The sequence below is a fragment of the Nyctibius grandis genome, chromosome 6 (assembly GCF_013368605.1).
Source record: "Nyctibius grandis isolate bNycGra1 chromosome 6, bNycGra1.pri, whole genome shotgun sequence".
NCBI lineage: Eukaryota > Metazoa > Chordata > Aves > Nyctibiiformes > Nyctibiidae > Nyctibius > Nyctibius grandis.
This window is the reverse complement of record NC_090663.1, coordinates 57137229-57713944: the sequence shown is the minus strand read 5'-3', so window position 1 is coordinate 57713944 and position 576716 is coordinate 57137229. Positions and strand designations below refer to the sequence as shown.

Below are 576716 nucleotides of genomic sequence, written 5' to 3'. Positions count from 1 at the left end.
CCTTAAATAAAGGCAGTGGAAAATTCCTGCCACGTCCCGGAGATTCGCAAGCTCTACTTGGAGCCAGGCAACTGGGCGCCTGCTCAAGGACAGCACTAGTGTTAGTCAGGCAAGTATCCCAGCAACAGGAAAGCAGTAAGATGAGTATCTGAACCTTCAGAGAATTTGTGACCACTTTTTATATTTTGAAACACTTCAGAAAGCTAATTTGCCCTTCTGCTGGAGATCATAAAGGAGATTGTTAGTAATTCCAACTGAATGAATGGGGAGGCTTTGGTTCATTTCTAGTACCAAGAAGTATTTGCCTAAGCTCAGAGAGAAAGCAAGAATTTTCAAATGATATCTTAGTGGACAAGAAAAGTTGAGACTTCATTCTGAAAAAACAAAATGTCCCAATCTTTAAACTCTCCAGCATCAAAAGTGAAATATTAAAGCAAAGCACAGATGGTATGTACTTTTCACTCAAATTCTTCCAACTCTCCATGTCATAAAGAGAATTTAGTGAATGAAAATCCCTTCAGCTTTCACCCACATCCTTGGCCTCTTCCTGACAGAAGTGATGTCACACTATATGCATTTCTTAAGAAGTCAAGAACTACTCACTGAGATAAGTGAAAGCTTCTTCTCAGTCTCTGATGAGCAGTATGTGCACCTGTTGGAGATGATGACCCCAGCTTCACCAAAGAGACCCTCCAAATATATACAGAGCCGTAAGAAAGCGAGATGGATGAGCGCCAGCCAATGCAGGGCTGGCTAAACACCCTCTTTTAATTGCAGGAGGGTGGGAATCAGTAAAAACTAGTGTCCTGTTCTAGAAAATGCTATTATCTGTTGCACTTAGCAGCAGCAATGGCAGCAGGCTGCTGCTTCTCAAGAGATCACAGCCCAGGCTGACAGCCCTCCCTCCAGTCCGAAAGGGAAGATGACTTACTGCTGTCTGTCTTGACCCATGGTATTTTTACCTGGTGCTGCCTTTAAGTACAGATGCTGTCTTGAACCAGCACAGATAATGGGTTCAGCTTCCAGTCAACAGAATTGTTTCTGTTCTGATAAAATTCTGGTACTCCTACATCTGAGGTTTACGCATGCCAGCGTGTCTGCTGCTAGATGTTTCAGGGATTGTGTAGATAGCAGATAGCATGATATTGAGGCATCCCTGATGCCTCAGTAACTCTGTTCCTAGCTGAGGTCGGTGCACATCTTGGTTCCTTGTTTAGCAAAGAGATTGTTCTATGATTTCATCAAAATGCAGGAGGATAAAATTAAGTTTGCTGAGGATTTACTGAAGCTGTGCTGTTTCTCAAACAAGCAATATGTAAAAAGCCATGTAGTGTTGCCACCACCAGTGCTGCATTTAAGTCTTCTGCTATTGATTCAGCTCTCATATCCTGAACATCATCAGTTGTTTGGGCCCTGGTCCTCACACACCAGCACTTGCATGCAACCTCAGTGTGCTTGCAGCTCCTCCCACAGCAGAAGACTGACTATTGCATTTTAGCGAAAGACATACAGCTATGGATCTGTTGGCTGGGAGTAGATATGCCATGCGAAGTTGAGTAGAGAAATGAGAAATGGCTCGTGTCAATGTGCACCTCTTCATACATCCAATAAACACATGTGTAACTGTGGGCTTTTATGACTCCTGCTTTTGCCTGATCTGAAAAAGACTGAAAAATTCTGAAAAGCAAAGTTTTTGAACTAAGCTAATGAAATCATGGAAAGCAGCAGTAATGGGAAGATTAACTCTCTACTGGACTTCCTGCCTGCTTGCTTCTCTCATGAGCTAACTTTTTTACAGCGTGTTTTCGCCATGATTGTTTTCTGTATGTTTTATAGGACCCAATGTCGTCACCACTCTGGTATGGTTTTCTGTACCTACCCAGATGACAAAATAGTTGCAACACTTCTAGGTCTGCAGTGGAAAGGGTCCAAACTCCAGGAGGCTGCCTACCTGTCCTTATCAGGGTGTGGCCTGGCATGATGAGAGTTGCTGCTGAACTGCCTACAGGGTTGGGGCACTGCCTAATCTCTCCTCAGTTTATGCAGCCAAATAAGGTCCAGTAGAGGTGAAGGGACTGAGTTTTTTTCTCCACTTGTGAATAGAGATGAATAATTACATCCTCTCCAGAACCAAAAATAATCAAGGACAGTCCCTGAGTAACTTGTGTCTCTGGGCAGTAGCCTGCAGATATAGGGACTCAAGAAAAGCAATTGCATCTACTGTTGCAATACTTCCTGAACCTGGAACAGTCAACTGAGTTTTGTGATCCTTTTCAGAGCAATTATTTGCTTGCAGCCACATTTGTCTATTACTAGGGTTCATTTTGCAGAATTTCCACAATAGTTTCTTGATTTAATAAGCTTCCAGAAGAAGGAAACCTGGTTCTTTTTCTAAAATGGCCCATACAAAGAACACTCTTGTGAGCAACCATCTGCTGAAATTTCCTAGTACAACTAATTCAACTCTCAGAGATGTTTTCCAGTACATTTGGATGTTGGGGAACAAACCAAGGCCTTATGATGCTGAGTTAAATTCAAGGTCTGATGGCTCTCTCTTAAAACAACAACGGCACAGGCCAGCCAGCACAGGAAGACTCCTGTGCTGGGAGATGGAGACAGAAGCTCAAGAGCTATTATTTTCTGTTTCATCCATGAAAGATGCAATATACTCTCCTCCAGGGTCATACACAGGCACTATATGAATAGGCATTGTATCAACAATCAAACCCTGAGAAGCTAAAATATGGCTCCAACTGACTGAGCTAAGCCAAGTGGAAAACAACATGGCTATACCAAGGAATAAACATAACTGATAACAAAATTTTCCAGCATCAAATCAAACCAAACAGACAAAGCCAAAATTAAACTGGACATTTGAAACAAGATTAATTTGTAAAAATGAGGTAAAGCAAAACGATCCATTCTGTTCTTGTTCTAGCTAGACAAAATGTTCGCCAAATATGATGCTATTTAATCACAATACTGAACATGAACGCATCAGTACTTTTTAACTAGAAATGGAGTTTATCAATCAGCCTTGTCCTCTCACAAATTCTGTTCATTAAAAACTGCAGTACTTGAATACTACTCCTTCTGATTATTTCAGGTAGTCAATCTGAGCTATACAGCTTGATCTGTGGCCACTGAATTTCACAAGACAACTTTTCTGGATGTGGAATGAGAATCTGTATGTAGCCTTGGGGGAGGCTCATAAACTAGCGCTTCTCAATAACTTTATGTTAGGTTTTTAAAATAATTCTCCTGGTTCACCCTTGTCTGAACTAACTACTGTTATCGATTAGCAAACTTGTTTAATATTCTTTTGAAATTAAATGAGGCAGTACAATAAATGAAGCAATTTCATGCCATGATAACATTGCAAATAAAAAAAAAATATCTAGTTATGTGTGTGTCTGTGAGAGAAGGTATGTTAACAGCCTTGACATACTGAAATATATCAAACAGCAAACCCCTCTATTCTTAGCTCATCAGACCTGAAGTATGAGACTGTAAATTACTGACTGAAGGAGAACTGCATGACTTACACCAGGTCTGATTGGAGTTACTAATTCACGTGTTTTGCAGGTTATACTCTTTTATATTCATCACTGTATGTTTCTCATATTTATAACACTGTCAATTCATATTTAATCTATCGTCAAGTATAGCTATAAGAACTAATGTTCAACTAAGAACTAAGTTCTAATAAGAACTAATGTACAACATTTGTATCATCTTTTCCATCCCATTCTCATTTATCTGGTTATTTCTACCTAAATATAATATTATGCACTTACTGAAATAGCCTAACTGTGTTTTTAGATCATGTCTCCAATTTCTAAAGATAATTTTGGAAGTAAACCGCTTAGAACATTTTGACAGATTTCCTAGGATGGTGTCAGCTGCACCTGTGACAAGCATACTTTATTTCATCAGTCATGCCAATAAGAAAAATATTGAACAGCACTGTAATCTGAAGAGATCCCACTGAGCTTCCACCCATTTTGATGGTGCAAGGTTGATAGCTGCTATCTGGGAACAGTTTTCCAGACAGTTCTACACAGAACTTTATAGCAGATTAAAACAGGTTAGGATTCACAAATTGCTTATAGTGATGTTATGAGAGACAAAATCCCTAGCGAATTTTATATTTTTTATCTGTTGCTTTTCCTTGCACACAAGGCCTGTCAGCATCCCATAGCATAAATGGAATTATTATGGTCCTACTCCTTCTTGCAAAAAACATGCTGGGTGTTAATCTTCTCCCTCTTATATTCTAGGCAACTACAGATACTTGCTTTTTTGCCTTTTTTTTTTCTTTTTTCTTAATAGTATAACTGCTCTATTCTAGTTGTCCTTCATCTCTTCCACCCCACTAACTTCAAATATAGTTATCATCTTTGGGATTTCTGACATTTCATCATCCAGTTTATCAAGCTCAGTGGATTTAAAAACATCTAAGATGTTCCTAATCTATCCTTTCCTAACTGAAGATCTTGGTGTTGAAATACTAAATCAAAAATGGATAGGAAGACACTGTTTTATCTCCAGCACTCGGTGGATATATTTCTTACTGAGGGAGCTTTTCTTGATATTTATCTATCTGTAAGCCTATTCCTAAGCACTGGATACACGCATGCATGTACACATGAACAAAAATGCAGACCATGCCACAGGATGGAGAATATTGTTCCTTTTGATGCTGCAGTTATCTCCCATGCTCATCTGACACAGATAAGCGCACAAACGTACATGTTGATATTTCACATTAGTTGTGTCATTTGCATACACTTTTAATAATCAAGAAAATGTGGCTTGCCTAATTAATGTAGAGGAGGTAACTCATTCATGATTCCAAAACATTATCCTCTCCATGATGCACTTAAGTAATTTTTATGGTCTTGAGTAATTTCTTGAATTTGCAGTTTGGTAATAAACCTGTCACACACTTCAGACATGAAATGCTAATCTGGCATTGGACTTCAGTTTAGTTATTGTGCTCTCATTTAATGTTGGATATGCAGTAGGGTTCGAATTTATAAATCTTGTCAGTGTGGGAAATTCTTCTTTCTTTTCATATGGAGATCTGAAACTTTGTTTTAAATTAACATATGTTAAAATTTTACCATAAAAATAAAAATGCAAAGCATACATGCTTACTAAGATGCAAGGATTTCTTAAAGATGTTCCTTCATGCAGTTTATAAGGAAATAATGGTGCAGTAGATTAGTGAAGAAAAGTACATTGAGGAATTGCATAAATATTTGGTCTTAAGCATTCTGATCACTTGATATCATCCTGATAATCCATGCCTGATCACCTGAAGGCAACAAGACTACTAATCAATGCAGTCCTCTTCTAAGCTTCTGCACGAAGTTCCTAGTCCCTGAATATCTGAGTAGGAACCATACGAGCAGGTCTTCACTCAGGTTGTATTCAATGTTTTTATTCATAATGTCATACACATTTGGCATGGAAGAAGATGTATAGATAACAGGAAGCGTAGAAACCTGCTGTGGATTTCTTTCTTTTACGGTGCCAGATGGGTTTCTCCAACACAAAGATCCTTCCAGAAGCAGGTGAATTTCTTCTTCTTAAAGCTGTGTCATTTCCATTCATTTGTAAAAAAAACCAGAGGATCCTAAACCAGTTCTTGACTATATATGCAACATTAGCTTTCCAGGTTTTCTTGGAAATGGAAAGGTTAACAAAATACTTCAGCACAAGAGAACAAGTTTCATAAAACATTCACAGGTTATTAAAGTGAGGTTTTGAGGGGGAAAAAAAGAGAGACTTTAGAAAGACTTCCTTTTTATTATAACTTCAGGTAGCCATATTTCTGAGGAAATAAAATGCAATAAAAGAAAAGAATCAATAATGGAACACATACTGCCTTTCCTTCCCTATATGGATTCACACCCACATTTTTCTTTATGCATCTCTACAACTTTATTTGCATGAAATTTTACTTAACCATGAGAGTTACATAGTGGTGGAAATTCTTCAGAAGGGTCAAACAAGTACAGAAAATGGCGATGCAGAGAACCACTCAGATATTTAATGAAAGCCATTGACAACCTCTAAGGCTGTAAATGTGAACTGATAAAGTTCATGAAAGTACAAGTTTTGATTTCTTTTTTTTTTTAAGAACAGAATTACTTTTGTTTCCTTGTCATAGGCAGACATTTAATACAGCCAGGTCACGCCCTCTCAAAATATTTAGCAAAGCTGTCTGGTTATATTTTCCTTCTCAGGGAATATGTGCAGCCATTGAAATTGCTTCTTTTATCCTCTCAGCAGCCTCCTTGCCAGTGGCACCACTCCACACTGCCCCTTCACAGCATGTAGGCTTCTTGCTAGGGACTTGTGTCTGAAGAAGTGGGATCAGCACTGCTCTCTTGCAATTTTATTCCTATCTTCATGGCAAATGTTCTACACCACTTCAGAAAATTGACTATCTTCCTCTACTTCTGCTTTCTCCATATGTGAAAAAGGGTGGGTGGGAAGGGAAAATAATAGCCACTTTCGCTGATAAAACACTTAGAATGTTACACATGAGAAGTATCATATGCACAGTAAGTAACTGCAATAAAGAAAGAATTACTATGAAGTTTTAAGCACTCGAAGTGCTGTGGGAAAATTTTGCCCCTGATTTTTTGATGCTATTCATACTTGGATGGTTACTCTTAGGTTCATCATAAAGAGTTTCCTCATGTGTACAAATTTAAAGGACTGTTTTATAGATCATAAAAATATGTACTCAATTACTTCAAATAACACTTGGGGAACTGCATGTAAATAGTGCATAAATTGCTCAATGAATCAAGCCAAAGTCATTTCAAAATCAGGAACCTGGGGGTAGCCAACATCAACAAACACATACACACTGTTAAAAAAAGAAAGCTTATTACTGCAGAGTAGTTGTCATCTGTGTTGTAAATAAAACAAGGGCTTTAAACAAAGCCACTTCAAACATGCATTTGCAGCAATTCTATTATTAAAACTGGTAGTGGCTCAGAGACAATCAATGAACTTTGCATCAATATTGTTTTGATTTGCATTACAGTATACTTGTACAGTGTATAGATTTACAAAACAGCTTATTCTTCACTACAGATGTTCCCAACAAGCTTACTTAAGCCCTATATGTCATAAACTGTAAATCAAAGGTTTGACACCACAGAGCTCTAGTAAACTGACTTCATGAAGTTGTAATTCTCCTCTTGCCCTCTGCCAAGATGTGTATTATCATCATCAAGGCCTCTAAAATGCATTTGTACAACGTGTTATATTTATTATGATGTTTTAAAAAAACTATCAGTTGATTGGGGGCTTATTGGGTTTTGTCTTTTTGGTTTTACCTTTTGACCCATCAAATATTATATTCAAATATTACTGAAACTCAGTGCCGATTTTTTTTCAGTTGTTTTCAGTCATAAGTTCACAGTTGCAGGCTCAATAATAACAGAATCACAGAATCAACCATGTTGGAAGAGACCTCAGGGATCATCGAGTCCAACCGTTGCCCTGACACCACCCTGTCAACTAGACCATGGCACTAAGTGCCACATCCAGTCTTTTCTTAAACACATACAGAGATGGCAACTCCACCACCTCCCTGGACAGCCCATTCCAATGTCTAATAACCCTTTCTGAGAAGAAATTCTTCCTAATGTCCAACCTGAACCTCCCCTGGCGAAGCTTGAGGCTATGTCCTCTTGTCCTATCGCTAGTTGCCCAGGAGAAGAGGCCAACTCCCGCTTCACTACAACCTCCCTTCAGGTAGTTGTAGACTGCAATAAGGTCACCTCTGAGCCTCCTCTTCTCCAGACTAAACAACCCCAGCTCCCTCAGCCGTTCCTCATAAGTCAGACCCTCCAGACCCTTCACCAGCTTGGTCGCCCTCCTCTGGACTCGCTCCAACACCTCAATATCTTTCTTTAAGTGCGGGACCCAGAACTGGACACAGCAGTCAAGGTGCAGCCTCACCAGTGTCCTGATCCAGATCCTCCATAGGGCCTTCCTACCCTCCAGTAGATCGACAATCCCACCCAGCTTGGTGTCATCTGCAAATTTACTGAGGGTGCACTCAATCCCTATGTCTAGATCATCTGTAAAGATATTAAACAGCACCGGCCCCAGAACTGAGCCCTGGGGAACACCGCTAGTGACCGGCCGCCAGTTGGACTTTGCCCCATTCACCACCACTCTTTGAGCTCGGCCAGTTTTTAACCCATCAAAGAGTCCACACATCCAAGCCCTGGGCAGCCAGTTTGTCTAGGAGGATGCTGTGGGAGACAGTGTCGAATGCCTTACTGAAGTCTAGATAGACTACATCCACAGCCCTGCCCTCATCTACTAAGCGGGTCACTTGGTCATAGAAGGAGATCAGGTTGGTCAAGCAGGACCTGCCTTTCATGAATCCATGTTGGCTGGCCCCGATGCCCCGATTGTTCTGCATGTGCTGTGTAATGGCACTCAGGATGATCTGTTCCATCACCTTGCCTGGTACCAAGGTCAGGCTGACAGGCCTATAGTTCCCTGGATCATCCTTCCGACCCTTCTTGTAGATGGGCGTTACATTTGCTAATTTCCAGTCAGCTGGAACTTCTCCAGTTAACCAGGACTGCCAGTAGATAATAGAGAGTGGTTTGGCAAGTTCATTTGCCAGTTCCTTCATTACTCTGGGGTGAATCCCATCCAGGCCCATAGCCTTGTGGGTGTCCAATTGGCACAGCAGGTCACTAACCGTCTCCTCCTGGATTACGGGGGCTTCACACAGCCCTCCGTCCCTAACTTCAGGCTCTGGGGGCTGAGTCTCCTGAGGACAACTGGTCCTGACATTAAAGACCGAGGCAAAGAAGGCATTGAGCACCTCTGCCTTTTCCTCATCCCCTGACACTACACTACCCTCCTCATTCAGCAAGTGGTGGAGGCTCTCCTTGACCCTCCTTTTGCTGTTAATGTATTTGTAGAAGCTTTTTTTGTTATCTTTGACCATAGCAGCCAAATCAAGCTCTAATTGAGCTTTGGCCCTTCTAATCTTCTCCCTACACGACCTGGCAACACCCCTATAGACCTCCCAAGTTACCCGACCCTTCTTCCAGAGCAAATAGGCTCTCTTTAAGTTCTAGCCTAAGTTCTCCGTTTAACCAGGCCGGTCTTTTTCCCCGACGGCTTGTCTTCCTACAGACTGGGACAGCCTGCTCCTGAATATTTAACAATTCCTTTTTAAAGAACGTCCAGCCTTCCTGGACTCCTTTGTCCTCCACCAACCTCTTAAACAGGCTAAAGTCTGCCCGACGGAAATCTAAGGCAGAAGTTCTGCTCTTGCCCCTCCTTACTTCCTCCACTATTGAAAACTCTAACATTTCGTGGTTGCTATTCCCAAGATGGCCACCGACCCTCACATCTCCCACTAGTCCTTCTCTGTTCACGAAAATGTACAAGCAGAGCCTGATTGTTTGGGTTTTTTTTACACCAAAGCCAATTTTAAACCTTTTGCTAATTTACGTGGAAGATACTGAGATCTTAAATCCCAAACCTGGTTCCCACAACCTGAGCAGTACAGAAGAAAGAGAAATATAAGTAAGTCCCTGTTGGTTCTTACTCCTGAGTAATTACACTAATCCTCAGTGCATATGGGAAATGCCTCTTGGGGCAGAGAGCTAGCTGCTGGTGGAGGGGCTGGTGAGAATCCATGTGGCTTGGCCCTCACTTCCTCCACCCGCTCTTGTGCTGGGCAGGATCACCTAGAAGTTCCTGGGAGCAGTACATGCTGTGGCAAAGGGAGAGCTTGCCCCCACCTCAGGCATCATGTTGCTTCTCTGCAGCTGTGAAGCACTGCTGTAACAAGGCCTTAATAGTGCCTTAGCAAATGAGATTATTGCTACTTTACCTTTATCAAGCACCCTATACCTGTGGAAAACAAAACATTTCTCAAATACTCAGTAGTCTTCAAGGCTCCCCTGAGCAAGATCAGCAAAAGAGGCACACGAGATTGGTTAGCTTTCAAGGACTGCTTCTTCCGAGCTCAAGATCAGAGCATCCCAACAGGTAGGAAGTCAAGGAAAGGTACCAGGAGACCTGCATGGTTGAACAGGGAACTGCTGGGCAAACTCAAGTGGAAGAAGAAGGTGTAAAGATCGTGGAAGGAGGGGTTGGCCACTTGGGAGGAATATAAGTCTGTTGTCAGAGGATGTAGGGAGGCAACTAGGAAAGCTAAGGCCTCCTTGGAATTAAACCTTGCAAGAGAGGTCAAGGACAACAGAAAGGGCTTCTTCAAATACATTGCAGGTAAAGCCAACACTAGAGGCAATGTAGGCCCACTGATGAATGAGGTGGGGGTCCTGGAGACAGAGGATAAAAAGAAGGCGGAGTTACTGAATGCCTTCTTTGCCTCTGTCTATACTGTTGGAGGCTGTCCTGAGGAGCCCTGGACCCCTGCGGCCTCAGAAGAAGTCAGGATAGAGGAGGAATCTGTCTTGGTTGATGAGGGCTGGGTCAGGGACCAATTAAGCAATCTGGACGTCCATAAATCCATGGGCCCTGATGGGATGCACCCGCGGGTGCTGAGGGAGCTGGCGGAAGTCATTGCTAGGCCACTCTCCATCATCTTTGCTAAGTCGTGGGCAACAGGAGAGGTGCCTGAGGACTGGAGGAAAGCGAATGTCACTCCAGTCTTCAAAAACGGCAGGAAGGAGGACCCGGGGAACTATAGACCGGTCAGCCTCACCTCCATCCCTGGAAAGGTGATGGAGCAACTTGTTCTTGGTGCTGTCTCTAGGCACATCAAGGATAGGGGGATCATTAGGGGCACTCAGCATGGCTTCACCAAGGGGAAGTCTTGCTCAACCAACTTGATAGCCTTTTATGAGGACATAACCCGGTGGATAGATGATGGTAAAGCTGTGGATGTGGTCTATCTCGATTTCAGTAAAGCGTTTGACACGGTCTCCCACAGCATCGTCGCAGCTAAACTGAGGAAGTGTGGTCTGGATGATGGGGTAGTGAGGTGGATTGTGAACTGGCTGAAGGAAAGAAGCCAGAGAGTAGTGGTCAGCGGGACAGAGTCCAGTTGGAGGTCTGTGTCTAGCGGAGTTCCGCAAGGGTCGGTTCTGGGACCAGTTCTATTCAATATATTCATTAATGACTTGGATGAGGGATTAGAGTGCGCTGTCAGCAAGTTCGCTGATGACACAAAACTGGGAGGAGTGGCTGACACACCGGAAGGCTGCGCAGCCATTCAGAGAGACCTGGACAGGCTGGAGAGTTGGGCGGGGAGAAATTTAATGAAATATAACAAGGGCAAGTGTAGAGTCCTGCATCTGGGCAAGAACAACCCCATGTACCAGTACAAGTTGGGGACAGAGCTGTTGGAGAGCAGCGTAGGGGAAAGGGACCTGGGGGTCCTAGTGGACAACAGGATGACCATGAGCCAGCAGTGTGCCCTTGTGGCCAAGAAGGCCAATGGCATCCTGGGCTGTATTAGAAGGAGTGTGGTCAGCAGGTCGAGAGAGGTTCTCCTCCCCCTCTACTCTGCCCTGGTGAGGCCGCATCTGGAGTATTGTGTCCAGTTCTGGGCCCCTCAGTTCAAGAAGGACAGGGAACTGCTAGAGAGAGTCCAGCGCAGAGCCACGAAGATGATTAAGGGAGTGGAACATCTCCCTTATGAGGAGAGGCTGAGGGAGCTGGGTCTCTTTAGCTTAGAGAAGAGGAGACTGAGGGGTGACCTCATTAATGTTTATAAATATGTAAAGGGCAAGTGTCAAGAGGATGGAGCCAGGCTCTTCTCAGTGACATCCCTTGACAGGACAAGGGGCAATGGGTGCAAGCTGGAGCACAGGAGGTTCCACTTAAATTTGAGGAAAAACTTCTTTACTGTAAGGGTGACTGAACACTGGAACAGGCTGCCCAGAGAGGTTGTGGAGTCTCCTTCTCTGGAGACATTCAAAACCCGCCTGGACGCGTTCCTGTGTGATATGGTCTAGGCAATCCTGCCCCGGCAGGGGGATTGGACTAGATGATCTTTCGAGGTCCCTTCCAATCCCTAACATTCTGTGATTCTGTGATTCTGTGATTCTGTGAGATTTAAATGGTTGTCCTTAGTCACCAAGTTATTTGATGGCTGTGCAAGGGGCACAGATTTTATGACATGCTTATAGGATAATTTGTTGATACTTCAATCTGGAGAACAGAGTAAAGGAGAGAAGATCTACATTGCTTTGAGATAGGGGCTATTGATTTTATGTTCACTACTGCATTATGAGACTGCATTAGGAGCAAAGAACACAGCATCTGAATATAAAAAGGAAATACAATTCAGTCAGTAAGGAATAAAATAAATATTAGTTCTGTCATCCAACATCATTATAAACCATGCCAATCACTCCACACAGAGCAGAGGTCCCTAAATAACAGTTTTGACTTCTTGACTGTTCAAGATTGATAATTGCTTCTGAAGGTAAATGAATCCAAAAATGTGCTTTCCACTGTGTACTTTAAATCATCAGTGTCCAGTTTACAAAGAGTATCTGACTGGACCTGCTGCTTCTAATAATGCATTTCAAAATAATTCACATTGTGTTTGGGAAAGAAAAGCACTTTTTTCCCGAAGTATTCTCTCAGCCTTTACTTCAAGAATATCTCAGTACCCTGCACTTGAAAATAAATGGATATACGCTATGCCAATTATGCCAGCAAATAGTGCTTTATATCACATTTTCCAGCCTGCCTTTTAATGCTGCTGTTTATATATGGAACACATTCCTCATAAACATAAGCAAAGACAATATATTGTCCTCCTTTAAATTTCTCCTTGTGATTAGCACCTTTCATGAGCCTATTTAAACCAAGAGTGAGTAAGCAGCTTGGATACTGTTCCTATTACGCTGCTCAGGACCTCCTGAATATAACTTATACTATCTCTCTCTCAACAATGAAAACCTCGTCTGTATATTCAGCTGCTGTCCACCTGTTACTTAGTTCATTGTTTAGGCCAAACACTAGTATCAGTTGTGACGCAAAAAGTTTTGACTCTGTATTATCATAAACACTGATAGTAGCAGGAGTTGTAGTAGAAGTAGCAGAAATAAGAATCATATCAGTTCTATCTGATGCAAACATATTATAATCCCCCCTTTTACAGATGGGCTACTGAAGCAGAAAGATGGAATAACTTTCAGAGTTGTCTAACGGCAGAGACATAGCTAAAAATCCAAGCATTCTCTTACAGATGTTTCTCAGTTTTGAAGATTTGGTGGATGTTTTAACTCTTAACCTAAATATACCAGACCACTGGATTCCTTGGGAGAGAAAGTGAATTGTATTTTTGTCATCAAGCAAAAGCCAGCTTTGTCACAATAGGGTGAAGGACCTAACTCTTTAGAGACTAATGTGCCTTTGGAAAATAGCATGCAGACGGAGACCAGAGAACTATATGGTACACAGTGGGCAACAGAGAGCATACACCACTGTGGATGCTGTGGAATGCATTTTTGTGGATGTGTGCTGTGGAGTTATGATGCGTCCAATGTCCAGAGGACTGTGCATGTAGCATCTCAGCTTGGAATAAAAGATAGAGAAATACCTCAGAGAAGGGATAACACTGAAGTACATTTCCATCTGAACTGCAAATATTTCAAATAACTATGCAAATCAGATCACAAATGTTTGTGGAAAACATCTTAGATCTCTGCTTCTTTGAGCATGTACACCAGAGAAGCATTTTTTCCATAAATTATTTGCTCATAGATTCACCAATACTTCCTGACAGAAGTAAGAATTGAATGCAGACCTCTAGACTTCCAAGTCTGCACATTAACAAGCAAAGAATGTGTTTTCTTGGCTACCTCACATGTAATACAGTACAGAGAATTCAAACAGGCCAGTGACTATATCATCAGTTACACAAAGCCAAATTCTGTTCTTTCATTTAGTCTGGAATACTACAATAAATTCAGTGACATTTCCATGGATTTAAATGTCCCACATACGAAATCCTCCTAATGCAAAGCTCAGCCACAAAACTTTAGACCTCATAAGGTCTAAGATGTGGCTTCCAGGGTCAGGGCTTAAGTAGGTAACCTTTTTAAACCCTGTGCTGGGGTAAATTTTACCTTCAAACTAATCTTTTGTAACAGCCTCATAGAAGATATAGCATATCACATTTTTTGTATCCATTGGTCCCCTATTCAGGACAGATTAGTTTAACCAGTAATCTTCATATAAAACAAAGATTTTTGACCTTCAAGACAAATATTTTCTGCCGTATCTAATGACAATGACAGACCACGGACCAGTGACTTCACAGTCCAGAAGCTGTTCTCATTTTCAAGCCTCATATGTCCCAACCCAACAAAAGACTGTGGTGTTACTGTATGGCTTCCATGCAGAAATTCATGCTTTCTTGTGACTTGGAAGCTTAAATTGCTCCTCTGGTTAAAGTAGACAGCAGTGCTATCTTTATCAAGCTGTTGGATGCTTCATCCGATTGTCTGAGTCATTGGCAAAACAGCTTGAGGCTAGACAGGTATATTACTCTTTAGAAACAGATGGTGATGCACACAGGAGATTTCAGAAACACACATTCTCAACACAGCAACAGATCTCTCTAAAACGAGCTGTCTAATTTATTATGGTTTATACAAAATTTCTGCTATTACTCTCTATTACCCCACCATTAAAAGTACAGTATTTGGAAACAGGCATCACCACAAAGGAGTTTTATTTTCAGGGAAGCAACATCAACAGAAAAGAATAATAAATTCTTTTTTGTGCAGCAGGTATTTTGGCAGAGACAAATTCAGAAAATTAATGCTGATGATTAGCATTAGATAAGGAATTTTTTGTCACCAGTGCCTGAAATGCATAGTTTTCTGAAGAAGATGCAGTAGCTTGATATTATTTTTTGTATTAACAGCTTGGGGGTGGGGGCCAGAGGAGGAGAGAAAAGAAATGCATTATTGTTGCAACCATTTCCTGATTATTATCTTACTATTTCATCATCCAGCTATCTATCTACACGTTTCTCATGGTAATAGCTGCACAGATAGCCTATTAAAGATATATCAATATTTCTTTCCAACCCAACTTATTTAAAAATAAATAAATGAGCATGATATGTCAATGTACCCTAGCACAACATTTGGTATCGTAATCACATTTCTTATGTCAGCTCTGAAGTTTGAAATACATCATGTGGCTAAAACCGCTCTTTAATTTTCGTAAGAGTAACTAAACTTCATCTTCAAAATTTTTTTTGAAAAGAGAGAGCAAAGAAAACTACTACTCCTGTACTTTTGCATTTCAGTTTTCACTTCGGATTTTGGACTTTTACATTTGGACTTTTATATTTGGTGTGAACTTTGGAGAGAAAGGAAAGTAAATGAGTACCAATTCCCTTCTTAAAAGTGCCAAGATAAAGAAGTGTAAAGGCACACAAAGATCTTATTCATTATATTACTTAAAAAAATAATCATTTAGATTCTAAAACTAGCAAACAAATAAGCTGGTAACTACCTCTCAAACTCAGCAATGTTCCCAGCATAATCTCCTGTCTCAACTAAAAATCAGGAGTGCTCTACAACTTTGTTGTTACTTCAGGTTAATACTTAAGCTTAGCACTGTAGGTTGCGGGGGGAGAGGGCTATAGCAAACTTTGTAGTATGTTCAGCACCATTTTATAGTAACAATTAATTTAGAATTTAGATAGTAACAATTTAGTTGAATCTGCAACACTTCTGTCTCTCAGCAATTCCTCTTGCTGAGGAGATGGAATTCAGATTGGGCACTGGTTTTTGCTAAGGAAAATACACTGCAGAATTCTCCTGCTTAAAGCAGTTTATGTTATTGCCAGCACTAATCCCCGTTAGGAACTAAATATTTGACAGCATTTTTCTTTTTGTGTCTATATTTTTCAAGAACTTGCAGTTCACAGCATTGGCCATCTTTACAAAAGATGAAAGAAAGAGTAAGAGACTAAATACGTAATAGCATACAACAAATAATTCCTCACTGTTAGTCAAACACAGAATTAAAACAAGTAAAGAGAATGTATACAATTGCTATGAAAACTGAAGTGATGACAGCATTTAATTACCTAGATAGCCACAGAAGGTGACATACCCCAGTAATTTTTCAAGATGTGGAGATCTAAGGGGAAGAAAAACACCAATGCTGTAAGAGTTTCTATTTTCCAACTAAGTAAGGATGTACTTGCTTATGGCTTTTCTAGAACCTACAGGGTATTTATTATCTGTTCTTCAGGACAGAAAAGATAAACAACACTAAGTATTACAGCTAAGACCAGACTGACTCATCTTTCCCTTTACAAAATAAAAGTGACATCATTCCTCCACCTGCTCAGAATGAGGGAGGTCAGTTGGTGATAATCCTTGCCAAATGTGTCCAACAAGCACAGATGAAGAGTGGAGCCTTCACATCGTCATAATCTTCTTCCCTCTGAGCTTGTGGATTCTCTTTTGGATGAACACAGCATGGTCCAGGGCTTCAGGGGATATGTCTAGCCAGGAGGAAATGGAGCCAGGCAGCAGCCACTCTTGATGGCATTGTTCCATGGCAAACTGGTTGATAATCCACCAGAAAATCCACTGAAGTAAATGCTGATTGGAGATGCATTACCTCTAGCTTCTTGGCTTTGTTCACATTAATGTGTGTTCATTGTGGGCATGCACAGTGAGGGAGTAAACAATTTAAGCTAGGCCACTAATGCTACCATGGCTCACGACTGAATTTTTTTGCCAGGGAAAGAAGTCAGACCACATCATGAATGGTCCAGAACTCTCTGATTTTGTCCTGAAATTTGCAAGGTGGTGATGAAGATTCCTTGCAGATCCTTATGTCAGAAATGCATATGGACATGCTTTGTGGCTCCTGGCCACATTCAAGGATTTGCAGCAAGTCTCTTTCTCCCATCCTGTTAACATGAAAGTGGTTAGATGTACTTTGATGCACAAAATGGAGTGGGCATCAATCATAGTACCATTAGATAATACATTACTTGTGGTACATGCATTTAGAAAACTGGGGAGTAATTTTATCAAGAAGTTGCAAGAAGGAATACCCTAACTACATGGTCATCAAAAATTTTTTTAAAAAGTGCTTGACTAAGTTTCTGGAATGGAAGCACCCTAGATAGGAAAATCATTACAGATACTTCTGCAAACCCCTTTCAATTTCAGGGAAGTACTTTCCGTTGATTCTAATGGTCTTCAGATCAAAGTCTTAAAACAGATTGATTTTTTTAAAATGCAGTTGCACTCCTGATTCACAGGCCACTCATGTCTTCTCAACAGCCAGCTACAACTTAGCTAATTTCTTGGGAAGTTTCCATGTTCAAGCTAAGCACAGAGTAAAGGGTGGGGCAACAGGGAGAAGCAGTCAGTAACAAAGGAGAAATAACATGTTAAGTACACTTTATTTAAAACGTACAGTGGCTAAGGGCCATTCGATTGCATTGTTCCCATTCAGCTAGAGGATAATCAGATAGGTACCATCTTGTCAATACAGGAAAAATGCTTTCTAATCAACTAATAATATTCTGATTAATTTTAGTCTACCTTCGTTGTTCAATAATAATCTGAACAAATAAGTAGACAATAAAATCCTCTGTGGAAGGCACTAGTCAACTAAGACAGTCCTAGAGAGTCGTAAAATTTATAGGAATCTTCCGCAAGGACTTTTGATTAGTCAAGTGGTATTTCATGCCTTACAAAAGATTTTAAAACATTCCAGTATAGAAGTGAATAGAAAACACCTACCTATAATTATGTGGTGGGGTTTTTTTTCTTTTTTTTTTTCTTTAGAATAGCAAAAAAAGCTTCCTAGTGTGGGAAGCTGGCATTTCAACAGAGCATGAGAAATATACATCACATCCATAAAAAACAGTGGCACATTTATATCCAGGTATCCATTTACCCATTGCATCTGAAAATACTATGGCATGATAATGCCACTTCTGTTTACAGTGAGTAGTACCTTGCTCCACAAAGTTTCCTATCAAAATTAATCTAGTGTCTTGCATCTAAGAAACAGCTGGAAGTGAATGCCTCAGTCATCAAATCTAGTACTCCACAATGACAAAGGACTAGGCAATAAGTGTTTTCTTCACACAGCCAGGTGTGAAGAACAGCTGCTTTTTATCCTGCTCTGTAGAAATTAGTTCTCGACACTCCATAGGAAACTTACAAAACAATACATAACAAGATCATAGGCCTCACGAACAATGTCTGAGGTTCCTGAAATAGCAGGGAACTTGTTATATAAAACTCCAAAATGATCCTAGGAGAAGACTGGTCCTCATATTTCAGTCAAAAAATAACAATGACACTAGCAGAAATCCCTGCCAACTTCACTTGAGGGGGGAAAATTCAGCTTGACATCAAATCTGAAGATAAACTTAATCCCAAACAAGTGAGCAAGACTAAAATATTTTTCAATGTGATAAGCATGGAAAAGAATCTAGTTCCATGTAATGAAAAAAATTTTAATCGATACAAGTCAGAATTAAAAGTGCAGTATCATTCTTCAAAGACTGATAAAAAAGCCTATTCTTTTGTGTAATCACGATTTAATACACTTCAGTATACTCATTGCTCAATAAGGTAAGAGGGAGCTGAGGTCCATTCAGTTGCTGTGACCCTTCCTGTAGGTCAAGTTTTCCTTGTGTACTGTGACAATCAAATACACAGTTTCATAAAAAGGAATTTTCTTTGTTTTAAGTTGCACTATCTGCAATCTTGGAAATACCTTTTCCAGAGTGGACAGATGTTCAACATTACCTCTACCTCTTCTGGGACCATTGTCATTTCTCTCTACCACAGTGTTGAAAGATAACCTTCAACAGATTTTCCGTTGCTCTCTAGGAACTTCCTGGTGGTGACAACATTTCATATGGCAAGCCATTCGTTACATTTCAAGTAGACCTTTCAGAGTTTTAGAGAAGTAAATGTCTTCCTGTCTTCCTCCAGTCTCACGTGCTGACAGGGTTTACAACTTGCTGCACTTAATTTTGACCCTACACTGGTGTCCTGGTTTGGCCCAAACCAGGACAATTTTCCTTTCAGTGATTTTTACGTTCAGCTAAGTCTCTTCTAAGTAACTGCACTTTCTGAAACTAACTGCATGTTTTGCAGACAGTGTCTGCTTCTAGGACTGATGATAATGCTCAAAGTTTGTAGTTATCACTGAGGCATCGGTAGGGATGTTATGCAGAAAGGCTCTTGCTGTACTTATTCTTAGAGAAGCCAAGGTCACTGCTAAATTCCTCACTGCTTACAAGTGAGGAGACGCAGAAGGGTCGCACCTCCAGGGAGGAGCAGACAGGGCAGGTGACCCAAAATTGACCAACGAAGGTATTCCATCCCATACACGTCCTTCTCGGTATAAAGCGGGGGGATCATGAGGGTCTCACACCTTTTCTGCTACGGCCAGTGTCCCAAGAGGACTCTGTCCATTTTCCTGCTGCCCATGATCCCGATCCGTGCATCCCTGAATCCAGCTCTCGACCATCACTGGGTCCAGCCTGGGCCTTCCCGGAGCCTGCCCTGCAGTGCCAGTGGGGACGTGGCTGACATCAGGGGAGCTCGATCTTGGTTTTGTATATATTTGTATATATTTAATTATTTCTATTATTATACTTTCTTTCATTATTATAGTTCATTAAAACTGTTTTAACTTTCCAACCCATAAGTCTCTCTCCCTTTTCCCTTTCCCTTCCCCTTCTGGGCAGAGGGGAGGGTTAACAGAGAGCATCTGCCACCAGTTTAATAGCCGGTCCAGCCTTAAACCGTGACAACTGGAGGGTGATATTAATCAGAGGTGCCATAGATATTTTTGCCTGATTTAACTAAAGGCAGTAAAAGCACAGCTTATTCAGGAAATTGCATAGGTGATACAACACCTTCAACTCTTGATCTTTATTCAGGGAGCATAGAGAACTGCTCCTGCTCTCAGGAATTTGGCCAGACCTCAACCTGGACACAAACTGTAAGCCTCATCCCTCCCAAGTCACTTCTTTTTAAAGACAGTGGGTATGTCCAAGGTTGTTCCAGAAGGTTGGCCTTTCACTAGGGTATAATCTGAGAAGTTAACTTCTAATTCCGGTTTGTTTATGCACACAGATCAGAGGCATGTTTTGTTTCATTTTGTGAGAACACAGAGAACATGAGAGTGCAGCAAACAGAAGCAGCCAACAGGCACAGCAGTTTGCACAGCAGCCTCTGGGTTCTGCTTTGGGAGTTTCTGGATCTTCTGGGCACAGGGTCCAGGATCATCACAGAACTCCTGGGAACTCTCTGAGAAACTTGAGTGCCTCCCACTGCCAGGTAAGGGGAGCCACATGGTGTACACAAGAGGAAGCTCTAGCAGCTTCTAACAAGCTTGGTCAGCTGCCCTGAACTCAAAGTACCTGCATCCTTTCTTGCAGCTACCCCATGATTAGGGAGCATCAAGGACCCTTTTTACAGGTGCTAGGGAGAGGCCTATATAGGAGCCAGGCCTAGGGCACAGCAGTTTGTGCAGAATAATAGGAAATACATTACATATATATTATATATTATCTATCAAAGAGCTGATTTATTTTCCCTTTTTTTTTGGTGTTTTGGGGACTCACCTCCTGGATTTGGGACGGAATCGGATAACTACCCTTGCTTTTTCAGGCTACGGCAGTTATAATGCTGGACCACTTTAAGTCTACAAACAAACACAAAATAAATTCCTTTACTTCAAAAGTACTTTTCCTGAGCTTGATTGCTTTCAGCTGGCTTTTCATTCTCTGGGTTGGTTCTACATGCAAATCTTGTAAGTTATTCACTGCTGCTTCCACTACAGTTGCTAATTCTGTTGCTTTGGGGCAGGTTAAGTTTCTTTCTGTCAGCAATAAACTCCAAATGGCCCTATCACAACATCACAAGCCAATCTATCCTCCACTTTCAAACATCCAAGCAAGCAAGTTATGCCATTAGTCTTAGTGGTCACCTCATCTGCAGCAAAAGAATCCTCATCTAATCCTGCACTATATTGCACCAAACCTCATGATCTGCATCAGATGTTCCTATGTTACAATCTTCTCAGCCTTTTTTGTACTTATAGTTTTCCAGTCGTTAACATTTTATAAAAAATAATATGAAGGAATGGTTCATTTAGTGTTTTCCTTCCCTTTGACAGCTTTATAAAGGAATGCTAAACATTCCTTCATATTATTTGACCAGTTTTAGCTGATATACAGTGAACAAATGTACTATATGGTTGTCTGTGTAATGTTTTGCACCTCACCTTCTACAAAATAATATCTTTAAAAAATAGCTGCATTTGGAACAGTAGGGGTGGCATGCTGTACAGACACACACAGTGCTGCTTTTCCAAGGCTGGACCTTCTCCCCCCCAGCCTCCTCTTTTTCTGCTTTAGATTAAAATAAAACCCACTAAAGTTGAAAGCACGTGGCTTTTTGTGCTCAGCCATTCGATTACAGTAATTGCATTCTACTTCCCCAAATTCCCCTTTCAGATGCAAAAGAAAATTCTACCTTTTCTTTTGTTTGTTGTTCTAAACTTCAGCTCTTTGCAAACCTTATCCCACAACCAGCTGTGTTTCATTTCTACAGTAACTCACAAACTTACAAAGCTAGCTAGTAAGGTAGTTGAGTCCTCTGGGAAAAACAGTGATAATGCTGCATAAACAATTATCAGATTAGCATTTCTCAGCGACATGACTGTTTTTCCTCCATTCTCTTTAGATGTGCAATTTATGCAGCAGATGACATAATGATCTTTGGCATATTGTATAGTGTATGCCATACACTATTACAATGTGATAGCATTGGATAGAAAGCTAAGACTACTTACTTCCTTAGCACTGCATCTCCTGTCTCTAATCATTACGGACATTTGTGTGTTATTTTCATTTTCTTTTAATAAGGGATACAAAGAAAAGGAAATAAGTCATAACTTACTCTATGTAGTTTACTTTTGAGCTACGTGAAACCTGTCCCTGAATGAGACTCTATTCAGCTGAGATATTTATAGAATCAAATTTTTCCATCCCTTTTTATCTTCACAAGTCTTTCATTGTCTGTTGACACTTAGCCATCAATGGATTTTCAACACTGCAAAAAATAGTATTAAACTATGCATGCCTCAAAAATACCTCTCTGCTCTCTCATAAAGGCGTACTTTCAATTTACAAGCAGTGCACAGAAGCAGGAGCTGCGCTTCTGATCTGCACAGACTATACCTGATTTCAGAACCCCAGCCTCGGAAAGGCCATGCAGGAAAGCATGAGGCTATTCTAAAACCCCACCAGAAGAAGGAAGCTGCCTGGAGCAGTTTTTTTCCTTACAGTTCAAGGGATCTGAAAATATTTGCTAAAGACCTGCACGTACACCAGCGCTTCAGGGAATGTTGTTCTTCATAATGAAGTGCCTATACATTGAAGGATACTGTTAAATGCCTTCCAAGCCAGTTGTCATTAGTGTACTATTCAGAACACATGCACGCAGAGATTTGTTCAATAAACTGCAGTTACCACACAGCTTCAACTATCTCACTTTCATGCTGCTCAGTAATCCATCAATCCTGGGATTACTCATAATACCCATAATATTCCAAACTTTAGAGTGCTGACAATGACTACAGTTTTAAAAAAAAAAAATTGCCAAAATGTTTCCTCTCTTCATCATAAATGAGGACTTTCCCAATAAAATCACACTGGCCTGTGACCAAAGATGGGCAATAATCAGCACTGGAGCAGTCACAGGTTTGAATGCCATTATTTCACAAGACAGCCAGACTAGAAATGAACAGTATCTGCCAAGAGATAACAGTGATTCTCATCTTCCAATGACACACAGAACCTGCTTCTAGATCTGAAACATAAACTGAAAAATCACAAGCTAGTTGCTCTCTCACTTGTGTATTTCATGTACATATAATAATACATTTTTACATCCTGTCTTCTGTATCTTTCTCTCTCTCCCTGCTGCCTCAAAAGCTAGACTTACTGTAATAAGGGAAACACATTTTAAAAAAAGGTAATGAAAAGGAGCCTTACTAAGACTTCGTAATGCTCGCTAAAGATCTATCAAGATTTAATCTGCAAACTCTCTTCTATACATAAAGCAGAATGCATGAGTGGGTATGAGGAATTACATGCTACTTTTGGCATATAACACCCAAAACTTAATACTGATAACCCAACTCATACCCATAGATCTTTGACATTACACCAAATGTCTGTAAGAGCTTGTGGGGGCAGAATTACAACTATATGAATGGCAATCTTCTAGAGAAAATACTGGTTTGGTCCTCAGTTCTTCAAGCTGGCATTTGATGGAGAAACAAACAATTCTTTTGACTCTCAAAGGTATTACTTAAAACAGGGATATATAGTTCGTTCTATGAAGATGGATGAGATTAAGTATCCTTCAAATACAGAATAAATCAGAGACTAAATGAGTCAATGGAGTTATTGTTATCAATTTTTAAAGGACATAGGTTTTAGTGTAGAAGAATAAACATACATTGCTATGAAAAACTCTTTAACACTTCTATGGAGATCCACAAAGAAAGCAATCATCTGAGCAAACAAATAAATACGGCTAAGTAGTAGGAGATGCAAACAGGACATTTTGGTTTTTAGGCATTTGGTTTCCCCGCAAAAAATTTTGACATTTACAGCAGAAATCCATAAAAGTAGGAAGCTGCATTTGCTCTAGTTATCAGGCTGTGGCAAGTCCTGCTATTTCTGCAAAAGATGCTATTTTAAAGGACTGTAGGTCATTGTTGCTACAACAGTACCAGAGAAAATAGAATAAGAACCTTTACACTGCAGTGACTGATGAGCAAGAGGACGGTGCATGTTGTGTCTATGAGTGGAATGAACAGGAACAACTTTCTCCTATGTATTTCTCTTATTTTTCATTATGCTTGGCATTTATGAGACTTACTGTAACTTCTGAACTGCCTACTGCAGTGAGAGGTAGGAGATTAGACTTCACTGTGTTGTATTACGGAGACACAGGAAAAAAATAAAATGCATGAGAAAATGGAATGGCCTGGCAGTGGTTTGAAGGTTGAGACGGTGTCCTAGATGATGCTGTCAAACAAAACACATGCTGTGTGTATGCTATATCTTCCTTGTTCTTTTGCTGTGCTGCAATGTCTAATGTTGGAGTGGAAACAGGACACGACCTGTGCTTGATGTTCCCAGCATGTTTAATAGTACAGCTATTTCCGAGAGTCCACACTTGCCTGGGACTCCAAAACAGGATACTGCCAGACACAGACAGTTTAGGGTCAGTCCCATTACTATTACAGCTTGTTCAGAATGAAAGTAGAAGAAAAAGTTGCCTTCTGGTTGGTGAATCACATGTTAAAAACTGCCATAGATGCTACAGGTAAACTAGGCACTTTTGAATCCTCTCCTCATTTTTAAAGAGAGCCCTAGCTATTATAGGTTCCTTAATGTCAATACAACAGGTGTAGATATGCTGGATTACTTTTTTCACCTGTTAACAGAATTGTGGTAATTATAATGCTTAATTCTTATATCCTTCCTGAATATACCTGAAATTTAGTCTGGACCTAATTCACCTTAATGTAACTACTCAATGTTGCAACACTTGGTCAGAACACAGGAAGGTAGGGCTTGTTTTCGAATAGCCAGTGTTTAAGGATTCGTTTGTCAGAGACAAATAAACAGTATTACTACTGTAAGCATGAGCTAACAATCACAGCTCTCGTCCAGTCTGTTAAACCTTATTTAGTGATGCATGGAACTTGCATTTCATTTCAGGCATGCAGGACTGCATTGCTAGGAACCTCTGACTTGAGCACAGCTTTTCTAAAGAAAGCAAAGTAAAAAGCTTTGCCACCAGTCTACCCTTTGTGCTTGGAAGAAGACAGCATTGAGGCAGCTGTGTTTCCAGGGATTGTTCTAAACTGGCCATTTGGGCCAGTTTTCTACTTGCCTGGTGTCACTGCAGCAACTCAAAGCAGTCAGATACATGACTGGGATCTGAGCCTCCGAATAATGAATCCTCCTTCGTCTGTGAGAGCCAATTTTCTTGGACAATTTCCTCTGTTATTATTCCTTTCCTCCTTTTCAGTTTGTTTTAAGAGTGCCAAGCAATGATCTCAATATATTATAAGCCCTTCAGATAACAGTTTCAGGATTATGAAGAATAGTTGAATGACTAGCAGTGGAGCCAAGTATGTCTTGTCTGGTGCTAAATCAACATTTCAGGAATATTTGTTTTCCCCCTGGTGCTAAACGTTGAAACGATTCAAGCATTTCTCATATGGCAGTATTGCCTTAAATCCTCCCTTCTGTTTAGTCAGCTTCCACGTGTTCCACTAGACTGCTGCTCGTACCCTATCAGCCATTCAGGGAAGAATCCCTTAAAATCTACTGGTTCTTGGTTCCCTTCATGCTGATTCTACAGCTTCTTTCCAGTTTTGTAGATGTCATTCTGATAAAAGAGAATCTGTTCTTCTTTATAGCAACATAAATCAGGAATAGGTTCATTGGCCTGAGTGAAGTGATTCCTCACACCTATGTGTGTGTGAGGAAAAAAAAAATACTCTCATGTTACAGCACTCCATTAAACCATACTTCAGTGTCTCTGCAGAGATCAGGACACCCTGGCATTCAGTAAAAGGATAAACAGGAGAAAAAAATATCTGAGTGCTGCACCTCTGCTGTGGAGGAGTTGGCCCTGCACTAACTCATCAAGAAAAAGGATGCTGGAAGGACAATGCTTAGAAACTCTAGACAAATGACAAACTCTTTCAAGAGTCTATTGTCTACCACAGTAGCAAGTAAATTCAATAGAAGAACAATATATGATAGAAAAAAAGTAGTGTTAGCCAAGTATTAATGGAATAGAAAGAGAAGATGGAACCACCATACAAAGGTGAAAATATTTACATCAATACACATTTGCTCTACACAGATATAAATGACAAAATAATGTTCTTGTCACTGAACAAGCAGATATACTTATATGAGAAGCTGAATGGCTGCATGTTGTGATGTAGCATTGAAAAAAAAAGGCTTTCAGCTGGGTTTAAGCTAAAGAAACGAGTAGGAATTATTATGAACTTGACATGTGCTGAAGAAGCAATTTACCATTTTAAGAATCCTTCTCCCTTCTCCTCATCCCCAGTACCTTTCTTCACACATTCAACATTTCTTACTAGGGTGATATTATTCTTCGGTAAGAGGCATGTTCATTCTTGGTCCAGACATTTGATGTAACTACTACATGTAACTCTTATTATAGCAAGACTGCCAGGTTCTTCACTTGAGCACCCTTGTCACTGCCAGGTGAGGAGGAAATAAACAGGATGGGAGAGGACATCCCATGCACCCTGCAATTTCTGCAGTTGCTAACACAAAACCCTGAGTGCCCCACCTCAAAGGAGACTGTAGCTCCAGCTTTGTGTCAGAAGGGTGGATGCACTGAAATAAAATTCAAAAAGATTTCCTGTCTCCCTGATGTGGTGACAGGTTTTAAAAGTGATGTGCATCTGACTGGATTCGCAGATCTTCCAGGTTCTTGCCAAAAAAGTCTGGAAGTCCTAGCCTGTGCATTCACGTCAGAATCTGCAAGGCAACTTCATCGTACAGACTCATAAAAACAAGGCTTTCAGGCATGTGGGACAGCTGTCTACTGGACTGCCTGCACATTGCAGTCTGGTGAAACCAGCTACCAAATCAGGGAGCTCATGGGTCAGCTGATCCTGGAAGCCAGACACAAGGAAAGGTCTCTGCTCTGGATTAAGACATATAGTGGTCATAATCTTTGCACCGCTCTCCCCTCTATTCAGTGGTGAACAGCCATGAACCTAACAAAAGTCAGACTGATCTCGCTTGATAGCTGCTGGAGTCCCAGGCAGTACATGCTGTCCATCTGCTCTTCTTTATATCAATCATCTTTCCCCGCCCCCCACAGTAGGTCTACCCTGAATATTTTTCAAAAAAAATACTTTGTCTTTAGAATCTGCTACCTATTATATCGTGCCACTTGTGTGTTGGTGGTTTTTTTTATTTTTGTTTTCTTAACACTTCAGCAAAAGCAAAATACGGGATCGTCTTACTAGATACTTTTCCATCCTACAGCAGTGTTGTGGTAATTTATAGAACAGCGAAAAAGCAACTCCCAAGACATTTTATGGAGCAGAGCTTCAGCTGACACAACATGGCTTAGCCCTGCGGGCTTCAGTGAAGCAATACCAATTTACAGCCATAGACGGTCTGGCCCTGCTGTAGCTATTTCATCTTTGAAATAATGCAGCAAGAATCTGAATGCTCACAGCAGAATCAGCAGCATCGAGAGGTGGGGAAGGAAAAACCACATAATCAGTCTATGGGAGGCCACAACTATGCTGAAGAAAGTCTGAAAGGATCCCCTTATTTTGGGCTTTCCATGCGATATTCGGCAAGCTGGGCTGCAAAACTGCAGAAAATATTCAGTAGTGGCTTTCTTAGTTTTAGCACAAGCCCAGCATGGCTGACATCAACAACTGACTCTAAAGGCTTTGTTAGCTCATGATAGAGGTGTTGGGTGATGATGATGTGCCTTTCACACTGCAAAAGGGAACGGATCTTATTCCAAGAATTAATATATGCATTTCCCTTACCAAACCCAGCACTCAGTGCTCACAAGCTTTGCTGACTAGGGCAATGGGGGAGTTGTGCACTTTCCATGTCAGCTGAAATAACAAAGACTTTATGACTTCTTTCATCCTCCTTTACTTCTTTGACTTTTCAAATTACTTTGCAATCTCATGAGGCTCGACATGCTGCACTGGTGAGCTACTCAGTGAGTGCAGAAGTGGTGATTTTCCACTGAGTATTACAATTAACAGGCCATTGATTCATTAATTCAAAATGAACACATTCTTTCATTCTTCTTTTTTCTTTTTGGTTGCACATGGTTCATTTCAGATATATTCCCCTCTGCTTTCAGCAACGTAAGCAAATTAACACCAGAGAGATTCAGAATCTATGAAAATGCATCCTCTGAGCATCTGGTAAGTAGATTTTTGTTATGCCATATAAATGAGGATCAGACCTAGGTCAGGTCAAGCGCTGTGAAGGACACGATAAACATATCAATTTGCAGCAATCACTAATCTCTGTTGTCTGCATTTTTAAGACACAAAGTAATAGCTTACTCGTCGACACAACATGCAGAATTATTGATAGAATTAACTTCCATAATGGCAAAAGGAGGAAGTCTCCAGGCTTTTTTAATGTTTGAATTTCTTTCTCTGATCTGAAAATCTATAGAGATTTTGCCATTTGCAATTTTTGATGGAAGAGAACAGTGTTAGTAGCATTTGGAAAATACAGCAGGAGTATTCTAAACAGATCCATAAAGAGACACAAGCCTGGAAACCTTTCAAAAAAACAGAAGTTCCTGCTTATCTACATCAGCCTTTGCTTTCTTGCCTCAGCAGGGATGAAGGGGATCAGAATAGATTAGGATGGCTAGATAGACAGACAGACTGACCAACCAACCAATGTCTGGTCCCCTTCTGTTGAACAGTTGGCAGTCTGCTGCTGTCAGTATTCTACCTAATGCAGAGCAGTGAAACGACACATACCATGCATTACAGAGACAATGTGCGTAACATCAGTAGAGAAGGCAAAAATCTTGGCTTTACTGGCATTGCCACTCTCACAGCTTACCCAGACAATGGCTTTTGTTAACCGTTACTCATACTGGAGAGGGAAAGGACACAGAATAGCTATGCAGAGTAATTTTAAAAAGAAAGAAGCTTTCCTATAGGACTTTGTAAAATGGTGAGCCATTTCTAAAGTCCTTACACATCGGTCTCATATCTAAACTGTGAGCACCGGCACTGCTACACATTAACAAATTAAATTTGTTTCATTATATTAGGACTAACCATACGATTGTTTTATGGCACAAACAGCTTTCCCCTAGGATTCTGTGATTCTGGCCAAGATAGAGAAATTCCTTTTTTTCCTTCAAATGCTCAGTGAATTTCCAGCAAGGGGCAAAAGTGAGAGGCTGCAACAACATGTGGTGCCAGGAAAATAAAAGGGTGACAAGAGTTGAGTCTCTCAAGGACTGGTCTTCAACCTGATTTCATTTAGTGCTTCAATAATGGTCTCAGTCTAAGAAAAATGACCGTGGTAATTAAATGTCTTGATGACAAAGCAGGGGGGGGGACCGGACCAAAAAAAACCCCATGTTGAAAAAGCATCCTAAGTGTAAGGAATAGGAATAACAGGCAGGAAGAGTTGCATGATCTTAAGAAATGGATTAATGGAAGCAGAAGTAGTACATTAAGGAAAAAAAATCTTCTGTAACTTTGGATCTCATTATTGGAAAGCACCTGTGGAAGAAAGAGAATTACAGCTGCTGTAGGCAGTCATGACCTACCCAAGTGAGAAACGAAAAGAAAGTGATCCTCCTGTATCAAGCAAGATCCTCTGTAGAGAGCACTGTAGAGAGCACCTGAAGCTTCACCCTGCGTACAATTTGGACATCTAGCATGGTGCAAGACCACTTCAGTGAACAAATGGAAGAGAAAATATGAACTGAATTGAGTTTGTTATTTTAAGTTTACGCTGGAGAAGGTATAGATCTATTATGTACAAACACATCAGGGAGATTAAAAAATTACTACTTGTTAAATGCAAATACTGGAAGAAGGATTTATACATTATCAAAACTTAATAAAGCAGTAAGAACATTAAGACATAGGAATGTAATTCAGTATGTCAGCCTCTTAAGTTTTCATGAAACGTTTAGGAGCACGGCCAGTAGCTACTGTTGTTTGCATGAAAAATTAGGACACTCAAACTTCACTGTTATGATATTAGGACTGAAAATTGAAAAAAAAATAAGAAGAAATGTATTCTATCTGCAAGTAGAAGTTTGGAAACAATACACAAACGTGTTTGCATTTAAAACCGAAAGTCCCTTATTCCCCTCCCCTCAATACAAGAAATAATTGTATTTTAATCAGTACACCAAATTTCCCCATTTTAAAGCATATTTTCAGTGTTTTCTAAAATCAAGTCTAGAGACCAGTACACAGCCCCGATTGCATAAGATTCTGTGGTAAACAGTAAGAAACTGTATGGTGAAACAGGAAAAAGAAGTGTGCTTCATTTAACTGAAATCAAAGAAAGCATCTGAGGAAAAATATTTTCATTGACACCTTTATTCAGGCATCCTTAGTGACTCAAACTTTGGGTCAGGCCCTAAGAATCCAACTGGAATCAATATTAAAACACTGAATAAATGCAACTGTTTGTTAAGAAGGGCCTCATTACTGAGAGGATGTTTGTTGTAATTAATGATTTTGGTTTACTTTTGAAAAGAAATCTTATAAATGTGTTCAGGCAATAATACTTAATGATACATTTCAATCCCACTTTACTTAAATCATAAAACCACAAGGGTCAGTTTTTCATTGCAGAGCTGAAGTAAGTTCCTTCTGAACCACTTAAAATGAATATTTTGCAAGGCATTATCCTCAATTACCTAAATTGTTGTTTGACAGGATATTTTTCTACGGAAACATACATTCTGTTGAAGACTTCACCAGAAAATGAAGCGTCCAGCCAAATGAACAGCATCTTTACAAAAAATATTAAACTATGGTATTGAAAAGAACATATAGATCTGCTAGCAATTCCCACAACTAGAAAAAGAAGCTGCCTGAAGGTGCTGTGACTAAGTCACCACATCAACACTTCTTTTATTGCAGCTTTGGAGAGGGGCCCAGTGTGCTGGTTTTGGATGAGATAGAGTTAGTTTTTTTCATAGTAGCTAGTATGGGGCTGTGTTTTGGACTTGGGCTGAAAACAGTGTTCATAATGCAGAGATGTTTTCGTTGTGGCTGAGCAGTGCTTACACAGACCCAAGGCCTTTTCTGCTCCTCACACCACCCCACCAGCGAGTAGGCTGGGGGTGCACAAGAAGCTGGGAGGGGACACAGCTGGGACAGCTGACCCCAACTGACCAAAGGGATATCCCATACCATATGGCGTCATGCTCAGCATATAGAGCTGGGGGAAGAAGAAGGAAGGGGGGCACGTTCGGAGGGATGGCGCTTGTCTTCCCAAGTAACCATTACGCGTGATGGAGCCCTGCTGTCCTGGAGATGGCTGAACACCTGCCTGCCCATGGGAAGCAGTGAGTGAATTCCTTGTGTTCTTTTGCTTGCACACGTGGCTCTTGCTTTGCCTGTTAAACTGTCTTTATCTCAGCCCACGAGTTTTCTCACTTTTACTCTCTCTATTCTCTTCCCCATCCCACTGGAGGGGGAGTGAGCGAGTGGCTGTGTGGTGCTTAGTTGACAGCTGGGGTTAAACCACAACACCCAAATAAATCAGATTTGTCATAACTCTAAATACCATTTGAAATGTCATTTGGGATTCCAAACTCAGTGCACCATGGCAATGTGTTTGTAAGCCTTGATTGCACTTCACAAGAAGCCTGTTGTTTTCAGAGATCAAGAAGCCATTTTCTGTGGGAGAAATTCTTCAAGTTTTTCCAGTCATCTTTCTTCTATCTGTTCACATCAGCTAAAGATGGTAATTCAGTTCAATCTGCATGTATGTTCTTCTTAAAAAACACACTGCTGAGTATATAAAAGTTGTTCTGTCAGAAGCTGTTTCAAACAATGCTGGCTTTTTACCCATTCAGTTTTCAAAAAACTTGGGTGACAGCACAGAGCAGTCATATTGCCTGTACTAGCAGGCAGCTCATTTACTTTCCATGTTTTAAAAATGTCCCTTTACCTTAGAAAAAGTCTCTATTCTTCAAAAGCCCTTTGCTGAAATGTAAGTGGTCATTCATTTAAAAGAAAGCAATAAGGGATGGGATGGAATCTCACAGCAGCCTCTTTATGGCATTTTGGTTTTTGGTCATGAAAAACTGAATGCTTAAGCTGAAATAGATTAAAGTCTAATAGAAGAGCCATCAGCAGAAAGCAAGAGTATAAAACACATTGGACTGGATTGGTTCAGAGCACGGTAGCTGCATGTTACCTGACTTACCTGTACCATTACTCTTCTGAAATCATTCATTCACAGGAAAACCTGTCCACATCATTTGTGACCACCAATCCTCAGATATATACCACAGAAGTCAGGGACTACTCTAAATTAATAAGTCACTAGTAACCAACAGGGTGACGGCAGCATTGGTTGTACATCATTTTCCATCTACTATATGAAGATAGCATAGCAAGGGTGAAGAAAGACCTGATTTAGTTTTGTGCCATGAAGATCCTCCTCCGAGTTAGTCTTCCTTTACGCAGCTATGCCAGATGTATATTTTTATCACTTTGTCATCACGAAGTAACTGCAGTTCAATGGAGAATCTAAAGGTGAAGTAATATCCGAGGTGGCACTTTATCTCTTCTCTGGTGGTTGGGACAGTATAGGACATTACATTGTCCTAAACTAAATTCTTGCTAGTGTAGAGACATCCCAAACTCATATTCAGGTAGCAAAGCCATGTTTCAGTTAGAATCACTGCAGAACTGGTTTTTTTTGCTCTGTTTTCAATTCTATGTATATGTATCTTGTCAGTACACTTTTCTTCAAGCCATCGATATATTTGTATTGTCTTTGGAAAACTGTATGTTTACAAAGCCTCAGGAACAATCTAGTTTATACAAGAGATAAGCCTATTACGTAAAGTAATAAACTCCACCTTCACAAAACTCCCAAATGACTCCCAAAGAAAAAGGGCCGCCATCACTGAAATTAAAAGTTGTCAGTGTCCTCCTCGCCCTCAGAGACCAGAAATATTATTCCCCTGAAAAATCTCACCACAGCACAGGAATAAATGGTGTAGCCAAATAACTACCCACTCATGCAGTCATTTTAAGATAACATTTTCAGATATATTTTCATAATGATGTAAGCCTATGAACTCATTTTTAAAATAAGGCTTTATCCTTTATACTGAAATAAAGTGAGGAAAGAATTCTTACCTTTTTTTTCAGTCTTGTAACTCTTATAACAAAGGCAATATTAAAAGGGTTTGTTCTCTGATATTCTTTGTAGAAAGGGATTCTTCATTAACCGTGTGATATATACTGTGACAGCGGAAGTGATTCCCTGTTCTGGATTAAACTCCGTTGTGCATGGTGCAAACATTGAGCAAAGAGGATGTGCAGTCTATGTAGTGGCAGATACAGAGAAGGAAGGCAGCTGGGCAGAAATGTACTGTCAAAACGCTCTGCACTGATGAACCAGACCCCACATAATTACAGGAAGCATCCTGGGTAATTCAGGAACATTTAAACCTCTCTGCTTCTGCAGGCATTTAACTGAAAGGGATAAGAATTTCTGCAGAAAGTGAGCATTGTACAACAGCAGGAATGGAAAAGAATCATTTACATAGCATAGTCCTTCTCATAGTATCCTGTTCCACAATCCTCTTGTAAATGAATAATTATTATATTTTTTATTTTTTTTATTAATTCTGACAATTAGAGAAATGTATCCATTGCTTTTGAAAGTTGTATAATGATTCTATCTATATGCGTGCACCAAAAAGCATCGTATGTATGTAAAGGAGTACAACAGATTGCCCATATACGGGTATACACCAAGTATAAGATACACACATGTCCTAGCTATGACCACTGCATCCAACCATGAAAGAGAGGCCAGAAAAACTGTTAACATGGAGAAGCCAGCTTGGAAAATGAAGAACTTCTTTGGAAGCTCTGTCTCAGTTTTAGAAGGAGAGCTCGCAGGCCCGTGATAACTGCAGGCATCACATTCAGGGGCAGCTGGTCTTGCAACTTCCATACTCATATGGCTCTGAAATGGTTTTTTTAAAGCCACTAGGAGTCCAGGTGTGATTTTCAAAAGGTAAAATATGCTATTATGGTGTAATTTCACAGACTCACAGACTCACAGACTCACAGACTCACAGACTCACAGACTCACAGACTCACAGACTCACAGACTCACAGACTCACAGACTCACAGACTCACAGACTCACAGACTCACAGACTCACAGACTCACAGACTCACAGACTCACAGACTCACAGACTCACAGACTCACAGACTCACAGACTCACAGACTCACAGACTCACAGACTCACAGAATGTTAGGGATTGGAAGGGACCTCGAAAGATCATCTAGTCCAATCCCCCTGACGGAGCAGGATTACCTAGACCATATCACACAGGAACGCGTCCAGGTGGGTTTTGAATGTCTCCAGAGAAGGAGACTCCACAACCTCTCTGGGCAGCCTGTTCCAGTGTTCGGTCACCCTCACCGTAAAGAAGTTTTTCCTCATATTTATGTGGAACCTCCTGTGTTCCAGCTTGCACCCACTGCCCCTTGTCCTGTCAAGGGATGTCATTGAGAAGAGCCTGGCTCCATCCTCTTGACACTTGCCCTTTACATATTTATAAACATTAATGAGGTCACCCCTCAGTCTCCTCTTCTCTAAGCTAAAGAGACCCAGCTCCCTCAGCCTCTCCTCATAAGGGAGATGTTCCACTCCCGTAATCATCTTCGTGGCTCTGCGCTGGACTCTCTCTAGCAGTTCCCTGTCCTTCTTGAACTGAGGGGCCCAGAACTGGATACAATATTCCAGATGTGGCCTCACCAGGGCAGAGTAGAGGGGGAGGAGAACCTCTCTCGACCTGCTGACCACACCCCTTCTAATACACCCCAGGATGCCATTGGCCTTCTTGGCCACAAGGGCACACTGCTGGCTCATGGTCATCCTGTTGTCCACTAGGACCCCCAGGTCCCTTTCCCCTACGCTGCTCTCCAACAGCTCTGCCCCCAACTTGTACTGGTACATGGGGCTGTTCTTGCCCAGATGCAGGACTCTACACTTGCCCTTGTTATATTTCATTAAATTTCTCCCCGCCCAACTCTCCAGCCTGTCCAGGTCTCTCTAAATGGCTGCGCAGCCTTCCGGTGTGTCAGCCACTCCTCCGAGTTTGGTGTCATCAGCGAACTTGCTGACAGTGCACTCTATTCCCTCATCCAAGTCATTAATGAATATATTGAATAGTACTGGTCCCAGTACCGACCCTTGAGGGACTCCGCTAGACACAGGCCTCCAACTGGACTCAGTCCCATTGACCACCACTCTCTGGCATCTTTCCTTCAACCTGTTCACAATCCACCTCACTACTCGATCATCCAGACCACACTTCCTCAGTTTAGCTGCGAGGATGCTGTGGGAGACCGTGTCAAACGCTTTACTGAAATCAAGCTAGACCACATCCACAGCTTTACCATCATCTATCCACCTGGTTAAGTCCTCATAAAAGGCTATCAAGTTAGTTAAGCATGACTTCCCCTTGGTGAAGTCATGCTGAGTGCCCCTAATGATCCCCCTATCCTTGATGTGCCTAGAGACAGCACCAAGGACAAGTTGTTCCATCACCTTTCTGGGGATGGAGGTGAGGCTGACCGGTCTATAGTTCCCCGGGTCCTCCTTCTTGCCCTTTTTGAAGACTGGAGTGACATTCGCTTTCCTCCAGTCCTCAGGCACCTCTCCTGTTGCCCACGACTTAGCAAAGATGATGGAGAGTGGCCTAGCAATGACTTCCGCCAGCTCCCTCAGCACCCGCGGGTGCATCCCATCAGGGCCCATGGATTTATGGACGTCCAGATTGCTTAATTGGTCCCTGACCCAGCCCTCATCAACCAAGACAGATTCCTCCTCTATCCTGACTTCTTCTGAGGCCTCAGGGGTCCGGGGCTCCTCAGGACAGCCTCCAACAGTATAGACAGAGGCAAAGAAGGCATTCAGTAACTCCGCCTTCTTTTTATCCTCTGTCTCCAGGACCCCCACCTCATTCATCAGTGGGCCTACATTGCCTCTAGTGTTGGCTTTACCTGCAATGTATTTGAAGAAGCCCTTTCTGTTGTCCTTGACCTCTCTTGCAAGGTTTAATTCCAAGGAGGCCTTAGCTTTCCTAGTTGCCTCCCTACATCCTCTGACAACAGACTTATATTCCTCCCAAGTGGCCAGCCCCTCCTTGCATGATCTGTACACCCTCCTCTTCCACTTGAGTTTGCCCAGCAGTTCCCTGTTTAACCATGCAGGTCTCCTGGTACCCTTCCTTGACTTCCTACCTGTTGGGATGCTCTGATCTTGAGCTCGGAAGAAGCAGTCCTTGAATGCTAACCAACTATCTTGGGCCCCCTTACCTTCTAGTACCCTGTCCCATGGGATTTCCCCTAGCAATTGCTTGAAAAGGCCAAAGTTGGCCCTCCTGAAGTCCAGGGTTGTGATTCTGCTAGCTATCCTGTTCCTGCCACATGAGATCCTGAACTCTACCATCTCATGGTCGCTACAACCAAGGCTGCCCTCAACCTTCACCTCTTCAACCAGACCCTCCTTGTTAGTGAGGATCAGATCCAGCAGCGCTCCTCTCCTAGTTGGCTCATCCACCATTTGCATCAGAAAGTTATCATCAATGCACTGGAGGAACCTCCTGGACTGAGGATGGCTGGCTGAGTAGGCCTCCCAGCAAATATCAGGGTAGTTGAAATCCCCCACGACAACCAGGCCCTGTAATTGCGAGACTGCTCTCAGCTGCCTGTAGAAGGCCTCATCATCCTCCTCATCCTGATCTGGTGGCCTGTAATAGACACCCACAACAGTATCACCCCTGCCAGCCTGCCCCTTAATTCGCACCCACAAACTCTCAACTCGCTCCTGATCCGCCCCTGGACAGAACTCAATACATTCTAGCTGCTCACTCACATAAAGAGCAACTCCACCACCTCTCCTTAGTGGCCTGTCTTTCCTGAACAGGACATAGCCATCCATGACCACATTCCAGTCATGCGAGGCATCCCACAAGTCTCTGTAATTGCCACTAAATCATAGCCCCCCGACCAAACACGGATTTCTAACTCCTCCTGTTTATTCCCCATGCTGCGTGCATTGGTGTACAGGCATTTCAGGAAGCGAGCTGGGCACACCGATTTCACCCCAGGGGGATGGGGGGCCTCCTGGTCTACCTCAACACTAGAGCGTTGCCCCAGTGGTGCAAGCCCAGCTACCACCCCATCCCCCTTCGAATCTAGTTTAAAGCTCTCCGAATGAGCCCTGCTAATTCCTGTCCCAGAACCCTTTTGCCCCTACGACATAAACCTTTCCCATGTATTACCGTCACGCGTGGTGTCTTATAAAACCAGCCATTATCAAAGAACCCAAAGCCCTGCCTGTAGCACCAGTCTCGTAGCCAGGCATTAATAGAGAGAATCCTACTATTCCATCCCACGTCCTCACCTGAAAATGGAAGGAGGGAGGAGAAAACAACTTGTGCCCCAGACTCTTTCACCAACCGTCCTAGGGCCTTGTAGTCCTTCTTCATCCCCCTCAGACTACAGGATGCAGCTTCTTCCCCACCTGTCTGGAAGATCAGCAGGGGGTAGTAGTCTGTGGCCCTCACCAGGTTGGGGAGTTGCCTGGTGATATCCCTGATTCGGGCTCCAGGCAGGCTGCAGACCTCCCTGTGATGGGGGTCAGCTCTGCATATTGGGCCCTCAGATCCCTTTAGGAAGGAGTCTCCAACCACTAAAACTCTTCTCTTCTTCCTTGTGGAGGAGGTAGCTATACGCCTGTCAGGTTTTTCTGACTGTGGTGGGACCTCTGATATAGGTTGCCTCTCCACCACATCCCCATTGGACCGGCTGTATTCCACTAGGGCTTCATATCTATTGCTCAGAGGCACCTGTGGAGGCAAGGTAGGCAAGGAGGGCACTCGCCTTTTGCCATGACCATAGACTTGCCTCCACTCACTCCTCTCCTCTAGGTTACTGTTTTCCCCCTGAGAGGGGCAGAGTACAGGTGTCCCTCGATCCTGGGAGCTCTCTGGCAGGTGCTCCCATTTTTGTTGCAGGGAGGGCAGAGCCTGGCTCCACCAGTCTATCTCCATTTCAGCCTCCCGAATGCTCCTAAGCCTTTCTACTTCGGCTTGAAGCCTTTCAACCTGGTTTTGCAGCTGTGCCGCTCGGCCGAGCAGATCATCTACCTGCTCACAGCGCACACAGCCCCCTGACACCACAGAGACGCTGTAGCATTCCCTGCAGCTGGCAACCTGCACCATTGCCTCCTTCCGTGGGAGCTCTGTCTGGGTTCCCACATCCATTTTGGTCTTCTTCCGCCGGGTAGATACCATTGTTCTTTCACTGAGCTGGGAAATACCTGTTGGTGACACCCCTGGTTCACAGCTCCTTGGCACCTTCCTCGCCTTGTGCACTGGGAGGGAGTCAACGCCCTCCCCAACGAGCTGCAAACAACTGCAGCCTCTCCTGCCCTGGGACACACCCAGTCACTGCGGACACACCCAGTCACTGCTGACTCACACAGTCACTGCTGACTCCCCCTCTCCCCTCTGGCAGGCACTAGTCCCTGTCCTCCAGGAGGCTTTTTATCACCCAATCAATCACCACCCCCAATCAACAGGGGGTGGTGCGTTTAAATCACCCGCAGTGCCTCCGGCTACACCCCTTCCTCTCCTGATTCATTGCCAGGAACCTCCGGGTCTGGGGTGGGGGTGAAGCAGCTCAGGGCTGCTGCTCCACGGGGGTCAAGAGTATGAAAACTGCCCGGTTACAGCCCGATGCCGCCCTCGTCCCCGCACTAACCTCAAGTCGCTGTCGCTGCTGCCGCCGCTGTCAGCTCAATTTCCCCATATAGGGGTTAGTCCACCAGCTGCACTGGCTGAGTGTTTACTGGAAGTAGGTTAGAGAAGTTAGGGCAGCCAGGACTGGCTTCCATCATAAACCAAGTTCATCTTATCATTCGTTTCACACTAGCATAACACCAGTGATTTTCAGGAAGGTACTTCTGACTTATATTTGAGTAAAGACCTGAGATAAAATCCAGTAAAGTCCATGGATTCTTAGGAATGTCTTTAATGCATCTGACAACAGGCTGTAAGTGATAACAGAAGAGCAGCCTTTGTTTATAAATAACATATTGATTCTCTTTTTAACAGTGAGTCAATAGGACAGGAAAAACATATTTTTCAGTAAAATAAATATCTTTGTGTTAACTACTTAATAGTTTGATATTTTCTTAGAGTATTTCTGTTGGGGGTATAAATCATTTGGCTTCATAAGCAGTATGTCAAAGGCTGTTTTTCATCCTGGAATATCAGGTTACTCTTCATTTCCATTAAGATGCATTCTTCTCAATCTATACAGATTATATTTCCTCTTCTCTGTAATGTCAAAAAGGATTTCTCAAAACAGACCAGGACAGAAATATTTTACACCTCAAATCTTATTCATTTCTGAAAATGTTCTAAAAGCCCGAGTAGGAATTCAATTTTGCAAATGTATTGTGTTTCCTAAAAAAAACAAAAATGTTGATGTTTCCTCAGAAACATCATAACCTTTCTTGGATCCACAAAGGCAGTGCTACACAGCAACAGGATAAAATGCTCTCAGTTCCATCTATTCAAACACAGCCAGCTATTTTTTTTTAAGATAGCTAACGCAATTCTATTAAAAGCTTACTCAGTACCCTTTTCCAGTAAGTACATTTTCTTAGAAGTATTGTTAAGGCTCTAGAAGTGAACTTTGGAAACTACATCCAGGAGGGACCTTTTGGATCATCAAGTCCTATTCCGTGCTGCTGCAAGGGCACCATGTCAAGTATTATCACTGAAACAAACTCTTCCAGTGCCGTTCTAATTTCAGTTTTGCCCCCATCTTGTGCTGGAGAGTTGATAGAAGCTCAATGCTCTCACCCTCCTCTAAACGCAGGGAGCAGCTAGTTCACATCTACCAGAACCTGTGTGAACTGATGAACTTACGAAGAGCTGGAATAAGCTTTCAGTACTTTTCAGCCTCTGTTCCAGGTCCTCTAAAAGGTGGTTCAGTTCCTGAATTTCCTTGCCCAGGTGTCAAGTACTCCCATACAATCTTTCCAGTAATTTCTTTCTTAGGAAACAGAGTGCTTTAGCCAGGTTCAGTACATGCAGTTCATGCGAAAGCCTGCCTCTTTATTCTCCTATACAGTATCAAATTTTTATTCCCATCAGTCCATCGTCTCACTGACATAGCATTTTTTGCCATATTCTTATTTTTCCAAGTTTCCTTGTCCTATACATTGAAAATACTTATCTCAACCATCTCTCCCTGCTTATACATTTCTCACAGTAACAGAGCCATACTTCTCTCTCTCTCACTATAATTGGAACAGATATATTTGCTTCTAGTTCCTTAGATGTTTCTCCAAACTTGGCTATTTAAGCTGAAACTGCTACACTTCATGCCTGCCCAAGTGTGCCCCGCTTTTAATTGTGGTTTTTTTTTTTTTAATTCTTGGTATTAAGAAAGGAAATAGCTGGTAAGTATATAACCAAAAGGAGTACAGAGAAGAGGAATGGAGCAATAGGGATGTATAGAAAGGCCTGCGGAGAAAAAGACTGTTGTCTTATCAAAAGAGGAAGGCCAGACTAGTGGAGAGAGATGAGGAGAGTGTGGGAAGAAGGGAGTCAGACCTTTGGCTGGGCTGTGGAAATGAGGATCTGGATGAGTGAGGTAGCAGAAATGCTTAACACTGCTGCAGCATACACCTCAGAGGTTTGAACTGAACCCCAGAGTCCTACTGCTCTAATCTCAGCAAAAGGCTATTAAGTCCCCTAGAAAGTATATGGATCCATGAGTGACTAGATATAGATGGCACCTCAACAGATCTTATCCTGCACCTCACTCCTTGCCTCTTCTGTGTCTGACGGATCTGATCTCTGTACAGCCATGCCAAAACCTGAAAGGGTTACAAGTACAGAACTGATGCAAAGGGAGCAGAACCCGGGTTGCGGCTGGAGCAGCGAAGGAGCTGCAGGCTGTGCTGCACAGGGTGTGGGATTTGGATCTATGTATAACATCAGATTAAAAAAACAAGAAAACTCTGAGTTATGAGCCTATAATTCCACCTCACCAGGGTTCTGGTGGCACATAAAACACTGTGGTAGTTTATGTCACCTGACCCTGCAGTGATATCAGAGAACCATAATTCACAGTTACCTGCTGGTTTCTCACAATCAGAAATTTTGAAATAAGTTAGTAATGTCATTAACCAAAAAACCCAGCTGTTACTGTATCAAAAAGAAAACTGAACTTTTGATTTTAAAACAGAAACAAAAACTAAAGAATATAACATAGGAATACTGTATTTCATTCATATTTCATGTTTTTCCCTCACCTAGGCGAAAGTTGGCTAATATTGATTTTTAGTTAAATTGTATTTAAAAAAAAAAGGGTACATTTCACTCATTAATGCAGGCAGAAACATAACCTTCTATGATATGTCTTATTCAGTATAATAAAAGATATAGTTGACAGTGAAACTATTCATAAAATAGATCTATATATAGATATATAGGCTGAACTATTTCATTTTGGGGTTATAATATTGAACTATAGATTCCCTTGTAGGCAAAGCAAAGTCCTGTTCTAATCATAAAGTAGAAGTACACTGAGCAAGACAAAATTAATCTTTACTTGCTTTGAAACCAGACATTAAGGACTCTAAAACAGCACAAGAAGCTACTACTGTATAAGCATTTTGTAACACTGTAACAGTACTAACAACACAACCAGAGACAATGCATGAGCTTTTTGTACCACAGCTAGGTTTTTTATACATATAGACATGTATATAAATAATACATAATTGCAAAGGATTAAAGGGAAACCTGTAGCATAACTACACAAAAGGGTACGGGTAAACATGTGTAAGCAGTAAAATCTGCAAAGTAAGAATAAGATGTAGTACTGGCAGGAAAGATGTACGGTGGAGCTAGAACAGGAACTGCCTCTTCTTTATTTCGAGGAGGGGGTGAGGAGCATAAAACAACAATGATGAGCATTTAAAAATGGGGAAGGAAGAGGCGGCCCTTTGGCTTCAGCTCCCCTTATCAAAGAGGTCTGGAGCCTGGCCCCTCAATCCCAGCGACTGAGACCAGTGCAGACCACCGCCACCAGCACTAATGACACAGCATCCGCTCCGTCGGGCTGTACATGCACAGCTAATGTGGGATATGATCATTAAGGTCCATCTGTTTGAACACTTAGTGATAATGAGAGATAATGAGTAAGAGCTAACCATTAGCACAAATCACTAATGAATGTCAGTCAAGCAAAGGGTGCTCTGAAGTTTGCAACAGGCCTGATCCATCCATCTTCCAAACATGCCCACCACAACGACCTCTCATTCCCTGACACAGAGATATGCCCCCAGTCAGTCGCAATGCCCTCCTGGCAGTGGTAGATTCATTTTCATGTCCCAACCTGTCACAACAAAAGTTTCCTACCACTCATACTTAGGTTTCCCTTACATCGCTTAAAATTATTTTATACCCAGAGATGGTCAGACACATGCACACATCCACCAGCTATCTTTACTCCACTCTGTTACATTTCTCTCGTGTTATTGGACATCACTCAAAAAAACTCACCAAGTATTTTGATTTGTCTGGTTTGTGCTTTCTTTAGGTGAATGTATAAAAAGACATCTTTTCCATCTTCCAGTAACACAGTAATAGATAAGCATTAGCATCAACTGCTATAGGAAGGGAATGTTTTTTCAGTTAACTGCAATAACCACTGTCACTATGTATCCATAATGACAACAACAATTGTTTCCATTTTTTTCCCAGGCTCATGCTCAATGTTAACATTACAGTGAAAAAGGTCAGAAACAGACTCTCCAATTTATAATCTCGTTCCAGAGATACCTAAATGCATACCCCAAATTCCTAAGGTGTTACCAATGTACTGTTACAAAAAAAAAAAAAATAATTTTAATCTACAATTTAAATACCTCACTTTTACCCATTAGATCATAAGAAAAACATATTACAAATACAGATGATATCTTTTCAGGGTGCTAAATCAACAGTTTCAAGATTTCATAGACAGAGCTCGTGTGTAATTAAAAAACCCAGATATGTAGTGTGTTGAAAGCACATTATCTGAAGTTTTCTGAGCTTTATACTATCTTGCCACTGTATCCTTTATGAAAGTTGTGTAAAAGGACTGATGCAAAATCACCAAGGAGTTCAGAAAGCATTCCAAACTTGCCTGCTTTCCAGCAGAGTCCCACCATGGTTCAAGCAGCATACTTTGCTCATTACCCTAATTACCAATGAAATTTTTGAACCACGAGTTTGTTTATGTGGTTGAAGCAAATAATGGCTTGGGGGTTTTGTTTGCCTGTTTGTGTGTTGTTTTTTTGAAACAAGTTCCCTCACCTACTGATCTTACGATTGAGGTGACAGGGAGCTTGTTTCAAAGACCACCAGTAAATGGGTAATTATGTGTGATCTAAAACAATTGCAAAAACAAACCTCACAAAGTACTTCAGTATTTCTCTACTCAGAAAGACGATAAGAGGATTTTTTGGTCAGTTTTCCACTTGTAATTGCCAGCAGAGAACAACCTTGTGTTGAAGGCCAGTGTTTATTTTCTGTCTATGAGGATTTGCTCTTCAGGGAGAGCCAGGCCTGTGTGCGGTCATGTCTTATCTCTGAAGACAAAATTGTAGCCTTCAACGATGTGCAGTAGGGCAAAACAGTTTACACAACTTTCGGTATCTTTAAGGAAAAGCCTTTCTGATGGGAAGATTTAAGTGACAAGAGCACATTAAAGGCCAGGGCCAGCTCCAACAGTCCCCTTGCCTACTATGGCTCTCATACTATTGCAAGTGTATTTTGTTCTTGTCCAATGCAAGCATTTACATGACTTATGCAAAGCTCAAATTGGTTTACTGTATGTTTTTCCAGTAGTTTTATGTGAAAACATTCTTCTGTAAGAAGAGAGAACCATGAACGTATGGTCCCATTTACTGTCAATTCAGAGAGTTTAATAAATATGCAAAATCACTACCCACTAATGTGATTTTTCTGTCACTTGTAAAATAAGGAATCTGACATTGATTTATTTTATTTATTTATTTTTTATTCTGTGTTTAGATTCTGTGCAAGAGATCTTCTCTAATTGTGATTATTTAAATAATCTCAGATTATTATTTGGGGCAACTCCTAACTTAATCCTGATGCAGGCAACACTCCTACTGATTTCACTGGATTCACTTAAACAAACCCATTACGACACTAAGTTTGGAGTAGGACACATACGACAGTAATCAAAATAATGGCAATATCTGCTGGACCTCAGTGAAAAAAATATGTAAGAATAAACAAGCTTCTACAGTGATGTATGTAATATAGTATACAATAAAATTTTTATGTACCTTGTAGGAGAGTACAATTAATAAAACACGATGTATATTTCACATTGTGTATATGCCATAAAGTTCTTGGTTATTAATTTTTTAAATTCTATATGTGAGTTATTTACCACTACAATGACTTACAATCCCTGTAAATTTCTTCTGTATGTCTATTCCTTCTCTAGGCATAATTAGTTGCTATATAAAATAATTAGCTTTTTACATATCTCTTCCATTATCTAATTCACAAGCTAAAATACCTTTTCTTTGCCCTAATAATTTCTTTGTAGTAATTTATGTTCTACAGGTTGTTCCCTTCTTGGTTTTTGTTCAGGCAAATGGGGTATCTACTAGTACCTTTCCAGGATTTAAACATGCAGCTATTGCTTTGATGATTTTGAGCAAGTTTCTTGACCATATTATCTAATATTTTTACAAGTTCATTCCTCTACCTAGCTTTTTCCAGAAGGATCCTGGTTCATCTAAATACTTAAATATGCATTTAACTTCAAGTGCATAGGAGAATACTCTTGAAATCACCTAGTCTTAAATTAAGCAGGAGCTTAAGAACCTGGTTGAATTAGGGTGTACGTGCCTTAAGAGATGATGAGACGACTACAGTTTCACAAGCAGAAGCTTTGTGGTTTGCTTTTTTCCTTTTCCTTTTACTTTTTTTTTTTAAAGGCTCTTATCTGATTGGGATAAATTTTCTGGAATTAGCAGAAGTTGTGACACCCATGGTATTACTTCTGCACATTTTTCTCATTCATTATGCTAAATTTGAATCAATTGTGCAGTTAATATTGCATTTCCTTTTATTTATGTGACCTGGTTGCTACAGCAGTCAGGCTTCTTTTCACCTCCTATCTGCTATCTGCACATTGAGGACAGAAATGGGGAGTGGAGGCGGGAAAGACTCCAAAGAAAAGATACAGACACTAAACTGTAAACTGCTCTCACTTGAAACCAGGAAGTGGGCAATGAGGAAAGACTGGCATATGCATAAAAGCATATGATTTGGAATGGCACTTTTAAGAAAGAAGATGCAAAAATTCTTCATCCCTAAACTAAGATAGGTCACAAGTTGGAAATAAAGAGTAAGTAAAAAACAAATAGAGTGACACTTAGGAGAACCAGGCAAAGAATCAACCTCGTGGTAAACTTCTACACAAATGCTAGAAGGCTAAAAATAAAATGGGGGAAAAGGAATGCCTATCTCTAAATGAAGACACTGATTTACTAAGCATATCAGAAACCCAGTGACAGGAAAACAATCAATCACTGGAGTACTGCATTGCCGTGACAAAATATTCAGTAAAGAAATAGCAAACCGTGCTACTGTCATAGATCAACATGTTTACGACAGTCTAGAAGTAAGCCTCATCAATAAGCTAACCATCTCAACAAATATCTAGAATCTGCATGGATTTAAATGCCAGGCCTAAATAATAAGAATATAATAATGGGTTTGTGTTACTGACTAATATGGATGATGACCCCAGTGAAAGACCAAACGTGAGGGCAGAAAATACAACTGTTTGAGGTTACTTCAGTGATCTTCATGTACTCAAGGCAAGTATCACATACATACATTGTAGGGGACGCTAAGCAGAGGTAAAATTTTTACAAGTCAGTGACTGTTCTCCAATGAAGCATCCACCCCTTCTTCTAGTACCTGCTGAGCAAACCTCCACTAGAGAACCTCCACCAGAGAATGTATGGGGCCAACTTTTTTGGTACATGAAGACTGGAAGATATCAAATGTGTCTCCAGTCTTAAAACAGGTTTTTGGGGTAGCGTGGAGGAACATGACGAGCTACTGGACTGTAAGTCTGGCAAGTATATAAGGCAAATGGTAGAGGCTATTTATAGTATAGAGATTCAGTTACTATATTGTTTTAATTGAATGGTTAGTTTCTGTTACAGATTTATTGACATTTGGATAAATACAGTGAACTTGGGAAGACTTCACATGGCTACTCTAAATGAAAATCCACCTTACAAACCTCTTGAGAGTTCTTTGAACAGTTTTATGACCATGTGAACAAGACCAATCCAGGTGATATGCTCTACTCAAATTTTAAAGCTACTGTCAAATGTAATGAACAGCTTCCTTACGAGGCATGAATGAGGATTGTCCTATCAGGAAAGAAAATGATCGTACAGGGATATAGAAATCTATAAATTTTTGGACAAAATACAGGCTATCCAATAAGACAGGAGGAACCAGGCTCAAAACAAACAGAAGGAGGTGGTTCCGTGCATCAGGCAGTAGATCTCTATGACAAAGGACAGTGTGGGTGCAATTCATAGAGCTTAAGGGAAGACTGCAGAAGTAATGAGAGGAAAGACGCAGAGCAGACTACTAATCAAGCAACAACAAGGTCATGAAATTTCTGAGCTGAACACAGCTGGAGATTCGGAGAGAATCAGAAAAGTGTACATGATTGCCCTCTTATTACTTTTCCCTCAGTGCCTGCTTATAGGCACTGTTAGAGACCGCTTACTGGGTTGAACAGGCCACCGGTCTGCACCAGTGCGGCCTGTTCTCACATGGGAAAGCATCAGCACAGCCGGGGCTGCATGGATGTGCCAGGATGTCAGGCAGCCAATGCTGCCATGGGGTTCCTCCCCTCCTCCTCTGATGGGAAGGAGTAGGAGTGCTGGTAGAGAGCAGGAGAAAATGGGTCAGTTTGGCCAGAACAACTAAGTGATGCCCCTCCCTGAGGGTATATGGCAAAACCCCGCAGGAAACCTTGCATATGCTTCATGAGACAACCAAAAGATCTTTTTAATTCTAATGGCTAGAAGCAGCTTTTCAAAATTGCTATTTATTCCATAATTCACTGTTAATAATGTTGTTGATTTGTATATTAGCAACCACTTCTTCACTAATAGATGTTTTTGCTATTTGACAAGTAAGTTGCAGTATTTATTGTCCCTCCAGCGAACAAAGAAAATATCAGCAGATAGATTTCCTAATGCAAATACAGAGAAATGCCAAAGAAACTGGAAAATAATAGACATTCTGAATTGTGATAATATAAAGTTTTCTCAAAGGTTTTTTAATTAACAAATGAACTGCAGTTATAACTGAGTCCATTGCATTAAAAATAAGTACCCCAATAACTGCAGTAAGTAAAATTTACTTCAGCTGTAATTTATAATACATCCTTACAGTTCAGCATCTCTCTGCTAACCCTCTTCCATCTTGCACTTTTCAAGGGGTTGATTAATTTAATGTCCAAATGAGTGTAAAATATTATTTATTTTCATTATTATCACCCTAGTAAGATTAAATTGGTAATCACTTTGATTCTAACCAAAAGCCATAAATATCTCCTTGCCTTCTCTTTTACATTTTATTTTCTATACCATCAGACTGAAGTTGCAACAGCAGACTGGGCTTGCACACTTGGCTGCTTCCCTTCTCCCCCAGCTCAGCAGCAGCTGATTTACTCAGTTGTTTAAACAGACTGGCAGGCTGAGCTGCCGCTGGTGTTCAACAGTCAGCCTCACCTGTTCAACCTACTGCTGTCAAATTAAAAGGGTTTTTTTCTCATCTTCTTTTTAAATAACACAATGGTGGAATATTGAGCTTGCATATAGCGCCACATAAAGCAACAACACACATGCTGGAGGACAGGATTTGCATTGCTCAGAAAATAGAAAAACAGGTTGGAAAAAAACAGAATTCAGTTCAGATAACACCATTTAAAGATATCATTGAGTACAAATTATCAGGTGAGTGGGAAAAGCTATGAAGCAGCAGTATAACGGGGTACAAGTTGAACCTGAATCAACAGTCAGGCCATGGCGTGAGACAAACACCATTATTGGTTATGTGACTACAAACAGCTGCAAGAAACTTCAGGTAACTTATTGCACCATCCAGCACCAGCATGGCCTAAATTTAAGCGCTTTGCCTTGCTTTGGGCACACTCTACAAGGAAGGCAGCCTAGAGAAGAGCAAACAAAGTATTCAAAGGCCTGGAGAATGTGAACCCACAAGGAAGGGGTGAAAGAAGTGGCTTTTAGTCCAGAAAAGCAACGCCTGAAAGGAAGAATGGTAATAGACTGTGAAGGAGTAGTGCAAAACACAAAAGGGAATGGATTGTTCTTGATATCTGTGAGGGACAGAACAGGGTGCAAAAATGGACTTAAATCACAGAAAAGAAGATATAAGTGCATTTCCAGGAAAGCTTTCTATAGACAAGGACAGTGAACCAATAGAAGAGCTGATCTGAGAAAGATATAGAGCTTCCATTATAATGTATTTTAAATAAAATGTAGGACAAGCATCTGTCAGCATCTGACAAGCATCTGACCTTATTCTGAGGCAGAGGCAGTAAACTAGATGACTTCTCAAGATTAATTCAGTTCTCTTTTGTGTAAGTAAATTGTTTAATCGGCTAGTATCCACATAACAGTCTTTTCATAGATACAGGTCCTCTGGTTCAAAAAAGGACAGATAATATAGCCTGGTGATCTTGTAATTTCTTGATCTTGTGACCAGGTGGGAGCCTTGAAACAATCTAAAGTAACCCCTAGGCTCTTTCTAGTTGTGCTCACAGCACCCCTCAGAAAGCATTTTGGCCACAAGAAATTGGAAAAGTTCAGCAAATTAAGTTTTAACCTCAGTTATTCTCCTGTATCAGCGATAATCAACTTTAAACTGCATCTTCCACACCACAGGGGTCCCCAGTTTCTTGCCTCAGCTAGAATTAGAGTCCCTCTGCACACCCTAGGTAATGGATCAAGTGCTTAGAAATTCCCCTACTTGTTTATATTTCTACAGCATCTTATCTTCCAAAGTGCTTCACGATGCTGTGCGGACATACCACTGAAACAGAATCAGCTCTGAACAGAGAAGCCAAATGCCAATGAAAACTGAGCGTGCTGCATGCTGTAGGGAAAGAGCAGAACAGTAATTCTGGCAATGATAAGAAGAAAAAGCGAGGCTGGATCTTTGGCATGCACAGTGCAGGCACACCCTCATTTGAAGCATGCCATAGAGAAGAGTTACTTACTTCTAAATGGATTCCCTGAATATATTGCTCCCCAAACCATAATTATGCACAGTGCAAATATATCCAATTTGAGTTCTCCTAAGACTCTAATGCATAACAGTAGGAAAGCAAACGGCATTTTCTAAATGTCAGAAAAGTTTAATAAAGCCTGAAGAAGGATATGAATGTGCCTATCTTTTACTTGGAACTGTAATTCATAGTTATCAATGATGATGCTCCTTACTGAAACACTGTAATGACTGAAGTACCTAATTCAAACTGTGTGCATTAACTAAAAAATAAATGCAATCATCATTCCATAGGCAGACTCCCTATGCCAGACCCTTAATAAATGTAAATTATCAGCTGAGGATCTGGTCCAGCCTTGCTCTATCTTCCTCCCAATTTAAAAGAAAATGCCATTAGTTGTACATAAGAGATACTGATGCTTCTTTTTTAATTAAACACAGCAGGACTTTCACATTTTTACAGCGCTGCCTAAAAGGAGCGCACAGATGAACCTAGTCAAAGATTCCAGACCGCAAATAGAGGACCTAAAGATGGAAAGAGTCATTATGAATCCAAGATTGGTACTAACCACAGTGCCAATAATTGCTGACACAAAAAGAAATGGAACCTATCTGTAGTACACATGAAAAGCAAAACGAGATGCTTGGCAAATATAAATGCTAATGAAAAAACTTACATCTAAATAATGCCTGATGAGTTCATGAATTCAAATTATTCCTCAGAATCTTGTATTAACTATCATTTAATAGCTTGGTTAGTGCAAGCTCATTTCAAAGCCATCAGAAGCTGTTCTCTCTATTCCAGAGCATGCAAGGTTAAGTAATGTCCAGTCCCAACAACTGCCCATCTGATATACTCTAGGTAATTGTGTAGTGAAACAACAGCCTGCTTGCACAAAACATACTATGAAGCCACATACTTCTCACTTCACTGACCTGTTTATTTAACCAGGCTAAGCTCCCGTGAGTGCAGCTTGTCAGAAGAGTAACTGGGCTCACAGGCCCATCAATCAATCAATCCAAATGGACAGTAAAGCTTATTCTGAAGCTCAGCACAGAAGACTTTGTGAAGAAGATGTAGGCCCCTGAAATACTTAGAGATGTAAATAAATTCACTGTGATGTCTCTGCATGTTGCTATTAATAAGTTAAACAGACACTGTCAAGGTTGTTTGGCTAAGAAATTGTCAAGCATGAAATTTAAAATTAAATAAAGCCCACACATGACTTACCATGCAACCGAGTAAAAACAAACCCGAGCCAGCTATTGTTTGGTGCTTGCTGCTTTTGTTGTTTGTTTTTTGGTTTTTTTTTTTAATGTTTTGGTTTTTTTTTTAAATCCATGACCTTAAGAGAAGTTGGTTTTCCAAATGAATACATTACAGGAATCAGGAAGCGAAGATATATGTGAAGCATTTTTTGGTAGGGCATTTTATTTTTGTTTATCAAAGTTAAATAATACATGTTGGAAACCAGATCAAATTTAAGCATGCTACTGAAAAAAAAAATCAGTCAGAAGGTATAAACCAACGTGAGTTGTGAGTTTAAGATTTGCTAAACATTCTCTTAAAGCTGTTTCTTTATTGAGTCAGAGAATTAAAATTAATTATGCTATATTTCAGTGCCCAGAGTCTTAATAAATTAAAGAGGACATCTTCAATCTCTTTCACAGATACCAAAAAGGATACAGAAAACAGTATCTCACCAGGTTTTTATTTTTTTCTTACAAAAGTCAAATACGTGGCCACTGTGTTTCTACTTGCATATCCAGCAATAGAAAATACCTTTTTAAGGGGGCACTAGAGTAACATTAAGTAGCAAAAAATAAAATATCTATATATATGTATTTTGACAAACCTACAACAGGATCATTCTGTTTTCTGTCAGAAAAACATAATCCATGAAATGCAATCAGATCCCTTCTCTTTTTCTCATATCTTTTAAAGATATTTTTTCATCACAAGGAAAACCCAACCTTACGGAAAATTGATTGCCTCCCCTTTAATATATACTTCTTTGGTTTCTGTCTTGGTTTATTTTGTTTTCCTCAGTGGGGCTTTCAATCTCAGCTTAGTCTTCTGTGTTAATCAATTCCAACATCACTATGTGAATTTTTTTTTTCCTTTTTTTTGTCTATCTAAAAATATTGCTGGTTTTACTATCTAAAACCACAAAAAAATATTCCCATCAGCATAGAGTAACTAAAAAATGCATATAGGCTATGCTTAATGCATGCACATATCTTACATTGAGTTTGCTTGCCATTGTCTGGCCTGGTGTTTTTTAAATAGCCAGAACAGTAGTTTAGTGGAAATTCTTCATGGCAGGAGTAGGTTATCTTGTTCATAAACTGAAATAGGCACTGCAGGAATCTTTATCTAGGTTACATATTGATTATTTATAAGTATGTTTTTAAAAAAAAACAAGAGAGCTTTGTCATGATGTTTGACAACAGGAATATCACTGGATTTATACTGCTCTAAAGGTTAAGACTGGGACAATTTTTGTTTTGACCAAAATAAACATCAGTATATACATGGCCTCACAACTAATATTTAAAACCTGATTCTACAAATGTTAATGATATATAAGGCATGCCTTCCTCAGAGACATCTTAGAAAACTACTTCTGTAAACATTAGAGGAGTTTTGGAATGAATGCTAATGCAGAGATATTGTTAAAAAGATTAAAAAGATGAAGGAAAAGGGAGAGGTGTGCTGTTGAAAGATGGTATAAAATCTAATTTCCAAAATTAGTTTTGAAAAATTGCAGGGCAGGCGTAGTATTCTGGGCAAAATAAATGCATCCGAAGACAAAACAGAGAACGCCCAAAGGCTTCTAAAGGGACTGTTAAACTAAAATATATGTAACTATTCATAATCAGGTGATTCAGGTCATGGGAGTCTTGGCTGAAATTTCTGGACGTGGAAAGAAAGCAAGTGATTTTTAAATCCTACTCACTCTACACAGACAAGTTTGTGGAGGCTTCAGTATAATTTTGTCCCTATTACCAGTAGCGGGCAGTATGATGGGGGTGACTGTAGAGCTGTTCTCATGTATCGTCCAGCCCTCTTCACTGAGCCTGTGCCTGAAGTCTCAGAGAAGGAAAGTTTAGACAGAAGCTGCACATGGTTTATGCATTTTCCTCCAGCAGTCTCAGGGTATTGCATGAGAGTATGGGTGGGTGGTATGGCTGGAGCTTGGAAGACAGATGGGTTTCATTCCACCTTCGTAGAAGCACTGCACTGCACCTGTGTAGAGCTCCATCATCTAGCTCTGAGGTGTGGATCCAAGTCAAGATGAAACTTGAGAAACTAGAATTCCCATGGCTTATTCTAAAAATCAATACAGAACAGCAAAGCACAAAGACAGGAAAGCAATACAAGCAAGTGCACAACTGCTTATTTCAGCACCTTGAACTCACAAGGATAGAACCTGTTTTTCCTAGTGGCAGTTGGCAGCTTTCTGGTTGTGGTGGTGGTGTCCTAACTTGGCCAAAACCTTCCTGTTTGGATGATTAATTATTTGCTGCCTTCCAGAACTGCCATTATGGAAGGAATACATTTTACACTGAGGTGAAGTGCACATATTAAACATATTGCAAAAGATGAGCTAGAAGAAGCGCAAAGAGGTTGCTTTAAATTTGTCAGGTCTGACTTAAGCATTGCTTTTTTTTGAATAGAACATGTAACAGACGCAGATGAGGACCTACTTACAGCCTGATTCATTTCAGAGATAAGACTAACCTCTACCTATGTTCCTTGATTATTTCAGTGCACAGCTGCGGTCAAACAATACGTGTAAGTGTGCAAACTAATTCTCCATGCTTATATGAAACATATAGTCTTTATTATCCAGCAAACTTACTGTAATCCCCTCATAGCTAATTGTTTTGACATCTGTAGGAGGACTGACTCATTCTTCCTAAAATACAAGGTTCGGAAGACTATAAACTCCTACTCCCTTATTCTATTTGCGGAGCTGGAGGGGGAGGAGCTGATTTTCATTTACAGAGAACTAATAACTTCTCACAAGCCCTAGACCAGAAATTCAGAATATATGCTCACATCCCCAACATTTCCTATCCCACCCTCCCCTCAAAAAAAGGGAAAAACCTTTGTGAATCTAAAGGATTCTAGCTGAACATTTTCCAAAGGACTGCTTTTTCTGGTTTGTTGGGGTTTTTTTTCAAGATAATAAATGTACATTTCTCTAAACTTTGAAATAAAAACTACTTTGCTTGAAATCAAACTGACACATTTTAAGAGTCAAATCCCTTTCTTTCATCTTTTTTCAGTAAAATAACTTCAGGACAACTTTTACTTCTTTTCCCCTTAATTTTCACTTTCACTACCGAAAAGAAAAAAGAAAAAATACGTACTTATCACAAAGATCTAGCTCTGGCTCTTTACCTGAAAAACCAACAGTTGTATTCTTAGCTAATATGCCCTGATTCCCAGCAAATGATGTGATGCAGTTCAAGTGTTCAAGTTTACATGTCTCTTTGTTCTGTTCTCTATTTATCTCCTCCCCACCAACATCAAACAAATAAAAGAACCTTAGATGTTACCTCAGCATTTTGCCCTCCTCATACTTAGTACCTTCTTTATGGAAGAAAAGGCAAACTAGCCACCTTTTTAAATTAGGTTCAAAAAGGTGACCTAGATCAAGTAGGTGAACAGTTTTACGTCTATATTTATGAACCTCCAGAAACTGATACTTGTTTGATCATATTTGATAGGATTCATCATTGTGTTATAAAATGCTATGCATCTATCAAATCACAGCTAGTTTTCCCTGTTCCCTCCAGAGTCACTCTAGACAGCAACTCATTTCATCCACGATCCACACGCATTCAAGTTTGTGGCAGTTCTCCTTCTGGTGTCTGGAGTTAGAGAGTAAGGTACGATTCATCACTTAGACATTATGCCCAATTTTCAAACTGTTAAGCACCCAGTGTTTATCTAAATAATCAGGCTTAAGGATTTAGAAGGATATGAGCTCTTTGTTATAATTCAGTGACACTGGCTCAGAGACTGAATATTGCAGAGCATGGAGGATGCAACATTAGAGACCATAAAAATTAAGAAAATAAAATGGTGGAAGTTACTAATACAGGGAGACAAAACACAGATTCCAGAAGAAGAGGAAGGATTAAGCCATGGCTTCTTGACACAGTCAAGTCAGTTCTAAAACTGACAGTATCAGGCTTTACTACCTTTACACACTCATGACTGTAGTCTTGAAAAATGGAACAATTATGAATTATATTCCCAAGCCACAAAAGTGACATGGGAACAAAATGAACCACGTTAGTCTGAAAGTTTTTTTTGAAAAATAAACCTAATTTTAAAAAGTTGTTTTCTCCTCTTGTCTAGTGAGATTTTGCTTTTCTGTTTTGTAACTGGGGCCTGAAAGTGTTATAACAACTTATCTTCAAAATACTTTTTATGTGGTGATTTTCACCAACATATATTAGTAACCTTGCAACACACCCCTGTTATGTTTGGGAGGTAGGGGCTGCTTGTCAAGGGAGGTTTGTTTAATTTGCTGTGCTTTTTTTTTGCAGACAGTTCAGACTATTTCAAACGAGCATTCAAAGTTCTTTCTTACTCTGACCGAACCAGATCATTAAACTGTGGCTCCCACTGTGCTCACATTTAAGCATGTATATGACTTCACTCACATGAGTAACCCCCTTGACCTCTCTCTGGGATCAGGCATCAGAACTGTATTAGGGTTTGCCTGTCACCAAAATGGGGAATAAACACAAATAGCCTAGTTACAAGCTAAAAGTATATTGCAAAACTTCTTTTAATAAAGAAATTCCAACTTTTATATTGAAAATTAATAGAATTCAGTTTTGTCAAGATTTTTTCTGGGTTAGCATCAGATCTGAGAGAAGCCTGAAATTCTTCCAAGTGAGAATATTTTTTTGACAGCCCATTAATTTAGCCCTGCTCTCTATGTCATTCTCCTTCCCTTTCTGATCACTTCTGAATCACTGTGAAAACGACATTTCAGAGTTGTGCCGGAAGGTTTTCAGGGGCACCATACTAAAAGAAAGATTATAAAAGGGATAAGAGGAGGAGCTGCCACCTGACGTTGCAGGGTTTACAGTCAAACTAAATTCACTTATCAAGTCCCATCCTATCATCTTTCATTAGTCAGTTCAGTGCACGGTCTGAACACCTCACGGGCTACTTGTCACAGGGACCAAAAGAGAGATACGAAATGATGTAAAACTATTTCCCTTGACAGCACAGACACAGATGGAGACTTCATTCTGACCATATTGTCTGCTTTAGTGCCATCCCTAAAGCCATTAACCATCATAATGATGGGGCTCTAGTTATTTATATCTTCACAATTTCCTGATGTTTTTTGCAGAATTACATCAACGTGCGGAGTCCTATGACAAGCCTTTGTGTTTGTCCTTGAAGGTGCCTGCCACATGCAAAATGCTCGATCTAAGGTACGCACTTATCAGCAGAAGTACAAATGGGAGTTAAAACACCAATTCTGTACAGAAACTGATCTAACACAAAATAGAAACGTTACACTCGTTTGCTGCATATCTGTGATTTCTTGTATCAAGGCTTGAGGATTTTTTTAAACCTTTCTGGCATTATAGTGATGATTAAAACCAGCAGATAACAGTTACTATTACTGATATATTATAATCTCTTTCACTTCAAATGCTCTTGTGAAAATTATCATACTTCTGACTTACAGGAAAAATGAAAAACTACTGTTCTCAAAATTACAATTTAATAAAAAATAAAATAAATATATAGGAATGCGGACTGATGAAATTAAGAAATACCCCTTCCATGTTTTTCCCCTGCATTCCTACTCAGATAATTGTAGAGCTGCAATAAGCAGTTCCCTAATTCAAGATCTGGAAAGGAAATATATTTAAAATTGGAGATTACAGCAAATTAAGCAACAAGGGGGTGAGTGATATAGGGACAGGCCATAACACCAGAAGTTTGGGTGGAGTTGCTGCTCATCTTAGAGAAGATGAAAGGACTGAACAAGGTTTGGCAGAAATGCTGCTTCTGACATCAGATCTTCCTAATTTGCTTGTTCATGTCAACTGGACATTTTGTGCAAAAGGAGCTACAAAAGGCCTGGCACAGATTGCTGACCCTCTGGATGACAGGGAACACTGATAACCCTGGCCATGCCCTCATGCTAGGGTAGCAAAACCACCTTGACTTTTTCTTCAGATTTGACTCCAAAGACATCAACCAGGCTAAGCTAACAACTGCTATATACACATTTAGCAAACTTAGCTGAAAGTCACTGCAATAATGTACAATGCAGCAAGTGGTGTTCAAAATAACCCAAATAAAAAAAAAAAGTAACTTAAAAAGGCACTCTATATAGCTCATTTATGAGAACAACATTATTTATCTGCTCTGTGCCAAGGAATTTCCCACTCCAGCAGGTACCCTGACAGTAGGGAAGCAGAAAAAGCAAGATGAAATTACTGGAGTGATGCATTTTGTATTCCTAATACTTTTATCCCAGGCATAGTTATGTCAGTTTTCACATGTTAGGCCACATTCAGCCCCTGGATGCCACTCTCACAACTGCCGTCATTTCTGATGGGGCTCCACATATATCTGCCTCCGCAGGGGAGAGTTTGCCCCTTAGATCAGTGAAGGCATTTTAAGAGGTGTTTGCATACATGCAGCAAATAATGAAAGAGAAGCACCCTAAAGAGTTGTGAAATCCACCCTACCATTTGTCTGATATCATTTACTTAAGAAACTAGCTGAAATTACCAGTCCCTCCAGTCAGCCTACGTGTGATCCGTGGAGACTCCCTTTCTGCGGTGTTCGACCTCCCCCGTGAGAGCAGGTATTCACACCTGTGCTATTCATAGTGCTGCTTCTCAATACAGTGCAGCAACCCAATTTCGATGTAATTGGAATGGTAGCTTTGATGCTCAGAGGTACTGTTCTGCAGAAATTAATAGGGAGATGTTTGGTCCCTGTAATCATAGTGATGTTTATAATTTGCTGCAAAGTAATTCAGCTAATAGGATCTTAACTAGAACAAGCTCCATGGTGAATGCATAGCACGAATGTGAGCATGTGCTGGACTAACAGTCACTTGCAGGTGATAAAACTGGTTGCCAGCCTGAGTGTCATGTAATTTAGCAGGATAATTTGCCAAAGTTGTTTGAATCCTATTACCAAAAAAAATGGAAACATTTAAATATCAAACATACCTAGTCAAAAGGCCTCATTCAGTCAGGTAATTATTCATTTAAACCTCAAGTTGCAGCGATACTGTGTAATAGCTGGACAAATTTGTGACAGGACAACTAACTGTGTGTGTATGTGCATGTACATTTACAAGTGTCCATACACATATGCATGCACATGTACTCACACAGATCTCCTCTCTCCTCCCTCTGCAAATAAACCCTAGGGTAGGGACAACACAGGAATTTGAAATAACCTCTTAAAATAAGTACGTCCTTCATGCTAAAAAATATTTTGTGTTCCTACATCCTTTAAAAGGAAAAAAATCCTCTTTTGGGAAAACTGAAGGCAAGAGGCTATTGCTGAGGATCCTATTTCCACGTATTTTTCAAAAAGTATTAAAGGTCTGTGAAATTTTATCAATAATCATAGCTCACCTACCTCCCAAATGAAGACCATAACCCTCTCTTTACATTTACCTTTATGCACAATTTTATCAGTTTGAAGTCTGACATACAGCATCCACCAGGAATCTGGGAGCACTTCACTTGCCTTCCAAGGGCCACATATGACAACATTAAACACATGAAAATGAGATGCATGAGGTACTTCAAGTCTGCTTCATGCAAATAATAACACAATAATCACTAAAAAGCACAGCAATTACATTTGCAAATACATATTTCTTTAAGTGGAAAGTTCAGTAGATTAAAACTCTAGTGATTTACAGAAGGAAGGTGCATTTCATATGCCCTGTGGAACATCTGTGTCAATCAGATTCCAGTTCCTCTATGGTGTTTTTCATATGCTTTCATCTAATTCTGGAAGAGTACCAGCCACTCCCTTTGGAAAGCAACAAACTACAAAGACCATACATTTCCAGTGTATATAGCATGCCTAAACAAACATGCTAAGTGTTGGCTAGCCCTAGACTTGGTGCATATGTTGAATCCCAGCCACGAGCCTACTGGCAATGAGATACATCATTTGCACAGTTGCAGAAGTTGCCACTTTTTACATTCTTTTCTCTTCTATTGGAGTAGACTGAATGACAGGCAGATTTTGATTTCATGCCGCACGAAAGTCCTCCAGTGCAGAAGTCTGGCACTGACAGGAACATTGAATGTGTTTAGTGTTTGGACTCTTTTTTCTCCGTTCTTGGAATATAAAACAAAACAGAATTTCTTCCCTGATAAGAGGAAATGTGAGCTTGTAGCGCACAGGCTCTAGAAGGCTCATACATTTTCTGTCACTAGTTTCACACCTCAATAGTGAAGTATGGAATAGGTTTTTATAAAGATCAGAATGTAAGTGGGCGTACACCTGTATGGCCAAGCTTATTATTGACAGCTTTCATTTCTGCTCCACTGGTGCATAAAAGTATGTGGCGTCAAAACACCACTCCAATTTAGTTGACAGGAAACAGCTGTGTGCCTTTTCAAGGCAGAGGTTTAGAAAAGAAACTCACACTAAATGAAAAGATCCTACCTGCTCAACCTCTGTTCAATTAAATGACTGCTTTCACTGCAAATTTTCCTTCAAAATTCCTGTCATTCAGGATTTCTATGCATTTTTACTGCTCTGTATGTGTATATATCCTGGTGCTATATGAAGAATCACATTCCACTTCGCTGCCAGAAAGAAGACCAGATTTCCAAATGCAGACAGTGAACTCTGAGCCACAGCAGTCTCTTCTGGTGTCCAGGCCACCTCTATGTTTGCCTCTACCTTTCCCCTCTGGGATGCTTCTACTGTTGCTGAAGCTGTCCTTTCAGGAGGATGCAGTAGGCATCACTATATCTTCCTCACTTGGATATAATCTTGTACCAACATCATAGGAGTTACAAACAGAAATTTTCCCCTCAGTCTTCTACCACTGCCTTCACCATACTATTTGAACACCTTCTACATAAAAATCAGTATTAAGGTCCCTGGCTGACTTCAGACCATTGCTAGCACTTCTTCTTAACAAGGATCATAATTTAGGGGAGGGTTTAACTACATTACCTGCATATACATGCACCTCTCATTTACATCCTCTACTACCTCATTTGCACATCCTAATCACCAGTCTGTGCAAAAATACGGCAAATGAGCATCTTACTAACCACACACAACTGCTCCATAGGTACTTGTGCACTATATGCTAGTCCATGCATCCACGTGCAGTTGTCAAAATTAGGCAATCTGGCTTCAATAACTGTCCAGAACTGTACAGCTCTAGAATCTGTATGCATATAAGCCAAATTTGATAGAGGAAACTACATAACAAAAAAGGGGTAAATTTCTTTTAAATGATACCTTGACAACAGTGGAAAAAAAAAACCAAACAAACCAAAAACCAACTCTATCAACTTTTAAAGTGTTTCTTGGAAGAAGCCATGTATTGCTTATACCTTCTTCTAGTTATAGCAACACATTTTTCTTTGTTTAAGTAATATGACGAGAAATTGCATTGACAACTGAGAATTTTAAGATGTTTAGGATTTTTTTTTAACCTTAGAACTCTTCTGTTCCTTATTTCTCTGTTTTTTGACAGTTGTAATTAAATTCAGTAACCACTGAACTGACACTGCAAAATTTAGTTCAACAGCAACAACTATTTTTATTACTAGTACTTAGAGACAGAAGTTAACTTGAGGAAAGGAAACCCCCCCCATGTGAGAGAATCTTGATACAGAGCTCATCCTCTCCTCAGCAAAGGCCACTAGTTCAAATCTATTCAGGGATAGGATTTTAGTTAAATCCATTATTTAAAAACCCATTCAGGCCAACAACTACAAAACCATCCCTATCTCCTGCTACAATTTTTTCAACCTACAAGAAAACTGAGCTTGATCATTTTGTTTCCTTGTGTATCAGTGTGCAAATTTTAAGTAGAGGACCTTTCAAGCAGTACCAATAATGTTACTCCAAGCTCAGAAGGAAAGAAAACAGGTAGGAAACGTGCAGTTCTGACACAGAGGTGGTGTCTTTTCCTGGTAAACTCTAAGGGCAGCACAGAGAAGAGGTACCACATACCTGTTTTGGGAATTCATTCAGCAACACTGCTCCCATGGCAGGCCGGCAGATGTCTGTATACAGACACAAAACCATCTGTCTGTCCCGACCCATTCACCTCGTATGAGGTGAAAGGGGACACCATTTTATATTCTTGTCTTATTTCTCAAGTCACAGAGAAAGAATGCTTGTTACTGGCCTCAGCTTTTAGAAAAAAAGATTACATAAGGAGTGATTCTGGATCCAACATAAAAGAAACCTGGTAAAATTTTCCATTTCCACACAGAGCCTTGGGAGATTTGCCCTTCAGTTTCCAAACAGAAGCCTAAATGGTGTTTTTATACTTTCTTTCCATTATTGTCCTTGCCTCACTGATGTGAATAGTGCCACTGAATTAAGTGTCCTCCGTGCGACACAAAGGAATTGAAAAATATAACTGTTGGAATATGTTGCTATTCACTTGTGTTTACATATTTTTTTGAAAGAAAGATTTGTGTCTTTGTGTCTTAAAAAAAAAAAAAAAGGAAAGAGAGAAGGATGATTCCCAACGGAGTTTTGAAGCGTGCCTAATAAGCTGATTTAGTAGCTAACAACTTTGAAAAAAATTGTCATTTAAATACTCTAAAATAGTTCCTGCTCTCAAAGACTACCAGTATCTGGGGACTCTTTATCATGTTTCTGCCTCCAGATGTAGCTCACCCCAGTTGCTGAAAATGAGAATGGCTTGATGTGAATAAATCAGTGTTTCTGCTTATACAAACTTCATGTCTGAAATTACTGGACTCACCCCAATAACACACCACTCCCCTGCCCCGCTTATTTTATTTGTGGTTTTGTGGGTTTTTTTTAAAATGACCTACGGGGCTTTGGATCCTCTGCAAGTAAAAATGGAAAATGCTAAATGCTGCCAGGTTTCACACAGCATATGTGACTAGCAAACTCTCCTTGTTGTTTGACACTTGAATCATTGCATGCTAACTCTGCTTCCCTGTGTACACTCACAGACGCCACCTGCATGGTTGCACGTATGCACCCACACAATCATGGAGTGGTAGAGTGGACAATCACATTTGCTTTGAAGACAGCTTCCCATCAAGTTAGCATATGGTGATAGCATGCTGAGTGACAACTGGATGATTGGTTTCTGGGACAAACTCAAGTTTGCAGCCTTGAGAATAGCAAAGTAAGAGGTTTTCAGGGAGGTGATGCCCCTGTCTTTGGGAAGACAGCTGCCCAATGGAAGAGCATCTCCCAGAAGACTGGGATTGGCAATAGTTGGTATGCTATTCTTGACTGAAGAGAATAGCACACTGCAGAACAGATGACTGAACATGAAATAAGGAGGGAGGAAAATAAAGAGGGGAGGGAAAGAAAATAAAAATCCTTGTTTCTCTTCTTTGCAGGATATGCAAGCAAATCAGATGATTGCTATGGAAGCAAATTACCACCCTTCCCTGCCTCATATCATTGTTGGCTGGAGCACTGCGCTCTGCCATGACTCTCTCTCCTCATATGAAAATGGTCCTCACCTATTTGCTTTTGCTCAGCTTGTTGGAGTGCTGCACAGGTCTGACATTAAATTGCCTTTGGTCTCTGTTTTCCGGTTTGTGACACTAGATGTGGGGAAATGACTGGACAGGATGAAATGATTTAATGTACTAGCATTTGTCTAAGGCTGCTTGTCCCTCATTCTCTGACCCTACCAGATTTTGCATTCAGTTCCACTTACTAACAACATGGTAATCTTCACTTAAAAAACAGAGGTAAAAAAAAGCCCCTTCCCTGTTTCACAGACTTTGCTGCTTGTCTCTTCTCCTCCCATCACTTCTCTTATATCCTCTCTGACACCTTTTCCTTGTTTTCACTGGAATTCCTTCCCTCTTCTTCCACTTTGTGGTTCTCCATCAGCCTTCTCATCCTTTAATCCTTCTAATTAACCTTTATTTTCTTTTCATTTTATCTTTGGAATAAAGATAATAAAAAATAACATTGCTTGGTTGGAGCACAGATGATAATGGGCCATCCTGGATGAAACACAGATGACAGTGTAACAGCAGGCATCTTAACATACTCAGTTCTCATTCTCAGGTCTCTTAATGCTATGTAGCCGAACCAAATACAATAGGCCCATAATAATGTAACTGCCCGCTCCCCTCCTGTAGGTGACATCACAGAGACACACTTGCAAAGTACAATATCTTCTTTCAGAAGTAAAGATATTTTATTTTCATTTTTTTAAGAAAATGCATGATTTCCCTCTTTCATGTAAGAGTTCATCACTTAAACAAAAAAGGTATTAGCATAAATTAAATCTCATTCTGAGAACAAATTCCTTTCTATTAACATAGTATTCCAAAACTCATTTTCCTTTTTTGTAAAAATGCCTTATTTCAATATCTCTCATTTGAAACCAATATGTTAGAGTGGGATAGTGACCTAACACTTTCCAAAAAAAAGGCATCTGTACTGAAAACTAACAACTGCAAACTTTAATGTAGACTGACTCGACCAATCCCATGCCATAATACAAATGCCAGTAAATGCCATTTAAGTGAATTGCATAAATCTCCGAGGGAAATGGGAAATTGCATATAGGCAATTGTATTATATATAATCTTCTATTAATCCTATTTTATATAGCTTAATCTTTAAAAGACTGTTACATATATTATACTAACTAGAAGAAAGAGGAAGGACAAGAAGATGGAAGGACAAGATCTAGATTTGGCCTTCAAATAGATAAAAAGTGTTGTTTTCATTTCAGAGAGTTATAAATGTTCATTCATCTTAATTTTTACAAAGTGTTTCTCTAGTAAGGTAGGGACGATAAAAATCTGATGTCAATTGCTTATTGAAAGCCCTCTTCTCTCTCACTCACATAGAACTCCTCCAGCATCCTACTGACCTTTCTTCTATCTCCACAAATCCCCTGACTATTTGTATTTAAGTCTATTATTTTATAAATGCAAATACCTACATCAGTGGCAAGTATATACATGAGTTCCAGAAAAACTCCAATGCTCAGTATGCACCTTCATAATTTTGGTAGGTGACCTTTGTTTCTGCTGGAGCAAAGGATACAGTTCTAAGTGCTGCAGACCTGGTTTTGCTGCAGCATAGTTCAAAGAGCACAATGCCAAAAATATATACCTATTAAGAGTTTGTCAGTAGAGGATTTTTTCTTAGATGTTTTACTTTCTGCCTGAGGTGAAAGAGCTACAGTTAAGTTATCATTGGTTTAGCTAATGGAGCTGCTATCAGATAGATACCAGACCAAATGGTTTAATCATTAGAACAGATGCTTCTGAGCTTACAGACATGGATTCAAACCCCAACTGGGAATTCACTATTAGCCCTATCATTAGCATAAATTGATTGCTCTGATTGGCTAATCACTTAATTAGGAAAGAGATCCTTAATACGGAACCATTTTGGAATAGTTTCTATAACTACAGGATTTTCTTAGCACATTCTGTTTAGACTTTAGACTCTACTTGTTACTTGTCATCTATGCGGTTTTCAAAAATCTTATATTATCATGAATATACCACCGAGCATATTGACTTTCTTCTAATTTTCGAAACTTGTAAAATGAGAATAGATAAAGGATGAATTTTTGCTCAGCTTTCTACATTGATTTCCTCAAATTCTCCAATGTCCCTCCCGAGCATAATATGTGGAACGTATTACAAACTAAAGTTTCACTGTCAGCTCCTTCACTGGCCTTGAAGTCACAGGCTAACACTGCCCTTGAATCACACAAGCATAGTTCTTGGGTGCAAAGTAAAAGACTCTGTGTTGCCTCATAGAGCAATTAAGCTACCATCTACATCCCTTACAAGGATTGCCCTAACAGTGATATGAAAGGAGGAGCTGAGTATTCTAGTTAAAGATAATAGATGATACAATATGTTACGCTGAAAAGGTACGAATAAGATATAAGGAAATTGTTTCAAAGGCCAGGCGACCAATTCTCTGAAAGAATCCCATGGGGCCTTGCCTCTTTCCCTCTCCGATGAGCCAGATTAACTGCCTCAGTCAGTGGCATCACAAAGTAACTAGTTTAAAACAGCACTTCAAGAGCTTTTTTAAAGCAAGAATTAAGTGAGTCTGTCTCGTTTAATTTCATTTAATGTAAGCAACCCTCTGAACTGCATTCCTTTGCTCTAACACTGAGCTTGAAGACTTGCTGGCTGATTAATGCCGAGCTGTTTGAAGTATACTCTTTTCTTATCTAGCACTGTGCAGGCCTCACTACAGCCTGGGGAGACCCGCTGGTAAGTCACAGCTTGGGGAGATTTTTGTCTGCTATTCACAGAGGGGGATGGAGGCCAGATAAGCCTCATGCTATAAAACAGAAAACAAAATGAAAACCTGTTGCCAATCCTGAAAAACTTGTTTATATGGAAACCAGTGGGAACACACCACACTACAACACTGACTTGCTCTGTCTGCCTACGTGCTTGAGACTTTCACTGCGTTAATGCATTAATGTCTTCTCAATTGAAAATAATCAGGTACCAGTACCAAAAACCTTATATTTCTCTGCAGATGTCCCTTTTAAATCTATTTTATCTTCTGACTTAATGTAAATGTGCATAATAATTATTAAAGGAAGGCCAGGAAAGATTTGGTTAGCCTCTAAAAGGGGAACTATGAAGACCTGTCTTCCCAGACTGTGGGCCAGTTAACTTGACTGTGTTCACAGTGAACTTCACACTGTCTCTCTGATCTTTTGAAAATCTACAGATATTATGGATCCCAAGGAAATAAAATTTAAGGTATGTTCACTAAAACATTGGGAGCAACTTAAATACATACACATTTGTACATTGGTGATTATTTCTATTGCCACACAGTTAAGATGGAGTGAGAAAACTGCTCATTGGAAGCACATCCTGGAGGTATCTTGGATTTTCTTTGCTGCTAGAAAGCTGCATAAATATCTGACTTTGATAGCATTAAATGATACTACATTCTAATAAGATGTTCAAAGCTGATTGGTGTTGGAGCCAAATAAACGAAAACAATACATAAGCAGTTCTTAACTGACTAGGACAGTCTTCTGCAGTCTCCAACTGAGAAGAACAGCTCCCTTATCAACAGCACTCATAGAGATCAAGAGATGAAAAAACTAAAACTGAAGGTGTTTCCTTGTGGCTTTCAGGTGAACTTAAAAGAAGGCTGAGAACAGGTGAAAGAGTTCAGAAGCAACACATTCTAATAAGAGTTTGCTGAAGCATTTGTCTGTCAGTGCCGTTAGGTTATTTGAAAGGATTGTGAAGCATTAATGAGCATAAGAGAAAATAAAACAACAACAAACCCTCTGAGCTAGAAAATGAGGGGGAAAAAAAAGAAAAAAGAGAAGAGTCTTCTTTTGAACTATATACCACCAGGAAAGTTTCCATCTCAAAAATACTTATGACAGGCAAAAGAAAAGAACTTCTGCACTTCCTCGTTGGCAAACCTCTACTGTGCTTCAGGAAAAGGATATATTGTTTTGCTGACCAGATGAACATTAGGTGATCTTAATTGTATTAAGGCCAAGATGATCTAAGAATACAGAAGACAGTTTGTATGAAGCGAGACTGTCTTTTATTAGATGAGCTGGTATGGGTTAGAAAAGAAGATGGGATGGAGAGGGAAGAAGCAGCAGACCCAATGAACAGACCAGCCCCACTACCTAGAGAAACTTTTGGGGACATATTCCCTACATTGGATCCTTTTCCTCCTCTCTTCTCGCTTCCTCTCCCCAAAAATTTTACCTGGGTTTATACAAAATGTTGTCCCTCATTACAATCTGTATGTCTTTAGATAGCCTTTATTGCAGAGCACCATCTGATCACCACAGGTCAGAGAATTACGCACTTCAGAGAAAAAGTCTGATCTAATGCCCATCTATATTGAGAGGGTTGAGTCTCTCACTTTGGAAAACACAAGTTTTTGGACTAGGCTCTAGCTAATTACATCCTGTGAGTATTTATGTATAAAAAAAAATTATCTGACTACAAAAAACACATAAGATTATCAGAAAGCATTTTAAGATGAAAACCATCTTTAGCATCAGTGATATAGTTACTCAGTGTAAATTTGAAAGTATATCTAATGAAGTCTTCTGAAAATTTCTCTTCAAAATCTTTAGATGGTTTACTGTTTGTTTTTCTCTTTTTTCACTGCTTTAGTCCCCATTAAGTAATTTCAAACTTCTGTTATGAGCCTGCTGCTGCTTCTCCTGCTCTCCTGTTCTCCTATTCTCTCTTCATCCCCCCCCGCCCCAAAACAACATATATTGCATTTTCATGTACATCACTGCTTCACTACAGATATACTGAGGATTATTAGGCTATGATTATACTTGAAAAATACTTACTGAGCATGAAGGATATTGACTGAAATGGATTTTCTGTCTTTGCATCATGCAGAGCAATCCCATTCTTTACTGCACTTTTTAAGAGAACATAAAAAAGTGGATTGTCCTCCATCCCTATTCACTGCCAGCCTTCAAAAGTGAAATTTGTCAGCGTAAGCAGGACTATAACTATAAAAAAAATGTATTTGGCAACACAAATCCCACTACAGTATCCTATTATAAAGTAGATTTTAAACAATGCTTAAAAGGCTCAAGAAACATTATCGGCTAACTGTGAGCTCCACCGGTGAGGCCAGTGCAGTCTCACCAGCTCTCTTCCTGCACAGGTAAGTTCTATCAATATGCTACTCTGTGGCTGGAAAGATTTCCTAAATACCTTTGAATCAAACAAATAGATGGGAGACCTTGTTATCTGTCGTACTTTTAAACATAGCTTTAAACCTAGCTCTAAACCTAGCTCTTAGGGCTGTTGAGTGATCTTCCAGATGTAATTTCAACGGTATAAATCACAATGGCAATCTGCACATGAAACCTAATACAAATGCTCATCGCCTTTGACCTTTGTCAAAGACAATTTCCTAAATATCAGTTTTCTTTTGGAGTCTTACAAGAAAATAAATGTCTTTCTATTAGTCTTGAGCTCATTAATATAACTAATTCAGTGTTAATCCACTCTATATTAAAAGCAGTGCCATTAATTTGCGATATTAGTTATGCAATGAACATAGTAAATCACAATGTGTTTGAAGGACTGCATTTCAGCCTTAGATGTAAACTGTTTCTTAAAGCAAGGCAAAGTTTGGACAGAGATCTGTCATTAGACTGATGATAGAACTGGGAAATAACTTTTTCTAAACCTTTAATAGCACTGGAAACCAGCAATTGGATTTGTTTTGTGAAAAGTCTGTAGCAGATGCTTTTAATACAGGCATCTCTTCCTCATATTATAGTTTGGATGCTATATTTATATTCAAAACTGACATGCTTTCATGTTCCTACAGATTGTGCCCTGCTTCCTTTTATAGTGTGGTGATTAAAGCATTAGGTGGTATCTTTCATATCTATTACAGTCCTAGTAAAGGACACATCTCTACTCTGGAACTGGTTTGTTAAAGCAAGAGGAAGAAAGGCTGCATGTTTTGTTTGGCTTTTCAAGTTTGCTACTGCCAACTTCATGGCTTTGTATAAATAACCTCTGCTTTTCCAGAATCCTCATCTGTACAGTACAAAAACTGTCTTTACAAAGGAAATACGGATTCTTACAAAGAGATCTCTTCCCCATTAAAAAAAAAAACAAAAAACAAAAAACAAGGACATTTCTAAATTATATAATTGTTAGTGGAGACAACTATATAAAACAAAACAAATCATACTTCATAAGCAGAGAGGGAAATGAGCACAGAAGCAAAATACAGATCTGAGACTGAGCTAGACCGCACATTGAGATCAAAGTGACAGAAGCAACATTCAAAAACACCGCTTTATCTTCCCGTGACTAAGGAGTTCAATGATACACAATCTCAGAGAAGAATACACTTGGTTACCTATACCATGCATGAAACACTGCTTCTGAAAATTCTCTGGAAATCAAGTGATTTAATTAGGCTGATGTTTTCTTATTCATTGTCCACTGATTTATGGTATCAGAATGCGCAGCACTACTTCAGATACTTGAAACAGGAAAAAAAGAAACCAAACACATTTGGGGGTTTATATAAGTTTGAGGCTGAATTCAAAAGGAGACTTAGATGCTAACTGCTGACTGCCACATCATCTGCTTTCAGGCTAGTCCATGTGGTGGAGCCTACATTCCCTGTGAGACACCTGGATTTCATGTACCTGGCCCATACATGCTGAGTGGGCAATGGCCTGGCCAATGAGAAATGTTGTGGAGTGAGGATCGTGTTATATTTCATCTCCTTGTAATGCTTAAGAATCCTTAAGAATGCTTAAATCCTTCCGGCTGCAAGGAAACATCCTCTCATATTCTCCAGAGCCTTCCAAAATGCTCACACTACCCCATCTCCTTAAACATCAAAGAAAAAAATACTATATTTGGGAACAATCTATTAGCAGCAATGATGATGCTGCTGCTGTATTTTTTTTCCACCCTACTAGTCCACCTTTTTATATTGTTTATACTGAAGCTGCTTCCCTCTACAGAAAAGAATTTAAGATTCACTGTGCCAGAAACAGAATGAAGCTGAGCAGGACTGTGAGGCACTCTGATCAGAGCACTCACCGGGCACCAGGCTGTCACAAAGACCTGTTTCTGTATTTCATCAAATTACCACTTACTGCAACCTTCAAGAGATCAGAGATCTGTTCCAGATGAGAGTCTTCAAGTGATGCAGGTTGCAAAAGCATCCAAGCCTAAGAGCCAGACAGAAGTGGTACAGCTGTGTCCTGGTATACACAGAGATTCCTGAATATCCACACTCAGGATTCTGAAAACAAATCTAACATATTTCGAAACATGTTACAGGTTCCCAGCTAGTATTCTAGGAAGGGTTGTTTCTCAGCTATTTATACTAAACATAGGGCAGTTTCCACTTCAAAACTGGGGCTTTTCTCATTAGTAGCCGGCAGTCCTTTCATGATCCTCTAGGTGGAAGAAACTCCAAGATTCAAAACATTGTTATCCATCTACATTGTGTGGCATGGGTGCTATACAGGGAAAGCTTTTCCTCTTCCCCAACCCCCACACTCAGTTTTTCCTCATAGGACTACAAGACTCTGCTTTAAACTGAGTCAGATTAAGAAAAAAAAAAAAAAAAGAGGTCTTCTGCTGAGACAGCACCACTTTCCACTTGTTTGTTAAGCCTGCCCAAGTAATTTTCCACTCTTTTCTTTTTATTTGACGGATAGCCACTGTGATTGTCTGATCTCCATACATAATCTCTGTTGCCTCTTGCTTTGCATTGGCTTTCGGAAAAAAACTGCAAGTGTTGAGTGTCTTAAAGAAATTTATGATACAACTAACAACTATCAAAATGAAAAAGTTACTGTTCTAGTCTGTAACATATACTGGAACATTCATTTTAAAATCTCAATTACTGCTGATTATTGGCTTGTTGAAAATTTCAAAGGACAGCAAGGTCCGATGCACTTTATCCGCTGCGGTTGTGCATTCTGCTTCCATATGCCAGTCATTAGTTCCATTTCACTTCTAGCGAGGACAGGGCAATGCAAGCTAATCTATGTCATCATATGATGTGCTTCAAAATGACAGCTCTCTTCTATGAGAAGCTGATCAAAATTGCAACCACGAAGAAAGGAGTGAAGGGAGGGACACCTAAAGCCAGTGGATTTCTCAGATTTTTGGCAAGGTGCCCACTGGTAGCAGAACAGGCACCAAGAGGCACAAGAAACAGCTGACAACAATAGTTAAACCAGACTTAGGCTCCACAGGAATCAGTCACTGAAAGCCATGGTGGCTTACAAGAGCCTCTGGTGGGAATTTTTAGACAAAAGACCCAAACAGCTTGCAATGTTCTCATTATCTGCAAAACAAAGTGTGTTAATAAGTATGCCAAAACGCTCTCTGTTTCTGAAGTCTGCATGCTGCAGACCTTTCTTCTTTTCATCACTGAAAGTTGGAAAAATATTATCTTTAACAGGCGAGAAAGCTGGGCTGAGCACTAGGGGCGGCTTAATACATAGAACACATCAGCCAAACTCATTTTCATTCTCTCTTGTCTTCTTCCAAGAAATTTATTCTATAAACCCATATTCGTGTTATCATATATGAAGCATTAAATGAACTGCATATTGCACTAAAATTAAAGATAAATAAGTCTCATGATTTGTCATTATGGACTTATTTTAAATAGAGTCAACAATTTCCTGTAACTCGCGTCTTACTGTAATGTTAAAACAAAAATATTGCATGTGAAAACAAACAGGTATGACCTGTATGCGTATTGCCCAAAAAAACCTTAGAGGGAGACGTGACTCATTGTGAAGAAAATTATGAATAATTAAGACATAAATCTCAATTACTTTTAGGCTTGATCCAAAGACTATTCATATCAATGGTAGATTTTGCTGGTTTTGAGGAGCCTGATGTGAATAGATCACATTCAAAGCTGGCATTTTAACCTCTTTACTTCAATCAAAATAAGTTATCCAAACACAATATATGAAGGTTACTCATATCTATTATCAGTATTGGAAGTATCTTCATTAATAAGAAAGAAATACACTACAGTAAGTCCATAATCTGAGCATGAAATGTGGGTTACAAATCTATTTTAGTAATTACCTGTGTTCTTTAACTAGCTTATATGGTGTGATAGATAAACCAGATAAAAACAATGCACTTTCTCCCTATTCCTGAACATGTAAAAATGACTAGCTGGACGTAAGCTCCCCCCAAAACCAATAAAAGTTTAAGGTTGTGCCATTTGTCAGTGGAAAGGTCATTTCACTAATATTTGGAATCATGTCTCATGATCTGACATATGACTTAACATCAGAATGACTTGAGCATATTAATGTACACAATTTTTTTCCTCCAGACCAGTATAAAGATTAATGATGTGGGTCCAGCTGATGCCACCCTCTTGTACTCATCAGATAAAGTGACTGGAAAAATAAACAGGCACATTATTTTCTAGAAATTCTTCTCTGGATATGAAAATTTCTACCTCTAGAAATGTCTGCCATCCTTCTCTCTCCTTTTGTCTCTCCCTTTAGGGAGACACAAGGCTCAATGGATGCTGTGGAGCTGAGAAGGAAAGGAATAAAAACTGTATAATGCCACACACCTTGCTTTCTGTCCTGGCAGGCATAGAAGATGAATGCCAGCTTCTTGGATTAAAGCAAGAGGTGGATGTTTCAAATGATCTGCAGTGTATCTTACACAGCTCTGAGTATACAGGTTCTCTTATAGAATCATAGAATCATTCAGGTCAGAAAAGACCTTTAAGATCATGAAGTCCAACCATTAACCTAGCACTGCCAAGTCCACCACTAAACCATGTCCCTAAGCACCACATCTACATGTCTTTTAAATATCTCCAGGGATGGTGACTCCACCACTTCCCTGGGCAGCCTGTTCCAATGTTTGACAACCCTTTCTGTGAAGAAATTTTTCCTGATACCCAATCTAAACCTCCCCTGGTGCAACTTGAGGCCATTTCCTCTCATTCTATCACTTGTCACCTGGGAGAAGAGACCAACACCCGCCTCGCTACAGCCTCCTTTCAGGTAGTTGTAGAGAGCGATAAGGTCTCCCCTCAGCCTCCTTTTCTCCAGACTAAACAAACCCAGTTCCCTCAGCCGCTCCTCATAAGACTTGTGCTCTAGACCCTTCACCAGCTTTGTTGCCCTTCTTTGGACTCCCTCCAGCACCTCGATGTCTGTCTTGTAGTGAGGGGCCCAAAACTGAACACAGTATTCGAGGTGCAGCCTCACCAGTGCTGAGTACAGAGGGACGATCACTTTCCTAGTCCTGCTGGCCACACTGGTTCTGACACAAGCCAGGATGCTGTTGGCTGCCTTGGCCACCTGGGCACACTGCTGGCTCATATTTAGCCAGCTATCAATCAACACCCCCAGGTTTTTTTTCTGCCAGGCAGCTTTCCAGCCACTCTTCCCCAAGCCTGTAGCATTGCATGGGGTTGTTGTGCCCCAAGTGCAGGACCGTGCACTTAGCCTTGTTGAACCTCATAGAGCTGGCCTCGGCCCATTGATCCAGCCTGTCCAGATCCCTCTGCAGAGCCTTCCTACCTCAAGTAGATCAACACTCCTGCCCAACTTGGTGTTGTCTGTGAACTTACTGAGGGTGCACTTGATCCCCTCATCCAGACCATTGATAAAGATCTATCCAGATCAAGATACTAAAGAGAACTGGCCCCAGTACTGAGCCCTGGGGAACACCACTTGTGACCAGCCGCCAACTGGATTTAACTCCATTCACCACAACTCTTCAGGCTCGGCCATCCAGCCAGTTTTTTACCCAGTGAAGCGTATGCCCGTCCAAGCCTTGAGCAGCCAGTTTCTCCAGGAGAATGCTGTGGGAAATTCTGTCAAAGGCCTTACTAAAGTCTAGGTAGATAACATGCACAACCCTTCCCTCATCTGCTAAGTGGGTCATCTTGTCATAGAAGGAGATCAGGTTAGTGAGGCAGGACCTGCCTTTCATAAACCCATGCTGATTGGACCTGATCACCTGCTTGTTCTGTACATGTTGCGTGATGATCTGCTCCATAATCTTCCCCGACACCGAGGTCAGACTGACAGGCCTGTAGTTTCCTGGATCCTCCTTCCGGCCCTTCTTGTAGAAGGGTGTCGCGTTTGCTAACTTCCAGTCAACTGGGACCTCCCTGGTTAGCCAGGACTGCTGATAAATGATGGAAAGTGGCTTGGTGAGTGCTTCCACCAGCTCCCTCAGTACCCTTGGGGGGATCCCATCCAGCCCCATAGACTTGTGTGCGCCTAAGTGGCGTAGCAGGTTGTTGACCATTTCCCCTTGGATTATGGGGGCTTCGCTCTGCTCCATGTTCCTGTCTTCCAGTTCAGGGGCCAGGTACCCCGAGAACAACTGGTCTTACTATTAAAGACTGAGGCAAAGAAGGCATTAAGCACCTCAGCCTTTTCTTCAGCCTTTGTCACTGCATTTCCCCCCACATCCAATAAAGGACAGAGATTCTCCTTGGCCCTCCTCTTGTTGCTAATGTATTTATAGAAACATTTTTTTTATTGTCTTTTATGGCAGTGGCCAGATTAAGTTCTAGTTGGGCTGTGGCCCCTTCTAATTTTCTTCCTGCATAAACTCACAACATCTTTGTAGTCCTCCTGAGTTGCCTGCCCCTTCTTCCAAAGATCATAAACTCTCCTTTTTTTCCTGAGTTCGAGCCAAAGCACTCTGTTCAGCCAGGCTGGTTTTCTTCCCCACTGGCTCGTCTTCCAGCACATGGGGACAGCCTGCTCCTGTGCCTTTAAGATTTCTTTCTTGAAGAATGCCCAGCCTTCCTGGACCCCTTTGCCCTTCAGGACCACCTCCCAAGGGATTCTGTCAACCAGGCTCCTAAACAGGCCAAAGTCTGCCCTCTGGAAGTCCAAGGTAGCAGTTCTGCTGACCACCCTCCTTACTGCTCCTAGAATCAAAAACTCTATCATTTCATGATCACTATGCCCAAGACAGCCTCCAACCATCACAGCACCCACAAGTCCTTCTCTGTTTGCGAAGAAGAGCTCCAGCAGGGCACCTTCCCTAGTTGTCTCCCTCACCAACTGTGTCAGGAAGTTATCTTCCACACACTCCGGGAACCTCCTAGACTGTTTCTTCTCTACTGTATTGTATTTCCAGCAGATATCTGGTAAGTTGAAGTCCCCCACGAGAACAAGGGCTACTCATCATGAAACTTCTCACAGCTGCTTATAGAATATTTTGTTTGTCTCTTCATCCTGGTTGGATGGTCTATAACAGACTCCCACCACGATATCTGCCTTGTTGACCTTCCCCCTGGTCCTTACCCATAAACACTCAACCCTATCGTCACCATCCTCAAGCTCTAGACAACGAAAACACTCCCTAACATACAGGGCCACCCCACTGCCTCTCCCTCCTTGCCTATGCCTTCTGAAGAGTTTATAGCCATCCATTGCACCACTCCTGTTGTGCGAGTAATCCCAGTATGTTTCCGTGATGGCAACTATATCATAGTTTTTCTGCTGCACAATGGCTTCCAGTTCCTCCTGTTTCTTGCCCATGCTGTGTGCATTGGTGTAGATGCACTTCAGTTGAGCTATTGATCCCACCACCTTTTTGGGGGGAGAAGCCCTAATTCCTACATGACCATTCTCAGGCACTTCTGTAGTTTCTAACACATCACTAACCCTTGTGTCTTTGCTGCTGCATGGATCTCCATCCCCTGTCTCCACTGAGACAGAAGATTGAAGGCCCTCACTAGCACACCATCCCTCAAACACTGGTGTGCCTACCTCAGGCTTGTCTCTAGCGAGCCTGGTTTTATTTCTTTCCCCCTTCAAATCTAGTTTAAAGCTCTTTCAATGAGCCCTGCTAACTCCTGTGCAAAGATCCTTTTCCCCCTTTGAGACAGCTGTACCCCATCTGTTGCCAGCAGACCTGGTGTTGTGTAAACCAACCCATGATCAAAAACCCCCAAATTCTGCTGGCGACACCAGGCTTGGAGCCAGGTATTGATCTGCTGGCGACTACCATTTGCTTACTACCTTGCCAACTTTTAACATCTATCCCAAAGCATTCTGAACAGGGAGCTTCATGAAAATACCAATGCATACATCCTCAGCAACACGTAGTCTCAAAAGCAGAATAGTAAAAATTAAAACAGAAGCGAGGAAGAGAGTGCTAAGGTGTAGGGGATATTATGGGGGCTGGGTGAAAACAAGGAACCTGCTAGGAAAAACAAATACAGTGAAGGGCCACCAACATAGAATTGGAGCACCCATGCACCAGTCTGACCCCAGGAGTGTGGTCCTTCACACAGTCGTAGCTACATCGGCATACAGATCAGTCAACATAAGCACAGTGGCGGTTCACTCCTTTATACCTACATTGCTGCCGAGAAAATGTAATGGCTTGGCATTTCTGAAGATTTTTAGCTCTAAGTAGCTTCTGTGAGCTCATTTTATCACATGCTGGCCACTCCACCTTTTGTAAAAATTCCTGATAACAGAATACAAAGCCAGTGCTGCTGGACTGCCCTCCCACTCAGGTTAATGACTTCTGGAATTCTCCTTAATGGGATTTAATTGCCGCTGTATTTTGACAGTAGTCTTTCCATATGCATCTACTGATAATTGCCTAAGATCCAAAGACAGTTAATGAGCAATAATAATGCCAGTTGCTTGCTTTAGTTTTCTTCTAAAAACCTGTCTTTCTTTAATGATTAATACTGTTGATTACTTCTGACATCATTTGTTCAAAACCAAAAATAACCTGTATATAAGCTAACAGCTTGTCCTTCAGGTAATGTGGAGGGTTTATTTTATGGGCAATGCTTTCAAGAACATTACTTCATTCACCCACCTACATATCTGTTCTGGGCAAGGCAGGAAAGACACTATCATCTCTATCTGTGAAAATAAACTGTGATTATGCCAGTTTGTAAAGACTACCGGTTTGTGGGTGTTACTTGCATGTAACGCTTCCCCCTCCCTGTTGCTAGAAAGCAGTTTGGCTGACTTTGCTAAGGTTTTGATTCCCTGTAAGAAAGATAGATACATTTTAGTTAACAAGAAGCCCCTATCCACAAACACTTCACCACATGAACACTCAGAACAAACATGAAGTAGTTACACTGCAAAAAAGAAGAGTTTTACCTGACAGACGTGAAGGGAAATTCATTCTTGGTGAGCTGCTGAACTAAGATTCAGTGCGTAAGTCCCATTCCTTACTGCATAATATTAATGAAAACTGCCCCCCGGGACAGTTCAAATGACAGAAGCAGACATAAGATCTCTACAACTTTCAGAGAAGCTCATTCTCTCACATGACATGGGCTGGGACCTGTTATTTAGGCACCCAAATATGCCTGAGAGCTGGTCCCTACATATATAAAGTAATAAAAAATGAATTAAATAAACATGCATGCATGCAACTGGGTCCAGTTCTCAGCTCCCCAGTTCAAGAGAGACATGGACATACTGGAGAGAGTCCAGCAAAGGGCCGTGAAGATGACTAGGAGACTGGAGCATCTTTCTCATCCATGTGTACAAATATCTGAAGGGAGGATACAAAGAGGATGGAGACAGTTGCTTTTCAGTGGTGCCTGGTGATGGGACTAGAGGCAATGGGCACAAACTGAAACACAGGAGGTTCCCTCTGAACATCAGGGAATGCTTTTTCACTGTGAGGGTGACCTAGATTAGCACAGGTTGCCCAGAGAGGTGGAGAGGTCTGCCTCCTTGGAGATATTAAAAAAGCTGTCTGGACATGGTCCTGGGCAGGTGGCTCTAGGTTGCCCTACTTGAGCAGGGGTTTGGACCAGAAGGCCTTCAGAGGTCCCTTCCAATCTGAACTATTCTATGTTTCTGTAGTAGGATAACCACTACTCTCACTTTTTCCCAAGCTGGTGCAAATTAGCCAGCTGTACAAAAGTGCCAGTAAAAGAAGCCAAGGCAATCAGTACTCCTTTCCTAACAAGATGAATCCTCTTAGCAGACCATAATACCCAACAGTTTTTCCTTTTTTTTCTCATTTTCTCTTTCCTGTTATTCTTATTCTCCCATAAAATCATAAGGAAAACATGATTCATGCAAAAACAGATGGTGACAAAAACCCCCTCCCTACACAGGAATGTAGGTGATGTCAGTAGTCATTCATCTCAGCTTAATAGGCTACATTCAGTGCTTCAGTGGAGTAAGGATGACTTTATATAAGTCACAGCTATATACCTAATATATAAACCAAAGATAACTATAACCCAGGGACAAGATTTTCTAAAATTAACAGTGATTTTTTCATGCCCATCCTGATAAAATTTAAATATGACCAGATATTCAAGACATTGGTCGGGGGAGGAGGGGGGATGTTTAAGATGTCTTTAAAATGTTCCACATTGGAGACAAAGAAAATATTAGGCATCAAATTTACAATACGCATTTAAAACACTTGGCCAAATAGGCCATTGTGATGTCATTTTAGAAATGCACAAAATACAATATTTTTTTTAACCAGACACCATTTTATCTTGGATAATTCAATTCCTGCTTCTGGTAGATTTTGCTCCATGGAACATTCTGATTATTTCCACACTTAGTTCTTAATAGTATTTGCATTTGATAGAACCATAGTGGCTTAATCAGAGAATGGCACTTTTCCCAAGAGGGCATTTTGGAAATGCTCATCAAATTCATGCTCCTCACTCAAAACCAAAGAGCCATACTCTTCAGTGCAGCTGTATTATCCCTAATAAACAGGTTTAGCTACAGCAAGGATCTGATTCCTATGCAGCATGTCTACAAACTACTGGAACACAAACAGGCAGGAGTAACCAAAAGTCTTTAGACTTTGTTCTAAAGAGCTAGTATCAACGTTTGAATCACCATTATATAAAGACCCATGTTTGCTTGGGCTTTGCCCTGTTAAGACTATGCAATGTCACCCTAGAAACACTTATAATTAGTGGCAACTGCCTAGCAATCAACTGTGTGACATTTTGTTTCTTACTGAACTTTCTCTTTTGACTTTGAAAGAACCCAGGGAAAGCCAAAAGCATCTTTAATTCTGTACATTCTTATAACAACGTAATCTTACTTTTAACTATGTCCATAAATATCTTGAATTGTATGTAGAGCTGGTGGTAGTAAAGTTGAGAATCTGAGTTATTACCTTAAAGATATCATGGGAGATTGACCATTATGTGTGACCTGATTACCCTTCCACATGTGATTAATTTTACATATATGAGAGTAGTCCTATTGAAGTCAAATGAGCACTTTTTTATATAGATTTAACCACATGCAGAAGCAAATGATTATTTTTCATTTCCTTATAGGTATTGCATTTCATTATTGGTCCCCAGCTTTGGGCAAATACTTAAATGCCCTTGTATGGCGCTATTTGCCTGAAATAATCACACAGTATCTAACAGAATGGTTTCTAAACCTACTACTGTTAATGAAATTACTTGGCTTTCTACCAGCCCATAGTGAATTTCAAAAATATTACCATACTGAAACTTGCTTATCTTTAAAAAAACAAAACAAAACAAAACAAAAATGCTATTTACACAGGATAGAGAGAGAGTACCAACAAGCACTGAAACAAGAGAAGTGAGAAATAGGAACTGCATTGAAAACGTAAAGTGCTGATCAAGAAATAGCATAACTGTCTTTTTCTAGCTATAGATGCCTCATCAGAGATCAGACCTGCATCATACTCGATACTGTATAAAATATGCTTACATATTAAAGACTCTGTCTGTTCTAAGGAGTTTACAGTCTTATCAAGGAAGGTAAAGAATGTGAGTGAAACTGAAAGAGAAGTTAATTTGCCCTCTCTCACACACTTCCCCTCTGCACAGTGCCCCAATTCCCAAACACTGTTCCACAGAGATGGAAAGCACAGCATTAGTTATTGTAAGATATCTTCATAATATATTTGTCATCTATACTACCTTTGCTGATTAGAGTGTGAAAAACAATCCATGAAAGTGGATGGATGAGAAGCCTAGAGCAACTATAATATGAATCACTGCTTTCTGTAATTTCACTAAAATGGTAACTAAGAGTAGATCATTCATTTGACTGCTGGAATAAGAATTGTTTTTCCCCGCAGTGTATATAGAGAGAGCAATATTAATTTCTGTATGTTTCATAAATATGTACTATATACAGTAGCATGAAAATAATGTTTGGGGGTTTCAACAAAAATGATTTGTACAGAGAGATCCCTAAAGCAACATACCTTAAACACCATGGGAAATATTTAACTACTTTGTCTTCACCAAAAAAGCCACAACACATCGTTAGTTAACCAGACTCAGGGAGTTTCAATGGGTATCATTAACTAAGCCAGACACTTTCTGCCCAAACAGTACATCATGTACAGAAATAGCCAGTTCACAGTGAGAAATGTTTGAGAAAAATATTATATTTACTCATCTTTTCTAAGTCTGAACAGAGACTAACACAGATCTCATTGCCCATGCAGCACATCAGAGAAGAGGCTAGTTGCTTTATTCTGCTGTCAGTGGTGGTGTACAGGGACAGGCTTGGGGTAACTTCTAACCCCTGTTGGAAATTACTAGCTACTCTGGAGATTAATCCAGATGATGGCAAGATAAACTTCTGTCTTCACACATCTGCATATCCATCTGCACAGCCTCTCAAGATCAGACATATTACTGACAAATGCCATAATAATTCTTTTTTTGCCTTACTCTTTATCGCACTTCCATGCCTGATGAACTGCCTATGACTAGTAGGAAGATTATTTCTATATAAGCAACTAGACAGAGCTGAGTTATTTCACGGGTATTTATAATTTTTCATCAGAACCACTGGAATGCCCATAAATCTTAGCAGCATGAAAACAGCTATTTTTGTATACTTTGTTGGGGCATACAGATTATCAATGGAATCAACAACCATAAATTATTTTGATCATTAATAAAAGTCAAAATTAATATAAAAGACCAACAGATTTCTAGCATTATTGTTTGTTCAGCCATCCCAGTCAGCCAGAACTGACATTAAACTGGACAGGAAAACAGTTACCAACAAATGCATATTTCTAAAGGTTTCCAAATCCTTTTAGGTCTCTTCCATGAGGAAAAATATAGTCAGCAATTCAAAATCAGTATTATTTAATTTCAGAGACATAGCAAACATTACTAAATGTTGTTTGGCCTCTTAAAACACCTTTATAGATACTAAACCAATTTGACATTAATGAATGATTTCTTGAGGTCCTCAATATTTAGCTGCATATTCCCACCACTTGTAAAAAATTCTTCTCCTGTATATGTGTCCAAATTTAACTGCTGCTGAGACTTTCAGTACAGCTTGGCGTATCTATTGAAATTCAATGGAAGTTAGGCATTTGAGCTCTGAAGGTCGCTTGGTAAACCTCAACCTAGAAACAAATTCAGGAACTAAAGTTTGGGAACTCTCTAAAGAAAAAACATTTCACATCTGTAGACCTGGTGGTTGACCTTTTTTTCCACCACCAAAGAACAGGAGAGGCTTTCCAGCAGACAGTACAATATAGATTTGTAGTAATAATGTAATCCTATGCCACATTGCAACAACTTCTGGTGACACCATGCCTTAAGTAAAGCACAAAGTCCGTTTCCTTTCAGACTAAGTCAAAGCATTAGAGACATTACAGTCTATCGGCCTGGACTAAACAGGTTTGGTGATTCACTGGGAAAAAAAAAGTTCCTAAGCAAAGGAAAACCAAAAATTCTCTTTGATAATACTAAACTACACTAAATATCAGCACTAGATGGCTTTTTCTTCCCTTGATTCTGTGATGAAAAACACGAGACAATACCAGAAGTCATGCAGAGTCAGTAACAAGAGTATCACGAAAGGCAGAATTCTTAATTTTAAGGCAGAATGACCTTTAAGATGTTTAGTGGCAAAGAACATACTTCAAAATTATAAAGGTAGGGCTTACCAAAGATAGCTTTACATTGTCTTCTGAATAAAGCTATGAAACTAGCTAAGATATGCAGACAGATATGCCCACATTCACAGAATCACAGAATCACAGAATGTTAGGGATTGGAAGGGACCTCGAAAGATCATCTAGTCCAATCCCCCTGCCGCGGCAGGATTGCCTAGACCATATCACACAGGAACGCGTCCAGGCGGGTTTTGAATGTCTCCAGAGAAGGAGACTCCACAACCTCTCTGGGCAGCCTGTTCCAGTGTTCGGTCACCCTCACCGTAAAGAAGTTTTTCCTCATATTTAAGTGGAACCTCCTGTGTTCCAGCTTGCACCCATTGCCCCTTGTCCTGTCAAGGCATGTCACTGAGAAGAGCCTGGCTCCATCCTCTTGACACTTGCCCTTTACATATTTATAAACATTAATGAGGTCACCCCTCAGTCTCCTCTTCTCTAAGCTAAAGAGACCCAGCTCCCTCAGCCTCTCCTCATAAGGGAGATGTTCCACTCCCTTAATCATCTTCGTGGCTCTGCGCTGGACTCTCTCTAGCAGTTCCCTGTCCTTCTTGAACTGAGGGGCCCAGAACTGGACACAATACTCCAGATGCGGCCTCACCAGGGCAGAGTAGAGGGGGAGGAGAACCTCTCTCGACCTGCTGACCACACCCCTTCTAATACACCCCAGGATGCCATTGGCCTTCTTGGCCACAAGGGCACACTGCTGGCTCATGGTCATCCTGTTGTCCACTAGGACCCCCAGGTCCCTTTCCCCTACGCTGCTCTCCAACAGCTCTGTCCCCAACTTGTACTGGTACATGGGGTTGTTCTTGCCCAGATGCAGGACTCTACACTTGCCCTTGTTATATTTCATTAAATTTCTCCCCGCCCAACTCTCCAGCCTGTCTAGGTCCCTCTGAATGGCTGCGCAGCCTTCCGGCACATCAGCCACTCCTCCCAGTTTTGTGTCATCAGCGAACTTGCTGACAGCGCACTCTAATCCCTCATCCAAGTCATTAATGAATATATTGAATAGAACTGGTCCCAGAACCGACCCTTGCGGGACTCCGCTAGACACAGGCCTCCAACTGGACTCAGTCCCATTGACCACCACTCTCTGGCTTCTTTCCTTCAGCCAGTTCACAATCCACCTCACTACCCCATCATCCAGACCACACTTCCCCAGTTTAGCTGCGAGGATGCTGTGGGAGACCGTGTCAAATGCTTTACTGAAATCGAGATAGACCACATCCACAGCTTTACCATCATCTATCCACCGGGTTACGTCCTCATAAAAGGCTATCAAGTTGGTTGAGCATGACTTCCCCTTGGTGAAGCCATGCTGAGTGCCCCTAATGATCCCCCTATCCTTGATGTGCCTAGAGACAGCACCAAGAACAAGTTGCTCCATCACCTTTCCGGGGATGGAGGTGAGGCTGACCGGTCTATAGTTCCCCGGGTCCTCCTTCTTGCCCTTTTTGAAGACTGGAGTGACATTCGCTTTCCTCCAGTCCTCAGGCACCTCTCCCGTTGCCCACGACTTAGCAAAGATGATGGAGAGTGGCCTAGCAATGACTTCCGCCAGCTCCCTCAGCACCCGCGGGTGCATCCCATCAGGGCCCATGGATTTATGGACGTCCAGATTGCTTAATTGGTCCCTGACCCAGCCCTCATCAACCAAGACAGATTCCTCCTCTATCCTGACTTCTTCTGAGGCCTCAGGGGTCCGGGGCTCCTCAGGACAGCCTCCAACAGTATAGACAGAGGCAAAGAAGGCATTCAGTAACTCCGCCTTCTTTTTATCCTCTGTCTCCAGGACCCCCACCTCACTCATCAGTGGGCCTACATTGCCTCTAGTGCTGGCTTTACCTGCAATGTATTTGAAGAAGCCCTTTCTGTTGTCCTTGACCTCTCTTGCAAGGTTTAATTCCAAGGAGGCCTTAGCTTTCCTAGTTGCCTCCCTACATCCTCTGACAACAGACTTATATTCCTCCCAAGTGGCCAGCCCCTCCTTCCACGATCTGTACACCCTCTTCTTCCACTTGAGTTTGCCCAGCAGTTCCCTGTTCAACCATGCAGGTCTCCTGCTACCCTTCCTTGACTTCCTACCTGTTGGGATGCTCTGATCTTGAGCTCGGAAGAAGCAGTCCTTGAATGCTAACCAACTATCTTGGGCCCCCTTACCTTCTAGTACCCTGTCCCATGGGATTTCCCCTAGCAATTGCTTGAAAAGGCCAAAGTTGGCCCTCCTGAAGTTCAGGGTTGTGATTCTGCTAGCTATCCTGTTCCTGCCACATGAGATCCTGAACTCTACCATCTCATGGTCGCTACAACCAAGGCTGCCCTCAACCTTCACCTCTTCAACCAGACCCTCCTTGTTAGTGAGGATCAGATCCAGCAGCGCTCCTCTCCTAGTTGGCTCATCCACCATTTGCATCAGAAAGTTATCATCAATGCACTGGAGGAACCTCCTGGACTGAGGATGGCTGGCTGAGTAGGCCTCCCAGCAAATATCAGGGTAGTTGAAATCCCCCACAACCACCAGGCCCTGTAATTGCGAGACTGCTCTCAGCTGCCTGTAGAAGGCCTCATCATCCTCCTCATCCTGATCCGGTGGCCTGTAATAGACACCCACAACAGTATCACCCCTGCCAGCCTGCCCCTTAATTCGCACCCACAAACTCTCAACTCGCTCCTGATCCGCCCCTGGACAGAACTCAATACATTCTAGCTGCTCACTCACATAAAGAGCAACTCCACCACCTCTACTTAGCAGCCTGTCTTTCCTGAACGGGACATAGCCATCCATGACCACATTCCAGTCATGCGAGGCATCCTACCAAGTCTCTGCGATTGCCACTAGATCATAGCCCCCCGACCGAACACGGATTTCCAACTCCTCCTGTTTATTCCCCATGCTGCGTGCATTGGTGTACAGGCATTTCAGGGAGCGAGCTGAGCACACCGATTTCACCCCAGGGGGATGGGGGGCCTCCTGGTCTACCTCAACACTAGAGCGTTGCCCCAGTGGTGCAAGCCCAGCTACTACCCCATCCCCCTTCGAATCTAGTTTAAAGCTCTCCGAACGAGCCCTGCTAATTCCTGTCCCAGAACCCTTTTGCCCCTACGACATAAACATTCTTCCACTGCATGTTTAATTTTCCTAAATAAAAGGTAAGCTTCTAATTCTAATTGTTGTAAACAAACAAACCAACCAAAAATACCCTTTAGGATCAGACTGTCTTATTCAGTGTAGGAATGCAATTGCACAAATTTGCAAAGATCCTTTCAGAAGAGTTCTGAGATCTCAACTGCCCTATTGCAACAGGTGCTAAATCAGATGACAAATCATTATTTTCATCAGAATATAAGAGAGGAGAGCAAATATCCTATTATAAAGTTCAACAGCAGCATTTCTTAAAGTGTAAAGGGCTGAGGAGGAAGTAAAAGGATTAAAGAGAGGCTACAGAAGATACACTTATGGCAGCCTCACACTCTAGCTCCTGAATACCTTATGATCTGTAATGATCTACCCTTAGAATACCCTTTTGAGAAATAAAAATACCGTATTTCTGATTTTATCATGAACTGAATTTAGATCATCTGAAAGTAAACACAGTGCCCTTCACCACCTGCTTATCCTTTACTTGCCAGCTTTAACCTAAGTGGCAGAGGAGCAGTGGGAAGTTGCAAGAGTATCATTCGTGTCAAAGAAAGCTCAGTCTGAAACTACTACTGTAAGTGCTTGTTTCAATCTCTAGCTTTTTTATCCTTTTAAACGTTGATATTTGTTATCCAGTACTCCTGTTTGAAGGAACAGGGTGTGCTGAGGAACAATCACAAAAAAACTCTCAAGAAAATTCCTGCAATGGTGCACAATCTAACTTTGAATCTGCAACTTGCCACTTTTCCTATTAAAAAAAAAAAAAAAAAGCTTTATTTCTTAGGATAAGGTGGAACAGAAACTGAATACTGAGGTATACTAAATGAAGAGGATTCAAAGCATCAACGGCAGAACTTCCCTCAACCTACCATAACACCTCATCACAGAACTGACAGATAGTTCCAAAGCTGCTCTTAATTCAAAAGCTTCCTGAAAAGAAAGGCAAGATGCATTTCTATGGCTGAAATTTTGACGTGGGGAACTCACTGTGCCAACAGCATACCCTAGATTACAATGATCGACTTCACAGGCAGAGCACTACATTCTTACCACCTACTGAAATCAGATGTTAAGGTAAGAATTTAGATAATTCATTTTAAGTTACAAGTTTAAATGAAAAATGATTCTGTAACAGAGAATTTGAACTTTATATCCCTATATTCTGTTTGCTTTGGATGTTTATTCATACAAACGGTATATATACATATACTATGCTCTTTTTCTTCTGTCAACTAATTAATACTTTGCAGAGGAGTACAATGCATGGGTCAGTTTACACAATCAAACCAAAGCCTAAGAAATGGCAAAACAAACTTCCTAAGACTTATAAGCTACACAATAAATACCTTTTTGGAGAGGAACGCTTCCTACAAGGAGATAAATCAGTGCTATACCTCTTCTGCCCTACTGCCCCCCGCTGACCAAGTTGTCCTTCCGTTCCTATCCAAACACCATTTGTATAGCATCAGAAATTATTGCAAACGAGAACGAGCCTTCGCAGAGAGCCTGCAGAAAGAGCCTGGCTTTTACTCAGGCTCGCATGTGTGTCAATTGCAGGACACACGCAAGTTGAGAGAACCTAACTTCAATAACTGACTTCTCATACTGATGCATCTGGTACAAATGACAAGAAAGTTGTGCTCAAAAATACATTTTTAAGTGACAGTGAAGCAAAACAGCTCTTCAGTAACTGTAAAAACCATTTCCACTAGGGCTCTGTTTTAAAGTCCTTCACTTAAACGGTATTCTTCCATACACAAAGACCTTTGAAAGCTGAAATTACACAACCTTTTTTTTTTTTTAACTTAAGACGACAAGCTTCATTCTTGGTTTTTGTGAATGCTGGATGCTCAGAACTAGAAAGTCAACTATAATTCAAATTTCAGTTTTAAATTAATCACAGTATTCTACCATGGTAGTGTTCACTCTTTAAGTGTAAAACATACACATCTTTACATTCATTAGCTGAAAAAAATCTGAGTAATTTAGTGTATGGAACTGTTCTCAAAATATGTCTATTAAGACATACCTTCAGTTGACAATAATGTTATGGCTCAGCTAATACCTAATTAATGTTCATTACTAAAGAAATTTTAAAAGTTCAATATGTACAGTGCAGAAGACTGATATTCTGGACCTTAATACCACCAAAGTTTTAGGGCAAAATATTTTTTTTTCTTGTTAGCATGCAGACTGAAAAACCTCAAGCAAGCATGTTAGTTGGAACCCTAATTAAATACAATACAACATAAACTGAAGCTCTGACATTTAACAAAATTTCATAGCCCTAAGGACCTAGTCTTGAACAGGAGTTTGAAATATGAATGAATTTGCAATTCCAACAATGCTTAAGCTGAGCTCAAAGATAAAAATATGATTTTGAGGGCGGACAACTGAAAAAATACGAGAAGGTTAAACAAAACACTAAGAGGCAGAAGCACAACACAAACCAATTTGAAAAGCTGAGTGATGTTTTCACCTATAGAGGCATTAATTATCATCGTACAAAGAATCTGCTAACAAAAATGAATGATAGAATATCAAATACTAGGATGAAAAATAAGTCCAAAGACACATAATGTGACTGATTAAACATGTGAGGAACAGAAGCAGGAAGAAAACAGCAAAAGTATTTTTTTTCCCCATAAAGGTTTTGAACAACCAAAGTTCCTGGAATAAAGACAGAAGTATTCTGAATAACTTAAGACAGTAAAATGGCACTAAAAATAAAATTCAAAGTAAGGAAACTGGATTTTCAGTACCAAGAAAACTTTTACCATCTCAGAGGGAGAGAAGGATAGGCAAGAATTCCTTACTGCACTCTGAGATGAGCCAAATCAAAATTCAAGAAATTTGGGGTTTGGGGTTTTTTTTTTCCCCCTTCAAATTATGAAACAAAGAATTGTTTCTTGGAAGTATAATTCAGGAATGACTTAAACTCCTCTAAGGGCATACAAGAAGTTTATCACCTTGAAAGCATCTTTAAATAGAGTAGAAGCGTTTAAAGAGCTGCCATGTCTCACAACATTTTGGAAGTATTCAAACACTTTATCCTTCCTCTTTTTTTTTCTTTCTACAAAAATTGAGATATTTATGTGTTGTAATATCTATTTGATTTTATGAGAATCTTTCTTTCTTAAGTGTCTTAAGGAACCATTTTGGAGGCTGAAATAATCACACCTTCTCTTCAGAAGAGTTCAGTTCATGGCTGGTGTATCTGCTATGCTTTTATCTTTCCCATAGTTCTCCCCTGAATTCTTCTGTCTCTTCAGTTTCAGCTGAGCCTTCATTGCCTGCTCTGACACTACTTCGCTGCCTTTAGTTGAGGAAAATCAAGTCCTTCTCAGTACGAAGCAACTTCCCTTATTTTCATGCCTTCCTTTATTTGTTTTCTCTTGTCCATGAAGGAAATATTTAGTTACTTCTGCCATGTCAGAGCATACAGCCAGGAATATCATGATTTATGTGACTGCAAAAAGGGGAAGATTATATTTGTATTTACCTGGATATGACTGTGGAGAATCAGTGTATCTTCTAGATGACAGCATATTTGAGGGGTTAATTTTTAAATGCATCACAGAAAAAAACAGGTGTATGTGCTTAAAGCTGTTGTAGCAGTAAACTACTGTAATTCAAGAAGTTGCAACAGTTGTGATCTGAGAGGCAAGTTTCTGCATTTTGCTCATAAAGGAGGTCAAATACCGTATAGGTCCAAACATGTACAGGCACACATTTGGGTTTTCTTCTGCAAATCACAACTGTGTGCAAGGAATATGTGATTTTAGAATGTAACGTGTTGTGCCAGTTTGCAGAATTGTTCACCGTTAGTGCCCTCTTGAAGAACTTGTAGAAAGGTTAGCTTACGTCCTGGCAGCATCAGTCTCTTCTCCCTCTGCAGTATATAGGTAGCTTCCATCAAATTAAACAAGATTTTCAGAAGGGCCAGTGGTCAAAGCTCATGTGGTAAGGAAAGGTGCTGATGTATTTTTAGACCATTTTAACGCTTCTCTTGGTTCTTTATCATCCTGGAAATCATGTGAAGCTTTGCCATTCAAAAAATGGTATTTCAGAGAGAAGTATGCTTAGGACAGAACAAAACCTGCTCACCACATGGGAAAAGCATCCCATCTAATCATAAAGTGTGGCTGGTAAGTTCACTCCCCCTCATGATGTTTACCAAAATCTTTCAAATCTCATTTCTAAATGTGTGTGAAGAGATCCACTATCCTTAAACAATAGAAAGAAAAGAAGAGCCTAAGGGGAAAAAATAAAATAATGTATGGCTTGTAATAGAGAGAGAGAAGACTCTTTGCGACACAAGCTACCCATCTTTTAATCTTTCCAAAGCTGGTGTAAATAACAATAACTAGAAAACAAAAGGTAAGTCATAGCATACAAAAATTTCCCATCTGATTTGAACTCCTTTTCTGAAAATTGTTAGTATTGAATTTGTAAGAAATCCAGCAGAAAATACCTGTTATGCTTTTGGGATAGAGATCAATACAGGTATCGCAAATCACCTAAATAATCAGAAGTGAGAGATTTTTCTTGGAATATTATTTATCCTCCTTAATGTAACATTTTCACACTATTACGTTCAAACACCAGAGACATGGATAAGTGTGCTTTATTCTAGCAAAACTTTCCTCACTTCATATTCCATCAGCCCACTATGGTTGTATTGTTAGCCTGTTCCAGCTAGGGACAGCTTAAAGAGCAAACACATAAAAAGCAAATTATTTAGTTGCTAATGGAGCTGTTCCAAACAGGATGCAGAAATAAATACTTTCCATCTGCAACACAGTGGGCAAAAATCAAACATATCCGGTGACTATTATTTGTATATTTAGGGTTTTTTTTCTTTCCCCAAAGTAACTGATGTGACTTAAAGTTTTAAAACACACTTATGTCCCTTTGCTTATTGCAACAAGAGAGCTTCTGAATGTCGTGCAAGAAAGCATCGTGTAGAGCTCTGAGCTGGGGAAACCTGCAGAGCTCAACACCACACACATCTGCTTACTCAGGTCTGAAAACACTACAGTTGTATCCCCCACTACTCTCCAGCTAGTCCTCAGGTACTTTGGAACCAGTCCCGGCTTTCTGTGTGGAGCAACCCAGGACTTGTACATCAGCGTACCTAATGTGAAAGCTTCTGCTTAGTCAATGTATTAATGTCTTCATTTAAGAAGGGAGGATTAATGTGCCCATTATTACACATGAGGAATCAGACTTAAGAATGTCTGAATATTCAAGCAACTCTATGTTTCCCTTGTAAATCTGTCCAGAACTGAGCTGCTTAAAACCATGGTGAAAGCCAGATATGCTGTAGCCAGTATCTTAAAAATAAGAACTTAAATCCTTCCTAACAATGAAAAAGTAAAATAATAACAAAAAAAATAATAAAAAAAAAATAATGTCCACTGTTCTGGAACTTTTCTTGGCATAGTTCAGAAAGATGAAGAGCAGTCTGTTCAGTCAACCATTTTTATTTGAAGCAACTATGTAACCTGAGATTGTTCTAGTTATCACCACTATGCAAGCTTCAAAAAGTTAATGTTTCTTTTTCTGTGCCGCAGTCCTTATACCTTACTGAATGCTGGGGATGTCATTTCCTGCAAGATGTCCTTGCAATTCCAGTCCTTGCTCCTACTGCCTACTGGATACCTTAACCTTTTCGGAATGAAAACTTACTAGGACCAATAGTAAAGTCACCACCAATACACATTTAAGTAAAAAATAAAGCCAAATCTCATTTTCATTGAACAGTTTCTTCACCAAGCTGATGAGAATTGTCATCAGCGCAGAAAGATGCAGGAATGAGTCTTTCCATAACTGACTCCCCCAGATCAACTCCGCACCATTGCGCAGAGGATTAGCTCATCAGATTTAGACTTTCAATGGTCACCAGATAAGAGACATAATAAATGACAGACTGCACCTTCAATGTACTGAAAATCTAACACTTATCTTTAAGAAATAAAAAATAGTTTTGAGTTAGGTTTTAGAAAGCTTCCATTTGAATCACTTATAATTTACTTAAAAGATCAATACCATAAACTACTGGGACCTAATAAAACTGAGAGTAGTTCAGACATAAGCCTCTTAAGAAATCAAATTAAATTCTTCAAAATAAGAGGCACAATACCTAAGCTTTCAAGAAGAAATAGAACCACAGCAGCGCATGTATTATGGCTGCTTCTTTCTATCTGGTTATATCCAAAAACCTCTGGTATTGGTAATAAGAATTCTCTGTGTTCTTAACCAGTAAAGACATTATGCAAATGCCTTCAAAGAGCAAAACTTGCATCAGCTAGTCTTACTAGTAATTTTCAGTACTTTAATTCATATATGCCACTTTAAAAATTAAGGTAAAAATTAATTGTGGAGCTTTTAGGCTATCAGAAAATGTTGGTTTGCAAGAGGTGCCATAACTCAGTTTATCTATGGACAGCAAAAATTTATCACCACAGAAAATGGATTCACATTCAGTCAGACTCTTTTATCTGTTTCTGAAATTTGGACTTCTAATTATACTGTTCAGACATTTTTATACATACATATATGCTTTTTTTCAAAAATACATTCACAAACACTTTGCTATTCACTTCTTTAATTCTGAAAAGTCCAGAAAGAGTCATTATTTAACAAAACTCTAAGAGCTTATTTTTCCACTCACACAACTAGTGCAAGTGCTAGTGAAAGAAGTTAAACACAGAACTAGTGCTTGTGCAAACTGAATGAAGAGAAGCATATAGATACTGTGGAGTGTCACACCTTTTGCTGTTCACAATTGAGGGGTCAGAACTTTGACTATAGACCTGGACTGGCAGATGCAAGTCTAATAAATATTGTAGTATACAGTCTCAAAACAGTATCTTGAAGACCCAAGCCTTACATATTAATAAAAAATAAATAAATGAGCAGTAATGAAAAATGTACGATAAAATTTCTGCATTTCCCTGCATAATTTTCAAATTAGCTCGAGAGAAATGTTGTGCGTGGATATTTGGCTTTGTGCTGCACAATGAAAGAATAAATCACAAGTCATTGAAGGTAAAGTGCCACAAGAAGAGTTTTAGGCACTGCAGGCTTTTGGACTGATCAGGCAACACACTGCTTATTTCAAGGACTACTCCCCACTGGTGAGCAGCACCCTTGGAGAAGAATATTAACTGTAACTTTATCACCTGTAAAGAGAAAGGGATTCTAAAAAGACCATTTTATACAAAAGTAATGATATTTCTATTAGCTTGTACAAAAGACACTTATTCTAAAAGCTTTCCTTTACAACAGTAAATGTCCTGTGAAGCCAGGAATGTAGCTGATCAGTCCAGCCATGGTCAAATTTTAAACTGGGTTTCAATTGACCTTTCAAATTTGGGGAATTCCGAAATGTGTACTTAACCCACTAACCCTGAAAGAAACATTTATAATTGCCCAAATTGGGCCCAAATTCCATTTGTAAGCGTCGGTTTCCCTAGCACAGGTATACCAAATTACAGCCTCAGATAAGCAAGTGCAAACTGAAGATTTTTTTTTACCAAAATGTGACCAGATAAAAATTTATTAAGTCAGAGGAACATAGAAATTCAGGCTATTACATTAATCAAATCGAAGTTAAAGAAACAGAAGAAGTTTAAACTCCTCTAATAAAAATAGTTGAACGGTATATACTCCAGGTAGCTGGGTTTATTTTTGTAAAAAAAAAAAAAAACAAAACACCAAAAAAACCCCCCACACCCAACAACCAACTAAAAAAACCTACACCAACTAACCAGAGAAAACCCCACACCAAATACACACAATTGAAGAACATGACCTGGGTGGATTTGAATGGGTATTTATAATTTGGCTAGGGAGAGGGGCAGAGACAGATGATTCAAACAGAATGGGATTAATTCTGGTGTGATCTTTCGTCAAACTAGTGAGACAGACCTATGTCACTTCAGCAAAGCAGAAAGTTCTTCATTTGAATCCTTCTTTTATGTAAGTACTATGATATGGAATAAAGTTGGTTTATTACATATTTCCAACATGACTATCCCTTTGGTATTTGGTATATCATTACTGGTTTTAATTATAAGTTTCTGAATAGAAGTATTTGCCTTGAACTTACAGCTGCCTGAACACACAAGGTAAATCTATCATGAATTAGTTTATTATTATTCTCACTACTTACTAGGAGCTTTATTTAAATCTTACCTACCTGTTCTTAAAAATAAAAACAAAACAAAGCTATTCTTGTCTTCATTTTCCCTTGTAGTTGAAAAGGAATGCTGCTCACTTCGAAGCTTCTAGGTGCCCCATACAGTGTAAGATTGATTCCCTTAACTCTGAACTAATTATGATTTAATTCTCTATTTGAGTCAAGCATCTTGCATGAACCATTGAAACCAAACCATATGAAAAATTACGTGTGATTCAGCTGTTGTTAATTTTGAAGCTCAAAACTCTGAGACAGACCTGAATAATGCTGATATTTCTGAGGAGTGTTTGAGAAACTGTGTTATAGAGTGGCAAAAACAACTTGTTAAGATTTGCCAAGTTAACAGCATAAGTAACTTTCTGTGCAGGGTCTGAGCTCTATGGAAGTTTCCATTCTTGCTGGATAGCAGGGTCTATGGTGCCACAATTGCCCCTGGCACCAACAGGGGTAATGGTGGGTGGGTGGGTAGGTGGATGGATGGATGGATGGATGGATGGATGGATGGATGGATGGGAGGGGGGTGGGCAGGCAGGAAGGAGTAAAGCACAACTTTTCTTTCTGCAGGCAGACACTGGGAACACAGACCAAGTGAAGTGCTTGAGAGCATTGTTTGTCCCTACCACATCAAAGCAAAGAAGGGCTGGTAGCTCTTCTTCACAGAATTCAGAGCACCACTGAACCGTTATTTGAAAGGAAGAAAATAACATGTTCTGACTACCAGATGCACCGCCATGTCTTAGTCCAAAAGGTGCACCATGTTGCTGAGTATATCACTCATCCTTCAAAAAGTAAGACCTCTCCTAGGAAACATTTGGCAGCTGAAAAGAATGGGACAAGACACACTTCTTTTGCTTTTAAAAAAGACGCGAACAATGAAAACGTTTTGCGTTTATGGAATCTCAGATGCTCAAATACTCCTGGGTCCTTCTGCCAGCCTGGTCAGATTTCAGCCCAGTGAACACAAAGGCTAGAAACTTCCTCTTCCCTCAAATGTTCCCTAATTAATTAATTGTGACAATTTCTGAAATCCCTGTAAAACATGTTGGGGAGGAGAGGTGCGTAGGATTGTACTTCTTACCTTTCTTCTCTCCTCAGGCACAAAAGAAACCCACAACCACTCACTGAATTTTGGCAATAGCAGTTCTCATTTTGTTCTGCAACTACAGATGCCTGCTCCAATTTATTAAAAGACTAAAAGACAAATTTTTTTCTAACTAGTCCATTGTGTAGAACAAGTGATGCAGAAACTAATTTCCCTTCTTCTTTTAGAGCCTACCAGGATCTACAGAACCGAGATAACATTCAGATTTTGTGAACACAAAAAATAAATCCCAGACTTTATTGCACTCTCCTAGCTGCCACAGTCCTACAGACAAATAATGTATGAAGAAAATACAAGAAGCTAATTCTAAGCCTCACAGAATTACTGCTCTCATTCTCTCTCACTGTCTCTAGCTCTCACTCTCTAAAGCTTTTTTTGTTTCCCCCTTTATAAACACAGCAGTAGGAAAGAAGACATGCAGGGATAAAAAGGCACCGCTGTTGAAACTATTATTAAAACACCACAAGGAACACTGAGCCCATTGTGGCATCTGAGTGGAATCTGTCTTTGTTTACATACAGGCTAAATTGTTACAAAAAGCATAACAAATCAGCAAAACCAAGACGGAGGTGTCTTAGTTCTTTGTAGGCTGTAAGATTTTTGTCTAAAATGAAAGAAAAAAAAAAACAGCACAAAATACTTTTAATTTAAAAAGCTAGTAACCTTCAGATCTGCACAAATAAAACACAAAATTTATCTATAGTAAGTGAGTTTAGTGGCATCAGTTCACGTTTCATTATACAACACCCTCTGCAAATTCTCAGACTAGAGCTGAAGACAGCATGGAAATACAAAAAACATAAACTTTGGTGACACACAGATTTCATAGTGGGGTAGGGTGCTGCCTCCATGTGAATGCCATTTCTCAATAAATGAATGACAACTCCACAATATTAGAGAAGCACATCTAAATTAGCCAGAGCAAATACAGATCCTCCCTCCATGGGGAAAAACATGATGTCTGCAGGCTCCCTTGCTTCTTCCTACTTTTACTCTGTCACCTTCCTTCTCCACTCTTCCTTTTCCTTCATTCTTCCCACACTGACTAATGTAAGAAAGATGCTGAAAAGAGACTTTAATATCACAGAAGGTGGAAAAACCTAAGCCTTAGAACAGGGGTAATCATAGAAACAAGACCAAGGCATTAATTCTTAAGTGGGGGAAGGGAAGGGGAAAACTTTTTGACATATAAAGAAGCAGAGGAACAAAAAGTATTTCTATATCTTACTGTAGCAAAGAGAAAGTCTCCACTGATCGGTTTAATATTAGTTCTTCTGGAGGTATTTAAAATTGTAAAAAGGTACATTGCATAACACATTCTCCTTTAGCCCCCCCCCCTTGAAAAAACACAGAATTATAATGGTCTATTAAATCAACCTACTATCAGTGCATGCAGATAGTACATGCCTTCAGTGCTAGATATTCAATAGCCAGAGCGAACACAAGAACAAAGCACCCTGGCAAAGTAGATGGATGGTGTGACACAACCATGTGAGATCCAATTCTATGCACATGTGTAGGGAAACCCAATGTACTTGTCTGGCAGCCTGCCCAGGCCAGAGGCTGCCATTCTAGAGGTCCGATGATAGACCTCACTTTGGAAGCAGTATAGCTTTTTGACAGGATGTAAAGAACAAAACTGCATTTTCCTGATGCCATGGTTTGAAACTTGAGAGCCTTTAAAAATAGAACTTTTTTAAATGCCCTAACTTCTAAGAATATTAGAAGCAGAGGCATATTCTTCAAGAAACGATCACCAAACAAGCTTAATGTTCAAGTACAGTCTCAAAAGTCATACTAGGATTAGCTCCCTACTGATTAGTATTTTTCCCTAAAAATCATTTACCTACTCAGTGTAAAACAGCAGAGGTCATAACACAATGCAAATGCAGATTCTGCATTTACTTAGTTACAGTTCTTTCCTGAAAAAGTTGTAATTCAAGATAAGTTTCTCAGACGTGCTAATACTAGGTCCTGTGCCCCAAAAGTCAAGCATAGGCTCACCCATCTCATTTCCTTCACAATAGGCTGTTACATGTCAAATTAGGATGTCAAAAAAAGACAACAGGAATTTTACTCATTTGAATTAATGCTGCCTAAAATTGTCAACAAGGCACGTATTAAAAAAAAAAAAAAAAAAAAAAAAAAATTTTAAGAGAAAAGCACCAGGGCTTTGCACTTAATGACAACATCAAAAACAGAGGGTAGTACTGAAAGAAAAGTATTCTACTCAAAAGGAAGTGATGGCTTAGAATATGATCTCACTGAAGGCTAAATGATAATTTAAGGAAAGAAGCTTGCTAGGCTTAATTTAAACAGATTTTATAAATATTCGTTGGTATCATGAAATTGTTAATAAAAAACATAATGCATCTGTTCTGTCTTTGTGCAGTAACCTAGACTACATTTCTTGTCACCACTGTTCTGTAATAACCTCCATCTGCTCTGCTGTGTCTGTCATTTCTTCTGCTGTAACATATTGTGACAGAGGCTTCATTTACCTAAACTTATCTTGGCAACTTGTGCTTCATTAAAGAGAATCCTGCAAGCATCAGTCAAAGCTTTCTTATCTGGCCATGCATAGCTAAGCTTCATAAATCATTCTTTCACTTTCCATTTTGCAGCTTCTGGAAAGGTAACATTATTGAATTCAGATCACTGGAATAGAGCAGTACTAAAATGTTTATTGACCGGCTTTTAGGCACTGAGCTCTGCTTCGAATGCAGACAGTAATATTAGCTCAAGCTTTTGAATTTAAAAGGGATGTCACTAATATGTTTTATACATTGCTATAAATACTGTTTGATGGCAGGCCACTTTAGCAAGCTGCTACTAATCTAGCAGAAACAAAATATTGTTAGCATATATTCACTCCTTCCTTGTCCTTTTTTTTAATCATAGCATCTGCAAATAAAATATGATATATTCATAGCTCTAAGAGCTCAATCACAGCTCAGTAGTGCAGATTGTATCTGACAAAGGAGAAGGGAATGTGCAAAGGGACCTTAAACCAACCTTTATGTTTCCATCAGTCTGGCATTGCACCAGGACAGTACTTGATGCAAGTCACATCAGCTGGGGAAGTGCCAGTCACTAGTACAGTGGTTCCTGGTTTGCAGCGCAAGAGCATTAGGTGAGGTTTCTGCCTCCCTCCAGACAACCAGCAACATTTATACTGCAGACAGTATTACCTCATGATAAGAATTATTTGTTATTAGAATGAAAATAATTATGAGCCCATTTACTGATGGACAGAGCTATTCTCTTTTGTATTAGATTCAGAAAAGACCCATGCTGTGTCGGCTGATGAGTAAAATCACAAGTGCTGAGATATAATAGCGTAGGAGGAAAGGAAGAGGGAAGACTTTATCTGCCAGACAAACAAAACTTAATCAACACAGAATGACATAAATTCAGATAAAATTCAAATAGTTCTGAATGGATATTTCCTATATGAAAACAACATCCAAACTGTTCATTTTCTCAATATCAAAGTATACTGGTTTAACAGTTAAGACTAAACAGTTGTAATAATTCGTGACAGTCTGGGAACCTCAGAAACGAGTAGGATGCTGGTGGCCTGGATTCAGAACTCTTCTCTGATCCACAACAACAATTTGAACTGACATGTCACACCTTCTGTGCGTGCACCACTGGGCTCCAGGGAATTTTGGGAAATGACTCTCCTGTTTAGCATAGTCTGGTTTATCTAAACTAAGCATTTTGTAGCCCAGAGAGACAAGAAGGGAGATGAAGGTCATTAAAAGCATCCACCTAATCAGTGAGCAACCTAGATTTCATTACCTTTCACAATTTATAAAAATGCAGTATTTTAAGCTGGACAAATTATCAGTTCCTTGGAAGTTAGACAGCCTCCAATGATGAGGAAAGCATTTGTGTGGTCAATTAATTGCACTTCAATGCAATGTGACAATGTCCTAAGCCCTGAGCTATCCAAAAACAGCACTGAGAAGCCCCCTGTAGTAGCTGCCTTTTGCCCTTAAAACGCCCCTAAAATTGAACTAACTTTTGAATGCATTAAGTCTGAAACTAATAGTTTCAGTTCACCAAATTTACAAAATAATTAGTTTTAAATCAGACTGAAGCAAGGTTGCCATAGCTTTCCAATCACAATTCCCACTTCACCTGCTGAGTAAAGTAAGCCTTGATTATTCACACTGGCCCACAAACCACCCGCAAACAAAGAGAAGTGGCCGGACAATTTTGAATAAGGTATAATCAGTCCTCAGGACCCATACTCAGAAAACATGCAGCTGCCTAGGACATCATTTTCTCCTTATTCTGGGCTCTATAAAATAGGCCCAGTATCTAATAAGAACTCTAATGAAATGTTACTAAACTATCAAGCTTGGTCTCCTTTCATTCCCATGCCATCTTAGAGGAGTCTGTAGCCTCTAGAAGAAAGTCTGCCACTTTGATAGTCGCTCTTTTTGGTGGAGTCACAACGAGGGGGAAGAAGGAAGTGCTGCAAGGACAAGGTTGCCAGCTTGAAAAAAACCTGACTTTCATGCAGATGGTCGTGTATTCCCTATGGATCCTGAATACAGTCTAATCTTGGTGGCTGCAATTCTCTCATGGGATTTTGTATTTAAAATACAAATTATTTCTCTAGTCTGAAGACTACTAGCTATATATTGAAGGGGTTTATGCACAAAGATGGTAACAAGTTCTCCTAATCTTAGAATTTGTCTAACAAATAATGTAAACTCACAGCTGAGAAATCTGTTATTACTTCAGATAGCAATTTTGTCATCAAATGATACTTCATTTTAATAACTATAGCACAAATAATTCCATTTTAACTAAGGGTTTGGTTTGGGTTTTTTTGCTTTTAAAAGGTTTACTTTGCATCAACTACAATTAAGTCCAACCTGCAAAGCAGGTAGCATGAAACTATTATTTTGTATGATCTCACAAACCATTTTCTGGTGGGGATTTAAAGTAATTTTTTGTGGCTGCTTAATTATGATCCTCACAGTGGTAAGGGAAAAAAAAAAAGCTAATGGAGATGCCGCCTCACAGAAGGGAGAAATAACAGTGTTAAAACAAAAGTGCAGTCTTAAGGATAATCCAGGGAATAAAGAGGCAATAGACAATTGTATTCAGCCAATAACAATATGCCTCTAATTCAGACCTTGCATGTCATTACAGTAATACTAGCTCTTTATATGACTTTTCATTAGCAGATCCCAAGCTCTTCAGAAATCGCAATACTCATTTGAAGGGGGATGTAATAATTTCCTTTAGACTACAGAGTCAAATCCACAGAAAAATAATTGTGTCCTATCTATATTTGGGGTCAACAGTAGACATATTCATAAAACTTTGCCCATCAATAAAAACATGCTAAGAGTCTCTGAGCAGCTTAAGAACTGCTGAATTCACATGCCTTCTTCATTTTCACAGCCTGAGAGCAATCACCCATCAAAATGTATCTTCTCTCACACCTTATCTGCACCACTTGGGCATAAAACTTTTGAAAATGGAGAAAGAAGTGGGACGTTAGTGAACAGAGATAGACTCACTTTGAAGATTTCCTCTTACAGCTCAATACACAATAAAATCAAATCTCTAGATGAACCTCAAGGGAACTAGTTCATTTGTACCTCCTGCAAATCAAATAGTAGGAGGCAACGTATGAGTCTTTCTGTACAATAACTTGTGAGGCTCATGCAATGTTTGTAAAAGACTTTTTGATCCTCAGGTGAAAGGAGCACGTAAGGTCAAAACATTACCTTTTAATTATAGAAGGGTTCATACTGTATTATTTTTTTAAAAATGTAACCTAGAGCTTGATGGTTTTCTATAATTATCCTAGTCTAAAAATGTCTTGTACAAAAATCTTTCCCTAATAAAAACATATAGATATGCTGAAATTAATGCAGATCCCAGTTGCTAAGCAATTCAGAGAGCCACACAATCATTTTTTGCTGTAAAGTACAGAGCTAAGAGAGTAACTCTAAAGACACGGATAGTTATCTTATAATCTTAAAATGTATATATTATAAGGAAACTGATCGTTTTGCCTGTTATTAAAAGCTGTCTCCTTTTTCATTTTCAACTGCTCATAGCTTTACCAAATTGTGCAAACTAGAATTTTATTACCAAAAACATCTTTTGAAGTGAATTTTTGTTTCATTTATTTTAAAAACTTCAGCCAGAACAAAAATGTTACGGAAGAACAATGATTTTTCCCCCACTCAACATTTCATTGACCCTTTGTTAAAGAAATTTGCATATTTTTCACTTTTTAAAATAGGAACTAGAAAATCGGCAGTGAAATTAATTCTCCTAGGGATGCGCTTCCCTGAGAAATTCTGCTACATACCACGTGGTAACACTTTGGGAGAAAAAACATAGTTTGAACATGCTTAGCATACATTTGGTGGATCTTTACTGCAGAAGTCTCTGAGAAGTCCAGACTGAGCAAGACTTTCCCTACAAGAGAGCTGTGGGAAGCAGTGAATAATTTTTCTCTCCTCTGTTTTCAATGTCCAGTTGGCTGAATTCAGGTAGCACAAAAGTGAGAGAACTTGAGAGAAACCAAAGTGTAGGGAGGAAGAATGAGACCAGCATTCAAGTGTGGAGAGAGGTGCTGAGCGAGGATGCCAGGCCTGGGACCTGGAAGGAAGAGCACCATGACACAAACTAGAGCCAGAAAGAGAAACAAAAAAAGCTCAAAACCCAGGAATGAACAAGAATAATTAAGGAAAGGAGAAGAGTGGAAATAGTGCTAGCTGTATGAGAAGTTGGGATAAAAATGGGGGTGGATGAGCAAGAACAGGACTGGAATAAAAAGCCAGGAATCAGGAAGGGAAAAAAAAAAAAAAAAAAAAAAAAGAGACATGGGAAATGGATTGAAAAGGAAATGTTGACCTTGTGGAGAATCTGAAACATCAGTGGCGGAAGAATGCAGTCCCCAGAAGAGCAGAGAAAAGCCCAACTCTGCTTCCTGTAGTTCTGTGCTACAAGAACAGAATTTCATTCTCTGTTAGTTCTCAACAACCCTCATTAGTTCCTTACCCCTAGTTAGCTATTATCTACAAAACATTACAGACCGCTTATGTCATCTGCACTTCCTTAGCTTAAAAGCAGACACCAGTATCTGAGTTTTTGATAGAGTGACTTTTGTGTGCTGTTCACATGGACTTGAGATTCTGTTGTTCACATGATCACATAAACTACAACTTCCCTGGAGTTTTTAGAATCATTTCATAATCCAAATACTTTAAGCCACAGTACTGCAGGTTTTTGCTGAAAAACTTAAGTTTTACATGGTAATTCCCACAATCATAATCACTTTCTAATCTGTTTTGTACACTATTTTGAATTACATTATCCAGCAAACTTCCTTCTGTGTGAAGCAAAGACAATCTTCTGCTACATTTCTTGTTAAGACTCATGAAAGATGTATCTTCTTGGGGCCGTATGAATGCATCCTAGTAAAACCGCAATAAAATATAAAAGAGTAAAGCTGAAATCCTGAGATCCAAGTCTGTGTATGATTTTCTACCAAATAGGTAAGATTACCAAAGTAGTTAACATGAATTGCAGTAGTTTCTCAATGAGTTTGAACTATCTATCATCAGATTATGTGAAAAATGAACAAAGCTTACTTTTGGATAAAAAGAGTTATTGAGGTATTCTGAACGCTTAGGGTTCAGGATTCTGTCAGCCAGGAATAAGGAGTCTCCAATCAGATTTGTTGGCTCTTATTCCCACAATTTTACAACAGGACTTCTGAATTCAAAGTACGTATCCATGGCCCTCTGCAACGATGAGTTAGTTCTCCTGTCTCAGAAACTATTAATATGAAAATAATCACCAAACAAAAAAGCAACAAAAAAATCCAAAAAAACCACAAACCACAAAACCTGTTGATAATATTTTTCCACTGCATTTGCTTTCTTTGCACCTCCGAATAATAAATAACTTAAACTCCATTTCAGCAACATATGGGCCTGGCAGTCTCACTTAGTGCATGTTGCTCAAGCATACAAGTCATCTTATGTATTCTACCACGAGCAAGCAAAATGGGAAGAGATTCCGCAAAAGCAGTCAAGCACAGAAAGGAGTATCTGATGAAGTCTCTGAGAGCATGGTAACGGTTGTGTTTTAGCAGATATGCCAATAATCCTCTCTGATCACACTGAAGTAAGACTGTGCTTTAAAACTACTGCAAAGCTCTTAGTCAGCCCTCACCTGCAGGGCTTTTGTCTGCATCTTGTTTATAAAGAAAATACACATTTATAAATCAATGGTAGTAGTGCTCTGATTTTGAATGTCAAAAAAAATTTCTTTCAAATACGCCTATAAAGCACCAACTGGTCTTACATAGGGTTTAAAATTTTCACTAGCAAGGTAAAAATTACCATTTTAGTCATGAAACAGACTGTCTTCATATCTCAGTGTGCCAAATCTACAAATTAGTTTGCAATAGGCTAGCAAAATCATTAAAAACTGTATGCGAGCAAAAGACATTAAAAAAATCCATTTTGCTAGCTATATAAGAACTATTAAAAGCATCAAACTTCTTTATGCCAAAAGTACAAAATACAGTGAAAGTTGGAAAGACAGTTTCACACACATAAGTTGTTGTCTTTAACAGGGATTCTTCTAGTGTTATTAAACATCTACATTTCTGACAACATGGATTTCATTTAGCATGAAAAAATCCTGTGTCATTATCTAATCTTTTTTTATGCCACTATTAAGTTTTTATAAAGAAACAGATTGTCCATAATGTGGCTTTTCATTCATTTGCAGGCTACAAGCAGTTAGTGATCATATTGTTCTTACCACAAAGAATTTAATCAAGATCTGTAGTCAGATGACCATGCAGAGTATGATTACTCTGAATGAAAAGAAACAGTAAAAAAAAAAAAAAAAAGAAATCTGCTACTTCCCTGTCCTGTCCCCTCCCTGAAAGCAAGTAGGAGAAGATGCTAGTTGCTAAAATTCTGGTCAAGGAGATCCAAATTCTGAGATACTATTACAGTAAACGGCTAATGGCATGGGAGAGGAAAGGGTTGGGACAGGTCTGGCAAAAAGAGATACAATTGAGTGCTTAGCGATCGGCAGTAATATCTTAGAATCGGAACTGGTTTGGTATCATTTAGCAAGCATCCACTGACTTGAATGGAGTATGACCCACTTCACATCAGATACAGGTCTAGCTGCTTGGTGAAAACACAGCACAGAAAGCTTGTGTTGAATTCTGCTCTCTTTGCTCTTTGGTAACAATGAATGCCAAAACTTGTCCTGCCTTGGAAAAAACTTCCCCCAAAAGCATTCCATAGCAGTAACAAAACCCTAACCAAACAGGATACCTGACTTCCTTCCAAAACCACATAATGCACACACAGTTTGAGGAACAAATGTCTCATAAGTCTTCTTCAAGTCTGGAGAACTCAGTGCCTTTTCTACAACAGCAGCCATTCCCAAGGGGACAGGAAGAAGGCCTCCTGGTTAATCTTGTCTATTGGTACTTAATCACTTCACAGTTCTTACTACACTAGTGCTTTACTCCTTGTATACTTAATTTTAACATGGTTGGAGGAGCAGGAGTTAAATTATTATTTGTACTGACTTCTGAAACAGTCCTCACTTCTGTTCATAGCAAGAATATGTGGATAAATATCAGTGCTATGTACTAAGGCGAACACTATCTGTCTGTAGACAGGATTCCTTGTGTTCCTGTAATTATTCAGCAGAATAAAAGTTTTCTTCACTGCCATTTGGGTTTTTTTTGCGTTATACTAGTTCCCCTCACCCCTTGACGTTTTAGACGTTTTATTACCTGCCTTAAATGCATGCACCTTTCACACCTGTACGGAACACACCAGCTTCTGCTATTACAGTTTTTGCTGACACCTCCCACACATAATGCTTCACGTCTTAACAAAAATCTTCAGTGCAGCAAACAAATTTATTTTAAAAAAAAGCTTCTTTTGCTTTTTGAATTGTCTGTATAAAATGTATCACTAAAGCAACCCAACGCTGTGGGGCAAATGGCAACGGCATGAAATTAATACATTCACTGAAGTTGTTCATACTTGAGAGGTCCTTTCTTTCCACGGAAAGGTGTTAAAAGCATTTAATGGTCTGAGTTAATAATAGTCAAGTTAGCACGTCAATTGAGTGATGAATTGAGAAAAATCATTAATGCTGGATATAGTGCTTGACCTGCTTTTTCAAAGGCAAAAGTTAAAAATGCCTTCCCTTTAAAACACCAAGCAACCTTGACTGATCTATGCTTATGCCAATGATTGACACCTGTCTGGTGAATCAGTATGATGAGTAAAACATCGGCTATTCTCAAACCCGTAAAAAATTATGTAAAACACTCTTTCTCAGTACGCCTCTAATCAGGCCAGAATTTCCAGGAAACATCTTTAATTTACTCTTAGGGGAATTTAATAGCCTGCCTTCCAATAGCTTTTTTGAAAATCCCAGACCTATAAGGGTAACTTTTTATCCCCATTTATGCTTTAACACACCTTTTAGCAGCAACATCCACGTTACCTAAACTGAAATCACAAAAAAAAAAAAAGAATCAAGGGAATTTTTCACTTGCAAACAATTGCAGACAACAATATTTCCTCACTTAAACAGAGGCCCTGCTGTGAGCATGGGGGAAGGGATGAGCAGAGAAGAGAAAAAGTAAGTGTGACCTATGGCATGTCAGGCAGGAGGTGGGCTCCAGTATGCAGAGAGGTTCAGCTGGAAGCCATCTCTGGGAGGAGCAGCAGATGTAGAAAAATGCTATGGCTAGAAACACATCACTGTTTTGCTGGAAATCGAAGCAATGTTATCTCTCAGATTCACTTATAAAGTACATATAGTTTTTTGCCCCTGAGCACTCCCATTAAAAAAACAAGAAGTATAAATGTATCACTCCAAAAGACAATTTCTGCTGCTTATATCTTTATCTAAAAAGTTTCTGCCTATGGAAGGAAAAAAAAGCAGCTCATTTTGGTGCTCAAAGCTTTCTCATACTGTAAAAAGCTGAGATGCTAACTAAAATGCTAGTCTATTAACAAAGACTGTCACTCCATACTGAAATACGAAATGCACTGAATGATGTCTTTCTAACTTTAACCTAGGAAAGCCCTTGAGCATAAGCACAATTTTAAGCCCAACACCAAGAATAGTGCCAAAGTCAAAGAGACTGTTCATGCACTTACACATATTTCAGTGCCTTCGTGAATTCGGACTCTTGAACTATCATTAAGTACAAGTATGTGCAGTTGGATTTTCACGGTTCTTGGCCTGGATCTGAAATTTCCTCACTCTGTGGCTTTGGCCTACTCATTTGTATAGACACCTTCATTTCCAGTTATGGTAAGGAAAAAAATCTTTGGCTGCATCACCAGAAGTGTATTACCTGAAATTGTTTACATGCTTTGAAGATAAAAGAAACATACATTTACTTAACATCATATGTTATTATTAAATCTAATTTGATTCTTATGCCTGAGTCAGAAAGCTTAATATTCTCAATGTATAAACTAAATTATAGTTAGCCATGGCTTGATCTAGACTACCATTTAACTGTCCCTTCTGTCTAGGTCTTATATCTATCTTCATCACTGGAGTACTGCACAGCAATAAATAAAAAAGTGTTGCTGCTTCACTCACAACCACCACTGACGGTATAATCAGAGTTTCAACAAAAATGATAAAAAAGATCCACATGTTTCCAAAAAGCAAATGTTAATACATGAGTTCTGGAACAAGAAAAATATCATGCACCTTCAGGGAACACAAGCGTAACCTATTTCCTTTGGGTCTAGAGAAAACCATTTTTTATATTTATTTTTCTTAAATCACGCTGTTTGTTCCTCTGCAGACAACATGTTTTGGTTCTTACATTTTGCTGTGCATGCTGAACTTTGCCCTATTAAATTCGTGAGAACACCTAGTACAAAGCAGCAGCAAACATCAACGAGACAGTTATTGGCAGACAGTGTTTTGAAATGCAAACAATTATAACAGCCTATCATCTTTCCCTCAATCTGTAATTGCCGGGTAGAACAGAGGACAAGTGGGTATTTTGAGCCCTGTTAAGCACCAAAGTTTTAAAGTGTCTCTCTGGACATGGATTTGGATTGATGTCTGATGTATCATCAGTTACGTAAAACTCTTGAAAAATTTTGTAAACAACACAGTCAATGTCCTACAAACTTTCTCCCTTGTAATTTTTTTTTTCCTATCAGCAGTTGACACAGAGTTCTTCCTAATTAAACTACAGTGCAGAGGGGAAAAAAGAGAATGGATGCAGCAATGAGCTGGACTATTGGATAAACAGAAAGCTTGCAGGAAGAAAGTAAATAGCAGCAAAATGAGGATACAGGACCAAGGCATATACTGTTGCTAAAAGAAATATGACTACCAAACCACTGGCAGTCTTTGTTTTGCCTGAAGTCATCTGTAATTCTAACAGTGGCACAGCATAAAGGACTTCTTTCATTAAAATAACCCAATTTGGCCAAATTATATGAGGTCTTCTTAGCTTGGACTTGACCAATTCTTACGGAGAATTCAGGAAAAGCTTAGAGCAAAATTTTAGTACTTCACAAACCAATCCGTGGGATGGAATAGTAGGATTCTCTCTATTAACGCCTGGCTACGAGACTGGTGCTACAGGCAGGGCTTTGGGTTCTTTGATAATGGCTGGTTTTATAAGACAACAGGCGTGACAGTGATACATGGGAAAGGTTTATGTCGTAGGGGCAAAAGGGTTCTGGGACAGGAATTAGCAGGGCTCATTCGGAGAGCTTTAAACTAGATTCGAAGGCGGATGGGGTAGTAGCTGGGCTTGCACCACTGGGGCAATGCTCTAGTGTTGAGGTAGACCAGGAGGCCCCCCATCCCCCTGGGGTGAAATCAGGGGGTGAATCTGGGATGAAATCGGTGTGCCCAGCTCGCTCCCTGAAATGCCTGTACACCAATGCACGCAGCATGGGGAATAAGCAGGAGGAGTTAGAAATCCGTGTTCGGTCGGGGGGCTATGATCTAGTGGCAATTACAGAGACTTGGTGGGACGCCTCGCATGACTGGAATGTGGTCATGGATGGCTATGTCCTGTTCAGGAAAGACAGGCCACTAAGGAGAGGTGGTGGAGTTGCTCTTTATGTGAGTGAACAGCTAGAATGTATTGAGTTCTGTCCAGAGGCAGATCAGGAGCGAGTTGAGAGTTTGTGGGTGCGAATTAAGGGGCAGGCTGGCAGGGGTGATACTGTTGTGGGTGTCTATTACAGGCCACCGGATCAGGATGAGGACGGTGATGAGGCCTTCTACAGGCAGCTGAGAGCAGTCTCGCAATTACAGGGCCTGGTGGTTGTGGGGGATTTCAACTACCCTGATATTTGCTGGGAGGCCTACTCAGCCAGCCATCCTCAGTCCAGGAGGTTCCTCCAGTGCATTGATGATAACTTTCTGATGCAAATGGTGGATGAGCCAACTAGGAGAGGAGCGCTGCTGGATCTGATCCTCACTAACAAGGAGGGTCTGGTGGAAGAGGTGAAGGTTGAGGGCAGCCTTGGTTGTAGCGACCATGAGATGGTAGAGTTCAGGATCTCATGTGGCAGGAACAGAATAGCTAGCAGAATCGCAACCCTGAACTTCAGGAGGGCCAACTTTGGCCTTTTCAGGCAATTGCTAGGGGAAATCCCATGGGACAGGGTACTAGAAGGTAAGGGGGCCCAAGATAGTTGGTTAGCATTCAAGGACTGCTTCTTCCGAGCTCAAGATCAGAGCATCCCAACAGGTAGGAAGTCAAGGAAGGGTACCAGGAGACCTGCATGGTTGAACAGGGAACTGCTGGGCAAACTCAAGTGGAAGAAGAAGGTGTACAGATCGTGGAAGGAGGGGCTGGCCACTTGGGAGGAATATAAGTCTGTTGTCAGAGGATGTAGGGAGGCAACTAGGAAAGCTAAGGCCTCCTTGGAATTAAACCTTGCAAGAGAGGTCAAGGACAACAGAAAGGGCTTCTTCAAATACATTGCAGGTAAAGCCAACACTAGAGGCAATGTAGGCCCACTGATGAATGAGGTGGGGGTCCTGGAGACAGAGGATAAAAAGAAGGCGGAGTTACTGAATGCCTTCTTTGCCTCTGTCTATACTGTTGGAGGCTGTCCTGAGGAGCCCTGGACCCCTGCGGCCTCAGAAGAAGTCAGGATAGAGGAGGAATCTGTCTTGGTAGATGAGGGCTGGGTCAGGGACCAATTAAGCAACCTGGATGTCCATAAATCCATGGGCCCTGATGGGATGCACCCGCGGGTGCTGAGGGAGCTGGCGGAAGTCATTGCTAGGCCACTCTCCATCATCTTTGCTAAGTCGTGGGCAACGGGAGAGGTGCCTGAGGACTGGAGGAAAGCGAATGTCACTCCAGTCTTCAAAAAGGGCAAGAAGGAGGACCCGGGGAACTATAGACCGGTCAGCCTCACCTCCATCCCCAGAAAGGTGATGGAGCAACTTGTTCTTGGTGCTGTCTCTAGGCACATCAAGGATAGGGGGATCATTAGGGGCAGTCAACATGGCTTCACCAAGGGGAAGTCTTGCTCAACCAACTTGATAGCCTTTTATGAGGATGTTACCCGGTGGATAGATGATGGTAAAGCTGTGGATGTGGTCTATCTCGATTTCAGTAAAGCGTTTGACACGGTCTCCCACAGCATCCTCGCAGCTAAACTGAGGAAGTGTGGTCTGGATGATCGGGTAGTGAGGTGGATTGTGAACTGGCTGAAGGAAAGAAGCCAGAGAGTAGTGGTCAGCGGGACAGAGTCCAGTTGGAGGTCTGTGTGTAGCGGAGTTCCGCAAGGGTCGGTTCTGGGACCAGTTCTATTCAATATATTCATTAATGACTTGGATGAGGGAATAGAGTGCGCTGTCAGCAAGTTCGCTGATGACACAAAACTGGGAGGAGTGGCTGAGATGCCGGAAGGCTGCGCAGCCATTCAGAGAGACCTGGACAGGCTGGAGAGTTGGGCGGGGAGAAATTTAATGAAATATAACAAGGGCAAGTGTAGAGTCCTGCATCTGGGCAAGAACAACCCCATGTACCAGTACAAGTTGGGGACAGACCTGTTGGAGACCAGCGTAGGGGAAAGGGACCTGGGGGTCCTAGTGGACAACAGGATGACCATGAGCCAGCAGTGTGCCCTTGTGGCCAAGAAGGCCAATGGCATCCTGGGGTGTATTAGAAGGGGTGTGGTCAGCAGGTCGAGAGAGGTTCTCCTCCCCCTCTACTCTGCCCTGGTGAGGCCGCATCTGGAGTATTGTGTCCAGTTCTGGGCCCCTCAGTTCAAGAAGGACAGGGAACTGCTAGAGAGAGTCCAGCGCAGAGCCACGAAGATGATTAAGGGAGTGGAACATCTCCCTTATGAGGAGAGGCTGAGGGAGCTGGGTCTCTTTAGCTTAGAGAAGAGGAGACTGAGGGGTGACCTCATTAATGTTTATAAATATGTAAAGGGCAAGTGTCAAGAGGATGGAGCCAGGCTCTTCTCAGTGACATCCCTTGACAGGACAAGGGGCAATGGGTGCAAGCTGGAGCACAGGAGGTTCCACTTAAATTTGAGGAAAAACTTCTTTACTGTAAGGGTGACTGAACACTGGAACAGGCTGCCCAGAGAGGTTGTGGAGTCTCCTTCTCTGGAGACATTCAAAACCCGCCTGGACGCGTTCCTGTGTGATATGGTCTAGGCAATCCTGCCGCGGCAGGGGGATTGGACTAGATGATCTTTCGAGGTCCCTTCCAATCCCTAACATTCTGTGATTCTGTGGTGTCACGGTTTGAAGCTGGGCCGGCTATTAAACCTGTGGCAGATGCTCTCTGTTAACCCTTCCCCCCCCACCCGAAGTGAAAGGGAAAGGGAAAAGGGAGAGACACTTACGGGTTGGAAAGTTAAAACAGTTTTAATAAACTACAATAATGAAAAAGAGTATAATAATAATATTGGAATAATCAAATACATACAAATATATACAAAACCAAGATAAAGCTCCCCCGATGTCGGCCACGTCACCACCGGCACTGCAGGGCAGGCTCCGGGAAGGCCCAGGTTGGGCCCAGCAACAGTCGAGAGCTGGATTCAGGGATGCACAGATCGGGATCAGGGGCAGCAGGAAAACGGACAGAGTCCTCCTTGGACACTGGCCAAAGGCTCAAGCCGCAGAAGCAGCCCGAAGCAGCAGAAGCACCCAAACACAGCAGAAGAAGGAAGGGCCCGAGACCCTCATAATCCCCCCGCTTTATACTGAGAATGACGTGTCTGGGATGGAATACCTCGTTGGTCAATTTTGGGTCACCTGTCCACTCCTCCCTGCAGGTGCGACCCCGCTTCGGCTCTTCACTCGTAAGCGGTGAGGAATTTAGCAGTGACCTTGGTTTCTCTAAGCATAAGTACAGCAAGAGCCTTTCTGCATAACACCCCTACTGGTGCCTCAGTGATAACTACAAACTTCGTGCGTTATCAGTCCTAGAAGCAGACACTGTCTGCAAAACTTGCAGTTAATTTCAGAAAGTGCAGTTACTTAGAAGAGACTTAGCTGAAAGTAAAAATCACTGAAAGGAAAATTGGCCTGGTTTAGGCCAAACCAGGACAATTGGGCATCCTTAACTTCTCCATTCACCATCTGGTGAGTTTTGCCCCTACTGGCAAAAAGGCTCAAGTGATAGCTCCTTATTTATTTCAGGCCATATAAACAAACCCAGCTGGTTCAGCCTGAAGCAGGTTAAGAAAAACTACAAAATCTTCACAGGTAGACTACAGGAATGGCAAACTCTACAGAGAGGGGATAAAATTAGCAAGTGGGGAACATTTTTCAGCCACCATGGTTATTTGGGCCTCAATCAACTAGAGACATTAAACCTGATGATTGCTTGTATCTTGTCCACATAAAGTTCTATCTATATTTGAAACAATTAATTACAAAAATGCCATAAGGCAATCCTCAAAGTCCCACATTCAATTCAGGCAGCTACAGGCTAAAGTGAAGGCACACACACAAAAAGAAAAGAATGCTGACTCTACAGAATGAGCCTCCGCCTCTGGGAACAGCAATAACCTCTCACACTGTATACAGAATCACAGAATCATAGAATGGTTTGGGTTGGAAGGGACCTTAAAGATCATCTAGTTCCAAACCCCCTGCCACAGGCAGGGACACCTTTCCTCTAGACCAGGTTGCTCAAAGCCTCATTCAATCTGGCCTTGAACGCTACCAGGCAGGGGCACCCACAGCTTCTCTGGGCAACCTGTTCCTGTGTCTCACTATCCTCACAGGAAAGAATTTCTTCTTAATATCTAATCTAAATCTACCCTCTTTCAGTTTAGAACCGTTCCCTTCCCTCCCCATCCTATCACTACTTGTCCTTGTAAAAAGCCCCGCTCCCACTTTCCTGTAGGCCCCCTTCAGATACTGGAAGGCTGCTAGAAGGTCTCCCTGGAGCCTTCTCTTCTCCAGGCTGAACAGCCCCAACTGTCTCAGCCTGTCTTCATAGGAGAGGTGCTCCAGTCCTCTGATCATCTTCGTGGCCCTCCTCTGGACTCGTTCCAACAGCTCCATGTCCTTCTTATGTTGGGGGCCCCAGTGCTGGACATAGTACTCCAGGTGGGGTCTCACGAGAGTGCAGTAGAGGGGCAGAATCACCTCCCTCGACCTGCTGGCCATGCTGCTTTTGATGCAGCCCAGTTGGCCTCCTGGGCTGCAAGCACGCACTGCCGGCTCATGTTGAGCTTCTTGTCAACCATCACTCCCAAGTCCTTTTCCTCAGGGCTGCTCTCAATCCATTCTCTGCCCAGCCTGTATTTGTGCTTGGGATTGCCCCAACCCACGTGCAGGACCTTGCACTTGGCCTTGTTGAACTTCATGCGGTTCGCACAGGCCCAGCTCTCAAGCCTGTCAAGGTGCCTCTGGATGGATAGACCGGGAGCTGGCAGTTTCTCAAGTGACATTCAAGTGATCAGCACCACCTCCATACCTTCTTACACCCTCGGCAGGAGTCAACAGCAGCCCAAATTATTTAAAAGGCATAATCACTAGGAAAGGAGGACTGCTGACAAAGAAGATACAAATAAAGTACCACTTCTGCTCTCAGATGCTCCAAGAACTATGGGATTGCAGAGCATGTTCACAGTAGGTCAGTGTAACCATACGGTCTGTCTCTTCTGGTAAATGCTTCATCTCTACTTTAGTCCTCAGAAACATCGGGGTAATTACATGAGGCCTCCAAATGTTAACCATGGTTCAGGGAGTGAGTCTTCTAAAGAAATAAGGAGCAAATTAAGGGTCTGCTTCAATTTAAACCCAAAGCTCAACTATATTAGTTATCCTGTGGTTACAAGGTTCTCTCCACCCTTTTGTTTCAGTTTTCTAGTCAAAGCATTTTACCGATCTTCAGCAAAATGTTACCTGCTGTTGGGACTGGATAGTATTTATAGAGTGCTCAGAGTACTCTGTGATAGCAAGTGCTACTAACACCCATGAAAAGGTAACAAAACTTGCACCTATGAAAACATGTGTTCCCCTCTGGCTTGAAGGGAAAAGACACAACGCTGAAACAGGCATAACAGGATTTAACAATAAGACTAACCAGAGGGAAAGAAGTCAACAAGAAGGAGCAGAAAACTCATGTAAGTCAACCACGTGAAAACTGAAAATGCTAAGGGAAGATATTTGTATTTGGGAATGAAAGACTTAGAATTTGGAGGAAGAGTTTGAAGTTTGGGACAATGTGGCTGAGAAATGAGAGGGATATAAGGAGAACCCACAGAGATATACAAAATAATAAAAAAAAAAGAAAATACAAATTGGATAGTACTATTTACCATGATTTATAATATAAAAACAAATGGATAGACAGTGATGCTGAACAAAAACAATTTGAAAAGAAGGGGGGGAAAATAGTTCTACACAGCACGTAATTAACTGGTAGTGGTTTTCCTGAAGGTATTATTAAGACCAAGAGCTTAGAAAGATTCAAAAAGGATTTAGACATTTATATGCATAATAAGAACATCCACAGCTACATTAGATGAGATTAAAAAAAACACGTGAGATATAAACCGTGATGCTTCAGTGAATAAGTCAACTTCTTGCTGGTGGGCATTAGAAAGAATCTTTCCCAATGGGCAAACTGCTTCGGAATTACCCGTTACGGTGCTTCCTTCACTTACCCTTGAAGCAGCTGCTGCTGAGCACTCAGAGTCAGAACGCCAGAACAGACAGACTGGCTTTGGCCATTTCTACATTTCAAGTTAAAAAAAAAAAGGTACTGTTACACAAGCCAATTAAGTATGTGTGACAGTGAGCTCGCAGAATTTGAAGAGAATAGAGCTTCTTATCTCATAATTTCCTTTAACTGTCATTAACTGTAAGGTTTGAGGAACTGTAAGATGATAGCTTTGTTTTTTACAGAAAATTCTGTTTGTGTACATGTTTCCTTAAAACCATATTTGGCATTTCATACTACCTCTTAGTCTCTGGGCCAAAATCCCTGACAATAGCCAGCCCCACTGTAAAACACACAGACAATCTCCTCATGTGCTGTGGGCATTCCTGTCAAGCAAGTAACAGTACGCACCTAAATTCTGCTTTCCTGCAACTTACCACTCACTAAAATGTCATACCAGTCCTCAGGATGCAAAAGGGGACAGCTTCTTGGTAGCACCACTCAAATGTGCCATACTTATCCGGACGGCCATGCTTTACCAGGTTTCCTAGTAGCCAGCTCTCCTTCCTTCCTTGCAATACACTAACACTCTCCCCCACCACATTATTTTCCAACCCTTCCCAATTCTTAATAAATACAAACTCCTTCAATATGTCACAAAAAGCAAAAATCTCTTTTCAGTAGTTAATCCAGTTTGTGGGAAAAGCTTCAAACACAACCAATGTTCTCAAAGAATAACCTGACAACGGGACACTTTGATACTGTATTCTGTCATCTATGCTTAGCCTGGAAAAATGCTTGGACTCAACCTCAACATACCACACTCACATGAAAAGAGCTATCTGTGGAACAAGACAGTCCACTAAAACATCCTAAAACCTCAAGGCTTATACACATAAAAAAAATCCCAGATCATGAAAAAGGGTTGTAACATGAAGACGGGCTATAGTCCATGTTTGAAGGACCATATCTGAATTCTGGCCTATGACCATTTAGTGTAAGACACAGGCACAGTTCTCAGAGCAAGGACTGAATTCCCCACAGATGGGTACCCTAAATATCAGGCTGACAAAACATACTCTTCCCTCAGCGTGAACTAATGCACTGTTAAATCTGCTCTACTGTTCAGAAAAACACTTCATAGAAAGACAAGACAGTCTCCTAAACTTAACCCTCCCCTCTTACTCCTACCCAGAGATCCAATGATTGGCCCCCTTCCACAAGAAAAAGCATGTTTCAAAACCTTACAGCAACATGAACTGGGTTTCCCCATAGTCAAGGCAAAAGCTTTTAAGGTTGGCTACCTTACATAAAAGCAGGCATACGTATCTGGCTGCTTCTTGCAACAGCCGTTGCCGCTGTGTTTTGTATAGGGCAGAACACTAGATCCTGCAAGCTGCCAGTTCATCTTGCTCACAGCATACCCATGAGATCAGGGTCCTCAGACAATACAGACAGCAGAAGGCTTTGACTGCAGCCATCAACTATTTCACCACAAAATGGGATGGCACTGAGCTGCTCAGTGCTGAAGAGATTAAGTAGATCTAAGAGAATCACAGAGAAAACTTCTGCATGCTCAGAGAACTTTACAAGAACTATTGTGCCTAATGGGCTAGATGAAGGCCTGAGAAACGCATTTTCTGACTTACGTGACTAGCTCCCAATTACAATTTTCCAGATATAAATAAACTGACACTTAGCTATCAATAATAGAGTGGGAATTGCACTTCCAGAGGTCATGCCAGACCCCAAGTGAAAAGAAACCACCCTTTGTCTGCTACCTTTGCAGAAAAGTCAATGTTTAAATGTTGCTGAATTTGAATGCTGATATAAATACACATAATATCCACTTGGATCCTGTCTGAACACATGTATTTATATTTTCATCATATGCCGAAGACACCTAATTTGAAGGAGGAGAGAAAAAAAACCTATTTATTTCTTTTATAAGAACCTGGAATGCATACAAAATTTGAAATGCTTTATTTTTATAGATCACTTTGTAAATTAATGTAAATAATTCAACATGCAAATTATTTGCTGTGCTGAAAATTACTTGCATTTTTCAAGAATATAAAGAGAACTGTTTGACTAAGGACATCAGCAAATGATATAAAGGCAAAAAAAGACTTAGCAACTTCCAGGAAGATATTTCAGACTATACACATTGTTCCACATTTGAAATTGTACAGTATGCCAGAGGTTAATACACAGTGTGCAGCACATATTTTGAAGATCTGTTGTTTGCACTTTAAACAAAAAAGATTGCTTTAATTTTTTTTAAACTTAAATGGTTGAATGTGTACATGACCATATTGCCTGGATTTTACTTGCAAATTGGCTCAAGCTATTGTACCATCAGGCATCAGAGAGGTTTTTTTCCCCTGTAGAAAGTTAACAATATAAGAACAAAGGAAACATCTTCACTGACAGCACAAGGTCATCCCTAGAGACTGCTCTTGCTAAACGAGTCTGTGGACATAGTTAGGTGGAAATGTGGGAATTATAGGTGCCAGCTGGATGCAACCAATCACTGGTGCAGACCACCAACTCAAAGGATGCCACAGGTTTTAAAGTCCAAAATAAGCTCTCATTTTACTTCTATCTTAATTAAAGAATATAAGATTTCTCAGATCCTCCTTTATCTCACACTACAGTGTACTTCAAAAATTCAAATGAAAACCAGAAAATCACAATACCTTTCCATTAGATTAACAGCCGATCAGGCAAGAATTATTTTTCTATTTGGTCAGACTTGGACAACCACACGTGACTTTCAGTAACATGTTATGGATTTGTCTATATTTCACTGTGAGCATAAAAGACATTTCCCTATATCAGCAGTTAGGAGGTTCCATTAACCCGAGGCTGTAAAATATACATAACATACATGGGTACAGTATACAGTCAGATGGGCTACACTGATGGGCTTCTGTAGCAGATGTCTTTTTCATTTCTCTGAAACAACATAGCTGCTGTTATAGCTAAAATTTGTAATAAAAATGTAGCACACCACTCAGAGATCTTATCTACCAACCACTACAGTTAAACAGCCTGGGATGCTGGATGCTCTGAGTCCCTAGCTGAATCCAGATTCAAAGTTTACTGCAAGCTGCTATATTTATAATTGATGACAATACTAATTACAGACATAGAGGCACACACACTATCTTCATCTCCCTTTGAGCTGTTAAATATGAATATATAGCCACAAGTTGTTGCATGAGTGTATCCTTAACATATTCTTTTTAATGCAGAGGGCATAAAATTCTCATTAACAATAATTGGAGTTAGAAGCAGGAATTCCAGGAAGGTTGTGTTGTCTCATTAGATATTAACTAGAAATACTGTAAAATATTCTGTTTATGCATTGTTAGAATTCTCGAGTCTTTTTTTTTTCATCTTTCAAATTAACATCTCTATGAATAAGTCATTTAGAGCTAAATGAAAGCTCCTGCAATTCTAGAAACCATGTGTGCTCCCCCAAAGATACAGCCTTTCCACTAAACTGTAGAGTTATAAGAAGACAGCTCTACAGCACCTGCTTGCCTTACTGCCCAGGTAATTAATCCCCACTACAGTTTATGTATCTAAAATTCCAGTCCTCTCAAAATTTCCACCATGTTTGGGCTCATGAAATGCTGTTGGAGCTCTGCTTCATGATATGCGAGGGCCTGAATGCATCGATACTTCTTGACTACACACAGGACCACACCATTGCCTCTCCACGCAAGGGAACATGGACAAGCAGGTATAGTTTACTTTAGGATTCAAAAAAGAAAAATCAGAAAAACTGCAATTTTCTCTCAGGCAACAATCCCTTCCAGGAATCACCCGTAAGTGGTTTACAGCTCCATCAGAAAACTGCTTCTGCTCACACACTGATCTTTCCAAGTCTCAGAAAACACATTCCATTATACTGAATATGTCAGGATACGATCTTCATTAGCTGCTCATGCCTGTCTCCTAAAGTCAATCAAAGCATTTCCAAGGACTCCAAGTAAATAGGGTTATGCCTATTCCAAACATGTTTACAAACTTCACTCCTCAAGATACCACAAATATCGAAAAAAAAGGGGAGGAAGGGGAACCCACACAGATTTGGCCATTCATAGTAAGATTCACAAAGGGCTTCTTTAACTCTTCCACTTTAATACTTATTGTTTGATGCTCACAATTATGAAAGGTGATCCTTCCAGCTGCCACTCCCAACTAAGAGATGGCACATGGTCATTTGTTTAAAAAAACCAAACAGATCTGCCTTCTTCAATTGATGTTTGTTGTGAATTCGTTGTTTAGCAGTAAATAAAATCCCAAAGGATGCTTCAGTAATTGTTTTCCCAGAGCAAATCTACGTACGGATACAAAGTTTGTTCAAAATAAACAAAGGTGTAGTTAAGAGTCCAGACAAAGCACCTGTATCAATTCTCATTCACTGCTAAACCTATGGTCCTTTCACACAGCAGTTGTTACTTGAGGGAATGTATACCTTGCACAACTTCCAAAGAAATTTTTTTCTATAGGATGGAAAGCATCTTACAGAAAACAAGACAACTGGCAGAGTCTCTTAATGAAAGTAACAGTCGCTTGCAAAGTTTTACCACAAAAAACTTAAAAAAAAACCAAAGCAAAACAAAACAAAAAAAACCCCAACCAAACAAAAAAACTCACGCTAGAAAGCAGTATCCTTTTATTGCCATTTCATCGCTTGATTGGTCAAAACTGACAGTGCGATTTATCATCTTCACTTCATCTGTTAAGGCTAAACCTTTCCAAAATGCTGCAGGACTGCAAAGGACACTACTCCCACCCTCCTCCTCCTTCCACTAACTCACTGATAATTCAGTAAAGCTGGCCAGGATATTTCCAAAGTTGCAACTCCATACCACGGCATTACACCAAATCTTTTTAAAATGTACTTCCTACTTTGTGGCAGAACCAAACCTCTATAAAAACGCTAAGTTCTTGACATTAAAATCCTGAAGAAAATTACATAGAAAGGAACTATATTTATGTTTATGGATAAAAAAAAATGAACAACAAAACAAAAATACAAAAGTCAAGAATAGACACACACATACACACAAAAGAACAATGGGTTCTGGGGGCTTACCGCTCTTCACAGCAATGATAAATCTCCTGCTAGACCTGACATTACATTTTGGTACTTAGATTTTATTGCCACTGAAGGGTCTTGCTCCATTTATCAACAGAAGACATGTTTGCAGAACATAGGTCCATCCACAACTCTCTCACATCTCCAGTAGGTACTCGGTTCAAGCCCACAGCGTGCCAAGTGATTTAGCAACGTTTCTACATTGATTAGCAATACTTCTACATTCTTTCAGCATCTTTTGACTTCAGCAGGCATGGCAAGTTTACAGGGCTTACAGAAGCTGAGTTTGCAAGGCAAATCCTTGAAGAATCAGTACGTTCCGTAAAAGGATGTTTGGATGTTGTATCTCGGCTCTCTTCGCAAGGTCAGCTATTGTGTTTATTTTCACATGTTTCTGTACAGAGAATACCAAGGGCTCACCTACATTGCCATCAATTCACCAAATGAGGAATACAGTTATGTGTCTTTCCAGAGTTTCCTGTACAATGCTATGAAACAGCGTACTGTGCATTTCTCAGCTCATGAGCAACAGTATCTTATATCAGGTGCAACAAAGTGAAGTAGAGCTGGTCAGCACCTATAGTATGCTTGCTTTGCCTACCTTAACGAGACACCCTCCAGTCCAGATCTGACTACTGGCTTCTTCAGACTCATCAGCCCAGCTTTTCTTGTCTCTTATGATCTACATTCAAAATAGCATCTCCTCACATAGCCCAGGGAGTGCTTAGGACAAGATCTGCTTTTTCCACGCAACAGGAAAAGGAAAATGACACATATTATCTCTCATCCACCATGCAACAGGCAAACACAGAAAGGTCTCTCCTATACATCTCCATCATAGTTTTAGTGAAAACATCTTCTCATCCATAAAAGCACTAGAGTGATAACACTTTCTTAATCTCTTCCACGGTTTTATAACTGACTACACTTGCATGAAGACAAAAATCTTTTCTTTTAGGACGTCCTGATACTTATTCCCCACTCAAATTGATAATGCTCTACTCTATCTAATATAAAAGTTATATGGTGTTTTTTGAAAGAACATTCAGATTGTCATCAATAATGTTCATAGATACAAGGATGGAAACAGAACATGCAGAAAATATATGTAGCGTATATAGTATAATGTTGCACACTAACACTTCCCACAGACAACTTGCTTCAGCTTATGAGAGATACAGCTCTTTGTAACGCTTCACAATCCAAATATCTTAACATAACTACACAGTCATTTCTAATAAATTGCAGATTCTGCATAACTGATGTACCTTAGGCTTTTGACTAGCTTTACCATGCTTTGTCCAGTAATTCATTCACACAAGCAAACTATATTCATGAACAGAAACAAACCTGTATACCTATAAATAAATGAATTATATTGCTTGAAATTGCAGGTATTTATGTAAAAGGTCATGTCATTATTCTCTATTATTTACATACTGGAAGTCCAAAGTGTGGCATTTTCTACATTCTCAGTACCCAAATTTGCACTCTATAATGGCATTGTGTTTTCTGTTACAGTACTATGCACCAGCTAAAAAATATTTTAAAACGATACACTGAAAGTCTCCAAGAACTACACTCAACCCTTTATTTTTCCCTGCAAAAAATAGCCACAATAAAATGTGCATTGATGCATACATACGGTGTCACATTGATGTTCTTAGTATCATTAAGCAGTCAAGAAACAAAAGTAGTATAATACCGAATCTCAAATTGTGCTAGAAAAGTCATATTAATTCAGTTTTACATCCATAATTCCTCTGCTCTTCAAGGCTAAGACTTTCGGAAAAAGCAGAGTCTTACGATGCTCTGCACACAGCACCTAATGCAGCAGACCAAGAGTTTGCTTGTAGATTCCAGGAACTAACCTAACCATGGCAGCTCGCAGGTGCAGACCTGCTTACCAAAACTTATACACACACCTACATAAGTAAAAAAATGGTATTTTACTCTTCGTTCTCTACAATAAACAGTAGCTTAACTTAGCCAGTTTTACTCTGTGCTATCAGCCTGAGGAAACTGAGAAAAACATTACATAGTCATTATTTTGTATAAATAAGTTATAATATTCACCTTTTTACCACCTCAAACACTCACTTCTATTTATTCACATTTACCATAACTACTTCTAAATTCTCCTACATCTCTAATGCAGTTATCATCATCATAATTCTCAAGAGCTAGTCCTAAGTGTTCTCTCTATGAAGCAACATCAGAGACACTTGTTAGTTTTTCAGGTCTGTGTATTTTGGTCTCCTGAGGAGACTGCACTTAGTTGTCTGTGGTTCTTAATAATATCCATTTGCTGGTTGGCATTCCTGTATGCTTCTGATTAAAAGCACAGATTTCCACTCCATGACTGCATATGGGTTGTTTTGCACTCACTTTAGTGATTTAATCCTCAGATCCACAATCTCAATTTTATTGGCAATACCTGAAGAACAGCATATTCCAGATCTGAACTAAGTTTATTATTCCCAAGTCTCAGTGGCAGCAGAAAGCCATAGTATTCCAAGTTGCAAGTGAGGTTAACAAGTGTTGGGGGGGATATGACACAGAAACCTGACATTCTGGTTCAAACCTGATTTTCTTTTTTTAAATGCCACCCTCACCCCACCCCCCCCCAAATACTGTAGCAGTCAAAGCTTATTCATTTGAGAGACTGAATCCACCAGTAGTAGAATGCTTTTGCTTTCTTCCCTTCCACCCCCAAAAAGGTCTGGTTCTGATTCAAAACAAATGGGTTCAAATTTGTTTTTTCTTAAAGATGTTTCCTTAATTGTAGAAATGTGTCAATGTTTTTAAACATTAAAAAATGTTCCCTATTAAAAGCTACTTAAAATCCTAAGTTTTTTGCATATTTAGTTCTAAAAGGAGAAAATATCTGAAAATGTAATAAAAAAAGATAAGGGGAATATTTAAAAATTATAAAACTGAGCTGGCATTTCCTAACTGTAATTTTTGGTTTTTAGAATTGTGAAATTTTAATCCCAATTCCAGAAAGGAAAATTTTACAAACCTTACATTTTTTCCAGGATAAAATACTTCCCATCAGGTATGCTGATCCTCTCTTTGGGAAGAAAGGAAAAAACTACGCTTTTCAAAATGTCTGTTGTTGGCCGTCTTTAAAGTGTGTATCATCAAGTCATCTTAAAATCATCTCATTGCATGACTGCTCATCCCAGACTCAAGCTAAGATTACCCATCAGCTCCTGCTAGCCAGTCTGTTCTTCTAGCCTAATAAAAATGTTGAAATACCAGACTCTTGTAAGAAATCTTTTGGTTTCAACTTCATACTTGCACTTAGGAGGAGTTAATTGGTTTACAATGTTATGCAAAGGCACACAGCCCTTGGGTTTGAGTATAACACAGAATCACAGAATGTTAGGGATTGGAAGGGACCTCGAAAGATCATCTAGTCCAATCCCCCTGCCGGGGCAGGATTGCCTAGACCATATCACACAGGAACGCGTCCAGGCGGGTTTTGAATGTCTCCAGAGAAGGAGACTCCACAACCTCTCTGGGCAGCCTGTTCCAGTGTTCGGTCACCCTCACCGTAAAGAAGTTTTTCCTCATATTTATGCGGAACCTCCTATGTTCCAGCTTGCACCCATTGCCCCTTGTCCTGTCAAGGGATGTCACTGAGAAGAGCCTGGCTCCATCCTCATGACACTTGCCCTTTACATATTTATAAACATTAATGAGGTCACCCCTCAGTCTCCTCTTCTCTAAGCTAAAGAGACCCAGCTCCCTCAGCCTCTCCTCATAAGGGAGATGTTCCACTCCCTTAATCATCTTCGTGGCTCTGCGCTGGACTCTCTCTAGCAGTTCCCTGTCCTTCTTGAACTGAGGGGCCCAGAACTGGACACAATACTCCAGATGCGGCCTCACCAGGGCAGAGTAGAGGGGGAAGAGAACCTCTCTCGACCTGCTGACCACACCCCTTCTAATACACCCCAGGATGCCATTGGCCTTCTTGGCCACAAGGGCACACTGCTGCCTCATGGTCATCCTGTTGTCCACTAGGACCCCCAGGTCCCTTTCCCCTACGCTGGTCTCCAACAGCTCTGTCCCCAACTTGTACTGGTACATGGGGTTGTTCTTGCCCAGATGCAGGACTCTGCACTTGCCCTTGTTATATTTCATTAAATTTCTCCTCGCCCAACTCTCCAGCCTGTCTAGGTCTCTCTGAATGGCTGCGCAGCCTTCCGGTGTGTCAGCCACTCCTCCCAGTTTGGTGTCATCAGCGAACTTGCTGACAGCGCACTCTATTCCCTCATCCAAGTCATTAATGAATATATTGAATAGAACTGGTCCCAGAACCTACCCTTGAGGGACTCCGCTACACACAGACCTCCAACTGGACTCTGTCCCATTGATCACCACTCTCTGGCTTCTTTCCTTCAGCCAATTCACAATCCACCTCACTACCCGATCATCCAGACCACACTTCCCCAGTTTAGCTGCGAGGATGCTGTGGGAGACCGTGTCAAACGCTTTACTGAAATCGAGATAGACCACATCCACAGCTTTACCATCATCTATCCACCGGGTAACATCCTCATAAAAGGCTATCAAGTTGGTTGAGCATGACTTCCCCTTGGTGAAGCCATGCTGAGTGCCCCTAATGATCCCCCTATCCTTGATGTGTCTAGAGACAGCACCAAGGACAAGTTGTTCCATCACCTTTCTGGGGACGGAGGTGAGGCTGACCGGTCTATAGTTACCCCGGGTCCTCCTTCTTGCCCTTTTTGAAGACTGGAGTGACATTCGCTTTCCTCCAGTCCTCAGGCACCTCTCCCGTTGCCCACGACTTAGCAAAGATGATGGAGAGTGGCCTAGCAATGACTTCCGCCAGCTCCCTCAGCACCCGCGGGTGCATCCCATCAGGGCCCATGGATTTATGGACGTCCAGGTTGCTTAATTGGTCCCTGACCCAGCCCTCATCTACCAAGACAGATTCCTCCTCTATCCTGACTTCTTCTGAGGCCTCAGGGGTCCGGGGCTCCTCAGGACAGCCTCCAGCAGTATAGACAGAGGCAAAGAAGGCATTCAATAACTCCGCCTTCTTTTTATCCTCTGTCTCCAGGACCCCCACCTCATTCATCAGTGGGCCTACATTGCCTCTAGTGTTGGCTTTACCTGCAATGTATTTGAAGAAGCCCTTTCTGTTGTCCTTGACCTCTCTTGCAAGGTTTAATTCCAAGGAGGCCTTAGCTTTCCTAATTGCCTCCCTACATCCTCTGACAACAGACTTATATTCCTCCCAAGTGGCCAGCCCCTCCTTCCATGATCTGTACACCCTCTTCTTCCACTTGAGTTTGCCCAGCAGTTCCCTGTTTAACCATGCAGGTCTCCTGGAACCCTTCCTTGACTTCCTACTTGTTGGGATGCTCTTATCTTGAGCTCGGAAGAAGCAGTCCTTGAATGCTAACCAAGAAATCTAGAAAACTATATTGAATGTTTGTACAATTTTATGAAAATCTGCTTCCTTGTGTCCCTGACCATTGTCTTTTTCAGATGACAGGATGTATTGAAAAGTTTGTTGTTACCATACACCTCGTACAGAACCTAAGCCTTCATACTCCGCTAAGACATTACTAGTGTTTGCATATTTTACTGAGGGCTAGACAATGTCACTAAGACACAGCCTGGAGCAGCATGTTTCTGCACTGGAGCATTCCACAGCAATGACTGCAAATTAGAAGCAATTCCATCTTGCTTCCCTGTTGTTGGAGACAGAAAGTAATTAGCTGCTGGCCTATACCAGCAGCAAATCATTAACCCCTCCTGCCCCTAAACATTAGCTCAGCTGTGCTGGCCACGGAATTACAAAGAATGGAAATACATCTCCGTCCATCTTCTGCTTCGTCTGCCCCAGAGAAACAGCATACGTGCGCTGTCCTTGGCTCCTGGATATCCAGTCTGGGAAGTCTTCTTGAGAGGGCTGGGCAGCTCAGACCTGATACCCAAATCACAGTCTAGCCCTCAGTGATTGCAAAAGCTTCCCAGAGCTCCAGAAACAAGCTGCCTGCACACACACTGCAGTTCTTATACATCATTATATTGTGACAAGTCAGCAGATACAAAGAAGGGTACAAAGCTGGAGCAGGATCTGGAGCTGGGTTTTGCCACCACTGTCTTGGATTATCTTCGTTATATATCATTCATCTAGACCAGGTTTTGTTAAATACTGCTTTGGACTCTGTCCAATAAAGGCAATACTCACCATTTAACCTAGACTACATGAAGCCATTCCAAAAGCCTAACTTTGAGAAGTATTTCATCAAAGTAAGTATTTCTTTCAATACTCTTATTACATGTACTTGAAGCATACGTTGTAAGAGCAATTTTTCTTCACAGCTATCAGCCTAGCAGCAAAGTAGGCCAAACATATCCATCTAACTCAATGGGCCAAACATAAAAATGTAGGCCTTTTACAAATGCTTGTAAGAAATTATGTCGTATCATTTGAAAGATGGAGTCATTGCATTGGCATTACACAGCCTGTGCATTAGATCAGACAGCAAATGAGATATTGATAGAACTATTTTGAAGAGTCAATAAGCTTTCTAATGATTGATAGCTTTGAGCTAACTCTGGTAATATCAACGTCTGCACTTGGAAACTAGAGATTGAAACTGTAATGCAAAATTCTCTTTGTGGAATTCATAAGCATAACTCAAATGCAGGCAGTGGCTCCAGTTGAGGGATTTGCATGGGACTCTTTCTTCATAGTGGAACGAAAGAATGACAGCAAATTTTACTTGTTTTAATCTTTTTATCTAAATCCAACCAAAGCAGTATCTCAGAAGACATGAAGAGAGATGAGAAAGCCATAGGAGAAGCCAAGTTAAATCACTAAGCAAAAGTAATAAACTGAGGAAACAGAATTTCTCCGTGAACATTGTGCTTAAAACACCCTGCAGGTTAGTCCCACAGATTTCAGCAGAAGTCAGAACACGGAAAGCTGTTGGACACTACAAGAACCAAAATTTCCCCTTAGAATATTTTATGTAGTACAGTCAAAGAGAAAAAGTAGCCACTAAGGAGGGGAAAAGAAGCAGAAGAGAAAACATACAACCAAGACTTTTAAAAGTGATATCAAATAATTATCAATGCAGACCTAAGGTAGCTAGTTTTTCAACGACCACATGCTCTGTACTCTCCCAGCATAAGCTTCTTTCATCTCATGAGGAATCCAATAAAAAGCCACTATTAAAAATATTCCTTACACTTGTAAAAATTTCTTTTTGTAGAAGAATGAAGAAGGAATTTTAATTCCCTAACCTCCACCTAATAATGATTGAAATTAATGACAGCATATTTATCTTAATTTATGTTTCCAAGCTGTCAAGCTGATGGTAATGCTCTGAGAAAGCTATAAATCCTGGTTGAATTACAGTTATTCATCTACAGTAGTTTCTACTTGGTTATCAACCAAGTCTCCCTTCAATTTCATCCCAGTTTGGAGAGGGGAAGAAGGTGAAAGAAGTAGACTGGGAGTCTTTCCTTATAATTTATAAACAATTACTTCCCCTTGCTATCTTATTGAAGTTGATGTTATTATTCACCGGGGTGTTGGCTCACACTTGCAAGAGGTGTGCAATCCAGCTATTAGTAAAGTAAAATGCAAAAGACATTAAGATTCTCTACAGCAGAGAGACGGTCCACAAGGATTACTTGATCAAATTAACTGTTAAGAGTTTAAAACCTGAGCTGTATCAGACTACAAGTACTAACATTACTCCAATTGCCACTAAGATCAGTGATGTTTCAGTACACTCAGGCATATCCCCATTCAGCCCTCTCTGCACCTGACATGGATGCATCCTTGCTCCCACCTACAAAACACAGAGCATAAGGGTGCCTACATAGTTAGGGGTTCTCTTTGGAAAACCAACTTTCAGCTCTTCTTTCACTTACTTGGTACTACGCCAGTGCGAGTCTACAATCATCCATAATGCTGCTCTTGGTTTATGCTGACATGCGAGACCAGGATCCATACCTAAACCAAATACAATTCAGCACTTGTAGATTTATTGCCATAATCTATTTAACCAATCCAAAACATTTCCTTCACCACTAGTATTCTGCCCCAAGGAGGCGATATCCTTCTTCTCTACTGCAGCACTTCAATCAGGTTTTTACATCTCTCTCACTGTTACCTATGTGCCTTCTCTCTTTGCCTTTTTATAAATGCTATGCCTGAACTATGGTGTTTGGGTAATCATCTCTAACGCAAACTTCATGGTGTCCAGATAAAAAGTGCCCATTTTTAATTAAACTCTTTACACACATGCAGAAAGCTGCTTGAAATATTAGTACACTAAAACAGTACAGTTGCAAGGTGTTCCAAATGAAGAGAGGTGAAGTGGCAGAGTACACTACATAGCAGGGATAAGCACATTACATGTAGATAAAGTAATTTAAGAGAAACAATGAGGACAATACAGGTTTTGAAAACTAACGTACACTGTGCTGTTTGTTTATTATCCTGACTCCTTGATCTAATACAAACTTAAATGAACAAGCAGGCATTGCAATTTATTGAGGAATCATGTCCTAAGCAAGGAGATAAAAATAACAGACATTCTTCAAACTTTCTTCTAACACCTGCACACCACAACAGAAACAACTGGGGACTGTAAGGGATTCTGAAATGAAATAAAAACCAAAATTGGCACAGTGAAAAACAGAGAGAAACCTACTCAAATGGGCATGTATCATTTTTCAGATTGAGAGTTGGAAACTATTTTGGCTAAATCTTTGGTTATTACAAATAATTCAAGGTGTTGTGCTGTGTGTTGTGCTGACTAACAGCCTGACTTTTTACATTCATTGAAAAGCAGTCCTTCTGTACCTAGTACCAGTCTTGAATTTTGTTTTTAACTAAAAGAGACAGCATGGAAACGAATGATTTGGAAAGCGCAGGGAAAAAAAGATACAATCTATGATCGCTTAGGCTTATAATGATTTATCATCCCCCAAAGGACACTGGTGTGCATCTAAATCTGCATTTAGAATGTATGCCACCTAGTGGGAGCAAAAATTTTATCAAAATGTTAAAATATAATCCTCCAAAAATTTAGCTGGGCACACTGCAAGCTGGAGGGAAATTAGAACTTGCATTCAGTGTTGAAGCACAGTATTTACAAACCAAGGCTTTCAAAGGAAAGGATTTCCAATTGCCCATTTTCTCCTCCTTATTGCAAAACATGTAAAAGTTAGTTAAGACTTAGGTATGAAAAGCTACTGTTTGATATTGCTGTGCACTATGTCTATGCTGGAAACACAACTGGCTGTAGATAGATTTTACTGTCTCAGGTTAGGTCTAATTCTAGCACTGCAGATTAGTACAAGCTATTTTACTTTTTTCAACTTGAGCTTTGGGAGGAATTAACCAAGTGCAGCAGTTTGGCTAAGCAGCAGCCATTACAAAGGAAAGGTATGTCCATCCATACGAGGCAAGTCTTGCATATATGTGAGCGTGAAAGGAGGTGTACATCTGCCCTGAGACATTGCACAGTCTTCATTTCAGCTTCATTTGGTATGTTAGGTACTGAATGAGAAGAGGGATCGGTCTTCATTTCAGCTTCATTTGGTATGTTAGGTACTGAATGAGAAGAGAGATCTAAAGTTTGTCAGCAGACTGAAGGGAAATAAACAAGTCCACTTAGCTTCACAAGGGACAGGTAAAAGGCAAAACGTTTATATTTCACAATATAAATTTCACAAAACAGATCTATGAAACACACAAACAAAAGATACAAGTATGTCAAAGACCACATGAATTCAAGGAAGACAGACAAGAAACTCAAGACAGTTACTAAATACTTACAGCTACTTCCAGCCTAGCAAGTCTCCTGAACAGAAAATGTCAACAAGGCTAAAACATATGAAGAATCCTTGCCCTAGTCTTACTCTTTACAGCAACTATCAGGAAGGGGACTAGAGGGACCTTTGATGTGACTTAGCTCAGAAATTCTTCTTTTATGTTAGGGCAAAATAACTTGTGTATCTAAGCCCTTGTTATTTGAGAGTAATACAGAAATATGAAACTTTTGCTCAGTAGAGTTCAAAGGCATAGTGATCTAATATATGTAGTAAACATACTAGAATATAATTTAAAATTAATGATACAAGGCAATGCACTGTAATCTAATTACCTGACCTTCAAAAAAATAGAATTCTGGAAATGCAGGAAGTGCCACTACATAATCTTAGCTTCAAATCTAATCAGCCTGTATCATTAGTACAGGCATGGTAAGTAGGGCACATGAGAGGACGAGCACAAGAGCCTGGAGAAGTCTTAGCTCTTACCGCTTCACAGCACGGCCACATCAAGTGCCACCTGCCCGCTCCCAGCTCTCGCCATGAAAGGCCACTGAGCACTACCCTCTGTGAGGAAGCAAGACAAGAGATTTTCAGGCCGATACTATTCCCCCAGGGGTCAGCTCACACACACAGCTAAAGGCAGAAGAACAACTCTGAGCAGAACTCCTCCGGAGGCCTGTCTATGCCTACACCGCAAAAGGATCCACAAACCTCTCAGTAACACGGCCGAGCCTGAGGAAGGGGGAAGAGAGGCTTACACCCCGTGGCACAGCCCCCGTGGGAAAGGCCCCTCAGCACACACGCATGCTCTCCGTGCACACAGCAAAGGGCAAGGCACAGGCACAGCCTCGTTTGATGACCGTCACCCCACGCTGCCAGCCCCCTCTGACCACCCCCCTCAGCCTTTCCTGCCCCTCTGCCTCTAGCCCAGCACAGCTTCAAATGCATCCCGGTTTGGGTTTTGCTTGGAAACAGTTAATCGAATACAGGAGAAAATGCTCAAACACTTGCCTTGAGCACAACTGGCCAGGAGGCAGGTGAAGGTTTTATTTCTTCCCTCTCTCTCTCCTCCCCTCCCAAGCACATAGGGCGCTTGGCCGCCTCGCTGCCAGCTTGCCCTGGAGCAGCGCGGCTTGTACTCAGCCAGGCAGCCCGCACGGGCCTCTCGCGGTCCGGAAGCGGACGAGAAACCCGCCCTTCCCGACGCTGCCCCGCCGCAGCACCGGCGCTTCGCCGCTGTGGGCCCACAGCGGGAGGGGGCTCACAGCGGGAGGGAGGGGCGCAGCCTCAGGGGGGCCACGTGGAGGCCCGTCGCACTGGCAACGCCACGGGCTTGGGCGGGAGGGGCGCGCGCGCCCAGGGCCGAGCGCGCTCTCGAGGCGCCGCCGCCCCACCCGGCCCCGGGGTAGCGCAGCCCCTGGGTGCCTCGCGCCGGTGGCGGGGTTCAGCTTCCTGCCTTGTCGCCTCGCCTCGCCCCGTCGCCTCGCTGAGGCGCTGGCTTCCCGCCTCGGGCGGGCGGGCCTGCAGCGAGGCCGTGGGGGCGGTGGGAGGCACAGGCCTCACCACAAGGATTCGGAGGCGCCGCCACCTTTAGTTCTCCTCCCCGAGACACCAAGCCTGGATTACAGAGGCGGCGGCGGCCCGGGCACACGTATGGTGGCAGGAGCTGGAGAGGAGGAGCCTGTACTGAGTTTAGGCCTCACCAGGAGCTGGATGCTGAATCCATAAGGCACTTACTAGGAGGTAGCGCTGTTTTGTTCCCTTTCGTGCTCTCGGCGGCATTGAGCACTTTATTTTTCACAGTTCCTTGGAAGCATTGCAAGCCCCACAGACGTTAACTCTGCTTTCTGTCTCGTTCGTTCCTCAAGTAGAAGGGTGCTTTAAAATAATATCTGTCTCTTTTAATTAAAGTCAAGGCTATTGGCTGTGATTTGTCTTACCGTTCTTTCAAGAGAAAACTTCAAAGTGACTTCTGCCTGGGCTTTGAGTGCTGGAGAGGATGGCAAAGAGAAGGAAGAAGGCTTTATACTACTCCAGAATAACTCCTGCTTACAACAAAACCTCTTCATGCAATCATACCTGAAATATCTTTGTAGCTGACATCACACATTTCTCTTATGCGTGTTGTTTCAGTTTATTCTTTGTGCAACTTCAAATATTCTTCATGTAAGATTTCAAGTGTTGGAGAGAGTAGATGCATTTTTTGAGTCATTCTGGTGGATTTTTTTCATGAACTATCTGACTAATATGAAAGCAGTTCACAGTGCATTTCAGTCCTATCAGTTCATTACACTCTCCAAAACTTGGTCACAATCTTTTGTTCCACTCTATTCTTGTGCCTCAGGGATAAGAAACAGTAAACCAAAGCAAGAGACTTTTTCCATTATTTTGGGGCAACTGAAGAACAGTGAATTAATATGTTCACTCAGGATCTGTGCAGGGAGTAAAAGATATCCTCACCTCTTACCAGCTCCTCTTCGGAAGAAAACAGACTTTCACAAGCAAAGCTCAAAGGTAGAAAATAACTAGCTCTGTTTAAGTAGTTGCTTTTCAGTAGTGCTGAATGTTCGTTGGATTATGCGTTGATAATCAGGCTGCTGATCCAAGTAGTAAAACATTAATTTTGGCACACATTTTAGATCCTGACATTCTAAAATATGATGTGTAGAACTGGAGAAACAAAGGTGCAGGGGAAATAAGAAAAACACCTGTAACAGTGGAAGGAAGCATCAAGACTGTTTGTATTAATGTGTTGAGCTTACCAGGGTATTTTAGAGAAGGCATTGACATCTTCTGCAAATACTGTTAGAGGACACACTACCCAAATCATTATGTGTTTTACAAAGGAACATTTGTGAAAAGAAAGAATCTTTCTGAGAGTGTACCTTCAGCTAGTAAGCCAGTCTAATGAGAAGTTGGGGCCAAACGGGCACCTCTTCCTGCTTCTCTCACACATGTGGTCCCATCTCGTCCTCTGTGCTGGCTCTAGGACTTGTTTGACCCCATAATGAGCTGGTTTTGGGAACCTAATGAGTAGAAAACTATTCATTTTCTGTGGGTTTCTAGTTTGGTTCCCTGAGCTGGTTACTGCTTAGTTAAACAAGAGCTGAAGGAAAGGAAGATGGAGGGGAGCAGAACTTCCCATTTGTACAACAGGTTGTTTGGCTGGCTTAGTTTTAAAATGAAATGTTCATACCGCAGTAGAAACAATTGTTCCGAGGAGACGAAGAGCCAGAGACTTACCAGGTACAAATTGGTAAAAACCCATGGAAACTAATTTTTTTCCATCTGTGGTTTTGATCCACGTGGTTTGAAACCCACTGCATTTCAATTCTAGTCAATCTTTCCAAGCCAGTTATGTGGAAAAGAAAATGGGGAAAAAGCATCACTAAAAATAATGAACTAAAGAATGTGAAGTCAGTTTAAGTCAGCGTATCTACATAAACAAAATCAATTATGGGTGCGTATGGTCTCCCTGCAGGCTGGGAACTAGCCAAAAATGATGCTGCTGTTTTGCATTTTTTTGCTAAATTAGACTATAAAGCAGGATTAAATTTTGGAAGTAAAACCCTACTACTGTTTGGTAGCTCCTCCCCTTCTTTTCCAGTCTCCACGGTTTTCATGTAACTTCAACTTCAGGCTTAGCTAAATTTTCAGAATTTGATAAGACTGCTTTGCTAAGTCTTTCCTTTAAGTTATTGATGTGTATTTGAAATGTATTTGTTTTATCCAGCCTTCTATGACCTGTTGCTCATCCATCTCCTTCTGCTAAGCCTTATTTTCTGAAGAAAAAAAGTAATACCAGTACACCTGGTCACAGGATACTATCAAGAAAAAATTTCTCCACAGTGGCTACTTTGGATCTGTGGAGTTTTATGATAACAAAGTGTATGAGGGAAGTTTGATCTGAGTCCACTTAAATTGTAAGAAAAATAATGGCCCATAAAGTGTGTAGAAAGGATCAGATCTTTTTTCAGTCCTTCTGATGTCTTAACAGTATATTTTTCTTCTTTTCCCAGATAAGTTGTTTTCAAGTCTAGAGATAAGCTGAAGATGTAAAATTGATACAGAATTTGTTTCTGCATTAAATTCTCAAAATGCTTTTTCAGACACTTAAAACATTACCCTTTTTCTGCTGAAGACTACAATAGTGTCACAAAGAGCACAGTAAGGCCAATATCAAATTTAAGAGTAGAAAGCAAGTGAGTTTAAAATTTATAAAGCACTAGAGATTTGGGGGTTATCTACTTTTGTATATTAAACAGAATAGAGTATTTTATAATTGACAATAAACTGATTTTATGTTACGATTTCTCTTGCTTTATTAGCTTCATCCTTAAGTAAAAGGCTGATTGTCCTCTTATTCTACAGTGGCTACATCAAAAATTAGAGGTGTGGTACCTATTTAGAATATTTAATGTTGTTAAGGAAATTTCATGAGGAAACTTCATTTCTGCTTTACTGTGCCACACATTTTCGAAGCTTCATAGAGGGAAATTTGCATCAATGATGCCAAGAAGGCACTAAGTATCCTCAGCTCCCCGTAAATTCAGTAAAAGCAGTAAGGGCTCCCCAGAGCACCTAGCAGCTTAAAGGCTTGAGGCCTTAGGGACTGCTGTCATTTACACCCAGAGAATAATGGAGACACATACATGCAGGTGTAAAATTTAAGGTCCTTTGTATCTGTTGTTTCAAAGCATGTTCCCGTTCAAATATGCAATTCTTCTCTCATGCAGCACCTTTACCAATAATGGTGAGTGTATAATGACGCCATTCATACAGCCTCGCTAATGGCTAGATCAATGATACTTGTCACGTGTATGGTTTCCTGGGCTGCTGCTTAAAGCTAATTTTGATGGTATTACTTGAAAACAGACATTTAGCTTTTGGGTTCCTCTTATTGATTTTTGTTTTTCTAAATGCAATGCTTGTTTCACCCTAATATATAAGTGTTTCTTTAAAGTGGATCTATAACAAGGGAGTTTGGACTGTGTGTCTTACCTCTCTCTGAACACTATTAGTGTTGGACTCCCAAGGGCAGCTTGTGCAGTGAACTGCGATAATGAGGTTGATGGTTCATGAAAGGGCTGATGTGACAAATTACTGACCTGTTTTGGAGATTAAGCAACCATACCTTTGCCAAGATCCGCATACCAGCTTTTATTCAGCATAATTCTTGTAGTCGTAAGTATGGTAGCTGCCCTGTTGAGTGTTCCATGTGCCAAGCTCATCAAGAAAACAGTTACAAAATATAATTACTGGTGTGATTAGTTGTGCTTCTCCCAAGACAAAACACATTATTCTGTGATTCAGGATCTGCATTGGGTTAAATTTTATGCAGCTTCTTGCAGCACTTGAGGTCTTTAGGAGTTATTCCAGTATCCTACATCTGCAGTTTTAGTTGGGAGAGTATCAGAAGGAGCACATGTTACAAAACTCACTTCCTCATAATACAGATGTTGCCCTTTCACTCCATTAAAATATCTGTGACATTTGGTTAGGCTGCAGCAGTATCAGTTGGTTATCTACTTATAATCAAGTTTTCTCAGAAGCAGTCTCTTTCATGAGACACCATAGTTTCTCTCAGTAAGTGGGACCTATATGATCTTGCTTTTGGTGGTAATACAACATACCTCTTGATTCATTTTAATATCTCAAGTATTCTAGATCTCTAGTAAAAAAGAATTGTCTTTGTCATCTGTAGGACATCTGTATAGATGTTTTTTATTATTGGTCCATCAACTTGTTTGTGAAGGTAGCCAATACAAACAACATCCACTATGTATTTTATTTCATTGCTACTTCTGCTGGTATTTTTTAAAACTTTTAATTTATGCCAGCAGACTTTGGATGGGTGCATTTTTATGGGCGAAAAATGGCTCTGTGATATACAATGTGTTTTTACCTGTGTTTCACAATAATATATGGTTCTCGGCAGGAAACACAAAAGCTGTTGTTGTACACTTAGCAGTGTGATGATGATGCTTAATTTGTCATTTTATTTTTGGAATGTTCAGCAAATTGAGCTTCATTGTCCTAGTGATGTGGCCAACAGAGAGTTCGCATTGATAGTCTTTCCTCATTAGCACTGACACTGTCGGTGGTGCTAGCTTTCATCTTTCCCCATAGCTGTTGCTTTGGGTTTTTTGCTACAAGGACTCTCACGCATTTAAATGAGCACAACTCGCTGTTGTCCCCTTGCTGCAGTGGGATTGTCGTTTCTGTCCCTCATGCTGTCTCACATGCATACATTTCCTGAGGAAAAAAATGAATTCTATGAAGTATCTTGCATAATTGTCTGTGCCTTTGTGATGTATATAATGCTGTGTAACATTATTTTGGAAAGGCTAAAGTAATGATCAAAAGTTGAGTCCTTGCTGCATGTCTGCTTCATGTTTTATCAACACAGTTGGCGGGCGGTGGTCACACTCACTTCTGCAATGATATACATCACTCTCTAAACAAGAGGATGGCTTTTGTAGAGCTTATTTCCTACCAGGTGACAAGAAATAATTGAGGCTTTTTGCACAGATAGCAGTGTTGTGTAGTACAAGAATATCAGCACCATCATGAAAGTATGACTGCAAAGTGCTGGGCAGATGTTGTGTCAATGACAGAATTTATGCTGAAAATGTCATATACAAAGAAGTGCTTTAATTTCCCCAGTACTTTTCTCCTTCTCTGTATGGTTTAAACTTACCTCTACTACTTAAATTAGTTATTAATTTTTTTTTCCCCAAAAAATTGAAATGTAATCTGAACGATTTTGGAAGTACGGGACTCTGCATACCGTACTCAGTAGGCCTTTGGGATGATGAGAGTAGGCTTACTTAAAATGGAAGTCGAGGTCCATTGCCAAAAAGCTGAGCTTCACCATTTCATGCATTTTACATATGAATGAATGATTTGTGTGTGCCCAGAAAAAAAAGTCTTGTGCTATAAAGTGTAGAGGTTTGGTTGAGTGAGAAGGGGCACGATCCTGTGTCAGTCACCGAGCAGTCTGAGCAACCCAGGCTTTGAGCAAGGGTTAAGCCCAGAGCTAGCGACCCTGCACTCCCCTTGCACGGAGCAGAACAAAGAACCTCGTGGTGCCTGCTTCGCAGGAAGCAAAACTACATCCGGGAGGGGAGGGGGCAGTCACGGCTCTGAATATGTAAACCTATGGACCAATCACAAGTGCGATCGGGGCACGCGATTAACATATGCATAGTCTATATAACTACTGCTTTCTTTGTTAATAAATGAGAAGCTTCCATACTCACATTGAGATAACGTAGCTTACTCCGGACCGATCCCCAGCACCTGCGAGCGCGCCTCCCCCGGTTTTCCCCGTACTACAACTGGTAGCAGAGGATGGTTCCCTTCGGCGTGCTCTCTCCGAGACTGCGGTAAGCAGCGAAAAGGAGGTGTTGGGAAAAAGACGGCTGGGAGCGGTGATGTTCGGGTCAAATAGGGCAGAACAGACACTGGAAGGGTTGGCCACCCAGCTCCCAGAGTTCAGGTGCTGTTCAGGTCAAAAGGGCAGAGCAGACACTGGAAAAAGGGCAGCCATGGAAATAGAGGCTGCAGTGGTGCTGATTGCATATATCTTCTCTAAGAGAAGGAGCAAGACAGCAGAGAAACAGCTAATTAAGCTGATAAAGTTGGGCCAGCGCTGGGGACATTTTAAAGACACAGCGCTTGTATTTTCTGTGGAGGAATGGAAAGAAGTGGGAGACATTATGTGGGAAAAGACTGTTGAGAGGGACCCCGAGGAAAAAGAAATTAAGCAGGTGCGTGAACTCTGGCAAAACGTGATAGAGACTTTAAAAACTATGAGGGCAGAAAGAGAGGTCGCCCGCGCGGCTGCTGAGATGCGGCCGGCGCCGCCGGAGCCCAACCCCCCTGATAAAACAGAAAAACCTGGGGTTCTGGCTCGTTTCTTCGGGTTACCGGCGGTTAAGGGCATGTTGGCAAACATAAAGCCATCCGTGGCTGAGATCCGTATGGCGGTAGAAGCGGCGAACTCCCGGGAGAAATGGCGCAGCAAGAATTTAGAGGAGGAGGTTGCGAACAAAGAACCACGTGGCGCTCCTGGGACCGCATGGCAAAGGGAGCGGAAACAGGAGGGGGAGGGGTGGTCAGCCCCTCACCCTGCTCAGCCAGCGTCCGGAGAGGGGGGGCCGGTCCCTCCCCTCCGCGCCGCCGGAGTACCCGCCCCTCCCGCCTTGGCCCTGTCAATCAAGATCGCCGAGCGCCGTTGCGAAAGTGGTCTATCCGCTAGCTTTTTCGGTTTTCACCCCGGCGGCCCGGGTTCGATTCCCGGCATGGGAATCACGTGATTGGAAACTTCTTTAACAAACAAAAGCTGCAGCTACACAGTATGGAGTAAAATCAGACGCTGTAGCAATACCAAATATACAGGTTTAGTACTTTTTTTGCCTGTTAGTGAATGTTTTACATGTGTAAGGTTTTGGTTGAGATGTTAAATGGTGGAGGAGTACTGTGGATGTGAATGTGGGAAGTAATTTTAGTCATGTGTAATTGGTTATAGGGCCTAAGTTGCAGTAATTAACTTGTTGCTGATTTATTCAACAATGCCTTGTTGCTTTGTATGCATTAATGTTTGGGTGTAAAGATTGTGTGTATATCCAACAGGGAGACACAGTATTTAAATTGACCAACCTAATGTTACAACTGCTTTGAGGTGGCCTATGACTGAAGAGCGACTGCAGATTACTAAGGGACTGGTGGAGGAACAGTTAAAAGCAGGACATATCAAACCCTCAGTTAGTCCTTGGAATACACCCATTTTTGTCATCCCTAAGAAAAGTGGAAAGTGGAGATTATTACATGATTTACGGAAAATTAATGAGCAAATGCAAGCAATGGGAGCATTGCAACCAGGTATTCCGTCACCTAACATGTTACCAGCAGGATGGCATATATTGATTGTAGACTTGAAGGACTGTTTTTTCACCATATCTTTACATCCTCAGGACACCATGAGGTTTGCCTTTTCTGTTCCTGTTATCAACAAAGCGGAACCAGCTCAAAGGTATGAATGGGTAGTTCTACCACAGGGCATGAAAAATTCACCTACGTTATGTCAGCTTTATGTGGCATGGGCACTGAAACCATTGCGCCAGCTATGGCCACAGACTATCATCTATCATTATATGGATGATATTTTGTTATGTCAGGCCGATCCTTTTTCAGAAGAAAGTCTCCACAAACTAACAACAACGTTGGCGGAGAAAGGTCTCGTGATTGCACCAGAAAAGATTCAACGAACTGATCCCTGGAAATACTTAGGATGGACAATTTCGGATGCTCAAATCCGGCCTCAAAAGGTGGAGCTACATACAGATTTGAAGAACCTGAAGGATGTACAAACACTTCTTGGAGATATTCAGTGGGTCCGTAACTGTGTCGGTATCTCGAACACCGAGATTGCCCCCCTCACCGAACTGCTGCGACGATCACACCCTGCTGACACCATACAGCTGTCTGAGACTCAACAAAGCGCGTTGCGGTCAATCATCGCCAAATTACAAACTGCATGGTCGTCGCGACGCATTCGTGAACTACCTGTGTCTCTGCTTGTAATTAACAGTGAAAATATGGTTTGTGGTGTCATTTGTCAGTGGCAAAACAAAAAGGGGGAACTCCCCCAGGGCTACAACCAATGCTACTACAAATGCCACGATAAAGATGAAGCTTTTTGGGTGTTGGAATGGGTATTTCTTAGTGTACAACCAAAGACAAGCATACAGACTAGACCAGAAGCCATAGGGGAACTAGTGAGAAAGGGTAGATCTAGGACTGTAGAATTAACAGGACTGGATCCAGCGGACATTAGTATTCCTGTTAATGCTGTAGACCTAGAATGGTGGTTCCGCAATTCTCGACCCATTCAGGAGGCGTTTTTGGGGTACGAAGGAAGAGTCCATTCACAGCAACCGAAAGGTAAATTATGGCAGATATTACAGAAAAATCAATGGATAGAAAAATCTAAAGTACAGAAAACACCAGTAGTAGAAGGGTTAACGGTCTATACAGATGCGGGAAAGAAACAGCACAAAGCGGGGTGTGTGTGGCAGGAAAAAGGGAATTGGGTACACCACATGCTGTATGGTCAGACCGATGATACCTTACAGACTCTGGAACTATCTGCCGTAGGCTGGGCCTTGACAAATTGGCTGAATGGGGCTATAAATATAGTCACAGATTCTATGTACATAGCAGGTGTCATCCCACGATTGGAGGAGGCATTGCTCCGAAACACACAAAATCCCCGCCTTGGGCAGTTATTCTTGCAATTACGGTCTATTATGCGACAACGCAGTGCGCCTTGTTGCATAATACATGTGCGGAGTCATCAATGGGATCTTGGTCTGGGGAAGGGCAATCAGGTGGCAGACTCTCTAGTTAGCCCTGCTTGCCATATTCCTCCTTTAGACAAATTTCAACAAGCTAGACAAAGTCATGAGCATTTCCATCAAAATGCAAAAGGAATACAGAGACAATTTGGAATAACAGAAAATGAAGCAAAATCTATTGTTCAGGCATGTCCGAGGTGTGGGGCTCAGGGACCAGGCATTGGTATTGGTGTAAACCCGAAGGGCTTGGCAGCACTTGAGCTATGGCAGATGGATGTAACACATATTCCAGAGTTTGGGAGACAAAAATATGTACATGTCACAGTAGATACTTTCTCGAGGTTAATCTGGGCATCTGCAATGTCCGGAGAAAAGGCGCAACAGGTTTGTAAACATTTGTTGGCGTGTTTTGCCGTTATGGGGGTGCCAGAACAGATCAAAACAGATAATGGGCCAGCATATACCAGCCAAAAGTTTCGTGTATTTTTAACACGCTGGGGAGTGAAACATGTTACTGGTATACCACACTCCCCGACAGGTCAAGGGATCATCGAACGCACCCATAGAACCATAAAGGAATATTTAAGGAGACAGAAGGAGGTAGATACTGATCCAACATCGCGGTTGCATGAAGTGTTGTTTACTTTGAATTTTCTGTGTTTAACAGGGGACCGAGAAGAACCACCGGTTGTTGTACATCACCAGCAGTTGAAATTTAATAACAACACCATTATACCTCAGTTACAGGTGATTTATCGGGAACCTGCTACAGGGGAGTGGAAAGGACCGGTGCCAGTGATCCTTAGTGGCCGGGGATATATGTGCGTGGCCACTGACCAGGGACCACTTTGGGTGCCGAGCCGATCAGTAAAACCACACCTCCCCGAGAAATCGGATGGGTGATGGAACTGGTAAAAATGGTTCTTACAGGAGTTCTTGGGATTGCAGTTATATTGTTAATGTTACCATGTTTATTTTCTTGTTTGCAGAAAGCGTTAATGAAACTTGTGAATCAGGCCTGGCTTGCTCACAAACAAGAAGGGGGAATTGTAGAGGTTTGGTTGAGTGAGAAGGGGCACGATCCTGTGTCAGTCACCGAGCAGTCTGAGCAACCCAGGCTTTGAGCAAGGGTTAAGCCCAGAGCTAGCGACCTTGCACTCCCCTTGCACGGAGCAGAACAAAGAACCTCGTGGTGCCTGCTTCGCAGGAAGCAAAACTACATCCGGGAGGGGAGGGGGCAGTCACGGCTCTGAATATGTAAACCTATGGACCAATCACAAGTGCGATCGGGGCGCGCGATTAACATATGCATAGTCTATATAACTACTGCTTTCTTTGTTAATAAACAAGAAGCTTCCATACTCACATTGAGATCAAGTAGCTTACTCTGGACCGATCCCCAGCACCTGCGAGCGCGCCTCCCCCGGTTTTCCCCGTACTACAATAAAGAATCACTCTTAAATGTCAGTAGTATGAAGCTGGCTTTTGGTTTACCAGTCGTTTCCAATTTTGATACCCATCCTCAAAGTCACAACACCATTCTTCTTTATTTTTATTTATATCATCTCACAACTCATGCTTAGCACAACAACGCTCTTCAAGGAACATTTTGCCTTCAGGTGAATATGGTCCACTTGTGAGAAATGTTTATGAACATAGATCTATCTGCTTATCATTATTTGATTTTTATTAACAAGTAATCAAGATTGTTTTACTCATTTGCTAGGTCTGAAATGATATTAAAAACTCTTTCTTCCATAATGAGTGTTTTGGAATTCTGCTTCTCATTCAAGATTTGAAGACAGCTGATATCACTGTTTCCAATGGCTTAAGTCTCCAGACCATTCTGTATTCTGTTTCTAAGCACATAGACACAAATCCATATCTGTCAATAGCCCTGCTTCGAGCAGAGCCTTCCTGTTCTGGAACATGTATTAATGAGTAATTGTACATCTGTTGAAGAGATGTAGAGATCATCTTTTCTTTGCAGGGAGTGTCCACATTGCTGGGACACAGCAGCATGATCTGTTATGCGGAGGTTTAACGGACCTGCGTTACAAACAAAATGTTTACGCATTTTTATGGGTAAATCATGATTAGAACAACCCTGGAATTTACTGATATGTTGATCAGAACTGTGTGCGCTGATAATGTCATAGCTGAGTTAAGGCAGCAGCAAAAAAAACTTGTCAATCAAAAATTCAAAAATAGTATTACTTTGATTAAACCTGATATGCCACGTACGTGTTGTGTTAACGTTCATGGCTCCTGTTTCAATAGGAATAATTATGCCAAGACTGATGAATGGCATTTTGTGAAAATCTGTCAGCACCAGAAATACTGGGTATCTGTCATTCAGGGACTCTGATGGTACCACTTAAACTTTTGAACAGGTATGACAGAAGTAATTTTTTTAATGACATAAAATTTCTTTTTATGATACAAGTTCTAGTAAATGAGGGAACTCTTGAATGGCTTAACCTTCCACTGACTTGTCTGGGCTCTAGGCTGGTAATCAGGTTGCTCGCTTACTCGCTTCTTGAAACAAACTTTGTTTTTAGAGAGACTAAAACTTCACTCAGAAACATTACTAAGAGCAGAGCCTTGTTTTGACTTCCTATCCAGATTAATTATGGCAAACTTCAAACACAGTAGAATCATAGAATCATAGAATCATAGAATGGTTTGGGTTGGAAGGGACCTTTAAAGGTCATCTAGTCCAAGCCCCCTGCAGTGAGCAGGGACATCTTCAACTAGATCAAGTTGCTCAGAGCCCGTCCAACCTGACCTTGAATATTTTCAGGGATGGGGCATCTACCGTCTCTCTGGGCAACTTGTTCCAGTGTTTCACCACCCTCATCATAAAAAATTTCTTCCTTATATCTAGTCTAAATCTGCCCTCTTTTAGTTTAAAACCATTACCCCTTGTCCTATCACCCTACTAAAAAGTCTGTGCCCATCTTTCTTAGAAGCCCCTTTTAAGTATTGAAAGGCCACTATAAGGTGTCCTCAGAGCCATCTCTTCTCCAGGCTGAACAACCCCAACTCTCTCAGCCTTTCCTCATAGGAGAGGTGTTCCATCCCTCTGATCATTTTTGTGGCCCTCCTCTGGACCCACTCCAACAGGTCCGTGTCTTTCCTGTGCTGGGGGCTCCAGAGCTGGATGCAGTAATAGGTGGGGTCTCACCAGAGCAGAGTAGAGGGGCAGAATCACCTCCCTCGACCTGCTGGCCACACGTCTTTTGATGCAGACCAGGATATGGTTGGCCTTCTGGGCTGCAAGCGCACATTGCTGTCTCATGTCCAGCTTTTCATCCACCAGTACCCCCAAGTCCTTCTCCTCAGTGTTGCTCTCAATCCCTTAATCCTCCAGCCTGTATTGATACTGGGGGTTGCCCCAACCCAGGTGCAGGACCTTGCATTTGGCCTTGTTGAACCTCATGAGGTTCACATGGGCCCACTTCTTGAGCTTGTCCAAGTCCCTCTGAATGGCATCCCGTCCCTCAGGCATGTCAACTGCACCACTCAGCTTGATGTCATCTGCAAACTCACTGAGGGTGCACTTGATCCTACTATGTCATTGATGAAGATATTAAACAGTACTGGTCCCAGTACAGACCCCTGAGGGACACCACTCATTTCATGGGACTTAATTTCTGAGTATGTATCAGCTTTGAGTAAACCTCTCATATTTTTCCCGAAGAAATTCCTTTACCTAGTCAAATTGATACAGGGCTGCAACTATTAGTAACAGCATTGTCATGTGATTCTCTTGATCATGTCTTAGACTTCAACAGAACGTATTATTGCTGTTGTCATGGAAAGAAGATGGGGTGCCTTTCTAGTCCTTCAAAGCCCTTAATTGTTTCAATTGATGTAATTTCATTTGTATAGCATGTTTTTCCATAATACTAGCCAAAACAATTCCCTCAAAGAAGAAAAATGAAGGAGGCTTAGTATAATGCATGTAGATACATTTTTCTTCTTACAGGATCCAAAAATTCTCAAAAAATTACCAGATTCTCAGGCTCATAGTCTATTGATTACTTGCAAAGATACATACCAGATAAATTAGAGGTCACCAGATAAATTAGAGGTCACTCTGATAAGACTCAGAAAAATGTTTTGAATTAAAATGACAGCAAAAGGCTATAGTATGTGCAGCCTGGTCCGTGGTGAAACCTCTGTGAAAACATTTCTGATCCGTATGCTTGTAAGTCACAGTCCTGCACTGTACAGTAACAAAATTACCCAGAATTACAGAGGAAAACTATTGCAGACAAATTATTGTGCAGGTGGAAAAATAATTCCCTATGGATATCAAGTATGTATCTACATGTTCATAATGGGCTCTTTATCTTACAATCTGAAAACCAAGTCCTAACTAGGCAAAGACATAACAAGAAGGTTTCAGTAATACGAATGATAAATAAAAACAGTTCAAATGGGAAGTTTATAGAACCCAGTACCTTCAGGAATTACCCACATTACTTGTATTACTGTTTCACATTAAGTGCCAGCTAAGAGGTGGCTATTACACAAGATATGAAAAAAATACTGGTTTTAGTCCAGTAAAAAGTTGAAAAAAATCTTGTGATCTTCGTGAGGATTTTGGTGAGATTTCTGACAATATCACAGAAAGGGAGACCTTCATGTGTAGTTAATCCTGCCAGTGTTCTGCGGCTCTTCATAGTACTTCTAAATGAGACCCAAACAGTTCTTGGATCTTAACATAGCAGGGATTCTCACACCAAATGCCTTAAAGCTCCTGCCCATCTTGTCCTACCTTCACCATTACCCTTTCCTAAGAAAAAATATAATGCAATGCCAATTCAATTTGAGACTTTTTCTAAAGCTAAACTGGTGTTTGTGATGTGTGGAGTCAGTATCACCCTACAGGTAGCTTTTCACTGTAGTATTTCAGACTCTAAACCTAATTATTTTAAATACAGCAGATTAACACCAGTACTTTACTCTCACAGATAACACTCAGAAACAGTGTTAAGGCTGTCATGATGATGGTACTCCTGGACTTGAGGCAACTCAGCCAAAGTGGGCGTCAGAGCAGTTGAAAGCCAACTGATGCCTGCTGCACCAAGGTACAGGAGGGCTCAGAGGTGCCAGCAGCACAGAACGTTTTGTGTTTATCTCCTACAGAAAACAGGCTCTTGTGTCCCTTTGATTTTTAAACCAGGCTGCTCCATCCGGCACAGTCTATGCTTCCAAATAAGCTCTCTGTTGCCTGCATGAGGAAGAATGGAAGATGGACCCTTAGAAGAAACTTTAAACTAAGGTTCCTGTGCAAGATGACTAATTTTCACTGTCAGAATTTTGCCTTAAATGTGGTGCCTGCGTATAGGGGAAGACAGAAGTTCTATCATCCAGCTATGTCTAAACATTATTGTTTTCGCAGATTAGTGCAAATATTTGCCAGGGAATACATACTTCAGATTGTTCTAGGAAAAGGGTAATGGTGTCATAGGGAGGAAAAAAAGGATTTTCATTAAGCTAATAACTTATGTGATTTTTAGCGTGATAGAGGTACCGTAACATATCAAAGCCACAGATCTAGGTAAGTTAGCAAATGAAATATTACTGTGGGAAGCACTGAGAATAACCAGCATGCAGCAGAAGATCATATCTGCTAAAAACAAATTTGGGTTTGGATTATACCGAAACCCAAGCAGTTATGCTTTTTGTTTTCCCGCTGTAAAGTGTCTTCGTTGTCCCCAGGGTCTGAACGCTCTTACTTGTCTTGAAGATCATCACATTCATATGAGGTTGTAAAATCATGCTGATGAACTTTTTAAAATCTCTGTTGCGCTCAAGTGGGTATTGTAATTGCAGAATGAGCAAGGACAAGTAGGTGTATCATGATTTTTATTAGCCAGGCTACTTATTGTGGTATACCTCTGTCATGTTGCTTCTTCTTAGTCTGTTGCTTGGACTGATTAGTTCTGTTCTGTACATTTATCTTCACTTGGAAGTTGTCCATTCTCCTACAAACTTCTATTACCTGTATTTGGATTTCTTATATGCCTGTTTTTCCCTTTCTAAATCGATGGGGAGAGAAAATATTGTTGGTGAAAGCATATAATTGATTTAATGACATATTTTCAGTTATTTGCTATCCCAGTCTTTCTTTTTACCTTGTATTTAGCTACTGATGAAAATGGAATAGGTATTATTAGCGGTGTCCCAAATGAATTCAAAGACATTCTTTCCTCACTTACAGGAGATTTACAATCACTAATTATCTATTCAGTATACACAACGTTTTTGCCATAGAATGACAGGAGTCACTGTGTTTTATCTCTCCTTTTGACATTTTCTCAGTCTTTTTTTAGGCTTGAGCAGCCTAAATATTCTGCTGTCTGCAAATGCTGCCACTTGCATTCTGTTATTAAATAGTGAATGTACAGGTTCTGCTGTGACGTCTTCAAATGAGGCATCTAGTTTTCAAAAAAGACATAAATAACACTTTTTTCCAGATTCTTGTGTTACTATACTTCTTTACATGGTCAAGAAATGCCCCCTAACAAATAAAAAATTATCTAATAGTAAGGATCTGTTGTTGGTACTTGAAAAGAGTACATGATTTTTGACAATCAATCAGAGGGAAAATGGATATTTTTGTAAGTTCTAATTTCACAGAGTTCTTGGGGAAAAAAAGCGGGACTGGGGGATACGGTCAGTCTTTAACACTGAGATAATGTGCCAGAAAACAAGAACCTGTTTAGTGAATTTCTGAAACAAGACAATGTAGATCGAATAAATGATTTAATAAATGCATGAAAACTGTGAAACTGACTTTCAAAAATTTTACAGACTCTATCCTAGAGCTGATTAAAATGTATCCTTCCTAATCCTCTCCCCGTTTTGCATCAGACCTAAGAGAATGTGAACATCTGGCCTAGTGCCTCAGAAGAATCATAGCTCGTGTCTTCTCCTCACTAAACCTCACAGGTTAGGTGTCTTGGTTGGATTTCATGTTCCAGATTGGTATTCCTATTTGAAAAGCAGAGGGCGTATATCCTGGGGATCTTGCCCTGAGAAGTGGGAGTCTGTGACAATGAAGGAGGCATTTAGCAAATTAAACATATTTGTTTCTGGATGGTTTTGGATTATGACTTTTGAAGATACTAATATATTTGAATTATATCCATTTTGTATCCACAGTCAGCTCTACATGGAATGTCATGTCTAGGATACATGAGATCCATTGTATATGGTGTGCAGAATTTTCCTGTTCCATGTGTCAGGCTGCCAAATTGCCACGATCAGTTAAATAATGGAAAAAAGCAGTTCAGCTGGCAAGTATCAAAACTGGAATGGCTATCCCCAACCTCAGATACTGTGTGAAATTTAGTTTTGGATTGGAATCTAAATTTGGTATGAAGTCTTGCTTACAATTTTAGTAAATGTAAAATGTGTAACAAACTTACACGTAATAAACAAAATCAGTTAGCCCTATTAGACCTCAGTCAAACTTTCTAAAGTTTGCTCTTTGAACATATGTCAAACAGTTATAGTGGTTTGATAAATATTTCAGCTACACATCACACTAGCCAGTAGCTGACAACCTTTTTCCTACACCAGTACTCTGTCCATTTTCAAAGCAAAGTCATTGACAAGGTACTAATAAACCTCTGATTTAGTCATGCAGCTTGCAGTGAAAGCCTCAAGCTCAAGGCTCTGTGTGTATGTAATTTCTTAACTGCTGCTCTGAGCTACAAGATTTTTCTATCAAGGTAAAATGCATTAAACTAGCTCATAATTCTTCTGTCTGCTTTGTGTTGCTTGAGAGTCTTTAAAGAGCTGTAATCAATTTGCCAAATGAATAAAGAACAGCCATGACTCTGCATCATGCACAGCGAAGAATTCACTAGTAAAAATACTATGCATATATGTAACTCCTCACCTGTTACACAACTGCAGAAGCATCAGGGTCCTTGAAATGATATTGTATGCTGAATAAAGGAGAAAGAGAAAAGATAACAATGGATATTGTACTTTTCTGAAGTGAAATCACGTATCTAATCTTGAATTGGGTATGACAGTAAATGAAACTTGCTGGTAAAAATCCATTCTGATTCACAGGCGCTGTGTCTTTCTCCCTGCTCCTGATTTAAGTTTAAAATTGCAAGGTCATATACTGTGGGATTATCTCACATGAAAAATGCTTTATCCAGCCAGTTTGCAACTGAGGATTAAGGTTGTAAGTGTGTTTGGGTGAGAAGAGAGAACTACCAATCTATGTGTGTGGCCGCAATTTCTAAAAATGCATATGTTGGAAAGTAATTGTTGGTAAAAACAGCTCAATGAAATTAAGGCTAATTTGGGTTTATTTGGTTACTTATTTATGAAATCATGATCAGCCTACCAAAAGTGCTGGCAGAGAAGAGTGAATAACTCCAAGGCTGTGGCTTCCTCCACGTGACACATCATAAAATAAAGAAAAGCTCAAACCAGCTACACCAAAACTGTATTTCTAAAGAAGAGCCCTCCTACGCGTGTACGCTTTTATCCTATCTCAATCACCACCCTTTTTAATGGCCATCAAAGGCTGATTCTACAGCCAGAAGCAGCTCTTTCTCTACACTTATGTAATACAGCCATGATATAATGACCAGGAATTAGGTGGCAAAACCATCTCTGTGTCACAATGAAATTCTCCTATTTTAGGAAAATGCCGTTGCATTGTGCTGCCAGAGAAATAGCTGATAAAGAGGCCAAGGATGTGACAGATTATTAATCACCTTTTCTTAGAGTTCCAAGTGTAATAATATTTTTTTTTATTTATTATTATTTTCTCTCTTTTTTTGTCTGTCATGTAAAACTGATAAAATACAGGGGTTTTTGGGTTTGCCACAAAGTGAAGTTCACTGGACACATAATCACCATAGAATCATAGAATTACAGAATCGTTTAGGTTGGAAAAGACCTTTAAGATCATCAAGTCCAACCGTTAACCGAGCACTGCCAAGTCCACCACTAAACCATGTCCCTAAGCACCACATCTACACGTCTTTTAAATACCTCTAGGGATGGTGACTCCACCACTTCCCTGGGCAGCCTGTTCCAGTGCTTGATAACCCTTTCAGTGAAAAAATTTTTCCTAATATCCAGTCTAAACCTTCCCTGGCACAACTTGAGGCTGTTTCCTTTCATCCTATCGCTTGTTACCTGGGAGAAGAACCCACCTTGCTACAATCTCCTTTCAGGTACTTGTAAGAGGCTCCCCTGAGCCTCCTTTTCTCCAGGCTAAACAAAACCATATAAACCAAACAGGCCTGAATTTTTGCTTATATAAAGACTTCTCAGAAATGTCAGTGCCCGAAAAAAGAAAAAAAACAAATTAAATGATTGAGATGTCCACTGCTCTGAGGCTGACCTCAGGTTCAGTATCACCTTTTCCCGCTCACCTTTTTTTTCACCTTTCAGATTGCTTATAAAACAGCAATCTGTAAACCTCTTTTGTAAATCTCTCTTCTATTTTCTTTCAGATATGCTAGTTTTAAAAAACTATTATTTGAGAACATGGCTAATTAGCGATCAGGTTCATTGGTGGTAGTGCACCCATGAAGATGCACATTTCCCTATTAATAAGTAGTCAGCAATGATTTGCTGATATCACAAATTAAAACAATTGGAGCTGGGATATTGCTGAAGTGAAGCATTTTGTTTGTTTTGCAAAGCCATGGCCTACATGTTAGCTCACAGTGTCATTTTCTCCAGCCAGATACCTAGATGTAAAGCAGTCAGTTCAGCTTTATGCATTCACTATCTAAGTAGCATAGCTGTGATTGACAGTTTAAAAAAAAACATGTTGAGGGAAACAGCAATTTTGTGACCTTGCCTTTTGATGGGTAGTGAAGTTTTAAAATTATAGGCCTAGGACCTATTGGGGCTTTTCCTTGGGTTTATTCTTTCTGGGCAATTACATCAGTGAATAATATACTTGAGAACCTTCACTCGCTAACATCATAATGGCAAGTATGGGTGTTAACCTAGAGACTGAGCAAGTTTTCAGAACATTACTTATTTCAGAATTTTGTCAGTATTTTTGAAAAGCTAGTCATGAAATGGAGATATTTGGAGGAGGGATTATGAAGAGACAAAGGATGGCATTCTTGTGACATGTCATAGACCTTAAATAATCTCTTTTTAATGACTGGTATGATTTGGTCTCAAACTTGAAAACCAATTAACCCTGTGGAACTGTAGCCCCTTCAGTTTGTGAGCTTATTTCTCACGTAAAACCATAGAAAACCTATATGACTGATCCGTTGCGTGCTGCTTGTACCACACAGTCTCATAAATATGGCCAAAAGCACTAAAAACCTTTTCTGGTTTTCAGAGTTCAAGATGAAAACAGTGTAATTCTTTGAAGCTGGAATCAGTTGGCAAACCAGGAGCCAGCTCCTTGAATTGGAGTACACGGGGACGGTGCCACCCATTTGAAAAGGAGCAACACTAGACCCTGAGTAAGCAGAAAAGGAAGCTTGCTCTGTTCTCAACAAAGAGCGTAGTTCAGGTCATGAGAGTGTGGTTTGGAGTTACAAGCTTGCTTCTAACACTGAACAAGACCCTTTTCTGATTTATGGCAGAACTCCTACCTAATAAGCTCCTCTGTAGTCCTAATGGAAGGCTGATTAAAACACACAGTATTCTGATTTTCATAATCTGTTTCAAGTCTGGCCAGACATTGGTGCTATATGATTGCCACATACTCTGGTGTTTTCAATGTCCCAAAGACAGGGTAACAGTATGCAACATTTTCTAAAACTTCCAAGCACTAGTGCAGTCTTTATCTGGGAACAGAGTTAGCTCTGGAACAAGGACACTGCCTTAGCTGCAGGCCATAAAAAACAGAGCTTAGACTAATCAGAAGTGGGTCCATTGCAATCTACAGATTAAAGGGTACACCTGAAATTTAAAAAAAATGTGAGCGCTATGATCGGAAATTTTTCGTTGATGATCAATTAGGTAGGACATCATTTCTTTTTATGTTTGTTCGGGTTGTTTCCTGCCATGAATTTGTCTTTGAACATTCTTCAGATCCACTTTCACGTTTCTGGCATTTTCAATAAGCGTGATAAAATGCCATGAAACAGCCTTCAGCTATCTTTCATTACTTTCAGTACAACTGCAGAAGATCTCAGAGGCATTGGCCCATCTTGTTTGGGTTCTGCCCAACCATGACCTTGCTAGTTGTTACAAGATGCTACCATTCCTGTCTTTCACCACCCCTGGGCAGACACATGCATGTATCCTTTTCTCCCCATCAGCTGGCAAGCCAAGTGCAGCAAAGAAGTGACTCATGGAAGAAACTGGCAAGGAACCATGCTTCGGGTTGCAGAAGCCACGTGGAGAACAGCTGTGACCTGGCCACAGCCGCTGGGGTCAGGCTCACAATGAAGTTGTGGGAAGGAGCGGAGATGGGAGGGACGTGGTGCCAATACAGCAGGTGAGGTCCATTGATTCTGACTGCCAGCTCCTCTCTGTCTAGCGGAGATTAGATGTGAGAAAGGATGTTCACAGCAGTAGTTTTCAGAGTGTGAGCAACCAGCTTTGGAAAAGTATGTTCTGCCTGGACACTGCAGTGCTTGGTCTTGGTTGATAAGTGCCTGAAGGTGTTGAACACAGGAGTAGTAACTTCCTTGTTCCTCACAAATCTGTCTTTTCCCCTGGAACTTGTACTTATACACATGCATATGTGTGTATATATGTGTGTGTGTGTATGTATACTTCCACAACTCTTTCTTCTCCATTGGTAGTAAAGAATGGTACCCTGAAAAGTCCCAAACCTATTCTTCCAAAGAACTGCATAAGAGCAGCATTTTATGTTACAGTTTGTTTTTTTAACACTCTTGATTTTAATCCCTCCCCTTCTGACAGTCCTTTGCTAGCCAAGTAATTGAGTGGCTATGGAAATGAGCTACCAAGGCATGAGCAAAGTATCTTTAGTGCCATCATTTCATGGCTCTGCCAGTGAACTCTGCTCATGCTTTCTGTACCTTGGAAGTGTTTTCTGACACAGCAGTGGTGGCTGCAGTAAATCCAGCACGCAGCATCCCTGCCCTGAGGACCATAAAAATCAGTAAGGAGCAGGATAGATGTAAAGGTACTGTAACTTTTGAGGGCACTCAAAGACTGGTGGTGTGAGTTTGCTGATATTTCATTCTAGGGTCTTAACCATCAAACTCTCTTCCTTGCAGTTTGTTTTGATAAGATGATGTTAATGTTCCTTCTGTATTTGCAGCTATTGAATGTCATCCCCTAGGGAGAGTCCTGATTATCTGTTTTTCACTAGTACACTCAGTACTTCCTGTACAGAAAGCCAAAGAGCTTCTGAAAGAGCCTGGTTGACAAGAGTGAATTGTAACTCTTGTAGCAGATGTAGTTGCCAAGGAGCCTTTTGAGGAGAAGTCTGATTGCTCGTGAAATTAAAGCTTGCCTAACTGTGAAAGGCTGAGAAGTATAATGGGGATGGTAAAGATTAAAACATGAACAATTGTGGAGAGTCAGAAGGGATCTCCAGGAAGATCAGACAGCTCCTATCTGCAGCAAGCTCTCCTCCACTACTTCCAGTCCAGAAGGAGAGATCCTCAGCCTGTAAACACTCTAGGGAAAATTCTACAGGAGGAGAAATTCCAGAAAGGATCTGAGTGTCAAATCCTAACTTAACAAATCCTTTCCTTCCTGTGTGCGAGTTGTGTTTGCCTAATTTGTAAAGATAGTATGAGGGTGGGTCAGTGTGTATCTTAACAGTTTTACAGGGAAAGTTTCAGGAGAATTTCTAGGTGTTCAGCTGCAAAACATCAATACTAGACTTTTTCTTGCTTTCCTTCTCTGTTTCTTTCTTTCTTTGGCAAGGGATATTTTTTTTTCCTTAAGAGTTCATTTACCCATTTACTTAATGCTTTCTCTGACAAGATGGGATGTTTGAAGAAAATGTATACCTTAGGTTTCATAACATTTTTAGTAAGCATCTTTTTGCCCAACCTTTTAACCATATTTTCTACCCTGAGCTGCTACTCACCTTGTTTTGATAAGGCCTCACTGCTCATCTCAGAAGTTCTTACTGCTCTGTGTCTGTTTTCATGACCTTGATAATATGCATGGCTTTCATAAACAGGAAATATTTTGCACTGTAACAAGTTTTTCTAAGTGACCACAGTTTTAATTCGAAATGTAAAGAAAACATCCTCAGGAAAACTACATGGTTTTAAATCTCATGTTAGGTTTATCCTGTTGACAGGTACCCACAAAATCAAAATTCTTTGTTCAAGTACCTATGTTCAGAGTGTGTGGAAGAACAAGACCATTAAAAGCTGTGTTTATTTGCCACTCAGTATTTACAGGTATTTCCTGATTACTATTTTATGCAATAAAACTTTTAACTGTAATTGTCTGGGCAGCAGGAACAATCAATAGCGTGTTTTCAAAATGTATGGTTCTCAAATAAGGAAGACTACAACTGTTTGAATAAATTCTTATAGAAAAATTAGGCTTAGGTCTGTTTTCAACTGACATATTAGTCAGTGACACAGTAATAGAAGACTGCATTTATTCTGAAGTGGTTATTTTTAATCGGTATTGTACTAATTTTGTTCCTTGCAGATTGTCTACCAGTATTACGTCTTTTTAACCATGTTTCATTTTACATTTGGATTTAGCTGTGATACATCCTGAATGGATCAGTATTTTCTATGGAGAATTCGTTTTTGTATACCATATTTTAGCATCCACTTGTTCAAGATGTGGCTGTAGTTCAGGTGGAAGAACATCCCCTAGTAAACAACCTATGCAAAAAATTTCAGTACCAACTTCAATTAGCATTCACCCCAGATGCTTAGTAGAAGTATCCAGCAGAGCTCTCTTCACATATTTACTATAAAAGACCATGTTAATCTCCTATTTTAGGATTTGTTTGCAGCGTTTGTTATCAATGAACATCAGTTTCTGCAGCAGAGATTAACTATCTCTTCTGGATTATCTAGCATAGCATGTATCATATTTCTTTCAAGGGAGCCGGCTTGTTGCAGTTAAGCCTCTTTATCTTTAATGCAACATTCATTAATGCTGGGGTTCTACATGATCCCATTTTGGGAACCATACCGTTTCATAATTATGTTTTTCCCTTAGGCAGAATCAGATTGGTCTCATTGTTTCCAGTCTCTCATGCAGATGATCTTCAGAGTTGCCTTTTTCTGTTCCATCCTAAACTGAATGCTAACAGGACAGAGTAGTTACTAATTGGTCCATCTCTAGGTCTTTGCACTCCTCACTCATTGCTTCTATAAATAGATATTCCGGTTTCCCTGTTGCCAAGGCTTGTAGCCTTGGTGATAAAAGAAGAAAGGGGGAAAAATTGGGTCCCTGAAAAACGGTAAAGACCTCCTCCTCCTAAGCAAGGGCAAGCAGTTCTAAAGGAGCTGAGCTTCTATTTCACTGGAGTCCTTACAGTGGAACAGATAGGAATAATATTAATACAAAGAATAGATAGCGATGACTAAAGGGAGTCAAAGTGCAATGGAAAAGATGGGCTAAATGCAGATACTATATACCATCCTAAGAACCATTATGGGCAATGGGATATTTTTGCAGCTAGACAGAGGATATCAGTTTAAAGAAGCATTGCTTAGGCCATCACGGCAAATCTGCGATCTCAAAGGCCTCTAAGCAGCAAGTGGAAACATGAATGAGACAGGGGAGGTGGCGGTACAGTCCTACATAGTGCAAATGATAGCAGCTTGACTGTGACATGGAGCTTTTGACAGTGTAAGCTAGAGGGCCTTGAAATTGATAGTCACACCTCAGGAAAGATGCAGACCCACTGGAGAGAGGCCAGTGCAGAGCAGCAAGGTCATAAGAACAAAAATATATGACAGTGCGTCGAACAGTCCATCTAGTTCGGTATCTTGTCCCTAACACTAAAGAGCAGTGAATGTTTAGGGAAACAGTGTAAAAACTAGACATAGAGAAAAATGCCTCTTGATGTATCCCCCAGATTTTAGTAAGTTGGAATTTAGTGAATTCCTGAGTTCAAAGGTGTGCCAGCATCATGCTTTTTACTTGCCGTTTTGATTTAGACATTGAATGGAGCTTGTAAGCCATTTACAATATTTTTATCATCTACTACATCTTTCGGCAAAGTGTCCCACAGAAAAGCTTTATATCAGTAAGGAGGCAATGAAGCACTGAAACAGATTGGTGCTTATGCTGATCTGTCAGTGTATGTCTTTAAGAACAGGTTAGACAACTGTCTGTCTGGAATAATACAGGTATAATGTGACTTGGGCCAATGGGTGGACTGTTTTATCTGTTCATGTTGTTTTTAGCCATACTTCTCCACAACTCTGTGAAAGTAATATCATCCCAGGAAAGAAATCCCTGCTCCCTAAATTCTTTCTCACAGCCTTCAAAGTCAGTTTATTTGCTGTCTCTTCACCCAGTACTTCTTGCACTGATGCCACAACAGTTTGGACAACAAGGCACATTCTAAACCTTGTCCTATAGAAGTAACAATAAACAGGTATGATTTGCAAAGAGGACATCTTCACTTGATCAGACACTGTCAGAATTGTATAATTTTAACATTTTGTTCATTGCAAGTTAACTCAGGTTGTGAAGCAGAGAACAACAGGCCTGCAGATTTAACTGCTGTGTTGGGAAAGATTTCTAGAATTATTCATAAAGGATGAACTTGTTAGCTTGTTAGATAAAAGTCTGTTAAGCAGTAGCCAAGAGCCATGGGTTTATAGAAGTAGATCTTGTCAGAAACATGTGATAGAATTAATCAAGGAGCAAGTGGAACAAAGAAATTAGAGACTGGGGATGCTATAGATCTGATTGACTTAGATCTGAGTAAAGCTTTGATAAAGTTTCACAGAATAAGTTGATATGCAAATTCAAGGATATTAGAGTCAATGAGAGGATGATGAAATGGATGAAAAACTGGCTGAAGAGAAGAATACTGAATAAATGGACTCAAACAGACTTAGAGAATAGAAACAAGTAAAGGCCCCTGGAGTCATTCCTTTGCCACTTTAAAAACTCTCCAGGCTTTATTCAGATGCTTACTCGCATGTAGCATATGTCCACTTTGCAGAAAAATAGCTGGGGAGATACAATGATGCAATATACTTCTACATCTGAGGAAATTTACTACTTCCCCCTAAGGAAGAGAGGGAAAAGGAACTTACAGAATGCAGTTTCTCTCATTCCAAGGCACAAATTATTAAACAGACAAATTCATTTTTAGAAGTGTATTTCTTCCCTATGATGAATTATGGGTGACTGGCTCATAGATGCAAACATTGTGGGCATCTAAAGTGCAAGCAAGATGAAATTACTCTGGTGCTTCCTTTTTCCCTCATTTATGCCAGTTGTACATCAGTATAATTGCATTGACTTGCATTACTACCTTAACTCTCCTTTTTTTTAGGATTGCTCCCTTATACCACCTTAAAATGCCCACTTTCTCAGCAATCTCATCTTGCATTCTTCTTTCAGTTTTTAAAGACTACAGTGTAAGGACAGTATATGACCTTACAAAGGTCCATTGCTCTTAAAAAATTCTCTAGTTCTGGAAAATCTCCTCTCTCCCTTTACAGCAAATAGGTCTCAGAGCCGAACTATAGAAGCATCACCTGGTACATAGAGGTTTGGGCTGGGATTCAGTCCTGGGTCAACTATAATTTTCCCTCTGAACAATCAATTTATGCTTTGCCTCAGTGCTCCGTGTGTAAAAATGAAAATGATACAGCATTATATTGTAGACATAATCAGGTAATGAGGCATTTAGCTTTCTGCCATTAGGCAGGAATGCATGTTAATGAACAGCATCTGTATAAACAAATCCAGGTCGTGGAAGAATCATGCTGTACATGCTTTTATTGATAGAGAAAAGGGGGGTGGAGGTGTGTGTGGATGTGTGTTTGTGTATACACATATACATACATATATGCCTAAACCCTTTCTGATTTATATCGGTGAATGAATTCACAATGGGGCACATTGTAACAGAGATAGTATATATAAAGCTAATTTACATTCATCCATAGAAGTAGATACATGATAAGATGTCACAGTTTAAAGCTGGGCCAGCTATTAATCCAGTGACAGACGCTTTCTGTTAACCCTCTCCGCCCCCCACCACCCTAAGGAAAAGGGAAAGGGAAAAGGGAGAGAGACTTATGGGTTGGAAAGTTAAAACAGTTTTAATAAACTATAGTAATGAAAAAGAGTATAAGAAGAATAATGGAAATAATCAAATATATACAAAACCAAGATCAAGAGCTTGGAAATCCTCCTCAGGCAGAGTTGCTCCCCCCAGCACAGGCAGAGGGGAAAATGCAGTAGCTCCCCCTGCCATCACACCTGCAGGCTTTTAACTGGAGAATTGGCAAAGCTGGTACCAATCAGTGGGAGACAGGAGGGCCCCTCCCTCCTGGGCCCCACCTCCAGGAGTCCATGGGTTAGTGATATATAGGAAAGTGAGAATGATGTGTATGGGATGGAATACCTCATTGGTCAATCTTGGGTCACCTGCCCTGTCTGCTCCTCCCTGCAGGTGTGACCCCCCTTCGGCTCTTCACTCATAAGCAGTGAGGAATTTAGCAGTGACCTTGGTTTCTTTAAGACTAATTGGCCTGGTTTGGGCCAAACCAGGACATTCCACCCCTTATTCCATACCATTCACGTCATACTCGGATCACCACTACCTTTTCATTTTCAAATATATATACACATATCACTAGTTTATGATTCATCTTTATGCAAAAAGTTCATCAAGTTCATTTAGTTCAGGATTGTGGGTTTCCATCTGGCTCGCAGTCTCTCAGGGCAGGAAACATGGTATGAATTTTGTCACGGTTCGTGCCCACAGGTTGCAGGTTCAAAATGTCAGTCTCGAGGAGGTTACTGGATGCCACTTGCAGCTAGCTCCAGTCTCATCACCACTGTCTTAACCTGAAAGACACTTATGAACACTGTTAGTATTATGCAGCAACAACATACAGTTCAGAATTAAGTAGTCTCACCCAGAATCAGATCACCTTCAGGGACACATCGGACTTCACCATCTTGCAACATCACCCACCAAGTACATCCAGGTCCCTGAGCAAAAGCAATCCCACGAATGGGTTTACCTTTCCCCGTTGCAGGAAGAACCCAGACAGTTTTTCCCAATAGATTCCTTTCATGCACCACAGGGACTTTATCCCCTTCTACTGTATGTGGAAGGTCTGACTGAGCAGGCCCAGCTCGATTGATAGATCCCCTGGTGTTAACTAACCAGGTAGCTTATGCCAAATACTTATCCCAGTTTTGAAAGGTTCCACCCCTCTTTGTTTTTAGGGTAGTTTTTAACAGCCCATTATACCGTTCAATTTTCCCAGAGGCTGGTGCATGATAGGGGATGTGATATACCCATTCAATGCCATGCTCTTTGGCCCAGTTATCTATGAGACTGTTTTTGAAATGAGTCCCATTGTCCGACTCAATTCTCTCTGGTGTGCCATGTCGCCACAAGATTTGCTTTTTGAGGCCCAGAATAGTGTTCCGGGCAGTGGCATGGGGCACAGAGTATGTTTCCAACCATCCGGTGGTTGCCTCCACCATGGTAAGCACATAGCGTTTACCCTGGCGGGTTTGAGGGAGTGTGATATAGTCAATTTGCCAGGCCTCCCCATATTTATATTTTAACCACTGTCCCCCATACCACAAAGGTTTTAACCGTTTGGCTTGCTTAATTGCGGCGCATGTTTCACAATCATGGATAACCTGTGCAATAGAGTCCGTGGTTAAGTCCACCCCTCAGTCACGAGCCCATCTGTATGTTGCATCTCTCCCTTGATGACCTGAAGTGTCATGAGCCCACCGAGCTAAAAATAGTTCACCTTTATGTTCCCAGTCCAAATCTATTTGGAACACTTTAGCAGCTTGATCCGCTTGTTGGTTGTTTCGATGTTCCTCAGTTGCCCGACTTTTAGGTACGTGAGCATCTACATGACGTACCTTCACGACTAGTTTCTCTAGCCGAGCAGCAATATCTTGCCACAATTCAGCAGCCCAAATAGGTTTACCTTTGCGCTGCCAGTTGCTTCGCTTCCACTGCTTTAACCACCCCCACAAGGCATTTGCCACCATCCATGAGTCAGTATAAAGATACAGCCTTGGCCACTTTTCTCATTCAGCAATGTCTAAAGCCAGCTGGATGGCTTTTACCTCTGCAAATTGACTTGATTCACCTTGTCCTTCTGTGGCTTCTGTGACTCGTCGTATGGGACTCCATACAGCAGCTTTCCACTTCCGATGCTTTCCTACAAGACGGCAGGATCCATCGGTGAACAGGGCATACTGCTTCTCATCCTCTGGTAGTTCATTGTATGGTGGGGCTTCTTCAGCACGTGTCACCTCCTTTTCTGATGGCATTCCGAAGTCTTTGCCTTCTGGCCAGTCCATGATCACTTCTAAGATTCCTGGGCGGTTAGGGTTTCCTATTTGAGCCCTTTGTGTAATTAATGCAATCCATTTACTCCATGTAGCATCAGTTGCATGATGGGTAGTGGGAACCTTACCCTTGAACATCCAGCCTAGTACTGGTAATCGAGGTGCCAGGAGAAGCTGTGCCCCAGTACCAATTACCTCTGAAGCAGCTCTAACTCCTTCATATGCTGCCAGTATCTCTTTTTCAGTTGGGGTGTAATTGGCCTCAGAACCCTTGTATCCTCGACTCCAAAATCCTAGGGGTCGACCTTGAGTCTCCCCTGGTACTTTCTGCCAGAGGCTCCAGGTAGGACCATTGTCCCCAGCTGCGGTGTAGAGCACATTTTTAACATCTTGTCCCGTACGGACCGGTCCAAGGGCTACTGCATGCACAATCTCTTGTTTAATCTGTTCAAAAGCCTGTCGTTGTTCAGGGCCCCACTGAAAATCATTCTTCTTTCTGGTCACTTGATAAAGAGGGCGTACAATCTGGCTGTAATCTGGAATATGCATTCTCCAGAAACCCACAACGCCTAAGAAGGCTTGTGTTTCCTTTTTGTTAGTTGGTGGGGACATAGCTGTTATTTTGTTGATCACCTCTATCGGGATCTGGCGACGCCCATCTTGCCATTTAATCCCTAAAAACTGGATCTCCCGGGCAGGTCCCTTGACCTTGCCTCTTTTTATGGCAAAACCAGCTTTCAGAAGAATTTGGATTATTTTCTCCCCTTTGTCAAAATCTTCTGCTGCTGTATCACCCCACACAATGAGGTCATCAACGTATTGCAAATGTTCTGGAGCTCCACCCTTTTCTAGTGCAGTCTGGATCAGTCCATGGCAAATAGTAGGACTGTGTTTCCACCCCTGGGGCAGTCGATTCCAGGTGTACTGGATACCTCTTCAGGTAAAAGCAAACTGTGGCCTGCACTTTGGTGCCAAAGGAATAGAGAAAAATGCATTAGCAATGTCTATGGTGGCGTACCACTTGGCTGCCTTTGACTCCAGTTCGTATTGAAGTTCTAGCATGTCTGGCACAGCAGCACTCAGCGGTGGCGTAACTTCATTTAGGCCACGATAGTCCACAGTTAATCTCCATTCTCCATCAGACTTTCTCACTGGCCATATAGGACTATTAAAGGGTGAGCGAGTCTTGCCAATCACTCCTTGATTTTCTAATTGTCTAATCAGTTTATGAATGGGGATCAGGGAGTCTCGATTGGTGCGATATTGTCGTCGGTGCACCGTGGCAGTAGCAATTGGCACCTGTTGTTCTTCAACCTTCAGCAACCCCACAACAGAAGGATCTTCTGAGAGGCCAGGCAAGGTAGACAGCTGTTTAATGTCCTCAGTCTCTACAGCTGCTATACCAAAGGCCCATCTATACCCTTTTGGGTCCTTAAAATACCCTCTCTTGAGGTAGTCTATGCCAAGGATGCACGGAGCATCTGGGCCAGTCACAATGGGGTGCTTTTTCCATTCATTTTTAGTTAGGCTCACTTCGGCCTCCAATACAGATAACACTTGAGATCCTCCTGTTACTCCTGAAATACTGATAGATACTGCCCCTTTATGATCCGATGGCATTAGGGTGCACTGTGCACCAGTGTCTACCAGGGCTCGATACCTTTGTGGTTTTGATGTGCCAGGCCATCGAATCCACACAGTGCAATACACTCGGTTGTCCCTCTCCTCCACCTGGCTGGAGGCAGGGCCCCCCTAATTAAGAAATGGATTTGTGCTGCTCACAGGGACTGGACCTTCATTTCTCCTATTCACACTTGGGAAAAAGGGATTTGAGGCCCATCTACCCTGACTGGGGTCCTGCTCACTGGTAACTGGAGCAGCCATCCTTCTAGAAAAATTCTCTCTGGTATTTCTTTTAGCTTGCAACTCACGTACTCGTGCCTGTAGGGCACTGGTAGGTTGTCCATGCCATCTGCTCATGTCCTCCCCATTACCACGCAGGGCAAACCACAGGATACCTCGTGATGTGTTCCGTTTCCTTTGAGCTGGTCCTGTAGGAGAACGTTTTCTCTTAACAGCTGCAACGCGCGCCTGTGTAGGTAGAGAGTCAAGTTTATTCTCAATCATGGACAGTTTGTCTGACAGTTGTTTAAATGAGTCCTTGTCTTCCTTAGTTTTTCCACAGCCGAGATGCGTGCCTGCAGTGGGGAAGAAATACTATCTTCATACTGTCGCATACAGTTAGCCATTTTACCCACAGTAGAACGTGCCATATCATCTTCTCCCCATACTAATATTGACAATGTATGGGTATATGTCGGTGGAGCATTCTTCACAACCTTCCGGAACATGGATCGGTTGCATTCCACTTCATCAGGATCTACAGGATCTACAACTTCCTGTGGGTGTCTATAAATAATGTCTTGCACAGCTAGTTCTCTAAGGTAGTTAATACCTTTTTCTATAGTGGTCCATTTGCTTAGGTGGCTCATAACATCATCTTTATAGGGATACCTGCTCTTTACAGCTGACAAGAGTCGCCTCCAGAGACTGATAGTGTTTGACTTTCTTGCGAGCACCTTATCAATACCACCATCTCTGGACAGGGATCCCAACTGTCTGGCTTCTCTGCCATCTAATTGCATGCTATCTGCCCCATTATCCCAGCATCGGAGCAACCAGGTAATAATAGGTTCACGGTCATAACGGCTGAAGTCTTTCCTTATATTTCTCAGGTCCTTCAGGGATAAGGAGTGGTAGGTTATCTCTACATCCGAGTCCTCCTCTTGTGATAGTTCTGCTTTAGAAGGACCTTTCTTCTGTGATGGGTCTGCTTTAAAAGGACGATCGAGGAAACCCCCATCTGTGTCAGGCCCTAACTCTGCCTGAGAAGGGCCCTCACCTGGGTCATATGATGGCTCTGCCTTAGAAGGCTCTGAGTCATCATCCTTCACTTCACGAACTGATTTTTTTCGGTATTTCTTCCTGGTTACAGGAGCAATTGGTACAGATTCGATAGATGCTGGAGTCTGAGTAGATGCAGTGGCTGTCATGGGAGTGCTGAGACTCGTTAGAGTCTGAGTAGCTGCAGTGGCCATCTTGGGGGGGTGTAGCAGCTGTGGTGCAGGCTGCTAAGGTTTCAGTGGATTTAGTGGCTGTAGCAGCAGCACACGCTGTAGGATCTGAGGTGGCTGCATAACTCCTACAACTGTCCCTGCACCGATATTTAATCTTATCCCACATCAGAAACACATTCAGGACAACCGAAAATAAAAACATGCCACCTAGATAGCACCATCCTAATTTCGCAAAATCTGGTAGAATCAGCTTGGCAGAAAAGGAGAAGGTACTATTTCCCAAAGTAAAACTGGAAGTGTAATCATTAACAGAATCAGCTAAAGGACACCTGGAGTGTGCAGATGAAGTTGCTGCTACTGATTTGCGATTAAAGCTGCCCATCATTGTGTCATAGAGATGAGAGAACGGAATAGGAACTGCCCAGTTTATCACAGCATAAATCAGTATCAAACCCCATACCAAAACAATACATTTCGACCAGCACCCACTGCTAAACTGCATGTAAACATTCATAAGAAGCAAGCAATAACACAGTGCCCATGGCAGGTAAGGCATCATTGCAATACTCAACTGTGAAAGAAACTCCATAAAAAGACAAGATAACACAGCATTCAAAAATGACATCACCATTTTCACTATCTGTTTTAATTTCCAACCCCTCGTAAATCTCAAAGGAAGAAATCTGATACTCTCTCAGCTGAGCTCTCCGGGTCTCCTCCCACCAGAGCCAGGATTCAACTTATCAGAGCAACCTGTTGGAGCTTCTCTCGAGCCCCACACGTTGGGCTCTAATAAATCTGTCACAGTTTAAAGCTAGGCCAGCTATTAAACCTGTGGCAGACGCTCTCTGTTAACCCTCTTCCCCCCCGCCATCCTAAGGAAAAGGGAAAGGGAAAAGAGAGAGAGACTTATGGGTTGGAAAGTTAAAACAGTTTTAATAAACTATAATAATGAAAAAGAGTATAATAAGAATAATAGAAATAATCAAATATATACAAAACCAAGATCAAGAGCTTGGAAATCCTCCTCAGTCAGAGTCGCTCCCCCAGTATGGGCAGAGGGGAAAATGCAGTAGCTCTCCCTACCATCACACCTGCAGGCTTTTAACTGGAGAATTGGCAAAGCTGGTACCAATCAGTGGGAGACAGGAGGGCCCCTCCCTCCTGGGCCCCACCTCCAGGAGTCCATGGGTTAGTGATAAATAGGAAAGTGAGAATGACGTGTGTGGGATGGAATACCTCGTTGGTCAATCTTGGGTCACCTGCCCTGTCTGCTCCTCCCTGCAGGTGCGACCCCCCCTTCGGCTCTTCACTCATAAGCAGTGAGGAAGTTAGCAGTGACCTTGGTTTCTCTAAGACTAATTGGCCTGGTTTGGGCCAAACCAGGACATAAGACATATTCAGAGACTTTTTATTCAGCCTTTTGTTGTTCATTGGATCCTTCTGAATTGGTTCATCAAAAACTTTTGCTTATGGTGAAGAAGCATTGCTCTGCATTCTGGTAGCTGTAAATCATGCTCTTGACTATCAAAACAGCATGCTAGAGAAGCTTCACGAGAAGTACTGTGATACCTAGAGACAAGGGATGTAGTCTGTTCTTAGTCAATGGCAGAGAAATATATGTTAAGGTCTGTTTGGTTTTTATTTGCTAAAAGCTCCAGTCCTTCATTATCTCAGTATAAGTATTATCAACATCACCTGTACAGAACAGTCTCAGACAGAACAGCAGTACTTTAAATCCAGATCTTCCCTGAGGAAGTGTGGATGAATCTGAAATTGGAACTGGGAATGACATTGAAGCAGCTCTCTGGGAAAGCAAACCAAGCACAGGCAGGCTGAAAGGAGGCAGCAAACACTTTTGCATCTTGTACGCCCTTAATTCCAAAAAACCTGCAGTTCCCATCCTCTAAAGTGCCTAAAAATACTCTGTTCCATTACAATACGCCATTGCAATGATCTGTCTCCCAGTACAGTCCCACATAGGTTTTCATTCAGCATGACTTTATTTTCCTTTTTTTTGTTCCCCAAGATCAAGAGGAACATAGTGCCGTTAAACATCTAGGAAGCTTGTAATAATCATTCTGAATTCTGCATTGCAGCTGGGTTAACAGGAGTGTTACACATACAGCAATCCCATGTCGCTTATGTCCTGCTGTCTTGAATTGGTTAGCAGAGTGTCTGCAAATACTTTTTTGATGCTCTGGAGGTGTCCTGGCATGCCTGAACCATCTCATGGTCATTTCCAATTTTAATTAAATAAATAGCTTGAAAAATAGAAAGCAGAAATCTTTAATTTTGAGAAGTTTTTGATTGTGAAATTGAATAATTTCTTCTACTTCTAGATGAGATGATAGTTTGATTTTATTAGATGGTCAACATTTTTTGCTTTTATTCAGTTGCCTGAGTAACATAACAAGTGTAATACAGAACTTCCAAGTTAAGGAAATGGTTAATGTTGACAGAGAAATGATTACTTACTCTGCTAGATACTTCTACTTAGAAGACTTGTTCACACTGAGTCTGTGATTGTTAGGTCAACACTCTGTTCCAACAATATTCTAATCAATGCCTTTCCAAACAACATTCACAGTTACTTTTCTTCCATGGGGAAAGTGGAAAATGCTATAAAGCTTTTATTGACTTTAGGCTCTGCGTTTGGAAGCAACTTGGTGAGTCCTGAGCAATGTATTGGCTTAGTTCAGTAGCAAGGGGCTGGTGAGTGAAGTTTTGTCCTTTCTGGTAGATGTAAATGCAAGTCAATAAGAGCTACCACATGGGATTTTTGAGGGTCATAAAACAGATTTGACCAGCCAAAAAAAGTCATTAGACAGCTAGTCCTGTAAATAGCCTGAGTGATTCTTTGTAAAAAAGATTGCATGGTAGTAGCTCTAGCTATGTGTTTCGTACTTTCTTCCAAATGTGTAATCTGTCAGAAATAAAACAAACATCATCTATTTTGAGAAAAAAGGAGGTGTTCGTGTGAACACTGTCATGAAGCCTTTTCTTTCTTTTTTTTTCTTTATTTTTCTTTTTTTTTTTTTTCCATCTTGTAGTTCAAAAGGGAAAAGACAAGGTGTCCAGCATAGGCCAGGAGCTAGTCACTTATAGAGCTTTGTTCTATGTAGAGCATCCTTTATTCACATTTGCAAAAGTCCAAAACCTTATGGTTTCTACTTCACAGTGCTTAGCATGTGTATGCTCAAAGTACTAAGGAAACAATTCAAGGAAACAATGCTTACAGATAAGCATTTAGTGCCATTTTTATATCAGTTTCTGGCTGCCACTCAAAACAGTTTTGGTCCTTCAGCATACCTACCAGGCGATATAACATTTTAAATGGTTCTAGATGTCTGTGTTTAAACCCCTGCACCCAATCTCCCAAACAGGCTATTGTCCTTAATTTAATCATTAAATTAAATGTGTTTATTTTAATTTTATTCCATTTTGTTCAAGGGGCTATTTTTATTCAAACCCTGTACGTGGGTGTGCAGTTACCTTGTGAATTCTGGTGTTGGTTCAGCAACAGTCTCAAAGACTTTCTCTTCATTGCCTTTTTTTTCCTGATGATTTTCAGTTGTGTTGCTCCTGAGAAGTTCTCTGAGTTTTCTATGAAAATATCTGAGAAGACTGTCATTGCTGTTAAACTGAAATAAAAGAATATTTCAAACATCCATGCAGAATAAAAGATGCCTTGCAAAGAAAGAGGAAAAAAAAAAAAAAGATCAAGAGAAATTTCTGCTCCTGGTGCTTTGTTTCACAAAGTACTATCACAAGCTGTGTCACAGATTGTTTTCCTTGTCCCCTAATCAATGAGTCATATCATATGGAGCTTTTCATATCAAAGCACTAATATAAAGGAATTTCTTAAGCTAAGACTTTAAAGCTGCTGTACTTTGTGACTGAAGGCCCTTGATCAGTGTTTGCCTGTGAATCATTATTATAAAGTTAAATCCTAATCACCTGGCTGTAGGGAAACTGGTATCTTCCTCCCTCTTTGGAAAGGCAGAGGAAGTTGAGGGAGAATGATCAATTTTTCTATAGAAGAGGTGTTTCTACAGGCCAGAAGGCTATGCTGAAATCCCACAATTGAGACACGATCACTTGTTCAATGGATTTGAGTCCAGTTGTTTGGAAATAGCCTGGTGTCTTGAAAAAAAGGCTCTCCAGTTCGCTTCTTGGTCCTGTTAGCATTTCACTGAAACAGTGGTTTGAATGGACGCCCTTTGCTCTCACATTTTTTCCTTGAGTTCCTTTGACCTGTGCCCATACAAGATACTCCATTTCAGTGCTCAGTCCTGTACTCTATTTCTGTGTTACAGGGATCAAAATAATTGCCAGTGTGCTGTGCTACTACCTAAGTCATTAGCGTTCCTAAAGGATACATAAGGGGTGAGGGACATTAATGAATAGGGATTTTCTCCTGACTAAACTACAGAACTAAACAGATCTGGCCAGTGCTGTCTCATGCAGAGATGGACCACATGAGGATTTACATATAACTTGGGCAAGCTGTTAGCAAATCAAAATCTGTCTAAAAAGACCACAGAATTGATGTTATCTTGCTTGTGCTACAACCCATGTTGCTAAGTAATTCAGTTGGACAAGATTTAATTAATAACAATCACAGCTTGATAAAAGCAAAGACATTGAAGAGCTTTAAAAACCACTTGATCTATTCCAAGGCAGAAGTACACCTGTAATTTAATATTAGTCATGTAGTTAATAATAATTAATAATTTCACCTTCATAATGGTGCTGGTATTCTCACTTTGCTTATAAGGAAACAGCAGGAAAAGCAGGGAAAACTTTTCAAAGTCAACTAACTATTTCTGTAGCTATCAAAAACACTGTTGGAGGGTTTTTCTCCCCCAATCTTATCCATTTTGGATAAGTCTGAACTAAGGTAACAACACTAAAGTGTGACTCAGAAGTTGTTAACACTGAAGAGTGTATGGTATAGTATTATATAAAGAGATATGTTTAAAAACTGTTGAAAATCTATACATAAGATGGGGTTTTCCAAGTTTATTGGTGATTGTTTTATGACAGCAGCCTACATGGACTGAAATGACAATGTGGCTTTGCATTTTCTTTGCTCGCTCAAGGACTTCCTTAAAAACGGGATGTATTATCCCAGAATTTCTAATGGCAAGTGAAATGCTAATAAACAAATAAATCTGAATACCTTCTAAGTCATGCTTTTATGTTTAGAAGAATTTGAAGGAGACCTGAAATCTAGTGAGTTGGCAGTAAGTGTCCACAGCTTATAGCTGTAGATCACTTGTACAAAATCTAGCTCAGATCAATAGATACTAGTTATACCTGCCTGATTTGCTCTTTCTGCCTTCTCAAACCCCTAGCAAGCATTCCTGTCAGAGGGGTCTCTCAAGCGTAAAAGTCTGCTTGGCCCTCTACCAAATCCCAGGGGGGGCTGACTGGAGAGAAGGAGACATCAGGACACTGCTTCAGCTTGCTCCCGCTGAGAAGCAGATCCTTGGAGACAACTGGAACCAAACCAAATTTGAACAGCCTCTAAGGACTAGGCCCACATTATTTCCAGTACACAGTGTTTTAAAGCTGCTTTTTCCTCCCACTCTCTGATTCCTGCGACAAGTACAACTCAGCTGAACAAAGGACTTAGTGGGCTGTCTAGAAGGAAGGAAAATAAGAATAAGTGTAAATATACACAGTTTGGGACCCTACGGTGGTAAGGAGCTGGACTTGATGATGTCCCTTAAGAATCAACCAAATTCTTGCATACAGTAATAATAACAATAATAGCAGTTGGATTATTTTACATAGTGAAACTTGGATACTATGTAAACAATTTTGCAGAAAAAAACCCTGCAACTTTTATTGCAAAAATTAAGTAAAATATACTGAATTAAGATGATATTCGCATAAAGAAAAATAGAGTAAACAGGAAACTACACATTCCAGAGAATTAATTCTTAATGGGCCTTAAAACTACTACTGGATATTTTAGAAATAGAGCTAAATCCAAACACAAATTGCCTAGAGTAGAACATAAGTGAAGATTAGGTGCCAAGGTCAAAACTGTAATCATGAAAACTCTAGCTCAAGTACTCCTTACACCCAGAGAAGCTTAAATTCCAGTACCATGGAACTTCTTGGGCAAGGTCCCTACAGCTTTGTCTATATGTTCCTCGAAATGCAAGAAGTTTGACAGGATGCCCAGCTGATATTAACTTTTACCCAGTCCTGAGCAGGAGCCAGAAACAACTTCTTTCCAAACACCCTGAGAGGCTCAATCCAGGAAGCAATCGCAGAACATTTGTAATCTTCACCCAGAACCAGCTTCCCAAATCCAGTGGTGACTGCTAGTACTCTTGGTGTGAACCCTGTTTATTTGATTACCAAATACTTAGAGAATTTATCTATGAAGTGGGAGACTTAATGTTCAGTTCTACTGTGTGTCTGATCATGTACAAAAATACTTTTCTTCTTCCAAGGTGGAAGATGGATCTTTAGTCACCAGCCATAGGTAACACTGAACAAGGACGTACTTCTCTGTTCTTGTTGAAGTTCTGTTGTGGTACAAAAGCATTTATTAGGTCAGGAAGAAAGAGTACACTTGAGGATGAATCCATAGCCTATAACACTTGCCTGGAAAAGGGAAATCCAGTTCTCAGCCAAAAGACTGTTGGCTCAGTTTTGTTTTCTAGGGTCTTCCAAGTAAAATAACCTTGTGGTTAAAACAGTCTTTCTGCAATTAAGTGCTGCTGGTTCGAATCAACTCTAATAGCAAATTTCAAAAGTCTTACATCTGATTGATTTTTTTTAAAAAAAGATGTAGCCCTCTGTCCCCGGAAAACCACACTCAGTGTTGGAGCCACATACTGCCTGAGTGGACCCAGGCACATCTCTGCACCATAAACAAAGGGGCTGCATTTAAAAGACACAGATTGGTCCCTGCAGCATTTCCTATTGCCTGCCCTCATGGTGATGGTGTAGGATGCGTTTGGCCCTGTGCTCAACATACTAGTTGTCTTGGATCCTGTTCTGAAAGGTCCCAGTGTTGCTCCTTGGCACCTAATCTAGTCCTGGATTTCACTAGAAGTTTTCATGTTGTTTTCATTTAAAATGTGTTATTGCTGAAAGCATTTTCAAGACAGCTATTTCCTTAACCTGATAGAGGGAGACACTAAAGTGAACGAGCTTAATGGTAGGTGAGATAAATCATCTACCTATCAATCACGTTATAAGAGATTGCAGCAACTTTCAAAAGGGGAAGAAGAAAAAAATTTCCATTTAGGCATTTACCAAATCTTATTGATATTTCACATGTCAAAATTATTCTCATCACAACCCATAACCTAATCCTTGAATGTACTACTGTTTGGAGAGGAAGGTCTATTTGTCAGACTTGTGTCTTAAGAGTTGAATTCGCGTTTCTCAAGGAAAACCACTCCAACAATCTGCTGTTGCTACAGTGTTTGTAGTTGTTTACACTTTTCTCCCCACTTCAAGCCTCAAATTGCGTGCTTAAATGCAGCTTCCCCACTGTAGTGCTCAAATACTCACTCTCCATGCTACATAATATGATACTGAAGAAAAATGAAGATTTTTCTTGAGCAAAATCTAAAGAAGGCTGGATTGCTCTTAAGATAGGAGGAAGAAGAAAAAATTAGACTGAATTAAGGGAAAGATCGGATGTTAGATGTTAATGACAGAAGACTCTTCTGTTGATGTACATGAACTCTTCTGTTGATGTTAATTGACTTTGGCCACTCTTAATCTGGTAAATGAGAGAAGTGTCTCAGACAGAAAGAACTGCATTAGCAGTAGCTGATAGCAAGATGTTGAGCAGTTTGACAATATCCAGGATGGAGCAATCCAAGACGGATTGGTCTAGAAATTAGAGGAATCTGGACTCTAGAAGTTCTACAATGAAACCAGCAGAAAGAATTTCAGCAAGACTTAACGTGCCTTTATTTTTCATTTTATCAGGAGATAAACCTGAGGAACAGAGGTTTGTACTTTCGTTTCACCAAACTCAATACAAAATTCAATCAGGATATTTTTTTCTTTCTACATTTTGGTATTCCAAATATTCCTGTGTGCTGTCTCACAATGAATATCCTTTTGAAAGACTGCTGCGGCAAGATCTCTTGTCTCCAAGGAGCCAATAACCCTCTGAATCAGTAGGACAAGTACTCTAATTCATTTTGCCTCAACTGATTGCCTTGATCCTCTTGTTTGGTTTTGCCTGGGTTAACTTCTTTTGGTACTTTATGCTGTTCATCACTATGGGATTTTAATTAAATTGATATATTAACAGTTTGGTAATTACAGTTGAAGTATCTGTTATAAATGTCACGCTGCTGTGCTCTCACCCCAGGTCAGCAATGAAAATGAGATGTTGTGCTTCAATATATTTACCCAAGGAAATTAAAACATAAAATAATTTATGATTTAGCATTATCATTAGAGGCATTTATTAAAATTACTTATTACCATGCATCATGCAATGTTTCATAAGTGCATAATGCTTTGTGTCTTAAGTAGAGAATAAAATAAAAATTGAATGGGGAGATTCAACTTTGGTATCAGTGGTAGCCTTTCTGTGTGGCCACCTACTTAATCTTGCCTTGCCTGCTGGAAGTTAGGCCAAGGAAAAGAAGAGGTAACACTAAAAAACAAGTAGGAAGTTTTAACTTTAGGTCATGCCTTAGACTCTCACTATCCTAAAGTGGAATTGTTAACATGTGTTTGCTTCATAGAGCTACTTCAATGAGCAAAGACAAACTTTTGGATAATTTGACAGTAGCATCATAGAAAAGATTGGGAGGATGCTCGTTCTGTATTCAGAGAACAAAAGAGAGACTGCTGTTCAAGGTGTACGTTTACCGGTGAAGAGGAAATCATAGCCAGTTAAGAAAGTAATTTCAGCTAAATGATGGAAGAATTCTCTAGAAAATACATAAGTAAATAAATTATTAAAGAAAATATTCTAGTGCAAAATGTGCAGGCAGTCCTAATCCGGTACTTCCTACCTGTTGAAAGCTTTAGTTCGCAGGATTAACATTTCACTGTATAATATATACATATATTTTGCTACACGTTTCACTTAGGAATTACTTCCAAATAGGAATTCTAGCTCTATTTCAAAGATTAAATAGACATGTCACTAGAGCATGTAATACGGTGGTACAAGATGTGCTAGTTAGCATCATTTCTGAGCAAGATCCCAGATGAGACTGAAACCACATTATGCAAGACACTGCTCATACATATCATTCTGGAGAGTTTCAAATGTAAAAAATCAAAATTATGAAGGGTGAAGAAGCTGAGTACTATTATTGTTCTTTTATAGCTAAGGAATTTAGAGGATCTTAAATACAGAATTAAACTACTTATTCTGGAAGGCATATAGGAAGTTATGAACTAACTGAACTCAGCTTGGGTCAACTACTTGACTGTGTCTGTGTCTGCCCTACGGGACAGGAAAGGTCCTCATTCCTGGTGAACAGCCTGTCTGTGTCCTGATTTCACACCACAATCCGGGCTGTCAGTGCAGCATCGCCCATGTGCCCTTCTTTCCTATAGAAAGCCCTCAGCACACTCCAGGAGATGCCTCTGTCTAGACAATTAAAGGATAAAGGCTGCAAAACACACCTTTTTGTGGCACATCTGCCATAAAATGGATATATAGCTAGTAGGATCCTCCCTCCTATCTTGTTCTTTTAACACTTACTTGGGGTTCAAAGTCTGCAGTTCTAAGATGGTTAGTCACATTGTTTTCTATTGACACAGCTATTTTGATGTTATGTTCACTGAGGTTGTTAATGATCTTGTGCATGTCAAATAATCAATATAAATAAAAGAGGGAAACTCTGAAAGCAATAACCAGCACTACATCAAATTAATTCACTACATAAATTCCTAAATGTAGAAACTTGTTCTACAGATCAGTGTAGTTTCTTGACATTGCTGTACTGCCAGTATAAATATTTCTTATGTTATGGTGTACTATAGATAGATTATTGTGTTCAAGTTACTTAAATTTATGAAGTGGGGCAGCTTTTTCGAAATATCAATTTCTGGGCAAAACACTGACATTTTATGAAAGCTGCTTCACTTTTAATAAATGTGTGTATAATCTGAATGGACTGTTCTGACTGGAGTGCACTATAACTTGAGAGAAGACTCTTCAGGTAGGATTCAAAACAATTGAAGGACATATGTAGATTGTTATGTTTGAAATGAACATTTTAAATTTCCTTTTTATCTAATTTTATGATCTTAGGTATTCAAAAGCTTCAGAAATATTTGAAAAGTGTGAGGAAAATGCAGATTAAAACCTCACGCCAGCAAATGCCAAACAGTTGAAAGTGTTAGTGTGATCCTGGCCTCATTTCCACTATCTACCATGGCACAAGGATTTCTTGCTTTGCCCATGAACTGACCTTTAAATTTGATTCCTTGTGTGCCCTTGGACAAGTCATTTAGTATCCCGGTATCTTGGTTTCTTCTGTAAAATTAAGAGATTCATACTTAGTTAATTTTCATGGGCATAATGATGCTTAATTAATATGTATATAAATTTATGAGAGCCTCAGAAAACAGATTCTTAAGGAAGTTATTAATAATCAAAATAAATTGTTTTATTTATTGATGGAGTGATGCACATGACACAACATTGCTAGGCAAAAGAGAGACACAGCATCCTGGTTAACGGGGTTTTAGACTAATCAAATAATTCTTGTATGGAATGTAACTTGGCTTAGCTATTGTTTCTCCCAGTCAAATTATATCAAACCTGCAAGGAAAACTGATATTCTCTTTCAGCATTGATACATAATGAAAGCCAATGAAAATACTAGATGCCTGGAAAATTCAGACTTAAGTTTACTGGGGAAATACCATCTTGAAAGCCTTGATCAAATAGTAGTCACAACCTGAAAATATGTTTGGCAGAGTTTTGAAATCACAACACTATCAAATTGATTAAAGCTGCACAGTGCTGTTATTTAGATGTTACAGTTTAGGAGAAATGACTTTTTGAATTTTGAAGAATACTTTCATATTATCCCCAAATTTATTGTTACTTTAACATCAGGCTTTTGAGGATATAAAATAGAGTGAAACCATGACTGGTGAAATCTTTGTTCACTATACAGCACCTTTTATGAGTCCAAAACATATAGAACAAAAACAGGTAAGTGTGAAGATCCACCAAATTAATAGCAGTAAGTCACACAAAAAAACATTTTTTCCCAATAATTCTGTATTTTTCTCAACACGTAATTTAGCAAGAGCTAGTCATTAGAGCGCATTGGGCACTCTATATAGACACTGTAGAGGAAAGAGCAGCAAAGTTTTGGAAACAAGCCACCTCATCTAGATTTAACATTAACAGTTATTTGAAACAGTTTAATCGTTTGTGATTTTCTCCTTATAGGTACTTGGATCATAAGTGTGAGACATTCCTTAGAAGCAGGTCCCTGCTCTCTATCCCTCCATCACTCATCTGGAATAAAGAGTCTGGTTTTTTTGGTTTCCTTGCAAGTATCGTCATAGCTTTGCCGCTCAAAAGACAGAAACTAAATACAGTGTAATGCAGCTGTGAAATTGTAAACAGGTTGTATTTTCAGTATAAGAGGGAATGAAGAAGCACTCTTGCCTAATAATTATTGAAGTTGGGAGGGAACTTATTCCCGTGGTGCTTCTCAGAGAGGAATAGTTTGTTTTGGCTTGTCTCTTCAAGTGGAAACATAACTGTGAATTAAAAAATGACATGCTGAGTTTTAGGAGTGGCTTTTTTGCTGCTTGCCAGAGAAAAGCGGTGGGTAGAGGGCAAGTTGTCATTGATTTTTGAAGCCTGAGTGCACCCTACTTTTGGAAGAAGGTGGTAGATGATAAATTCCACCTTATTTAGGAATATGAAAAGCTAATTTATTCACAAAAAGAATGTAATCCCACAAGTGTTAGGCTTCTTTTCTTTGTTCAAGTTTCTTTCTAGTTCTGTTTGATAATGTACAATGAATATATTAAGTTATTTATTAAGTTTAATTATTTCAGTAATATTCTTCTGTATGTTACCTTCTACAGTAGTAATAAAGAAAATGCTATCACTATTACTTTAGCACCAGTGTGACTGTGGATCTGGATGGTGCTATGTGGAGTCAAACAACAGGTCATTATAGTTTTTTTAGTGTTGATTTCTTGAAGAAGAAAAAAAGTATTATTACCATCATAAAACACAAACTGAATTTTTGTAGACCTTAACCACTGAGTCATTTCATAAATTTCCAGAACAGATACAAATGATGATGATTTTATTAACATGTAAAACATTTGAGAAGCTGTAAAGAATGTAAATAGCAATACATATGTAACACTAAACTTTTACAGAATTTGAATAACTTTTATGTGGTGCTGCCCATCAAAAAGCAGGGCTCACTCCATCAAACATGATTTCATAAGGACCACCAAAATTAAATCACATGCACGATATCCACATGCACAAGTAGCGCTTTTGGGCAGAATTGTTGTCATTCTGGAGCCAATATAAACTCATGGTCTAACTGGTCAAACATAATATACATAGCTCATTTCTACTCTTGATTTTTCCTGGTCAATAAGATCTTATTACAAAGAAAGAGAATGAAAAAGCAAAGAAGAACTAGAGCTCATGCATGTTTTCACATCAATGTCTGCTTCCTTATTTCATGGAAAACTTTGCTTACACACTTAGATATTTCAGCCATAGCTGGATGGTAGGTTTCACTGAGAAGAGACATAATTTATTGCCTACGTTACTATAACATAATTTTGCAACAAGCCACGAAGGATCCATTGTCATGTCACAGAAAAAGAGTTTGCTTTGTATTCTTCCTTTTGAAACAAACATGACATTAGGCTTTCTCTGATAACAATTGGGAGTTACTCTATAGCTGAATTACATTTTCTAGAATAATGCCTGAGTCAGCACAATAAATAGAAATTATATATTCCCATTTCTGCATAGAAAAGAGAGTTTAAACAGAGAACTTCTAAGCAGTACAACTCTTCTTACCTTTTTTTCTCTGTGAATGAGATTCAACATTGTGCAGAGCGTATGCAAGCCCTAAATATCATGTATGTTCTATTTTGAGAGCTAATGGGGACTTACATAGTTCATAAGTTTTGTGTGGACATGGAATTTTACCTGTGATGTGCTGCAAGGCACCTTCGGAAGTCCATAACTGGATTCAATAAACGTTGCTCAGATTAGGCTGAGTCTTTGAATGATTTTCTTACTTTCATTATTTTACTCTCCTTTTTGAATGCTGCTTTGTCATGGTTTAACCCCAGCTGGCAACTAAGCACCATGCAGCCACTTGCTCACTCCCCATCCAGTGGGACGGGGGAGAAAATCGGAAGAGTAAAAGTGAGAAAACTCGTGGGTTGAGATAAAGACAGTTTAGTAGGTGAAGCAAAGCAAAGCAAAGCTTGCGTGCGCAAGCAAAGCAAAACAAGGAATTCCTTCACTACTTCCCATGGGCAGGCAGGTGTTCAGCCATCTCCAGGACAGCAGGGCTCCATCACGCGTAATGGTTACTTGGGAAGACAAGCGCCATCCCTCCAAACGTGTCCCCCTTCCTTCTTCTTCCCCCAGCTCTATATGCTGAGCATGACACTATATGGTATGGGATATCCCTTTGGTCAGTTGGGGTCAGCTGTCCCGGCTATGTCCCCTCTCAACTTCTTGCGCACCCCCAGCCTACTCACTGGTGGAGTGGTGTGAGGAGCAGAAAAGGCCTTAGGTCTGTGTAAGCACTGCTCAGCAGTAATGAAAACATCCCTGTATTATCAACACTGTTTTCAGCACAAATCCAAATCATAGCCCCGTACTAGCTACTATGAAGAAAATTAACTCTATTGCAGCCAAAACCAGCACATGCTTGATAGCCTCTGCCAGGTGTGACTTACTGCTCTTGGACTCAAAAACATAATATTGAACAACAAATTCTTTTCTGTAAACAGATTTCATTAAACGGCAGTTTTTGTCAAAGGCAAATGATACTCCCATAGGAACAGATCCTCAGAGTCCCATAAAAGTCTTCATCTCTCTCACATCTTTCATGTCATAAATAACATGCTACTTTTGATACTGTATAAGCTTTGCTTCCCATCTTTGCCTATTTTCAGGAGGCGAAACAGGAATACAACAAGTGTTCTATTAACAGATACAATTGCTTAGTGACATTGCTTAGGAAGGCAATTACCTGTGTGTTGCAAATTGTAGCCCACACAAAAAATATGGACATTAGGACAAGTATCATTCCTTTAGCTACCATTAATCATGTGATGTAGCTGAATTTGTTTCTTTCCATTGCAGACTTACAACTGCCAATACTCACAGAGCCCAGAAAAAAATTTTATAAAAATGATAGCGTCCAGTAAGTGAACTGTCTTTGATATATTTTATGAGGTACAGATGCTCTTGTGAAGATCTGCAGAGAGTCTACTGCCAGGCCTTTTAGATCACCCATGATATTCCCTCTCACTTCTTTTCAAAAGGATACTGTAGATGAGTATGATTTCGTTGGAAATACTGTCACTCATAAGCATAAATATTGCATACAGTTATCAGATATATTGACAAAGACCTCAAAAATGTGTTGTATGTATGCTAAGCATAAACCCCATTCTTCACGTGTGCCCCCAAATGTTACAGTGCTCAAAAAAAGGGGGAGAATGCCATTCAAGGGGGACACTGTTGTTTTGCTACTACTACTGGTATTATAGCTTCAGTGGAAGTTATTCTGGGCTCTGCTGGAACTGGCAGTCTGCAAGTCTCTAATGGAAGCAAATGATAGACTTCCTAAAGCGACAGTATCATTTCACTAATGTGCAACTAAAAGTATTCAATTGAAATCTAATAGCATCTACTTTCCAGAAACATTGTTAAAATAATTGCTCCCTCTTTTTGCAAAGTAATATTTCATGTAGCAGATTGCCTGAAAGAAAGTAACCTAAACTATAACAGGAGAATGTAAATTGCCCAGACAGTACTTTAATAATTCCTGAGTGGTGTAACCAGAAGGTTTCAACATACCAAGACACTGTGAGCTAAACAGAACCTGTCTGGGGATAATTGATCTCTTTCCCATCGTCCAAAAGGTCATTAGACTCAGCCCATCTTGCTTATTTTACTAAAATATTCAGTCTGTGTATTTATATATCTGTCATTAAGGCAGCAGTGTGACAGCTTTGTTCTACTCTGATGTGGTCTAATTTTGTTTCCATTTTTGCACGCTGAAATTTGTGTGTGTGTATTTATAGACATGAATACTTGGGTAGTGTGGATATGAATATATATGTATACATATATGATTAAACGAAGAAAGAGAATACATGAATAAAATATTAGTGATGTACAATTAAAATATGATTAAAAGCTAAAGTAACATTTGGAAAATGCTATGTATCTGAGCACTTTGCCTTTCTTGGCATAAGCTGTAGTTCACAGTATTGTTTACTATATTTTAATTTTTTTTTCCATTTAACAAGCAAAGAGGAATAGGAAATATGTATGAAACAACACCATAATGTGAGTGTTTGGTGTTGTACACTTCTGTGTACACTTCTGATCAAATAGGCAACAAGTGGTTTTGTGTTTTATTTTTCTGAGTTTTCCTGACTTAAACCTGCTTTATTTTTTTATTATTAAAAGAGTAAAACCACATTTCATTACCTCTATGAATTAAGCACAATCTCATGCTGTGTTTTTGGTACCTCATTGCCCTCAAGCATGGTAACTGGCACACTTGGTCTCTGGCACTTCTCTTTGCTGCTGCCTCAGGAAAGTGGTATAATCAGCAACTCTTGAGTTTTCCTGATAGACCTGAGTCTATTCAGTTCCCACTCCCAGCTGAAACAGGCAGCCGGGGAGTTTAGGGAAAAATGAACGAGGTGCGGGATGTGAGCGGGCTGTGCTCTGCTCACCCGTTGTGCCATAGGGCAGCAGTGCTTTCAGAAACTCCCTGCAGCTGCGGTGCACCACGCTCTCGTATGATCCCTCTGCACTGCGCCATGGGCAGCTGCTGCCAGCCTGAATATGTAGCGCAGACTGGTTGTACTTCAAAAGGAGGAGACTGCTGCAGCTGTGCCACTGCCCAGAGGCAACAAGTTTCCTTTGCAGGCTGAACCCTCTGTTGGTTTCCATGTTCTTCAGATTGTCTCCTGCTAGTGACCATTGCATGGAGAAGAGCAATGCGTGAGGGCGTCTTGCCACATCAAAGTGAGGGCCAGGAAGGGAGGAATAACTTTAAACCCCTATAAAGCCAGGGGACCTCCCATTCCTTTCTGATCATATGGATGTGGGCCTTACAATCGCTGTGTGATTACAGCCTTGCATTAAACTAACAGTGCAGCTCACTGCCTGAACCTTGAAATTTAACACTCTGCAAGTATTTAACCTCCCTGAAATGCTGACAGCAACATTTAGTTTTAAGGTATATAAGGCCAAATTCTTCTCTCCCATAATTTCATTGGCTATAGTGAAATTATACCATAGAGAAATTCCACAGAAAATCCTAAAATAGCCAACCTTTATGTCACTAATAACCTCTAGACACATAGCGCTGCATGAAGTAAATAAAACCCCCTTTTCAACCTTCAAAGTGTGTGTCTAATAAGAAAAGTGAGAACCTATAATGTGGCACCATTAAACTCAACTGATCTGCTTCCTTTCAGGAGCAAGAATCACATTAGCTGCCTTCGGTGCCTGCATAGGATCCTTCCTGCTTAGCAATGTTAGTAGCCCTGCAAAGCCAGCCACTTAAGAAAAGAAGACTTGCATTTTATTCTAATTAATTTTGCTCTGAAATGATAGCTTAAATATATATTAATATAATATGTGCATGTATTGTTTTAATTCTGTAATTCATTATTACGACATTTTAAAATTGCATTGCTATGTAATGAAACCTCTATAATCTCTATCGGTATAAACTTCAACTACCCCTATGCAATCTCATTGAGAGCACTAGGACAACCCAGATGATTCTGATCATATAATTAGAAGACAGTGGTGCTCATTGTCTGGTCCGCCCAGCAGAGCAATTGCTGGGGAGTGTGCACCAGAAATAATCCCATTTAAAGCGAGAGTCATTACTCCCCTGTAGCACCATGGTAGAGAAGTCTTAAGCTACTCTGAAGACAGTTTGAGTTTAAAGGTACTGCGATGTAAATATCCAGCCCAATGATACCCATTTCCCTCAGGTCACGTTTCAGAGTAGGAATGTTCTTTAGGACTAATTGATGCCCATATGGACATGTCTATATATTAAAATAGTCTTTCTCTGGACTCAGCAAGGCATAAACATGCACCTTATTGGAGCACATGCCTTAAGTGTCAGCTGGGCTTGGGAAACAGGAGCAGATCCAGCTTTAAATAATAGGCACACCCAGGTACTGAAAAATAAGAACGCTCACGTCTTGTGTCCTGACCACACAGAAAAGAAATTTTTCCAATATTTTTAATTCTACTAGCAAACTGGGCTTTTACTCTCTTTCCTTTTTTGAGATCATATTTCTACTTGTCAATGACAAATAATTTCGTGATAAATCTTAAGCAGCAGAGTTCATCTGTCTTTCAATTCTGTGTGGGCAGAACAAGTGGAGTCAAGTGTCCACCTTTTGTTCTTTTCCTTGGGTTTTTGCTTTTGTCGTTGTTTACAAAAGCTGGGGGGCAAAATTCTTTTATGTTGTTTTATGTCTGTCAGTGAACGTGGCCTCGAGGCTGGAATACGGGGTCTGCAATGTACGGAGTTTGAGTCCCCTGCAGCAATATCAATACTGAATTATTTCTTTCGAAAAATAATTATTTTTCTGTTCACATTTATATAAATTTCTTGTGTTCTTTTCTGTGACTTTTTTTTTGCATTGGGTGTGGCACAGATGTGTGTTTTTGAGAAGAGAGAAAGAGAGAGGCTTGAATCTTTAGGAATAAAACCTTGTTACTGGATCATTCGCTACATAATCAACAGAATTGGGACTTTTGTTTTCGCCTCACAGCTGTAATCATGCCTGAATTTATCTTTTCCATTAAGTTTCAGACTGTTTTTATTTGTCTCTTTGTCTCATTTTTCTGCCTATGTGCATGTGCGCACGCATGCATGCACACACGCGTACTTTTCTTGTCCTCATGTGCATATGTACACACACCCACACACCACTACAGGTAAGGTACAATTTGATTTCCCAGTGCACATAGCGTGGCCTAAATCACGTATATGCAGTGAATCCCCAGTGTGTTAAACTGCTGGGGAGATGTGCCTGAGCTGTACAGGCGGTGACGTTGGCATTATCTTCTCTTGCATTGAATTGGACCTGTGGTTTTGTTCCCCATTGTGTAAACCCCACAGAAGCCTGAAGCAATGTTCTCTTTATGATAAACAGTGCATTGCAGTGTGTTCAAATGCTTTTGTGTACAGGCAGTTAACAGGACTCTGGATAAAGAGAAGAAAAGAGGCAGCATTTTGATGCATGATTTTCCTTATTACTCTCCCAATGGTTCCCCTTTACATTTGAGAAGCAGCAGCAGCAGGTGTTTCTTTTATTGAACACCTCACTGGGTGGGTCCACAGCACGAATTGAGCAAACTGTGTTCCTGCAGTATGCCAAAGGTGCTCGGCAGTGGCCTTTTACATGTGCAGGTGTGTATGATGTTGAAGGGGACAGCTTGTTAGAGATGATAACCTGTTTAAAACTGGCTCACCAGGGCAGCGTAGTGGGTTTCAACTCTCTCACTACGTTGTTTGCTGCCCTGTTTGATAGGGCTGCTGTCACTGCTGTCCTTCCCTCATTCCTGCAGGTATTGGGGATCTCCAGGGAACACTATCTTTGTGCGAATGAGCAATGTGACACTGCAGGATGCAACTAGAGCGTTAAAGGGTCAGTGAGTGACAGCTGAGGCTTCTCTCAGAGGTATTGAGCTGGCTATCACTGCCAGGAGCACAAGGTCTATACACTGAAGTGTGCCAATTTAATTTTGTCACATGTGGCCTGGGTTGTACAGATAGGGCTGTTTCTAGAACTCTTTGACAATGCTAAAACTGATTCAGGCCACAATGCAACATTTAAGGATGCTAATTAGAAAATAATTGTGCTGGGTTGCACAGACTTTACCATCGTAATATATCTTAAAGGCCCCTATAGAATGGGAAAGAAGGTATTTCAATGCACTTTACATGCAAAATGAGGCACTAGATTTTTGTGATTTGTACAAAGCGCAGTACAACTGCCATCACCCAGTAAATCAGAAAGCAAAAATAGTTCTTCAGCAGTTAGTATCCTGCTTTATTTGCTAATTAAAATGTGGTTTGCAACTGCTCTTCAAAAATGATTGCTCTAATTAATTCGTTGTTCTTTTGCAGTTCTACCTTCTGTACCATTTGAATACAAGGCAATCCCTTGTGCTTCTCAAAAGCATGATGGCCAACAGGGCATCCTTCCCTTTCTCTGAACAACAGGCTTTATTGCTTGTCATTGTTTAATAAAATGTCTATTCTACACCAGGGCTAAAATGTCATCCATATACACACTCACAAATCTGTTTGCAATAAAATACAAGTATAAACCCACATTTTTAATTAACATCACATATTGTTTTTCATTTATTCAGAATTAAAAGAAAAACAGATTATCACTTTTATAAGGCCAGTGACAGATTTTAGCTTTAGTTATTTTTTAAGGCTTAATAAAAGATAGTGATTATTGTAATTGCTATTCCTGTCACTGTGATATAATCTTTCATTTTGTGGTTGATGGATGATATTTAAGGTAGTGTCTACAGTTGCCTTTAAAACATTGCCTGCATCACTGGCATGACTATGCAGAGTACAAGACATCACATATGAAAAGGGAATGAAGGGGGTGAAGTATGGAAAAAGATGCATTCATTTTTCATTCCTCAGAGTGCTTGGAAGTTTGAATATGATTCACATCAGTCAAGGCAGATTTAAGGAGATGTAATTGAAATATTGGTTGTGATTGCATTTTCTCAAACTGATCCTGATATCTGTGCATATATGTATATTATTCACAGGTTTCAGAGAAGAATTTAATACCACAAAGGCTGCTTGCAAACTGTTGTTTTTAGTGACTTGTTCAACACAAGAAGATGTGTGTTCTATTGCTTGTTCTACTTATTAGAAATTTTGAATGAAAGGAAAAAAAATAAGAATGGGCCTGGAACTGAAGTTCACTGAAGTCAGTAGAAAAAGAGATTCTAGATGATTTCAAAATCTGTTTGATCAAATCTTTAAGGAGAAGTAACAAAAATGTATGTGTGTGTGTGCATAAAATAACAAATGAACAGCTTCTGCTACTAGAATGAACAAGCCACTTGATGTTAATACTTACAAGCAGTAGCATGATCCCACAAGTATCACTGGAGTCACTCCTCAGCTTTATTCAGAAAAGAAGCATGATTCTATCATGACTTGTGTTATTTGACCAGTTCCACTTAGAGTAGCCGACAAGAAAGTTTTAAATTCTTCAGATTTTCATTTCCAGCACATTTGGAACTAACCTCTGTTTTCTTCAGTAGTGTATAAATGACCATGATTACAGCCTGTCATATCTTAAAGAATTTAGGATATTAAAGATAAATGGTCCTAAATTTAGTTTTGTGGGGCTTTTTATGCCTTCAAGCTAGAGCTAGGTCAGCATAGTGGCTTTTGAATTCTGCTTTGTGCAATATCTGGATACAAGGTGTTATGAGGACTATATTAAATATTGGATAATGGTTACAAAATCCGTTTTTCAGAAAAACATCTCTGTCAACCCAAACCTCCAAGCTATTTGAAGTTGGCCTCTCCCTATCTATTTGATTAGTCATTAAAAAAAAAAAAAAGTAAATATGGAAATGACCTCACAGTATCTAGCTACTCTCTGGTTAAGAATTTCCAGCACAACAGTATTTGTTAGCAAAATATAAATCATGGGAAGGAACTGGCATCTATTTACCTTTCTCTTCTTGCCCATCTGTCTTTTCAACAGCAGTCCAAGATCAAACAGGCACTTTTAAAGTTTTCTTCCTTAAAAATGAGCAAGCAGACTAAGCGGACCCTAAGGGTCCTATAAGACAAAATCTTCTCTGGGAACAGAGGCAAGGCACAGCCTGCCTCCTCTGTGCAGGGTCCCTCTGGCCTCTTTGCAGAGGGTCTCCTCTCTGCTGGGTGCACACTGATTCTTCCTGGGACAAGGTCCTTCCTACCCTTAGGAGCTGTGCTCCATCCACTTCTGCATATCTCCCACCCTCATGTTGCTCACCTCCACGAGATCCTTGTTTCAACCCAGCACTAAACTGTTTATGTTTCCTGTTCCTTTTTTTCCCCAAATGATTAAATTAATGACCCACATTTTCATAGCAACAGACCTTTCTGAGTGTTTGCATTGCTCAAATGGCTGCAAGTACTTAGCCTTCAGCCTTGTTCTTCACAATGATGTCGTGACTTATTGCTGTAATAGTTATTTTCCATGCATCTGGAATATGAGCTTGTATACTCAAGTCTTCATGCTCCTATACATTTACATGTACAATTGCTTTGCATTTCCACTCCTACCACCCAGCAATTTTGTAGCTAGGCATTTGCAAAATACTACAATGACAACAACAAAATCTTTTTCAGTTAAGTCTATGTTTTAAAAAAAGCAAATGAAAGACTTATTGTGGTAGCAGTACGACAAAAAATTCCACGTGATTTGCTTCCTATTTTCACTATATTATTGTCATCCCTAAGTACCTGTCATCTACTCCTGCGTGTCAAAATCTACTGATTTTCTCTGTTGTCCTTCAACACCTTATTTTAATTGAGAAAGGTTTTCAGAGGTGCTTCCTGATACAAAAAGAAGCTAAAACACATTTGTTCTTTTGCCTAAGCAGCGTCTCCTGATGCTTCTACCTGTTAGAACAAATATGTCTGTGGAGAAAGGCAAGAGTGTCTAGAAAGTAAAACACAAAGTCTTACTAGTCTGAGTACTGATGAGATATCTGCTGGAAAATGTGTGAGATGCAGAGGGGTGGAATGGGAGAGGCTGATGGTATGGAGAGGTAGCTGAAACAAGCAGATGGTTTAAAGGAAGCTGAGAAAGGCTGTTAGCACATAAAGCAGCAGACACTTGATGATGAATTGCCATTTTGAGTTGCTAGCTTTTTCTTCCTTATTTAGCTAACTACTGTTCCAATAATGACTTATATTATAGCTTCTCTGTGAAGACTTTAAGCCTCCTTTAGATTGAAGACATCTTCTTTATAGAATGAAAGTGCAGACAAAGAGTCATTAAGGTCTGATGCAAGGAGAGGAACAAGCTGGGATGAAAGGTAACCATGCAATTTGCTTCCTTTTCCCATAATCAAATGAAAGTTATTCATTGACCTATCAATGGGAAATAAGACCTAGGAGTCCACAGAAGGCAGTCCAAAATGGCCAGGCTGCTCAGCTCGTACCGTCTACACCCACGCCTGAGATAGATAGCTCATCCCAGTCCAGCTCTTATGTCCTGGACGCAGGCTCTGTATGAACCCTAAACTCTTCCTGTCTTGCTGCTTAAGATGACTCATTACAGCAGTAGACGTATTCATTACTTCTTGTCTGACTTTAGACAGGTGCCTTACTTTAGTCTTAGCCTTAGTTCCCCTACCTGCAAAATCTGGTTTACAACACTGGCTGATCTAAGGGCAGCATGTCTGGGAGATGGGAGCTCATGAAAATATATCAGGTAATATAGCAATTATCAAGAACACTCAAGGAGGAAACATCTGTTCAAAGCAAGACAAAACATTGCATTTTGGCATGCTGACAGAGTACCAGGCAGACCCCTCCATCAGGATGGTCCTGCACAACCAGCTGGTTGCAGGAGAGAGGCTCTTTTCAGTGTTCATCTTCATCAAACAGTATGGGTACTATATGGCAGGTGTATGTGTGACAGTCACTGCTTATTTGGACGAGGGTGTACTAAGGCATATTTCAGCAAGCTGTGAAACGTGCATTCATGTGACCAGGCCTGTGCTGAGTCTTCAGGCAGAGATTTGTCTCTTGGGTTGTGAAAGACACACTGGATTAGACCTGAAAAGTGTTCTTCATCATTGTTACCTAACAATAGGGTTCTTCTAGTTTTTAAGAGAACAGTAATGTACTGATATGTTTCAAGGCAAAAGTGTATGCAGCCCTTGGGATCCAGACAGTACATGCGTTGGTTTCATTTTGTTAAATACATTGCTTTAATGTTATTCTATAATACCTATTCATTACTGGTTATGAGCATAGAAATGATGATGAAGATATATCTCCAATTTCCTACTGTACCTGTAAAATATTAGTAATTTAAATGAGCCCATGCAAACTATAAAATTACAGCATCACGCACTCTCATTGCAATAAGATTGGATTGCCTTCCTAAATGGTTCATCATCAATTCCAATAAAGGCAAAGCATGGGTCTAACTGTTGTCTTGAATCCAATAGCTTAGTTTTATTGCCTCAGTAGCAGCTGTTTAAGTGTCCTTTCCTCTGCCACTCAGTGATGTGATACGCCTTTTCCATAAAGCAAGACCATCAAACTTGCCAGGATTCTGCTCCAGCCCGCCACAAGTGATCCTCTCAGGTTTAGAACTGCACAAGTGTATCTAGACGGGCGTAAATGAGTAATGAAGGCATGAGTCCCCCTTATTTTCCCTTAACTGGATTAAAATTCAGAAGGGGAAAAAGAAAGAATATTCAACAGTTCTCAAAATCTCTGGCCATCTATAGGCTGTTACTTCCATAAAGGAAAGATATGGCAGGGTAAGAAACATCCTGAAATATAAGAACTCTTTGGAAGTTTCCTAAACATATTTAAGTACTAATGAACTCTGGGTGAAGAATTCACTGCTCTAGCTGGTCATTAACTGCCAGGAAATTCCTGGACTGGATGTCCTTACTGATAAATCATGAAAATATTTAAGAAATAAATCAATTAGGCAATTAACTTACTTACTAAAAGTTTAAACTGAAAGATGAAAATATAAACGTGAATATGTGTTACCAGGGCCTGGAGTTCTATTCAGTTATTAATATTTTCTTAACAGATGAAGTTTAATAGTAGGCAGAAGCAGATTCTCTCTGATACCCTGGGTGTATAAGTGTCATAACTTCTAATGATTGCAATTCTTGTTCCAATTTCAGTACATTACTTGAAGTAAGAAACAGTGATGATGTCTTAAATGGGAAAAAAAAACACCACATATTCAAATTGAAGCTGATTAAAATGAGGGTAAAAAGTGAAAATTATTTTGCAATTTCCTGATCCAGGTTTTGAAATAGTGCTTATATAACCCATATTCAGGCAAAATTGCTTTTTTTCCTCACTTTAAATGTATTTTTTTGATTGGAAAATTCACATTTACTTCGATTTAAAATCCACTTCACTATGGTGGGTGGGGATTTGTAAGCATGCATACTATGGAAACACTTCTTTGTAATTTCTGAGCCTCTCTCATCCTTGAGTTGATGTAGAATGAAAAATTGCTTCCTCTCTCTTTCACATCAGTTGCAATGAAAAAGGTACACGTGGTAGGCACTCTAGAAAGAAGGAAAGGGCAAGGAAGTTACCATGTATTGCACTGGGTGCCTAGGCCTTCTCTGGCCCTCTACCTGGGAATATGGTTCTGTCTGTATAGTTCAGAATTTCAAGTTTTAAATGTCCTGCTGTCCTATTTAAGATAAATTTTAGCTATATCTTAGTGCATGTCAGGAATATTTTAAACAAGGAAAACATCGTTTAAAGGGAAAAGGATAGCATTTATGTATCCTCCTTGACAGGGTAGCTTTAACTGTGCACCTTTTGATTGTGTGCAATAATGAAAGATCTTTGTAGTCTTATTCTTATGTATTATTTCCCAGCTAACCTAGTTTATGAGCAGGTTGATAATTTACTGTTCGAATGCATATGAAATAGAAGTAATAAACTGCCAGGGTGATTCCCACAAAATACATTTCTGCTTCGTTTTCTAAAAATAAGATTATTAATATTCTGTGAGAATAAAATGTAATGTTATTATTTTGTTTTCAGGAGATTTTCACAAACATTTTATGCCACAAGGAGAACAAATACACACTTCTCCACTACAGCTACTGTACATATGTTATTATAATCTTCTATTGGTTTGCATTTTTCAGCCTAGAGTTTTGCAACCTGGATGATAATGGTTATGCTGATGAAGTTGTTAAGCTAATTAATATATAATAAAGTAATAGCTAGGTTTATCTCTGCACTTCCACACTACTGCTCTGTAAAAAGGGCTGTTTATAAATAAGCATTCATGCTGAAAAAAATAATTCTGTGAACACAAGTCATTTCAGGCAGAAAAGAAACTAATGCAGCAAGACTGATGAAAAACAAGCTACCACAGATTTTGGTGTGAATTTAAACTTTTGTCCTGATAGGTTTTATCATTGTTCTTTAGACAAGTGTAAAACAGCACCTGATGAAAATCCACAAAACCAACATTTTATAGAAACTTCTATAAACACTTTTCCTCTTCTTCATAAAATGGCTTCCTTCAGGGATGTCCTGGTTTGGCCCAAACCAGGCCAATTAGTCTTAAAGAAACCAAGGTCACTGCTGAATTCCTCACTGCTTATGAGTGAAGAGCCGAAGGGGGGGTCGCACCTGCAGGGAGGAGCAGACAGGGCAGGTGACCCAAGATTGACCAACGAGGTATTCCATCCCATACATGTTGTTCTCACTTTCCTATTTATCACTAACCCACGGACTCCTGGAGGTGGGGCCCAGGAGGGAGGGGCCCTCCTGTCTTCCACTGATTGGTACCAGCTTTGCCAATTCTCCAGTTAAAAGCCTGCAGGTGTGATGGCAGGGAGAGTTACTGCATTTTCCCCTCTGCCCGTGCTGGGGGGAGCAACTCTGCCTGAGGAGGATTTCCAAGCTCTCGATCTTGGTTTTGTATATATTTGATTATTTCTATTATTCTTAATATACTCTTTTTCATTACTATAGTTTATTAAAACTGTTTTAACTTTCCAACCCATAAGTCTCTCTCCCTTTTCCCTTTCCCTTCGGGTGGGGGAAGGAGGGTTAACAGAGAGCGTCTGCCACAGGTTTAATAGCCGGCCCAGCTTTAAACTGTGACAGATTTATTGGCGCCCAGCGTGGGGCACGAGAGAAGCTCTAACAGGTTGCTCTGATAAGTTGAATCCTGGCTCTGGTGGGAGGAGACCCGGAGAGCTCAGCTGAGAGAGTATCAGATTTCTTCCTTTGAGATTTACGAGGGGTTGGAAATTAAAACAGATAGTGAAAATGGTGATGTCATTTTTGAATGCTGTGTTATCTTGTCTTTTTATAGAGTTTCTTTCACAGTTGAGTATTGCAATGATGCCTTACCTGCCGCAGGCACTGTATTATTGCTTGCTTCTTATGAATGTTTACATGCAGTTTAGCAGTGGGTGCTGGTCGAAATGTATTGTTTAGGTATGGGGTTTGATACTGATTTATGCTGTGATAAACTGGGCAGTTCCTATTCCGTTCTCTCATCTCTATGACACAATGATGGGCAGCTTTAATCGCAAATCAGTAGCAGCAACTTCATCTGCACATTCCAGGTGTCCTTTAGCTGATTCTGTTAATGATTACACTTCCAGTTTTACTTTGGGAAATAGTACCTTCTCCTTTTCTGCCAAGCTGATTCTACCAGATTTTGCGAAATTAGGATGGTGCTGTCTAGGTGGCATGTTTTTATTTTCGGTTGTCCTGAATGTGTTTCTGATGTGGGATAAGATTAAATATCGGTGCAGGGACAGTTGTAGGAGTTATGCAGCCACCTCAGATCCTACAGCGTGTGCTGCTGCTACAGCCACTAAATCCACTGAAACCTTAGCAGCCTGCACCACAGCTGCTACACCCCCCAAGATGGCCACTGCAGCTACTCAGACTCTAACGAGTCTCAGCACTCCCATGACAGCCACTGCATCTACTCATACCCCAGCATCTATAGAATCTGTACCAATTGCTCCTGTAACCAGGAAGAAATACCGAAAAAAATCAGTTCGTGAAGTGAAGGATGATGACTCAGAGCCTTCTAAGGCAGAGCCATCATATGACCCAGGTGAGGGCCCTTCTCAGGCAGAGTTAGGGCCTGACACAGATGGGGGTTTCCTCGATCGTCCTTTTAAAGCAGACCCATCACAGAGGAAAGGTCCTTCTAAAGCAGAACTATCACAAGAGGAGGACTCGGACGTAGAGATAACCTACCACTCCTTATCCCTGAAGGACCTGAGAAATATAAGGAAAGACTTCAGCCGTTATGACCGTGAACCTATTATGACCTGGTTGCTCCGATGCTGGGGGAAGAGTGGTTAGAAAGCGGCCCGGCAGAAAGAGACCTGGGGGTGCTGATCAACAGCCGGCTAAACATGAGCCAGCAGTGTGCCCAGGTGGCCAAGAAGGCCAATGGCATCCTGGCCTCTATTAGGAATAGTGTAGCCAGCCGGTCTAGGGAAGTGATCATCCCTCTGTACTCGGCACTGGTGAGGCCACATCTTGAGTACTGTGTCGAGTTCTGGGCCCCGCACTTCAAGAAAGATGTTGAGGTGTTGGAGCGAGTCCAGAGGAGGGCGACCAAGCTGGTGAAGGGTCTGGAGGGTCTGACCTACGAGGAACGGCTGAGGGAGCTGGGGTTGTTTAGCCTGGAGAAGAGGAGGCTCTGAGGTGACCTTATTGCAGTCTACACCTACCTGAAGGGAGGTTGTAGTGAAGTGGGAGTCGGCCTCTTCTCCCGGGCAACTAGCGATAGGACAAGAGGACACAGCCTCAAGCTTCTCCAGGGGAGGTTCAGGTTGGACATTAGGAAGAATTTCTTCTCAGAAAGGGTTATTAGACATTGGAATGGGCTGCCCAGGGAGGTGGTGGAGTCACCATCTCTGGATGTGTTTAAGAAAAGACTGGACATGGCACTTAGTGCCATGGTCTAGTTGACAGGGTGGTGTCAGGGCAACGGTTGGACTCGATGATCCCTGAGGTCTCTTCCAACCTGGTTGATTCTGTGATTCTGTAACAGAAGAGCTTTCAGTGCAGTGGCACTATTATACAGTGTTAGTATTCCAAGAAATGAAATATTAGAAAAATATACATTTACAGAGTGTATTACAAAAAATCTCTCAACACCCATGCAAATGAGGAAATTCAAAGTTAAGACCAAATATGGGGATTTTTGAAATAAGCATAACTACAGGGAAACCCCTCCATTGTTTTGGTACCTCCACCTGTTCCAAGCCTTTCTTATGATATACTCTATTTCTAATCTTGACTGTTTAACTGTGCCCATTCCCATTTTTCAAAATAACGGTGTATCCAAAATAACTCCTGAAAAAAAATTTTAACTTTGATCAACTAGTATATGAGGCCAAATTCACATTTCCACTCTCCTCGTCTAAAGTTTTCCAGAGAAAGTATTGGAAAAGTATTCCTTTATAATGCAGGCTGCTCTTTCACTTGAGGATCCACATGCACACATTAAAACTAAGCCTTTTAATACAAAGCAGGTGAAAGTAAAACATAAAATAAACAATGCCATGAAAATGATCAACCTACAAAGCCCTCTTAGAGTCTTATCATAAAAATAATCTTAAAATACAGTTATTTATTTCTGTTCAATAACTGGGTGCCTCTATAAGTGTGTATAACACCGGTATTTTCAGTTACGTTGTGGACCTGGCCCTGATTCCATTCTGTATTTGAAGCTCCCTTTGGAGTAAATTGCATATGCAAAACACAGAGCACAAAAAAATTTGAGTCCACAAAAATTTGTGGCATTAAATAATAACAGTCAGAAACATGCTTCACGACATTTGATATTTTACCTTCCATACCTGATTGCCTTGTTAATCACGTCCCTGATACCAATTCTACCTTTTATTTCAGTAGAAATACTTGTTATTTTCTGAAAGATTGTACTAAAGATATCCTTTGCAAAAGTATTGGTCTTAAAGAAATGTTGTATGTCTGTTAACCCACTTTGTGACACTGAGTTTCAAAGAGAACTAACGTGAATGAAAGGAAGTGTTTTCTTATCATGACTGTCACAATTATCCTGTTATGGTACCTCAGCACTATGATTTTAAATCAGTGAGAAAACAACACAACAGTAAAATCTAACTTGTTCTTTCTTCCAACTTTAATTTTGCTTTATGCATTGGCCATGTGCCGGCTAAATCACCTTGCATTTATTTAAATGCCTTACAGGTTTTCTCAGTCCTATTTTTTTTAATACCAGGAGCTACAAGAAGAGTCACATCTCTAATGTTTGACCTCTCTTAGCTGCAATAATATATTGTCCTGGTTTGGCCCAAACCAGGCCAATTAGTCTTAGAGAAACCAAGGTCACTGCTAAATTCCTCACTGCTTATGAGTGAAGAGCCAAAGGGGGGTCGCAGCTGCAGGGAGGAGCAGACAGGGCAGGTGACCCAAGATTGACCAACGAGGTATTCCATCCCACACACGTCATTCTCACTTTCCTATTTATCACTAACCCACTGCCTCCTGGAGGTGGGGCCCAGGAGGGAGGGGCCCTCCTGTCTCCCACTGATTGGTACCAGCTTTGCCAGTTTCCAGTTAAAAGCCTGCAGGTGTGATGGCAGTGGGAGCTATTGCATTTTGCCCTCTGCCTGTGCTGGGTGGAGCTACTGCATTTTCCCTTCTGCCTGTGCTGGGGGGAGGTACTGCATTTTCCCCTCTGCCCGTGCTGGGGGGAGCAACTCTGCCTGAGGAGGATTTCCAAGCTCTTGATCTTGGTTTTGTACATATTTGTATATATTTGGTTATTTCTATTATTATTGTTATTAGATTCTTTTTCATTATTATAGTTTATTAAAACTGTTTTAACTTTCCAACCCATAAGTCTCTCTCCCTTTTCCCTTTCCCTTGGCGGGGGGGAGAGGGTTAACAGAGAGCATCTGCCACCTGGTTAATAGCTGGCCCAGCTTTAAACTGTGACAGATTTATTGGCGCCCCACGTGGGGCTCGAGAGAAGCTCCAACAGGTTGCTCTGATAAGTTGAATCCTGGCTCTGGTGGGAGGAGACCCGGAGAGCTCAGCTGAGAGAATATCAGATTTCTTCCTTTGAGATTTACGAGGGGTTGGAAAGTTAAAACAGATAGTGAAGATGGTGATGTCATTTTTGAATGCTGTGTTATCTTGTCTTTTTATGGAGTTTCTTTCACAATTGAGTATTGCAATGATGCCTTACCTGCCGTGGGCACTGTGTTATTGCTTGCTTCTTATGAATGTTTACATGCAGTTTAGCAGTGGGCGCTGGTCGAAATGTATTGTTTTGGTATGGGGTTTGATACTGATTTATGCTGTGATAAACTGGGCAGTTCCTATTCCATTCTCTCATCTCTATGACACAATGATGGGCAGCTTTAATCGCGAATCAGTAGCAGCAACTTCATCTGCACGCTCCAGGTGTCCTTTAGCTGATTCTGTTAATGATTACACTTCCAGTTTTACTTCGGGAAATAGCACCTTCTCCTTTTCTGCCAAGCTGATTCTACCAGATTTTGCGAAATTAGGATGGTGCTGTCTAGGTGGCATGTTTTTATTTTTGTTTGTCCTGAATGTGTTTCTGATGTGGGATAAGATTAAATATCGGTGCAGGGACAGTTGTAGGAGTTATGCAGCCACCTCAGATCCTACAGTGTGTACTGCCGCTACAGCCACTAAACCCACTGAAGCCTCGGCAGCCTGTACCACAGCTGCTACACCCCCCAAGATGGCCACTGCAGCTACTCAGACTCTCAGCACTCCCACGACAGCCACTGCATCTACTCAGACTCCAGCATCTATCGAATCTGTACCAATTGCTCCTCTAACCAGGAAGAAATACCAAAAGAAATCAGCTCGTGAAGTGAAGGATGATGACTCGAAGCCTTCTAAGGCAGAGCCATCATATGACCCAGGTGAGGGCCCTTCTCAGGCAGAGTTAGGGCCTGACACAGATGGGGGTTTCCTCGATCGTCCTTTTAAAGCAGACCCATCACAGAAGAAAGGTCCTTCTAAAGCAGAACTATCACAAGAGGAGGACTGGGATGCAGAGATAACCTACCACTCCTTATCCCTGAAGGACCTGAGAAATATAAGGAAAGACTTCAGCCGTTATGACCGTGAACCTATTATGACCTGGTTGCTCCGATGCTGGGATAATGGGGCAGACAGCATGCAATTGGATGGCAGAGAAGCCAGACAGTTGGGATCCCTGTCCAGAGATGGCGGTATTGATAAGGCGCTCGCAAGAAAGTCAAACACTATCAGTCTCTGGAGGCGACTCTTGTCAGCTGTAAAGAGCAGGTATCCCTATAAAGATGATGTTATGAGTCACCTGAGCAAATGGACCACTATAGAAAAAGGTATTAACTACCTTAGAGAACTAGCTGTGCAAGAGATTATTTATAGACACCCACAGGAAGCTGTAGATCCTGATGAAGTGGAATGCAACCGATACATGTTCCGGAAGGTTGTGAAGAATGCTCCACCGACATATACCCATACATTGTCAATATTAGTATGGGGAGAAGATGATATGGCACATTCTACTGTGGGAGAAATGGCTAACTGTATGCGACAGTATGAAGATAGTATTTCTTCCCCACTGCAGGCACGCATCTCGGCTGTGGAAAAACTGACTAAGGAGAACAAAGACTCACTTAAACAACTGTCAGACAAACTGTCCATGATCGAGAATAAACTTGACTCTCTACCTACACAGGCACGCGTTGCAGCTGTTAAGAGAAAACGTTCTCCTACAGGACCAGCTCAAAGGAAACGGAACACATCACGAGGTATCCTGTGGTTTGCCCTGCGTGGTTATGGGGAGGACATGAGCAGATGGCATGGACAACCTACCAGTACCCTACAGGCACGAGTACGTGAGTTGCAAGCTAAAAGAAATACCAGAGAGAATTTTTCTAGAAGGATGGCTGCTCCAGTTACCAGTAAGCAGGACCCCAGTCAGTGTAGATGGGCCTCAAATCACTTTTTCCCAAGCGTGAATAGGAGAAATGAAGGTCCAGTCCCTGTGAGCAGCACGAATCCATTTCTTAATTAGGGGGGGCCCTGCCTCCAGCCAGGTGGAGGAGAGGGACAACCGAGTGTATTGCACTGTGTGGATTCGATGGCCTGGCACATTAAAACCACAAAGGTATCGAGCCGTGGTAGACACTGGTGCACAGTGCACCCTAATGCCATCGGATCATAAAGGGGCAGAATCTATCAGCATTTCAGGAGTAACAGGAGGATCTCAAGTGTTATCTGTATTGGAGGCCGAAGTGAGCCTAACTAAAAATGAATGGAAAAAGCACCCCATTGTGACTGGCCCAGAAGCTCCGTGCATCCTTGGCATAGACTACCTCAAGAGAGGGTATTTTAAGGACCCAAAAGGGTACAGATGGGCCTTTGGTATAGCAGCTGTAGAGACTGAGGACATTAAACAGCTGTCTACCTTGCCTGGCCTCTCAGAAGATCCTTCTGTTGTGGGGTTGCTGAAGGTTGAAGAACAACAGGTGCCAATTGCTACTGCCACGGTGCACCGACGACAATATCGCACCAATCGAGACTCCCTGATCCCCATTCATAAACTGATTAGACAATTAGAAAATCAAGGAGTGATTGGCAAGACTCGCTCACCCTTTAATAGTCCTATATGGCCAGTGCAAAAGTCTGATGGAGAATGGAGATTAACTGTGGACTATCGTGGCCTAAATGAAGTTACGCCACCGCTGAGTGCTGCTGTGCCAGACATGCTAGAACTTCAATACGAACTGGAGTCAAAGGCAGCCAAGTGGTACGCCACCATAGACATTGCTAATGCATTTTTCTCTATTCCCTTGGCACCAAAGTGCAGGCCACAGTTTGCTTTTACCTGGAGAGGTATCCAGTATACCTGGAATCGACTGCCCCAGGGGTGGAAACACAGTCCTACTATTTGCCATGGACTGATCCAGACTGCACTAGAAAAGGGTGGAGCTCCAGAACATTTGCAATACATTGATGACATCATTGTGTGGGGTGATACATCAGCAGAAGTTTTTGACAAAGGGGAGAAAATAATCCAAATTCTTCTGAAAGCTGGTTTTGCCATAAAAAGAAGCAAGGTCAAGGGACCTGCCCGGGAGATCCAGTTTTTAGGGATTAAATGGCAAGATGGGCGTCGCCAGATCCCGATAGAGGTGATCAACAAAATAACAGCCATGTCCCCACCAACTAACAAAAAGGAAACACAAGCCTTCTTAGGCATTGTGGGTTTCTGGAGAATGCATATTCCAGATTACAGCCAGATTGTACGCCCTCTTTATCAAGTGACCAGAAAGAAGAATGATTTTCAGTGGGGCCCTGAACAACGACAGGCTTTTGAACAGATTAAACAAGAGATTGTGCATGCAGTAGCCCTTGGACCGGTCCGTACGGGACAAGATGTTAAAAATGTGCTCTACACCTCAGCTGGGGACAATGGTCCTACCTGGAGCCTCTGGCAGAAAGTACTAGGGAAGACTCGAGGTCGACCCCTAGGATTTTGGAGTCGAGGATACAAGGGTTCTGAGGCCAATTACACCCCAACTGAAAAAGAGATACTGGCAGCATATGAAGGAGTTAGAGCTGCTTCAGAGGTAATTGGTACTGAAGCACAACTTCTCCTAGCACCTCGATTACCAGTACTAGGCTGGATGTTCAAGGGTAAGGTTCCCACTACCCATCATGCAACTGATGCTACATGGAGTAAATGGATTGCATTAATTACACAAAGGGCTCAAATAGGAAACCCTAACTGCCCAGGAATCTTAGAAGTGATCATGGACTGGCCAGAAGGCAAAGACTTCGGAATGCCACCAGAAAAGGAGGTGACACGTGCTGAAGAAGCCCCACCATACAATGAACTACCAGAGGATGAGAAGCAGTATGCCCTGTTCACCGATGGATCCTGCCGTCTTGTAGGAAAGCATCGGAAGTGGAAAGCTGCTGTATGGAGTCCCATACGACGAGTCACAGAAGCCACAGAAGGACAAGGTGAATCAAGTCAATTTGCAGAGGTAAAAGCCATCCAGCTGGCTTTAGACATTGCTGAATGAGAAAAGTGGCCAAGGCTGTATCTTTATACTGACTCATGGATGGTAGCAAATGCCTTGTGGGGGTGGTTAAAGCAGTGGAAGCGAAGCAACTGGCAGCGCAAAGGTAAACCTATTTGGGCTGCTGAATTGTGGCAAGATATTGCTGCTCGGCTAGAGAAACTAGTCGTGAAGGTACGTCATGTAGATGCTCACGTACCTAAAAGTCGGGCAACTGAGGAACATCGAAACAACCAACAAGCGGATCAAGCTGCTAAAGTGTTCCAAATAGATTTGGACTGGGAACATAAAGGTGAACTATTTTTAGCTCGGTGGGCTCATGACACTTCAGGTCATCAAGGGAGAGATGCAACATACAGATGGGCTCGTGACTGAGGGGTGGACTTAACCACGGACTCTATTGCACAGGTTATCCATGATTGTGAAACATGCGCTGCAATTAAGCAAGCCAAACGGTTAAAACCTTTGTGGTATGGGGGGTGGTGGTTGAAATATAAATATGGGGAGGCCTGGCAAACTGACTATATCACATTCCCTCAAACCCGCCAGGGTAAACGCTATGTGCTTACCATGGTGGAGGCGACCACCGGATGGTTGGAAACATACTCTGTGCCCCATGCCACTGCCCGGAACACTATTCTGGGCCTCGAAAAGCAAATCTTGTGGCGACACGGCACACCAGAGAATTGAGTCGGACAATGGGACTCATTTCAAAAACAGTCTCATAGACAACTGGGCCAAAGAGCATGGCATCGAAGGGGATGTGATATACCCATATCATGCACCAGCCTCTGGGAAAATTGAACGGTATAATGGGCTGTTAAAAACTACCCTGAAAGCAATGGGGGGTGGAACCTTTAAAAACTGGGATAAACATCTGGCACAGGCTACCTGGTTAGTTAACACCAGGGGATCTATCAATCGGGCTGGGCCTGCTCAGTCAGACCTTCTACATACAGTAGAAGGAGATAAAGTCCCTGTGGTGCATGAAAGGAATCTATTGGGAAAAACTGTCTGGATTCTTCCTGTAACGGGCAAAGGTAAACCCATTCATGGGATTGCTTTTGCTCAGGGACCTGGATGTACTTGGTGGGTGATGTTGCAAGATGGTGAAGTCCGATGTGTCCCTGAAGGTGATCTGATTCTGGGTGAGACTACTTAATTCTGAACTGTATGTTGTTGCTGCATAAGTGTCTTTCAGGTTAAGACAGTGGTGATGAGACCGGAGCTAGCTTCATCAAGTGGCGTCCAGTAACCTCCTCGAGTCTGACATCTTTAACCTGCAACCCGTGGGCACGAACCATGACGAAAGAGAGACTGCTAGCCAGAGAGACTGCTGAGAGACTACTAGCCAGATGGAAACCCGCAATCCTGAACTAAATGAACTTAATGAACTTTTTGCATAAAGATGAATCATAAACTAGTGATATGTGTATATATATTTGAAAATGAAAAGGTAGTGGTGATCCGAGTATGACGTGAATGGTATGGACTAAGGGGTGGAATGTCCTGGTTTGGCCCAAACCAGGCCAATTAGTCTTAAAGAAACCAAGGTCACTGCTAAATTCCTCACTGCTTATGAGTGAAGAGCCGAAGGGGGGGTCGCAGCTGCAGGGAGGAGCAGACAGGGCAGGTGACCCAAGATTGACCAATGAGGTATTCCATCCCATACATGTTGTTCTCACTTTCCTATTTATCACTAACCCACGGACTCCTGGAGGTGGGGCCCAGGAGGGAGGGGCCCTCCTGTCTTCCACTGATTGGTACCAGCTTTGCCAATTCTCCAGTTAAAAGCCTGCAGGTGTGATGGCAGGGAGAGCTACTGTATTTTCCCCTCTGCTGGTGCTGGGGGGAGCAACTTTGCCTGAGGAGGATTTCCAAGCTCTTGATCTTGGTTTTGTATATATTTGTATATATTTGATTATTTCTATTATTCTTATTATACTCTTTTTCATTATTATAGTTTATTAAAACTGTTTTAACTTTCCAACCTCTAAGTCTCTCTCCCTTTTCCCTTTCCCTTTCCCTTCGGGTGGGGGAAAGAGGGTTAACAGAGAGTGTCTGCCACAGGTTTAATAGCTGGCCCAGCTTTAAACTGTGACAAGGGACCAGTGAATTTGTATGTGTAATTGAGACAAATTCTCATAAATTGCATTTTAAGGTCTCTAGTGGTAACCACAGTATTCCACACATCCATCCTATTCAGCAGACTGCTTAAGTGTATTCTTTAAGACAATGCTTAAGAAATATCAACATTGCTGGCATGAAAACAATTGATACTTACAATAATTTGCTAAATAAGTGTACTGCTGAATTGGGACATTTACCATGTGGTAATATAAATATGTTGAGACTTTTCTAGACAAAAGTCTAAGCACAGGACTTTCACCCTGAAATTTAGTGAGTAATTTGAAGAAAATATCTCACTCTATTTATTAGTCATTTTAATGAGGGGGGGGGATGTTAGTTACTTTTTCATAACCATGACATGATTTTGTCAAGTGTGTCTTTTCCAGTACTATTCATCCAAAAAGTTCTCCAAATAATTTCGAAAATTTATTCAGAATAACTCATTGCAAATATCAAAAGATATTTCACTATAAATACCAGTATTACCAAGTTCCCATTTTCTTATTTTCTGGTCTGACTGGAGTCTTTGGTGACATACTACATTTTTTTCTGTTCCCTTGTTAGTTGACTTACAAAAAATGGGTTTTCTGAATCTAAGCACTTGGATTTCAGAATTCCTTTCTTTCAAATATTTTTGGAAATTTTAAAAGAAAATATAGTTTCTGTGAATATCCCTTCCAGGAAGTTAAAAGAGAAAAGCGTCAAAAGTAAGGAGTGAGGTTTGAGTTTGTTTTATCAAATCAATAACATATTAGTTAATTTTTTAAAAACTATTTCCCTAGATTCTAGTGGAATTGAAGCATCCTCACTAAATGGAACTAAAACACTTTCAGGCTTGATCGTAAATGGGGTCTCATTGTGTTCACTTGCATAATGTCTCATTTTTATTGTACAATCCACAAAATCTGTAATCCTGTTTCCGTTATTGTGCAACACAGGGACAACCACATCTTTATTTCTACAAACCACAGAATCACACAGAATCACAGAATCAAACAGGTTGGAAGAGACCTCTGGGATCATCGAGTCCAACCGCTGCCCTGACACCACCCTGTCAACTAGACCATGGCACTAAGTGCCATGTCCAGTCTTTTCTTAAACACATCCAGAGATGGTGACTCCACCACCTCCCTGGGCAGCCCATTCCAATGTCTAATAACCCTTTCTGAGAAGAAATTCTTCCTAATGTCCAACCTGAACCTCCCCTGGAGAAGCTTGAGGCTGTGTCCTCTTGTCCTATCGCTAGTTGCCCGGGAGAAGAGGCCGACTCCCACTTCACTACAGCCTCCCTTCAGGTAGGTGTAGACTGCAATAAGGTCACCTCAGAGCCTCCTCTTCTCCAGGCTAAACAACCCCAGCTCCCTCAGCCGTTCCTCATAGGTCAGACCCTCCAGACCCTTCACCAGCTTGGTCGCCCTCCTCTGGACTCGCTCCAACACCTCAACATCTTTCTTGAAGTGCGGGGCCCAGAACTGGACACAGTATTCAAGGTGCGGCCTCACCATTGCCAAACCTACTAATTATAAGAGCCTCATCTAGTTTCAAAGATAGATTTAAGATTAAACTATTTTATGAAAGGCTACATGAGCAAATCTATATCATAGATATGTGCTTTAAAAAGTGCATTTCAAATGCGCTGTTGCTATGATTCTTTCTTAACATCTACTAAATATGTTATTTTTCCAACAGTTATGCCTTCTGCCCAGGGTTATTTTATTTATGGATTATTTGGGAGTTTTTATTCATAGACGTGTCCTCGATTACAGCAAGAGTAAATCTTGGAGGGACTGTAGGAAAATCATCTCAGTATTGATTTCCCACATTTTTGTCCACTTGATAAAGGAAGTGCACAAAAGCTTTAGGAAGAAAAGAGGTGCCTCCGTGTAGTACAGTGATCAGAACAGTTGAAATCACAGAACTAAAGCAGTTCCCTGAGTCGAGGGAATAGTTTATTAGAATAACAGAATAAATTCTAGCAGTTGTCTTTAATGATTTTCTAAATAAGCTTTAATATCCTCTTTAATACAATATAGATTGATTTGATAGCCAGATTCATGGCATCATTTGGATTAGCAACTACCTATTTCCCCTAAATTAGGAGCAGTTAGGAAATGAGTTATTAATAGACTGTGTGGAGTAGAAAAAGTATTTTGTATAGTTTTTTGCATTTTTATTTATTTCACAACTAATAGTGAATTGTCCCATCAAGCAATTGTGTCCCTCCCATTGTGACTGTCCTTTCTAAACAAAATTTGTAAATGTGCGTGAGCCCCATCCTGGGTTTTGTATGAGGAGCAGATGTAAACTATGTTTGAGATAGATAGTTTAATCTACTTCTATTGTTTCTAAGTGAAAATATTTCATATTTCTAGCAGATTAACCTCTCGTACCATTCCTGTTAGTGGAGTACAATGTCTGTACCAAAAAAACGCAGAGAAACTGCTTACCAGCCACTGAAATACAAATGGGTGAAAGAAAAAGTGGGTTGTAAAACCTTCAAAGCAGCCAAGTGAGTTTGGCCCAGTTTTTAAAGCATATTTACATGACTTTAACCCACAAGTGCCAGTTTTCAGTGTGGAAAATTAAATGTAGGCTCTTCAACAAGTCATTTTTAAAAAAAAATATTCTCCCCATAGCCTTCTACTACTAAAAATATGTTGCATTTTATTGCCTATCAGGTTCCAAGTTTGAGAAGAGCTCAGATTCTGGGAGCCAGGGAGGTGTTCTGTTCAGGATGGACACACTTACCTGGTCTTTGAATATCATTATCCTGGGCATTTTAAATCAGTGTTTTCCTCTGGGATCCTCCCTGGCTGAACTGAGACTGGCTGGTTCTGAGAAGTGTCTTCAGAAAAGGAAATACATTATAAATAACAGTGACCCAACCTTCTCCACCAAAGCATTTTTGTCTTTTTCTGAAGGCAGAATTCAGTGTGTCCATGAAATTTTTCAGTTTTCTTTGACTGGAAGTGCTTATCATAAAGGTTATGCTGAAAGTTTTCACCCCAAATGCCATTTCACTTTTCTTTCACCTCCCTTCAGTATTCTTTTGCACCCATAATTTTGTGCTTTGCAACTGGGCCATGTCTGGTGTCCATTATTTATTCATTTGTTCAGAGCCCTTGAAATCGGGATAGTACAGCCGCTGTCTTCCTTAGGGTTTTTTTAGGTTTGTTCCCATTAACATTTCCTTGTAATACAATGGTATCAGAAGAAAAGCAAGGATGATCTTGTTAATTAAAATGGCATTTTGGATAACCTTAAGGTGATGACAAATGCATAAAAGCCAGGACACGTAATGTAAAGGCTGACATGCTTTAGTAGGCTTGTCATGTTGGGCTCAAGCTGGGGGATAGAATATGCAAGCTAACTATGGTACTGTCTCAGTTTTAAGTTCAGAATGTCTTATCCTTAACAGAAAATGTATTGTGTCCTATAATTAAAAATAAGATTTCGTAGGCACAAGGTTTCCCTGGAAATGCTATACTTTTCTGCACATTGCACCTTCAAATATAAGAGCTCCCTCATCTCTGCTGTTGAGGCAGCAAGTGATCAGTCTCTTAATTCTAGAAAAGAAGAAAGCAGAACGAGCTCCTCTTTCTCATCTGGATTTCCTTTTCGTTCTTCATTTTTCATTGTCTTAATCTTAAAGGTGTCATCCAGGGTAAAACGGAATGCTTAGCCCTTCATTTCACTACGATTATGCCATGCTCTGAGGTTTAAACTAGCTCATGCACCAAGAACAACCTGGCAACCCAGCCCATTTGTAAATTTTGCAACTGATCCTGAATGCCAGGCGGTGATGATGATACCTCAATGGCAGAACTTAAATGGTTTCTTTGTAATAAGTGGGAATCCTTGGATGAACAGCAGTTAGAATCTTATCTGTAGTGTAGTCGTAGGCTACCCTCTTTCACTTTTTGTTTATTTTTACAGATTTTAAAATAATTTTTCAGTACTGTTATAATTACAACCTAGAGAATCATTCTAAACAATAAATTTTCTTTTCATATGTTGTAATAAATCCTTTGAGTAACTGCTCGGTTGAAAGTAATGGCGCTCTTTAAAAAGCGTATTAATATATATCACAGTACCTTTGCTCAGCGCACAAGGGAGCTACAGAAACCTATTCGGTGAGCTACTGCAATGAGTAACAGTTGTAAAGGGTCTGTATACTTATGGGTCTGTATACTTTATCTAAGACAAAATGTCTGGCTCTGAGTGAAGTTCAAAAGCATGAATGGCAAGTTGATTTCTGATAGGAAGCAGCTAGTGCCACCAGGTCATAGTCTTAATTCAGTGCTGCTGGTTGCCTCATGTAGCTTCCCCTCCTGTGGTGGAATTGCTCTCATTTTGGTTAAGGACACCAAAATGACCTTGGGTTTAGGTTTTGGTCAGGAGCTGGTCCACTGATTGCACAGCCACTAATTGGCCAGTGATGCCTTTCTGGTGACAATAGAGCCCTTCATAAACTCTCAGCCTTGCATATCTGTGGTCCATGTGCCAGGGACTGCAATGAGAGGGGGAAAGGTAGAGGATGTAAATATTTCTATTCTTTATCTATGTTTTCATTTGCTTTTGAATTTAAAATCTTAAATCAAAAAAATTAAAATCTTATTTTAAGATAAAACTCTTAGCTTTCTATACAGTCAAATTTAGTCTGTAGAAAGAAGAGCAATGCCAGCCTGTGAAATTGTTGCTTATTGTTTCTGTGCTTCCTCTGTCTTCAGAATTTCCTTCCTTAGGAGGAGTTAGGAACCTTCAGTGCCTGTCAGCTGAGGTCTCTAAACAGTCTCAGTTCGATACAGACAGATAGCCTGATTTTCACCAACCCCTTGGAAATAACCAGGCAGCTGCTTAATGAAGCCAAGAAAGGGATAGTCTGTACTCCCTTGCTGGGCAGCTCTGATGGTGGAGACCACTAGAGGCCTTTCTACAGAGAGTGTGGAAGTTAAAACACCCTGATTGTGATGGCTTTCCAGGGCAATTGTGAGGGTAATGGAAGCCCTTACAAATGAGTTTGGGGAATATGTGTATTCTGTGTGAGGTTTCTAGGGTTTTTCAGCTTTTTATCACCTCTTAAAATGAGAAAAAAAGAAAAGAAGGATTTTTTTCTTTATGTTTTAGAGAGATTGTATTTTACCCTCATTCTCTGAATGGTTATGGATGAATGGGTGTAGCAGTACTTGCAGCTCATTGACTTTATGTTTGGGTGAATACCAGGAAGACCGAGCAGATGAGGCCCTCTATAGACAGATAGATGTAGCCTCACGTTCACAGGCCCTGGTCCTCATGGGGGACTTCAACCACCCTGACATCTGTTGGAAAGACAACACAGCTGTGCACAAGCAATCAGGAGGTTCCTGGAATGCGTGGATGACAACTTCCTTCTCCAAGTGATAGAGGAGCCGACAAGGAGAGGTGCCATGCTGGACCTTGTTCTCACTAACAAGGAGGGGATGGTGGGGGGACGTGAAGCTCAAGGGCAGCCTTGGCTGCAGTGACCATGAAATGGTGGAGTTCAAGATCCATAGGGCAGCAAGGAGAGCGCGCAGCCAGCTCACCACCCTGGACTTCAGGGGAGCAAAGTTTGACCTCTTCAGGGACCTGCTTGGGAAAGTCCCTTGGGATAAAGCCCTGGAGGGAAAAGGGGCCGAAGAAAGCTGGTTAGTATTCAAGGACCACCTCCTCCAGGCTCAGGAGCAATGCATCCCAACAAAGAGGAAGGCAGGCAAAAACGCCAGGAGGCCTGCATGGATGAACAAGGAGCTCCTGGATAAACTCAGGCACAAGAAGGAAGCCTACAGAGGGTGGAAGCAGGGGCAGGTAGCCTGGGAGGAATACAGGGAAATTGTCCGAGCAGCCAGGGACCAGGTTAGGAAAACTAAGGCCCTGATAGAATTAAATCTGGCCAGCGATGTCAAGGACAACAAGAAATGCTTCTATAGGTATGTCAGTGACAAAAGGAAGACTAGGGAAAATGTGGGCCCGCTCCGGAAGGAAACGAGAGACCTGGTTACTGAAGATATGGAGAAAGCTGAGGTACTCAATGACTTCTTTGCCTCAGTCTCAGTTCCAGCTGACTGGAAATTAGCAAATGTAACGCCCATCTACAAGAAGGGTCGGAAGGACGATCCAGGGAGCTATAGGCCTGTCAGCCTGACCTTGGTGCCAGGCAAGGTGATGGAACAGATCATCCTGAGTGCCATTACACGGCACATGCAGGACAATCGGGGCATCGGGGCCAGCCAACATGGATTCATGAAAGGCAGGTCCTGCTCGACCAACCTGGTCTCCTTCTATGACAAAGTGACCCGCTTAGTAGATGAGGGCAGGGCTGTGGATGTAGTCTATCTAGACTTCAGTAAGGCATTCGACACTGTCTCCCACATCATCCTCCTGGACAAACTGGCTGCCCGGGGCTTGGATGTGTGGACTCTTAAATGGGTTAAAAACTGGTTGGATGGCCGAGCCCAGAGAGTGGTGGTGAATGGGGCAAAGTCCAGCTGGCAGCCGGTCACTAGCGGTGTTCCCCAGGGCTCAGTTCTGGGGCCGGTGCTGTTCAATATCTTTATAGATGATCTAGACATAGGGATTGAGTGCACCCTCAGTAAATTTGCAGATGACACCAAGCTGGGTGGGAGTGTCGATCTGCTGGGGGGTAGGAAGGCCCTACAGAGGGATCTGGACAGGTTAGATAGATGGGCCGAGACCAATGGCATGAGGTTCAACAAGAACAAGTGCCGGGTCTTACACTTCGGCCACAACAACCCCATGCAGCTCTACAGGCTGGGGGAAGAGTGGTTAGAAAGCGGCCTGGTGGAAAGAGACCTGGGGGTGCTGATCGACAGCCGGCTAAACATGAGCCAGCAGTGTGCCCAGGTGGCCAAGAAGGCCAATGGCATCCTGGCCTCTATTAGGAATAGTGTAGCCAGCCGGTCTAGGGAAGTGATCGTCCCTCTGTACTCGGCACTGGTGAGGCCACATCTTGAGTACTGTGTCGAGTTCTGGGCCCCGCACTTCAAGAAAGATGTTGAGGTGTTGGAGCGAGTCCAGAGGAGGGCGACCAAGCTGGTGAAGGGTCTGGAGGGTATGACCTATGAGGAACGGCTGAGGGAGCTGGGGTTGTTTAGCCTGGAGAAGAGGAGGCTCTGAGGTGACCTTATTGCAGTCTACACCTACCTGAAGGGAGGCTGTAGTGAAGTGGGAGTCGGCCTCTTCTCCCGGGCAACTAGCGATAGGACAACAGGGCACAGCCTCAAGCTTCGCCAGGGGAGGTTCAGGTTGGATATCAGGAAGAATTTCTTCTCAGAAAGGGTTATTAGACATTGGAATGGGCTGCCCAGGGAGGTGGTGGAGTCACCATCTCTGGATGTGTTTAAGAAAAGACTGGACATGGCACTTAGTGCCATGGTCTAGTTGACAGGGTGGTGTCAGGGCAGCGGTTGGACTCGATGATCCCTGAGGTCTCTTCCAACCTGATTGATTCTGTGATTCTGTCTTCACCGGCAGGTGCTCTAGCCTCACCACCCAAGTCACAGAAGGCGGAGGCAGGGACTGGAAGGATGAAGAACTGCCCACTGTAGGAGAAGATCAGGTTCGAGACCATCTAAGGAACCTGAAGGTGCAGAAGTCCATGGGACCTGATGAGCTGAGGGAACTGGCGGATGAAGTTGCTAAGCCGCTATGCATCATTTTTGAGAAGTCATGGCAGTCTGGTGAAGTTCCCATTGGCTGGAAAAGGGGAAACAACCTCCATCTTCAAGAAGGGGAAAAAGAAAGACCCAGGGAACTACAGACCGGTCAGTCTCACCTGTGTGCCTAGCAAGATCATGAAGCAGATCCTCTTGGAAACTATACTGAGGCACAGGGAAATCAAGGAGGTGATTGGTGACAGCCAACATGGCTTCACCAAGGGCAAATCAAGCCTGACAAATGTGGTGGCCTTCTACAATGGGACTACAGCACTGGTGCATAGGGGAAGAGCAACTGATGTCATCTACCTGGACTTGTGCAAAGCATTTGACACTGTCCCGCATGACATCCTTGTCTCTAAATTGGAGAGTCATGGACTTGACGGATAAACCACTTGGTGGATAAAGAATTGGCTGGATGGTCGCACTCAAAGAGTTATGGTCAACGGCTCAATGTCCAAGTGGACACCAGTGACGAGTGGTGTTCCTCAGGGGTCAGTATTGGGACTGGTCCTGTTTAACACCTTTGTCAGCGACATGGACAGTGGGATTGAGTGCGCCCTCAGCAAGTTTGCCGACGACACCAAGCTGTGCGGTGTGGTCGACATGCTGGAGGGAAGGGATGCCATCCAGAGGGACCTTGACGGGCTTGAGAGCTGGGCCTGTGCAAACTGCATGAAATTCAACAAGGCCAAGTGCAAGGTCCTGCATGTGGGTCGGGGCAATCCCAAGCACAAACACAGTCTGGGCAGAGAATGGATTGAGAGCAGCCCTGAGGAGAAAGACTTGGGGGTGATGGTTGACGAGAAGCTCAATATGAGCTGGCAATGTGCGCTTGCAGCCCAGAAGGCCAACTGGGCTGCATCAAAAGCAGCATGGCCAGCAGGTCGAGGGAGGTGATTCTGCCCCTCTACTCCGCTCTCTTGAGACCCCACCTGGAGTGCTGCGTTCAGCTCTGGGGCCCCTAACATAAGAAGGACATGGAGCTGTTGGAACGAGTACAGAGGAGGGCCACGAAGATGATGAGAGGGCTGGAACACCTCTCCTATGAAGACAGGCTGAGACAGTTGGGCTCTTCAGCCTGGAGAAGAGAAGGCTCCGGGGAGACCTTCTAGCAGCCTTCCAGTACCTGAAGGGGGCCTACGGGAAAGCGGGAGAGGGGCTTTTTACAAGGGCAAGTAGTGACAGGACGAGGGGGAACGGTTCTAAACTGAAAGAGGGTAGATTTAGATTAGATATTAGGAAGAAATTCTTTTATTTTGGGGATGGTGAGACACTGGAACAGGTTGCCCAGAGAAGCTGTGGCTGCCCCCTCCCTGGCAGTGTTTAAGGCCAGATTGGATGGGGCTTTGAGCAACCTGGTCTAGAGGAAAGGTGTCCCTGCCTGTGGCAGGGGGTTGGAAGTAGATGACCTTTAAGGTCCCTTCCAACCCAAACCATTCTATGATTCTGTGATTCTATACCTGAATATATTGTTCCAAGAGGTAAATATTGGTTTATGCCAACAGTAGCAAATAGTACCATCTTGAATGCTCAGTATTTCATTTCAACAAAAAGAAGTGGTAGCAAGGACTGCACAACTGTGTGCATTCCTGACACAGGTCTTCATTCAGCTCCTCATAACTGCCTGGCAACTTAAATCATTCTTGCAAACTTTGAGACATTGACACAGTAAGGGAATATGGTTTATCCTCCTTTTCCACTTTTGATTTGTCTTGAGTGGGTTTGTTTGTTGTTTCCTGATCCTTCCTTGGCATTGAAATCCTGGAAGAATAATACTTCATATTCTCTAGTTACATTTTAAAAGTTAGATAAGAATTGGGGATTTTTATTCATATTCGGAAGTTGAATCCATATGTATAGTTGTTTCGAGCTCTAGACATGCAATATTCAAGAATTCAGCAAGTTTATTGTTTTTAAAAGGAGAGTAGTTTTTTTAAAACCCCATGAATAATTAGTACTTGGACTGATACTTCATATATCCATCACATTTCATTATCATGCAACAACCTTTCATGCCCTAGCAACATGCTAGGTCACTAGCAGTGTTCCCCAGGGCTCAGTTCTGGGGCCGGTGCTGTTCAATGTCTTTATAGATGATCTAGACGTAGGGATTGAGTGCACCCTCAGTAAATTTGCAGATGACACCAAGCTGGGTGGGAGTGTCGATCTGCTGGGGGGTAGGAAGGCCCTACAGAGGGATCTGGACAGGTTAGATAGATGGGCCGAGACCAATGGCATGAGGTTCAACAAGAACAAGTGCCGGGTCTTACACTTCGGCCACAACAACCCCATGCAGCTCTACAGGCTGGGGGAAGAGTGGTTAGAAAGCGGCCCGGCAGAAAGAGACCTGGGGGTGCTGATCAACAGCCGGCTAAACATGAGCCAGCAGTGTGCCCAGGTGGCCAAGAAGGCCAATGGCATCCTGGCCTCTATTAGGAATAGTGTAGCCAGCCGGTCTAGGGAAGTGATCATCCCTCTGTACTCGGCACTGGTGAGGCCACATCTTGAGTACTGTGTCGAGTTCTGGGCCCCGCACTTCAAGAAAGATGTTGAGGTGTTGGAGCGAGTCCAGAGGAGGGCGACCAAGCTGGTGAAGGGTCTGGAGGGTCTGACCTACGAGGAACGGCTGAGGGAGCTGGGGTTGTTTAGCCTGGAGAAGAGGAGGCTCTGAGGTGACCTTATTGCAGTCTACAACTACCTGAAGGGAGGTTGTAGTGAAGTGGGAGTCGGCCTCTTCTCCCGGGCAACTAGCGATAGGACAAGAGGACACAGCCTCAAGCTTCTCCAGGGGAGGTTCAGGTTGGACATTAGGAAGAATTTCTTCTCAGAAAGGGTTATTAGACATTGGAATGGGCTGTCCAGGGAGGTGGTGAAGTCACCATCTCTGGATGTGTTTAAGAAAAGACTGGACATGGCACTTAGTGCCATGGTCTAGTTGACAGGGTGGTGTCAGGGCAACGGTTGGACTCGATGATCCCTGAGGTCTCTTCCAACCTGGTTGATTCTGTGATTCTGTAACAGAAGAGCTTTCAGTGCAGTGGCACTATTATACAGTGTTAGTATTCCAAGAAATGAAATATTAGAAAAATATACATTTACAGAGTGTATTACAAAAAATCTCTCAACACCCATGCAAATGAGGAAATTCAAAGTTAAGACCAAATATGGGGATTTTTGAAATAAGCATAACTACAGGGAAACCCCTCCATTGTTTTGGTACCTCCACCTGTTCCAAGCCTTTCTTATGATATACTCTATTTCTAATCTTGACTGTTTAACTGTGCCCATTCCCATTTTTCAAAATAACGGTGTATCCAAAATAACTCCTGAAAAAAAATTTTAACTTTGATCAACTAGTATATGAGGCCAAATTCACATTTCCACTCTCCTCGTCTAAAGTTTTCCAGAGAAAGTATTGGAAAAGTATTCCTTTATAATGCAGGCTGCTCTTTCACTTGAGGATCCACATGCACACATTAAAACTAAGCCTTTTAATACAAAGCAGGTGAAAGTAAAACATAAAATAAACAATGCCATGAAAATGATCAACCTACAAAGCCCTCTTAGAGTCTTATCATAAAAATAATCTTAAAATACAGTTATTTATTTCTGTTCAATAACTGGGTGCCTCTATAAGTGTGTATAACACCGGTATTTTCAGTTACGTTGTGGACCTGGCCCTGATTCCATTCTGTATTTGAAGCTCCCTTTGGAGTAAATTGCATATGCAAAACACAGAGCACAAAAAAATTTGAGTCCACAAAAATTTGTGGCATTAAATAATAACAGTCAGAAACATGCTTCACGACATTTGATATTTTACCTTCCATACCTGATTGCCTTGTTAATCACGTCCCTGATACCAATTCTACCTTTTATTTCAGTAGAAATACTTGTTATTTTCTGAAAGATTGTACTAAAGATATCCTTTGCAAAAGTATTGGTCTTAAAGAAATGTTGTATGTCTGTTAACCCAATTTGTGACACTGAGTTTCAAAGAGAACTAACGTGAATGAAAGGAAGTGTTTTCTTATCATGACTGTCACAATTATCCTGTTATGGTACCTCAGCACTATGATTTTAAATCAGTGAGAAAACAACACAACAGTAAAATCTAACTTGTTCTTTCTTCCAACTTTAATTTTGCTTTATGCATTGGCCATGTGCCGGCTAAATCACCTTGCATTTATTTAAATGCCTTACAGGTTTTCTCAGTCCTATTTTTTTTAATACTAGGAGCTACAAGAAGAGTCACATCTCTAATGTTTGACCTCTCTTAGCTGCAATAATATATTGTCCTGGTTTGGCCCAAACCAGGCCAATTAGTCTTAGAGAAACCAAGGTCACTGCTAAATTCCTCACTGCTTATGAGTGAAGAGCCAAAGGGGGGTCGCAGCTGCAGGGAGGAGCAGACAGGGCAGGTGACCCAAGATTGACCAACGAGGTATTCCATCCCACACACGTCATTCTCACTTTCCTATTTATCACTAACCCACTGCCTCCTGGAGGTGGGGCCCAGGAGGGAGGGGCCCTCCTGTCTCCCACTGATTGGTACCAGCTTTGCCAGTTTCCAGTTAAAAGCCTGCAGGTGTGATGGCAGTGGGAGCTATTGCATTTTGCCCTCTGCCTGTGCTGGGTGGAGCTACTGCATTTTCCCTTCTGCCTGTGCTGGGGGGAGGTACTGCATTTTCCCCTCTGCCCGTGCTGGGGGGAGCAACTCTGCCTGAGGAGGATTTCCAAGCTCTTGATCTTGGTTTTGTACATATTTGTATATATTTGGTTATTTCTATTATTATTGTTATTAGATTCTTTTTCATTATTATAGTTTATTAAAACTGTTTTAACTTTCCAACCCATAAGTCTCTCTCCCTTTTCCCTTTCCCTTGGCGGGGGGGAGAGGGTTAACAGAGAGCATCTGCCACCTGGTTAATAGCTGGCCCAGCTTTAAACTGTGACAGATTTATTGGCGCCCCACGTGGGGCTCGAGAGAAGCTCCAACAGGTTGCTCTGATAAGTTGAATCCTGGCTCTGGTGGGAGGAGACCCGGAGAGCTCAGCTGAGAGAATATCAGATTTCTTCCTTTGAGATTTACGAGGGGTTGGAAAGTTAAAACAGATAGTGAAGATGGTGATGTCATTTTTGAATGCTGTGTTATCTTGTCTTTTTATGGAGTTTCTTTCACAATTGAGTATTGCAATGATGCCTTACCTGCCGTGGGCACTGTGTTATTGCTTGCTTCTTATGAATGTTTACATGCAGTTTAGCAGTGGGCGCTGGTCGAAATGTATTGTTTTGGTATGGGGTTTGATACTGATTTATGCTGTGATAAACTGGGCAGTTCCTATTCCATTCTCTCATCTCTATGACACAATGATGGGCAGCTTTAATCGCGAATCAGTAGCAGCAACTTCATCTGCACGCTCCAGGTGTCCTTTAGCTGATTCTGTTAATGATTACACTTCCAGTTTTACTTCGGGAAATAGCACCTTCTCCTTTTCTGCCAAGCTGATTCTACCAGATTTTGCGAAATTAGGATGGTGCTGTCTAGGTGGCATGTTTTTATTTTTGTTTGTCCTGAATGTGTTTCTGATGTGGGATAAGATTAAATATCGGTGCAGGGACAGTTGTAGGAGTTATGCAGCCACCTCAGATCCTACAGTGTGTACTGCCGCTACAGCCACTAAACCCACTGAAGCCTCGGCAGCCTGTACCACAGCTGCTACACCCCCCAAGATGGCCACTGCAGCTACTCAGACTCTCAGCACTCCCACGACAGCCACTGCATCTACTCAGACTCCAGCATCTATCGAATCTGTACCAATTGCTCCTCTAACCAGGAAGAAATACCAAAAGAAATCAGCTCGTGAAGTGAAGGATGATGACTCGAAGCCTTCTAAGGCAGAGCCATCATATGACCCAGGTGAGGGCCCTTCTCAGGCAGAGTTAGGGCCCAACACAGATGGGGGTTTCCTCGATCGTCCTTTTAAAGCAGACCCATCACAGAAGAAAGGTCCTTCTAAAGCAGAACTATCACAAGAGGAGGACTGGGATGCAGAGATAACCTACCACTCCTTATCCCTGAAGGACCTGAGAAATATAGACTTCAGCCGTTATGACCGTGAACCTATTATGACCTGGTTGCTCCGATGCTGGGATAATGGGGCAGACAGCATGCAATTGGATGGCAGAGAAGCCAGACAGTTGGGATCCCTGTCCAGAGATGGCGGTATTGATAAGGCGCTCGCAAGAAAGTCAAACACTATCAGTCTCTGGAGGCGACTCTTGTCAGCTGTAAAGAGCAGGTATCCCTATAAAGATGATGTTATGAGTCACCTGAGCAAATGGACCACTATAGAAAAAGGTATTAACTACCTTAGAGAACTAGCTGTGCAAGAGATTATTTATAGACACCCACAGGAAGCTGTAGATCCTGATGAAGTGGAATGCAACCGATACATGTTCCGGAAGGTTGTGAAGAATGCTCCACCGACATATACCCATACATTGTCAATATTAGTATGGGGAGAAGATGATATGGCACATTCTACTGTGGGAGAAATGGCTAACTGTATGCGACAGTATGAAGATAGTATTTCTTCCCCACTGCAGGCACGCATCTCGGCTGTGGAAAAACTGACTAAGGAGAACAAGGACTCATTTAAACAACTGTCAGACAAACTGTCCATGATCGAGAATAAACTTGACTCTCTACCTACACAGGCACGCGTTGCAGCTGTTAAGAGAAAACGTTCTCCTACAGGACCAGCTCAAAGGAAACGGAACACATCACGAGGTATCCTGTGGTTTGCCCTGCGTGGTTATGGGGAGGACATGAGCAGATGGCATGGACAACCTACCAGTACCCTACAGGCACGAGTACGTGAGTTGCAAGCTAAAAGAAATACCAGAGAGAATTTTTCTAGAAGGATGGCTGCTCCAGTTACCAGTAAGCAGGACCCCAGTCAGTGTAGATGGGCCTCAAATCACTTTTTCCCAAGCGTGAATAGGAGAAATGAAGGTCCAGTCCCTGTGAGCAGCACGAATCCATTTCTTAATTAGGGGGGCCCTGCCTCCAGCCAGGTGGAGGAGAGGGACAACCGAGTGTATTGCACTGTGTGGATTCGATGGCCTGGCACATTAAAACCACAAAGGTATCGAGCCGTGGTAGACACTGGTGCACAGTGCACCCTAATGCCATCGGATCATAAAGGGGCAGAATCTATCAGCATTTCAGGAGTAACAGGAGGATCTCAAGTGTTATCTGTATTGGAGGCCGAAGTGAGCCTAACTAAAAATGAATGGAAAAAGCACCCCATTGTGACTGGCCCAGAAGCTCCGTGCATCCTTGGCATAGACTACCTCAAGAGAGGGTATTTTAAGGACCCAAAATGGTACAGATGGGCCTTTGGTATAGCAGCTGTAGAGACTGAGGACATTAAACAGCTGTCTACCTTGCCTGGCCTCTCAGAAGATCCTTCTGTTGTGGGGTTGCTGAAGGTTGAAGAACAACAGGTGCCAATTGCTACTGCCACGGTGCACCGACGACAATATCGCACCAATCGAGACTCCCTGATCCCCATTCATAAACTGATTAGACAATTAGAAAATCAAGGAGTGATTGGCAAGACTCGCTCACCCTTTAATAGTCCTATATGGCCAGTGCAAAAGTCTGATGGAGAATGGAGATTAACTGTGGACTATCGTGGCCTAAATGAAGTTACGCCACCGCTGAGTGCTGCTGTGCCAGACATGCTAGAACTTCAATACGAACTGGAGTCAAAGGCAGCCAAGTGGTACGCCACCATAGACATTGCTAATGCATTTTTCTCTATTCCCTTGGCACCAAAGTGCAGGCCACAGTTTGCTTTTACCTGGAGAGGTATCCAGTATACCTGGAATCGACTGCCCCAGGGGTGGAAACACAGTCCTACTATTTGCCATGGACTGATCCAGACTGCACTAGAAAAGGGTGGAGCTCCAGAACATTTGCAATACATTGATGACATCATTGTGTGGGGTGATACATCAGCAGAAGTTTTTGACAAAGCGGAGAAAATAATCCAAATTCTTCTGAAAGCTGGTTTTGCCATAAAAAGAAGCAAGGTCAAGGGACCTGCCCGGGAGATCCAGTTTTTAGGGATTAAATGGCAAGATGGGCGTCGCCAGATCCCGATAGAGGTGATCACAAAATAACAGCTATGTCCCCACCAACTAACAAAAAGGAAACACAAGCCTTCTTAGGCGTTGTGGGTTTCTGGAGAATGCATATTCCAGATTAGCGCCAGATTGTACACCCTCTTTATCAAGTGACCAGAAAGAAGAATGATTTTCAGTGGGGCCCTGAACAACGACAGGCTTTTGAACAGATTAAACAAGAGATTGTGCATGCAGTAGCCCTTGGACCGGTCCGTACGGGACAAGATGTTAAAAATGTGCTCTACATCTCAGCTGGGGACAATGGTCCTACCTGGAGCCTCTGGCAGAAAGTACTAGGGAAGACTCGAGGTCGACCCCTAGGATTTTGGAGTCGAGGATACAAGGGCTCCGAGGCCAATTACACCCCAACTGAAAAAGAGATACTGGCAGCATATGAAGGAGTTAGAGCTGCTTCAGAGGTAATTGGTACTGAAGCACAACTTCTCCTAGCACCTCGATTACCAGTACTAGGCTGGATGTTCAAGGGTAAGGTTCCCACTACCCATCATGCAACTGATGCGACGTGGAGTAAATGGATTGCATTAATTACACAAAGGGCTCAAATAGGAAACCCTAACTGCCCAGGAATCTTAGAAGTGATCATGGACTGGCCAGAAGGCAAAGACTTCGGAATGCCACCAGAAAAGGAGGTGACACGTGCTGAAGAAGCCCCACCATACAATGAACTACCAGAGGATGAGAAGCAGTATGCCCTGTTCACCGATGGATCCTGCCGTCTTGTAGGAAAGCATCGGAAGTGGAAAGCTGCTGTATGGAGTCCCATACGACGAGTCACAGAAGCCACAGAAGGACAAGGTGAATCAAGTCAATTTGCAGAGGTAAAAGCCATCCAGCTGGCTTTAGACATTGCTGAATGAGAAAAGTGGCCAAGGCTGTATCTTTATACTGACTCATGGATGGTAGCAAATGCCTTGTGGGGGTGGTTAAAGCAGTGGAAGCGAAGCAACTGGCAGCGCAAAGGTAAACCTATTTGGGCTGCTGAATTGTGGCAAGATATTGCTGCTCGGCTAGAGAAACTAGTCGTGAAGGTACGTCATGTAGATGCTCACGTACCTAAAAGTCGGGCAACTGAGGAACATCGAAACAACCAACAAGCGGATCAAGCTGCTAAAGTGTTCCAAATAGATTTGGACTGGGAACATAAAGGTGAACTATTTTTAGCTCGGTGGGCTCATGACACTTCAGGTCATCAAGGGAGAGATGCAACATACAGATGGGCTCGTGACTGAGGGGTGGACTTAACCACGGACTCTATTGCACAGGTTATCCATGATTGTGAAACATGCGCCGCAATTAAGCAAGCCAAACGGTTAAAACCTTTGTGGTATGGGGGGTGGTGGTTGAAATATAAATATGGGGAGGCCTGGCAAACTGACTATATCACATTCCCTCAAACCCGCCAGGGTAAACGCTATGTGCTTACCATGGTGGAGGCGACCACCGGATGGTTGGAAACATACTCTGTGCCCCATGCCACTGCCCGGAACACTATTCTGGGCCTCGAAAAGCAAATCTTGTGGCGACACGGCACACCAGAGAATTGAGTCGGACAATGGGACTCATTTCAAAAACAGTCTCATAGACAACTGGGCCAAAGAGCATGGCATCGAAGGGGATGTGATATACCCATATCATGCACCAGCCTCTGGGAAAATTGAACGGTATAATGGGCTGTTAAAAACTACCCTGAAAGCAATGGGGGGTGGAACCTTTAAAAACTGGGATAAACATCTGGCACAGGCTACCTGGTTAGTTAACACCAGGGGATCTATCAATCGAGCTGGGCCTGCTCAGTCAGACCTTCTACATACAGTAGAAGGAGATAAAGTCCCTGTGGTGCATGAAAGGAATCTATTGGGAAAAACTGTCTGGGTTCTTCCTGCAACGGGCAAAGGTAAACCCATTCATGGGATTGCTTTTGCTCAGGGACCTGGATGTACTTGGTGGGTGATGTTGCAAGATGGTGAAGTCCGATGTGTCCCTGAAGGTGATCTGATTCTGGGTGAGACTACTTAATTCTGAACTGTATGTTGTTGCTGCATAAGTGTCTTTCAGGTTAAGACAGTGGTGATGAGACCGGAGCTAGCTTCATCAAGTGGCGTCCAGTAACCTCCTCGAGTCTGACATCTTTAACCTGCAACCCGTGGGCACGAACCATGACGAAAGAGAGACTGCTAGCCAGAGAGACTGCTGAGAGACTGCTAGCCAGATGGAAACCCGCAATCCTGAACTAAATGAACTTAATGAACTTTTTGCATAAAGATGAATCATAAACTAGTGATATGTGTATATATATTTGAAAATGAAAAGGTAGTGGTGATCTGAGTATGACGTGAATGGTATGGAATAAGGGGTGGAATGTCCTGGTTTGGCCCAAACCAGGCCAATTAGTCTTAGAGAAACCAAGGTCACTGCTAAATTCCTCACTGCTTATGAGTGAAGAGCCAAAGGGGGGTCGCAGCTGCAGGGGGGAGCAGACAGGGCAGGTGACCCAAGATTGACCAACGAGGTATTCCATCCCATACATGTTGTTCTCACTTTCCTATTTATCACTAACCCACTGCCTCCTGGAGGTGGGGCCCAGGAGGGAGGGGCCCTCATGTCTCCCACTGATTGGTACCAGCTTTGCCAGTTTCCAGTTAAAAGCCTGCAGGTGTGATGGCAGTGGGAGCTATTGCATTTTGCCCTCTGCCTGTGCTGGGTGGAGCTACTGCATTTTCCCTTCTGCCTGTGCTGGGGGGAGGTACTGCATTTTCCCCTCTGCCCGTGCTGGGGGGAGCAACTCTGCCTGAGGAGGATTTCCAAGCTCTTGATCTTGGTTTTGTACATATTTGTATATATTTGGTTATTTCTATTATTATTGTTATTAGATTCTTTTTCATTATTATAGTTTATTAAAACTGTTTTAACTTTCCAACCCATAAGTCTCTCTCCCTTTTCCCTTTCCCTTGCGGGGGGGGGAGAGGGTTAACAGAGAGCATCTGCCACCTGGTTAATAGCTGGCCCAGCTTTAAACCGTGACATATATACCACAGGCCAATAAAGTGAGCTCATGAAAACTACCTGTACGACTAAAATTCCCTCATTAGCTTGTACAAGGAAGGTTATTCCTTGTTCTTTAACTTTTTAGCACTAATTTTCTGTTTTCCTGACTATGTCTCAACAACTGAGGAAAGTTTGTGGTTGTAGTAACTGGAGAAAAGGAGAAACCTCCTGCTTCTCTATTGCTATAGTTCATTAACATCTATATCTCACCATGCAAAACTTACATTTATTTTTCATAACATCTGAAAGTAAATACATTTTAAGGGGCAGAAGAACAGCAGAGCCTTAGGCAGTGAGCTAAATAAACATCAGGTGAAAGACGAAAGCCTGGAAGAATTGATTATGCCACTTGGCTGCTCTCCTGAGGAAGACGAAAGAGGCCAGGACATGCTCTGCTACTCACCGCATGTAGAAGTCAGGCTTGGAAACAATACTCTGACATCTCTGCCATGCAGATAACTCCAGCAGGCAAGTATGCTGATTTAACTATTCACATTTTGTATTTTTTGTGCCCACTGATTGACAGCTACAGAATACATTCTACCAGCTTGATCTTTGTGTACTGGCTTTAATGAAAAAGAAAGAATTAGGAGAGGAAAGGGATGAAATTGAAAAGATAAAGTGATTAAATAAAAGATTAGGATTCCTGAAGACTAGGTATTCTGCCAGGATAATGCAAGGAGAACTTGAGCTGAGGTGTTGGGCTGTATGCACACAGCCAAGGACACTGGAGACTGTACGAACTGCTGCTGTTCAAAGCCTGCTGGGAAATGTAACAGCAAAAGAATAGCACTTTACAGATCCTCGGCCTTTGAACGGTTGGGTCACAAACATGGTGTTACCTATTGTAATATCAGTTAAAACTCACAACATTTGGTACTGTGCTGGATCAAACTGAAGGTACCATGTAATATTTTGCTGATACAAAGATTTAAATCATAGTCATTATCTGGGAAAGGAAGAACCTGAATTCTATGAGATATGAAGCCCACCCTCCAATAGGAGCTGCTTTGCGCCAGGAGGTGCTGGTCCATTATGATGCCTGTAAGTTAGCATTTAAAATGCTAGTTATCAGAGTGAACACTATAAGAAGAGAATAGCACAGGTAATCTTATATCCTTTCATATGCTGGGAACCCCAAGTGATGTTGCGTAAAAATGACCTCGGATCCACGTGCCAGGCAGACCCTGTTCATTGAAGAGGTTCTACCATTTTGGTCATTTGAGCTATTATAGGATTTTCTGACAATAAAACAACTCTATTCATCATTTCTGATGTCACACAGAAAGGCTATTCACACGAGAACTTCTTGCTGCAGTTGTAGATAAAGGCAAGGCCACACGTGGTGTAATCAACAGTACCCAGTGGGAGCTGCCTGCAGCCTCCTCTCTTACAATGAGCTGGCTGAGTTTGTCCTGCGACCAAGGGATTTATGCCACCCAAGACAGCCTGAAGGCTACGCTGGGCATGCAGCAAGCACAGCACATACTCAGGCTAACTGCTAGATGTACACTGACTGCTAGTTGGACAGTGGTTGCCTGGTCAGGACCGCTGCAGAAGCTGGTTTGGTTTTCTTTTAATCTGGACTTTGGCACTTCTATAGTTCAGAAAGTAGTGATTCCTGAAATGAATATGAAACATGAAGTTGCACTAAGCAACAAGAAATTGGAACTGCTGTTTATTCTGGAGAGACAAAATCAAATAAAAGGGCAGAGACGTTACAGATAAGAAGTCTGCCCAAAATTATGTCACTGTAGCTTCTCCCTGCCTCTTCTGGGAGCTGGGCTGTCCAATGACAGAATTAGGATCTGTGTATGAAGAATCTGGCTGTGACAGCTTCAAAAATAAAAGCCAGTAACAAAATGCAAGCGTGTTGAGTTAAAGCTCCTGGCCTTGATATCTCATGTTCTCAGGGTATGATGATCTGTCTGTTGCTCTTAGCCTAGCCTTTCCCCTGTCCAAATGCACAAGATACAAGTGTCGAGGCCTTCTACAGATGATAGCATGATCATTTGTAGGCACTGAAAGACAAGTCTGTGGAGTACCCTTTACAGTGATCATTCTGCCTACGTTCCGTGGCAGCACGGCTCCCCATGACTTCTGTCACCATGGTCTTCCTTATTCTATGTGGGGTCTCCAGATCCTCCTGTCTGGAGGAAGTCTCTGCACCACTCAAGTTTTTATATGTTAAGGAACCTCAGTTAGTTCTCAGGGAATGTTTTCAAGATTAAGCTATTCTAGAGTCCTCCAGTTCTCTACTCTGCCACATGAGAAGAGGAAAATAACAATATCATATTATTTCAATATATTTCATGTCACCAGTTTTCGTAAGAAAAGGAGGAATTTTACAGTTCTACCATTCTCTCTTCTGAATACACTTGAGAGGTACACCCTACTTCTGCAAAAATAGCATGTTACATCTGCAAGATATTCAAATACATGCAGCAAAACATAAATGTGCACAAACTCCATTTCTTGCATTCAAAATGGATTTTCAATTATGTTAAGGTAAATCCAGTGCTGTAAGAAGAAACAGAAGGGCTTATAAAATGGAAGTTATGATCTGTGCACAGGTAAGGAAATTACAAAATACAGTGAGTTCTAAACAAACTCTTATGAAAGATTGCACTGAGGGAGAAAGATCAAGCTAAGCTACCAATTAAAAATGTTAGTGGATGTAGAAGTTGAAAACTATGAATTGGCCATTATATATAATAATTGCTGGGTGCCAAACAATAGGAAAGAAATGGAAAATGAAGAAGAGATTCAAAAAGTAATAGAGAAAGGGAAAAAATCTAAGATGACTGCAGTTGTGGGATTGGAAGAGAAGTATATTAGCAATAAAAACAGTGTATTTTAATCCAGAGGTAATTTATAATGAGTGAATTTGAATCCGTGGTTCTGAAGTCAACAGGACATCAACAGAAGTTGCCTCATTGCTGCCTTGTAATGTGAAATCTGACAGCCAAAAGACATAAAAACCAGCACGCTGCCTAGCTAGGAACTGTGTCCATGGGCACTGGAGCATACTCCTCTGCTTAAGACAAGTATCCCTGGTCTTTGATATGTGTTCCTACAGGGAAGGACTTTAACATTAAACTTTTTGTCCATAGTCTCACTCTGTGTTAGGAACATGTTGAAGATAAAGGGTGCTATAGGAAGGTGATTGGTGACCTTGCATTGAATTTGATCTATTAGAGAAGAATTATTTTATCTGGCATTCATCTCACTGAGAGAATTATTTCTTGGCACTCTCTACTGTAGCAACTGAACACATAATGAACGTTAATAGATTGTTTTCATCACCATAAGCCTTATGTGAGCTGAGTAAGAATTAGCCCCATTTTGCAGGTGGTGAACTAAGCCCAATCCTTCAACATGATGAACGTGGCCTACCTAGTGTTTCATGCCCTCAACTCCCGCTGGAATTGCAGAACAGTGAATACCTCAGAGAAAGCTTTCAGACATCCAAGCATTTTGTTTAAGTGATTTGCTGAAAGTTCTACATGTGTGGCATTCCTTATTCTCAATTACACTAAAACCATATTACATTAACAGGGCAGGAAGCCAGAGAACATGATCTAAACCCTACAATACTAACCCAGTGTCGCAACCACATGATCATTCTTTTCCCTTAAAACAGGCACCAAAAAAAAAAATCCAGGATTTTCAGCAAAAATGGATGTTGGGATAATAGAATCAGTGCACTTCCCTGGCACAAATGACAGTCTATCAATGAGAGCAAATGGATAGAAGCAGGAAAGTAGTGCAAGTTGGTGTGTCAGTGAGTGTGTGTGTAAGGAAGCAGTAGAAGAAAAGAGTGGCAAGATTGAGAGGGTGTGGAGAAGGTCAGTAATAGCAGAAAGTGAGGAGAGACAATGTGTTTTTTATTAGTAGTAAAAGTGCATGCAAAGGAGGCCATTATGGGAGTGAGAACAAACACAGCAAATGGTAAGACATGAGTAGATGTATTGCATATGTTTTAAATGAACAAATCTTCAGTATTCGGTATGTTATTTCTATCCAGACGCAGGTAAATCTCTGTAAAAAGAAGCCATATGTACCTTAGGACACCACAATAGCTAGAAATATAATGCAATTTCTACCAAATGGTGGTTTGGATTTTATTTTTGTTGTTAATTGTCCTTTATGACTCATACATTATTTCCTTATTGTGTTACAGTGTTTATATTGATTAAGTAATTATTAAATGTTGAGATATACTTCGTTATATTGATCCACCACTACAGTAACAATTATGCTTTGGGGTTTGCTCTTTATTTTATTTATTGTTAACATTCATGGAATTTCCCTTCAGGTTCTCCTAAGTCCTACACAACAGCTTCTAGCCAACTTCTTGAGAGAATACTTGTTAAAAGGGTTTCAAAGACTTTGGAATTAACACCCTAAAATCAAAAGGAATTAGGCAGAGGCTTTGATCTTGCAGCTTTGTGTTCTACCACCTTCTCCCACTCCTTTTGATCCCCTCCACCTTTGCTGAAGCTAACTACTGCCCAACAAGCAAACCACAAGTTGTCTAAGAGGGAACACATGTTCTCTTCCCTTAAAACAGTTTATTCTGCATGTCACTTATATATTAATTTATATTAGATGCTGTTTTGGAGAATTCCTTCCAGCTGCCAGGTCCCACCCCTTCAATGTATATTCCTCTGTAGGAAGGGAAGATGAACTATATAGACAAAGGCATAGCCACGTGCCTGTTGAAAGAAAGGCAAGTTTTATTGAGAAAGATAATATATTTTACCAGAACAACTCATACGGCTACTCTCAGGCCCGCCATACCTTCGTCAAATGTGTGAAGTTCTTCTAAATATTTTTTGAAAAATGACTATGATATTGCTGAAATTATAAAGCAAAGTAGAAGGCGGCACAGGAATGTGCTGGCCCAATTACTCCTGTATAATTTTCCATGTTAAAATTATCTATTGTATCTCTGGTTGAAGATACCACTGGTGCCTAACGCTTTCACCTGGTAGGTCATACACAGCGATCAGAGACTTTCACGGCACAGCATCCTCTGTTCAAAGACAGAGCTTTTAAAATGATCCTCACAGATTTGCTGTATCAGATTTTCTGGCAAAAGGACCTTCAGCAGGATTTGTGGTCTGTTCAAGCAAATGTCAAGAGCTGTTATTCACCTTGTGCTCACATTCCTCTCTCTAAAGGGAGAACCGACTACCTAAACTTCTCTGGGTCGACCGCAAGAGAAGTGATAAAGAGCCAACAGTCTAACAGTGGGGGAGAAAAAAAAGGTGAGCTGATTGATAGATGTAGATCACACGCTGGGCTCAACAGCAGGCGAGCTATCATCTAGTCTATTAACGCTGCAGTCACTCACCATAACTTTTACCCTACATTGGTCATTGGCTACTTATTTTCAATGAGAGAAATACAGTTTGTCAAAATACCAGCTTTTCCTGTTAAAAATACCTGTCAGATATTTTGCATGTCACCTCTGGAGGGACTGGTCACTTTCTGAGAGCGTGTTGCAAATGCCCCTCCAAAGTGATGTGTCTTGTGTAATAGCCGCAACCTCTTTATTATTTTTGTACAGCAGAAAAATAGTAAAACATCTTTTAAATAATCCCACTTAAGGTTTAAGCTCAGTGCTGCAGAAGGCTGTCATGGTGATTTTGATTTCAGAGGTTGAGAGAAAAGGAACATGATGAAAATTGCTCTGACCTTTATTCCTGGTATAATGAGAGTGGATCATTTCTGTGGTTACCGTGTAGAGAGCTTTGATGTTTTAGGATGAAACCATGGATATTATTCACTGTTCACTTTTAAGAAACCACACACACAGCATAAACGTAACTTGAGTTTAAAGGAAAACATATGCACACACAGAAACACACACACATGCACACAGATCAGCTCGGGTTCTATAGAGAATAGTGATGTGCAGTAAGTAAACTGGAAGAATTTGATCTCTTACCTGTACATCTTCCCCTGCGTGTTCAGTTTTATTCCCCATGTCCTTTGAGTTGTCACTTTAACATAGTGTCAGGTATCAGAATACTATAAAAATATTTCAGTTCCTCACCAGAAGGAGAGCACAAGGGCACACAAGTGATGGATATAAATCTGGACACACTCAAGACTAAGCGTTTTGCAAGAACTGTAAGGTTTCTGGCAAGTTAGTTTGACACTCACAAAATAATTTTTACTGGAAAATATGACTAGGATGATTTTTAGGGACTGTATTAGCCAAGACTGCAATGCAATGGCAAGAAGACAAAGCTGTGAAGGAGGCTGTATGTGACCACCTATAGAAATTAGAAGTAACATTGACACAGCAATCATATCATGCATATGAAAATCTATGAGCACATTACTGAATACCAGAAAGCAAGGAGCAAAAAAAGGCAGAGCAGTGATTCAGTTTCTCTAAGAAATTATATCCATTACTTTTAAAACCTACACAATAGGTCAGGTGCAAAAACAAGGAATGAAAGTATGATTAAGGCCACCCACAGCCTACGGACCTGCTTACCTCCATATGGTAAGTTTTCAGCTATGACATTTATTTGTTATTAAGAGCATGCTGTACTGCTGATGTCATCAGATTATTGAGCACTTCCCAGATAAAATTGGTTGAACATGAAGAAATCCTTAGAAAACTTAATGAAATCCATAGTTCTCCCCCATACAACATTACTGCAATTGGATTTGTTTATTAGCCAGTGATAATTGGCATAAGGTCAAATATTCAACCCACTTCTGTTATCATTTTAATCTTTAAGAGCCTAAGGACAAGTCATTACTTAATTGGAATTTCCCTTCAAGTACGTTTAATGAAATACTAGGTATGAGAAACTAACAACTTGCAAGAAATTTGTGCTATGCCATGCATTCTCTTTGTATGTGGCTATGTATGTTTTGTTAATAACAATTTTTTTTATTGTCACTGTGTCACACTTCAAGGACCAGAATTTTAATGTTAAAACATTCTGTGGTCTTCCTCCACTAATTTGAAGAACATGAGTCATGAGGAAGCACTGAAATTCTTAAAACATAAAACAAGCAGAGGCAAAAATAACTACGTATGTTTCATACATAATATTCCCAGCAGTTTACGTGCTCTTCTCTCATCCCATGCTATCAAGAATGACTAGATTGTCTACTTACCGTATGAAACAAGAAACAGGTAGGATGTTACGAGTCAAAAGGAGATACGCAGACAAAAAAGATAGGAATGAAGATAAAGTGTGTTTCTAATCTTCCCCATGTCACAATCTGTGACATATTTCTTAATGACAGTATGAAGTGATCTTGAAATTTATTATTTCCAATATTATTTTTTACTCAGTGATCAGAGAGAAGTAGCTTTTTCCACTAAAAACAGATGACTCTCTCAGTGGCTGAATTAACATTTCTGAATGCAAAACACTGCATATTAGTTGAGCCAGTGAAGTATATTTGACTTAATATTATTCAACTGACTAATTATGGAGAAGATATCCAACCAAATAAACTAAATTAATGGCAAAGCTTAAAACTAGGGAGAAATGTTTTTCTTGAGTATTTAATCCTGTACTGGATTTCACTTTGGTCCGTAACAGAAGCAAACCCTCTAGCTGAGCAGCTTCACAGGAAAACAACCCAACCTGAGAAGAGGGATCCAAAACCAAAGGATTTGCAAGCTTTGCTATTGTTACTGATAGACTTCATAAATTCAGTTAGTCAAACAGATAAGTGAAGAGAGCCACAGCATCTGCTGGGAAGGTTTGAAGAGTTTAAATAAACACCTTGTGAAAAGTTGCTGTAATTTACACTACTTTTCCTAACCATTGTGTAAGGAAAATGTCTCCAGGCCTAGCTTTATTGTCAAGCCCTTAGATGAAAACAGACCTGGAAAATCAAATGTTTCTTTCTCTAGCAAAGATATCACCTCTACAGCTGCTGATGCCAAGCTCTGTACTTGTACAAACTCACATTCTTTACTTCTTGATAAATGTACTACAGTGTATTTTTAAAATATGGTGGTTCACACAAGAGTAATGTGTGGATCCATCTTTTTGTCTCTCTCCAGTGGTACTCTTTGTACAAATACAAAGGAGGAGTGTGAATCATGTTTAGTCAGGAACCCTGGCTACATCTGTAATTGCTGGAGTCCAGGGCTTCGTGATTCACAACTATTTTTTGCAGAGATTGATCAGTAGAATGTTTGACTTTCTTGTGTACACCAGATTACCCCAGGAAAAGACTTACACTATTGTCTAAGAAGTATCAGGTCTTGAAAAAATATTTTTTAAATAAGAAGAGCCAAATTGTTGCCACCGGAGGCCTATTTGGTAGCACGTCTTGGCTATACTATTAGTGCTCCCAGCCTGGCTTGGCTTCTTGCACTTTTTCTTCCCTTTTCTCTTCCATGAAGGGCTCCAGTACCTTCACTTACACTAGCAGAACAGCTAATCCATCACACCTTTTCCTTTTTTATTATTTTTTAATGGTTTCTTTCATGTATCTGGTTAATGGTGTGGGCTCACAAATGGTCGAGTCAGTAGGACTGGGAGAATGGCAATGTGTGACAGCAAGGGCAAGAATAAGGAGCACAGAGCATAGCAGGGACAGAGATCTCTTAAACTGATTCCCAGCTGGTCTCCTCTGGTTCCCAGTTCTCATTTTCTCTTTGGAGAAGCAAGCGTAATCTATGACAAAATATGACTGTTTCTCACCCAAACTCAGTCATAAGGAGGAATGAACAACAGAATGGTGGCTGGGGGATTCATGGTCCTGTGATTACAGGTCTCTGCACCCCAGCTAAAGACTGGTCTTAAATAATCATCACTCATCCCTTAGACCTGCATCTAAGTTAAAGAATACTCTTATATATTTAGTTATTAGCTCATGCATTTAACACACATCAGAACTGGAGAATTGCTATGGGCATATAGAAGGGAAAGGAGGAGTACAGCTGACCTGCCAATAACTGCACCTCTCCCTACCTGATGGCTGCTACACACTAGGAATTAAGAGATTTTACTGTTCCACTTTGTGCTTGCAAATAATTTTGTCTAATACTGTACCTATGAAATTATTGAGTACAACGTGTCCTGAAAGGCCATGTTGCAGCTTGACTGAAATCTACCTCTGAGTAATGCTGTGAAAAAATTAAAAGAAGATGGGAAAGAAAAGGTCTTTTTTCACCCTCTTTGTTCTGCATTTGTATGAGGATGAAGTAGTCTGCACTGCAGAACAGTAGCTTTGTCACACAAGATATCTTAGCTGATAAAAAGAAATAACCTTGTCACCTTCTGTATCCTTTGCTAAAGTTAACATTATGTCATTATGCTTCTGGTATTTTACAGTGAGACACTGAGTCAAAATAACATTTCTTTTGTCTTTTTATTTTTTGTCTTCATCCTCAGAGCCTTGAACTCTAGGCATAATGTGGGCCTTGAGTTATACATCTGCTCTCTCTGGATTTTAGACATTTGCACCTTTACTAGGGACTTCAGCATGGAAGTGTAATCCTGTTCTTGCAAACACTGGTGTAAAGTAGGAATCATTACAATGCAGTCGGTGGAATTACTCTGGTAGAAAATGGGAGTAAATGGGGCTCTGGATTGTCTACAGACTTTCAGACAATTGGAAAAGATGTTGCAGATGTCCTCCAATTACTATTAACAAAAGTGCTCTTCCCCACGTAGCCATTTTTCTCGAAGTGCCAATTTCTTTTGAGCTCTGCTTCCCATTAAGACTTTTCCTGAATGAGGGCAAATGAGAGTGATGCTCACTTTCATCAGCCGAGCAGTATTGGAGGACTGGCCTTGCTATTACTATGCACTCACAAGCAGCTCAGAAGCAATTGCAACACACTTGGTTGTCTAACTTGAAACTTTGAAAAAAGAAATAAAAGGTTTTTTAAGGCTCAGCTCAGTAAGAGAATAGCCTGTGTAGCAGCATTTAAAACTTTCAAGTGCTTTTTAGAACAAAACTCTTGAGAAGAACTTTTTTCCTCTCTTCTCTTTTCCAGCGTCCAGGATCTGGTGTGTTTCTCCTGCGAGAATTCATGACAGCAACAGATGTCTTAGAGGTAAGGTAAGAATTGTGAGGAAATGGTTTGCCTTGATTGTTATTAACATGCCCAGGTTTTACAGCAAAAAGCAGACCTGGTTGTGGTAGGTGGGTGAAGGAGAATGTTCAAATATATAGAAATTAAACTACACTGTAAAACAAGCTGTGAGCTTTGAACAGCAAAGTTCTGCACTGAGGCCTCTCAGTGAAGTAATGAGTGATATCCATTGACTCCTGTCCTCCCTGAGTCTGGGAGAAGTCTTGTTCATGGCCCGTGAGCCCAGATCTGACCCAGACACTCAGAGCTAACCCAGTGGTCAGGGTCCTGGCAGTCTGTTTAAACTAAAACAATTTTAATCTCTGTGATATCAAATTCATATCCATTTAGACTCCCTTATACATGCTTAGATTAAGAGTGACAGAATCTAATTTAGGCAGCTTTATTAATCACTTCTGAATCAAACTCTGTATCTGTTTTCTAAGGGAAATTAAATAAAGAAGATGTCCTCTTCATATTTATGAGGGATTTTGCTCTGCCTCAGAAACATATCCTCTGGCTTATTGTTCCTAAACATCTTCTCAGAAGAATGCGAGCCAAGAAGCTGTTTACACTGGGATGCACACAGCTCTCTTTCCTTACATTTATTTTTTGTGTCAGCATATAAGTAGCTGCCATCTGAGAAGTACCCAGCACCAGCCCGCTCGGACTAAAGTGTTTGCATGCTCTTTACCTCACCCAGAAAAGCCATGTCCAATGGGGAGAGAATATGCATGTAATGGAAAACCTTATAGTTTATTGCAAAGTCTGTGCTTTATCAAATTTAATGCATTTATTGGTACAGTTATTCCAGTATTTTTTCTGCTTATAGGCCAGTTATTCCCCATCCAGTCTTATCAGAACTCATGAACAGTACCAGTTGTAAAAAATTATGATGGACAAATTCTAATACAGTTTTAGTGCTAATGCGAAGATGTGCTACTAAAACAAAACAGTTACTATAAATTTATAGCAATTTTTCAATAGAGTTGAGTTCAAAAGGACTGAGACTGAAGCAGTCTGATTTCTAAGTGACTTTTGTTTACTTTAGCAATCGTGCTGAACTTACTGTTATGGCTTAGGTAAATAAAAATAGCTTTTGTGAGAAAATATTTACTATTTTGCATCTTTGTGACTTAAATCATCTTTGGTAAAAATCTGATGGAAATCTGGAGTAACTTTCAGTGTCTACAGAGATTAAAGCTTTTTCATGAGGAAATTTCAAAATGCTGCACAAAAACCACAAGTAACAGGTTTGTTTTTGAGGGAAAAACTGGTAGAGAGTTTGCTCAGACTATACAGTTGCAGATGGGTGGAAGTGAGATCTTCATCAGAATCTCTATCCATTTGGTATTTTTTCCTCTTACTCTCTTAAATAAGATCAGTATAGGTATTGTACATACATATGGCATACATTGTATAGGTGCTTTTGGGGTTCCTGTCAAGTTTAATGAGTATGAGTAGAGTATGCCTCTGTATTATTACGAAGATGATGATCTAGCTATCATGCAAAAAAGTCATACCAAAAACCACCAAAAATCCATCCAGGCCTGTTTGGACAAACAATGCCTTCACTGGCACCATTTGAACTTGATTGATTTTTTCCCCTTCTCCTCATTTCTTCTTCTTAACTTAAATTTGAAGGAAATTCCAGTATTTTGATTATAGCTATTGAAGGAATTCGGTTAAAGGAATTCCAATTACAGCGAGCTACAGGAAAATCTTTTACAGAATCTTACCCTAAAGTTGTGTATGTCAGAGCCTCAGCACTTCATCCGAGGTTTTATACATTCTACATTCTCGGTCAATGTTGCAGTTTGCATCAGTGATGGGAGTTAGTGTTGGTAGGGGCAGAAGGGAGGTGTGTGCACTCTCAGGGTGCTGAATGGAGCTCCCTGGCCATTGAGAGGTGGCCCATAGATGTGGGATTATTTTCAAATTAATACTATCCAAATGGCTGGGCAAAAGATGACGAAATCAAAAGTTTCAAAGCTGCTTTCTCATCAATTCTTTTTTAAAATTGAGGTAGTTTGTGGGAGGAAAACATTTCAGGTGTTGAGTTTTTAACTCCAAAGTTAGCATAAATACTCAATTATATTGCTTGGTATTTCTGTCTGATGGGCAGATTGGCATCTATATGCCTACTTGACATCTTCAATTTATCACATTGCTTAGTCATTTTCTTTACAGTATTTCTAAATATTATTTTTGGTTGTAATTGTGTCTAGTGGTTAAGATGCAGTCTTGCAACAGAACTTTCCATAAGGGAAATTAGCGTTTTAGTCTTAAACACTTTTTTTGTTACCGTTTTAAAGAGATGAGTTTATCAAACCTGTTTTAAGAAAGCAGTGATGTTCACTGTCTGCAGGAGTCCAATCTGGTTCTGTTTACTACTGTTCAAAGTGTAGAAATGCAGAGATACCCTGGAATAAGACAGACACAGGCAACATTGCTGGAGTGGTTTTGCAGCATTGTTTAAGTGGATTTGCCTCATCTTGGAGGCCTTCTTAACCTTGCTTGGTGAGTCCGAGACTACTGGTAAAAATTTCAGTGCGAGCCTTTCAAGCATGACAAGACTGACTGCAAACAGCCTCCATAGAGCTGCAGAGCACATCTTTGGTTCTCTAGTTTGTCTACTTGACTCTATTCATTGTGTCTCCTCACAACACCCTGTCTAACTTATCTTGAGAAACGTAATTATGCACTCATTATTGATTAGTAAGGATCCATATTTAATTATGTGTAACATGTTCCACTCTTAAACTTTTAATTCTTTGTTCATCAACACGCCACGTCAGATCACAGTTTACTTTCAGCCATTGCAGTAATGATCTTCATAGGAAAATGAGGTGTCCCCCTTCCTGAAACTGCTTAAGGAAGAGACTTATTTCCTGCTCCTCTAGTTGCATGCAAGCTGTCATCCATCCTTTGGTACAGAAGTGTGGCCAGTCATTCCTCATTGAAGTGTTTTATTTGTATTTTTTTTAAGGAAAACAGTTTTGCTGAGGCAGTGCTTTGAGATCTTTGTATTGAATTTGTACTGCAGTCTCTGGGGATCATGTCAGTTAAATTTGGACCTATTGCCATAGCAGTTTCTTTATTCCTAGTTCACAAAAACTGTTAAACAATAGTGGTATAAGATCACGTACTTGAACAAACCTAAAGTCTTCCGTAACCAGTTCTTATTTACTGCAAAAATAAACTTTTCCAGTAGAACAGGAACATATAATTAAAAACTCCTGAATGCTAGGTTTAGCATACTACAAACTATCTGACTTTGCAGACAGTCTCCTTAGAAGTAATATGTGGTGATTTTCTTCCTGTTGAAAAAGGAATCATGCACAAAATAAACCTTACTTTACAATATTTTTCTCAAACAGGGGCCTAATTGAATCTTCCCCCCAGGGCAAATCTAATCTATGATCCTTAGAGATGCAGATTGAAATTCTTGCTTCTGAATCTGCATCTCCCTGTGTTGGTTGTTTTTTTTTTGTTGGTTGGTTCAGAAGAATTAAAACCAGAAGACCTCAGTCTCTAGGTCTGGTTCACATATGCTCTGAATTGGAAGAAAGGCCACGACAGCAACTCACACCATTGTAGTACTCCCAAAAGCCAGACCTTCCACCAGACTGCACTTCAGCACTGAGTTCTTGCCTAGACCTTCTCCAGTCCCAAATACGGGCTGATTGCTACTGATAATTCAGGGTCAAATTCAGAAGCATCAAACTGGGTGCTAAGGGAATTAACTTGGGATGAAAGAAAATTAAAAAGTCTTTCCTCAGAGATCACGTCTGTCTTCTTGCTGAAATACCTTCCACAGACTTCATATAGCATGATGATAGTTGTGGCCTGTCTTTATATGATAACCTCAGAGGAATCAAGGTTCTGCATTGTGCAGAAGCTGTGCAGCCATCTCATATTCCTCATTTTCTCTTTGGAGTTTTGGTTGCTACCAAGGCAGAGCACGGCAGAGTAAAAGAATTATTGTGTCCTCAGAAGACACCATTACTAAAACACTTCCCTATGCAGAAACTGTGACATGAAAATGTATTGATGAGGTCATTGCTTAGTGGGGCTATTTCTGGGATGTTTACACTCACCTCTTGCTCAGAGCTGTGCCTAGTGTAAGCAAATAGTTTTGAAGGTTTGCTTAAGATAGTAGTGCAGTGTTAAGCAGCAGAAGTAATTTTCTTTTGAATATGGCTATACTCCAAAAGAAAGTAGTTCTGAATAGCTCATTTGTGCAATAAAGTCAGTTAGTAATATGCTTTGGGAGCTGTTTGGATCCAAGATGTTATAAGTGGAGAGACGTTATCACTGGAAATGGTCTGTATGAAGTAACAAAAAGAAAGAGATTGTAAGGGAAGTGTAAAGATCAGATTCAAAAGCATATCAGAGTAACTCATAAGGCTATAGAAAAGATTTACACACTGTAGTGTCATGGGGTTCTCTTTGTGTCATGAGCACCCCCGGTAAGCTACAGGACTACAAAGCATGACGCTGCCATGACTGAACTGAGAATGAGATACTCATCTTGCAGTTGATAAAGAAGGTATGATAATACCTCGTGATAAAAATAATTTATAAAATACAGGATTACTTACATTTTTCCTTCTCACTGAACAAGACTAGAATGAGAAAAACAGTAGTAATCCTAAGGCTGGTTCATTCTCTGAGCAAGAACTAGGTCTCCCAATCTTCCAGGCTGTCTAGCTCGACAGAAAAAAACAGACTGTGAAAATCTGTTTTAAAAATCACTTCTAAATACAGTAAATAACCAGTGGATTTTGAATAGATCTGCAAACAAAAGGCAAAAGAAATGTGTAATATTCATACATCAGAATACGGGTTGCATTAATTAAATGAAATCCTTTGTATGCTAGGAATCAGAGACTAAAAAGACGTTTTATAGTCAGGATATGTGTTGCTGGTACTGTTCTCCTGCTAGTAAAAACTTCTGATTGAAATCCTCCATTTTCCAGTACTATTGTTTAGATCTGGTGCACCCTGCAGACTGTTTCTGCGCTTATTTTACATCTGATAACACTGCCATGATGAATTGTGTTGTGTAGTTCTAGAAATAATAGCAACCCTCAAACAAACATGATCATTTGTGGAACTAGAGAAAGATGTGCAAGATGGTCATGGCAAGACTGACAGGAGAAGAATTTTGTTCTGAGAAGTTCACTGTGAGGATTTACAAAATAGTTTGTGTGAGCTGAGACAGAAAATATGATGAGATGAGATTTTATCTGAAAATTACATCCAAGCTACTTTTTTATAATTATTTTTTAATGAAAGTTTATTGTCATATCCTTTTAATCTTTTTACATTTGGGAAGGAGGAAAAATGGACAGGAAATTACCTAATTAAAATAGTCCTATACAGCTTACATTCCTGCTAAATGATTCACAGGTCACCCAGTAACCAATGTCTACATCAGGTAGAGAACTCTGGTAGTTGATTTAAAAATTGTTTATGGAAAGTACTGTTTCCAATCAATTACTTGGAGCCATGGCAGATTAGAAATTATCTAGATCCACTCTTTAGGAGCAATATGAACAGTATTTACGCTTGACTTCTTGACCTCAAAATACAAATCACACCAGACAGACAATATGACATCCATCCCTGCCTTCTCTTAGCTTTCGCAGAATCAGTGTTATAAATCATGCAGTCAAATAGTCAGTCCTACACAAGTAGGCAGGCACAGCACCTCACAGCATCTGTTGGATGCGAACTGAATCCTGACATGTAAGTAAGCAATGAGTGTGTAAATGTGATAGCACAGTGCATTTCACATCTCTTGAGGACACTGTCACTTGTTTCGTGAGCTATTTGGAGTAAAGCTTTTTTAACCTCAACACGTGTCTATGTAAGCTAAACTGAATAGATCTGTACTGCAAACACGAGACTGAACATCAATGTTTTCCACTTCATAATGAGCAGGGAAAAGGAGAGTCATATACTTGCATTTCTTTTGTTATGGATATTGTTTATATGCTTGAAATTACTATGTGTCCAAGTTTTTGAAAAATCTAATAAACATAGATCCTGTGTAGAGCTGTTTTAATATCCTAAATGTCAAACATTCTCCCCCACAAAAAACAACCCTGACATTTGAGACCTAGTTTTTTTCTTCAGCATATAAGTACATCATATATACAAAAAAGTAATGGGTTATATTAATATTCCATCTGACTCCAGTATCATATGCATGTAGCTGCATCTTAAATTGCCAGTTTACAGGCCATTGTAGATACTTTGTAGGTGATTCTTAGCCACTGCATGTATGCAAATCTTGCATATGAAACTACTGTAGAAATCTTGCATACTCATTTACTGTATTGCTTGTATTTTCAATTAGAAAGTAGTAACCCCTGCCTAAATGGTAATGATGTCAGCTGTTCAGATGATGCTTAGGTAACTAAACAACTATGCAGTATTACTGTTATGATGGTGTACATTTTAACAGAGGTAGGAACACTGTAAAGTTATACTTCGTGAAATATACAAGAATACAGACAAAACCTACACCCTTATTTATTTTTTATTAATTAAATATTCTTGAATCAAATAATGTGACAAATCAAAAAAATTACTGAAATAAGGAATTTTGAAAGACAGAGAGAGGAGTTAAAAAAAAAGTACAGGGCAGTGCATCTGTATTTGGACTCACCTGTCATATCTGGGTTTACAATTACAAATGCGAGACTATGTCTTTGCTTTAATAAAATTTGTCCTCCTTGGTCAGTCTATCAAAGCTCTGGGATTCGTGATTGTTCTAAAACTGGGAAAATAACTTCTGGCAGCAACACCTGGGAAAGCAAAAGTTTCAGATTTCATAGGATTTTAAAACATTCATCTGACTTTTAGGAGATCCACAAAAATATTAAGTACTAGAGGAAATCACAATGAGTCTCCTCACTGATATTTGTCTTTGGCTGCTCTGCTCCAGCCGCCCATTAGGTTAATGCATACAAAAGTACTGCTAACAAGGCCCAGCTAAGAGCCCTATTTTTTCATGTTAATACAAGGAGGAGTGTCAGAATGTGACACTCATCTGCTGTAAACTTGCTCAATAAATACATGTACTAGATGGGGAAACTGCAGTCAAATTGTGTTATTTTCTAACTAGCTCTGCCAGTTAACCAAGGCACAGTTATGTCCTCCAGCAACAATTCATGGTATGTATTATTGTCCTGGTTTGGCCTAAACCAGGCCGATTTTCCTTTCAGTGATTTTTACTTTCAGCTAAGTCTCCTCTAAGTAACTGCACTTTCTGAAACTAATTGCATGTTTTTGCGGACAGTGTCTGCTTCCAGGACTGATAACGCTCGAAGTTTGTAGTTATCACTGAGGCACCGGTAGGGATGTTGTGCAGAAAGGCTCTTGCTGTACTTGTTCTTGAGAGAAACCAAGGTCACTGCTGAATTCCTCACTGCTTACGAGTGAAGAGCCGAAGGGGGGTCGCAGCTGCAGGGGGGAGCGGACAGGGCAGGTGACCCAAAATTGACCAACGAGGGTATTCCATCCCATACACGTCATTCTCAGTATAAAGCGGGGGGATCACAAGGGTCTCGCTCTCTTTCTGCTATGGCCGGTGTCCAGGGAGGACTCCGTCTGTTTTCCTGCTGCCCCTGATCCCGATCCGTGCATTCCTGAATCCAGCTCTCGACCATCGCTAGGCCCAGGCTGGGCCTTCCCGGAGCCTGCCCTGCAGTGCCGGTGGTGACGTGGCTGACTTCAGGGGAGCTCAATCTTGGTTTTGTATATATATTTGTATATATTTGATTATTTCTATTATTATTATTATACCTTTTTTTTTCATTATTATAGTTTATTAAAACTGTTTTAATTTTCCAACCCAGAAGTCTCTCTCCCTTTTCCCTTTCCCTTTCCCTCTGGAGGGAGGGGGGGGGATAACAGAGGGCATCTGCCGCAGGTTTAATAGCCAGCCCAGCTTTAAACCGTGACAATTATATCCTGTCATTTACATGGCCTCAGAAAGTCTTTAGACAAATCGTGTCTGATACAGTAGAGAATCTGAAAAGATTGGGCTGAGGAATCAGCTCTCCTGCACTCAGTCTGTGATGGGGAACGTCAGAGCTGAAGAAACCATCTCAGATGGTTCCCTGCTGATTACAAGAACGAGCAGCTGCTCCACAATGATCATCACTTGGTCCCTCTTTCCAGCAGCAGTGATGCCTGGGAACACTGATGGTTCTTGACGTGAGAGAGAAGTTTTATGTTGTTGAAATAGCATTGCCTCATGAAAACATCCTGAGTAAACAGGGCAGGGATATGGGGAAATAGGGTAGGGAAAACCTCAAATGGTGCAAGGAAGAAAGTTCTCTTCAGGAGGCTGTTTGCTTTTGGACAGTGTTGAGATGAAAAAAAGAATAAAAGAATAGGAGAAGGATCTGTAGAGGAAGCACTTGTTATCCAAGGCACTAGAAGAAAAAAGTGAAGGAACTCTGGTTCCTTTAACAGTTCAAAGAAGAAGGTTAAAGTCCCATTCTGCATTCCTGGACCATATCTCACTACACTTAAATGAAGGATGCTGTTTACTTTGATAAGAAATACTTGTATCAAAAATTACTTTGGACTTGGACTGTGGAAAGAAAATAATGTGCATAGCCTAGTCAAGACCTTATGTGAGTGGACCAGAAACCTTCACATAAATATGAAGGCATAAAGAAGACAAAATTAGGTTCTCTGAATAAAAAGTTGCAAGGACTGATGTGACATTTATTTTTTTAAAGTCTGCTAAGCTGAAATAACAGAAGGATATAACTCTGAAAATTTTGTGGCACAATTGAGTAGAAAAGCATGAGTTTTGTCAAGTATAATATGCCTGGGATCTTTCATATTATTCAGATGATGTCAAATACAGAGCAAACACCATAAATGCTGAGCTGTGAGAAACTCTGTATGAATAAATATATGCCTATCACACTTTAGACATAAAATATTCATGTATTTCAATGCTAATTCTTCCCTAACTGGACTGCTTCCTGAAAAAAAAAAAGGATATTTTTACAGAAAGTCACTGGCTACAAGTTAGACTTAATATTATTGGTACAAACAGTGGCTAGAAACAGTAACTAGCCCTTTTCTAAACTCCATTCCCTTTTAATTGTGAACCTTCACATTACAGGATGATAGTTACAGAAGCAAACTTAGCACGGGGCAAACAGCATTTTTCCTTCATCATTGCCTAATAGTGTGGAGTTGCTTGGGATTCAAGTCCAGACCCTGAATTCACTGGTGTCTCAGAAGCAGCTACGGATTAGTGTTTAATAAAGAATAGGTCAGCTATGACCAGCTTTAATTGAAAAGGGACAGCCAGAGATAATTTCAAATGTAACACCATGGTTTCTTGCCCATTTGATGGAAAGAAGAGCTCTCACTTCCTTAAGTGCCCTTAGTGCTGATGGGAAAAGCCCAGCATTTTCAATCCCTCTGATCAGACCCAGCGGCAATTCTAAACCAAAAATTATGTATATATACTATTTTTGTTGGATATTTTGGTCATTCACGGCACTGTGGCCTGAGAGAGACAGCTCACCTCTTTTTATGGCAAGTCTGAAGAGTGGAAGCAATTTTAACCAATGCACAAGCATTGCTCAACTCCTCCGTAGTGCACATATGCACAGTAAGCACATATGCAATGCAATGATCTGATTCTATGCCTCCGTTCCTAGATCTGTACCTTTGGAATGATACTCTCTAGGGATAAATGATGGTCTTTAAATTTGTGGGGTACTGTGATAATGGAGTGATACTACAAAGACATCTGTAAAGAGATAGGTGCTCCAAAGCAATCTCTAATCTCTTCCTGGGGAAAACAGCATGCACCCTACTGACATTGCAATCACCTAGCACTGCCCAAGCCTGCCTTCTCTTGCTTTTATGCCTGCTGGATTCCTCTGCCACGTTATTGGCATACACCTGCCTTGGCTAGTTTAGTTCTCTCTTCCTTGGCATTCCCAAGCAGCAGGTTCCTGGGGCTTTATCCACATTCTCAAAAAGACAGCATTGCCTCTCTTGTGAGCTCCCTATTTATTTCTCACTTGGACTTCATATTCCTTGAGCTGTACACAAACCTTGCCCCAGGATATTTTATTCAGTGTTTTCTTTCTCAATCACCCTCCTTATTTTTCATACTCATCTTACAGCTGAATTTTCATTGTGTCTCTGTACAACTCACCACTTGTGGTTCCTGATGCAATTTTTACTGCAGATCCTGACATCTGAAACTGATTCCCTGTAGTTCTTTGCCTTATAAACTCCCCATCTTCTTCCAAATCTCAGCTAAAGATGGAGCTTTTAGCACTCGCCTATATCTCTTAATTTTCTCTTTGCAGTTTTTTATTACATAACCCATCAATTTTGTTGCTAAACTGCATAAAGTATTTAGGAATACATGGTATATTAAAAAAAAGTTTTATAAAATATGGCTGAATTGTGTTGGCCAGGTTCTTCTTATTCACATTAGTTGGAAAATAACTCCATAATTTTCCACCGAATTACACAGATAGATACACTCTGGAGTCAGTGAAAGAGGCTAGGACACAGCATATTTTATGAGAAGACTTGACAGTGATCCTAGATGCTATGCAATGCCCCAGAGGCTGCTCACCTGCTTGGTGGGTGGCTCTAGATTGAGCCACAAGCTGGTCCAGGACCAGGAAGTTGGCATAGCAGCAAAACCCCATGTTACAATAAGAAATAAGCCAAGTGAGCACTTCTATGAAACAAACCTGGTGCATAAATTCAGCATTTTGCTTACTGTCTTCGGTGGAAAATCTTCTTTTAGCACTTGATATGTTATTCTCTGCAGCTTCCTTATTGATACAAAGCATTAGTGTACAAATCTCATATGCACAGGAGGAGCAGTAGTCCGCTCATCTTGCATCCTTGATCACCTTCTTAGGTCTTTGTAGAACCTTGAAAACCAAGGGGCCAGCAGAGCTGCAGTAAGGCTTTAAAATCACTCTAAGGTACTTATATCAAATGAGTTTTTCATGCCCCTGCTCTGAGGCTGAGTAAGTCAGAAAGCAGAGAGTACACATGCTGCCCCCAGAGGTTGTGTCACTGGCAAAGAAGTCAGGCATTGCTAATTACAGAAGTGCCTTACTGTGTCCTTTGGCTTAAGTAAGGAAGGCACAGATCCAAAGAGACCACAGGAATCAGTGGGAATTTGCTTCCATTTACTTCAGCAGGCTTGGGGTCAGGCCTTTGTTACAGTGTTCCAAAACCTGCTTAAATACACCTCGAGTTTCTGCTGGTCTCATAAACTCTATCAATTGTTCCCAGATGCATTGTGCAGAAAATAATTTTCCTTTTCTGTGAGATTTCAAATACAAACAGCAAGCAATATGAGAAGTCTGTGGGCAGCGGGTTTGACTTTTGTCCTAGAAACTCCAGACTGGCCAATCATAACCTTTCTTGAATAGAAAAAATAACAATAATTCAAATTGGTTTGGATGTGAGTGCAGTCAAAAGGATTGAAACTGGCTGAAAAGACCCTGGCTGGAAGGAACTTCAAACACCACTGAGGAGAAATAAGAAGAACAGAGAATGTAACTGTGAGCAGGAAATTATAAAATGAAATTCAAACCAGAAAAGTGAATAGGTCTTCATCCAAATTCTGTCTTCATTTGCACCTTATGTATTTCCTTTGTTCCTGATCTCCTCCTCTCTTGCAGGTTTTAGCCTTTGGCTTCAGTAAGGGTGTTGCTGTTTTGCCTCAGTGCCATTGCAAAGTATACCAGCCTCAAAGACTGTGAGATGACTGCACGTGGCCTGCAAAAACATGCCCGAGTTTCTCACAGTCTCCAGGAAAAACAAATATTAATTATATTTATGTGTCTGTTCCTATATTATCCTTTTTCTCAGGATATGTTGGGAAAGGGACAATCAACATTATACAGTCAAACAGGGATCTGGCATTTCCTAGCTCAGTGAGGGATGTGTCCTCATGAACTTCCAAATAGCCTCGAAATGCTGATCCTGAACACTGAAGAGAGTGAGTATGTAGATTTGTTAGTGTGACACTGTATGGAAAAGGATTTAAATTTAATATTAAGAGAATTCAAACTAAATATCACTTCCTATCAGAAAGGAAATGTTTCCCTTGAAATGTGCTAAAAGACCTGTTTCTTGAGATGCCTGAGAAGCAGTGGAAGATAAGTACGCTGTAAGAGGTAGTCTTTCCTTGGCAGGAGGAAGAACTAGGTAACCTTAAGGTCATATGTGTCTAAAATGGATCCTGCAATGATTTTGACGGAATGGGTCTAATATGTTAGCAGCTGAATTCATCACTTCACTGGAGGATCAGTACTTATTTGAAAGTGTTCACACAGTGATATATATTTAGAAACCAACAACAGCCTAGTTTCAGCTGCTTGTCACACATGTAGGATGGGTGCTAGATAAAAGTGACATGGATTAAAAAAAAAAAAAAAAAAAGGAGAGTTTAAGCATGAGACACAAAGGCACTGTGTTCTGCTCTTCCAAGGAAAGGTCCAGGAGCCAGAAGAATTAGTTGAGATCTTGTCAAAGTCATTTATTTCAGGGGTTTAATGAAGCCTGGCTACCAAGCTTACATTGGGAAAAAAAAAAAAAAAAAAAGGAGCTAAGGAGGTAGCCTTCAGTTTGCAGTTATAAATATGAGATGCTATATCTAGGACATGTGGTCGAAAAATTAGTAATACAAAATGTATCTGCTTCTCTATCTAGTTCATTTTAGATAAAACAATCTATATCCAAAATTGATTTATGGAACTAAATGAAGTAATTATGATCAGGCCAGAAAATATCTATATGCACGAAAATGCAGTGCATACAAAAGTAATTAGATAAGCCACCAGTCCAATACAGTTAGACATACTGTACAGATGAGTGACCTGGTTGTTCTGTTGTGCTGGTGTTAAGCAGATGTAAAATAGGTTAAATTCAGATCCAATGGCTTGTTACGTGTTTTTTCTTCAGACCGGGTTTGCTCTGACTTCATTTGAGTACAGTGGTATACAGTTAGTGTCACAGGGAGCAGCAACGATTTACTAATATTTGTTTGCTAGTTTAAACATTTGTTGGTTTGTTAGGATGGACATAAAGATAGAAAGAAAGAGGAAGGAAGGACTGAGGTACTATTTATTTGGGGAAGAAAATGCAGATATACAAACTAAAGGACAAACAGGTAAACACTTCATCCAAGTTGATTTTCACATCCATATACCCATCACAGTTGTGCTTGGTAATATCAATACAATTTACTTTTTCTTTTGCCAGAAATAGCTGCCTGTTTCTTTTTAAGCTACCACTCTGAAACTGCTTTCTCTCCTGTGTGCTTTTTTTTTCCCCCCTGGTCTGCATTTGGGGTTGATAATGTTAGGAGTTGAGTAGCATGGACTCAGATGCTATTCTTCTCAGTCTTAAAAAGCCTTGTGTATCCCATTCTTCCCCTGAAAACATAAACTCTAGGGTTTTTTTGATGTTTTTAAGGTTAGAAAGATCGTGAGGTAAAGGAAGCAATTACACTAGCCATTTAAATCAATTGATAGACTTTAACTGGCAGGTGTAACTTGATTGTAGTGGCAATGGAAGAGGCTGGAAGGCTCAGCAGACCAACCCCACAGTGGAGATGTACACCCAGGAGAGTGCAGGAGACCGAGAAGGACAGACAGTGCCTAGATAAAATCAGATGCCTTGGTAAAATACAATGGGAAATACGGGGTTGGTTCAGATATGAATAGCAAGTCTTGTTGCTTTTGTTATTGCAGATGCTGCTGTTGCTGGGTCTTATATTCTTCACTCTTTATGCTTTTTTTTAAGTTTTTATTTTTCCTGAGAAAAACAGATATATATCACATCCACATCTTGAAATGTGCTGCATTCATAAGCCTTTGAATGACAAAATACATGAAGAAATCTAACACAAAAGATGAATTGTAAAAAAATAGAATGATGCATAAAAACAGAAAACAGAAGAGTGTAGATTAAAATCCAAGAGGTGTTTATAGAACTGAGTCAACAAATCAGCTTGAACACACTCATACATTTACTTTAGGCCTATATATAATTCAGTTTCTAGATTGTTTGCCTGAGTATATAGGGACTGATTGCCCTCTTGCTTGTTTGTTTAAATCAGGAACATCTTTGGTGTATTTACTAACATAACAGTGACATAATGGAGAATGAGTCAGTCACAGAAAGGAAGTTATATAATGGTATCTAAAAAAGATGTGCCATAGTTTACTGTGAGGAAAACACAATTTTTATAACCTCTCAGCAAAGAGGTGAACAAGTCGGACTGGATACTGGGGACCAGTTCCTCAGTGGCTCAGTCCTGATCTATGCTGACAAAAGATCTGCTTGGGGATGTCAGTCAGTGAAATGAGCACAAGGCAGCAATCTCTCCCAGTGATGCTATTGACTGGAATTCATGCTGGCCCTGTGCATGCCAGCCAGTGGTCATTCACACAAGGTGTGAGAGCCAGAACCATCCTGTTCTTCTCATTCCTGGACTCACATGCAAGGCACCTACCGAACCCCTTTTTTGCAGCTTTCACATCCAACACTGCTTTTTTGCAGTCAAGAAACAGGAGTGAAGCCACATCATAGATTTGATCTCCTATAATTATTTGCCAATCTTTTTGGAGCAAAGGAGATTAAATACAGAGAACAGTTCATATTCAGTCCACCTGGTTAAACAAAATTAACTTTGGACAATGAATACATTTGAGGAAATCGTGACTTGCATGCAGATGGTCCCACAAACAGGAAATGAGGCTAAATCAATTTGATAAATTACTCCTTGCAAATGAGTCATTCAGACATACTTTTGCAAGCATTGCATTGAGAGCTATCCGGAGCAATCAGTGGGGAGAGGAACAGAGGGACTGTTTCCTGGCAGAAGTGTAAGCAGAGGGTCCACCCTACCCTGTTCAGGTACTGGCTAATGGTAGTTCCCAGGCAGCTCCCACTATCTCCCATCTATTGTGGCACTGATGGAAAACCTTATTGCTGGTAAAGGTTTCCGCAGTGGCCGGGGGACATCACTGTGAGAGCTGTAATTCACACTGATGATCAGGTCATCTTGCCGAGAGCTGTCAGAAAACAAGGCCCCAGTTCTTTCCTGGTGAGCAGTTTGGTCTGTGAATTTGGACACTGTCGGTGTGGAGTTCCTCAGCCCTTTACATACATACTTCGTAGGATTGAATCATACATGTCAGTGGGGAATTTCAGCCTCGTTAGCAACTATCTTACATCAAATTAAACTCTCTGTGAAGTCACTTGGTTTATGTTGTATTTATATTTGTTTATGTTGTATTTATCAAGACATAGCTACATGTGGGAAAATAATGATTCCAGACAGTTAGCTGGGTATGTGAAAGTAAGATGGCTATTTTCATGTAGAATACAGCTATGAAATACAGTGCAGAGGAATAAACAAGATCCCTTAGTGCTGATCTTAGACCTACCCATGTCTCCTCTATCCATGTATAAAAGAGCCTGATATTTTACAAGAGGGGTGAAGAATGTGGCACCTGATATAGGCTGTTAGGCTGCCATGCACACTTATGCATGAAGTGTTGGCTTCCCTGTGGGCAAGTGCTGTGACCACAGCTACTCTTTTGGGAGGTAGGAATGTATTGACTCAAAGAGAATTTGATGCAAAATGATTTAACATCATTTCTTAGCTATTCACTGAATGTAGATATACAGGTTGGGAGATAAAACTATTGAGTCATCAGTGCTGCTAGATGGAGCAATTCTGTCTCTATTTTTCTGTCTTTCTGGGGACCCGATCCCTCTTTCTGTCAGATAAGACTGAGAAGATGGACTTTGTATTCCCACGTATTAAATGGCAGGGATATTCTATCTGGAAAATAACAGATCTGTTACTAATAAAGCAAGAAGGTACAGGAGAAACTTGTGGGGAAGACTTAAATAAGTGTATACTGATAAGGGTAAGTGCTTTTTGCTCAGCAGAGGTAGGTATTGTGTGTGCATATTTGTGAGCGAGAGAGAAATGCTTTCAAAAACACACACATTTTTCAGTGCAGGTAGAATAACAGTTTTTACTCCTGAGAATACTCAGGTGACAGACAAAGTAGTGCTTAAAGAAACTTTGAGCAGAAGTGTTATTTCTACAGCCGTTATCAGCTGCACTCCCATGACTTAAATGCGTTCCTCCAGAGAGAGAGGAAAGCTAACACAGTTTCTAGCCAATTCGCAGGAAGCCTGTTTTTCCTTCTTCAGAAAGGAGCAGAGGGAGTACTAGGTGAAAAAATTCACTTTGTTGAAACCATATTTTCAGCACACAAGCAGACACAAAATGGACAATTATATAAGAAGTTAAAGCTCCAGTCACACAATGGGGAATCCCAAGGCCTCTGTTTTTTAATGGCGTGGTGACATTTGAGACCAGATGAGCACTCGCTCTGTCAGAGTACAGCACACACGGTGAGGTAATAAACGTTCTCAGTTTCCAGAACTGTAAATCACTTTGAGTTCTAGTTTTTTAATCTTCCGTGCTTAAAATTACACCACTTTATGCATATCAAAGACCCGAATATATTTCTGTTACATGGTCTGTATTAGGCTAGCATAGATTCATGATAGATGGAGCCGCACCACATTTATACCAGTTGATAGTATGACTGAGATAAGTTTCTGTCATCTCTCAGAGAAAGAGAGATTATCAAACCCATTTTGCCAATGGAAAAGCAAAGACTCTCACATATATTCTGTAGCAGAGTTTGAAAACCTCTGTTAATTTGCAGGGCCCATTCTGTCTCTGCCGTGTCAAATCTGTAGGTACTCCTCTTCCTCACTAAATACTATCATGGAGGCCAAAGGGCATAAGGTGCAATTGGTAGATGAAACAAGCACACAAGGAGGTAGCCCACAGCCAAAAGTCTCTTCCAGAGACCCCATTCTGCAATCTTTCTGGTTTCATCCCTCTCACCTAACAGCTGTATAGATTTAAAAATATGTTTCCCAGTTATTTCTGTTTCCTTTTCAGTACAGCATTATAATGTATCATGAAAGTCTGTCAGCACAGATCTTTTCCAGCAACATGTAGGAGAGAGATATTTTGAAATGCAGGATAAATAAGGGTTAAAAATTGGTCAGTGGAACAAGCTAGTATCTCCAGTTTTCAGTTGTGCCAAAATACCCAGTGAGAGACATTTCATGAAATGTTTTTAAAAAATAATGTTTTTCTGGATTAGAGGATTTTTTTCTCATTTATGTTATGTGCAGAAAAAGGCTGATAATATGAAGCAGTGAGAGGAAAAAGTCTGTTTTTCAAAGTTCGACATGTATTAGCCAGTACCCTATGCGTTGGGTAACTGAATTCATTGCATTGCTTGTACAGTTCATCATTAGCTTTAGCTATTAGACTGGTGTTCTGGAGCATTGGGACAGAGGAAGATAAACACGAACTAGTAACTCTTCTGCACTTTAGAAAACAGGAAAAAAGTCAGGAGTACTTTTTCAGAAATACAGAGGGTGGTGGGAAGTATATCTAGCCATGTCAGTGTCTCAAAATGAGCATTCCCCCCAAAATCAGACAAATATGGAAGCTCCATTTGAAAACGTGGTCTAAGCACAATGCATGTCTATGTGTGCACTGAATATATTGTCATTAGATGAGAAATAGAAAATGCCAGAGGTCATGAGAGAAATAGCCAGCCAAAGGAGATGATGGGAAGCAGTAAGATTTTGAAACGGACTGTGATTAGTCTTGGTATTGAAGGAAAGAGTTAATGTCCAGAATACTTATGTATAGCATATCTAATTCACTGAGATGAACAAATTATCTAGGGTTGAGCTAAAAAGAACCATGGGTTTAGACTACAAGAGAAAGACCACTGCTTTGAACTACAAGAAGTAAAAAATCCTACTTTGAACTACAAAAAGAGGTACCAATAAGAAGAACCTTTCTTCAGTGGAGCAGCAAGAGAATTCTGCTTTGAAATACAAGTAGAGGGAGAAAAATCCTATCGTATTCTGAGATGAAATGAAGTAAGAAGTGTGCTTCCAAAACAAAGAAACAACCTGGGTTTGGGCATTTGAAAAAGAACAAAGAGAAACAGCTGTAAATACAGCAGCAGAGCTGTGTTATCTAATGGTCAACATGCAAGATTAGAAAGAACTTCTGAGTCATGGTTGCTGTTAATTTGGTCTCTCCTTAGCTGTGTTACTTACCTAACTAACTGCTTCACTTGCTCTCTCTGTAAAACATAGCTGACTCTGCTTACCTGTCTCGCAGGAGTAGGCATATTTCTTGCAGTGCTTTGAAGATATTAAGCCTTATGTACATGCTAAGTATTGTTATTATACTTCGCTATGGATGATTACAATGCAAAGGAGAGAATAAAAGCCTGCTTTAGTATACAAAAGAGAAATGAACATTCTAGCTGTAAACAAGAGTAGCTAAAGTAGATTAAAATCAAAGGACTGAATAAAAGAAAAAAAAGGATGGGGAAGAAAGAAGTAGGCAAGAACGCTCTTCCAAGTACATCTGTAATCCATGAAGCTGAAATGACTTGGAAATGACTTGCAACAGTGTGAGTTTCCACATGGAAATGACTCCAACAAGGCAAGTGCTGTTTGCTTCCCTCCTACCAGATGAACTAGGCCTCTTTCTGTCACATTGCCATCTGGTGGGGAAACGCCATGGGCTCTCACAGCGTGTGCTCTCCGCGGAAGGTTATCCAGGTAGAGCTGAGGCAGGAGCCACCAGGTATTGATACCAGAAACGCCTCTGCCTGCAAAGGCCATTGCTTGATTGATCTCTCTTGGTGGCATACCAAGGAGACCAAAGGTGCTAATCTGAAAGCAAATGCAATATGTAATCGTGCTTCCGCTAATGCATAGACAGAAGAAAGCTAGTCATGCTGAAGAGCATGTGCTGAGTACTTCAAAAAATAATATGTAATTAGGGAGACATATGGGTAAATGAATTCCAAGGACTGGGTCCTTCATCCACTCATCCGTACACTGCAGCTAGCTCTTTTCTTTAATATTTCCAGTGAAAATGGAGAAATAATGAGATAAAGCATATGTACTTGTACTTCTGTATGCATTAAACAAAGAACTTGCTTTGGATGGCCTGATAATTATGTCCAGCATAATGAAGATATATGAGGAAAACACAAAATTAACTTTGTCTTGCAAAAAAATCAAAATGTGCTGAATTCAGGTTTGTTCTTTTTTTTTTTTTTTTTAATCCAAGCACACACAGCAGAGGAAAGTGAGAACAGAGCTGGCAGGAACAGAAAGGTCTATGTTCTGCAGAATGTTTTGCCATTTCAGAGCGAATACTAAGTGTGGTATAAATTTGTTGCATCTTCTGATGAAGTCAGGTAGTTAAGTCAAACTTTTCCAAAGAAAATGCTGATATTTGTAGGCTAAAGCATATTTCCAATATGTGACAAGACAAATCAATTGAAACAGGAGTGCCCCGGATAAAACTAGGTTCCCTGTAGCGACTTTATCTTCATGAATGAAACTATTAAAGTCAGTCTTGATCAGAGAGGCCAGATTCTGAGTTCATTTTCACCTGTGTTTGTCAGATCACCTCTGCTGACTCCATTCATCAGCCTTGCTGCAGTAAGGTTTCTGTGGCATCATTCAAAGGCATCAAAACAGCAAGTCCTTCAGATATTGATTCTGCCACTAAATATTAGGCACACTGTTACATTTGTTTTTTATGGATTGTTACCTTCTTCATGGACCTTTCTGTTCCACGTTCCCCTGAGATCGATGAACGTGCATGCTTAATAGGACCTATCAAACATTATTCTTTAGTCATTTTAAAGCATACATTTCATCAAGCAGGATGGAATTTTACATGCTACAAAAACCTACTAGGGAACTGCAATTCACCTTCCTGTCAGACCGAGAGCAGTAAGGACTTCCATACTGCCAAAGGACATCCTGCACAGGGAACAACTTTTCCCTTCTAATCTGCATGTCTGAATCACAAGACACTGGCATAAAACTTCTCCAGCTTTCTAAACATTTTGTAAATATGGAGTATGGACCCATTTGCCTCCCACAGCTTGTGATGACCCTTCTTTCAACACCATGATGCGGCCTGGAAAGCAAGAGCCTAAGAGGTCTTTTGGCCAGTGAGGAGTGGTATGACATCAAACTCTACATGTGTTGTGATACCACCACCAGAACAAACCCTTGGGCTTTCGACAGTTTATATGACTCATTTTAGGGTGTTATCCTCTGGCTTAAGGAAGCGTGGTGACATCGGGCAGTTTTTTCCTACGTCATTTCAGCTCTGTGGCATGTAATGTGTTGACTTTCTGATGCAAAAGAACTGTCATGTTTCTGAAAGTGAAGAATGGACCCCTATACCTTTATCTCAGAAAAGAGAAAAATCAAGAGCACCAACAACTGAGTGCAAGAGAAATGGAGAGACCATAATGCGGGAAGAAGCTGAGTGTTGTACTAGCAAAAGTCCTTCTGCAAGGATCTCTGTGGTGCTTGGACCATCTTCCTCTGACTCCTGCTGTTCAGCTAGGCTGAGCACCAATTCTCCTGGCAGTAGAAAAGAATGAGGACACAGCAAGAGAAGACTGCATTTAGGCTGTATCCATGGTGAAATGGTCCCATGGGAAGTGAAACATAGTTCAGAGCAGTCTTTCTCCCTCCTCAGTTTGGATCAATGGATACAGGCTGCCCAGGTCTATCGGCATGTGGCTTTTCCATTTGTCGTACCCTGAAGAATCCCTTCTGTCCTTGAATTCTGTTGTGATGCCTTTTTAGATGGAGGGTTTGGATGGGTATGATTTTTCAAGTTTTCTTTACCTCAAAGTAATTCTCTTTTAGCTTAAAAATATAGAAATTACTTTAGCTAAAAGTGTATATTGAAATATGAAAGATGATTGCCAAAATTAGGTGATTACTGGAACAGAACTTATTCTGCTCTAGAGTAAGTTCTAGACCTGGAGGGTAGTTAAGTCTCTGCAGATAATAAAAACTTAAATTCCAGCATATGAAGCTTTGATAATCTCTTCAGTTGTGAGGAGAGACTTTCTTCCTCCTTTCTGCATAACTTTTATTACATAACACTGAATTCTGGTTAAATATGTCTCTCAATTCTTGTGGGCCATATGGAATTTAAATATTCTGAGAAACAGGTGCCATTCAGCATGGTGTTTTTAGGAATATAGGGCTTGATCCTCCCTTGAAGCATCCACAGGTTGACTCTTTCCACCAATTCAAGATGAGAGCAAAGTGGGTGGGAAGCATTATCGAACCTGAATATTAAATAACCACTGAAGGCATATGACAGCAGTATAAGAAAAAAACTAGTGAAGAATGAACTCTACAGAGTGTACTATAGCCATTGCTTCCCATCATTGTTATGTAAAATGCAAAGTCATATAGATAGATAGATATAGATATAGATATAGATATAGATATAGATGTAGATGTAGATTAGATATAGATATAGATATAGATATAGATATAGATATAGATATAGATATAGATATAGATATAAATAGATATCGATAAAATGCAAAATAGTTTTCTCAAATCTTCAGCATTTCTGGAACACAGATAGGGTGAAAAGTGTTATACATTTTTTTTTCTTCTTTTTTATTTGTTAAGGGCCTATCAATGTGGAAATGTAAAGTGTCTCACAGAAATCATACTGATATTTGCCTGTGGGCATATGTCAGCCCAGAAGGAGTTTAACGCGTACAGTCAAGGGATGAACACGCTAAGACAGTAGACTCCAAGTCCCTGACTTGGCATTACGAGCATTACTGCAGGGTAACAATGGGAGAGGCTCAAACATGAAATTGGTCATACCCAGTTCTTTTGGGTTTCAGGTTGTACAGTGAAGGAGCATTTGTTGATCAAGCAAAAACAGATGTCACTGTGACAAGACTGATTATTTAAGTTATAGCAAGATACGTTCATCAGCAGTTATAGCTGAAGTACAAGGCAGAAGGCACAAATGATAATGCATTTGCCATTTTTACACTCTTTAGCAAATCCAGCTTCTACCTTGCAAACTCTTTATTTCACTTAGTATCTTGCAGGATAGGGCTGTTTATATGGCTATTTAATTAAAACCAATTATCACAAAGTGATCCCATTTTCTGCATTGCAGTCCCTTTGCTTTACTTAGGAGTGCTCTGAATTTACATCAGCTTGACAATTAAAACTCCAAACCAGTTGTGAAAGCCTTTTATATCTGGTTTTCATTAGTTCATATTAAACGATTGATTTTCACTTCAATGAGTCTTCTCATAAAATCTGCTTAGGCATAATGGTGATATCACATAAGAAGTGAAATGAATTAATACATCAGCAGAAACACTAACTAGGCGGCTATTTTTTTTTCCTCACATTTTATTATTTTGCAGATATACTTGTCAGTCATGTGCAAGATATACTGAGACCAAGAGAGTGGGAAAGCAGCACTAAGTCAAAAGGATGCTTTGACACTGTATTCTGTGTTCATTTGCTGAAGAAGGTGTGTAGTCAGCAAATCTCTGCTGAAGGGAATTATTCTTTAGATGGACTCTTCTTAGTATTATAATGATGTCGCTAAAGCTGCAATAATTAAGGATCTCTCAGCATTTCATTACAAAACCATATTTTCAAGTGGATATATAAATTGCAGATAGAGAAATTTTGCTTCTCATTCAAATGCCTTCCTAAAATTAGCATTCTGAGTGGGTTCTTAAAACACACATATTAATTTGTTGATAAGAATGACTTAATGAGTACTTAGCTCAGAAAACATGGAGGAACAGATGTAACCCAATGAGAAGAAATGGTTTACCGCCTTCCAGATCTGTGCAAATATTCTATAAAATGCAATGTACAAAATGCCCCTGTAGACAGGAGCAGACATTGATCATCAGAAATATATCTATTTAGCAGGCAGGGAGCATCCTTGCATTTATAGGTTTTTGATGTTTGGTGGAAGGCCTGTACAGGCTAGCTGAAAATACAAATCTGCAAGATCTCATGTATTATCAACCTTGTTAAAAGGTTGGAAAAAGAGATTTACAGTATAGCTTGCCTGAGATGGCAATGAAGAGAAAAGGCCTTCTGTCACCCAGTTGCATGCCCAGTCCAATAAACTCTGTTTTGCCCAGATTAACCTCCATATTCTCTTGTATATGCTTCAACAAAAGGTGATCATCAGCTATAGGAGGAACACGCTGGAAATGTATCTATCATCGACTGCATAGCTTGTGCATAGCAAGTATGGCAAGTTACAGGGGCATAAGTGAGTGGACGTTCTTTGCTGGCTGAGAGATGCTTTAGCCCATAACTACATAAGCAGACAGCTCAATAGCACGGCCAGGCACTCCAGCTTGCAAATGGAGTTTGCCTTTGTGGCAGGCAGCGAAAGCCGAGAATGACTCAGGGAAGATCCCAAACTCCTCTCCCCTGAACAGCTAAATCAAGCCAAGTTTTTCTTTCTGCAGTTATTATTGGTCTGTTTTCACTCTTTTCCCTTCCACAAGCCTCCTAGTGACAAGATCAGATTGGGACCCTGTTTGTAACGTGAAACGCTGTGTGTTTGCTATGGATAAACATGGCAATGGCAATAATGCTACTCCTTGTCAGGTTCTATTCTGTTATTTTGGCGTTTCCCTACATAGGAAAGTGTGTGTTCACCATGTAGGTGTTAGGCGGGGAAGGATCAGCTGTGTACTTCTGACTTTGAACACCAAATGCTTTCCACAGCACTGTTACAGGCAGTTCTGGGGTCTGAGTTCAGTCTTACACATGTAAAACAGGAACAAATGGCATGCATTTTTTTCCTTCATTTATAAAGGATTCAACTAAAATTTAAAAAAAGAGACATTTTAATGTCTTTGCTGCACTACAGAAGTGTTTATTTAATTTTACTTTAAAAATACTTAAACATTTTTATTTCAGATTTATTCAGTATTTACCCAAAAGACTGAAGCAGCTCTTTTTGGAATATATAGTGATACGATCTATAAATAGCAAAGAGGATTAATTAGGTATTTATCCAACAGATGGTCAGTGAATTAAATAATACAGGTTTTAGAAAGCTTCATAATTATGTAGTTAAATCTGTATAGAACAGTAAACATGAAAATCAAGGCAAATGTAAATAACGAGCACTGAAGTTCCCCTTCCAGGACTTCTACAGTTCAACAGCAAATGCCTGCTCCTCCGATATGGTTTTGTTGGAGTGGCTTCTGATTCATGCCAGCATAACTAGGAGCAGACCCAAGGATGAATTCGTGCTGTTCTGCCTATTTTTTTATTTTTGACTTAAATAGTTCTAACTTAACCTGTCAGTTTGTCAGATCGTTGACACTAAACTATATTAAACCATAGTTCCTGTTGGAGTTACCCGCTGCATATCTAATACTTGCATAAGTAAATCACTCAAATTATGTGGAACAAGGCCTGTATGTGGTGGAATATATTAACCTTTTGCATATCTATCAGGAAAAAATCCAAGTTTTAGTCCACTTTCCACATAAGGATACATAAAAATTTTGTATGTACAAAATTTTTTGAATCCTAATGCTCAGGTTTAAGAAAGTACCAGTATTAAGCTTAGCCTGATTCATTATAGTTATTTCCAGTTAATTTGAATATTATCGTCTGCATGTCCTCTCCATTTTTCTTTGATATTGCAAAGCCCCATTTTTAAGCAACAAATGAATTTGCACTACAATTATATTCCCTTTACCTGCCCATCCATGTAATCTGTGAGCCAGGTGCTGTGGAAAAGCCAGTCTACCCCACCTACTGAATGATGGTTTTTTCCCTACTTGAACAAAATGATTTTTTTTTTCTTTATAAACAGCCCATACATATTAAACTAGTAGTTCTAATACTGACATTACAATTCCATGAAATGGAAAAACTGTTTGTTTTTTTTTTTGTCTTGCCTTTTTAATTCACTTTGTAAGCATCCTATTCTCATTTCAGCTATGTAGAGAAAAGGTACCAGTATACTGCCTCTAAACCTCTATATTTCAGTCAGGTTGCGTGTTATCAATACCCACTCTTTTTAAAAATTTTTTTTTTATTTTACTTAGTACTTCAGATCCTACAATCATGTGAGACCAGAAACCATTTTTTATCACAAAAAGGAAACAAAAAGGTTTCTATACCTCATAACTGCAGAAAAAAAAAGATTTGAATCTGTTATCTGGATACCTGATAAGACTCTGAAAATAACAAAATGAACTGCATTTGTGCCACAATTTTAAAATGTCACTGCTTTTAAATTAAGCACATGGTATGACTTGACTGAAACCTGATTTCAGCGTTGGCAGAAGGGCTTCTCTGAGTCCTCACTGGACATGGGTGGATGTCAGGAAGATCCCCACTCCTGACACCCATCCCAAGGCTAAGTCCGTAAAGGTTAGGCTGCCATTAGGCAGCATGATGATCCAGTCTGTCTGTGGTGCCCTCCCACTATCACGATCACTTGCCTCCAAGTAGATGAGAAGAGATAAGTCTGCTAAAAATACACGCTTCTCAATAGCTGAAAAGTGTGCAGGAAAAATACTGTAATGCCCTCTAGAAAGTAAGGGTGGAAAAAGGGCAGAAGTGGGAGGAAGCACAGAAAAAACTGAGAAGAGCTGTACAGAAAAGTCAAAGGGGAAGCAAAGCAGGTGACCTACAAACCAGCTACTACTCTTTGGGAAAGTGACTTTGTCTTGGAAGTCAGAACAGAAAGCATGACCAGTAGTAGATACAGAGTATGCAATAAATGTGAGCCTTCCCTGTTGAGCAGAACCTATAAAGCAAGCCTTTTTTTTAGCTAAAAGATTAGATTAAGATTCTGTTTAGCTTGATACTGCTCACAAAATTTTCTAGGACCAGAAAAGGGGGTCATCAGAACTATTTTTAATATATTTTTCATTATTTCATTTTTTAGGATTTTGCTTTCTTCTGTCAACTTTTTTTCCCTTTCAGCAACCAAATTGGATGAGGGAAAGATAAGCAGAACCAGAAAAATGTTTTGTAAGATTTGAATCCACCTTTTTTTAACCTTGGGGGAAATACTGGAAGATTTTGAATAAATATATTTTCCTGAAAATACTTGTAGGGTTTTGCAAAGTGCTGTTTAGGATAGGATAAATAAATAAATCTGGAACTAAAAAGTCGAGCTGTTCCCTGCCTGACTTTCTACCACAGTATCTAAAGCAAGGGTGCCACAGTTAAGACTGAAAAAGAAAGAAGCATGGATATTGTAGCACTTGATAAACTTCGTTTGGTCTTATGATTTTTCTGTAGAACTAGGATAACTTTCTAATTTAACTGAGGGTCTGAACCTACAAAAATGGAGTCGTGGTCTGAAGGGAAGCAATGCGAGCAGTAGCAGGCAGGTGAGAACCCCCTGTCAGTGTCAAATGTAAGGTGAGCTGGGACCACTGCCTCTCTTCACACATGTCATCATGCAGATGCCATCTGATAACGATTTACTTAACACTGTAGAAAGAGAAGGTTTCTCATCTCAATTATACCAGCTCCAAAATAGCACCATGGATTTCATTGAAATTATTGCATAATTAAAGTGTGACACATGTAAAGGAGAGTATAATCAAGATTCATATTTTATTACTTATGGAGACCACAAACTGTGGCTTGGGGTCATGCTTTGTGGAAGTGGAGGAGGAAAATGTGGGCATACAATTGGGACCCCAGGGTGGAAAAACAGTGTAGGACAAAGGGAGGGGAGTGGGGACCATGGCATTGATGTTCTACTTTGGGAGGTGGGACAAATTGTGATATACTACATTATAATGTGGATTATAATACGGAAGATGGAGTAGTCTGAGGATCCATAGATAAATATAAGTCTATGTATTACGTTTCTTCCTAGAAAGCTGTGGTTGGTGGCCAAGGAACAGCAATTCACAGCTGACCAGAGGTGAACAGCAGAGGAAGTGAATGAATGAAGAAGTGGTAGTGGCTACTTAGGGGCAGTGATGGCAGAGACAGGAATTCAATGCTGCAGCTGGAACTAAGACTCAAATAGCCCACACCTAAATTTCTGAAGATTAAATGCCAAATCAGCCCAAAGAACAAGAGAACTGACCACTCAATGACTCACAATTTACAAAACCAAAACCATGAATAGTCGATAAAATAGCTTGGGATAGATGAAAACCAACTCCAGTCTTTCAGCCCACACCTTAAAAAAAAACAAGTCACCCTTCTCTGACATCAGAAATAGTACTTGGAGGAAAAAAAGGAACTGTGCAGTATTTAGGAGAAGTATTGGCTGACTGATGTAGAGTTTTTTTGATTGCATGTAATCATAGGAGATGGTCTGGCAGGGAGCTAAAGAGATCATCTAATCCTTTTCCACATCCACAGAAACATCCTGGTACCAGAAAATACCTATTATATTTGATTTCCAGCTTTCTCAGAACCATTTGCTATTAAATAACTTCAGGGAATCTTTTCTTTCTGAATTTCAAGCTGGGGCACAGAGAGACAGAAAATCAAGCAATTGCATTATCTTTTGGAATAGATATCACTTCTTTCAAATAGAGCAGAGATCTGCTCTGGCAGAGCAAGGAATAGTCAGGCACTGGAACCTGAACTGTCTCTTCAGTTTGCCCATTTAATGGATTAAGGGCACACCAAGGTTCATGCCTACCGCATGGTTTCTTTCATTACTAGGAACTGCTCTTATCAAGAAAATACTAACATTTACTTAGCACGGGTAATACAAATAGAAAACATTCTCTGTTCACAGCCCAGCAAGACTGGTTACATGGCTCTTGTCTCACACAGCCAGCTGAGTGACAGCTTCCAGGATAGGGATGAGTGTGCTACGGGATAGAGGCAGAGGAGGAATCTTCTTACGCCCTGCAGAGAAGCCCAAAGGGGAATGGGATTTGCTTCTTAAAGTCCAAAAAAATGAAAAAAAAAAGCCTGATTGTATGTAGATTCTTCGTTGTCCAAATAGCTAACAATTTGGTAATATGCCTGCATATTTTTTGGCTGAATTGAATGTTAATTGGTGTTATTCCTAGGTGAATTTTATCAGTAAAAACATTCTTTCCTGTGCGAGAATTGAGACATCTCTAGGACAGTGATTGCTGAATAGAAGAAAACCAATAGAAACCCACTGACAGCCAAATGTAGCATTAATTCCTGCCTCCTGAGAGGTAACAAAACATGTTTTGGTAGCATCAAGTGGTGAGCAGCGGGAGGAAATCTTAAGATCTCCCTTGATTATCTGAGATCTTTCTCCTGTATTAAAACATAACCTTTGTTTTGCCCACTGAGAAATCCTTTTGTCATTTCACAACACCTCTGAGTACCTTGCCCCAAGGCTTTGTAAAACTCCTCCTCCCAACTAGCTTTGAAATTGTGCAAATTCTGCACAGTGTCTTGGGGAATGGAAATAACTTGTTTGTCCATTTGCACTTACTGCAGATCAGACGAGGCTCCCCCGTCAGGTCTCTGGGCAGTTTTCCTATGCAAATTCCAGCAAAGTGAACATCTTTCGTGCTAAATATTCCCACACAGTACACATGTTATTCCCCTGTCAAAAACAGTTTGTGCTGAAGTGCCTGGTTGTTGTAAACAGGGAACAAGGAAAATTACTTCAGGGGAAGGCTCACACACACACACACGTATCTCTGCAAGCAGCTCTGATTGAAGCCGTAGGCAAACCAGCAGTTTAAATCTGTCTTTGGAGACTGTAGGCCAGAGAGGCCTAAACAGCACAGGAAACTTAAGACAGTATTCAACAGATGTGGCTTAATTTTGCTACATCTGTTGGCAGATATACAGAACGTGAGAATACAGGATGGCTGATAATAGCAGCCTGAGAGGGGCACAGCCACAGGCAGTGAAAGCTGAATGTCAGGGACTCAATGACCGAGGCAGGTGTCTCTGTACATAAAGTGAACTCTTTCCATTCAGTCTGCCAGCTTGATAACATTTGTTTCTGTAGATGGAAAAGGTATTTCCTCTAGAGATGCTGCAGTCTAACAGGGCACATCCTGCGGGTACAGTGAACGGGGAAATAAAAAATTACTTTGGCAAATTAGCCGAGGGTTAAAAAGTTAAAGTCAGCATTTTCAGTATTGCACACAGATTTAGGAGGGCTCAGTTTCTGCATGCTCAGCCTGAGACAAATAATGACTCAGATGCTAAAGGGCTAAACCCCCCTCCTTAGAAGTTCCAGCTTTTCAGGGTTTTCTGCCTTCATAAAAACCAGGCATTAGCTCTTTTCTGTAGTGAATGTCCACAGATTAAGCACCACCATCACAAACAGCTTCTGGAAAATGTCACTTCCTGTTTGCACCTTTATTTTTTACGTTTGGCACCTCCATCCAGCTAGCCAGATGTGCTAGTGCAAGTGCAAACTGTGATATCAAACTGACTTTTCTTCTCATTCAGCTGTTGGGTTTTTTTTTTCAAATTAACAATAAGCCCTTATATTTAGAACTGTATTCAAATAGGATTTTCAAAAAGAAAGTGACAATAATGGATTTTTCATTTTTGAAGTGCCATATGTCTTGACTTTTTAATAAGGTCTTCCTGAGCATCTCCTGGTTAGTCTGTTGCTAACTTATTCCTAATTTATTCCTAGTTTATGTGCATAATCATTTAAAAAAGAAGCTATACAAAGACCCCTCACCTTCACCTTGCCCTGGCAGTGAGAATGCAGCCTTGCGTCTGCAGTTTTTTCATCATACCTGTCCACAGTGCATGATGTCTCCTTGGTTAGATACTTCCTCAAGAGACATGCAGGCATTTGGTGTTACCTGCTGCTTCTGCCATTTACAGACAAGAGGAAAGGCTCCAGCTCATGCTCACTTTGCACTAGCAACCACTTCAGTAAACTGAGTGCTGTTTGGAAGGCACAACCATGCGCTGCTGGATACCCAGCTTAGCTCTGGTCAACCCAATTCAGTCCCAGAGGGGGAAGGCCACGCTTAGCACAGTAAATTCAGTAAGACTAATATAGTTGCCATCTGCAGAAATGCCTGTGCTTGCCGTGAATGAGTCGTAGGCTCTGTAGGTCCTTGGTACCCTATAGTTATGTCAACATGTCACTCTGCCTGGTGTAAATACCCTACATCCCTTCCTGATGTGGTGCTAGCTTGTCCAGTAAAGGCTCATATTCTTCATGCCCTCACCATCAACTCAACTTTCTTCCTTCTCCCCAAAAGGACATTTAATTTAAAACTAAGCATAAATTCATTGTATTATCATAAGTATTTTTATTAAATTATTTCCTGGTACTTTATTTAACTACAGCTTGAGTGTTTTCTACATCATATTGGCAGATATCCACAAGATTTCCTCCTGTCTTTGAACATGAGCATATGATCATCCTTTCAGAAACAGTGAGATCTTTTTTATGTAGTTCTTCCTTCTTCATCCTGTTCTTCCATAGCTTCCTATATCTGTGAAATACAGTGTTATGCATGGGCTTTCTCAGTGTCAAGGAGAGATGGGGAATGGAGGAAGATTAATTAATTGGAGCTCAGTCGAAATAAGTCTAAAATTATATCATTTAAATATTTGGTTTATTTCAGAGGCAGAGAATAGCAACTATCATTGTAGTAAGGCAAGTTACATGGAGAGAAATACAGAAAGTATCACTGGTCTTTGCCCAGCATAAATGGCTCTTGCTTGTAACCTATAAAAATCTACACAATATAATCATAGAAATAGTTATATGTTTACCTTCTAAGGGCCGCTAAAATGAATCAGAGCATTTTCTTCCATTTCCCCAACTCTTGAAGCTGACACTGAAACTCCTGTGTTGCATTGCTCATTCAGTCAAATTTCCCCATGAAGTCAGGGGGGTTTAAAGCATGAAGGAATTGGCTCTTAAGGACACATCAATTTTGATGTGAACTGAGGAAAAGACTCCTGCTGCAAATATAACCATCAACCTTGTGCTTTGATACTGACAGGCAGCTGTAGCATTTAGCTACTAGGAAGAGAATGGAGCAGTCGCAGCTCTGGGAAGCTGGAGAAGGTAAAGAGAGTTAGCGGGGAGCAGCTCACTGTGCCCAGGTACTGCAGCCCCCCCAGGCCCCCTTTGCTGTATCCACTACACATGGTCTGATCCCTGCTTGCACCTCATAGGGCAGTGTGGGCAGCTCCTGGTGTTTATGGTCTGCAGCTGTAATGGACCCGTGTCCCAAAGGGTACTTATGTGTGAGCTTAAAATGGAAAACGAGAAAGGAAATAGCTACCGAGATGAGAAAGAGGGGCTGAGGAAGCCGGAGCCCCAGTCTACTGGTAGCCAGCATCAATGGGAGCCAGTCCAGTAGCCTGAAAACAACTGTTCTGGCTCAAATTCAGCTAAGGGCTTTTCAGGGTAGACCGCTCAGGGCTTGTACGGGGATATATGGTGGCTGTGTTTCCCATCGATCGGAAAATATATGTTGTACTCTGCTACAAGCACCAATGGGCTCCAATGAAATTATGAGAAGGAATGAAAGTAAATTTGGAAGGATTCAGAAATGAAAAATGACACAAAGGAGCTCTGGGAATTTGCAAGTAGGAGTGAAACAGAATTGTGTTTGCAGTGCCTGTAGTGGAAACGTGTTCCTTTTACACTGGGCTGGTATGAGCTGCTCTCACGTAGCCTGCAGCAATTTGGGAGGCCCACTGATGAAGTCAATGCACTTACAAAAGTGTAAATCCAGTGAGCGAGAAAAATTAGGAGCTATTATTGTGACATACACTAGGAAAGTATATTTACAGTGAATATAAACAAAGATAGCTTTTGAATATAGTTGTTCTTGGAAAAGTTTTGCATGTGCACTGTTTGCCCAAGCAATATCCTGCTTATCATGGGCTGAGTGCTTATTTAATGAAATCAGTTCCTGTTTATCTTCAGTTTCTGATCTATCTGTCTTTCTATCTGTATTGTAGTGTTCTGGTTTTGCATTTTCAGGCTAGTACTATGTAAGTTTTTCGTCTAAGCCCACTCATTTTGTTTGTCATTCCTGAGCCTTTTCGGAGGTCCCTCCCAGCTCCAACTTGCCAAGGCTTCCTTGTAGGACCCCTTGCACAGCAGGAAAGATCGTCACTATTTCTTACTGAAATAGTCTTTTCTCCTAAGGTTCTGTCAAGCTAGACACTTTAAAAGCTATGTTAAACTGACAGAGTTCTTTGAGTTTTGCTCTTCTTTTAATTCCCATGTTTGACTGATTTATTTCTCTTGCCTGCTCTGTCAGCTTACTGTTTATTCTCCCCTTACCTGCTTTAGACCTGCTGTTCATTCCCTTGGCATTTTTCAGCTTTCTGATTTCTTTTTGTGGGCAGCTGTATCTAGAGCTGGGATCACAGCACATGCTTCCTCTCCTATCACCCACTTCTGTCTGCATAGTTGACCTTTATTTTATCAAAATTTAAAAAAAAAAAAAGATCTGGGAGAGTTTTCCCCTCTCCACAGTTTCCACCTAACATTGCAGTGTGTATCTTGCAATGTGGTAACTGGCCTTAGTCCCCTTGTCTCTGTCCCCTTCACGTATGAGTTCGTGTACTATTGAGTTTAACAGTCCTTGAGGTAGAACAGCCTTTACCGTCCCCGTAGAGTGCTGTATAAAGAACAAAACCAACAAGAAAATTATAACAATAATACAATGTTGTAACTGAAATAGAATTGCTATCAGGATTCAAATGGGTCATCTCCAGATACAACTCAGCTATCACAGGAAAGGATTTTACTAAATGCAAAGGTTTTATTCTTCCGAACTCAGCACATAGCCAATGTTTCACCAGGATGACAAGAGATGCTGTACTGCAGGGCTTCTTTCACTTAACTGTAAAACCAAGTTTATGGCTGCTTACGGTCACTAATGTGTCCTGGCATATTTCCAAGTGTTGGATCATTAACCTTGCTGTCAGAGCTAAAATCCACTTATATAATTAGGTTATCTTTATCTCAAATTTCCACTTGCAGTTTCACTTGGAAAAAAAAACCAAACTAACCCTGTTCTTCCTTTCCTTTCCTTCAGAAAAGAAAACAGCTGTGTGGAGCTGCTGTCAAATAAAGGTGACTTGTCTCTTCCTTTGTCTTTTCCACGTGTTTTTTAAACACAGTAATAGATCTAATCCTTCATCTCCTCACTTTACTCTCTTTGATTCTGTACCTAAATCACAGAATTCAGTTTAATACTTCTTATGTCCTTATTCTGCACCCATGACTATTCCAGAGAGGTGTTAGGCCAGGTGAGTGGCAGCTTTCATGTTTTTTCCTTTCTCCTTAGCTGACTTCTAACCAGAGAAAAAGTTATGGAGAGAGGGAAACATTGTGGTTTGCTATGAGATGCTCTGGGGTTTACCTTTGAAGACAAGGTCAAAGCACCTTTTACTCTTTGAAAAGGGTAATGACAGGGTTTGAGGTAGTTGTTATTGTATGAGAATTTTTATGTGATATTTTTGGTGCCATTTTTCTTCACATTTTTCCTCTTTCTACACCACGTATTCCGCAGTAATTTAGTACTTTCTGTCATCTGTATAATCCTGTACTGGGATTTAATGTGATACTCATACCTGGAGAGTGCACCCCACTAGGCAAACAAAAATCTCTGAAGCGCAGGCAGGCAGCAGAAGGCACCTCACATGCACTCAGCAGTGTGCATGCTTCCAGGTTTAAATTGCAATTATGATTTGAAACTTGTACCTGTGAAAGCAACACTGTGAGTCTTTGGAGTATCTGCTCACAAAGATCAGAGGCGAAGTGCGCTAGGAATTTCCTAATGACCAGTGTTTTCACCTACTGCCAGTGTTAGCATCTGAAAATCCATCTTTATTCTGTCAGGCGAAGATAACTTCATCTGTAACAAAAATTCTATCAGGGCAAAATCTTTCCTAATTTACATTTTTGCAACTTCATTGCTGTCAGATGCCTCAGTTCCCATCACATTTTTTTCCCTGCATATCCCTGAAGGGATGTAGACAGTGGAACAGCACAGGGGCCAAGGAGGCACATCTGGACTGGCAGCTGCAGCTGGGTTAACAGGTTTGTTGTGAATGAGAGCAGAATCCAGCTCAGGTACGCTCTATGCCAGATCTGCATAACTAGCAAAAATAAGATAGCAGCTAAGACACATTCTTGTCACTAATTCCCATCAGCTTGTCTCAAAATGCATCCATTCCCACAATTTGATGGAGGCATACACTTCGGGTACCTGCTCCACTAATGGGAATTTGGAAATTAGTTTGAATGAGGGACTGTTTTCTGTTTCTTTTTTTCTGGAGTAGACAAAATGTTTTTAACCACTCTCAAAGCTTTGATGCTGCTCATTCAGTATGGTGGTGTTCTGTGGAAGACCCTCAGCCTGCAAAGAGCTGTGCTTTACTTGGGGAGCATAAGATTTGCTTGGGAACACTGCACTGAGAATAGTTTTTGCTTGCTTCTGAGATAAAGGAGCCGAGACCAGTTCACAGGGCTCTTTGAGGCATGTAACAAGTAAACATGTGTTGAAGGTCAGTTCTGAACACAGAGCTGAAAACAGGAATGGTTGTTGATGTTTTGAGCCCAGGACACTGTGGACTCTTCCCAGGATGAGTGATGAGTGCTTAGCGTGTGAATGTTGATGTTATCTTGAACTGCCTAGTCTGGCTCCTGCATTGTAGCAGTTAAATAGGGTAGTAGCATAACAATAAAAAGCTTAGGCCTTTCGGCTTCGGGCCCTTGCATCCTCGATCTCAGAGTCTGTGCCTTCCTTGCCGCCCGCCGCAAATGGCGCCCGAACAAGGTTGAAGATTAACGAAGAAGCGGAGGCGACTCTGATCGAAGGATTGTGAGGGGCTAGCGCGCGCCAGGACCGGAGAGTCCCCAGGACCTGAGAGTCCCCAGGATCGGAGAATCCCCAGGATCAGAGAATCCCCAGGACAGGAGAGTGAGTCCCCAGGACCGGAGAGTCCCCAGGATCGGAGAATCCCCAGGATCGGAGAATCCCCAGGACCGGAGAGTCCCCAGAATCAGTGAGTTCCGCGATCGCAATAAACATGGGACAGGCTAGTTCCCAAGAGCATAAGCTCTACACTGAGGTATTACAGCGTATATTACGCGAACAGGGCTATAAGGTCCAATTAGCGAAATTGGTGCAGTTATTAGTATGGATCAAAGACAACTGTACCTGGTTCCCTGTATCAGGGACTTACGATGCAAAGATTTGGGCGAAAGTGGGAGTAGAAATACAAAAACGGAACACGTTGCAGTCTGATATTCTAAAGGATTTAGAAGCAACGTGGAGGGTTGTTTTTACAGCAGTCTCTGCACTCCAGCCTGCAGAGGAGTATTTGCAATCTCTGGCATCCACTCCTATTAACACCTTAGTGGATGTGAAGGAGCAACAGGAGCCTGTATATGAAACAGTCTCTGGAGAATCAGACGATCCTTACGATCTTGATTTCACAGATCTAGACATACAGTCCAATTTATACCCACCATTAACATCGGTAAAAGAAACGGCTGCGGCCGTCCCTTCGGCACGGGGGGTCTCGCAGCCGGCAGCAACAGCGGCAGCGGCTACGGACGGAGCACAGTTAACACCAACAGCTCCTCCGTATCCTGCGTCTGCCGAGCCACCTATTGGCTTTGCTGAAAAGGCATCAGAGTCTCATGTAACGAAATACAAAATGCTGGCAGAAAATTGTAGAGAGGAAGCTGCTCGTAAAGGAGATTTTGCCATGCTGACGGCGATGCCGGTAATCTATCGTCCATATCATTCTCCTGAGTATCAATACCTTAGTTATGAAATGATTAAGGAAGTACGGGCTGCGGTGAGAGACTGTGGTTTGCACAGTAACTATACTTCAAATTTAGTAACAGTCATTGGGGAATCCTATACTATGACACCACATGATTGGAAGTCACTTTTACGGATGATTTTAACACCTGCACAGTATTCAGTGTGGCTGGCAGAGTACCAGGAGGCTGTTTCTGCAGACACTTTGGAAAATAGGCAAGAATATTTGGGAGTTAATCAGTATGCAATACCAGAGGTACAGGCACGGTTACCTCGGCAGCGTTTACAACAGATCTCTGCATTGGCTTTAAAGTGCCTGAAACGCGTTCCGGAGGCAGGGAAACGCCAGCCCTCTTTTGCGGCAGTCAGGCAAGGAGCTCAAGAACCCTATGTTACATTTATTGATCGTTTACAAACAGCACTGAGCAGGCAGATTGATGATGAAAATACAGTAGAAACGCTGTTATTACAATTGGCTTATGAAAATGCAAATGCAGATTGTCAAAGAATTTTGGGCCCTCTAAAAAACTCTTACAAAAGTATAGCAGAATTTATTAAAGCCTGTCAGAATGTGGGTTCTGAAGAGCATAAAGCTACTTTACTTGCAAGTGCCTTGGCTCAGCAACTCGTTGTGGGACGAGCAGAAATGAAATGTTTTGAGTGTAATCAAATGGGGCATATTAAAAAGAACTGCCCAAAGCCGACAGTAAAGAAAAAAGATGAGCAGAAAGGAAGGTTCTCCCACAGGGCATGATGAACAGTCCCACAATTTGTCAGTTAGTGGTCTCTGCTGCAATAGAGCCGACTCGAAGTATTTTTAAACAGTCTCTTATTTACCATTATATGGATGACATTCTCATTGCAGCTTTGACACAGACAGAACTGATGAAAACTGTAAATCATCTAAAAGACTCCTTACAACAATTTGGGCTTCATATTTCCCCAGAAAAAATACAAACAGAACCGCCCTGGAAGTATTTGGGATGGGTACTGTTTACCAGAACCTTACGGCCACAACAACTTCGTTTGGTAAACAATATCTCTACATTAAATGATTTGCAGCAACTACTAGGGACAATTAATTGGATTCGTCCTGTGCTGGGTATTTCTATTGAACAGTTAAATACCCTGTTTAACACCTTGAAGGGGGATTCAGATTTAACTTCGCCTCGAATCCTTTCTGACAAAGCAAAACAGGAATTGGCACTGGTAATTCAAAAACTTACAGCTTCCCAAGCAGGACGTATAATCTTACACTTGCCTCTTCTATTTTTTGTGATTCACACGAAATTCCAGCCTTATGGGCTATTTGCTCAATTGACAGAATCACAGCAATTAGTTACCCTGGAATGGATTTTCTTATCACACACCTTTACAAAAACAATTACGACTCCTTTGGAGATGGTCATTATGGTGATTCAGAAAGGATGGTTCAGGATACAGCAGCTGACAGGTCGAGACCCTGACATTATTTACCTACCCTTTCATAAGGAAACGCACATTACTCTGATGAGGGACAGCCTTGAATTTCAGGCTGCTCTGGCTGATTATTTGAATGATATCCATTTTACTTTGCCACGGAATAAAATCTTGCAAGCCCTACCTTCCCTCTGTTTACAGCCACAGAGAGTGATGGTGCCTCACCCTATACCAAATGCAAAAACGGTTTTTACAGACGGCTCAGGTAAAACAAAGAAGGCCGTAGTGGCCTGGAAAGAAAAGGCACAATGGCAACACACATCAGTTACTGTGGAAGCGTCCACTCAGATTGTTGAATTGTCTGCAATACATTTAGCTCTGACATTGTTTGCAAGCGAACCTATTAATATTGTATCAGATTCACTATATGCTGTTGGCGCTATTAACCGCTTAGAAGCTGCATTTATCAAAGAAATTAGCAATAAAGAGCTGTATAAACTTTTCCTTGCTATTGCAACTCTGCTTCAGCAACGACAGCATCCTTGCTTTATTGTTCATATTAGGTCTCACACTCGCTTGCCAGGACCTCTGGTAGAAGGGAATGCAGTAGCTGATAAGTACACTGTTTTGCCCATAACATCATCCTCCCTTACTCAACGATTTCAACATGCACAATTATCTCACTCCTTTTTCTATCAAAATGCTCGCAGTTTACAGAAAGAATTTGCTCTCACAAAAACGCAGGCTCGTGATATTATTCGGGCATGTAACGATTGTCAACTATATAATACTGCAACTTATCATGATGGTGTAAATGTCAGGGGACTGAAGGCTAATGAAATTTGGCAAACAGATGTTACACATTATCCACCTTTTGGCAGGCAAAAGTATGTTCATGTTACTGTGGATACCTTTTCTGGTTATGTTGTTGCTTCTGCAGCTACAGGGGAACGGACTCAGGATGTTAAGAAACATTGGACAAGGTGCTTTGCACTTATGGGCCTCCCTAAACAAATAAAAACAGACAATGGACCTGCCTATGTATCTCAAGCAGCGGCCTTATTCCTACAACAGTGGGGTGTGTCTCACGTTACAGGTATCCCGCACACCCCCACCGGACAAGCCATAATTGAACGGACACATCAAAACTTGAAACACATGTTGCAAAAACAAAAAAGGGGGAGTGTAGCCACAGCTCCTCTAGAACAATTAGATATGGCTGTGTTCACTTTAAATTTTCTAAATCAGTCATCTTCTCGATTAGATACCACGGCAGTGGAACGACATTTTCAGGCTAAAGTTCCCTTTACACAAAATCCTAAAGTTTGGTATAAAGATCTGCCAGGCCCAACTGATTGGCGTGGACCAGTAGAATTGTTGACATGGGGGAGGGGATATGCTTGTGTTTTACTCCCAACAGGTCCTCGTTGGCTACCTGCGAGATGCGTGAAGCCATACCATGAGCTGGAGAAACCACAACCAGAACCCGGTACCAGAAATGCAGACGCTGAAAGCACAGGGACCACGCAAGTGACGTAGAACAGTCAACCCAACACCAGGCATTACTTGGGGAATGCTGAAATGACTGGATGAGCACGCAAGTAGCATGCTGCGAGAGGTCTTGGGTGGTCTCTGGTGGTCGTGGTGCCCCCATAGTTGTACTGTCTGCTGTGTGACTTCGCTTCCACGCAAGCGTGGTTAAGGCCTTTCTGTTGACACATGCAGGTGGCTCTGAGGAGAAGATACTGTTTTGATTCTCACAGCAGTTATCTCTTCCAGAGTGTGTGAATCAAGTAAATTTGGACACTACAGGGATGTTGTTCACAGTCTTGTTTATCTTTGACCTTTCTTCGTAATTAGTGATGCTACAGCATTATTGTATAGATATCTATGTTTATTCCTTTTTCTGTATGTATTTATTGCGTGCCTCTGTATATTGCTCTGCTCTACACCCCGCAAGCCAAATGTGCACGTCCAGCTTTGCACTCCCCAGGAGAAGCAGTCTCTTGAGCGAGGGGGTAGAATGTGGGAATATAACGGAAGATGGGCGAGGAGGATTGTAAACACGCTCAAGTGACTTGCACCTGGGGTGTCAAAAAACATATATCATACTACTAACTGTTATTTAGTCTTGTGTGCTGGACAAGTAGAGCATCTTCATTCAGATAACATAGGCCTGTGATAAGACTCAAGGGCACCTAATTGTTTATGCCTGAGATTCCTGCCCTGCTGTGAGAAAGATCAAAGCACAGTGGAAAAATGCCTCCTGGCAGAAATCCCTAATATACAGGCGAAGGCAGCAGGCCCGGAATCTCTTTCACTTTCTCTCTAGCAGGAACTGAACTCCGCAGTGCCTGCGTCCCTTCTTGTGTGCCTTTGCCCCAAGTGCTGCTTCAGAGACCTGGTCTGCAATCAGAGGACTCTGAAAAGCCGAAGCCCACATCATGACCACCCTTGTCATCAAATAAACAAAAAAGGGGGAAATGTGGAAGACCCTCAGCCTGCAAAGAGCTGTGCTTTACTTGGGGAGCATAAGATTTGCTTGGGAACACTGCACTGAGAATAGTTTTTGCTTGCTTCTGAGATAAAGGAGCCGAGACCAGTTCACAGGGCTCTTTGAGGCATGTAACAAGTAAACATGTGTTGAAGGTCAGTTCTGAACACAGAGCTGAAAACAGGAATGGTTGTTGATGTTTTGAGCCCAGGACACTGTGGACTCTTCCCAGGATGAGTGATGAGTGCTTAGCGTGTGAATGTTGATGTTATCTTGAACTGCCTAGTCTGGCTCCTGCATTGTAGCAGTTAAATAGGGTAATAGCATAACAATAAAAAGCTTAGGCCTTTCGGCTTCGGGCCCTTGCATCCTCGATCTCAGAGTCTGTGCCTTCCTTGCCGCCCGCAGCAGTGTTCATGTAAACAGAAGAGGTGATGGCCACGTGGGTTTGCATCTATTTTGGTGTAACCATGCTACAACCCATCCCTTTCAGCTGTGCTGAGCACTAAGGAGCTGTTCTTGGCAAAGACTATCGGCACAAAAGAAAGTAAAAAACCCAAAAATGTTTTTCCCATGAACCATGACTGACACTGCCAGCTTTATACCCTGCACAGGAAACAAAAGTCAAACCATGGAGGAAGTATGGTAACCAAACCATTCATAGCTAAAGGGAAGGATATTTTAAGTAATATAATGTTGATGAGAAAGTTTTATTAGTGATAACATTGACTTGCTTTTCTCCTTTTAAGCTGTTATGGAAACTATTTTGTATTTAGGACTACAATCTCTCTCAATTATATGTAAGACAGAAAACTATATAAAGTAATATCAATAATTGGATAATAAAGAACTTCACTTCTTTAGGTATATACACAGTGGAGTATAACCAACAGGAAAATATAGATTGCTTTCATGAATTGCTGTGCTCTTTTAGCAAGGAGTAACTTGTACTTTGGTGGTGAGAAATGACATATGAAAGAAGATTAGCCCCATCATATGTTATGCTTCATAAACTATCTCCATGGAAATGTGGAGTTCACTTTCTTCTTTTCTCAAAACCTGTTTTGGGTAGAGATCACTACTGATTTGAAATGTAAATCAAAATTTCCTCATGAATCAGAGGACTTCATTAGTCATGCATGGCATCATTCCTTCCAATATGACCTCTGTTTGCAAAGTGATGTCTCACTCCCATTCTCAGACTGATAGAGTCAGCAATGAAGGAGGAAGGCTGGGCAGCTTTGAAAAAGGTAATTATTTGTCTTGAGTGCTTATTTCAATATTTTCTGATGTGAAAGCAAAACCACATCGGAACTAATTTCCTTGCCTTCTGTCAGTCTGCTTCACTTCTTCCACAAGGTGCAAGGTGAAATTCACTGAACAGAAATGATACTGTTCATTCTGTCCTAAGCAGCGCTCTTACTTCCATTTTAATGTGCTCACCGTACGAGAGTGTTGCATGGAGTGGAACATCATTTAACATATACCGTATGATATTGTAGTCCCTGATGCCAATGGTGCATGGCTGAATACTAAAATCAACAGACAACTCGGTGTACTATAACATTTTTTTCAAAACACTTCTTCCATGGTATGAAGTTGATTGATGTCTTTGATTAGACCAATTTTAGCGTAGAGGATGGTGAAGTTTCTTCTCCGTCTTGTCTGGAAATAGTAAAAAATGCAAAATCTGATATTTCTAGTTGGTATTTGTTGACTACAGGTACTTAAGGATTTATGTAGTGCAAGGTGAATGCATTCAACAGTAGAAGTAAAATCCATTCTCTCTTCTAAGGAATATGCACGAGCATATATGTAAGATGAGCAAATACTTTTATTTCCATTCTGAGAAACTTACAAATCTAGCATTAGAATCTAACAGTCTGATTAATGACATTTTAATTCATTTTAATTATATATGTACTAAATAGGCTTCAGTTAAGTGTTTTTATTAACTAGAGCTTTTAAAAGTTCAAATAAGTCATTTTAGTTTAAATTAAAATGGCAATGAGCATTTTCTAGCAGTAAAATAAAAGTTGAAAAACTTTTAATTAAAAGACAGAACTGTAAAAACTCTAAAAAAAATCATCTGCTTGGATGATTTCATTATTTATACTAATAGAAAGTCCCAATGGAGTTTTCAAAGATCTCCATAATGAAAAAATCTAAATACAATAACCTTTCTTTTCTCCTCTTTTTTTTCATCTAATTCATATAAATAAAAATAAAACGTAAAGCATTTTGTGAAAAGGGGTTATGCAATCACATTTTATGGCTTACATTTCAATTGGTTTAGAAGTAGATATATTGATGAGACTAGGTTTCTATGAAGTTTTATCATTAACTTTAATGTTCCCATAAAAGTGAATAAGAAGTTACAGTGTTTTGGTCATCTCAGTAGTTAAACTAATAAAAATATATACTTTTTCAACCATGCATACAATAATAGTCCCAAATGATTACAAGAGTTGTTGGGGGTTTTTTTCCCAGTTTTAATTTTTTTATTTATTCTCTGAAAATTTCCATTCTAACTATACAAAATTCACCTGAGCATCAAACAGTAAGCCTCAGAAAGACTTCTCTTTTCAGGAAAGTGAATAAATAACAGTAAGGACAAAATAATATATATTCAAATTTCTTTTTCTTCAGAGCCATGTCAGTTTTTAGCTGAAGCAATTCTTTTGGAGAAAAATGTAAATTGGGGTGGTGTATATTCCATTAAACTTTACCGAATTGTTCCATTAAAAGAACAAAGACAAAAGAAAAAAAAAGTGAGTATTTTACTTGGAACTTTTAGAACAATTATTTAAATGAAAATGCTTTTGTTTTTCATTCAAAAATATTTACATTTTGAAATTTCCCTGCTTATTTCAGATTTTTTTTTAAAGTGGTGAAATCAAAATGGTGGTTTTCCACTGTCCTGATTCGTTCTCATTGGACTATTTTATTTGATCCTCCATTCTTCATATTCCTCCTCTAAAAGACCCCAAATCAACAACAATGCAGAAATAAAACTCTTTTAATTTCAATTTGAAAAGCCAAAACCAAACTGACAAAAAATCCCACCTTGCAGGTCACTTGAAAACATTGGAAAACGTGTCTTTTGAAGCTAAACTGAACTAAACCAGGAATTATTCTCATCGTTCTAGTTGTACTGGTTTAGATAGGAAGGAGCTTGGGGAACATCTAACCATGTATCAGGTGTGCATGGAGGAAAATACAGGCATGGAGAGACTGTACAGGTAAATGAGGCTGTTTGCTAAAGGCACATGGACTCTTAAGATAAATATTCTCCTTCCGAGTCCAAGCCAGTGTCTCTGAAAGGCATTGCACCGCATGCCTGTAATCACTGGTGTCAAGGCTGCCTCTGCATCATGGCACACTGCTTGTTTGCACTAGGTTGAAATCACCACAAATGTATCTAAATGGTTTTATTAGCCAAATGAAACTCCCCTAGAATTCAGGAGGCTGTGGATTAGCAATGACCTTGTATGAGAACATTTCTAAATCAAAAAGAAACAAAAGGCACGTACCAGTCACTCTCAGTTATCTTCCTGTCACTCGCTTCCTCCATGGTGGGTCTGTTCAGCTGCAGCTGGTGCCTCTCCCGCTTCCTCATTACTGCCCATTATCTGAGACATAAAATCAAGAGATTGGGTATGTCCACACTACAGTAATAGCAATGACTGCTGCATGGTGTTGAGATACCCACGTTGACTTTAAGCAGCTATGCTCGGGCGTAGGAAGCAGTCCCGTTACCCTGGCATGTCAGCACGTCAGTTCACCCTGTTCCTGTGGCTGCAAATGGTGCGTGGACAAATGCTGCATCTCTCAGCAGTGGAAACAAATCATAATCCTTTCACGCTTAACCTTGATTCTGCCTATTTAAATAGACTTGAAAGATAACGAAAAAAGATCACAGAATCACAGAATGTTAGGGATTGGAAGGGACCTCGAAAGATCATCTAGTCCAATCCCCCTGCCAGAGCAGGACCACCTAGACCATCTCACACAGGAACGCATCCAGGTGGGTTTTGAATGTCTCCAGAGAAGGAGACTCTACAACCTCTCTGGGCAGCCTGTTCCAGTGTTCGGTTACCCTCACCGTAAAGAAGTTTTTCCTCATATTTATGCGGAACCTCCTGTGTTCCAGCTTGCACCCATTGCCCCTTGTCCTGTCAGTGGATGTCACTGAGAAGAGCCTGGCTCCATCCTCATGACACTTGCCCTTTACATATTTATAAACATTAATGAGGTCACCCCTCAGTCTCCTCTTCTCTAAGCTAAAGAGACCCAGCTCCCTCAGCCTCTCCTCATAAGGGAGATGTTCCACCCCCTTAACCATCTTCATGGCTCTGCGCTGGACTCTCTCTAGCAGTTCCCTGTCCTTCTTGAACTGAGGGGCCCAGAACTGGATACAATATTCCGGATGCGGCCTCACCAGGGCAGAGTAGAGGAGGAGGAGAACCTCTCTTGACCTGCTAACCACACCCCTTCTAATACACCCCAGGATGCCATTGGCCTTCTTGGCCACAAGGGCACACTGCTGGCTCATGGTCATCCTGTTGTCCACTAGGACCCCCAGGTCCCTTTCCCCTACACTGCTCTCCAACAGGTCTGTCCCCAACTTGTACTGGTACATGGGGTTGTTCTTGCCCAGATGCAGGACTCTACACTTGCCCTTGTTATATTTCATTAAATTTCTCCCCACCCAAGTCTTCAGCCTGTCTAGATCTCTCTGAATGGCTGCGCAGCCTTCCGTTGTGTCAGCCACTCCTCCCAGTTTTGTGTCATCAGCGAACTTGCTGACAGTGCACTCTATTCCCTCATCCAAGTCATTAATGAATATATTGATATTCATATAAGATACTATAATTTGTTCCATACTTCATTTCACCACTAAGTCAGGACCTTTGAATATTCACTGATAAGTAAGGATTATTTGGAAAACAAGATGCCAGAAGGTGACTGCGGATCTCTGCTCCCAGGTAGGAGCCCTGTTTGCTGGTAGTAAAGCAAATGAAAGTTAGGTTTTTAAAACAAGAGTAACCCCAGCTTCTGACTCTAAAGGGACATGTCAGCTGTTGAATTGTTCATAGTCTAGCTATGACATGTCAAGGACTGGTCATTCAAATGCGCTTTCCCATAAATACCCTATCTGTCCTTTGTAGTAAGAGTGAGAAACAGAAATTATTACGTTAACATAAATACAAACATAGCAGAATTATCATTATGAGGTAAGAGGGAAAAAGTAGAAAATTTGGAAACTAGGTCGTTCAGTATACGTTAACGTGGCCTTTTACTGGAGAGCATAACAGAGAATTTTGTACAAAAGCCACCCCTTCCAGAAAAATAAGGATGATATGTTGGAAGCAAAATCATTCCAATGTTAATGTTTAATGCCACAAAAGTTATTTTTTGCAGATGGCTACTATTTTTTAAGCCATGAATTTATGAATATTATGCATATGAATAGTATGTATATTCATGCACAATATTTTCTACAAGAAAAGAAATAATCTAATCTACACAGTAGCCACCCTGACCTCAGCAGTGCACAGTGGAACTGGCACAGCAGAATTTCCCAACCTTGCATTAGTTCTAGTGATACCCATTTTTAAACTTTTTCACACTTTCATAGAATCATAGAATGGTTTGGGTGGGAAAAGACCTTAAAGATCACCTACTTCCAACCCCCCTGCCATGGGCAGGGACACCTTCCACTAGACCAGGTTGCTCAAAGCCCCATCCAGCCTGGCCTTAAACACTGCCAGGGAGGGGGTAACTATAGACCAGTCAGCCTCACCTCCATCCCTGGAAAGGTGATGGAGCAACTTGTTCTTGGTGCTGTCTCTAGGCACATCAAGGATAGGGGGATCATTAGGGGCACTCAGCATGGCTTCACCAACGGGAAGTCTTGCTCAACCAACTTGATAGCCTTTTATGAGGATGTTACCCGGTGGATGGATGATGGTAAAGCTGTGGATGTGGTCTATCTCGATTTCAGTAAAGCGTTTGACACGGTCTCCCACAGCATCCTCGCAGCTAAACTGGGGAAGTGTGGTCTGGATGATCAGGTAGTGAGGTGGATTGTGAACTGGCTGAAGGAAAGAAGCCAGAGAGTAGTGGTCAGCGGGACAGAGTCCAGTTGGAGGTCTGTGTCTTGCGGAGTTCCGCAAGGGTCGGTTCTGGGACCAGTTCTATTCAATATATTCATTAATGACTTGGATGAGGGATTAGAGTGCGCTGTCAGCAAGTTCGCTGATGACACAAAACTGGGAGGAGTGGCTGAGATGCCGGAAGGCTGCGCAGCCGTTCAGAGAGACCTGGACAGGCTGGAGAGTTGGGCGGGGAGGAATTTAATGAAATATAACAAGGGCAAGTGTAGAGTCCTGCATCTGGGCAAGAACAACCCTATGTACCAGTACAAGTTGGGGACAGAGCTGTTGGAGACCAGCGTAGGGGAAAGGGACCTGGGGGTCCTAGTGGACAACAGGATGACCATGAGCCAGCAGTCTGCCCTTGTGGCCAAGAAGGCCAATGGCATCCTGGGGTGTATTAGAAGGGGTGTGGTCAGCAGGTCAAGAGAGGTTCTCCTCCCCCTCTACTCTGCCCTGGTGAGGCCGCATCTGGAGTATTGTGTCCAGTTCTGGGCCCCTCAGTTCAAGAAGGACAGGGAACTGCTAGAGAGAGTCCAGCGCAGAGCCACAAAGATGATTAAGGGAGTGGAACATCTCCCTTATGAGGAGAGGCTGAGGGAGCTGGGTCTCTTTAGCTTAGAGAAGAGGAGACTGAGGGGTGACCTCATTAATGTTTATAAATATGTAAAGGGCAAGTGTCAAGAGGATGGAGCCAGGCTCTTCTCAGTGACATCCCTTGACAGGACAAGGGGCAATGGGTGCAAGCTGGAGCACAGGAGGTTCCACTTAAATTTGAGGAAAAACTTCTTTACTGTAAGGGTGACTGAACACTGGAACAGGCTGCCCAGAGAGGTTGTGGAGTCTCCTTCTCTGGAGACATTCAAAACCCGCCTGGACACGTTCCTGTGTGATATGGTCTAGGCAATCCTGCCCCGGCAGGGGGATTGGACTAGATGATCTTTCGAGGTCCCTTCCAATCCCTAAGATTCTGTGATTCTGTGATTCTGTGATTCTGTGATCCACAGCTTCTCTGGGCAACTTGTTCCAGTGTCTTACCACCTCTTTGTAGAGCAGAATTCAAAATTTTTACAATTTTAACAATAACTGGTAAGAATATTGAGCTGATGAGTTATCCAATAAAGTAAAATATCTGTTAGCAGGAAAAGACTATGTCTAATCCAAGCTGCAAACTCCTATTCCAGGTGGACATTCCTAAGAAAATCACAGAAAAATTGTGATCCTAAGTTGTTAAATAATGAAGGTCCTGTTTGAAATTGGGACTTAAAACCCTGAGTTACATAGGTCTGTGTAGAGTCAGACCAAAACATCTTCCAGACATCCATCTCTTAATCTTGCTGTCCCAGATCCTGAAAGTTATTCAGATTCCTAATTCCTATTGAATCAAACACCTTTGAAGCTCTATGCATTCTGTCTCCAGCTAGGTCTGGAGGAAATTGCTGTCACACACTGATGCTGGCTCATATTGTTCCTTCCATAGGTTTTCATAAACTCCTATCTGTACCACAGAGATAGTACCACTTCCTGAGCTTTTATAAGGCTGTGAATAGAAATGAAGACCTGAAAGAAACTGGTAGTATTGTAACAGAAGTTTTGTCAGTACATTAAGTGGTATCTAATGCTTTTCCTGAGGATGGGCTACTGCAGGCGCTCTCATTGCCTTCTGTGTGGCTTGGGACGGTATGAGGTACTATTTTCAATCAGTGTTGGAAATGATGTGTGACCTTAAATGAAGAGTGATGGATAAGTACACCGAGAGATTCTCCAAAGCAGGTAGCTCTTGAAGGAGAATTGTAGATTCTGCCAAATAAAGAAAGAAAGGATTGAGAGACAGTGAGCTAGACAGAATAAGAAGAAATAAGACAATTAAAGATAATTTTCCTACATAAAATTGTGCATCTTGCCCGTGGGCTCCTTGCAACTAAGCAGAAAAAAAGTTGATAAACAGGAAAATTATGCAGAGGTTCTTTTTGTTTAACAAGAACTCCCCTTCCTTCTGTAGGTATTTTATGCTCAGTTTATGTACATGTCTGTGATGCCCAGTGCCTGTGAAACATTGCCGTGGAGTAACTGTCCCTTTCTGTAGTGATTTTCTTTCAAGGCCTATGAGGTCTGCTCCTGCTTGCTTTTACGCACTGCTGTTTACTCACACAAATCATTCGTCCCTGATTTAAACAGAGAAAATAAGTGAGATTCGTTCTTCATGATCATTCCAGAAACCTTTAAAGATGAAATGCCTTTAGCTAGTTTGGGATCTAGAGTCTCTGGGCCAGAAAGTGTAAATATGATGGTGACAACTGAGCAATACTTCAGTCTTGACGTGACCACCTCTTATAGCAATTACAGCAAAGAAACAATATGTTCATTACCTGTCTAAGCAAACAGTTATTCATTATTTGCATGAGATGCTGGTTAATAACACTGTGCCTGAAGTAGCCAGAGATTTCCATTTATTTTATTTATTTTATTTTATTTTATTTTATTTTATTTTATTTTATTTTATTTTAGCCTTGGTGGCTTTTTCTCTTTATCCCAAGGCATTAGGTGGATATTTTCATCATGTAGACTGGCTCATTTGTCTCTGTAGCTCTTCCATTCAATGCATGCTCTCGCTGGCTGGCACATAGCCCTTCAACTAGCAGAACCAATTAACCTCTCTCTTTTTCTTTAAAAGTGGAAAAAAACCCTCCTCCCTTCTCTGTGCTTACAATAGGGTTAGCCAAAGTACATATTCACAGCTATAAATATATCTCTTGGAAAATTGTAAGCATGTGCCATGAATTGGATTTATTTTGTCTTGGGAAATCACACTTAATATAAAACTACAGTTTCTGACCTTTTCTTTGTTTTTCATTGTATTATTTATTAGCATAAACTAACATTTATACTCCTGCTAATATCCAAAGAGGTGTTGACATACTTGTGGATATGTAAGCTTGCCAGATAAATGAGAAGCCAAAGGGACATGCCTTACCCATGCGGTTGCTGCAGTGCAACGCAGAGAAGTGAAATATCCTGCAGGTCAAGGAGGTGTTGCAGAATGAACACCATCACCTTGACTGAATACAATCAGACCTGCTTGAAAGCACCAACATCAATGCAGGAAAGGGTGGTCGCTCTATCAAGACAGGATTGATAAACATTGTTTGAGCCACGTGGGCTTCTTCCAGTTGCAATACGTATGTCAGGAGTGGGTGGATATCCTTTAGTAACCACTGCAGTTGGCAAAAATTACCCCTTGTTCCTGCTAAATCCTAGATGAAACACATGGCTTGTTTTTATTTTTATAAAGGGAAAGGCTTGATTAAATTGTTTCTGTTTCCCCAGGGTGTTTGTCAGCTGTAGGTTGGAATCCTTATTAATAAACTGAAACACTTACAATCCCTTTTAAGGGATTTCATGAGAAATATTTGTATGGGTTTTTTCCTATTATTTTATATACCATTTATAATATTTCATGTGTTCTTAGTATTTTATTAATTTATGAACTACCTTGAAAGAGGGTGTGATATGTATGGGCTAGTGACTGCTACAAACATGATCAAGGCTTCTGCTGACTATTAGGGCCATTCTTCAATTCACTGAGCTCCTTTTACTGCTAGCCTGAAAAGGACTGAAGCTTTGTAAGCAGAGGTAGCACCTGAAGCACAGCTGTGATGGAAAAAAATGAATTGTGAATAAGAGTCAGAGTCGAAATAAGATTTGGCCAGTTATCTGGTCCTCCATACTTGAAATACCTATGAACTTTCCTAGGAAGGAAAATGCAAAAATCAGATTAAATAGGAAAATGTGATTAATTTTGACACATTCAGTCCCTAGTAAATACATGTTTGTCATTCATAATGTGAAATTTGTGACTTGACCCCAGTAACATTCACTTTGTTCTCTATATATCAGTCTTCCAGTAACAGATGTTTGGAGCATCTCCATAAACTTCCCCATTCTGAAAGTCACAAGGCAATACTTCATAACTATATGGAGCCTGTTTATATAAAATCCTTGCTATCCATTTGATATCACATCATTACAATAGTTTCACACAAACTCGTGCGTAGTGATCTGTTTAACCAATGATGTCTCTGGTTTTAGGAACATTGGGAGCATTACTTTTTGGATCAGTGGAGGACAAGAGGATTTTTTGACAACATATGTTGTCCGTGAGTGCTCTACCTAAACCCTTATCAGTCCCACTACATTATGCTGAGTATTGCAATATGCTAATGGGGTCTCACTCCCTCAACTACAAGGTAAGGTTCCTGGTAGCCGGCAGTTTCCTCAGTGACCAGCTCTTCCAGGACTTTGCTGAGGAGCACAGGCTGAAGTGTTGCAGTTTCCAAGGCAAACTCCTGAACAAAGCTGAAAGAAGCAGCCATACATGTTCCAGCTGGAGGTATGGCCATGCTAACCCTTGTAGTATCATAGGACTGTAGCTTCTGCTTATCTGTAAGGCACTTCTACCCTTGCAGCTTTAGCTGCCTGTATTTCTGGAGGCAGAAATGAATGAGGTGCAGCCCACAGGGCTGTGAGCAGCTGTTTTGTGTTTGCACGTTGGCCTGCACCAACAAAATCAAGCTGAGAGGAGTCATCAGATCTTTGTTCCTAGTCTCTCCTCTACTCATCCTGCCTGTTGCTTCTCTGACCATGAGAAATTCTTTATTCAAAGCTTTCTCCTCCCTGGAATCTATTGCTTCTCAGCAAGCTTGTTTTGTTTCCAGAGGTTTCCTACAACATGCAGGCTGGCAATCAAGAGCCAAACTAACATCTACAGTAGCCAATAGAGCTTTACCGTAGGTGAGTAAGGTAGCCTACAGTAATTGTACCTGCATGTGTTTTGGTACCTACTGTGAATTTAATGTGGAGTTAGGAAATCAAGTGCACTGCATTTGGTCACAGGGGAGAGAAGAGAGCTCTGCAGAGAGGCATCTTCACCCAGCTGTGCAGGAGTAGCATGCAATCCACATGTGAGGATGGTGCGGGCAGAACTGAAATATCTTCAGCGTGTTTTGTGCTGCCTAAAGAAATTTAGCAGAGATCCCCCCTTTCCAGATCCCAAATGCTTGAAATGCAGGAACTGTGATTAGCTGTATGACAGCAAAGTTGCCTGACTGTTCTTGTTACTCTCAGACCTGCTTTTAAGGCTATTTTCTCTCTTTGTGAATTCAATAGACCTTTCAGAGCAGTTTTAAACTACCTAATTGTGTGATGGAGGGGGTTTGTTACACACCGATTCAAAAATGGGTCATTACCCTCTCACAGTGAGGGAAAAGGGTGGAAGAGGAGAGAAACTATTAAACAGGTTCAGGGTTAAAAATGGAATTGGTTGCTTTTGATCCGGCATAAAACCAAATGTAGGCAGCAGATTTCCTGGGAAGAGAGGTGGGGTAATCAAGGAGCACTGGTTATTTGTAGTGCCCACTGAGTCAGAAGCAACCGTAGCACACGAATCAAGCCCTGCTGCGCAGGTGTGAAATTAGGAAGTCGCACACATCCAAAAATACACTGAATGCATCAGATGCTGCTGTGATTAACCTTATTTTGTGTACACTAGGTTTGTAACCTTGGACAGTAGGTAACGTGTTACAGGCAGTACATAGTCCTGATACCCAGTGTGCAGTCCGTTTGTTCTTTGCCTCAACAGATTGAGTCAATGATTTGCCAGCACCTCTGATCCAAAAGTGGCTGATCTTTCTGTCCAAGTCCCAAAGACCCATACCCACTTCTGCTTCCATGTGTTCCTTGCAACATTGTTTCAGATCAGAAGCTTCCCTCTTTCCAGACAAAGAAAGAAGTGGCAATTAATTCTGTTGTCAAGTCAAAGAAAAAAGAAAATGCAGGGGAAATATGTTTCCCTTTTTATCTTAGCATATTTTAAAATAAAAATGTTGATCCTTTCCAACCAACTCTGTCAGGAATCAGAAAGGAAAAAAAAATCTATTTAAAATATTAATATTTCCCTCTAATCTCTTTTTATACACTGTTTAGTAAATATTGTTAACAACTTTTGCAATTCAAGAGACGGTCTGAGTGGTGATGCAGAGGAATTTCCAGCTCTGCTCGGTGGGTTGGTTCTGAGATCCAGCTTATCACAGCCAGGCTTTCCATCAGCCCAGCTTCAGTAATGCACGACCAGGCATATCCTGCAGGATCAGGCAATTGCTTAGACTGAGTGGAGCTCGGACCCGCTGCTGACTTGTTCAGAACTCCCACTGTCTCTGATAGGGCCTGAATTTCCCATTTCGCATAACACCAGGTAACCATTGCCCCAGTAAAGTAGATGAACTTGACTTTATATAGGCTGTTAAAAATGACCATGATTTCTGCCACCTATGACAGGGAAATGGACGTAAACCACTGGAAATCAAAATTAATTGGCAAGACGTTTGCAAAGAGCAGGAGCATTTCTGTGAGAAGTGCAGGAATAGTAGCAGCAGAATCACTGCCACTGTGTTAGGTCTTCTGACCTAAATCTCTTCCATTAATTGTCCTGCTTCTTGCACAGCAAGAATTTGTCAGTGAAGGAGTAGAGGCAAAAGCTCTGTTACTATGAAAATTTAGTATTTATCATAACTTTTCCTACAGCACACTTGGCTACTGCTTGCTCAGTGATTAAAACCTCCTACAAGGCAATCAGGTTTTGCACTTCCTATTGATACTGCATGTGAAGGGTGCCCTATTAATTAATAGGTATGTGTGAAAGCTCTCTTCTTTTTAGAGTAGAAAAAAGCCATTCCAAGCTGCTGGTTTGTGCCTACCTACAGCACAGTTTCCACCTTGTCCCACTGCTACTTTTACTGCTGTCTGCGTTTTGCACACCTTTCTCCCTCTAACCTCATCACACTGTACTCTGCCATTGAAGCAGAAATATATTCAAGTGCTTCTTTATAAGGACCAAATGCTTCAGTCACTTTTCCTTCCACCTTTCTCAGTTCCTTGCACTGGCAATGCTCCTCCTACCAGTCCTCTCATGGATCATATATCGCGGTGTATACAGTAGAGCGTGGTAGTTCTGTATCTCCTTTGCAGCGTGCGTTGTCGCACTTACACTTCCAGGGAGCAGGTGCAGAGTTCTGCCTTTCTTTCAGGTGCTGTTCTGTAGTTGCTTAGTATAGGTATAAATGGCTACAGTGAGCTCAAAGCAGAGGTGGGTCCTGTGTATATTGTAATTGCTAATACCTATTCTTACTTTTGAATCAAAAATATAGAAAGCTTGTGCAAAAATCTGATCTTAGAGAGGAAAAATAAAAGCTTGCCTCTGCCTGCCTCTCCATAGAATTGGCAGGACAGATATTTCAACGTTTGAACTGAATCTGCTTCAATTCACAGAAAATATCAGTGAGTAAATTATTTTACCATCCATAACTTCACCACTTCTGTTAGCTGAGCACATGTCACAGTGTAGCACCACCTGCTTGTGAAGGCTGAGCCTCCAAGATGGAATAAAACCTCCCAGGTCAGAAGAGTGAGGTGCTGCGGAGAGCCCTGCACCTCAGCATGGTGACTGAAAGAGGTGGGAAGACATGGTCCCCAGGTTCCTCCTTTGGGAAGGGGAAAAAAAAGCAATAAATCCTCCTCAGTTCTACATCTGTGGGAGCAGATAAGAGGAGGGGGAATCAAATGTGGATAAGGTGCAAGGGATGAAGAACTACTGGGCTGCTCTGCAAATAATATTTTTTTAAATAATATAGAAGTGGGAACTGTAGATAGATTTAGACTTCAGACCACATAGGCCGTGCAAGGAGAGGCCCTGCTGTATACTCTGTAAAGTGTAACAAGATGAGCTTCACAGTATGATTCAGGCTGTTGTTAAAGAAATGCGATACCACGGAAATTAAGACAAGTTGGAAGCTTACTACAAGTTCATTCCCAAAATATCATCACGCTTCTGCTTAACATTGGATTTAAATGTCTAGCAGTCTCCTTTCATCCCAGCAGCTCACAGCAGGCAAGGTTTCATCTTGCAAATGCCATCATCACAACTGGCAGCCTTGCTGACCGTCTTAGTAGAGAGGCCAAGGACTCGTCGATGTTGTGTTAATTTAGATGGAATAAATTGACCTAAAAAGTCAAAGGCATTAGCACGACCCTGTCTCTGTACGCTTAAACAAGGCTCAGGGTTTTGAGCACAGGCTTCAGCTGAGTCTCGTGGCAAAAAGCACCATTAAAAATCTTTTAACTTTCATTAAAGATTCAGAAAAAGGAAGGGAAACATTGAAGTCATTGAAATATAGAGTATTAAGGCTTTCACTCAGCTTTCCTTTAACCCTTTATTTATAGAGCTTGCTTTATTTAGAGGAACAGAAAACAAGTATTTAGTATTAAGTAAGATGAAACTGTGGTTTTGGGGAAAAAAAAAACAAGTTTGTTGAGATGGTCTAGATTGTTGCCGTTAAAGTCCAGCCTCAGCTTCCTGAAAACAAACACTCGCAGTCACACAGCACGTGCAGTTTCTGCTGCTAATGGTGACTCTTCCTTGCACTTCTCAAGTCCCCCTGAAGGGTGAAGACAAGGATAATCTGAAGCCCACCACAACCCAGTAAGCTTCCAACTCTTTTCTGTGCTATTGAGTACGTGGTTGTTAATGGCTTCACTGGTTACCGAGCCTTAACAGTACTGCAAGGGATTCACTTGGCCAGGTAGTCAAAACTAAAGGCAAAGGGGAAATGGAAAGGAATTGAGATTAAAAAAGACACACAGTGGGAATGCCAGTTCCAGGGGGTCTAGCAATGCTCCTCTCCATGGCATATCCTGCTTAGGAGGCTTTCAGGGTTGGGACAGCTGAGGTCCAGCATGGGCTCAGAGCAGTAGTGGTGTAGCTCTGATGGCAGAAATGGTGTCCTTCGGGGTGATACTTCTTCCTGGCAGAGCTGCTCATCGGGAGAACTGCTGACTCAAGAGCTCAGCCCAAGTAGTACTTTGTTCACCAATTACACAGAGAAACAAGTTTTCTTTCTGTTTGCCTGTGTTCCTCAGGTAGGATCTAATGCCATACTTGAGTTTTGTCAGTGCTCTTGGCTAGAATGGTTCTGTGTCTCTCTGAAGTTTCCTAGCTTCACTACCTGTGCATCTCTAACAGTCTGGTCTGGGCTTTGTTTATGTTAAATAGCTTAATGCACCACTGGAAGAAGTGAAGATGCAGGCTGGGCGATTGTGTGCCTTATGGATCTGGCTGAGGCAAAGTCATAGAGCAGTGTGGAACAAGCATACTATACTGTTTTGGAGATTAACAGAATTTAGTTCACCACACCATCTATTATGATGATGTCCCAAGCAGCCAAGCCAGGGCCTTTGTTGTGGTAGGTATCATGCAGGAGTAGATGACAAGTCTAGCTTGCAGATATTTGATAATACAGTGATAATAATAACTTCAAGTTTCCAGTGGCAAGCCTGCCTCCCTTTCCATTTGGTTACTTTAAAAAGGAAAAAAAAAACCAAAAACCAAACCACAAAACCCAAAAAAAAGAGTTAAGTCCTGCAGCATGGTGGCCATGTGCCCTCTGAAGCACCGCCACCAAAGGCTCAGCTGATACATGGTTTAGATGGTTTAGTTTAGTTATCTCACAGTAAAAAAGAGTACTTAAAAGAAATACAGCTGCCCATGAATGCCTTCCAGAAACACTCGATGATATGTTTCCTTACAGTGTACCAGGCAACTCTTGCGTGCTGTCAGCCACAGGTGGGTATCAATATGGTACCAAAATTGGGGAATCTGTAGAGCTGCTTAAATAGAAAGATCATGCTCTGGAACAAATGAAGCATGGAAGGCAAAGGACAGAAATAGAAAATAAAAACCTTCTTGTATCCGTAAGGGCAGACATAAAGTGCCGTGCATAGGTCTGTACACCTGTCTTTGTAGTCACCCAGCTTGCCTGACCCATCTCCAATTATTGTGCTATTCTGTGCTGCTACAGGGTCTCAAGAGTAGCAAAGGGCAGAAACGGGGAAGTTTGTCCGAATCTGCAAGGGTTAAAGCCTTAAACTCAAGGACTATTTTCCTGCTATGCTGGGTTCACAAGGACAGGACCTATTTTAAATGTAAAGTTAATTCCACATTACCAAATAAATTAAAGAAGTTTACTTGAACTTAGAAAGGGGGAAATATAACCTGACTCTATCTCCACATGCAATCGGCAGTCTTTCCCACACAAAGGCAGCAGGAGCTCTCCCGAGTGCATTCATAAGCGTTTCCTTGCAAGGCGTTGTTGTGGAAGCGGGGGAAGAGGATGGCTGTTCTCGAAGCAGGAATGGTAGAAATGAAGCAATGCAAACAAATACTGCTAAGTAAACAACGTATGTACTTGAGCTTTGCAGTGGATTTAAATAACAAAATTGCAAAGACAACAGTCTGCACGCTCTCTGGGCCTTCACCGGCCACCTGGTAGATCTCAGGAGAAGGCAGTGAAGCATCTCCTGGAGCTCTGGGACAGTGCCAGGCTTCAAGATGCTGAAACTACTTCTCTGTATCTGCTGTCCTTGTGTCCTTTCAGAGATGGCGTGAGGTCAGAAGAGCAGAGCCAGGGTTCAGCTGCTAAGCAGAGCATTCAGAGGAGCCCAAGTGCCTCAGACACGATGGCAGCACTTGCAGAATGCATTCACTCCCCGAACCCAACGTGCGGTTGTTCAGCGGCAGGATCAGAGTGGGCGCTGCACAGCTGAGACAGAAAAATGAGGCCTAACTATTTGGAGACCCTTATGACCCAGATGCGCTGTTCCACTAAGCAGAAATTGGTGCTGCTCTGTTCATTATATGGAAATGTTCTGCCCATGTAGAATTTCCTTTATAGGTAGAACTTGATACCTTTTTATTATTATTATTATTCATTCTCTGCTGCTGCGTAATACCATACTGAGCTGTCGGGAGCTACTTTATTGCCCCTGAGTTGTTACTTTTCAGTGGTGGATGAGCTGACTCCTGTGTTAGAAAACAGCTTTCCTCTCCCCAAACTGTTTAGTCTAAACGAGACTTTTTTTGCAAGTATGCAAAGTTGTTTAAAGAGGTAAAGTGCTGTCTAATTGCACAGATCATGCACAAGAAATAAAAGTAGCAAAATTGCAGGATGGAACTTTTAAGGGTTTGTTTTTTTCTTTTTACTTTCGCTGTGAACAAAACATATTTTTACACTGATGAGTCTTTAATTAGACACAGCTCCCATTAGCTAAGATTAGGAGCTGGATTACATCTCCTGCGTTTTTGAAATGCTATATGATGATGAAAAGGATAAGTGAAAAGGAAGAATTAACACAAAAAGTTTCATTGCATCTAGGGATATGCTAAACAACATCTGAGCAAAGAGAAATGCCTTCCCTCCACCCCTGCTAATGCATCTGGGTTTATCAGCAGGAAATGAGAGTGTTTATGTATTGGGAGATATTTTTTTTAAACATTTATAGGGTGCAAACTCCTTAGGCATTTACAGGAGGCTTTGTGAATTCATCATGAAGTTTTTTACGCAGACTATTTTGGTGAATCTTTTTGGCATAATGCAGAAAGATTCCCTGCCCAGCCTCCACATTAACCTTACTGCACTGTCTGGATGAAGAGGAGCAGGAGAGGCAATGACACAGTTACAGATAAATGGGCAGTACCTGGAACACAGGAAAATCTCAGTGTGAAGCAACGAGTGTGGAATTACAACACGCGTTCCTAACATTTCGTTCTTCCCTTTACCTCACCTGCATTTGCACAAACAAGTATACACAAATATGATCCAGAGTGTTTGCTCTGACCCTGAGTGCAGCAAAGAGGAGTTTCTGAGTAGCCAGTGATTATAAGACTTATCATAAGGCACTGAGAAGAATCCATCTCCTGTGAATAATCATAAAAATACAGGCGTTTTCCTTGCCTTGCTTCTCTCCATCTTTTGCCCTCAGATATGTTTCCCTTATTTAGCTTAATAAAGCTGCACAGGGCAGAGAGTTATAGATGCTTAAAAATAAGCATGAGTGAGCACTTCAGGTTGCAAGGTAGGTATTCTGGATCATGTTCTTTAGGTTAAGTGCAGCCCATTTCTTGGTGCTTTGGTTAGCTTTTTTGGAGAGGTATGAACGGGACCCCATGTGGCTTTCTTTCCCCTCAATCTAAGCAACTGTATGTGTTGAAGCACAAACCATGAATTTTCTTTTCCTTTTTGTCTCTAAGGATGAACAAGAGGGAAAGGTAGAGAGCGTATTCTTTGTCGCCATAGGTCATAGTGAGGTACGTGCTCCCAGATCCTCTCCCAGCTCTTCACCTGTAAAGAAACAGATGAGCCAAAAATTGTTTCTCTCTTTGTGGAATGTTGTTCTGCAGAAATATATGCTGAGGAGCACTTTAATGAGAGACAAATACTCTCTCCTGCTTGGCATTTCAACATCAGTGATATTTGGGATTCAGATCTCTAAAATATTCACAGGTCTCCTTGTACAACACCTTTGCCATAGGCATGCTAACTAAAGATGCAAAATCTGGCTGGACAGGCTCTGCTTTGTGCCCACAGTTGATGAACAGAACAGGTATTTCAGCTGCCAGCTCTCCAATCCCATCTGTTAGGATGCTGCTTATGTGGGTCAGATGTTGGTCAGACCCTTGCCCCTACTAGAGAAACGCAGTGTACAAAAAGGTTGACAGGTCAGTTTGATTCTGGACTTGCAGTTATTATTTGCAGAAAGCAGCAAGATGTGTATGTGTTGGGATGACTTATGACTGACACAGAATGTAAGACTTCATTAATTAGAAGCTATATTAATTAGAAAACTTTTTTTAAAGTCACAGGGTTCTGTATGCACATGTTATTTTTAACTTTAGTTGTTAACTGGAAAAATATGTAAGCGAGACGATAGTAATTACCCACGTTTCTGTACTGCATGCCTTCATACACTCTGCCACACCTGTTGACATTTAAGTTCCAAAAAACCTTTTCTAAACAAGACAATAGCCAAATAGCAGATGATGGGAAGGCATGCAGATCATAAGGCTTATAGATGCCAAAAAGACAGATTGTACGCAAGCAGGCACTCTGAAAAAATATTTGGAAAGTCACTTGGTCTTTCTAAGTTTGTCACAGTGAAGAACTGCTTACAGGCAGCCCCACTGACGCCTGCAGATAAACTATAAAATGAGTTAATCAGACGAGATGTAATTTGGAGCCTGACAGTCAAAAAGGAATAATCCCAACTGGCCAATCTCAGGGTGCCTAATGCTCTTGTAAAAAGACCAAGGACACCACAAAATATGGCTTCCCTATTAAGTTTATTGCAATATCATTTGCAGGTGCCAACTGATACCAGGACATTGTATTATAGGGTGTACAAATTCAGCCTCTGCAATCGAAAAGTGGAGAGTCTACATGAATAAGGTTGACAGTGCCCAGCCACAAAAGGCTGGCCTGATTTGGGTACGTAATACATAACTTTATTCTCTAGCAGAGAGCAGGGAATTAAACACAATACCAAGCACAAGGCTGGCTGCTTGGTTCACTGCATCCTGCCTCCTCTTGGTTTGCATGGCAGCTTTTCCTTGTACTGTGTGTACTCATAAGTAAAAGCGTCTTTTAGTGCTCTGGGATCTGAATGGGTGTGAACGAACAATTGTCAACACTGGCTGCAGATCATCTGTCACATATGAAGAAGACAGCATGTGTTAGGCAAGGGAGGGAGACACTTTAATAGCTCTGCAAGGAGTTCAGTAATTGTTAATTTTGAGATCTGACTCATTCTCTTTACCTTTAGCTATAATGGTACAATGAGGAAGTGGGATTTATTATAATTACATTTTCACCCTGAGGAGAGAGACCTGGAGGTAATTCTGAACTTCAGTGCTATCTCCTGGGTTCACAGAAGGTTTGGGATTAAAAAAGAAAGATCAGGTTTGCACCTCTTGCCACCAGGCTTTGCTGCTACAATGTCAATTTGAGCAAAGCTCCCTCATACAGAGATTACCGGGAGTCCCTGTGAACCTTTCTAATGATGGTAGGGTTACAGGTGCCTTTTGTTTAAGAGAGTAACTGTGCTCCTTCCTGCAACCAGACAGTAAAAACAATTGGGATAAATACATAACTCTTCTCTGTGAGAAACCCCTGGACTTCTGCTGAGAAATTGTTCAAAAAAAAAAGCCCAAAGCACCATTTAAAAAAAGGGAGAATGTTTGAAGGCTTAAGTCACTATTTATTGTTTTTATTTTCTCTCCCCATCTCCCAGTCTTTTTCTCCTCTAACCAAATATCGTTCACCACACAAGATATCTTATCTTAGCTCATGGATGTAAACAGTTTTCCTCTTAAAAAGAAAACTCTTGAATACAAAGAGCATAAAGCATGGGAGGAAATAGAGCAACTGGTGGTCTCGGTGCCATGGGGAAAAAAAAAAAAAAGTAGGTTTTGTCATTTCTGACGTATAGGGCAATTATAAAATTACTTCCAGACATCAGCTGAGATCATCCTCTTCAGCCCATTGTAACTTTGATTTGCTCAGGTTGTAAAATAAATAAATAAATAAAAATAAGCAAACAAGCAGTAACAGAGTGCACAACCCCATAATCTGTTGCTTCATTAATGCAAGATGTAAATGCTTCTCTTAATCTTCCTGAGCCTAGGAGTACAGGGTGGTGTATCATGATGACAAAGCAGGGTTACTGAAGGGACACTCTATACACCCTTTTTAACTCAAACGCATTCAATGCTGTTGAACAAAGAGCTTCAATTTATCTCATATGCAAAGCTCTGAATGTATTGCTTATTTAATCATGTTGATGTGAACATTGCAGTTACTCGGAGCTGGAACTTCTTTCACCGATGGCTCAACTGCAGGTCACATTAGAAGCAAAAGCCAGAGGTCGATTCCAAAATGTTGTGTGGCATCCGACTCATATTGATAGCTGGGCTGGCCACAGAACTGGGAGACTCAAAGTGCCTTGAGTTCCCACTGAAGTTGCTGGGAATGAAAGCAGCAAGGAGATGCTGACTCTCCCTGAGGCCACCAGCTTGAGGTCCTTGTTGATGCCACTTGTTAGTGCACAGAGCAGGCACTCAGCCACATTTGCAGTGCAGCTCTGCTGATGGACATAGGTCGCTGCACCCTCAATGGGAAGCACTTGCTACTGGGAATTCTTGCTACCAAAGCAAGGGAATGGTTGATTTCTGTGCAAAAGTCATATCCAGGTCTGGTAGCAGGATATGTATCCTGGGCAGGATACATTTGGCTATAAATTTTAAATATTTCAGAACTTTATTGTATTTTTATTTAGCTCATGCAGCTCTTGTACTTCAGCTATTGCAGTACTTTGGTGATCCAAAAGAAAAAAAAAACGTAATTATGCAATGCCGAATACAGGTTGTGCATACATGACCTGCTGCATCCCATAGAAAATAATTGTCTTAGAAGAGATTTTTGTCCTGCCTTTTTCCCCCAGGCAAATTCAGTCTATTTCCCAATCAAGTATGTCAATCATTATAACAATCATTTCTAGATCATTTGAGACACTGCTATGTCCATGCCATGAGAAAGGGAGGGAAATCTTAGAGGATATATTTCCACAGTTTCTACAGAGCTTTTCCCCAGTTTTCTGCATTCTAGGCCCATGAAGGAGGAGGTATGGGATGGTCTCTGAATTTGAGTTCAGCCCCACTAATCTTATTGTTGCTCTGCATGGATGTTTTAAGTTCAGTGTATGCAAATTTACATACCCCACTTTGGGGAGGCAGAATGTAAGTAGGTGCCAAGATAAAGGTCTCTGTTGAAGAGCTAGACTCGAACTTTCAGTTGCAGTTGAAGCTGTTCAAGGTGGGATAGAGGAGAGGCCATGAATATTAATATGAGCTCTACAATTTGACATATGCAAAAAAGAGGACAATTTTGTCCCTTATTTGCCAGAAGTTTTTTGCTGTATGGAAGTACAAGCAAGAAGGTATCCAAACATCTTTGGGCTAAATTGTCTCCTTTTCCTCTTCCTGTTCCTTTGTAATACATTAAGTTGCCTTCATGAAGTCATAAAATACATATTTTTGTGAAAGTCTGGGGCTCTATTATAAGATTTGCACATAAATGGTAATCAAGCAGAGTTTTAAAGGGCTATTTAAAAATGTATGCAGAATGGGATTAATGAAACTAACTGGATTTGTATTTAACCCAGTTTTGCTGTCAAGTTTTCAGATGTTTGGTTTTGAAGATGAGAGAAAAAGCTTTATTTTATGCTTAACTACTGGCAGGTAGCACTTCACATGTTATGCAGCATTAAAAAGATCTACTTTAGTTATGGAGCAGTGGATTATACTTCTTTATTTCTAGAACAGTTTTATTGTTACTATTTCCATTGAATTGTTTCCAGGAAAGGCCTCACTTAGTTTTTTTCTCTTTTTCCATTCTTTCGTAATTTTTTTTTTTCCTTTTCTTTCCTTTGCTTCTAGACTTTGACTTCGGATGCTTTTTATAGAGCAAGCAAAGCTGAGCGGGTTTGGCATTCTATTTTGAGTGCCACTAAAATGCATATAAATGTAGTATTCAACAAAATCTGACAGTAATAGCAGTCCAAATTCACAAGTGGTGCTGTTTTACACTGCAGCCCCAGCTCCCTTGCAATTAAAAAGCACAATAGATAATGTTGGGTGACATACTCTAAATATTTCCATGTGTTTCTGTTTCTTATAACTCTAACTTGATTCCCCTCCCTTATAACAGTTAGGTTAGGGGTTATTACAGTTATTAGTGTATTTTCTAGAAGTATTACGCCAAAATGTATCTCAACTTCAACTCTGTTTAATGTAGGCCATAATCTGAAAAAAATATTTAGATGCTGAACTTTGACTATCTTGGCCTTAGGCACATTGCAGGATGTACACACATGAATAGTAATAGCATTAGTCACATTTCTGAAGTTACTGCATGGTGGCATATACGCAGGATCAGGAGCTACTGCTACTGAAATTAATGAAAGTATGCATTAGGACCGCAGTCATAAATCAAGAGGAGCAAATGCGGTGCCCTATAATTGCCTTATTTGGAACATGGCTTGCAGATGTCCTGAAGTTTTCAATAATAATGATTAAACAAAAGACAATTTACCTTTAATGCTTAGAATTCCTGGATCCTGGCTTCTTTTGGCTCTCCAGACAACATGACCAGCAGTAACGAGTCTGACCTGACAGCTGGAGACTTTCTGCTTATCTGTAATTTTTATTGGATGATTATTAGAGATAGAAAACTGACAGCCTGGAGTTTCTCCTAATTTACCGCCTCAGAGCAGGTAAAGAATATGCAACAGAGCTGCAAACTTTCCAGCTTCTCATCCCTAATTAACCAGAAATCGAACCAGACACTAACTAGCCTAAAGAGGCTGCCCTGGCCTCAGCATCAGCCTTAATGTCTGCTCTGACAATAATTCATCTTGCAAAAGAAATCTCAAGTGTGTGTTTTGTGTATTTACAAGCCAGTCTGTTTGCTGTTGCAGAGGTGATTAACTTGCACATTGTCTACTTGCCTACTTCTGCAGCTAAGAATCTGCACATCATTGTTTATTTAAAGTTGCATCCAGTGTTGCTAATTAAAATTAGATTTTAATTATCACTCCTAAAAGCGTGCTTGAGACACAGGCTAATTTGCCCCTCCTTCAGGCAGTGAGATCAACTTCCAACCTTTCTTTCTATGAATTCTAAGGGATCAATGAGTTCCATTTAATGTTTAGTTAAGATGCACCCAGGCCAAGCACGACCTAAAGAGTCCAAATGCACAAAACCTTGTGGATTTAGAATAAAAATGTTCATCCTCAAGTTCCCAAACTCTTGACATTGTTAATCCTCTTTGCGTCATGCCTATTGGCACTTTACAGCTAATGACAAGTACTTCTGTCCCTCTTCTTTCTCTGGAGAGAGCTCACAAAGTTTTGGTAGAAACTGGCAAGCATTTCTGTGTGCACTCTTCTCTAGTGGAAATAGGACTTGCCCGAGAGATATTTCATATAGGTTCATCAGATCTTACTCTGTACTCTATACAGAAATAAACTGCCAGGACTTTTCACATGTGCTGGGATTTGCAGAACTGGGTAGTTTCCTTTGCCATCAATTTGTACTGGTTTCTGCAGAGGGGTTGAACAGGCTACCAGCAGTCTGCTAAGCCAGTGTTTCTCAGTCTGTTGCAGCTCCCAAAGAGTCTGCGGAAAAGCTGGAAGGTAGTTGTGAAGAGTAAGGGAAAAGCAGTATTGGTAGTCAATGCGCTTCCTTCACACTGAGAGAGCGAGACGTGGTTGTGGTTACTGACTGTGAGTGCTTACACTGGCCAAGGAGCTCCCAGCTGCCTGCCTTCCTGGAGGCAGCCAAGTTACTCTAAGGCAAGAGAGTGAATGTCCCTGCAAGTAACCAAGAATGACAACTGATTCCCAACCCACCTTCCTGAAAAAAACTCTGAGATTATGCTGAGGTGTGTGTATGTCAGGACGACAGACAAAGATAGATAAGCCACGTGGGGCGCATATCTTTAGAAATGTCTGAGGAAAGATTGTAAGTCATCTACATGTGGTTTAGGTACTCACACTAAACTTTTCTATTGTTGGACTGGGTTACAAACATTTAAGCAAGGTTTCTAGAAATGCCACCATCCTGGCTGAAACACACTTGATAAATATTATTGTATTAAGTTTTGGGTTTGGTTTCGGTTGGGTTTTTTTCCTCCCAACGTCTATACAAGGGTAATGGCTCATTTTTCAATTCCCTAGTGAATTCCTCTTGAATGTATGCTCGGTGTGCAGAATCCATCATCCAAAACAGTCCTCGTTCCAGGAGTAGCCTCAGAGTGCACAACTAACAGAATTACAGTCAATAAAATGCATATGGAATTCCTTAAGCTTGTGAACACTTATTTTCCCGCCAGAGGTATACGGTAGTTCATAAGAGCACTAGCAGGAAATGCCGGTTATAAAGAACATTTGTGTCAGTAGCAGATGTAATTAAAGGAATCGTTCTTCGGTTTAATGTTCACCTTTGGCACTAATTCTATTGGGGTTTAAACGTGGAAGGACATAAATATTGTACGTGGGGAAAATAGCATCTCTATTTGCAGACCAGCTGAATTAAAAACCACAAGCAGTTAGGTGGTCCAGATGAAAACTATTATAGTCAGAGGTGAAAACCATACCGAGTATTGTGGCCCCGAGTTTCAAGAAATGCACACACCCTCCGTGATTTGCAGCAATGGCTTGGTAGTTGCTTGGCCAATCTGCTAATGCTGCAACCTTTAGTAGCTATAAGAGTTAGCTCACTAAGTGATATCTGCTGAAGTTCTCAGGAAACCAGTAACAGACAAAGCATGGAAGATGTGTTTCATGTTTTCATGGATTTTAGGTGACTCTAGACAAGTATTTCTTCTCTTCTTCGTTATTTTCTCTTCCAGTTGCTTTCAGTTTATGCCTCTCAATACCAATCACCTTCACCTTGTATTAATACTTAATAGGAGACGGGAAAAAAGGGGCAGCTCAGCTTCTACTTCCACCACCAGCTGTGTCTATTTATCAATGCTTCCAAATGAATCAACTAGATGCAGTGATCTAAAAATGTCTTTTTCTTCCTATCGTAAGTCCCCAAACTGGAACAGGTTTTTAATTATGCCACTCATCAGCAGAGAATAAGCGTGACACCAATCTAATACCCAAGCAAACTCCATTAGCTTTGGCCTTGAAGCTTTCTACAGCACTGTAAAATGTTAGGGGTCTTCCCAGCTTATAATTTTTTTCCTATAATTTGGATACAATGTACCACATAAATGATCTGCTGTTCTCAAAATTCTTTATATGGTTACATTTGGATGTCTGTAATAATCTTTTCTCCAAAGTTACTGGTTGAGAGCAAGGCACGTGACTAAACAGGTCTCTCAATACTTTCTATAATCAGCTGAATGGAAAACTGAAAACTCCGTTATTTGGAGGCAGAGTCTCATGCTGCAGTGTCATGTCCCTGTGCAAAACTGTATTGTTAAGTCTGGACTAGGTCTCAACCTGATCCTGCTCCAAGATACTACACATTGTTTAGTACTTTTCCACAGCACAGAGTTTTACTGGTGGTTTGGAGAAGCACAAATGATTAATGCTGGAGCTGTGGTAAGGAATAAACAGATCTTACTCATACATTATGGAATTGTTGATGTGTGTACTGATTCTGGGAAGACCAACTAGGAGGATAAACACGGTATTGAATGTAGACTTTCCTCTTGATCCTAAGACCACTATCACAGGAGATCTTAATTCTCTTGTAAACATTAAGGACACATGGTATTCCTGCGGCAGAAGAATGTCCTTAAAAGGGCAACGAAAGGTCTGGACCCATGCCAAAATGGGGTAAGACTGCACAGCGGCTCCTTTGCACTCTTTTTTGGAGCTCCACCAGGCACAAAGATCTGGCTAGATGGATAAAGTCACAGAGCTACCTTCCACCGCATACACAAAGGCAGTCCAGCTCACAGCACGTACTGCTGTGCAAACCACTGTTGTCCTGGCATCACTGTGAAAGGACGATGAGTAAGAAACTGTTGAGGCCAGTCACCAAAGGCTGTATTGTTAAAACATGTCTGAACACCCTCTAAAGTCTTTGTAGATTCTCTGCCTGCCATGACAATGACCCTGGCTGCTATGCCTAGCTGATGGCCTTACCCTTTGGTGAGGATAAAGCACAACAGGGCCATAGTGCAAGATGCATCACTCTGAGAATGATTTTCCTTGCAGAGAAAGATGGAAAGCGTGTGTGGAGTAGAAGTAAATTTAAGTGGAAAATAAATTCTTACAGGGTGGGGCGCGGGAAAACTGGCTAAAGATGGGGTGAGCTACTTTCTTCTGTGCTCCTGGAGAGATTTTGACAATCCCTGAAATGTTAGAGGTATGGGGAGGAACAAGAATCATGAAATCTTTTCTTGGCTTGTAACTGTGAATCTTGTCCTAGTTATGATCATATTGTTTATCTGATTCTACTAAGAAAGAGGATCTTGCTGTTTATATATAATGTCCTGCTACTTTTACAGTGTTCCATCGCCTGCAGTCCTCCCACATGCTCATCCTTCTAAACTGTGATCAGTGCTTCGTTTTTCTTCTAAAGGCCACAAAGATGATCAGAGGGCTGGAGCACCTCTCCTATGAAGACAGGCTGAGAGAGCAGGGGTTGTTCAGCCTGGAGAAGAGAAGGCTCCAGGGAGACCTTCTAGCAGCCTTCCAGTACCTGAAGGGGGCCTACAGGAAAGCTGGAGAGGGACTTTTTACAAGGGCATGTAGTGACAGGACGAGGGGTAATGGTTTTAAACTGAAAGAGGGTAGATTTAGATTAGATAATTAGATATTAGATAATTAGATATTAGGAAGAAATTCTTTCCTGTGCGGGTAGTGAGACACTGGAACAGGTTGCCCAGAGAAGTTGTGGCTGCCCCCTCCCTGGCAGTGTTGAAGGCCAGGTTGGATGGGGCTTTCAGCAACCTGATCTAGTGGAAAGGTGTCCCTGCCCATGGCAGGGGGATTGGAACAAGATGATCTTTAAGGTGCCTTCCAACCCAAACCGTTCTGTGATTCTTCGATGATTCTATGAATTAAAAATTAAAAGGATAAAAAGTCAGCCAGCAGCCTCCAAAATTCTACTGTTGCTCAGTTCCAATTTATGCCTTCTTCTTCCAGGACATGTTTGACAGCATGTAGAGCAGGCAGAAAGCACCAGAAGTCTCCAATCGTTAATGAACTTACTGCCATTCCCTGTGAAGTTTGAGACCGCCCGGTAGTGTGCCGTCTCGTCCCCCTCCCATGTCTACTGTCTTCCATTCTGTGCCTTCTATCTTGGTCACTTGATCACTAAAACTTGCTTTTCAAAGGGATCATTAAGCAAGCTGGCATTGTTGCTACTTGGAACAATTTAATTCCAGAGAAATTGATGAGTCCCCAGGCAGGTCTGTTATGGTCTAACCTTGTTGTCAAAATCATGTTCTTCCATTTTTCACCTCCTGTAGTCTGGAGAAGGAGGAGCTTTTAGGGATGTAAGCAATTGCTATTTTTCTTGTCAATAACAGGATCACTGGTACTGCTTTGTTGGGTACAAGAAACTGGACTTTACCATATCCAGTTTTTCAGTGGTAAGTTCTTGTTCCACATTTCAGAACTGGTTTTAATAACTTAGAGACCAAATAATGAATGATATTTTAGTTATGAAGGTAAGATATCCCTTCTCATCTTAGAGTTTGTGTTACTCAGAGAGGAAGCAAAATCTTGGCCATTATCAAGCCAGTATTGTAATCTGTATCTATCAGACTCTTGAAGAGAGTCTGTGAATAGTTCTAGTTCAGAAAAAGAAAAAAAGAGAAAAAAACCTGCAACGTTTTATAGAGGATAATGTAGAATATTAAGTTTTTATTAGTAGATTACCATCAACTAATTTATGAATGCACATAGAATGAAATGAACTGAGAAACTCAGTGCAAGAGACTTTTAATCATCCTCGAACACAGATCAACTGAGACATCTAATAAGAGAAAGCATTGTGTGGGGCCACAGCCAAGGGTCCATTTATTTGATATTACTTTTCAAAATGTTACTCAAAAGAGAAACAATGAATAAAAATGTAGGTCTCGAATTAAAGTGTTAATGAACTAGATAGCTGCAGATAACCTGCAATGCTCCCTGGTCAAGATAAGGCTCTTTCTATTATCTTTACAGTAAAGTCCTATAGATGAAAGGGCACAAAGTTTTCCACATAGAGGACTTATTCCCAAAGGGCCTGAGCAGGTTTCTGTAAATCTTTGTGGAACTTCATCTGAAATAAGAACAGACGCAGAATAACTACATCTACTTGGGACAAAACTTAAACTTCTTTTTTCGGTGTGTTACAAGAAACACATGTGGTCATGGTTAAACTTCAGAAGTAAGGGGAGTCTTCTCTTTATTTTTCAAGTTTTGCTTGATATTATGTGTTGCACATGAGGAAATGCACAGCTGAATTCCTAATAATGTCTTCAGACAAAGAGGTCTTAAGGCTGTCAGTTTAAATTACTGTAGTAACGTAAGTTACTTTCTAGCATTGAATAACATGCACTTTAAGGAGCTAAAGGTCGTACTTAAAAGAGGATCACATGTTGTCATTACGGGTGATTTTTATTTTTATAAACTTTTCATCTTCAGCTGTGGGGCTGAACATTTTTGTTATTCCATCATTTTTCAGCCTCTGTATAGATAGATGAAACCGAGTATTTCTGTGAAAACAAACTAATTATTGCTAAACAGTCAAGAATGTTGTTAATTATTTAACTTAAATAATGTTGTTTGTGAAACATTAAGGTCTATTACAAGATGATAATGATAACTACGAGTATTATAACTGCCTTTATGAAAAGAATGTTAGAATAAATGTTCTGAAAATGATAGTTTCTCTTCTATGATTTTACACAGAACTTTTCTACTGCTTCATCTCTGAATTCATAAGCATTAAATACACGCACAGCTTGGAGCACTTCACAAAACAGAATAAATACATCCCCTCATTCGAATCAATAAAACTACTTCAGTTAACAAAGACTTCATTCTTTTTGGAGCAATCAAAATCTATAGAATGTTTGCTTTGATTACTGTACTGGGATATCTTTTCCCTGTACATTTGAGCTCTAATTGCTCTGCCACCAAGAGGCCAAGAGAAAAACGACTGAAAACACACAGCCAGGCTTCCCGTTACAGGCACCTACAACCGATTTCCTCCTACTGTTGCACACTGCTCAGGAATTTGAGGGTTTTCCTATGAAAGCTTCTTTCGGTTGGGTAAAAAAAAAAAGATAATCTGGCTATATGCTGGCAGGAGTAAATGCATTCTAGGAAGGTGTAGTAGAGCAGCTAGCAGGGACAGTTGCATTTCGAACCCACCATACAACAAAGTAGTTTGTCAAGTTTCAAAATGAAAAAGGAAAAACACCCAAACAGCTCAAGTGAGGCTGTTTGTTCTTGTCATAGCTGGTTTTGCTCACAAAGTAGATATAAATGGGAAGGCTGGGGCCATTGCCATATACTCAAACTCCCATAGTTTGCTTAATGTGATGTGTTTTCACGAAATAGTTCATGCACGAAACTGCAAATGAATTGAACTATAAAGAAAATCTGTAACAAAAATATGCCAATTTTGATCTAGGAGAAGATGAATGTTTTACAGGTCTGTGTGTAAGCTTGATCTTATTGTAGAGCACCAAAATACTATCTTAACAATTAAGTTTCTCGGAAAATGTGTTTCTTCATAGAACCTGCATCTTCTTAAACATCTTTTGCCAGAAAGTTTCCTTATTGTTCCTTTCTGCATGCTATCAGTTTCCTCCCTTAAGAAGTGATTTAATAAATACTGTAGTAATAGTTCTTCCTAATGTCACTTTATGCAAAGTGTATCAGGCAAGAGAATATATAAAATAACAAATGGAGTAAGAGCGACCCAACATACACACCTACAGGGAGAATTTGAAACGCAGATCCCAAACTGCAATTATGCTTTATCATCTCCTCATGCATAAGGCAGGGAGAAAACATGAAGGCAGAGGTGGGCAGTGTGGTAATATTGAGACATCAGAGACATTTCTTGTGACACTAGAAATCTGGAGAAAGTCCACCCTGAACTGGACAATCAGAAATTAGTACTTGGTAAATAAAACAAAAAACCACTTCAGTGGATTGATGGGGATAATTGTGGGACAGAGACTGACATCTGTCAGTCACATCAATATTCAACTCAAAGATAGATCTGTAGTTACAATGCTACAAAAATAAAAACTAAATGGAGAGTGACAGAGGAATATACCCGTGTTATGCAACAGACTGAGATATTTTTCAAGCTATCCACATCCTTTAGCTCAGCTCAAGCCAGAGCCCTCGGAAACCCGGTGCAGGATGCTGTAGTTAACAGGGACGGACCTTGGAGAGGTTTGTTCCCAGATAAAACGTATAGATAATGAGAAGCCACGGGACTCTGATGTGTTCCTAAAACATTCGTGACTGGTCTGTTGGAGAGCCGGCGAGCTGCGCGGCGGGGCCAGCGTGTCGCACCTCCCTCTGCCGGGAGGCCCCGCACCAACAGCGGGAGGAACGCTCGCCTCAGGTCCTGACAACTATAAATTCACAGTAGGTCTCACCTTTTGTACTTTTTTTGAGGTGAATTTTCAGGCAAATGAATATAGAGACTAAAAAGATCAAGTTTTTCCTTTTTTTTTTTTTTTAAGTGTTAGAGATTATTTGTAGATGGGAAACGTTTCGATAGCATATCATGCAACAGGAATAAGGAAAATAGTTCAATACTGCACTTCAAATGCTTGTGATGAATTGCGCATGAATAAGTGACAGGTCAGAAACTGTTCAGAGAAAATAGTCACCAAACAAATGTGAAGAGAAATTAAATAAAGAAATGTGATCTGTTTACAGGTAATTTACATGAAAAAGCTCTTTGGATGCATTATTTGGCTGTAGCTGGAGGGGACAGATTTCAAAAACGGGCAAGGAGCTTAAGTCCCATTGCCATTGAAGAATATGATGCCCCTGAATACTGAAAGTGAAACTTAAAACACCTTTGAATTTTTTACCTTTATTCCCTAGGCATATGAGTCCCCAGCTCCAGCAGCATTCTCTTGCACAAGTTACAACAGGATGTTATGCATAGTAGGATACAACAGGATGATATGCACAGTATCCAGCATGAATACAGGGACAGAATTTGGCCCTACCTTTAGTAAAATTACTTGAAAGGGTTCTTTAGTTCAAGAATGTCCTCTTCAGGCATTATGAAGAGCCACACTGTTCAAAAGAATGGTGAGGACAACAGTTAATTGCTATAAATTTATTAAACAAATGGGAGCATGTGCACCTGCAAAGGCATCAGGAGCAGGCCATCATATGGCCTCCCAGGTGATTCAGCACAGTTCCAGAGTGATGGTTGTTATGAGGTGAAACACGGTTTAAACTGTTTCTACGGGTAATAACATTTATGTTGACCCATGGTCTTGCTAATATAATGTCGAGACAAAAAATGTAGCACACTAGTATAGCGCATAAGTATGGATGAAATTTGGAAGATCTGGTTCCATAAATAAGCAAACAAAGCTGTGATTTTGGAAGCTGAAACACAATCGGTTGTTTTATTAGATTTCACTAGCTATGAAAAAATTTTCCTCGGGCCACAATTCCACCACAGTCAGTCATTCCCAGCATGAAAAAAACGCTCAGAAGTTTTTACTGGGAATGAAGTTGTGTTGCTCTTGAAATGTAACATATGAGAAGGGTAGTTTCATCTGCTGATCCACAGTATCACACGAGGCAACCACAGAGGAAGTAACTGCCTGTCTAAACTGCGAGAGAAAAACCGCAGTACTTGATAGCTTGTGGCATGTATGTCATTGAAGTGAGAGGCTTGTCACACACCTGCTTTTTGGGTTGTGTTGTGCTGGGCTCTGCCATAAAATAAGAGCAGCATGGCAGAGCCTGGGGGAATGGCACAGCCAAAACCAGGTGTGTGATATACCTTTCATGGCATGCATGCCACATGCTACCCAGCATGGCAAACAGCTAGCAGAGAAGCTTGCAAAATAAGGCCCTTGCTCAAATACCCCATGCTGCTTTAGGTGTATCTCAGTAGCTGAGAGCATCTTCACTATCAAACATAATCATCTGAAGTGGAGCCTGAATCTGCATGCCTTATTACTGTTTGTGTAGCAAATGAGTCCTCAGGCTGGTTGCCCGGAGGTGACAGTATCTGCCTAGGAACGCACTGCTCGGTGCGAGGGTGGGTTACCGAATCTTACTTGTAAGTATCAGTGCACAGAAGAGATTCCTCTCCTTGTTCAAACCAGCATTGCTCAAGTGCCGTGTAACACAAGGGACTTTAGTACCTCTGCTCCAGTCATTAATCAAATTTTGCAACTCTTTGCAACAGGGATCGGGGCTCTTTGTTTTTGTACAGTGCCTGCTGCTACATGTCCTGAGCTGTGCCACCGTAACAAAAGAAAACATAAATTTCCCTTGATTTCTGTAATTAGATCAAGGTTTGTATAAATCATTAGAAATGTAGAGGATCTTAAGGAAACATCTAGAGCAAAACCTGGTACCTATACTACCATTCACAACATTAATTATGAAAACTGATAAGACTTTTCAAATGCAATATGCCTTCTAATTGATTGGTATGCAACTCCAGATGCTTGGGCAATAAAATACACTGAAGCCAAATTCACCAGCTCTGTGCTTTCAAAAACTGCCTGCCAAGAGCTTGAAATTCCTGAGTTGACAGCAGGGGTGAAAAACTTCAAGTATTGATTTAGAACCTAATTCTCATTTAAAAAGCTCTTTTGGAAAAGCAAACAAACAAACAAACAGACCCTTGAATACACAAGTTACACAGAAACATTTTAAATGTTACCCTAGATTTTACAGTCACTTACTGTGGGTATCTAATTTGGAGTTGCAATTTCTTGAATTTACCTGAGAAACCAGCTAAGGTGACACCTGTTAGGCTGCTAAATCCACTTCCCGATGCAAACTGTTTGACACTTGGTATTTTTGTCTAAATATGAAAACTGGAGATTAATATTTGCTTCAGATGGGTTTATGAAGGGTGTGCAGTGATTTTTTAAGGACATTAAAGGTGACAAAAAGGTAAACTTACATTGCCTGTACTTTTAAGTCACTAACTTTTCAAACAGCTGGGAAAACACCTCCCCAGCCAGGTTCTATCAGGGAAAAAAACCCACTTTTGGAATAAATCCAGGCAATTTGCACTTTCTAATCCCAAATCCCTGAATTATCTCAGTCTTTTAACTACTGTGTCATATCTGAAATTTGTTAAGCTAGGCTAATAATCCTGCTCATCTCATAGGGAGAAAGGTAAAGAGCCCTTGGGACAGACTGGCTCCTGAATGGGCAAAATCCAGTGCAGTGGCGTTAGGGATGGCCCAGGCACAAGTGTCGTTTGGCAGTACGTGGAGGACCTCTGAAGAAGCTCCGTGATGTAGGCACATGGAGCATCCTTGGGTGCCCTCTGTCATGCATAACAGACCATGGAAGAGTTTGAAAGCAGGTTTTCCAGAGAAGACCCCTATTTAGCTATTTGTTGCTGTTGCTTGAACCATCTTCTCCAGGTCAAGGTATATCTACTTCCAGCAGAAAAGTGATTACTGAACACCTCAGGCTGCAGTACTCTTGTTCCTCTGTTTTCTGCCTCACCTTGGGTGTTGGGAAAAGACTTGCTTTCTCCTCCAGCCAAGAGCTTGAAGTCCCCATGCTGTCCCTTCTGTCGCAGCTGTGAAGCAGCAAAGCACCTACTCTGGGGCAGAGAAGCTGACGGGTTGGCAGCCACTAGGGATCCCCGGGCAGAGCTGCAGCGACATCGTCTTGAAATTGGGATGGACCTATTTAATGAGGTCACTGAGCTACTAACTAGAAACTAAGCCTGGAACTATAGGTATTACTCCTGGGAAGCCCCAAAACATCAAAAATAAATTAACTCCATTTAATGGAGAAACAAGCCCTCCCTCCCCTGTCCCTCGTGGCAGTAGATGTGCCCGTCAGCTGGTGCTGCAATGAATACATCATCTTCCACATGTGACATCTTTCAGGGGTCTCTCTTCTTGCCTCTGCAATGTTTCCTCTAGCACGGGGCAGAGTAAATACCCAACAAAGGAGAGATGCTCCCAACTTGCAGAGTTACAGCAAAACTGGCAAACAGACATCATACATGGGGAACTGCTCTGTTGACTCCCAACTTGAGACATGAGGCAGGGGCGCATGAGGTCAAGGATCGGCGTGGGCAGCACATGCAATCAAAAAAGCTTTCGTTTGGGAGCCACATTCTCCTTTGAACGTGGCTACAAGTTGAGTGTTTCCTTTCCACTGCTTATACAGCCTCGGGACTTAACTCACGGGTTATGGTGGAGCCTTAATGTTTTCTGAACTATGTAGTACTGTTTGAAGCGGATGGGACTCGCCTCCTTAAAAGATGTAGTACAGCCAGGAGATGGAGAGCTGGAGTGCTCTAGTTGGAGAGGACTGCTTAGAGCTACTGGGTAAATCAGCCTGTTTGGCTTGAAATACCCCCTTCCAGGGGCACCTTCCAGGCACACCCGGGTATGCCACCCAGAACAAAATCTGCCCCTTTTTCTTGCTTTGTGCCTGTACAAAAAAAAAAGAAGCGTTGCTTTCCTGTTGCACTGCAGCTTTGTGTCAGCTGCTGTGGAGGAGAAAAAAGCCCCCACCCCCCCCAAACCTAGATATGGGAATGGTCTCGGTAGTTCCCCGGGAAGGGCATTAAAGTCAGGGAGCAGCTGGGACGGAGCCTCCCTGGGGCAGGCAGCTCCCTGTGGCCCCTGGGAAACCCTCCTGCATCATCAGCAACGCTGCTACTGTTTTCCTGCCAGGGGCGGAAGGCGAAGGCAGCGTGGCTGGAAAGATCCCAGCCGGGCCTTGGAGGAAAACAACACTCCTTGCCTTGCACGCAGCCCTGCTTGGGGGAGCTTCTGGGCTGGAGAAGGTGATGCTCCCTGGAGTACCACGGTGTGGGGAGGGCTGTGGGGCCACAGCTCCTGGCATTGGCAAACCTGGCTTGTGAGTAGCTGGGTTTGGTCACGGCTGGGGCAGCCTGCCTGGGCTCTGCAAAGGGAAAGGCAACTTAAAAAAAAAAAATCCAAACCAAAACAACCCCCAGAAAGCAACAGTAAAACCCAAGTGAGCCCTGGTTGAGTGGCGAACCTGAGATGTGGGCACTGCCATCCCACTGAGTGAGATTTGGTGGGTGCATGGTGAAGGCAGAGGCCAAGGGAGAGCTTTTTGGGGGTGTAAGGAGGGTGGGAGGGTCAGATCCGGCAGGAAGCGACCCCAGCCTTAAGAGAGAGACCCGGGGCGGGGGGGGAGGCAAATGGGGAGATGTTCCCCAGGGATGGGGGGTTCCCTGACATCCCTCCTGGTGCTGCCTCTCCCCCTGCCTCCCACCCTGCTGCTTATGGGAGCAGACAGGTGCCCCCCGGCCGGTGTGGGGCTCCTCCACCCTGCATTTTGTGGCTCCCTAAGAATGGCCCTGGCCCCCCAGAGCCCCGCAGGTGTGGGGGGTGTCCGGCCCACAGGGACGACGTGGGGACGAGAGGGCCACGGGTGCAGCGGGGTCCGGCCAGGACAGCCCAGGCTCCCGGGGCTTCGCCCGGCTGCACGGCCCGGGTGGGCTGGGGAGGAGGGGGGGGGGGGTGTGTGAGTGTGAGTGTGTGTTTGTGCGTGTTCACGGGTGTGCTCTAGCATGTGCGTGCACTGAGTGTGCCCGCGGGTGTGCGCGCAAGGGGCGCGGGCGGGGGAAGTGAAAGGGGGCCGGTTCTGCAGCGGGTGGCTCCCAGCCTCCCCCGCCCCCTTCCCTCTGGGTCTGCTCCTCGCTCCGGATCGCATTTTATCGCAGGCGGCCGGCGCAGCCCCTTCTCCCCAGCCCCGGCCCCCGCCCGCCCCCGGGGTGGAGGCAGCCGCGCCGAGCCGCCCGCGGGAAGAAGGCAGCGCTCCGCCGCGACCCGCGCCGCTCCGCGCCCCCTCCGCGGGGCCATGCAGCGCCTCTGCCCCCCCGCTACCAGCGGTGCCCCTCGCCCCGCGGCCCCCCGCGCAGCCTGAGCGCGTCGCTGGGGCTCCGCGCCCCTCCGCGTCCCTCCGCGCCCAGCGGTGGGACGGGGCTGGCGGAGGCAGCACCGAAAAGCTCCTCGGCTCTGCGCGACTTCTCCCCCTCTGCCCCGGCCATGGGGAAGGGGCTGGAGGGGACGGCGGCCCGCTGCGGGCTGGGACTGGGATACCTGCTGCAGACCGTGGTGCTCCCCGCCTTGGCCGTGCTGGGGGCCAGCCGCCCCGGCTCCGCGGCGCAAGGTAAGGCGGGGGACGGATGGAGGGGGGCCGGGGCATCCTCCGTTTGCGGGCTGAGAACGCGAATTTATGCCGTGATTTTTTTTTTCGTCTGCGCGCATATGTGCGGGCAGCGCATTCCTTCGCATGCATGGCCCCCGCCGGGGTCTGGGGGCTCCGGTGGCCCCCGCCGGGGTCTGGGGGCTCCGGTGGCCCCCGCCGGGTCGGGTCTGTCGTTGCTCAGCCTGGCCGGGACAGGCGTTTCCCTGCACTCCGTCCTCCAGCGGGGCACGGAGGCCGGCGGGGGGCTTGGGGCTGCAGGCGCCCCTCCGAGCGGCGGGGGAGCGGCGCCGGTGCGCCCCGGAGCGCTCGGCGAGGTGCGCGGGCAGGGCAGGTGCGAGGCGGGCGTCCCTCTGCAGCGGCACAGCCCTGCCCCGGGGCTCTGCAAGTGATGGTCATTCGGGAGCCCCTCATCTCCCACCCCACACACACACCCTCCTTTTTCGTGCCTAAAACATGATATACCTGAAGGGAGTTACCGTCTTTCTGTGTTGATGCTTATTTTTTCTCTTTTTCCTCTCCCTTGCCGGGGATTCTGGAGTACATCTCGGTCTGTTTTCCCTGTAGCCCGGGTATAAATTCGCCTTTCCAAGTGAGAATGTCTCGCTTCTCAGTGCGTGTTTAGCGATGTCTTGAGAGCATCACAAAGAGCCCTGGCTCAGTGTGTCAGACAGCCACAGCAGGAGCTTTTTCTCCTGCGCGCTGATGCCGGATAAACTTTCTCGGTGCCTTTCTTCTCTTTTCCCAGGAGTTAGACCTAAAGTGGAAATGGGTGGCCTTTGCTGGGAAATACTTTTCTACAACCTCCTCAGTACTGGAGAGAGGTTGCTCCTGCATGTGGGCAGAGCTGCGTATAGCAACGATGTGCGGGTTCATTAATGCGCTTGGAAATCCTGGTTATATGGTTAGTAAAAGAAAAGGAATTTTTGAAGCTGTTTTGTTTTGTTTTGTTTTGTTTTTTCCATATATGCCACCAAGAAGTAATAATGTGCACCAAAGCTTTGATTTGGAGTTGTTAGCACAATGCAAGTGGAAGAATGCTTGGTTTCCCCCCGTCATCTCTGTGGAGAGGCACTTGAGACGATTGCACAGATCTGACCCCGTGCTCTCGCCCAGCCATTACAAAGCATGCTCCTCTGTGGGCTGACAGGAGAGAGGTGCTGGTTGCTCTGACTCCTGGTGCCTCAGGCAGGCTTCCGGGAGCCACAGGCTTGCTGCTGGTGGGCTGGATGCATCATACATCATGTCTGTGCATGTAATGGTGCTAATCCATTTCTCTCTGGTACTTACTCCATCCTCAGTCACATTCCCTTGCCTGTACTGGGTGTTTATCTCGGAGGAAGATCAGAAGCCTGGTCATGAAAAGGGGGTGGGAGAGAATGAGAGTAGAAAAAGCCCTTATGCATCGTGTCATGTTTCTTCTGTGTCTTAAGTACCATCGTTTCCTTTCACTGGTCAGTTTCATGTTTGAGTTAGGGTAGGTTTGATGTTACGTGTTTAAAGGTTTTGATGTGCATGTAGACCTAGGTGTCAGGGAGTATATATCTCTCTGCGTAGATGGGGGATGTTGAAGAGGAAAGATCCTCTCAGATAGTTGGACCTGGAGCAGAAAGGAGCCTGCCTGCTCTGCTGGCAGGACACGGGTAATTCGCGTGACAGATGGCCTGAGCGGGCGAGAGCGGACCCCCTGTGTTCGGCTGTTTCGGAGCACACATCCCAGCGCCACAGGGCATACCCCGTGCTTTCACATGGTTTCTCTTTTCCACGTGTACCCTCTGTAACACAATGCTGTGGGACAGAAATGCCGCGAGAGGAGAGGAGCCAGGTCACCTCTGCCTGTGCTGCGAAGGGCGGCACGTGTGTGGGACCTGTCACAGCACACAGGTGTGCTCACCTCCCCAGAAAGGGACAGAGAGCTCTTCAGCAACGCTTCCCGTTGTGCGGCATGTGATAAACTTCCACAACAGAGTGGAAAATCCAGGGAATGTGGTTGGGATATAGTAATTCGTCTTGGACTTGTTTTCCCATATATGCTTTTATTTTTATTTCCTGTGTGCTAGGACTAGACACAGAATTTGGGTGCAGACCTGTTTTTGGCATCTTTCCCAGAGCTGAGGGATTTTGTGATTGGTGTTTGCTGTGGAGATCTTCATGTATGTGTACGTGGTGCTTCGGTGAGGCAATGAATCAACAGTTTAACTGTGCCCTCTTCAGGAAGTTTTCTTATCATAAAGCACCGGGCAAAGTTTTCCCTCCGTTTTATTTATACATTTCCAAAAATACGTGAACTTTGAAATGATCCTTACCCAACCTCTTTTTCCAAAGTCATCCTCCATTTTAGTCCATCTCCTTTGAAATGGAAACACCCCTCTAGTCTTTTTGGTTGTGATCCTTAGCAATAGAAATAGGACACGTGGAAGTTGCACTCCAAACCAGTCTTGGTCTTCTGATTTTCAGTGGGTCTGGAGCCAGCTGACTTGGTTTTAATTGTGCAAAAAAAGTGAATCTTCCTTTATGATACATTGGAAAGGAGAAAAAACTTAAACTGGTGTCTTCATATAGCAAACACAGTTACGATTTAGAAAGGGGAGGAGGAGAAGGGAAAGAGGGCGTGTACATTTTTTTCAGTACTTGCTGCTAGTACTATTTCTTGTTTTGCTTTTCTTCTCCATTCCCCAACCATCTTTATCTTTTGAAGTAGGCTAAGGAGGCCATGAGCATTGCTGGAGCTTCTGCTTTCATGCCTTCCTTTTCCATTGCCTTGTGGAAAATAAATTTATTAACTGAGTAGTTGGTGGACCAACGCCTATACTCCCTGGCAGAGAGTTTCATATGACTGCATCTCAGCATCCTCCTGTGAGCTGCTCAGCAGAGCTAAATACACTTTTTGTTTTATTAGCATTTCTTATCTGAAGCTGTCTAAGTATTTTTCCGCTGTGATCAGGAGAGAACAGGAAATGGCCACAATGACAGAGACAGCCCTGAATTCCTAAAGTGCGGTGAATGGGGCCAGAGCGATTATCAAGCCAGAATCAACTCTGATCTGACGTTTGCTGCATTCATTATACCTCTATGATAAGCCACATCAGAACGAGAATTCAATCGTCCCAAACTGTGAGAGAAAGAACAACCACGCCTGGACCCAAGCACCCACCCCTGCCTGGCATTTCAGTGCCACCTCCTGTAAGACCGACTTCTCCTTCGGCTCTTCAATCAGCAGAGACTGAGTTTCAGCCATTGTGCTTCCCTAGTCATCCCCTCCCTGCCACTCTCCGCCCCATCTTTGGGTATTGAAAGTGTTTGAAAAACTTATACTGTGCCCCCCACCTTTTTGGGGGGTAGGTGGGACAAGAGGGAGGGCCAGGCTGTCTATCTGTAGTGACAAGCATGGTTCAGACAGCTTTATGGGCTAACAGTGATGGCGTAAGAGATGGATAGAAAAGTTAAAGGGACAGCATATTAAGGGGTTTTTATTTCAGTTGTTCCTTTACAACAAAAGAGTACATTTTTTCTATGCTTAACCCCTCAAACCTAATTAAAATAAAGTGATAATTTAAAAAGAAAACTGTAAAAGAGCCATATGTGCAGATATTTTTCTTGCCCCAGCATAGTCTGTATTAGCAACAGCAGCAGTTTGAAAATGCTTGGTGCGGAAAAAGTGAAATGTAACATGTGGATGTACTAACCTTTTGGGGATGCACTTCTTAATTAAATACCTAAATGCATCTCGTTGAAAAAAGGGAGGAAAAGGACTTAATTATCTTGATGCATCAGTGGACCGCTTGTATTGGATCATGTGGGTGTAATAGTATTTGTATTAGTAAAGCGAGGGCCAAGTAGTATTTTGTTGTGAATGGATAAACCCACTTGGAATATTAATTTTAAAGTGATGTGCTCTGGCAGATTTCAGTGATGTTGATGAGTTTGGGCTGGATGCGATAGCCCATATCGGTCCTGAGAAGAATTTTAGTGCTTCCGTGGGCTTCACTGAAAGCAAAGCAGCCACCGACTTTCCTTTGCTGACTGAGGGGCTGTTTAGGCAGGGTTAAAATTAAGTGGATGGATGTGTCCGTGGAGGAGGGATTCCTCCCCAGGAACAGCGGAGCCAGAATCTGGGCTCCTCTTCCTCGGGCTCCAGTCTTTAGCAGCCAGTTGCAACAGTTATGAAAAAAAGTATATACATCAAATACAGCCCCCTTCTGATAGCTTTTCAGCATTACTCTCAGTGTCGCTTATTCCTGTGTACAGTAAGAATGCCTGAGTGTATGTAAACGTTTCCTCAATTGTTGTGCATATTTACACCTAATCATTTTACGTGGATCATTCATCACACAAATTTTTTTTTTGTTTTTTTTTTTTCTTTGGTAATGGTCTCAAACCCAGATTATTCACTGTATTTTGGGACTAGCTTTGTGCCTGACATCCAAAGTCAGAAACAGGAAACAGCATTAAGCATATTAAAAATATTTTCCTAATTTAATTTTCCAAACACAGTACATCTGAAAACAGGAATACAACTCTGTGCCAAGGCCAGGCAAATCAGTTCCATAGCTGGTCTGCACAGCAAGAGAGGAGAAAATGTGGATTATGTTTATTAGACATTTTCAAGTAAATACCTTGATTTTTGTGCAGGTTGAAGAGTGGTGTTTTGAGGTGCAGACTGTCCGGTTCAGTTGAATAGGATGCAAAGCAACATCAGTTCCCATGGAAGGTGAGAGGAGTCCAGGTTGACAAGGACAACAATTGAGTATTTCTGTACAGTATATGACCAGAGTTTTGTGTATTTGTAAAATACTAAGGAGAGCTGTGCTTTGAAAAGTGAAGCTACGTTTATTTCATGCTACCAGCTAAGTAATCTTGTTTGGAGTAACCCGCTTTATAGTGTGTGGCTATGTGTGTTGCTTTCTGGTGTCTTTCTGGATTTTAAATCATTGGACTTCTGAGGAATCCGTTCTGGTTACTTTTTCCGCAAAAGGGCATGGAAGTTGCTTTCGCAGCTTATCAGAAAAATATGTTTCAATTGCTGTTGCAAAGGGGAATTCCTGGGTGAATTTGCATTGCTCAAAGTAGTGAACAGTTTGCTGCGATTTAGTCAAAGAGGATTCGACTCTCACTCAGTGTGAGTCTCAAATGTTCAGATCATTGATTTGTCATTGAAAACACATCACTGGAGGCTATCTTCGAAATAAAAGTTAATTTAGTCGTGGGTGCTCTGCCTATGCAATATGTTTCATATAACTATCTATATGTCACTACAGGAAAAAATGGCATTCCCTTTCCCATTCCCTCTTTCCTCCCTTTTGAGTAGGGAGAGGGTTGTGCTGGTTTGTGCACATCTTGTTAGCCACCCAGTGGAGGTATTCCAGTTTAGCAGGGAGCGATCTTGGCATCGGTGCCAATAAAGCAGTAATTACATCGCCTGTCATTTTCATTAGCCATCTTTGCTTTCACGTTCGACTTGGAGTTATAAAACAGCACAAGATTTTAAAGCCTAAGTCAAGGATTAAAAGCGAGGAGTAAGAGACGAGCAGCGGTTTTCCAGTTGGCTACAACCTCTGTCAACGCAGCGTCAGAATAATGTTGTGCAGAGGCACAGTTCAGTGCTAACTGCTTCCAAGGACTGAAAGGATGGTGGTGTTTATTGTGTGTGCTCGGTAGAGTCCAGTCTCAGGAGCAGGCACCCCTGGAGCCTTCCATCATAACGCTATCCAAGAGGCGATCTGAAAGAAATGGAATCAGGTCTTCTGGGAGGCAAACTGTAGCCAGAGAAAGACTTAATTTGCATCATTTGTAAGCAAGCATTTGAAATTATGCTCAAAAGGGAAATGGTTATAAAGAAGCGTACGTTGAACAAATAGGAACAACAAAATGCCCCTTAATTTTGCACATACTTTGTTTCCCTGTGTTTAATTTAATGGGATCATCTGCAGATACTCCAACCCCAATGTCAGCAGTGTGATGGGGAGAGGATTTCTTTAGTATTGTCATTGGTTTTGTGATAGGTCTGCTTAAACATTCTGCAGAGCATCGGTTGTGGGTTTTGCGTTTAGATTTGTCTTTCTTGGCTAAGGATACGGCATAAAGCTAACTGTAAGCCGTGGGCGTACATGCTAGCTGGAGCAGGTAAAAGAAAGCCCTGAACTGTAGTTGTGTTCCAGCCGCTTTCCTCAAGGATGTCTCTGCTTGTACAAACAGCACGCACAAGTAAGGCGCAGCGAGTCAGAGCAGTGGGCAAGAGCTGAGAGAGGTTCTCCCAGCTTTCAGTAACCTCAGAGATGCTTGTATGCAGCTTTCCCCCTAGGTAGTCATCGTTAGAACAGCTTCCTGTTTGCTTTTATAACTCCATCCCAAAACACATGTACGTTAGGCAGGAAACATGAGATTTCATCCTAATTCATCAAATGCCAGGTTTTAGGGAGTCCCTTTATAGCCTCGCACATTATTATCTAAAAGGTTGGGCTGGGGAGGAAAAGCTTTATGCAAAAATAGTTTCGCTTAAAAATGTCCTTTTTATCAGCATAGAATTTTTTTTTTTTTTGGAAAAAAAAAATAGAGTCCTTTTTGTATATTTGCTGGGGGGGGGGTTGGAAGAAACCAAGAAACCTTAATAAAAACCAGAAAGGATTAAGTTATTTTAATGAAAAGGTCAATAAAGCTTCATATACTTACCTCACTGGCCAAACTCTTTCTAGTTAACGCTTTCTGAACATCTGTTAGGGTCTCAGGGAAAACGAAAAAGTTAAAAGTTGTAAAGTCTTCTAACAGTAACAGTTTTCATTTCCACTTACATTTTTCCATATATTTCAACTAGCCCAGTGAAAAACCTCACTGTTAATTTTGACTTACAATCCTGGTTAAACACTGGTTAAGGCATACATTTACAGCAATTTTTAGGTCTCGCTCTCCTCTTTTTTTCCTTCTAAAATCACACTAATTTTACTGTGATGCAGATTGAGATAGAGACACAGATTCTCTCAGTGGTGCCAGACATACCCTTAATGCTGCCGGGGAAGGGCAGGCAACACTAGATTTGCGTGAGTACCTTTGCTGTTCCCCGAATACAAGCAGTGCTGCTCTGGCTTGCATGACTGTGCAATAACTCCATCAAGGCAGGGACGTCCCATATGCCAGTATGTGATGCTGCAGTGCGTCAGTGCCTCCCCAAATTCTCACTTTCCTTCATTGTGATTTCTACACAGGCAGGTCAGGAAGAGGCAGTCAAGAAGCTGTGCATGCTCGTCTCAGCTGGTGATACCTCCCATGGGGGACATCTGCAGTTGCGTCTTTAGGATAGCTTTGCTACACGTTTGTGTTGCTAGAGACAATGGGAGGTTCTCATTTGTCATGTTGCATTAGCTCTTTAATCTTTAATCCATCTTGCTGGATTGGGAAGACAGCTATATTTATCTCTGTTTGGTGGAGAGATAGAAGGGGAATTGCCTGAAGGTGCAGAGCAAATATGTAAGGAAGCCAAAATGTGAACTCAAGGCTTCTGAGTGCCCCAGACTGTGTGAGGTGCTCCAGTCCATCCTCCTTCTTGTCTGACAGTCCCAAAGATGGATGCTATGGAGGGAATGCTACGCTGAAGGCTCTTGAGTGCTTTCCCAGTGTCAAATTTGTTGAGTCTCACTAACGGTTTCTTTATATCTGCTGGTACCTAGAAAAATATATAAAAAACAAAGGGCAAACCTGTATGCTGTTGCTCAGAAAGAGGGATGCTTCCTGGAAGCTCTGACTTTACGGCGACAGGCGGTTTGGGAGGATTTGCTTCGCCCAGTGAAATCCACAATGTTATCCTGAATTTGGAGGGAGCAAGAGCGGATCCAGCGGATGACTGCAGCACTGTTGTAAATGGAATTAGAATCACTGCCTTGGGTTGTTTTGTTTTATTTGGGTTTAATGTGCAATTCAGGACTATCTTATTCAACTGTACTTCATTCATCTAAATGAACAACTTATGCTCCAAAGGACCCCGTTGCCTTATGAGTCATAAAAGCTGAGGTTGCCTAGGCAATTAAATCAGTTTTTTTTTTCTCTTGTTGAGGTAACATTATCAACAATAATGCTAAGGAGCTGGGATAGGTTTTACTGGCCTAGCAACAGCTGAGCATTTTCTTGTTAGGTAGCTCCTGCCAATCCCTTTTTAGTTATTTTCAAGAAGTAAAGTAGCTTTATTTCTTAGTCTCATATTGAGTGAGAGGTTGAAATGTTAAGCTCTGTGGATTAACGGTATATCCTTTGAGAAAAAGGAAAGCTTGCATTTTTCTTGGTCCCCTGAGTGCTGGATGTGATTGTTTGAGAAATCTTGGATTTCATCAGCTAGATAGAAGGAAATGTGCAAGTAAGCCTTGAATGATCTGTCAAAAGAGGTTGACTCTATCATTGCACCCGTTTTGGAAACTTATTTGAACGGATAGTTGTTCCCCAGGCATTTCTTTGGTTGAATTTAGTGCATTTTACGTCAGGCAGTGAAAAGTAATCACCACAGGATTATTAGTAATTCAGAGCTTCTTGGAGAGCTATCTTCCAACCATAAATTTGCTAAAATAATGGCTGGAACATGAATTGCTGCACTCTTACGATATGGTGTATTTATTTATTGTTTAAATACATTGCTTGTCTTATCCAGTCCCGACATATGTGTTTATACTGTGAAGTTTATGTAGTGAGTGAAAATAATAACATCGTTTCACTGAATGAGGTTAATTGCAGTTCAGTCATACCGAAATAGAGGAATAAGAAGTGGGACCAGAATAGCAAGTGAGACTAATTCTGTTCTCATGTGCATTGGGTTTACCTACAGTGACTGTAGCGCAGGTAATTACTGGGAGTAATTCAGAGTACAGACATGCACACTGCCTTACTCTGAATTAATTTTCTCTGTCATTGATATATCTCCTAGTTTTGCCAGTTGCTCACGGAGTTAGCACAGATGTATTCCTCACACCTTTCCGTACAAGATCAACAACTTCATGTGTCTACCTGGTTACTCTGCAGCTCTACACGTACAAAAGATGAGCAGCCATGACTCGTGGTGAATAGCTGGGGCTAACAGGGTAACGGTGAGGTGTCCAGACTGAAATTTTGGGTTGTCCACAGTCAGTGAGACTATAGAGAAACCTCTGCTGTGCAAGCCTTTATTTTAGGATTAGGACAAAACTCAGTGGTGCTTTCAACTAGGAGGAGATAAAGTTTCCCCTGTCAGACTCAATCAACTTCAGATCTGAAAATCAGAGTTGATTATGGAAAATAGAAGTCTGTCCAGTTAAGGGATGGGGCTGTAATTAAATGGTGGTGAATGTGCCCTTGTACCAGTATTGTTCACTGAAAACCTTGCTGAATTCGCTCATGAATTGCTAGTATTCCTTGCTCTAAGTTTTTTGGCCCCAAAGCTGCACTAGTTTTTGGCAAGTCATAATCCCCATTACAAATTCCTTTCATGCAGATGTTGCAAACGTAGCTTTAGGGACTTCCTTTCTGCTTCCTCACCAGTTTCTGAAGGTGAGGGTAACTTTTTGCTTTCTTGCTCAAATAAAACGCAGTGATCTTCTTATGCAGCAGATCTCTACTGGCAAGAATGTGAGTGCTGGTTTTCCTTCTCTTCCACATGTAAAATAGCTATGCTGTAGCAAATAGGAAGTTCCTAATTTCTTAGTTTTTAAATAACTAGAAAGTTTGTAGCTGGAAAGTTCAGTACTGGGGTGTGTCCATTTACTCTCAGTTGCCTTTTGTTTTTTCAAATCCCTAGTGCTTATACCAAGGACAGATTTACACCATTATAAGGCCAGGTTATGACCACCAACAAATACAGCTCCATTAATTTCAAAGCCAGCACACATCAGAAGCTGATCTGGTTCTGTGTTAAAAATATGTCGACACAGTAGAGTGAGACTTGAGGATGGATGAGCCTTGGTCTTACCTTTTTTTGCTGGCAAGTTTTTTTGTGTTTTTTTTTTTTTTTTTTTAAGCTCAATAATTTGTATAATTGTCTGGCTTTCCATTTCCTTTATGTGTGGTGATGTGGCTCTTTGCTGTAGAGAGATTAAGAAAGTGCCTCACTTGAAAACACGTTGGTGAGATTCTTTCAGGTAGATTTTTTTTTCTCTTGGTCTTTTTCACGTTATTTCATGTAAGAACGCTGACGCCAAACATCACCAACTGTAGGCAGATATCCACATAAATATCTATTACATCCAAATGTGTGGCAATTTCCTGCCTCAGCAATCAGTCGTTCTTTAACTGGAGACCTCTACTACAAAAAGAATGGGCTTAGAAGGCTGGAGTTAGAAATGCAACCTGGTAGGTGGTAACAAAAGCAGTTGTTATCTTGTTTTAGGCAGTAGAATGAGAAGTGCCATGTGCCTTTCACGAGCACTGGAAAAGGCAAAATAGTTCTTGCTCCTGCTAGCTTTTGTCCTTTCCTTGTCCTGCACTATTTCTGTATGGACTTTTTTTTTTTTTTGCTAAGTGTTATATATTAATTCTGTGTACTAAACATAGCTAAAACCTTCCAAATCTTAAAAAAAAAGTCCTAATTTGCTTACTTGCTTTGTAAACATTTCTGTCATTTTGTAGTCTCAAGGAAAGTCTTAAATTTGGATTTATAAGAAACATTTGTAAAGAAAACTGAATTAAAATGACAAAGTGACATTGAGTGGACTATTCATCTGCTATGTTTTACTGATGATTTTTTACTGATGATTTTATGAGTCCTTGGTTTCATTGCAAAGATCCTTTCTCATAGGGAAATCAACTGATGGCAGTATTTCGATCAAATTTTGCTTTCTGTCTGATTAGTTTCACTGGGTTGCTTGGGATTTACTCACTGGAGAAAGACAAAGAAAATTTGGTCTTTTGTCTTTAAAGTTGTATATCCACTAGTACCAATGTAGAACACATATTTTGCTCGTGGAGGCCGGTCTGAGGTTAAGTTGGTTTTAAAGATAGCAGTAGATTACAGTGTCCTTGCATTTGTTTTGTATTTGGTGACAGTCACTAAATCAGAGGAAGGAATGTTCAAACAACACACTTGAGGAAAAGCGATTTTTATAGAAAGGGCCCATTCCTGCTAATAGCCAGTAACTGCATGTAACCCCACTGACATTAAAAGCCCATTAGCTAAGCCCAGTTTAAACAGCAGCTGATGCTTTGTCAGCTAAATGTACACTGGAATTTTTCATGTAATGCAGCAATAACACTTCTGTAATTTTTCTAAAACTATGTACATTAAGGAAAGCAAATGTCATCTGATGACAGATGATGAGTTCACATTAAAGTAGGAAAAATTGTAATCAAGCTAAAGTTACCATCTGGTTGCATTAACAAGAAACAAAAATGGTTACAAGAACAGCAGAGAGTGTCAGGTTTCTGAATTAAAGCGAGATTAGCAAATCTAGTGTACAGGCTTCTGTAACACAGGATCACCACAGAGCTGCTTCTCTGCTTGGTTCTTTGTTGTTAAATACATTATGACCTTGTTCAAGAAAAGTTTCTACTGAAGTCAGTAAGAAGCTTTGTCATGTGGAACACTGAGTTGCCATGGAAAAAAAATGTAATTTGCTGGCTATTTAGGAAATATGTCTCGTTACAGCAGTGTGAAAACATTTGAACTTGTCGAGATAATGTTTGTATGCCTATGGCCTTAAATTCTGATTAACCGTTTGCACAGCAAATAGCATCTACCCATCTCAGTGTGTCAAAAAGAGGGTTGAGAAATATGGTGAGAAAATGGTGCACACTTGGTACAGAGAAGTGCAACAGGTGATGAACTTTTTATTCATCTTCAAAAGCAACCAGCAGACTGAGGCCCTAGTGCTGCGGCCTTGGGACCCACTGAAGCACGGTTTAGCACCCGCTTTGGCAACTGTTCTAATTCAGAAAAGTCACTTTGAAGTCTTTGAAAATAGATCTTGTGCTAGAAGGCTGTTGTGGAGACAGGCAAAGGGTCACTTAATAAGTTAATGTGAGAGCTGGAAATGGAGGGGTAATTAGTCGCTTAACTGACATGCTCCCCAGTATCGTGAAGTGTTACTGTAACCTCCTCTGCCTTCTCTTTGATATTATCCGTCCATTAGTGAAACCTTGTACAAGTACTGACAGAAGTAGAGCTTAAATGCCTCATATGAGTAGACATACCCACTGCAAAAATCCAGTGAACACATCTGGAGGGCTCACTTGAACTCTTAACAAACTGTGTTAGTAGTGCAAAACTCTTGATAGTGTCATGAGGCTGAACATGAATTTTTTGTCTTCCTGAGCTGAAGGAGTTGACATCAGTAGCGTGCCCAGAGCAGATCGTGTGCGAGCTACAGGGTTTAAGGAGAGTAATTCAATTGCGTTTTTCCTTCTTCTGGAACCATAACATGTAAACATGCTACTGAGCTAAAGCCTGGTTTTAATTACAAGCAGTAACTTTTTCATGTTGACAGATTTTCACATGGAAAGCTTTATTGAAAATGAGAGAAGACCTTTTTGCCATCATTAGTTCTTGCTGCTTAGTGCTTTTATCAAGTACAGTGAAATACTGTTTGTAATTAATTCCAAGCTTATATGGACATGTTTAATATAATTACCAAACAAAATCCTGTTTACTAACATATTGCTTGTGAAACCAGTCTGAATAATCTGGTCTCTGGCACACATAAATCAGGCAGTAATAACAGCTGTAAATATTTCGCAATATACTTAGGGTGCTTTCATTTTAATACTGAATCCACTTTTGGGTTTTAAGGATAAAACATAGGTCAGAAGTGACTTTTACCATACGTTCTTTCCTAATCTCTTTCACTACTTTGACTGAAAGTTATTAAAAAAATAATTATTGTATTTGTTTATAAAAAAAGTAAATATATGCACGTTCATGAGCTGGGAGAATGATGTAATTGAATTTTGCTGGAGCTAACAAAATGGCACCGTTCACATCGGTGCGGGACAATTGCTCTAATACAGCCATGAATATATTTCATTGGCATTGCAGTGCTGTAATTCTTTGTCTTTCTCAAAGATTTACTATTTTTGTCTGTCTGGATGTCTGTATAAGCCTGAAACACGTGCATAAAACTGTTAGAAGCAGCTGGTTATGCAGCTAATTCAGGTGCCCAGAAGGCTGTGAAACTGAAGGTGACCTGACCAGGAGGCAGGTTCGTAGTGGCATGCTGGGGTACCTACGAGACTCTGTTATGTGCTGGGCACCCTCTTTCTGGGAAGGCTTTGAGCCTGTATTTAAATAGAAAGAGGAAAAGGAGACCCATAGTCTGTCTACTGCAGAATATTTGGGGTTGCATGAGGCTGTTAAACCATCTTTGAGAGTTAAAACTGTACGTGTAGTTTGTCTAGTTCAGCAGAAGGCCTTGAAATTTCGAGAAAAGATTTATAATCACCCCTCAAGTCATTTTCCCCTGCCCCAAACAAAGACCTTAAAAACAGTTGTGCAAAACAAAACATTTTGCAATTTTTGGTTACTTGGGAATGTTCTTTAACCTCTAAAATAAAATAAGAAATAAAGTAACCAAAGTACTGTTTTGAAAGACAAATTTAAAAAATGTTAATTTGGGGGATTTTTTTACCCTTGTTCTGCAGTTGGATTCCCTCAGGAAAGTTGACATAAATTTTTGCATGTTTTGGCCATTGCATTCTCTGAAGAAATCTACTCTCCAAAACTGTGCCAGGCTGCTTCATGAATGCTGTCTCCTCTGAGCCTCTCAAGCTTAGGACCCCACCCTCCAAAATAAACCAGCACAACTAAAAGTTGTTAGCAGGTAGGTGATAACGTTGGGAAATGTTGCAGGAGAAGATTCCCACCCCAACACACACCTCCTTGAGGGGACGAACAAAGCCCGCGGATGTGTTCAGCTCCCCGAGGTGCGTGTCTGTGCAGAGGGAGCCCCTGGGCACAGGACAGAAGGAAACTGCGGGGTGTCTCGGCTGCTCCCCTGCGCTGGGTGCAGGTGCCCAGGCGTTGGCAGCGGGGGTCTGCAGGGGTGGCCTCTGTGAGGAGGAGGAGGAGGAGGTGCTCCAGGTGCTCGTGCTGAGATCCCCTGCAGCCCCTGACAGCCCAGGCTGGAGCAGGTTTATCTGGAGGGACTGCAGCTCGGGGGAAGGACCCACGCCGGAGCCGGGGAAAAGCTGTTTGAGTGGCTCAGCACAGGTTTTTTTTGTAGGAGGCAGATGAAGGTCTGTGGCATAACTGGCACACTAAGCTGCCATTAATATTTTCTGCAGTTAGTTAAGGATAATAAGTGATTGCATGCGGTCATTTATGCAAGCAAAAGCCTGTATCAAGCAAAACTTCTGGGATGTTCTGGTTGTGTTAGCTCTCAGTGACGTGTCTGACTTTAACATGATTTTTCCAAGGTTTCTGCTGTTGTGATATCTAGGCATTTTGGAATTTGGTTGGCTTATACAAATGCATTTATGACTCCCAAGTTATGAAAAAGGCCCTTATTTGACTAAAAAAATGTAAGGAGTTTCTGTTTTGCTTCTTTTTTTGTCTCTTCTCTATGTACATCAAAAGAAAGAAAGTCTGGTTGCTCTTGTTGAAGTTCCTTGTTTTGAGCCATGGACTTTAGCACTTCCATGGAGGTATGTTAGTGGGGAATTGTATTTGACCTTTGGTCTGTAAGGTCAAAATCAATCTTAAAACATTATTCATTACTTTTTGTCAGCTACTGAAGCTTAGTTTGTTTGAGCAAAGTAACTCTTACCCACAGTGCAAGGTAAAAGTGTTGTATTGCTTGTTTTCTGAAATGGCATTTGAAAAACAAATAGAAATACCGACCTATTTATTATCACTTGTGCATATTAGAAAATCAATGTACCAGGGAAAATTTTGCTTAAGGCAGTCCTTAAAAAAAAAAAAAATCGTACTCTTTAATGGTCGGATTTCATCTAACTTTGCCTTGCTTTTAGATGGTCAGTATTTTAAGATACATCAGTATATTTTGGTGAGTATAATAACACATGGTGTCATCATCTTGCGGTCAATATCAAGTGTCCCTGTCAGCATCCTATGGGCATCTAGGAATACATAGCTATGATTTGCAAAGGTGTAACTATAAAATATATTGCTGGTTGTTGTCTCTAGAGAGATTACAGGGGTTCCTGAATGCAGTACTTTGGGACTTCAGCTTGCCAAAATCAGTTCTTAGTTTTCTGTAGTATGAGAACTGGTGTTGAAGTGTGAGTCATTGCTTAAGAACATTGCAGGGCATGAACAATGTTAAATTGCTTTGTTATGTGTATGTGCAGGCTGCCTCCAGACACTGTCATTGGGAAGTTATTAGTATATATAATTACCTAACCACAGGGAATTTCTGGACTGAAATAGCTTATGTAAGCCTACATGTTTCCTTCCCACAAACCCAGCTTAAAGCCTCATGCGAGTCTCTTGCCAAGGAAATGTCTCACTGGCCATGAAATATTATTTGGGAAGATGCATTTACCTGCAAGGGTAAAGAGCTTACCTGACAATAGGCCTAGCTTCACAATTCAGCTCTTCTGACTTGTGCTGTGGGTTGTTTATCAAATGCGGGATTGTTTAATATTAGGTGATTTGACCTTTAGATTGCAACCACTATCTAACTGGAAGCATGAGTCTTCCTATAGGAGCAAAAATTACTTAATGAGAATTTGTGCAATACCAACTTTTCATGACTTGAGAGCCACCAGGTATGACTTGTGTGTATGAAAACCAAGTGGTTGTAGCAGTGTAGGTCTGGAATTCTAGAAGGCCAAAGGTGTTTTGATTAGCGAGGAAATGGATACCAGCTGGTTTGTTTATGTTTATAAATATATATAACTGTATTTTAGGTGCACAGGTAAATTGTGTATGCCACTTAGACCCATCTGTTCATAATAAATTTCAACCCACAGGGTCTAGGTTTTGAAACTTCTGATTATGCTCAGATAGGTGAACTTTCTAAGTGGAAGAGCTGGCCTTCACAAAATGTGTTTGGAGCTGAGCCTCTCATTTTGTGTAAACCAAGACAGCTTCCCTGAGTTCAGCGAGTGCCTCAGTTCTGCACCAGCTGAGGGTTGTTACCAGTTACAGTTTCTGTAAGACTATATTTGTGGTGGAGAGATTTCTATCATCTCGTCTGTTTGGACAGAAGAAATTTCCGTGACTCGTAAGAACTCTTTTAGAAAAAATGGGAAAAAAAAAAAAGGAGCAGACACTGCAAAATACATCAGAGAGCAATCCTGGTGTTAACAAAGAGATTCTTTGCCACTAAAATGAGGAGGAAAATGTTTGTATCTTTACAAGATCTCGTTCCACTTAAGAGAACCGAAAGAAAAGATAGGCATCTAGAATGGCAGTTATTAGGTAAAATGCTGTTTTATGGCTACTAGTTGTTTGAGGCTTTTTATTTTTTAAAAAGAAAATTTTCTTTGGAAGTTTTTGCAGCCATCCACCACCCCACTGATGCAAAGCCTCGCCAAAGACTTAGTAATTAAAATGAAAAGGCTGTATGTTCATGTTGCCCCCACTCTCTGCAGTTGTTTGTTGTCAGAACATCACCCTACTTCTGATGAAAACCTGAGAGGAACTTTTCTCAGCAGGTCTCTGTATCATCGAGGCTGTCTTTTTAGCTATGGCAAAGTCTGGTCACTTTCGATCATCTTCAAGGATATTTACAAAAATAAAACTTGATTTTCTTCATTGACTTCTCTCAAAGTAGGCAATGGAAAATTAAAACATATAAAAATCAACTTGTTAGGATTAGCGGTTTCAAATATTAATAACAGTGGAAAAATACATTTATTTGGAGAATTAAAGGTTTTGAGTACACTACAGTGTTTATTTTTATTTCCCTGGGTGGTAAGGCATATACTGCACTGTATAAAGAAGTTAAAGGATCCTCATTCCCAGAAAATACATGTTTATAAACACAAGGTATAGACTAAACATTCTTTTCTCTTGCATGAAAACTTGGGATGGGAACAAACTTATCGGTGGGATTCGAGGCTGGAGAAAGGCAGTGTTTTGATCCTCCGGCTAAATAAAAAACATGTTTTGGGAAGCAGAGAAGTATGTATTTACTAGTCACTTCGAAGCCACACGACAGACACAAATGCACGCAGGCGGTCTGTTTAGAGGTTACCAAAGCATGTGATGCATGACGCTACTTGAGGCAAGAAAGGGAAGATTGTAATAAAGGAACTGCTCTGTTTTGTCAGGACACCAGTGCGCACAAAGGAGACTGGTCCTGCCTAATGACGGCGAGGGACCGCGCAGTCCTCTCTCACCAGTAGCTGTTTGCAGTCGAGTAGACCGAGTGTGGCCCTGACATAAAACAGGGGAAGTGGTTAGGAGACAGGCTGGGAATTACTAGCAGCAGGTGCCTATAAAGAAATGCTGGAGAAATCTTGGAAGAGGCAAATGCTGCTTTGGGAAAGGCCGCAGGATCCTCGATTCAGGCTGGAAGACGATTTGGTATGAGCTGAGGCAAGCAGGGAGGAAGAACTCCTTGGAAACCAAAAGAAAAGTCACATCAATTTAAGTTTTGGGTTTTTTTTTTTTAAATAAATGTGTGATTGTCTGTATAAACTATCTATGATTTTGCGGCTATGAGGCATAGTAAATAACAGAGGAACTTTAAAAACAAGACAAAAAATTAGTGTTGCCACCAGATTATCTCTTGGTATTTTTGTTTGTTTTGGTTTGTTTTTTGTTTATGTGAGGCTGTTCATTATCCACCTGAGAAATCTTGCAGAAGTGGGAGGAGAGCACTTAGAAAAATTTTCTGAATTGGTCCATCTAGTCACTAAAAAAAGAGATCAGAGGGTCATTAGTATCTTTGAATGCAAAAGGAAACTGTAAAACCCAAAGACAACATAAAATAGGATCCCACAAGATGTCGGAGTGAGAAATTTGGAGCAAAATAGGTGGAAAGCCTCAGTGAAAAAGCCATGGATCAGGCCCTTGTTTTTGAGCGCTAACACTGCTGCCAGGGCAGAGCCATTTGTTATCAGTGACTCTCCTGTTGGGATGCTGAGATAGGTGTCATTTTGGTGTGCTTGCTGGGTACGCTGAACTGTAAATTACATAGAAGAAACCAACAAAGTCCATTTAAGCATTGTGGGGTTTCATACCTATGGAAAAAATGTCAAAGGAAAATTTAAAGCATAAATGGAAGTGAAGGCACAGTTCTGTAAAAATCCTTTCTCTCATGAGCAGTCCTATTAATCTTTGAAGTGTGACGACACCTCTGCAAGTGTCTTGTTTTGGTGTGTGAGTAATCCCATGCCTCAGATACGCAGCTTTGCAAGGTTGTGGCCTAAAATGAGTAGTCCCACCAAACGCTCCCAGTCGGATCAGGAACAGTCCCTTAGGAAGGTGTTCAGAGCAGGAACATAACTTCTCTGAATGTCTATTGATTAGATTTCTTTTTTTCGTATCTTAAAGAGTAAATCAAAAGGTCATCTTTATATCAGCGTGCAAGTTTTATTGATTCTCTTTTATGGGGCATTAATGAAATCTATAGAAGCCTAACAAGATTGTATAGTTAACTTTGGCAAGATTGCCTGCTCTTTTTACATGTGCAGAAAAGGGAGAACACAATGTTCCATTTTAGTGATTTAAATTATGTGGGAGTGAGTGAATTTCATGGAATCAAATACCTCTTAGCACAGAAAGAGAGCATGATGTATCTATACTACCCCATTAACTCCAAAATGTGCTTAGCAGAGATTTTTTGGGAATACTTTGTTTTCCTGCCTAATGGTACCACATATTTATCACTATGAAAACAAGCAGGGCAGTCAATCACTCATTAGGCATGCTAGAAACGCCTTCCACAGTCACAATGGTGGTATGTCAAGAGTCTGTCCCACTTCAAAAGAACAGGCAGGATTTATTCTGGAAATGTACCAAAATGGACCAATCTTTCTCAAAAATATGAAGCTGGGATCATTTTTGCAAAGTTAAAATAAACAGTAGTCACACTTGACCCAGTATGTTATGCTAACAGAGGAAGAAATGTAAAAAGCTGGGGATATCTATAGATTTGGTTTGGTAGACATTAAACATGATACATCAGATTAAAAACTTATCCACTAACTTAAAAACTATTCATAATAAAATTTGGGAAGAATTTTCATAGAATCATAGAATGGTTTGGGTTGGAAGGGACCTTAAAGATCACAGAATCACAGAGAATGTTAGGGATTGGAAGGGACCTCGAAAGATCATCTAGTCCAATCCCCCTGCCGGAGCAGGATTGCCTAGACCATATCACACAGGAACGCGTCCAGGTGGGTTTTGAATGTCTCCAGAGAAGGAGACTCCACAACCTCTCTGGGCAGCCTGTTCCAGTGTTCGGTCACCCTCACCGTAAAGAAGTTTTTCCTCATATTTATGTGGAACCTCCTGTGTTCCAGCTTGCACCCATTGCCCCTTGTCCTGTCAATGGATGTCACTGAGAAGAGCCTGGCTCCATCCTCTTGACACTTGCCCTTTACATATTTATAAACATTAATGAGGTCACCCCTCAGTCTCCTCTTCTCTAAGCTAAAGAGACCCAGCTCCCTCAGCCTCTCCTCATAAGGGAGATGTTCCACCCCCTTAATCATCTTTGTCTCTCTGCGCTGGACTCTCTCTAGCAGTTCCCTGTCCTTCTTGAACTGAGGGGCCCAGAACTGGACACAATATTCCAGATGTGGCCTCACCAGGGCAGAGTAGAGGGGGAGGAGAACCTCTCTCGACCTGCTGACCACACCCCTTCTAATACACCCCAGGATGCCATTGGCCTTCTTGGCCACAAGGGCACACTGCTGGCTCATGGTCATCCTGTTGTCCACTAGGACCCCCAGGTCCCTTTCCCCTACGCTGGTCTCCAACAGGTCTGCCCCCAACTTGTACTGGTACATGGGGTTGTTCTTGCCCAGATGCAGGACTCTACACTTGCCCTTGTTATATTTCATTAAATTTCTCCCCGCCCAACTCTCCAGCCTATCTAGGTCTCTCTGAATGGCTGCGCAGCCTTCCGTTGTGTCAGCCACTCCTCCCAGTTTTGTGTCATCAGCGAACTTGCTGACAATGCACTCTATTCCCTCATCCAAGTCATTAATGAATATATTGAATAGTACTGGTCCCAGTACCGACCCTTGAGGGACTCCGCTAGACACAGGCCTCCAACTGGACTCAGTCCCATTGACCACCACTCTCTGGCTTCTTTCCTTCAGCCAGTTCACAATCCACCTCACTACCCGATCATCCAGACCACACTTCCTCAGTTTAGCTGCGAGGATGCTGTGGGAGACCGTGTCAAACGCTTTACTGAAATCGAGATAGACCACATCCACAGCTTTACCATCATCTATCCACCTGGTTACGTCCTCATAAAAGGCAATCAAGTTGGTTAAGCATGACTTCCCGTTGGTGAAGTCATGCTGAGTGCCCCTAATGATCCCCCTATCCTTGATGTGCCTAGAGACAGCACCGAGGACAAGTTGTTCCATCACCTTTCCGGGGACGGAGGTGAGGCTGACCGGTCTATAGTTCCCCGGGTCCTCCTTCTTGCCCTTTTTGAAGACTGGAGTGACATTCGCTTTTCTCCAGTCCTCAGGCACCTCTCCCGTTGCCCACGACTTAGCAAAGATGATGGAGAGTGGCCTAGCCATGACTTCCGCCAGCTCCCTCAGCACCCGCGGGTGCATCCCATCAGGGCCCATGGATTTATGGACGTCCAGATTGCTTAATTGGTCCCTGACCCAGCCCTCATCTACCAAGACAGATTCCTCCTCTATCCTGACTTCTTCTGGGGCCGCAGGGGTCCAGGGCTCCTCAGGACAGCCTCCAGCAGTATAGACAGAGGCAAAGAAGGCATTCAGTAACTCCGCCTTCTTTTTATCCTCTGTCTCCAGGACCCCCACCTCATTCATCAGTGGGCCTACATTGCCTCTAGTGTTGGTTTTACCTGCAATGTATTTGAAGAAGCCCTTTCTGTTGTCCTTGACCTCTCTTGCAAGGTTGAATTCCAAGGAGGCCTTAGCTTTCCTAGTTGCCTCCCTACATCCTCTGACAACAGACTTCTATTCCTCCCAAGTGGCCAGCCCCTCCTTCCATGATCTGTACACCCTCTTCTTCCACTTGAGTTTGCCCAGCAGTTCCCTGTTTAACCATGCAGGTCTCCTGGTACCCTTCCTTGACTTCCTACCTGTTGGGATGCTCTGGTCTTGAGCTCGGAAGAAGCAGTCCTTGAATGCTAACCAACTATCTTGGGCCCCCTTACCTTCTAGTACCCTGTCCCATGGGATTTCCCCTAGCAATTGCTTGAAAAGGCCAAAGTTGGCCCTCCTGAAGTGCAGGGTTGTGATTCTGCTAGCTATTCTGTTCCTGCCACATGAGATCCTGAACTCTACCATCTCATGGTCACTACAACCAAGGCTGCCCTCAACCTTCACCTCTTCAACCAGACCCTCCTTGTTAGTAAGGATAAGATCCAGCAGCGCTCCTCTCCTAGTTGGCTCATCCACCATTTGCATCAGAAAGTTATCATCAATGCACTGGAGGAACCTCCTGGACTGAGGATGGCTGGCTGAGTAGGCCTCCCAGCAAATATCAGGGTAGTTGAAATCCCCCACAACAACCAGGCCCTGTAATTGCGAGACTGCTCTCAGCTGCCTGTAGAAGGCCTCATCACCCTCCTCATCCTGATCCGGTGGCCTGTAATAGACACCCACAACAGTATCACCCCTGCCAGCCTGCCCCTTAATTCGCACCCACAAACTCTCAACTCGCTCCTGATCCGCCCCTGGACAGAACTCAATACATTCTAGCTGCTCACTCACATAAAGAGCAACTCCACCACCTCTCCTTAGTGGCCTGTCTTTCCTGAACAGGACATAGCCATCCATGACCACATTCCAGTCATGCGAGGCATCCCACCAAGTCTCTGTGATTGCCACTAGATCATAGTCCCCCGACCGAACACGGATTTCCAACTCCTCCTGTTTATTCCCCATGCTGCGTGCATTGGTGTACAGGCATTTCAGGGAGCGAGCTGAGCACACCGATTTCACCCCAGGGGGATGGGAGGCCTCCTGGTCTACCTCAACACTAGAGCGTTGCCCCAGTGGTGCAAGCCCAGCTACTACCCCATCCCCCTTCGAATCTAGTTTAAAGCTCTCCGAATGAGCCCTGCTAATTCCTGTCCCAGAACCCTTTTGCCCCTACGACATAAACCTTTCCCATGTATCACTGTCACGCCTGTTGTCTTATAAAACCAGCCATTATCAAAGAACCCAAAGCCCTGCCTGTAGCACCAGTCTCGTAGCCAGGCGTTAATAGAGAGAATCCTACTATTCCATCCCACGTCCTCACCTGAAAATGGAAGGAGGGAGGAGAAAACAACTTGTGCCCCAGACTCTTTCACCAACCGTCCTAGGGCCTTGTAGTCCTTCTTCATCCCCCTCAGACTACAGGATGCAGCTTCTTCCCCACCTGTCTGGAAGATCAGCAGGGGGTAGTAGTCTGTGGCCTTCACCAGGTTGGGGAGTTGCCTGGTGATATCCCTGATTTGGGCTCCAGGCAGGCTGCAGACCTCCCTGTGGTGGGGGTCAGCTCTGCATATTGGGCCCTCAGATCCCTTTAGGAAGGAGTCTCCAACCACTAAAACTCTTCTCTTCTTCCTTGTGGAGGAGGTAGCTATACGCCTGTCAGGTTTTTCTGACTGTGGTGGGACCTCTGATATAGGTTGCCTCTCCACCACATCCCCATTGGACTGGCTGTATTCTACTAGGGCTTCATATCTATTGCTCAGAGGCACCTGTGGAGGCAAAGCAGGCAAGGAGGGCACTCGCCTTTTGCCATGACCATAGACTTGCCTCCACTCACTCCTCTCCTCTAAGTTATTGTTTTCCCCCTGAGAGGGGCAGAGTACAGGTGTCCCTCGATCCTGGGAGCTCTCTGGCAGGTGCTCCCATTTTTGTTGCAGGGAGGGCAGAGCCTGGCTCCACCAGTCTATCTCCATTTCAGCCTCCCGAATGCTCCTAAGCCTTTCTACTTCAGCTTGAAGCCTTTCAACCTGGCTTTGCAGCTGTGCCGCTCGGCCGAGCAGATCATCTACCTGCTCACAGCGCACACAGCCCCCTGACACCACAGAGACGCTGTAGCATTCCCTGCAGCCGGCAACCTGCACCATTGCCTCCTTCCGTGGGAGCTCTGTCTGGGTTCCCACATCCATTTTGGTCTTCTTCCAGCGGGTAGATACCATTGTTCTTTCACTGAGCTGGGAAATACCTGTTGGTGACACCCCTGGTTCACAGCTCCTTGGCACCTTCCTCGCCTTGTGCACTGGGAGGGAGTCAGTGCCCTCCCCAACGAGCTGCAAACGGCTGCGGCCTCTCCTGCACTGGGACACACCCAGTCACTGCTGACTCACACAGTCACTACTGACTCTCCCTCTACCCCCTGCCTACTACTAGTCCCTGCCCTCCAGGAGGCTTTTTTTCACCCAATCAATCACCACCCCCAATCAACAGGGGGAGGTGCGTTTAAATCGCCCGCGGTGCCTCCGGCTACTAGATCATCTAGTTCCAACCACCCTGCCACAGGCAGGGACACCTTTCCACTAGACCAGGTTGCTCAAAGCCTCATCCAACCTGGCCTTAAACACTGCCAGGGAGGGGGCATCCACAACTTCTCTGGGAAACCTGTTCCAGTGTCTCACCGCCCTCACAGTAAAGAATTTCTTCATAATATCTAATCTAAATCTACCCTCTTTCAGTTTAAAACTGTTCCCCCTCGTCCTGTCACTACTTGTCCTTGTAAAAAGCCCCTCTCCCGCTTTCCTGTAGGCCCCCTTTAGGTACTGGAAGGCTGCTATCAGGTCTCCCCAGAGCCTTCTCTTCTCGAGGCTGAAGAGCCCCGACTCTCTCAGCCTGTCTTCATAGAAGAGGTGCTCCAGCCCTCTGATCATCTTCGTGGCCCTTCTCTGGACTCTCTCCAACAGCTCCATGTCCTTCTTCTGTTGGGGGCCCCAGAGCTGAACGCAGCACTCCAGGTGGGGTCTCATGAGAGCGGAGTAAAGGGGCAGAATCACCTCCCTCGACCTGCTGGCTACACTGCTTTTGATGCAGCCCAGGATACGGTTGGCCTTCTGGGCTGCAAGCCCGCACTGCTGGCTCATGTTGAGCTTCTCGTCAACCATCACCTCCAAGTCCTTCTCCTCAGGCTGCTCTCAATCCATTCTCCACCCAGCCTGTATTTGTGCTTGGGATTGCCACGACCCACATTTCAATGTATTATTTCATTCCACATTATTTTATTAAACATATTTTCTGTTTATACCACTTAAATTAATAAAGGCCATCTTGGCAATGAAGTACAAAGCTAATGCCCCCTGAGAAAGGATGCCTTTGCATAGTGAAAGCTCAGATCACACTCATCAGAAGCTCAGAAGCCTTTGAGTTAATGTTGTGCATTTTTACTTGCAGTAGGAAAAACATATCAGAGAGAGGCAAGTATAACTATCTCAATTTTTAGATGGAAACCAGAGGAGTGGGAGGCAGGACTGGGGAGTGAGCAGACACAGGAATTCCCCTCTGGTGGGATCACAGAAAACATGGAAGTAATTTGTGGTATGAAAATGGCTCTGGTGTTGCTTGTTTCCATCAAAAGGCCATGCAGAATGTAGGAAGCGGGCGCTGGGTTTTTACACCACAGTCTGATGTGTGACCAGCCTAACTGCTGCTGGCCCACCTCATCTTTGCCGCTTGTTCTCATCAGGTGGTCAGCAAGCTGTTGGTACAGATGAAATTAAGAGTGAGGCTCCTAATCCCAGTTTTTAGCTCCACAGACCTGCAGTGGGAACAGTGGCTGGCTGCTAAAGCCCAGTTGGAGAGCCCTGTCCTGCAGAGCTGTTGGTCCTGCTTTGCCGGTGCCTCTGAGGACCAGCCCTCCCTGGTTTACTCTGTGCCACGCAGTTTTCTCCAGCCTCCTTGCCTAAGTGCACCAGTTTGTGTGGCTCTAATGACACTCCTCGCATGGCTTTTCTATTTTTCACTGCCCTCATAAAAGCCTCCTTTTCTCCCTGCCAGATGGACAGTTTTCCCAGAGCATTTCCAAGACCGTTTAAGCAGTGAAGGTGAGGGGCTGCACTCGGGTGGGCTGCTCTGCTGGGTTTCACGCGAAGGAGCCGCTCTGCAATGCTGCACGCTTCAAATCTGCCCAGGTGGAAGTCCCTCAGGGTCTTGGTGCAGTTACTCAAGAGAAGTGCCCTCACTTCGCCCCTGTGTCAGGCACCAGTTGTATTTGGAGAGGGTGGAATGGGCTAGAGATGCTGGTCTGGAGTTGCTGGAGGGGCATCACGTAGCGGGTCAAGACTTTGCCTGTGCCCAGAGGGTGGATGGCTTTGCTTTCCATTCTGGAGCTCCAGTCTCCTTCAGAGCACTACAAAATCCAACTGTAAAGAGATACATCCCAAAACACAGAAGCGGTCTGTAGCTCAGCTGTTGCACTTTTATTAGCTGTGATGAAACTGGGGGCTAGATGTTGCTGCATTTGCCAGCTCATGAAACAGGTACAAGTCAATACTCCTTTTTGTATTTTTTAAGTCATATTATGTGTTCTATTACTGGTTTGGATTTTGAGTAATGACCATTCAGGCTCTGGTGTTTATGAAATGATGTCTGCACTGGAGGACAGAGATCTGCAGTACTTTAGGCTCTCTTTATTTCCTTCTTTGGAAGATGTATCTAGAAAATCCATTGCTTGGGTCGCCCTGGGTGGGAGCACCCCCCAGAAACCAGCTGGAGTAACCCTCTGAGCTACTGTAAGAAAACTGCAGGATTACCTGAACAATATGTCTAAAATGCACTGCAGGATGTAAGTGAACCGAAGAGGGACAGGCAGGCATGTTACCTTTTATTTTCACATATAAGTAACACAAAGAATAAGGGTTTGCTTTTTTTTTCCTTTTAATTGCACATTTTGGTTAAACTACTTTGGAGTTTTGAAATGTCAATACATCAGTAGGTTTATATATTCGAAAGTTAAAGACTTGTTGATGGCTGCTAATATTTAGTTTCTACTTCAGCTGAATTTTACTGAAGCTACTGAATTCTTTTATTTGTTGATCAAATGAGCATTTAGGGTGAAAGGATGCCAAGAAGTATTTGGACCCTGGTACTCCAGTAATAATATAAGGAGTAAGCACGATTGTGTACATTATCTCTAGGTATGTTTCCAGGCAGTACATTAATAAGAGAGCAAAAGCTCCCAGTTTTATAACAGAAAACAGTGAAAGAAAGACTGAGAGTGATAACCGGGTAGACGGAGAGGCAAAAAGATGAATGGGTGGATGCAAAGACAAAGAGAGATAGTTGGGATAAATCAATCCTTTGCGAACATAGTATGTGCTCCGGAAATGACTACTTTTTTTTTCCTGGGAGCGTGCTTGAGAGAGAGTGTGCAGTAAGCAATGGCTTTGGTGGCCAGGCTGGAGGGTAAGAGAGAGGTCATGCACTGTCCAGCTGACAACAGAAAGGAGTACAAACAAAGCTGGTTTTAGCTGTCAGTGCCTCGCAGCACCAGGCAAAGGTAGGAGCACGTGGTGGTTGGAGGAGGTGTTTGGCTGCCGAGGAGGACGGCTGCATTTGCAGTCCTGGTGACTCAGCTTGCTTTGTCCCTGAACCGCGCACGCCGGCCTCCGTGTGCTTGCAGGTGAGTGCGCCAGCCAAACGTCTGTGCTGAGTGCGGATGATGCATCTATCAGTGAAATAAAAGCTGTCACAAGGCCTTTGCCGCAGCTGTTGCTGCCTAGACCTCTGTCTGGCTTCCGCAGATTGCCCAGGTGACTGATTTATGATGTGGAAAGGGGGTAACATAATTCAAAGGCAAAAAAACCCCAAACTACTGACCTAAGGAGGCTCCTCTTAAAGCCATTTCTGGGGCTTCTCCAGCAGGCATTGTGCTTCAACAGTCCCATGATGGAGTTGGGCAAAATCATTAACCATTTCCAAAAGCCTTGGCCCTGCTCTCTGGATGGGCTGCACTTTACCCCTGGCTCCACTGGGTCCTCCCACCAGCACTTCCCATCAGTCTGAGAATCCATTAACATTCAGAAACTCTTTCCTGTATTTTGGCACTTATTGCTTTATGGAAGTTAAGAAGTGAAGAGCTGTGTTACCAGGCTGTCTATTTTTCATTTGATACCGAGGGCTTTTCTGGACAGAGTGGAGCTGGTGACTCCTCCAGGCTAAATGAGTTTTCTGCCTGCTGTTGAATTTGAGAATATCTTTGTTACTACTTTGGCATCAGGACAAGGGGCAATGAGGACAAACTGAAACATGGGAAGTTCCATCTGAAAATGAGGAAAAGCTTCTTTACTCTGAGGGTGACAGAGCACTGGAACAGGCTGCCCAGGGAGGTTGTGGAGTCTCCTTCTCTGGAGATATTCAAAACCTGCCCAGACACGACCCTGTGCAACATGCTCTAGGGGAACCTGCTTTGGCAGGGGACTGGACTAGAAGATATCCAGAGGTCCCTTCCAACCCCAACCATTCTATGATTCTGTGGTCTACCTTTGGGTCCAAATGAGTGTTTGAATCACAGAAATGGTGATTTCCAGCACAGAGTTACCACTAGGGTACAGCAGTACTGGTACCAAATATGCTTTAAGAGTGATTTGCACTGCAGGGATAGCTGTGCTAGACCCTTCTGAAACTGATAGCTGGAGAAATGGGGCTTGCCTTTGGCCAAGATACAGTTGGGGTTTTTGGCACATGGTGTATTTCTGCTGCTCATGTGCAAACATCTAGGCAGGGGTTTCCCGCTGAAGTTCATCCTCTGGTCTTCACTGAACACAGAGTTCAAAAATTAGTGAAGCGAAGTATCTCAAAACAACATTCATGTCTTTTTTTTTTTTGGTGGTTACTTTTTTGTTATTGGTTTTACCTGGTGCAAGAAGATTTGTGTTCCTTCCTCCTTTTTTTTTTTTCCCCTTTCTTCCAAATCAGGAAGCTTTATAACCTATGGATATTAGATTATTTCTCCTAAATGCTGTAGTAAATAGTGCACAAAATGAAAGGAGGAGAAAAATGATAGAGTTGCACTTACCTTGGGCTGTTCACCATCTGGCTGCCCTTCAAGTAGCCTGATTAGGACTTCTACACAGAGCCACTCCTACTCTGTCCCTGTGCAAAACATTGTTAGGGTTAAAATGGTCAGGACTGCCTTTTACTTGTCTGTTACATTCAAGGTCAGATTATTGAAGAATTTAAACTGCTGATAAAAATAGGGTAAAATGAAGTTGCAGTTTTTTATGTTGTCCTAAGGACATTCCATTCTCTTTGGTGTAATATTGTAATTTTTAATGGGTGAAGAGTGACTTTCACACCACTTACATCTTGCTTAAAACACTCTAGTAGGAATTCAGTGTCAATGAGATTTTGTACAGGTCCTTTGCATGCATAGGTATGAATTAAATTCAGAAATGTCACACATTTGCACGGGGTAGGAAAAAGACTTTAAGATTTTGTTCTGTTCTTAAATGTATTTTATTACATAGTTTACCACTCTAAATCTTGCTTTGATATTGAGATTATTACACATGCTTCTATTGTCTTAAAAGACTGTTTTCAAATCTGTCTGTTTAGCACATAATAAATCTGCTTCAGTCAATTAATATATGGTGCAGTACTTTATACTGCAAATAAATCTGCTTCACTTAATTAATACATGGTAGAACAAACGCTTGAGCTGGGGAACTGGAATTATGTATCTAATACAATTGCTCACTTTTGGTGACATGGAGACACTGAGCTTTCCATAACAGTCTTTGTCTTTCTGTGGAATATTTTAAAGTGTTAGAGTAGTCGGGTAACTGCGTATTAATAACATATGGAAACCCAAGTACAGAGACAGCAACAGCTTTCTAGAGTGAAAACTGGGTGATGCTTTCTAGCTTTTCTCATACTGTAAAGCCATGTCTCCGTGGCAAAATGGTGGGTTTATGTTCTCTAGCATGTATTAGCACCATTTAAATGGGCATCACGAGAAGTTAAGAAAGGGAGAACTGTGAACTGAAGTTTCATAGATACATGCCATGACATAGACACATGATGTAGTGAGCAGTAATGTTATCTCATTGCTGTCCATTGGATATGATGTGAAGGAAGTACCCATTTCGCATTGATCCTTATTCACAGGGTTTCCACTGGGGGCTAATGATACAGCAGTTACGTGTGCCTTGCAGTCCTAGAAACTCTGATTTTTTTCTTTTTAAGCCTACAAGAGTGCTGCTTCTTGATCGATAAGGGCAAAAATATTTTAAAATGTTCCTAACAAGTGCAGCTTTGTTGTTTCAAGGGAAGGTACAGAAAAGATGCAGCAGAACAGTTAGGCTGTCTGTTGCAGGCAACAACGGACCATACTTGGTACTGGTTTGCAATGTGAAATATTAAACGATGCCTTCAGACAACCTGAGTCTCCAAAATATACTCCAGAACATACCGAGCGGGTGGTCAAACACTGGAAAAGGCTTCCTAGAGAGGTGGTCAATGCTCTAAGACTATCGGTATTTTAAGGGCATTGTCTCTATAATGCCCTTAAATGCCCAAATGCCTCCTATAACTTTCTTTAACTTCTGGTCAGCCCTGAAGTTGTCAGACAGTTGGACTAGATGATCAGTGTAGGTCCTTTCCAACTAAACTAAACCAAACTACTCTACTCTACTCTACTCTACTCTTTTCACCTTTCCTGTTGGGAGGGGAGCTTTTGGGAGAATGAGGAGAGAAGCATCCATTCCCAGTTATACACCAGCAAGTTTGGCTGCTTTAATCTCTTGCAGCCGTTATGTTAGTTACGTTTGCATAGTACTTTAACTAATCCAATACTTGCCAGTTTTCTTGGCATCAACCCCAACACAAGGAAAAAAAAAGCTACTTTTAAAAAGTTCAGGAAATTCTTCATGTGTGTGTGCTGATACTCAAGGCTTTGTTGGCAAGTTTGGGTCAGTGAAGGGTGCCATGGAAGCCAGACCCGGGAGGCAGAGCTCTCCAGTCATTTTGAGTCTCCCAGCCAAAATAGTTCTGCCGTTGGCTTGCTCTTTGACTACAGAAATACGTGCAGGCAAGATTGGGGTGTTGTGTAAACTATTTTGTATGTAGACTTGACTGATGAAAACATGTGATTGAGAACTGGCATTTTTCCTCCTTTTTTTAAAAAGACATGCCACTAGGATTTGTTCTGTGCTTCGTATTTAAATAACATCCATTGTAGCTGTCTGTTCTCAACTATTCCCTGAGCGTAAAACAAATGAAAGCAGAAATATGTTAAAGCATGTTAAATTTGCTTTAGCATAGCCTCAGCCTTTCCTTCCAATTTCTTCTTCTTCCTATGACTACCTGAAACAATTCTCAAAAGTTAATCTCTGCTTCATTCCCCAGCTCCTTCCTCCCCTCACTTCTTCCAAATATTCTGGATTTAAATTTGAATATTTTTGAAGTTTCTAAAACCTTCAGTTCATTTGCATGCTTTTCACTGTCATATTTTGTTTCTGCACATCATTTTGAAGGGCAGCCAGAGCAGCAGCTTTTGACAGAACAGCAGGTTTGATTCTGGCGGTGGTCCTGCAAGTCAGGAGACCAGCCTATCTCCCAAAAAAACCCACCCCAAGCAACCTTTTTAAAAAAGTTTCTGGCTGAATTCTGCAGACTATTTTCAGAAGCTGTCCCAACAGCTATCCAAATACTTTGTTGCTTCTCTGGACGTTGTTGATAAGGTTGACGCTGTCATTAGTTGTAATGCTTTTTATCTCCCAGAGCAAACAGAAGTGTTAATGCGGATTAGCATATTTGTCCGCCTGTCACTAGTTTTAATGTCTGAGACTCTTTCGGTCAACCTCGCCACTATTTTTCAGCATCTGGATAAGGTAGTATTGAAATTATTTGTGAATCCTTAAAGTCTGTTGAGTTGTGGTATGATTGATCATTTGTCTGAAAATCTGTATTAAAAATGTATTGCGTATCAGAGGGGTGTCAGCAGCATACTTATGATTTACTATCTTCTAGCACTAGGAAGCAGGAATGGCTCTTAATATCTTGTATGCCTTGCCAGGTGAAATGGTATATTGCCAACACAAAGAGTTTGGGAGCAAAGTGTACATAAAAATTTTCCATGAACACTGGCTAACAGCAAACATAGCTGAATAATATTCAGATTGTATTGTAAATAAAACTAAGAAATAAGGTGGTACATAACTTGTAAAGAAGAATGTGATAATTCATTTTTTGCCACTACTTTATCTTCGTGCTGCCGTTTTTCAGCGCCAATCAGAATTACTGTGGTTATTTCGAAATGCATGTTTGAGTTACTGGGTTTCAGGAAACATAAATCTGAACAGCTCTGTTATCACCTTTGACTTAACACTGCACAGAAAAGGCAGATTTTTCTTAGGAGACAACTTAAAAGGAACATCTGTAGGCTGGCACAGGTAGAGTTGAGGAGTTTTGTGAAGTGGGGCTGGTACCTGAAGCAGGAGTGATGGTGCGAAGGGGAGGAAGGACTCGGCAGGGGTCAAACCCTGCCTCCACCGCAGCCAGCGGAAACACCTCCATTAACGTCAGCAGGGACAGGACTTTGCATAGTGTGTTCAGGGAACGCCAATGTGAAGCTACAAATTAACCAGCCCTGTACAGGACTTTTTCAGGATGCACTTCTACTTTTAAAAAATCCCACAACCAAAACATCCATTTCAATGGCAGAGCACAGTTTGCCTTTCAGAACAGGACAAGGAGTGCCGATTTTCAGCTCGCTTGAATTTGTACCCCTGAGGGCACAGGAGAAAATCGGAGGAGAGACAAAGGCAACTGAAACATGTTAGTGTCCTCTCCTGCTCCAGTTGTAACAATTTCCTCCTCTACCATTATGCTAGGCGTTCTACCTGAATGCACGCTGTTCTTTTATAATTGCAAATACTTGTTTAGAGGGAGATGTCTGAGTGTTTAAGATCTCTCTACGGGAGAAAAAAATTAAACCAATAAAATCTGTGAGACTTCACATAAACCTTTTCTTTTTGAAGGGGGGGCGAGGGTGGAGGAAGAGGGTAAGTCAGAAGGAGAGAGTGGTTCCTCCCTCCTCAAAGTATCCACAGAGGTGATAAGCAGTGGGAGGCTGTGCAGGACTCGACGTATTGGGACTGAGTGCACGCCGTGTTTCTTGAGCGACTGTCAGTGGTGACGCTCAGACCGGGCGGAAAGGAGCTTAGGCTGTCTGTGTCCCCTTTGGAGAACTAGCACAGCCAGAGCCTCCCTCTGGTATGTTATCAGGCCAGCTTACACTGAGTAACAACACATCCACTATCTTGCTTGACTTTTTCTTTCCCCTTTAAGTCAAGGAGAATCAGCTCTCAGAGCATAGATAGCATGCTCTGTGATTACAGCCAGCGCAGTTGCTAACATCTTCCAGATGTTTTATAGTCCCTTGCATCAGTTTCACAATGAATTTCCTCTCTTTGTTGCCAATAATTTGTTATTTTCAGTTAAATCTATACTGTAATGGATACCTTCTTTATAAGATGTAAATCACTCCATTTTAGCAGTCTGTACCAAACATTTACTGTCTGATAGCTCTACGTGAAGTTAGTAGGATTTTTGTAAACTGGCTTCAGTAGAAATAAGATTGAGTATGTAGTAACCATCTATCTACAGAAGCCTACTGTCAAACAAGGAGTCAGGGAAATAAGTATTTCTTACATGAGAATATATAAACCAGGATATTCCTGTACATAAAGAACAGGGATTTAGTTCTTGCAGTCCTGCCTGGCTGCTGAAGTTGAGGAATGAAAGGGGGTTGGGGATTCAGCTGTGAGTGTGCAGTAAATGCTTTTGTCTTCAGCTGGAGTCAGTCATTTTCAGCCCTTCAGTAGGCATAAAGTCTCGAAGCTTGGAAGTGGATCTGCATGATTCAGTTGAATAAATGTGTTTGACATTGAAGACAAATATTGCACTCAGTAGAGCAATTTTGAAGTCTTAATACTCTCCTCTCCCAACTAATTCTAAGGCTTAATTACTGAATACCAATATTGTATAATTGACAAATAATTCCCTGGCTGCCTTTTGTTCACTTGTGCCTTTAGTACTGTATTATCAAATACCAAAAAGATTATCAGATAACATGACTGGTTTGCAGATGCTCTGCAGTGCCAAAAAATATCCAAATGCAATCACTTGCCAATTCGCAAAGTGGTGTTTCATTGGCTCCATAGGAGTATTATTCCACTCTTTGGTTTTCCAAGCCTGATTTACATGTAGTAATAAAACCTTCCCATCATAATACTATTAATCTCCCAAATTTGAGAGGCAGACAGATTGAGTTTCCTTTGTCTTAATTTGAAAAAATATATGCTTTGCCTGTGTAGCTTACAGATTAGTTATCTGCCATCACATTACTGTAGCCCTAGGAAACAGGAGGAGACCGAGCCTTTCTGCTTGGACAGCTTCTGCCCAAGTATAAAAAACTGCAGCTCTACTGACTTCATATTGCAGTCTTTTCCAGGAGGGCTCCATTTGGTCCACTTCAACAGCTTGAGAAAATACTGGTTTTTTACATTAGTTTCTTGAAAAGCCGAGCTGTTCATATGAGAACTTTTGAGTGTTGGTTTTCAGTTAGTTGAAGTACTGTACACAAAAGGACATAGAAGCAATATATCTAGCAGTGAAAATTGCTAGAATTGATTTTTGTACCATAAATTGATCTTATTTTTAGCAATAATCGTATTACATTATTACATCTAGAGATTTGATAGATGTGTGCAGTTCTTTCTCCCTTTAATGAAAAGGCGTCAGTGAGAAACTTTTAGTGTTCCTGTGCTCAATGTAAAAATAACACCATGGGAAGGACTGGGATTTTCACTGTGAATATATATCCCATCATCAGACAGAACAATTAAAATATTTTGCCTGACAAAGGAAAAAGTGTGAAAACTGAACTGCTACAAAGCCCTTGGAAAGCAGCAGAATGGTTCAGACTTTGCTGGGTAGGGTCTCACCTGGTAATTGCGCACCCCCAGGAGAGGAGCTTTCCACCCTTATGATCCTTTAATCTTGGAGAGGTGCAGAGGGCTCCATAGAAGGTCTTTTCTCCTGTTAGTTTGTTAATGTATAAATGAGAATTTTGAGTTGAAGCTCAGTTTAGTCATGGCTTTCAAATTCCTCGGGCCAAGCGGTGAGTTCAGAGTAGTCCTCGTTGTTTTCTGAGTTTCTGGCCTAGCTCTTGTTGCTGAAGTGGAGTGTCTTTAATCCCCCTGAAGTACCACATATGGCAGCCGCAAGAAGTAATACAGTGCTGCCAGCCCACCCAACAAAGATGGAGTGACGTGGAACTTTCTTTGCATACGCTTTCCTCTACTGCTTGGCTTTTTGTACTGAAGGAGGTGGCAGCAGCTCAAAGCGTTACCCCAAGCATCAGCGATCAGTGAGAGCAGCAGCTTGCGTCCTTCCGCGTGTGAGTTGCCACCACATTCTGTGCTAGCAGGGCTGCAAATTCTCTGTCACCAAATGGAAAGCCACACACTCTTTGGAGATGATTCAAGGCTGTCGGGTGCTAGTCGTGGCTGTGACTGCAGCACTGTGACTTGCGCAAGGGTCTGGGGGGGAAATGAGGAGGTTAGAGAGTGGTAGGACTGAAGATAAAGCTGTTCGAAGCAGTTAACGAGAGAAATTATACTGTTTGTACTATGGTGCTGGGTTGGCAGCCATGACTTTGCATAGGGGTTCAGTTTCATTTCCCCTGGTACGTGTTTCTAGAGGATGTAGGCTGTCACGTAAGGAGGAGGAGTCTTCCGGTGCCTTTTGCCATGTGCCCAGGCAGATGGCTACGTCCTCCCACAGTTTTCTAGGAAACTACATCAGAGCAGCAGAGCTTATTGCAGCAAGAAGAGCAGTGGAACAGGGCTTCAGAAATCCCAGACACGCTCCTGTGCGTGCAGAGCAAAAGTGAGGCGACATGGGCTCAGGCAAACCACATAGGCACTGGGGGCTGTGCTGGGCTAAGCCCAGTGCTCAGACCTGGAGAGCAAGTGCTGAGTTAACCCTCTGAGAAAGATACACGGTTAATGGTGCTGCTACAGTGTAGAGTGAAAGTGCATCTGTTGGATGTCACAGAGAAGCCTCATATTGCTCCTGTCCATGTTAAATCTATCTGTGCATGAACAAAGGCCATTGGTTTCTAGGGCTACCTATCCATTACATCAGACGAATGAATGCAAGGGCTGGGGGAGAATGATGTTAGAGCAGCAATTAGGTGAGGTTGTATTAAGGAGACACAGCTGGCCACTTAGCTTGTCATTAGCAACCATCGCTAAGTTTGAGTCAGGAAACCCTAGAAATCTGCTGAGGAAGCCTGAATTAGCAAAATTATGAGGACAGTTTTGAGATCAGATGTTCAAAGGATTAATTAACTTTTGGAAAAACCACCTGCTGACAGATCCATACTGAGCCTTTGAGACTTCAGGGGTCGGACCACCACAGAGCAGGATGTGATCCCGGGGCTATGGTGTGGCAGAAGCCATAGCCATGTAACCACCCCTCTGCCCCAACAGAGCTTGCTGCAGAAGCCGGGCTGCAAATTCAGTGTTGGAAGTGCTTGAGAAACATATAGGGTCGGAGCTGGAGTTTGCAGAGTTACCGAGGTATAATTTTTGAATGACAAAGGGCGTACATCAATGGCAAAGCTGGAATAGTGTGTTGAATCCTGCTCACTTGTCCATTCATTCATTATTTTGTGCTTGTACACTCTAATGGCTTCACATCCCCACTTTCACATGAAGATCCTTTTTAACTTGCTGACCTCCAGAAGCTACCGTGAAGCTGAGTTCATTAAGCTTTGAAGTTTTCAGCCTCAGCATAGACTGAAGAACTACCTGCCTATAAAGCACTGTTGAAGGAGCACAGTGGTATTTTATTAAAGCAACACATCGCATAGGTTGATACTCTTGTAGCACCAGTCCCTAGAAAAAAATAAATAACCCGAGTTAGTGACTTTTTAAATTTTTTTTTTTTAGGGAATTTTGCCCCTTATTTGAGAGAAGCACTTAAGAATAGGTACTAAGGGAGTACATCGGTAGCAGAAGACTTCTTCAGCCACTTTCCCTCTGATTCAGTATTATTGCAATGTGTGGGATTCTTACAGCTGTTATTGCCATATAATGCAATGAGTGACAAACACTACTTAGCATACTGAATGGGGGCACTGTCCCTAGCTTAATCTACCTAATGCCCCCATTGCAAGATATAAATAGATTAAGAGAGAAAATCCAATCATTTCTCAATTCTCCCACCAGAGCAATCCACATTACATGTTCCTTGCCATCTAATTGCATTACATGTCAGGGATGCAATAAACATTTAATGGCAGTTACAGTCATCTGTCACTTCCCTTTAGATTGGTAATGTTCAGTATGATTTACATGCTTAACACTGAACATTTTGAGGGGGAGGGAGGAGGATATGAGTAACCCACATCAAAGAAGTTGTGCTTTTTAGCTAAAACATTTTCTTTAATTAGAGTTAAGAAAAAGGAAGAGATTGAGTGCTCCTGAGGTACCTTGATTAATCACTCATGAAACCAGGATGGGACTTTAAAAGTCTTGGGCCTGATTTACCTCCAATGGTACTTTAGTTTAGCACAGGTATAATGCCACTGAAATAAAACTGGAGTCACACCAGTGAGTTAAGCGTAAATAATTAGAAGTGTTTAGGGAAAATACTCGAGTCCCACTCTAGCTTGTTACTTAGCTTCATAAATTACTGTATTTCAGAGGGAGGTGCGGTGGGTGCTGGGAAGCAGCATGGTCTGATATATGTATATATTTCAGGACATTGTGAATGTAATTGATCTAAACAGCGCGTCTTCCATTACCTTCAAGGAGAACAGGGTGGTTCCATCACAAAAGTCTGTTAAAAACATGGAGACCATTAAATATATTGTTCATGTTGAAATCTTTAACGGAAAACCTACAAATCCCTGTGGACATGTTAATATCAAATTATATTCGCCCCCCCCACACCTCCTAGGGGAAGGTGGGGGGAAGATGCTCAGCCACACTTCTCATAAAGTTGCTCTGTGTTGCCTTGTGTAGAGTTTTACCATGTGATGGGTAACATGTTACACATCCAGTGGCAAAACCCAGCTGTTTCTAAACAGGGAGAACAAAAGCTTTCACATACTTTTTCTTCTAGCAGCATCAAGAGATGTGCTTTTGAATACAGAGGCCATTGGCTTTATTGAGCAAAGTTAAACGACACTGCTTCAAAAAGTGTCTTCTCCACACCAATGCTTTTGAATTTACTAGATAGATAGGCATGAAATGTTAAAAAAAAATCCCAGTGTAGGTAAGAAGAACGCATAAACCAGACACAATAACAAAGTTAGTGTGAATTAGAAGAGTGATTTTTAAGGCAGATAGGAAGGCACTGGCTTATTCCATACGGACCACCAGCAAGTCATCATCTGGTGAAAACTTTCAGCCAGTGTGAATTTGAGCCGAACAGTAGCTTGCAGGTGACAGTCTCTGTAGCCCATTAACAGTCTCTCGAGGTCTGTAATCCTGCAGCTGAGCCCGTTTCTTACTCAGATTTCTGAGAGCTCGGTTCACATTTGCTTTTGCTTTGCTGTGCTCGCGGCTTGCAAGAAAATTAGGGAGCAACTGTTCACTGCTACAGCATTGGGGTTCCCCAGCAGTTAGGCAGTTTCCCTTCTCCAGCTTCTCCTGTTGATCCTGAGAAGGATTGCTCTGAGGCTTTGTCTCTTAATTTTGCTTTTGTACTGTGTTTGTAGAGGAAAAGAAGGGAAGCGTGATTTAGTTTTCTTGTCTGTTAGAAAGTCAGAGTTGGGCTTCCTGGGATCTTTCAGCAATGGATGGCATGAACAGAAGAGAAATCAGCGCTGAACTACTCTGTCCTAAAAGCAGCTCCTGGAAATTGTGCTGAGCAGGGATGAAATACAGAGTGTGTGTGTATGTGTGCACGCAGAGATTCACTTATTGATAAACTCACCTCTGTAATTTGCCAGTGAGTTACCTGCTGTATGGTGCTCTGGGCTTTTGCTAATTTGACAAGGTCACTTCACATGGCACTATCTGCAATGCAAACAATTACCAAAGGTGGAAAGGCAGGTTTTCTTGTATGAATCACTAAATCATTAACTTCTGTGTCACTGGAAAAGTATCCTAGCTGCTGTTTGTGTCCTCCTCAATCAATATCCCCAGACAGAGTATCCACGTCCTTTTTATCCCCCACAGGAATGACTAAACCTTTCCAGCAGCTCCGAATCACTCAGCTAACGGGCATGGGAGCACAAGCCTTAATTGTCCCTGACACCAACACAACCGCTTTTCTTCTTTCCATATCAATACTATACATCTCTGTCAGAGCAGAGGCAAATCGAGCTACGAAAACGCTAAGGCTGGTCTCAGGGTACATTACAGCAAGTTCCGGGGCGCGCTCACTTGATTCTGCTCATGTACCTGGGGTTTTAACACCCTTCCGAAGGCTGTTGCTTGTCGTTCACCGTTGAGGTTGTCTCCGTCGTGCTGCTACAAAGCCATGCGATGGAAGTTCAGCAAAACCCGCCCGGTTGCAAACTTCGTGTACGCGTCGCTACCGGAGCGCGGCTTCCCGCGGGGAAGGGGAGAGGGCAGAGGGGAGAACAGGACGCACAAAGCAGCGGCAGTACCCACGTACGGAACGAGGGCGGGCAGCGCCCGGGGACTGCTCTCCCCCCACACACCCTCCGAGGCGCCCGGCCCGGGAGCGGGGTCAGGCGGCGGGGAGGGCGCCCTCTGGCGGCCCCTCGTGGGGAGCGCGGGGCGCGGCGCGGGGGCTGCGGGGCCGGGCTCTGCGGCGGGTGCGGAGGGGACGGGGGAGCTTCATGCACCCGTTGCTTCGAAAAACACGCAGTTGTGTTGCTGGCCTTCTAATGAAGCTTTAGGATCGAGAAGCATTTTAAACATTTAAAGCATTTTAATACTTCCACTAAATCCCCACGAATCTACTTCCGTAGCGATTAAGATTACGGCTGTTGCTATCAATCCCTCACATTTAGTGAATCAGAGATTTTAAAAACCTGGAAAAGATAGTAATGACTGAAGTTTTGATAGTGGTTTTTTTTTGCACATACACCAGATTCATCCATGCAGATGTTTTCATTGGAATTTCTAGTAATCTTTAACAGTAAAAAAACCAACTCCTTTTGCCTTTTGCACTCTGTGGTATATCTTATAACTTTCTAAAAAGAAGTTAAGGTACTAACATAGCCATAACCACTGCAGAACTCCAGGTCCTTTCTTCATGATTTGAGAAATGCAGTGATTTGTGGGGCTAGCAACACCTGCGAGTGGGGATGCAAGTGCTTGACTGATGCACTTAATTTGGGGATGGCAGAGCAGGAATGAGTTCTGCACCATCCCTTGCTGTGCATTTAAGCATAAGTACATGCTTTGATTTAATTTTCTACTAATGAGATAAAATTTTACTTAACTGAAAAGATTGCAAGGATTACTGCCTGTCTGTGCAAGTGGGATTTTGTGGTCTGAGATGTTGGGAGCTTTGTTTTTACAGGTAACAACAGGTCTTTGAGAAGTCTTCCTATACAACTAATATCAGAACGATATTTGGAAGCTATATGTGTATGGACAGTGTAAATAGGTATGTCTTTTTCATTCTGTCCCGTATTTAGTGTAGAACGATGCATGATTTAACCTGAGGCAGCTGTCCTGGTGCCAGCCCCTCCTACCCCTACTGCAGCCAGTGCTGGACCACTGTGGTGGGAGGGTATGGGGCTTTCGAAACACACAGTAGTCTGTATGGTCCCCCCCAAATCTGCCCTCTCTCTCCACCCGCCTGGCTCTGCTTTCTCTGGAAGCGTCTGCATTCGTGAGGAGTGTGGGAAGATGTCAGCTCTTACACGCTGGCTTGAATATTCAGCTTTGTTGCCGGTTTATTATTGTGCTTCAGGCCTCGTTAGAAGTTTTGATAGAAGTATGTGCATACAAATATAGTCATTAACACTTTTATTATTTGCAAATTTACACTTAACTTTGGCTATTAAATAAACAAATGGGAACAGCCTGTACCAGTATTACTAAACTGCCTGAAATTCATTTCAGTCAGGTCTTGTAGTGATGTAAACTGCTGTAACTGCATTCAAATCAATGTTATCGTGCAATTTAGAGCAATTTGAAAATCTGGCCACAGTGTATATTATTTGTTAATAATTTGGGGAGGGAGTTTTATTTATTCCTTTGAGGACGAACTCAGAGACGCCTAGATTTAAAAACAAAGTGAAACAACCTATCATTAATTTTATGTATCATACATATCTCAGCAGCATATACCATAAATCAGTATAAAAAGCTCTAGCCCTTGGAAATCTTCTTTTTTCCTTTCTTTTTTTCCAAACAAAAATACATATTTCTATAGCATACAAAGTGTGACTCCATTAAAAATAACAAAGTTCTTCTAAGCTGTTTTCATACTGTGATAAGGCATAAAGGACCATGTTGGAGAAGAACATCATAGAGGAGTGTTGGGTAGAGGTTACTTAGCATCCCTGTTGGCTGGCTAGCCCAGAGAGAAGACCTGAGAGCGGAAGAGGGTGTTTAGGGTGACTCCTGATGGGACTCTCGTAGGGGTGATGTGTCAGTCCCTGGTCAGCGTATAGAGACAGACACTCACTTCTTCTGCTCATTTCAGGTGTTCTTGGAGATTTTATATATATATTAAAAAATATATTTATATCTAGACATACACACACATATACAATAATGAGGAATGCACAAATTTAGAAAGTAATTTCCATCCTACTGCAGTGAAAATAGTTTCATTATTGGCACTGTGTTGATAGTGTGCTTTGAACGCAATATTAGCAAACGCTCAAGGCTTTGCATCCTTAGAGGAAACAGTTGATTCTTCCCTTTCCACCGCAAGGCAGGGGAAGCGTTGCTCTCCCTCTGTTATGGCAGGAGCCCCAGCTTGCACTTGTGGTAAATGTCACATGGAGCACTCCCAGTGAGCAAGACTCGGCATTCAGGAGCTTTAGGGATGCGTGCATAGACCAGTCCCGTCCTGGGAGGAAACCCACTCAGGCTCAGGGCTCAGCAAGGCAGGAGTGAAACGCTTTGACCACCACGGAAGCTGGTGGTCAAAAACTGAAAGTTCCCCGTGAGTGTCATGGCTGTGCAATGCAAGCAGGATCCTGGTTTTACAGGTCTTATCTGTAATGATTTGGGGGTGGGGAGGCTTTTCCAGACCCACTCTGCTTGGCAGCAAGTGTGCTCTTGCTGTGCTGCACTATCTATCATTATCTATTCATCAGAAGCCATGAGAGTCAGCTCCTTGGTCCTCTGAGTGTTCTGCCTTCCTTTAATGTATTCCTAAATTGCTTAAAAGTTTATTTGTAGCTGTAATAGCTTTCGCTATCCTAATTTCTGTCTGCATGTTTGTAAAAGCGTATGTCAGCAGCCATCAACATTTGAAATCATTACAACATATTCAATTATATCCATCTGATGCTGATAAGGACTGTTTAAGAATAAAATAACAACCCTGCACTTAATGCAATCAAAGTTTCCTCAAAACTGGTTTATACCATCATCACTCATTCAGGATGGTTGAAAACGTTTTGTGTAATGCTATTAGAGTGTCTCGCCAGTGAACAATACAAGTTAATATTGATTTTAATACACACAAATGATTCCTTAAATCCCCAAATGCTTAATGAAAATTTCAGTATAGTCTTATAAAAGAATTCATGGATGCGAGCTGGATAGCATGCAAAGAACAGTAGATTCTTCCATTCCAGAATACAATCTGATATATGGCATACTTGTTTATCTTACCTACCCTCCAGGTAAACAGATTCATGGCTCTGTAAATGTTTGACACGGTCTCTTCCCGTTCCCCCCCCTTTTTTTTTTTCCAAAGAGGATCACAGAAGTGTGTTTTTAAGGCTCTATCTGCACTGGGAAAATTCATTAACTAATTCCCAGGCTTAGCAGTGATAGGAGTCTCGGTACTGACAATGCTTCGTACTAAGACCTATTTTTAGCACCGCTTCACTTCACCGTAATGAAAACTAGCTGCGTTGAGTAGCAATGGGGATTTCTCCACCTGACCTCATCCTCTAACCTTGTGTCGACTGTTTTAATTTCTGAGCTCGTATATAAACTGTGTTCCCAACAAGCTAGGGTGTGAGACATGGAGAAGAGAGATCTGTAGTTCATGATGAGGAGAACTGCTAACAGGGTTGGTTGAGTAGTTTTGTGGTTTTTTTAAAATTAGAGACCTGAAAGGGTACTTGCATTGTAAAAGTAGAAAGCCAAAGAAGAGGATTAAGTAAATAAAAAAATAAAGAGGGCTCAGAAGGGAGATTGGAAGAAGTGTGCGAGAGTCATGCCAGGAGGACAGAGATCCCACCTTCCAGTCCATATCCGCACAGATCATCTGGGTCAACTGGGAAGGGAGAGCCTCTTCACTCCATTGACCCTCGCCCTTCTCGGTGCAGTTGGCGATTTTACAAGATCTATATAAGCTGGAGAGTAGTATGCGCAAAGAACTCATCTGAGATCGAAAAATCATTTTACTTGTAAGCCACCAAGCAAAAGTAGACACTAATACATCTGAGTCACTAGTAAAGTAGGTTAAATTTGAATTAGGGACCTGTGGTGAAAGATTCCATATGCATCTGATGCTCCCTGGAGGGGTTCATTGCCCTTTCCTCTGTGTGGTCATTAAGCAAAAGTTAAAAAGTTTTTATCTCTCCAGCTTATGCATTAAGCGCTAAGGGAAGGAAGATATAGAAGGTATACAGAAGAAATACTTTAAAACTGTAAAAACTATATAATGCAAATCACATTTTCTCAATTTTTGCCTAATTTTTTTGAAGTCAGAGTTTGCTGTGCAAGAGAGACTTGGCACCCAGTAGTTCTTGTTGCTGCCTGTTTGTTTTTTTTTTTCAGCCTGAGAGATACAAAAGCATCAAGGGCATACCGATGTTTTAACTCCTCATGTCCAGCAAGCACTGCATCTTAGCTTTAAGCAGCAAAGGAATCATGAGTGCAGGAACTGCCAGTCTCTTTCTGGTCTGCTCTCACCCTCCTTTCCTTTCTGAAACCTACATTTGTTGGTCCATCACCTCTTCCTTTTGCACCGATTCATGCATGGAGGGTTGTTTCCCCTGCCCAGAAGAAGGGGGAACATGGCCCTAATGGCTTCATCCCATTGAATTCAGTAAAGTAGATGGCTTTGCATCCCCTGCCGTGTTTAGTTCACCCATTGCCACTCTTTCTCTTCCATGGGGTGCCCAGGTGGGGTGCCAGCTGAGTCAGCAGCATGGCACACCTCTGTGTGCAACGCTCGCACGGGCACGCTCAGGCACACTCAAGTGCCACTGCACTGTGTGCCTTAAAGCACCAACTATTCCACTCTGAAAATTGCTTTGAGATTGTAAATTGCTTTTTTGATCCTTTGGGATGCAACGTTCTAGATCAGTGTGTTATTATTAATGACAATAAATTATTCTTGAGGTGATGGGGCTGCTTCGCTTCCTACAGAGTGAAATGAGTAAGCGCTTTCCCGTGAGTGCACCCAAAATGAGAAACACTGGCGGATGAGCCTAGTAGCCGGGCAGCCTGATGCTTCACTGCCATGCGTGAGTTTTGCTCTCTGAAAATGCTGTGAAAGGAGATGCCCCAAAGAGGAGATGCCATACCGCTGTGGGCATGCTCCCAGGCGGCGGGGCTAGTGCTGGCCCTGCGGCTCGCCGGTAGCCTTTGCTGGGAGCCGGCTGTACCAACGCCCTCTTTGAGAGACTGACTGAAGTCCTGGCTCAGTGGCTGAAGTGTTTCCACCGTTTGTTTTTCTGGGATCTGAATCGGCCTCTTGTTCGCCTGCCTTCCCCGGCCTGCGCACGGGCCTGCAGTGCTCTCCGGGCCCTGCCGCTCGCTCGCGCCACTTGGCCAGGGGTTGTCTGGGGCCTACGAACGATTCAGAGCCAAATTTTGGTAATGGGCAAAGCGGCGGTTAACTCCATCACTGACTTTTGGCAACACCCTTGTCTCCTGTTTTTTCTAAGACACTCAAGTTCATTACTGCAAGTTCAAGAAAGAAGAAATAAGCCCCTGTGCCATAGTCATGGGCTATGGAGAAGTTTCTTTGGTTTTACCCTGCTGCTGACTTTTAAATATTCAGGGTTTATTGTTTTGAAAGATGCCCTGTGCAAAGGCATATTTCAAAAGGCAGAGGGGCTGACAGTGCTTTATGTGTGTTCAGGTGTTCCAGGAGCCCTGTTAACAAAGGGAGCTCCCCAAAGATGCATCTCAGCCAGGAGCAACAGAGACGTTCAGCGTAACGGATCTGCGGCCAGGCACGAGCGGGAACAGCTTTGTGCAGGCTTGAGGGTCTGAGAAGCGGAGGGGTGACGAGTCATGTAATGGCAGATTTGTGCGGCAGATCTTTTCCTTCTGTTTTTGTAGTTAGTGAGAGGCTACAGCAAACTGTTTAGTGCCAGGGAGCCTGTTTTCTGAAAGAAATCCAGATACTGTGGAGAAAGAAAGCAAAAAACAGTTGTGAACCATCCCCCAGCCACTTCATACCAAGTTTTCAAGGCTGAACTAAAGCCAAATAATGAAAAGGGTTCCATTAATTACTGTAATTTCATGCAAAATGTGTTTATTTACTAATTTGAGCACAAACAAGGTGAGAAGGCCAAAAAAAAACCCCCCAAAACAAAAAAAAAAAACAACCCACCAGCGTTTTCTTTCTACAAAACCTAAAGGGAGTGAGGTAGCTGACACTTTGGAAAGAGAGGGAGGGAAAGGGGCCAAGGTGGGTAGTGGTGGGTTTATTCAGGTCTAGCACAGGGGGGTCCTACTTCATGGCAAACCCTCCTAGGCGGTCTTGCAATACAGCTGCTGATCATAACTAGCCTCAGAAGTGGGTGTCCGCCGGTTGATGAGGCTGCGGCCCTGTGGCACAAGGTCTCTGGCAGCAGCGCTGTCCGAAGGGGGACTCGCAGCCCCCCGCCCCTGCAGCTCTGCCAGCTGGGTTCAAAACCGCTCATGAAGCTGGTATTGATGCCAAGGCCGCTGTAGTCTGCAAACTTGGCTTACGTGTGTAGTGCTCATAGTTGCTTACTCACGTTTTCGTAGGTAGTAAAGTACTTCTTGGCCCTGTGTGTGCACATGTCCGATTTTCACACTCACATGTGTGCCTTTTCCAGCAGTGCAGAGATGGCTAGTTTTTTAATGTTAAGCTGACAATAAGCTGATAAGATTGTCCTTCTTGATATACTTTTCTACCAGTCTGAAAGGAAATAAGTGCAGTCAGTGCTCTGGAGATCAGGAAAATGTTCTTAAGAATAGAAAACTTTTTCCCCTCTTTAAAAGAAAAGGATGAAGAATACAGAAGGTTTAGGTTTTATGCACCTTTTTTTTTCTTTTGCATAAATGTTTGTATGAATTTTCAAATACATAAACACAGTTTTTTGATCCAGCAAATGCTGGGGTAGGTACTACCCACTCCGTGCCTCTGTGTTGGTAAGAAACAGGAGGGGAGTAATGAGAAGGTAGAAAAGCATTTTCTTTTCCATAAAGCTGAGAGCCCTTGTCTGAAGAGAGCTCTGTGAATTCAGCATCTGGGCAGCTTTCCCATTTTCTAGGAGTGGGAGCGTAGGTAAGATAACCAGGGGAGCAGTTATGAGCTCTCCTGGATCTGTTCTGAATTGCACAGATGGCAGATTGTGATCCCGGGCTCAGATGTATTACTGAGTGTGCACGTACCTTTGAACGATGCTAATTTGGAAAGCCACTGTCGTTAATTTTAAGAGATGTTCTTGTGGACAGATGTAAAGGATGAGGATAGTAGGGTTCAGTGTAGCTGTTGTTTGGGACTACCAGTGTAATCAAATATAAACAGACAGATTTTATGGGATTTTGGTCTTACAGGCCAGATCCTTCATGGAATTGCTCCGTTTTGACCACAGCTTTCAAGGACAAGAGGTAAACGCATAGGAAATGCAGCTTACTGCAAGATGCAATATCATCACGGAAAAGACTAAACCACACTAACTAGACCACATCTTGACTGTGGTGTTCTTCATTCACAAAGAGCCAGAATTTAATGTCCATTGCAGCAAAACATCCTTAAAAATGATAGGCTAGTATACAGGTATTTACAGGCTTCATCAGTAAAATGGAAGAATATAGGTCCAAAGAACTGGTGTTATTATTGAAGGCTCTAAACTAGACATCAGGGACAATAAAGGGTTCAGATTTGCATGGGTGTTTTTTTTGTTTTTTTTTTTTTATTATTTTTTTTTTGAGAACTGACTGCAGTTGTCCTCCACTCAAAGACAGGAAGAGTGGATGGCCAGGGACCTTTTCTCTTTTTGTCTCCACTTTTCTTGATTTAATTTTTTTTAATGAGACAAAAATAAAGGAACCGTTTATCTCTTTTTGTAGAGAACAATTTAATATGACCTAACAAGAGTATTAACAGACTAGAGGCTGAAAATGATAGTGATAAAGTAGACCACTAGTAATCTATTTGCATGGCATTGTGAGTGTGTTGGGTTTTTTTTAAAAAAAAAGTGATCTACACAGTCAAATTATTAGGAAATTAAGAGCAGAAGCGAAGTCAGGCAGAACTGTTCTTTTCAGAGGGAAGCAAGCATATGGAATAAGTTGTAGAGCAAAGCTATCAAAACCAGCATGTGAGTTGCAGAGAGACAAAGAGGATAATGTGTTTATTGTAAACAGGGAGGGGGTTCTGAAAACACAGAAATAGATGCAAGTAAGAGGAAATTTAAAGGGGATAGACTGGGTTTTGTAGGCATAGCGTCCTTTTCTTGGGTTCTGAGTTTTTGTACACACCCTAAGGTAAGGGAGAAATTTATTTTTATGTTGAAGTTCCAATTTAACTGGGTGCTTTTAAAAAATAAAGGAGCATGGAGATGGAAGCCTTCATTTTTCTTGCAGCTACAGTTTCAAGGAGTTTCATTTCACATCCACCAGACCATTGTTGGACTCTGGCGACACTGGTTTCAGTGGACCTGGGTATTTTATACCAGTGAGTAGGTCCTTGTGCAGGTCTGGCCTTCCTTCTGAAGTCAATGGGTGTCCTATTGGAAAAAAAGATCTGCTGATGCTGTGATTCTGCAGCATTCAGAAAGATACCCATCAGAAGCAGAAACCACGTAAAGAGGGTGTCATCTTCACAGCACTCTGCATGTAGAGGTTCAGCCCTGCCCCGAGAGACTGGCTCTGCTGGCCTTGGTGAGACTGCTCAGGAGAGGGGTGGACAGCCCGCACAACTTAGAAATTAAGCGTCCTTGTGACACAGGAGATTAATTGGGAATGGGCCCTGCCTTTCCAAGCACTGGTCAGGATGCTTGCTTTTTTTTTTTCTCCCAGTTTCAGGAAAAGTGTGGGTTTTCTTTAAACAGGAATTTTTAATGATCTGAGCACTGCCAGGGAGTCCAGCTTCCAGTCCTTCCTCTCCCTGCAAAATCAACCTCTTCCAGGAGACAGCTCTGATCACAAAGATAAGGATGTTTTGTGAGAAACCATCCCTTGCCCCCTGGGGTCTCCTTTGTGAAGTGTGCCGAAATGAAGAGCAGAAGGACAGATCCTTTGGTCCAAAGTGATAGTGAGAAAGAAAGGAAGCGTGACCTGAGATCCCCTAATTATGGCTCTGAGCACAGAGATCCAAGGCCAGGGGTCTGGTCTTTGCCCCCATGCCTTCTTATTCCTTGATGTGAAACAATCCCATATGTGTGATAGCTGGTCTGTGGGTATCCTAGCAATGAGACATGCAGCCTGGAAAGATTGTCTGCTGCTTTGCATCCGAGCTCTGCTTATTTTGTGATTAAATGTGCCACATAAGATAAATGTTTGCATCTTCTCTTTGGTCTCAGAAATTCCTGGCTTCTTGACCAAAAAATCAAGCTTAACATTTAAGGTCTCTGTTAGATTGTTCACTAATATAACTAAAAAGTGCATAGTGGATAATGTAGTCTAGGAAATTTTTCGCTTTTAAGATTGTCTTTTTTACAGATTGATAGCAAATACTGTATTTGAAAAGTTGTATCGAGCCTTAAGCTGGTAAAAGCCAGCCCTAGTTGTGAGCTGGGCCCAGCCACAGTAGAATTGAGTCTCTTGTCTTCTTTAAAAAAATTTGCCTGTTTCTCAAGAAAAAAAAATTCATCAATAGTCTGTTTATTTCTACATCTGCTGGAACCATTTTCTATTAGATCACATGTGAGCAATGATGAATTAGTTGCTTTTGTTTCGTCTTTTAAGGTTTGTGCAAGCGACAGTGGGAAGAGGGGGTTTGCGAGCTGGTCTTCTGCCAGGGGTTGTCATTCACATGGTTGACAACTCCATCTCGCTAGAAGGCCATATAATAATGTATTTCAAAATAAAAAGTCAGTTAAGGGGACATTCATCACTTTGAGAGCGTGTTCAAAGCAAGTGTCAGGCGTGTAATTCAAGAGCACTTCAAAGTAGGGCTCCTGAGAGAAGAATTAATAGGAGAGAAGCACAGCCAGTACTCCCTGTGTCCTTCCCTACCTAACTTTTCCTAACAGGAGAGACGTGGCTTTTCAACTCTGTCTCAAAGACTCCGGGTTCAGTGTTACCGGCCATGCCTGAGCACCGCTGCCTGTTAGCATCGGTGTGGGTTCAGCCAGCCAGCGGTGCCCTTCCCTCTGTGCCACCTTTCCTTGGACAGAAAGGGACAGCGCAGATCTCACTCATAGTATTTTCACACACTCGAAATGGCTCTGTTAATGACGTCAGTGTGAGGTAAGCACTGAGCATGGGGTCTGCTTGCCAGCTGGTATCCTGCGCTCCCATGGTAAGAAAAGGCAGCAGACGTGGTGATGTGGCTCTGTGGTGTGTGCTGTTGATTTGACAGCAGCAGATGTTGTGTCCCTGAATCACTTGCACACTTCTGCTTTAGAGCCTGATCTCATTCTTGATGGTCACCTCATTCTCTCGCTCCCACCGCTGCAGCCGCCATTTAAAGATGAAGTTTTGGGATCCCGGTACAAACTGGTGGTGTTTTGCTGTGGCCATGAGACCCCACTCACTAGCCGGGGATCTAGCCACAGTCATGTGCGTGTTAGGAGCAGTACTTGAGTCCTTCAGCAAACTGAGTACTTTTATGTTTTCTGAATACGAAAACAGGGTGAAACTAGCACATGTTAAATTGCGCTTAATGCTGGCTGAGGATGATTTTGTCAGTTCTTGTCTCTTGCCATTTTTTCTATGACATTGCTTTTGTCAATGTAAAGACATTATTTCTCTTACATTGCTGTTTCTATGCAACATGCCTGCTGTTCTGGGTCTCAGTCTGGGTAGTCTCTTGCACTGTTCTGTGACAAATGTGTATTTTGGTCTCACCATGATCTTATCAAACATCTCCATTGATGCATAGGAGCCAGTGGGAGTTTTAAACCCAACTTGTCTTGATCGCATTAGGAATAGGAATGCATCTTAGACCCATTTGTGCCTTAAGTAGAATGCTGTTTTCTGAACTTCTTGTCCCTTTGGGTCCAGGCACTTACTACTTGTCACTGTGGCTGGGCAGAACACTTCAACAATTGTTATATGCTATCCCGAACCCAAAAATGTCTGACAACTGCAGACAAGAGGGTCAAGGTGCTATCAGTGAACCTACAGGTTGTTTTCACCTTTAGATAGCTGGTAAATGAAAATTGCTCTCCAGTTTCTCAAAGAGGGAAATGTTAGAAACTATTACCTAAAAGCTTTCTCCCTGACAGCATTAATTTCCTATTCATTTCATTAAAGGAACATTTTTGGAGGGACCTGTAAATTACAGCATGCTCCTAGCAGAATAATAGCTTCAGGAAAAACATGTAATAGCTCTCCTTAATCAAAATAAGGGTAAGTTGTTGTTTATGCAGCTAAAGAGCTGGGGATCACTAAAGCCTGATTTTCTGTTTTTCACACTAAACAATCGTACATTTTTTAAAATATGTTTTATTTTAGGATAGAAACATGGGTATATGTTAGTAAAGTACATGCCTATTTGGTTACTTGTTTGTTCTGAACATGTTTCTGTTTTTATTCCTGTATCCGTCTCCCCGTCCATGTCCTTCCTTGACTGTGACACATCAGCCAAAAAGAAGCAGCCTCAAAGTGTTGGATAAAACAGAATTCTGCCCCTGTGGGATAACGTAGCAGATATTATCATTGTTTTGATAAAAACTGATGATAAAACCTCCTGCCAGAGCTGAATGATCCTTGTCTTAGTCACGTAATAGCTCAGGTGGGAGTTTCTGCTGATGCTTGTGCTGTGATGCTCAAGACCAGCTCACACTAACTCTACATGTGTAAATAATTAACACAAGGTAGAAGGAGATCCAGAATTAGACCACTGATTCTAGTGGGGCTTTTCAGAGAAGGTTGGATGAAAGCTGGCTGAAGATAGCTAGAACTGATCTTCAAAGACATTTAGATACCAAGCCTAGATCCCCATGGATATTTAGAAAATGCATATGCCAAATATTAGATTTTTTTTTCCTGAGGTACCATTTTCCTGCTTAGCTTGGCCTATGTCTGCTTTTAATTGGGTTTTAGATAGTTTGTACTGTGGAGTTGATTCCTCTTGCATTATCTTCTCTGTGCTTTGCAATTAAAAGAGTTTTATTTTTTGTTCGTGCAGCCCTTAGGTTTAATTAAGCTTCAGAATCTCAGTCTGCCACAAAGGGTTTAATTTTCATTATAAATAAATGAAAGAAAACAAAAAGAATTTAAATAAAATAGAATAAATACATTTCTGAAATAACACAGCAATTTAGTAGCTGTAAACCCTTGCTTATTGCTTGTGTACTTTTGAGGACTGGCAGCATACTATGGCATATCTTAGTGCCTCCCAAAACCTGGGTGCTTGTGCTCTTTCCTAAAAGACTAAGGCACAGTAAAGCTAGGGGCTGTTTTTTTGGGAGTTAAATACATGGAGTTCATTTTTTGGAGTGTGTACTGTGTCAGATTTTCAGAAATGCAGGTGATTTCCATTGGTAAATTTGTAGTGTGATGGTTGGGTGGAGGTGGGAAGGGTTATGTGGAGATGGGGCTGGACCATGGTGTTACAGGTTGCAGACTATCATGAGCACCAGCTTTTCCTTTATAGAGTCTGTCAGCATTTCGAGCCTGTCTGTGTAGACTCCTCTGGAAAAGGACAAAATAAAGCCCTCCCTGTTTGGACAAAATGAAGACTGAAAAGCGTATTCAGATTAATGCATACCTTTCAGTTGGCTTCCTTGCTCTGGTCCAAGAAATGTATTTACAGATCACAGCATGGCAGGGAGTTGGAGCAAAGAGCTGGGGCCTCTCCATGTCATGGCAGAGGGCAGGAAACTTGTGGTTAACGCCGAAACAAAATCATACTTCACAGTGCTAATGGCTGACTTTACTAATAGTGGTGTCGATTCACAAGGGGAGGAGCAGAACGAAGAAACAAGTGAGAAACCCATGAAGAGCAATAACATTTCCCAGAAATAGCTTTTTTTTCTTAGATATATGGAGTGTGGCATGCAGTGCTCTTGCCTATATTGCGTTCTCCATCTGGCTGGTTACTGAAAGCTCAGATTCTCCTGGGCTTTCCTGAGTTATTTACTTTAATATTCTTCCTTTTATAGAAAAGATTATCTTACAAACTGGATTCTCCATAGTGGATAGATTTTTATGGTTTAATCCTGGTTTTGATATCTAATTCTATTTTTTCCCCTTGAATTTAATATCATTTCCCCTGACACACATACATAAACATGCACAGGATTTCATGTAATTTTTTTTTTGTGGTAGTGTCTCACGCAGAGATTCTTTTCTTACCACACTTGATTGAGAAATAGCTCCTATGGGATTCAGAGAATTGTTCTATACCTCCAGCTTAGGGACTAAGAAAGCCCTGTGTGCCTTGTTCTCTTTAAACGGGGACTACAGCCAAAGCCCAATTAATACAGAGGGGATCCTTCCATTGATTTCAGTTATCTCCCGGTCAGGCTGTCTGTCTTTTATGCTTCATTATCAGTATCACTGAGCATATCATAATACATATATTTATCCTACTACATGCCTGTGAGGTAAGGAAGCAATAGTCTTTCCACTTTATTGATGGGGATTTGAAATACAGTGAGATGAAGTGCTTGATCTGGCAAGAGACTGAACCAGGGCTTCAGATAAATTCCAACGCAGTGTCACCAAAAGGCCCTGCCAAGTTGCTGTAGGTGCTGGTGATATCTATGTATCCTTTATGCAGATGATGCTGTTCATGTGAAGTAGTATGGAAGCAGTTCTGGGAGCACAGCCTGGGATCCAGGACTAGCCATCCTTCTGGGATGATGGCCTTAAATGAGAACAGCAAATCTGCTTTCTCCCTCTCTCCCTGCTCTTTTTCTCTTGGGTATGCGCTCAAGGTTATGCTCAGTGGCATATACACAGTGAGAGTAAAATCCACCCTGCCCAGAATATTGCTTGGAGGCTGTAGGACTCTAATGAGAGGTTATGGACCCAAGTTATCTGAAACTGAGCCTGGGTAGTGAATGACCGGTGACATACTGTTCTGCTTTGTCCCTGTGAGATTTCTCGCAAGATGTTGCCTCTTCAGAAGAGGGTTCCGAGTTGGAAAGCCCTAAGCTGGCAATTGTGGGTTTGGTTGGTTTTGGTTTCTTTTAGTTGGAAGGTAATTAGTTGGTCACCAGAATGGCTGGTAACGGAATGCTTTGGATTGCACTGGAGGACGTGCTTAGGGTGGGAGGAAGAACATCTTCCAAACTATAGCCAAAGCAAAACAGCTGGAGTTTAGTTAGCCCTGGGATCACACCAGGGGCTTTCTCTTCTTCTATCCCACCCATCACGCTCACTGGTACAGCACTGCATTATGTGGTGAAAGATGGATATTTTCTGGTTTAGATATTTAATTTTATGCGGGAAAAAATGTGTTTTTTTTTCTTTTCTTTACTTTTTAAGACATCCGTGTAAAGGTCCCTTAGTGCCTTAGGCACATCACTGTGAGATTTAAAGCAGAAAGCTTAGGACTGTGTTTAGTCTTCCCATTAGGCTGAAAGGGGTTTAGTTTTCCACTGACTGACCACGGAACCCTCCCTTCCTCCCTCCCCCCACCAGCTCCACTTCTCTGGCCCAGATCAATGTCAGTAGTTAAATGGATCGGTTATTTGAAAGCTGTCTGTTGACCTTTCCTTCATGATTGATTGCATGAAAAGTGCACAGGAGTGTGGCTTCCAGCTAGGCGAGCAGTCACTGCTGACGGCTCTCTTTCACCACTCCCCATAGCCCACTAATATTTCCCACAGAGGAATAGGCTGCCTGTGAAGATGCCGGACCAGAGAGTGCTCTCAAGTAACCATAATGAAGCTGAAAGCCAGCTCTAGTCTTCCTCAATGGCCGAGAGGAATTATTTATGAAGAGGAGACCAGGGCTGAGTGGTTTACTGGCCTTCAAAACACTTCCTGACCAGAGGTCTGGAATCGGAGAGCCACAAGAGCCCTGGGTGGCAGTTGCCTATGGGTGTTGGCAGGTGTCGTACCAAAAACAAGGAAAGAGAACAAAACCAGGGCCAGCTGACTCTTGCTGGTGCTCACGCCAGCGTGCACTTGCCATCTCGCGCGCTTGCCATCTCACACACGTACTGTCCTAGCCTGGAGAAATAATTAACTTTTCTATCTTTCAATATGCATTTGAAATACAGAGACAGCCTGCAGGAGCAGATGCACAGAATTAGTCTTTGTGCAACTCTTCTTTCTTATGCTTTCCCAGTCTAAAACTAATGTTGTCAGAGCTTTAATTTGCTTTAAATCTCCTGTAACCAATTCCATGGTAACAGGTTTTGATTTCTGGCATATGGAACATTTTAGTTGCTCCCGATGGTTAATATTATGAATAATAAACCCACCTTTTAACTCTTAAAATAAAGTTTGACAGTGCAGTAAGTGACGTTCTGTTTGCACAGAAGCAGAGAATACAAATTACCCTAAATCAGGTAATGGGAAGCTGATGTATGATGATTATGTTGTTTCATCACCCAGTTTTTAGGAGGTTGTGCAGGATCGGTAATTCACTGCACGATCTCCCTTTTAAATCACTTTCTTAATAAACATGTAATAACACTAGCCTGATGTAGGGCACAGCATGACTTTATGCTTAATCTGTATTTTACAAACCAGCAATGCACCACAAGTAATGAAAAGTTTCATAATGTCAAAGCTTGACTCTGATTATCAGGGAATTGCTCTCTGTAGAATGTGGGGTGACATGGAGAGCTGGAGAGGAGGGTGGAGCAGGCTGAGAATTGGGGTTTCTGCTGATAAATACCACGTACCAAAGCCTAGGCTGCTGCATGAAATGACTATTGTAACCTAGGTTAATGGTGGTTGTCAGGCAATTTGGCAATTGGAACAAAGGTAGGGTTGTTTTGATGGCAACTATTTGCCATCAACTGGCTTCTCTGTTGCTCTTCAGTGCTCTTCAACTCTGGGACTGCAAGGTGGTCCTGCCGAAGGGTTAGCCTTAACCCTTCACAAACAGTGGAGAAAATAGCTTGTAGAGGAGCTCTGAAAGGCACAAGCTGGGAGTGAGGAATGTGTGAGTCTGTTGGAGGCTGAAGAGGGCTTTCGGAGCCTTAGAGAGGTCAAGAATGTGATCCTGTTCCGCACGGAGGGAACTATTTGCAGCCTGCTGTATTAATCTTTGGGGCATGCTGTGGTGGAAGGAAGGGCAAACAGAGCTGAAAATGGGAGACCTACCTCCTGCAAACTGCTACCTGTATAAGAGCCACCCTAAGTTTCAGCTACTGTAACTCAGCACCAGCAGCTGAAGACAATATAAGCCAGGTTTAGGTTTAGGTAAGGCTGCTAGAAGTAGTTTCACTACATGACATGTACGACAACTTTGGATGAAAAAGCCACTGATTTGAATGTGATTCCCACATTCGAACATGGGAATGCAGAGGGCTTGGGAATGGTGCTTTGTAGTATTTATGATTGACTAACTTTGCCCTTCTGGCTGCTGGAGTCTGATTCGGGGTTACCACAACTGGTGTCATGCTGTGCGGGTCCTAGTGGTGGGGCTGAGCTGGAGAAGGATGCAAGTGCCCAGCTCTGCAGCCTTTCACAACTGCTGGGACAAGGTGGGCAAAGCCAGGCCAGAGCTCTCAGCTTGGAGAAGGTCTTGCTGGGCCATTCCGGGCTTTAAAGGGCCTTCATGTAGCTGAACACCCAAAAGTGAAATTGTAATAGGGAAACCCCCACAGGGCCACCTGAAGGATACTTGTACTAGGCTGTGGTTAATGGCATTTCCACATTCTCTCCGTTTGGTTCCAATCCTCTTTTAGTTTTCATAAAAGTTGTATATGGCTTTTTTTTCGCCCAGTTAAGACATGTAGTTGATGAATTTAGTCCCCCTCTTCTCGCATGTTCCTCCACACAACATGGGGTTCATTATGGCAAAGCTCTCCATCTGCCTTGAATGCCTTGGTAATTAACAAACGCCATCAGCATGCCATGAGTTGCCAGTGCTGGAAAGTAATGGAGAAGGTTCACAGTCACTTTCACATCATCCCCTAATTGGCCTAATAAAAGATCAGGGAGAGCTGTTTCAGTGTTAATAAAAGAAGTAGTAGCTCTTGTAATTGATAATAGCTTTTGCTGATCTATCCAGTCAAAACTAATACCTGTCTTTTTCCTAAGGGATGAGGGATCAAATGGTAACTTACCAAATCATAGGGAAGTGAGATTATTTCAGGTTCTAAAAAGAGTGTAATCAGGAATAGACAGGCAATCAAAAGGGACTTCAGGGCCCTGGGGCGTTTGGTAAAGGGGGTAGGTGCGCAGGTGATATTCTCTTCAATTCCTTTGGTATTTGGTGAAAATAGGAAAAAGACTATGAAAGTACAACAGATTAATATGTGGCTAAGAGACTGGTGCCGTAGGTGGGATTTTGGGTTTGTTGACCACGGGGCGGCTTTCATGGCACCGGGCCTGCTTATGCCGGATGGGGAACAGCTGAGTCAGAAGGGGAAAAGGGTTATGGCCCAGAAGTTGGCAGGGCTGGTTAAGAGGTCTTTAAACTAGGTTCGATGGGGGAGGGGGATAAGACCAGGGCAGCCACAAATGAACCTAGGGGTGACAGGCCTGCGTCGGGGGCAAGGCCGCTAGCCCAGCTGAAGTGCGTTTACACCAATGCACGCAGTATGGGCAACAAACAGGAAGAACTAGAAGCCACTGTACAGCAGGAAGGTTATGATGTGGTTGCCATCACAGAAACGTGGTGGGATGACTCTCATGACTGGAGCGCAACTATGGATGACTATAAGCTCTTTAAGAGGGACAGGCGAAGCAGGAGAGGCGGTGGGGTAGCGCTATATGTTAGGGAGTGCTTGGACTATGTTGAAATTGAGGAAGATGGTGAGGATGACAAGGTTGAATGTTTATGGGTGAAGATCAGGGGGAAGGTCGGCAGGGCGGACATTACGGTGGGAGTCTGTTATAGACCACCCAACCAGGATGAGCAGGCGGACGAGGCGTTTTACAAGCGGCTGTCAGAAGCCGCCCGGTCGCCGGCCCTTGTACTCGTGGGCGACTTCAACTTGCCAGATGTCTGCTGGAAATACAACATGGCAGAGAGGAAGCAATCTAGGAGGTTCCTAGAATGTGTGGAGGACAACTTCCTCATGCAAGTGGTAAATGAGCCCACTAGAGGAGGGGCCCTGCTTGACCTGTTGTTTGTGAACAGAGAAGGACTAGTGGGAGATGTGAGGGTCGGTGGCCGTCTTGGGAGTAGCGACCACGAAATGTTAGAGTTTTCGATAGTGGGGGAAGTAAGGAGGGGCCAGAGTAGAACTTCTGCCTTAGATTTCCGGCGGGCTGACTTTAGCCTGTTTAAGAGGCTGGTGGACCGAGTCCCTTGGGAGTCGGTCCTGAAGGGCAAAGGAGTCCAGGAAGGCTGGACGTGCTTCAAAAGGGAATTGCTAAATATTCAGGAGCAGGCTGTCCCAGTCTATAGGAAGGCAAGCCGTCGGGGAAAAAGACCGGCCTGGTTAAACAGGGAACTTAGACTAGAACTTAAGGAAAAAAAGAGAGCCTACTTGCTCTGGAAGAAGGGTCGGGTAACTTGGGAGGTCTATAGGGACGTGGCCAGGTCGTGTAAGGAGAAGATTAGAAGGCCCAAAGCTCAATTAGAGCTCGATTTGGCTGCTACAGTCAAAGACAACAAAAAAAGCTTTTACAAATACATCAACAGCAAAAGGAGGGTCGAAGAGAGCCTCCACCACTTGCTGAATGAGGAGGGTAGTGTAGTGTCAGGGGATGAGGAAAAGGCAGAGGTGCTCAATGCCTTCTTTGCCTCGGTCTTTAATGTCAAGACCGGTTGTCCTCAGGAGACTCGGCCCCCAGAGCCTGAAGTTAGGGACAGGGGGCTGTGTGAACCTCCCAGGATCCAGGAGGAGATGGTTAGTGACCTGCTGTGCCAATTGGACACCCACAAGGCTATGGGCCCGGATGGGATTCACCCCAGAATAATGAAAGAACTGTCAAATGAACTTGCCAAACCACTCTCTATTATCTGCTGGCAGTCCTGGTTAACTGGAGAAGTTCCAGCTGACTGGAAATTAGCAAACGTAACGCCCATCTACAAGAAGGGCCGGAAGGATGATCCAGGGAACTATAGGCCTGTCAGCCTGACCTCGGTGTCAGGCAAGGTGATGGAACAGATCATCCTGAGTGCCATTACACAGCACATGCAGGACAATCGGGGTGTCAGGGCCAGCCAACATGGATTCATGAAAGGCAGGTCCTGCTCGACCAACCTGGTCTCCTTCTATGACAAAGTGACCCGCTTAGTAGATGAGGGCAGGGCTGTGGATGTAGTCTATCTAGACTTCAGTAAGGCATTCGACACTGTCTCCCACATCATCCTCCTGGACAAACTGGCTGCCCGGGGCTTGGATGGGTGGACTCTTCAATGGGTTAAAAACTGTCTGGATGGCCGAGCCCAGAGCGTGGTGGTGAATGGGGCAAAGTCCAACTGGCGGCCGGTCACTAGCGGTGTTCCCCAGGGCTCAGTTCTGGGGCCGGTGCTGTTCAATATCTTTATAGATGATCTAGACGTAGGGATTGAGTGCACCCTCAGCAAATTTGCAGATGACACCAAGCTGGGTGGGAGTGTCGATCTGCTGGAGGGTAGGAAGGCCCTACAGAGGGATCTGGACAGGTTAGATAGATGGGCCGAGACCAACGGCATGAGGTTCAACAAGAACAAGTGCCGGGTCTTACACTTCGGCCACAACAACCCCATGCAGCTCTACAGGCTGGAGGAAGAGTGGTTAGAAAGCGGCCCAGTGGAAAGAGACCTGGGGGTGCTGATCGACAGCCGGCTAAACATGATCCAGCAGTGTGCCCAGGTGGCCAAGAAGGCCAATGGCATCCTGGCCTCTATTAGGAATAGTGTAGCCAGCCGGTCTAGGGAAGTGATCGTCCCTCTGTACTCGGCACTGGTGAGGCCGCATCTTGAGTACTGTGTTCAGTTCTGGGCCCCACACTTCAGGAAAGATGTTGAGGTGTTGGAGCGAGTCCAGAGGAGGGCGACCAAGCCGGTGAAGGGTCTGGAGGGTCTGTCCTACGAGGAACGGCTGAGGGAGCTGGGGTTGTTTAGCCTGGAGAAGAGGAGGCTCTGAGGTGACCTTATTGCAGTCTACAACTACCTGAAGGGAGGTTGTAGTGAAGTGGGAGTTGGCCTCTTCTCCCGGGCAACTAGCGATAGGACAAGAGGACACAGCCTCAAGCTTCACCAGGGGAGGTTCAGGTTGGACATCAGGAAGAATTTCTTTTCAGAAAGCGTTATTAGACATTGGAATGGGCTGCCCAGGGAGGTGGTGGAGTCACCATCTCTGGATGTGTTTAAGAAAAGACTGGACATGGCACTTAGTGCCATGGTCTAGTTGACAGGGTGGTGTAAGGACAACGGTTGGACTCGATGATCCCTGAGGTCTCTTCCAACCTGATTGATTGATTCTGATTCTGTTATTTCTTCTCTTGGTGCAAGACAATTTAAAGTTATTCCTTGTACTGGAAGGGGGAGGGAAGGAAGAAAAAAGGAGACAGAAACAAAATATATTAAAAGAAAAAAAAAAGTTAGCAGCTCTCCAGCCTCCTTGCAAACATGGTTTGAACCTGGTGCATGCTCAGTCTGCACAGCTGCATGTTTCCTTGCCCTGCTGAGTCACCTGGAGTAACTCCATGCACACCACTTATTTTACTTAGGGTTGCTTGCCTTGGGCAAGAGGGGTGTTAGGCAAAGAAAATCCATGTTATTTAAGAAATATTTCCACCATTAGAATTAGCAGGAGAGCTGGTGTGTGTTAGGAAGGAGGCTGGCGTTTACTTGACCCACTTATTCTGATAAAGATGGAATGGTAACAAAAACATCCCAGGCAGAAAGCAGTTGTTTTAAGGCCTTGAGGAAGCGAACAACACCCTGAATGCTAGGATCACTGAGAGGCTTTGGCTCATGCAAGACTGTCACAGAAATGGCTCTGGCTTCCTGCACTGCTCTTTTACCAAAGTGGCACAGAGCATCTAGAGAGAGCACCTCAAAGTCAAGTTTAATGTCCACTTGGAGAGTGCCTTTCCTCTTTCCAACAAACCTTCAGGTTTTGTTCCAATAATTCCCTTTCTTATATTGTTTTTAAAATATATACTTTTCTGGCATTAAAAAAGAAACCTACAGGGATGTTCATCTGTTGCGAAGATGGGATGAGGGGCTTTAATAGGACAGGAAACTGCAGACCTGTCAAAGACGACATATAGGATTACAAAGCTGTTCACAGGAGAATTAATTGCTAGAGAGTAGCCAGCACCCGGCGGTTTTGGAGCTCAGGTGTAACAGGTTTGAGTCTCCGTTCTGTCTGACTCAGACCAGGGACCTGAATTTCACTTTCTACTGAAAAACACTCACTGAGTGTCCTGACTATTGGCTGCTGGGTTCATTTCTGAATTGAAACTTGTATCTTTGATCTGAGGACAGAAATGGCAATAGCTTCAGAGAAATAAGCTTATTTCATAAAATTGTTTTCATTATGAATACTACGCCAATTTTCCTTTGTGAGGGAGCAAAAGGAATAAGTCTAAAAATTTCCAACCAACCTAATAAAGAGTGAAACAAAATATAGATTTCATATCAGCACCCACTCTCCCTTCCTTCCGTAAGGATCCTTTCATTGCTAAAGCTGAGATACAACAATGACTCTTTGCAACAAGCGCTGGGGAAAATCCTTATCCCAACCCTGGTGTCCCTGTGTGGTCGTTCAGAACCAGCACTAAAGGGAGTCCTTGTGTCTCCCACTGATCTTGCCAGTTAGAGCCCGTGGGCAACTCCTGAGCAGACATTTTGAGCTCGGGCAATCAGTTACTTGGGTCACTGCAGCGCTTTGTTGGTAGGCAGTTATTCCTGAGCAGAGTAGTTGATTCCTACACAGGGTCTCGCAGTGTGCCCAGGATAACAGCACCTTACCTTCAAATAAAACTAGGGTTGATGATGAATTGTTTTGATAGCTGAAAAGAAATAAAGAGGATGCAAAGCTTTCCCCCTTCCTTCCTTCTTCCCGCATAGCCCAACTGTCTTTGGCTCTCCTTCCCACCCTGCCCTGAGCACCTGACTGTTCCCAGTGTCACGGTGCCCCACATCCATGTTTCCACAGGGAGTCCAGCCACCCTTTCCATGGCATCCCCTACGGCTACCTGATGTCTGAGACCAGGGAGTGAATATGCTTTCCTGTCTGCTGCCGGTGAAAGGATGGCATGAGATTTTGCAAATGACCCTTTCATCCCTCATGGAAAGCTCTAGGTCTAGGCTTCAGATTTCAGCTGTTTTGTTTCCCAAATGGGCCTTTCCCTGTAGGTAGGCAACAAGTGGTAGGTTGATGGAAGACACACAAGAGCTATTTAACTCGCTGCCAGCTTAATATAATGGTCTGCACCAGTGTGCTGTCTTGAAGAAAAGGGGAAACAGATCAGGCAATCTGGTTTGTTTTCATTTAGAGGGAGAAATGGAGACATTTTGAGAGATTGAGTGATATGTCTAAGGCTGGGCAGGGGGTCTGACTGGAGCTCAGACCTAAATTTGCTGTTGCCCAGTCATGTAACTTGAGCTCAAGACTTTTTCTAACCTTTGATTAAAATGTGTTTAAAGCCAAAGAGTTACAGTTCTTTCTGGCATGGCTTCTTGCAAATCATCCCACTAAATCCAAGGATATTAGAAAGTTTAAGAATAAACCCAGGTCACAATATCCTGCATTTTCCTGAAGTCTCCTGTTGAATTTTGAGAACATAATTTCTGTTTTATCATGGTGAAAAGTAGCACCTGCAGTGGGTTTATTTCTTTGCAAATGCCAAATCTAATGTTTCAAAGAAGGCTCAGATGAAGTGAAAATGAGAGCAGAAGGGTACATAGCTGTCATTAGCCTTAAGATTGTTTATGAAAACCCGAGATGACCTAGAGCTTTAAATGACATTGATTGGCGTACTTTAACTTTGTGCTAATGGACTAATGACTTGCAAAGCTCTGAACATTCAAAAGAGGAAAAAAAAAAGACTGGCATCTGTGAAAGATGTTGACTGCAATCTGTGGTATTCAGCTGACTTTTCCAATACGTGTTAAATATGCAGGACACTACATAGAATTGTAATTGTTGATATTAAAAAAACCGTAATTCCTCAAGTAAAAAGTCTTCTGACTTTAGTACCAGGAATACAACGTGTTGAAATGAATACTTTGAACTGTAGCCTCTTGACACTAGAGGCAAACCTTACTACAATTCAGCAGCACGTGGCGTCTGAACAATCCTTCTAAATCTTCAGCCTAAAGGAAAGAGGACTAATGGAATAAAGCTAAAAGAATATGACAAAACCCCTTCCTCCTCCTGCTACAGAACACAGACCAACTACCTTTGATTCTTGTTTTCCCCCTTAACTTAGTCGGATGTTTGGAATAAAAGGGAGGGTAGGATTTGCCTTAAATTTACGATGTAGTGGTGACTTCTAGTAGTTTCTTCTTCTTCTTTTATTATCCTGAGTAAAATGTGCCACTACAAGGATCCTTTTGAGACATGAAATACTGCTGAAAGGTCACTGTTTAGAGCACATCCGATATAGCACGAGACACTGCTAATCTGTCGGTTCTATGATGAATATGTTGACAAGCAGCTGGATTTTAATAATTAATCATGATAAAACTAAGGCGAGTTAATAATTTAGATCCTGATAATGGAGAGTGATGCGACTCCTTGAGTAGGCAGTTTCTGTTAAGTTTCACCTCTGTTAATTTTAACCGAAAGGAGCACTGTCACTTTTAATTATCAATGAGAAGCTCTTGGAGCTGTGTGGCTGGCGCAGAGATCAGCTCCAGTAAATGTTAACAGCTCAGAGAGAAAAATTGGGGAGCATGTATAAAGTCAGTCTGAAGCTAATCAACATGCTTGGTTCCTCAAGGTGTATCTTTGCTTTACCATAGTAGCGTGTTACTGAAGAACAAGTAAGCAAAATGGTAAAAAGATGAATACGTAGAAAGTACATTTTTTTGTAACCCCAACCGTGTCAGTCATGAAAAGTCAGCGTGTGAAGCCCTGACCTTACTAGCGGTGGTGGCAGAATTGTCATTGTCTCTAATGGAACCAGAGTTTATCCATTTATATGCACGTTTTCACTAAAATATCCTCATTACTTGTCCATCTTTGCAATTTCCTCCTCTCTCCTTTAAGTGGATTGACTGAAAACATTTTGGATTCCCAAAGAAGTGAGACATAGGTACTGATTCTTTTGTCAGGCAGGTTGTCCCTCCAAAAACTTTGTAATTTCTTATTTAAAGAGCTCATTTCAACAGAAAAAGGTAAGGGACTCCATGAGATGTTTCACCAAGTGAAAATTGGTAGCAGGATGAAAGAGGACCTGAATAATGTTTGGTGGAGGGAAGGATGCGTGTGCGGAGGGAAGGGTGCGCACACCCTGCCCCTGCAGCCCTACTCCATGCTGCCCCAGCAGTCACAACAGGAAGCCAGTGGTGAGAACCCTCTGGGACCAGGGAAGGAGATCTAGGGGAAGTAAGGCAGGAATTAAAAGGAAAACAGGCTTCAGCAATTCTGCTGCTGAGGGAATAACTTTTGCTTTTATATCCCATCTGATAAATGCATCATGCTTTTTCAGGGCTGAGTATGCCGATGTAGGGCACTGCAGCATGCGCGCTGTATAGGATTGCCAGCGTGGCATTAGATGGATGCTGCGGTGCCTGAGCATTGACTTGTGTTTCTTGCTACTTACGGTAGGAAATTCCTGGAATACTGGGACTACTGAGGTACCTATTCAGTTATCAGAAGCATTTGGCAGGTTTCTAAGGGCAGTCACTGTAGCTGAAATGTTATTTTAGTAATTTTACAAAGCTCTTTGATAAACAGAGGTTGACATTTCTAAGGAACCCTGTTCTCTTCACCCTTGTGATGGTCAGTTTTGGCCAACGGAGAGGAAACACCTCACATGGTGTGGCTCAGGTTACACAAATCGGATGATTTAACAGACTTCTTAATGTTCACTGTTTAAATAGCTGCTTTTGTGCCAGGCTTGGCCGAGTTTTCCGAGGGCTGCCGTTCTCCGCTTAACTGTCTTGTTTGCAAAAGTTGGCCATTCGTGTTCAAGGTACGTTGGCGTGGGTTGAAAAGAAGAAATAATAAAGCAGGGCAGTAAGTAGTTAAATTATACAGTGTGTAACATTCAGAGTTAGTTTACTTGGTCTCAGCACTGTATCAATGTCAAAAAAATTAACACCAAAAAAATGCGTGCAAAGAACGGCTGCTTCTGAGAAGTGCTCTGAGCAGTACCCACTTGCCACTCTTACATCTCCGACTGTGTGATCCTGTCTTTGTTAGTTGTTTGTTTTGGCCAGACTCCAAGGGATTCGTACTACAGGCTGTTTTGTCACTGCAGTTGACATAACTCACAGTTTTCCCCTTTGGTTTTTCACTAGATTTAATCGTATTTGTTGTACTGCACAGAATAACTTCATCTCACTGTTTGTAGTTTCTTGTCATGCTGTGTTGATGTGTGATGAAGGCATGTCCTGTCATGGTTTTATGTCATTGTATGACAAGACACCTTCCTCGTAAATTAACACAATTTGATTAAGTTGCAGCATTGAGTTGAGTTATTCCATTGCAAAGTTTCAGGAGCCCCAGAGACGCAAACTAGTTCAGAAGAGTAACAAAGCTTCAGGCTAAGCTTGTGGGATGTGAGATACTCCCCATAAAATCAGGATTGTCCCTTGAACTTCTTTGTAGACAACCTTTGCATCATATCCCAGCGTGAGGCTGTTGTTAAAACTGTTCCTGGATTGGCTAGCAAGCACAGGTGGATAAAATACATGTGTTTTAGGCATCCGTTCCTCTGAAGATATCATTCGCGTGTATCTGCACCTGCCAGTTTCCAGTCCACTTGAATGAAAGACGTCCCCAAATGTCTGTCCTTCTTGCTCCCTAAATCCATTACATAGCAGTGCAATGTATTGTAGCAGATGTATGGATGTTTGAAAGGATGACAGCCTGTAAGTTCAGGACCCGCACCTAGTGCACCATCTATTCATGGGGATCCGTGATCCATAAATCATTACATTTATGTGTAGCAACCTGCTGCATAAAGTGTGGCACTTAGGTATGAATAGAGAACATTACCTGGCAGTAAAAAAATACAGCTATGCCTATTTTATAGCAAATAATAATTAATTGTCCATGTCCTCAATAAAATGTGCCAACATCTCTGAAGTCATATGTGAACCGCGTGCAATTATAGGCAAATGACTGCATGAAAGGGTCAGATGTGTTTCACATACCTGGGAAGCCCAGTTACTTAGCACCAGACTTGAGAGCTAGGTCTATATCTCAGGGGTCACCAATTTCAACCCCCTTATGTTAATGCTATCACCTACTGACTTGATTTATTTGTTGAGGTAATTGCATATGTTATTACTCAATTACTGTAGAATTTTTATTATAATTCACTCATCTATAAATTCCAGGCCAAGCAGACTGCATATCAGATAATATTTGTATTTGTTATATTTGTTGTTATATATACAGAAAGAAATAGTTGGATCACATTTTTATGTATGACAATTTGTATGAGCAGTCATCAGCTTCCTTTCTGCAGGCTGGAGAAAAAGTAATCATAGAGTCATAGAATGGTTTGGGTTGGAAGGGACCTTTAAAGGTCATCTAGTCCAACCCCTCTGCAGTGAGCAGGGACATCAACTAGATCAGGTTGCTCAGAGCCCCATCCAACCTGACCTTCAGTGTTTCCAGGGATGAGGCATCTACCACCTGTCTGGGCAACTTGTTCCAGTGTTTCACCACCCACATTGTTAAAAATTTCTTCTGTATATCTAGTTTAAATCTACCCTCTTTTAGTTTAAAACCGTTACCCCTTATCCTATCGCAACAATTAATATTGTTATATTGCATTCTTTCTTAGAAATACATGCTTTTGAGTTAAATTCCGTATCTATGTATTGAAGGTTTTTGAGAATCTTGTAACTTTTTCAAATGTTGAGTATTTTTTGTGGGTAACAGAAATGAGCTGAAAGTGTAAAATTACCAAAAACCAGCGCCCAAGTTTTCCTTCTTGCCAGTCACTCATCACTTTACAGCATATAAATCTCTGCAGCTTTTTTTATCCAGCTTTGTACTTACTACATAACATCAATAACTACTTATATCTTCAATACAATCTATGGACAAGAAGACAAATCAAGTCTAGCTTGTTCATGATTTATTGTAAAAGGGTTAGCTATTAAGTTTTGATTTCAGGCCAGCAGAAAGACCTTGAACTTTAACTATCCCTACCTAGTAAATAATTTTTCTCAAGTCGTTCAGCCAGTAGATGTAAAAAGTGAGCTCTCTCCTACAAGCTCACATAGTTGTTGAATGGTTAAAATTGCCTCTTGAATTTTGGCTTTTACTGCATTTTAAACAATGGACATTGCATTTATTCTTTCCCTAAACAAATGGTTCAATGAAGTAACCTATTCTACATGAATTAAAAGCAACGATGAGAGAGTTTAGCGTTTAGGAGCTGACAAGCTCGCTTTAGGGTTGAGATGTATCACAGACAGCGGGAGTATGCAGTAACGTTACCTGTTCTCTGCCTGCTGCAGACCTGCAGCTCAGAGGTTGTGCTTGGGGATGCTCTGCGATCTCGTCCCTTGGGCGCTCTGTGACACATTCACTCCTTCCTCTATCTAAGGTGGAAACCCACCTTCATCTGCCTGTCAGAGGAACGACGAGAGAAAAAGAGAATGGACCTGATCCTGCAAAGCTCCAAGCATACCCTGAAGTCTTGCATTCCCTCAGCTCCCCAGTGATTCAGATGCTCAGGTTTGTCCATTCTGCATTAGGCACGGCAGCATGGGGAATTTCAAGTGGTCATTTCTGTTTTGATTGTTTCTGTCCACTGGTTGATGCCTAGTTTTTTTGTTTGGTTGCTCTGTGGCAGCTGCAAGGCTAGTGCACTGTATCAGTAAAAAGTAAAACCTGTTACATAAATCAGATAAAGAAAATATCAGTCAGTTCCTTATGGGAGTTTATCTGTTTGAAATTACTTTCATATGACGGATGTTGTGTGCTGAGCTAAGAAGAAAAGAAAGCAAGCTGACAGTACCTCTGGCCATTTTAAGATCTCTGGCGGAGAGTTTAGTGCTCCTTTTGCAACTGCTGGGAGTCGTCTGCTTGGGCTGATCATAATAGAACAGTGAAGTAAATGCCATGAAGGCAGCAGTGAAAGTAAGTCAGGGTTTCCCTCCTTTGGGCTCAGACCTATCATGGTGTAACTGCCTGCGGCTCGCTGGTGGTCACAGGTTGCTCCTGAAATTAACTGTACTTTATGTAGGCTAAAGATGTCCTCCCAGCATTTTGGTTTTAAGAGAGATAAATATGCTTGGATTTTTGTTTGCCTTTATTTTGCAAAGGTTTTTTAGTTTTGTTTTTTTTAAGAAAGTGGCAGGGTGGAAAGCATTTCCATGTGCTGCAGCATGGAAAATTCGAAACGTAAAGCTCGATACTAGTGAATTATTAAAATTTGCTGTTTATACTAGAATAGCCAAGACACTGTAGGATCTACCCAGAGATGCCAGGAAGGCCTGATTCCTCCACTGCAGAGCTCCCCAAGTCAGTATAGGCACATAGAAGACACAGGCCAGAGCAGATAAAGAATGTTAAAATGGAAGTCATCTGCTTGCTGTAATATGGCACAATTGTTTCTTAAGGCTATTTCATAAGTAATGAAGCTAAACAGCTTAGTTTCATTATCCAAGCTGAGATAAATGCATGGGGAATACATTTTAATGCATCATCTAAGCCTCCATGTGATTTAGGTCTCCAGTCAAGTCACGGTCTGTTCAACACAACACTGTGTTTGTAGGAGTTGGACTTTTAAACACAATTAAAACTTCCAGTTCCCAAAAATACACGAAGTCTAAATTTTTGTAAAGGATTGAGTGATTGCACAAATAAAGATGTTTCCCTCACTAGTTTGGGAGCACTGCAAGGCATCATATCTTGGGCATGTCCCATCTCGCAGATTGTACAGAGCTTGGGTGCTCTCGCTGTGCTCAGAGCTCGGACAAGAGAGGAAGAAGAAAACTGGAGGGTTGCTGGAGTTGCTGGGCTGGCAATACTGAGCAATTGGCTTCTGGATGCTTGACCTTGGTAGAAGGGTGAAAACAAGAATATTTTCTGGCCTGTTGTATGGAGAAAAGCCCTGTTCTTCTAAGTGTGTCCTGAAAACAGAACAGGATGGGGGCAGAGCTGGGAAATCAAGCAGCTTGTGTAGATGTAGGGCTGTGGAAATAGCGACCAGTCTGCACATGCACTGAGTCATGGCTTTGAGAAGGAAATTGATATTGAATACGTGTCTTAGGGAATTTTGACTTAACAACATATCTTATGCAATGTAAACTGCATAGCTTTAAAATTTCTTTTAGCTACAATATCTTAGAGCAATTAAAAAAAAAGCAGGTAAGAAGTGTAAGATGACACAAAGGGGGCAGAACCCTTGGGTGGCCTCTGCCTCCCCCTTTCCAGCAGGGCTCTGGTTGAGGGTTTGGCCTGTGGTGGTTATCTTGGTAACGTCTCTTTGCATGTCTTACTCTCTTCAACCTGAGTAACTCGCTGCTATCATTTCTGTTTCCTTCTGTGGGCTGCATGCACAGAGTGAACAGGAAAGCTTCAGTGAACCAAATCTGTTCCCACAAGAAGTCAGTGGGGAAACACTCACTGATATCCATGGAAGTGAGATTCAACTTCACTTGCTTGATAGATTACAATATCCAGAAGGTAAAACTTTCCATTTTGAGTTCTTTGATAACGCTGTACTAATTACTGCTCATTGATAAGCATTGTGCTGTTCTTCAGGCAGTGAGTAGAAAGCAGAAGATGCTGTCAGTGTGTAAGATCAAGAGATACGGGAGACATCATAAGGCTATCTGTCTGGCTCATTTGCTTGCATGCCCTCCTATGATCTCAAAAACCTGCTACGACTCTGCACTCTGTGGAAAAGCCATAATATGCAAAACAAACATGATGCTGGCAATGCAACATTAAGCGACTGATGATGTTAAGAAATGTACTAATACTCATGTTTGAGGCCGTCTGGTCTGGTTTAAGCCTCCTGAGCCTCTTTGAGAGACGAATACTGTGTCTCAAGACACAATGAAGTGCTTTAAGATAAAAGTCTTCATGTTATTGTTGCTACATTCTTTGAAATTAATATTTTCTTATTTGTATTTCCCCTGCTTCTCCCTTCGTCATATGTATGCATGTATGTATGCAATGTATACACATTTTGAAAGAGAATTTTATATTTCATCTCTCTTGGGAAAATTCTTTTCCCTGAAGATGCCTGGTTTTCCCTAATGTAGGCTAATGGCAGTGAGTTAATGAATTTTTGCTTCTTTCTGTAAGAACTTTCACCAGAGACACTTCAGTAATAGGATAGTACTGAATGTAAGCGGAATGTAAATTTTACACAGTTGAAATGCCTGCTTTGATGGAAGGGGGCAAAATTACGAATGTGAGATACTCCAAACTGTTTTGAGATGACTGGATTAATTTGAAATACAGCATCGGTGCAGAGAAACAGCCTGGGGGTGGATTGATCTTGTTTACCTGCTGACACGTTCCTTCTGTAGGTGTCTGTGCAGAAATTTGCCCATGCGGACTGTGTGCATTGGGGAGACAGGTTCATTTTAGACCTTTCAACTGATTTTCTTTAGAGAATCTGGCTTTTCAAAAGAAATAAAAAAAAAAAGTTGAACTGTTCCCTTAAGCTTTAAAAAGGAAGCTCAGGATTCATTTAAGCCTTTAAAATGTTTCAATGCCTCAGTCTTTCTGCAGTGTCCCAGTGCAATGTTGCATCACCCGAAAGAAACATTTGGTATTTTTCATTCCAATATTGCAGAGTTCTCCAAGGGATCCAGTGTAAGGCGTAACATCCATACTGGCACACTGTGATACTGTTTCTCTGTTGGTCTGTTATTTCCCACATTCTGCTGAAAGCACATTGAAATGGTGCTGCTGCACAGGTTCCTAAATTAAAGAGCTCTTCCCTCTCTCCTACCTCCCACCCTCAGCCACACACCCTGCTGGGGGCCTTGGGGTAAAAGGAAGAGAATGCGAGCTTTCCTGTGACAGCATTGTTTATAATGATTTATTATTTCTATTACTGTGGTCCTTAGAGGCCACATTTAACGACTGGGGCTTAATTGCACTAGGTGCATTGCAAACGTGGTAGACAAAAAGCAGGCATCATCCTGAAGATTACTTGTTAATAGAACACGCTCACTGTCCCAAGTCAAACAGGTGTGTGAGGTGGATACAGGGGAGTGAAGGTACAAGATAAAACAGAGGAGCAAATTTGCCGTACAGTAAATGTATGCAGAAACTAAAGGAAAGTGTACTTTACTCGGGTGTCAGGCACTAAAATGAATCTTACCAGCCTCTGAAGAAAAGTCAAGACTGAACAGATTGGCTGGACCTGGTGCTTACCAGGAGCATTAACAAGCCTGCCAATAAAACCCTGGTTAATGATGGCTCTGAAGAGTCACATTTGCTTTGGAATTTACTTTTATAAAAGCATGAAATTTTATGCATAGACAAGGTCTGTAATCACCTATATAAAAGTAAGGGATTTTAGTACCTCTGAGAATTATGGACCATATTCTGTATGCTACTGCAGGACAGATCTTGTATTAGGACTATAGGATCAGAGCTCAGTGAGTAATTCAATATTGGTTATTTCATAAGCTTTGTCCTTGGTGAGCATAAAAGATTATTTTCTTGAATCAATTTATTATATGACTTTTTTTTTTTCTGCCAATCGCTCCTGCCAGACCTACTCTCAGCATTTCCTGGGTCACTGAGCAGTGACCCAGATGCCAAACCAAAGGTGCGCTAGCTGGGGTGTGGAAGCACACTCAGATTGCGGCGGGGAGACCAACCCTCCCTGCTGCCTTCTGCGAGCATGCCCTGACCACCCTGCCTTGCCTTTCTGCTGTGTGAGGACCCACAGTCTTGAGACCATCCTTCTTCTGCGGCTGGCCATGTTGCAGCAACTTGTGGTGCCTCTGCAGCCGGCTTCTGCTCCAGCTGCGTCAGGACAAAAAAGGAAAGAAGAGTTAGGGAAGGGCAAAAGATTTTTTTTCTGAAGTCTTTTTCCTGTCTCTTCCTTCTGGAAACACTGGGTGTGAGTTATGTTTAAGGGTCGTGTGGATATAGCTGTTGCCTTCAGCAAAAATGCAGTGAAAAGCAAACTTGTTGGAATTACACTGTTGGTTATTGCTCCCATGAAGCAGCAGCCTTGTGAACCTGGTGATAAATCACAGTGCAAAGCCCACAGCGATGATGAGGTGAAGTACAGAAAAACCCTGCAAAGGAGAAAGTGAAGACAGTGGAGAAGGCATTGATTGGATTTTGATAGCTGCTAAACAAAGTGGGCTGACAAAAACCATTAATGCCCCTTTCAGCCGCCTCCACAGGAGGTCAGCTGCCAAACGAGAGGGGAAATGGCCCGGGTGAGTTATGTGCGGGCTGTAAGACTGACGGCTTCTTGTGCTTGGTGGAGCCAGAGTTACTTGCTAGTGGATGTCCTGGCATATCAGAGAGAGGCCTGGGTGTTTGCTTTCTGGCAGGGGATCCTGGAGGAGAGGCAATGAAAGAGCATTTCTTGCAGTGGGCTGGCAACAGTTGGCTGTGGGAACTGCCTGAGCTCTGCTGCTGCCCCAGGAGGCACGCTGGGATCACCTGAAAATGCCCTCCCTGCTCTTGCACAGGGCACGGCAGTGGGGCACTGCCAGTCCTGATGCACCACAGCGTGTGCTGAAGGTAGTTTTGGCACAAGTGTACGTATCCAGCGTAATAACGTCTCCTTGCTGGATTTTTTGTGGTGATGTTTAGTGTGAATGGTTTTGTTGAGTGATCAGCCTTTATTTTCCTATGCAATGAAATTCAGAGATAACCAAGGTACTGCTGTTTGTGTTAAATAGCCTTAAGAAGGGTTGGGTTGTGGGAAGCAGGGGAGCAGTGTGTGGGGGACTCCTTCTCAGGCAGTGGTGCGTGTGGTGGGTTGGTTTGTTAATCTTCCTCCTTTTGGTTTTCCTCCACTCCTCCCCACTCATCCTCCAGGATCAAAATATTCCTGTTTGGGTCTATGTACATTTACAAACTTGCTTTAAGGCCATGTCTGAGCTCATTCTTTCTCAAAATAGTTTCCACGTTGGCCATGATTAGAGACGCCACTTGTGTCACTGTTAATCTGTAAGAATTTTTCCTGAATCAATAAGATACTGCTTTGAGATCACGAGGCCAGTCTGCACAAACTCAAGTTGTTTCAATAATGGAGAAAGAAAGAGCAGCCACAAATTGAACATTTTAGTATTGATAATGGCCAGCCAAGATGACTGGAACAGGATGCTGACTACAGCGCTGGTTCTTCCTTCTGTATTAACATTTCTGTGGCTGGCAACTTGAAAAACACAACTAAATTTTGCAGTAATTAGCAGACATGAAGATAATTACAATGCAGTAAGATAGCTTAGCTAGTGTTAAAGTGGTGCTCAGCTGATGGGCTAAAGGAAGTCCAAAATAATGGTTTTCCTGTTCATTTTAACATCGCACTCCTTCACTGGATGTTTTCACATTATGCACCATGGAAAATTGTTGGCAGTCTGTTCAGTGTGAGTGACAGAGTATCTGTCACTGTAGATTTTGACAGCAAGTCAGAGTTGGCTTGTTTACTCAAGTGGTGGCCAGTGGGCCAGAGACCCAAATTTCAGAGACCCAGCAGCCCTAATGGAAACTTTGTCACTAAAACTCTGCTCTGCTTTTAAATGCCCAATTTGTTTCCATTTCATGTGAAAAAAGATAACCTACTCAAGGTTACCTGGACAAATTTTCTTTGACTGCAGATGTCTGATGTAGAAGCCTGTAAATTACTAATAGAGACAAATTAAGTGAGATTGCTGAGTGTTTTCCTAAATATGTTACCAAATTACCTAACTAATGGCTTGTGCCTGACTAATGTGCCCTTCCTTGGCACCAAAGTTGACTTATAGGATTTCTCTGTGTTCCCCATCCTTCATTTGGATCCTTCTCTGGAGACTTTCAAGACCCGTCTGGATGCGTTCCTGTGTAACCTACCCTAGATTGGTCCTGCTCTGGCAGGGGGGTTGGACTTGATGATCTCCAGAGGTTCCTTCCAACCCCTAACATTCTATGATTCTATGATTTGCTTGCTACTACCCCCTTCACCAGATTCTTCTCTCTTGCCTGTGCCCACAGTAGTGTTTGTGGGGCAGCTCTGTAACCTTACTGAAGTGATCTGAGTTGAGAAAGAAAGCCTTAGGAGAGATTAAGAGTTGATCTTTTTTACCCATATCATTTCTCCAATGCAGTTTGTGATAAAACCTTGAAAATTATCAGTGTAACTGGTCAGTGAGCTGTTTTCCTCGTTCCCAGGTGATGGAGACAACACTCTCATAAGCTGCAAGTACCACTGGTGCTTACTCCAATCTCCCTCCTTTTGACAGTTGCCTTTATCCTACCATTTGCCACGTTATTCTCTTTTCAGTTTCCATCACCTTCCTTAAGCATCTGATAACCAAGCAGCTTCTGCATGTGTACAGAACTGCTGGCTTCCAGGACTTTTATTTCCATTAATTGCATCAGGACAATGCTAATGAGGTATGAAATCATGCTGGCCATGAGACATTTTCTAAGCAAGTTCTCCTCCAGAATAAGCAGGCATCTGGGCCTGATGGAGCAGTGGAAGTTGCATAGCGCAAGGAGGGCCTTGGAGAGCCATATGTTTGAAGGCTGGTGGTGACATTTCTGCTCTTCTTCCTTATATGGTTCATTACTACAGTTTGTTAGTTTTCTTAATTGCTCTCTGTTTCTGAGTCTCTGTGGACTGTAATGTATGTAAAACAATGTGTATTATTCAAGGAAAAGCAAGGGTTTGACCGTCTTTCCACGTACCAATATGTGAATACTGTGAATTACGAATTTAAGGAACCCACTGTCTGTTGGGCTAAATCCTAAACGAGTCGTAACTCAAATCCTTTGTTCTAACTATAATTTAATTTTTCGTAGCAGCAGATTTGCTGTATGGCAGTGTAGTGCCTAAGGCACTTGCACAAGAACAGGGCTTACTCGACTGGACTGCTGCACGTGCCATAGCTGTTCCAGCAGAAAGGAGCTTGCTTTGTTTGAGCAGGCAAAAAATCTGGAGAGAAGGGAACATTTTCATTCTTATTCCATAGAAGAGACGGACTGAAAAATTAACAGACTTGTCCATAATCTCCCAGGGTCTTCACAAATGTGCTGGTGATTGAATCTCCTGAGTCCTGGTACCTCATGTTCATCACAAATTCTGAACTAATTGATAACATGTTTATTTGCCATCCCATAACTGCAGTAGTATTTTGTTGTTAAATACCCTGCAGTGTCATTAAAAACTAGGTTATTTAAGAATTGTAACCAACGCGGGCACTTGAGGCATTTCTAAAGGAAATACTGTGTGAACTGTTCAATATAACTAACAATAAAGCAAAATACTTGATTACCGAGCACTGCAAACCTGAAATCATTCCTGAAGTGATCTGGAGAAAGCCTGGCAATGTCATACCACCATGGCACGTCCTCTTTACTACTCTGCATAGCACTGTAAAATGGATGCAAAATGAAACACAAGATTAAACAGGAAAAAGTAGACCTGGGCTACCTTGATCTGAGGCCAAGAACGAGAACGTGCCTCCGTCACCACTGACACCCTGAAACGGAGTGGCACAGCACGGAAAGGGAAATCCAGAATGACAAAGTGCAGCTTTGAAATTCCAAATTCAGCATTAAAGAAAATTGAAACGTGGCTGAGCAGGCTGGTGGTCCACCGGAGTAATCACCTGCGACCACATTTTCAAACAAAAGCTCTGAAGAAACCCACAGGGTGACCAAGAAAGGGGCAGAGAGCTAATTTTCCACCTACCTTTTGTTATAAATGGTGGTAAACTGTGACTCCTGGTTCTAGAGGCAGAACACTGCAAGGGGGTGATTCTGTGGCTAGAAATGATGTGTTAAGACACTTTAGGCAAAACCAAAAAAATTGTTGTCCCCCCTCCCCCAATCTTTACATGGGAAAAATCAGATTAAAACACTTCTACTGTATCAAGATCCAAAGAACTGAAGCTGACAAGCTAGGCAAAGGAAGATGGTTAAGATTTAGCCAACAAAGGAAATGTCTATAGATAGTTTTCCGAATCCCAGCTGTTAAAAAAAATTATGAATTGAGCTGACATATGGATAACGCAGCATTGTTTCTGCTTTCTGGATGAGAACGGTGTTTTTAATTGGGTTTTCAGTATGTGTGCTTGCTGTTGGAATTGGGTTTGGATAAACCTGCTAGGAAGTTTGCTTTTAATGTATTGTTTTAGCAGCATTCTTGTTTTCTAACATTCTGGTAAGATCGATATTTAAAGGCTGTGAAAGCACTCAAGTAATTTTATTTACAATTTTGAATGACAATTTGGGGGAACTGTTCTTTTTTAGTTGCTCTTTTTCCCATTTGGTTATCAATATGCTGGAGATAAGAAGATGAATCCTGTTCATCTCCTATTGATTTTGGACTAAGTGAGCAGTCAGCCCCTGTAACTCTACTCCTCTGCATGCTCAAATAACATCTGTAAAAGCAGAGATGCAGTAACAGACGTGAAGACCAGATACAGATACACTGCTTTTGCAAGGGAAGCATTTAATAGACACAGGAAAAAATGAAGTGAGTACAGGGAGTAGTTTGGGAAGGCTACCTGAATTATTTGCACTCTTGAAAGTTATAGTAACTGAAAACGTAATTTCTCTCTAAACCAGTGGGAGAATTCCTCTACATCAAAAACGTGACCGGAGTATACAAAGCAATTAGTGCAAATATACTACAACATTACAGAGCACGAGCATATTTTTTTAAAGTTTTGTCACAATAGAAGAGGCCAAATGCCATTATATATTACATTAATGAGATAGATTGCTACTTTTAATGGAGCCTCTGTGCTCTGCACTGCACTGTATGCAGATTTGCTAGTTAATAAGCCCGAACGGTGTTTCTGTTCATGGAAAATGAATCTGAAACGTTTGTCAGATTATCTGTTTGGCATGCCTGACTGGTGTCTGGAGTGGCACTTTGCTAATGTGCTATTACTCAGTGTCATTAACCCGCAGAAGTGATTGAAAGGTGAATTTATATTTGCATCATGCTGCTCAGCACAGGCGGTGCTCTGCTTTAATCTGGTGCCCTGTGAAATGGTGCTACACAGGATAAAATGAACCGTGCATCTCAGAAAGCGCGTATCCCTAACTCTTGGTAGCTTTTTTCGTTAGAGAAGTGTCCTGTTGTGATTATGGTAAAATGTAGTCACGAAGTTGCTTGTGCGAATGTTTGTCAGCTGTCTGTTCAACATCATTAGAAATCCAAAGTTATTATAATTCCTGTGAAAAGCTTCCGATTGCTTTACTCATCAGCGTTAAAACAACATCAAATATTTTGGCAGCTGCGTTATGTATGAATAGCTTTGAAATACTGCATTAAAAAAAGGGGGGGGATCAGTCTGAGAAATGCAGAGCTGATTTTTTTTTTTCTTATTGATCAAGAAAGGGTATCTGTTTGCATGCAAGTAGATTACTTTCATCCTACAACGTATTTCCTTCTCCATTGAAAGTGAATAAGTCTTATTTTCTTTCCATAAGCGGAACCATCACTGTTAGTTTGTTTTGAGTTAAATAACCAGTTGGAGACTGCTTAATGCTTTGCATCTCATTATATTTTTACAAACAATATTCCTTGCAAACAATTTTTAAGGGAGGTTTACCAAGTAAAAGCCAAAATCCATTTAGTTGGATTTTGGAGCTGAGATGCGGTTTGCTATGACCTGTTCAGGTGTGCAAGGAGATACAAACCCACAAACCAAAACAGTTTCTTGCTTACTGAAAATGTAGAAAGACGGGGGCAGAGAAGGAGACGGGTTATTCTGCATCTCTCCTGATTTGACTTCTTTCTGTTCGGTTTTACATAAAAGTTTCAGGCTTGAAGTAGTTTTCTGAGTTTTTTGGATATTTTTTCAGTAGTTTTGAAATGTTGGTGTATTTGTCTATGTAAAATGGCAAAAATCCCCCGTAGCTCTTTTGCACCATGCCTCACAAAGGACGGAGGAGTGCGACATACCGTGATAATCTCCCTTTGACGTACCCCAGAGTTGGAAATGTTTTAAAAAACCCAGTGAAAGGGGATTTTATTTCCTACATCAGAGGCTCAGGGTTCCCACTTGGTCTGCAGCCAAAATACCCACCGCTCCAGCAAGAATTTTACCCGTGTAACCACACAGTGAGAGCCGGTGCCCAAACAGAACTGAGAAAAAATTAAAAAAAAAAAAAAAGGTGTAAGTGAAGACTGTGACATTAACAAATCATTACAAAAAAGAGTGCAGAGCTGATCTTAAATGAGAGGTGTCACGGTAATAAATGACTTGTGAAAATCGTGGTGACAGGCTAGCGTGTCCGGGATCGGGGTGTGGAGAAGCACCCGCTGGTGCTGTGTTACGTGCTGCGCTGGGACATTGCTTGTCCCACATCTCTTTAGAAAGATGCCCATTCTTATCCATTTTCCTTGTAGTAAGGATTAGTGCTGTCTCCATTTATGAAGTTTAGCCCTTTTTCAGGGACTGGAAAAATAATGGACTTGCCGTTCTTCTCAATTAGTGCTGTATTTTGTTTAATCAGATAGAGATCAGTTTTCTGTCGTCATTCCTTAATAATAATAAATGCACTGATGAGCCTAATTGTTATAGTAATTAGACCTCAAAGCCAGGAGCAGTCACCCCTAAGTCTTATTGTTCAAAAAAGGATAAAAGCAGAGCAACCTTGAATGTCTTTCCAGATGTTGATTAGCTGTGTAGCCTAAGTACTGGGATTCTTCTGTGTGTTATTTTTACTGTTATTGGATGGTAAAACAAAGAAAAGAAATCCCGAGGAGTTCATCTACATTGACATGATAGATTACAAGAGCATCTCCAGGGCATTTGTTCATCACGTATAGATAAATTCAATCTCTCTCTCCTTTTCCTGTAATGGAAAGATTGCTACAATGTGGGAGTTAATTAGCAGAGCTGTTTATGAAAAGGGGGGGGAGGGTTATAGGCATGGATAGATGGACGGATTGATGGATGAATAGATAGATGCTGGGATGATTTTAAGTTTTTTAAAAAAATCCAAGTGTACAGGGGATCACAAAATTTGGAGTTTGGACATATTTATAAATACAAAATTACTACTTGCAGTCAGCCCTAGAAAAGCATTTTACAACAGAGAGGTTTTTTTTGTGAGTGTGCACATGTGTTTTTGTTAACTGAAAAGCACTGTCTGGACATTGTGTGATTCCACTCACTAACAAGCAAGTCCCTTCATGTCACCCAAAGGAAGCAGGACCAGCAGCACAGAAAAATAAAGGAAGAATAATTATGAGGTTTAATAAAATGTTAAAGAGAGCCTGGAGTGGTGGTGTAGTCTGTCAGTTGAATTGTTATGTTGATGAAGAGAATATGCGTGGTAATAGTATTTGTAAAGAGAAGGCAATTTTGCCTTTTTTTTTAAAGACAAAACTGGGTCATATTTCAGGAGTATTTCTTTATTATTTTCTATATTACTCAATTTGCAAAAAAGTTACAAACTGCAACGAATACATTTAGTTTTCTGCATTTCACTTGAATGGGGGTAAGGCAGTGACCTTCTCCTATTTCCACTTTAATGACTAATACTGATATAAATCTGAACAGATTCAGGCCTTTTCTGTTTCTGATGGGTTTCTGGTGGGTTTCCATTCCTAGTTTGCATTCACTAAGGAAACATCGTTGTGGACCAGCACAGCACTCTGCTAGCTGGATTTCCATTCTTCTGTTCTGATGTTTATTTCATTTCATTTGGTTTTTAAATAAAACCATTTTTCCAATTTAATTATAAAAAATTTGAGTAGCTCTTGAAGTTAAAGAGAGAGCTCATGAAATAATTTATTCCCATTTTAACTTCATTTAAGTAAATATATATTTTTGAGAGATGGTTGAAGCCTTTTTGTTGGAATATATGCATATATATATAGGTTTAGCATAATAATGTGCCTTTGATTCAGAATAGTTATTTGTTACAAATATAAATGTTAAAAAATATACAGAAGTTTTAAAAGCACTACAATTATTTGTGAAGTCTCTTAGCAGGATGTATATGGATAGCATTCCTTTGGGCTTTAAGAGGGAAAGTGCAAGATTCAAAGTCAAAACACAACCAAAATTCATTGCTAATGAGCCCCTATACAGTGATATATAGAAACATGTCAGATGAAACACGTTTTGCGATTGCACAGAAATACTTTGGAACTTGCTGTGAGATGAAATATGGTTCATAGTTGCCTTATTATCTGTTGATCTGGAAGAGACTGTCTTACTGAACATGAGACCGGCATGTCCCCCAGCCTTACAATTATTTCATTCTGTGATTTAATGCAGAAAACAGTATGACGCCGTTCACATGAAAGCAGAAGTACTGCTTAGGAAGGGTCTTCAAGAGGAATGGGGACATTTATCCAGAATAAGAATGCATTTGTGCCGTTTGCTCCTCTGTTGCCCCAAGTCTGGTCTTGGACTTATGGAGCTCTTCATGCCCTAGGCTGAGGCACACCTTACCCAGAAGCACCGTCTCTCCCCCAAGCATGCCTTCCTTTGAAACGAACACTCCCTGCTCCGTGGCTTGCTGCTGCTTCCCCTGTTCTTGCTTCTCGCAGCAGAGTCTTTCTTCAGGCAGGCTGAGATGTGTCCAGCTGCCCATGGTCTCCTGTTCTCACCAAAATGTCTCCCCCAGGTATCCCACGAAGTTTTCCATTTCCTAAAGCTGCGTGCAAGAACACAATTTGGTCGCAAACATACGTCATGGCTATATACTAACCGTCATCAACAAATTGTGCCAAATCCTTCACATGCTTTCTATATACAATAGTAGTAGAGAAAGTGAGAGTCCTTCCACTGGGATCTCACCACTGATAGATGTTATTCAGGTTCATAGTGAGCACTTATATGTAGGCCAAGTTTTCAGACATTAGCAGTTGAGATCCTTCTCACTAACGAAAGGGAAGATCATGAACCAGTTTTCAAGTCAATAAGCTGGTGAAACCCACTTAGGGCAAATGTTTCGCTGTCTGTTGGAAAAATAAAAACGAGGTGGGGACTCATTCCTTTGTCTGTGTGAGAAACCATCCATGGCTCCTTCTCAAGTGCTTGGGGGGCTCTGCGATTGTTAGATTTTAAATTTTTTATTGTTTTGTTAGCTTAACCTGCAGTTGACCCATACAGATTTCATTCAGAGTGATGCCACTTAGTAGTAATGCATTTTATGACACCCTGTAGAAATTATGCTGCCGGCGTAGCGGTCTGGACCATCAGCCCGGGTGGAGCTTCTGGCGGACTCTTCCCCTGCCGGGGAGCCTTGTACAAGGATCCTCTTTTATTATTTAGCACCTTGCTTATGGCATCGCACTTGAACTCTGGAACTTTGCAAGTCCACTTCCCAGGGGTTCAAGGGCAATTATTAACCCCTGCAATGCCCAAAATCTCCAAGAAGCTGAAACGCTATAGGTGCGTGTGTGCCTGGCTGGTGTGTACGGTGCATTCACTTACCACTTGACAACTTTAAATGAATTTAGCCACCATCTTCTGTAACTCCCTCAAAGACACCTGTGGGAGTCCCAGCGTGGGGCCAGACCCCAAAGGCTCAGCTGTCATCACCCCACACATCCCTTTGCATGCTCCTAGGCGTGGGCATAGACCCCTAAAGGCAAAGCTTCCTTTAGTCTTGACACAGCCAGGATTTCACTCCTGATGTCTAATGCCAGCATGTATGTAGAGTCCTACGTTGCCTGCAGAAAGAGGTATTTAGTCCAGTTATTTCCAGTGCTTGCCAATATATGGTAGTGGTTTCTTCAAGTGGAGCTTGTAACAATGTCTAAGTAAAATATGTCTGTTATAACGTAATGAAGGCTAACAAAACGGGCTCATTACCACACTTATTGCTGCTGATATTCACTGCTCAACGGCTTCTTGCAAATGTGATCCTTTAGGAAATCAATTTTAATTAAAAAAAAAAAACATGATGAGTTAAAATTAATATTTCTGCTGTGTGCCAGCCTTTGGAACAACTGAAGGAAGGCAGAATTCAGGTTTTCTTCTAGAATGTGTGAGAAATGAGAATATTTTATCTCATGAAGTAGAAGTTATGAAAAACAACCAAATTCATTAACATTTTATTTTGAACTTGAAGCTGCAACTCAGGAAAGCATCAGGCAAGAGAATAATAATGCCAAGAAAAGATCGGTGACGAACAAGCAGAGTTCTTGTGTCGGCACATGCTTCCCTGCAGGTGTGTCCAGGTGTGCAGGGAAGGGGAAGCTGAAGCCGGTGGGTGAGTGCATGTGTTTCAGAAGGACTTTGTGAAACCATCCTGTGCCTCCTACTTGCTTTTCTTCTTGCGAGCGGTGAGACAGCTCTCAGGAGAGATGCATTGTAAAGAACAGGGAAGGAAAAGCCAGCACCTGTGAGTACTGTTAAAGGCTCCCTGGAACTGCTGGCATGAGTGTTTTGGAAAAAGACATCCTTAGGGTCCCCCAGGCAGATTGTCCAGGTGGACTTTGTCTGTTATTAAGGCAAGGGGTTGTTGGCACTAGCACAGCAAGGGTCCTGTAAGGTCGAATGGGGACTCAGGGGCTGTGCATGGTGCATCACCTTCATGAAGGCCCTGCTCATGCACAAGAGCTCTCTTTATAGGCTACTCCCCCCCAAAAAAGGCTTAGATATTTTAAAATGGAGCTGAGTGACTGTCTCAAAAACAAACATGGTCAAAAATGCTTGAATAAAAAGCCAACTATACACCTGTTTCCTTTTTATCTTTTGGCCCCATCTGTGCAATGAAGAAACGTTTCTTTTGTACTCGAATGAGCTGGATGCAGATGGCAGCTACCTATAGTCCCGCAGCAGCCGTACTTTGAGATCTTTGCATTTTGCTCGTTTTTCACACCACGGCTTAAACTCTCTCCTAGGGTAGGCACTACCTGCCAGGTGGTTGCGGCAAACCATTCTTCCAAGCACGTGGGGCTGATCCAGCCTTCATCTCTGCAGCTGCTCTGTCTGCCCTTCCCAGTGCAACGGGAAGCTAAAGATGTAAATGGTATGGTGCCAGCATGAATTTTGTCCTAGAGCTGTACCTCCCTTAGCTTTGTAACTGTGGACTGTGAGTCAAAATAAAATGTGGCAAATTGTTATGCAAATGAGGAAGGGGAAAAGTGTTATTTCTTAAGTGCTAGATCTTGCAAATGGATGTCTGCAGGCTGACAGAGCCCTGCCCTCATGTACAGCTCTGAAGAGCTCTGCAAAACCGGGATGGGCATCTCTGTGCATTGGCTTGCAGAATTAGGACTGGTATATTAAGGGGAGGAAAAAATGTAAAGCTATCATTTGTCTTACAGAAAGTTACAGTTTGGAAAGCTTTTTCTATAGACAGGTTATCGCTGCTTCAGAACTAAGTACCCACATGAAGACACAAAATGATTGCAGTTCCTTTGTTAAAGGGATATTAACTTTTAGTGGATGTGAATTCAATCTAACCTATCTATTCGCATTAGACAGATCATGCATTATCACTGATGATTATTGGAATTCTGCTTAAGCATTTGAAATTCAGACAGGATGCTATGAAAGTAAAATTGAGTAGGAAATGACCGCAGACAAGTGTGAAGCTGACTATCCTGTCTTCATCAAGAAGGAGAAAAGAAATATTTTAAGCCTTGGAAAACAAGCTAGGTGGTCAGAAAATCTTTCTGGTGTTGATAATCTTCATATGCTTCTACTGTTTATATGAACTCTAAAATCCAGCATTTTTAACCTTATGAATGTATCCTTCATTCATTTGATAGCATGTTTATTTTTCAGCTATAGAGTCTGTATCATAAAATTCATTAGCCAATTGATGGAGAATCAGCTGGGAATATAAAAATTAATGAAGCCCACAGCAGGCAGTTCTTCCCTCTGTCCCCGACAGACCAACAAAAAGGGAGAGAGAATGAGAAGTTACCCACCTCTGAGTATTTTTTGTTGTTGGTTTACAAGGTAGCATTTTCACTTCGGTGGCTAAAATCCCTCTGATGAGATCTGCTGTGCCATCCCGTGGCATTTCACGGGGTCAGCTTGCAGAAAAGCTTTGCACTTGTGATTTATCACATACATGACTTGCACTGCAGCTTTATTAATGCTGTAGACCCAGGTTAGGCTGACTTTTGAATTCAGAGGGACCTTGAGAGAGAGGAATACTTTTGAGATTGATCATCAGGTCCTTATATGGCCTTTTTTTTCCTTATTTTACACTGTAAAAAAAGGTTATTTTCCACCTTTCAAAATGGGAAAATGAATCTGGAGTGTCTACTAGAGTGCCTCAACATTGGATGGAGAGGCACATCTCTAGTTTTATCCTGTTCATGGTTTGCCATAAAAACCAAACCTCTCTCAATCAAGCAGAATTTTATAGTGTTTTTCCTTTGCATAAAATACTTAAAGTTTAATTCTTTAGCTCACAAGACTGTTTTGGGAATATAATTGCTAATATTTATTAATTTAATTTTCTTTCATTAAAACTAACAGCGAACGTTTTAATTTTTAACACTGCTCCTGGTATACCTGGTCCTAGAGGGAATATAAGGATGCCCCTGGGAATCTTGTTAAATTTATAGCTGACCTATCCAGTATGACTCATCAGTCTTCAGAGAAATTAGAGGTCCATTTTGGTAATCCTTTGTGTAGGGTTTTGCATCTGTGGGAGAGAGATAGTGGATGTTTAAACACTTATCAGCTCAATAACCATCTACAGACCATAACTGAAAAGCTCAGTTATAAGTAATGGCCAGGCAGTGGTGGTCCCATATGTTGAAGGAGAGAAAAGGATATGGTCCAGTTAGGTCTGCTGGACTGCTGGTAGGTGACTGGAGAAAAAACGATGTATGGATGAAAAGAGTCAACAGGTGGTTTTGCTCCAGACTGTCTTTCTGAGGATGAGCCAGCTCAAAAAAAAAACCATATAAGTGAATTATAAATGAGCTGGACGACGGGATCAAGCGCACCCTCAGTAAGTTCGCAGATGACACCAAGTTGGGCAGGAGCGTTGATCTGCTTGAGGGTAGGAAGGTTCTACAGAGGGATGTGGACAGGCTGGATCAATGGGCCAAGGCCAGCGGTATGAGGTTCAACAAGGCCAAGTGCTGGGTCCTGCACTTGGGTCACAACAACCCCATGCAATGCTACAGGCTTGGGGAATAATGGCTGGAAAGCTGCCTGGAGGAAAAGGACCTGGGGGTGTTGATCGATAGCCAGCTGAATATGAGCCAGCAGTGTGCCCAGGTGGCCAAGGCGGCCAACAGCATCCTGGTATCAGAAATAGTGTCGCCAGCAGGACTAGGAAAGTGATCACCCCCTGTACTCGGCACTGGTGGGGCCGCACCTCAAATACTGTGTTCAGTTTTGGGCCCCTCACTATAGGAAAGACATTGAGGTGCTGGAGCGAGTCCAAAGAAGGGCAACAAAGCTGGGGAAGGTTCTAGGGCACAAGTCTTATGAGGAGTGGCTGAGGGAACTGGGGTTGTTTAGTCTGGAGAAAAGGAGGCTGAGCGGAGACCTTATCGCTCTCTACAACTACCTGAAAAGAGGTTGTAGCGAGGAGAGTGTTAGTCTCTTCTCCCAGCTAACAAGTGATAGAATGAGGGGAAATGGCCTCAAGTTGCACCAGGGGAGGTTTAGATTGGGTATCAGGAAAAATTTCTTCACAGAAAGGGTTGTCAAACATTGGAACAGGCTGCCCAGGGAAGAGGTGGAGTCACCATCCCTGGAGATATTTAAAAGACATGTAGATGTGGTGCTTAGGGACATGGTTTATAGGTGGACTTGGCAGTGCTAGGTTAACAGTTGGACTTTATGATCTTAAAGGTCTTTTCTGACCTGAATGATTCTATGATTCTATGAATATTTAAATTGAAATCCAAAGTCCTCTTTCGGTTTCCGAGTTCATTAAGCACTTCCTTATCTGAACTGCTTTTGCTAAGCTTTCTTGTGACTTGTTGAAACCTCCAGAAGTCCCCCAGACTCCCTAACGATCAGAGGAAGTCGTGACATCAGGAATAGTGCGGGAAGCACAGACCAGACCCAACCATGGACTCGATCCTCCTGCAGTTGGTTGCTGTAGCCTGAGGCATCTCACAGTGGCCCAGCTTCAAGGATGGGTGTTCAGAAAGTGCCATGTCCTTGGCGCAGAGCTTTCCAGCTGTGAGTTCCTTTGAAGCCACGAGTCCTGCACCTAATCTCTGAAGATAGTATCGCATCCCTCTCTTGAGTGTTTCCTGCCTGGCTTGAGACAAGGAGGGGCTTCAACACATACAGTCAATGAGAGAAGCTATACGGCTAGTTAATCTTTACTTTGGCATGTCTGTGAGAATCATGATGTTGGGTTGGTTTTCTCTTTTGTTTATGTCTTCAAAAGGTATCAAAGCTGGCAGGAACCTGAGAGGCTCCTTTCAGGTTAACTTTTAGTTTTTAAGAAAAAATCAAGGTGTTGGGTTTTGTTTGGGTTTTTTCTCCCTAAATAAATAACATTAATATTGACAGAAATGGATCAAGTCTCACAAGTGAATTTCTATTTGAGAAATCTTTAGGGAAATCTGAAGGCTTAAAACTTACCTCTCTAAAAGAAATGGAAAGCAAAGCTGCAGTATATATGAGGATCAGTTTCTATATACTTAAGAGTATACATTCTAGTTCTATGAATGAACACATGTGGATACAGCTCACACATTTGTTGACAGCTTTCTTCAGTGTGTCAGCTGCAACGTAGCAAAGCTGAACAGAAACGGACACTGAATTGTTTCCTCACCTTAGAGTTTCTTGTAGGAATAAGGGCCCTGGTCCTGCACTGAACATGTTATCCTTGATTCAGATTTCAAGATCAGGCCCATATTCTATTCCTACAATGTACTTGGAGTTTTTTCATACTTTCAGATGATCTAGTAGGTGGTCTGTGGATGCTATCATGCGAGTGCTCAGCGTCATGCAGGTAGAGGTGAGGTTTCCTATATGCTGCCCTTCATGTCCCTCCCGGATTACACTGTCCCTGTGCCTCAGGCAGTGTCTGGGAGCTCCCACCAACCCTTCTCAGGGTACTGCACTGGAGATGTGGCACTGGTGGTCTCAGACCTTCAGCGAGCATGCAGAGGATGGGGAGGTTCCTCTCGGGCGGTGGGTTTATACACCAGGTACAGCGTGGTTTGTGTAGCCCACCCTCCTTGCTATCATGGATTTTGCTGGAGAAGAGAGAAGCCAGCAGGCTCACAGCTCCATTTACGTTGCATGGAAATGTTGCCTGCCTTAGACAGATGGCAAGGTCGGGTCCTGTACAAAGCAATATTTAAATTACAGGCCGTGGAAATGAGTATTCTGACCTTTTTGTGAACTTTTTGCTACTCACTCTTTTCGTTTTTATTCTTCATTCACCAGTGTTGGGGGAAAAAAAAAATCCAGCAGAAGATCTGAGACTGACATTTCCGAGTGAAACAGAGAGTGCAAAATTTCAGTTTGACCCCGGCACTGCAGCTGCTGAAATATTAACGGCATTAAATGCAGGTGAATCGGAAACGTGTGCACAGGCCAAAGATTGCTCAAGGCTGTTTTCTTCGAGCTCGCCCACTCCGTGCGTCCCTGCCGCCGGCGGGGAGCCTCTGCTCGCCCAAATGAAGAGTGACAGGGGTGATGAGGACGGCGGTTAATCCAACAGCCTTTCTTTGATAGTGAAAGCTGTCTGTCTGATAAGATTTAACGGGCAGCGCGGGTTGTTCAGGCAATGCAAAGCCACCTCCAGAGCTGGCGCGAGCCAGCTGAGGAAAAACCACGCGTTCTCACACAGCACCGGCTGCCACTGCCCAGCCCATGACTGCGGAGGCTTGGGGACACAGGTGGCTTTATTGAGGTGAATTGGGACCTCAGGCCAGGCTGCATTACCTCCCCTGGTCCCAAGCTTCACCTGCGGTGTTCCTGTGTTTATTAGTGATTGTATGTTGTAGCGCGGGCTGCCCCAGGGCACACTGTGGTAGCGAGGTAGGGGAGTCCTGTGGCCACTCTTCCTGGGAATTGCTTCCTTCGATAAACGATCACAGCTCGAAGCCTAGAAATGGAAATATTTGACGAACAGAAAAAAAATGCTCTGAGCTGTCTGTCCCGAACAGCAGAGAGGGTGGTGGTGCTACACGGCTGTCAGGCACTAAGCTCCCGTAGTGGCGAGATTTTGGTGGTGTTAGGAGGTGCAATATTTGGAAGCGGGCACTCTCGTGGCTGCCAGAATAATTTGAATTGTTAATTTCCATCAGTGTCATGCCGGGTTTTTCACAGAACTGGTTAATGATGTAAAGCAGTCATTTTGATATTGCCACATTTAGGTTACTGGAAAATCTGCCATGACATAAATGGACTTTAAAAAAAAGCCAAAATGAAATGTCTTTAACTATTTCCCCCCTCCTCTTTATTCAAACAGAATAAAATGCTAAGAAGGGGATTTAAAATATTATATATGTGCACAAGGCATGAGTTTTACTCATTTCTACTTTTAGGACAGGAATAAAAACCACGAGTTTGTTTTTGAAGTTAGTTCTCCGTCAAGTTTGTTGTCTGATTTTTCTTTGACTTTCTTTCTGATCTTTTACCCTGTCATTCTTCCCTCCCCCAACTGCCACCACATACCATCCTTGTTCGCTTTCTTGCAAAGCTGCCAAGAAACTGTGAGCAAATTTAATGTCTGAATAACTGCTCGGTCTCTCAGTGACCTTGAAAAAATTACTTTGCGTCATTAAAAATTCATATAAATGAAATTTTTGTGAGGAGACTGGCACATGCAAAATTAGTACTTGTTGAAATGCAGCTGGAGTAATCCAACCTCATGAACTTTCGAAATTGTAATTCTTATGAGAGCTAATTGCGGCCACCTTACAACTTGGATCAAGTGTTGCTGTTTGACTTCCTAAAATAATATCATCCTATGCACGATATACCTCTAAGCACATGCGGTAAGTGCAGGTAAATTTGATATGTAGCTCTGCAGGGACAAAAATGTTTGAAGATGGTTAAGTGCTGATATGGTGATACATTCTGTAACAGGATGCAATGCCTGAGTGGGATAGTTGGGAAGTAAGTAAATGATAAAGCTTTGCCACTGTTAATAGGCTGCATAGAGCTCTTGGCTGCATATACGCTCAGTGCTGTTAATTAGCTGGGGTACCGTGAAGTTCAAGCCCACGTCAAATGTGACTTCTTGAACTCTGAGAATTTATCAGTCCAGATTTTTTTCCCCTTGTTTTGGTCATCTAAGCTGTAAAGCTTGGTTGTGCATTTGAGGGGAAAAAAAACCAACCCCATGTTTGGGTGCTAACCATGTTCTGTGGTGTCTCGCTTTCCTGCTATATGTGAAGAATGTTTCGCCAGGGAAAAACATAATTAAATAATAACCACTGAAGTACAGCATGTAGTAGCAAAGTGCACTTTCCTTTCTTCAGCAGCATGGCAGGATGGAGGCTTTAACAGATGTTGCTTGTTCAGTTTGGGGAAATAAAATGTGATGCTCATGAGGTGTGAGCAGGAGGGATGCTGTCCTCATGACCTGAGCGCACCATATTTTTCGGCTCTGACGGAGGTAATCACTTAGGGTTTCCGAGTACTGACCAACTCTCTGTTCTTGCAGTTTATTCCTTGAAGACTGCTTGTTAATACAGGAAAGCCCTGCAGTGTGTTGGGCATGATCCCAATTTCGTTGATACCAATTGGAGACTTTCCATCTACTTTGCCTGATTTGAGATTTGGGATTGTTGCATCCACGGGAAAAGAAAGAGTTACCTTTTATGCTTGTGTTCCACGGAGGCTGTTTTACCCTGTCATAATTTAAAAATCACCTACTTTTAGGGTGATTTTGTGCAATATTCAGTGTGTGTCACTAAAAGGTTGATGTCCCAGGCGCTCAAGCAGAGTTGGGACCATGTGAAGGCTGCAGCCAGGAGCAGAAGTATTTCCTTGTAAGTAGCTTTTGTTTGCCTGGCTCTGAAATGTGCCCGTGAGCTCTGTGGACATGCTGAATACCAGTTGCAGCTCCATCACCACCCGCCCTGCAGTCCATTTTGCTGTCACATCGGAATTAAAAAATCGTTGCTCTCAGTAATATTTGGCACGGTGGCTGAACCAAAGCAGTGAGCAGCTCGCATAGGATGTGTCTGAATGAAAAAAAGTTTGACTTCACAGCGTATTTTCAGCCAAAGTCTGTGAGGATAGCAATACGTGTGTAACTTTGGGGAGCAAGCTCACTCCTTTTTGCTTTTGCTTTATTCCTAGGCATTTTCCTGCCTTTGTTGTACAGTATCTTGGTTTTTTGAATGCATCCGGTTGTCTTCCCTAGCGCCTTGCTGCTGGATGCCATTAGCATATATCTGGGCCGCCCCTTGTGTAGAGTTGTCCCCAGGTGAAAGCCCTCATGGTCTGGGATGGAAAGAGGCTGCAATTTACGGAGTCCATTATCACCTCCGGACGTGTAGAATGATAATGGAAGTGACAGAGGTGCAGCTGAAAATTGGCTCTTAATATTTTATGCGTTAAAGCTGAGGATTGGAAATCTCACACTGCTCTTCAGGGAAAACGAAGTGTGTGTCTCTTTTCCCCCCTTCCCCCCTCCCATTGACTTCAATGGTTGGGCAAAACAGCTCTCTTTTTACACCTATGTGTGATGGAAACACTGCTTTAGTAGTGATATTTTAAAAGACAATGGCATGAAATAGTATGAAGAACGACGAGTTACCCTGGATGGCAGTATGGTGCCATCAGGATCACTGCTGCAGTGAAACTTTGGAGGATGTACGTGCAAGGCTACTTCTTCCTTTCTCCCTTCAAGTCAGGGACGAAACAAAATGTCTGCCCTGAAGCAGCATCTTCAAATTGCTTTCCTTCACATCTTGTAGTCCGTAACCTGGGTGGTTTCATCCCTCTGCTCTAATGCTTGCAAATTATGCTCTTTTATCAAGGCAGCTCTCTTCCCCCTCCTCTGCACATATGCACTGAACGATTATTCAAGATTACCGTTCATCTATTCACGTGTAATGTGACATGGATACATAATTTTAAATAGTTTCTTCTTCTAAATGATTTATGCAAATGGCAAATTAGCTTCCTGGCCTTTCACCAGACTCTGTCTGCAGACTTTCTGTGTCGTCTTGGTAGTGATTACAAGCAATATTAGATGAAATCGGTTCTCGCAGCTTGGCTTTATTAATTTCTTGTGTTCTTACATCAGTTAAAACACTTAGGACTGGGTGCTGCCGTGATTCCCATTGACCCAGAGATTTCTTGAGTGCTTTGGAGGACTCCTTCCCTTCTGCGTAGCCTCTTCTGCGCAAATGCTAAGACTGGGAGTAAGAGCACTCTGCTGAAGGGTATTTCCATGCATACAAAAGGGATTCTGGCTTTCCTTGTGTGCTCTGCATTTTTGAATGAGATATTCAGCAAAGTCTTCATATGTACTGCGTTGCTTTCCTTGCAGGCGAGTCTCACAGCAAGCAGACTCATGGGCCACATGTTCTAAGGCACTGGTGCAATTTAATGCCTCCAGCTGGCCTGTATTATAACAGCCCCTAAATATAGTCACATTCAAGTTCATATCATGGGCTGCCTTACTCTGTGATGCCCGTTGTTTCTGCTGTCCTACCCACAACCAGAAATGTTTAAATATTAATGCAAACCACGATTTTGTAGTTGTCATTACCGTAACGGTCTGTGAGTTGTGTAGATAATAGATTAGGCTTGGATTTAGGGAGCCTGGGTGCTGGCTGTGGATCTGCAGAGACTTCTTCTGTTGGTCCAGACATGTGATTTCTCTGTGACTTGGTTCTTCATTTTTTAATGAAGAGTAAACACACTTTCTCAGTAGAGTTCTTGTGACATAACTGTTACTAATTTGGAGATTACTCAGCTCTGATGCCATTATGACAATGGGAATGCTTAGGAAAAGTCAATATTACTCATCACTTTACAAATTGGTAAAATAAAGCCTTAAAAGAATTTCAGCGTAAACAAGGCTGAGGCATTGTAGCTAATAATGTTTTTATAGTATGCCGAACTAATTTCGCAGAACAGAAAAGCACCACCCACCCCCACACTCTTCCTGCTTCTCTTCTCCACAGAGACGTGCTGGGATGGAGGGAACAGCATTAGCTGTCGCTGGTTGTAACTGGGGTGCAAGAGATAGATGTGCCAGTCTGAGGAGCAGGGAAAATTGCCAGGATAATAAACATCTTTTCTTCAGCAGTTCCCGCTTGACTGTTGTGAAAGTTATAGAGGTTTTTTTTTAATTAAAAATCGTTATTATTGAAATGAGCAACCCTGCATGCCATATGGGTGCAAATAAAATATGACGTGCAACCTTTCCATACTATTTGTATTTCTGTCTTTTTGCTTGTTCTGTTTTAAATAAAGGACCAGGGAATCACCCTATTAAGATTTAATTGACTTAACACACAAAAAAAATCCTAACTAAGAATGAGGAGCAAATGTTTCCTCTAATCCCAACGACATTTTATCTGAAATAGAAAAAACTACCCATATTCAGATTTTGTTATTTAATTACCATGTTTGTTCCCAGTTTCTGTGTTTCATGCCAAGCCTACTGCAAATAGGCATTGAGTTTTTGTCATGGAAAGGCCTTGCGCAGATGGTCAGAAGGAGCAGTATATTTGCAGGACATTATGGGAAGTCATAAAAAAATGAAAGAAGATGCTCCAATAGCCTGAGCAAGGTGAGCAGAGAAGAATGGGATGGGAGTCAAAGTGAAACTGGGCAGCTGGAGTCTGAAAACCTTTTTGAGGGTATTGGAAAGTATTGGCAAGGGGAGGAAGAAAAAATTGAGGAAGATTTTTCTCCATATGAGAGGTGGTTAAGACAGAGGGCAAATAAAGAACCACAACATTAAAATGTGGCTTCAGCTCTTCAAACTTCAGGCTATTTGCATCTGGGTTTTGAATTTGTAGTAAGTCCTGCTGAAAATAAAAGTATTCAGATATTTTGCCTTTCGCAAAGTATAAATTTGAGGAAGGAGGTAACTTTTTTTTTTAAAACGTTTACATCTGCTTTCCAACTGTACCTACTGTTTTATGGTTTTAAAACATAGGGATTCTTGGCTACCACAATCAATATTTTCTAGAATGGTGAAAAATCAAATTATAAAGTACAATTGTAAAAAGTTGAGATTCGATGTGATCTGGTGCACATGGATTCGATTAGCTCAAGATACGAGTGCTTGAAATAATGGTGAGTAATATTCAGCTATTTCTGCAGCCTGACCTTTTTGAGTATGCTGCTAGGCTGCTCATACGTGAGGAGCTTGGCGTAAAGGCACATTCAGTTCTGGCGTCTCATGAAGTACTCGGTCCCAGCTGGAAGCTGTTGCCCAATGCTGTAGGAGCAGACAGGCTCTTATGATGTGGCTGCATCTCTCTCTTGCATCAGAAAGGTGGAAATGGGTGAGACTGAGCTCTTTTCATTGCGAGGTGTTCTGCTGGGTGATGTCGTTCTTGACATTTCATAACTTAGGAACATCTGCCCATGCTGTGGCCTTCCTTGTTACCCAGATGTGGTGACCGAGGCAGGGAGAACAGAAGCGGTCAGTTTAATGGCAATCAGGATGCCACGGCAGGAGGAAATAAACTCCAGATAGCTGGTATGATAAATCTCTGCCTCCTCTCTCAGACCACAGCACCACTGAGACATCTTATTTCAATTCCATGTATTTACTACTTGCATCAAGTATAAATAGGGCTATTCATGCTTCACTATCTGGTTGGTATTTTCCCTCTTTTTCCATTTGCTTTCAGAGCAACAAATGAAAAGACATTTCGGTTAGGTCTTTATTACAGCCTCACAAAGTGGAGAAGGACTGACCTGGCAGCTTTGCAAGTTAGAAGTTTCTGAACGAGCATGAAACCATTTCATTTATTTCTTTCTTTTTTAATTTTGCTGTTTGACATTAGGTTAATTGCCTAATGTGAGAGAGAGAGAGAGAGAGAAGCAAAACAAAAGCACTGATAAAGGTGGCGGACGCCTCTGCGTGCTGTGAGACCTAGCATCGAAAGACTGAAGTTACTCAGGTTGGAATGACCTCAGGGAACTAACATGCTCCCAAAGCACCCACAGTTTATGAATTTTAGCACTGACAGTGTGTTGCTTCCTACCTGCTACTTAATTTTTATTATTCTTTTTTAATAAAAATATTTCAGTCAGTGAATTACCAAAGAAAAAACAATCCTGTATGATTTAAATGACCAGTTCTTCTAAGTTATTTTGCAAATACTTCTAAGTAATATATATCCCCAAATTCAAGATCAAGGTACAGACTGATTTCATTTGAAGGGAAGCAAGCAGGGTTACATGTGAAATCCATTTTCATAACAAATGATTTGGACACTATTTTGACATGATTTTGCACAAATTAATCATATATTTTTCAAAATGAATACTCCTTAGCAAGTATTAGTCTGCTTTTATAATTTGAAGGGAGAGATACCGTTGCCTGGTGGGAATCAACTAATACTCCTTTTCTCCTCACAGCCCATTGGTGGAAGAGATCCTTAGGATTTACAAATAGAGAAGCAGTTGAAAAAGTAAAATAGTTGGTATAAATACTTTGTGTAAAGAGAACTAATGATTTAAGGAGAAAACGAGAGAGGGAGAAGAATTCCATTGTAGCAGGTTGGCTTTTCAGACGCTTCTAGAGCAGGTGGCCTAATGGTCTAAGCATCTGGTTTGAAATATATGCTTTCCCTACGGCCATCAGCTCGAATTTAGGCAAGCTTTGTTTATACCTTTATTTTCCAGACAGATCATTCAGTCTGATTCTCTGGTTGGTTACAGGAGGATTTTTTTGCTCAGGTAACACCACTGATACTGGCTTGAAGGGTTTCATGCTGTTCACAGAGTGGATTTTTCAGGCTTGACCTTAAAAATGGAAGTTCAGTTGGCTATGTGTCACTCTTTAAGAGGATCCTTGTGTAGCAGAAGGATTTGTCCTGGTGTCATTGTTCAGAATTTCCCTTGTGTCCCTACTGCTATGCAACATTTCTTGGAGGCATGATGTATCGTTCTTGCTCCTTGTCTGTGCTTTGAGTGTTTAACAGAAAACCTTGGAAATTACATCTGAATTTGGATGGAAAGCTTTTGGGTAAGAGCAGGTAACTGTGTTCAGATTAAAAAAAAAATCACTCTTATATGGTGAGTAACACAGGAGTGTTGCGTCCTCAGTGCTAGTTGCATGGGGTTTTACAAGATAAGGCTTGTTGTGTGCCTTGAGTCACACTTATGTCTTGCTTTGCTCTCTGCTATCTATCATGCAGAGCATTCCCTCAGACATGTTCTAATAAAACCGAGAAGTATATTTTCTTGTAATAAAGAGGCAAATCTGAAACAACAGTAGGAGAATAGGAGGGCAATGGAAGGGCAAGTTCATTTTGTGATCATTGTGTGAAATTGTTTACGCTATCATGTATTCCTCATTGCTGAAATTGTCTTTCTAACAGATTTCGTGCAAATTTTGTATTATGCTGCACTACAGCTGGTGACCTATATGCTGTCATCTGCTTGTTTTTTTATAGTAAGAATTTGAGTTTGAATTAGTTTTCTTCTCTATTATTTATTGATAGCATGTTTTTAGAACACCAAGGAGAAAAAAAAATGAATAACAGGGAGATTTATAAGTCAAATGATGAGAACAGAATTTAGCCTGCTGTATAGTAATTGAGTGGCAAAAACAATTCCCCCTGTCGAAGAGAGATTAATCAAAAGATTAACCAAAACCATTTGCTAACAGCAGTTCTTAGGACAGTCCGGAATATGTACTAGGCAAAATTAATCCTTCCAAATTGCTAAGAAACTCAGGGACTTCGAGATTTAACCCAGAGTGCTGCAGTTAGTAAACCGTTTCCAATCAGTGTGTCAGGTTTGTAATTCTTTTTTGTTTTGTTTTGCTTTGGAAATATAAAATCTCAGCCATGTTTGTGCCAGGGGTCAAACTCTTGCCTGGACTGTGGCATCCTTGTGTTCTTCAGTTCCTGCGCAGTTTGTACAGGGCTGGGGCTCCGGAGACTGCTCCGTGTTGTGCCAGCTATCTGTTCAATAGAAAATTGTGTGGCCCCTGTTGATCTGGGGAGAATTCTTTTAGCTTGTGTCCGATCGGCATCTTTGCCCATTTTTAGAATGGATCCCAGAGCGGTTAGTGTAGGCACTACACTGTCAAGTTTCAGCCACTTTAGGGTCTAGTTACATAAACAAAGGGATCCTTCATTAGTCAGCTGTATTGATTTTATGTTGGCTTTGTACAATCGCAGCTCTACTGCAAAAGAGGTCTTACTCTACGGTATGGGATGTCACAGAGCTTTGATGGGGCATTGTGTATCTCTAGAGACGATCAAGGGCTATAATGAAGAGCATGCTTTATTAAGGGATGTCTGTGTAGGTTAACTTAATAGGTGACCTGAGCCATTCTATAGAGATGTTTAGTACAAATAATGTCTGCCATAATTAGAATTTAAAATAATCTGTTTCTCAGATCTGGTACCCGATGGGTTTATTGTGACCAAGGAAAAATTAAGAAATAAATGAAAAATAAACAATACTGAAAAGATAAATGGGAATCCTACACAGTTCATTTAGTAAATAGGTTTTTCCTCAAGTGCCTTTCAGATTGCAAGGGAGAAAGAAGCAGCAGAAGGACAAAAGACTTCTGGAAATTTCACTGCAATGTCTGTTTTCTTCAGGCTCTTTCCTCTTCCAAAGCACGATGAAAATCACAGCAAACTGGGAATGAGGCAGCAGCTTTGTCTTTTTTTTGTTTTGTTTTTTCTCTTTGTCTTCATGACTGACATACTTAGTGCTTCACTTTCCAAACTGTCACCTTCCCTCCTCAAGCTGCTTTCAAATCCTGTGGAGTTCCTACAAGGGAGCAGCCAAGTCAGATGTGCCCATCTGCTTTTGACCCATTGATGTACACAAGGACCTGGAAAAGGACTTAATCCCTCTCACTCTTGACCCACTTTTTCCCAGTCCCAATTTTCCTGGAAGTGGGTTTTTTTAAGCAAGCAGGGAGCAAAGCAGGGAACCTGAGCTCCATCAACCTTCCAGCCCTGGTGGCTTTGCCCCTGTAGCTGGAGTTCAGGCTTGCAACTATCCTGCCACATTTTTGGAAATGACCCGTTGACAGGTACTCCTGCTGCTGCAGGCCCTTCCCACACCGGGACCCGGCGTGTCAGGGAGGACATCTGACACCTTCATGGCGAGCTCTGCCGAACGTTGGCTGGAGACCACGGCAGTCAGAGGGGCCAAAGAGAGTCTCAAAAACCTCTCCTGAGCTAGAGCAGGCAAGGCTAGGAGATACTCAGACAAATGGAGGCACGAATAAGGTTTCTTTTGCTGTGATAACCAGGATGTTTCTTAACTGTCATGTGCTGGGGTCCAGAAAGCTGTGGTTCTCTGTAGGGCTGAGAAATGCAATACAACTTTTTCCTTGCCTGTAAGAAGTGCTCTGGAGGGTGAGATAAGCCAGCAAGTATCCTAAGTTTACCATTCCGTTCCCTGTTGCTGAATTTTTTTATTCTGCAGTATCGAATTTCTCTGAGCACACAGAAGATTAGTGTAAAAGTATGGGGTGATTAAAACCAGGCAGCAGAACAGTGGGATTCCATTGACTCTCTGAAGGGTTTTCTTCAGAGGATGATCTAGTAACTCAGTTTTTTGCTGTTGCTTACTTTTTTGCTACTTTAGAGACCTTTAAAAATGTACTTGTTTGCTGCAAAAATGGATTAATTCTTGGTGAGTAGCCAGTTTTCTTTCCAGGTGATGGCTGAATATAAACTACTTCAGCAAAATTACCACCACTGATTCTTCATCAGATACCCTGACTCATTATCACATATTCTGTGTGGGGTTAAATGAGTTCCTATGTTATGTATTTTTGCTACAGAAAACGATCAGCATTTTTTTCATCGCTAGTCCCCTCAGTGTTTTGAGGGGGGCAAAAAAGGAAAACCAAACCATTTCCTGACTAGTTAAAGGCTGAAACTGCAGCAGACACAGTCCCATTGCTTTGTTTGGCAGAGCACTCGAACACTGCTGGAGTTTCGGGGTTGGTGCCGTTGCAATTTCTGTGCAGTTTCCTTTCGACATACTGCAGTTTTGAGCTCCTGAGGTCCCCTGAGGCTTTATGTGGATTGAGAGAGCCTTAGTTAAGCTTGATTTGATGCAGCGCTCTTGGAGCCAAGACAAAGCAAGGCTTTCATATTTCCTAAAGAGCACATTATCCTCAGAGCACTTAATTTGCACCCTCTACTTTTGCTAGTAAAAGAGGCAGTGCTGCTCTGTCCTCCATAGGGTCATAGCAGGGTATTATTCCCTTCTGCCTCCCTTGCACATCTGTGTTAACTATAGTTATTTACCTGTATTTGCCTGCAGATCTTGACATGGATTCTTGTATAAATAAGGTGATAAAAATGAGGCGCAGAAGGATAATTTGCTTTTAGCCTAGAGCGCATCTGGAGGCCTTTTTTGTCCCACTGTGCCTGTGCAAAAGGGTATCTCAGAAAGCAAGGGAGAGAAAATGTGTGTTAGTAAATATGTGATAATGCTTCACAAATAAGAGAAGTGGGAGAAGAGGAAGAAAAACATTATCCACCAATATTGTGATACGGGTAGAAAGTCCTGTAGCTGAGCTGGTAATGTACAGAAAACCTAATCCCCTGGATATTTTCCCAGGCCTAATCTGATGGCCTCTTTTTGCTGCTGATTGTTGTCCTATTTATTCTTACCCTTGACCACAACTCTTGCAGCAAGTATGGGATGGCATAATACCGCTGAGGTTCTCAGTCCACATATCAGCTCATAAATATCTCTCTCTGATGCATGTGGCAGAGCCGTAGCAATCGCTAAGCAGAAACCCCTTGCTGGCAGTGCCGGGGAAGCGGAAGCATAGCTGCCCTGATCACACGCAGGGCAATGTGCTTGTAGAGCGTCTTGTGCTACAGTGTTTGACCAAACAGAATACGGTTACGAGTTCTTTATGTGGCAGCAAGCACCGCCCTGCCCAGCACATGCAGAGGCTGGAGGCTCAGCTTTGCTGTGCAGATGTGAATCTGGCACAGTTCCACCAAGGTCAGTGGGTGGACTGCTGATGGGCAGCAAAACATATGACATGAGAAGCTGCTCAGTGCTGTCAGGTTGTGCAGCTCTGTCCTTATTTATGCCTACATGGGCTGTGGTCCGTGATAAAAGAAATAAGGAGGATGAGATCCAGCACCCAAGAATGCCACAGGGTGGGACTAAGGATATGGAGATGAGATAGCAGTTTAGGAGCATTTTTTCTGCACCCAGCTGGGCTTTGCTGCGTGGATGTAGACTAGACGTATTAAAGCTTTGAAATGCACTTAATTGGTTTATTATTATTATTATTATTTATTGTTATTTTATTGTTTTATTATATTTTATTATTATTGTTTATTAATTTTATTCTTAATTTTTATCCTCAGCTTATTTTGTTAGGGATCAGTAGTAACCTAATTTCTGTAAATGCTTGCGGTTTTGCCTGGAAAGCCAAGGACCAGTGTGATCTGCAGCACACAGAAAGTGGAAGAGATCTTTGATTATCTGCTGTGTACAGGGATCAGGTGATAAAGGTTAGATTCAAGAGAGGTGTCTCGTGGAGCCCGTGACATGCATCTGATCCTCCTGAGATTTCCATGGAAAGCCATGACACCCACCAGTGTGGTGCCATAGATATTGCACAATACAAGAAGTATCTAAGAACCAGGAGAGTAAAGCCACGTGCCTAGGCAAGGAGATGGGAAAGTAAGGGAGCATGCAACCCTTGCATCCATTCCTGCTAGCCAGCTCTTGCACTCTCCCTCGCTACGTCTTTATGCAATACCCAGAACAAGGGGAGCTCCATTTTGACTGTCATATCTAGGCACTGAGTAATACAAGCTATCAGTAGGAAAAATTAAAAACTGTTATGAGATCTTTTTATGTAATCTATGTAAATCTATCTAGGTAGTGTGTGTTTGCTATGCCTATTACACTCTCATATTTTCTGTACTGTGTTTCTGCTGCTTTACATGTCCAAGATAATCCTTTTCTAAAACTGGAGGAAAAAGTGGCACTGACTAGCAAGATAAATCTGATTTACCTGCAGTGCTTACAAAAGTGTTGCAGAGATGTTCTCTGAGAAGAAAAGGTCAAAAGCATTAAATGCATTTTCCATAGAGCAGTGCTCCTTTATTGGTTTCTGTTTTTTCAGTTTGGTTTGTTTTGGTTTCAGTGAGTGAATAAGATCTGCACGCATTATTAATAGTCAGGAGCATGAGTGAGCTGGCTTTTACCTACAGCCCTGCTGTTATCTCTAACGCACAAATAAACTACAGTTAAATTGCAGAATTAATCACATTAAATTTTTGGTCCCTGATAAGGAAAATGCCACTCTATTCTTATTTGTTTTGAGCCTGGAAAACAATTTAGATGAGTTCCTCTGGATGTGCAGTTTGCTTCCACTTCGGCATCCTACGGCATTACATTAGATCCTATCGCTGCTGCTGCGTTAGTGTGTCTAAACAGCCCTCCAGTGATTATATCCACCTTCTTCAACTCCACTGCTAAATGAACTGGGACAGAAAAGCTAATTACACCTTTGCTATGGAGGAAGGTTTCCTGTTATCCAGTCAACATGCCAAAACTTTGGAAGGGCCCAGGTTGCAGATATAATTTATAATATTGCTTGATCTGCTGAGTACCTTACCCAGGCATGCAAGGATTGCTAAACCATGGATCACCAATACTTGCACTTCAGGAAAGGATGGAGATGTGGGAACAGAGGAAACTCACTGCTTTTATTGAAAGGAGATGAAGGAAACTATGCTAGAGCTAGGATGAGGAAATTTTGGAGGCAGGAAGGAATGCAGCCTAACAAATCGTGCAAGTAGGGGTGGGCTCCAAACCTGAAGCCACATCCTTTATGGTGCATTGCTAGGTTTGTTGTATGTGCAGACCCACTCGGCACTATAAGTGTTATAAACCATAGTCATAAAAAATAACGAGTATGTCTGAGGAAACCATGACCTGATTACAAAAAAGCATTCTAGTTTCACTGAATGAACTATTCCCTGAAAGTGATTAACTCAGATGGAGTAATAAATGAAGTAATAAATCTCTGCATTTGATCCTCTGGGTTTAATCCATGAGACAAGATTTATGACTGGACCCATTAACTCTTGTATTGGGAAAACGCTCTTCATCTTTCATCCACATGATATTAATTTGGAAGGTTTGTATTCAGGCAGGTACATCTTAGCTTTCGGTTTAAGTAGGGAAAAATTTTGAGAATATTTCACCCTAAAAATAGGCCAGACAAGGTCCCAAAGCAATGCTCTTCTGATGTATGCAGTATTTTGCTGGTTATTCTGAAATTAAGCTATGGTCTGGCTGAAACCTAAAAAACTGAGGTGTTCTGGTTTCATTGTGATTTTGTTTCAGTTTGTGGCCAACCATGGTGATCAAGGCCCTTAGCAGTTAAAACCAGGACAGCTGACCCTGGCTGGCCCAGAGGTGTATTCTATATCATTGACATCAAGTTCACTACAAAAGGGAGGGCTTGCGGGGGAGAGGTGGGGCTGGTTTTGCTCTCCTTTCTTCTAGCTTCTCTCCTTCTCATTCCCAATGATTGGTATCCCTGGAACAAACTGCTGCAACTCTGTAGCTAAGTATAATTTTGTGCGTTTTGTGTTACCATTGATATTGGTTTCTTGATTTTATTAAATCTCTTCAACTTTAACCCATGAGTCTCCCTCTTTTTTCCCAATTCCCTTCCTCGTTTGGGGAAGGGACATTGCATGAGAGAAAAACTGTTATTGTTTAGCCTCAAGTGTGGGCTAAACGGAGACATGAGGAAAATCCATTTAAAGCTTCAGTCCGTTCTGAATTCATGGTGCTGTTGCCAGCTCTGTTGGCTACTCGTGGATCTATTTCTGCATGAGAGAAGACTCTATGAACTGCAATGTATTGTCCTAACAGGATGTGTTAAAAGCAGAATGGAGGACTTAACTCTGCATTTTACTGTTGCTGGTTTTAAGCTGGTCTACTGTGGGTGTGTTCAGGCAATTTGAAGGTTCAGTATATATGTATTTGTGCATATTTTACTAGTCTGAATTCCTACAATCAGAAAGATACTACAGCATATAGATGCATTATGTAGGAGATTCAGCCAAGCCAAACACCAGATCTCAACAGATCTGGACTTTTGGGTAGTTCAGCACCAAGAGTAAAAATGACCTGCTATTTAGGCACTTGTAAGTGCCTACACAATGGCATGACTTGGAAACCTTGCAAGAAATCTAGGAACATAATTTTTAAATATTTTTAGTTCCAGATCTCGTGTCTGTACCATTCTGTAGCAAAACGTACAGACTGTCAGCAGAGCTTGCTATTCAGAAGCATTTAACTGCTATTGTATGTTGAAACCTTAGGAGCCACAGTCTTAGAGTTTGACTCTTATGGTACACAGTATCTTTCTTAGAAATTGTATTTCAAGCCACTTCCCGTAGTTATAAAATAACTGCAATATCGGCTGACAATGATGGCATCATAGCTAATAAGCTTGTGAGATCTCTTTGTTTCTTAAGTTCTTTGAAAATGGATTTTTAGCCTATAAGGTAAAAATAAACCCTGCTAAAAAAAAGTTTCACAGGTAAGCTGGAAGCAATATCCCATTTTAGGGTTCTTTTAGTTGAATTAGTGCAGAAGAGCCCTGCTGTCTGTGTATCATATAATCCAGTGGTCGAAAGTAAGGGAGGGGTTCTGTGTGTGTATGTATGCATACATATATATATTAAAAAACACTCACTGCTTCGAGTGAGCGTAAGTGCCTATTTTCAGATTCTTACTTCTGACAGTAATGGGGAAATAAGTTCCTTTCCAGTGTGCTTTCAGACACTAATATAATAAGCTTGTTACTATCCACAGCATTCAAGGTCCCTTAACATCAGCGAGAGCTTAATTATAAAATATTACCCCATAATAAGGACATGCAGTGTTTTGTCAGTGTAAACATTAAGGCTGCTCCAATTACAGGTTTCCCTGTAGCTGCTGTGGAAAGACACGTATGTCTCTACCTGCTTTCAACGAGCAGAGAAGGGTGTAATTCGTGTTGTGGGCTGCTCCTGCGCACGCTCAGCTGTACTGGCTGAATAGTCCATTGACATCAAAGAAAGTCTTTTGAAGATAAAATCTTGACATCCTTTGGCCAGCTAGGATTTCAGCTAGGCTCCATAAATTAAAGTGGGTATGTACAGTTTTTTTGCACGTTTTTGGACCTGAAGACCAAACACTACCCTGAGGCAGGGCCCTTTTAAAGCCATTAAGGCTGCAAAATGGAGCTGTGCCACTAAATGTCTGGAGAAGATAGATTTCTTTCTTTTTTTTTCTTTTTTTTTTTAAAGCTAGTGAGGTGGCAAACTGTGAAGGACTGGTATGGGATGAGTATCTGAAAGGTGATTTAAATTAGTAAGCTGCACATAAATTTCCACACTTCTTACTTAATCACTTCCAATGTTCAGTATTAAGTTAAAATGTTCAAAGGGTGTCCACAGGCAGGCACTCTCTCTAGTTCAGAACCTGCATTTGCATGGCTTGTGGGCAGAAATGCTGCCTGCAACCTGTGCCCGACCAGCCTCGCGTGCTTTGCCTTGGCTGGAACTGATGCAGGTCACCTGGGTTTGATAGCCTTGACGCAGGTAACCGTTAAGCTACTGATGGGACATGCTGGATTTTAGGAACATTTCGGGGCTGCCCATGGGGGGCAACAATATTGTTAAAATTCAGTTTGCCTCTGGACTAAGACAAATTGTGTGCTAAAGCAAGGCGTGGTGCTCTGCAGACTGATTCAGCCCAGGATTGTCAGAGGAGGAGGAGGGCCACCATGTTAAGACGTGTAGTGCCTTAATCGCAGCCATTCACAACTTGATGGTGGACGTAGCTGAGAGATACAACCTCCTGTTCTCGGGAGTGCTTTTGGAAATGAAGCTTCTGCTGTGCCATTTGAAATACCTGTGTGCCAAAGTTTCTAGCGCACTTTTAGTGCTGCTCTGTGATTTGTGAAGCCGTCCTCTGTGCCTGTGCGGTGTTGAGTGGGTGAGCTGCCCTTGCTCTTTGCATGTAGAGCCTTCACTGATGTCAGGGATATGTCAGCCAGGGCAGCTCTATGTGTGTGGGCTGGAAGGGCTACGGTTCCAGTTTTGTTCCCAGATGCACTCACGGGTACCCAAGCATGCTCTGCTTTTGCTCTTAGCCAGCTGTCAATTTTGTACAATATTACAAAAACTCAAACACTCCTCCATATGTAGTAGATCTGGAAGCAGTTAATTAGCTAACTACAACTGAAGCAGAAGCAAAAAATAGTTCTTCTCGGTGGTGTTTCTGGAGAGCCACATGTCTGTCATCTACTGCAGTATCCAAATGCCTGCCTCCAGATACCAGCCAAACGCAGGGTGGGTGGCGGTCATGCAGAGTGCTTGACATGAGGTGCATGAGATATCTGGGCTCTCCTGACTGTCACAGCAGCAGAAACACGGAATAGCGCCTTCTGCATCACTGCCATTTGCTGGTGCTGTAACTTTGCAGAGTCTGACCCCTGGCCCTGCTCGTGGGAGCTCCGCCGATCATCCCGCTCCCTTCCCTGTCCAGGAGCGGGGGACTGTGGTCACCTGTGCTTACAGGAAAACATACAGGATTCTCAGCAGCGGGTCTGACACACGACATCCCCTGCCTGTGCACTTGAGCAACCCAGTTCTTCCCCTTTGGTTTATTCTTTCCAGCCCCTGCACAGGGGAATAATCTGTTTTCATTTTATTCTTCCGACTCAAATCAATACGACTTGCTCACATCAGCTACATTTACAAGATCAGGCTCCCTGGTTTGTAAAACTGCGTTTATTTCATCTCTGTTGGTAAACTTCTTTTCTTACTTGCAAATCTACCCAAGAGAAAATGGTCAGAAAATGTGTTACTGTCTCAGAGACTCACTAATGTACCATTTAACGATGGTTGAAAGGATTTCTCTTTTGTTTTTTTTTTTGTTTTGTTTTGTTTTGTTTGTTTGTTTGTTTTAAATGTAGAGTGCAGATCGATAAATCTTTAATAAACATCCATTTTTTTTTTTTAGATAATGCATCTTTTCAGTTACGGGAATGCTAAATTATCTTACAAAGATGAGTTTCAGTATAGAAAAAAAAAGCTCAGATATAAAATATCAGCCCTAGGAATTTTGTGTTTTAATCAGTTTGCTTAATAAAATACAATAAGGCTATTGTAGTTATCAGCAAGATACTTTTCAGAAACGTGACACTTACAGGTGTCTCATTTGTTAGTGTGAATCACAAAAATAAATGGCAAATACAAAGCATTCGGCCGAAGCTGTATTAACTCCCAAGATGCCTTTCTTATTCTGTTGCCTCACTAGCTTAAGTTTATAATGACAGCACTGCAGATCTGATGTCTTTGTACTGAATTTTGAAATAATCCTTAGAAGAAAGAAAAATCATGCATCTAACCAATTAAGACTAGGGGTTTGGATTCAGAGTTACAGACACTTCAAAGAAAGCTAAGTTTGCCCAAAAAGACATTTTGTCATGTCACTTTTGGTTCAGGTGTGAACTGTGAGACGTATTTTGTAAAAAAAGACTGTTTCATATTTAAAAGCCATCTAAACAAGCTCGTGGTCGTAACAGAGCGTCATGTTTAAAAAGTAGTTGTATGTATTATAACATAATAAGATAATAAATAATACACATCTGTCTGTATCTATCTACCCATCTAGCCATCCATCCATATAAATCCATTCCTCTTAACTGTGAAATTACGAATAGCAAAAAATGCTCATTCTCTGTAATATGCTGGTTTTTCCTAGGACTGATTCTGAACCTAAACCTCAGATTTAAAGGAACTCTTAGTTCGATCAGGCTTGCTTACAAATCTGAATTTTCTGTGTGACACTGAAAATGTCAGTGTGACCAAAATGCAGATCTCCTCTTGCATTCAGCAATGACTTCTTGTGCTTGGCCTTTCTTTTTGGAGGGGAGAGGTCCAGTGATAAACCATTATTGACATTTACGATTTGTTACACTTTGCTTGCCTGCAGTCTGCATCAAATAACGCAGGAGCAAGCCAGGCTTCACTAATGTCCAGGCAATGTCTGGGATTACCTTGAAGGGGACCAGGACTGTCCTCTTATGCAGAAAACACGTACAGAGACACAGCTCAGCTCAAGCGGTTGGTCTCTGCGTGAATCTGAAGACCGGGACCTCTGGGGTCCAAATCCCAGCAGTGTCTCCATGGGCTACAGGCAGCTAAATGGTGTTTTCTGTTATCTGCTGGTGGCAGATAAAAGTCCCCACCATCCTTGGCAGGTCCCTACAAGGCTCAGTGAGCTGTTTGGGGTTTGGGAGGTGGTCGGGAGAGCACTCCTCCCTCGCGGGGAGCATTGCTGCTTTGTATCAAGGTGGCTGCTACCAGCTACAGGCTCCTGCGATGCTAGTTTTAATAATTGAAAGGTTTGCTCCCCTACACAATTCAGGGCTTTATACCTTCCTCCTACAAAACCTTCCTGATCCCTTTTGCTGCTGGTAAAACGCCTGTGCCTGCGGGCAGGCGCTGGCTGCCTGCCGATGCTGGGAATGGGAATTTCACCATGGGGCATGGCCAGTGCTGGGGTGGTGCAAGGACCACGGAGGCTCGTCCCTGTGCTGCTTGGCGAGCGGGGAAGTCTGCAGGGATGCTCTGGGACAGCCTGGCACAGGCAGCCCTCAGCCCCTGGGAATGGGTACCCCACGCAAAGCCCCAACACCGGGCTTTTATGCTGTGGGCTTTGCCCATTCGTGGGGGACGCAGATTATAAATAACCTCTCTGAGACGAATCCTCATCGTTGCAGTGGGAGGGAGAGCGCGGCAAGGTGATGGGGACGCTCTCAGTGCGGCTGCCTTCTCCAGCATGGGGCTGGAAACTGCTGCATGGGGGTCATTGCAGTATCTGGCATATGGCAGGGGTGCTTCCCATGAGAGGAGGGGATGGGCAAGGCACAGGTGTGGTTGGGGTTGTGGGGAGACAGTGAGAGAAATACTTGACATGGTGGGATGCCAGTGAGACCAGCACTGCAGAGCAGTGGTGGTTGCACATGTAACCGTAACTCTTTTTTGTCTGCCTTCATATCCTCATTATGAATTATTTTAATTTCTTCTGTGGATTTATTAAGCGCCTCTTGTCGTGGTGGCTCAGCACTTAGTTACCAAGTTAAACCAAGCAGTAAATTACCTGTGCTTGCCTGGGCACAATGGACAATGCAACAGAACTGTGGTTACTGTGTTAGGAAATGAAAATCAGGCCAGAAATAAAGAAAATGGGAAGGGTTCTGCTGTATTTCCTGCCTTTGCCTTCTGCTAGATCTCCCTGGGGAGAGGAATCCATGCTGGAAGTCCTCCTGGAGTAGACCTCTGCTGTCTCCTGAGCCTTAAAACTGAGGAGCCTCTTGGCTAATGGATAAGCACTGATTTTCCTCCTGCTGGATCCTATGTACACAGTTGCTTTTTGCGATGGCTCCTAATATGGACATCAAAATGCACCTTCTCAGGTGCAAAAGCAAAGACTGATCCACTCTGAGAACTTGCTTCATCCATTTATTCTGGCTCTGTTTTGTCTTCTGCAATGGCGTGGCAGGGGGGCTACGTTTCCCCCGGTGATTCGCAGATAGGTCAGGTATTAGCCGGGCGTGTGGGAGTTTTGCAGCTGATTCCACAATTGGCCCTTCTCCATGGAGCCCATTAAAGCATTTACGCTACAATTTAGGCTAAGAAATTCTATTTTATCAGTTTTATTGTCCTCAAGGTATCACGGTGAATGTCAGATTGGATTATACAAATGAAGACTGTTTCACTGAGAGCCTGCTAAAGGCTCTGTGCTCATTTTATAACTTAGTTTATAAAGTGCTTCTGCTAACATTGAATTGATTGTGAGCAAAGAGGCTGAGGCTGTTTGGTCCTTTGATCCATTGCTTCTCGGTAGAAGCAACACAGTTGTGGAGTTTAGTCGAGAGCATCAGATAATGATTGTGGGTTCCCAGCATTTAGTAGTTTACAGTCCCTCTGTGTTTTCTGTGCAAACATTTTCCCTTTTCTGATGCTTGTTTTTGCTGACCCTCTCTAGTCAGGAGACAGAGTTCCCTTATTAATCTCTAAATCAGAGACATTTAATTGCTTCTGCAATTTCAGTATGGGTTTGGTCATGTTCCAATGGAAAAAATGTTGCTTTGACCAACCACTGTGATGTCTCTTTTTCCAAGCAGGAGACAGAAGAGAGAGCAGAGATAAGATACAGTCAAACAGAGAATGCCTTCTCTAATTACAAATGGCCTGTTCTGTTCTACTGTGGGCAAAAGGCCAAAAGTAACATGTTACAGAATATAACAATATAACCGTATATATGTATGCTTAATATTAGGGAAAAAACCCCACATGTGAACTTATAGTGTCTTCAATAGAAGGAATATGCATGTTTCTTCGGAATAAACCAGCAAGTTGTAAAAGGGAGATCTTTCTTCTCTCTTTCGGACTGGCTGTAGACTTGGGGCGCAGTTACAATGCTCTTTACATTCACAGCCATACTCAGATCAATTCATAACAAAGGCAGATGAAGGCAGGCTCCTCTCATGACTGGGAAGAGTCCAGAGTATGTCAGGAATTTCTGAGACCCTTTCTAGGGTGCACTGCAGCTAATTAAAACCAAGGAATAATAAATAAATAAATAAAAGTAGAGGAAGTGCAAATACAGATTGCAGAGCTAACCTCAAGGGTCTTGGCCATTTCTAAGCTGTCTTCACTTGAATCTAATTTTTTTGGGGGGATAACTGCATTTATTTACATTTCTATGTACATCTCCTTTCTCACAGTGCTGCCTCCAGCTTTGTGTGATGGGTATCCTCAGTGCGGGGCCCAGAAGGTTATGCACAGATAAGAAAGCCAAACAATCCTGGCAGGATGGGCACTGCCTTCCTCCTTTCCTTACAGCTCTTGGAGCACCTCTGTGCTGGTCAGGCTTTGTGCACCTCATCGGTGCCTGCAAATGTTTCTTCTCACTCCCATGTGTAGGCATCTCTGTGAGTATCTTGCTTGCTCCTCTCCATTTGAAGCAGTCTGAGAGTCTGGGCACACCGCTGAGAGTCACACAACAAAGTACAATTCAAGAGGTGTGCATATAGGTTAGGCTTTAAGCGTGGAAAGACTTAATGTCTTCCTGAGGTTGGCAGTCTGCACTGGAAATCAGCAGGCCCTTGCTGCACTCAAATAAAATTCAAAGAAATGCTCAGGGGGAGCTGAGCATCAGTGTGCGGGGATGCAGGGCTGCCCCTGCCCTCCCTCCCCTCGCCACTTGCAGCCAGGAGAAACCAGCCCGCTGCTGAGCAGCGCTTTCTGCAGGGTGCGCAGGATAGGGAGGCCCCCCACAGCACTCTTTTCCTGGCGGTTTTCGTGGTGGGGGCTTGGCTCTGTCCTGTTTTTGGGGATAAAATTTATAGAATCACTTCTCCGTTACATTTTGTTTCAGTTTGTGGCCAGCCATGGTATGGTGATCAAGGCCATCAGCAGTGAAAGCCAGGGCAGCTGACCCAGGCTGGCCCACAGGTGTATTCTGTAACATAAACGTCATGTTCACTATAAATGGGAAAGCTGTTGGGGATGGGGGCCAGCTCTTTGTTCTGCTCTTGTCTTCCCTCTCTCCTTTTCTTCTCTTCTCAACAGTTACTATCCCTGGAGGGACTTCCCACCATTCTATGAGCTAAGTATAATTTTGTGTCTTTCGTATTAGTATTGATATTGGTTTTCTTATTTTATTAAATCTGTTTAAATTTCAACCCACGAGTCTCCCTCCTTTCCCTCCCAATTCCCTTTCTTAGCTGGGGAGGGGTCTTGGGTGATAGGACAACTGGTTATTGTTTAGCCCTGGGTGTGGGCTAAATGGAGACAGGGTCTCAGTCTGGATCAGGGAATTGCTGGCCACAGGTAACGGGCCAGATAAAACTTCTTGTTGGCTTGAGTGCTTGATGCAGTCCAGACGCAAAACGATTAAACAATAAATCCCCCTTCATCAGTAAGGAATCGCTAACATTTGTTATCTGCATGGCAGGATGAGGCCAGGCTGCTCAATGGAGAAAGTGCTGTCCCCACAGTGCCTCAAACGAGGTTTGGGGGAGCAGGCGGGGGGTAGTGCCCCATGGACTGGGGGAGCCATGTGGTTGCTGTCAGGGTCTCCATCACCTGGGAAAAGCTCACTCATCCCCCCCAACCCCTGCTGCTTAAGTCATGCTGACTTAAATAAACAGAGTGAGTGGGGTTAAAGCTTTCAGCTATCTTTTCAGAAGCCTTTACAAGGAGCTGATAGTGTGGCTGGTGAAAGAGGGAGCTGGTTTGGAGCTAAAGGTCCAGGTTGGTGCCTAAAGACAGGGCACATCAGAGATAGCGTCATGGGAGGGGGATACTGGAGCAGCCATGTTGGGCAGCAGAATTGCTGGGCTTTCCCACTTGACCCCTGGTGGGAGTTGATAGGCTTCAGGGGCTTGCAAAGTGCTTTGCAGAGAAGCAATCTGCTCTGCCAATGCTCGCAGGTCCGTGCCGAGGCTCAGGGGCAAACGGCTGCTGTACCTCCTGGGCCCATCTTTGTTTATTTGCCTTCAGAGAGTCTTTGAAATCCCACTATATGAAGTCTTGTGTAAATGTATTTTAAAAAACCTCACAGTTTAATAAGAAAAAAAGAAACTCCTGTGTTCCTGCACTTGCTGAGCTTGTTTCCCACTGAGGAATATGAAATTTTAAATAGCTAGTAAAGTGGCTGCAAAACTTGAGGAGGAACTACAGGAGGGATGCAGACTTTGAATTTGTAAATCCTTAGGTGTGATCTTGTAGACTGGCTACAGAAATCTGTTTTGGAGTATTTGGATTGTGCATACAGGGTGCAGGACTGGGCTCTGTTGTGCTTAATAATGCCAAAGATTTTCTATATTAACAGATAAATGCAGAGAACAAATACTGCAGCAGTAGCAAAACTCACAAGGACACCAGGAACCCCAATGCAAAGCTGCAGAGCACCTTCTTTCTCATTTATGCTGGTGCAAGGCTTGGTTTCAAGATCAGAGCTTGGTACTGCGATGCCACTCTGTGGAACTGAAAAACTAAGAGCCATCGGATGAGTGACATTGCTGCATGGTGACTTCATTCACTGTTCTTAGTTCAAAAGTGGTCTTTTTTTTCAATCTACTAATTTTGTTTGTTCTTAGCCAGTCAGTTACCATCAAATTCCCAAATATTTTCTGCCCTTGCATGTGTATGTGTGTTTATTTACATGTATTTGTGTAAGATTACAATTACACTCAAAAGCAAAGTAGACTTATTTAATGAATTTTCTCTTTAAGTGCCATTTTGGTTTTATTTCTTAGTGGAAACATAGATGCTGGGAAGATGCCAGGTTGTCATGTCCCACTAATAACTAGAGGAGCTGCCCTCTAAAACTTCACTTTTATCTTGAAGAAATAAGTTCCTGATTTTCCTTTGCTGGAGAAAACATGGAAAAACTAGCAGATGTAGGGCATACCTAAGTGATAGCCGTTGTAGGCTTTTTTTTCCCCCTGTTGCCTAACCAGCTTGCAAATGGAGGGACTTTCCATGCTGCTACCATTGAGACAAAAGCATCTCTGAGCTACTCATGGCCGTCAGCCCTTGCCTGCAACTCACTAGCTCTTGGGTAGCTGTGGGATGGAAGGGCAGTTCCCAGTGTCTGGGAAGGGAATGGGATTTGTGTGGTAAAAAAGAAGCCTGGAGCCAGGCTGGCTTTCATGGGGCATTTGCAGGTTTTGCAGCATTTGGGGTCCTGTTAGAACCACAGCTGCTGGACTGCACTTGGTATTTGTAATAGATAAGTGTCTAATGTGCACTGCTGTAGGCAGGAGCCTGACCCTGAGACCTTGGGCATGCCAGGATCATCCCAGAAAAACTGCAAAGGGCCTTGAACAGATCCCTTTTTAAAATTTTCCTTTTCCTTCTCTTTTTGCATCTTCTACTCTCCTAAGTGCTCAGAGTGGGAAGGTTCAGTTGGTTTTGTTTCTCTTGGCAGCTTTGTGCCTGGTACGGGTGGAAGAGAAAGGTAGTTGAGCGGTAAGTCAGGAGGAGAGGGGGAGTGCATTCGGCATCCCGCAGGGCTGTGCTCCTCACCTTGGGGTGCTTGCCAGGGAGGGGGCAAGACGACACTTTGAAGGAAGCACGTTCCGGAGCATCCTTTAGCTGTTGAATCCTGCTAATATATGAGAGATTTTCCCTGAATGCTGTAACTAGATGATGCCAAGATGAACCTTATGGTCTGCAAAACATGTTTCTTCCAATGATCGCTGTCTTCAAATGAGAACAAAGCCCTTCCTCTGACATTATATGATGCTTTTGTTTTATACAGATTACACTGAAATTCTCACTTATGAGGTTATTACAGTTTATAATCCCCTGAAACTCCATTATGAATCTGCTTGTAGTAACAAGTACCTAGCTGTCATGTATGCAAATGCCTTATCTCATGAGAGCAGCCGGGCACAGAGGGTGCCCTTTGCTGAGCACTTCAAGGTATGTGCTGAGATTGCTTCTTTCTTTTTGTGCAAGTTTATCCCAAAAGGAACCTGCCCTCCAAGAAATCAATAATTCTTCTGTATTTGTCCAGGAGTTTTCGGTGGTTTGCTTAGCTGCACCAACACAAATCCCAACCAGAAAAGTTACTGAAGCGGGAAGATAAATTTTGACTGGCTGCTGCCAGAAATGCCTCATTACTCAAAATTTGTAGGGTATCATGCTGGATGTGCGATCTGCAGCAGCGTGTACTTTAAAGTAGCTGATTTTTCTTGTTAAAAACAAAAATAAAAATTACAATTCTTTGTAGTCTCCTGCAGTACTTTTACATGATTGGAAATGTGCAGTGAGCAGACAGGGCTTTGCTTTGCTGATTCCCAGCCGAGGGAATCTTCTTATCTTACCAGCAGTAACTTAAAGGTCTGAATTTCTTACAAACTGCCCAGTCTAATCTTAGGACTTGATTTGTCTCTAACATCTTTTTTTCAGCTAATTATAGGGGTTGTTAGTCTTTCTGCAACACTGGGGAAAAACTGCAAACTGGAAAACTACCACTTGTCCTTGCTATAAAATCAAGGAACTTGCTGTATTAACATGCACAAAGTGAAGCTGGATTGTGTCCTCTCCTGAGACCCTGGGGAGAGAGAGATACTAGGGCTTTATCCTAGGAACACTGGGTCTTCGTCTGGGCTAATTGAAGTGTCATAAGCGGTGTATCAGTTAAGATGGTCAGATACATCTCCATTGCGAAATCCACAATTGACAACGCGGCTTTCTCCAGAGAAAATCCTGGCCTCGCTGCAAGGCCTTTGACTTCGGCGGTGGGGGCGGGGACGAGAGAAGGTTAAAAAGAAGAAAAGGGAAAAATCAGGGGAGAAAAAAAAGGCTAGGGCCTGACTGAAGTTAGAAGGGATCTTATTTTAGAGAATGTTTTCTTAACGCAGTGCTGCAACCCTCTGCCTCAGCATTTTGGATTAAGTTACTGTTGGCAGATAAGCTTCATTAGGGCTGTTGTTTCCAAAGGAAGCTTTTCCACGGCCGTCACTCTCCCTTCCTCCCCCGAACCTCAGGTAGAATGACAAAAACATTAACTGAGGCCAGAGCGGGCCACAAGGATGGACTTTTTATTACTATGCAAATGTAGGCAATCTGGGAAATTAATATTTCATGCGTGCATCTCTTCACAAGGCGTGTTTCGATTACAGGCTCCTGGTCCCTCAGCCAGGCAGCTGGCTGTGAGGGCTATTGTCATAAGCAGGGTCTTGAACTTATTTTTGTTTCTTGCTGGCTGTTATCTGGGGACCAGTCAGGGGACTGGCTGTGTTGTGTCAGACGGGCTGCCCTGGGGGCTGTCTTAGCATTGCCACGAGAGGAGTGGAGCATCTGGGTGTGCGCAGCACTACGAGTGCCGCTTGCCGAGCCGTGTTGCACGTCCTTCCCAGGGAGTCAGCTTGGGAAAGGAAGGTTTGCAACAGTTGCAGAAGAGGCTGAAATAGTTTTCTCTGTGCTCACCTAGCAGGTAGGTGGGCAATGCTACAGAGAGATGTACAGCCAAGATGCGAGTAGGACAAGCTGCTGTCTGGTGTGATAACCCCGCTGTGTGTTTGTACAGCACCGAGTAACACAGGCAGGACCACAGCGCTGGGGTGCCCATAAGAGTGGTTTGAGCACAGAGCAGGTCTGTGTGGCACAGGTGAGGTTGCAGATTTCCTCAGGCTCCCCCAAGGGCACTGGCAATCCTTTCACCTGCCTTTGAGAGAATGTGGTCCCCCAGCACCTGCTGACGGATGAAACAGTAACTGCATCCATAGCAGTTTGCTGTGGTCCCTTAGGCTGGGACTGGCAGTAGGCATGCTGCCCAAAAAGCCTCACGTGCTTGGGAATACCAAGTTATGGCTGGATCCTGCCCCTCTTCTCTCTTCCTCAAGCACTTTGCAAGGAGCAGCTGCAGTTTCACCTTCATGAAGCCTTGCAATGTGCCTGCAAGGTGAGTAAACGCTGCTGTACCATTTGTTCAGCAGGCAAGCAGTTGTTAAATGGCCCAGCCAAAGTGGCGTAGGACTCAGTAGTGAAGTTCAGGATGGGTCTCAGGATTCAAGTGCTCACTTGTGCTTTTCTTCACCGTGATTTTAATGAACGCTTATCACAATAGATATGCAAGGCAAAAACCATGAGTCAATACATACCGCAACCCGAGACCACACAGGCGATGTTCTGCTTCATATGCACTCACCCAGAAGGAGTAAGAGCCTCTTAATATGTTCACAGCATTAATAAGCTTAAAGTGGATTTGAAGAAAAGGTAGGAGAATTGTGAATTAAATATTGATCCTGGTATTTCATTGTTGAATTGCAGACATTCAATTGCCCATGGATTATTCTGCCGTCAAATCATAGCAGCTAGAAATGGAAAAGCCATACAATTATCTCATTCATCTCTTTGCCAATGGAAGAGTGTTCCCCACAGTACATTCTTGTAGTGGTTGAAGTTGATTACTTAATTCTGATTACTGACAGTCTACTAATTGCTTAGGCTGTATTCCAATTTTTGTTAGCCCTCCCATCACGTTAACTCCTTATCTAGAGGTCTGCCCTGCCTTCTGGAGGGGGATCATGTGAGTGGTTTTGAATAGGAACTTTTAACATAAGCCAAAGTTTCCCCCTATTTTTTTTTCTGTTTGCCTTAATTTCTGACTGCATGTGTTCTTAATCCACCTGCACTTTATAAAATAAACAGGCAAACTAAAATGCCTCCAAATGAGTCATTTAAGGAGAGCAGATGTGTGTCAGCATTCCCCAGCCATGAGTATTTTCCTTTCAATGTGCCCTGGTCACTAGCCTCCAGTGGATGGCTTTCTGTGTTTATATACTTCTAAATAAATTAAGGCAAAATATCTCTGCAAAAACCTCTAGCATTGGATTCACATCATTTTTTTCCCTGCCATTAGAGAATTATGCACCAGCAATCCTTAGTTCCAGAAATTAGTCTTGATGAAAAGGAAATGTTAACTTTCTCTGTTACTGCTAAACTCACACCTCAGCCCTTCACCATCTTCTCTCTCCTTAAAGCTGCCCTGTTTTTACCTCAGGCCATTTTGCTGTCAGGGAAAAATTAGCTGCGCACTGGTGAACATCAGAGGGCAATGGGCAGTTTTCTGACTGTCCAAATTCCTTTAAATCATTTATTTATTCACTCATATATCTTTTGGCCAGCAAACATGAGTGAGGGTTTCTTGATGGGACTGGGCAGCCAGAAAGGTACCAGATGGAAAGGTTGGCAGAGACGGGGGTCACAGGAGAGCAAGGATGAGTCTGTGAAGTTTATTTAAAAAAGAAAGTGCTAGTGATGGAGCTGAGGGCTGGCGTGGGTCTGGGGAGAAGATGAAATGCTTGAAGGTTAATAAAAGGACTTTTCTTCTGCGTTTGCGTGCACCGCAGAAACAAGTAGCAAAAGGCAGCTGGGGCGATAGCAGCAGACTGGAAGGATGCTCGGCATCCCTGGGCGGTGCTGGGCTGTGCCGGCACCATGGGGGGACAGCGGGCACTGAGGGGCTGTCAGGGTGCCTGTGCCCACAGAGCTCATCCAGCCCCGAAGGTGATGTGAGTGTGAAAGGAAAGCTTTGCGGCTCAGGGCGGCAGCGGGAAGTCTCCGAAGGGACCATGGTAAAGAGGCTTAGTTTTGACAGGTGAGGGCACGGCACTCCCAGGTGAAATGACACCAGATAAATGACTGTCATTTTCAACCACATTGCCGGCGCAGAGTTTTGTGAAGGAAGATTTCCAGGCACAAAGGGAGGAATTTGACTGTTGCTGGGGATTTCAGCCAGAAAAGAGTAAGTCAGTAAAAGAAAGTCCACTTTCTTTAAGAAGTTTACAGAAGACAGACAGCCATGTGAAAGCAAATCTATTAGACCTCCAGGCACGTAAAATGAAAGAATTCTGCTTGGTCACAAGATGACACAGAGATACGTCAAGCTTTCGGCCTGAGAGCTTATAAAATGGCTTAAATTCTTGGCTTAGCTTTTACTTTGAACATCCCAATTGAGTGCTGAGCAAAAGAATAGCCGGGGAGCAAGCAGGCTGAAAATGAGCGTGTGCAGCAGAGCTGCTGCTTTGAAGGTGCATGGCCTTTCACCGCCACACAGCTTTATCATCTGAGGCTTGCCAAGTTTTTAACCTGATAAAATGAACTAGGCAAAGGGAAAGGAAAATGCACGAAGGGAAAATGTTACATCTGTCTGCAGTTTAAGCTGAGCCTCGAGTTCAGGTTGCAGGTGAAGTAAGGTTCACAGGAAATTTTAATATTTCAGTAACTGTGGTCAAGACCATGGTTGCATTTATGACTGGCAGTGTAGAATAACCTACAGGAAACATTTCTCTGTCCTGAAGAATACACAGTCTGAGACAGGGATGCTGTATGTTCACATAGACAGTTATCTTTAGACACAATTTTTTTGTTTGAATAGCACATAATTTTATACTTACAACTATGGCATTTCATAATTAGAGACTGCTTATATTCAGGAGATTTTAAAAATTCACTTTCATTAATTTCCATGCTGATTCTGATGATGAGATATTTGGGTTTAAACAGATGAATAAAATTACAACAAAAAAGGGATCAGACATCTGTCTGTGTTCTCACAGGACAAGGCTGAGGGGGCTGAGATTACAGGAAAAGAGATTCAGGTAGAACTCCTGAAAATCTTTCAAATGAGATGAATAATTAAGCACTGGGATAAGTGGTCAGGTCTGCACGGAAGGGGATTAAAAACTCATTGGACATGTGTCGTAAGCGTGACCTAAGGTGAATGGATCTTGCCTGTGGACTTGAAGGGTGATGTCTGTTTTCAGTGATTCCCAAGAGTCAGGGAAGAAAGACAGTGGGTCTAAACCAGTTGCTACTGTTCTGCCTGGATTTAACTCTCCTTGTCCAGGCGGGGTTGTAGAATTAAAGTGCTGTAAGCCCCAAAAGTAGTGCTGTGTTGGTTGCAGTGCACTAGTTTGGAAACACAACGTAATGGCAAAGAAAAGTCAATGATCTTATTCAGAGTTAAGTGGAAAGATCTATGGTCGAAAGGGGAGTAAGCTTTTGGCAAACAAAAATAGCCAAATTTAGCAAAGCAGAAGAGAATAAATCAGTGGGCAAATGCCCTTCTGTTATTGTTTAAACTGTAATGCTCTTATCTTTCAAGGTGACTCTCTAATTGAACCTCAAGCAGTTGCAAACAGAAATTTTAGGATCTCCTTCCTGAATAAATAGCATCTCTGGAAAGCAGGCATGGATTTACAGGGTGGTGATGAATGACTGTAGAGACCTTGGCACTTCATTAACACTGGCGGGTATAGAGTGTCCTCCCAGATCATACAGCGTGGTTCACAACTCTTCCATCTGCTCTCCATGAAGCTTCTTTAAAAAGCAATCAGCCTCCATCCTGGATGGCATGTTGTAATGGACAGGTGGAGGGGATTACAGAGCTCTAGTCTTGCAGTCCTTCTCCCAGTAGATGTTGCCATCAAGGCAGGTCTGGAAAGAGAAAGAGAGGAGGAGGTAATTTCTAGTTCTTTTGCCTTGCTGTGATTAGCTATTTCACTGTGAAATACTGAGGAAGTGGTTCTGATGCTTTTGCTAAGAATGCTTTGGGACAAATGCTGATAATCATGCATGGCCCATCTGGCTGGTGGGAAGACTTTCCAGCAGCCCAAATGCAGCAATGCCATCCTGTGAGCATGGGCCTTTGAACCGCTCTGAGCGATTACTGGCTTTCAGTTGTGCTACAGAACTGCTAAGAGATCTGCGTTGCATATGAAATTAATATGTGTGGGTGAGAATGGAAAACCAAGCAAGCAAAAGTATGTTTTCAAGTGCTTTACATTTTTTTCCTCTAGCTTTGCACCCGAAGGGAAGCTTCCTGGAGAGTCAGGGCTGGACTGTCAGTTGAGGCAACTGAGGAAGCGTGCCCATGCATGTGTTTATTTTCAAAACAGCCATCCTTGTTTAGGGTGTTGTTTGCCAGGTGAAACAAGAGAAGTGTTCCCTTCCCTGCTGCATGCAGCTCTGACAGATTGATGTAGTGCGCCCAGGAAGAAAAGAAATGCTTGTCCAAAAATTATTTCCCATACCTTTGAGAGGAACAAGCCATACTATTTTTTCTCTTTATTCTTAGCACTGAAAGCTCTGCCTCTACTCTTTAATAGATGACTGTATTTGATGAAGGTTTTTGAACCGCCTAAATGGTCAGGTGTCAGAGATCTATAGGCAGCTGGTGTTTGTTTAGTAAATGATGTCCCTGTTATTGTAGTAAAAGGCAGGCCTCGGTGGGCTATAAATACACTCCATTCCCATGCATCATACCTCTGTCCAAAGGTACATTTCATATCTTTGGTTGTTTGCTCTCCAGTTTCTTTTTTTTTGTTACATTTCTCCCTCCCTCTCTCCCACAGGGTTATTACACTGAAACAAGACCAAACCAAGTAATTCATGTAATATCCCTTTCAGAAGGAAGCAGAATTTTCCATACACAAAAGTGGTCATTGCAATCTTTATCATCGTTTGTGAACCATCGATACACCCGTGTTATGTGAACAGTGTGACAAAGAGGACAATGAACACGTATTTAGTAGATACCACTACTGCAAAATGCTCATATCTATCTGCATAAGAAATTGTGAAGGGGAAATGGGGGACCTGAATCTATTTTCTGAAGTTGATTGCACATCTGCGTTGTAGAGGGTTAGAAAGGGAACTCTGCTAGTTAAAGAGTGCATGGGATTTTGTGATCAGATGTGTGGCCAGAAGACAACTTAAACAGCAGGACTATTTCTGGTCTGTCTCTCCTGATTTTACTGCTATGATTGTTTTTCTTGTAGATGTACAGGAATTCTAGGTAATTTACAGGATCAGTAGAGTCCCACCAAGATCCCAAAGCTCACCAGACATTCATTTGAATATCTAAAGCTGTATAGTCAGAGGAAAAAGTGGCTTTTGGGAACCATTTTTGTAGAACTGTATTTCCTATATAAAAGTTAATGTTCTTCTTCTAGGTTCCACATACACTGACATAATTGTAAAAATAGCTAGTGGTGTCTTGACCATGTAATTTCTGGTTCTGTTTGGGACTCTAGTATTTAGAAGTGGGAGTTTGGTGCAAGGCTTGGAAAATACACGAGTGGGACTTCTGCAGTAAACAGGAGCCAGCTTTTCCTTGTCTAGGATACCACATGGTCATTATTATCATCTCATGTCAATTGGATTGTCTCCTCTCTTTTGCCCTGCCCATAACCCCGAGCTGCTGGTCTGCGTAGCTGGAAGTGCCGGTGCGGTGTAATTGAGAATAGAAAGTGCTCTGAACACACCTGACATACAGCTGGCTTTGGCTGGTACCTCAGAGTGAAGTCCCTCCCAAATTTGAAAACATCTGAATCCAGGAGGAGAGTGTATTTGAAAGAGGAAAGGAAAATGTAAACACTTTGAACCTTGGAGAGATTCATAGGCTCATCAAACTCTGAGCCCAAGCTTTCCAAATAAGCAATCTCTGCCCTTAACTCTTTATGCAGTAAATCTGAACATCTGATATTTCACTTATGGTGAACAACTGGCAGAAAGCCCAGGAACACAGAGCCTTGAACTGTCCTCCAGTTAACATCTCAAAATCTCCAGATCTGTGAGTGGGAATTAAGCGTCCCATAGGATCTGGGCACACCCTGTGGCCAGGGTTGCATTTGACCATGATTTAACAAATGTGCTTATGATTTAAAAATTCACTTCAGATTCAGAATCTCATCAAGTTGCTCAAGGAAGTCCTCCCCTGATAGAGAGAGTTACATTTACACTCCTCACCAACATGTCATGAGGGCAAGAAAGAGTGACGTTGCAGGTTTTCTGGTACTCTTCTGAAAGAACACAGTCATTTGTTCAGCATGGAGGAGAAGCACGGCCTCCTTTTAGTATTATTTTTTTCCCTTCAAGCATATCTGGCAGAATTAGAGCTGAAATAAAACTGTACCGATAATGATGCAAGTATGTGAAATTGCAGATCTCCTTCAACAACCTTTTGCTCTTAGTTTGTTTCTTTTCAGCTGTCAAGCTGCTGATTTTAAGCCTCCCCTTACCCTGAAACAACATTTTATTGGAAAAAAGATATTTTCTCACTTTTTCCTGGCTTAACTTTCCATTCTGCTCATTGATACTCTAAAGACGAATCTTTGAGGGAACTGAATAATTGGAATCTTCAGGGTACGTATTGTTCATTTTCCGCTTAATATGAAACCCATCATGCTGAACTGTGAATACAGCAGGATATACTTAGCAGGTGTATGAAAATAAAAATAAAAGGACACTGAAAGGAGAGGGGAAAAAAAATCATGAAAGTGACATTTCCTCAACTCATCCAAAATACACAAAACTATTTGAACTGCTTTCATAACAGATACCATGCAAAGAGACCCAATTAATTTTATCTTCATGCTGCTATACAATCTGTATAATTCCTTTGGTCACCAAAATGTCTGAGGTATATTATATTATTCATACAGACTTAGCATAAATCACATTTAATCTCTTTTTCTCTTTATCTATGAATTGATCTGTCCATGAACAGCTCCAAATTTTAGCAGGAAAAAAAGCGTAAGTAATAACCTGATAAATTCTGGAAGAAACCTTAAAGACAAAGCATGTTCGCATCAGATAGAGATTGACGTTTAAATAGAGGAGCACATACTGCGTGAATGTAGTTGTGTTTAAAGGTATGTCTTCTAACTTCGTATATTGAAGAGATTAAGTGCTTTTGCGAGAGGTCACAGTAGCCTTACAATTCACGTGAGAGTAATGGAGGAAACACTAACAATAGCAAATGAAGCCTTAATTCCTTGTGTAGTTATGGGAACCCAAATCCATATCTACAATTCCTCGAGCCAGACTCACTTTTGGTTTCCGCTGCTGGAAACCAGCAACAGTTTTGTGTATCAGCAAAGAAGGGGATGTAGTCATGACCCTCAAAAGAAAGTTCTGGTTCAGTTGAGCAGTGGGAAGTGGCACAAATTTTATGAAACTTCTGTGCAGGAATGCAGGACAGGGAGGCCAAGTTGCCCTCTGGTTCTAGGAATAGGTACCTTGTTTCCTTTGCAAGGCTAGAGCCAGGTAAGTCCTTGCATTTTTGTAGTTGATCTTCACTTCAGCTTGTAGTGAATGTTATGGGCTGCTCGGTATGCCTGAGCTGAACGTATTGATCTACAAGGATGTTGGAGAGGAAAAATAACACAATCTGGTAGAATTTGGTTATGGCAACAAAAATGAGTATAATTGACAGGTTAGCAAGTGGGTACTCGGAGATTTGTTCTCCAGAAACGTCGAAGAGGGGGGATGGATAGGTAGATTAAATGTGAAACTGCCTCGTTTTCTGATTTCGTTGTCAGCTCAGAAGCCAGCCTCAGTTTGACAAATTATTTTCTCTGGTTTACAAGGCTTTCAGAAAGCTTTGGTGCAGTTTCAGGCAATCTTGGGCTGAATTGGGCTCTATACAGGGGTCTGGGTAAATCTGGGTTAGTTTATGTCTTCATGCATCTAGTATAGAGAAATCAGCAAATTGCATAACAGTTCTTTTTCCACATATGGGCTAAGGCAGGGAGAGCCCCAGTCAAATACAGCCACATTTGCAGGGTACTCCAAATGCCAATTTCGGTATGTGGGCCTATGTTATAATTTAATCCCTACAGACCCAACATTTGATGCTTTATGTTTGTTGTCTCATCTGAATATAAATCACGGTGTAAAATTTGTTTATCTCCTGCAAAGTAAAAGCATGCAAATTAGTCTTGCATTATGCACAGTATTGAGCCTGCTAAATCCAGAGACCAAGCTGTGATCAGCTCACCTTTGGGAGAAAGTCCGCAGGCTACCTGTGGCCATTTGGCACATGGTATACAGGAGAACCATCTGGATCTGCATTTGGAGGTGGAGAGAGTAAATGGCCATAGAAGAGAGGAAAGCACTACAACTTTCACTGGCTACAGATTTCAGTGGCTCCTTTATATCCAAATGAGAAATGAGAGGGAGCTGAGACCTGATCTGGAGTACTACTTGTTCTCCAGTGTGCTGCCCACATAGCCCCGCTGCTCCCTGCCCCTTTCTCCCGCAGATCACAGAACTACAGGCTAGCCTGCCTTGCGGGATTGTTTTTGAAGACAGGAGCATCTTCTCCAGTCTGGCCTGTTGTCAACCGCGTAATAAGCGTGTATTTGTTACACCATGGGTGGGACGCCTGTCGGAATATAGGACAGAGAGCCAGCCCTATATTACAGGTTTTTTTTTTCATTCAACAAATGCTCATTTATCAAGCTGCTGAGGGGAAAGAAACCCACCTATTTCTGCCTGTGTGCCTGCTAGGATTTAAAAAACACCTTTAAAGGTATAAATAGACTTGAAACACCAAAGGATTTAAAGACAGATATGAAGTATATGCAAGTTTTCAGAAAGATAAGTAGTTAGTTACTGTGTTTTTACTGATTCTAGAAAACATCTTAAAGTAGGGATTTAAAAATGCTTCCTATATTCCTCTCTATGCATTCATCTTTGCATGATCTGCACATTTCAGGGGGGTTTATTTGAAATACTGGATTTGGATAGTGCTTTTCCTTTTCCTTATCTTCAGTCATTTTCTCGGCAGTGATTGTACTTAACATTAATGCCTAAACTAATAGGCAGAATGGATGCCATTGGCCCTCATTCTCTTTACCAGTCAAAGGGTAACCGTGAAGTTAAAGTAATTATGTTGGTCTGAAGTTGGCATCAGAGGCTTATGTCTGCTAAAAATTCTTTTGTGTGTTTCTTTTAATATATACAATGTTTTTAGCTTTTTGCTTACAATACACATACTACTTGAAGAATCATACCTACTTTTTGTGTCCTCTAGTGACCTGATTTATGATATAACTATAAAAGAAAAAGTGAGGTTGGTTCCTCTTTGAGGCTATGGCTTTGATCATAGGATATTGAATTGTACCTTACTTTATTTCAGAGGTTTTAACGAGAACAAAAGTCAGGAAAATTGAAAACAGCAGGGAGGGCCTTTCTGTTCAGAGGTGGATTGCTTTATCTTTAATCCTCTTCCCTTCCTTGCACCTGATGCAATATGCACATACACGCATCCATGTGTACACAACTACTCGTACTGTTTAAGTTTCTCTTGCCCTCCCTCAGAGCCAGAAGCATAAATCTTGTTTCTCAAATAAAGGCATTAAAGCACAAAGTTATGAAAATATTCTCTATATTTCTGTGTTGGGTATGTCACTGGCAGTAGGAAGCATTTATCTTCCCTGTCACTTAGTTTCCTTGCTGAAGTCTCTAGGGACAGCAACATTTGGTTTTCTTGAAATTTTCAATAAAGGACAGGCAAATAATATCTTTCTCCACTAGGCTTTCCCCAGCTTAGCTCTACCGAGGGTGTCTTGCAAGGACAATTACACTGTGCCATTGCCTGAGTTTTGGTGGACGTTGTTATTGCAGCATTTGTCCCCTTCCTGACAAATCGCATTATTCCCCTGGCTGTGGACCATTAGTGGGCCCAGGGGAGCCAGGAGGGGATGGCAACCGGCTGCTCGCCCCCGGGGCAGAGGCAGCCCCAAGAGGGGGCGAGATGAAGGCAACCAAAAAGGAGCCCATTTGGGTGCTCTCCTGTACATCTGAGCTGCTGGCTACTTAGTGCTCAGTGTACCTGATGCCCCCTTCCCCGCCTGGGGCTTGCTTCTCTCTCAGCTTTGCAGAGCTGCACCCACTGCCCTCCCTACACCTCCTCCCACCAGGGAGGGGGCTTTTTGCATGTGTTTCTCTCTCTGCCCAAGCATTTGGCAATAGGCAGTCACTTAAACATCAGTAACGCCTGGCACTGTGCCATTTCACTGAAATATCCCTTTTTTTCTTTGTCTTTTTTTGGGTGTTTTTTTTTTTTTGTTTGTTTCTACCTGGTTTAGTTTCAGGCTTTGGCTTCTCTGGCAGCACAGCCAGGAAGGGTAGTAGATGTCATGGTCTAGCTGAGGTTTTGAGGTCTGTGCAGCAAAAAATGGCCAGAGCTTTTCAGCCTCACATCAGGCACTGCACAGGCAGCAGTCGGGCACTGTCTGTGTGGGGCATCACTGAGGCTGCGGGAGCAAATATGTCCTTGACGCTGCTCGTTACATTAAATGGAGCTGTTGTAGGTGGCAGTTCTCTCTTTGAGGCACTAACATGAGGGGGACAGGAAAGTATTGAGAGATCAATTATTAAAGCCTTATCTTGACTTTAAATTCTTCCCCGGTTCAGTTCCTGATCTCAAACATTCAGCTGCAAAATCCCCAAAGAGGCCAATTTGTAATTCTCACCTCGTCTTTATGTAACTGGCTGTGTTTTCCACATCCCAGGGATGATGTGCATCTCCAGGTCTCTTACTTAAGCGTTATTAATGTGTTTTTTTTTCTAATATGGATGTTCCAAATTCACTTTTTGGCATATAGACAGAAGTGATGATGCATTATATCTGTCCTGCTATATAAATATTTCTGTTAACCTAAATAGCCTGCTTGGGGAAGGACGGGAGTGGTTGTGCTTTGAGAGGTAAACATAAGAGTCTCTGGTCTTCTCTCAGATTGCTTTAAAAACACTGAAGAAATATGATATTTTATCACTTGTAAGGTCCTTTCTGTTTGCTTTCTTTCCCCAGAAATCTTCACACCAGGAACAGCATGTACATGGTCCTCCCTTTATGTGTGTCACCTTCATATGGCACTGCACCTTGGTGAAATAGACTTTTGGTGTGTTAGATAGTCTGATTTAACTTACTCAGCACTTCAGTTTAGCATCTAGACTTGTAAACATAGTTGTATTGGTAATTTTTGCCATTGGAAAACAGATGCTTCGCTCTCTCAGTGAGGCAGATTATTTTTTTAATGTTCTTGCTCTCTAGGAATGTTTAGATCTTGTTGGTATTTGTTTGTAGTATTTCCATTTGCTATGAACAAAATGCATATCCTAACACACAAGTCTTGTGCAAATTTCTGCTGGTAGAATTTATATAGAGTCTGGGTGGAAGCACATGAATCAAAGTGGTTAAAAACTTAACGCATAGCAAGATTAGTTCCTTTGGTTCTCTTTCTACCTTTGCTGCAGCCAGTGCGTTATTTAGTACAGGTGCTTCGCTGGGAATCTCAGTGCCTTGCAGTAATGATCACTGCAGATAATCAGCCTCTGTCTACAACAGAAAAATTACTGCAATTGGATAACGTAGTTTATCTCTGCTGGGACCCCAGAAGAGGCATGTTAGCATAACTGCAGAGCTAGCCGACACAACAGTTTTAAGCATCATCTTGAACCGTGAGATCAGTGAGATGCTGCAGTGCTTGGTAGGGCAGTGGTTGTCAGCCAGCTGCCGATGCTACAGTCCCCACTGCTATTAACAGCGCGGGCACTGTATTCCTAAAAGATTCCTTCCTGGGACCATAGCCATGGCTAGCAATCCTGAGGTCCTGGCCGTTGTTGTTTACCTGTGAAGCTCTTCTGCTCACAGGAGGAGGAGGACTGGCTTTGGTGGCAGTGCTTAGCTCTCCTGTGCTGTTTTGCTAAACATAGCAGGGTGCTTTGTCTTAGCGTGCCTAAAAATAAGTGCTGTGTTATCAACCCTGGCTTTTAAAGATAATTTGTTGAGGAAGTGCACCATTTAAAGTTGCTGCTTTTATAAAGAAGCCAAATTACACAGTAAAGACTGTGCAAGACTTTAATTTGCTTTGGTGGTTACTAGGTAGGTTTAATTGGATGCAGCTAAGCTTTAGAAGCACTGATCAGGTCTGAGATTTGGGAGTGAGCCTTGACAGCATCCCAAATCTTCATTAGAGTAAGCCCTGAGTGCATGGGAGCACAGCCCCCAGGCATGCTGCAAGAGCTGTAAGCCAGCAACAAATACTGTCTGCAGTGGAAGCTCCTGCGCAGGCAAAGATGAAGCAGCCCTGAGCTGCCATTGCATAGGAGCCCCATGACAGGAGAGGATAAAAGGGTAAGGTGGGGCCGAATTATGAGACGAGAGGTCCATGTTTTTCACAGGGTGGTTTCTTTGAGGGTTTTGTTTTTCGTTTTGGTTTGTGTTTTTTTTTTGTTTTGAGCAAACACCGATGTGTATGTTTGAGAGCTGGGTTTGCAGTGCTTTGTGCTACACAGATGTTCATACAGCACCTAGGAGTTAAGATCTTGATCCTAATAGAAACTGTAAGTGGTATATAGTATTCCTCATATATTTTATTCCTCATAGTTCAACTGAATAAAACAAAATAATAGAAATGGCAGCCATGATGAAGAGTGAACTTTTAATTCTTTTTGTTTTATATAAGGTTCGTTAATTTCTGCATCCAGTTGGTCTCATGAACCTCAATGGGACTGTTTGTGGGAATAAATAGGCTAGTTTGTAATCCCTCAGGTTTTCCTAATAACATCATTATGTCATTTAAAGTATGGGTAGCATTTATCTTGATGACGTCTCGTTAGTTGAGATCAAAGTCAGATAAGAGTTGAAAATTAATTCAACCTAGCAATTGCATTAAGAAGCTGTCTAGGTCTACGATAAGAGTTTCACAGCAGAGTTGTTCTGAAGGTTTCATTTTGGTCCGTCACTCAGTCTTTCCTTCCAGAAATCCGCTTCTTGGCTGGGGGCACTAATTGCCACCTTTATCAAGAGCCCTGCCCTCAAAAAGCCTGTGCATACATCTGTGTCTCCTGGCATCACTAGTGTCACCGAATGGGAAATGAATCAAATTACAAAGACCTAAAGTTTTGGCGAATTCTAGCCTTGAGTAAGAACTAATACCTACCTACTTCAAGGCAAGTTGTGAGGATTTGATAGGGATGTGAAAAATCCCTATTAGTGCTAAAGTATTATTGGAATTAGGTCATGATCCTGTGTCTTTCCTAAGGATAGGGGTGTGATATTTATATCAGAAAGACACATGTGAATCTGTGTGAGCCTGAAGCTATACTAGCTTCAGAGTTGCTTTTAAAATATTATTATTCCCTCCTCCCTCTCTGAAGGGTCTCAGGAGTCTGTCTGGAGCTAGCACCTCAATGAAGACCATTTTGATTGTCTAATTCAGATTTACTATAACATATGGCGGCAGTGGTGGTGGTAGGGAGCATCACATTTTGTGAATTAAATTGAAGAGAGAGAAATAATTCAGCTGCTTTTTTTGAGCTGATTTCTTCCAATGAGTCCTATTTATTATGCACATTCGTAACAGAAAAAAACAAACAAACAAACAAAAAACTAACATTCTGCTTTGGTCTGTGAATATGTTCAGAAAGTTTCCTTTCTAATCATCTCCCTTTTAATGGGTAAATCTTGCTGCTTGAAAAAAGATATTCAAAATACTATGTAGAACAAAACTGCAGTATTTCCCCCTAAGTTATTAACCCTTGCCAACCCAGTGGATGCATGAGCTGTAAGAAAGAGCTTCTCAAATTACATTAGATACCTACATTTAGGCAACTGATTTAAGCCCCTTGTATGGTGATGGCAGTATAATTAATTCATACTATGTAATAAAATATGCAGAAGTAATTCATACTGTAATGAAAAGTGACATTCTTATTGTCTAGTGTTAGTAGAAAGGCCTGGTACTGAAAAATTATAACTATTAACAAGCTAATGCTGAAGTGTATCAGGAGTGGGAAGCCACAGAAATCAGCAGGTCCTGCAAGATATTAGCGATAAGAATGTTGCAGATGCTTTTCAAGAATTTATTTTCCTTAGTCTTTGCTACGGAGAATGATGAATAAATCTGGAGTGGGGGAATTCCAGAGAGTAAAGGTGCAGTGCTCCCTTTGGTAGATGTTTCAAAAAAATTTCTCTATATATATCTATATATATGTATTTGTGTGTGTGCATGTGAAATGGAAGAACTCAGGAAATTAAATGTCAATAAATTATTGGGACCAGATGGCATTCATCTGAGATTTCCAAAAAACACAGTAGCAGATTTACTATAAAAATGTGTATAGATTATCACTGAAAACAACCTCATCTATTAAATGAGAACAGCTGTCAATTGAAAAGACTTTTTAAAAGATGAGAATAGTGGTAGTAATGATACTGTGGCCAGTGAATTTAATCTCCGTAGTAGGAAAATAGATGTATGATGTTTTAATAAATTAACATACTATTACTTTTGATGTCCTACCGTCTTTGACTGGCTTAACAAAAATATTTAAAACAATGCAGAAAAAACCCTGTGTTATTAGAACATAGATATAACTAATTTTTTTTTTCAAATGTCTTGTTATAAAGTTCTTTTTGTGAAGTCTGTTAATGAAATTTGTTAAGTAGAGGGTGAGGGTAAAGTTAAATCTGTTCAGAGATTAAGAGAGGGAATTAGATTACCTAGATTACAGATAGGAAAAAAGAATACAAGGTTATTAATATGTAGCCACAGGGTTCAAACCTAGAGCGGGTGGTGTTAAACATGGTTAGAGTAGGAGAGGGAGGAAAGAGGTGACTGCTGGCACAACAGGGCCTCGTTTGTGCAGCCACACAGTGCACTGCAAATTCCTAAGAAAGCTAGAAACTTGGGCAATGTAATTCAAGATAGGCAGGTGCAATGAAATGCATATGGGAAAGAACAACTTGGCAAGCACTCAGACAAGTTTTGGATTAACCTGAGCCACCCCGAGAGAAGATAAAGGGGTGGGACGTAAAAATCTGTCCCTTCTACATCAGAGCACGCTCGAGTCCTTGTAGAATAAATTCAGCCCCGTGGCTGGAGGGAAGGGAGACAAGCGCCATGTGTCGTGGGGGTGTCTGAGGTGGGTATTGCTCACAGCAGCATCAGACAAGCACTGCCTGCCTTTTCTTTGCCCCTGTAGTAATGGTACCTGTGCCTGTGTCTACTAGAGTGTTTATGCAACACATCACTTAGCTTTGTGCAGGCATCTGGGCAGCTTCCCTTACCCATCCCAGCGCAAATGTGTAACGAGCATAATTAACCTTACAGAGCCAAGCGGTGCTGAAGATATGTGGCTAAAGATACCTGTGTCGCAGAGAAAGATGATGAGTGGAATACCAAAATGTTGCACTTTGTTAAGGAGGAGATAATGTTGCCTATTATACCTTTTCACCTTCATTAAGGGATTCACTTTTGCTCATTTTATTCTGAAAAAAAAAGTAAAAGATAGCAAAGAAAAGAGTGAGGGAAGGCTCACCAAAGATGAGAGGAATGGTACATAGAAGTAAGAAAAGAGATTCGGCAATGAAGACTTGAAGCAGTGCTAGGAAATCAATTTGTCTCCCTTCCTACGCATGGGCTGTAACTAATGATTTGGAGAACGTTTCTGAAGGAGTTGCTTGCTATAAACCCCAAACTAACTGATCCATTTCACTTCGAAGTGTGTGATGGGGAAAAGTCTACTTTATCTTCTCTACTCAGGGTAGCAATAAAGTCCTACTCGTACTCCTTTCATTTCCAGCAAGAAGTCTGCATCACTGACATTCTCAAGCCCAGCTTTGCAAAGAAAACATTCAGAGACTGTTCTTTAAAAGCAGGCTGAGATCTGGTTTCCTCCATGGGATCAAAAGGCTGGACTTTTCACAAAAGATTTATGTGCATCTCTTCCAAATTCTCAGCATTCAGCTGAACAGGAAGCCTGCCTGTTTAAGAGTTGGATTGATAATTCAGTGAAGTGGGGATAAAGTATTAGCTTCTGATGTTTGCCAAGAATTTTGTATCAGAGCATCCTAAAGGAGCGGGAAGGAGGGCTTCCATGCCTGACATTCAAAGCTCATCTCTAAAAGCGAATATCTTGCGGTTTGGAGTTTCAAAAGAGGATGTGTTTTGTTCCACAGCGTTTGGAGAATTTGAGAGGTCAGCAGAATGGGACTTTCTTCTGCTGTGATTTTTTTTTTTCTAAATAGACAAAAGCCAACCTTTCCTCAGAAGGAAAGCCTACCTTCCCCAGCTCCCTCATTTCCTCGCAGAGCGTGCTGTTGGCAGGACGAGGACTCACTTCTGAAATCATTGCTAACTATTATACAGTAAAGATCATTCCACTGAGAAAGTGTAGACCAAACTTTATCTCATTAAGACAAAGTCCAGATGCTCCATTTATGTTTTAAAACCAGCGCAGTAAAGTCTTCCAGATATATATAATTGCCAAGAGAAAGCAGAGTACAAAAGGGTAATGGTTCCGCTGTTTGTTTTTTTTTAAATTAAGAACAGTGGTGTATCATCTCATCTCTAAATAGACATCTGAACAAGGACATGGATTGTACAGCATGCCAAAAACACTTCATGGGCGTAAGTTGCAGGAACAAAAGGAAAGGACTCTCTGATGGACAGGAAATGCTACAAAGACTCACTAAGAGAGTAACGTTGGAAAGAAATCAAGATGCCAGAAATGTGAGAAATAATGTTGAATTGTTGGCTTCATTGTTTTCAGGGTAGAAGGGGAAATAAATGTTCTTTTGGGTCTTTGGCAGGTGAGCATTCTGGCTGTGAGCAGGGGTGAGAAAGACCCTCTCCCAGTTAGCCAGGCTGACTGAAAGCCCAGGTGGGAGAGGTTGGTTATGGACACAGATGCCTTTTTCTCAATTTACAGATACTCAGTAGTACAAATTCCTCTCCTGCCCCCTGGGAGCAAGCTCGCAGGTAATCGAGAGTAGCATTTTACACAGGAAGAGGAAAAAACCTGTATTTAGACAATTCTCGTTGGAAAATTGTAGCCCAAGGCTGTAATAAAGATGCCAGTTTCATGAAATTGAAACAGGCATGGTCATGCTGAATTATGGAGTAAGGGGAGCCCAGACAATTAATAGTAAAATTGCTCTTAAATATAAATGAGGGTTTAGGATAATGTTTTTGATAATAATCTTTTTGTAATAGCACAATAAAGTGATCCATACGCCTTGCCTTGCACAGAAGAACTTATTTAAATGTCCTATATTCCCTCAAGACCAGGCTTGGATATTTGACATACACCATGTCAGTCATTATTTCCTGAGCACATTGACAAAGTTTGACTCCATTTATCCTAAGTGCTGAATTTAGCTGGGGGCTCTGCAGGCTCTGTATTGCACCGGCACGACCGCGGCTGTAATGCGAAATGATAACGAGACATAAATGGTGTTGCTGCTGAAGTTTCAGCCTCCCTTGGCAGGACACGGCGACGGAGCCTGGTGCTGTGTGCTGGTGGGACACACGCTGCGGCTCGGAGCACCCAGCGCTGGGCAAGCGATGCTCTTGGCAGGAGTGGGAGGAAAAAGCTCGTTATGAGGGGTCTGTTTGTAAGACGAATGCTGGCAGACTTTTTTCAGTCCCTTGTTTTGAGTAATCCAGGAAGGTTTTTAAATGCTTCTGGAAATTATAGACTGGAAGATTGCACGTAGCCACAGTGCAGGAGATGGCACGGAATTGCTCCTTTATCTGTTGATGCTGGCTTCACAAAAAGGCACGGTAGAAACTATGGCCCCAATCTGTCTCCCAGCGGAGGGCCGCTAGCAACCCAATCTCACGTCTGCGCTGCTTTGTAGGGCATTGATTTTTCTCTCTTAGGAGCAGATAAAGCTCTCACTAAAATCAAGAACAAAATCCCTATTGATACCACTGGAAGCAGAATCCAGTTTTTCTGATTTAAGTGGCGTGTATAAGGAGGGGTCTCTGTCCCAAAGAAGAAAACCTCTAACTTTTTTAAGCTTGGTTGCATTCATCTTTACAGGCGATACGAAACAGGTAATATAAGCATCCCAGTTCCCTTAAGTGCTTTCTGGGGGAAGCGCCAAGTGCACCAAAGCTTCATGTTATGTCTCTTGCCTTCTGATTAAAAGGCTGACTGATACTTGCTGATGCAGCAAAGCAGCAGCTCCCCTTCATGCTTGGGGGGAGCCTGGTTGTTGCCTCAAATGCTTTGATTCGCTTCCCGCTGGGGCAGTGCCCTCCGTGGGCTGGAAGTCTGGACACAACTCGCCATTCTCGCCCCTGGTCTGGCTGTGTCATCGCTGGCGGCAAAGGAAAAGCGATGCATCTTCATTATACCATCAGGATGTGCTCTTCTAGGGATAGGGTTAAAATAGGCTTTTTAGAGGGGTGGGAGGGAAAGGAGGGAAAGTGTGATAGCTGTTTCATTAGATGGGATGTTGAATAAAACAGTTAAGAGGCTGCACCCTCTACAGTTAACCTTTCCTGCCTGCATTTCAAAGCTCCATGGTGAGATTAGGTTTGAAAAGGTTGATGGGCTGGGGAAGGGGAGATTAATGTATTTTATTACTCAGCTAAGGGAAAGAAGTAAGCTTTTCTTTCATGATGACCTGAATTATTCTCTCTGACTATAAATGAAATGACAGCTCACCTGGGAGAAGGGGGGTTTAAAACCAAATAATGATTCATAAAAGCCATTGCCACAAGATAAATAAGTTTTGAAGAACATCTAGTGCTAAGCCAGCTTTGTAGTGTACAAAAGTCTTCTAGTTGAAAGCCATTAAGTCAATTAATACTGTACAATATATCAGTTACTTCACAGCGACACAAGGTCAGCTCAAGGGAACAATGCCCTGGTCCAACTGATGGACTTAGCTAAGACGTCGCCTCCCAGGACACTGTCCCAGCAGCCCAGGCAGGATGTGGATCCTGGCTGAGCAGTCAAGGTTTTTGTGGTTTGCTGCTGGCTACTGCATAGGCTTTTTCATCTGACTCTTCTCTCCTGGTGTTTGCTTTCTGCACATTTTTTGGCTTCTAGGCCAGTGTAAATGTCTTTTTGGCAGAAATTTGCATGACGGGTGCCTTATCAGGAGGTGTCATTAGGGCTTGTCTTCTGAGCTGGGAAGCCATGCTGCTCTGCATTTTGTGTTCCCAAATACCACCAGGTTCTGCTGTGCTTCACACTGGTGTAAATGCGGAGGAAATCCATGGCCTATCAGTTTACACTGAGGAGAGAAAGAGAACCACTGTACCAAGTGTATTGTACAAAATTAAGTAATAAGTCAGACCGGGTCTCCACTTGGCCTTGTCAAAGGGCAGGCAGAGAGACATGCAGTGGGGAGGTGGGGTGAGGTGGGGGTTGGCAGGCTCAGTTTGAATGTTTGCCCTTTGAATTAATTCTGGTTGACCTACTTCAGCAATGATTGAAGAATTTTTTATTCAGTTTGCCCTGATCTATCCCCTGGTGAGCGTGCGCTTGTTATTTTTTAATGAAACCATTTTCACAGCCTGTTGTTTTAGGTGTTGTGAATGGAGGAGAGTGAGGTTATTTTTTGGTTCGTATTCTACTTTTTGTTTCTTCAGGATTCCCAGTGCCACGCAGTTGCTTTTAACTACGTGCACACAGTGCACTCCCCATTCCTCGCTCTTGGCTCAGCAGGATTGTTTTCATAGCAGATAAAAATAATGTAAAGATAAAATTGATGATTAAAAAAAGATCTCTCTTACAGGAGTCAAACGAATGTTTTTGTCTTTCCATGTAAGTCATGTGCAAGTAGACTTGAGCGTCTTGCTCTGGCTTTAAACTTCTCTGGGGCATTGGCGTTTGAGCCTTTGGACACAGAATATATGTAGGATGGGATGCACTGAAGTAACGGTGAAAAATAGCTATTAATTTACACTCTGTGCTGAGGTCAGACACAAAGGACTTGCCATACTGGATGAGATCACTGTTCCATCTTGGTTTCTGTCCTGAGGAAAGTGCAGCATCTCTCCTCTCCCGTCACAGCATGTGCATGCACATTCTCCCACCAAGGCTGTTTCACTGTAAATGCAGTACCAAATGGTGAGATCCAGACACTGACAGCCGCTGCATTTTTACCACATTAAAAGGCAACAAGTCTGGTTTTGTTAAGTGGCACAAAGGAGGTTTCGTTGTGGCAGTCTGAGAGACCCTTGTGTGATGTGTGATTCCCTGGCCGTTTGCCGACAGTCTCAGCTTTCATTTTGCGGAGCAGGGGTAAGCGCCAGTAAGCATGGAGGCTAAAAAAATTATCTGGGTTCTTTTCGTGTTTTGGATTTTTTTTTCTATGTTAAAGAAAGTAATTTCCAAGTTTCTGGCTATGAAAGAAACATGGAAAATGTTAGTTCTAAACAACCGAATGTTAAGACCCTCAGTTTGTTAAGTGAATGTTTCTTAGGCACCTGGCATTGATCACAGTTTCAAATATTGATTACTGGCTTAAAGGAAAAATTGACCAAATGCCGGTAACCTTTTTTCAACAAAGAAACAAATAATGCTTCTGCAGAGGAGTGACATAGTATTGTTATTTGTTGTATCATATCACTGTGATCAGCTACATGAATTAAGGGATATATAAGTTGAAAGGCAAAAAAATAAAAGAAGCCTTTATCTTAAACAATGACGTACAGCTTTATTCCTCCTTCTCAATATAACTTGCCAGGAACAGATTTCATAATGGGACGCTATTATCATAACTTTAATCTTGTTTAAATTCAAAATTCTTCCTGCAAGCCTCAAGGCCTAGAGGAAAGACCTTTAGTAAGTTATCTTATGAAAGCAGATTGCCTGTGAATCACTTCTTATAGTCTATAAAATCCTTTGTAATTTACACAACAGCTGTCCATAATAAAACATCAGAAAAGCTCTACTTTGAATCCTTAAACTGAAATAAACACGACGTAGAAAAATGCAGTTATGTGGAACACATTTAGAAAGGTGCAGGTGCCAGCTATAAGCTTTTCACCTCTTTACTCCTAAAAAGTCTTAATGTTACAGGTTAGAAAAGGATGCCAGATTAAGTAATAGCCAATAAAAATCCATGGAGGACCATCAAAATGCTCAAAGATCATCCACTGGGGCTTTGGGAAAAAAATGTGACCTCTAATGAATTTGAGAGGGAAAAAATGTTTCTAAATGCAGGTTTTGCTAAATCATTGACCTTCAGATTTTTAAGTTATTCTTCTTTTTGCTGTTCTTATAAACAAGTTCCAGGATCTTTTCAAGGTTAAGAGGGGAGTTGCTGTAACATTTCAATGTAGTAATTGTTCACTTAGCATATGTTGGCCATGAAGAGGACAAATGAAGCCTTTTCCTCCCATGGCTTTTTAGAAAAATAGCATTCAAGTACTGATCCCACATAGATGTTTTCATAACTTACAGGTATGGTTTTTTGAAATGAAATTTCCCATAAAGTCAGACACCAGTTAAAACAATATTGATGCCTGCTTCTCTACCACCTTTGTTCCTTGAAGACCTTAAACTTTCTTTGGCATTACAGACCCATCAATAATTTACTGACAGGGTCTAGGACATGGTAGGATGGGGAATAAAATAATGGACCTGAAGACAGATTTTTTTTAGAGAAGAGCTCTTACCTGCATTGGGAACAGAGTTGCTCCTTCTGATGCTCTTTCTGGGATTCTCCAGAATGGACTTCTGTTTTGAATAATTTTCCTGGGTCCTCTAAGGAAACCAGCTCAAATTTATTGTGGAGACTTTTTTTTTTGGTTGTGGTTTTTTTTTTTTTTTTAAAGAACCACTGCAACTGGAATGGCAGCTATGGTAAGCCTGCCTATCATGGAAAAAAAACCCTTCTTGAGAAGCAAACCAGCAGTTAGCACTCAAGCAAGGCAATGTGGGCTCAGCAGAAACCCTGTATCATGGTACTTGGGGAGGAAAAACTAGGCAACTAGATTTTGGTGGCAAAACTGTTCCAGCCCTGTTTTCATTTTTGTACTACCTGAAGTCTTGTACTTCTTTTTTGACGTAGTGCCTGGCTTTATACTAACTTCACAGTGTGTGGATTGCAATAGGTTTGGACACCTGGTGATACGACATGTATAATTTGCAACATGCGATGACCTATGTATAAAACACAGGGTTACTTAAACTGTGTCGTCTTGCTTCTGACTAATCAAATGAGAATGATGAGAGAAAATGGTTGGTGTGTCCTTATATAAGGACTTCACGTTATATATTAACAGAGATCTAGGTTTGTTTCTTCTGCGCAGTGTTAATACATAGATGAGACAGGAAGACATAGTGGATTGTTTAGGGATCCCTTAGTTTTCTCAGAATGCATTGAAAGATTGTTGCAGTGAAAAGGCATAGATTTCTGGTGGGTGAGAGGTGTGTGTGCTTAACTACTTGAAAAAAATAAGTTTAATCATATTGCAAAACTACAGCAACTCCTTCATTCGAAAAGCAACAAGAAGAAGATCTATCGAAGACAGATTCAAAGCAGCTTTTTACATTTTCTGCTCAAGACCCAGTAGCACCATTATCCAAACGGTGGCACTGAGAATGCATTTGTGCTCTGAACAGAGGAACTATGGTAAGAGCAAAGGCTGAATTCAGCAAATGAGCTGTGGAGTGGAAAGATTTTCATTCTAAGTAAAAAGAAAAAAGCTCAGCACACCATATACACCAACTCACTATGACCACTTCCGTAGTCCAAGGCTCTGATATATGTCCCATACCAGTGAGCAGGCTAGGAGTGGGAGTAAGGAGGAATGTCACAAGCCACAGGAGTTGAGATTAAAAAAAAAGAGGGGGAATGTGAAGAAAAGATAGCCTGTGCAACAAACACTCCACATGCTCATGATTGACCAACTAAATATCTTCAATAAGTAATTCTTTCAATTGCTTCCCCCTTCTGTTAGTATTTCTCATTATTATTTTCCCATTACCATCTGATCTCAAATCTTCACCTTTATAGTAATCACAACTTAAGCTGTTACTTCCTTAAACGAGTAATAAATTATATCGGATAGGGGAAGGAAACCAATGGGAAATAACAGGTGATGAAGGTGGGCAGGAAGAGGTTGGAAAGGTTGCATAGAGTCTGGGCCAGAGCTACAGCCACGTTTGTGTCCTCATGTGTGAAAGGATATCCCTAAAGATGGTTCTGCCAGGAAAGATTAAGTCATGCTTGGGAAGAGGGGCTCAGCGGTGGGTTTCGCTATTGAATAAGTGCAGCAACTCTCCTTGGCTTTCAGGGTGTTTTTAGCTATCTGTTCTTGATAAACACAGGCAGAAAGAGAAGGTTGAAAAGGATATAGCTTCCAGTTGTGATTAGTCCCCCGTACTGATAAAGGGATCAGGACTGTCAGTTTAGGGTTTTAAGGGTTTCATTACCGTTTTCTAAAAAAAGCATTGCGGTTGCTGAATTTTTTGTCTTCTAAACTGGGCAGATTTTGGTGAATGCTGCCCCTGCTCCTCTTTTCCAGCATTATCCTGGTAGCGAGCTAATGCTGTGCTCATGGTTGCAGTTCTCCCTGTGGCATATAAGATGTAGTGCTAAGCAGTTACTTTTTCTAGATCAGTAATATTCACAGTAGCTTGTTTTTATTTTGTTAAATTCAAGCGATTAGTATATCCATCTGACATTTTTCTGACTTTCAAATTAGATATTTTGGATATGTACCTCCTTTTTTTCCTCTTAGCAGTTAAGAGGAATTTGCTAATAGAGAGCACCTCTAGCAGTTAAGCTGAATTTGCTGAAATCTCCACTTATTTCATAACATCGGTGGCAAAAGTTAGTGAAAGCTTTGATGCAGAGGACCTTAGAGGAGAGAGTCTTCAAGGGGAAGGGAACGTAGCTCAAGATAGGTAATTTCTCTTTTATGCTGGGTACCTGAGCAAAGTCTGCACTGCTTAAAGTTGGCCAGGGCCTGTTGAGTAGGTGCCACACTGGAGCAACACAAGCTGGAAAGCCTGAGATGGCTTCAAAAGGCTTATCCATAAACACCCATGGGTGTCTAGAGATGGTCAAGGTGAAGGAGATGAATGGTGGGAATGATAGCTCTTCCCCACACCACCCCCACTGCAATGTTGTGCAACACAGGAGATGGCCCAGAGCAACGGGGTGTGATTTACATTCCACTGGCCCAGCAAGGGCCAACAGTGTCAAGGTACCACGTATTTATTGCTCCCATGCACCCTAAAACTCTGCAGTCTCGGATGTCAGTTTGTCTTTGCTCGATGGAAAGACGGCACCCTTCCTCCCTTATCAGACCATGCAACATCTGTTTCAGTTTATTAGCTAATTTCCTACAAAATTGGGAGGCTTTAGTCTGCAGAAAATGAAGTTTCTGCTATCAACAGCTGCCAGTGGAATGTGCTTTTGTGGAACATCTCATGCCTTTGCACAGGGCTTGCTCAGCTTCTTAATTAAACCTCTCTGGTCCGGAGAGCACGCTGAAGGTGTGGAACACGAACAGAGCTCATGTCAAAGGTGTCACAATTATTTCATATTCAAATTCTGACTTTCCCATTACAGGTCTGGTAAAATTTTATTTTCCTTCTCTTGTTGGCTTCTGCCACCAACTCAACCTTCCCTCATCTTAACAACCTACTTTTTCAAAGCCACTGCTCAATCGAGGCAAAGGTTTGCTAATAGCTTTGCTCTAGTAGCTGATCCACTTAGCTGCGAAGGAACGACCTTGGGGTGATTTTTAGTGACTTTTCCTGGGGTTGGTTATGGACCACTAGGAAAAAATAAAGCCAGCGTGCTGCCCCGGGAGTAAGTTGGAACTATCAGCTCTGGCAAAAAATTCTGTTGGGGTGGTAGCATATCTGCCTTGTATTTCTGTTTGTATATATTTCAGTGTGTTAAAGGGTCCTCTAACTTAGCAGCTTGAGGAGCACAGCATTAAATTTCCCTGTTGCTGTTATTTTGAAATTTATAGACTCCTGCGTTGATGCATCCTGAAGTGACAGGTTTAAAATACAGCGTTATTCTCGTGTCCTCCTTTCCCAGATGCAAAATATTGCTCTCTTTCTGAACTCCAGTAAGCACATATACAGAGTAAAATACTGAGCTCTCCTCACCCTCCCATCTGCAGATTGCTCCCCATATGTTACATTTTAAGATGTAATTTAATAACTAAAGGGAATTAATACATTAAAAAAAATAGACATGAATTTTTAGTGCTAGTAGAAGGTGCCAGATGGACAAGTGGTGGAGAGGGAAGACATTTCTTTGTCACCAGAGGCCCTGGAACAGGAGTAGCAGCAGCACAAAGCTCCTCACATTGCCTGTTAAAGTGCCTTAATCTCCCTTCTTAACCGATCGCTGAGCTCGGGATTGCTCCAGACCCAAGCCAGACTGATTTTTTTTGGCTCTTTGACTGTCTGTCTGTCCGTCACCCTGCCCCAAGCAGGGGAATCAGCTTGACACCGGGAGGCAAAGAAAGCAGTGCATTTGGGCAGGACCGTGAAGTGTGCGCTACTCTTGGGCTGGGAAACGGTTTGTGGACTTAATGGAAAGGACAAGGGCAGAAGCCAGCAATTACCAAAGCCCTCCTTGGGTGGCTGGTGCTTTTTGCAAGCATACAAAGGCAGCTGCAGATAAACAGAACTAGCACTGTAAGCGCATCTAGCCTGCATTGATATAGTCTGTGGTTTGCTGAGATTGCCAGAGTATTGTACAGCAGAAGTCTGTTTGAAACCTGGATTTCTATAACTAATCCACTAAAATACTATAATGAACAGTGCATTGAGCTTTTAATCAAGAAGTGGTCTTTATAGCTACAAAATCGTTGCACAATAGTTTTATGTAATACAAATGCACATTTAGAAATAAACCCCAATGCTTCAGTACTGATGGCTTTTGCTATCTTATTATTTTCCTCCTCCTAAATCTGCTATTTGCCAGGTTGCTTGTTTCTCGGAGCATGCTTTTAGGTAACATCACGGGTAAGGCTTGCCATGTTTGTTTAAAAACAGGTCACCAGAAGTACGTGGTCTTCATTGAAAAGTACCTGTGTTTGCTTACTGACTATTGAGTATTGACCTTGTTTTTGTACCCACAGTAAAATGAAGCAGGACTCTAGTGAGTTTTGTTCAGCTGCTGAACTGCCTTGTAATCGTTGTCAGGTTTCGTGTCTTTTTCATAGAAGTCAACCATTGATCCTAGAAAGTCTGAAGTTTTATGAGAGATTTAGCTAGTCCAGTTCTTAAAATAAAGAAAACACAAATGAACAAAATACAATAGATAAAAGTGTGGTTTGGGGGCATGCTAGAAAAGCCAACCCCCTTTATCACCCCAGTGCCACTGCAGCTCATTCTGAGCTGCAGAGCACTGCCAGCCAGAAGCTGTGACTGCAGGTGTATGTGCTTCATGTACAGGGTAAGGTTTGGAGCTAGGTCAGCTGTAGATGAAGCCATTATGTCAGTGACACACCCCAGGTATTATTTTAAAATCTTCTTTGATGGAGCTTTCTACACCTACATGACACGGTGAGAATTTTTGTAGCTTTCTCGCCAAGCTGTGCAAAGGTAGCTGTGCAAAAAGGGGCAGAACAAACGTATGCAATTGGAGAGGGATTTTTTCTGGTTTAATTTAGTATTTGTTGTGGTTAAAAGTAATCAATATTCAAGTTGGTAACAAAGAGCTTATGGCAGCATTTTATGTAAATATATGAAGCTAATAAATGAACAGAACAGTTAATGGAAGTTAATTTTAAATGGATGTGATAAACATAACTGTATAGATAATAAATTTTCAAAATTTTATTCTAAGAAAACCTAACTTTTCCCTTCAGGATGATAAATATATGGTTGTAGTTACTTGCATCAACTGCTGCCTGACGATGGCTACCACATGACAGTATTCTTGCTGTGGTGCCCAAGCACCTGCCTTGGGTGGCCACAGAAAAATGCCACGTCTTGTTGAGGAGCATGTAGAGGCATGTCAGCTTGAGGTAGTTATCCTAAATCAAAAAAGAGGGAAGTAAATGTCTGGGTGGGTAATGAGTATGTTTGTCTGCTTTGCAGCACAGGAGGTGTAAGGACCGGAGGTGCTTTAGGCATGGTAAAGTGCAGAGACCATGTCAGAGGTGGCTCTGCGTGCCCTGGAGATGGATCAGCCATTTAAGAGTGGGGTTGCCCGCTACCGTCAGTGGGAGTCACATGTGGCCAAAGCCAGGCACTTCTGAAAGTCCCATTTCAGAATGATTTACTTGGAGTTACAGCGTGGTCACAGAATCACAGAACATTAGGGATTGGAAGGGACCTCGAAAGATCATCTAGTCCAATCCCCCTGCCGGAGCAGGATTGCCTAGACCATATCACACGGGAACGCGTCCAGGCGGGTTTTGAATGTCTCCAGAGAAGGAGACTCCACAACCTCTCTGGGCAGCCTGTTCCAGTGTTCGGTCACCCTCACCGTAAAGAAGCTATTCCTCATATTTATGTGGAACCTCCTGTGTTCCAGCTTGCACCCATTGCCCCTTGTCCTGTCAAGGGACGTCACTGAGAAGAGCCTGGCTCCATCCTCATGACACTTGTCCTTTACATATTTATAAACATTACTGAGGTCACCCCTCAGTCTCCTCTTCTCTAAGCTAAAGAGACCCAGCTCCCTCAGCCTCTCCTCATAAGGGAGATGTTCCACTCCCTTAATCATCTTCGTGGCTCTACGCTGGACTCTCTCTAGCAGTTCCCTGTCCTTCTTGAACTGAGGGGCCCAGAACTGGACACAATACTCCAGATGCGGCCTCACCAGGGCAGAGTAGAGGGGGAAGAGAACCTCTCTCGACCTGCTAACCACACCCCTTCTAATACACCCCAGGATGCCATTGGCCTTCTTGGCCACAAGGGCACACTGCTGGCTCATGGTCATCCTGCTGTCCACTAGGACCCCCAGGTCCCTTTCCCCTACGCTGCTCTCCAACAGGTCTGCCCCCAACTTGTACTGGTACATGGGGTTGTTCTTGCCCAGATGCAGGACTCTACACTTGCCCTTGTTATATTTCATTAAGTTTCTCCCCGCCCAACTCTCCAGCCTGTCTAGGTCCCTCTGAATGCCTGCGCAGCCTTCCGGTGCGTCAGCCACTCCTCCCAGTTTTGTGTCATCAGCGAACTTGCTGACAGTGCACTCTATTCCCTCATCCAAGTCATTAATGAATATATTGAATAGAACTGGTCCCAGTACCGACCCTTGCGGGACTCCGCTAGACACAGGCCTCCAACTGGACTCTGTCCCATTGACCACCACTCTCTGGCTTCTTTCCTTCAGCCAGTTCACAATCCACCTCACTACCCGATCATCCAGACCACAGTTCCTCAGTTTAGCTGCGAGGATGCTGTGGGAGACCGTGTCAAATGCTTTACTGAAATCGAGATAGACCACATCCACAGCTTTACCATCATCTATCCACCGGGTTACGTCCTCATAAAAGGCTATCAAGTTGGTTAAGCATGACTTCCCGTTGGTGAAGCCATGTTGACTGCCCCTAATGATCCCCCTATCCTTGATGTGCCTAGAGACAGCACCAAGGACAAGTTGTTCCATCACCTTTCCGGGGATGGAGGTGAGGCTGACCGGTCTATAGTTCCCCGGGTCCTCCTTCTTGCCCTTTTTGAAGACTGGAGTGACATTGGCTTTCCTCCAGTCCTCAGGCACCTCTCCCGTTGCCCACGACTTAGCAAAGATGATGGAGAGTGGCCTAGCAATGACTTCCGCCAGCTCCCTCAGCACCCGCGGGTGCATCCCATCAGGGCCCATGGATTTATGGACGTCCAGATTGCTTAATTGGTCCCTGACCCAGCCCTCATCTACCAAGACAGATTCCTTCTCTATCCTGACTTCTTCTGGGGCCTCAGGGGTCCGGGGCTCCTCAGGACAGCCTCCAGCAGTATAGACAGAGGCAAAGAAGGCATTCAGTAACTCCACCTTCTTTTTATCCTCTGTCTCCAGGGCTCCCACCTCATTCATCAGTGGGCCTACATTACCTCTAGTGTTGGTTTTACCTGCAATGTATTTGAAGAAGCCCTTTCTGTTGTCCTTGACCTCTCTTGCAAGGTTGAATTCCAAGGAGGCCTAGCTTTCCTAGTTGCCTCCCTACATCCTCTGACAACAAGACTTATATTCCTCCCAAGTGGCCAAGCCCCTCCTTCCATGATCTGTACACCCTCTTCTTCCACTTGAGTTTGCCCAGCAGTTCCCTGTTTAACCCATGCAGGTCTCCTGGTACCCTTCCTTGACTTCCTACCTGTTGGGATGCTCTGATCTTGAGCTTGGAAGAAGCAGTCCTTGAATGCTAACCATCTTGGTTAGCTGCGGGCAGTTGTAGGGTTCCCCGAAGGCACCAAGTTTCCCTGAAGCCTACCCCATTTCTTGGTGCCTGGCCTGCCCAGCTGTGATGTGTGGGGCCTTCATCCCCCGGCACAGCCTCTGCCAGCTCGGAAAGCAGGGCAGCCTCCTAAATCTGTAAAAATTGCCTGTTGGCTCCGAGGGTGCCTCATGCGGCTCTCTGAATGCTGGCCAAGACTGCAGCTAGCTGCTGCTAAGCTCATCCCCCCTCTATTGCCCCTAGATGTGGGGTCTGTAGCCTGGGGTCTGGCGTATGTTTTTGGCCAATCTGTACCCTGCTTTGGTTGCTGCCTGTGACAAATATGTTTAGCAAGTGAAAGGTGCTCCTTTTCTCAGTCATGGCATTGCATATGCACCCTGTATCTCAAAAGGAAGCATCAGAAAAAGTACTGGTGTTTTTAAGTTAAGTTTATTGTCTAATTGTCAAGCTACCTGCAGTCCAGCTGTGGTGCTACACTGTGTTTTAGAGCGGTGCTTTCGTGGGCGCTGCGCTCGGTGTTTGTCTCCCGTTATCATACCCTGCTGACAAGACAGCGAATGGAAATCGTGGCGCATATGTGACAGGTGATTCGAGGAAGTGTTCGGATGCCCCTAGTAAGCTATTCAGCTTTTGATATCTGCAAACTAACTGTACTAGGGGCTGGAAGACTGATGACAAGACACCGCAATAAATTGTTCTTCTTAGTGGGAAGTGTGCGGCAGCAGCGTCGTTTGGACGACGGAGGGTTTGACAGCTAACCTGCCAGGCGCCGTTGTGCCCGCGGGAGCTGCTCACCCTCGGGTTCGTGGCAGCCAAGTGCTGATGAAGCAGGGGCTAAATAGAATAATTTTCTGATTAAACAGCAGCCTGGCTATTTATCCCATTGCCAAAAGGGTCTCTGTTAAACCCGGCTGCCTGGAGGACGTTCACTTGGCGTGTTTATTCAAGTAAGCCCTGTGCTTGGCTGGTTATTCTTTACGCATCAGGTGTTGTAGGCTTTTTCTCTTTATTTTTTTTTTTTAATAAAAGGCTGAGGAGATAGGGAAAATGGTAAAAGTCTTTGCTGATGTATGGTCTCATCACATTCATTAATGCAAGGTGGCAGGATGACAGATATTGGGAAAACTATGCAGGGTCTGTGCAGCCACGCAAAGGGGATCTTGCCAATATTTAATAGAAGGAAGAGTGATGAGACAAAAGAATGTATGTACATGGGCTGACCTGGTTAATCAGTGCTTGGCTTGTCCAGATGTTGGAGTATTCAAGTATCTTAGAGAGTGACCTGTAAGCAGAGTAAACAGTGTTATGCATGTGCTGTTGAGGCATTAATCTGAACTTCCTGAGGGATTTAAAATCCAAAGTAGAACTATGGTTTTACAAGTGATGGGGATTGGGATTATCCAGGTCTTAATATAGCTATTTCTTTTTCATAAAGTACATGATCTCTGCTCAGTACAGAATCACTTATCTTCTAAAACTACCAGGAAAATCCTACAAGCAAAGATGAACTCAAACAGTATTATCTGAAAAGGGGAGGAAAAACGCAGTTTTCATACAATAAAATTCCCTGGATTGTTTTATACGTCTTTGCATGGATTGCATAGCCTTTCCCTGTATCTTAAATTTATTACTCTGCCACTGCAATACTGTGTTTTTCAGCTGTTTGGTTTTTTTTAAGTATTTTTCAAAAAATAAAGATAATACGTAGTTTGAAAAGTGGTAGTTTAGGATCTTACAGAGGTCAGAGTTCAATTCATCTTCCCTCAGTGTTCATCGGCAACTTTTTGCAGACGTTTGCAATTTTTCTTTAAGTCCTAAAGTTCTGCAGACAGCTACTTACTTTCTTGCCTAATCCTATATGTTCTTCACCAAGCACAAATCTTTCGGATTAATCATGTTAAAAAAAATCTTTAATTTGGAGTGATATAAATTCAGTGTATTTCTACTGAAATTGATAGGTCTGGTTTAGATTTATACCCAGGCAAACTGAAAGCAGAATTTGGCTCATTATGCCTGTACATATGCACACATTTATTTTTAAAATCTTTCATTGTGAAGTTATGTATTACTAACATTTCTGAAACAGTGATCTTGGATGTCCTGACCACTCAGACTGGCTGATCCAGAACTTTTGGGAATGCTCTGCCTCCTTTAGTCATCTAGCTTTTCTCCTGGGTGTTGTCTCCTTATGCTTTGATACAGCTCTTGTTCATTTCTATCTTTTTTGGATCACTACAGCCAGAGCTGTGACCTTTAGGAAGGTGACCAGGTTCAGTAAAACCACTGAAGTGGTTTTACTTCAGTTCTTAATCCAAATGTGGGTCATTGTCTGTGTGCAGAATCAGTGCGTGTCTTAAAATTCCATCTTAATTTCTGCCCATTCCCAATTGAATGTATATATCAGTATATCACTGATATACTGAATGGCTCGTAGAATCAGGATGTGGAGGTTGCTGCTCCATGACTTTGCAACTGACAGTGTTCTGTCCCCCTCAATATCGCTTTGTTCAAGGTCAGGAACCAAGAAACGCACAGATGGGGTGGGAGTAGGGGAGTGGGAGAGATCGGTTTGGACCTGGAGGTCTATGTGGGTGGAAGGGAAGAGGGAGGAAGGATCAGGGGAAATGACACAACAGCATTATGCTGACTGGTTGTGATTTTAGCAGCAGGTTTGCCAGAAAAAGACCAGACCACATGCTGCGTGCTGTCGAAGTGTTGCCTCACTTAGTAATCCTCTGCACAGATGACACAAAGTGCATACCATTGGAGACTTGCAACCAGAACATTTGGTCCTGAGCTCTTCCTATACAATCCCAGCATTTTCTATAAGAAGTTAATTTTGCAATTTACTTTGTACCAGAATATAGAAAAATAAGTTCAGTAATTAAATAGCGCCAACCTTTTCTCAACAGGGCTGGGTAAACCATACTTGTGTGACATAGTAGAGGTTCATACCACATTGTACACTGTATGGGCCTTTTAGATTCTGCTTGTGTTAATGACATGTACTTACGCAGAGCCAAATAAAGGTGGCAGAGAGAATTCTCGTATGATAACACAGTTCTCCGTTAGAGTGATGTTATGTAGCGTAATTATATGTTACCATATTGCACATAACTCCTTTTTAGAATGAAAAAAAAATGAAAAAGGAGTAGGTCAACTGCATCAAAATACCTAGGTGTACATCTTTCTAGTGCAGTTAAAGGGCATCAGTTTATGGACCAGAAGTTCCAAATGGATGTGGTGGGAGTTACATCTCGCTGCCTTTGACTTGGTAGCTCAAATAAAAACAGGATTTGTTTAAATTAGAGTCATCTGTCAGCCACCTTTGGAGGTTTTCAGAATGAGATTCCAAATTTGCAGCTCCTGAATCTTTAGGAAAGTGTCTTCCCTGCTTTAGTTCCTTAACTGCATTGGTTGTTGCAATTCTTGGTTATTCTGAAGAAGCGCATGATAAAGACGCAAAGGAAGAAAATTAAATAGGAATGGTGCAACGTTGTCCATTTTCCCGTTTTTGCCACTTCTCACTCAAGGGCTCTCGAAGACTTCTTGTTTGGGGGTAGGTATGGAGGAAGAAATGGAGTTATGGTATCTCTTGAGCTGCTTTGTGAGTTCATTTCTCCCTCATTTAGGAACTAGATAGTGGTTTCCATAGAAGCCAGAAATCTAAGGGATATAAACATGCTGCTTTAAAACTAATGGTACACTGTTGACTCATAGGATTGTTTGAGCTGGGAACATAGCAAGAGTGTCTTGAGATACACAATGCAAATCTCTTGTTTTATACAAAACAATATGGTGATTTTAAAATGTAGAGCTACATGGTGATTTTTAAAAACAATCAATTGAAACACGTTTTCTGGCAACAGTGATTCACACGGGTTCTGTAGCAACCTCTAAATGAAATGCCAGTGTCGGGAAGGGTCTGCACATGCTTCCAGAAGCATTATTTTTCAGACAATGTGACATTTGTGGGGTTATTTTTTTGGGGAGGGGGTGGGGTTTTTTTAAAGAGACAGAAAGCTTTATCTAAACCACGGCTGCATGCTGTTTAACGTGTGTCATAACCTTATCTTCTTAGCAGATTTTCCACTACTGCACAGTATACATCTGTGACTGAGACAAAATCAATGCTTATAGATTTAGCTGTGTAATCCTATCGCTTGTCCTCCTAGATATGATTTGAAATGTAAAGTTCGTTAATGTTTAAATGAACCTGAAGGCCTACAGTCTCTAGAGTAGTTTTCTGTTTCTTAGAGAGTAATCCATTTCTTATCTTTTTTTTTCCTGCTTGTCACTGTCTGTCTTTTCATCTCCTTAATCATTTACGACTCTGGAACACTCAATCATGCCCAAAGTAAATATCAAAAGAAAAAAGCAGGAACGTTGCTAGTCATGTTACCAATAGCTGCTTAAGTGTGGGGAGCGCTTGAATTCCTCTCTATGAGTCAGGGTTAGGGAAAGTGAAACAGAAAGTGAGTAATTGGCTTTTACTGCTTTTGTTGTAAAATCAGTTAAAATTCAGTTCCCCCACACTATAGGCAACTGATTTTACCTCTTTCAAAAAAACCTATGTACTTTTCTACAATACTCTATCTTACCTGTTTTGGCAATAAATATTTTAATGAAGATGCAGAAAAAATGGTTTCTTTTATTTTTCTCATTCTCAGATTTACTGGAGTATATATACCAATACAGGGGAAAAAAATTATTGAGGGGTACTTTGAGGCAAAAATTCCTGTATGAATTTGTAGAAGAGGGAGGCAAAATAATTTTGGGACTTGTTGCAAATTTTGCTAATCCTGCATTTATAACAATCTGTTACTTATCTGGATTGCACTGGTGAGAAGCCAGGCTTGTTCGCCTACGTAAGGAAGCAGACTACTTGGGAGGAGGTATTTGGGTGTTTTAAGAGCTCACCTGGCATTGGTGCTTGGACTCTGAGAGCAGTGATTAATTACTTTCTGTCCCTTAAAGCCCAGCCTAACTCTGAGACAAAATGCTGTTTCATTGGGCTGATGTTCTGCACATCAATGGATTAAACTGCTGGATGGGACCCTGATTCCTAATGTTTTTCCTGCTTATTCAGTGCCTTACCACACTTTGTCTTGTGCTTGCCTCCAGGCTGAGCGTTATTTTTGAATGAAAGGTGCTCTGAAGTTTGGAAATGGGGTTCACGTAGCAGAGGTACATTCACCCCCGTTAGTGTAGACTGCTAAGTGAAACTGCCTCAAACACATCAAATTCAGACTAGGGTTTGTGTTCTTCGTGTTTATGGCCTTCAGTGGTTCTGGGGGAAAACCTGGCTCTGGATTTAGTTTATTGCCATCCCAGCTCTCCTTCCCTCGTTTCCCACCAAGTGAAACTCCTTCTGTGGGGGCACCTCTGAAAGTGCCTGGGGCATGTTGGGAAGGACGCCTGCGTGCCTGCCTGCTCGTGGTCGGGGGACAGCAGCTACACGTGGAAGAATTTCTCTCAGGTTTCTTCAGCTTGAATCCTCAAGCAAACCAGCAAAGAAGGATCTGTTTTACTTTTTTTTTTTTTGAAACCTACACTCAGGTTAATTTCCTAAAACTCTTACAAAGAGAAATCCTCAACAGTGTGTGTGTGTGAGTGCATGTACAGGCAGGAGAAACAGTCAAATCATGGTTTTCCCACAAGCCTCAGTATGAGTAGGGCCTTTCAAGGACTCTCAGGACAAATGCAAGGAGGAATCAGAGGATTTTTAAAATGTCATTGTAGCGTGGAGGAAAGGGCGAGACCGTCAGAGTTTCTTGCCTTAACTCAAGACTAATGCCAAGGCAGTTTGTTTTTTCTTTTATTTATGTATTTACTTAGCAGGAAGGTCAGATAAACAAGGATTTTAGGATGTGAAATTTACATTTGGTGATCCCGCAGCAATAACCTGTTCAAGCCTCTGTACATGCAAGTCTGATACTTCTTCCAGCTTGGTTGTTTTCATCACCAAAGTAGAGCAGGGTAGCGGCAGCAGAGATTAGCGCATTTGATCCAAGTGAAGTGTCTCAGATCATTTATATAACAACCCTGTGAGGCTCCCAGGCGGGACCGAAACTGCAGTAAGATTACTAAAAAAGTAGGGTTTGTCTTTCAGAAAGAGTGTCCTGATAACGGAAGAATCTCACTTTGAAAATCGTTATCTGTGTGGGCTGATGCCAGTTTACGTACACACAGCCTATGGGCTCAGCTTTGATGTGAGGTTTTACACATTGGCACAAATACTGCCCCAGGCTGACCTTCAGCCCTGGTTGAGCAGCTGGAGCTGGGGGCTGGTGGGCTGCCTGCTGCCATGGAGCAAGGGCTCGTCCTCTCCCAGGGCAGGCGGAGGGGCTGCAGCTGCAGGAGGGAAAAGTAGCAAGATTTTCTGGTGGCTGTGGCATAATTGATGGGCGTAAACTCAAATTGATGGTGATCCTGGAGCACTGAAGCTCAAGGATGGACAATTCTCATCTGTCAGGTGGGTTCTCCGCAGTTTGCAGTGTGCATCCGCTGGGAAACATTGGTTTTGGAGTCAAATGGTGAGATTCGAAGCGTTTTGTGGTGATCAAATGAACTGTACTCTAATGACAAAAAGCAGCACAAAGAGTGCTTAACTTGCGTTTTAACTTACTCTGTCAGTGTGCTGATAAGGAGAGAAGGATTCAGGGGACTTTGCAGATGGGGAAATTAAGGAACATAGGTGTTACAGTTACTTGGGCCATGCCAAGTGGCATTTAGGTGCAGAGAGAGAGTCCAATGAGCTGAAACAGTACAAGAGGGTAGCATTAATGGAAATCAGGGACTGTTGAGTTGCTTGAGGGACTGTAAATTGGACCAGAGACTCTTGTCAGATCAAACAGGTGTCTGTATGCAGTGCTGTTTATGACTGTGAAAATAATCTATATTAATAATTGATTGTTCAATTAGTAAAACAAACGTTACAAAGTTAGACAGCTTTGTGTGCCAGTGATGACAGGAATATATTTGACTGCAGCCCGTTATCAGTCCAAGGCTGAGACACATTATTCCAAAGAAATCCTGTTTGTTATTCCTCTTGCTTACCCTTTTCTTCCTCCACCACTCATAATGGCATAATACAGGCAGATACTAAGTACATACAGTGAACAGCATTAGATGAAGGTGTAGCTGTGCTTATTGTACCGCTGGTAATAACGCCAGACAGCATGAAAGGCACACAGAGCTGTCTACGGCAAGGTGACATCGGAGCCTTCAACAACTTCTGCAGATTTTGAGGAGGAAAAGCGAGGCTCGGCAGGAATTCTTGCAGAGGGGCACAGGAATAAACACCTGCTGCTGTTTATCTCGTTTGCCCTTGTAATGTCATTATGTCCAGAGTGACGGTGTGTTTGCAGAAGAATGCGGAAACTCTGGTGTAAGCGAATGTAACTTTTTGGCAAGCCTTGGAAATAGTGTGTATGCAGGTACAGATTACTCCCCTTATACAGTGCGAGGCTTTTTTAAAGATGTTGAAAAAAGTTCATATAAATCCTTTTCTTGGTGGCTTATCTTACAAAACAGTACACGCAGAGTACACTGTAAAGGTTTTCTAAGTCAGTTGCCAGGAGCTTGCAAATCCCTTATCAGAAGCTGCACAAGAGCTGGAACTCTTCTAGGTACTCTATTAAAATCTATAAAGTTTTTGTACAAGTTTCTATGGGAAGTAACCTACCAGTAATCATTCTTCTGATTACTGCTAGTAATACATGGAGTTTCTATGGCAGGTTTCATGGAAGTGTCTCAAGAAAATATGGCAGCTTTCCTAGAAGGGTCTCAAAGAAACACGTAACAATTAATTGCTTAACCCTCACTGCACTCCTGCCAGGTGAGTCTGGTGGGTGTAAAAATGTATTATGACCATTTTTCAAGGGAAGGTTGCAAGTGAAAGGAGGCAGCTTAATAAATGGATGGAACCAACTTAATAAATGGCTGTGCCCTATATTTGTCTCTCCTTTCGAAAAGCATGATCTGGTCCCAGAGCCCTGCTAGCTCGGTCAGCACTTTTCAGGCTGCTGCCTCGCCATTTGGGAATTTGAACTTCACATATTTTTGTCCCTTTGAGTTTTGGGAAAGCAATTAATAAGTTAGGCTGCCTATTGCTTATTTCTGCAATGCTCAAGCTATGTGGAGGTGCCACGTGTGCACGCAGGGATGAACACCTCCACCAGCAACGGCCCATGGCCCACGATGTGGGAAGCATGTTGGCACAGCAGGCTGTAGTCAGGGACATTTGGGGTAGGTCCAAACCTGCAGCACTGGCATCTTCATTGACAGCAGGAGTGAGGAGGCAGAGCTAAGTGCGTTTATGTAATGAATGTTGGGAAGAGAGATGTGATTAATAAAGATCATTATGAAGCTGAATGGGTACAGAGATCGCTAATGCTTATTTTAATAATCTCAGAAGGCTCTGTGACTTTAAATAATGACAGTGACAAAAAAGAGTCAAAAATAATGATGCGATAGTGAAAGGCAGTGGTTTATTTTCTCATAAGAAGTGTTGTACTTAAACTTTCAAAGATTTCATGTCAAAGGCAATGGCACAACAGTTGGAAGGAAGAAGAGGGCAGCGATGAGAAGCAGGTCTGCTTTTTTCCCTGTTTCGTTCTGTTTTTCTCACATCTTCCTATTGTTTTTTTCTAGACCTATGCTTGCCAGTGCAGGAAGATGTAATAGGTGTTTGTACAGCATGTTTGGGCTTCGTTCTAATTGTAGTATTGGATGCTACCTAGAACAGAACTAATAAACAATAATTATATCAATAAATAGAGCCACACAGACACATGTATAAAAGTTTGGGATGCTGAAATAAATCTCAATGAGATTAATTTGTGGGCAAGTTATATAATCAGGCTTATAGTAAATTGCACTGATTTTCTGATATGTGCCTCTGCTGATCACATAAAAATCCCTGTCCAAGTCTGGCACGTAAATAGCTTTGCTGTACACGTTTTTCTATACATATTCTTACATCAGTGCAGCATTAAACATGGACTTTTTTGTGTTACAGATTGCCATAACTTTGACAAAACATTTCACGATTCCAATGAAGTAATAAAAAAAATGGTAACTATTTTGCAACTCTTGTGTGTTTTGTAATATTAGAAGTCTAAGGGGATGGATGTGGTAGGAGACAGACTGCAAGGAAGTTTGTCAAAGGTATGATAAATTCTCGTATGCCTCTCATTTACGGCACAGCTTTCTACTCCACACATAGTGTTCTTCCTATTGCTCTCCAGCTTATACATTTGTCTGAAAGGGAATAAATAACTTAGAAGAGCAACTGATGGAAGTGGGTCAGCACCTTGGAGTAAGTGTTCTTGGCTTCTCCTTGGGCTTGTGTTCAAGGAGATAGATCAGTGAGGAGAAAGCAGGTAAATGGTCAAAAGCATGACAAATAGATTTGTGACATGGTTCTGAAAGTTACATTTGGGTTCAGTTATGAGAGGTTAGCAGATGTCATGTGCAATTGACATTTATTAGTGAATTTGATGTTTCATCCTTCAGCTTGGCTTGAATGGAGTTGCAGAGCTGTACAGGTTATTGATGCAGGGATGCAGACGAACACGATGTTTTTTTATGGCAATGTTGCTAGGTCCTGACTTTCTGAAGTGCTACTCTACATCAGCCGAAATGGAGCCTGAACTACCATATAAAGTCCATAATTGTCACTTTCCATCAGTGCCCTTTCAGGGAAGTGCTGCAGTTGGAGTGGTCTCCCAGCCAGTGGCGCAGGTACCCCTGTCCCATAAAATATAGCGCCTGGGCAGGGCTTTCCTTACATGTTTGACTCACAACACACGTGCCAAAGTGACTCTGTGCACAAGCAGGACAACATCAGGTGCAAAGAGAGATCGTGGCTGGATTCACATCACTGTGCCAAAATTGTTCTGCATTGATGAGATGTATTTGCCTGGACATGAGAGTAAACTGAACTGATGTTGGGTCCAACTTCCAAAATCTTTGGGGTGCACTGGATCTCTGTACTTTGGTGGTTTTTACATTAATTGATAGCAAGTGGCAAAAATGAATACAACTAAGGTGTTACACTTCTCTTTGCTATACAGTTCATGAGTAATGTAAATGCATATTGAAGAAGCTATTACTAAAGGAAAATAAACTGGGAAGTCTTGATAGTCTTGTGCTGTATTAGAGAAATTGCATTGAAATCACTGCTATCGTCTGAACTCTAAATTCTGCCCTCTTAAATTTAGGTATAGCATATCTCATCTCCTGTAAGTCTATGGTGCTAGCAGTGATGTTCTATTGTTTACCTTAATTTAGGCCTTGAAAACATGGAAGCCAAACACTTAGAAAGCAGCTGTTCATCTGAATGTATTAAGCAATTTACTTTAGGTAATGTAGCCTATAAAATTTTAATTTTGGATTAAATAAAGCGTATCCTTCAGCATGACTCTCCTATGTTGATGTTTCAGAGAATGAAATATAGGCACATTTAGTGGAATTTCTTCTCCATGGATGCTCCATTGGATAAGGGTCAATAGTTTCCTATGAAAGCAGTCAATAGCAATTTCTCTTAGTAAAGCACAAAGAAATTAGCATTAAACAACAGGCACCAGTGGCAAAAGTTTTATGTGATTATGTTGTTGGACTGCTACAGGCTTTAGGAAACAGCTGTAGCAGGTAGCATACTACTACTCAGTAGAGAGGAAGCAGCTTAATTATATCCTGTTGACAGGAGATTACATCATCACAAAATTGTCTAAACAAGTTGGCAACAAATGTACAAATATTTGTGTCTGTGTGTGCAAAGGTAGGCTTTTTCTACAGAGTTTGTTATGCATTTTATGTCTGAAGATGTGAAACTAAGCAGATGTTTTGCTTGCAGAAGAAAGGCTGAAATGGTTTCTTGTCACAGTTCTTTCACAAATACCATTCTCACCCTAAAACGTAATTTCTTGCTTCAGTTAATGTGGCAAGGATTGTGTGTGTTTTACCTACATTCCTCTAGGGGACAAGACCTTCAGCTGGTATTGAGAAGTTTTGCTCTTCTGACAGTGATTGATATGTCACTTGGAGCTGCTGAAGATCTGGCCCTTCTTTTCTTAGTCTTGGAACAGCACTGCATTGAAATAATGTAACCTAAAGCATTAACTGAGGCTGTTTTCCTATATGAAATGAATATTATACTGCAAGTTTCAGATCAAAATCCCAAGATGCCAAAGCGAGTCTCCATTGACTGGAGTCACTGGGATCTAACTGTGAGAGGGTGCAGGCAGGAATGGTGGTGCGGGTACAAGTAGCGACAGAGGCTGTGATGGAAAATAGTCAGCTACCTCAAACACATCTTGTTTTTAATTTAAAAAAACTAAGACAAAACATGTGTAGCAATTTTCTAAGGAGAAAAACGTTTGACCTATATCTAGAACGGTTTCATAAACACATGTAAAAATGTCCAGCCCTGAGAATCAGTGAACACCTCCAGCCTTTGCTGACTCTTGTTTATTCTTGATATCAAACTAGCTTTTGACTTATGACTCAGAGTCACATGTAGGCTCTGAGATGTAAGAGTTGGGAATTCAACAAATTTCATTAATCTATGTAGGAAATGTTAATAGCCTGGGAAGCTTTGTTGTGTGTTGTCATCTGTTTGTTTTTAACTCCTTGTTTTTAATGTGGTCCTTCTAAAGCTCTTCCCGATTTTTCACAGTAAAATAGAAGTCTCATGTGGTCGATACCTAAGTTTGTACAATCTATATCATAGTATTGATTTGGGACAGGTGAGGAACTCAGCTATTGGCAGACCGAGGAATGAAGGAGCATTTTTAATATGGCTCAGATGAGGTTGTGCCAAGGGGCCTTTATTCATCTTGATTCCAAAGCAATACCTCACTGCATCTAAATAACAGCAAGAGAGAGAGGCTGAGTAAAAAACAGGGGAGAACAGCAAGATCTTAGAAACAAGTCTCTTCCAAATGTTGTCCAAGGCTGTAGGCTGTGGGGGACTGTGAGGGTAATACCTGTTTAATGTGTTGCTTTTAAAGACTAGTGTTTCATCTCTTAACATCTTGAGAAAATCTAACTCTTAGAATAAAATTAATATAATAAGCAAAAATACTTTTTGAATGGCAGGAGAAAAAAATCAGGTTTTTTTTGTACAGTGGCACAGCGAGCAGTCACTTTTTTATTAGTTTCGAAGACCCATGCTTTCATGTACTTGTTTCTTTGATGAGAAAAGTAGCTTAGCTTGTATTATATACTTGCAGAGCCGTTGTTTGATAGAAAAATATAAGGCATGGATAGTTTATTGAAGTCTTGATTTTATTCTTGATAGACTACTGATTCGCCCAGCAAAGGAAATTGTTAGGATAAATTTTTCTTCTGCCTGATTCATTCCACAGTTCACTTTCCAGAGAGCACAACTTTATTACGTATTCAATCTTATTCTCTGCTGTTACACAAAGACTGTGCCGCAGAGATACGCACTGCCTGCCAGAAAAAGCTTTGCTCTTGGTCAGCCATGACTTCATGAATAACCAGGCAGAGAATTACTCATGTCGTTTATCGAGGCAGTGTTGCGGTAGCAGCCTGGCTTGGAGGCAGCTCAGGCAGAACTGAAACGGTGCTCTGGGCTGCCCATGCCACAGTCGTAGGGCAAAAAGTGACGTTTTGACTTCCAGGCTTCACACATCCACACAACCCCATGGTCATCATCTTCATTGTGAGCAGTGCCAGTTGCTGTTTAATCTAAAGCAGAGAGACACTTAGAGCAAAGAGACAATTTGGCATTTATTTCATCATAAGCCAGGCTCCTTCACCAAGAGAATTTACAAGACCAATATTATTTATTATTGTTCAAATGACAGTTTTACTAGAAACCTCAACTGGTTGTACCAGGTCTACATAACATGTTGCACAGGCAAAGGACAGGAAGGCCGCGTGCTACTGGGAAGACTAATTGTGTGCCTGAATAAGTACAGAACAGGGGTAAATGCTCCCATTTGCACGTACATTCAGTGTGTTAGCAGAAATCCTTCAGTCTTAGCTGACTGAAGGACATATTATTCTGATACACCTCGTCAGCTGGTACAAGGCAGTGACTTACAGTAGCCAAGAGTTGGGTAAGGATTCATCTGACTCTGGACAAAAGCTGGAGGAATAGGAGATGAGCCATTTGAGAAAACCAAAGCAAGTCAGTAGAGATGCTCTATATTGTCTAACTATATTTTGGAATAGGACAGGTATTATTTTTCATGGAATACTACTAGTAGGAGGAAAAGCCTGTGTTAAAATGAAGCAATGGCACAAGGTAGATGCCTATAATTTGGATCGAAACACAGTACAATTATCCCTAATCAAGGGTTATAAATGCAGGATATTTAGACTTCAGGTCAGAGATCCATGCTTGTCAGGGTCAGTGCTCACTATCCAAACAAATTTAATGCTCACCACACCCAGTTAACAACCCTATTATTATGAGTGAAACCTTTCTGGTCCTGGATTAGGTTAAGCTAATCTTGGAGGGCAGTTCTTCTAGGTTTTTCTCCTCTGTGGCTGTGTGATTACATTGTATTCCTGTGCCTCTAGCCTTCCCTCGGACGCACACATTCCCATGTGCACCTACACTCCCTCTCTCTGCAGTATCCCCTTCTTCTGCCAGGGCCTGCCACCCCATAGCTGTAAACACCTGCTCTCCTTTTTTCAAGACTGCTGCCATCTCCCCTTGGTATCGAGAGACCGGTGACAGAGCTGTGCCGTGATGCCCTCTCTACAGGAGCATTTCCTTCATTATTTTTAAAAAGTGAAGTTGTCTTTTTCAGGAACTAGCTGTAGTCTCAGTTCCGTTGTGAATAACAGAAGATAAATGTTCTCAAAATAGACACCTAACTGTGGGTAAATTATGACCTTTCTCCCTTTCAGAGCAATAGGAAATTATGGCCATTTGGAAAGATGATTTGGATGATTTTTTAAAAAAGTGCTCAAAGTTAAAAAGAGTCACTGGAAAAATGCTAAAAAGGTTCCCTCCTTTCCCACATGCCCAGCTTCTGCATGCTATTTCAGTGAGTCCTTGGCTATTTCTGACCGCAGAGTATCTAGACATACCGCAGCTTGCATTTATCTTAGGTGCTTACTACTGCTACAAATGCTGTTGAAGATCCAGCACTGCAGATTGCGATGGAAGCTAAATACCCAGGGTCCCAGGTGGACTGGCACACAATGCACTGAAGACAAACCTGTCGCTTATTCATCGCTTTTATTATCCAAGCCATAAAGATTAAAGTGGCTCAGTGCCTGCAAATGCAATTCAAATTGTGATGTAGACACAGATTTAACTCAAAGGGAAGCATAATACATCCATCTTACTCAATAACAAGAAGGAAATGGTCTGACACCCACAGGCCAAATTTCTTGATGGGCTCATTTTAAAATAAACTCATACATTAATCAGTTTATTTGCATTGTCTCAGAGAGAAATGGTTCTTTGATCAAAGTTGTAAGCTCGTTGGTGGAAGGTCAAGAGTCTTCCTGCTAGAAGCATAAATACTTTGTTGCATCTGTGCCTAAATTCTGTAATTTTGGGAAGTCTATCGTAGATACGTAGCCCTGGCTTTAACTACAAGGCTGAGCTTGCTCTGTTCTAGATGCAACACAAATGCAGTGAAGGGTCATCTTTGTCCCTGCCAGACTTTAAAATACTAAGGGGTGAAATAAGGGTGGAAGGAGTAAAGATTACTGCTACGATCCTACGGACTGAATGGCTTGCCCGTGGTTACTCAAGTTGTCTGTGGCAGAGCTGGTATTGACATCAGAAGCCCTGTGTACACGTTTGTCAGGTAGCTCAGCTTCCCTCCCCTCAGAACTTTGCCACTGGGTTTATGTTATGTTGTGCTGGACTTGTTTCCCCAGTGAGATGTTAAAGCTTCCTTTCCGTGCCTGGCAGGAGCATGTTTCACGTTGTCATCACTTAGGACGTTGAGAGCATGGGGAAAGCCAATAAGGGACATGCACCAGGTGCAAAGTCTTGCTCCCACCTGACTGGCACATTTTTGCACAGAGAATTGAGATATCATTGCAGCATGGGACACAGCTGTTGGTGCTGTAACATAGGATGCTCGTAAATTTCCTGGCAAAATTGGTACAGTCAGCACACAGTGTGCTTTACAGCAATGATAATCAAATGTTCCATAATGATGTATGATTGAAAAATAGTACTGGCGCTCCTGGCCCTGCTCTCACAGGTTCTTCATATTAATGGACAGCTTTGCCAATTTTCCCTCTCCACCTGGCAGGGGGGAGGAATTCATCCAGGCAGCTGGGTTGCATTTAGTTTCGCAAACCTCAGGGCGTACTCAGCTGGCTCTGGAGAGACAGGACCAGCAGCGCCATACATTCACGGGAATATTCCTGAATCATTTCTGAAGCGCACCAGGTACTGACCGGGGCTGTAATGGGGGTTGCTGGGAGCTTAGCGCAAGTCACAGCAGGCGCCTGCTTGTAAGGATATGTGAAATAGCGGCTGCGGCTAGCACGGGATTTGGGGAGCACATGAAGACCATCCTCCATCTCCCCTGCTTCTGTCAGAATTCTGTAGGAACTGTTCTCAGCACAGCCCCTGGAAAGAAAAATAATAGGCAGCTCACAGGCTGTGTTGTTATTATTCGGCTGGTATTGACTGGCAGTACCAGGACACTGCAGAACTGCCTTTCCCTTGCTGTCAGCTGATCAGCTGTGACAGCCCTAATAATGGTTATGTCAGGAGGCAAGTAAAGAGATGCCACAAATGGATTGCACGTGTATAATTGCTTCAAAAACAAATCTGTTAATAAAAGGAGACGAGAAAATTGACAGGAAGAAATGGCTTATTGCATGCTAATTTTCTCCAGCTTTCATATTATTTCTCTCTCTTTTTTTTTTTAATTCAATTGTGTCACTTCTGGGGAGAATCATGGTCAGAAAATTGAATGTGGGGAGGAATTCTATACAATAAATAATTACAATGATGTGTCTTTCCTAAAAAGGAGCAAGTTCAGGCAGATGGATTTGGCAGAAGAGCTGTTACCTATCTGGTGGCTCTTTCAGATTACATTTACCCTGTTACAGTCCTTTGAGTTTATAGGCAAAGGAGGAATGGATTGGCCCAGAGAGCATAAAATCTCTTGGCCCACATGTCTTCAAAGGTCCTGTGATGTTGTCACACCTCCATTATCCCTCTAGAGGAAACGGAAGATGCTGCAAGTTCTTGTTCATAGAAATGGCAACATTCACAACAGATGAAAAGGATTTTATTTTCCCAACCTACAGCCTATCAAGACCCATATGGGTGTTTCTTGAATTAAAATGCTTTGCCTTCTGCACCATCTCAGTAAGGTTGCTACTGTACATAAACAGGGGTATTTACAGAGTGTATAAGACTGACTAATATATATATCTCTAAGCAGTTGAAACCTGGGTTGTCCCAGAAATAAGATAAGGAAGCCCTGAAGGAGGGGGACAAGAGATGAATGGATATAGCTGATGAGACAATAAGGCTAGAAGTAAATAATTTGAGAAAATTGTGCCAAATAATGGGATCAATGCTACTCTTGATGAAAGCAATAGTTTTCATATGACATTAGTGGAAGCAGCTGCAAGACCAATAAATAGAAGCTCAAGAATGCCCATTTTGGTGCAAGTTTTTATTTTTCAGAGGAAAACATTTAGTTATTCTTTCAAAGAAAAGTGTCTCTTTATCTGTATATAGCTAAATATATCTATACTCCCCAAATATATTTAGACCCCCCCAATTCTCCAAACTGTCAGCTGTAATGTTAGTTGTTCTGACTGGAGGAACAGCTGGAACCCCTCCTGAGCTGGGGCCCTATCATGATGCTGATGTACAAATCAAAATCATGTGTACCCTGCTGTAGTTTAATGGTAGAAAAGATTGGTGTATATGCACCAGGATCTAGATATTCAGGTAGTTTTATGAACTTTGTTGTAAAACATTTATTTAGTTCAGAGTTACAGGCTGAGGTGTATTCTGACTTGCAGAGTGTAGAAGGAAACAACCAGCTGGAAAGGACCTGTTTGGGAGAGGTGGGGACAGCAGTATGGTTTATTTTTTGGTTTATTTCTGGTCTGAAGTTGCTGAAGATGAAAGTTCTTATTGTAGCAGTTGAACGGCTTTCTAATGAACACTTTTCTGTTGCATGAGTCTTGGCATCTAGATTGGTCACCATTTGCAGCCTCAGCAGAGAGCCCAGGAGTTAGATTGCTTCAGAGACAAGGTTTGCTCTTTTAAAGCAGTCTAGTAAAGCTAGACAAACTGCTTTAAAGGAAGAATTGAGTCTAAACTCTCTAGGCTATGACAAAAATCTCAACTCAAAGTGACAACCCTACCCCTAGAAAAGTTTGTCTAAGTGACAACTAGGGATAATCTAGAAGAGTGAAGACTAGACTGAGATTTCAGAAAAGTGAGTTTGACTCCTGATTGAACCAGTTTCCAGTCTGACACGGTCCCCATGCTGTAAACAAAAAAAAGGAAAAGGAAAAAAAGAAACATCTTTGTCTACCAACAGGTAGGAAGTCAAGGAAGGGTACCAGGAGACCTGCATGGTTGAACAGGGAACTGCTGGGCAAACTCAAGTGGAAGAAGAAGGTGTACAGATTGTGGAAGGAGGGGCTGGCCACTTGGGAGGAATATAAGTCTGTTGTCAGAGGATGTAGGGAGGCAACTAGGAAAGCTAAGGCCTCCTTGGAATTCAACCTTGCAAGAGAGGTCAAGGACAACAGAAAGGGCTTCTTCAAATACATTGCAGGTAAAGCCAACACTAGAGGCAATGTAGGCCCACTGATGAATGAGGTGGGGGTCCTGGAGACAGAGGATAAAAAGAAGGTGGAGTTACTGAATGCCTTCTTTGCCTCTGTCTATACTGTTGGAGGCTGTCCTGACGGAGCCCCTGGACCCCTGCGTCCCCAGAAGAAGTCAGGATAGAGGAGGAATCTGTTTTGGTTGATGAGGGCTGGGTCAGGGACCAATTAAGCAACCTGGACGTCCATAAATCCATGGGCCCTGATGGGATGCACCCGCGGGTGCTGAGGGAGCTGGCGGAAGTCATTGCTAGGCCACTCTCCATCATCTTTGCTAAGTCATGGGCAACGGGAGAGGTGCCTGAGGACTGGAGGAAAGCGAATGTCACTCCAATCTTCAAAAAGGGCAAGAAGGAGGACCCGGGTAACTATAGACCGGTCAGCCTCACCTCCATCCCTGGAAAGGTGATGGAGCAACTTGTTCTTGGTGCTGTCTCTAGGCACATCAAGGATAGTGGGATCATTAGGGGCACTCAGCATGGCTTCACCAACGGGAAGTCTTGCTCAACCAACTTGATAGCCTTTTATGAGGACATAACCCGGTGGATAGATGATGGTAAAGCTGTGGATGTGGTCTATCTCGATTTCAGTAAGGCGTTTGACACAGTCTCCCACAGCATCCTCGCAGCTAAACTGGGGAAGTGTGGTCTGGATGATGGGGTAGTGAGGTGGATTATGAACTGGCTGAAGGAAAGAAGCCAGAGAGTAGTGGTCAGCGGGACAGAGTCCAGTTGGAGGTCTGTGTCTAGCGGAGTCCCGCAAGGGTCGGTTCTGGGACCAGTTCTATTCAATATATTCATTAATGACTTGGATGAGGGATTAGAGTGCGCTGTCAGCAAGTTCGCTGATGACACAAAACTGGGAGGAGTGGCTGAGATGCCGGAAGGCTGCGCAGCCATTCAGAGAGACCTGGACAGGCTGGAGAGTTGGGCGGGGAGAAATTTAATGAAATATAACAAGGGCAAGTGTAGAGTCCTGCATCTGGGCAAGAACAACCCCATGTACCAGTACAAGTTGGGGACAGACCTGTTGGACAGCAGCGTAGGGGAAAGGGACCTGGGGGTCCTAGTGGACAACAGGATGACCATGAGCCAGCAGTGTGCCCTTGTGGCCAAGAAGGCCAATGGCATCCTGGGGTGTATTAGAAGGGGTGTGGTTAGCAGGTCGAGAGAGGTTCTCCTCCCCCTCTACTCTGCCCTGGTGAGGCCGCATCTGGAGTATTGTGTCCAGTTCTGGGCCCCTCAGTTCAAGAAGGACAGGGAACTGCTAGAGAGAGTCCAGCGCAGAGCCACGAAGATGATTAAGGGAGTGGAACATCTCCCTTATGAGGAGAGGTTGAGGGAGCTGGGTCTCTTTAGCTTAGAGAAGAGGAGACTGAGGGGTGACCTCATTAATGTTTATAAATATGTAAAGGGCAAGTGTCATGAGGATGGAGCCAGGCTCTTCTCAGTGACATCCCTTGACAGGACAAGGGGCAATGGGTGCAAGCTGGAGCACAGGAGGTTCCACTTAAATTTGAGGAAAAACTTCTTTACTGTAAGGGTGACTGAACACTGGAACAGGCTGCCCAGAGAGGTTGTGGAGTCTCCTTCTCTGGAGACATTCAAAACCCGCCTGGACGCGTTCCTGTGTGATATGGTCTAGGCAATCCTGCCCTGGCAGGGGGATTGGACTAGATGATCTTTCGAGGTCCCTTCCAATCCCTAACATTCTGTGATTCTGTGATTCTGTCTCCAAGGTGCACGAGACCACTGCTGACAGGGAAACGGGCAGGCTCTCTGGCAGGGGGACAGGATTACTGTGCATTTGCAGAAACTCCTCAATGTCCGGTTTTGGGTGTTGGGCCAACCAGCCTAGCATTTTTTCTAGTACTTAATTCATGCTACAAATACAAATTTCAAAAAATGTATCTGGGAAACAGTTATTTTCAGATTTGTAAGGAGATATTACAACTGGCAAATGATAAGAGCAGTAATACAAGCAGGGAAAGTGGGACAAATATGAAGAAAGATTTGAATAATATTTTCTGATGTTATTCATTTAACAAAGATACAGAAGACTCGTTTCATAGCTGACTGCTGCTATCTGTGCTAAGATAGTTTATGGCTGCATCATTTTATACTTTTTCTGAAGTTGTTTGAGGATGTAGCATTTACAGTACATTATTTAAATACAGTGCGTGCTTTGTATTCATGCTTTCCTCAATTAAACATTCTGCACCATGGCTTGGGGTTCAGGAGAACGGTCACTGCGTGAGCTCTCTCTGCTTGAGCAATGAAGAGCAAGTTGCTGTACATGACAGCATTTCATCTCTGTATGGCTGAGGACAGTAATGCATGAGCAGCAGGTGAAGGTATTAATCTCCCTAGCTATCAAAAAAATGAACTGTCATGTACAGCAACTTGTTCTCTGCTGCTGCTGCTACCTGGTCCCCTCTCCTTCTGTGTCCAAGATTACCTTTGCATACATTAAGGATATTCTTGGGGTAATGACTTTTTTCCACTGGTAGTAGCAGACCGGAGGAATATGAAGCCAGGAGGTGCTGCAGACCACTGGGTCAGGCAGTAGTGGTGGTTTTGGCAAGTACGGAGGCAGTGGGGATGCCGCAGGACATCCCCTTTCCAAGTCTACAGGTCACAGGGTTTGAGGGGTGCTATGGGGGAGATCCTCAGGACTTGAAAGAAGCTGCTGTGTGTGGGGTGGTGGAGAAACAAGGTGGTAATTTGTTATCTCTGAAGCGTGTGTCATACATCAGTGTGTCCCAGTACCCTGGCTCATTTGCTACCTGGCTTATGTGTAAAATAGTCCTTTCCCAGTCGACTCCCAAACCCGTTGGCTTTCTGCTCACCTGGCCAGAGCATAGACTGGCCTACATGGGAAAGAGGATCCTGGAAGAGAACAAGTCACTTAAAAAACAGCTCCAGCTGTGAGTATATCATACAGAGCAGTCTAACTTCAGCATGTTGGCAGAGATTAATGCAATAGTGGGGTGTTTTTTTTTGTGGGGGGAGACAAATTCAGGTTAATTTACAGTGGTGGGAAGTGCTGTGCTCTGTTTAGTGTTGATAGGGTGACAGTGTACTACATGTTACCAAACAACAGAGCTGGACTTGGGAAAGAAGCAGCTCAGCTAATAAAGATGTTGTTCATTAACAGGAAGCTACAGCCCAGACTCCTGAGGCAAAGTACTGACTGTCTTGCTCGTATAATACCTGTTTTTAGCTGTTCTATAATGCGTTTTGGCATCAGCACTGAGTACAGTGGGAATCCAAACAAAATACAGCCTCTCGCTTTAAGTATTAGCAACGAGCTTCTGAGGTTTCTTGCATACAATTACTACCCAAATGCACAGCTGCTGTTTTAATTTAGTTATTAATTTGCTTGTGTGCTGTGCTTTTGCCACTTAAAAGGAAATGTGGCTCAGAGAGTGAAATGGAACCATTGCAAATGACCTTTTTGGTATAAAACCTTCACATACTATGGCTAATAATTGATGTTATGTGTTTTCTACCCTTTCTGCCCCAATCCTTGTACAGTCACAGAATGTGACCTTCTACCATATATTTACAGATGTTTGATTTAATACTACTGTGCTCTGCTGGTCACAAATTAGAAACCTGCTGAATAAGCCTACCTAACGTCACAATGAACTTGTGCTATTCGAGCCAATTTTTGCCAAATAAAGAGCAGAAAAAGATGTTTAAACTAACTGGAGAACCACTTTAAACTGTAGTCTCTGGTTAGACACTGGAGAAAAGCGAGATTACCTCTTACCTTATTTAAATATTAGAATATTATTACTATTGCATGGATGGATGGGTTTTGCATGAATGTGAGTAAAGTAGATCTGCAGTTAATTATTCTGAGAGTTATAAAAGTAGGTACAGCTATTTAGGTTTGATGTTGGCTTTTGCAAGGTTTCTGTCCTCAATCATTTTCTGTCTCTGCTTCTTGGCTATTAATCTTTATCCACTTGTAACACCATAGGGAGATTCCTGACCGGTCAAGTTTGCTGAACTTGAGGAGAAAAAGGATGGGAGGGATGTGGAATTTAAAAAAGGGGGCAAGAAAGCAGAGGATAAAAATGGGGAATAAAAGATAGGACAGGAAACCCAAGAAAAGGAATGAAGGAGGTCAGAGATGAGAGAAAGTGGGATTGAAATACATATGGTTTATGCTCAAATCAGTCAGATAGCTTAGGTCTGTCTTTCTCTAGTGACAGCATTTATGATCAGGACTCGACAGATTCAGCTGGGGCTGGCTATCAGTTTCCACAGAAAGGCTGGGGATGATGGGGAGGGAGATGAGCGCGCTGATTCATTGCTCCCCAGCTTCGAGCTGACCTGCTGAGGAGTGCTGAATAAATAAATACGATACAGCAATGCAAAACATGTCCAGCAAAGCCTGCACATTAATTGCATTTCCATTATTCCTCTACAATGTTTATTTTTCTTTATGTTTTGGATTCATTCATTAGCATTGCTGTGCCATCTTTTTGAGTGCAGGTCCGTATTTTAAAAATCAAAACCAAAGGAATCTATTTGCTTTTGGTTAGGGCCAAGGCTCTGGCACAGGCAGCAAAGTTACTTGTGCAGGGAGTTGAGACCTCAAATATTTACAGTTTTGGACTAGACTGAGATACAGACAAATGCGATTTCTTGAAATCATTTGGGCTATTATTGAACGATACCGCTTTCTTTAGACACAAGGGAGTCAATGGCAGGTATAAATGACCACGTGTCCCAGTACAAGCAATGCACATTTAAGGGCCAGTTTAACCCTGGCTAAACGATATTGTCGTGAGTGCTCTGCAGTGTGTTAGCCCCTGTGGCATCTGCAAGACAGAGGTAGATCTCTCTCTGTGTTTTTTATCCCTGCTGCTAGAGGCGGTCAAGGTAGAAACACTTCAAGCCACCTTTTTGCTCTGTTTCCTCATGTATGCAGCTACTGAAACACAATACTGTTATTATCTGACCTGTAGTTTCAGTTTCAAACTGCTTCTGATTTAGTTCAAACCAATTCACAGCACTCATGAGAAGCAGCGATGTAACTTGGTAGCAAGGCTTTTGCTTCTCAGGATCTGAAGCCCCACTTCCAGTGGCATTTTCTGTTGGCAAATTAAGAGATATCAGTCCCTGTAGAAATCTTACATTAAAAATGAATGTGGCAGACAAGAAACTGTTCACAAATAAGGAAGGGAAGCAAGTCAGTGTGTGATAGATCCAGGAGTTAAACTTCAGCTGCTGGTCTCTGAACATTGGCTCCATCTGTCTTTCCACAAAACATCAGTGTTGGATCTATTCTCAGCACTTACTGGGGATTTCTCTACTTTAACTACCATTGCCAGTCATAACTGTGATTACTGAGTCTTTGGAAGGTTTCCTTTACTTTTTCTCCCCTTGCTTATTCTTCCTGTTAGTGGCAATGGAGTGAACTTGAAAAGATTTGGAGGCAAAGGGTAGGGTGGTGGCTAGGAGGGGTGACTGTACACTTTGCTGGTACTGGAGTTTTACACGCTGGGATCCAGAAGTCTGATGGCACATGTCACAGCTTCCCATAGGCACTGCACGTTTGCTGTCTGGTCTCAACAACTTCTGTTTGAACTATCTTGGGTACTGTTGATGATGGAAAGGGTGATACTTCACAGGCACTTGGGCTGAAGGTTGAGTTGGAGGTAAAGCAAAGTCAGGAGCCTGATGTCTCAGGTTGCGCTTTGAATTTTATGATTTTTTTTTTTTAATTACAAGAGTTTGAGAGTAAGAAATCAGCACGACTTAGGAAATGAGTGTGAATGAAATTAGCCACTGCGGGGGGGGAAATTTCCAATCTGTAACCAAATACTTCAGACCTTTCGTGGACTCCTGAAATAACTGTGTGGACGCAGGCTGTTTCTGTAACTCATATGAGAGGGACTGTACTGCAGTTTCCCTCTCTGAGCCCTGGGATCTGTCCATCACAGTTTCCAACTTTAGAAAAAGATGGGGTGGGTGTTAATACCAACGAACTAGCTGCATCCTCCTTCCATCATCCTTCATTTGCTGAGTCTACTGCTGGTGGGGGTAGAGTGGCAAGAGGAGAGGCTGTGCTCTCCTGTAAATAAACGTGTGCTCAAAGAAGTACATTGTCTGTGCATCTCCTCAAATAAGCAGGCTCTGCATGGAGGATGAGAGCTGATTAAATCATCCTGTATATTTCCAAAGTAAATAAGCCTTTCTTGATTTCATTTTCCCTCAGAGGGAGGAATACATTTGATTATTTTGTATTACGATTTGGTTGAACACCTTATTTATTAGCTTTATTAGTATATATAGTACACACGGTCTGTTGTTATTTTCATGAATGCAACAAAGATATTCAAGCAGACCAGTGCTTTTCATCTGCTTACAAAGTCTCATGTATTTACAAAACCAATTGCTAGTCAAAATAAATAAATAAATGTCTGAGTCATATTTCTGATCCTAGGCAATAATCTGTGTTCTTCCATCTGGCTCCCTAAATACCTGGGTGCTTAATTCAATAAGAAGATATTTATCTTTTCTATTCCTTTTCTACTTCTTTTAAGGATTTTTTTCCTCCTTTTTCACATCTGGTGCTCAGATTCCCAAGTTCTCCCCCTCCCTTTCCCCTTCTCCCCAGAAGCTCCTGCTTAGAATTTATCTAATGGATTTCTAATTCAATTTGGACTTCTGCTGGGATAAATCAGCCTCATACAAAATAATTTATGGTTCTTGAAGAATTGGCTGTGGATGAAATTAGGTAACTAGCACCAGGCAAATAATAATCTTATTAAGATCCATGAGAGAAAGTAGTGAGTAGGTAGACACTCATGAGGACTGATGTTAGTCTCGGGACAGCAGTCTCACCGGGATGCCCCTAGCCCATGGAGAGAGTCCTTCAGAGCACCCAAGGTCAGACTCCTGCTCCTCAACCGCTCCATCGTTACAAAGGGAGACCAGTGACAAACCTTACATCAGCTCCAAGATAGCCCTACTTTGTTCCCCAATCTTTTCATAAACATAGATTTGTTTGTAGTCCATTGTGTAACTGGTGTTGGCTGTTTAGTTAATGATGCTGACAGGTACTTTGGAGAAATTTTGAAGGAAAAATCTGAGTACTGAGTTGTTCACTCAGTTCAAAGATAGTGAATTAGAGTGCTACCTGTTAGGCTGCTACATCCATTTTGCAGATGGGACCCTGAACCTGACAGAGTAGATTTCCCCAAGGTTGCACAAGAATATCTATCCCCTGGGTCTCAGCTCTATGCGTTAGCCAGGTGGCCATACAACTGAGCTATTGTTTTACGTATAGGCAAGTGTCCTGTGTTTTTCTGGGATGGAGTGATCCCACTAACTAGATTAACTGTACACTTCAGATAGCTCATGAAATCAGGATCCATGACATCCCACTAGATCTCAGTTTTATTAATCATGAGATGTTGGGTCATCACTCTCTGCTGAGAAAAATGCTTGCATTGAAAGCATTAGAAATCTGCAGCAGTTTTAGTACTGGAAAAAGTAAGCATAAAAATAGCCATTCTTGCTAGAACCATAGGATTGACATTTTAACCCTAACATACTAGCGCAAGAAGCAAGCTTAATTATTAATTTGAAACATAAAAATCTAGGAAAGTATTTGCAAAGTACCACATTCAGTTACAGATCCTTTCTCAAGCTAGCAGTATGGGACTCCTTTCATTGTGCCCTAGCCACTAACTATTGCCATTGCACACAGATTTACCTGTATTAAACCAACTTGTGCTGTATGATACGATTTACCACTGGCCCTAAAATCCATCTGCCTACAGCTGATGACTCTCTAGCCTGAGCTCTGTTGTCGTTTCTAGTACATGATAGAGCCTTAAGAAATCCTCGCATGAGGAAAGGTAGGATCAATTCTTCATTTGTTCGTCATATTTGGGACATCACAGTCTAATTCTAAATATACATATAGGGTTAATTATCCTTGGATTTCTCCTGAATTGTATGCTTTGGACTATTCCCAGGAAACTTGTTTCCCGTATGTGTTGAGAATATCTTTTATGTGCTATAAAATGCATCCTACCGTCTAACCACAAAGGTTAAGTTAGGTCTTGTAAAAAGAGATTATTCATATTATTGTAACAGGCACCTACTTTTATGTTCATGTAAATACGGGAGGCTCTGTCCTATGTGACAAAGAGTGCCTGAAGGGGACTTGAGAATGAATAGATTTAACAAAAAGTGCTTTAGCCTAAGCCTTGTCCATCTTTAATTAGTTATCAGGGTTAAAGGAGGGGTCAAGAGCCTGGAGCTGCTTCAGGACTAATGTGTCAAAGGAAAGGGAGGCCAAACACTGAAGAGGAAATGATGCTCCTCTGAGGTTTAGTAATTTTTTGACCCTGTGTCAACCATTATGACTACTAATGGCAGCTGGGGCAAAAATGTCTCAAATTAGACTTTGCTTTGCAGGTGGTTAGGAGGGGATCCCCTGCCATTGTGCAAACCCATCACAAGCTAGTAGAATCCAAAAGGGAAAATGAATTTCAGTTTTACAGGCAGGACACAAAACCTTGTGGTCTGACACTGAAGTTTCTCCACTGTTCATGCGTTGTGTTTGTATCAGAGAAAACAGAACTAGCAGTAATATGCAGCCAGACTGCTTGAATTCTACCAGCACAACTATGTCTAACAGGAGTCATGTTAGTTTTCTAATTAGGTTAAATGCCCGGAGCTCACACTTACAGAATACAGCATGTAAGCTCAGCAAAGTAACACTTGCATGTTATAATCTGTGGTTTTGTTACATGACAGAGTAAGGGAGATAAAGTTTCAGAGATAGTCTGCAACTCACTTTTTTTTTAAAAAACATGAATATTTTATTAGTTTTAAATAAATGGAGAGAGTGACAGGACAAAGGAGAGCAATCTTGCACAGGATAATGATTACCAAGAAATGTCACTGATGTCATCTACTGTTTGTACAAGCACTTTTGTTTTATTTTCAGGTGCTGTGCTTTTGATAGCCATGGCACAGTAACTGAGCCAACCTTATCTAGTAGCTCTGTACAAGCACAACAACAAAGTTTCCATCAGAATCAATGAAAGTATTATAAAGAGGGGATGTGACTTCTGGTACAAAGGACAGGGCAGCAAAAAAAAACGGGGCCTTTGCCTTTTCGCTTGACATTTCACACTGTCAGTGCTCATAAGTCAGCCTCACCCACCGATGATTTGCCTCCCTTCTGTTTTATCTGTTTATATGGTTAGGCAGCCTCATAATAAATTGCGCTTGCAGATTACTGCATTAGATTTCTTATACTGACAATTATAATAAACCTCATTGCCCAAAGAACAGCTTGCTGCTCTTCATATACAACAGAAAGTATTTTCTTTGCCTTGCATGAAATCATACCATGTTCTGGCATTTTCTTACACCGAGTCCAATGCTAACAAGTACCTGTACCATCTCTTGCATGTTTAGGCAGCAGCTGGTAGTCTGACGGAGTTTGTCTCAAGGCAATGATAAAGTTCTGGATACAGAACCCTAAAAGTCATGTCTGTGTATATACTATATACCTGCAATTTTTGTCTTGGATTAGCAATGGAATGTATAAAGAAATCTCTCTCCCTTACAGAGGGCTGTGGGAGTTGTTTTGAGGACACATGTTTTGTCTTTAGTTTGCCTCTGATCTGATTGGTGATAAAACTGCCATTAGCCTCAAGAGAAGCAGAAACTTTAATTATAATTATGAATTAAACAAACTGAGGGAAGATGGCTTTTTCCCAGACAGTAATATATAACTTGCAAGCTGCTTTATAAAGCTTGCAGTGTTTTTATCTAGACCTGATTCTCCTTTTCCTTACTCTGACACAAATCAGATCTGACTCCACTGGAATTAACTGTTGATTACCAGCAGTGCTGTTTACCAGGGTAAGCCGGGCAAAATATATTCCAAGCATTAACCTGAGAGAAGGCGACGGTGCTAGTAAAGCAGGGGAGATGGAGCACAAGCTGATAGCGCTAGGTAACATGGTTTCACAGTGTCCGCAGTGGCCATGGCCAAGTGATAACCATTTACTCTTTCATCTTCCTCTGCCACTGGCATTCTATCTGACCATGCAGCATTCACGTGAAATAGGAGCACAGAGAGAAGTGCACAGCAGGAGAGGCCTTGCTCAGTGGGGAGCACCAGCAGCCGCTCGTTTGCCGCCTTTGACTGTTTTGAACCACAGCTCCCAGTCTTCGCAGGCAGCCTGTCTAATGCCTGGCCGTGCATTGCCGTTGCAAGGGAAAGCATGGCGCTTTCTTCTCCTCTTTGGCTCTTCCCAGCTTTCTGGGAAAGGCTAGTCAAGGAAAGACGGGCATAACAAGCATGATTGCTGTATTAGGCCTTTGGTAGCCTGCTTATTTATTTGGGATGTTCAGTGTAGTAGGGCTGTCATTCAATAACGGAAACATCCTTCCTGGACTCTAGTTGAGCCAAAAATCCAATATTTCAGATGTCTTAGATGCCCATTGTCTGGGTTTTCAAAAGGGCTCCATGTTGGCTCCTGTGACTGACAGTGGATCACGTATTGATTCCCATGCCTCTGTGGAAGTTGCTTTCTTGGTAGGGGTACAGGAGGACAGGAAAGATTGTATTTGGGTTTTGTTTGATGTTTGTGTGTTTTGGGGGAGACTTTTGCCCAGCAGCCTTCTGATGCATACGTAGCCACTCAGAGGATATATTCCTCATTCTCTAAGTGCATGCAAAGGCTGGGTTTAACCTCCCGGGGATGTGTTGTTAAGCTGCGATGTGCTAGGAGGGTCTTCACCAAGCCGTTGCAGGTGCAGGGGAAGTTAATTCCTCTTTGCAGTCTTTATTTATTCTGTTTCTGGACTGAAGTCACCCGAAAAAAAGATGAACATTGCATGCCCTATTGATTTCTCTATCACTTTTCCCAGACCATGCCTGCACTCTGCTTTCCCTGCCAAAAAGAGCATTTAATTTTGTGGGTGCTCAGTAAATTTGAGTCTAAAATTCCCTTGACCTTGCTCCCCTGAGAGTTCAGCAAGGTTCAGCAAGCATCTGGTTTGTGGGCTGCCACAAAACCAAGCCTTCTCTTTATGCACATAAAGGTCTGCAGTGAATTCAGCTAGAAGCAAGTGAATGCCAGCTACCCAAGCTGGCCAAATATTATGTTGTTATAAAATTGCAATCTTCCTGGGCTATTTGGTGAAATCTTCCACTTTTGAGATGCTGACGAATAACATGTAATTGCCTTTATTGCATGCCTACCTTGCAATCAGCTGGAGGTAGAGCTGACGGAGAATAAGTGCTGAGGAAGCCACCCTCCTCTTCCTCTCCCCCAGGGCAGGAAAATGTGCTTTCTCTTTCAGGGCATGGGCTGTTCTTTGCTGTGCCCATTCTCTGTCCCTGTGTGGTCTCCAGGGCTGAGGCAGGGTCGGGAGGGCCCACTGACATGAAAACTACTCACTAGTAATTCTTAGAAAAAGTCCTGTTTTCTCCCATTTCTCATTCAACTTCTAATTTCGGATTCCTAGCTCTGTCAGGGTTACAGGGCTCTAAGGTGGAGCCAGGCGATATGGCCTATAGGATTTTTTGCTTTCTTGCTTCCCATTTGGTGGCACCGTGATACCGTGTGCCCTTCCTACAAGGAGAGGAAACCCTGCAACCAAAGGACTTCCAGCTGAGCAATTTTTCTTTCCTGAAAACGTGTGCACTGTAATCCAAACGCTTGCCTCCATCCTGATAAGCTGTTTTACCGAGATAGCACCTGCTGCTAATTTCACAGTAAACAGTACTTGTTGCTCTAGAAAGCTTTTTAATCATAACATTAAAAAACTGAACAGAAATCCCATCCATACAGTTAACTCCAGCTGCCTTTCTTGCAATGCATGGAGAATGATCTTGCCGAGTGGTGGGCATCCAAATGCAAATGGAATTAGCTTTGCAGCCATTCATTTTAAATTGCTCTTGAATCATTCTGAAGTAAATTCCATTTGAGAAGAATTTGCTTCAGGTCTTGCACAAAGAGATAATGGTCCAATATATTATGATCTAAGCAATAATAGTTTAAGTCTCGCAGTTCAGAAATATAGTGAGTTATATGCTGGGTTGATGAGAATTAAAGCTTGATATATAGTAATAAAACTAGTGATCTAGAGATTAATAGATTGGTGTACAGAGCACAATATTTTCCTGCCACAGATTAGAGCGGGGATACTAGTCCATAAAAAGGGAAGTATACCATAAAATCTCCTTTTTCACTTGTTATGCCTGAAGAGCTATAATATGTACAGTTTTACAAACAAATGCATGAAAAGAATAAAGGCCTTTCCTAGCATCAAAAGGTTCCTGACTTAGGCGAAGATTTGTTTTACCTTAAAAGAAAATTGAACTAAAATCAAACTAAAATTCCTCTGTGTGACGGTCCATGCGAGCTTCTATCAATGCTGATTTTGGTGGCACTTCACCTGTTCCTATACATTTTGCATTTGATTTGCCTTTAAAAAAAAATATATATTGTCAGATACTACAGAAGGCAGATAAAAGAGTGTATCTGTATTTGGGCCAGCAACTAAAATAAAAATTCCAAATTAAGTTTATAGATTAAAATGGCTTTTTAAAATTGTGAATGAATTGCATGAGTGAAACCGGTTTAGCGGTACCATTAATCAGGTCTTTTGTCTTGCTAATATAAATCAGTCAATAACAACAGATGGGCTGTACACTTTATTATGGGAAAATAAAGATGAATGTGACATACTGCAGAAGTAAACTTGCACCTCAAAGTTACTGAGCACAGAAGGGGATTTGTTACAACAGGGGAGAACAATGTGTGCCTCGTATTTGCATTTGATCAAGGTTATAAGGAGAACTTGCTGCACATGACATTGACATAATTATTGGAAATCAATTATGTGAGTTTTTAGTGTTTGTTTGTATCTACACTCCCAGATCACTCCCAGATGGTTTAATTAGCTTTTTTTTCCTCCAGACAGAACTAAAAATGTCTAACTGCTTAGGAGAGTTAAATAAGACAGTTATAAAGTTTGCTGCTCTGTTGCACCGTTGGGAGATGAACATTTTAAATAACCAGTGGTAACCATCAGGAAGATTCAGATCAAAGTCTCAGGCAAGATTTATCCCCTCATATAGTGATGGAGCACACAACAAGAGGCAATTTTCATCCAAATCATAGAAACAGGCCCAGCAGGCTTCACGGTTATAACAAAGTCATTTCTGAAAAACCTAAGTCAGAGTTTGGTCTTTGTATGGACAGAGGAATGACCTGTGTTTAACTAAAGCTGGTCAGGAGAAACTTTGATGAAAGTGTTTAATAGGTTGTTAGAAACTGTGGCTTCATGAAAACACAGATTCATGAGATTGCTTTGGTGTTACCAAAAGTTCGTTTTGTCGAGAGTAGCAAAAAATCTCAACACGGTCAAATGTCTTATATTGATGTTGTCAGAGGTAAATATCTGTGTTGGATTTTTAAGAATATTTTAGTTATATAATTACACTGCCATTATAATTATGCTCACATGTTGCTGCAAGCATTACAATGAAAGCATAACAGCATATCAGTCTAATAAAAAAAATGAAACGCAAGACTTGGATCCAAGATGTGTTTTAAGGTTAATGGTTCAAAACCCCATGTCAAATCAGCAGCCGAATCATCTGACTGTCCTAAGCTGTGCCACAGCTGTGCCTGTTGTGATGGGCAAGCCATCACAAGGGGATTTAAGGTTCTTCCTCCTCAACGTGTCCTCATCCTGAGAGGCAAGAACCACAGACTGGCACAAGGGAGCCATGGCTGCACACCCTGTCTACCTGTAAACCACCATCCTGCGACTTCAGACGGTGGCGGCTGGTGTGCCTTGGGTGGGAGGGGAGTGGTGGTTTGCCTTCCTGCAGCAACCAATCCCATCTCTTTGCTGAATGCAGGGAACACCAAGTGACTTAGTGGTGCGATTCACACGGGCTGACAAAGCCCCCTGTTACCTTTCAGTGGTGAATAGCAGGAGTGAGGGGCCCTGAAGGCTAATGGAGGCAGGACTAGCTTTGCAGTGTGAGTCGGGTTTCTTCTGCCAAATGCAGGAGAACCCAGTCGTGGTCATACTCTGGATGCTCCTCTTAAGAATCTGCTCTATAAAAAAATATAACTCCAATGTTGATACTAATAGCAACAGTATGAAGGCAGGGATTGAATGAACATGCTTCAATTTAAAAAGCCCCAAAAATCTGTCTTAGCTACTATCTTAAATTTATTCTGAAATTGCAGACTTTAAATGCCAGTTTCCAGGGACAAGGCAGCCTCTGCACGCTCTCTTTGTGTAACAGTTTGTGAATGGTTTCCATCTATATCCCTAACATTTAAGAGCGGTTCAGATGCCTCTCGACAGCAATGAGAAAGAGTGAGGAAAAATAAAGCTGGGCTTTATTATTGCTTAAGAAGAGTAAGGTGGAATTATAGCAAGAAGCCAGTAAGAAAACTGGCTTGTTCCAGACCGCGGGCTGCCAGGGTGGTGGAGAGAAACAGCTATCGCCACAATCAGAACATGAGACTAGGTTGTCGTGTACTGAGCAGTACTGTGAATCCACTTTAACATAAAAATAGTATTTAAACATTAGAAGCAGTTACCTTCAGGAGGGAAAGCTAAAGCCCACACACGTTCTCCAAACTGATTAAAGAAATAATTTTAAAATCTCACCTTTTTCTTTTCTGCAGCTTGCTGATCCCTCCTTTTAGACTTTCTAGTTACATCTTTGATAAGATGCAGCTAATTGGTCAGGCAGCGTAAGTATTGTCTTTGATAATGTGCAGAAGTCTAGTGGTGAAAATAAATACATTTGTTCTTCCAGTCACCAGAAATTAGTGAAGCAATACTGTTTAATTATAAAACATATGTGTGCTTTTTTAGTTTCCATCTGTCTGCTTGCTGATTTGCAATTAAATGACCAGAAGAAAAAGATACGGTCCTGTGGCAATTCAGGGGAAATGATTCATCTCTAATGTTTCTGTGTTGTGGATGTCTATGGAGCAGCGTGTGGGAGAGGGAGGGAGTGGGGAAGAGGGGGAGATACAGCTAGAAGGGGGTGAGGAATGCTGAAAAGCCTCGTGCTTCGGTTCAAACATGTTTCGTTGTCATGAAACCAAATGTGGACTCCCATTACCTTATTGTAACTCATCTTTCTCTTTGGAAAAAACACAGAGCAAAATGGAGCAAGGTAGAAATACCTAATGGGGGGAGGAAATGGGATTGCAGAAAAAGGAGACTGCTGTGTTAAGAGTGAAAAGGAAACCACAGAAATAAAGGAAGGATGGGAAAGTGATAAAAATTAAATTTAATTTAAGTACTCGAAGATGAAAATGGAATTGTTGTAGTACGTCACAGATTTTCTGTGCTAGAAAATGTCAGGCCTTATTTAGTGGCCTTTTATTGTTGAACCAGTTCACTTCTATTAATTCTCAGGGAGTAATGCGGTAGTAAGTCAGGCTTGTTACTCTTTGTAAAATGAGATACATAAAAGGGCAGGAGTATTTTTAAAATAATATGAAGGAAAAAAACCAAAAAAATATTGGGTGAACATATGTTCTCTTCAGAAATAGTTCAAGAGGTTCACAAAATCTTTTGCTATGTAAGGTATTCCCATCACTGATAAAGACGTACAGTCTACCTCCATATAGCTACATGGATGGGTACCATATTACCTTCTCCCCTGTCTCCTTCATCTGTTCCTGTTCTTTCTTGTCTTCCTGCAAAAGCAGTAGCTGGAAGGAGAGTCTTTCATGCCCCTTGTAATTCTGGACACAGCCTGCACAGGCATGTCTCAGGTACGGGGAAGTAGCCATCTCACATTTCATTTTCATGAAGACTGTCAGGGAGAAGATAGCCAGCCTTCTGCAGTATTTTTAGTTTGATGTTCTGAAGTGTTTTAATTGATCATCAGCAACATCCGTCACTGCATATAATGATAACTGCTTCAGAGGCAGAAAGGGGGAGATGGAATAAGGTCTTCAGGACTGTCAGCTTGCTGCTGGTGGGTCTGTCAGTAGTTGATGCCCCCCCCCCATGCCTTTGCCTCTGGGAGCCTCTTGGATGTTCTTGTGCACTGACGGCTGGTGGGGAGGTGGATGGGAAGAGGGTTATTCTCCACTGAATTGATGCTTTCTGATGTGGAAGACTTCCTCTGCAGAAAAGGGCAGAGGGGTTTTAAAAGGGGGTTTGTGAAGATGGAAAAAAAAGAGAAAGTATGTGTGTTAGGTGTTTTTAGTGTTGCCTTCTGTGTGTTGGATTCTTTTTCTCCTTCTCTGGACTTCTCACATTGACTTCATTCACTACCAGTAGCACCAGAGCTGCAGAGGTGCCTTACATCAATAGCATGCATCCGTGTTGGCCCAAAATATCACCATCTCACAGGTACTCAGCTCCATGACCCAGCTCCCAGTTCCTCTCCATAGTGAGGACTGCACAGACCAGCGCACAGACGAAGTAAATAAAGCATAGCTTGGCACCTTCATTAGCAGTCTTAGCAAGAGAGTCAATGTATGAACAAAGGGCACAGACTGGACTTGCATTTAGTCTTTTGCCCTTAGAGCAGATTTTAAATTGCTCATCTGAAACAAAAGGTACTATTTCCTGTTTGTACCAGCCTCCGCCAATACTAGCTATGTGCGTGCACTTGATTAAACAGTGCGATAAGGCACTATTGAAAAGCGTGACCTTGAAGCCTCCAAAAGTTTCTATTATTTCTTTTTACGGTTTTGTGGGCAACTCTCCCAAGCGCTAACATAATGCTTTATTGCCAGTATTGCCAGTGATGATAACAAAGGACCATTCCCAGTCATGTGAATGTGCACATCGCTCTCACATCGCGTAGAGGAAAGAGAGCTCAGGATGTAAAGAACAATTTCTTCTCATTTGAAAACAGCAGTGCATTTAAGCTTTGGTCTAGGAATGCTCTTCAGATAACACTTTATTCAAAAAGTATGCTCCTTTTTAAGTTTTCAGAAAGTGCTCGTAAGTCTTTGCCAGCTGAATTTTGGTTGTTTCATTTGTCCTTTTTGTCTCTTCTCTGCAGATGATGATTTTTTTCATGAACTTCCAGAAACTTTTCCATCTGATCCTCCAGAGCCATTGCCCCACTTCCTTATTGAACCCGAAGAGGCTTACATTGTGAAGAACAAGCCTGTGAATCTGTACTGCAAAGCAAGCCCAGCCACGCAGATCTATTTCAAGTGCAACAGCGAATGGGTTCATCAGAAGGACCATGTGGTGGATGAGAGAGTAGATGAAACCTCTGGTGAGTTTGTGTTGTATCATGGAGGGATGAGAATTAAAAAGCATTAAGATCAAGCCCACCATTGCAATCTAGCAGCTATTTCATATGGCAGCTACTTTTCTTTACTCTTGATACAGCTGTGAATTCTGTATCTGGCATTACTGAACACTCACTGTCACAGCACAGAGGTGGTGTCTGCATCCAGGTCAGTTAGTAAAATGATTGTAGAGCATCTTGCCCAAGTTTGAAACAAAAAAAATCAGAACAACTGTGCACAACAAAAAGGAATTGCTTTCTCAGCCAGGTCTACTCCCTGTTCACTTCCCCTGTGTCACAAATTCCCAGTGGTTGCACTGTATCGTAGTCACAGACCATGAACCACCTTCTCCCCAATGTGCCAAAGAGCAATTGAGTTGTTCCTAGAATGATGCTTTCTTGGGGAGATTCAGGGAGAAAAGGAGAAATTTACTCAGCTTCTGGCAAGAAAGAAGGAGAAAGCACGCTTGGCCACAGTTTAGAGCAGTGTATTGATCCAGAGCAAGCATCTGGCTGTTATTCCATTGCACTTTTCTGCCAGCTCCGTAGAGCCTGTATGAAGGAGAACTACAGTAAGTTAGCAAGAAAGTGAAAAAAAAAAAAGAAACCAAGAGCCTCATCCTTCCTTAGTCAATACCAGAAATACCACTGACATTCATGGAAGAAAAATAGGACCCTCATAGTACCAAAAAAAAAAAAAAAAAAAAAAAAAAAGGTTTACGAACATGATAAACCGGCATAAATCAAAGGTATGGTTGTTTCTATTTGGGAAGACTGGTAATCAATAGAGTATGAGTCACGTACAAGGAGAGAAGCAGGACTTACTGCTGTTTGATGGCTCTGAGAAATTACTGGATACCAAGCAAGAAGGTACCTTTCATTTGGGAATTACACCACCACTTGGTCTAATTACTTAGAAAAATAACTCCACCAGATGTCTTGGAAGTCTCTTGTGAACTGGGTTTTATTTGTTTCAGCTCATTTATTTGCACAGAGATCAAAAGCATAAGCTTTTAATGGTACTGTGGTGCTCTCAGCTTGAAAAAGAAAAGGTGGGTGTAGGAAGAAAGACTGTAGAAAAAATCTGTGTTAAACTTTGGGCCTGTTTGTTTGTTTGTAAGAAATGACTTTTCCAGCAAGTTGACTGCAGCAGAAAAACTAAAAAAAGAAATTCTTGTTACTTAATGCACCTTCAATTTTTTCATCCATGAGAGTCCACTGGAACACAAAAGGACAAGCAGGAGGGCAGCTATCACTGTGTTAATTTTTTAACCTTTCATTAACCTCAACATTCAGAAACATGAAAATGTTTCGCTACAGGTGAAATTTTTCACTACAGATGAAAAATTCATTCTTTTTTCTCAAAAAACTCATTGTAGAAAAACTTCACGATGCTGTAAATCAAATTGCATTCTACAAATGTAGAAGGCGAATTTTGGAGAGATACATCTGAATATATTAGAGGACAATGTTTTGCATAACAAACAGCAGCAATTATATGCAAACGAAACCCATATCCAATTAGAGATTAACATAATCTATTGGAGTTTGAGGGGGAGGAGGATGTCAAAAGCTGTGCACATAGATTATTAGGACAAGAGCCACAAACCCAGACGCACTAATAGCTTGTTAAAATGAAACTGTCATCAGAACCTAAATCTGTCAGTCAATCTGGTTGCTGCCAAAAGGTTGGTTAATGCACATCACGGTTGCAGTGTTTGCACCTTCCTGTACGTAGACTGAGAATCTAGGGCTCGTAGCACATAGTTAGTACAGAAAATGATAAACAATGTATTTAAGGTAACGGTAAAATAATATCTTCTTCAAAGCAGTGGAAGCTTGGGAAAATATATCCACTGCAGATGGAGCTGGAGAAAAAGTTGCAGGAGACAGTGACTGTGAGGATTCATTCTGGTGCCGGAAGGAGGAGATATGAGTTCATCGGCTTGGCAGCTTGCACCAGTCAGGCTGGCAAAGCCCTTTGACTCTACCACTTTTGAGGCTATTTTGGTTTCTTTTGCTATTTTTGGCTAGCTAGTGCAGTAGTTGTAACCTAGGGCATAGCAGTAGTGACTGAGATGCTGAGAGGGCGGTGTAAGGATGGCAGCCCAAGCCTACACTGCTGCAGGCTTCAGGCTTGCAGTTAGAGGGGCTGGAGAAATTGTCCACAAATCAGGTTAGTTCTAGCCTTTACATGGGTAACCTGGGGCTCAAAGGGATCTCGGTTACACAGTGTTTCTGCTGGGTCAGTCGTGTAGTCCAAGCAACTGAAAACTGGACACGTTCTTCTTTCCTGATATTTTACCATTCTTAAGGTCTGTTTTGCCTAAACACAGAGGAAGAGCACCATGCTGAGGCGGTCTTCTGAGCCATTTTTGAACCAGCTTTCTCTTTCAGTTCTTTAGGTAGGAAAGCAGAGCAAAGGAAAACAATACAAACAGACAATAAAATACATGAGAGGAAAAAAGTAAAGGTCAGCTATGCTTTCTTTTCTAAAGGACAGGTAATTGAGAAGAAAGAGGACTAAAATATAGGTGTGATGCTAGCAGTATCACAGAATCACAGAATCACAGAATGTTAGGGATTGGAAGGGACCTCGAAAGATCATCTAGTCCAATCCCCCTGCCGGGGCAGGATTGCCTAGACCATATCACACGGGAACGCGTCCAGGCGGGTTTTGAATGTCTCCAGAGAAGGAGACTCCACAACCTCTCTGGGCAGCCTGTTCCAGTGTTCGGTCACCCTCACCGTAAAGAAGTTTTTCCTCATATTTAAGTGGAACCTCCTGTGTTCCAGCTTGCACCCATTGCCCCTTGTCCTGTCAAGGGATGTCACTGAGAAGAGCCTGGCTCCATCCTCATGACACTTGCCCTTTACATATTTATAAACATTACTGAGGTCACCCCTCAGTCTCCTCTTCTCTAAGCTAAAGAGACCCAGCTCCCTCAACCTCTCCTCATAAGGGAGATGTTCCACTCCCTTAATCATCTTCGTGGCTCTGCGCTGGACTCTCTCTAGCAGTTCCCTGTCCTTCTTGAACTGAGGGGCCCAGAACTGGACACAATACTCCAGATGCGGCCTCACCAGGGCAGAGTAGAGTACATCATCTTGGGATTGTAAATGATGCATGAACGAGAGAAATAGGTTTTGATTTGCAAAAGATTATGTGTTCATGGACTTTGAGCCTGTGCCCAGGAATGAAATCTATGTAGAGATGATTAACTCTTCTTATAAGGCAAATTTGTTTCTGTCATTGATAAAACCAGAGACAACAGCACAGCAACAGCAGTGGCACAAGGAATGGAATGAGTGTGCAGCCGAGCTCTCATTGAAGAGAGCTACTAGATAGAAATGTTGAATATATTAAGAAAGTTAATTTTTAAGAGGGGAACATAAATATTTGTATCTTTATCCGATGTATATAGATATTTTTTCTTTGTAAGAGAGAGAAGGTACAAAATAAGAGTTGTAGTTATATGCACTTTGCACTGTGTGATATTTTTAAACAGTAGGTAAAGCATTGCTGTGAAGAACATGCACAGGGACTCTGTGGGAGTTGTTGCCTTCTGGTTGGAGAGGATGAGAACAGTAACGGTGACAGGGTGTTCTAGTACCACTTTATTTAATTAGATAAGCCTGAAGAGAGAGCCTTGCCAAGAAAAAACCCATGATCAAGTCTGAGAAGCCAGAAGCTTTACAGAGAAGGTCATTACATTCTGTTTTTTAATCCTCAGACTCACTGGAATTTTTCTTCTTTATGGGAAAAGCTAAGCATTTTGATAAAGAAGTCAAATGGGTGCTTTGAAAATCTTTACTGCACATCTTTGACTCTTTCATTTCCTATGTAGGTGAAATATAAGGCAGGACATGGTCTTTTTTATGTTTTTACTGGAATATTTTCCCATTAATGTGGAAAAATATATATAAAGAATAAGAACACTGTTTTTAAAAAACAAAGATTAAAGTTGTTTTGAGGAAACACATTTGATTTTATGACTGACTGTCATAAAAGATAACAGCAATGAAAGTAAAAGGAACCCTGCAGAACTGATGCTTTTGAGGGCAAGAAAATTCCATTATCCCAGGGCAGGAAGCTCAATAGCATCAATAATTGTTAGAGCGATTTGTGCACATTTTCCAAATTACTGTACCTCTGAAAATGACTATGGCAAAAGATTTTATTTTGCATGTGTGCTTTTTATGGAGAAATATTTTCAGACACTCACACACCAATTCTGCAGTGATGGGGTAGCTGTGAATGGATAGAAAATCAGTGTCCTGCACCCCTTTCATTTGTCCAGAGCAATTAAGTGCTGCTAAGTCACACCCCACATCCCAGTGATGTACAACAGAGAAAAATTAGGACTACCGGGACCTTGGTTTTGTCTTTTCAGTTTGGATATGCATTGTAATAATTTCTTCTTGACTATTAAGATGAAATAATCTATAAAACCCCTCTTGCCCTCTGCAATGCCAGTGACATGTTCTCTCTCCTTCAAGCAAGGAGAAAACAACATTTGAGACTCAGTTCTAAGTGCTAATTAAATAGACATATTGGGCAATTCAGATGGCATTATTGTTTGCCTACATTTTCTGTCGTCTTTTGCTGGGATGCATAGGGAGAGGAGGGCTCAGGGAGTCTGCTGATGACCTCCATGTTCCCAAATAGCAGCAAGATGGAATAAGGACCCTTGAGCCTGGCCTGAGACTCTGGCTAATGCAAAATGAACAGGCTTATCTGTGCAATCTCAGAGGAAAGGCATGCTGAGGGAGGCTCTGTTAAGGAGCAGATGAAGTCGCCAATCCTTTTACCCAGGTCCTGCCTCCAGAAGCTGGCTCTCAGAAGACCTAATGTCCCCCAGGAGCATCCTTGGTGCCACCCAGCCTTCAGCAAGGAGCATAGATGGCTCTGAGGACTTTCCCTTGAGCAGCCTTTTCAACTCTCTGCCTCCCCACAAATCGACGAGAAAAATAAAGTTAGAATCTGCTCAGAATAAGATTTTCATCTGATTAAGAGAGTTAATCGAACTGCACTGAGGTGAATGAACATGCTCTTCTTTTCAAATACCTCAGACTTCTTTGGTTCAGTTTCTTTACATAGCCACCACTGTGATTCCCGCGCTTACCTCCCACCATTACCTTTTCCCATTAATAAAGTATTTTTGGATGACTTGCAGATTTGATGAAAGGAGACTGAGCTTTTGACATAGAGTTGGCATTGATCTGGCAAATAGGAGGTTGTTACCTTAAGCAATGGGTTTGGCAGCCTGTCGAGGGAGTAGGTACCCTGCTAGCTAAGTCTTTAATAGATCACCCTCTCAACAGAAAGATCAAAGATTGACGTCTGCCCTTTTGCCTTTAAAACAGCTCTTACAAGATGCTGCAGCCAAGACAGCAGTGGGGAAACCTCCACAGCGACTGTCTCTGCTCTTCTAGCACCATGTACAGAGGCAGAAAAATCACTTCCAGCACACAGTGCTTTATCTTCTCTGCGTGTACATCTCATGAAAACCATTTATTTTGGTGTTTGTGACACCATGTTTTGGAAGGCTGCATTGCCCTGATGACAAAAGCCCTATCAACTTGTTCGGACATTGTTTAAGGTGGGACTTTTGATTATACAGCAAAGATCATCACGTAGCCTCTCATTTTGAGCAGTTGCGCTCATTTGTCTTAGTATTTTTTATAAATAAGAAAAACTATCGTTACTTTTTAAATACAGCACATCTTTGAATACCAGTGTTGAAGAACTTAATTTGGGAGTCCAGATATGAAATTCAGGTGCCTCCTGCCCATATGTAAGCACAGCTCAGGGAGAGGAGCGCAGAGGGGGTACCATTTTACTTGTTTTCTGTGAACCACAGATCTTCCTTTCCTTAATGCTCTTTTCCCTCTCTGCACATCTTCCTTCCTTAATCTCTTTTTGCTGCTTCTTGACCTGCTGTAGCCTCCTAATTCTCTGTATTATTTTTCAAGAGTCCAAAAGATAAGGAAAAAAGCTATTTTTCTGAAAAAATGTGGCCAGTTTCCCTATTAACTTCACTAAGGAGATGACAAGCAATGCTAAATCCTTCAGTTATACTTAGCCTGCAATATTTTGACTCTCTGGGATAGAATACCTTGGGGTTATGTTAGTAAGGGTAGCCGGATATCATAAATAAGGATTATTTTCATTCCATTGTTGTCACAGATCATTTTATTTTCTGTTTATCATTGGATCAAATCCATTACAAACATCAAGCACCCCGATTCAAAATAATTATTTCACAGCAACATGTTGCCAATTTTTAACTCTGCTCCTTCAATACTCTGCCCTAATCCAACTCATTTCAAGGGAATTTAAAAATGTGTCTGTATATCTCTTCCCAAATGCTTCTATTAATAGTTTTGAGATGTGGGTTAGAATTGATACTACAGTCCATTTTCTTTAGTAATTCGAAGTCTGTCCCCTTTGGAAGGATGCTGTAAGTGAAACATTTATATGTATGGTCTGAAAGGCTGCAGCTGATGCAGAAAGGAGCAGACAACTCTATTTCTCCAAAGAATTGGAATTCTCTGGGGAAATACAGACTATTTGCTTGCATAAAACTATATGAACAAACCCACACTTTTCTCCTATTTGACATTTAGGTTGCAGCCATTTTAGATGTCACTCAGCCCATCTTCTCTCTGCCTCTCACTCCCTGTGGCCTGGTGAGCAGCTCTCCCAGGGAAGAGGAGGCTCGTGCCCATCACTGCTGCAAGAGAAGTTCTCTCTTCTTGCAGTTTGTATCTTCAAAATCAGATGCTGGCAAAGTGGTCCCCAGCACGCCCAGATCAAGGGAATACCTGACAACAAAGCTGCTGCAGATGTTTTTTTCAAGCAGGCAAAATTTCCACTTTTATCTTTAGTAATTAGTATATTTTGATAGAAAAAGAGCCTGTTTGGAAACTTCAGAAGCAACACACATGCAGAGGCAGAGAATCACCATTTTCTAGGATATGAATTCAAAATGGTTGTTACTTTTATTGAAGTGAGTGGAGAAATCGCTGAGGTCAGTCCTGACCTAAAGAAGGGAAATAATCTTTTTTATATAGAGAATAAGAACATTGGGCCAGATACTCGCTTCCAGAGGGAAATCTGCTTATAGGCAATACAAAACCATCCCCCAAACCCAGGAAGATTATCTTTTTGTATAGAAGCCTGCAAAAGACTGTGGGGTTTTTGAGTTTAGACTCTACTGAGTATAGTATTCATTTGTAATACATGTATTAACGTATCATTAATTTCTTATGTAATCAAACTGTTGTATGTGGGGTTTTTTGTCCCTGTAAGTCTTTGTGGAAGGCTGCTTCTAGCTCTTAGACACCTTCTTTACATGTCCACAGCCATTGACACCTGCCTGTTCTTCTGCTACCGCCGTGCTTTCCAGCAGCTCTTTGCCCTGCGGAGGTGCGTGCCCAGCCACCTTGACAGATAACAGCTGTGGACCTTGCGCACCCTCTGCCCTCATGCTGCTAAGCTGACTGAGGCAGGCTCTTCCAGCCTCAGCCTTGGCCCTTACTCTATCCATCAGGGTGTTTAGGGATGCTAACAGGTGGGCTCAGAGTGAGCTACTCATCCTGCAAGTTAATCCTGCTCATGCTCTTCCCGTGAGTAATGATGGGTCCATGGGAAGGGTCATTTGCCTGTTACAAATTTTCGGTGGATTCGCCATCTATCTCTGTGCAAATCACTCAATGTCTCTGTTATTTACCTCTGCAAAGTGCTTTGGGACCAAAGGTAAAAGCTTTAGGATATTTAGTCATTTCTTGTTGCAGCATTAACTTCCTATCTGCAGCTGTTCGGCTAATTGTCCTGAAGGTTTCCTGTGGGCTTCTAGAAAAACAAATCTGAGACAGGAAATAAAGTTATTTAAAATAATAAGGGAAATATGGATGCTTAGTGCATTCATCTGAAGCATTTGAGGATAGCCCTCTGAATATTTCCAGACTACACCTTATCTCACTCCAGGTTTTTCCTTCATTAAACCCTTTGTTACACACTCGTAATCCCATTAATTCCCCAAAAGACATCTTCAGACACCAGTCCACCCACCACAGCTTCAGACTAGCCACGGATTTTCACAGCAATGCTTCCTTTTTCCATCCGTGTCCCCTGGCTCCTTCGGAGCCGAATGCCCTTTGTGTGGGATCTGGAGCCCTCGCAGTGAGGGTGGTCTGGTGCCTGAAAGGCCAATAAATGTCAGCTTGGTTTGGAAGCGAGTCCCAAAGGTTAGTCTCCATCCTGCATCCACTGGCCTAAATGGAAAACAACTGTTTTTTGGATACAGGAATGGCAGAAAAGAAGAGCAGAGCCAAGGTGTTGTGTGCTGTTAAATGAAAGTGCTGCAGTAGTGGCACCCTGGCAGTGCAAGGGGCAGGAACACTTGCATCCTATAAATGTAGTTTTTTTCAGTTAATTAAATATGAGAATGAGTAGGACTGATAGGTCTGTAGTTTCTTTGTGAAAATTCCTGAAAATATTCAGGGAAATGGAAGGTCCAAATTATACGGTACTTTTTCTTTCTTGAGAACGAGTTATAGTCTGATGCAGTCACTGGAAATGTGATCTAACCCTCTTTAGAGACATTAGGGTCTTGATGACTGTGCAAGACATTTAAGTGTTGTTGTCTTGAGTCCCTTGAAGCCTGTGTAAGCTTGTATCTCAGCTACCTGAGTAGTACCTTCTACTTTTTCCTCTATTAGCTCATTAGATAGTGAAATCATTCTCCGAAGAGAGGTAGAATAATTCCTATTGCTTAAAACTAGACTGGAGAAATCCTTCTTTTTTGAAAAAAAAAAAAGCCATTTATATGGAACAACCGTTGCCCATAGATCAGGCTTAGTGAGGCTTTTTTCACTGTGCAGGTAGGGTACCAAATCATGGGTGACATGTAAGGGAAAGAGAGGCAGCTGTCACATGCAGCTTTGACCCGTACAGGATCTAATTTTGTGCTGCCTTTGTGGCTTCACCGCTTGTGTTCATTTTCTCATTCCCATGCATTCCTGATTCGTACATAAATGGGCAGTGTGATGTGGTAGGTACCAGCAGGACTGCCATTCACTGGCAAGGTTATGAACAGCTCTTTCTCATCAGGTTTTGATGGGATGCCTTTCACAATTCCTCATAACTTCTCATCCCTCTTCATATTTTGATTGTGAGAGCAGAAAGGGAGTCTTTTGTCAGACTCTTCTGTGTCTCTTCTTCCCCCTGAATACTGATCTTTAGGCCCTTGTGGCCTCTTCTATTATTTGCTTACAGGTTTTGATTTTTAGAGAGGATCTTGGTTGGTTGATTGCTGCTTTTGGCTTCCCAGTGACTTGTATAATGATGTATCTTTAATGAGTGCTGGGTCCTTTGCTATGCCCTCCTCTGAACGGGAGTAAGGATTGCCAGGCCTGAAGAATAACGGTCCCTAGAAGTGGATCAGGCTTGCTTTGGGGTTTAGTTTTAATCTTTTTGTTCTTCAACTGAGGTGGAAACCAGTATTGGAATTCAGTCAGAGCGGGTATCCAGACAAAAAAAAATCAATAAAAAATGAGGCAGCCAGAATTACAAGGATACTATTGGTGGCACTTACTTACATAATGAAAAAGGTCTTTTTTCATGTCAAAGTCACATGGGTCTGCAGAGCAACTTGCTCGCATCCCTGGTGCCTTGCTGTAGCTGACGGAGATCATGAGTTGCACTGTATGCAGAAACACGTACACACCAAATGACTTCTGTGGCCACCAGGCTGTCTTTTGCATGCCTTCCTGCAATGATTCTTTTATTCACTACAAACTAAGAAAAATCTCCTGGCATTCAGGAGCGGGTGTTTTGATGGCTGCACTGGCACAGCCCTGAAAACATGCTGGATGGGGGAGCAGACAGTAAATTCCCAGAGCTTCATCTCTGTCTGGTGGAAGTCACTTCACTTGACAGCGCACTAGACAAAGCTGCTTTGAAAGCAGCTGCTTGACTTTTTCTTTTTTTCTTTATTTTTTTTTCAAGATACCTGTCGGCTGTGAAGCCACCCCTAGCATGCAGAACAGCCAAGGCAAAAAACGGTGGGGCTTTTGCACTTCTCCCCCAACCTGCTGTTCCTGCACATTGTGGACTAAAAAATAGGAGAGCAACTGCTGAGGAAGGCTCCAGAGTGACCCCTTGTGTCACATTGTGACTGTCCTTGTTCCCACGATAGCTACACCAGCCACTGAACTGTGTCATTGCATCAAGTTCACAGAAATAAGGCATTTTCACGTTGTCTCTGCTTCTCAGAACCACACAGAGTAGGTGTGGTACATAAGTACGTGTGCAGATACATATTTTTTATATATATATATATATACACACTTATATGTCAGTAAGTCAACAACATGAACAACTTGGTGTATATTTTTATATAAAAATTTACACACAAACCCATTTATTGTTCATTTCCCTGCGCCCCCCCCCCTTCCATTATGCAAAGGGAATGTAAACATGCTGTTCAAAATTCAGATGCTCTCTGTTGGCTTCCCAGATGTTTGAAGTTCAATAGTTTTTTTTTTCATAATTTCCTCAGCTTCTTCTAGTGAAGTGCTAAACAACCATTATTCCTTTTTGCCTGCACATTGAGATTCATCTGTAGGCTCTAAACTGCCTCAAAAGTGCTTCAATTTTGCATGAGCACTAAGCTGGGGACTGGGAAGCATTATCCACTGCTGAAGGCCCAGATCATTAGAAAGAGCATGTAAATCCTCTGAACCAGAAATAAAAAGTCCACAGATTTTCTTTGTGAAGTCTCAACTGCAGCTTTAAGTAAAACATGAACCATTGGCATGTTTTTTTCCTGGCCCTTGGAAAAAAAAAAACAAAACACCAGATCTTTTCTCAGCTGCACGTGCCTCAACCAAAAGAAAGGAAGATTGGGCTTTGACCCAAAAGCTAGAGCTGCTAAGAGCTCATACTCATGGTTTCCTATGCAGACAACCTCTCTTCTTCCTGATCCCTGTAAGTAGCACGAGCCTGGCAGAGAATTGCTTGGGTATCACCTCTTGGGATTGCTTAGTGTCAGGATGGGTTGGGTCAAGATGCTTCAACTCGCGTTTGTTTCCGCTCCTAGACCTCAGCCTATGTGAATTCAGAAATGATGATGCCTGTGGTTGAACGTAAATATATGCTTGTGAAGTCCTGCTATGACCCGGCATGATTATTACTTTTGTACTGGGAAAAAGGAAAAAAAAAGAAAGCAGCAACAATAGACACACGTTGTTACACGTGGAGGAGAACAATGCATTTTGGAGCAATTTGTGCCTATTAGCAAAAAATGCCGTCAACCAGAAAATAGCCTCCATTACAAAAAAGAGGGGGGGGGTGTTTTTCCTTTGTCTCTGAACTGTTTATAGGCTGAGAACAAGCAATCAATCCAATGCTGTTCAAAGTATTAAACAAAAATAGTTCAAGGCTTATGTAAAGCAATCAGCTGCTGAGGTTGGCCAGGGAAGGAGATAGCAGAGGGGCTATTTTACCTTCCCCAAGGGGACAAGCCCACAGGGCCGTACTGCCCACCTCCACCATGCTGGCAGGGACCAGGGCATGCAGTTTGCTTTCCACAAGAACTGTTTTGAAATCTTCTGTGCATCTTATACAACTTGGTCTTTCAGATGTTAATGGTAAAAGAACAAAAAGGCCTTGTTTTCACTAGAAGAAAAAAAAAAAGAACAGAATGCATGTTCTTTAATTCCAGTTCAAAGTAAAATCCCTCTGCAGACAGCCCTTTGTACTTTGTATGTAAGTCAGTCAGTTAAAAAATAGTAGAGGATCTGGGATTTTAGCTTAACTCACTATGATTGGCTGGTAATTAGGTACCATAGGTAACTGATGCAAACTAGTGCAAACTTGACATCGGTTTTAATGCAGACTTGACTTTATTAGGCTATTGCCTTCATCTGTATTTATTTGAGTCAAGAATGTATCTCTTTCCTAAAGAGAAAGTTATGAAGAGAGGAAGAATAGCTGGAAGCCTTTAATTTAAATATTTAAGCTAATATTTGTGGAAAATTGTAATCTTAATGCAGTCCTTTCGTACCACCAGCGAGCCACAATTTATGGAAGAGCAGTACTGAGGCAAAACCAGGTGCATGCAACCACAGCGTGAAGGATTACTGGATGTTAAAGCTGTTGCTCTTTTAAACTCTCTCTAGATATCTGTCTGTCTATCTATCTTTTGTTAAGATTACAGCTACTCTATATAGAAAATAAACTGTAGGCAAAGTGTGCCATTATGCAATCATCTCCATCCCATTAGGATGCACAGAGTACATTTTTCTCAGCAAGAACTTTAATATTTGAAGCCGTTCTTCTTGTGCATAGCCTATTTATTCATTTTTTAAACACCGAGTTCCATAGCTTAAGTACTCTGATATATTTGAGCGGAATAACCCTGTTACTGCAAAGGATCTATCTCTGAAAGAGAGTAAATAAATTTCAATTCTGACATAGCACTGATTTTATTTTTATCCTTGTAAAAAGGTTATTTCACCAAGTAAAGTGGTTATTTCACCAAGTAAAGTGGTGTAGCCTTCTGTAGCCTTCTGCTACAGAGGCAGGTTGTGTATAGCACCTGTGATGAGTGATTAAATAAATCGGCCAGGTCATTCTGGACTACCGGTCAGTAAAAAGATCATCATTCTTGGCTTTGGTCACTTAAGTTTTACCATCAGAGAACAATCTAATGACAAAGGACTGCATAGTGAGAAAGCAATCTGTTTACCTTTTATTGCGTCTGTTTACAGTCAGACCACTTTGGTGTATGGTCTTAACCACTTTCATGAAGCAAAAAAAACGATGCTGTTTTAAGGATTTTTGGATGAAGCTTTGTATGAAATGTAAGACAGATGGGAACTATGAGAACTGAAAATGCTTTCATCCTTTTTGCCAAATACTGTGGAGATAATCCTGCCCCTCCTGAAATTATTGCAGAACTCCCATTTTCTTTTTTGGTATCAGGATTCTCCTTGCACCCTTGTCTTGCATTAAAAAGTATGTATACTTATGTCATTCAAGTCTGTCCTGACTGAGCAACATTCATAAAGTATTCCTCCACTCTCCTCTCCTACTCCTAATAAATAGAAAAAGGAGCTGTGAGTCAGAAAGCATGGACTGTTTCAGACTGGCACTGATTTATTTTAAGACTGAACAAGCCACCGCATTTTTCCCTATGTCTGGCTTGAGGATCTGAATGGGGACGCACCGTGGTTTTACAAGTTATGTGCCATATAATTTGATTCTGTAGCAGCATGTATTGCATGGACGTGCAGAGGAATCCCCCTACCATAGAGCTGTTTTGCTGTTGACTCCCCAAAGCCTCTTTTATGTCGTCAAGAAACACCGTCCCTGCCCTCTGGGTTCCCACTGCACAGCAGGAAGGGAGATTTGGGGGTGCGTGCAATCGGGGGAATCTATGCCTGTCTAAGCAGGGAGGGAGCCAACAGCACTGGACGTCAGGTTTGGGAGGGTGCTCTGAGTACTGATTTCAAGACTTGAACTTGTAAAGGGTTGCAAGTTACCTGCATGAAAATGGGCTATATTTCTGTACTTATTTACAGTGGCTGCCATACTCCTGCAATCTAAATGCATGTATTACAGTAATGTCTTTTTCCAGACCAGTAGGTCATAAAGTTCCATCTCCTCAAGAAATGTGTTCTATGGCGTATGTGATTACTAATTAATGAAATACCTTTTGGGCAAATGAAAGCACAAAAGCACAGAAATTGAACTTCTACTTACAGAGTAAATAAACAAATTATCCATGCAGTTTCTTAGGGTTTGTAAGTGCAATTTGGTCTTGCAACTAAATAGCTCCTGTTTAGTGTTGTGCCAGAGTTTCAAATACATGCAAATATAATACTTCCACAAAAATTGCTCTATCAAAGTTCTGAGGAATATTTTCACACATGTGGGGGTATTAATATCAAATGCCGAACATGTATGGCAGCCAAAATACATCAAAATAATTTCTTAGCAGAATGATGCCCAGTGAGATGTAGATTCTAACTCTGTGACCTGGACTGACTCCAGGCCAGGTAATTACATTTGATAATTGATAATAATCTTCTGTTTTCAGACATTTACAGTGATCATTTCGTGTCTTGAGCAATCACATTCGGTTGCAGAACCTTATAAGACATTTTTGTTTCCCTCTAGAAAGAAATGAGTCTGACTGGCAAATCTGCTCCTATTAAAATCATTGGGAAACTTGCCAATTACTTCGGCGGGTGCAATATGGAACCCATGGGTTACTATTGCAGTTACTAATAATCTACCATAATATCATACAATTACATTACATTTGCATACATTAAAAAAGATAACATTTCTGCCTCTGAAGACCAGATAATCTACCTCACAGTTTGTATAGCCAGCTAAGCTAAGCGCTTGGGGACTGTGTGAATGAAGTGTGTCTTTGCTTGATTGTGTTTCTAAGATACAGTTTATAATAAAAGACAATGTATATAGGGCACAATTCCCTCTTCACACTTCCTTTTGCTCCAGGAGGGGTAGTAATTTTATTTTGATATATACCATCAGCCAGTGCATCTCCCCTGTGCTCATTCAGCTGCACACATTAGCAGCAGGCAGGCTGAGCAAGGCTCCCTCCGCCCTCTGCTCTCTCCACCCATTAATCCCTCATTAATGTTCAAATACAGAAATAAGTAAAGTTCTGGTTCCTTCTTACTCCCTTTCAGAGCCCAAGTTATATTAGTCCCAGAGAGAAATTTATTTTATTAAAATGAATAATTGCATATACTATGCTACTAAATATGTAAAATTGTAACTCATTAAGAACCTATTTAATTTGTAGGACTGGGACATAACCGCAGACTGATTATACCAAACGCCCTGAGCCTTCTTGTAAGCCATCCTCCGTCCTCAACTGGACAGAGAAGTATTAGGGGTAAAAGGTTGTCTTAGACTGATTTATTTAGTCTCCTAACAGCTACAGGGTTTTGGACCTCTCTTTAGGGAAATTCCACCAATGTAATGTCTTTTTCTGGTGCCAGGTTTAGGTAAGTGTATTAAATCTGACTGATCTGCCTGTATAAATAGCCCCAGCCTTAAGCAACCTCTGTGACATCTTTTATAACCCAGCAGATCGAGATCTGTATACTCAGGACCCAGAGAGGACAGCAAATATTTTTGGTTTTGTTTTTTTCCCTGAGATTTTTTTACTTCCTCATACTCAAGTTGCAAAACTTCTTACATTGCTTCTCTCTTTGGAATGGTGCAGATATTCACCAAGATCAGGAGAAACACTTGTGCAGAAAGAGCCTAGCAACCTGGGGACGCATTTTTAAGGATCTGTGGTTTTTTTCAGTGAACAATCTTAAGATACAATTACTGTTTATTTTGGAAAATTGCTTTAAATTACTTTGATTTTCTGCATTTTCATTTTAAAGCTTTGTTGCCAGAAATAGGGCAGTGATAATTAGACTCAATATCTTCACATATCTCTCTTCATACCCAAGATCCAGATGGGCTGCAAGAGGCTACAGAAACAGTTCTCACTTTGTTGAATGCAAATCAAGTTTGGGCAGTGCAAGCAAATGCTTTTCCCTGTCATATTCTAGCTATTCATCACAGGGAGAGTACGAGTTAGAAATACTATATAGGTGCTCTTTATGGATTTATATGCATTAGAAGGGATCTGTCAAGCATTCTACCTGCCCACATTTCTGTTATCTCCCTTGTCACGGTTTAAAGCTGGGCTGGCTATTAACCCAGTGGCAGACGCTCTCTGTTAACCCTCTCCCCCCCCACCCTAAGGGAAAGGGAAAAGGGAGAGAGACTTACGGGATGGAAAGTTAAAACAGCTTTAATAAACTATAGTAATGAAAAAGAGTATAATAACAATAATAATAGAAATAATCAAATATATACAAATATATACAAAACCAAGATTGAGAGCTTGGAAATCCTCCTCAGGCAGAGTTGCTTCTCCCAGCACAGGCAGAAGGGAAAATGCAGTAGCTCCCACTGCCATCACACCTGCAGGCTTTTAACTGGAGAATTGGCAAAGCTGGTACCAATCAGTGGGAGACAGGAGGGCCCCTCCCTCCTGGGCCCCACCTCCAGGAGGCAGTGGGTTAGTGATAAATAGGAAAGTGAGAATGACGTGTGTGGGATGGAATACCTCGTTGGTCAATCTTGGGTCACCTGCCCTGTCTGCTCCCCCTGCAGCTGCGACCCCTCTTCGGCTCTTCACTCGTAAGCAGTGAGGAATTTAGCAGTGACCTTGGTTTCTTTAAGACTAATTGGCCTGGTTTGGGCCAAACCAGGACACCCTTCATCTGTGTTTGTTACTGCCTTGCTTTAAAATAGGAAGATCCTGACTTCTTGTGGATTATGCCACCATCTATGTAATTATATTCATTTTGGATATGTGCAGCTTACGCAAGTGTTGTAAGAAAACATTTACACTACGTATCTTCGCCTGCTGTATAGCTTAGCCATATGAGGAATTAGACTGAAAAAATCAATATAATTCTAGTAAAGAAGGTAAGGTAGAGGAGATACTCTCTGTGAGAGGGTAACATTCTGTTACTTAGCACTGTGGCAAAGTAGAATTGGCCAATACCACGTAGGTTATATGCTGCATCAATTACTGCTAATCTCTGAATCTGTCTTGTCCTAAATATATTTAGGCAAAGTATAGGGACTCATAGAGTGACTTCTAATTTTGCACTCAGAGGTTGTGAACTCACCTATAATCAAGTAATTTGATGAACAGTTGCCTGAACTACAGGCACAGCATGTCACGTTATCTGGAAATACTGAGACATGAGTTCCGCTTTTTTCTTTTTTTATTTTTTTTTCTTATGACTCCAGCTACTGTTCTTCGATGTAGAAGCAGAAGCAGCTTCAACAAGGCTAAGATGAAGATCTCTGAAGTCATCATACCAGGGTTGTCCTGCACTTGGTGCCCACATGAGGTGGCTAAACGATACACTCCTGAATGCAAGCAGACAGAGTGTACCAGCTCCTCTGTGTGATCTGATGTACAGCAGTATGTCAGCTGGTAACAAGGCAGTTGCTATCTGAGGTGTCTCAGCAAATTGCATTTTTTGTAATCTAGCCTAGAAAGGGATTTTCTATTAGGGGTTACGTTGACGTGCTTTAGCAGAAGGAATAGGATTGCGAGTTGGTAGAGGGGAAACACATCCCTTTGTGCTTGCACCAGAGTCTGAGGCTGGGTGCATTTCAGCTGGTGAGATGTTTCTCCTAAATCGATGTGGCTGTTTGTACAATGAGGTGCCAATGGGCGATGCTGGGAAGGAGCGGTTGAATCACCTTCGAATTCCAGCCATGGATCCTTACATCTCGGATGATCTCATGGTACCACCAGCTGGTTTGGTACATTTTGAACTCTAGGAAAAATAGTTTACCTTAGAGACAGACACAATGATATTTCTTGCTTGTAAGCAGAAAGAGGCAGCATCTATTTGGTATGTAAAGAAGGAGTGCGTCTCTTTGGACATGGCACAACTGTTGATATTACTCAAAGATCAAAGGCCAAATTATTTTGAATAACCTGAAACCTATCAGTACTTCATGGCTGTCCCGAAAGACATTACCTGGAGGAGCATGTTATTTTGAATTAGAAAGCATCTCAGGAAGTCAGAGATAAAATTGCTCCTGGTGTGTTCAGTGGGAGCTATTTATCACATGGTTTTGTATCTTCAACAGACTATCAGAAAACGGCATTTGTGTCCTGAATGTTAAGACTATTTCATAATCATTATTAACCGATACTGTCGTTATGAGCCTGCTTGCTTTAGCCCTCGGGTAGCAAAGTTCACTGCTCCATCAAGCTCTGTCATAATCAACCTTATTATAAAAACATAATATTGTAACCTTCAAAGGCTCCCTGGGCTAATGCTGTAAAAACTGGGAATGAACCGAAGTAATCTTTAGGCTAGCAGCAGTTGCACTGGAAAAATACAACCATTTTAATGCATGTAATGTACATGGTCCCTCCCCACCCTCTTCATGCTCTTTTCAACAGGACGAAAGCTATCCCTCAGACCCCTTTTGGAGACAAATTAGCTCATCAAAGCAGAACAAGTTTATAACACAATGTTCACTGCATATCAAATGCCCATGCACCGCTTTGATTTCCATTCTTTGGAGTGCAGTTGCTGTATTTTGAGTATTTCATTTCAAGGAGGAGAGCTATTAAGTGTTTCCCCCAAAGTAGCTGATTATTCAATGGCTAAAGATGTCAAGGATAATGAAATAAAAAGGGAGCTAGGCTGTGATAGTCTCTAGCAGGAAAATACATCTCGTTAGAAGGCATTCCCACCAGAGAAGTCTATGGTATTACATGCATGAATGCCTTTCTGCTATTGTTAACCAAGTTTTGGATGCAAACAGCATGCAGCCTTGATGACAATGCACAAGTGTGTACCAACAGTAATTAATCGATGGCTCCCTGAATGGAGCCTCTGTGAGGCTGGAGGCAAATCAAAGGGCTGGCCTGGTTTCCAGTGCTTGAGGAATGTGCCGTGCTGTACAACTGAACATTCACGTTATGAATATCACCTTGTAAGCCGTGTGGCAGGAGGCTGAGGGTAGCTGGCCTCCATGGGCTCAAGTCTGTGCTCAGCAGAAGGACCTGCCCTTTGGTGTTTGGTGATGGGGACAAACTGTGAACACTGTGATCCAAGGATCTTTCAGTTGAGTTTCCTGGCAATTCTGGAAGGAAAAAGAAAATCAATCCCACTACACAAAATATTTGTATGTGAATTTATATATTCAAGGCTGTTTGCAAGTGCTTTCTTGAAATGGCGATGGTGTTCTCTACAGGCAGTCACACACTAGAAGTTTATTGATACCTTGGCATTGGCAACAAAGACCAAATAGGCTGACAAGAGGTGTAAGCAGTCTCTTCCCACCCCTGCACAGTATCTTGGCTGGAATTAAGAGCGTTTTGAGCAGGCAGTGCATTTTGAGGCAGAGAAAGGGGTTGTGTCAGTATGAAACACCGTGGTTGTCATTAGAGGATCAACACGTTACCAGCGATCCTTGCAGTGGTGTCTGAGATGCCGCAATATTTCCTTGAACTTAGAAAAAGCAGAATGGCTTCCCAACAGAGAGCACTGTGTGGGAAATGTGGGCAAATAGCGGTCTGCTTAGAAGGATAGCAAGGGGGTCACTGTCATCGTTGGTGCAACTGTGGGTTTGGGGGGGTTGCACTGAGATGCGTTATGGAGGGCAGGGCCAGGGATACCGTCAGGCACTGAAGTGTATTGCACTGTATTCTAAAATTACCTAAAAAATATCACAGTATCTGCAGTGTATGTGACAGTCCCCAAACTGCAGCTTGCAATAACCATACTGCAGCACATGTGCCCATCATTAAAGAGTATCGGGACATTTTCTGCAATGGTAAAATCCATTTTCCTGGGCAGTTCAGTGTCAGAGTGAACGGGACTTCTCCTTGTCCTGTATCTGTCTAGCAAAAGGAGATGAAATACAGCAGGGCTAAGGGAGTCATATAAATTGAATCTCTGTGGTTTTATGATATTCATATGAAAATAAAACTGGGCTGGATCGTCACTTGATGTAAATCATCCTAGAGACATGGTACAATTTATATCAGCTGAGGTGCTGTTCCTCTTATTTGTCTTACATACATGTGCTATGTGATAAAAGTCAAAATTGCAGTGATTAGTTTTTCATTCACCCACTTCTCTTACTATGCAGATAAAGTGTTTTTTTTCACATCCTTATGACAGTCCGTGTTGCTGAGTTGATATTAATAGACAGCTATAAGGTCTTACAACAACTTTGCAAGCAGACTTCTGTACCTACACTTTTTTCTTTCTACCTGTAAGCCTAATATTGACCAGTGTTACTTGCACCCTGACAGGTCTGATTGTCCGAGAGGTAAGCATTGAGATTTCCCGCCAGCAAGTCGAGGAGCTCTTTGGGCCTGAAGATTACTGGTGCCAGTGCGTTGCCTGGAGCTCTGCAGGCACCACCAAGAGCCGGAAAGCCTACGTCCGCATTGCATGTGAGTGTCTTTACGCTGCCTGTTGAGTTGATGGTGTTTGGGTGAGGGAAAAGTGGAGTCTCTGCCATTTGGGAGAGAGATTTTGTTTCCGACCAGTTAAGCTTTGTGTTTTCTGCAGTTATAGATGCTTACTAAAATTAAGGCCTTCAGAAGCATTCGTAAGAATGTCAGCTTATCCCGTCCTTAAGAGTGAAATCTCATTCTTTTTTGTGTGGGGGGAAAGTATCAAAAACAGTATTTCTTGAGTACAGCAGTTAGATGGCTCAAGAAAAATGTCTGAAGCTAATGAGTAGGAATATTACCAAAGCAAGCTATGAAATGAGGTGACAGCTGTTCCTTTCACAGAATCACAGAGTAGTTGAGGCTGGAAGGGACTTCTGGAGGTTACCTGGTCCAACCCTCTGCTCAAGCAGGGCCACCTAGAGCCAGCTGCCCAGGACTGATTCCAGACAGCTTTTTTAATATGGTGGGGAGGGAGACCCCATCACCTCTCTGGGCAACCTTGCCAATGCTCGGTCACCCCCACAGTGAAAAAGCATTCCCTGATGTTCAGAGGGAACCTCCTGTGTTTCAGTCTGTGCCCATTGCCTCTGGTCCTGTCACCAGACACCACTGAAAAGAGACTGGCTCTGTCCTCTTTGCACCTTCCCTTCAGATGTTTGTACACATGGATGAGACCCCCTGAGCCTTCTCTTCTCCAGGTTGAACAGTCCCAACTCTCTTAGCCTTTTCTTGTAGGAGAGATACCAGTCATCTTTGTGGCCCTTTACTGGACTCTCTCCAGTATGTCCATGTCTCTCTTGCACTGAGGAGCACAGAACTGGACCCAGTACTCCAGGCGTGGCCTCACCAGTGCTGAGCAGAGAGGAAGGATCACTTCCCTCAACCAGCTGGCAATATTTTTTTTCTCTAATGCAGCCCAGGATACCATTAGCCTTATTTGCCTCAAGGGCACACTGCTGACTCACGGTCAGCTTGGTGTCCACCAGGACCCCCAAGTCCTTTTCTGCAAAGCTGAAACTATATATCTTTGCAATCATTTAATAAAGCTGCTGTTCCTTAACAAAGAAAAAAGTGTGCGTTTAGCGTATCATGTAATCAGATTGGTAATACGAGTTTGAAAGTGGTCATCTGAACCCTAATATTTCATCATTGTTATTCATGGCTACTAACCTCAGTATTTACTTTGAACCATTCCCAGCTTAGACCCCAAGAACACAGGACAACCAGTTCCCTGAAAACAGATCTTCATTTGACTGTACAAATATTTAATGTTCATTAATTTTCAAAGAGGTGCTTTTCTTTGTAATAGAGTAGTCACACTGGGGACTCCCATTTCTCTTTCACATGATGAAATCCTGTTTTGTATAATGAGAACAAAATATATCATCCGGAATTGTATCTCTGCCACTGTTTTCACCTCAGCAAAAACACATTTTGTGAGAAAAGGTCATTAGAAGCTGGATTTGAAGCATATATAGGAAATATAATCCTATATTGTGCCTAACAATTTATAATGAGAGAATTCTTCCAGCCAAATAAAGCTTTTACAGACACGTTAGAGGAAGAACTCTCTGTCATTTAAAACTCTCAATTTAGAGCTTGATTCTCCTTTTGTTCTTGAGAAAGTATTACGTGGTTAAATCCCCTAAGAGGAGATACCGTCTGTATAAACATCCAAATACAAATCTCGGAGGTTCAATTTAAATACCCATTTTTGAATGCTTTTAGTCCAAGTAACTGACTGGAAATTGAGGTCCTGTACTTTTGAGTACAGGACTAACCTCAGAGAAGAATTTCCCCAGGGTTAAGGGGAGTTAAAATTATTGTACAGACAGTCTTCCTGCAAAATTATAAACGCCATTATGTATGTGCTTAGTGCTTTCCCATGGCAGGAAACTTTTCAAGATTTTGAGGATTTTCTTTTTCTGTACTGAAACAAAAGAGAGCTATTTCATTTTTTTTTTCTTCTAAGCAGTCAGCACTTCAGAGAGGCTTAGCAATGTTTGAACAGGTTTTTTAGATTATGACTCCTAAATTAACTCATTCAGTAGATTTTCATGTCCTGCCAGTTAGCCCTTGACAGATGACCATTAAATTAACATGATTTAGAAGTCTGAGTGTATTTCATTTGATGGTTAAGTAACTTTTGTGTACTGCCATACCTATGCACTTAATTTCTATATAGCACATAATCATTGTATGTGTGTGCAAGTTATTTTATATCAATTGACATTTCCTTCCAGGTGTCCAAATTTCTGTTGAATGTGCTCATAATATAGAGTTTGCTTCTTTTTCTTACCATATTTTGGAGAGAAAGGGACAATCAGTTCAGTGATTTTTCTATAGCCTTGGTGTTTTTTTTTAGAACAATCTAATTAAATAAATTCCAGGGAGTTTTATGTGCCTGTAACTCAAATGTGGCTTTGTATTTTACTGAAGTTTTTTTAACCTCTTGTTCCTGAATTTGGGATTCTTGGGCAGCTGTGACTAAGACAAATCACTTGGACTCCTTGGGATTAAGGGTTGAAGTGTTAGGCCTTCAAAGTGCCGATTTTCAAAGAGCAGCAAAAGCACGTTCTCTGCAGAATCATCCGTTTCCAATTTCACAGATTTCTATAGATTTCTCAAGTAACTCAGGACTATTTTTTTCAGAACTCAGATGTATGATGTGGGGTATATGCCTTACTTTGTGATGTCATTTGGTCTACAAGATCACTATTTTAAACTGTGGACTCAGATATACCAATACCGATGTATTCACAGCCTTGACTTCAGAGGACTGAATCTGTACTGGCAATATAATAGATATTTCCTAATAAACTTTAAACACAGCTGGTAAGTCTTCTGATGGTTACACAATGTGCCATGAGACTGGTGTGCAAGGTAGGGTCCATGAGGTATTTATTAATCCAGAAAATCAAGGATGTCCAAAATTTAAGAGGGACAGAAGAGTCCATCTCTCCAGTCCTGTCTGCAGCTACAGTTGCCTGCAGTCTTCACTTTTAATTAGTACAAAAAGTGAGCACTGGCACCTTTGGGAAAGCTGAGGGGTAAATGGAGCATGTAAAGTGCTCTGCTTAAGTTATATTATTATTTATCCTAATACCTGAACCTGGTGATTTCATCTCGACAGGTACAACTGTAGCATAACTAGCCATATGTAGCACATTAAGAAAAGTTTCTCTCCTTCTTCCCCTCCCTCTTCCTCTCTTCCTCCTCATCCTTTTTCTCCTTCCCCTCCTTTTTTTCTCCTTCTTCTCTTTCTCTTTTCTCCCTTATGCCCACTGGTCTTATTCTGGAATTACTGTGTCCTCTCAAGGACTGGAGCTGCACTCCATTAAAACAAACAAATAAAAAAAAGCACGCGACATCTCTGTTCACTGAGCGTGTAATAGAATTAACTGAAAAGTAATTTGAAAGTGTGAAAAATGTGCATCCTGAAAAAGTGGCTTGTTTTTGTTTAATGCAGGGTCAGGCATGTGTCAGAAAGTACATAACAACCTAGTCAATGAAAGTTCTCTGTGAAAATCAATTGCAGCATCACTCCGGCCGAGAGCTTCAGTTATTCAGGAAGGGAATGATCTATAAATACGGAGTGAAGATGCTGATGGTTTTCAAAGGCTGCCCATGCTAGCAATATAAACAGGAAAAGAATGAGTCTAAAGCCAACATCCTGGCTTCTCTAAGTGTTCAGGGCATGTAACTGCATCTCACCATAGTACTCCTGGACCACAAGTATGCTAGGAAATCACTCCCTTCTGTACAGGCTGTTTCTGAAAAGGAGCTTTTTTTTCCTATTTCATTGAATTCATCTTCCTGAGGCGTTGGTCTCCCCATGAGAACAGAGCTGAGCATTTCATCCTCTTAAACTAGCAGATTTGTTGGGATTAATTTTCACTTTGCCATTCTAGATGTCTCAGTAACCGACCGAGTAGGGACACCTAATGTTTATCTTGGTGGAGCTGGAAAGATATAATAAATTTTCTGAGATACTGGCCTATGAAAGTGCTAAAACGCGTTTCCTATTTATTCACACATTTCTTACTTATTCTAGGCACATCCTATCAGGAGCACTAGGAGTCACTAATATGTTTTGATTCAGTTTTTCTGCTCAATTAAAAAAATGTTACTTTTGTGGAGGGAGGAAGGAGGGGGGTTGGGTAGCTTTACCTTTGGCTGAAAAAAAAACCAAGCCAATATAAAGTTGTTAATATGAATTTTATGTAACAAGACTGATATCATTGAACAGATAAAACTTAACAGGGCAAAATTCCTGTTAGAAGGATGAATGAAGTCTGAGCCTGCATAAACAAGAGCAGAGTTAAACCCACTGGAAAATACATCTGATAAAGACTAAATAATAGCTGCAGGATTTGACCTAATTTTAGATCAGATAATAAAGGGGTGGCTAAGACAAATTGCTCTGAGCCCATGTGCATAGAGCAACCTCACTTTTCATTTGCTCCAGTTTGGTGTTGCTGTAGCCTCACTGACTTCATGATGTTAACCCATGCTGTCCTTGAGAAAATAAAGTAAGTATATAAGGCCTAAATCTGCTGCCAAGTTTTGGATTTGTTGAAAACCTATAAGAAATTAGCAGCTTTCTCTGTAATTCCTGTTACCTGATCTTTCACAGAATCACAGAATCACAGAATGTTAGGGATTGGAAGGGACCTCGAAAGATCATCTAGTCCAATCCCCCTGCCGGAGCAGGATTGCCTAGACCATATCACACAGGAACGCGTCCAGGCGGGTTTTGAATGTTTCCAGAGAAGGAGACTCCACAACCTCTCTGGGCAGCCTGTTCCAGTATCTTTTTTGGTGTAATGAATGTGGATCGTCTTTTCTTTTCCTTTATTCATTATCTTAAAATCAGAATTTAAAAAAAATTAATTTTAAAAAGCCCTGATGTAGAAATAAACTGTGCTTGTTAATCTTTTGTATAATTTGATACTAGTTTTCTGTGTACTTATCTAAAAGCCTTTTTTCCCCCAGACATTTTTTCGAAGGAATGTCGCTAATATATGCATGTCAGATACTGTATACTGATAAGATAAATGCAGTACAGAAAAATAGACTAGTTCACCTTGATGGTTTATCTCCACTTACAAGGGGTATGCAATCATACAAAGAAACAGATATTAAAAAAAATAAGCACAGATTCTTTACTGACACTCGGTTATCTCACCTTTTAGTACTGGGGCCCCTGCTCCGTGTTACATTGCTGCAGTGCCTTTCTTCCCTCTCTTCACACACCTAATCCAAGCAATGCTGCGAGGACATATTCCTGTAGCCACCAAAGCATTAGAGCACATTGCAATAGACACAAAGTTGGGTGGATGTCAAGATAAGGAGAGAGAGCTGAGAAGGGCATCACTTGAAAATTTTAATAGGGAGGTACATCCAGGATATGCAGTATTAAAAAATAACCCAAAAATGTGTTTTGTGCACTTTGATAAGTGTGTATGAGAGTTAGCAGAGATAGGACTTTAATTCCTTCCTTGTGTACCATTTAAGTTGTTACTAATCGATATCTGCTGCTTGTAGTTAATAAAGGGATAACTGAGGCACATGGTCTTGAGCTGAGATTACTGAGGAGGGAATGGCAGATCACAGAAAGGGCAGCAGAGAAATTAACTGAGCATTTAACATATTTGATACTACCACTCTGCTTTTGCTCCTGACAGGCTTGTTTCTGTGCTGCTTCCCAAGTTAACAGGCATGACTGACTCCCAGACTTAAGGATGCAGCTGCAACAGTAATAAATACAAATCACATTGCTTTGTAATAAAGAGCTAAGACTTTATAAATTAAGATGGACTTGACTTCACTGTTAGTGTTGCTTAAAAAACAAAATTGATTTTGTTTTTGGTTTTTACAATCAAAAACTGATGGATTTTTTTACAATCAATTTACTGAATTGATATGAATTTAATCCCTGCGTAGGAGCCTTGAGAATATCATACCTACACTGTCATGCCTAAGAAATTATCATCTTTCAGTGGAGTCTGGTAAGTGCCTGATAGTGAAACATAGATGCAGTTAGGAAGTTAACAAAATTTTCTGTATATTTTGATAGTGACCAGACAGCTGTATGAGTCAGATTAGTGTATCAGAAGAGCAACAACAACAAAATACCATGTTTATACAAAATATTTTCTGTTTTAGTGTTTCAGTGTGTTGTAATTCAATTCTACATATGAATTGCAATGTACGCCTGATGTTTGTAATGTCTGTCTTTAGTACTGGCACCTGTTGAGGTTAGGTCATTTGAACTTTACATTTAGATTTATTTGAAAAACAAGAACTTTGGCTCTGTCTTCAATCACCAAATAAAATAATGAATAGAATTAAGTTTATAAGGTAGTTTGCAGGTTAAGATTACAAAGAAAAAGAAGAAATATCGAGCTAGCAAGTAAAAATATAAGAGGAGGAGAACAGTGCAATTGATGTACACCTGGGAACCCATCTGCTCAGTGAATTCTTGATAAAGTTTGCTCGCTTGTATTTTTTACAGTTGTATCAATACCAAATATGTGGTGTGGGTCGTTATTCATTATAAGCACAGGCCATGTGGAAGCTGTGCTGCAAAAGAGTGTTTTGTCTTTCCAGCACCTGGCTGAAGTAGCTTAGAGTTGAAGAGAGGAGGGGAAAAAGTGATTTTTCTGCAGATGTGGAGGCGGTGAGTCTCCAAGGAGTCATCAGGGTGCAGCGTTATCCCCAGCTGGCTGAAGATGCCATCGGCTGAATGAGGGCCTGGCAGGTGTGCACCTCCTGATCGCTCAGAGTGTAAATACATAGGGAGTAAAAGAGGAGAGAAGGTCCTGGGCTCAGGCAAAGCATCTTGCAGATTGTAGCCTGGCAAGCAAAGGATGTTCCTCATCTCATTCCGTACCTCAGGTCAGCAGATGTAGCAGCCTGCATCCCCAAAACATATTGTGCACTTCCAAGAAGTCTGCTTCAGTCCCCATCAGCTGCTCAGCTGTGAAAGCTGATGCTGCTCCTTGATTGTGTGGGATGGCAGCCTGAGGCCTTGCGCCCTGGGCTGCCAGAGGGCTATGGACAAGCTCAGCCCAAGCCACAGGCTGCCAAGCATCTTTGGAAAGGGTGAAGCTCCACCATCCCTGATGTTCCTCTCCAGGCCAAGAAGGAACAGCTGGGGCAGCCTCATAGTGCTGCAGCATTTGTCTTTAAGGCTGGCCAGATGTGAAACAGTCCCTCCAGAGAAGGAGAGGGTGGCAGAGTTGTGCATTGAGCATAAAGACGGAGTTTGGAGGTGTTGACTTATTTCCTCTGTCCTCAGCTCCAGCCGCTGATGCTTGGGCCAGCTGAGAGCGCAGCCCTGTCCAGCCGCGATTGCAGCCCGTGAGCAGCAGCGCACGGCAGGAGGGCAGGCGGCTTTGATCAACAGCCAGCGTGGGGCTGATAACAGCGGGGGACTGCGCAGGGCGAGGCGCCACGCTTACAAAAGCAATTGATAGGGGTTTCAGAGGGATCCCCTGGGTTACAGACTGGTGACACTCCTGTGACTGTCTCACTGGAGAGCTGGTTTGATCTAATTAACAACAGAGAGCTGGAACCACAGAAGGACAAAATGAAAAAAAAAGGAGTTTTTTGTACCTAACCTTTCCGTTACTTACCCACCAGTGTGACCGATCCCCTCACAAAGGTCGTAGACTCAGCTGTGAACAGAAGAGAGAGGCCAAAGTATGCCTGATAGCACATGGTTTCTTACATTTAGAATTGCAATTCAGTCTCTAATGCCTTTTTTGCAGAAAAATGCATTTCTTAACTCCACCTCCATCATGGAAAGTGGTGATAGAAGAGGAACAGGCCAGTTTTACAGTATTAGTCATGTTTCTCTAACTCAGCATCAGTCATCCAAGATTGCGAATAAATGCAGAGAGATGTGTTTTCACAAGCATGTGGATCCTCTCTCATTTTGTGTACATCAGTGGCATTTTCCTGCTGTTTTTCTACAACTATTTTTCTGTTTGAGTATTTCTTATTAGGCTAGGTAAAATATAAACAGCATTGAACCTTTCCTCTTGAGACCACTCTCCATGGTAGGAAGTAGACTTGAAGTGGAGAGCTTGGCTACCTTTTGATCCTCTAATAATGGTTAAAATAATACCAAGCCATATTCCTTTCTTGTCCTAGTGTTTTAATTGCATTTTTTGCTTGTGACATGTTTGGTTTTATATGGATGCCTGTATATACTTACCAGTATAAAACTAGCAATCTTCTACAAATACATCAACAGCAAAAGGAGGGTCAAGGAGAGCCTCCACCACTTGCTGAATGAGGAGGGTAGTGTAGTGTCAGGGGATGAGGAAAAGGCAGAGGTGCTCAATGCCTTCTTTGCCTCGGTCTTTAATGTCAGGACCGGTTGTCCTCAGGAGACTCGGCCCCCAGAGCCTGAAGTTAGGGACAGGGGGCTGTGTGAACCCCCTGTAATCCAGGAGGAGACGGTTAGTGACCTGCTGTGCCAATTGGACACCCACAAGGCTATGGGCCTGGATGGGATTCACCCCAGAGTAATGAAGGAACTGGCAAATGAACTTGCCAAACCACTCTCTATTATCTACTGGCAGTCCTGGTTAACTGGAGAAGTTCCAGCTGACTGGAAATTAGCAAATGTAACGCCCATCTACAAGAAGGGCCGGAAGGATGATCCAGGGAACTATAGGCCTGTCAGCCTGACCTCGGTGCCAGGCAAGGTGATGGAACAGATTATCCTGAGTGCCATTACACGGCACATGCAGGACAATCGGGGTGTCAGGGCCAGCCAACATGGATTCATGAAAGGCAGGTCCTGCTCGACCAACCTGGTCTCCTTCTATGACAAAGTGACCCGCTTAGTAGATGAGGGCAGGGCTGTGGATGTAGTCTATCTAGACTTCAGTAAGGCATTCGACACTGTCTCCCACAGCATCCTCCTGGACAAACTGGCTGCCCGGGGCTTGGATGGGTGGACTCTTCAATGGGTTAAAAACTGTCTGGATGGCTGAGCCCAGAGAGTGGTGGTGAATGGGGCAAAGTCCAACTGGCGGCCGGTCACTAGCGGTGTTCCCCAGGGCTCAGTTCTGGGGCCGGTGCTGTTCGATATCTTTATAGATGATCTAGACATAGGGATTGAGTGTACCCTCAGCAAATTTGCAGATGACACCAAGCTGGGTGGGCGTGTCGATCTACTGGAGGGTAGGAAGGCCCTACAGAGGGATCTGGACAGGTTAGATAGATGGGCCGAGACCAACAGCATGAGGTTCAACAAGAACAAGTGCCGGGTCTTACACTTCGGCCACAACAACCCCATGCAGCTCTACAGGCTGGGGGAAGAGTGGTTAGAAAGTGGCCCGGCAGAAAGAGACCTGGGGGTGCTGATCGACAGCCGGCTAAACATGAGCCAGCAGTGTGCCCAGGTGGCCAAGAAGGCCAACGGCATCCTGGCCTCTATTAAGAATAGCGTAGCCAGCCGGTCTAGGGAAGTGATCATCCCTCTGTACTCAGCACTGGTGAGGCCACACCTTGAATACTGTGTCCAGTTCTGGGCCCCGCACTTCAAGAAAGATGTTGAGGTGTTGGAGCGAGTCCAGAGGAGGGCGACCAAGCTGGTGGGTCTGGAGGGTATGACCTACGAGGAACGGCTGAGGGAGCTGGAGTTGTTTAGCCTGGAGAAGAGGAGGCTCAGAGGTGACCTTATTGCAGTCTACAGCTACCTGAAGGGAGGTTGTAGTGAAGTGGGAGTTGGCCTCTTCTCCCGGGCAACTAGCGATAGGACAAGAGGACACAGCCTCAAGCTTCACCAGGGGAGGTTCAGGTTGGACATCAGGAAGCATTTCTTTTCAGAAAGGGTCATTAGACATTGGAATGGGCTGCCCAGGGAGGTGGTGGAGTCACCATCTCTGGATGTGTTTAAGAAAAGACTGGACATGGCACTTAGTGCCATGGTCTAGTTGACAGGGTGGTGTAGGGGCAGCGGTTGGACTCGATGATCCCTGAGGTCTCTTCCAACCTGATTGATTCTGTGATTCTGTGTGATTCTATATGGAAATATGTACTTCTTGTGAAGGTCTTTTCACATTCTTAAAACCTTATTTCTCTGAAAGCACACACCTGACATGCTTCTCTTAATGGGCATATTTCATATGAAAGTTGGATAGAAAATACTGTGGGTTTTCTTTTTGTGCTCTTAAAGCTGGCTCATTTTTTTAATTGTTTGTTGTAGAAGGAAAGTTGACATTGGAGTTACTAGAAGGAGCACAGAGTCTTTAAGGTCTACCAAGGGCAGAAATCCATCTTGCCCTGACAGTAATGCTGCATTGTTCTGTTCAGTTTACATCTAATTCCTGGCTGACAAGTGTCCGTTTTTCATGCTCATTCATTAGTCACCCTTGCATTAGCACTGCCTTGAAGGCATCTGGTCTGCCTCTTATCACATTTCTCTGAAATGATAAAAGATATCCTTAAAGTTTTACCCACCCACCCATCGCAGTAAAACCCAGAACAGCAAAGAGATAAAATACATTTGATTAAAAAAAAAGAATAGGGTCATTCTTTGCTCTTTCTTAGAAGTTGACAGGTAGAAAAGGAAGTGGGGAAATGCCATGAGTTCCTGTAGAACCTATTACCTTTAGCAGGCAAAAATGCAACTTCTGAGTGGTTGGTAAGCTAAAAATGCATTAAAGGTAAAAGAAAGTCATTTAGCAGTGCATCAAAATTAAGATCTAATGCCCCTCTCCACAAAAAGCATAGGGATTCAGGAATAAAGCTAACAATATGGTGTACACAGAGATTCTGATTTCCCTTTATACTATTTCAGTTTTATGCTTTTAGAAGTTCTCTCATTTTAATGAAGCTCTGAATGCAGCCATCTGTCCTTACCAGAGACGGCTGTGCAGGAGTATTTCAGGAGTCTTGGAGGAAAGTCTCCTCTTAAGTATGCTGTAAATGTGCTGCAAGATATGCCACAAGAGCCCCCTCTGAATTTACTAAGACTATACATTAGTAAAGGAAATAGAATCTGGCTCAAGGTGGCAGACCAGAATTTTAATTCTTCTCCTTGGTTTCTTTTTATGAAGACAGCCTTGAAGGGAAGCTAGGGGCCAGGGGGAAGTGCCTGATGGGGGTGCAGGCTGTCCCCTGAGCCTGGCAGTGACATCCCCACCTGCAGCCGGGTGAAATACATGAGAGAGCTGGTGAGAAAAACAAGACGGACCCTTCAGCATCGCTGTTCACAGGCCTGGCTCTGCTCCAGAGGGGATGAGCTGTGGCATCAATATTACCTGTATAAGGGGAGAAGAGTATTGCTAACACAGACAGTCAGGGATTATTCTATATTACCAAAATAATAATGGAAAGAAAGCGCAACTGCCTTTCTCTTTTGTCTCTCCCTATTGAAGGTGAGGATAGAGAAGGAGCTCTCTCAGCGTCGCATTAACAGGGCTGCTGCCGACCCGAGGCTTTAATAATTCACACCGCCTCTTCACAGACAAAGACGTCCTGGCCCAGAATGGATCAAATGTTTTATTGTTTTGCTTTTTCAGGTATATTTTCTGAAGATTGTTAAAACTTTTTTTTTTATGGGATGTATTTTATTCGTCTTTTACCATTTGCTGGGAAAATGTATCCCTTCTGTCCTTGCTTGCAAGCAATTGTAACTTATATGACACTTTGAAAAAAGTGAAACATGTTACTGAAAACACTTTGCTTGGAAAAGATCCAAAGTCCCTCAATACATTAGCAAGCTCACCCACTCCCCGTGGACAGCGTGAAGTTGCCATGATGACTGTAATTGTTAAATGGCAAAGGAAGCTGAAGATTGAAGAATTAGAAGGACGTCGTTGTTAGCCACAGAAATCATACTGCAAGGGCCATAGAAAAAAAAAAGCAGTCATTTCAAAACCCAGTGCTGTCCCAGCAGGGTGTTTCATGATAGTTAGAGCAGGTGACGAAGTTGTTTGTCCAGGCCCTCTGTTTCTTCGTCACTTAAAAAAACACCTTGTTAACTTGTTTGTCTGTTACAACCAGCAAACCTTATGCTTGGTGAGGTAAAACCTGCCCTGCACAGCCGCCATCTGTAGCTATTTGTAGGTGTCATGGCTGTGGCGGGAGGTGGTGGGTAGTTCTGGTGGGATAAAGCTGGGAACACGTGGGCAGGAGCCAACAGAACAGGGTATAAGAGCTTCCAATCTTGTAAATACAATTATATACAGGATTTTTTCCCCACAAATGAGTATCATTTACTCAATAGTATCTAATGGCTCCTTTGAGAACATTACTGTCTATTATGTCAAGGCCCCTACTTAGTGTATTTTTAGTTTGTGGATCATTGACCCGCTCGAATCCAACGGCACCGTTAAAGCGTCCGCACAGAGCAAGGCTCCGTGGGTGGGGGGAGCCGGGGTCCCACAGAGCTTGTCTCACCTGCCACAGCCCTGCTGCAACGGTTCCCAGGGAAAAGGGGCTCTTCATACCCAGCAATTCCAGCTGTTGATAATAAAGAGGTTAAAGTGGGATTTTTTTACTGTTATTGCACATTTCTGAACTAATACTGTTTACTTTTGTATGCACTAAAATTTGGGGGTTTTTTTTAAAGGCAAGTGCTTTATGAGAGAGGTGATTATTGTGCACGTGAGGCTATGGAGAACTTAAGAGCTCTATTAATGTTTCAGGAAGGTAGGCAGGACCGTAAATCAACATGTCAAAGACAAAACTCAGATTATTATCTATCTAATCTGCCTCTGTTGTCTTCATCCTTCCATATTGGAACACCTGAGAGCTATTATTAATGTACTATTTAGTACCGTGCTTATATGCTTCTATTACCAGCACAGTAACTTTCTCATTTATCCTCAGCCATGATATTAGAGCATGATACATCTGTTATAATTGTCTGCACCGTGCACGTCTGTGTACCTGTTAGATGCACTAAGGTCTCCCTGATGTGGAGGTGATTCTTTTCCTTCGGAAATACCTGTGGAACTAGCCATAATATGATCCTATGGGTACTGCTAGCAATATAACCTGTGTTATTTGCTAATCTAATGCAAACTGCATTAACCTGGTATTATGTGTGCCCAGGATATGTATCAAGCCCACAGGATGTGTGAGGAACCTGGGCCAAAGGAATGGTGTTGTGTTTCGAGATACCCACCAGCTCCTGAAAGAGCTTCTTATCTCTATGTTTAACATGCAGAAGAAGTACAGGTAGCCAAAACTCAGCATTTTGTCCTTGGAATGACTCCCACCCACAGGGCACCTGGAGGGTTTTGGTTTTAGTCATATTGAGCCATAGAACTCAAATGTCCCCTGGCTAGCCTGTCGGAGACGGTGGGATGAAGCTGGTGGGCTGGTGATGCTGAAGCTGGCAACACGGTGGGAGCTACGTACAGGTGTCGGAGGCTGACCTAATTTGGTCAGTTGTCTTGTTGTGGTCACTCTCACATGAACTAGCCTCGCTGGCCTGGAATAATTCCAGTGTGACAAGGTTGCTGACAGACACAATCTGGTGAAGCTTGACATGTCATCCTAAGAAATGATCACTTCCAGATGTTTGCTCCTCCTCTTTGCCATAAGTTATCCGGTGTTGTAGGTTAAAGTGCCCTTCATCAACAACTGAGGTTAAAATGGTGAATTTTGTAGTGAGGTAGCTGTGACATTGGCATGTGCTTCCTTTCAACAGAGGGTAACCCCCAAACAAGCAGACAGCTGGAGGCAGTAATTTCTCATATTGCCACAGTAAGATCTGCCAAAGCTTATCTTTCTGTGCCCTAAACCGTGTCCATAAATCCCACCTCATCAGAGGGGCTCTCAGCTTCCCTGCCCTGCGTGCCGGAGGAAGCAGGAATGCCAGTGGTGGGGAGGGAGCGGGGTTTGGGGTCGCCCCTCTCATGCCTGCGGTGCAGAGGAAGAACAGAGATGCCTCAGTTTCACTAGGGAACTGCATGGGACGTTAGAAGTTTACCACGTTATCAGCTTAAGTTAAAATCAGCATCTCCAGCTATAACAGAGCTTTTCCATGGCACAATTAGATTGACATTTAATTCCAGGTAGTTGAACAACCATATTTTCCTGATATAGGCTAAAAGACAGAGGTCTTCTGCTATCCAAAGGCGAGTTTCAGAGGAGCTGAATTTGGTGGCAGACACCCCATCTCGTTTTCTGTCTGTGCATTTGCCTGCCCTGGGTTTTGCCTTTTGGTAGTCCTGATGCAGTTCCTTGTGGGGTCAGCTGTAAATCAGATCTTGGAGGTAATCTAGATGAAAAATAACTCTTTGGATGGTTTATTTGTAAACTAGTTCAATTCAGTGATCTGTTTTCCAGCACAGCCGTAGGTTATGGCTTCAAAATATGAAATATTTGGCTTTTAAATTGTTCCCATATGACTTGTTTCCAATATGACACAAGTATTTGTGCAACCTCGCTATGAACTGGCATAGGGAACAGGTCTGACTTCAGAACAAAAAGTAAAATAAAAATAACTTTCTTGCAAGGTTTTTTTTTAAAGTCAGGCCAACTCTCTGATGTGACTTTGAACATGGCTCCATGTCCATTTGCAGCAGGAACCAGCAGCAGGGATAAATAACCCCAGTCACTACTGGGGCTGAACACTCAGTTCTCCAAAATCCTGTCCTCCCTGGCACAGTGGAGAGAGTGCCAGACCGTGGTGGAAATATGGAGCCAGTGGTAAGGAAGGAACTTCTCAAGTCTGTTTTACATCCAACGTAAGGATATTACAGAAGCGTACAAAAAAGGCAGAGTGCACAGCTGTCCAGTATGATGAACCGGTCCAACGTTTGGAGGCACATTCAATGGCCTCTCTGCCTACCACGTTTCTGTGGTGCTGTGCAGGGATCGAAGCACTGTTCAGCTCCGCATCACGATTATTATTATTATCTATTTAGTGCTACAGGGATAATGATAAAGTGAAGACAAATTAGCTAAAGCTATGAAGTTAATGCCTATAAACTAAAAGTTCGTTAAATCACAGCGTGAATGCTTGCATCCATGAGTTTAAGGCAACTCAGCTTATGTGCTTTAGTTTTACAGGTATATTTAATTTTCCTTAACTTTCTTTTCACTAGCATAGTTTACCAAACGTAAATTATCTGAAGAACAGGCTTTCACTTTTCGTTCTGTGTCTGGACTTGACCTTCCACAGTGTGGCCTTGGATCGCTGGGTTCACATGCTCTACCACAACATAAATAATAAATCCACTATGAAACCTCTGACAGCTTAATGTTGGACTGAAGTGAAAACACATCCCAGTCTTTTTTAAGTCCTTCACTTTCCAGGGAGCAGAAATGCTATTTTCTCTGTTTGGGAGGACCTCTTGCATCTTATGCAGTATGGCAATCAAATGTAATTTAAAAGACCAACTATTAATACTACTAATTCTTTTTCTTCTCCTTCTCCCTCTCCAGATCTCCGGAAAACTTTTGAGCAGGAGCCCTTGGGAAAAGAAGTGTCCCTGGAGCAAGAGGTCCTGCTCCAGTGCCGTCCCCCCGAAGGCATCCCAGTAGCTGAGGTCAGCAGCAACAGCAGTGTCCTGGCACTTGGACAGCCTAACTAAGGCCTGATCGGTGGCTAATGGTGCAGTGAGTTAGGGCATGGTGGTAAGGGAGAGCTGGCTGACTGCTGCTGGTAGACAAGATTGATCGGGAGCTGATTAATGGCTTTGGATTATGGTGCCTTGCTGGGCAGAGCTGCGGGCAGTTTGGTTTCAGTTTTTTCTTCCCTTTCCAAAATCACAGTTATATCTGGCATCCAAAGGGCATGTAGCTGGTGGAGCATATTACTACCAGCCTACTATCTTTCCTTTTCCTTTTAAAGAAATGAACATTTCACTTATTCTGAGAGGCACCTTTCAAGTATAAAGATGTTTCAATTTTTAGTTTGCGAGATGAGGGAGAATGCTTTTAAACTGAAAGAGGGTAGATTTAGATTAGATATTAGGAAGAAATTCTTTACTGTGAGGGTGGTGAGACACTGGAACAGGTTGCCCAGAGAAGCTGTAGCTGCCCCCTCCCTGGAAGTGTTTAAGGCCAGGTTGGATGAGGCTTTGAGCAACCCAGTCTAGTGGAAAGGTGCCCCTACCTGTGGCAGGGGGGTTGGAACTAGATGATCTTTAAGGTCCCTTCCAACCCAAGCCATTCTATGAATCTATGATTCTATGATTATATTTCCCTCACGTGTTTGTGCACACGCTTGTGTTCACACCAGCCAGCCAGCTCAGCACAAGAGGATGTACCATGGTCCAGTACAGGCTCCCAGGTGAAGCAGCATGATGTGGGGGCAAGTAGGGGATGTGTCTGCCTAATAACCCATCTTCAGGGGTTTATCTGTTTTTTCTACTGGCATTTAAGTAAACCCGGAGCAGGTAGCCTGCCCTCCGCCTGGCAGGAGTGAGCCTAATCTTCAGAAAAATCTGTGCCCACCAACAGCAGTGGGTGTCCCTGTGAACAGAAGCTTCCCTAAGTGCAGTGGTGGCTCCAGCTTCAGACTCATTGCTTACAGGAGGGGATTCTCTGAGTCACAGGGGGGCCTCTAAAATCCTAAATCCGATGTGGCTGTTAAGAGAAAAATTGGTTGTTAATGACGTTAATTCCGCTCTCTGAATTCTCCTTGCTTTTCCACTGCCACACACAGAAGAAACTGTTGCCAATTTGCATTAGAATAAGTTAGACTGTCATGGCTAAGTAGCAAAGTGGTTGTCACTCAGCACTGATGACTGATTTCTCAGGAGATAAAGCTTAAAGTGTTACCTCCCCATCTAACCCCAGTTTAGGTTTAATCGGAATTGCAGAAACATGTCCACAAACATCAGAAGGAATAATTAACATGGAAGATTTTTCCCATTTTCTTTTTTCCGTAGGCTGTTTTCTTTCCCCATTAAGATCCCCAAACCTGTAAAGAGCATTTAGTTCTGATGAGCCAGCTTGCTGACAACTGTAATGTTAAACAGTTGGCTTTCCTTGGGAACTTAGCAGCAATTTTTGATTTTATTTTCTGACGCTTCTTTGCATCAAATCAACTTGCTGTTGTGCCATGATAAAGAGTATTTGCAATGGGATACGTTGTTCTGGAGGTGCAGGGAAGTACTGGGGAACTTCATGACCTTTGCTAGAAACAGAGACTGATGATGATGGGTGGTTTATTTGAAAGCAGTGTTACAAGCACCTCTGAAATTTCAGCAGCCAGTCCGGTTATTCGCTCAGAAAGGTCTGTAATCCCCAGTAGGGTGGCTGGGACCCAAACAGCATGATCTAACATGATGAGTGGAAGTGATCTCTGAAAAGATCCTCTGTGAGCTGCTCTCATAATAGTTGCACTTTTTCCTGCCTTCTAGTATCCTGGCTCACTCTGTCAATAGCCGAGATTCATGACTGTACATTAACTGGCTCTGAATCTATTTGTACCGTGGTCAGACACCAATTAACACTTGGCAGGCTCAGAAATCATATACTCCCCATCTGACATTCAAAAGAACCATTCTCAATGTTGGTTTTTTCCTCTTTTCTGACTTTTGAAGTCAGAAGGAGATCAAACACCCAGATTGGACAGCTGCCTAATACAGCCTCTTTGTAGATTCTTTCCAACACTATGAAAAGAACAAAGACCTGAACACTAATGAATATGCTACCTTAATGTGACACTTTATTACAGCCACTTGCTGAAGCTGGTAAGATAAACTTAAAAAAATGGAAAGATGGAAGGTAACTTGGTGGGTTGAAGGATTACATGATTATTTTAATTTAGAGATGAATTGAGTTCTTCGTTTAAGACTTCTTTTATTTGTTTGGAGAAGTTTCTGATATGCTGGTACAGCTAACTAAGTAAGAAAGGAGTTGGGAGAAGGCAGGCAGCAGACTGAGGCTATTTTCCATCTTGTAGAAAGACTGCTTTGATTCCAAGAAGGGTAACGCATATGCTGCAGCTGGAAGCAGCATTTTCAAATGCATTGGCGAGTGTGTAGCTCAGACTTTTCCCTCTCTGGGCGCAGTGTTTTGTTTTGGTTTGGTTTTTTTTCCACTTACTGGCTTCTGAAGTAGTCACTGTATTTAAAACCAAAACAGAGGAAGAAAACCTTACGCTGTGAAACTGTACAAAATACACATTTAGTGTAATGTAACGCTGGAGTCCAGAGTCCCAGCATCTTCACCTTGCTTTTTCTCTTTGATTTTATTCTCCCCCTTCATTTTGTTTTTTTCCTGGTATTTCAAAGTGATGGGAACAACGACACTCAGGGATACATTCTGTCCGCTTTTCAGTAGCTGGGAATTACCCAGCATATTTAATTGCAATTAACTGTGTCAAGCTCTTATGGATCAATGCTAGAGCAGACCTTACTATTACTGAAAAGCTGAACCACGTAGCAACAGACAGCTGCTCCAGAGGGCAAGAAAGACAAAGACAGAGATGGGCAGGCAAATCTTTTAAAGCAGCACTTACCAGTCCCTCAGATCCACTAGGATGTGACGAGCATTAGAGTAGGCTCAGATCACGGCCGCGAGAAAAAAAAAAGCACAAGATCCAAATAGAAGAAGGTGTAGTAAAATACACCAGCCTCATGGTCTGAGGTCAAATCAAAATACATCTTTCTTGTTCATTTGGGACAAAGTAAGGAACCGAGGGTTTGCTTGGTCTCTGGGAAAAGCAGATCAGCTTCTCTGTGACCATATACCCCTGCCCACCAGCCCTGACCAGCATCAGTGCCACCTGTACTGTGGCATGCCTCCCCACTCCCAGCTTTATAGCCAATATCAAGCTGAACCTACCTACAGGTTCTGAAACACCTGGGTAAATGTTTTGTCTTTTCCAATGCGTGGCTCAGGCAAGCAGCAGAAGGACCAGCGCAGACACTGTTACACTGAGGCTTCCACACATAGCTGAGGGGTGAAGGAACAAACTCAGATGTTCCTGCTGTGAAAAAAAAAAAAATGACATTAGAAAAACCCAACATCCAGCCCTAGCTCCGTGCTTCCCTGCCTTCTGCTTTTCCTCAATGGGGAGAAATAGGATAAGGTGGTGAGATAAGCAGTCTGACACGCCAGAGTCGGCGGGAGTTGCCGGTGCTTGGCGGAAATCAGACAGTAGCAGCTCCCTGATGTCGACAGAAACATCCATTTCAATTCCACTCTCTTCTGTGTGTGCATTTTTTCAAACCTAACCTGAGAAGGCAGGAAGGATCCCATTCTGCGACCCTCCAACAGTAATGGCAGAGTTATTAGCAATTAACCTGTTAGCTCATTTAATTTGTTGTTTGAAAGATGCCAGCATCGTATTGCACATGATAAAATATAGAGACACCAAGTCACATCAAATTAGCTCATTGCGATAAGTTATAGATTGAAATATCAGTGAGGTGTAAGGTTGGTTGATATGCCATAAGCTGCCAGATGAACATTTGCATTGAAATGTGTGATTTGCGGACCCTTTAACAGGGGCATAATTCCTTCTTTAATTATAATTGAGGTGTTTCACAGAGTAGTTTAATTGCAGAACAGGGTGTAACATACGGTTTGGTTAACCAGTTGGATTTAAAACTGGGTGTGCTATTTATCCACATTCATGGCTTTGATCAGGAACTAGAGCAAAGGGAAAAGCATCCCTGAGTCAAGTGGCAGAAAAGGATGTTTTGCTGATTTAAGATGACTGTGACACAGACTTTATTCAGCTGCTCTTCCATGGGCAAAAGCTGGTGGAAGCTGGGGACTTCTCCAAATAGGCAGCATCAGGTGGCTGATCCATCTAATTGATTATTAATACCACCGCTGTTTGCTTTGTTTCATGAGAGCCACTTATGTTTTGCAGCAGTTATCCTTTAATTGGGAGTTCATGTGTATGCATTTCCATGCAGGTGTGTGTCGCTGAGGCAGTGTTTTATATTCCCGGCAGGAAAGTGAGCTCTAAGAGAGGGGAGTAGGGGAGCTTGCGGCCACAAATACTAATTAGCTGGGAAGTGACACTGTCTTTTGCAGTGCTTTGCAACATACAGCAGAACTGCCTTTGCCTGTCAACGGGAGGAAGAGCAAGGAGGGGGAGGCAGGTTTGTATGCAGGAGGAGCACAGCCTAAAATGAATGAGAACCACTGGAAAGCCATTGGTTAAGTTCTGGCAATGCAGACCTGACCTTCTCCAAAAGGATAAAGCTCTCCGTAGCTGTTAATGTCCAGTGCCATACATTTCTCTTCCTTTTTACATACTTTTGACACCCCAATCTAGTGGTGGATGGTCAGGACACTCTTTTGAGAAATGAGAGAGGTAGGTTACAACCCCCTGCTTGAGGACAGGCTTGTGTTTGGATCTCGTGCTTCCCTGAGAAATATACTGACTAATAGCTTATTAGGTGGCCTTATTTTTACATTTCCTACCAGTTCATTTCCACAGTGCAGAAACCCATGATGAGATGCACAGTTCTTCTTGCACGACCAAGTTTTTTGAAACCTGAATTTTCTGTGGGATCTACCCCTGTACTTTTCCTTTCTAGAGAAGTTCTATTGATGCTGATGTAAGTGAGGGCAGAGCGTGCTCCTAAGTGCATCAAGTTGCTGTGTGATTGGATCTGACCACAGGCAAGGATGATCTGTGGGGCTGGAGAATGCTCAGGTTTCTAATTCCTCCATAAAATATTACAATGGGAAGTTTTCTACAAGAGCAGTGATGTGAACCCTGCTGGCTGATCCTCTCTACAGCTTGCTCTTTGTGGCAAAGATGGCTCTGGGATGCTCATTTAGCTAACACAGACTACCTCTTCTCTTCATGCTGTGCTCAGAAAGAGCAGTATTTTACCTTGTGCATATTTTTGGAAGATACACAGTGTGAGACACAGCTTTTAGCTGCATCTTTTGATGAGATAGATGAGCATACCTCCGAGCTTTCCCCTTAGAGAAGATAGGTCCTCATCCTGGACATACTATTCTGTAAGCCTACATGATTAGTCCATCAGGTTCTACTTTGACACTGACTGATTCTTGTTCCCTATAGCCAACAGGCTTCGTAGCGCCTGAAGTGCAAGAGTTACCTCTGGCAGCAGTTTGCAGAGTCCCCGGTTCTTACCAGCACCCTCAGTCACCTGGCGATAGCATTTGCCTTGGTCACTTCCTCTGGCAGTAACTTCTTCAGATGCAGCGCTTACCTTAGGTGTGAAGAATTACAACGCTCCCATGTTTAACGGAGCTGTTTCCAAAATGCAGTCTGCAGAACGCACATCAGCTGTCACTCAAAAGTCATCTGATCAGGTTTTGCTGGATTTTGCTCAGGAATTTCCGTGTGCTTCTAGAATTGATGCTTTTCTTTCACTGAAAAGTGTAATCTGGACAAAATCCTGTGTACTTTAAAACTTGTAGGAGGAGTTGTCCATGTGACAACAGGCACAATGCTGGTTTCAAGGACAATGGGAAAGGGGCTGTCCTTAGGGACTGCAGCCACCCCTCAACATCCTCTTGCCTTATTGAACTTTTCGATCCTGAAAAGCATATAGCTCTGTGCTGTGAAGAAAGAGGCCATCTATTTATCTATCCATCCACCCAAAGAACCGCAGACATCACATTGGTAACCTGTTTAAAGCTGCTTCCAAACAGACCCCTCCCGGTTGCACTGGGGATCAGGGAGGCCACATGGTGCCAAAAACATCAACCAACACGTAGAACCTCCATTCCGAACCCCTCTTTCAAGCGGGAAAGGGAGCCCAGCAACTCCTGGTGGCCATACGGCAGTCACCGTGGTTTTTGGTTAATGATGCTGTGATCTGTATTTGAATTTGAGGCTCTGCGAAACAAAGTTATCCATCTGCTACTACCTCAGCCATGCAGTCTGCCTCGGCCTTTGAAGATTCTTCTGTGAGGCTTCACTTCCCCGTTGTGCGTAAAGTAAAGCTGTAATAGGGCCAGAGACATCCAGCAGCTGTGCATAACACCCTGTGTAGATTTTAGTACTCAAGCAGAAAGCTGGATATATGTGCAATTAAGGAAGTGTTTCCACAGCAGGAACACAAATTCCCCTTATTGGCAGCAGAAACACAGTAGCAACAACTGAACAAAATGTCACAGTGGTTTGCATTTGCTGTCTTATTCTCAATATGTGTTTTGCAGTCCCTCATAACTGTAATTTCAACCTCTTTGGAGACCACTCTTTTTTTCTCTTTTTTTTTAACCTTAAACACATACAAAAACGATTTCCAGCAAGTAGTGCGTGGAGGACAGCATCCTCTTCAGCGAGCAGTTGCTGGGATGAAAGTATACATTTGAGACCAAATCCAAAAATCAAATAACATTCTTGAAAGAGGCACTCAAGTCTCAAGGTACCTGAAATAGCTGCTGGCTCAATAGCCCATACGAAAACTGCTAAATTTTTGTCAGTCTCACTTGGACATCTTGTACTGTGTCCAAATCAGTAGTTACCTTCACAAATGTTTTATTCTTATTGGCACATGTATGTGTGCCCTTACTATAAATATGGTATGGGACGCGTGTCTGTTGTTACAACTTGGGTGAAGCAGGGGAGCTGTGATTTCCCTGTGGCTGTTGGAGGCAATGCGAGCTTAGCAGGGACTGGTCGGTACAGCTACGGAGAACACCAGCCACAACGCTGGTGCGGTTGGGGGACCAGATGGAAAGTGATCCTGCCACGTCAGCCAGGCATGGGGAGGCAGGGGTGCAATGGTCTCACCTCTGAGAATCCTAAATCACCTTTTATCAAGGCAAATCTCTTGCTGCTCCCAGCCGTTTGCATCTTGTTTCTTCTGGAGAATTGCACTCATGGGCACTGGAGGGTTTTGCCTGTGTCTAGGGGAGTGGAAGACTTGCTGTTTTCGGCAGGTGCTTTCCACTCTGAAGATTACTCTAGGGGAGGTTGGTGCGGGGAAGGCAATGAGAGACCAGGATCCGGGACTCAGACCCTGCTGACTTTCCTCTTGTGATTGCAAGAGGTGTAAGGAATGACTTGTATGATCAGGAGGCAAGGATCTAGATGAGCTTATATCCCTTTTCCATTCCTGGGTTTCTTCTGGAGCAGATGTGCTTCTGCCTTACCAGTTTCTAAAACAGTCACGCATACGCAAGTGTGCCAAGAGATTTAAGCGTCTAGTAATGCTAGTAACTTGGTATGGCTAAATTTGTGTCAGCAATTAGCTTCCATAATCGGTTTTTGTGCATATGTAATCGCTTGTGTGATTTATGGTCCCTGTGTTCATTTAGTCTGCACAGAAGCCTGGCCCAGCTTTGCAAGTCTTAGTCTCTGCATGTGCTGCCTTATTTCAGGCTGCTGCTGGAACCATCCTGCAGCAGCACAGGTCTGGGTGCAGCTCGGAGGTATAGCCGGGGTAGTGATTGCGGGTTTTCTGGTCTTGCTGATGGTCTCACTTTTCATGGTGGGTGGCATGTGGCAGGTTCCCTCTGTTATTTAGAACAAATGTGCCAATTATGTTAATATATCTCCTGATACCAATCAGCAAATAATTAGAGACAACACATCTGTCTCTCACTGGGGAGCGGGATGACAGAAAAGACGCTACAACGTATGTTGCTAGCAGAATCACAACCCTGGACTTCAGGAGGGCCAACTTTGGCCTTTTCAAGCAATTGCTAGGGGAAATCCCATGGGACAGGGTACTAGAAGGTAAGGGGGCCCAAGATAGTTGGTTAGCATTCAAGGACTGCTTCTTCCGAGCTCAAGATCAGAGCATCCCAACAGGTAGGAAGTCAAGGAAGGGTACCAGGAGACCTGCATGGTTAAACAGGGAACTGCTGGGCAAACTCAAGTGGAAGAAGAGGGTGTACAGATCGTGGAAGGAGGGGCTGGCCACTTGGGAGGAATATAAGTCTGTTGTCAGAGGATGTAGGGAGGCAACTAGGAAAGCTAAGGCCTCCTTGGAATTCAACCTTGCAAGAGAGGTCAAGGACAACAGAAAGGCCTTTTTCAAATACATTGCAGGTAAAGCCAACATTAGAGGCAATGTAGGCCCACTGATGAATGAGGTGGGGGTCCTGGAGACAGAGGATAAAAAGAAGGTGGAGTTACTGAATGCCTTCTTTGCCTCTGTCTATACTGTTGGAGGCTGTCCTGAGGAGCCCCGGACCCCTGAGGCCTCAGAAGAAGTCAGGATAGAGGAGGAATCTGTCTTGGTAGATGAGGGCTGGGTCAGGGACCTATTAAGCAACCTGGACGTCCATAAATCCATGGGCCTTGACGGGATGCACCCGCGGGTGCTGAGGGAGCTGGCGGAAGTCATTGCTAGGCCACTCTCCATCATCTTTGCTAAGTCGTGGCAACGGGAGAGGTGCCTGAGGACTGGAGGAAAGCGAATGTCACTCCAGTCTTCAAAAAGGGCAAGAAGGAGGACCCGGGTAACTATAGACCGGTCAGCCTCACCTCCATCCCTGGAAAGGTGATGGAGCAACTTGTTCTTGGTGCTGTCTCTAGGCACATCAAGGATAGGGGGATCATTAGGGGCACTCAGCATGGCTTCACCAACGGGAAGTCTTGCTCAACCAACTTGATAGCCTTTTATGAGGATGTTACCCGGTGGATAGATGATGGTAAAGCTGTGGATGTGGTCTATCTTGATTTCAGTAAAGCGTTTGACACGGTCTCCCACAGCATCCTCGCAGCTAAACTGGGGAAGTGTGGTCTGGATGATGGGGTAGTGAGGTGGATTGTGAACTGGCTGAAGGAAAGAAGCCAGAGAGTAGTGGTCAGCGGGACAGAGTCCAGTTGGAGGTCTGTGTCTAGTGGAGTCCCGCAAGGGTCGGTACTGGGACCAGTTCTATTCAATATATTCATTAATGACTTGGATGAGGGATTAGAGTGCGCTGTCAGCAAGTTCGCTGATGACACAAAACTGGGAGGAGTGGCTGATGTGCCGGAAGGCTGCGCAGCCATTCAGAGAGACCTGGACAGGCTGGAGAGTTGGGCGGGGAGAAATTTAATGAAATATAACAAGGGCAAGTGTAGAGTCCTGCATCTGGGCAAGAACAACCCCATGTACCAGTACAAGTTGGGGACAGACCTGTTGGACAGCAGCGTAGGGGAAAGGGACCTGGGGGTCCTAGTGGACAACAGGATGACCATGAGCCAGCAGTGTGCCCTTGTGGCCAAGAAGGCCAATGGCATCCTGGGGTGTATTAGAAGGGGTGTGGTCAGCAGGTCGAGAGAGGTTCTCCTCCCCCTCTACTCTGCCCTGGTGAGGCCGCATCTGGAGTATTGTGTCCAGTTCTGGGCCCCTCAGTTCAAGAAGGACAGGGAACTGCTAGAGAGAGTCCAGCGCAGAGCCATGAAGATGATTAAGGGAGTGGAACATCTCCCTTATGAGGAGAGGCTGAGGGAGCTGGGTCTCTTTAGCTTAGAGAAGAGGAGACTGAGGGGTGACCTCATTAATGTTTATAAATATGTAAAGGGCAAGTGTCAAGAGGATGGAGCCAGGCTCTTCTCAGTGACATCCCTTGACAGGACAAGGGGCAGTGGGTGCAAGCTGGAACACAGGAGGTTCCACTTAAATTTGAGGAAAAACTTCTTTACGGTGAGGGTGACTGAACACTGGAACAGGCTGCCCAGAGAGGTTGTGGAGTCTCCTTCTCTGGAGACATTCAAAACCTGCCTGGACGCGTTCCTGTGTGATATGGTCTAGGCAATCCTGCTCCGGCAGGGGGATTGGACTAGATGATCTTTCGAGGTCCCTTCCAATCCCTAACATTCTGTGATTCTGTGATTCTGTGAAATTCCAACCGCCTTGGATCGTGCGCTGCCTCAGCCACTCGCAGGGCTGGCTCAGGCTTGTGGCAGGCTTGCCAGCGCGTTAGCAGCACTGGGTGTGTAGATCCAGCACAGCTGGCAGGAGCCATGTGCCTCACTGCTCTGCAAATTACATCCAGAGGACTAAGGAGCTCTGACCAAAAACTAGCTGACTTCGGGTGTGCTTCACCTTCTCAGCATCCGCAGTTGCTGTGAGTCAGGATTTCATTCGCTGCACTCATGCCTTTACAGAGGGGCCTTCTCTTACTAGTCAGTTTGCAAACATACAACAAAATTACCTTCTTGAGTGGAAAACTAAAAAAAGAAATGGGGATTTTGTACCTGCTTTGTTCCAGGGGATTGGTATGTAGGAAAAACAGTTGAATGTTGTTGTAATTTTCCATAGCTGTCATCTCCACAAGGGAACACTTACCCCATCCTTCATGGCAGTATTACTGCCAATTAAATGATTTCTGTTATGATAAGGATACACTGATGCCCAGGCTTTTTCTACGTATATGCACAACCAGCTGTACATTTATTAGTAACTGTTGGAGGGATGTGCCTGATTTAATTGAACAAATAGAGCTAGGTACCTGTTCAAGAATTGTTGTGACTATAGCCAGTACATACACACCCTCAATATTTAGGCAAAGGCAAACATCTACTCTAGAAATGTCTTCTGCAGAGAGTTGAAAAATGGAGCCATGAGGGCGTGATTTGGTATGACCCTGAAGACAGGCATCTTGTGCACTTTGAAGTGCCCATGGGTATCCTCCTGCCCCTCTGTCCACTCGCCCAGAGGGGTGCAGGTCTCTGCCATATAAACGTCCAGTGCCTCATCTGCCAGCCTTGCTGAGAGCCTGATGGTTTCCCCAGGGCAACAGTCACCATTATTCAGGCAGCAGAATTAAATTCAGGGTAAATTTCTGCATTGACTGGATTAACAACCTACTTCAGCAGGGGGGGCTGTGCCTTGGGGAATGACATGGCATCAAAAGAGATGGTTGCTTTTAACTTCTTTAGTAACAGTTTGCATACTTGTCATTCATAAACCACACTGTGTCGTTCCGCTTTGTTCTCTTCTCTTTCGTATTTGACACCTGATCTCTTCCTGCTTAGGTACAGAACAACCCTGCTCCCACCTATTCTGGTTACCTCAAAAAAAATAAATCTGAGGTTTCGAGGTGCTGAGCACTGCAGTCACCTGCACCGGAAAAAATTGGGCTGTTAGTAATTGAAAATGAGTACCAACAAAGGTCTCGTTTGCATGTTGTAGTGTGTTAAATTAGTTATAATTTCTACAAAGACTGAGGGAGAAAACACATCTGCTACAGGGGTGTGCTCTTTTTTGTGGTGCTCTACTAACCGCTAAAAATGTGTACGAAAGGAGACTCCTGTCTCTTGTCAAATCATCCATCAGTTCCTCCCTTCACCTTTGGTGACATTATCATTTGCTACATGAACAGACTCATGACATCATAAGAACCTAGATGCCAGAAGATGACTGAACTAGATATGTTAAAGAGGTATCTTGTAAGAGAGATGCAGTTTAGACGTGCAGACGCAGTACCGATGTACTGGCAAAACAGATTTTTCAGGAAAAAAAAGACATCCTGTTGTTCTCCAAACTCAACATTTTATTGTTAGGAAATTCTGTGAGCCATTAAGTGAAAAGGATCTTTTTCCTAAGAGATTTGGTGAAGAGCCAGAGGCAGTGTACTGAATTATACTGAGTATCTTTTTCTTCTGATATTGGCAATTCCTGTTTTCATATCATCTTCAGTGTTTTTGCAGGGATGAAAGGGAATTTAATGCTCATAGCTTTAATTTTGTCTGATCAGCTGAGACCCAGACTGAATATGTATGTGTGTGTTTTTGTGGAGAGAGAAAGTGTTGCAGAGTACTGGAGAAAGAGAACCGCATGCTTGAGCATGGAGCCTTGCATAGTGCTGAGGGCTGCTAGTGTGTGTGCTGGGATGAGCACACCAGCAATATTTTGGACTGAGCCTTAGTCCATGGGATGACTGTAGTCCTGTCCTCACTGACATCCTGATGTCCTCAATCTGCAGAACACAGGAAAAGTACAGGTGGATTTGAAGGTGGTACATACACAGCTGTGACAGCATGTGTAGCGACTTTTAGAGTCCTGACACAAGTCTGTGCTTCATCCCAGAAATAAATAATGATATTAAAACCCAAGAAAGACATTTTGATTGTGTGAGAGGCAGGGGTTAAGTGGCAGCCTACCACTAGAGGAGAGGTAAGGTCCTGACTTGTTTTACAGCCTGGGATGCATGCAGACTTGACCTGCGGGTGAGGAAGGAGCTGAACAGGAGTCTGTCTGTCTTGATTATATCTGGTACCTATTAGGATTCAAGAAAGGAGGAAGAACAATTTTAGTCATCCTAGCAAGGAAAACCAGGTTATTGACTAAGAGCTTGTACCTTCCGTGGTGAAACATGGATGTTGTACTGACAGGAACACAGCCTCCAAAGTTTTGTGTCTTTTTTTCTTCCTCCCCTGTTCCTCGCAGACACATGTATCTGTTTCCACAGCCCTTCTTGCACCGCCAGTTTTAAGATATAAGGTATCGTTAGTTGTGAGGCTACGACATACTGCAGTGATCTGCTGTGGGAGAGTAGAGTTTAAATCAAGCTTTCCTCAGGGCCGTGACTTTACATTCACTAAGGTGTATGTCTTTGGAAGCAACTCACACCTGACGGACATCCACCCAGACTGGGGCAGGGGAGCTGGAGCTGATTAAAGTAGGGCTAAAGATGGGGAGCGGGCAGTGGGCAGCTTGAATCCAAGTCCATGTCCACCAGCGCTGGCCTTGCAGCATTGGACCAGCTCCATCTGGGGATGAATTGAGCCCTCTGTGTTTAACACCAGGAGAGGCCCTCGGTTTTCTCCCCACAGCTTGGGACGGTCTGTACAGCTGTCTCAGGGGGGGAGCAGGTTCTCTGTTGGTTTTGGGGTATGTCAGTGCTCGGGCAGTTCCTCAAATGTCGGTGGAAAAGTGGGGTTTGTGAGAGCAGATCTTGGCAGTTAGCACCTCGCAGGTCTGGCAGGTTGATTGTGTTCATGTTTTTCTTCCTTTAATTAAATCCTGCACACAAGCTGATCCAGTGACAAGAAGGCCCGGCTTTGATCCATCCAGGGCCCCACTCCTGTCCTTCAGAGCGTGCTCGGTTCAAATGAAAACAAGCTACTACATTTGCAGCCAAATTATATTAGAGTGGCTCGCAGCAGTCAGCTGGGATATAATAGGGTGTTTCTTTAGAAGGCAATAAAGAGAACATTGTCTAGATTAAAAATCACATATGAAAATATTTTCCTGTGTAACCAAGGAAATTATGCTTTATTAAAATAAAATATAGCTTACATAAAGAAAAGGGAAAAATAAGCACTGATGTAGTCTTTCTGATTCCCTATTTCCTTGGTAACTGTCTCTATTTTGTTTAATCCTGATTGCAGCAAAACAATAACATGCATGTATGTGTGAGTGCATATATACTTAAAAACATTGGCGTGTTTATAATTTATTAGTGTGACCTACTCTGGTGCAGGCCCTCATTGTGTTAGACCCAGGGCAGGTATATACAAGGTTACTGCATTATTAACTGCCTAATTAGAGAAGATGTACAAAATAATGGGTGAGATCTCTGCTGGTTTAGGGCTTCTGATGTTGTAAGGGAATTTTCTGTTTGTAGATACAGTCCTAAGGTATCACCCCTTCCTTATCCCTTGCCTCAGACTCTGAAAGCATAGATTAGCTGTTTTTCTCTGTACGGTAGCTGGCAGCCTTTGCAAATGCATTGATATTTTTTCAAGGCAAGGCAAGACAGCTGTTGTGTGGACGGGTGGGAGGCAAGGGGACCTGAAGGAAAGGGTAGGCATGAAGGGTGTTCTCCCATGTTTCTGCCGTGCTGTTTTACTTCAGTCGGCAGCATGCGTCAGGTGAGTCCTTTGTGATGTGCCTTGACTCGTAGCACTTTCTGGGATGAGCAATGTAATCACAAATACTGTGCCTGTTGTGACCTGGTGCTGACTCACTGCCTCTCCTCTGGCCCTTTGAAACCCCAAGGTGGAGTGGCTGAAGAATGAAGAGGTGATTGATCCCGTGGAAGACCGGAATTTTTACATCACCATTGATCACAACCTGATCATCAAGCAAGCCCGGCTTTCTGACACAGCCAATTACACTTGTGTCGCGAAAAACATTGTGGCCAAAAGGAAAAGCACCACGGCGACTGTGATTGTCTATGGTAAGTGATGCCTTGTCTTGCTGCATGTGGAGGGGCACGCACTCAAAGAGAGCAATGGGGCAGGAGGAGGATACAAAACGCCTGTATGCAGCTCGTACTGCAGTCAGTGTCCAGGCTGGGCCGCCTGTTGACTTGCAGCCATATGCAGCGACTGCAGTCAGGGTTCATTACCGAAAAATCCTCAGAAGTGCAGGTCTGAGGGCTTGGCTTATTGGTGACAGACACTGGTGTTAAAGGAGGAACAGGCACCTACACAAACAGCTGATTGCCTCATTGAAGAGAAGGTGATTGCTCCCCTTGCCATAATACACATTGGCTGGAGGCAGCAAGGAGCCATGAGGGCACTTCCTCCAGCCCCAGCGTCCAAGGCACTGTTTCTGCCAATGCATTTCACATTCTTAGTGTTGCTTTTCAGAAATAAGAGTAAAGCCAAAAGGAAGCTTGTGCTTCCAGATATTGGTAAGAGTGTCAGAGCTCAGCAGAATCATCCAGCTTCTTCCATCTCTTTAAATAAGTTTATATTTGGTGTCTGCTACCAAAACATACTCTGATGTCAGGGGCAAAGGGGCAAAGTAGCAAAGCACTCTGGGGCTACAGTTCATAGGCACACAACCTAGCTTAAAAATAAACACCAGAGGAATACAAAGCATGGGATAACATTATTCTGTGTCTGCATCTGCAGCCCTAATCTAATATTGAGGTTGGCTGTGCTTTGGCTGGGGAGGGGCCAGATGAGATGCCCTCCTGGGGTCTCTTCCAGGCTGTGTTCCGCTGCAGCTCTGCCCCACCAGTCTGAGCCTTTGCCCCTGCAAAGTTACTGCCCTGATGCATCCCAGGCGGGGGTATCCACCAGAACAAAACCTCCTCTGACGACGTGCCAGCTGACTGTCCTGGTGTTCCTTACAATCAGCTTAATTATAGGATAGACAAGTAGGAAAAAATCCCTATGATTATCCCTAATATTCATTTCATATTCAGCGTAGCAGTTAGATTTAATTGTAAGCAGTTGCTTCCCTGAAGTTACAATGAGGGCCTTTTAGTTCAGTTTTTATAGAAAACCGACTGAATTGAGTTGATTAGCTGTGCTTGTGATATTGAGGGATGGACCATGCGAGAGCACTGTGTTTTGTAAGTGTGATGAATGCGGAAACATGAAGATGTAGGCATACTGCAACTCTTCCTCATACATATACAGCATTTTTTTCAACAGTGCAGTCAAGAGACATATATGTAGGCGAGCAGCTATTTTTATGGGTTTTGCTACAAAAGCTGCTTAAGGGTTGTGTCATATCACAAACGTTTGGGGATTGGGTAATCTGAGCAGTTAGTATGTTATCCATACCCTGGCGACAACGTTATTACATAGAGCAGCACAGCTCTTTTTTCATCGATCCATCCCAGAAACTGAGGTGGGTAAAAAAGAGAGTCATCATAAATATCAGATAAATTTCTTCCCAAAGTCCAAAAAAAAAATGCATTTAGTGAGAGTTCAGTCTGAGCAGCTTAAATATCTGTTATGGAAGTGCTGGGACATTCATACACACCAGCTGTGTCCACAAAGGGGTGAGTGAAGTTGCCCTGGCATGCTGAAATCACTTTCTGGAAAGAAAGGGAAAGAAAATTATCAGTTCCTAGTCAAAGCCTGGGAGTCTCTCAGCATGCATGGCTGATGGGTACATGTGGGAACATGCTGGAGTACAGGTTACCTCCCTTTGGAAAATGGTGCAGCTTTCAGAGCGCAGACTTCTGTCTGGCAGAGCGGCCCATACTCTCTGAACCCGCAGGGATTTTGGCCATACACATGCCACCAGGTGCTTAGTGCTGGGTCAGGCTGGTTTTCAGGAGAAGGCAGGTCACCTGCCAGCCCTAATAGTCATCAAGTGGTGTTTCTCATTCAGCGTCAGCATTTCTTCGACTTGTACAATGACTCCTGGCATGCTGTACATTCAGTACGTTGGAGACGTGGGTTTGTGTCTGTTCAGTGTTGCTTCTCGTGCTCTTCCTAGCCATCGCTTATGACTGCTGTTGGAGGCAGCATGACACGGAGCCAGAGATGCCTTTGGGCTGACCGGGACGGCTTGCTTACATGATCATACTCTTTCTCTCTTGCTTTTCAGTGAACGGAGGCTGGTCTACCTGGACTGAGTGGTCAGTGTGTAACAGCCGATGCGGGAGAGGTTTTCAGAAGCGTACGAGGACCTGCACCAATCCTGCCCCACTCAACGGTGGTGCCTTCTGCGAGGGCCAGAGTGTTCAGAAAATAGCGTGCACCACTCTGTGTCCAGGTTCAGTATGAACAGTACATAGCCCTAGATAAATAGTTTGTCACCAGTCATTTCAAGAGACGGCTATCAGTTACAAAAGCCTCCTTTTCTTTATTAATAAATCCAACATTTCAGTGAATGAATATGAAATTATATTACGTAAGTAGATAAAATAGCGATCACATTATATCAAGCAAGCAGAGGATTCAGACCCACTTTTGCACGCAGCTTGCACCGGTATCTCAGCCCTGGTAATTCAGTGGATTTGGGGGACATTCAGAGCTTCAAATTGCAGGAGATAAAGGTTGAAAGCTCTGGAAAAGGACTGGAATTTGAATATAGAAAGCAACTGTGATGTAAATATATTTGCAATGTCTGTTCGGTCCAGCTGTCACAGCAAGTGGAGCATCTGTGGTGTGGATGTTAAATTTGAGGCATGTGTTTACCTGACTTCAACTACAATGACGTTTATACTGGAAAGAGATGTGTATGCATACCTTCAAAAAGTATTTAAATGTAAACTTCTGAAAAGTACAAAATTGCTTCAGGATGCGCAAGGTAGTTGGTGGCTTTCTGTGACAAAAGTTCTGCCATCTGTCCTATTGTCCACTGCTTTCCTACCTCTGCAGTCCCACTCAAACCGATGGCAGAAGGTTTTTCTTCAGCTTGTGAAGCTTGGCCATCCATCTCCTGGTCTTAGTGGTGGGTGATACTTAAAAGCTGAAATTTCATCTCTGGTCGCTGTTCCAAGTGACAGACTCTTGGCTCAGGCTGTGTCACTGGAACAATTTCATAGTTGGTTCTTTGGCTGTTCAGTTTAGTGCTTTTGAAAGTCATTTGTGGGATTTTGAAAGGCGCTAAACACATTCCTAATTCTGCTCATGTGAAATAGATCAGTGCCTCTAGATATTTCTTTTAATAGAAAATATTTATTATTAAATGTCTTCCTACTAAAGAAGAAGTTCTGGCCAAGTTTAACTTTAACCTCTGTGTTGAAAAGTGCCAAAAAAAAAAATTGCAGATTCCTGACTTGTTCATTTTCTTGTACACTTTGAGCACAGATAAACTGCTGACAAATTTATAAAAAGGAGAGGAAAGAGCAGAAATGGGGCCAGGGCAGTGAGAAAGGAGAGGAAGAGTGAATGTGCATTTACAGGCCAGAAACAGGACTTTAGGAAGAGCGGACTGACGATCCTTCTGCCTTTCTGGGAATGGCCAGGAGTTGCAGGCTGGCTTGTGCCGAAACGTGCATCACTCTCGCTTGGTCTCACTTTTATGTACCCCCTAACAAGTCAGGTCCTTTCCTTGTCTTAGTGGATGGCAAGTGGACGTCGTGGAGCAAGTGGTCCACCTGCGGCACGGAGTGCACCCACTGGCGCCGGAGGGAGTGCACGGCCCCGGCGCCGAAGAATGGGGGGAAGGACTGCGAGGGGCTGGTGCTGCAGTCCAAGAACTGCACTGATGGGCTCTGCATGCAGGGTAAGTGCCGCTGTGACACCTGCGGGGTCTGAGATGTATGTGGCCACAGAAAAACCTGCAATAGCTGCAGATCAACATCAATGACCTAAAGTCACAGAATCATTTGTAGGCTGGAGGAATGAGTTAATCCAGTTCTCACCAGTCTTGATACCCCACTCTTCTTCCCTGGAGAGGAATGTAATGCTGTCTGAGGTTTATAAGGTTGAGCAGTGAATAATTAGAAAGTCTCATAACAGAGCCCTCTCCCTGCTGCCCTCCCCACAAAACAGGCCTTCTCTCTAATACCAGATCAGCATCTGTCCAGGGAATGTTGGCAGGGACTCTTACGGCAATGCAAATGAAAAGTAGAGGGTTTAGGGCAAAGCCAGCATTTTCAAAAGTGTAAACTTGGCAAAGCAGATCAGTTTGTGGCTTCTTGCTGTCAGGAATGGTGGTTGCATATGTTTCTACATATAACAGTTATGCCCCTTTTCGAATTTGGCGTGCCCTGTAGTAGAAAGAGGTGCCCTGTATCTATGAAGTGCCTATGCAAACTTCATATATAGTTATCAGCATGCTGCAGCCTCATGAAGATCAGCTCTAGCACTGAAATCTATTCTGTGTGTGCCTATTCACGCCATAGTCCTGCCTTTGTGACTAATAAGAGAGAGAAGTAAAAAAAAAAGTAGGCTTTTAGTGTGATTCTGACATGCTGACGAACAATTAGTGTTCTCTGCACCCCATCCCTTCTCAAAAATGAGGTCATCTCCGTTCTGCTGGTGCATTGAAACTTCCTTTCACATTTTGTTAGCACAATAACCTGAGCCAAAATCCTCACATACACCTCTCTCCTGTTCCTTCATCCTGCCTCTCTGCAATACTTCTATGTCAAGCCTCAGCTCTTTGTTGCCCAAAGAGTTGTGGCTGTAACTATCCAGTATCTATGTGTCCAGATCATAAAATGCTTTGAGTTCTCTCACGAAAAAGGAGTCAGGAATTTTTGTTCTCTGAGGCAGGTTACTTTTGACTGAAATAATAGTCACAATGACAGAATAGTGACACTACTAGCTAATAAATAGGTCTGCTTCTTTAATAAGTGCCATATAGGTGGCTACTGTGCTGGCAGCAATCTCTGAGCTACCCTGTGGCACAGTGTGGCCATTTGCTCTGAGGTTTCCAAAAAAGGCTTCTTCAGTGTGGCTCACACAAATGCTTTCATCGCTTTAAAAAATATTAGTCAATGTCAGCAGCCTATAAAGCTATAATTCCTAAAATGTTTGGTTTTTTGGGGAAGACAGAAAGGTGAGATTCAGAGCTCCTCTCTTTTTCTTTCTAAAGATAGAAAAAAAAAATCCAGCCACGTCTTACTGTATAACACCTTGGTGACTTTTATAGTGGGGAAGCTAACGTACTCGTAGCTCCAGCGGTGTGAATAAGTCATTATGGTAAATTAGGAAGAAAAGATACGTTTCCCCATACAGAAGAGCTCTTCAGTATCAGATTATATTTAGACAGGTGTATGTCGTCTTTGTGTATGTGCATAAAGAGAGCCATTTAAGTAGAAATCTTGTGGAAAAGTAGATAGAATGGTACGGCAGAATAAAAGCCCTGTAGGCATCTCATTTATCTGTTGATGGTTTATTGCATTTTATTTGTGAAAGTGGATGCTGAGTATAAAGCAGAGGTCTTCAGCAGGAGAGAGGGTGAGGCTGTTGTGTATCCTATTCTGCTTCATATATATGTATATAAAAAATGGTAATGAAAAATATAGAGACACATATTGACCTGCTTGGCTCCAGGGGCTGTGATCATCCTTCAGTGTTGGAATTTAATGGCAGTGTTTTAATGGTGTCTTTATACTCGTGGGGTTTCATATACCTGTAAAACTTACAGTCCTGCTCCCTGATCCATCACTGCTGAGAAGATTGATTTGCTGTACTTGGTGGCCGTGTGCCTGCTGTGCTCGCTCTGTCTCTCTCTTTTTTTCTTTCTCCTTCTCAGTTTATGCAAAACCAACTTACATTGTTGCTGGTGTGGATCTAGATTCATAGCAAATCGGGCTGCTGAGCTAAGAAGAAACAAAGGACTCCTTTCGTTCCTAAAACACCATGCTGCTTTCCACGTTATTTGAGGCTGGTGGGGACTGGCTTGGCACTGACATTTCTCCTAGCCTGGGGACCTGTGGGTCCACAGCAGACTTCTCCAATACCTTTGTGCCAGTGGGTCTGTCGTGGCACAGGTGGCATGGGGGGAGCCACGGCCACCTTTCCTCTGTGGCCATAGCCCTCCAGGAGATGGGTTGGCCAGCTGCTTACCTGCATCATAGCCAAATCCTGCTTGTATGTGCCCTGGTGCTTCCTCCTTAGTGTCAGTCTCTAGTGAGAGCTTGAAGGTTGACTTTAGCACCGTGAGTGTAGTTGACAGAGTGTAGGTAGACCCTCTTACCAGAAGTCACTAGGCTGTTGCTTTGACAAAAACCCGCTTGTAAATATATATCTCTATATAGCTGTACATAATAGATATCCTGGAAAACGTTGGGTTGAATGAGTCTAATTTACAAGCCCTTTCTCTTCCAGTCTATTATTCACTACAGTAGCATCAGCTGGATAAATTAATAAGCTCTTTCATCAGACTGCCCCTGCTCCAGCAAAGAGCAGCAGTCTGCACCACTATCGATTTCTGTGGGGATAAAAACTGTGGAGCTTTCTCCATCCCTTGTAATTACAGTATTTTACACCTAAAGCTGTAGTTTGTGCTTACCACTAACTGTGGCATTTCTCGTGCAACTCTGCTGTCACATTTATTCAGACTAATGATTTTGCTAGTACACACGTAGACTTCCTTATCCAGTAGTTAGTATTTTTCTGTTAACATGGAAGGATGAACAGTCATTAAACTAGAGAGCCTGCAGAGAGACAGGAGGCTGAACTGAAAAAGAAAAGCAGCTGTAGTGAAAATTTAGCGTGGTCGTTACTATTTTAAATTTCCAAATACACAATATTGCCTAGCAGGTCCCATTAGAACAATTTTGTAATTCCTGTGATAGCATTAATATGACCTTCTGGGACAAAATACGCTGTAGATGTAAGAAGAATTGTCTGGTTACCACCCACACTAGTTGCATTATTGCCTTCATATTGCGTTATTTCCCATTTGAAATATGAGTGACGTGGTAAATACTTCAGTGCAAGGAACAACACTTTTAAAAGCACGCACTGCATCTCACAGGGGATCGCTATAAACTGAAACACTGCAATTAGCCCTCCACTCATCCCACCTAATGACTTTGGTGGGTGTTCTGTGTGAGGACTAAGCAAGAGAAGCACTCCACTGCCAGCTCAAACTTCAGCACAAGTAGTTCCCTTCACTAGATCACAAATATGTTTAAAGCAAAGTACGAGGGGAAGTGTTTTGCTGGGCCCAGTCTGGAATGACATGCGAGATCATGTGTGTGGTACCAAACAGGTGCTAAAAGTCTCTGGCAGGCCAGATGCTGTTTTGCATTATGTGTAAAATGCTGCTGGTAATCAGGAGGAGGTGGACAACCTATGAATAGAGTTGGCTGTGTTGCGTGGTTATGTTGAAGGCTTATTACATGAGTTGTGATATGCAGCTGTCATGCTCAGAGCATGTGTCCTGGTTTTCTGGTGATAAAATTTATGGAATCAATTTTCTGTTACATTTTGTTTCAGTTTGTGGCCAGCCATGGTATGGTGATCAAGGGCCATCAGCAGTGAAAGCCAGGGCAGCTGACCCAGGCTGGCCCACAGGTGTATTCTGTAACGTAAACGTCACGTTCACCATAAATTGGAAGGCTGGTGGGGGGGGGGCCCTGTTTGCTCTGCTCTGCTTTCTTCTTCCTCTTTCTCATCTCTTCTCAATGGTTGTGATCCCTGGAGGAACTTGCCACCATTCTATGGGCTGAGTATAATTTTGTGTCTTTTGTATTAGTATTGATATTGGTTTTCTTATTTTATTAAATCTGTTTAAATTTCAATCCACGAGTCTCCCTCCTTTTCCCAATTCCCTTTCTTGGATGGAGAGGGGCCACTGGGTGATAGAACAACTGGTTATTGTTTAGCCCTGGGTACAGGCTAAATGGAGACAGCATGTCACCTGTGTCCTTTCTGTTGAGGATCTGAAGTGACAGTGTTCAAATCTGTATTCTCCCTGTCCTGAATAAATAAGTACAGAAAGCCCATAGGTGTGAGGTTGGTGCTTGTGCATGCTGGTAAAGCTGTTGATCTTTTCTGAAATCATACCTGTGATGTGCAGGGTTGGCACTAGCATGGTCAAAGGGAGACAACCAGTGCCCCTTCTTTAGCTCACTCTCAGCTTTAGTAGACCACTGTGGCTTTTCATAAAAGGTTGGCTAAGTTGTGCTTTCAATTTTTTCCAAAACACAGGGCTAGCTATCTTACAGCAGCAAGGTAATACCGAAGCACATGCTATCGCTTAAGGACTATGGATTATATGGTTACATAAATAGTACTGTTGCTCTGTGTAGTGAAAACTGTTTACTTTATACAGTCTCACAATACGGAGTACAAATCCGTCATTGAATAGGGCCAAAAGGCAATTTCCACTCATGAATCATTGCCAAGAGTCATCAGATCCAGTGTGGACTCTTCCTTTGTTGCTTTGGATTTAAATAAATGAGTGTGAAAAGACTGAGACGTGCTACTATCACTTAAAAAAATGGAAGAAAAGATTCAAAACATCTTCATCCATCATTGCAGACAATGCTCTGGACTAATTCTCACGTCACTTTGGTTCTGTCTTTGCATGTAGCTTAAGTACTTGGAAATTCAAATAGCGAATACACCACTTGAGAAAAAGGCACCTATACTATGGTGAAGATGTTATTATCAGACTAGTAATTCCATTCCTTTTTTAAAAAAAAGGCTGCCTTCTAATCAAGAGTGAATTGATGTGAAATGGTGATGGCAAATCTATATTTGCCGAGCACTTTGAAATCTTCGTCTGAAAGGCAGTATGAAGTTCATAAGGTTACTTCTTACAGTGATAGTGCCTAAGCAAGTGAAAAAAGATGCAGTTTGTCATGCTTGTGCATGAAATGGTTAACTGCTGCCCTTTTCCAGTCTTGTGCCTGTTAATACACAGATCTCGAGTAGAAAGCAAGATTAACCTGATACTAACATCTCTTTCTTTCTGAAACATATATATTCTGCACATGCCCTTCTTGTTTAATATAACATGCCAGAACCTCTGATGGAATAAGCATTCGTTTCCCTTTTTGGCTTGTTTTGAAAGCAGGCATTCAGGGAAGAATTAGAGGGCAGAGCATTTTGATGAGGACCTCTGGTCCTCCAGAGCAGATTAGTGTGCAAAGAGCAGGGGAATGTTTTCCAGTGTCCGGGAGGTAAGCAAAGCTCACTCAAGGGAGACCACAACAGAAGCCCGTGTGTGCAGAGGAATGAAATAAAACCTTTTATTAAGAGCATGTGGGTCAAGAGAGAACTTCTAATACGTTCAGTCTGTCAGCATAGTGATTTAGCCACCTGGCCTGTTTCACTGAGCCCTTGAAGGGGTAGTTTCATTCATTTGAAGAATGCATCTCATCTGTTCCTAGAGGAAATTTTCTGTAATACTGTTATTTGATATGATGTGTTATTCTGTTTTTAACCCAACTACTATGTAATGATGTAGCAGCCCAGGGAGTTTATGCACACATCTCAGAGTGGCGACTCATCTTTATTTTTATTGTAGCGACATGACAAATCCCCAGCTGAGAAGCATCCACACTCTGGTGGGCCCTCTGCAACTGAGAGCTCTTGCCTAGAAAACCTAATGCTCAAAGCAGGTAAAAGCATTGAGAGAAAGCAGAAGTGTAGAGCCACAAGCAGAGCCCAGGACACTGAAGTTGCTGTGTCTTACCCCAGTCAGTTCAGAAAGAGCCACCTCCACATTAATTTTAATGAAAGGCAAGTGCTCTAAGATCTCTAGGCTGTTTTGAAAAATCTCAAGTATTCAAAAATATTATAGCCATGCAGAGAGGAGGAAAACCCCAACCTCATCCGTCTATAATTTTCATTCTTCTTTTAATTCCCTTGAATTTTTCTTTTATTCTTCCCTTATTTCTCTGCACATTAAAAAAAAAGTTACTCAGATGAAAGAAAAATGCAAGCTTATAATAAAGTCTAACTGATACACTAACTTCATCGTGGAAAAAAAACCCCAACCATACAGTGACAATAATGAGTGTTTATATTTTCTTTACCATGCACAAAGGTGGGTGTATTTCATGATTTTTGCTTTCCTGGCAGGGTGTCAGGCAGAGTGAGCTTACATGAGCAGCACAAGGCTCATCAGGGAGTCAGTGACAGGAGCAGGAATAAAACTCAGCATGCTCTATTTCTAAATCTGTGTTTTACATAAAGGACTAACAAAAGCATTGGCAGCATCCTTAAATGAAAACTCATGTCAGGGAAGGAAGTTTCTATAGTTTGGGAAGCGAACGCTGAGCTGATCAGCTGGTTCTGGAGTCTCAGGGATTTTTGAGGTTACAAGCCAGAAAGCCAGAAAACACAAGTTAACTTACCTGTGAGCTTATAGACCTGCCAAAGATTTTGATATGTGTCACTGAACATCCGTGTGAATAACTCATGCTTTCTATGAGCCTTTGTTCCAGCAGTCCTAACAGTTTCAATCCCCTCTTCTAGATCATCTTCCAGCTGTCCCTTCCTTCATCTAGCTGTTTGCCATGTGTCCCCTCTTCAGTGCTGCCCCATGTCCTTATCTCAGCCCTCCTGTAACCCATTTGCTCTTGTACTGCTACAACTGCAAAACAAAGCAAACCCCAGGAAGTCTATTTAACGTTCAGTCATTGCAAACGTGGAATTGGCAAGTACACAATCTAGCAAATTGCGATGCTAGACATGTGTTTACTTTTGCTGTCAAACGTGCATAACAAACCTGATGTTAAGGTTGTGTGCTTCTAAGATACTAAAGATTGACATAAGATTTAGCCAAAAGGTCAAAGTCCTTAACTGTAAAAGATTGCATAATGTCAAATTTGCCTATTCTAATCCACATCAAATGTTAGCAACAAGTTATCCTACCCTTCCATCTTCCCCCGCACCCATAGAGATGACATGCATGTTTAAACTCAGGCAAAACCTTTCTAACAGTGTTAAGAAAATGTCAGACATCTAATTTAAAATTAAAACATAGTTGCAATCTTAATTATAGAATATCATAAACTCCTGTTCAAGACAGAACAAGAGAGACTCCCCATTTAACCTACCTGATCAGGGAAGATCTTCTTTGCCTCTGTCTATACTGCTGGAGGCTGTCCTGAGGAGCCCCAGATCCCTGAGGCCTCAGAAGAAGTCAGGATAGAGGAGGAATCTGCCTTGGTAGATGAGGGCTGGGTCAGGGACCTATTAAGCAACCTGGACGTCCATAAATCCATGGGCCCTGATGGGATGCACCCGCGGGTGCTGAGGGAGCTGGCGGAAGTCATTGCTAGGCCACTCTCCATCATCTTTGCTAAGTCGTGGGCAACGGGAGAGGTGCCTGAGGACTGGAGGAAAGCGAATGTCACTCCAGTCTTCAAAAAGGGCAAGAAGGAGGACCTGGGTAACTATAGACCGGTCAGCCTCACCTCCATCCCCGGAAAGGTGATGGAACAACTTGTTCTTGGTGCTGTCTCTAGGCACATCAAGGATAGGGGGATCATTAGGGGCACTCAACATGGCTTCACCAAGGGGAAGTCATGCTTAACCAACTTGATAGCTTTTTATGAGGACATAACCTGGTGGACAGATGATGGTAAAGCTGTGGATGTGGTCTATCTTGATTTCAGTAAAGCGTTTGACACTGTCTCCCACAGCATCCTCGCAGCTAAACTGAGGAAGTGTGGTCTGGATGATGGGGTAGTGAGGTGGATTGTGAACTGGCTGAAGGAAAGAAGCCAGAGAGTGGTGGTCAATGGGACAGAGTCCAGTTGGAGGCCTGTGTCTAGCGGAGTACCGCAAGGGTCGGTACTGGGACCAGTTCTATCCAATATATTCATTAATGACTTGGATGAGGGATTAGAGTGCGCTGTCAGCAAGTTCGCTGATGACACAAAACTGGGAGGTGTGGCTGATGTGCCGGAAGGCTGCGCAGCCATTCAGAGAGACCTGGACAGGCTGGAGAGTTGGGCTGGGAGAAATTTAATGAAATATAACAAGGGCAAGTGTAGAGTCCTGCATCTGGGCAAGAACAACCCCATGTACCAGTACAAGTTGGGGACAGAGCTGTTGGAGACCAGCGTAGGGGAAAGGGACCTGGGGGTCCTAGTGGACAACAGGATGACCATGAGCCAGCAGTGTGCCCTTGTGGCCAAGAAGGCCAATGGCATCCTGGGGTGTATTAGAAGGGGTGTGGTTAGCAGGTCGAGAGAGGTTCTCCTCCCCCTCTACTCTGCCCTGGTGAGGCCGCATCTGGAATATTGTGTCCAGTTCTGGGCCCCTCAGTTCAAGAAGGACAGAGAACTGGTAGAGAGAGTCCAGCGCAGAGCCACGAAGATGATTAAGGGAGTGGAACATCTCCCTTATGAGGAGAGGCTGAGGGAGCTGGGTCTCTTTAGCTTAGAGAAGAGGAGACTGAGGGGTGACCTCATTAATGTTTATAAGCATGTAAAGGGCAAGTGTCATGAGGATGGAGCCAGGCTCTTCTCAGTGACATCCCTTGACAGGACAAGGGGCAATGGATGCAAGCTGGAACACAGGAGGTTCCACTTAAATATGAGGAAAAACTTCTTTACGGTGAGAGTGACCGAACACTGGAACAGGCTGCCCAGAGAGGTTGTGGAGTCTCCTTCTCTGGAGACATTCAAAACCCGCCTGGACGCGTTCCTGTGTGATATGGTCTAGGCAATCCTGCTCCGGCAGGGGGATTGGACTAGATGATCTTTCGAGGTCCCTTCCAATCCCTAACATTCTGTGATTCTGTGATTCTGTAATACCGAAGTAAATAATCAGTCACAAAACCTCAAGCTCCCTGTTTATTAGCCCACCCTGAACATGACAATAATTAGTCCTTTAGAAGGAAAATAAATTACTGTGCATTGTCTCTGGGATGCCTGATATCATATCTGACCTTCAGCATCATTACTGCAGACGTGAAGGTCTTTCTTTAGAACAGCAAATATAGGAAGAATCTGGGCACATTCCGTCTGAGAGTTTTTTGCAGCTCCAGGGATAACTGAATTAATGTTGAAAAGACTTCATCATGGGAATTAAGAACAGAAGCAACTGGGTGCATGTCATTTGGGACGCGTATGGAAAAAATTATGAGCTTGCAGGCTTTGAACTGGAACTCTGATGTGTCTATATCCCAGAGAAACAAAGGATTGTTCCAGTAAACTCTCATGTCACAATGTGTGTACCACATACCTACTTTAAATCATCTGGGAACTGCTTCCTTCAAATTTTAGGCATCTACATGTAAGAATTAGTTTCTGTTCATTGGTCCATCATAGCTCTGTGGTTCAGAGCCTGTTGCCAGCCAGAGCTTTTTCCTACTTCAGTGTCGCTACTCTGGATAAAGCCATCAAAGTAGAGAAAGAAGGGCGGCAGTTGAATGTGTGCCCTCTTCTTTTCTTATAGGCAATTTAAGGGCATTGACTTGGAGCCAAAAGGAGAAGTGCTGTTACAATATATTATGCTCAACCTGTTGAGTTCATTGCAACAGGATGTTATTGAGACAAGTCATGTGGCTAGGCTTTCAAAAGGGCCACATAATTACGTGACCTTAGCTCCTTTTGAAACTGCTACACAGAGGGTAAAGAGCATTTATAGATTAGAAGCAAGTGGTGCTGGATTAAAATATGATGCATTAAGGAAACAAGCAGTTATGGCGTGCTTTATGCAATCTGCACTTTATTAAATGAAAATGCATGTCTCCAACTCTCACTGACCTTGATACAGTCTCAAAATATGTATCATTAACTGGGACCTCAGCAGCTAATGTTATAAAGCAATTTCTTTGCAGGATAATTGTAAATATTTTTGTAAATATGACTCAAACTGTATAAGCCTAGTAAATAAGTTCCCAGAAAGATCACCTTCAGCTACTCCACCATCTTACCTAGTTACTTGCTGGGAAGAGAGAAAGTAGCTGGGGAAAATACAAATGGAAAACTGGGAATTTCTCTTTCTCTCTTATGTGAATATATTATGTTCTGCAAGCAACAGAATAAAATATTTTCATAATCTGATCAATTCACTCTAAAATTGATATCCATTAATACAATATGTATGTATATATGCCCATGAATATGCTGAGGGGTAGATTCTTCCCCAGCAGAAAAAAAGAGAGCTTAGAAAAGTTCTTTTGGTGACTATTTGGTGACACCCTGTTTCGATTTCAGTCTCAAGGGAGTCAGTGACATAATCTCTGCCCAATTATCTTTCTAGGTCTGAGATTCTTCTGTTCCCAAATGCTTCATTTTTCTCCAACTTGGCAGAAGGTTTATCTACTCCTCCCAAGGAAAACTTGCTGTAAAAAGGGTCAGCCTGCCTGTTTGTCAAAGCTAACCCCCTAAAGCAGGTGATCTCACACAGGCAGGTACACTGAAGGCCATTCAGCCACAGAGACCCACCGTTGGGTCTCCTGGGGTCCCTGGCACAGATGTGTTTCCAGAAGGTCAGAGCAAGGCATGTGGGATCAGAATGCTCAGGCTGGACTTCCAGCATTTGAGGATCATCTGCCTTCACTAACTGCACGAAACTAATTAAATGAGCTTCAAAATCTATTTAGTTAAATGGACACAATTCCCCAGACCAGTGCAAGTGCGACTGATGCTGAAATTCAGTTAAATTAAATAGAAAAGACTTCAGCAGGCTTTTTATCAATATACCAACATTGGACCGGTTTATCTTTCCAGTACAATCTGACATATTCACCCTTCTTCACTTTTCCCAGTGTGTTCCATCATTATAAAGGTGCTTAAATTGCTCTTCACATGCTTTATAGAAAGAGAATAGGCAATGCCTACATAATGCACCTTTACAATGATACATCTGCATTTGTGCAAAGGATTTGTGCCAGTATAATTGCTTTAGTTTAAAAAAGCCCACCTTTAACACTTAATAGAAGCACTTCCACAGCGACAAAAAAATTATTTACAAGCCTAAAGTGGAATATGAAGTAGACTACATGGAGAAACATCAACTTAATTAAAGGCTTTTTAATGAATGCATTTACCGTGCAATTACAGTGGTGCAATTTCTGTGCGTTAACCCAAGCCTCCCACTGATTCTCCAGGTATGACATAGGGTGAGGTACTTGTAAAATGAGGGAAATAAATATACACTTTTGGTAGGCCTCTGAGAACCTCAAACAGAAGGGACTATGCAAGTGTAAAGTATGATTATTGCTATTTTACTCATCCAGCAGTAAGTTACACAACAAAACATCAAAAGCCCCTTTGAAAGTGTACATCTCCCAACAAGCTGTAGGAAGAAGCTTAAATTACTTTTCTCAAAGCAAGTAGCTCACTGTGAAACCAGCTGCTCTGAGTGTGAGTCAGCAGCCTCAGCAGCCTTCCCAGAGTCAAATCCACCAGCACCTTTCTAAATTCACCCTTGTTAAAAATTTTTATGATCCTGGTAGAAGTCCCTCAGGTACTTGCCAAGCAGCGCTGTTAATACAAGGAGGGGGGGGGGGGGGGGAAAAAAACACACAAGAAAAAGATCTCTTTTCACTGCAGTTACTTTGAAGAGAGGAGAGAAGTCATTCTTCATTATTTCAGTTACTAATCCCAGCAGGTTTGCATCATTATCTGATTAAAATGTCCTTTCTCATTGTTTAAAGGTGTAGTCAGAGGGACCAGTGTGCAAGCCAACTTTCTAAAGCAATATCTGTGCTCTTGTGCTGGAAGCATGGCAGCAACCCTACCTCCTGCCCAGCCACCACCACCAGCGCATGGCTGCAAGCCTTCCCCTTACCGCTGCCAATGCAATGCCCATTTCCTTTTGGAAGAGCACTTTCATGACAAAGGAGTGTTTAAAAGTAGTTCTATTCTAAAAAGTCCTGCCCAAATGGCAGAAGGCATCTGTAGTTGCCATGTCTGAGTGATCTCTGACAAATGTGCCTAGTTTGCAAGTGCAAATGGAGCTGGCATTTGACCAGTGGATGACTGGGGTTACCGACTTGGCTGGGATGCTGAAAGTCAACCGAAGGTAAGGTCTCTGCTAGCTTCAGCCAGGGGAGCCTGCCCACATACTGTGAGCAAAGAGTGTTTTATGATCACCACAGCCTAGCTTGTGTAGTGCCATCACCTCAACAACTTGACATCTCACTTAGCAGCCCTTAACCCTTCTACCTAGGCCATGCCTTTCTTCTATGTAAAAAACGTATGTTTCTCAGACTGAAAATGTGTCCTCGCAGACACTTGTGCAAGCCAGGCTGTGTTTGCAGGGAAGCAGTTGGCTGGAGTTGGGTGCTTGGTTCAGTTCACAGCATACACAGGAGAATAAAATCAAGCTCAGTTTACTAAGCATGTTGGTTTGTGAGGCTAATAGAAGCAGCAAGAAGTATCCTCGCCTCTTCCTCCTGTTTTAATAGACATGCCTTTGAATACATACACAAAACATTTCTGTTGAAGAAATTGGTGTCACTGTTATGGAGTGCTGCAAGGGTGCTCTCCGTAGTTATCGTTAAGAGAATCTATGCAAACTTGTAAGACGCAAATAAGTTTTTGTGACAAAGAGGGTCTATAAAGAGGTTGCGATGAGGTAAATTTCTTTTAGAATATTTGAGGACCACACTTGTTTACTTTGCTGAAAAGACTTGAATTTGAATTTCCATTTTTCTGTGAGGAAAGAATGCTTTCAATAATATCACAGCTAATCCAGTCCTTTGTGCCTGTTGAGTGGCAGTTGCTAGACCACTTCAGACGTGGCAGGGATGGCACACAACCTTGAATACAAAACTTGCCAGCTGAAATGCAACATGAGAACATAGAAATAGCCTTCCTGGCTATGCACGGGTGAGCTCGAGCTCCATGGGTGATGCAGAGTCAGGGGACACATGCTGCCCCACGCCAGCTCCCACAAGAACATGCTGGGGCACATGAAGTGCAGGGAGATGTCCTCAACTTTCCCAGTGGATTTGAGTACGAGGCAAAAAGGCATTCGGAGATGCAACCAGCCTAAATTCCACCTTGTCCTTGTGCCTCATATTTCCTGCTGACCACCTTTTGGTCTCCAGAGACATTTTGCCAAAGGAAATATTGGGCATAAGGCTATAGCTGAAATTTAAGTTGACTAAATATGGGGCCTCAGCATTCATCTGGGGGGTAAGTGGGGAGTAACTAGGGTACTGTAAATTTATGCCCAGATTTGCTGAGCACTCACTCAAGCCTTCAGAAGTTGCTCGCCTGACTTTTTGTGGCCAATACCTGGAGTACACTAGTAGAAGTAGGAAGCAGTTATTACGAAAGATTGAGTATGTGTGTTGAGAGTACACATAGGTGAACTTGCCTCAAAGAACCAAATAAATGAATGTAAGAGCATAATATTTCTAAAAGCAATTGTACGACTGGAATTATTGCTGTGAAATAAAAGTTTTGAATAGATATTACAGGCAATATAATCTGTCCCATGACGACTCAGAAAAAACATCATCATCAAAAAGTAGCTCTTCTTGCTCTGGTATTTCAGTGAAGGTAGCATTTATGCAATAGTTAATGTCTGGCAACTTCGAGGGGAGGTATGTCTATACCTGTGATTGGGACAGACTGTATCTTCATTACCAAGCAGTGCAGCCCAGCAGGAAGAGCTATGTAAAGTGCAACAGATGCCGAGCACCCAAACTCAGCATTTCTGGGAGCTGGGGATTATTACTCCAGTCTGCCTGTAGCATGGTCCTGTGCATTAGGCGTGCACCAGGAGTGCATTTTCCAGTTTCATTTCACCTGCAGAGAGTCCCTGGCTGTGCGAGCTCCTTGCAGTGCAATCCAAGGAGAGGGGGTGAAATTCCCTTCAAAAGCACTGAAGGGAAGGTGGTGGAGGAGAGGTACCTTCTGTCTTACACTGACTCTAATCCCATCCCTGACAGCTACTCCTCCGCTTACTTTGGATCTGTCATTTACCTTTCCAGCAAGATGGGACTTGGAGCATTTCACTTGTTTCCCATATGGATGGAAAGCAGCTGGGAGGTGCTCAGCGAGTTCCTAGGACTCGTGCGCAAACTAAGCAGCTCCAGCATGCTGTGCTGTAGGAGCTGCAGAAAGAAGAGACAAAGGAAACGATCTCTCTTATTTATCCGTTCTGAAATTCAGCTGTAAATTGTGTTATGATTTTGTCGATATACGGTGCTCACAGAGATTTCAAATAAATAATGTTATGACCTCAGGGCCCTTATTGATTTTGTAATAATTTCGAAGAGAAGCCACTCAGTTTCCCGTTTGCTGACAAATTCTTTGCTCTCTGAGGAATCCCTATTGAACATACATTAAAGACGGGATAAAATAATTCCAGGGAAATACAGAGAGAGGGCTTTGTGCATGGGCTCTGCTCAGCGAATGGGTATTTAACCTCTGACCAGCGATGACAGGTCTCCTTTAGCTCTATTAGATCAACAGTGAGCTACTATAATTAAATAAAAAAACTGTTTAGAGCCTCACTGAACATGTCCTGGGAATTAAAGCATATGGCAGGGATAGGGAAAAAAGACTTTCCATATGCTAATGACCCTTGATGTCTGAAATAAATTAGATCCATTAGAGTTTATGCTCAATAAAAGAAAGACTTTAAGCACTCCAAAGTTAGTGACTCGAGACCGATTTTGGCTTAGAAATTCAATCTGCCTGCTTATTAATTCTTAGTAAGGCTCTGGAAGAGACAGGGGATGCAAAATCATACTTCTGTGCTGTATCAGAATTTTAAAGTGCCATCAGTTTCTTTTCCTTCTTTCTTTAATTAAACCTTTTTTCATGCTTCCCTTTTTTGTTCTCATTAATTTGATTTTGTTCCCATTTTTGTTTAATTTCTTTCTTTTTAAGGTTTCATTTATCCTATTTCAACTGAACAGAGAACCCAGAATGAATATGGATTTTCTTGTAAGTTTAATGTTTGATTTTACGTTCCTGGATACTAATTTGATGCTGTTCCTTGGGTCAAGCTTTACTGTTACACCAGCTCTGTGTGACTAGGCAAAGAGGGACCTACTCGGCAGAATAACGTGACAGCAGTTGCAGTGTTTTGCTGTCAGTGAGTTGACACAGACTGATAATGGCCCTTATGCATGAGGAAAATGGGAGAAGATGCTGCCTCAGAGACAGAAACTGGAGAGGATGAGCCCTCTTCTCATTAAGATTTCCTTAGCAAATGGAGGAAATGTGGTGGAGGGGTAACTTTTCTTTGAGCTGGAACTCAGAGATCTGCTTCCTGAACTGCTGAGGAAAAAAATGTGATGTTTCAAGACTGGTACACTGAAGGTCTGATAGCTGGGAGCTTGCAGAGGTTGATCAGTCTCTTTCAACATCTGCCAGCTCTCACCTCTGCGCTGGAGGGCAGCCTGGCTTAAATGGCTAGAAGGCAGGGAGCAAAAAAATAAAATAAAAATTATTTCACATGTTTCAAACTAATAAAAATGGGGTACTAAAAAAGTCTGTTTTGTTTTTGCACTTTCTTTGTTCTTTACGCTATCTCTAAAACTGGGATTCTTCACTGTATAGAAACACATCAAATTTTGGTCATATATTCAGACCTTTTGGAAAAAAATGTCTAGTGGATAATGATGCTAGAGATTAGCCTGGAATTAGTGCCGGAGATATGGTATAAGCAGCCAGTAGAAATATCATAGCCATTTTCTCACAAGACAGCTCTAATAAATCTGGGTTCCTTTTCGTAAATTACCACATTATTTCTTGTGCTTGCTTCGGCTTTTATCTAAATACGGATATGTTAATGCCAGTGATGAGAATTCTCTGCTTTACTATTTTTTTTTAAAGGGAAATGGATGGAAGGGAAAAATGGCTTGACACATTATAGTTCAAAAAAAGCAAACTCAAAGATACATCCTGATATTCTAAATGTTACAAAGAAAATGGACTTTTTGGGGGGTTTGACTTTTTTTTTTACTAAAAAATAAGGCTTCTGAAGTTTAAAAACCCACAACTTTTTTTTTTGTTATCAAATGAACCACTGAATACCAATATTATGACACTATATCACTAAGACATACTATTTTATTTCACAGGGTGAATTTGCTTCATGAGACTAAGCCTATAACATGTATTATGCTTAGTAGTTCACAGCCTAGGTACTAGATAGACGAATGAGTAGATAGAGAAAGAGTTAGAACACCAGTTAGAGAGAAATCAAATATCATTTTCCATCAAAAGGGCATAGACCTGTTATGTAGCTTTGGAAATAGATTTTAAATTAACCTATAAAAAAGGTAGTAAATATCTGCAGGAAATGAGAATAATAAGAATGTAGTTTCTTGGAAGTCCCTGTGAGGAGCACATTTCTTCAATGTTCCTGGCCTCTCTCCTTCTAGCTGCTCCTGACTCAGATGATGTTGCTCTTTACGTTGGGATCGTCATAGCCGTGATCGTGTGCCTGGCTATTTCCGTGGTTGTGGCCCTGTTTGTCTATCGCAAGAACCACCGTGACTTTGAGTCAGATATTATCGACTCCTCGGCGCTAAATGGGGGATTTCAGCCTGTTAACATCAAGGCTGCAAGGCAAGGTGAGTTGTCATTTCACTCCGTGTTGACCAATTCAGGGAGATGGGTATGGTCTCTTGGGCTGCATGAATGATATTTGCTGGATGCTTGTTGGCACTTCATAAAAGGGAGAAAGATTATATCTATTTGTTTCTGATGGTCAAGTGCTCAAAACTCAGACTGGCATTTTTCAGATGTGCTCAAGAGCATAAAGCAGAGGAATTTAACCTCTGAAGAGAGAGTGTGAATGTAAGAGTGAAACACAGAGACATTTATGGAAATACAGGTCCAGTTCAAATTTAAAGCAAAGGCAAAGCTCTGACAGAAACAACGGAGGCAGGATTCATCACAGGAGTGATATTACAGTACAGTCATTCTATCACATCTTCCTCCCTTCGTTCACTAATAGCCTTTTTTTTACTGTGCCCTGTCTCCACAGGCATAAATAGTAGTTTAAGAAGTACTGTACTTTCAATAGACAATGTGAAAGAAGAAGTTGCAGTAGGACATCATTTAATAATGACCATTTTTATCACTGGTGCATAACAGCTTGATTATTTCCACACTTCACTGGCCAGAAAAAAACACTCTGAAGGTAGTGCTAGCTTTTTCAAGACCCATATTTAGGCTGAAGAGTTCCTTTTTTCCCAATATGTGTGCAAGATGAATAAATCAAAATAAGAGTTAAGGTGACAAGAGAGTTGTCATGTGGAAGATCAGCAGAAGTGTCATTTTCTTTTCTGGAGATACTTTTAAAAGAAATCTTCAAAAAGGGTGATGCAGGTACTAATCCCCCACTGCAGGAAGCTGTGGGCACGATGATTTCATAGGTTTGTTCTGTCTTTTATTTCAGGCATGCTGTTGTTAAGCCAATTAGATAAATTGGTTAATGATTGTCACTTAGCATTTAGGGAGAGGGTATTAGTTGGTAAAACTAGATCTACTGAGTAAGGAAAACATCTTGCCCTGAAGCTAAGCATGTCATGCTTGAAATCTGAGTGCAGCCTGGAAAAATAATCCTAGTGAGAAATCTTTAGAGCAGAAATGTGCTGTAATTTTGTATGACAATTCGATTCCATAGCAGTTGGGGCAATACAAGCCCTGGGAGTTTGCTGGAGAGATGCATGGAAAAGGAGACGAATGTCAGTCTGCAAGGACTTTGTGTATCTTAACCTTTGGTATGAAAGGTAAAATGCAGAATGCACACACAAATTGTTACCCGGAAGAAAGTCAACAGAATAGAGAAGTGATACAGTTCTTCCTTGTCATCTCCAATGCAGACCTCCTGGCGGTACCACCAGACCTCACTTCTGCTGCAGCCATGTACAGGGGTCCTGTTTACGCCTTGCATGATGTCTCTGATAAAATCCCAATGACCAATTCTCCAATCCTGGACCCGCTGCCCAACCTGAAGATCAAGGTTTATAACACCTCTGGCGCAGTCACTCCTCAGGATGACCTCTCTGACTTCTCCTCCAAGCTGTCCCCGCAGATTACACAGTCCCTGCTGGAGAACGAGACTCTGAACGTGAAGAACCAGAGCCTTGCTCGGCAAACAGACCCATCGTGCACTGCATTTGGGACCTTCAACTCTTTGGGAGGTCACCTAGTAATTCCCAATTCAGGTAAGCACTAGCCATGTTGGCTTAAAGGCTCGGTTGTTTTGTGTTTTTCAGTGGAGTTAGCTTGCTTTTATGCAGGAAAAAACAAGGTCACTCCTGGGACTCTGCCTTTTCTTTGTTCAGAACAAACATGTCTTTTCCCCCCATTCAGGTCTACTAAGATACTTCAAGTATTCTTTTCCCGAAGTCCTGGACACCTTTTTAACAGACTATTGCAGGGCTCTTAGCCACTTTCTGAGGCATGCGAGGCTTCAGAGCTTCCCTGTATGAAGTGCGATTCAGCATCCTTGACCTTTTCCTTTCATGCAGCTCCAGAAAAGGAACTCCAAGCCAGAAAGCCTCAATCTTGTCATCACACATAAAAAGGACAAATTAATTAAAAACCAAATTGGTTGTTCCACTTCCACTTCATTGCAGACTGTGTGGTATTGAAGTAGGACAGCAGAATACTAATTTTTGGAAGGTTTTTTTTCCTGCACATGTTAAATACCCAAGGAAAATAAGGCCCAAAGAGTGTCTTTTCTATATTTCTTTCCTTGTTCTACATATTGTTGACTTGTTTTGCAACTAGGAAGAGGGGGACCAATCAGCAAGTGCCTTTAGATGTGATTGTGAAGTGCTGCTCAGTCTTTCTCATATGGTATGAGGCCAGGCTGCTGGGCCCCCTTCAAGCCACCCAGGCACCAGGAGGCAGTTTCAAAGCATCCAGGGGGCTCCTGGACAGTCGTGGGAGAGCTCGGCTCTCGCAGATGGATTTTTTAGGAGAGCCATACTGCTGTTTGGTTCCTAATGAAGTGTTGATGTTCAAAGGAAGTTCAGCACCTAGATGTTCCCGTAGGTTTGGCATGCTAATCAAGAGTGACATTAACATCTGAAATGGGGTCAAATTAAATGCATAAAACACTGGATGTAGGGGATATGCAGGCTACACAGGGGTCAGGGAGTCCCCTTGCATTGGTTTCTCTGGAGCTCTGACTCCAGGTAGGACCACAGCGCATGTGAGACCACAGCTCACAACTACCTGATGCGATAGCTTAAGGTTTCACAGCGCTTCTGCCTCCCTCCTTTACATTATGTGGTCAGCTTTTTGCCATTTTACATCACAGTGCCCTGGCCAAGGAGATAGTGCCTACCCTTGTCTCTTGCTCTTTTGCTGGATCTTTTCTTGCTTGTTGATATTATGGAAAAGCAAACGCCTGCGTGACCCCGGACCTAGGTGGTTTGGTCCTTCCAGGACGCAGACCCACATTGCCCAGGAAGCAGCCAAAAGTGGTTGGTGAGCAGTAGCTCTCCTCTCTGAGCTACCATGGAACAGGGGCAAAAACAGCTATTAAATTTAAAAGCCTGAGTGAAAGCTGAACTACTTAAAGAAATTTGGTGCTGACTGGTGAGTGTTGTTGAAAATTTATGCTATACAATCCTGGATTTCACATTTCTCTAAGTAGCAGCTAAAGGAAGATATTAATACTTGGGTTTCTTATGCCATAGTGGTGCACATTGTCAGCAAAGTCTGTTAGTCACATTTAATACACATATATTAATATCAATTTGTTAAGAAAAAAATGGTTATTTATTGCTGTAATCCCTTCAAAATGATTAAAATAAATTTCGTAAAATACATCAATCTGTCTACCACTACGGTGTATTCCTCTGTGCAGCTTCTAGATGTATGTATACCCTCCTAGTAATATGATGAAAGCCCTTCATTTACACTACACCTGCCCTGTTACAGCTGAGAACATGCACAGGTAAGGTTGTAACAGGCCTGTAAAGAAACAAGTGTCTGAAGGAGTTCGTGGAAAATGCTTTCCTAGCTAATCCCTCCCATTCAAAGCCAGGTATGGGACTGAGCCCCTGTACACCATCACATGAGAGATCTCCAGCGTAACCAAACCACGTATGCCAAAGAACAGAGACAGGGCCATGCAAGGTTTCTATAAAGCCTCTCTTGTGCATATGCATATAAGTAAATAACCTGCCTGTAGGTTTGTTTTCAGCTATGTAGTAATAACTGTATTAAAATCCTTGCTGCTGTTTCCCAGCTAATCCACATCTGCAAAGACAGCTGGCTGAGACACGTCCAGCAGAGTGAAATAGCTCGTTCCTGTGGTGACAGGACCCTCTATTTTCTGGGGAGTCACTTGCTACGTTTCTGAAATTGCAGTAATGTAGAAACAGTTATTTGTAATCAAGTGTGCAGGTAATCATCACTGCAAAGGGCACAGAGCATATTTGCCCACATGTTTTTTCAGGGTTGGAGACCTGAATTTTTGCGCCACGCTACAGGACTAGGCACATTCAAAATACCACAAAGCCCAGTTTTGTCTCCCTGGTAGTCTAATTAGAAGCTGAGTGCATTAAAAGACAAGATGCCAGTCACAGAAGCCATCTTTCAGGGAACAACTAGTTCTTGTTGCTTCCTGGGACAGTGCTCCACTGCCTTGCTTTCCTGATTTTAATTAAGTAAGAATTGCCTGGGGAGAGATGTCCCGTTATAGCTGTTGGAAATTTTAGTCAGTTGTTCGTTTTTCCATCATTTTAAAAGGTAAGCAACAGTGTAACCATCTGTCTACTCTTTAAATAAAATAAAAGGGAAGGGCAGAAAATCCTCTTCTTCACATCCGTATGTCAGCGCTGATGCACAAGAGGAGTAAGAACAGACCGGCTGACTGCCAGAGGTGCCAGGGTTGCAGTAAATAGTTTTTTTCTCCTGAGCTGCTGAGGTCATTTAGAGTCTGCTGGCAAGGCTGGGTGAAAATCGGGCATCACAGCCTTCATCTTCTGCCTCTCCTGTCACTCCTCTTCACAGGCCCACTTGCCTTTTTTTTCTCCATTTTATCTTTTGTGTCTCTTCTGTTCCACAGGAGTAAGCTTGCTGATCCCAGCGGGGGCCGTTCCACAAGGGAGAGTCTATGAAATGTATGTGACAGTTCACAGGAGGAGAACATGAGGTAAAAGACTGCCTTTACTTGCTTGTGCATTGATGGAGGGGAAAATGTAATAACTAAAGACCTGTGGTAATATGCTTATGCAAAGCCTACTGCGTTGAAGCTATTTGCTGACTTGGAGGTAATGCAAGCAAAGCCAAGGATAAACTTTACCACAAACCCAGCTCAGACTTTTGCTTTTCTAACCAAGAGTTGCACTCTGCAGCAAGCCCGCAGGCTGGGGGGATGCTGAATCATAGCCAGAAGTGAGGAAAATGTGCCAGCATGAGTTTGGTGCGGCAGAGAAGGTGTGAGGTAATCTCTTAATAAAGACCTGTGCCTCAAAGGAGAAGGAAGCGGAGGAGCAAGGTGGCAAATTGGCTCAGCAGAGGGACAGGTGCCTGAGCACCTGGCTTCGAAAATCTCCTCTCCTAATATAATGAGGATGAATTTTTATTTTACCCTTCATGGGCTTGGCTAGTCCATGAGGTGAAGAGGATGGAGCCAAAGCTTTTGGTGTCCTTCACCCCTCCTTGCTCCGAGGTAGAAGTAAGCTGCTCACAGTTGTCCTGCTCAGCCCCAGGCACTCCATGCCGAGGGCCACCCAGAGCCAATGTTGGGATGACTCCTGTTCTTCTCACCTGTTATCTGCATGTATGGCCAATTCATATTCTAGATCTTAATGTGTACTGAGTGATCTGACAGCCTTGGCATAAAAAAGTTTCTAAAAAGGCCAAGATACCATTTGAAGCAGTTTAGAAAAACCTAATGAAGAGAAAGGTGAGATCTTAGCCTGCAGAATGGACTCGTGCACAAAGGCTTGAATGGCAAATGTGAATCTAGCAATGATTAGATGGTACTTTGCCTCTTTTCCCTCCTTATAGCTAGATACATTTTTTTGGCTCAGCCCCTTAATGGCTTTTATTATGTGCTAAGCCACAGCTGTTTATACACTGCATGATATTGAACACTATTCTTTAGCTTGGTAGTCTTTCACCCATACTAAAATAATCTGTTGAAGAAAAAATAAGTAATCCCTCCACCCACTCTTTTGCATACATTATTCATAGCCTGCTCTTTGAAAATAGCTAATTGCAGCTACAGAAGAGATGTCTCTTTTCATATCTAGTATTGATTGTGTTCCTATTACTTTTGGCTGTGTTTTAAAGACACTTACAAACAGCATTGAAAAAGGACTCTCTGCTGCAGAAGGAAAAAAAATTAAAATCAGAGGGCATCCCCTGTTATTCATCTTGCCTCCAAATCTCCCTTTTTACAACATCTAATTCTGCCAAAAAAATTTTTATTTAATTTGTAGAAGGAGCTATATATGTAGTTATTTTCTTTCCAGCAAGTTATGGAGGGAATACCTGCCTCCTTATTCATGCAACTGTGGACAACCAAAGTCACATGGTAATCTGATTTATAAATCATAAAACCTCCTCTATGTGCTTTGTGATAGCCGTTACTCAGGAGGTCATACAGGGAATAGAAGGATAGGTTAACCTGTATAGGGAGAAGCGTCCTTGGAGCTCTGCTGTCTGCCAAACTGAGCAAGTATGCTGAAGTATGCCTGCAGAAGTGAAATGAAAGTGATCCTCACTTGCGATGGAGACTTTGAGAAGTGATTTCTTTCCCTAGGGGAGGAGAGCAGAGAGCGGGCTGCCTTGGCCATAGGGGCAGCAGGGCTCATCCTATCATGGTGGTAATCTCTTCCTGGGTGCACAGACCCCAGCTGCTTATTTGATTCATGGCAGTTTTTCAGCCCCCCCTCCAGCATGCCAGGCTCTTCATGCTCATGGAAACCAACCACTTCTAGGACATTTAAAAAGGAGCTCATTGAGTGTCGTCTAGGTCACTTGGAACTGAATAGTCACCAAGAAGGGCTTAAACACTGCAGGACTGTAACGTCCTCCCTTGTTACCTGCTCCCTTTCCCCAAGTGCCCAGGAGCAGAACGGGGTGGGTGACACCCAGCACCCAGCTGTAATAGTCTCCTGCTGCAGGACTGTGTTACCAGACACTTCACTTTCTGTAGCGGGGCTGCAGCTTGGTCAAAGCCTCTTCTTTCTGACTGCATGGGCCACAGAAGTTGCTTCATATAGTCGGAGTCATATGGGTACCACAAGTTGGTGTGCAACGTAATTATTTTTTAAATCCACTGCTGCACTCTTACAGCACTCCAGCAGAGAGTAATAGCCCACAGTAAGGACTAGCTGCAGACATTTCCTTTTGTGGCCAATCGGTAACTGGAGTGTGTTCAATAAACCCTGTGAGACCCTATATTTATTTTCATGTGTGCTGTGTAAATGTGTATGGGTTGAAAAGTCCTGCCGTGTGTTGATGTAGTTTGGAAGGGGACATACAGGAAACTATAAAATGGGTGTTATGATCAGAAATGAAGGCAGGCTCTTTTTCTTGATATACAGCCACCACTGAGGTGAGATTGTGGTCCCTGTAGCGCTACCCTAAATAGAACCAGTGCAGCGAGAGGTGCACCATCACAGCTCACGTATCTCCAGCAACTTAAGATTTAGCTCACAGTTCGTTTGCAGAAATATGAAACGACTTCTGAACAGTCAAACTGAAACAGGAAATCTGTTATCTCTCAGAGTCCAGCAAATTCCGCTTTTCTTTTCCTTCCTTTGTTTTCCTAATACATTTCCCCAGTTAGTCTCTGAAACCTGTAGCACAGACATTTGAGAGACTTCACAACCCAGTAATATTACTCTTTGTGTTGCCTAGCATATTGGTTAGGAGAGCTTTCCGAGACATTCTTATTTATTCCATTTCATATCTATCAAAGCATGTGAGAGCAGGAGAGTCACCCTAAAAGCATTATCCTTCTGTGGTGAATTGGGGTTCTGGTGGCTTGCAATAAACGCTACTTGGAGGCAGGTTTTTTTCTGTAAGTGTTAGCGTGCCTGTGGCACGGTGGGTTTTCTCTTTTCCTAGACTAACACTCCAGCAGGCTCATTTTCCTGCTCCTGCACTGTGAGCTAATCCTCATTCTGCCTGTCATTCGAGGCAAGATGGATGACAAGCAGCTGCCAGGCTCTGATCCCTGGCTGGCATGAGAGATTCATGTTGACCTTATGGAAAGGTCCATGTGCTTCATGAAGTAGCTACAGTGGGGAAAACGGTATCTATGTGTATATATGTGTTTCTACATATACACATGTGTGTGTGCATATAGACCTATATAACTGAAAAAAAAGACAAGCCTATGAGAATATTTTACAACTGTTTGCAGGTTTCTGTCTTGAAGCTCATCGGCTTTTTCAATGGTGATCAAATGTTCTCTCCCTTAGTCTGGGGAAGCATCACTGACTTTGAGGTTTGCAAGGAGGGGTGCCTTCTTGAGCTGTGGTCTCACCTATAAAATAAACACGTTGTTGTGACCAGTACCTGGCAAGAGCCTGTTTCCATGAGTATCTGTAAGAACCTAGGTCTTACATGACTAAGGATTAAATAGCATGAGTATAAACCTCCAACCTTCAGGATTTTCTTGGCTGTCTTGGGTTAAACTACAAATTTAGCTGTGAGCTAAATTAATAGAGATGTGTGCTTCCTTTGGAAACACCTGGCATTGGGCGAGTGCTAGACAGGGTCTGGGCCTTGATGGACACTGGTTTGATCTTGTACAGCAGTTCCTGTGTTCCCATGTGAACCCCTGCCGAGCTTGCACAGCTTTAGGTAGGAGCTACTCTTGCATACTCTAATCAGAGGGAAGAACTGCACTAAATGTGGCACAGTGAAGGACACTCCTGTATATTCCATCATGCAATAGATGATGCAAATGAGAGCGGATGTCGCTGTGCCCACGGAATGTGATAACCCTGAAGAACGGAACAAGCAGCAGTCCTGAAGATCTTGATGGAAGACACACATAAATTGGGCAACTTCCAAATTAGCTACCTTAAAAGAGAGCAGGGTCGGGTGAGCCTTGTCAGGATTTCAGTCGGTGGTTTCATAGTGAATGTGTAGACTTTATTTTAAAGTCACGCAGCTGATCAATGAGTTTGATGCAAGGAGCAATGTTGCCTTTTTCACCAGTAAACTCCAAGCTTACTGATGTGAAATAAAAGAAATTGAAATCTTCCACATCTTGTTTCTCTACCTTCCTTCTGTATCTCAGTTGTATAAACAAAATTACTTCACAGCTCCAGAAGACAATTTCATGAAGTGCCAATCATTATAATTGAAAAATTCAAAATAAGACCAGGGCATGAGCAAAAGGGGAGGAAACCTCTTCAGATCATTTTCCTTCTAAAGATAGACAGGCAGAAGAACCAAGGTCAGTCAAGAATATTAAGTTTAAAACTTAAGAAAGAACACATATTAAAAATAAAGCCCCAGCAATGAAAGGAGAAATAAAATGTCTTCCCTCTGACTTTTGGCTAAGCTGTGTAGAAGGGTTGCCATCTGTTGCTAGGAGTTAGCCATTCCTCTCTCCCTGCTCCATCCTGTGCTTCCTGAGCTGCTGTGATTGCCTCTAGCATTTGTGCATGGTGCCAGGGAGCACAATGTAGGCGATGAGGAGCAGAGATTTCTCTAGTTGTGCTCACATCTGCTGTCTGACAGCTACCTTAATAAATGCAGTCTGGCTTGTTACAGGGAGATGGTTTCGAGTGAGTAATCCCATTAAAAACCACAAATTTGATTGTGAAGGGACCAGATATAGTGAATAAAAGTTTGTTTGCTTTTAAATAAAACTTGACTGTTCTTGATAAGCAGTGCAGGATGGGACATCTAAAAATATCTGAAGACCTTTCAGTTACTGTTAGTGTCTTTTAATAGCAATGTTAAGCAGAGAATTGAATTTTAGTCTCGGTCAGATCTTTGTAAAACAAAAACATCTCTTTTGCCTGCAGTGAAATGAACTTCGGAGTCATACTAGCATAGCTGATGCCCAGTCCCATCTAATAAGTAGTCCCAAGACTGCTGCAAGCCTAAAGTGAAGCACATGTGGATAGGGTTATTTTTGGGTTTAGTTGTTGGGGTTTTTTTTTTGGATAACAGCCTGAAAGTAGGTTCTGACCCACAGTTTTGAAGATGTCTGCTCATAGATCTTTCTGCTTTAGAGGAGATAGCTCTCTTGCTCTATAGGCTCCCCTGTGTCTGTGTTTGTGCTGGATCTCCTGCGATCTGTAACATAGAAATCACAATACTTGATCACTACAGGAGCTCATCTAGGCCAGGATCCTGGCTTTGATGGTGCTGCATCACCTGCTCCAGGAGAAGGTAGAAAATTGCTTGTAGTGAATGACTACACAATAACCTGTCTTCAGGGGAATTTGTTGTTTACTAATCCCATCAATTAGTGTTCAGTTTATGCCTTGAAGCAGAAAGATTAATATCTTTTGTATAATATATCTTGTCTACTGCATCTGTTTCTGTTCTCATTAGCTATAGTAATGGCATATCCTTTTGTTTTAAAAATGGAAATTAGAAACAGTGAGAAATGAGAAAAGATCTGTCAAGAGATTTTTGGTCCTTTTTCCTGTCAGTTGTCATAGGATACCTCTCTGCTGTATGTGCCATTGCGTGGTTTAGCCTCATTCCTATGGTTTCAGGTGTTTATTTCAGAGGATATCTCTGCGTTCCCTAAACACCTGCAGTCATGTTAGAGGCTGGATGGGAAAGGGAATATCACCTCAGTGTGCTCTGACATGTCTTGTCCCATACAGCCCAAGAAATGAAATTTGCTTTTACCACTGTGTCACATTACAGGTTGATGCCTGCTGCATTGCAGTAAGCTCACCTGAGAGCTTTTTCACTTTCATTGATTTTCTTTGCTACTAAATAACTATGTTTGGAACTTGTTTGCTCTGGAAGTGTAAGCTGCTGTAGCAATTAATAGGATTTCATTTCCTTCCCATATTTTTACCCTCTCTTCATCTTTTGCATTATTTTCTGGCTCTCATTGTTACTTGCACATAATTCCCTTGTTTACTGTTTTCTGTAAATTTACTGATTGTGTTGCTATTTACATTGTCTTCGTCGTTGTGAGTAGAAATCCTGGCCTCACAGTAGTCAGGGAGAGGTTTAGCATTGACTTCAATAGAACTGGGATTTCACCTATTCAGTGACACTGACCCCTGTTTCACTCCACTCGAGCACTTCTCTGCAACTCATTATGTCTCAGTTTTTAAAGGCTTAAAGTAGTTAGGTCACTTGCAGTCCCCAAATTGGTGGAGAGCTGAGGTGAGTCAGTATCTGCATGAGGTGGGTGGTGGAGGAGAGTCATTGGGACCAGCAGTTGTCCATAACGTTGTGGTGCCAGACCCAGACGCATGTGTGGTTGGCAACTGGGGACTACAAAGTCAACCACCCTCTCAGCTGGCCCATTTTTCAGCTCTTCATTCGTCAGAGTCTCCTGTATCATAAACATCCAGGCCAGGCATGCATATCTCATCCACTTGGCAATCAATCTGGTAAGTCTGGTGACAAAGATGCTGTTTACCAACTTGGGGAAAAAATACTAAGCCTTCCTATTTTTTTGCATATCTTTTGAATGCTTGTATCTGCTTCCCATCTCATTTGCTGACTGTGCAGTCTGGAGTGCCTCCTGACTTTGTGTTTTGCATCATTTTTTTATACTTGTGCTAATCAGATATAAAATGTTGCGGTGCAGAGTCATGCCCTCCATCAGAGTCCTAAAATTTAACAGCTAACAAAATTTTGTCACGGAGCAGTGATTAAACTTAATTTTACTTTGAGACAACTTTAGGCTGTATGATTTATCATTACCATATTATTTTAATGACCTTTTGGCTTTTTTTTTAACTGCATGCATCAGTGCTCAGATTCTTTCGATTTTAACTCATTTTTCACCTAAAAGACACTGTATGAATTTTTTTACAGCGATCATGATATATTCCCTCCTATATTCTTTTTGACTGATGGTTTTGTAATTCAGTACAAAAAAAACCCTACAATAACTTGTATTTTTTTTCCTTCCTTCTTCATGGGTTCAGTAGTCTTTTAAATGAAGTTAGGTTAACCAGATGATTAAGTCTATAGCTTGTCATATCTGTAGCTTTCCAGACAAATTTTGTAATTTTCAAAGATCTTTCTCATAAGACAGTACATTTTTTGAAATTTCTTGAATTAGACTGTAGGAGAGTGTTCAAATACCCATTAATGCACAAGGTAGATGACCATTAAAACCCACCACCACACTGTGAGTGGTTTTTAAGCTTTTTATTGCTTCTTATGAAGAAAAAACTGAAGTAAATGAGTCTGAAAAAGAAGCAACATTTTAGTCAAAAACTGCCCAATGATTTATTCAGTTCAGTCTTGCAAGAGGGTGATCTCTGATCTTCTTAATCTGAATCCAGAGATCCCTATAGCATGCAAGAGGAGCTGGGCTAGCTACTCTATCTGCTAGCGTTTCATTTCTTTTGTGTACTGTTTGTTAGGCTAAAATAACCAGCATAATACTTGATAGCTGTCCAGATTGTTGTATTTTACATATTTTTTGAAAGGCAGCTATCGCAGCTGTTTACTTCCAGTCCATGGTTTTTCAGAAACAATTGTTAAGTCATTTAGTAAACTCATCAGTTAATTTCCACCGATGCATATCATCTGGATTTACTGATTTGCATAGATTAGAATTTTTCCATGCCGGACCTTTTTTTTTCTCAAATGTTATAAAAACCTCCCACAACATTTGTAGCAACAAGAGACACTTTTTCAAAAGTGTCCTCATCCCACTTTGAAAAAGGATTTCTCAAAAGTTTGTCTTTCATTTTCTGTGGGATTAATGGATTATTCAGGGAGAATTAAGGTGGGCAAAATTAGGATATACCTGTGGACATATCTTTGCAATAGCCAGAATAGGTGCAATAAATTGAATATCGAAACAGCTTCTATCCTGCATTGGCCTCCTTGAAAACGTTATCTAAGATTACAGCTACTTTTTTTTACTCTTTCGTTTGATAAAGGCAAAGACTTGCAGAAATAAACAGTATTTAATGTTGTCTCAACTAATTCCACTAAGACCAATACAGATGTGAATACAGGGATTCGTAAGTGCAACGAGGGATTGAACCCTTAGCCAGAGCAGAAGATGGGAGGTCCTGTGGGCAGATCTGGATTTTAGCACTGATCACATCGAACACTTTTACTCTCCTGCTTGCTGGTTTCTGGATCATGAATTTGTCCTGTGTATTATTAAGGGAGGCAGTTGATGAGGCACATCACCAGATGTCAGGATAGTTAAAGTCACTCATGCTTCCTCTGGATTTTAAGCTCCTCAGCAGTTGGTCAGGGATAGGTTACACATGCATGCACACATGCACACGCATGCACACACACAGACACACACACTTGTACACAAACTACAGTGTATTCAATGTATCCTATGCATTTACATGATTTCCTCTATCACCCATTTCTAGGGACTGGCCACAAATGTGCTGCACAATACCCATGTTTTTAACTGAACAGCTCCAGGTTATCACTAGAAATCTCAGGCTTTGCAAGTGTATTTTGCCCTCTGCACTGTTCCTTACCATCCCTTTGCCCTTTCTCCCCTGCCGCCAGTGACGCCTGCTCCCCTCAGGCATATTTGCAAAAGCCATTCTGGTGGATCTGAAGCCTTTTAAGTCAAATGGAGTATCAGTAGCTTTGGTGATGGCTCTGAACCCAAATTGCACGTCTCAGATGTGCTGTATACTACTTACAAGGTTTCAGATGTTCTCATTAGTTCATTCTCTTCCTTTGTTCTTCAATTTTCTCTGTCCAGACAGTAAATAATTCTCACACGTGGTGCTTGCAAGAGCCACTGCCCATTTTTGCATACTGCTAAACCACTGCCAAATGCAGCAGTGACCACATTTCGTCAGTGGGTGAAATGAAGCCTCTGAAGGTCCGCAAGGATCCTTCAGAGTTGGGTGTGCTCAGGAAGTGTGGTCTATAATTTGCTGCCACCTAAACCCACATTTTGAACAAATGAGTGATATTTGGCAAAAGAAAACATTTTGGGATTTGGAAAAAAAAACCCCACCCAAACCAAACCCACCCATTCTTTGCTTGCACAATCTTTTTATTTTAAGAGCATGATTTTTTTTATTTTTACATACCTGAATGTACCTTTTTGCCTTTTTCAACTCAGTTAACATATCCCTCTTTCTGTCCCGTTGTCAGGCCACCTGTAGAAGACAGCCAAACCCTGCTGACGCCAGTGGTGAGCTGTGGCCCACCCGGAGCACTGCTCACTCGGCCCATCATCTTAACTATGCACCACTGCGCGGAACCGGACACGGAGGACTGGCAGATCCAGCTGAAGCACCAGGCTGCCCAGGGGCTGTGGGAGGTGAGGCTCCAGAGCTCCAGCCTGTGTGCTGACTGCGTGCAGGGCTCTCTGCTAATCCTTCAGCTGCCTTTCCAAACCAGGATGTCTGTATTTCGGGTTTTCCATGTGAGATGCATGGCTGCTGCAGGCAGGCAGGCAGGAGGGCACCAGGTGTCTAAGCTGCCCAGTGCCTATACAGAGATTGTGTCTTGGGGCAGTTTGGTGCCTCCTAGTTCTGGCTATTTTCCATGAAATAGCCTTCATCGCAGGACTTTGACACTTGAGCTTTTGGTTGTGGCAGGATATTGTGCTGAAGTCATGGGGAGAGAAGGAAGAGAAAAGGCAAAATAAAAAACAATGGCTAAAAATAATTTCTGACTTGATTCTGGAGAAAATGTTTTTTTACGGAGTAGTTTGAACTCCCCTGGTTTATAGTCCGTTTTCAAGAAAATGAAAATAATGCTGCAAATGAACTCCTGCTTCAGCATCAAGAGGTCGGCCAGCTTACTAATATTTATATGCCTTACTACTTTTCTTTCCTTTTTCCCACCTAACATGTTGGTTGAGCATCACTTTGACTCGGTTCATGCAGACGGGATCCAACTCTGCACCCTGTTAACTCAGGAGCTGCGCAAGCGTTGCTGGGTAGTGCAGGCTTGGTGGGAGCCTGGGGTGGTTCCTTGCCAGTAGTGCAGCAGGAGGATGCCCTGGGGCAGGGTGGCAGAAGGGTCTTTCACTGTAACTGGAGCATAAAGTGATGGTTCAACAAGGCTGGGCTGTCCTGGCAGAGCCTTCCTCTCCAGCTCTGGGCTCCTAGGTACCTGCTGCCACCAGTTTGGTCTCACATAATTAATTTGGCAAGGGCGCCTTCTCCTACCAGTAGGTTTAATGAGGGCAGGGTGGCTTTTGAAGTCAGTTGGGCTGACAGCAGCAAGAATGCTGTGTCCAGCGTTGCCTTCAAAAGGCTCTTGGTTTTGTCCCCTGCCTGTGGCACCGGCTCTTCCTTACACTGGGAGGGAGTGTGCAGTGAACACAGGTCTGTCGCACCAACTAATCTGCACCCCACTGGCCTGACTCTTGGCACCGCACGTATGTTCCTTATTTGTGTTTGTGTGTTACTGGCACCTCTTCATTCTCTCCCCTGTCCTCCTCCTGCCCTTGACAGAGCGGTTGCTCCGCCGGCCGTGCACATGCTCTGGTGCCAGCACACAGCATCCACAGGGTCCCTGGCCATCGCACCACCATATTCTTCCTCCGCTCAGTTCTGGAGCAGCTCCTCCAAGCTGAGCCCCACACGTGCACGCACACATGCATACATACACACACGTGCATGCGTGCACACCCCAGTGCCTCCTGCTAGAGCCAGTGGCTGGCGTGGCCGTAGTGGGGTGCAATCAGTGCTGTAGCACCAGCACCTTGTCCTCCAGAAGGATTGTGCCACCCCTGCAAACATGGCGTGTTTGCCTTTCCTGAGACTTGGAGGCCCAAGCTTAACACCAGCTTTCAGTTGAGCCCACGCTGCTCAGCTGCCAGATGTGTACGTTGTGCTGCGGACCTGCAGGCAGTGGGGGTGACACAGATGAGTTGTGCCGAGCATCATGTGCTGCCTTGTGGCTTTGCAAGAGGCGGCTGTCACCCATGGCTGCCTTTTCGCTTCTGCTCTCTCTCAAAGCCGTTCAAAGCACCTTGTGTTTTATACACACAGGGTTGAATGGAGAAATTAGCAGGAGAGCTGTTTTCCTTTACGCACAGAGTGGGGAGGTTGTCTGCATTCGGGCTGTATTTTTTTTTTTCTTCACCCTGCAGTCTCGTGACAGAGGATTATTCCAACAAAGCAGCAGATGATATTTCATGTAGATGTGGCGCTCGGCCATCGTAGAGGTTACTTCCCTTCCTTGAGTTTTTATAACTCTATGTTGTCATGCTTAGGAAGTGAAGGGCAGTTATTTCTTCAACACTTCTGCAGCTACTGATGTTAAATCATAGTCACCGAATGATTAGTTCTGCAATATCTTTTTCGATAAAGTACTGGTGATATTTTCATTATTTGCCTAACTCTGCCCAGGGCTTTAAAAGGTGATGCAGAAACCAAAGGAAAGAGTTACAAGTCTTAAGAGAGTGAGGACAGGAGGAGGTTTCTACCACCATCATCACCTCAGAGAAATCATCCCCTCCCCGTGCCTGCACAGGAGAAAAGCCAGAAGCAGGAATTTTAAATCGATTAATCTAAGGTGCAAACAGCAAGGACTTTGTGCATCATCCAGGTTTGAAAGCGGCATTGCTGCCTCAAAGGAGAGCAGCTCTGAGGGGTCGAGAACTCTAACTTGGCTTCTTTCTCCCTTAGGATGTGGTGGTGGTCGGGGAGGAAAACTTCACCACTCCGTGCTATATCCAGCTGGACCCAGAGGCCTGCCATATTCTAACAGAAACCCTCAGCACGTATGCCTTGGTGGGACAGTCAATCACCAAAGCAGCAGCCAAACGTCTCAAACTGGCCATCTTTGGACCGCTGTCCTGCTCGTCGCTGGAGTACAGCATCCGGGTCTACTGCCTCGATGACACGCAGGATGCCCTTAAGGTGGTTGTTGCCCTCTTACTCGCTTTGCCTCTCACTCTTCAGCTCTCACAGGACTGCAGCCATAGCGGTGACTAGACCCTCTGCTCCATGTATTCCTGCTCCCTGGGTTATTTTTCCAATTAGAAGAGCTTGACAACAAGCTGCTGTTTTACAGTTTAACCTCCACAGGCTATAAAAAGGGATCTCACACTATTTTCCACCCACCAGTATTTTCTCGTTTGTTTACCTATATCATATCTTGAATCCTAAGATTTTTGCATTATTAAAAGGCCATAAGGTACACGGGGCTTCATTCGTTATTCATGTATTTTTAATGCTAAGTGCCAGCTCTCCAGAGATAGGGAAACATATAAATGCTTCTTTGTAAATAGTTGATAATGATAAAAGAAGCTTCTGGGCTGTTAATCACTGCCTGCTTTCATACTGCTTTATTACACCTCTTTGCGTGCAGCTTTTTGTGTTGGGAATTCGCAACTGAAATAAACCAAAGCTGTTGCTATCTCCAACTATATAAGCTTACTTGCACTGCCTAATTCTGGCATGCTCACAAACATGCACTCACTACATACAGATGAGCAGATATATAACCATACTTGCTATTTCTCTTTATAAATACCTGTATTTATACAGACGGTATCGATAATGCACTCATGAAATAGGTATCTCCAACTGCACATGTAAGAATGGAGGTTATTAAAAGGTGGGGTTTTTTTTCCTTTAATTGTAGCCAGTGCAACTTCCCAAATGCCTCTTCGCAGCAAAATGAGTTCAAACCCTGGCTCTAAGCAGGGTCATCCTGGTGCTGTACGTGCTTTTGTTTCCTCAGCTCCGCATGGGAATTATTGGGATTCAAACCCACATACACTGGCTGGGAGATGTTTGTGTTTTTCAGAGCAGTGACTTCCATCACTGCGAATGGCACACTCCGTTTTCCTCCCCAGTACTATCTGATATCAAGGCCTGCCTGCCTAGGCTTTGCTGCGGGGATACTTTTTCGCTATATGTAAGAAAGGCAATAAAGTATAAGGGTTGAAGCAGGCATATCGTGACTTCAGCTTGGTTTTGTGTGTACAGGGCCTGGGAGCTTGGCCGCTGTCAATGCGTTGGTGTTATCAGGATTTTAGAAACAATTATTTTCCCTGGTCTGATTTCCTTTTTGTTTTTCCTCTTTAAAAAAAGTAAAAAGGATCTTCTGTAGTGATCAAGCTTCCAAAGTCCTGATGGTTTTATGCCTGTGCTGCATAATACAATTTTCCACGGGTTCGTGAAGGCCTGAGGTAATAATAAGTGACTCAGAGGTGCCTTGGACAGACAGCTAATGCAGTCAGAGCTGGGGGAATCCAATTAGGTGTTACTCAAGAGCTGTTGGTTTGTTTCTAATAGACTGTGGAGAGCGTTGCAAGGTATAGTTAATCCAATTCGGTGCGATAGCAGAAGGGATCAGGAGAGGCGCTGAGCAACATGGAGGGACCATCTTTCACCCAAGAAGCTGCAGCCAGCATTTGAGAGGGGAGCAGTCCAGTCCTTGGGCTTCTGCTGCAGGTATACCCCAAAGCGAGCTTGTAATTTGGTGAGAAAAGGTGAGCAAAGTTGGGTGGCCACTGACCCACTTGTACTTACTGCTTTTTTTACAGCAAAGTACATGCATTTTATTTTTCTTCTTTTTCTTTCTTCATCTACCCCAAGACTGAAAGGCCACCCATGGGGTTCAAGACCCAGCTAGCTGGTTGTTTATAGGAGGACAAGCACACATACTTGCTGGCCACATACTCTTATGAACGTGTCAATTGCACTTTTCTGGAAATGAAAGGTCTAGGGAAAGAGAACGTTTAAGAAAAACGAACCTAGTAAACTAGCTGTAGATGAAAGGGTTGAGCATGGACCGGTTTGTATGAACCAGTGTGTACAAACCAGCCCTCTGCAATGGTGTTGTGTAGACTCAAACTATGACTATTTAGAAAGAAAAAAAAGATTGGGGTGTTTGCGACGTGCTTTCACAACAGCTGACACCTCAACAGCCCCAGCCGTGCCAGGAGAAGGTCCTTGGCACTGCCATATTGCCATGGGGAAGGCATTCACTGCTGGCAGTGCAGGACAAGGCGTGCAGACCGGGCTGGGACAGTGGGTCCTGAGGTTAAAAGTAATTTGGAGAGGGTGGGAACATTGTAGGCAGCAAGCGAGGCACCAGCTGCACCGTCTCAGTGTCTTGGGGCTGGTAGCTCTGGGCAAGGCAAGGGGAGGGAAGAGCAGTGTGAGATGTTCCCACATTGGGATGTCTGAGGTTTGGAAGAGCCATTGTAGGGAATTACGTGTTTATTTTAATAGGCAATCGAGTGCATTCTGTTATTATTTACAACTAGGAATGTGTGTGCCATATGCTGAATGTGTCCTAACAGCCACCAAAGGAAGACACGCAGTTGCAGTATAAAACACAGTGCTGTGTTTATCCAGCAGGCTTTTCCTCTCATCATGCAGAGTCAGCACTTGCTGCTGAACTGCTGGTGCCCGCAGTACAGTAGGGAAGTGTAATGACTTGTCATCAGTAAGGGCTCAGTTATTGTGGGAGCAGCTTGGTGGGGTTCCTGGGGGCTGTGGAGCAGCGGGCTCAGCACTGATCACGCGTGCAGCATCCTCTGCTCCGCAGCGTCCTGAGTCACCTGGATGGGATGCTCACAAAAACACTTTTTTGGGGAAGGACGAGGGTAGCGATGACTTTGAGCACTGGCCTCTTTTTTAAGGCTGAGTTTTTCCCTTAGAGGGGGATGCCCAAACTAGGCTGCTGTAAAATAAGAAAGTAATAATATGATAACTATAAAGAAATCCAGCTGCTTTATTCTCATCTGTTTATTCACGTGTGGCTTTGACATTGAAGTATGAGAGTGCAGCGTGGTGCGCGTGGCAGCATAGTGGTGGCTGAGCAGCCTCTCACACCGGCAGCGAGTGCATGATTTCAGGCTGTAGCAAGATGGCATCCCCCAACCTGCCTCATGCTGCGCAGTAACTGTCCTCCAAAAGAAAGGAAAAAAGGCATAACAGGCATGTGATCTTCTCTTGGTTGTTTAATGTGTATCTTCCCCTCTTAACGGAGAAAGGCAATGGCTTACACTGATCACTGTTGCTTGCTTCTGCCCCATTACTGAGGAAATCCTTTCTGCATACAGGTTGTGGCTGTCCTGGTGGCACTGATGATGGAGCGACGCGTTACATGGGTCATTTTCCTAGGAAGGGCATAAGGGCATAAGTCCCAGCTTACAAGGGTGGTGAGAGGCAATGGGGAGGGTGGCCAGAGCCACCTTTGCACAGGGTGAGCAATGCGCAGCTCAGGTTTTGGCTCAGGAAGAAATAGAGGCACCAGCCAGTGGGATAAGCACTGCTCTAAATAAAATGCCATGTGGCTAGAGCCAGCCTGCAGGTCTGAAGGGCTGTGGGAATCATGGCTCCGAATTAATTCTGAATTAATTAGCTGAGCAGCATGGGAGAAGCATGAGCTGCTCGATATCCTCCAGTTGGAGCATGTAGAGGGGCTAAGGTGAACAAGGGTGGTTACCGAAAGTGAGGTGTCCACCCAGGTCTGGTGGGAGGGATGGTGCAGCATCATGCTGCAGTGTTTTTCCCCACAGTAGCATGGCTCCCAGGGCTGGCACTGCACAGAGAGGAGCGGTCGTTCAGCCCTGCGCCCCACGTGCTTGATAGGTGGCATCTGTAATTAGCTCACGCAGTGCTGCGAGCTGTCTTCTGGCCCTTCTAGGGAGGTAATTCAGATGTAATGAAGATCTATAGTAATCAGATAATTACTATCGATTGCTCTTTAGACATCTTGACGAGGTAATTGGGGGCCACTGGAAAGAAGCTGGAACTGATTCATTGGTGTAACCTTAATCTAAAAGGTTTCTTGATTTTGTTTCTTTTCCTCTAATGGCTGATCAACAAACATCATTTTAGCTTCAGGATCTGCCAGGTACTGGGCTCACCAAGGACAGGGGCTTTTCTTTTATGCTAACTAGATCCTGAAAGTGATCAAGAATAGCTTGTTTTGCACTTAGCTAAAATGGAGGCTCCTTTAGTTGGCCTGGGGTAGTTTTATGTGCCCCCATACTCCTTGAGTGTGCTCACTCGGTACATGATTGGCTTTGGCCATGTGAAACTGGTTGGTTGGTTTGCTCTTGTAATTAAATATGACTGAGTTTGGCTGTGTTGGTTTCTAATGGGGCTTGTGTAGTGCCTTTGTACTTGCTTCTTCATGTGGGCTGCAATCAAGCTGTTTGTAGGCAGTTGTCTACTGTGGTCTCATTAGTTACAGGCATATATTTGTTTTTAGCTGCAGAAAATGAGCAGACTCTTGGCTTACTAGATTTTAATTACAAGATCATTACTTCAGTAACCCTGAACCTATGTATTCATATGTACAAAATGCTCCATCACAGTGTCTTGCTCCTGTTTTGATACCATCCTGCTTGACGGTTAGTCTCAGAGTAGGCATCTGTTACCTCCTGTACTGCTCTGTCATGGAGCAGTTTGCCAGGAGGCCACAAGCTGAAGGACCAGCAATATGCACAGATCCCATGTCAGAAGGACCTATGCAAATAAGAGCTTCCAAGAAAGCAAAATAGTAAAGCTATCATTAGATGTCCAGTTTGGTGAGAAATGGAAAAGACTGATATATTTCCGTATTCAAACAGTGCCTGTATGCAAAGTCTTTGTGTTCAATATAATTGCATGCAATTAAGCTTTCTGCTTATAGGACATGTCAGATAATGGTGTGTCTCCCAAAGGATACATGGATGCCTGCATCCCTGCTGGGCTGCTGCTGTATGATAAGGGTAAAGGGGTTATACTAGTGCAATTCAAGTTCACAGGGAAACACAACTCTGCATTTTTTTCTGTATTACACAAGTTACAGCATCTACAGCAGTTGATCTTGAGGAATCAGAAGACCAGTGTGCTGTCTTGATGAACCTGACTACTTTCTTCTTGTTATACTGCAATACTGCAGGAGGTCCTCCAGCTTGAGCGGCAGATGGGCGGGCAGCTTTTGGAGGAACCCAAAGCTTTGCATTTTAAGGGAAGCACCCACAACCTCCGCTTGTCCATTCATGACATTGCCCACTCTCTCTGGAAGAGCAAACTGCTGGCTAAATACCAGGTGAGTGTCACAAACCATTCACATTCGATCCTAGCAGCAAGGCTTAAAGAAATACAGTGACACACAGGGTGTTTAAAAAACACCAGGTGCCAGACTGCAGTGCTGTGGACTTTTTTTTCCCTGGACCATTTGCAGTGACAGTAGCATGGAGCCCACGGTCTCCGGTCATATAGCATCCATGCCCTGGTCCCACATCCCTCCCTGACTATACCTTTTTTTTGCTTTTATCCTGCAGGAGATTCCCTTTTACCACATCTGGAGCGGATGCCAGAGAAACCTGCACTGCACCTTCACGCTGGAAAGGTTCAGCCTGAATACCCTGGAGCTGGTATGCAAACTCTGTGTGCGACAGGTTGAAGGAGAAGGGCAGATCTTTCAGCTCAACTGCTCCCTCTCAGAGGTAAATGACATCGGTGAACTTCTCTATCCGACTGCAGGAACGTGGGAGGGCTAAGGAGGTATATCCTTTCCCATTGCTACCTGTTTGGTGCTTCCCATTTTCCTCCTGACTGCTGGGATGGACATAAGAGATGGATTAAGCCGTTGCTTTGTGTCTCCTGTTGCATTTTCCCTTAGTTTCTCTGATCTGGAAGGGAGTATATCCCTTTCGAGGGAGGGAGGAGGGCAGCTATGGTCTCTGTGCTAGTGCTGCGTTTCTGTGTCTATGTGGAGGAGCTCTTTGCCTGCCACTCCATAATGCATCTTGCAAAACACTGCATGGTCCTGTTTCCTGGCAGTGCACAAGACCATCATGCCTAATGTCTCCCTGGAGAGGGAGGAAGGAGAATAGGAAAATATCATTGCCGTGTGTTTGCATGAGCCACTCCACTCTGATCCCACATAATAACTGCTGTGCAATAGGGAATATCAGATGGTCTAATTGCAATAGACTTTTCTCCTCAGATTTTGCTACTGCTACAGATCCTGACTATTATCTTTGACAATTTTTCTTTTGATGGCTGACATTTTCCAGTAGAAAAATGATCATATGTTTTGGAACATCTTTGCTGATGCTACATAGCACCTGGAGAATTTTTGCTCTTTGGGACAGTCAAGCTTAGGGCTGAAACCAAGTGATATGTTCAGCTGTGAAGTGGCATGGACTTCAGTGAATGTGCTGGTGGGTTTTATGCCTGGTACCCCCTGTGGCTACAAAGAGCAGGCTCTTGGGCCGCAATCACTGCTGGCTGACTTATGGAAGGGATGGGAGACCACAGACAAAAGTTACTTGTGCTGTAGGACCCCGACGGTGTGCACCATTACCCATAACATCTGCTTGGTTATTGGGTGTAAAGTTACATATTCAGCTGGGGACTACACAGCATTAAAGACAGATGGTAAAACAAGTATCGTAAACAATTATTGTAATAAGTGCTGCATTGAAGTAATCTCTAATTTAACCTCGCAGAGAAGAGAAAGAACTGAGAGTAACTTTAATGAAATGCAAGTATACACTATAATCATCTTCAGCTGCTTGTGTGTAATAGGGCCTGGTAATAGATTCAGAGGGAACAGGATAATATTCTTGTCTTGTGCTGCGATCCCATCCATCAGGGATGAATAGAGGGAGTGAATAATACCGCTGTTATCAAGGCTGCCTATTGCAAAATTGTTCCTCATGGTTGACACCTCGTGATGTTCCCGAGCCCCAGCGAGGGGCAGGAGGACCTTGGGCTGCTGAAGGCTGGCATACAGGGTTGTGTCAACTAGAAAAAAACCCTAAAACTCAGACAATTTGATGACAAAGGTCACCTGGAAGTGTAATAATAACAACCTGGAAACCAGTGTGTATGCCTCTAGAGGTGTGATAAAGACACCAGACCAGGCATCAGGCAACCTTAGCTGTGGTTCCTCATGTTTTATTCTATGGTTAGGCTAGTGGTATCCAGCTAGTGGTGAGGCATTGGACGACCATGCTGATGCCTTTCTTCTTTGCTAGATCTGTGTCTCTGCCTCTGTCACCCTGCAGTAAAAATATAGTAACACAGTTTCCTGCATCCTCCCTTTATGGGCTTTCTTTTTTGTCCCCTGTAAAACTTCTGCAGATTAAAATGTCTTATTCTGGCTTTATACAGTATCTTCCACTGGGACTTCAAAAATACAAATGCAATGAGTGCCAAAACATGCACATTTGTGAGGCAAGAGGAAGATTGCGATGAAGGTCTCCCACCGTTTGTTTTTGAAGCCCCCTTTTTATCTTGCGCTGTCGATACTCACCCAAAAGAGCCCCACGGCACCGCCACGGATACCTGGGCTCCTTCTGCAGCAATCCTGGTGCACTTGGGGCAGCAGGCCACCTCGAGAGCTAGGGCAGAGCTGCCTCAATGTGTTGCTTGTGTCCCTTGGCCCAGAATAAAAAGGAAAGGTTGTCCATCTGCGATGCCACCAGTCAGCACCCTACAGCTGCTTGTGAACTGCCAGCGCGGGTGAGCCTGCAGGCAGCTGTGGTGGCTTGCCAGTCGTTTTGCCATCTCTGGGGCAGCCCCCACTGCCAGGCGGTTAGAGGAAAGTTGTCATTTCAAGGAAGAGATAAAATCCTTGCCCAGAAGAGCCATCTGCTTGTTATTCCCAGCAGGTCACATTACAGCTGTTTCATGGGGAGCCTCCCAGCTGGGAGGACTACATCTGAGAGCATCAACCCCGTACCCACAGGGGACAGGCTGGCTTTGGAGGTGACTTTCCCCTTGAAACACTGCTGCCACTGCCTTTGAGTGCAGTGCTGGTCTCGGGGAGGAGGGCGATGGCCACCCACCAAGTGCTCCATCTATCTCCAGCACAGAGTTAAAGCCGCATGAAAATGAGGGATCAGCTTGTGCCTGAAGCAGTATTAACTGTCTCTCCATGGTCTGCCTGGCATCAGAGGCTTCAGAGAGCACAGGTCCTGCCAAAGGGATGTCAACGGCATGAGCCCAGTGCTGGCTTCTTGTGGGGTGGGGAGGGGTCTTAGGGGGCTGCTGGGAAGGGGCTTCTGCCAGCCAAGCCAGGAAAGCCCTGTTCCACACTAGTAGTAGCAATTTGCTCTGAAATGTGTCAAAGTGCCTGATCTTTCATTATTTCCAGTAAGTGATTAATTAAGCTGGGCTTAATTTTGTCCAGCCATAGTAATCTTCACCCTCAAAAAAAAAAGGGAAAAAAAGAAATCTGCTGTCTACCCAAAGCTGATCATAAATATTTCTCTTTTTCAGCTGACTAACATAAATGCTTGATTAGCAGAGGGCTGCTCCCCTCTAATGCAAGTAAAAGCACTGAGTCTCAGAGGATACACTTCTGCAAACGTCTCTGCACTAAATAAAAAAACTGCTGTATTTATTTTTTTCTTTTTGCTTTCTTTCCAACCTCAGGAACCTACTGGCATCGATTATCCTCCTATGGACTCAGCAGGCACCATCACCACCATAGTAGGGCCCAGTGCTTTCAGCATCCCCCTCCCGATAAGGCAGAAGCTGTGCAGCAGCCTGGATGCGCCCCAGACCAGGGGCCACGACTGGCGGATGCTGGCCCACAAGCTGAAACTGGACAGGTGAGTGGGCTGCCTACATGTGGTCAGGTGGCAAAGCTCTCCCGGGAGGTATGTGCAAAAGGGTCCTGGTGAGGGTGAGTGACAGCAATGGGGATGGGCTGAAATCATATAAAGCCAGGTAGCCTTCATGCAGCTCAAAAAATGAGTTTCCTTTTGGCTTGTTTGCAGGTAACCTGAATTATTTTGCTACGAAATCGAGTCCCACCGGGGTGATCCTGGATCTCTGGGAAGCCCAGAATTTCCCTGATGGCAACCTGAGCATGCTGGCGGCGGTTCTTGAAGAAATGGGAAGACATGAAACTGTTGTTTCTTTGGCAGCAGAAGGAAATTACTGATGCAGCCTTGGCGTGAACAGGAAGGACGGACGCAGGGAGCGGTAATGCCCTGTTGTTACAAACGAGAATTGAAATGAAAACCCAGACCAATGAGTTACACAAGAGACATTTCAGAGAAGAAAGCAAGCAAACAAACGGAAAAAAAAAAAAAACAGCCCTGACCTTCACACGTGCTCTCCTTGTACGTTATCACAAGATCTAAAAGAAATCCTGCAAAGTTGTACCTTCAAAATATAAATCAACCTAATGTTCCTCTCGGCTTGGCTGTACACTGCTTGGTACAGGATTTTACAGTTCCTAGGAACGCTTTTTATTGCTATCCAGATATATGGATAAACTTTCTTAACAATCCCAGTTTCTATGGATGTTGTTTACATCAAATTCTGGACAGGGGTAAGGAGACTGTCCATGGCTCTTTATATTTTTTGTTTAAAGCCATTCTAGACAAGGCTATGGACAGTTGGTTGTGGCTATTTCAGCTTATTGGTTTCTGGTGAATTCAGATTTTTGGCTACAATTCTGCACATCGATTGTCTCACAGTGATCCTCATGTCATTGTTCTGTTTCCTAGACCTACTTGTAAAACAAAAAACAACACCAAAACAAGAAATCGGAGTTTAAGAGGTGTGCATCTGGAAAGCAGGTACTCTGGGTGCTAAGCAGGAACACACGTAACGTCCCCTTCCTTCCCTGATCGAAGTCCCA

The 576716-nt window shown here is 42.1% G+C and overlaps 1 protein-coding gene across 1 annotated transcript; it reads left to right on the top strand.

Moving 5' to 3' along the window:
- Positions 1 to 302333: 302333 nt before the first annotated feature.
- UNC5C (unc-5 netrin receptor C) lies at positions 302334 to 576011 on the top strand. Its single transcript, XM_068403228.1, has 16 exons — positions 302334 to 302457; positions 479872 to 480093; positions 500025 to 500168; positions 515598 to 515701; positions 529994 to 530174; positions 532292 to 532459; positions 533753 to 533917; positions 550418 to 550609; positions 551867 to 552211; positions 555073 to 555154; positions 564282 to 564456; positions 566780 to 567013; positions 572007 to 572156; positions 572392 to 572556; positions 575498 to 575678; positions 575848 to 576011. Exons 1-16 carry the CDS (start codon positions 302334 to 302336, stop codon positions 576009 to 576011), a joined length of 2796 nt encoding a protein of 931 aa, XP_068259329.1.
- Positions 576012 to 576716: the final 705 nt, after the last annotated feature.

Coding starts and splice junctions, on each gene's coding strand:
- UNC5C (XM_068403228.1), top strand. CDS start 302,334: ATGGGGAAGGGGCTGGAGGGGACGGCGGCCCGCTGCGGGCTGGGACTG. Junction 302,458..479,871: donor CCCCGGCTCCGCGGCGCAAG/GTAAGGCGGGGG, acceptor TCTTCTCTGCAG/ATGATGATTTTTTTCATGAA. Junction 550,610..551,866: donor CATCAAGGCTGCAAGGCAAG/GTGAGTTGTCAT, acceptor TCTCCAATGCAG/ACCTCCTGGCGGTACCACCA.